The sequence below is a fragment of the Melospiza georgiana genome, chromosome 1 (assembly GCF_028018845.1).
Source record: "Melospiza georgiana isolate bMelGeo1 chromosome 1, bMelGeo1.pri, whole genome shotgun sequence".
Lineage (NCBI taxonomy): Eukaryota > Metazoa > Chordata > Aves > Passeriformes > Passerellidae > Melospiza > Melospiza georgiana.
Window position 1 is genome coordinate 23,174,100 of NC_080430.1, and position 576,716 is coordinate 23,750,815.

At 39.6% G+C, this 576,716-nt stretch overlaps 3 protein-coding genes across 8 annotated transcripts; all 3 read left to right on the forward strand.

Annotated features, from left to right (window-relative positions):
- Positions 1–2,072: 2,072 nt before the first annotated feature.
- Positions 2,073–29,987, forward strand: LOC131080285 (pituitary tumor-transforming gene 1 protein-interacting protein-like). Its single transcript, XM_058018504.1, has 8 exons — positions 2,073–2,124; positions 7,149–7,577; positions 8,449–8,501; positions 10,841–10,949; positions 13,570–13,684; positions 17,166–17,231; positions 21,648–21,694; positions 28,394–29,987. Exons 1-8 carry the CDS (start codon positions 2,073–2,075, stop codon positions 28,441–28,443), a joined length of 921 nt encoding a protein of 306 aa, XP_057874487.1. The 3' UTR covers positions 28,444–29,987.
- Positions 29,988–48,144: 18,157 nt separating this feature from the next.
- On the forward strand, positions 48,145–399,950 carry CDK14 (cyclin dependent kinase 14). Of its 6 annotated transcripts, none has more exons than XM_058021900.1 (15): positions 48,145–48,339; positions 54,891–54,922; positions 132,935–133,180; positions 143,046–143,140; positions 153,980–154,059; positions 181,157–181,251; positions 196,222–196,284; positions 208,694–208,817; positions 228,065–228,185; positions 239,195–239,288; positions 260,878–260,941; positions 272,613–272,661; positions 293,889–294,028; positions 298,066–298,212; positions 397,676–399,950. In XM_058021900.1, exons 1-14 carry the CDS (start codon positions 48,249–48,251, stop codon positions 298,179–298,181), a joined length of 1,410 nt encoding a protein of 469 aa, XP_057877883.1. In that variant the 5' UTR covers positions 48,145–48,248; the 3' UTR covers positions 298,182–298,212; positions 397,676–399,950. The 6 variants fall into 6 exon arrangements, with proteins under 6 accessions (XP_057877883.1, XP_057877875.1, XP_057877900.1 ...); XM_058021892.1 differs by lacking the exon at positions 397,676–399,950 and adding an exon at positions 357,562–361,801 and having other exon boundaries at positions 48,146–48,339; XM_058021917.1 differs by lacking the exons at positions 48,145–48,339; positions 54,891–54,922; positions 397,676–399,950 and adding exons at positions 116,661–116,805; positions 357,562–361,801.
- A 1,469-nt stretch (positions 399,951–401,419) lies between these two features.
- FZD1 (frizzled class receptor 1) lies at positions 401,420–405,015 on the forward strand. The gene has a single exon (XM_058021575.1). The coding sequence runs from the start codon at positions 401,420–401,422 to the stop codon at positions 403,169–403,171; it is 1,752 nt and encodes a 583-aa protein (XP_057877558.1). The 3' UTR covers positions 403,172–405,015.
- Positions 405,016–576,716: the final 171,701 nt, after the last annotated feature.

Genomic DNA, 576,716 nt, shown 5'->3' on the forward strand with positions numbered 1-576,716 from the left:
TGTAACATCTTTCTAAAACTTATGATTAAACATAAATTCCTAATGGTAGGGAGCTATCAATTTGTTTGCCTGAGTTCTTAAAGTTTCTTCTAAGGCTTTAAATTATTATTACATTTCCTGAAAATATTGTCTGTGTCCAACTACTGTGTCTGTTGTGTCTCTTATCACTTGTCCAAAGTGCACAACTCTGGCTGGACATAAGAAGGGAAAATGTAGGAGAAGGCAGGATTTCCTTTTCCATTGGCACAGGCATGGAGGAAAATAGCAGAAATTTGGACATAGAGTTTAAATTGGAAATTTCCACTCATATATGACCCCTCTATAAACAAGTCTGTCACTCACTGCCTAGAAAGAAATTATCTGTAAATCAAAATAAGGATTTGGTCACAGTTGTGTTGAAAATATCTGAGATGTAAAGGCAGACATTTGTACACTCCCAGATCCCAAACATTACAGTTCAGTAGCACAAGCAAGGAGATTTGGACAGGATGCTATGTTCATGGCAGCATTTGTAAAGCTGCAACTTTCTAAAACAGTAGTTATCTGCTTTGGTTAATACAGGTAAAACTAAGCAGGGTAATCAGCAGTATCTTCTCTGTACCCTGATTTCTTCATAGCAGCAACATATAAGTACTTGCTACCGTCAAATTTCCAGATGAGGTAATTTGGGGATATGTGCTGGAATTATACATTCCCATTTTTAAATAAGGCTGGGAATTTTATATTGCATATGACAGAAGGGATTCCTTTTCTGTGATGGTGTAGAATTGGTATTACATGAAATTCCTGGGCAATAATTAGAAACAGATACTATTTCTTAATTGGTCTAAATTAAAGTGATGGAGAGTGGAAGATAGCCCAAAGACACAACAGGATGTTTTGGTATTAGGATTCTTGAATTACTTAAGTTGATCCAAGAAGCAAATTAAAAAAAAACAGAACAGAGATATATGAGATCTCAGTACAAGTTTTTGCAAGCTATATGGCATTCTGAACCACATCCAAGTCTACAGCAGGGGAAAGGAAAGTTGAAGTGCTGACAAGGCAGGAAATACACAGTATTAAGGAAAAGATCCGATGTCCAAGTGAAACAGTCTGTTAACTCATATGATATAGATTGTGAAGTGCCAAGAGAAAATCTGGTCCTCTCACAGTTTATAAAATGGACTAAATAAGAGCAGCTGTGTAGGTAAATAATTATCCCATACTTTGGCATTAAAATGTTGGCTGATTTTTGCCAGTTTTTTGACAACGGAACTCTTTCACATGCAAGATAAGTCCTGGGAAATAACAGCCAAAGGATATTATCTGTCAGTTTGTTAAACCAATAGTGGAGTTAGTAATTTCTGGAATGCAACAGAACCCTGCTTTTGTTGGGCTGTTGTTTTGTAACTGTCCCCTTCACCTTACCCCAAGTGACCGTAGCACTACAATGTCTCTCTTGCCCAGCTATGACTGAGGCAAGACAAAATAAAGAAAAGCCAAAGATAAATACAAAACATGCAATTAAGTATCATTACATTAATTCATTCTGGGGAAAAGTGCAGAATCTTGGAAACAGATTTCTCAAGAGAGCAAGAGCAATTTAAAAGAGCATGACCTGCATGGCATTATATCCATGTTCCCAGGAAAAACCTATGCTCAGTTAAATCTCAACACAGACCAATGACAAGCTGCCTATCTTATTTCATAGCTGGATGCTGTTCTGCAAGGTTTTAATTACAGAGGTGCTGTGACAAAAGCTTTGGTATCCAAGTTTAGTGTGAGATAAATGGATGAAAGTCAAGCTGTCCTTTAGTTGTAATTGTGGTGTAGCTGGCTCCTAGGGGTGTCCCTGTGTGCACACTCAGTGCCCCCAACTCTTTAATTCCCTGGGTGCTCCAGGAATTCCTCAGCTAGTCCCTGCACAGAAGAGACGACACAGCTGAGCAAAGGCAAGGTGACAGACTTGGCTCCTCCTCAGCTCCACAATAAAAGGATCTGTCTAACTATTGCAAAGTGAGGAATTCAGACAGTCCTGAAGGTTCCTCCCTAGCAGCTCCTGCTGGTTCCAAGACAATTTTATACACCTCATGGGTGAAGAATCTGGCCCTTTCAGACCCTCCTGGTGGTTCCTGCATGCAGGTAGGATGCATGCAAATTTTAGAAACTGGTCCTGTAAATACACAGACATGGTCACACAGGGCAGTCCTTTGGCACATAGTTAATACAGCAAGATGCTTTAGTTGAAAGTACTCTATGACAATGGACAATGTACATGCTGAAGCAGTCTCACAGGATCAGGAGCCAGCTGGCATGAGAGACAATTGAGAATTGAGCAGAGAAGCAGTTCAGGGAGTCTCCCCTGACCCAGCAACTCCTGTCACTACCCAGACTGCAACCAACCCTCCTGTTTGGGAGATCTCAGCAATAGCTTATGCCAAGGCCCCAGACACTGTTTTTCTTGAAAACTCTGTCCATTTTTAATGCAACACTGCTCAGCCAGAAAGCAAATCAGCCCTGCCATTGAAGAAATGCTGCTTTTAACAAGTAGTCTTTGTCTAAATATATCCAATGCTTTTCAAAATAAATTAGTTAGCCCTGCTAGGAGGGATCAGTTTGGTACTTTATATATTAGAAAATTCATTACTCTTTTTTGAAATATTAGTGAGGACTAAATGTTAACAGCTGTTCATGCACTGCCAGATTTGGCTGCAGTGCATTTTAGTTTGAAATAAAAGTTTGAAGCACTTGGCTTGTCATTTTGGTGATAGTAGTATTACAATAGAGACTATAATTAACTAACAAAAGACTATAATTCAATTTGACTGAAATTCAGTACTATTAACCATTTTGCAGAACAGTGCACATAAAGTCATTCTCAACTCTTCTTTAAAAAAACACTTTATGTCAGAAAAACATGTAGGTCAGAAAGCAAGAATTATCACTATATGCCTTTTTTGACAAGACTAGTATTTTTATCTCTCAGTATGACCACAAGATAATTGAGTAATTATGCAGATATGCAGATACTTTTAGAAAAGTATGTTTATTCCCTAAACATTTTGTGTGGTCACCTGAGTAATGTGCAATGAAAATCAGGGAACATCAGCTGCTACCAGCACCCTTAGCAGAGACACTGAACTGCTCCTGTGTATTCCTCTAGGCAATCTCTTTGCAAGCAAAAACTCACTGAGGGTGCAAGTCTTACTTCCATAACAGCAAAACCCCACATCAGCTGAGGAGACTGACTTTCTTTAACTGTCCCAGCAGTGTTCAGCTGATCATATATGAATTGAATAATACTATTTAAAAGCCAGTCTCTGGTTTAATCCCAGGGTTTGTCTGAAAGCTGAAACTGGGCTGTTGCATTTCTAGGAAATCCACAAAAACCTTGAATAAACCACACTGCTCTGATCTCTGCAAATACCTGCTATCTGTGTTTTTGCAGGACCAGAGCTTGGTTGTTTATGATACTTCCCACTTCTAATTATTAGCACCTCCAGGAGATCTGTTTCACCAAAGATTGTTTATGGAAGATTGGTTATTGTATGACAGAAAGTGGACATTGACCTGGATGATCTAATTTTCTGTATCTGACCTAGAGAAGTAGTCTGTACTCATGGTTGCACATTTTGCTCTGTAAAATGGTATTATTAATATTTTTAAGAAGACAGTTGTAGAAACCATTTTACTAAAATCTGAATAGACTCTAAAGGAAGACTTTATGAAGGTGCATGTCCTTACTCAGCAGATCTGCCCCTGTAGGTATTTAATCACTTACTACTTTAACAAAGTACTAGATCTCACACAAACCCTCTCACATGGCTTCAACAATGTCCTGAAGCCTTTATATGAAGCCATCAGACATTTAAGCTGGTCCTGGAATTGAGAAAACAAACAAACAAACAAAAGCCCATGGAGTACAATTCCCCTGCTGTGCCAGCACAAGAATTTGGTCCCCTGCTCAGTGAACCCATAGAGCATCCCTGATCTCACTGAAAAAGTAACTTCCAGTTGCATCAGTTCTCTGTAGGACTGCAGATACATTTTTGTTGCACGTACCACAGCACTTTTCATCTACAAGAACAAGTATTCAGGGAGAGAGTACAGACTGCTTTTTGTGGGAACACTGATCTAATTACAAACCAAATTGCAACCTGAACATACATTCGTGGTGCAGCCAGTCACAAACCAAAAAAAGCTTTTTGAACAACATATTGCTGCAGTAAAAGTCTTTTACCAAGGTCTGTGTTCATAAGTCCAACACAGAGAAAACCCCAGTGACATTCTAATCACTTTTGTGACTCATCAACTGAATTATTCACACTTACTGCAATCAAGCAAGCTGGGTAAACTCTGCCACAGTGATGAAGTAATACTGCCACTAAGGGAATCAACTGAACACACCCAGGTTTTGTAACCCATATGTCACCTTTGAGATTGTTAGCACTTGTGATAACAGAAAATAAACAAGCTAAAAAAAGAAGACAAGATTCTGTCAGCCCAATCTGTTCCTTGTTCAGATACCCAGTGAATGGCTCATTAAGCTGCTCTCTCACAACGATAGAGCAGAGATGAGGCAAAGGGGCCAGAGGTGATGCTGAAAATGCATGAGTAGAAACACTGTTCAAAACCCCAGGCAAAATCTATAGAGCTGGGGAAAAAAATTATCATTTGAAATATGTATAGAATTACAAAATAATCAAAATCTGTTTTAAGTTCTGAGATTTTTTTTTTTTTTTGCAATCTTAATATATACTGACTTGTTCCAAAGTCAGTTTCTTGGTAGATCACTTTTTCTTGTCATCTACACTCCATTTCCTGGCAATTTATGTCTGCTGAGGGAGTGGCTACCTAACCAAGAGAAAAAGTGTTTCATTACTGTAGGAATAGTTATTGGGAGAGAATTACCCCAGCTGTTCATAAATTTTATTAATGGGTTTTTTTCCCCCAAAGGCATAATAAAACTAAAGCTGAGAAGATGGATGTATCCATACTTCTGAAGAGCTCTCAGCAAATTCTGTTTTCCCCTCCTCTCCCACTTGGCTGCAGCTAAATACTTCCTCTAACATAACTGTAATAGAGGCAACTCAATGAAAAATCCCACATTCTGGAAAGCTTGGAATTTGAGCTGTTTTATGAGAAGTCACTCTTTACTGAATACATAAAAGCATCCAAAAATAAGATTTAAAAAAAAGCAAAAGGATTTCCCCTCTGTCTCAAACATAATTCAGTGCAATCAGGTGGAATATAACATAAGCTTTGAAGAAAAAGAAAATTAGTAAGAACAGCTCTATAAAGACATTTCAAGGCCACTTTTAACTCAGTGCCTCACCTAAAATAGCAGTCAGCAACAAATGCCTGAGGAAGACTGTCAGAAGAAAGCAATCATATAATGCATCTTCCTCAGCAATTGCACATAACTTCAAGGAGTATGGTTCAAGGACTTTCTGAACCAGAGGTATCTGGATACTTAATGACTGTTAACAAACATATTTATGGAAAAAAATCCAAATGTTGGGCCTAATCTAAACTTTTAATGTCCTTAATATCCAGAGTTTCACAATTTAAGGTGCTTTATTTTCTTCTAAGAACTTTTTTTCAGTCTTCCACATGATAATTGTCTTCAATGCTCTCTAGTTCTTCTATTTAAAAAAAAGCCCTTCTGTGTTCATTTTTTCTGTGCCTTTCAGACTTGATACACCTCTGGCATATGCCTCCCTAGCTAGAGTCTATTGAATTATTACTTGTAAACAGTTCCTTATCTTTGGCTGTCTTTGTCTGTCACCTGTGTCTCTCTACTTTCTCAAGAGCCCGTTCCAAGTGAGTTCAAGAAATAAGAAAAAAAGTTTTTCAGAGCATAAAGATTTATAGATTGCACATGTGGTAAAACCTGGTCTTCAGATGTCCCTGCTCATTGCAGAGTAGTGGTAATAGATGACCTTTAAAGGCTCCTTCCAACCCCAGCCATTCAAGGATTCTGCCAGCTGAAGCACACTGAAGTCATAATAATATTGTCCTATATTTAACCTCAGGTAAAAAAAATCTTTGTCTTCAAAGACGTATCCCTCACTTTAGCTTTATTTTTCTAATATCCCTGAAGACCAAGAAGCAGGGACTCTAGTGCTGCTGGCAAAAATCTGAACATAACATAGACAAAATTAAATGTAAACAACTTTTTAATGCACTGGTTGGAACTTAATTTAAGGGAAGGGCACCTAACTCAGGTTTGATCTCTTCAGTTTTACACATTGACCTAAGCCACCAGACATACTAGCAGTTATCCTAATTCCCTCTGATTTTTTCCTGGAGCTACTCATCTCTTACCATGTAGGACTTTAGGGAGATTAATCTCTGCAGTAAGGTGAATCAGGTGTCTAAAAACAGACAGGATGGCAAGGTCAAGCACTGTGAAAAACATTCCTCTTGTTTCTTGTTAAGACTGAAGGATATTTACAAAAGCCTCTCTAACAGCCCAGATCCACAAACCAATTGCAGTATTTTCTATAGCAACAATGGCCTTATTACACAAGAGTCATAAAAATGGTGCAAATAGAAGAGGAGTGTTTGAGAAGGGAGATCACAAGCAGCTGGAATCACTACTGACTGAACAATGCCATTCTTGGAAGGAATGTTTACTTCCTGCTTGAAGCAGAGTCTGAGCACTAACAAAACCTGCACTGGCACTTCAGCTGTTGATTGACAAATATCAAAATTCCAATTCCTGAATAAGTCACAGAGAAGCCAATGAAGTTCAGCAGCAGGATTGTTTAACTAAAGCAAGGTTTCTGTCACAGCATGGCAAATCACTTCATTGGTCACTAAGGACTCAGTTTGGTGCCTAGCCACATCTAAGGCCACTGAGATGCCCAAAATGTCTTGTGGGTCCTCACCCTGCCATCTCAGAGGGGTTTTCTTCCTGTGTTGTATCTTGCAGACTCATCTGGGTGTTCGGTATATCCCTGGCACTTGAAAGAGTGCTAAATGCTTCCCAAGCCCTGAGAAGTGTGTCACCATGCAAGACCAACAACTCACTAGTCTTTTAAAATGGGAAGGTCATGGCAAATTTTCTATTTGCCTCTATCTCTTTATTAATTTCTCTGGCCAGCCCTTGTGGATGCCTTTGTTGTCTCAGTTGGCTCTGGCAGCCTTAGTTCCTCACTAAGGAACGAAACCAGGAGGCAGGGCACAGGATCCTCGCCACCTCCTTGCCCTCTCACCACCCTTGCAAAAGGACGTCACACCAAACGAAGAAGGGAGCGGAAAAAGCCCCGCGTATGTCAGATCCCGCCCTCCAGTGACTGCACAGCCCAGCCGCTCACCCTGTGCCCCGGCAGCGAGGAAGGCGCGGCCCGGCCGAGCCCCGCCCGCTTCCAGCAGGGCCGCGCCCCGGCCCGAGCCCGCTCCGCCCCGGGGCTGGCGGCGGCTGCGCGGGGCCGGGTCCCGGAGCGAGCGGGTTCTGTCCGCTGCCGTCCCGGCCATGGAGGCGGTGTGGCGGTGGCCGCTGTGGCTGCAGGGCCTGGCGCTGCTGTGGGGCCGCGCCATGGCGGGGCTGGAGCAGATCAGCACCACGGTTCCGCCGGCGCCGGCGCAGGGTAAGGAGGGGCGGGCGGCGCGGCGTCGCTCCCTTCGCTTCCCGTCCGTGCGGCCTTCCCGGGCGGGCCTGGCCGGGCAGAGCGGCGCGGCGGCGGACACGGGCTCGGGCTCGCCCCGAGGCCTGCAAGGGCCCAGCGGCGCCGTGAGGAGAGCTCGGGGCTTGCCGTGGTGCTGTCCCCGAGCGCCGTGAGGAGAGCTCGGGGCTTGCCGTGGTGCTGTCCCCGAGCGCCATGAGGAGAGCTCGGGGCTTGCCGTGCTGCTGTGTCCGGAGCGGAGCGGTCCCGTGGGCCGGGAGGGAACAGCCCGCTCCCGGCCGAAGGACGGGCTGATGGCGCTGGGGTTTGCCCGTCTGTGGGGCCCTTAGGGTGTCCCGTCCTTGGCACAGACAGACAGCAGTCCCAGAATCGCAGGATGGGGCAGATTGGAAAGTACCACAGTGGTCTCCTGGTCCAACGTCCCTTGCTCAAGCAGGGTGATCCTAGAGCACACGTTCGCCAGGGTTTGTTCAGCCCTGGGTGATGGTGAGGAGTGTGGCTCAGGAGAGGCTGACGGAGGTGCTTATCCCTTCCTGTTCTGCTGGAATCATTTATCTCTTCGCTGCTTTTGGCAGGCAGCCGGTGAAACTTCTCCTCTGATTTAGTTGCCACCAACAGATGTGACCACAAAGGTGTGTGTCAGGTTGGTTGACATCAAATGTGGGCATCTCAAGTGCACCTTTTTTTAACTGAGATTTCATTATTTCAGTCAAAATTATTGCTTGTATCTAGGATTAGGGGGAAAAAAAAGCTTAAATATTGTGATAATTGCTTGACCTTTTGGAATAAAAATAAGTGTATAATCTCCGTATTTTGGTTTTGTTTGTTTTTCTAGCATGTTCATCGTTTTCCCTGAAGTCCTGTGAAGAATGTCTAAAAAATGTTTCGGTAAGGTTTTTAACATCTTTTTTGATTGATAAGAATTTCCACTTTATATGAAAGAAAACTGTTAGGCTTTCTTAGCTGTTTGTTTCTCATTTAACTGATAGAATCAACTGATGTGTTGCTTCCCATCTGTCACAGGTGATGCCAGTGAGCTTTCACTTAGCCAGGGTTGCTCCATGCTTTGGTCACTCAGGTGTTTCTGTGCTGTGTCTGGAGAGGACACACCGAGTCCAGGCTTCCAGTGTCAGTGTGTGCTCAGGGCTTTCATAGCTCAGCTGAGCAGGTTGATCTTGCTGCTGCCTCAGACTCATCCTCATTTTGTGCGTAGCACTTGGTTAAATGTCCATCGAATAAACTCAGTCTTAGGCAGTTAAAATGCCTTGCTTTTCTTGTGTTGTGCTAATGATGCACAACATTTATTTGCTAATCAATGCAAATCAATGGAAGTGCCTTTCTCTAAAGATGCTGCAAGAAGTTCCTGTAACTGAGGCAGAGTGTGCTGGTCCCTCCCATGACTCTGTGCTGAAGACTGCCAGGCTAAGCCGCTGTTGGTAGCAAAGTGTATTTCCAATGAGATTGTGATAAGGCAGACGTTTAAATGTTAGAATTTGTGTTTCTGTTCTTTGCTGAAGACTTGTTTAGCTCTACAAAAGTATTGTGATAAGCATGCAGAAGGCATTAGTCCCTGCAGAGCAGAAGTGTGAGATTGTTTCAAATTCAATCTTTAGATGTCACAGAAAAGAAACATTTCAGGAGTCTTAAAGTTGCTTATAAGTTTCCATTACTGGGAAACCTCTTCACCAGCGAAGATTGAGACATATCTGAACTTACCTGCTTGTCTTATGCACATTTTGGCTTTAAGGGAAAAATATTAATTGAATTGTATTGATTGTCTATAGTCAGATTCTTTAATCTTTGAGAATGAGTGAATTGAAATATTTTCTTGTACTTCAGCCCCTGCTCCAGCCAGGAGCTGTGTCAGGTATTGCCTTTTGGGTTAGACACGTTTTCAGTAGTTAGGTGCAGGAGTCTCCATCAGAGGGATGCAGCTGGCCTTTCTGGGCTCCCAGTTGTCACCAGCAGTGTGCAGTCATTTGGAGTCGAGGAGACCTCATGAGCCACCTAATCCAGCTTCCTACTCAAAACAGGGTCAGCATTAGGTCCAGAGTTTAACAGTGACTTTTATTATGCCCCCTAGTAGTTATTATTTTTGAACTGTTAATTCTTATTAAATATTTGAACCAAAAAATCATATTTTCATCTAGCATCCATAATTATAAGGGCACAGTTTTTGCAAAGTGAATTCTCTTTTATTAGTTTTTTTTTTTTGTTGTTGTTGATGTGTCCTTATGGGTATGTTTAAATTGTACAGACTGCCAACTACAAAATAGTAATATATTCTTCTTGTATCCACACTTTTCAAGAAAGCAGCATCTGCTACAAATTGTTTCCTTTGTATTTAATGTTTTGTAATCCATTAAGAGCAAGATAACAGGCTTTGTGTAATTGAGGATGTATGACAGAGATGTTCTTAATAGTACTGTTAGATAAAGCATAGTTCCTGGCTGAACTCTTTTTATAATGAATCCTAAAAAATACATGTCCTGTCAGAGATTCCTATTGCTGGTATTCAAACCTATTTCACTCTTTGGGTTGTGTGGTAAATGACTTCTGAATAAGTATTTATTTTGACAGATGATAACCAGAACCTAAGCTTGATGCTTAGAGATGACTTCAGAAGCAGAAACATTGTGCTGAATTTTATCTATAATACATATAAAACATGAAATTGTAAAAATATCCAGATATGTGAACATGTGCAATTAAGGTACACAGAATACTCTGCAACTCAGACTGGATGAGGCTGTATCATTCATTACCTTGCAGAAAAAGTTCCTGTAGACTTTAAAGAATTCTTTACTATTTTCTTTTTGTTGATAATCAAATGCAAGGCTGAAGTAATATTATAGGTGTGTTTTTATTCCTTAAAGATATGAGGTGTTTTAAAATTCTGAACAGTCTTCAGTCTGATTTTGTATTTGTTAATTCCAGTAATTTTAAACCCAAAGCCATTTTACCCTTAAGTATGCAGAGTACCTCAATATGTTTCCAAATATTTTCAGGCTAGTATTACTTGTAAGTACAAAATGTTCTTATCCACTATTCAGTTTAGGTTTTACTGAGAAATTGCACAAGCACTTCTGTATGCTGTAGAAGACAAAGCACTTCCATTTCTCCAGTGTTACATTCACATAAGAAATCTATCTTTGGAGTGGTGCACTCAATTGTTAACTGTTTTTGAAGATTATTAATTTGGGCTTTTTCTTGTTTCTTTTGCACAGTGCCTTTGGTGTTACACCAACAGCACATGTATTGATTACCCTGTGAGAAGTATTTTCCCACCGTCCTCATTGTGCTCTCTCTCAGATGCTCGATGGGGAGTTTGCTGGAGTAGGTACTAATTTTACTTTTGCTGTAGAGAATTATTTATAAGTATGATTAAAGTCGGCTTGCTGGAGCTGTTTCCTGATAATTTATTTGGAGGTGCAGGGTGAGGAGGCAGTGGTTATGCTTTGAAGCCATAGCACCAATCAGTGTAGGTGTGGTGATGGAATGGCTTTAAAACATTTTTACTTTCTTTAAAATTTCTGAAAGCATTGGATGATTTGTCTAGATCCACACTTGTATTATATTCCAATGGCAGCAGTGGACCAATACCACAGGAATAGAGTCACACAGAAATTCTTGAACGCTGTTTTTGGTGAAACAACTGAAATAACAATGTAATTGATGGGTACCAAAGGCAATGTAGATAAGGTTAAGAAGGAGCATGCATGGTGCCACTGTGGGTTGTAATCCTGCATGGTGTAATTGTTCTTCAGTTTCCATTTGCTGTGCATGTTTTACTAGAAAATACACGACTGAGCATGTTTTGCCATCAGGGTGAAATATTTGGAGGTGTTTTTGTAATAATGTGTGTACAGGTCTAGATTCAGACTAGACTGAAGCAGAGAACACCTAAGGCATGGGAAAGCTGCTTGTGTGAAGCAAGAGTACAGCTTCAGTCCAGCAGAGCAAAGACTTGCTGCTTTCCGTGTGTTTGTGCATGGGCAGCAGGAGGCTAAAGGACAAAAACAAGTGGGGGTGAACTGTCAGTGGCAATGCTGACTGGAGAAAGTTACCGTGCTTAGGGCAGAGAGATTTTGCAGTAGTCTAAATTAGGGTAGCAGAAGTAGGAGATTGCTGTTAAAGTGGAGCATGCAAGTTCTGAGCACTACCACTTAATGCCTGCTGCAGAGTGACTAGATGAAAAAGTACAGGTGAACTTCATTAATTCTGTGTTCTTAGAGAAGGGCTTTGAGCTTTGTTTTCTGAGAACAGGCATTTGTACTTAAACTTTTGTTGGAGTTTTTTAGAGTTGATAAGAATATAATTTCAGTGATAAAACTCTCTTTTAAGAAAACTGGGCTTTTATTATGACATTGTAGCAGACTTTTTTCTGGAACTGTGGAGGGCTCACTCCTGCCAGTATCTGAGTACTTCACACATCTGCTTGCTTCCTCCCTCTCTCCCATGGCCCCAGTGGGATGGAGGAAGAAAAAGGAACAAGAGCAGAAAACCTCCTTGATAGAGATAAGGGCAGTTTAAAAAGGGAAGGAAAAGGAGGGAGAGTTAAAAAACCACAATTTTTTTAACCCCCCCTCACAGGCAGACATGCTCAGCCAGTCCTCAAACAACGAGTGCCCGTTGGAATTGGCTTTCCCTTTGGAAGCCAGTTCTGCCCTCTACTTTCCTGTCCTTTACCTCAGATTTTTTTCCCTGACCATGACATTGTCTGGTGGCCAGTTTGGCTCAAGCATTCTGTCTGCATCCCCTCCTGACCTCTCTCACTCTCTTGCCTGTGTCCAGCCCTACTCACTGGGGGGAACAAAGGGAAGGGGGCAGGGGACAGGTGGGAAGATATTTTGGTGCTCTTCAAGCCTGTTCAGCAGCAGCTGAAACATTGGTGTGTTACCAGCATGTTTGAGCCAGAATCCAAACCCAGCATCAAATGAGCTCCTGTGAAGTAAGTTAACACTCTCAAACACACCAGGTAGAGAAACAAGTTCTTTTCTACTGATACTCATGGTGATCTTGGCAGTTTACTGCTGCTGTGGAAATGGCTTCTATGTTTTGTGCCATTTGTGTTTCTAGATTGACTGTAGCTTAAACACAGAATGAAAACTTCATAATGGAGCACATTCTCAGTAAAAAAAAGTAGGAAAAAACCCCAAACCAGAACAACAAAAACACCCTCAAATATGCATTTCCTTAATAGGTTTTTTACAAATTTCAAGCAGCAATATGCAATAGGGTTATATGGTCTTATTGAGACTGTCCCTGACAAACACAGCAGGAAAATTAATTAGCTTGTGAAGGTGGTGTTGATTTTTTTTTTTCTTTAAGCAAATAAAATTAAGAGATGAATGTTGTTCACCATTGCTGAAAATGAAGGTGAATAGTGCAGCTTTCAAAGTCAAAAACAAATTACTGGCTTCCAGTTACAATTTTATATGAATTACATGTGTTGACAGATTATTAATCATAGTGAAGTGAAGAACAGTGTAATACAAAGTAGCTTAATTGTGTTGGGTGTTTTCCTGAATAGTAAGCAAATGAAATAGGTACTGTTGCCAGGAGTGTAGACTGAAAACTGATGGTCTTTTCCTTCACTTTAATAGGTCCAAAAAAACCTTATTGCTTCAGTTAAGTACTATACTTTTGAAAGAAAAAATTTGTTTAAAACAATTTTTTTGAAAAATTCTTGCTTTATGGGATAAAGTGCATTTGTTTGTAACCTGTAGGGAAGTAACAGAATGAGAAATGTGGTTTTACTAAATGTCTGTTCAGTGTAGATTATGCATAATAGCAAAGTTTTAATGTGGTATACTGCATTTTATCTGGGGTAGCTCAACAGAATTGTGTTTTGCATACAGGGATGAAAAAGCATGTGGGAAGGAAGGGAAGAGTTATCAGAAAGATGAATGTTACTGATGGAGTCTAACAAGCTGAATATATTCATGTTTTTCAGTAAACTTTGAGGCTTTACTGATTGCTATGGCTGTGGTAGCTGGGCTCCTTCTGGTGTCCCTCACAGTCTGCTGCTGTTACTGCTGTTACTGCAGGAGGCGTTTCAGGAGGAGGAGGTAAACGTGCATTTGTTTTCTTTACCAACACTGGTCCTGCCCTTCCCTATCTGCCTACAAGTTTTACTCTCCTTTACTTACACTAAGAATATTTTCATCTGGAAGCAGTTTTGATCACTTTGCTTTATTTGTTTGAGAAAGATAGCAAGATAAGAGATATTTAGTGACAAGTAGTATGACACTGGAAATGATGCTGGAATGACACTGAAGTGATTTTTCTAGTGGTAACAGCGCTGATGTGTCTGACTTCAGGTAAGCTGTTGCTTTATACTTCTACATTTTACACTTTCTTCTTAACATTGGACATAAAATCTCTCAGTGACCAGGTAAATCCTTGCTTCTTCTGATAATGGTGTAAATAATTTCTTTCAAGGCAAGCTCATGGTACAGCAAAAAGGGACCAGGTGAGTAGAAAGTAACTGAGCAACAATGTCCTATATGGCACTTGGTATCCATCTTTCAGAGTTGCTCTAGGATCTGTCAGCAGTCCCTATATAAGGGATTAGCTGTCTTTGCCAATTCAAAAAGATATTCTACATGGAGGATAATACTTCTTTGCTCTAAGATACTAAGAATAATTTACTTATTTTCAAGGAAAGTAGTGCTGCAAAAATTAAATGTTCGTGAGATCTTGGAGAACTTGTAAAATTATTTTTTAAACTGGCGTCTCTGAGTAGCTAATATTTTTAAAAGGAGGGAAGCAGTTGATGAGTAGGTAAAATAGTACTGCAGTGTGAAGTGGGACAGCACAACATGCTTCCCTTTATCAGTTAAAGTTTTAAAGCTTTCTGGACAGTGTAGTTTCAGCTACCTCTGCTCTTTTTGTCATTCAGTACTTGTATGAATGAAATGGGGACCTTATTTCTTGGTTTGAAATTATTCCTATAAATTTTTACAATACCTTTGACTTGTTCCTGTTTGAGATTTGGTTTTGGTTTTTTTAAAAGAACTTATGTAACTGTACATTGTTTAGTGCTGACCTTAAAGCCAGAGAAATAGGGTACATCTGTGGCTTTAAAGAAATGTGAAAATAATTGTAAATAACATCTCATTCCTTTCTTTCTTCCCTGAGAAAGAAGCTTGTACCTGTTTGTTGGTAGGGTGGTATAGCAAATCTGCCCAAGTGCAAAAATGAATACTCTTTAGCCCTGTGCTGATAAGCCCTGGAGATGTAAAGAACAGGTTTATATATTACATAAGATCTGCCAGCGTCCTCTGCAGAACAACTGAGTAGGCCCCTGTAGCTGACATGTCAGCAAATAAAGCTTGAATCCTATGAAAAGAGATACTTGTGCTGGACTTCAGTTTTAGCAGCTAAGTTGTCCATCAGTACTGTAACATCTAATTCTAAAAATAGAGGGTTAGTTGAGAGTCATCTTATGGCAAGACTCCAATGGTGTCAAGCTTAATCTTGTGACCCTTAGAGGATTTAAAGGTCTTGTCAATCTGGGGTCCAGCTTATTTCAGGAGGAGTCAGAATGTGTTATTACACTGAAGCCTGATACATTATTTGCTTTAAGCCCAGTGGTTCTCAGCAGGAATTCTTCTGCTCTCTTCTTCCTTATTTTTGGGGACTCATTTTCCACAAATGAAACTTTTTTTTTTCTTGTGAATAGGAGGAAGGAAGGGTTGTAGAAATGTAGTACTAGATCTGTTTAGCTGATTCCTTTTGAGATCTGAGCTCTAAGGTGTAACCTTGTTTTGCAGAAGTATCAGTGTTTCTTTAGGGAATTCTTAAACTGGGGGTGTTTAGATGTTTGAGAAGCCTGAACTTAGGTTTTCCTTGAACACAGAGAATACTTCAGTGCATCAGCCTCCACATCAGTAATGTAGTTGGCTCATCTGTGGCCATCCTACCACAGGAATTCTAGGAATATTGGTGCATAGTTTTTGTTTTTTATCCTGTGATTTTGGACTTCTTAGAGTCTGGTTCCTTGTACTTGACAGTTCTATGAACAGCTATTATTTGTGAAACTCTACTAAATAGACTCTCAGAAACTTCTGTTGTCAACCATGTTTTCATTTGTATAATCTCAAACTTTCTGAATTTGGAAGAACAATTCATTCCAAGTATCCAGAAATCAGAATACTGTTTAATTACAGGGAAGAAATGTATTTTCTGAATCATATATCAACATTTGATTTATTTGATGCTTTCATATTTTGCAACACCAATTGTGAAGATTATTGCATAGTTATAAGGCATGAGGTCTCCAGTAAAGCAGTTTTACAGAAGGGTGCCCAAGAATGGGAGCTTTTAGTCATGCTGGACATGCTGATGTGGAGACTTGATTAGTTTTCCAAAAGAGTCTAACATTGTTTTCAAATAAAAGTGACCTGTTTGTGTTTCCTGCTCCCCCAAGATTTTTTTAATTCTTTAGGTGGAAAAAGCTGGGACTAAGATATTTGTTTGTGAAACATTGCATGGATTCTTAAGTACTGGCTTGTATTGAAATAAATAAAATATTGAGACAGATATATGGACTGTTTTGAGCACATGAAGGAATTGAGTTCATATTTCCAGAGCTGAATGTGTCTGAATTTTGTGTATTGAAGTGTTTGACATGCTGTAATTAACCACTGGATGTCACTCTTGCTTAACTTGGGTCTTGGTGGCTGCAGATGAGTGGTAATGCTGCTCAGGTGTATTAATATTGTAAATATTCAGCTCAGACATCTTCAGAACTTTATTCCCTTCTGGAAGGTGATTAGCACCTGGCAGTTGTCCATTTACTAATTACTAATTAGCAAGCATGGCATTTGTCCATTTACTAACCCTGAAGAATCATCATAAATTCTGTCAGGGAAGAACTAATAGAAAAATTGTTTGACATTTGCTTTAGAGTCCTACAAGTCTTACAGGGTCTGTCTAATGGTTTAGTGAAACTGAGCTTTCTGCAAGGCAGGACACAGAGCTAAAGTGCAGCAGAGAATTCAGTAGAGAAATCTGCACAAGCACAGCTCAGATGTCCTGTGTAGGTTCAGCATTTCCCAGAGTCACACAGCTGATGCTCAGGTAAATCCTTGCTCATTCCAGAACAGACTCATTTCCTGGGGGCAGCTTGAGATTGGATGGTAATGGTTGTTGGAAAGATAAATTGTTCTGGCATCAAAGGCTTATGAACCATCAATCATCTTCCAAAGGACAACAATGGACTTAACTGTGCACATGCAGAACAGTGACTCTTAAATGGGGTGTGACACATGGGGAAAAGGGCAGCTAGGAATCCTGCTTCTGGAACAGTCCACATCCTCTTCCTAAGAAGCTGTAAATAGTTCTGTGGAGGCTGAAGGACATATTACTGCAATGAGTACAGCATTTGGATATTATAAAATGTGAAAGGATAATTACACAAACTTGTAAATGAAACTTACTCAGCTGTGAAATTTCACATGGCTATGAAGTACTAAATAGTGATAGCTTAGCAATAAAGTTGCTTTTTCCTCCCCTTATGCTTTCCTTCCCTTATTTTTCTAACAGACTAGAGGAAGAAGAGGAGCAGATAGCTAGGAAGAGAGAGGAGAGAAGGCTACAGTCTCTTCAGAGGTAAGTCTTGACAGCTTGATATATAGCTCTACACTTCCTGATGATGTAGGAGTATTCTGCCTTTCTAAGAAATACATGGAGTACTAAACAAAGAGGCATTGTGATGTTAGGCATGACAGTGTCAGGTTTACAAAACAGCTTTATTATGAGATTGGTGAACCTGATTAGGAGCTGTATTGCTGTAAATGAAACAAGTTGATGCTCAGTGTGGCAGGTACTATGAGTGATCTGTGCATCATTGCAAGTGTTGGCAAACATTATCCAAGAGGAGAACCGATGCAAATTTGTTTTTATAAACATCTGAATTTGTGAGCTGAAACTGTCAGACTTGAATGTACATGAAAGGGTAAGAAATAGGTGTCCATTTCAGGAAGTATGCTCACTCACAGTTTCTCAGATAAGTTATGTTGAATATTTGCAATGGATCAGAAAAAAAGGGGAATTCTCTACTTGTTAATCCTGTTATAACTAGTCACAGCACAGTAGGCCAAGTGCTAGTATGAATGTGCTGTTTCTCCTATAATGCTTTTGTTTCTTTCTAAAGAGGAGGGATCCAGTGAGGAATATCAACAGTTTTTGTATGCCAAAACCACTTGCCTTGTGGTGAAATGTACATCTTTAATTATGCTGCTTTGCTCAGCTAAGACAGCACTTACCTGTGTTTGTTATAAAGCATAGACTTCTGACTATGTGCATAAAGGGATGATTGTGTTCTGTAACCTTTCCACTGTGATTTGTGTATTAGCTTGGTACAGTTAATCTGTAGGAAGTCTGATGCATCTGGAGTGTAAGGTGTGCTGTGCACACACCAAGCAAGTAGTGCAACCTAGAGCTAATATCAGCTCCATTCTTGAGTTTAGCTTAGGAGCAAAGACCACTGGGAGCAGGCTACTCTGCCAAAATGATTCCTGCAGCCTTATTTAGAGCAGCATTCCTATTTCCCAGCTTGTCTCAGGAGTGTGTCTGTGAAACAGAAACTGCTTTAATTGCAGGAGCTTAGCAGCAGCCCTGGGGTGTTTCCATGTTCTGAACATGCACACCAGTTGTGTGTGTGGCTGGGGGTCATGGGAAAACACGAGGACTAAGCCACTTCCAGCACCTAGAGCACCTCACCCTACCCACTGCCTGCTTCCTCTAAGACCTTTGGAGAATGAATTGCTACTGGCAGGCTATAGAACAAATTAATATTCTCAACAACCCATTTTTTACAAGCAGCCTGCAGAGGAAAACACTGCCTTGTACGGTGTAGTCCTTCCTTTCTACTGTGAAGTTCTCACATAGTTTATGAAAATAGCTGAATAGATGTTCAGTTAAATATCAGATAAATGTTCAGATAAATATGGGAGGAAAATAGGCGCAGCATTGACCTTGTGTCTGTCTGGCTTTGTTTTTTTCTTGTCATCTTACATGTTGTTTGTTTTTTCTGTGGGATACAGCTACTTCAAATACAGCTTATGTATGGTTCATATCAGTTGGCAATGGAAGGTGAAGAGGACTAGCCTGAGCTTCATTTCATGATTCCATTAGTGAATGGTAAAAACAAAGCAAGGAGGCCCCAGTTCCATAGTGTTCCGTGGAAATATTTTTTGTGGAAGGTTTAAGATGATTTACAGCACCTAGTATTTTCTGTCTTTCAGGTACACTGTAAAAGTCTGCTTTTTAAGTTTAATACTTGTTTGCATTGAAATTCAGTTAATTATGGACACTTTAGTGTCTCTTTGGAAGATGCCTGTTAAAATGAAAAGTAAAGGTTGTTATGTTGGCTGTCTGCTTATCTACACAAGGCTGAAAGCAGCTGTCAGTTCAGTGAGAGGGTTGAAAATCACTGGTGATGGTTTGAGTTTGCACTTAGAGTGAGGGGCATGAAGGATGTCTGAACAGGTATCTTATTGCGTAGCTTTAGTCCTTTATTTGACTTCATAATCTCTAACATGAAAAATCATTTTTAAGTATGGCATTGAGTAGCGAGTCTTTTTCTATACACTCAATTATTTACAGCTTCAAATACGTGGTATATTTTTAGGTTAGATTTATATAATTTATAAATAATTATTTATTTTAGAAGTTTATAAACAAATGCTAAGCAATAAGATCTAGTGCCATGTATAAATTGATAGAAGGAAGAACAAAGAGAGAGGCCAGGGAAAGAAAGGATGGCAGTTTATTTGTGAAGAACCAAGTATGGAAAATTATTATGTGAATTGTTAGTATTGGGAAAAATACTTCCTCGGCTTAGAGCAGTGGGGACAGCTTGCATGAGAAGCCAAGACTTCAGCATGTATAAGATGGAGTAATAGCAGCAGTGTTAAGAAACAACAACTCAGAAGACTGAAGTGACTTGAGCTGATCATCATGTGAGATGTGGGTGGTACAGTAACTCTGGGTGGCTGATGCAGGGACTGCCTGTTCAGAGCTGTGTCTGGTTCCTCTGGGTTGATGTGTACCTGAGCCTTATTTACTGAGCAAGGATTTACTCGTGGGTGAAGTGATGCCTGTCAGTTGGAATGTTTCACTGACATTAATGGTTTTACCCTTCAAACTTAATTAGGTGTTTGGTGGTTTGTTTTGAATAGCCTAGGGAAGTATCCCTAACCTTTCTGAGGTTTAAAGCCTACACAGCTTGATTTTGCACCATCCCCTTCTTAAGCAGGTGCTTGCTGAATTCAGAACTGATTCACACTGGCTGCTGAAGTGTACTGAGCTACTGCAGCAATGAGTCTTCATTACTTCAGACAGGATATGCAAAACAAGGAAGAAATGCCATTAGTACCACCTGTAATAAACTTGGTTTGAGCTCACAAACTATACAGTAGAAGGATTTAGCTTTATGTTGGAGAAGGCTGCTTTAAGCAGAATTTCTCTATTCTCTTCCTGAGATCCCTTGTCCCATATAATATCTTCCTGTCATGTACCACAGAAAGCAGAAATCCTGTTATCAGCTTACCTTCAATGGGTAAATCTGTCTCCTCTTTTTTCTGTTCTCTTCAATGTCTCAATCCTGACTTTCTTCTTCTACGTGAATTTCATTACCCGACTCTCCAGCCTCTGTTAGTGCATTTTGGCCAGGTTGCTTTGTTTACTTGCTGCCTGGGCTTAATAATGCAGGGGGATGTAAGGGACATGGGTGTCTCTGGGAAACAGTAGTGGAAGCTTTTGAGTCTGTCTGTCTTGTTTGGTTTGTCTCATTGTGCTTTATCTGCATGCTTTCCCAGAAGTGCAATTGCTGGAAAAGGCCACTTCAGCCCTCAGCTCTGTAGGAAGCAGGATAATTGCTTCTGAGGACACACAGGGGCTGATTAGCAGTAGGAATTGTTTGGAGGTGGAATATGCATAGGGCAGATGGGATCTTTGGTGAATTAAGCTGTCAGTGCTTAACAGCTTTCTGCTGAATATGTGCAAATTGGAATCCGGCAGAAGTCACAACTTGTATAACTGGGTTGAATTTTGACAGAGGATAGCAAAGGGTGCATTTTTTTTTTTTTTAATTTTTGTTAAAGGAACTTTTTTTTGCAAATTCTATGTCTTTTCCTCAAGGTATATAGATCCTGGCTCATACTCATTAAGCATTTGTGTTTTTTGTTTGTTTTTTAAAATAAGCAAAATAGATCCTTCCTTTGTAATAAAGGAAAACTATCTGATAAAAGATGGAATTTTTTCCATTTAAACATATTTTTGCCCCTTCACCTTTGCAAAAGGGAGGGAGAAATCAACTCATCAGACAGTTGGTTTATATGAATAATTTAAGTTTGACAATATTAGATACAGCCTTAAAAACAGTCTTATGGTCAGACAACATAAAAACCAATTTATATTTAGCATAAAATTTTAATTTATTCTCTGCATGGGTGCCATGCAGGATTTTAGAAAGCAGTAGTTTTCACTTACACTTGCTGTACATCTTAAGCAAAATAGTAATACACCTTTTTTATCCTTTTAGAATTATTGTAATGAATTAGTATTTCAAAGTATGTTCTGTGCAAAGCTAAGTTTTACAATTATGCTCCCTGCTTGAAAGCATTAAGGAGTGTTCCATTTTAGTGTAGTGCCTTTTTCTTATGTATAGATCAACACCTCAGTGTGAATGTGTGCATGTATGTGGATGCTTTACTTCTATATAGAAAAGTGTTTCTTTTTATTGTCATACATCTTATGTTTGCACTAAATTCTATTAATAAGAATTTATGGTAAGTCTTATAGACACAGTGTATGTAAATACTTACAGATGAAGTGTAATTAGAAAGATAATATATATATATATAATAAATATATAACTGCTAAGTGTGATTTTTTTTTAATTGTTATGTGATTACTAATGCTAATGTAAAAAATGCTGATGTCCTTTTTGGATGTAATTATAGTTTGCTTACAGCTCAAAAGATGTTCTGAATGTTCTTCTGATGCCTTTATTTCTTGTAGGAAACATGAAAGAAAAATGAAGCATGATGAAATACGTAAGAAGTATGGTATGTGTCATCTTGTTTTGATCCTCTGCCTAAGTTGATTCCTTTTTCCTAATGATGGATAAAATTCACAGCAGAAATAAGCTGCTTTATGAGCAGCAGAAGTAACCAAGCCCAGTTTTCTGCTGATGCCTGTCTTCTGACACCTGATTTTAGCATGTTTATGCTCCTGTTCTCTTCCTGCACTAACTGTCCAACTGGGCAAGAAGACAGTGTGCTTGGGATGGGCACTGAAATACATTGGTTAAAATAAGTGTTTTGTTCTGTCTGTTCCTAAGTAAGAAGACTGAGTTTGGGGGCTTTTTTGTTTGTTATTGAATGTGATAAATCAGCCTACTTGAACTTTGCTGCTGGAGTCATGGCTATTGAAGGAAGAGAGACTGACTAGTAGATAGCAAGCTTTTTAAATCAAGCTTGAAAAAGAAGGGTGGAGGATGCAGCCTTATGTAGGGATAAATTATTTTTTTCTTTGTTTTTAAGTGGAGCTATCCAGTTGTAGAATATCACATCACAAGACTGTAGGACCTGCTGTGTTGTGTAGGAGGCTCTTATTATGTAGGCTTGTCAGTGCTTGCACTTTTCATTTGATTTGTTCATAGGGTTAACAGTACTGTGTATTCAGAGACAGATCTGCTAAAACTCTGCTGCATTTTTTATGATGCAAATTGCACTAATGTCAGAGAAGGTGTTTCTAGGGGTCTGAACAATCACTCAAAGCTGTTAATTTTCATCCTCTTGTTAAATGATTGACAGAGTCTAGGAATGCCTTCATGAATCTGCAGCCTGCCCTTTGCCTGATGCAGAAGTGATACAGACAAACTCTGTAGGGAATTCTCTGCCTGGAGAACATTTGTAAAAGAATGATCCTTTGCTGGAATGGAGGAAAACTACACTGTGAAGCTTGAGCTACTGAGGAAAGAATGTTGTAGAAACTGGAAGTAATTTTTGTTAAACATCAGTCAAGGAAGTTGTTCTGTGGTATTTTACAGGATAATTAACCCTGTATCTCAACCACAGTTCAGTTTCAAGAGTTGTTTGAATGGTTGACAACAATAGTCCAGACGTGAAAAAAGCAAACAAAATCCAAGCACAACATGAAACAGTACAGGCTTTTTGTGATTGTTTCTCCTTAGAAGACACCTGACAGTCAATCTCAGCAAGCTGGAATCATTGGGAAAGATCTGGTGAAGCACTTAGGGCAATGGCTGTGTCCCCACAGTACAGACCTTTGCATCTCTGGATGCAGCCCAGATGCAGTCCTGGGTGCAGAATTGCAGTTCCCATATCAGAGCCCTGCTCTGGGGTTCAGGGATGTGAAAGCTGCATCAGTTATGTTCTGCTTGTGGAACCAGTTCACTTGTCTCTGCATGGCCCTACATTTTACTGAAGACAGCTGTCTGTTCAGTGCTCTACTTCAGAGCCTGGTGGGGTGCTTTGCTGGATCTTGTTGGAGTACTTGAGTTCCCTGAAATTTAAAACTGCATAATGAAATGCCTTGAAAATACAGACGTCAAATTCAATAAATCAAGTATTGCTTGTAGCTATACTGTCCACAGTCATAGGAGAGCTAGTGTCTTTTTGCCTCCACTATCAATGAATAAATGAGAAACAAGTTCATACGTTCATTGTGTTAATGGAAAGTGTTCCTTCTGGTAAGAAGTCAGACATACTCACTTCTTTCTGCACTTCGGTTTTGCAATGCAGCTTACCTGCTCAAGATTGCAATTGGACTATAAAACTTAAATTTTATTAGCAAATTTCCATATAAAGTTTATTGACAGGTTTGCTGTATTGCCAAAACAAATATTAATTTATATTATCAGGTATGTCAATTTAAGGCCTGGAATCTCATGGTTAATTTTTGTTTTATAGAAAAAATTTAACTCTCACATAATGTAATTAGCACATCCTTAAAGGATGTATGTAATTTAGGAAAAATTAAATACAAAATATGTATAAATTTTGAAATTAAAAAATATAATTGCTGTTGAATGTAAGGGTTGCATTCTGATAATAGACAAATGGTGGTCAGAATAATTCCATGAGACTTGGGTCTCTCTTTTGTCTCATTTTTTACTGTCTAGAAAATACAGACGTTAGAATATTAAACATAATCTAATAAAAATTGCTGCAGATAATTATGGAGGCACTAGATTATTTTGCACCCTTACAGACTGCAGAGAGGATTCTCAGTTAAGCAGGCATGGCTGAGTGGCAGAATGACAATGACTTGGTTAACCTGACTGTAGATACAGATGATGATGCCCGAAATTTCAGTATTTGGTTGGCTTTAAGGGAATGCCTTTTCCCATTTCATCCCCAGCTTTCCATACCCCATTTAAATGGTAATTACACATTTATAATGCACTGCAGGTGTCACTCTAGCCACAATCCTCTGGGAGCATTGGAAGCAATAGAGAGCTTTAGCAGCCAGGAGTACGCACTTTCAATTGTTTCTTTGTTGCACAATTTGATAGTATTTTTCATTTGCTCACATATATGAATGCAATATGATTACACAAATTATATGTTGACTCTTAGGAAAAATTTAAAGTAGAATTCGGAGTACTTTGCAGCTTGTATAGTACACAAAGGAACTACAATTTAATTCCTGCTGCATTTGCTTCCATTGTGTGTTCAGTATAGCATTAGTGAGAAGCTGCTTTATTATTTATTTATTTGAGGATTTTGCAAAGTATTAGTGGAAGGATTTTTTCATTTAATTTTTGCAAAATGATAATCATTTCATTGCTTTAGTTCTGCAAAGATTTTGATTAGCTATTTTAATGGTATGTAATCCTCTCTTGTTTATTCTATGTAAGGCTTTGGTTTTTATATTCAGTAGTTTGTGACGGTAAATGTTTCTTCTGTTCAAGGTAGATACTTTGCCTTCACCTTCTTTAGTGTTCTGAATGCAAAGCAGGAGAACCTTACATTGCCAAACACTGAAAGCTATTTAGTTTATTTGTTAAGAATACAGTTGTTAATATGGGGGTCTAGAAATAAAGAGGAAAAGTTTAATAAGGGGTGAAGACATGCAGCAAACTAGGTTGGTTTTTTTGTTTTCAGCTATGCACAGTCTCTTACAAGTATTTCAGTTGTTAATTCTCTTTTTGGGCAGTGTTGATACATGATGAGAGTCAGATCTCAATGACTGGGAACATGTATAGTTAGTATACAATATAAATGAATATGCTGGAAAGAGGTATTAATTTCTTTTGACCATTGTTTTGTCATTTCATATTTACTAACATGCTTCATTATTTCCTGTAAACTGATGAAAGATATTTGACTACTATACCTTTCAAATTTTTGAGTGTTTCATAGATATGCTAAATAGCTCAAATACTAACCTCAAAATGAGGGTAAATAGAAGTAAGAACTCTTAAGTGACCTGTGTGCCAATATTCAAGTTCACCAGTGACATGCAGTGGACTTGATTGCAAACAAGGCTCCTGAAGATGCAAACATCTGGTTTCTCTGAATCCCTGAGGGTAAATGACAACTTGGGTAGTGGCTCTCATGTCAGACAGGAAACAGTGGAGAGACAACTCCTGTCTGGTTCCAGGCAGCACCAGAGCTTCAGCTGAACCAGACGTGCTGCCCCATAGCATGGGCTGCCAGCCCCTCAGAGTGGCACTGACAGGGCAGCTGTGGCAGCTGACAGAAGGTTTTTGTCATGCTCCTTTTTTTGTATGTCTCCCCATATAGTTTTTGTCCACTTACTGGAGCCTGATACTTCTTCAGTAAGAGTTGGTGCAAGTGATGAGCTGCTGTCTCACTCCTCTTACGTAAAGTAATCTTATGATGTACTTAAAATTATGAGGATAAAAGAAATTTAACTGCTGGATACAGGCTTTAGAGCAAGGCTGAGCAGGTATTGTAACCCCTGGTTATCCTCATTTGGAAGGAGGGCTTGCCATTTCTTTTGGAGTCCCTTTTTCCTGGGAGATCAATTTCTGAAGTCAGAGCCAAAAATATTCACATTAGATTGACCCATAGTTCTTAAAGCCTATTTAGTTTCAGTATTTTGTGATGAAACAGGTGAGAGTACTTTTAGTTAGGCATATTAATTCCTGATTGGTGTTGATTAGATCTGTTCATTCCTAAACATAATTCAGTAAAATTAAAGCAAGTAAAGTACTACTGGGAATGGCATATGGAGTGAGAAGTAAAAATGACACATTCACTTGAAATATGAGGATTAGTTTTCTAAAATGGCTTTTAGCTGAGTGTTTTGGGACAGGGGAAGAGGAGAGTATATTCACTCCTCAGAATGATGTAGGAAAAGTTTATCAGGATTCTTACATGATCCTCTGGTTAATTTGAAATTGGCACTACTGGATGTAGAAAATCTTTTCCATTGGGTTTCAGCTGCTCAAGCTGTAAAGAACAGTATCTAGTGGTTTACTGTGCTACTTTCAGACCTGTGAAGTGTTGAGTATGTGTCCTGAATGAAATAGCAAAAAATATAATAAGCGCTTGCCAGACTCTACAGAGAAAAGTCTGCAGGCTGTGTTCATTTTGTCAGGCAATATGGTAGCACCTCTTGCCACTTTGTGGAAAGCTTCTTGAAGTTAGGTGCGTTTATTTGTAAATGGAGCTTAATGAGTGCAGGGAGTTTATGCAATGGCAATTGTAGTAATAGTGGTAATTACCAGTATTGATGCTATTTTTGGTAAATGTGTTTTGTGTTTCAAAGGGCTGAAATACGGGAGTACTGCAAATTTTTTTTTTTAAATTGGACTACTCAGTTGTGTTTCAGGTAACTAAATCTATGAGGAGTCATATATCCTACCTGCCAAAGTATTAACAAGTCTGGAGGAAGGGTGGGAGTGGTGACGATCTGGGATTAAATAAATGTTTCTTCTCTCTTTGAGCTGGGGTGAAATTAATGCAGGACTATTACCTGAAGGCACTGAAGGTTGAATGGCAGGCCAAGGATAAGAGAGGATTTTTTTATTGTGTATTAGTTTACTTGACAGCTAGAATAGGCATCATGGACATCACAACTGCTTGTTTAAATGCATGAAAGGTAATACTAAAGTCTGAGAAGTGAGAAGTGACCACATTCTAGAAAATCTTAAAAATATATAAATTTCAAAATCTGAAAATATTGTAGTTAATTTTTGGCAGTTATATCATCTAAGCACATTCTTTTTAAGCAAATACTTAATTTTTTTTTTCCCAAAAACAATTATAGAAATGGATAGAACCTCTGATTCAAGGTACTATACCAGGCAAATAGACTATGTGTCATGTTACCTGGCTGAAGCTTTAAAGATGTTACTGGCTTACTCCTTGGACAAGTAAGGGTCATATATATGAGGGATAGTTTGGATATTAACCTTTTGCAAGTTGACTGCTTGTAATCTTGTTTATTTGAGAGATTATAGGACTTTTCATATTCATTCTTTATTCCAAATATTTACTGTTCCCTATTAGGTAGTTAGTGGCAGTAACTGGTACAGTAATCAGCCCTGAGCAGTTGTGCTGCTTGACTGGCATCTTAAAATAACCTGGCAGTTCAAAGGAAGCTCACCAGCTGCACAAGGTAGGCAATAGTGTAGTCTGCCTCCAGCACCATTAGGTTTTGACTTCCAGATAAAACTGTCAATGTTCAATATCTGTGTGCAGGTACATGTGAAAAGGACTGAGAGTTCTTACAAGGTTTGGCAGTGACTAGAAATATTTTTTTTCATTATTGTGAATCTGAACATTTGTGATTTGGAGTTGCTGGGCTGCCCTGTTCTCTGTCTCCACACCTAGACAAATGAGCTGTGGAAGAGTCCTTGTTACACATCAGTATAAAAACCTTGGCAGAAAAAGTAGCAATAGTGTTCTGTCCTTTCACAACATAAGGTTAGCCTCTACACTGTTATAGGACTCCTTTATTTACAGTCTCCTGCCTACCCCAGGTTTAAAGTGTGGTTTAAAGTCTCTTTGAAATTATTTTCTGTGTGGAACAGCGACTGCTCAGCTGACCTATACAGAGGATGCTCTTCATATCCAGGCACTCAGCATAATTGGATGGCTTTGCAGTGCTTGCTGTGACAGTATTCTGGTATAAAGTCATTAAGAATCTTTGTGAGGGAAGCATGCTGGAACTTGGATTAAGTGATGCTCTCGTTCTGGTCCCTGGTGGTTTTAGTGCGCATAAGAAGTGATCTTCGTTTTTTCTTAGAGATTATTGTCCTGTTGCAGATAAGCTCTAAGTGGCTGAATGTGACAGATGGTTGGGTATAATTGAAGTAGAACTAAGTCAAAGTAGCAACATCTTACATTTTAAAAGGATGATGATCTTATAGTCACTTGCATTTATAAACTGGCCACTCGGAATCTGTTCTTCTTGAGACATCTCTATACCTGGATTTTTTTTCAACTTGACTCTCACAAGTGCATTTTTTGGGGTATTATACCTCACAGATGAGAAATTGTTTTTCTATAATAATTTTTCATAGAAAAATGTTCTCTCCCTGCTAAATCATGAAATACTTATTCGTTGTTCTTATTGTCTGAGAAATAAGAGTGGTTAAGAGCACTTCCAATTTATTATAATACTTGACTGTGGGTAATAGAGCAGCTATTACAAGAATTGCCTTTTGGATTTGTTACATGCAGTTACCAATAGCAGTGAAGTCAGTAACTCAGAGTTTTTTTGTAAAAAGAAAATTATAACTGTGGTCCCATTTTGTTTTACAGGTCTTCTCCAGGATTCTGATAACCCTTACAGCAGATTTGAGAATGAATGAAGATGAGCACCTTCCACAAGAGCTGTACTCCAGAATCCAGGAAGACAGTTTGTTTTCATTAGCCCTTTGTGCCCTTTCACTTTTGTTTTTTTCTCTCCAAAGTGTTTTTTCCTAGTTGTAAAACTAGAAGCAGCTAAAGACTTTCTGAAATAACATGTTTCTATCTCCTACATGTATGGAACTAATTTTCCATAAATGTTTTTTGTTGTTGAAATGTTCACTGAAGTTTATCTTTCCTCTTCCTAAAATCTGTATTTTATTATTTTATTACTTGACTTAGATGGTTAATAGTCACAATAGTGTGATTTTGAGTTCAGTCTTAATTGCTACTTAAAGCAGTTGTTCTCATGTTCCTAAATAGAGATTTTATATATATATATATATATATATATATATATATAAAACAAAAAGCCAAAAAGCAACATGGAAGTACAGCTCCACATAGCAGAAGTAGTTGATGAAAAATACATCATGCATATTCTTGTGGGTGGAGATTCTTTTGCCTGGAAAAGCATCTTCCAAGAGTGTAATGTGTAAGGGCTGACAGAGAAGAGCATATTTGTCTTTGAATAATTAAATTCAGTTGTGGGAATGTTAATATGTACTTCAAATACAGTTAGCAAAATTGGAGAAAGGTTGATCTTGAAACAAGCATAGTTAGGTGTTCCTAAATTTAAGAAACAGCCTGTGTGAGCACTTTCTTCTGAAAACTAAATGTATATTGAAAAACAAAATAGTATAAAGTTGCCCAGATTCTGCAGTTTACCAGGGCTGACCCTGGCCAGCAGCTGAAGCACTGCCCAGCTGCTTCCTCCCTCCCTTGGGGGGATGCAGGAGAGAATGGGAACAGCAAAGGGTTGAGATAAAGGCACAGTAAGAGAAGGAAAGGAGAGTAGAGGGAACAAATTCTGCCAAGGCAATTGGCACCTCCTAGAAGCAGACCTCTGCCCAGCCTCCCCTCCAGTTGTCTTGGTGAGCCTGGAATAGGGTCAGTTTGGGTCAGTTTTGGCCAGCTGTGCCAATTGTGTCCTCTCCCAGCTTCTTGCTCCCCCCTGGCCTAGTTGTTGGAGCAAGCAGAGTGGGGGGAAAATGAAACCTTGATGCTGTGCAAGCAATGCTCAGCAAAAGCCAAAGCACTGGTGTGTTACCAGCACTATTGTTGCCACAAATCCAAAGCAAAGCAGCACCATAAGGGCTGCTGTGAAGAAAGTTACCTCAGTCCCTGCCAGAGCCAGTACAATAAGAAGGCAGTATTTTTTTTTAACCTTTTATTGTTCTTTTGATATTTCCATAATGTGATTTATTTCCTGTCTTTCTTACTTTTCATAGAGGTATTTCCTGGAGCACTTTTAGTAGCTTACCAGTATGATGTGACAAGCAAAGAGCTCTTCTGTCCCCCCAGTCTAATTGTATGTTCCTGTTTATTCTGCACACTTTAAAGCACCTCCCTTGCTGTGTATTATCTATTAAACAAATGTACAGTATTGAAGATGTATGTGTTACTTTTGTCCACCTTCCTAAAATAAACTCTTTAACATCTTGAATATGATTCTGTTTACTTGTGTTGTTCCATACCATTTTAAATTAACTTGGTTTAAAAGAAGTTTCTGACTTTGGAGAAGCAAAAAAATGCATTTTTGCTGGTTGTCTGTGACAGGAATTAGATCATGCTTGTGGGTGAGGATGTAAATTGCCATTCCTTGCAGTGTCTAAGAACCTGCCTCTGCTTAGGTTTAGTAAATAACACTTATCACTGGTTTTGGTGCAGTTCTTTCACTGGCTTTACCTCTTCAAACTATTTCTCTGTACAGTTTCTGAGAAATTTATATAAAAATAGGTTTCCTACTTTTTGAATCTGTATTGTAATTACTATTAATGAAATACTGGTCTGTTTGTTTTTTCTTTTTTCTTTAACTCACATTTAGTGCTTTATTAGTAGGCACTGTGTTTAATTTCATGTTTCTTTGTCTGTCAGCCGTTGTCAAACCTGAAGTATTATTCAAATGCCTGTCTTAGAAGAATGATGGTCTATGATAAGAGTGAGTTGATAGTGTGGAAATGAAACATGCTGATGGTTTTCCCTGGAGATAACTTTTGCAAAAATGATGAAGGTCTGTCTGCTGTCTCATGACCAAGTAGTGACATTCCTGACTTAATAGAAAAGCATTTTTCTTCAGCACCTGCTACAGTGTATGAAGGGCCGTTGTGTATTCTATCAAAAAGGGGAGGAGGGACAACCTTTCTTACAATTTCAAAGATGGTCAAGTGCTCAGAGAACTAAAATAGTTGTGGCAGTTGTGGACATGAAAAGGTAATGACTGTGGTCAAATTTACCTTATGTTTAGCCTTTATACAAAATGTTAAGCTGGACACCCAATATGGTATATTTTTGCTTACACAGTTAAGACTACCAATTTAATGAGACTGTTGTGGACACCAGCTTTAGAGCTTAATAGAAAATGCAAAAATCCTCACAAAATCCCTGGACTTTTCAGATTATTTAACCTTTCTTTTCTGTGTTCATTGGAGCAAATAATTGGATGGAAAATAGTCTTATTTCATTATATTAATTAGCTTCTCTGCTTTTCTGTATGTCACTATTTCTTTCTGTGTCTTACCACAAGAAGGGTTATTTGCCTTTGTATTCAGTGTAGCCACAATTGGGAAAACAGCTATAGAAAGGTATCATTGTATCTTTGTTTCTCAGGTGTATGAACAAAGGCATTTATCATCTTGGGTGTGAGCTTCCCCTCCTCCACACTTTTTCAACAAAAGAAACAGAAGGTATGCAACAAAATAACAAATTATAAGTAGGGAAATGGCATAACCTGGGCCTGAGAGTTGTGTCTCTGTTCATTGTGATTTTCTGATTTCCCCTTCATTCACAATCTATTCCCTTTCCTCTATTTACAGTTTTAGTGGTTATTGCTTGTTAATTTCAGTAGTGAAGGTATTGCTGTCTGAAAAAAAATTAAAATTTATTAATCTTATCTTTCCACAGAGTACAGCTTCCAGTACTCAAAACTCAGGTGGGACAGGTTTAAGACTGATATTGCTGGGTGTAATATTTATGTAAGTGAAGAAAATTTTAGAAAATTGAAGCACGTTGTTTTAACTTGTCATAGGGCAGGAACATTTTTGCCACTTCAGAAATCTTGGATTTGTTGATGACTCCATTTAGTTGTCTGTAACATGTCTTTCTTAATTGTTACTTAATTATTAAGTAGATGTACAAAAGTCATTTTGGAAAATGGTCAATTATTTTTTCTGAGGGTACCGTTACTTCAGACTCCCATACACAGAGTTCACCATATATCCTTTCAAAGTTTCTTGTTATGCCCAGCAGGTGCACAAGGAGTGGCTCTGGGCTGTGTGCCTGTGGCTTGCAACCCTAGGATGCCCCAGGTGAGCTGCTGGACGTGCAGTTCTCTAGATTTGAGCCAGTCCAGAGGGAAATGGGGCAGAAACAGCTAGGATGCTTTTCTTGCTGTCTTTCTGAGTGACGGGCCACACAGGAACAGAGAGGATGAAAGGCACTTTGAGAAAAAGTGATGAGGAGAGGGGAAGTCAATAGTCTGGGGAGACAATGAAGCTGGCAGGAATTGCATGTGGCTGCTCCCACGGTGCCTGCCTGAATCTGGGCTTTATCATCTTTGGTTTTGGGGTTCTAATCAGCCAGCATCTCAGACTGCCCCTGTGCTGCAAATCATGAGCTGGGGAGCTGACATGGGTGGAAGCTTTTCAAGGCTCACACAGGCTCTCATCTTTCCAAATGCAGCAGGGCCAAGCTTGCTGCTGATTGATTCATCCTTTCTGTGGGTGCTAGCACAACCACTTGAAGGGCAGAGAGGAAGGAACTTGTCAAAATTATGTAGAAAGTGGCATGTCAGGACTGAAGTATAAATATCTCCAGAGTACTCCTAAAGTTGTGTTTCTGCTTGCTGGCACTTGACAGAATCCTCTGAGACCCTTCCTCAAAAGCTCCTTCGCCCAAAACTTAAAAGAAAGGGTCGTGATTCTGATAACCTTCAAACAACATTGGAAACTTTAATTTATTTTAATGGCTTCACGCGGTTTATACTCAATATCTGGCTGAGCAAATACATTTAGTCTTTATTGTGGCATCATTAAAGCTTTGGACTTGGCATGAGAGGATTAAATGTTTAAATGTGTAGAAGTGTACATTGGCTCTGAAACCCAGAGCTCTGTTTTGTCAACTCAGTGTTAGCTTCCTGGCTAGGCCTTGTCATGTGTGAGTTCAAGTGTTTGTCCTCAACAACACACCTTAGATATCAAGAAAAACAAACTCTGCTTTCTTTTCTCAAGCTGAGTTCCTACAAGAGATGTTAAATATCAGAGATGAGAACAAAATTCTTTGTTCCACTTTGACTCCTCGTTCCTGTTTTAAGCTGTGGTGAAGGATATGTGCAAGTAGTGAATGAGCCAAACCATCCACAAATGGGAAGAGTTGTGAAAGGAGGCAGAAGGGAAATAGTGGAAAAACACTAAAGCAGTGATCAACAAACGGTGTTCTCTTTTGCACAACTCTGATTAGATTTGCATTTTTGTATTTCATTATGTCCTGTCATCTTGAATAGAAATGAAAATATGCGACTACACTGTATTGCTACATCAGAAATTCCCAGGTTGATTCACTTGCTGCATCAATAACCAGGCTTAGTGTTTGTTTATAGGAAGGCTGTCTGAAAAGCACAAACTTTCTTTTTCCCTATCTTACATAGTTTAGAGAGAAAATACCTAGTAGTGTCCTAAGTCAACTTTCATGAAGCAGGAAGGTCAGAAGGTAAGTCTAGATCTAAAGAGACCTGCAGGTGGATTTCAGCAGCTTAACAATTTATCAGTTTTCTGACTGAATGTCTCGACCATCAGTATGTATTATTAATCAAATGGAGTGACTTTTCTCTTGCTGATATAGCAATTGCTTTTAAACAAGAAAAAGTAATAGAGGGCAGAGTTTCTGAGCTGTCACTTTGAGTCAAGTGCTGGCATGGCAGATAAATGGGTGATAGACTAAGCAAAGTCACTTTGAGAACCCTGTAAGCTTGAATCTGTTTGTGTATTAACATGCTGAAGTAAGATGCAGAAAGAAGATAAAGATATTTACAGTTGGTCCAGAGACTTGGCAGCTGTTTGTTGTTGTTGGTTTTTGCTTTCTTCTTTTCTTTTTAATGTGACCTTCAGTCCAAACTCTGCAAGGAGTTGTCAAGTAGCAGCATGGCAAAAAGGATTAGGAAATATTTGATTACCCCAAGTTGATGTGGATTTTCATACCACTCTTTCTGTCACAGTTGCTAGGCTCAATACTCCTCTGACCTGCATCCCAAGGGCAACCTTTCATGTACCCCCAAAGGTCACCTGGCTTGAAATAGTATCTGGCACTTGGTGTTCTCAGAGCAGCCCTAGTTACTCATTTCCCATGCATCAATTCAGGAATCACACATGCTTTTGCCCTCAAGGAGAGTCCTTTAAGTTCCCATTGCTTGGTTTCATTATTTCTTTTTCCTTTTTATGAGCATCACAATTCTTTTTACCAGATGACCTAAGTTCTTAGTCCTGGCAAAAGAGGGTTTCTAACATTTCAAGGTAGTAGTCTCCATGATGACTAATTTTGCCTCTTATATTGCGGTACCATCACTTTCTTTAATGCTGCTTTCTTCTTCACATATATTCTCAAAATTCCAATAACCTAGATCACCACAGTGTGAATTCAGACCAGTTACCCTGGACAATTGAGCCTGCTGTGGCAGAGTCAGCATGGCATCTGCAAAGGGAAATCCTGCTTCCCAGACCTCCTGGCTTGTAAGAAGGTGATAGTGAGCACACAGGGAAAATCCATTTGACTCCTAATAAATTTTTTTACCACCACTGAGTAACTTATTTTAAAAGAGATGGTTTGTGACAGAGCTGAAATTGTTGCAACAAACCAGTACAGTGCTTGGATGCTGTATTTGAACAGCACATGGCCTTTGTTTTTATGATGTTTGATGCTTTATTTGAGCAGCAGGACCAAGGCTCAACCTCAGCTCATTCCTGGGACACGGTTGTTGGTATGGCTGCGTTGCAAAGCAAGAGGAGGCACGTGGAATTTGCATGGCACCATCTTGTCATGGCTGCGTTTCTGGGCAAGCTGGTGAAGAGATGGCTCATTCAGGGCTCCCCTCAGATGCAATACCATGTGCAGAGTGGAAAAGCATTTCCATTCTTCAGTACACACCAGTGGAGATCAGATGGATTCGGAGAACCAATTTCTTTCTGGTTTTTAGTATAACTTCTTTCTGGGTCTCAGTGATATCCCCAAGTTTTCCCTCAAGGGTTACTGTTGGTCTGATGGAATTTTAGCAAAGATCCAAATGTCAGCACAGCAGTGTCATCCTCCTGAGTGTCTCTTGCTGCTGCAAGGGAGCTTCACACCTGAATAACAAAGACATTTAGAGAGTAGTTTTATAATAATTTCAAACAGACTGAACATCTGTCCTGGCTTGCTAAAGTCATGACTAGCTGGTGCTCTGAGTAGCTCCTGCTGAAACACAGACTTCATGTTGGTGTTCAGTTCTGTCCTCAAAATGAGGGTGATTCACAGGACTAAAACTGGGTGTAGGTTGAGGCATGGTGAATTTGAGTCAGTGGGATCAGACAGACTATGACTTCTAAGGGGAAAATACCCAAATTATCCTGAGGTAATCAGGATCCAAGCCCATCTCTAGTTCCCCTTTTATCAAAATGCCATTCCCATCTGTGAAGAAAATAATATGGAAAAAAAAAAGCCCCATGTTTCTAATAACAGATCAACATAGGAATAGATTTCTAAGGCAGAACCCATCAGCTGTGATGACTCTTGCCTTTGTTATATGTCCATGTTCTAGGAATATCAGGAGTACCAGCTTCATCAGACTGCAATGTGCTTGAAATTAGCAAAATAAGTGAATATTTTCCCCTGGAGCTTACCAAATATTCATATGGGCCCCTGTGTCAGAGAAGAGACTGTTTAGTGCTCCAGCATGGGGCTATGAAAGTGGAAAAGAAGAATTCAAGATTATCCCAATGCTCAATGCTGATGAGTTTGTCGCCTCATCCAACATAGAATACTATGGTTAGCCAAAGCTGCCCAGGCTGAAGGTATTCCAAAATGGGCAATAAAATGGTTGGATGCAGGAAATCCTCTAGCACAAGGGGATTTGAGCCTCAAAATTGAAATAGTAGTGAGGGATGGTACAAACCCATCTTCACAGAGAAATTTAGAGAATCCTTTTTCCCATGGGTTAGGTTTTGACCAGATGCATTTTGGTCAGAGGCTTTGCTCTGGGCTGCAGTGACATGCCTGACACTTGACTCTGGGTTTTGTCACTCTGTAGGTAAAACTGTGACTGTCTTTTTAGCTCATTTCTTTTCACTTGCACTAGTTCAGTCACTCACCCTGCATTTTGATTAGTGGCATGAAACCCCTAATCGCCCAATTAGAATGTGTAATGACACTGTAAAAATCCCTATTAAACTGAGCAGAGGAATATTTTTAAAAGCTTGTAATAGTAGTCACTGGATGTGATAGAAGAGGGAGGATAGATACATGAGGTTTATTACATGCAGATAACATGGTACTTTCCAAATTGAACTTCAAAGGACTATGCTGAGTTTATTAATGTAATTACTTGTATGAAAAATTATCAGAATATAATGAATAAATTAAAAGTGCTATCTATATAGTACATTATCTGTGTAGTTTTTCAGACTGGAATTAAAAAGAACACAAAGAATTACAAGAATTTAGGCTCTTGTTTTCACATTATCATGGTATTTAAAATGCTTCTAGATACTTTGTGAAACTGTGTTATAAATCGGATTTAAACAGAGGGAGATAGAAATCTCTCTGCTTTCATTTGGAAGAGTACAGGAAGTCAGTGATGTTTTCAGACATATATTGCTGAATTTGGCAGCACAAACACTACAGCCCTCTCCCTCAGAGGGTAAATAGGGAGTCCAGAAACCACTGGGGGAGTAAGGAAATAAATAATTGAAACCCTTTGACTTCTGTTGCTCACCTACACTCAAAGATGAGTTTTGCCCTCTATGAACCTTGAGCCAGTGTTCTGTATTTGCCACTGCTGGGGCAGGCACACAAGCCTGGGTGCCAGATCACAACAGCCATGCAGGGATGCTCCAGCTCCCTGCCCGTGGCCTGGCTGCACTACCAGAGTGCTCAGACAGTGGAAGAAAAGCACAGTGCTGGATTAATTTTTATTCATGAGGAAAGATGTTTTTTTTTTCCAGAAGAACAGATTTTTAAACTTTGGAAAACATTAATAGATAGACTCTGCAAATAGACAAATGTGTCAGTCATGTATTTAATGCCCTCAGGCTAGACACCAGCAAATCTGGTGATCAGACAGTCCCGGGATGGACTTGTATCCTGAATATGATGGAATTGTTCTACAGTGTTGGTTTTGATCAGTGCATTGGTTAGCACTTCTCTTAAATGAGAATCACAGGGGAACTGTCATTTGAATGAGTACATAATTAGATCACATTGCGAAGCAAGAAAAGGAGCCATAAAACTGTCTTTTATTAAAAATTTCCTTCCTGACATTCTTTTCAGTACACCAAATAAATTAAAAATATATTTTTCCTTTTATTCCCTGGTTGCATTACTGGATGAACTCTTATTCTAAAATACAGATACATGGCTTCAGCCAAATTAAGACAGACAAAAACACACTTAATGAAGGAGAATACTAAAGCAGCAAGGAGCATAACTTGGGAACTGGGATTTGCAGCAAAAAAAGTATCAGTTATCTTTTAAAATCATTTTGAACACAGTAAGGCAAGTCTTCTCTTCAAGTTATTCTCTGAAGATCTATGATACAAAAGTGCACTCATTTACTCATCATGAAAGCTGCTCAGCTGGGTGGAAGGCTAGAAGCAGCCTGAGCCCTTTGTCATTACTGGGACCAATGTTCTTGTTGACATCAAACACAGACCATGAATCACAGCAGCTGAGCTGTTTATTTGGAAAGATAGATAATCTTTGGATAACACTGCACCACAGGAAGCCCTGCTAGGTCACTGGCTATCACTTCCCAAGGCCAATCTCTAGTCCTTGGTGTAAAAGTTGAAAAAAAACAGAGTGGTGCTGTGGAATCATCCTGTTTCGAGTACACAATAAAAAAAAACAAATTTAGACAGCACCCAACACTGGACTCAGTTAAATGACAGAAAATGTTCATCTCTGTCCAGCACTTGGAGCTGCAGGTACAATGAACCTTCTGAGAACAGCAGGAGGTTGCTGTGGTTGTTGTGCCTTGGAGCACACTGGAGAAGGATCTGGTTTATAGCAATGGTTGGGCACTACAACACTGCTGGTTTGAAAGTTCAAAATGACCCAGATTCAGAGGGAAACAGCACCAAGAGTAATTCTGTCATGCAGGAAAAGAATGGCAAGAAGTTACCAAGAGGTCATATCACAGCTAAGTTCCTTCCTTCATTCTGATGCAGCTGTGGATATCTGCCTGTTCATTGAATAACCCTGTCCTACACCTTCTTACCTGTTTTACCCTGAAGAACATTCAGAATATGCTCCCTTCTCTTCCTCTTGGTAGTCTCTTTGCTGCTGCTCTTGTTACTAGGAACTTCCTGTGACAACATCAGTTATTCTGATTTACTGGCTTTCCACCTTTCCCCTTCTTGATCCCAACAACAACTGAGAAATTGACTGAAATACTTTCAATCAGCATGAGGTTCTTCTATGACAAAGTAGCTATATATGAACTGGGGGCACTAGGTGAAAAGATGGGTCTAAAACAACAGAGATTTTGTTTCATTTCATTGGTGTGGAGGAGTGAGGGCTTAGTGTCACCTCCTTTGGGATGCTTGGAGCACCACATGCAATTATGAGAGCCTTGTGTTGTGAACTCAGGAAGCTGGAATTATCAGGGGCTTTCCTTAGGACTCTATCACTCACAAACTTTTTTCTGAAAGAGATTTGTCTTAGCAGGGACTCTGTCAAGTGAAGCTTTCGTTAGAAAAAAATTACTTTCCAGTGAATTTGTCTTCTGAATCACTCCTCAGAGACCTTTTTCCCTGGGTATATGCTCTTATTTATATTGTGTATCACTTTTTATAAATCTTAAAGACATCCATTCTGGATGGCTGTAACTGCAAGAGGAATTGCAGAAATACTGTAAATATTTTAGCAAGTAATGTAGGATTATTTACTTTTTAACCTCTTACTGTAATAAACTGAACCACACTGAAAGTCCTCTCCATTTTACCACATTGTCTATGCTTCTCCTTATAAAGGAAAAACAAATACATATTCTGGAAATTTCTGTACAATAAACAAAGTCCTGCTAGAGTAACTTGTGAGCAGTGAATTTTGATTATATAAACTTGAAAATAAGAATGAGAACTAACTTCTTATTTTCATCAATTAGACAAAGGGTACTTAATTTCAAATTCAGGTACTTATTTCAAATTTGAGGTTAGTGGACATGAGTGTATCCAGGCTTGAAATCTCTGGGTTTTTAAACATGATATTTAAATCTTCAGTAAAATATATAACCAAAGGATGTAAATGCTGAATAAAGTTAGTTGCAATATTGCATGTGTTTTGGGATCAATTTGTTACTGATGCAAGCAGACTCATCTTGTAGTAGTCCATGTTTACATATAGACCAACAGTAATAATTATTTTGAGAGTTCAGTGGGGTACCAGGACCTCTAATCATTAAATTCTGAAGCCACTGTGCAGTTCTGGTTACCAGCTGTGCAGGGATGACTCTAAGGTCTTTCTCTCTGTGTCAGACTCGCTTCCTTCTGCTCAGATCTGAACCTCCTCTCTGTTAACTCCTCTTGTGTGTCCAGCTGATCATCCCAGTCCACTGCCTTCCTCTTCATATCATCCTCTCACCCATCCCTCTGCTCTGTCTCCTTGCATCCAGCCCTGGTACCTCAAAAATGCAAGGTTCCAAGAGACTGGCCCTTGGAGAGCACTCCCTCCACCCAGCACATCTCACAGAATCACAGCCACAGGATATTCTGAGCTGGAGGGACCCACAAGGATCATCAACTCCAGCTGTTAAGCAAATGGGGATCACACCCACAGCCTTGGTGTTATTAGCACCATGCTCCATCAATATTTGCTCGTGATTCCATTTTCCATCACCTTTGGAGAGATGTGTGCTTTACACACAGTCCTCTCCAGAGGCAGTGGGATCCCAGAGGGAACTGCTGCTGTGCAGCACTGGTCAAACAGTGCTCAGGCAGCACATGGAACAGACTCTGGGTAGCTAAGCCCACAGGTGTTGTTATCTTATTGTTATTCTATTTCTTGAGTTGCATACCTTCTGGGTGGTTGCCTTACACACAACTCTTCACAGCAGTGTTGTTCCTGCTTCTTGATCAGGGCCCCTCCAAGGCTCTCCCTGACTTGCCAAGCCACCCCCTTTTATCCCAGTTATCTTCATTAGCCACAGCTGCCACCCAATTAAGGGCATCACAGCTGCAGCCCATTTAGAACAACTAGGATCGGGGCAAGGCCACTTATATAATACAGATATTTTACTAGGACTCCTACTATATTTCCCCCTTTTCTTTTACTCACAGATATTCAAACACAACACATACATTTCCCCATGACTCTAAGGCTATTTACAACACACACAGCTCCTTGCTCAAAGGCCACATTCATCTACAGCTCTCAGCTGTCCTATTTTCTATCATGTTGGGGTCACCACTTGTTATTATCTTATTTCTAGAGTCCCATACCTTCTCGGTCGTTGCCTTACACACAATTCTTCACAGCAGTGCTGTTCCTGCTTCTTCATCAGGGCCCATCCAAGGCTCTCCCTGACCAGCCAGCCTACCCTCTTTTATCCCAGTTGTCTTCACTAGCCACAGCTGCCACCCAATTAAGGGCATCACAGCTGCAGCCCATTTAGAACAACTAGGACTGGGGCAAGGCCACTTATACAATACATATATTTTACTAGGACTCCTACTATACACAGGAGTGAGCTGAATGAAGATGCCACTGCACCTAATGCAGAGGCTCTCTCCTCTGACTTGTTTCTTGCTAGTTTGTATGAACAACACTTCATTAAAATAAGTCATGTTGCCACTGGCTCATAGGTCAACCACATTGAGTTTTCACAGTACTGTCCTGACAAGACTGTCACAAGCACCATAATTAGCTGGTGTGCCTGGAGACCATCACAAATTTGTTACAATAACCTGGGCTTTTCTCCTCTTAATTTTGCAGGAGGTCTCATCTGTTAGCATTTACTTCATACATTATTTTAAAACAAAATGGAGGAAATTGTCACATCTAATTTTCACACAGGTCCAGGTACTTTAAATCTGGCAGATCCTTCTTGTACAGAGTGACTTTTGCTCTTTCTTCATGCAACTAAAATCCTCTTCATTTCACAGGCTGGCTGCCACAAGCTCCTAACCTTCAGTTTTGATAAAGGTTCTTTATCCAGGTACCAAAATCTCTTTTATAGGTCATCTTTCCACCTTATCATCCTGAGTCTCTCTTTTCCACTTTGTTTCTTTCTGCTGCCTCTCCACCTTCTGCTGCATTAAACACCCCCACCTTTTCTTTCCTTTTAAAACTCCTAATTACATAAATCTTTGCACTTCCCAAGTTCTGTGGTGACACCAACCCCTGCCTCTAATTAGTGTTTCCAGCTCTTCTTCAGTTGAATTTTCCTTAAAATGTCTTTATACTTTCCCCCCTAACTCCTGGAAGCAGGGCTTTAAACAAACACAGAGCCTCTCTTTCATCTTTCTCAAAATCACATATTGCCTGGGAGTTTTACTCCACAGTGGCCAATTTGCTGTTTCTTGTGCTTCTGACTCATTTTGCAGAGGATGGGTACTGCCATCCTTCAACTGTCACAATTTCTGTGGCCAGCCTCCATTGGAAATTTTGGCTGCAACACTTTTGTGTAGAGACCATACCTGCATTACCTGGAGGGACATCACTTCTGTGTAGTTCCTTATCACTATATAAGCCCCTAAGTGGCCACCACAGCCTTTACTGCTGCTGCACTGTAAGTAAGACCTGGACTGAGAGATCAGGAGCTCTCATTTGGGGTGATTCTGTGAAGACCAACGATATTGCAAGCTGGTAGTGAAGGATAATATTCAGTTGTGAATTTGTGGCACTTAATTTGTGCAGTAGTTTGTTACCACAGTGATAAGAACTAAATAAAACTGTAAGATGCAGGTTCTGAAACCTTCCCTCAGCAGACTGCCATGTGGGCTGGACTGTTTTTAACTGCCTTAGGTGCTGATTTTGGGATAGAACTGAGAAGAAAGAACAAGCAATGTTTTCCTGCATGCCTGAAGTCCATCCAGATTTTCATGTTAAGAGGGTAGATCTCCATTTTGACAAAGAAGCCTTTCATGTATAATACTTGCAAATATTTTGTATTATTTTTGAGGGAGAGTTTCTCTCTCCACAGGGAGATAACATTCCCATTATGCTCTTTCCTACAGATTCAAGCAGTCCAAAAGGGTACAGAGAAATATGAGTAAATGGAGTTCATCTGCTTCTATAGCATGTTTGCTTATAGTCATTACAAATTATTTACTAGTTAAGAAATGGGGAAAAAATAGCAGAGCAAGAGGAAGTTGGGATATCTTAGAAATAAAGTAGAGTTGATATTTCAAGCTTGTTTCCAAGAGATATCAGTATATGGGATTTTAATTTTGCACATAGTGCTTAAATATTCACACCTAGAATCAATATAGGCTTTGTGTGCCTGTGTATTTTCAAAATCATGGGTTACCTACAAGAGGACCCTTGTCCATGAGAAATTTCCTCGGGCTGTGTATGCCAGTTATCACATTTTCCCAGCCCAAATCACTTGGGCTTTGTATGTGTAGAGGCACAGACTTCTGAGTTGCACACATAATGCTACAGTGCTGATGAGATTTTGCTGTGAAGAAAACTTGTACTGTTACAGTAAACACCCTTTATTCAATATTTCTGATACAATTATATAATGCACACTTGCTTTTTAAGTGCATCTAGGTGGATCAACCTCAGCCTTCCTGCTGTTTCATTTTGCATCATTTTCATCATGAGTATTTGCTGAATATTTAGGTGACTTCAAAACATTCATATCTAAAATCACAATGATTGGGGCCATTGCATATTAAGTCCCATTTCCCCTTTTACTAGACTTTTATCAATATAGCATAAGAAAATGAGCTCACTAAAAGGTGTTTCTGCTTATTTCACAGGAACAGCATTCATTATCAATGCTATGTTGCTAGGTAGCCAGGTGATTTTAAACTGGAAAGCACCTCAGCCCATTCCTGCAAACCTAGCTTACCTATACTTGCCCAGCAGAATCTCTGAGATGACACCATTTATATAGAAACATATATTGTAAAATATTTCAGCTCATAATAATAATGCTACTTTGTTAGTCTGAAGTATGTAGGTTTCTGATACATTGTCATTCACGTTGGGGTGGTTTTTTTCTGTTTTTCTGCACACTGTATCCTCAGTGGGATTTTTCCACATCTATGTGTACTAGGTCTGGCTGGAATAGAGTTAATTCTCCTCATGGCAGCTCGTATGATGCTGTGTTTTGGATTTGTGACCAAAACAATGCTGCTGTATAGACTCTTTTTATTGCTGGGCAGCATTTGTTCAGCATCAAGGCTGCCTCTGTTTGTCCTGCTACCCAACCAGTGAATAGAGCAGGGGTGCACAAGAGGTGAGGAAGGGATACAGGCAACCCAAACTGTGCCAAGCAATGCTCCATGCCATATAACAATATTCAGCAGTGCAGTGGAGAGGAGTGCAGTTTAGGAAGGCCAGCTGTCTTTTGCCTCAGGAACAGGTTGGGCATCATTCTGTGGGAGATGGCAAGGCATTGCCTTTGCGTCAGTTTTTTCTTCTTTCTTATTCCACTTCTTTGCTTATAGAATTATCAACCCATGAGTTTTCTTGTGTTTGCTCTTACTTTTTTGTTCTGTGGGTGTGCAGTGCTCAGCTGCCTATGGGGGTTAACCCTCAACTTTGTGTGACGGCCAAGCCAAAAAGAATCCATACCTTCCTGGGAAGTTAACTGCTCACAAACACCACAAGGAAGCTGTCTAGCAGAGACAGGAGCTGCAAGCATCAAGGTTAAAGATGCTGTGTTTCAATTGCAGCCATTTAACCCCTGATGTGATGGTGCAAAATAAGAATGAAACAGAAACAAGTGACCCCATATGTTAATACATGAAATAAAGTGACCACGAGGGGGTACCAGAGGTGTAAAACCATGGATGGCTCAGCAGGTCACCTCTAACCAGCTGCTGGATATCAGGCAGCAGGAAACACACTTTTTTCCTGTTGTGACTTTGGAACCATGTGGGTGAGCCTTAACTCATCCCTTCTTACCTCACAGAGCAGGCTTTGGCAACAGCAGCCAGGCTGGAGAGGCAATACCTGGGCCTATGTGCCCTCTGTTAATCAGCAGGGATGCATGGAATATCAACAAGGGGAAAATTTCCATATGTGCATAAAAACTGGGATTTAATGATTATCACCAATAAGGCAACATAAATATATACATATTTATATATTATATCAGCTCTGAGAACTTTTTGTGGGAACAAGTTATGATGTGGATGCAGATTGCACACGTACTGTTCAGCTGTTGCCAAAGTTTAATTTTTGTCACTAATGCATTTTGCTAGCAGAGCTTAAAGGTCATGTCCCTAAGGATATGACACCATTTGTGTTAGCAGAGCCTGGCTTTCTCTTCAGATAATAGTCATCTTGGACTGAGTACCATTAGAGGACAAGTGAAAGTGAGATTGGGGAGGGGGGAAGAGGAGGGGGTGTGTTGTGTGACTGTACATCCATCTTCATCACTGGAGGGTCACGAAAGGATTGCTGTGTGTTAACAAGCAACACAGCTCCAAGCACTCAGGTCCCAGACGCTGCAGCAGAGAGATCTTTTCAAGGTGAGCAGACTGGCCTGATGCAGAATGCCTCCAGCCAGGGAGATTTATGAAAATCTACTTTATACTGGCAGCAGAAGGCCTGACAAGACAGTGCTCTCCCCAGAGAAGTTACACTGAGTATTTCATCTCCCTAGAGAGCTTTACTGCTTTCCTCCAACAGACCACTTCATGAAAGGTCTTACTCTACCCACATAACTCCAGATCAATGGCATTAACTACCTCTTCCACAAACACACACTGCTTGTTTATATGCTCCTAAAATTTCTGAAATTCAGACACTTGGCCTAGGAATGTAACTTAAGTACCCTGCCTTTTGAGAGCCCCTAAGTGTTACAGGGTCAGGGGTGGGGGGCACACAACAAACACTGGGGTTTAGAGAGAGCTCAGACTACATGAAATGACCCCATAAAATCAACAGCAAGTGCCCTGAGACCTGGGGAGTGCAGAGATCAGTGTGACACCCGAGCCACCATCTGCACCACGCCTCACAGATTTATTTTTCTGTCGTTTCATCTTACCCTGCGAGTGATGAACAGCGCAGCCGTGGCTGCTCCCTCTGCGGCGAGGAGGCTGCTCTGCTGGCACACCCTGAGCTCCAGGCCCATGACCAGGCTGCTCACAGCTCCAAACAATATGTTCCTGTACACAATAACGAGCAAACTGCCAGCCCTGCTCTCTCCCCTTCTTCGGAAACAACCCACACCTCGGTGTGACACACTGAAACCGTGAGGCTCTGAGACACCGAGGAGAATGCTTCCCCTTGTCCAGCTTGCAAGGGATATCTTGGCAACTATTTTTCCTGCACTTGATAATACATTTGCAGAGTGATTCAGCATGACTCAGTGTCAGCAGCAGAGGCCAGGATTTGTAGTGAATTCTTACCAAAGCCAGGAAAGGAGATGCTTGGGTCACAAAGTAACTGCAAGCAGTTTTTGTTTAGGGTGTTTCTTTGGAGAGTTGATGTAAGAAAAGGTGCTGTAAATAATGTGCCTGGCTTTTCATAAAACAGATGCCCCATTAAAGGCAAACATGCTTTAACTTTGTAGAGGCTTGTGGAAGAAGGCAGCAAACAATAATATCATTTTGCATGTTTTTCATGGTAATTTTTTATGCCTCAAATTGAAAGACTTAAAACAGACCTGAAATCCTGTCCCTACAAGGAAGCAAAACATTATCATCAGAGTAGCTGCTATCTCTGTGGTTTCCTAATTGCATATTTCTGCTTTACTGGTTTCCTGAGATGGGTGATGGAAATACAGAGATGAGAAATAAGAACCACCAGCTTATGAGCTTGATCAAAGCTACAAAAGTGATTCCACATTCCTGAATTCAATGAATTTTCAATACTACTGCCCTTGGAAACAGAGGAGGTTTGGGCTGGGGAGAGAACAAAGAAGGACTTTGACAGAAATATTTCTGCCAAATAAAGACCATAGTGGGAAGAATGACACAAATTGCAGGAGAATCTGTGCACAGCTGGAAGCTTGTCCTTCCTCTGGAGGAAAAAGTCTGTGTAACATCTCTGCATCCTGAGGTTGTACAATTTTCGGGAGACAAGACCTGGGTTTCTCTCACTTGGCACCACACTGGTGTCTAATTCAGGCAAAATTTTCATTGATTTAAAAGACCCTGACATATGCTTGTAGATCATTCCCAAACAGCTGCAAAACCAGATGCTTCTCAGAAATTTTGGGTTGCTTGTTTTTTGTGAAAGAAAGACTGCAGCAGCCTGGCAGAGACTTGTCCTTCACAAGTGATAAAGTGAGAGTTTACTTAGAAATAGGAAGGAAAAAAGGGAATATTTTTCCAAATTCACTAGATGCTAGGATCTAGACTAATTCACTAGGTAAGACAGCATCTATCAATTAAGCATGGTTAATTACAGGTTCCTAAGAAGCTCTCAGAAATGATATCCCTAATTGCTGAAAGCAAGTCACAGACTGAATTATAGCTCTGTTAGTACAAGTCTCAGCCAAACAGCAGAGCTACCTGGAGTGAATGGTGACACAGAAAATGCAAAGTGCTCAGATGTTAAATTCAGTTTCAGCTCCTGGACCAGAATATTTTATGTATGATGATGGATGGCATTTCCCTCCCTACTAAGAACAGGGGTAGTAATTTCAGATTGAGACAAAGATCAAACCATCAGCCATTATTAAGGACTTAAATGTAATTTTCTTGAAATTATTTAGTTAAACATCCTTAAACACTTGTGTTCTCCCTCCCTTTTTCCTTTTAGTGCCTTTGTCTGTTCCTTCTTAATTTTTATTTCTCCTCCTTTTCCCTGTACTGGTCTCTGCAAGGTTCCAGTTTCCACCATTTCTCAATTTCCTTCTATAACATGACATAGCCAACATTGAAAATGCCATTTTAGCTCCTGTTTCAAAGATGCTAGCAGGGTCAAGAGGATTCACACTTCCAAAAAAACCCTTTTTATCAAACTGTCTGTACATTCAGGTGTAATGCATAAGACATTTTACCAGCGCTGCTGTACTGCTTTATGGCAGGACAAGTTCCCAGTATCTTGCATGCCACAAGAAGCACATGCATATTCTACATATAGTAGATTAAAGTAGAGAATTGCAATGGATTTCCACCTCAAGATGCTGCATACTGTCCGTCCCCGCTGCATTGTAACAGAAAGGCTCAATCCCAATCCCGGAGCACAGAGTTGCAGTTGGCTTGAACCCAACTCACCTCAACACTTGTCTAGACAAATGTGCTTCTGAAACTGAGCTTAGACACCCTCTAATTCCAGCAAATTGTGTTAGGTGGCCTCTTTAAAACCCAAGTGCATTTTAACAAGATAACATACACTGAAATACTATCTGAGCCACAAAGACCTGTGCTTTAAAATCTTACCTAACATATTGTTCTCCAAAAGTAACCACTTTATACTTTAGACTAGACACGACCATCCATTTTGATGGGTTAAACTGATTTATTTTTCAGTGACGTTGCTTCAATGGAGTTAACAAGCTCAAAAGGTCCCAACACTCATTAAGTCGCAGGCTAAGGCACATGAAGGTACACTATCCGGCTGTGCCTGGACACGTGGGCACGTGGGGAGGACCCCAAGTTCCAGCCTGGCGGGCCGGCTGCTCTGGGCGCCCGCGGTGCCTCTCCCCGTGCCCATCGCAGCAGCACGGCCAGCGCTCCCCGCCCGCCGGCCCTGGGGGCGCCTCCTTCCCCCGCCGGCCCCGCTCAGCCCCGGGGTTCCGCAGCGATCCCGGAGCCGGCGCTGCAGCAGCGGGGCAAGGGCAGCCCCGGTGTCTCCGCCGCCCCTCAGCGCCGTCCCCCTCAGCCCCGGCCGGCATCGCGGCCCCGCGGGCAGCGCGCATCCCCGGCCCGGCCCCGGCGCTCCCTCCGGCCCCCCTCACGCCCCCGCCGCCGCCGCCGCCGCCGCCCTTCCTCCCCGGGGCTCCCCGGCCCGCCCAGGCTCCTCCTCCTCCTTTCTCTCAGCGCACCCTCCCTCCCTCACGCCCTCCCTCCCTCCCTCCCTGCCGCCGGCGCCCGCAGCCCCCGGCCGGACTTTGCTGCCGCTGCTCCATCTGCGCTCGGCGCTGCCGCCCTGCCCGCCCTGCCCGCCCTGCCCGCCGTGCCGGGGCAGCCCGGGGCACATCCCGGGGCGATGAGCCGGGCGGCGCGGGGCGCAGCGGCACCGGCCGCGGTGTAGGGCTCCTCTCCCGGGCCGGACCGGGACCGTCCCGCGGCTCCTCGGGGCGCGGAGAGCCCCGGGCCGGAGGGGCGCTGTCGGTGTCTCCCCCGAGCCTGGGCAGCGGCGGCGGCGGCCGGCGGGACCGGGGGGTCGCCCCCCGATGTGTGACATGATCGACTCGCAGTCCGCCGAGAAGATCAGCAGGATGAAAAAGTTGCGCAGAACTTTATCGGAGAGCTTCGGCCGAATAGGTGAGTGCCGGGCCTGACGGCGCTGCCCGCACCCGGGGTCCCGGCAGGGAGGGCACGGCGGGCGGTGGGCTCAGCGCTGCCAGGCTGGGAACAGCCCTGACGGCGCCGTCCGCGAAAAACATTTCTTGGGAAGAAAGCTCGGGAAAGAAACAATTCCGGTAGCCCCAGGAGCGCTGCACGGGTCTGCGATGGAGTGAGCCCAAAATCGGCTGGGAGGAACAAACTGTGAATGAGAGTTGGCTGACGTGCCCCCACTGCCGAAGAGAAACCTCAACAGAAAGCAGTCGGGTATTTTCATTTTGTCGCAGGTCTGCTAGTTTATTTTTGGTACGGGCTGCAGGTTGTTTTTAGTTGAAGTGTGAGATGCTGAAGCAGCGAATAGCGGCACAGTGATTTAGGGGGGTAGACAAAAGAAGTCTATCTGTCATCTGCTGGGAAGTCTTGTCGCTCTGTCACTGACATAAAGCATCCTGAGGCAGCGTCATCCGAATGCCAATGCCACCGCGTTACCTCCCGGTGCCACCACACCGTGTTTGGCTTTGACACCAGTTTATTTTGCAGTTGAATTTGTTATTGTGAACAATGCCAAAGAGTTCTGGTCTGCTTAGACTGGTGTTTCTCTCAGTCTTTGGCACACTGTGTTGCTTAATTCACTGCTTAAAGCATCAGTTCCCACTGACATCATCAAGGCACGGCTGAGCGGGGAGAGGAGGTACCTCGGCGGAGGTGTGGGGTGTCCCCGAGCTGGTGGCTCGGGGAGCAGCAGGAGGAGGTGCTGTGACACCCGAGGGCAGACGCAGCGCCCTGTGTGTGCCTGCAGACCCTCTGCAGACCCTTGCGCAGCCCCTCCATGCATTGCCCATGGGAGGGCTGGCTGGAGGCAGGGCAGCCTGCAGAGCTGTGAGGGGCTGTGAGGTGCCTGTGCCCTGCCAGGAGCTGTGGCCTTTGGCTCTCCCCAGTGACCCTACCCAGGATCTGTGCTGGCACACTTGGGCATTTTAATTTTTCACGTGCTGTGTATGCATTCAAGCACTGCAAGCTTTTAGGAGGATGATTGTCTTTGAAACCAGGTATTTTTATTGTCCTACTCCAGGATGAAAGAGACTGAGAAAAGCTTATTCTTACTTGTAAACCAGAGAGTTTCAAGGGGAAATGCAAAGTTACAGTTGTAAAGCAAGTATCAAGTCACTGTTACAAATCTTTTTGTCCCCATTTGAAAGCAGCTTTCACCTATCATCAGTCTTAAACTTGTAAAATACATTTAACTTTCTTTGATTAGAATTAAAAAAATGAAGCAGTCAGGTGTTTGGTCTGTTATATGTCTCTGTGGATGTATAAACACAGAGACACTCTTCCACAGAGCTGTGAAAGGGTTTTACTAATGGTGGAAGTCATTAACAAAGAAAATGTTTTGAATGAGGATGCTGCTTTGTTGTAACAGTGACAGTCCTGTTAATGCCTTTTAGGGATCAAGGCCCCTCTGGCTGGTAATTTCTGCATGTTTTATTTGGCTCGGTTGGGTGATCATCTCTTCTTGTCATTTTGCACAAATTAAACAAGCTTTCAGTTTCTCTGGGAGCTCTGGCCTGGTTTTAGACACACGGATATTTATGTCTGGAAGCTCCTCCAGCCCTGTGTGTGTGTGTGCAGGAGTGTAGGAGTGTGGGCTGGTATGTGGTTGGTTGGTTTGTTTGTTTGCTGGTGGTTGTTTTGTGATTAAAACACAGCTGTTACCAGCAAGTTTGTTCCATCTCCAGATGCTCAAATATATTGATAATCATTCAGGTAACTGCACTTTGAGCAAAAAAACTTCTAATGTATCTGTGTGAGGTTTGGAGATAGTCCACTCCCTGATACCAGAGCCACAGATAAGCCCAAGCAAAGAAACTCTAAACTTGCATACCAGGAAATCCTTGGTTAAAACATGTGCTGCACTTAACTCTTATATTGAAGTGAAGGAGAGAAAACAAAAACCTCACTGGAAAAAGACTTCCTGGGTATCTGACATTTGGGTTTTAATGCTCTTTTTATAGGTGCTGGTTGCTTGGTATGGTTAGCAAATTGCACATTAATTATATATTTCATTTGTAACTTTTTTAGTCATCTGCTCAGTTGTGATTTGTCATAAACAATAAATTCCTGACAGAGGTAAAGGCCAGGCTGGATGGGACTTTGAGCAACTTGTGATGGAAGTTGTCCCTGCCCATGACAGGGGAGTTGGATGATCTTTAAGGTCTCCAACCCAAACAATTCTGTCACTCTGTAAAAGAGTGATGATATATCAAACTTTTTCTGTTGTGCTTCAATGTCTGTGTTTTTGCAGGTTTAAGTACACAACATAGTGTCATGAGCACAGTCATACAAATGATGTTAGAGTGCTGTGGTGCTTGAATCAAATAATTAGTGAGTCAAACCTTCATGGGTTGCAGTAGGAAAGATCTGGTGATCATTCTTTAAATGATAAAGCACTGTTACACCTTCCCCCAGTGTTGGCAGTATTCCATCTACCAAATGCAATTCTCTCAATACTGCAAGACCCCAAACTTTGGTACCAGATTTAGATACCCAAGTTTATGTTAAGAGAGGTGGAAATGTATCCTGATTGTCATTGGCAGTGAGCTTTTTTTTGTTAGACCTTTCAGGTTAACACTCAATAAACTGCATTTCAGACCCACTTCTTCCCACCAAGAAGTCCTCTCAATTTCAGAAGCTGTAGCTGCAATTAATTTATATATATATATATTTTTTTTTTCCACAGTGCACTAAGGTATGTTAGGTAACATTTGAAGCTATTTCTCCACCATCTCTAGACAGGGTAGTTATTCCTGGGGCACAGCAGAGGCCCAAAAGGTACCAACAGCAGCCTCAGGAAGACTTGACCCATTTTCTTTACTCTGAATGGATGCTTTGCATCCACTGGCTCTCCTGGAAGTGGGTGATGAAGATCTGGCTCATCAAACAAAGCTGGGCTCAGTCCTGTAACTCTTGGAGTACCTAATATTGAAAATGTTTATTTTGCTGAGTTGAGAATTGTGATGTGTGAAATTGTCCACTCAGTCAGCCTTTTCCTGAGCATTCACTTTGTTCCATTATGTGCAGATCTGGCAGAGGATGATACAGTGCTGTGGTGTGCTGGGGGAAATGTGTGTGGTCTGTGGTGCTGCAGGGTGGCTCTTTGCTGCTGAAATTGTATTCTTCCAGTCCTAGAGAAATGAACTGTCTTTGCAGCTCAAGTATCCTTTCTCCTGGCAGAAATTTTCTGGTGTTTCCAGGAGTGTCCCTCTTGAAAGTTATCTTATCATAAAGAACTAATATTGCTAAGAATCTGAAAAAAATTGCATAATTCTTTTCATTTGTAAGTTTCTGCCAGCCTATTCATTTTTATATGAACATCCATATTTGTTTAAAAAAATTGTTTCCTTGCTTAGAGACTGTGTTGACCATAAAAGTGAACACATCATAACTACACGTTAAGCAACTTTTAGAAATTCAGTTGACTCACTGTTTAATTTAGGATTTAAACCTTTATTAGGTTTGGTTCTTAGTTTTGCCCTTTGATAGTTATGTAATTAAATTATTAGTGAATAATTTAATAAAAGCATTAGTCATCTCTAAATTATGTGAAGAGTTCTTAGCTATGCATTTGTTGAAGCTCATATAGCACCAGAATCATGTGAGATCACTTCAGCTCATGCCATTTAACTTCTGTTTTCTTATGAGTTTCTTTAGCCAAAAACTAACACCAGATTACAAAGAAAGGGAGGAGGAAAGGAAGAAAAAAAAGAGAGAAAACATGGCTGAGATTTATCACAGTGTGCTAAAAGCAATCCATGGCCTTTCTGACCATCCCTGGGCTTTGTTACTAGCTCCTCACTGATACAAAGGTTATCTCCACTAATCTCCTCTGATGTACATCCACATAGCTCACATACCTGAGATAATGAGAACTTCGTTTGTAAACAGTTTATTTTTTTCTTAACTTCAGCAGAATTTTTTAAACAGTTTAAAAAGGAAAATATTGCATAAAGGAGAAAAAGGTATTTTTAATATAGCTTGTTCTATAAAATATGCTGCTTTGGCGTCTTCTTTGGGAGATGCTATGCAGTGAATTGGTTGAGACTGATATCATTTTTAAACAGAATCTCATTAAATGGGTGGCCAGAACTCTCATACTCTTTTTGTGATTCTTAAAAGCCCTCTTTTAGTAAAAGGAAGAAGCTAAAGTCAAGCCAAATATATGCAATGGACCACATATTCCCATTTCTTCTTGTTCTGTTACACTGTGAATTTTGTTTAGCTATCTGTTTGGCTATTCCCTGTAGTGTTCTGGTCATGTGAAAATCCTGTGTTTTGGTAAGGGAGAAAAGCATGTCAGCACAGCTTGAGTGTTATTTACTAATTTATAGCTTGTATGTCAACGTGACCTGAATGGTAATTGGGAAGATTAAAAGTGTGTTTTTAAAAAGTGTTACACAGGTTGGGGGGTCCCCTTCCCTTCCCTTCCCTTCCCTTCCCTTCCCTTCCCTTCCCTTCCCTTCCCTTCCCTTCCCTTCCCTTCCCTTCCCTTCCCTTCCCTTCCCTTCCCTTCCCTTCCCTTCCCTTCCCTTCCCTTCCCTTCCCTTCCCTTCCCTTCCCTTCCCTTCCCTTCCCTTCCCTTCCCTTCCCTTCCCTTCCCTTCCCTTCCCTTCCCTTCCCTTCCCTTCCCTTCCCTTCCCTTCCCTTCCCTTCCCTTCCCTTCCCTTCCCTTCCCTTCCCTTCCCTTCCCTTCCCTTCCCTTCTCTTTCTTCCTTCTCTCTCTTTCTTTCTCTCTTTCTTTCTCTTTCCTGGCTCATAGTTCTGAGTACTTGGGATTTGCAGTCTGAAAATGTTTAGATCACCCTTCAAAACCATAAAAATATATTGAACTATCAAAATGTACACTGTGTGCCTCAGACCTCCTCAGCAAACCACCAGGGTTTGTTTCATTGTTTCTATCACTGAGCATGAAATCTAGATGAGTACCTGTGAAGCAGCGATCTTCAAAGGTTTGAGGGAAGCCATGTTTCGTGTCCTAAAGAAATGGGAGTTTAAAAGCAAAGGAAGGCTGGACATTCCCTGCTTTTCTGCACAAAGATGATTGGGATTTGTGCCTTGCTGCCCATGGTGGAGATTCTGAAGGTGCAGCACCGTTTGCACAGGTGGTGTTCAGTACCACCTCTGATACAGCTTCCACAGTTTTGGCATTGCTTTTGTTTTGTTTTGTTTTTGTTTGTTTCTTGTGGGTTTTTTGTTTGCTTTTATTTTATTATTTTGTTTCATTTGGTTTTTATTTTTGCTGTGGGTTTTTTGTTTGCTTGTTTTGGGGATTTTCAGTTTTTTGGGGGTTTTTTTGTGTGTGTGCATTTTGATGGGGTTTTTTTCCTGGTTGTTTTTGGTTTTGAAGCTGGTAATGTAATCTGACGACAAGATTTGAAAGATGTTTAGAAATTACTAGTGATTTGAAGGCAAAAAGAGCATCTAAAAGAGAAAATGAAGAACTGGAGTCTGGATCCTTTACCATGCTAGGTGCTTAAATATTTGTCTTCTGCAGAAATATGCAGGAGTGGAAGAAACATTATGTTTCTTATAACTTAATGTTAATGGTGAGGAGGGACCCTTCTGGTGCAGCACTGCATGAGCTGCACGGCTGTTCATGACCTCCCTCAAACTGAAAACCTCCAAGGTTTAAACTGCAAAGAAGCCATCACCAATGCAATGGTTTATCTAATTTTAGCTCTTCAGGAGGGGGAAACAGAGAGCACTTTCAGGTCATGGCATGCAGCACACGGAGTGCAGTCCCTCGTGGGTCTGGCTGAGAAAAAGAACCAGTCTCGTACCTTTGGACTGGCACAGTTCAGTGCAGATTTGGAAAAATTAATTTTCTTCATGTTTCAATAAAGAAATCCAGTGTGCTAAAGGAGAACTTTCCATCAGCTTAATCTTTGCTACAGGTGCAGAACTATTTGCGTTTTCATTTTCTTACTGGTTCACATATTTTCTGCACTGTTCTTCTCTCCTATGTTTGTTGATTCATTGCTTGTTAACAGTGTAAGAAAGAAATCTCTTCTGTTGTAGTGCAAGTCATACTAAAAATTAAAATAAAAAGAAAAACAGGGAAAAGGTATGTTACAATGCATACTATTTCGTGAAGAGTTAGTACTTGAAAAACTGAATACACGGTTGGGTGTTTGCTATACTCTTCCTTTTTGAAGTTCAGTCAAGCTCTCCATAAAGGGTTTTCACACTTACTAGGAATTAAAATAAAAACCCAAACTCACCCTTACAAACTCTTATTTTCTTTAACCTCAGAGGATTTTTTCATAAATATGTAAATTTACTTTCTTAGAAACTCTCTGTGCTGTTCTACATTCCATTTACAGATTCACATTCTGAGTATAAAATTGTTATTCACACCAGCCTGCTCTTTCCTATTATAACAGGAAAATAATGCCCTGATTTTTTTCTTTTCTAGTGGTTTGTGTTTATTGAAATGCAGTACAGATAATAATTTGTTTTTTCTTTTTATTTTACAGCCTTGAAGAAGGAAGATAGCGGCTTTGATGAGGTAGGTTAAATGTCTTTGTACCTTACATAGTCCAGGTATGCCTTTAATATGTCTCACTGATGCTAGAAGAAACCACAGATAGTAATGTTATGATGTACATGTGAATTAATACCTGCCTATTGCTCAAACATATTTTAATTTTCTGAATAACTACCAGAATAATGTGTTAGTCAAAGGGTCTGCATGGAACACTTATGTTTTGGGTTTTTTTTAAATGTAATACAGCTGGATGTTTTAAGAAAAGTGGCCATTTAAAGCTGTTCAGTGCTGAGAAATGTTGCATACAGAGAAAGTACTTCACAGAACTTGGCCCATGATAATTCCTGTAACTGTAGGCCTGTACTGTAACAGGCAGGGAAAAAAAACATCCCTCCTGAGAGAATACCTTATGTAAAGTGCTGCTGCACTGGCTTCTTGCTGAATATGTCAGCTGAGAGAGATGCTTATTATTAAATTAAAAAGAAACCCAACCCAACAGCACAAAACCGACATCTAGTCTATTGGTGAAGCTGATGCTTGATTATTCAGTCTAATCAGTTTGGGGTCTTGACCTGTCTGTGGTATGATTTGCAAGTTGACTTGTAAAATATGCTGCTCAGGATTTGTGCTTGAGAGTTCCAGGTCAGTGCAAGTCATCCCAGGGAGCAAGTTTGTGCAGGAAGAGGTGGAGGCCTTGCTGTGGTGACTGGTCGTATTGTAGTCAGTGCTTGCCTGGTACTGCCACCATAGCTGGAAGCAAATGGAAGTATTTTCATGTGTTGATGTTGTGCTTCTGGCATTTCTTCTTCATTGCCTGCAAGCTTAAATTCTTGGCTGAATGGAGCGAGATAGATGTTGTGTAATGCCAGATTCTAGAATAAATAAATGATGATGTAATGTCCTGGATTCTGGATCAAATCAGACTCCGTCTCTTTCTAAACAGATCACACTGATGCTCAAATACAGCAGTAACAATATAAATATTTCATGCTTTTCTGACATGCATTGCAAAAGCTGTAACTCACCTTGACCCATCTCAGGTCTGCAGTGAAGGTCATGGGATCGGGCTCTGTTTTCAGGAATTCCTGTTGCAGTGTGCAGTGGTCCTGACTATTTGGTCCTGACTATTTTATTTCTCTTGTAACTCTCATGGAACTTGATTCCGCCCCGAAAGTTACACCTGTGCAAATACGTGCAGATACATGTTTAGTAAACTTTGAATTCTTGTTTTACACATCTGGTCTGGTTCTGTTCAGTATTTTCTTCTGAAGGCTGTAGTGGTATATCTCTGGTATAACCTGCTCAGAAAGTAGTAATACCTCATATTAAATGTGACTTAGAATTTAGAAGGATCTATTAAAAGGCACCGCCATATGAAGATGCCAGTTCTTCTGTCCCCTTCCCTTCCCCAGGATTGTTTATCTGCAGGTTGCATTTATTTTCTTTAAACCTGGTTTTCTGCTTTAACAGGAGACAACTTGAGCAAATTTTTGTTTAAATTCAAGAGGTTGGGGGAGAAATAATCTTTCAAATATGTTTTAATGGAATCTGACAGACTGTTGCAATGAGCTACTGCAGAGGCAGTAAGGGACATCTAGTGGGAAGGGTACACAAAAGAAGTTTCTTCCATTCCCTGTAAATATGGAAGAGCTTGATGTGACATTTGCATCAACTGGTTCCATAGTTTTAGGTGTCATTTCTTAGGAGAAAGAAAAGTGTCTTGAGATTTTATGTTGTCCTTATTATCTCTTCAAATTCTTCACAGTTCTTGGCAATTTTCTAGCCTAACGTGTGAATCAGAGAATAAGCTGTACCAGGTATCACTTAATTCCTTTCTTTTCAAACATCCTTCAAATCAGAAGATGAAACAGACGTTGGTAACAATAATGTACCTGATTAATAACACCTACTCCTGAGGAAGACAGAATCTGTGAGCAGAGGAGTGGGTGCACATATTGGTCTTAGGAGGCCATCCTGAAAAACACTACTAAGTCCATTTGATATTAAAAAAAGCAGTCTAGTCTTCTGGCTTGTGTATGTAGTATTGCTATAACAGGGAAACAGTTATGAAGAAAGTTAATATGACAGTAAGTGGGAATATCAGACGGGAATATCAGATAAGGATAGAAGAGAGACAAGTAGTTTTCCAAGCTGTCCAAAGCTGTCAGCTTTGCGCCTCCTACTACAAAAAATTAAACAGTCAACTATTGAAGCAGAAATTTCATTTAATAAGCAGGGCATTCTCCTTGTATGGTTAGGGAAACGATGCTCTTTTATGTTGCTGACAGATGCTGTGTATCTCTTCTCAGCCTGTGTTTCCCCTTTCCTGAAGGGAGGTTGACCTGTGAAGCCGGGCTTGAACAAGGAGCAATGAACTTGCAGGGGAACTTTATGCTCTTTACAGATAGAGGTGGAGGACTCATGTTTTAGCCTTTCAAGTTATGACTAGAACACCAGGTGGAGAAGCTGGCCAACAGGGACCTGAAATTTCTGATGGAGGAGAGGGAGTGGCATGAAGAGGAAGATGACCCTTCTAAAGCTGCAAGGTCTGCATTTGCAGCTGGATAGGGTCTCACTTTATTCTGCATATTGTAAGTGCTACATGAGGTGCTTACTTGTTTGTCTCTCAGGAACTGAGGGGAATAAATTGAGCACTTCAGTGGTTCTTAATTCTACCTGCTTTAATTGCTTGCAGTAGCTGAAAAATTTATAACACTGCAGGAAGTTGTCTGTCTTTGAAGAGAAACTACTAAAAATGAAGATGTCAGACATGATAGGCAAGTGTACCACATAATTGCTTTCTGTTGGTTATGAAGTTAATCTGTAAATTTGGATAAAAATTCTGGACAAATACTCTTTTTAAATACTGGACAAAAATTCTTTTTGTCCAGTAAATTGGAACCAAAAGAATCATGAGGAGTGAATCCTGTGATTAAGTTATCTATTAGGAAATACTTTTATTTGTAGAATTGTTTCAGGGATCTTACTGCTGTATTTAGTTCTACCCATAAGGTGAGAGCACAACAATAGCATGAAGGAGTAGTGTAAGATTTCTCACTTTTTAGTACCTGCTCTTGTGTTGCTTTGATTAAATATTAAATGAAAAAAACCAGTTTTCTGTAAGTGATGCCAGCCTTTGCTTTGGTCTAGGAGAGAACACTGAATTAATCCATTTAATAGATTTAGTGGTAGCCTGCTCACTTTCCTAAGATATTGTGACATCTTCCAGAGACTTATATGAATAAAGGAGTGGATACAGAGAACTTCTACATTTCTTCTTCTACACTTCTTTCATTTAAAGCAGTAATTGTGTGGTTTTGTTTTTTCCTTTTTAACTTTTAGCCTCTTCCTTTCTGTCATACTGGTCACATTGTGGGAACTGAAACATAGGCCTGTGTCAGGACGTGCTGAAATCGCTGGGAAGGTTCTCAGTGTTTTCAGCGGTTTGTGGTTTGGTTTCCTCTGTCATGGAGTATCATGGGAGAGGGGGGCTGTTCTTGCCTCTTTTCAAAGTTTTTTGAGTAAGGCACCTTCTCCTGGTGTCCTTAAATGTACCTTATGTATTCTCTGAAAATGGCAAACTGTGAGCCACCCTCCCCCTGCAAAGTAGCTGCCCTGTTTTTCAAAGCAACCTAAGTTTCACACTCTGAGTGTGGGCTCTGGCACAGTTAGCATCTGTTTTGTTGTTTTAGCTGCAGCTCTGATTATCTACACTGAATATCGTGATAGAAAATGAACACCTCTGAGGAGCAGCACTACATAAAAAGAGCAGTCTAAAAACAAATAAGTGTTCCTTGAGTGAATGTTTTGTTTGTGTTTCAGTAGTTTGTCAAAGTTTGGATTAATAATTTCCAACTAATGCAGGATTGCTTTGATGTATTTGGACTACTGGTGTAGCAAGTCCACTCTGCCTCATAATGATGGAACCAATTTATTTTTCATTACAATGTGATCAAGGCAAATAACAAGTGACTGAATTGTAGCATATTTTTTGGAATAACAGCCAGTGTTGATGTTGTGACTACATTCATCTCAAGGCTGGTGGTAACCTACTCCTTTAGTTAGCTGCTTGCTATTATGATTTATTTCTAAATTATTGTCAGCAGTTGCAAGCTGTTGTTCTTGTCCTTCTGTTGCTGGTTTCTCTGAGCCCTTAAATCATGTTTTAAGACCTTCAGTCATATGTGTGCACACTAAATAAATTAATATCAATGACACAATGAAATCAAAAGAAAATAATCTTCAGACTCAAAATAAACATAATTTTTATTGATTAATGCTTCTTATAGTGAGTTTTATTGTTTATTGTTTAATGTTAATTTTTACTGATATCAAGAGGACCTTTTTTTAAGGCCATCTTTCTTAGGAGATTGGGGTGCTGTGATTGTGCCTGCTGCATGTGTTATGCTGTCTGACTTCACACAGTAACTTTGAAGCTGGCTGACACTAGATGCCTGGATGCTTGCTGGAAAAGCATGTGAGCTGGCTGAGGGGTAGAGATAAGCATCTCCTCTGATGGAAAAGCTGAAATGCAAGTTCTTGTGAGCATATGAGAATGCAGTTGGAGGTGTTATGAATACTCTGACTTCAGCAAAATCCTTAATACTCATCTACTCCTTACTGCATGCAGAATCTCCAACTCTGAGGAAGCCAAATTTCATTTATTTCACTCATGGAACAACTTCTGTGTGTTTGAAGTGGAAGTGTGTGAAAGGGGAGGGAGTTCTGCCAAGTTACTTCTTGATTCTGTAATATGCCTGCTCTCACAGTCTCTCTCACCCCAAATAAAAAGGCTACTCCCTCTGTGGGATGTTGGCATGAAAAATGTCTTGGTTTAAAGGACACCCATCTCTGAACCAGAACTTTTGCATAGAGATTATTTTGACTTTGAATAGTTAAAGGAAAGGGTGTAGTTGGAAAAAAGCAAAGCTTTGTAAAGCATGAACAAGAGGCATTTGAATGCCATAATGCAGGTGGCACATAATACACTAAATAACTTCTGCATGTTTTTACTATTTGATTTCTAGTTAGCAGCTTGAGAGAGAAGTGCACTATGACAGAAAGATAAAAACCCCTTAAAACAGAATTTGGAAGAAAATGCCAGAAGTATAGGTGTCAAAGCATTTTCTAAATAGTACTGGGGAACTGGGTCAGAAAAACTTCATCTGGTAGTTAGGTTACTTTGCCAAATGTGTACAGAGGTGGTTCAAGTGTCTGAAAAATGTGTTTGCTCAGATGTATCGTCACAGAACAAATGAGAGGAAACATAATTCCAGGCAGAAGACATCTCAGTTGCTGCTTTTGAAGTGTTGCTTGATGCATGACACAGGCAAATATTTTCTTGGTGACAAGAAGGAGGTAAAGGCTTGATAATGTAATCTGATGCTTCCTGCAGGAGGACCACCCTCTTGGGTTAGAAAGGTCTTTGTGTGTCTGATAAAGATCTTTCCAGACTGCCACCTTTGGGAGGGAAGCTGGGTGGGGATGATGTTGTCTCCTGAGCCTGTACATGACAGAGATTTCCCAGGAGATGGTTTGTGTTCCTACCACTCCTAATTCTGTGTCTTCTGTTCCCCAGTACTGTTCTCTCACACTTCTGAGGATCTGGTGTTGGTCCAGTGGTTCCCCAGCAGCAGATGGCTTAGACATCAGAGAGACATTTACTGGTCTCTGCATCTCTCTGAGGCCATTCCAACAAAATATGAATCTGAATTGTGTCCTAGCTCTTAGGACTGGTGTGTGATGCTAATGTGTGTGCATCTGTAGCAGAATAGTGCCAGCATTTCAGGCCTTAGAAAGTTGTTCTTATCTGCTTTAAGGGAAATATTGTTTTCTCTAGACTGATAATATTATTTGCAGTTGTGCTTCAGGTGAGTCTGAGAATGAAGGGCATCAATGGAAGAGAGCAAATATTGCCATTCTGCTAAAGCTTCTTACTGCATCAGCTGTGGGACAGATGTGCTTTCTGTGGGACAGAAGGGACATTGTTCTGTAAAAACCCTGGTCTTTGAAACTTCTGGTGGCTCAAAAAAGCCCAACTCTTGGGTAGCCTTGCACAACTTCTCAGAGAATTTTTATTTTTTATATGGTGATCAGGGATTGCTGTCACTTCCCTGTGCTATGTTGCACATGGAAATAAATCAGGTTCTGGAAGGCATGAGAGACACTTCAGAAACAGATCTAGGGGATCACAATGCAAGCTGTTAAGCAACTGAGAAGTGGCAGGAAAAAAGTGGCAAGAAAAACTGACCATGAAATATCTGCTTTGTTTTGCCAATTTCAAGGCTTTGAAGCAAAACCTGAGACCATGTGGAAGTTTTTGAGATTTACTTGGCAGTGGCTCTTCCCATTCAGTACAGGAATTGTTATTGCTAGGGGATAGACCTGGCCTTTAGGAGATGAAAGTTTGAGAACCCTCTTTAGTAGCTGAGGAAGAGCTTTAATCTTGGCACATCCCTTAAATCTGTGGAGTGGCAGTGGTTTGAATTTTTGCCTCAGCCATTGATATGCTCTGTTGTGTGCTCTGCTGCCTGTTGTGTTTGGTGGGAGTACATCCTGTTACCTTTTAGACAGTGTGTAGTGTGAACATAAGATGGTGGTTAAGTCAAGTGTGAACCTGCTTACTCTTCCTTTTCTCTGCCTTTTTTTTCTGTAGAAAAGGACTGAAGAAGGGTTCTTGTGATTAGTTGATATGCCTGTGTCCTTTGCTTAACTTTTCTTTGAGAATGGATGGAGCAAAGGAGCAGAGCTTGGTCTGAATCCATGTTTGCAGCAGTGGCTGGTGAGGATTTGTCCAAAATGCTGACATATATAGCTCTGTTGTGATCTGCAGGCAAGTGTTTTAGCTATCAGAGAAACACTGCAAAATGAAGATGAATTTCCAGGCCTACTTCTCTCACTTGTGCATGTGTATTTTGGGATGTTTCTGCTCATCAGATCAGAGGGTGTATGCATTCCAGGAATGTGGAGTCTGAATGTAAGCTATTATAATTTTCATCAAGTATGCTTACATGTAAATCCTGCTGTTTATTTTCTTGAGACATACAGGATATAGTAATTTATTGATAGATTAAATAGAGTAACAAAGCACAATATGCTTTATATGGGATCCATATCTTCTTGTTCTTGGCCTTGTGGGCCATCTCCTGATTGTGAGGCAAGAAATAATCATGCCCCTTCCTTGATAGTCTTATCTCTTCTGTCTACTTTGTACTTAGACATTATTGCTTTTGTTATTTTTTTCTTCCAAGCCACACAAGAGCAGACATATGACTATATCTAAATCTTATGAAGGGATCTAAATTAAAATTATCAGTCTACATTTTAACTTTCCTGAGAAATTCTGCATGTATGCTGCCTCATCTGCTGTGTGTCACAATATTGCTGACAGCCATATATTTGCAGGATCTCATCCACAGTAATCAAAGTTCTGAGCCAATTGACATCTCTTGTTAATTATTTGAAAGGGATAAGAAAAAAGAGATTACAGGCTTATTCAAACAAAATGGATTTTATGTACACAAAACAATGTCATTTTGATGATATTAAGGCTTAAAGAAATGGTTATTGCCTTACACCTATTTTTCTATATATTCTGGAATTTATCTTTTTCGCCTTCCAGCAAACTTTTCTACTTCTAAGCCAGTTGAGTCAGAGTCCTGCTAGTACTTCTTATGTTCATTTCAGGTATAGAAATTCTCCTTAACATGTTTAAAAATTCAAACTTGAATATTACAAGTTATTTAAGTATGAAATATTGGCAGTAATTTATTAAGTAAAAGTGTGAATGCTGCTGAAAACAATGATAAATGATGGAAGCAGGATTGCTGAGAGAACACATAATGCATTATAACCAATTCTAAGTAATAACTGGAATTGATTGTGTTTGGGGCCCTCTGAGGTTTTTACTTCACTTGAATTAAGTTTTTCAGTAGAATCCAGGTGTTCAGCTTTTTAAGTATGGAGCAATAAAAACATTACTAGCATTGGAAAATGTTCATTGATGTGCCAACTGAGGAAATCCAGTGGCTTACAATATTTTTCTTATTGCCATGTACTCAGCAGGGCTTTTCTTTGTACACTAACTTTTCGAGAGCTCACATGTACAAAAAGGTGTTCTTCCATGTTTGAGGCATCTTCCTGTTTGTTTTAGGGAGGGTAAACTTCTTGTTAACCCTCAGCACCATTTTTTTAAATGGATCTTTACCTTCATTTTTCTCCACTGGGATGCACATTGAGACTCAGGCGTGGTGATCCTGGCACTGCACCTGAGAGGGGCTTTGTGCTGTTCCTGGACTTGTTTTCTGTCATCTGTCTTGAAAATTCGACACTGAAGAAATTTGTCTGAGGTCACTTGCTGTGATCAGTTAGGTCAGATGTGCCCTTCAGCTTTGAGATCTGGAAGACTTTTCATTATGCCAAGTTATGTTGTAAGTAGTGCAGAGGATGCATATTTTGACTTATTTTTCTTAAATACTGTGTCTAGAGATGAAGAACTTTTCCTTTCTGTATTGTTAGAAGGAGAACATGTTGAAATGTGTAGAGAGCTTTAGAATTAATTAGTTTTATCTTTGTCTCTCCATTAACAGTTATTGTTGCTTTCTGACTGAGAAAGAAGATCTGTTTCTGACAGAGAACCAAGATCTTCACTTCTTACTTTTTTTGGAAGTTGTTCTATTAATTGTGGTTATTTTGTTTTACATTTTTTTTCTTTTTTTTGGAAAACTATCTATGTACACATCTCTCCCATCCTCCTATGGGATCAGTATGTCCATCCTTTTCTTTACCTTTTGTTATTGGTAGTCCCCTTATAACAATTTCTGGTTTCTTTTCAGTTATTTCCTTTTAACCAGTGACAAAAGCTGCATCACAGTTCAAGTGCAGTGCCCATGTTGGTTAGCTCTTAGGCGCAGATATGCTTCTTTGATTTCCTCTTTTTGCTTTCCTGTTTGTGCCTCTTTTCATTTACAGCTTAGTCTCGGTGTAGTTATCTACAGCCACTCTATGCCTTTATGCTGTTTGTCCTGTTCTGAAGCTGGCATTGTCACCTTGTCCGTGGTGACAGGGATGTTCTGAAGGCTTGCCAGATGTTGAGCCAGCTGCGGGGAAGCCCAGCCAGGGTGGGAGCCCTGTCCTGAGTGCAGTGGGCAGGAGGGGAGGCAGCACCTGCGGGCTGTGGAGGCTGCTGGCACCGGCAGACGCTGGCAGAAGCCACACAAAGCGTGGGTTGGTAACTCTCATTTATTTATTGGCCTTCTAAACAGACAGATTTATTAAATGATCTCCAACCTGCTCTCCTTTGTCCATGCCAATTACTGATGCAGTTTTACAGTTAAAAAATAGCAATCCATGCTTGCTCAGAAAAAGCTTTTTTAGCTTATCCATGCAAAGAAAGATACAAGTTCCATTTGTCAAATTCATTATCATTCTTACAGTGTCCTGGCTTGTTCAGATGTGGGAAGTCTCTCATGACTGCAGGTTTGCTTGGTTTGGAGGGAAAATAGTTTTTGTTTTTTGTTTGTTTAAAAAAATAAAGAATAAAAGCAGTGATGATTTCTTTTAGCTTTTCATGCACAGAGAGGAACCAGATCCAAACAGGATGTTTGTTAGAGGCATCTCCTGATGACCTTGGAGATGCACAGAATTCCAGAAACTAGAGGACAGCATCTGGAGAAATACTTGCGTTTTTGGTTTTTTTTTCCACTTGTTTAGTTACTACTCTGGTATGGCTCATTTAAATGTGATTTGTCTGGCCGTCATCAAATCATGACAGAAGCTCAGAGAAGATGCCTAATTTGCTTGCCCTTGTAAAAGATATGCTATAGCATTTCAGGACCTTTTTCTGTTCAAATCAGCAAGAAAATGGTATTTTTATGTTTGAAAGTAAGTTTGCAATATCTAGGATGTTATGAGTTAGACTGCATATATTTTTTTATATCTTAAGAACAGGTTTTTTTCAGTGGTGTGGAGAGAATGCTTAGTCATGCATTTTATATGGACATAGACAACGGGCTCAAACTATATTTGTGATTATATTCAGCAACACAAAACTATGATATTCAATAAAATGTTTCTTCAAAAGTAAAAAAAAGTTATGAAAGAAAATTCTGTCATATTTGAACAAATACTGTCATGGAACACAAGAATCCTTTCCTTGAAATTCTATCTTACACATTAATTTTGACAGTATTTTAACTGGGATGCTCTGCTAGGTTAATTCCCAGCACTAATTATTTCATTCACCCACAGGAGGGGCAGAAATGGTGCAGACTTTTACAGTCAAAGTGATGTTTCATTTTGGTATTGTCAGTTAAGCTTCAGAGAGGACACCAGTGTGAGCCCAGTGCCCTGGGACTCAGCAGAGCTCCTGAGCATATTTGGCACTCACTGCTGAGGAGGTGATTTCAAGGGTCCTCTGGGGTTCAGTGGTGATGCAAGACTCTGGAGCAGATATTCTACTGTGAGTGGATCCTTATCTTGGAAGCCTGTGTGAATTGGTTTACTTTATTGTTAAGATTTGGGAGAATGCCATGGCTTCCTTATTCAGTTTCTGTTGTTTGTGAAAAATCAGAGAGAAGGCCTCTTGGAGAGGAAGGTGAAAAATGGAAAATGTAATTCCTTTTCCTTGTGCCAAAGAACATAGATGGAATATGAGATATTCAGTTGGAATATATTAGTTAAAATCTGAGTTTGCTTCTTAGCCTTCTTCAAGATTTCAAATAGATAATTAATCAGGAAGAAATTGGATTAAACTGTTATCATTCACAACCTCAGCATTCTGCCTCAGGACCACGTGACTAGCACTCATGGTGTGTCACCAACAGTCTGAGCCACAGTGTGAGAGACAGCAACCTCCAGAAAGAACCCTGTGTCACTCACCAGGGCCTTGAGCTGGGTACAGCATGGAATTTAACTGGGTACAGGATGGAATTTTGCCTGTAGCTCAAAAAGAGGCTCAGTCTCCAAGTTCAGACCACACTGTTTATTAAAACCTATTATGTTTGGAACTGACCAGCTTTGCAGAAAAGAACCTGAGGGTCCTGGTGGACATGAAGTTGGATGTGAGCTTGCACCGTGCCCTTGCTGCAAAGGTGGGTGCTGGTATCATGGGGTACACTGGGAGGAATGTTGCCAGCAGGTGAAGGGAGGTGGTGCCTCCCTTCCACGCAGCACTGAGGAAGCCACACCTGCTGTACAGGTAGTTCTGGGCTCCTCAGTGCAAGACGGACGTGAAGAAGAGCCACTAAAGTGATTAAGGGACTGGAGCATCTCCTGTGAGAACTGGGATTGTTCAGCCTGGAGAAGAGAAGGAGCAGTGGGGGATCTTACCAATGAAGGGAGGATGTATGGAAGACAAAGTCAGGCTCTTCTCAGTGGTGCCACATGACAGGACAGGGGCATGAACTGAGACAGGGAACTGAAAACCTCTGAACATCAGGAAACACATTTTTACTGTGAGCATGACCTAGGAGAAAGAGAAATTTCCCATTAAGGTTGTGGAGTCACCATCTGTGGAGGAGCCATCTGGACAACCTGCCCATCCTGTGCACTGTGATTTAGGTGGCTCTGCTTGAGCAGATGGGTTGGACCAGATGACCTGCAGAGGAGCCTTCCAATCTCCACCATTTGTGACTTTTTGACTTTTTTACAGGCTGCTTTCTTTCTGCATTTTTGGAAGCTTTTTGCATTGCTTGTGCCACATGCAATTGATTTATTGTTAGTTTTTCCATATGTGATCACCTATAATATTCTAATTGTTTCTGTAAGAAGTGATTTGCTTCATCTGTGATTCCATATGGTACATTGCAAATAATCGAGGCCCAGTACTATGAACACTGTAAGAGATACTGTTTCAAACCACTTGTTTATTAAAGCTCAGAAGAACTATAATTGTGGAGATTCTCTAGAAACAGCTGTAATAAAATGTTTACCTTTAAAAACTCATTCCTATCCACTGCTCATCTGCCAAAGACACCCCTGGAATAGTCCTTCTGTTTCTTTCCCTCTCCGAATCCCAACACTTGGTGCTCCAGAGCAAGCAACACAGAGCTTATTGCTGAAGTTTGAGTTTTTTTTCTCTTACAGGAATCTGTAGTTTTACCTCTTATCAAGTGTTTCCATGAGGAATTACAAAAAAAGGGGGCTCTTGTGAAATTTGTTTTTATTAACATGCGTAAGGTGTGTATTTAAGTGTCGCTTCTGCCTGCTCTTCCATGAGGTCAGTTTCAAAAACTGTCTCTAACCTATCCATGGAAATCACCTGTGTTTATGAACCTTTAAAAGAACCACATGCTTCCAACAGAAATAAAGTATTTTTTGCCTGGAATTATCCATTTGTAGCAAAGTCAGTCATTTTGAGGCTCCAGTCTGATTTATCTGGAAAGAGGAAACATTTGCTGCCAAAAGCATCAGAGCGAAAATAAGCTTTGTCAAATAAAGGGAATTCTTCACCAAGTCTTGAGTATTCCCTTTGGAAAGGACACTGGGGAGGCTGAGGTGAAAAGTGAAGAACTTTTTTTCTGGTTAGTAGTGGGTCTAGGCAGTAGGGTGGGAGGGGAGATACTTTTTTAACATGTAGTTCTTTCTCCATAAACCTAGGGGAAGGGGGAATATCCCATCACACTTTCTGCTGCTGTGTGCACTTTTAAACCTTGGTTTTCACATTTGCTTCTTCCTTAAATATGTTTCTAACTTTATATATGGAGTTGTGTGGAGCAAATGCAGGCTACTTGAAGCTTCTCAATTCTTGATCTGAAGTGTGGCCCTTAAGTGCTTCTTATGGTGAATTGCTCTGCTTATAGACTTGTTCCTGAAATGTTTCCAGTTCTGGAATTGGCATTAGCAGTAAGAAATATCCTGTGGAAAAAAAAAAAGCTGGGGAACCCAAGTCTAGCCAGAATTATTCATTGCATTGTACCAGCTGTCAACAGCACTCTCAGTTGTAATTTTGGCTTTAACACTTTGTGGTCTAATGCTTGATTTCTAGGAAAGGATCTGTGAACTGATGGTGGTAGGGCTGTATTCCAAATTTGAATGGCTGTGTTGTACCTGTAAGTTCTTTGCTTGTGCATAAAGTTGCTGTCAACATCAACAAAGCACAGCTGAACAACCTCTACTTTTGAAAGAGTAGCATACCATTATTTTGTTTTTCTGCCTAAGACTAGTGCACAATCACATATTTTACTGTTTTAGTACTTTCTTTTTTTTCCAGTTTACTCTTTAAGAGGTGAACTGCCTTATATTGGCTTGCATTTTAGAAATTGCTGCCGTTTTGTAATTGCAGGATGATGTGCATCTTGCAAACTGGTTCATGAAACTCTGTCCTGAGCACCAGACTCCTTCAGTAGAATAGTTCAAAAGATTGTGCTCATTATTCTAAAAAATGGTACCCTTAGGGTCCTGCTTGATCAAGGTGGGGGATGCTTTAAAACTGGGCTATAATCTAGAGTGCAGTAAAGCAGATTTATGATTAATTTAAGTTTATAAGAGAAGGGAGTAAATTATGTTCACTCTAGCTGCACAGTTTTGGAAAAAAAAGTATGCATTAATAAACAATATGTCTGTAATTAATTAATGGTCCCCTGGAGACAGTTTTCTCCCAAACTAGTTAATTAGTGTGTAAAATACTAAAAAATTAATCCCAAAACTCATAATGAAAAATCAGCTATGGGTTGGTGAATTGTGGTCATTAAAGCATTTTGTTTTTCTGTTTGTTTTTTTTTTTTTTTTTTTTTTTTTGTCTTAATGGCCAAAGTTAACAACCAAGACAAATGGAAAACAAAGCACCAATGTTGAGGTGCATTTTGACAATTCTAATTATTGTCCTGGGCCACTAAAAGCATCATAAAGCTCTCTCTAGAATTAATGTGAGCTATAAACCTATTGTGTACTCTAGATTTCAAAATGAGTATTGATTACTATTTTGTTTTTTATTACTTAGGAAGATATGGGCAGGGCCTAAATATTAGAGCCCTCAAATTCATCAGTCCCTATGTTTTCTGTTATCCTTCTTTAATCTTCTGCTGTGTCTGTTATTTTTCTCCCTCTCCAGATAGACTGATAAATCTCCTGAATTTGATCACAAAACCACATTTCAATAGCCTGCTGTTCTGGTAACCTAGATGGGGTCAGCATTTTAAGTACCTTTTAATAAGCAGGTTATCATGCATGTCTCAGTTGGATTCACATTATTGGTTACTGAAGTAGATTTTAGTATTTGGTTCCTAAATTCTTAGTAAAGCTTTTGCAAAGCATGAAGTGCTCTGTGCTTTGTGTGCTGACAGCTTCGCTGGCTTGCAGGGAAACACATAAACTTGTCAAAAATGTGCATACTCATAGAATCAAAGCCTTAATTTGTAAAATGATACTTAATAAGAAAAATGGGCACGAGGTAGTAATATTTCTTGTTGAAAACAATGGTTATTGCTCAGGTAAATGTTAGCAGCCTTGACTGATTGCAGACAAGAAGTGCAGAAGTGATTAACATGACAATTTACAAATCATGCCATAAATTTTTTTTGTCCCTTGCAGCCACAACAGGTATATAAACTGGTCTTACAGGTTTAGTTTAGTTCTTTTGGAAGAAAAAAAGTGTGTTACAAAAAACTTGGGAGAGAAAACCAAAATTTTTCCATGTTTAAGTTTTCTTAATCAGGCTTCAGCCTGATACCTATTTATTTTATATTATTAAAGTGAAGCTTTGATGCATGCATTGGTATCTCCTCCCCATCATTTTTCTCCCACACTACTAAGTCCTTTTATGTTATGCTTTAATATGAACAGTTGAATTCTTCTTTAGGCTTCTTCTAAGAAAATTAGTTTTCTGACTTAGGCTGCATTTATCTTTGACTATATATAAACTTTAAAAAATTGGCTGGTTTTAAGGAAGTGTATGTTCAAGAGGCAGCAAAGTATATTAGAAATATCCATAATGACTTTCAATCTTTTAAGGTAATAAACACAAATCTGCTTGCAAGCATAAGGGGAAATTTAAGGGGAAATTTGGTATTTATTCTAAGGCTATACAAAGCAGTTGTATCCAAATATGAATGCAAGTACAGAATAAATTAATTTCTGTCTCTAACACAATATATTCAAACTACGGATATCCATGTCAAGCAGGTTGGGTCTTTACTTCCTCATTGACTCCTGTCTTTATTTATATCTTATATATTTATATCTAGTATAACCTTTACCATGTTTACTTGGTATAAATGATTTCCCTCATGCTAACCACAGGGATTTGGGAGAGGAAGCTAGCAGGTATGTTGCTAGTGTGTTCTCAGCTTTTATAGATGATAGACATGCTGCCCTGCTCCTCCTCTGATTTTAAATTGACACTTTGAATGACTTGTGGAGGTGATAACAGAGGGAGTCAAGGATGTTTCTTCCTTTGCATGCCTTTACATGAGGTGTCACTGTTTTCTGTGCTCTCTCTTCTGCAATCATCCAAAGTGCCTCCCAGAGTCCTTCTTGGAAAGGCTTTGCTGGAACTGGACAACCCCAGCAGGGCAGTCATGGGACAGCTGTGTTGTAAGGAGAAAGCAAATAGAGTAGGATTGTTAAGCCTGGAAAAGACCACCAAGGAGAATTATTACAGATACACAAAACTATGTGTGATGTGGACAAGTTGAGTAAAAAAGGAAGTAAGGAGGCAGAGGGAAGTTTTCTGTGGAGAGCTCCACAGAACTGAACTGATTTCATGTTGCTGTCTCTGCCTTGCTGCAGGGAAGGAGCTTCAGGCCTGTGAAAGCCTTGGCAGGGCTTGGGGTGGGGGTGAGTTTTTCCCCAAGATTTGGAACAGTGAAGCATGTCTGGGGACAGCAGAGCACATGTTGGAGGAGGGGACAAATGGAAAACATCTGGAGGTGGCTCTCACTGGAAGGGTATGTGCTCTCCCTCCGCAGAAACCACAGAGCTTATCTGTTGAGAGACAGACAGAGCACACTGGCTGAGTGGCTTCATCCAATATTGGCATCTTTGTGTTTGGAGCTAGGGGCACATAAAAATCACAGTGGTAATGTTTCTTAGGGGTAATTTTGTTAAACAATGCTACTCTTGCTGGCAAAACTCCAGGTGTAGTCTTGGCTTTGTATTGGTTCATGTTTTACAGTTTCTGATTTATCTTACTCAAATGCCTGGCATAAATAAAAGAGAAGAAAATTCTTTTTGCAGAAATGAGTTGTCTCTTACAAAAGAGCTGGAGCTGCTGACAAATCCATCATAGAATAGCCTGGAGAGGGTAAAGAGAAGAACAGTGAAGGAAAACTGGAGTATAGTGAAGGATCTGGGTCTTTTCTAGGGAGGGGAAGATGTCTTATTACTTACACAGTATTCAAAATGTGACTTCATATTCAGGCAACACATTCTCTAGAGATTTTACAAACTCCACAAAAATGCTAATGAAAAGCAAGTGTTTTATTGTGAAGTTGTCTTCTTTCTCCCTTCTCGAATTCTTAAATATTTGAAAATAGCTTACAACTAAACTGTTTTCTATTTAGCTTCTATTTGCATTCCTAGTCAGAATAGTTTCACCTTACCACTTGGATTTCCTGTGCAGTATTTCCAAATGGGACCACAGGGACTTGTTGCTTTAATTTGTTTGTATTCTGTTTCCTGCAAGTCTGTATGTCTCTGTGGACATTTTTCTTGTGTAGATGTGCATGTGTTCTTTCATTTAATATCGGGGAAGAGTTGTGAGTAAAGGCTCCTTTACTGTAGAAGTGTAGTAGGCCTTAATTTTGAACTGGAAAATAAATATTTAATCTATTCTTCAAAGTACTGAGATTTTAGATCCCTTTTTTTGTCTGTAACAGGATGAGAGGCCAACTCTCCTCTTCTTAAAGATCCAGCCCACTCTAGAGAAGCTGATAGTGTTTCAGCATGTGTATCACACAGCCCAGCTGCATTTTGTGATCACCAGATAATATTCTCTTTTACAGACATGAGTTGACAGCTAGGTCCAGTTTTGGTTCTGAAAAATCTTTTCTTAATGGCATCTTTCTGGAAACCATTATGCTTTTGCAAAAAAGTGGAAAATTTTTGACCAGTCTAATTTTCTGTATTTTTTATTTCTTGACTTGATACATGATAAAGCTTTATATTTAATAAAGATTACGTATAACTTTTGACATAGTTTTTAAAGTTGTGCTTATCATCATCTGTATTTCAAAATCTTTTGTGTATGACAGTTCAGTTATCTTGCTTGTAGCTCTCATAGTAATATACCACAGGTTATTGTATATGCCAGCTTCATTTTTCTGCTTTGTATGTCTATTTTTGTGGAATCAGTTTCATTTCCTCTTTTGTTATGTGTTGGTGCTTATGCTTCAGAGTACTGCTTGTGTCAAATTAGCTTTTTTTTTTTCATTTTATTTTCACTCTGTAGAGGTTTTGTAGTGGTGGTGCAGTTTGTGCTTCCGTTGTTTGGGGTCTGATGCTGTAGAACACCTCTGTGTGGAAAAGTGGCACACAGAAAATTCATCTGAAATAAAGTACTTTGGATAGAAGAAAGTTCAGAAGGTTGTTTTGTCTAGTCTCCCATTTGAATATTTTAGAAAATAATATTTTAGAAAATACGTAAAAAACAAGGGAGGGTGTTGTATTGGGCTAGGGTTGTAGTTTTGCTCTGAATTTAAGGAAATACAGAAGTCCAAAATACTAGCCAATATTCTCTCCTTTATAATGACATTTTTTTTCCTTCCAAAAATAAAGGTAAAATAAAAAAAGAATAGAATGTACACTTCTGTTGACATGCAGCCTCTTTCCACAGAAAAGTTATAGCTTACAGTTGTAGCCCATATTTACATAACACTGGAACAGAAGCTGTAGTTACAGTAGTATTGGGAAGAGACCTGCTCTGTTTAGTCCCTGGTTGTTTAAATACTAAAATCTATTTAAAGTACCTGCAGCACTTCCTAAAGGTGCTCTGCCCAACAGCTTCCATTCACAGAGATGTTTCCTGGTAATCCAGGGTTCTGAACCCTACAAGATGGGGATTCTGAAAGAACCTTACAATACAGAATCTCTTTATATTCTTAAGTATGCTCACATGAACTTGCTGTTGTATTAAATACTTTGTTTTCATAGACTTTGAGAATATGATACTTCTGCTATTTCTTTTCAGCAAGTGATGAGTGTTTAAGTCTGTAACAGACATATATTTTAAGCAGCACAATAATTTCACATTTCACAAATATTTCACATTAGAGCTTTTTAGTCAAGACCTTATGTGGTGGGTTTAACCCAGACAGCAACTAAGCACCTACCAGCCCCTCCCTCCCGTCCTCTTTCCCCTGCTTCTTGCAGTGGGATAAGAATTGGAAGATTAAAAATAAGAAAACCTTTTGAGTTGAGATAAAGACTATTTAACAGTGAAGCAAAGTGAAGAAAACCCACAAGTGATGCAAAGGCAGCCACTCAGAACTTGTCACAGGTAGAATGATCCCAACCAGACTCCGAGCAGCAGCTACCTTGGAAAGTTCGCACCCCCAGTTTTTATGGCTTTTCGTGTTATGTGTCACAGAATATCCCTTTGGTCACCTGGGGCCAGCTGTCCCAGCTGTGTCCTTGCCCACCCTCAGCCTGCATCATGGGGGCAGTGTGAGAGGCAGAGGAGGTCTGGAGTCTGTGCAAGCAGCAGCAGGAACATTGCTGTGTTACCTGTTCTGCTTTGCTCATAAATACAAACACCAGAGGAGCTGCTGTGAGGAACACCAGCTCCAGGCAGCAGGGGCAGCACGCCTTACCTTGTTGCTCAGGTCAGGCTACTACAAACAGCATCACTTAAATGTTTTGGAAGAACATTAACCTTGACTCTGCAGTGCTCTGGGGGCTGGAGCTCCTGCTCTGATGGCTCTGAGGGCACCATGTGTCCCAGAACAGCTGGGGTTTATGAAAGAAATGTTTTCTGCTGTTACTGTTAAGTGAATAATGATACCAAATGGCAACACGCTGTCTGGTGGCACCAGAGAACCTCTAATAGTGACTGCTGTTTCTTAACACATTTTATATTAAATTTAAAAGGAAAGGTGTACACTGATGTCTGGACTGATGTATGCATGATTTTTTTATATCCAGATCACACCTCTGAATTATGTTTCATGATGTGACTTGGAAGTTTGCTGGATCTTATCTTTGTTAGTCTGGTTTTGTTAGCATGAGTGGTATGTGGTATTTTACTTTATATCTTTGTGGCATTTCCTTGCTGGGAGAGGGCAGTCTGGAGGAAAGGTCTGAGGACACTGAAACCATCAGGAACAGCATCCTTTTTTCCTTTCATTTGTCTAGCAAAGACACATTGTCCAGGACCTCTGTAGCTGTTTACAGATCAAAAAAGAAACAGTTGATCCATTCATGCCTTCTGGCATAAAGGCATCTCATGTCTTACTCACATATCTGCCTGTTTTCCCAGCAGATTCTGATGTGCTGAATAACTTCCATTCAACAGAGACTGTCTAAAGAACATGCACACAGCCATTGATATGGAGAATGCCATAAAGGGGAAATTAGAGTATGTTTTTCAGAAACATCTGCCGGAGAGGAGAGGAAAGGAAAGGACAATTGGAAGTGGTTACACTCCATCTTTTTATCAATAGCAATGCTGGGGAGAGAATGGGAAAGGCCACAGATGGCTTCAGACACCAGTTGAAGGATCAGGATCTATTAGAGGGGTCAGTTAGATGATCATACTGCAAACAGAAACTTGGAGAGTCATTTGGAAAGATGGACTACCTCCTCCTCAGACAGTTAACTGAAATACAAGAAGATGAAGTAATTCAAGTGGAACCTAGATCTGATGTAGTCTTCTGAAATATCATATGTTTCTTGAAAATAAGGCTTTCAGGTGAAGTGAATCAGAATTTTATCATTCCCAGAGTAAAAAGTGGGAAAAGCTTAGGAAGTTAGGAAAGGTCCTGTAAGTAGAAAAATAATAGAAAAAATTATGGTGAAAAGTGATTCAGTGTAGGGGGATAAAATATAAGAAAATATAGAAAGTAATCTTACCCCCTAAAGAGTTGCAGCTGGGTTAATTGTTAAAGATTAGGAGCAGGCCTGACTTTAACAGGCCACAGCTGTAGCCAGTAAAAAGAGTGTTATAAAAGAGTGGATTGGGTGGTTGAGAGGAGCTGGGGTCAGATGGCCATTGTGAGGACCAGGAAGAGTCAGTGCTTGGAGGAGCTGTCGATGAGAAACATCAAGAAGGTATGAAACTCTTGCATTAAGGAGACAACAATATGAAGCCTTTGCAATTGCAATAATGACAACAATTAGGTACTTCAAAAATGTCATTTGATCTATGAATTGGGTTTTTAATGTGAAGCTCTGAATGTGGCATAACAATGTTAGCACTCCATCTATTGTGGTGATTTACTCCAATTTTTTTTATGCTGTGAGCTCTCTCATTTGGAAGCTGCAGTTGACAACGATAAATTTCTGTTCAGTGCACTAGAAAGAAAAGCTGACATTTCTGTGTTTTTGTAAGGCAACTAATTTTATATGCATTTCAACATTTACTATTCAAATAATACTGAAGTAAAGAATAGCTCCCATTAATTAATGAGAAATAAATGTTGACTGTATTTGAAGAACCTCTGCCCAGAAGGGGATTTAAACAAATTTCAAAACATGCATGCATAATCAGAAATCCATGTTTTAAAGTTGGCCATTGTAGTAGGGTTGTTTCTGCAGGTTAATTGGCATCTTTGTTCAGTAGTGCATAGATAGTACAGGTGTGAGAAGATATCTGAATGAATTAATGCTGGGATGCACAAGGATACTGAGGGGGGGAAAAAAAGATGTCTTGCCCCTCAGAAAAAAAATCTGAATGCATCTGGAATTTTCTAACAGGGCAAGAAAATCTGATCCCTTTCAAGATCAAAGCAAATTTGAGAGGGGCACAGCTGTTGGTGGCTTCCAGGCAGTTTCTGTGTCCAGTATTAGAGAAAAACTTGTTCGTAGTCAAATACCTGGAAAAGTTCATTAGTTTTCAAAATGTGATGTGAGGAAGTAGCTCAATAACTTATTGTGGGTAAATCAGTATATGAGCATATACTATAAATTCTATCAGCAGTTTGATCATCAATGCTGTCTGTGTTTTTTAGAAGGTAATTTTGTCAATATAAATTGAAATTGCTTTCATTATTTCTTGGGGCATGAGATTCAAGCAAAAGAGAGTAAGAAAATGCCACTTCACAGTGTAATTTCCTACTAGTTGTGATCCTGAGAGCCTGTCTCTGGTAGCTCTGATGAGGGAAGACAGTTAATTTGGCTTTCTGAAGTCTTGTTAGATTAAAGTCCTTAATGCAGAGGGATATAATTTTCTGTTTGACTTTCATCAATAACATTTGTATTTGTAGGTCAAAAGCAAGTAGTGAAAAGGAACTAAATAGTTATAAAATAGTGATTTTAAAAGTGATTCTTAAGATCTTTTTTGAAAAATTTGATCTTGCTCTTGCTCCTTCTTCCCCTTTAAGCACAAGTATCTTTTTTTTTAAACTGCGAAGGCAGATTTGAGCACTTCTGTATCACTGGAAAGTACACAGAATATAGTGGTTACATATTTTTGAGGGCAGGAGGTTTGGGACAGGGTCCTGCTGAGAGGAAGTGGGAAGTCCCAAGATATTTCTTTTTCTTTCTTCCCTGGCTCTTCTGGGGAATGTCAGCCATCTGAAGTGAAATCAGCATGCTCAGAAAGTAAAACTTTTGCCAAAGTAGTTCTGCAGACTGTACAATTAAGTTCTATGTGCTAGAAGAATGCCAGAGAAAATCTAAAGTATTTACTGTCACTTCCTTCAGTTTTGTAACATTACTGAGACCCCTCCCGAGAAAAAGAAATGGGTTTTTTGATGTAAAGACTGTTTTTCATTGCTAAGGAATAAAGTGTGGGAAAGGGAAGGAGCAAGACACTGTTATTTATTTCACCCATTAGTGAGCAATACTTTGAGGCAATAAGCAGATTCTCCTATAGCTGTGCTCAGCATGTTGGAAAACAAATAGGACAAAGCCTCCTTTCCAGCACAAAAGACAGAAAGCAGAGTAAGAGGAATAAAAAAAAAGTGTCTAGCCTGGCAGTGTTACCAGAGTAAAAGAATCAGGAGAGGGAAATGATGGAGAACACAAGGAAAGACTTGGAAACTGAGTTATTAGTTGGGAATGTGTGGAGAGGCTTTTAATAGCATGTCTCTTTGGGTTTTTCCTTTCTGAATCATGTCATACCATTCATGGACAAGTCTGTGAGGAAAAATATCCTCCAACCTTTGTGGTTTACATGTGAATGGAGGCAGCTGGTGGGAGTCATGCCAGAGGTTGCTGCTCTGCTGTCCAAAGAAATTGCCTCTGAATTGCTTGCAAGGATTGAGCAAAATGGAGCTGGTACTGCTTTATGAAAAGTTTCTTTGAAAAAGGTGTTTTTGTGATTGTGGTGTTTTGTGTCTTTCAAGCACATAATGTATCAAATCAGTGCCTTATTTAAAGACTAAAGAAATATTGATACTATGTTATTGAGGGGAAGTAGAATTAAAAAGGATCTCTTTCAAAAAACCCCAGTATTTGATGGCTGTCAGAGTCTGTGGTGTGGGTTGTAGGTTGTGGGGCTGTGTACAGTGTTCCCCCATCTAGAGCAAGCTAATCAGATGATCTGCTTCTCATTCCTATTTGGAGGGTGATGTATTCAAGTAGCATTGGGATACACACTGAGTTTTGGCAAGGCCATTTATTGTCTCCACCAGTAATTGCTATGAAAAGCAGTTTATGTTGATGGTAGGTTTTCAATCCCATGCCCCCTGAGCTGTCTTCAGTTGATGAGCTAATTAATTGGTGGAGAAAAATGGTGCTAATGGTGCTGAGGCCCTTGCTGCAGAGCACCATGAGCATCCTTGGATGTGGAGGTGAGTCGGGTATGGGATCCTGAACACTGTTCATCGCTGGATCTGTGTCAGCCCACAGCAGCTGCTGGTTTTGAACTTGGGAACACTTAGGCTTGATTGATTAACTACTAAAATGATGTTAGCAGTAGGATTTGGATATATATTAAGCACCTGATAGGAGCACATTATAAATGTACACAGCTGCAAACTGGTGCCTGACCTAAGCAGCGCTGAGATGAATGGGATGTACTCCAGATGAGGGGAAGTGAAAAATCCTTTCTCCCATAACTGCACAGATCAGTCACATTCATGGGTGTTTGATAAACTTGTGGTTGGAGCTGCAATATATAAAATCCTTTAAGATACCTGGTTGGCAGAGTCCCAATGTCAGGGTGGAAATGTGGAGGGCTGCAGTCTGTGCGTGTCCATACCTTTGCATCCTTGGTTTCTGTGCATGTGTGCAGGGTCAGCTGGGGCCACAGGTTCAGAAGCATTTGATGAACTGTAAGTCCAGATAATTCTTTGTTCTTGTGTTTCATTGCCACTGTATTCCTACAGTGTTAGAAGGTACTTTCTCCCATTGAGAAGCCTGTAATGGCAGCCAGCTGAATAAATTATTTCTTTGGCTGAAGAGGTAGAGGCTTTTGAACAGAAGTCCTGAATTCAAACCTGGGCAGCAAATGTTCCATACATGCCAAGTGCATGTTGTTTGTGCTTTCCCTCTCAGATGTGGTAATTTGAAATGTAATGATGTGAAGGATTGTATTTATTTTACTCATGTGTTACTAATCTGTGTAATTTAACAGCAAGCAGGGACATAAACTTCATTAAGATCCAGATGATAAAAAAAAGTTGGCTCAGGTCCCTCCTCTCATTCTAATATTGAAAGCAAAAAGTGGCACTGGGATGCACAAAACTGTGATAACAAAAGCTGTTATTTTTTGCTGATTACTGCATTATAACCTGGGGTGATGGTGCAGTGGTGTTAGAAATGATCTTCCACTTCTGCAATCTCTGTGCTTGTCTGCTGTGCATTTGGTTAGATTTGTGTGGTTTGTTTGCACTGGCACTTAGGATACAAGATGGTCCTTTGGCTGACCAGGTGTCTGTTCCCTGCTGCTGGGAGCAGAGTGGTGAGTGCCTCTGCTGCAGCTGGGGCAGGAACTCAAAGAAGCCAGTTGAGGTTTTTAGGTCTTCACAGAAATGAGGGGAAAAGTGGCCTTTATATACAACTCAGAGTTTCTTTTTGGTGCCAGATCTCATCCATTCAGAGAATTCATCAAAACTATGATGTTTGATTTGGCAGTATTTATTCGAATTTCTGATTATTTTATACTGATTAAAATACTTTGTTGTAGTGTTAACTTGAAAGAATTGGTAAAATTTCATTACAGCTTTTCTTATGAGATGATTGGGGAAGAGGAGTCAAAGAAACTGTTACCTGCCTGTTTCGATACTTAAGCATTTTTAAGCTGACTCTTAAATTTTGTATATTTTTTGACAAAATGGCTCAATTACTTTAGAGCATCTCTGCACAACAGCAGCTCAGTGTACAACATTTGCTATTGCAGAATCAGTCCTATAATGGTGGGGAAGTTAAAAGTGCACTTAAAATTTATGTGTAAATCTTACATATGAATCTTTTGACTATTTAGATGAGAGTAAATGAATAAACATATATACCTATATATAGCAAAGCTTATTATGGTATAGACAGACAATACCTGTAAATAACTAGGCAACACTAATGTAGATATCAGGTTCTCCTGGTTCAAGTCCCAGTTACAGAATTGTGTAGCTACCAGTGTTCTGTGCAAATGAATGTTATAATTTTGGGAAGCAGGCTACATTGCTTCTAAGGTGCAAATATGTGAATCTGTTTTGAAAAAGTTCCTTTTTTTATATTTAATAAGCAGTATGTGATACATAAAAAAGTATTGCATTTTGGGTTTTCTTAATGAATTTTTTTGTGTTTTTAAATTGGGGTAAGAGGTATGTGAAAATGCAAATAAAAGGTAGTGGAAGTCAGTATGAAAATGAGGGCATTTTAATTTGCTTTCTGTTTGAAAGTACAGGAAACTACCTCATCCTTAGTAAAAGAATAAAAAACAAAGGGGTTGAGATGCCTAGGAAGTTTTTGACATAAGGGCAATTTATGGAAATAATAAGCCTAATTTTGTATAATTTTATGCCCTCTAATACTAGTTTTGAAGTCAGACTTGAAAATAGCTGTGCCATCACAGGCCAAGGCTGCCCCCACTACAGGGCACAGAGCTCACACCAAAGTGTGAAGCAGGTGAGAATTTGGGGGGCCTGAGAGTTTGGGTCACTGCTCCATGGTTAGGAACCAATCCCAGCAGCAGCACTTGGAGGTTTTTGACACAACTTCTCTTGATGCTGGCAGCTTCTTTGAAGTTGGCCCCTAAGTCTTGTGCAAAGTCTCTTAGGCTGAGGACCTTAGGACTGCTTTGGATATGCCAGGTGCCAAACGATTTAAATGCATCTGGTTCCACATTTAGGTAAGGACCTTACAGAGCTCAAAATGTTTTAACTACAAGCATGTATTTAAAGCTGCAAAGAGGTAATCCCAAAACTTACATCTGTGTTTTCTCTCTTTTTTTTTTTTTTATACAGATATATGTAAGTTAAGCAATGCCACTATGTCTAGTGGGTGTTGAGTGTAGCATATGCTTTGAGGAAATTTTTTAAGACTTCCAGCTCTGGAAATGAGGCTTTGAGCTGTTGCATCTAACTTCCATAACTTCATACTTTTTAACTTGTGTGGGCAAGAATGTTTCATCTTTCTGGTGTACTACAGCAGCTTTTTTACTGTATAAATACCTTTAAAATTTTTCTGGCAGTTACTTTTCTGGGAAGAGTGAAAAAATGTTTAAAATGTATCAAGCTCACAGTTTAAAGAATTAGTATATTTAAAGAGCTTTAGTATGAAAACTGATAGTAAGTTGTCTGTATTTGCTGTAAATAAAGGGTATTCAAATGAACTGGGATGGTATTTGCTGTATACCAGTTATGGTCAGGAGTCAGTGATTTGTCATTTGATGCATTGCTATAGTGTGCTAAGATAGATTTTGCAGGAGATTAACATTTTTATAACATTATTTTTCTTATTGTCAGAGTAGAACCCTGAAAAAAGGTGTCATGTATGTATTTGATTGACTGGGTGTGAGTTCAAAATGAATTAAACCTTACACAGTGACTGAGGAAGCTGGAAAATGCTTATGTACAACATCCAGTGATTTAATTACTTAAGGCCTTTTGATGTTCAAAACTCTGACATGCACTAGGGTATTTTGTATGGTGGGAACTGCCTTTAGAAACAGGTATTATCCATAGAAATCTCTTGTTGAAAATGAATGCTTTTGTTTCTGCCATATCAAATAGTTGTAGTCTCTGGAGCAGTTCTTTCTTCTTGCTTATATCCCCTTTGGAGTTAAAGTGTTGTCATGTAATTTGTAGGCAAAAGAGACATTTTTCTTCTGTGGAGTATTTTTTTTGTACATTTGGTTCTTGATTGTGCAAGTCTCCCCAAGGGGAAAAAACAAAAGATGTCGTGAAGAATGAGGTGCAGCATGAGTTAAAGTATTTGACAACCTGTTGGATTGAGGTGGTTTTGGCAGGATTAGTCAAATGGCATTTGATGGCCAGAATTTTGATTAGTCATGGTGTTTCAACAAAGTTTCTCCGAGAAGGACATCAACATTGTGCAGTGTGGTGAGTTGATTTTGTCTGGGCTCCAGTTGCCCACCATCCACTCTATCGCACCCATCTTCAGCAGGATGGAGGAGAGAGAAAATAAGATGGAAAACATGAAGATCAAGACAAAGGCAGTTTAATAGGGTAAAGGTCACATGCATGGAAGCAAAGGACATCAGAAGACTTTATTCTTTTCTTCCCATCAGCAGGTGATGTCCAGGGTACTTCCCAGGAATCAGGGCTTCGGTGCTCCTGGCAGTTACTCTGGAAGACAAACATTCTGATGACAAATGGTCCCTCTCCACCACCCCTTTCTCTACCCTATTTTAGGTTTCATTGCTGAGCAGATGCCACATGGTATGGAATATCCCTTTGGTCAGTTGGGGTCAGCTGTCCTGGCTCTGCCCCCTCCCAAAATCTTGCCCAGCTCCAGCTGACAGGTAGAGGGGCTGAGGAGTTTGAGAGGCAGTGCAGATGCTGTGTGAGCACTGCTCTGCAGTAGCCAAAGAGTGTTAATCAACACCTCACTAGCTATTGGTACAAAGCACAGCACTGTCAGGGCTGCTCTGGGAAAATGGGCTCCATCTCAGCCAGACCCAATAAATGTGGCTTTGGACTGTGAAAGCTTCCTAATCATTAGGATCTCTAGAGTTATGACATTGTTTCCCAAAGCATTATTCTAGAGAAACTGATTGATTATTGTTGCAGACATATTTTCATTAAAAATCTTAAGATTTTTTTCTTCCTGAGAAACTGAGAGGCTTCAGGAGCAAAATGTAAACAATGGTTATCTGGTGCTGTGGAATACAACAGGTGCATCTGTGATTGGTCTCATCTGCTTGTTTGTAATTAATGGCCAACCACAGCAGAGTTGACTTGGACAGAGTCTGAGGCAGCTGCCTCTGTTATCATTTTTGTCCTTTCTATTCTTAGCTTAGCTAGCCTTCTGAGATGAAAGTTTTCCGTCTATTCTTTTAGTGTAGTTTTAATGTAATGTATATCATAAAACAATAAATCAAGCCTTCTGTAACAGAGTCAGATCTACATCTCTTCCCTCATCCTATGACCCCCGTGACCACTGTCACAGGTTGTCTTGGACAGCATACTCTTTGGTGGGTTAAACACTGTCTGGATGTCTGGGCCCAGAGAGTGGTGGTGAATGCTGCTCCCCCCAGTCTGTGGCTGGTCACTAATGGGGTACCCCAAGGCTCAATAGTGGGGCTAGAACTGTTTGATATCTTTAATGATGATCTGGATCAGGGATCAGTCAGTGTGCAGATGACACCAAGCTGTGTGGGAGTTTTGAGCTGCTGGAGGATAGGAAGGCTCTGCAGAGGGATCTGGACAGGCTGGATCAATGGGCCAAGGCCAGTGGTACGAGGTCATATATATAAAGGTGAAGTACCTGGTGTTTCATTTGAGTCACAACAACCCCCTGTAGTGCTACAGGCTTGGGAATGAGTGGCTGGAAAGCTACCTGCTAGAAAAGAACCTTGGGGTGCTGGTCAACAGGTGGCTGAATCTGAGCCAGGGTGTGCCCAGGTGCCCAAGAAGGCCAGTGGCATCCTGGCCTGTGTCAGCAATAGTGCAGCCAGCAGGAGCAGGGCAGTGACTGCCCCCTGTACCTGGCACTGCTGAGGCTGCACCTCAAATGCTGGGCTCAGCTGTGGTACATTAAAATGATGTCCAGAGAAGGGCAACAAAGCTGGGAGAGGGCCTGGAGCACAAGACTGATGAGGAGCAGCTGAGGGAGCTGGGGGTGTTTAGCCTGGAGAAAAGGAGGCTCAGGGAAGATGTCATTGCTCTGTACTGCTGCCTGAAAAGGCTGTGGCCAGGTGTGGGGCAGCACCTTACACCTGCTAACAAGTGGGCAGGATGAGAGGAAATGGCCTCAAGTTGCACCAGGGGAGGTTTAGATTGCTTATTAGGAAAAATTCTTCAGATAAAAGGGTGGTCAAGCATTGGAACAGGTTGCCCAAGGAAGTGGTTGAACCACCATCCCTGAAGGTATTAAAAGATGCAAAAAGAGTAAATGTAAAAAAAAAGACATTAAAAAGAGTTAAAAATGTAGATGTAATGCCTGGGGACATGGCTTAGTGATGGCCTTGCCAGTCTTACATTAACAGTTGGAATGGATGGTCCTAAAGTTCTTTTCCAACTAAATTATTCTATGATTAGATGATTCTATATCCTAATTTTTGCAGTAAAGATTTAGCCAAGCTTACTTTGTTTTTTTTTTTATACTGCAAATTTTAATGTTGAGTATCTCCTTTTTGAAAGGGCTTCTTTGCATTAAAATTGGTTCTCACAACCTCCATTCATGCTCTGTTACATTAGGTGTTTTCGTACATGAAAATTCACAAAGACAGCTAGATAATAAAAATAGCGTAGTCAGAAGAAAATTTAAAAGGCTGTTTCTTAATCTATTCTTAATCTGATTCAAAACAAACTGAAACAGTTCTTTCAATGGATCCACTTTCACTTATACTAGGCTTCTTTAGTGCAATAGAATGTTAATGCAGTCTATTGTGGGAGAAGTTAAGTGACTTCAGATTGGAGAATATTACATTAAAATATGGGCAAGCAAATGAGTTCTCTTTGATTTTTAGTTTTGTGGTAGTTTAACACTGCTGGAGAGGAGGAGGCCAAAGGGGGCACTCCCAGTGTTCAGCTTTTCTTGGTGGTGATGTGGGTGGTATAAAATAGCAATATAGCCATGACCACACAGTGCTGAGCTCTGCCCCCTCTCTGCAGACAGGACAGTTTCTTATATTGAAGGCTCCTACTATGAAATGAGACTGTCATTGCTTAACTTTAAAGTAGATTAAAATTAAAAGCTGCTTAAAAGTCAATGCTTCTGTTAATTCTGTTGTCCAAAAAGAATATTAGCTTCTGTTTTACAAATTGTCTTGTAGCTGTCAGTTTCATTTGTAGAGCTGTTCCTTCTGTGCTTAGCACCAGTAAGAGGCTGAAGGAAAATCCACCTCTCTGTCTGTGTTCAATACAGGAGAATCATGTTCAGCAAACATTTGAAAAGCATTGTATATGGTGTGTGCAACCAGAAGTAGTAGATCAATACTAAGCAAGCTGTTTCCTACAAAATATTTATACAAATAGAATTGAAGTGGATGTGGAATAATTTATTATTCATACAGGACCAGGGAGAATTTTCTGCCTACACAGTAATTCTGAGAACTGAATACTGCAGTAGAATAAAGGATTTCAAAATTGTAAAGGAAATGGGAACCTCAAAATTATTTTTTTCTCTGTGATGTGTTGGGAAGGATAAAAATGTCCAACTCCAAACTATTATGTTACCACCTGAGCAAATGACACAGTAACTCATGATCAATAAACCTTCCCTTGCCAACAAGCTCCCCTGGCACTGGCAGGAGGCAACAGCTGGATTCTAAATAGTTCTGTACAAAGTGGAAAACTAGAAAAGCCTAATTTCCCCTAATGGTCACTCTGGGCATGGAATTGTGCTGTAAAATTGTGATTAGTGGGGATCTGAAGAGCTTTGTTGGTCCCTTCCTATTCAAGTGGAAAAAATCTTTCTCCTTCCCTGAATTTTTTAAAATTTTGGTACAAAACATTTTTGACATGCCAAAATATATTATACTTGCAAGGATTAGTAATTGTTTTTTAAAGAATATTTTAGGACTACAGTGAGCCCGAGTGCTTTTGAACAAATTGGTTTCCAGTAGTTGTGCCAACCTAAAACTAATTCCAGAGCTTTGCTCTGGGAGTCCCTACTGCCTGTTGTACCACAATATACACAGCATTCAAGTTGTAAGAGAAGATAAAACAGCTGTTTCATTAATTAAATACCTTGTCTTGACTGTATATGCAAAATAAATTTTAGCACTCACAAAATAAAATTTACACTTGATGTAGAAAGTTGAGATGAAATGGATGTGTGAAAAACTGTCTTATTGTGAATGAAGTAAATATTGGTGCAGCAGGTCTTTGTAATATCTTTTAACTTGTTTAACTCTAAAATATGCCTTCTAAACTAAGATTTGCCAATATATTTTTCATTTACCTTGGTTTTTTTCCCAGTTTTGTAAAACAATGCAGCGTTCTTTCTCTGCCAGCAAGAAGTGTGTATCTATTGCTTCATGAAATGGAAGCAGGTTGAGATCTCACAACAAACAGCTCCAACTATTTATTGAATTATTTTAGATAACTGCAGATGAATTATTTAATGCAGCATATACCTTTTTATAAATTAAAGTGAATGAACCAGTAAGCCTTATGTGCATCTTCCTGTTCTATTTCTGTCTTCCCATCCTTTCATCCCCACACAAATCCTAATTCTCTCACTCTCCTTTTGAAATGCCTTTTGTTTCCTTCTCTCTCTGCACATCTGGTTGTCCTGCTCTTCCCCCTTCCCCCCTCCAGCTTGATAGTCTCATTTTTAAAGCTTTGTTCTGCAAAGTACATAATTAAGCAGTAAGACATGACAGGGCATGAATATCGTTGTATTAATTGAGGGGAGAGAGAGGGAAACCGAAGGAAAACTACAGAGAAACAATACCAGCTGGCACTCCATGGGTGTATAATTTGCTATTCATTTAGGAGAAAGCTCATCCATGGGGTAGAATTTTCACTGGGAAGTGATGGCCAAGCCCAGGTACCGAATGGATGCTTCTCAGGCGGGAGCTTTGCTTCGCACTTGGGGCAGCCTCACAGCTGCAGCTCCTGCTCCTTAGACCTGCTCTGATCTCTGCTGCTGGCCTTTTGTGACCGAGGGGACTCTGCAGCCAAAAATCTATTAGCTGATCCATGGAGATGGATGGCTCTTTTGGGTGGCTGTTGCAGTGCAAGTGACATTTTTCTGCTGAGAAGTAGGTGTTAATAGTGTAATTCTGTACTTAGCTAAAGTGACTGTAGCATCTGTCCAGTGCTAGTAATTGTAACAGCTATTTTCACTTGAAAATGTGTGAAGAAAATACTAATGAGTGGTTGGCAAGGGCCTGCAAGTGTGAAGTCTCTGCTGCCTATCTCTGTGCCCAAGTGGTGTACAGTAAACTTTGTCTCTGAGGGAGAAGAAAGAGGGAAAATGAAAACTCTCCCATAAGGAAAGAGCGAGCTGGTAGCAGTGACCGTGGGGAGAGCTGGGGGAAGTAACTGTGTGCACAGAGCTACCAGCCCACTGTGCTAAAACTGGAACTGCTTTTTAATTTCTGTGGATTTGATGATGTTTTAGCAATTTATACCCATCAGAGTGGAAAAATGAAAGCTGTAGTGGTGTGTGCAGTTGGGCTGGATCAGATGGAAAGCTTTAAAAAGAAAAGTTCAAAATGAATTGCAATTCAATCTCTTTCCTGGACTAGGCCAGTTTGTATTACAAATGCAGTCCTGAGTTGAAGTGAATCTATAGCACATGCTTACAAATATTTGAAACAAGGCTTCTGCAGGTAGATGTAATTGAGAATTAAACATGTAGTTTAAGCTTTTCATCTGTGTGCGTGTGTGAGCATAATGATACATCACTGTCCTAGCCTGTGATAGTACAAAGTGGTAAGGATTAGAGATGCACTTCATGACAAATAATAAAGTACAGAACATTTTGTCTGTTTTCTCAGACTTTCCTTCCTCCCAGCTACTGACTGGCTTCCAAAAAAAATGCCGAGGCATTGGTCAAGAGCAGTTCAAGAAATACAGAGAAGTTATTCAAAAAATCACATGAAAAATTGCTTCCTCTTCTGCACATTTTGAAGTCTGATGTAAGACATGAAAATATTGAGGTGATCTTGGTTGTTTTCTTGGGGGCACCATCTTTCCATTCATAAAAGAAGTGGCAAGCAAATATGCAGCACTAAATGTAGTTTTATTACACAGATACTGTGCAGCATGTTTATACATATGACTTTGCATCATATAAGAAACTAATATATTTGTATACAATTGGCAAAGCTCTGGCCACTAGTTTTAATGAACAGTTTTTTAATTTGAGAAAGTAGTTTTTAATGTGTGGGGTTTTTTAAAACAAGTTTTGATACTGAAGCATCAGAATGATAGTAGTAACAAAATTCTTGTGGGCAGTTGTGTTGTTCAGAAGAGATTCCAGACAAAACATTCCAGATTCTTCTTAGTAATTATCCTAGGCCAGAATAGGAACTGGGACCCACTTTGCTTTTATGCCTTTTTTCCTGGCCACTGGAAAAGACAGCCCTGTTCTAATTTTGTCTTGAAAACAAACATAATTCTGTTAACTCCATTCATCCTGTAGACCACCTTACCTCATACAGTGATTTTGATCTTCCAGAATTCCCTACGTTATGGTGATTTATTTTGCCTTCTCTCTTGGAAGGAGGGCAATACTTTCATCTTCCATGCCAAGGTCTGGTGGCTGCAGCTTGTGTGCTCTGAGGTGTGTGTGCTTGCAGCTGATGTACTTGCTTTTGTTCCTCATGAGCTGGGCTTCATTTGTTTTTGGGTTTTTAGAGGCCAGCAATTGGCAGCTGTGAGCAGTGCCTGGTGAAGGTACTGAGAATTGAACGCAGATACATGTGGGCAGAACATGGTACTGCTTTGAAAACTGTTCAAGTGATGTTAATTTTTGCATTCTGTTTTATACTAGGACAGCTTTGAGAGGGTTGTCTCGGTCTCTTGGGAGAAATTCTGTCATGAAGATAAATGAATAAATAGTGAAAACTCATTGAGTGACCCTACAGTAAAAAAAAGAACTTAGGCTATTTCTTGTATCTTATTTTCCTGAAGATGTTGAAATGAAGGAAACAATGGGGAAGGAAAAAAAACATTTTTCACTACATTTTATGGTGTTTCTGCTGCCTAGATTCTGTCACTGTTGCTTTATGGAGTACCTTACTTCCACATTTGCGTCCAAATTGAGCTAGACCCTTCTGAAACAGGGCAATAAAAAAAACCCCAACAACTTACTTTCTTCCCCCTGAGATTTAACTATGCCCACAGCACCATGGGAGGATTTCACTGGAGAATTCCAAGGGCTGTCTGTTGGCTTGATGTGTCCCTTCTGCAATTGTTCTTGGACCAGGTCTTTCAAAGCACTCAATTTTCTCCGCTCAAGGGGCCACTGATCCACCCAAACTGGATCATCTGTTTTCCATGTCAACTTCAATGTGGCAAGTGCTGCAGTGACCCCTATTAAAAATCCACTTCGATCTTCGCGCCCCATTGTGCCAAAAGGTACCGACCCCAGACTCTGATCGGCCTTTGGATGACAAAAGGACGAATGATTGCCGTCTTCTCTCCTGGTCCCATGTCAACGACAGAATTCTCACTTTGCAGACACAGAGATGCTCCCCCTATGCCTGAGAGAGAACCCAATGGCGCGACCAAGCTCCAACTGCGTGGCCAAAAGATGTACGATATTACTGTTACATTCGCCCCTGTGTCGAGCATACCTCTGATCGCTATTGTTCTGTCCCCACATGTCAATTGGCATGTGAGCGTGGGTCGGAACAATAGCGATGGATTGGAAGCGAATCAGAAAAGCATTGGCAAAAGAAAAGCATTTATTTCCGGGATCAGGAGATCTGACAATGCCGGTGACATATGATGCCCAGGGACAGAATCCAAGGTGGGAAAGGATGGGTCGTGAGACACTCAAAGACTTAGGGAAGGCAGCTCAAACTTTTGGGCTGAACTCACAATCCTTCAAACAGCTACTAAGAGGGACATTCACCACATATGACCTCACGCCGTATGATATTCGAAGTATTGTGGCAATGATTCTCACTGACACACAGAGTCTTGTCTGGGAAAAAAGGTGGAGAAAATATCTTTCTGAATTGCGGAGTAGATATCAAGGTGGGCCAAACGCGAACCTCACAGAAGGGCAGTTAGCAGGGGATCCTCCAGATGACAACCCAGGGGAACAAGCAGCACGGCTTCCACGAAGAGTGTTAAGCGACATCAAAGAAGCAGCACGAATGGCAATCATGCAAATTACACCGACAGGAGCTCCGGATGTTCCGTTCTCTTGCATCAGGCAAGGTCCCACAGAGCCATTCATGTCGTTCATCGATCGACTCACACAAGCCGTGGATCGGCAGGTGACGATCGAAGAAGTGAAGAGGCCTCTCTTGTAGAGCTTGGCTCTCGGCAATGCCAACCCGGATTGTCAATGGGTCATTAGTGCCATGCCAGGACGGCCATCCTTGGCAGAGATGGTGGAGGCATGCAGCAAGGTGGGAACACCTCAGCATGTCGCAGCGATTGTGAAGAGCGAATTAAGAGAGGAATGGGAAGAACAGTTAAAGGGACATTCAGAAAGGCAATCAGAGGACAAGACATTGGAGAAGATGCTTGAAAAAATACTCCATCAACAGGACGAGAACATCAACAAAGTTCTTGCGACGATGCAGAAAAAGAACAATCCCCCAGGAGGACAGTGCTACAAATGTGGGGAGTTTGGGCACATGAAAAGGAATTGTCCACAAGCACATACACCAGCGCCAGCACAGAAAGCAGAAAGGCCAATTTGTGCGCTGTGTGGGAAAGGAAGACACTCTGTGAAAGAATGTTATTCCCAGACAGATGTGGATGGAAATCCGTTACCGCGTCCGGGAAACGGGAAGCGGAGCATGGCCGTAACTCGCCAGCGCGCTCAGACACAAGTACTGGCGGTGTCACAAGTGCAGACAGGGCAATCATCAGTGAGCGACAAGCAGATGCCCTCAGCAAAACCCTCAGTCGATTCCACAGTGACCCAGACCTCCTCCCACCAGGGGCACAGTGTGCATTGGCAGCTTCAAAACTAGTATGCTTTCTAGATGAAAGTCATGCGGAGATACCAATGGGTATCCGCGGGGATTCATACAAGAAACAAGATTTCTTGATAGTTGGACAAGATAAATGCAGTATTCTTGGACTCATTGTTTATCCAACGGTTGTCTCAGCAGACAAAAATACGGAATTAACAGTTTTGGCAAGAGCACTTCGTCCACCATTGACTGTACCGGAAAATACTGTGGTTGCGAGAGCTTTCGCCTTGCCGCCACACGCAGTTGGAGAGGTCATGTCAATCTTCGACGAAGAATGTTTCCCTATGAAGGAACATGTTGAAGTACATACAACATGGGTGAAGCACGTAGGTTGAGAGTGAAATCCTCCCATCCTCATACAGGTGTCGTCTCCCGTGTTGGATCAAAGTCCAGCCACCAGACACTTCTGGCAACATTCCAGGACTCCCGAGCCCCCCAAGGGTGGTCTCGGTCACTCTGCACATCAGTCCTGAGGTGCTGAGATCCCACATCAGAGTCTGTGTGACTCTTAAGTAACTGAATATAAAATTGTTAGATGTTTGTCCTTCAACTCCTTGTTTCTCATGTCCTCCTTTCCTTCCAGTGCTTTCCTGCATGGTGACACATGCTGTTTGATTTCTGTCAAGTTTTCCATGTTTTGTCTCACCGGCTCAGAATTTCTATAAGAATTCAGAAATTCTGCTTTTTTTTCCCGTTACATTTTAAGTGCTGTATCCCAGGCTTCAGGCTTTGCAGCTTCTTCTTTATAGTGGAGAATTAAAATATCTTGTCAGTTTAATATAGTCTTGGCTTGCATCAAGAAGGTTCCTGTCCAGACTTCCAAACAGACAGTGATGGGTAGCTTGCCCTTGTCTTGCATGAATAAAACCCACATTCTTACTCTGCTTTTGTTGTATCTTTGTTGCCATAAGAATAATTTCTCATACGTGGCAATACTTTGGTTTTTCCGATGTTAATGGCAATGGAAGTTCTCTCTGCCCACTTTCTGTCCATGATTAATATAATTATATTTTTTAACCTTATAATATTCATATATTTAGTGTGTTTTGTATTTATATTTTTATGTATTACACAATAAGAATGTACTTTTTTTTGGAGAACTTGATCTTTAAGTCATAAGGTCAAAAAGCCCATACACCAAATGTTTATGTCAGTAGCAAAATTGCTAGAATGGGTCATTGTGTTGCAATATCCTTCTGTTTGTAGAAGATTCTGGTAAACAAGAAGGATTTCAGAGACCACTAGTAAAGAATGAAATATTACTGGAACTGCAAAAATCTATGGCAAGATTTGGCAAATTTGATTGCATTGGGATGGATATGGAAGGATAACTGTTCAAAATAGTAATAGATATGTAAATGCTTGAAGTTGGAAATCAAAAGAACCACAGAATCAGTGTAAATGATACAGCTGAGAGAATTCTTACCTGTTTAGACAATCTGGATGAATAATAGTATTTTCCCAAATTACTGGGTTTGGAACAGCCAAAGTGCAGCTTTAACCCAAGTTAACAGGCAGCTGCTGCACAGTGGATCTATTTTCTGGACTGCCAAGTCTGCCTCTAACTCCGGTGTGATGCCTTACAACAGGAAAACACGATATGGGAATGCCATATAGAGTTGTGACAGCCTAATTCAGATAAGAAATACAGCCCATGGAAGTATGAATTGGAGAAATAAAATGTGGGTAGAACACAACCTCGTCTTGTGTAAATAGTAGTTTTTGAGTGAAAACTAGAAAAGATTTGAAGTTCTTTATTATTTTTTACTAAAAAAATCAGCTTCTTTCTCATAAGAGCAGAGTAATTAAGAAAAGCTGGAGCAACCAGTTTTCATTAAAAAAGGATTTGGCTAGAATTTTTTATTTTGTGGTTGTCTGTGTGTGTTTTGGGGTGGAGGGATCATGACTGAGGTTGTCTGTGGTGTGGCTGCCTTTCCCAATCACCAATGAAAAGTAGTGAGTTTCAGAGTCAGTTTTTTAATGATATTGTGGAGCATTAGCTATTTTAAAAAGTTTAAAATCTGATGAGATGGGCAATTGTCAGAAACTGTTTCAATTAGGCAGCTGTTCCCTGAGAAAGTCTTACTTTCTGAGATGTTTAGGGATGAATGTAGATACTTTCCATCCAGTGGAAGAAACTGAGTCTTGCAAGTCTCTAAAGCTGTGAACTATTCCCAGTGCACATAATTTCACAGTAATATAGTGGGCAGAAATTTATGCTTGATCTCAGCTGGTTGTCTGTGCCCTGGAGCATGAAGACTGAGGTTCTTCCAATTTTTAGTCTAGTTACAGAGGCTATTAATCATTATGTTCAATCCCTTCTTGGATACTGCTAAGCTCTTTGTTCAATATGTTCTGAGCTATTGAACCTCACAGGTCAATTACACAGTGTTTATAAAACTAATTCTAGATTTTGACCAGTAATGAAAACATAACCCTCGGTGGGACCAGCTATTGCTTTTTAGTCAACTGTTGTTTTCTCTGTTACATAGGTGGGAGGAAAAAACACATCAAACTGATAAAATATTCAGATTTCATACAGAGGGAAAGGCAGCTAAGTGCAGATGAGCGTTGGAAATTTCTGTAACCCTGTCTTTGTTTCTGTTCAGGTTTCTCAGTGGTGATTTTGGGGTTAATCCTTAACAGTTTGTTGACCTCCCATGCCACAATGAGCAGTTTACTCCAGTGGATGGATGTCTGCCACCATTGCAGTGCTGGGATTTTATTCCCTCCATCTGGACTAGAGTGATGCTCAGCATGTTTAGGTAGTGTGAGATTTCATTCTTCACTCCCCAACAAGTGAGGCAACTCCCCAGATAGAGACCTGGGATGTGATTCCTCCTGATTTTTTTCTTTATTTATTTTTCTTCAATCTGATAATTTCATTAGTGTGATTCTGGTGATGTACTTAAAAAGAAAAAAAAACCCAAACAAAAATTCAAAACAAAACAACAAACCCCCTTCCCAAAAAAACCCTAAAACCAACCCCAATCCAAAATATACAAAATACATGTCAAAATATACAAGGAAACTAACTGGACCCCAGTATTTTATTGATTCTGCAAATGTTAGGAAATTATAGTTGCTGTTAGGATAACTGTCAATTTGTAAAAGGTTATCAGCTTCCCAGACAATTTTGTGGACTTGGGAGAAGACCATCTGGAGGAGAAATGGAGCATATCCAATGATTGCAGAGGAGAGTCATCACCAGTATCATTCTCAATTAATGCAAATGTTCAGCTGCTGAATTGCTGCATAAAAAGCTGACACAACAACACCTTGATTTTTACCTTGGGGAGAATTTAATAAAACATCACATCACCCTGTTTTGGGAATGAAAATTACCTGTCACTAGCAGCATATGCTAAAAGTTACAAGTTTCTTTCTCTTCTAGGAAGTGTAGTAGCTGGCTAATTTTGTGTGCTATGAAATGAAAACTTTCTCAGTTCATGATGGTGAGTTGAATAGGCTGGGAATTTTTCCTTCTAAAATTAAAGGTGCTTCTTCTAGGACGTATTTTTCCAGCTTGAACAGGCAAATTTTACATTTCTTCTTTTGAAAGGCTGAGTGTTGAGTATCTCTGAATCAGTACATCCACATTTGGGAAAGGACCTTCCCTTTCTCCTGCATTCATTTCCCCTGACTGACCTCTGCAGTGAGGCTGCTTGGGAGCTGGCCAGTTTCTGTTCATTATGTAGGAAAGATACCAGACTCACAAAGACTTTCATTTGTAGATGTTGAAACCTTTTACAAAGCAAAATAAAAAGTTGTGTATCCTATTGTAACTAAACAGGGATTATCAGAGCTGCTTTGTGATTTTCTAAGCAAGAAAAATGTATGCATTCGAGTAACTAAGAAATAATGTGGAGATTTTTTTTCCTGTTAGATTCCAACTCTCACTTGGAAATCTTTCAAGTGTAAGTAGATGAATTGGACTGAGTTGTCTAGTTAGCATCACCATCTGACTCAATACTGTGCCCTTTCAACTTCCAGGGAGTTACCAGAAGCACCCTACTGCAGGGACAGTTTTTGCAGCACTAGAAAGAATTCTATGGAACTATGTCATAATTCAGGTCAAGAGGGACCTGAGGAAATCTCTTATAGAACACGATCAGCTATGAAATTAGACCAGATTACTCAGATTTTTCCAATTGATCTTGAAAGCCTCCAAAGATAAAAATTGCACCACTTCTCTGAATAACCTGTTCTGATCCTTGGCTGTCAACAGAGTTGAAAAGTTTCTCCTTATGTCCCCTCTTTCATAAACAAGTTTATGCTTGTTGTTCTTTTTCCTCCCATTATACTTTATCATAAAAGGCTCATATGTCTTTTCATAACCTCCTTGTAGATACTGGGTACTGGGAAGCTGCTGTTCTCCTGAAAATGCCTCTTCTCCAGGCTAAGCAAACCTTGGACTGTCATATCCCCTTCACAGGACAGGTTCTGTAGCCCCCAGCCCAGGGTGCTCTCCATTGAACTGTCGTCAGGTTGTCAGTGCCTGGTACTGAAGGGCCCCAGACTGGTGTCAGTAATGTAGATTACTGACATTCTGGTGGTCAGACAGGTACTGAGCAGAGGTGCTGGGTCACTTCCCTGGCTCCTGTTCCAGCTACTGACCCCCACTGCTGCTGTGGGCTCTTGTGGAGCCTCAGTCTGCCTCCCTCTTCAGGACTGTGTCTGCAGAACTGGCCCATGCACTCATCCACAGCACTGGAAGGAGGGGACAATGTTTGGGATCTCTTTACTCCCAGATGCTGAACTTTTAAATGTCCTTGTTGAACTGCATGAAGTTTCCATCAGAACATTTCTCCAGCCTGTGCAGGACTTTCTGGATAGCAGCCCTGGATACCAACATCCCACCCCATCAGCTGCACTCTGATCTCCTCCAGGTTGTTGATAGGGGTATTCAACAGGGCGTGTCCCCAGATGGACCCCTGCAGCCCCTCGTTTGTCACCAGCTTGCAGGGACAGTACAACCCATTGGCATAGCTTGCTAAACATTTTTTAGTCCAGCTAGTTGTCTACCCATCCAGAATGTAACATCTTAACTTGAATGCAGAAATGCTGTATGAGTCTGTCAAAACCTAGTTAAAGTGAGTGATGTTCACCACTCTCATGTTGTCCAGAAATCCGGTCAAGATTTGTAGCAGAGAAGACAATTTTGTTATTCAGGCAAGATTTACCCCTGCTGAATCCATGCCATCTGTTGCAAGTCACTACCCCTATTTTGTGCCTGGAAATATGCTCCAAGAGGATTTGCTTCATGATTTTTCCAAGGACCTAAGTGATTAATTTGGAGTTCCTTGATTGTCCTTTTGGTCTTTTCCTGAAGAAGAGTACAACAATCTTTGGTCATCAGGGACCTTTTGCAGTCTCCATTTCTAATGGGCTTCATGTCACCCAAAAGGAACAGGTCAGTACTTAGTTTAAGTCTACTTTGCAAGCATGAATTCTTACTTCAGGCTGTCTGGAAATGCTTGAAAGAGAAAAAATATCCTTTCACTATTTCTTATAGAATTTAAAATATTTTTAGTTTCTTTCAGGTGTGATTCTTTTCCCCTGATGCCCTGTTCCTGATAGAAAATGAAGTTTACATTTATTATGGTGCTTTCAAATACAGTGAAGACATTTCCACATTTGTAACATGATTGATAATCTGCTTATGCATGTAACCACATTATTACCTAGAAACTGCAGAAACTGCTTTGCACCATGCCTGTCTTTGAGTTTGTCAGAGGTTCTGTGGTTGCCATGAACTGTTTAGATGAGGATGCCAGGTGCTAATGCAGGATCACAGTACCAAGGAAAATTGTAAGGTTCAATGTTTGACAGCATTCCCTGTTCTTGTCCTTGGAGGGAAGGTTGGCTAAGATTCTGGGAAAAATGGCACGGACTTTATTTTTGGTGCAGAGAAGCTGTTACGTAAATCCCTGATATCAAAGGTGTATGTGCCTTTGAAAATGATTGTGTGTGCTGGATTTTTTTTCCTTGCTGTCTGATCTTTCTAGCATCACCTGGATCTTCGGCACCAGTAGCTGGTGTTCTGACAGAGCTTATTGCAGAGTATGAATCAGAGCCCTTAATGTTTTGTTTGTCTAAAAGAGCAACCTAGATAACATCTGTGTCTGCCCAGCTGTTTTCTTGACTCCAAGCATTACTCATTTGGCTGAACACTTGCTTCACTGACCCTGTTACTCTTAGTAGACTCTGGGGCAGCGTTCTGGAATGCCTGAGCAAATATTTTTGGAGATCTTAATCTCTGTTTTGACTAATATGAGCAGTGGCCTTCAGGTATTCCACAAAAGGCTCTTTGAGTATTGCACAAAACAGAAAGGTTGGCATTTTAGGTTAGGTCCGTGCAAGACACATAGATTTATCATTACACAAACCATCCCCAGCTCTGCTTTGCCTGGAGGGGTAACCCTGTCACCATTTGCCTGTGGGTCAGCTGCTCTGATGATGCAGGGCAGCCTGGTGGTGGTGGGGTAAGGAGCAGGCCTGCTCAGGGAGGTGTGGGCTGCCTCCCTGCAGGCTGCTCCCCCAGCCCACCCTTGGGTGCCCCATGCTCAGAGCCACCTGTTCATGCCTCTGAGATGGAGCACTAACAGTTATGTACGTGTGGAATAAAATAAAAACAAGAAGCCTAGAATGTATTTTCCTTGTAAATAGCTGAATTGTGCTATTTCAGATTTATCAGCACGTGAAGTGGTGTAGGACTTCAACAATAGTGTGGTCACTATTCTGAGAAGCAGATGTGTAACCATAAATGATACTTGCAAGTGCAGGCTCTTAAATGTGTAGCCTTATCTTTATGTAGCCCTCCTTTGTGGTATGTACACAATGCAGGGATGTGCACAGAGGGCCTTATATACAGATAGTAAGCAAATAATACATTATATTCATAACTTCTTTTCCTGTGCTTACTTAGAGTAAGAAAATTATTGTAGACCATTCAGTGATACTGATTTCCACTGGGATAAATGATGTATTATAGGAGTGAAACTGGATTAAGTAAGCTTTATATTGGGCATGCTTAAAATATTGCCTGCTGTGGGATTGATGCAAAAATGAAAGTTGTTTAATAGTAATATATAATATAAAAACTATTTCAAGAAAGGTCAGTGGAGCAAATTGAGGAAATTTAGAAGAAAATAATGGTTTTTTTCCCTATTGCATAAAAATCTTTTAAGTTGTATATTTAGACAAGTGTTTAGAATGCCTTTTGTTGAAGTGTTTGCAGTGTGTCATCCTCAGCTTTTAACTACCAGAGAATAAAGTGTTAATTTTGATGTGTGATTGTGAAAACCTCTGGGCCTTTTATATGAGCAGTTTCTTTGCTGGTTGTGTTTTGTGGCCGCAGTGAGTTTCTGGCTTGTTTTCACACAGGTTAAAACCTCTTTGGCATCCACAGCAAGGCCCTTCTGCTTGCTGAGTCCACTTAAAGCAAATCTCTTAAAGCTTCAGAGTATATTAAATTGTTCATTGAAGAATGACTCTTAAATATATTCATGATGGAAAGAAATTTAATGTTCATTGTTTTCCCTTTCTCTTACTCAGAAAAGTAATGGACAAGCAGGTGTCCACATTTTCTGATCCAAAGGTGTCATTTCCTTATGTGATAGGGCTCTGTGGCAGCTATTGGTTTTTCCCCAGCAGTCTGCAGGCCTTAAACTCAGGCTGGCTTTTGTCTAATGGCTGATAATGTCACCTTTATGTGAGTTAGGCTGTTTTGAAGTCTTTTAAGTCTTGCAGATAAAGAGGGTTCATACGTATGGTGCTGAGCTTTGATTTCTCTGATACAACACTGCAGCATCTTTCTGCAAGTGAAACAAGGAAATTGGCATTGGGTGTGTTTTAGGATAAAGCCTTTTCATTCCTGCTTTACTTTAATCCTCAAAGTCTTAGCTTCAGAGGTCTTCAGAACCTGAATGCATCCATCTATCAGTCCTCTCCTTGCCAAAATGTTGCCATCCTTTTTAAAATGTATTTATTTTTAGAAATTATTTTTGGCATTTTTACCTTCACTGCTTTTGTCCCTTGAGCTTTCCTTTAATAAACATCTGCTAAAATTGCTTCAACCCTTTTTAATCTATCCTGTGGTTTTTGCTAGTTTCATTGCCATCTGTTTCCCTGTGTCACAGACGAGTGCAGAATGCTCTTGTCACATGTCAGTCCATTTCACTAAATAAGAGTTCCCAGTTTGTTATGGTTTTCCTGTGGCATGCCCTATCAAGTGATGGGTCTCAATAGAATGCTTTTGAGCAGGAGACTATGTAAGTTACTTGAATCAGTGACTTGGAAGGTATCACAGGTATTTGAAAATTTCCTGTCTGCACAGGGATGCACTGATCCCCTGGGATCAAGCTGATCCCCTGGGATGCTGGCCATTTGAGTGGGTGAGAGGCAAGCAGAGGTTTGGCTGTGCCAGCTGTGCCGCAGGGAAGCAGCTGGAGCGCTGCTGGGAGCAGCTGGCAGCACTGGGCAGGGACAGAGGGGCCTCAGAGCCAGACAGGAGGGTGAGCACTTGCCTGGCTGCAGTGTTAGGGGAAGTGTCTCTGTACCTCCATTATTAACTGATTATGAAAAATGGAGCTAATGTTTTAAGGGTAAGCTCTGATATGACAAAATGATTAATGCAGAATGTAGCTTATTTGGGACTGCAGTGAAATCAGTGGAGCAGTAGAAAATTTTCTCACTATTCCTGGTGGCATCAAAACATGCTATGGAAAAGTATTTTATGTACTTATACAACTAAACTGATTTAGCATTATGCAAATAGCATGGTAGAAAAGCATTTTAAAGACAAATAAGTTAAAAAAGTCTAAATTTTACATTTTTTTATGTTATTATAACCTTTAAAGCATTATGATTCAGAATAGTTTTGACTGGGGAAAAAAGAAGTTGAAAGTTTAGTTGGGTGGGGTAGGAAATATTCTTATGCTGAAGTTTCAAGCCAGACTGCTAACCTTGTGAATGTTGAATCAGTTTTTGACAGTAGTAGTTATCTCTGCAGAATGAAGATTTTCAACAAATGGGTTTTTAAAATTCTGTAACTAGTTCATTCAGAAACTGGAAGCTAGCTGGTAGCTGAAAATCAGGATGCTTTGTTCTCATCTTCAGAGTATCTGTGAATATGAGCCCGGAGCAATGATGTGTACCAGTTCTTCAGTCCCCAAAAAATAACAATGAGGAGTGTTTCAGATTACTAATAACTGCAGACAATAATGTACTTGTTAAAAGATGAAATTTGTTTTTGTGGGTTTTCCTGTCTACTATTTTAAATGGTTTTATTTAATCAAATATCTTAAATCATGGTATCAATCCATTTTAGTTTCCTTCTACATGCTGCTTAAGACAAATGATATGGAAATAATTTCTATTTATTAGACCTTAATTGCTCAGTTTTTAATACTAAAACAAATTGAAAATTTGAATACATATGTAACTGTTGAAGCTCATAATGGTGTATTTCTTGCTTTAAAGAAATTGCATACTTAATACAACTCTTCTGGTTAGTCAAAACCAGCTGTTTTATTATCTGATAAAACTGATACTATATAGCCATTTCAGGACAATCCTTTGGCACAAACTTACTATAAGTTCTAAAATCAGTTTTTCTACTTGATTAAAAGGGATGATTTTAGTTAATTTTCTCTATGGAAATAAGAAGGACAAACTTCTCTATCTGCCAGTGGCTTTTATTGTTGAAGGTAAAAAGTCCTACATAGAGATTGTGGGCTTACATCTAACAATATTCTGTAAATAAAATTCTAGTTGAGGACTCACAGCTCATCAAAGAAGCCAGCAGCTGATGGGTCTGAGAACAGGTCACCAAATTTGCATTTGGAGGTAATTTTTCTTTTTATAGCACAAAGTAAAGAAAATGCTTTTAATGATATTCATCCAATGCTGCCATTTTTCAACAAAATCATGTACTTACTGCAAAATGTTTTCCCATTATGACCTTTTTTGCTTCTTATGTAACTGTGTCTGATCTGTGTTTCCGTTTGTGTAAAAACAAGAAACCCTACATGAATAAAAGCAATTTAAAAAAAGAAAGCACAACCCTCAGTTCATAGGGAGAAGACTGTACCATGCAGGTTATATAAAATGTACACTGATAAGTAAAGTCATGACTTTTACAGTTGTGAGGGAGGTGAAACAAAGCCTGGGGTCATATGCATTGGCTTTCCTATTTGTCTTCTGAAACCTCATTACACTTTGCAAATTTATTGCCTGTATTAATGCTGATCCACTAATGCTAATTCTTGGGAGCTCAATGAAATGCATTTCTGCTGATTTCTGACTGTCATTAGTAACCATGAAAATGTTACTTCTGTCTGGGTTTGTCAGTGCCTTTCTTTGGAGCCTTTTTCCTGTAGCTGCTACTCATGAAGGTTAAGCTAAATTTTTGGTGACTTTAAGTCAGGCAATGTTCATGTTCTACGGAAAATTTTGGGAGAAAGGGCAGTGTTAGCTCTGAGAGCAGATGAAGATTTTTTTTTCATTACATGTTTAAGATGAAATATGATAGAGGAATTAAGGTTGAAATTACTTAAATTTGACGGTGGGATGTAGGTTTATAATGCTTAAGCTTGGGAGGGCCATACTTTAGACCTGCCTGCTCTAAGACTGCTTCAGCATTTTGGTATCACACATGCAGAATGTGCCCAAGCACTTTTGGAGCAATGGTGGTTGGGGCAGTGAGCACGGGTGACACAGGTGGTGTGAGCCTCTGAGCTGGCTGGGGTGTGGTGGTCTGTAAATGTCTGTGTGTCTGAGTCTGGAGGTGTGTCCAGTTAGCGGTGCATTTGAGTAGGGAGCCAGGAAGCTCACAGACTGAATTAAACTTAAGAAGATGCTTTCTATATTTTTGTTCTATATCACAACCCTGAAATTTTTCTGGCACAAATTTTAAAAAATCTACTCTATGAAATGTGTTTTAAAAATGCCTACAAGGAGCCAAGACATTATGGAGATGAAGCACTGCTGACTGACCTTGCACTACATGCAATGTCCACGCATTTCCATAATGGCATTACTTTTCCCATTAAGCTGAGTGAAATACAGCAGGTTTTGTTTGAAGTGTTTGCTCTGGTTGTGGCATGAGTGAATTCTATGGCTTTTAAAACACTGCTAGTGTTCTGTAGTCATGGCGGCTTTGCAATCAGTTTCAGTTCAGCACTTACTAAGAAACATAATTTCTTTTTTAGAGGGAATGTTATGATAGAAGCATATCTTAATGGATTGCAGTGAGTGAAGGCAATGCTTTTGGAAGGGAGATGTGAAAGGAGGTAGTAAAGATGACATGTTTATGGTATAGTGCACAATGCCTCAGATCTGATTTTATTCCATGTCTTTAATACTAATTGCTGATGCTGATGTTAAGGCAAAGTAATAGTTTAACAGCAAACCTTGAAACCCTAAGGTTTTATTGAGTGGAAGACATTAATGTGACATGGAAGGAAATCTTCTCATTGGAATTTGATAGCAGTATAAAATTTGTATAAAAGGCCAGGACTAAATTAATCCATTAGATTTCACGGTACTTTTAACCTCAGCACCAACCTGTATTCAAATACTGTTTCTTCTGGCAGAGAAAGTGCTGTGATGCTTTTAGCAAGTTATTAAACATCTGAGCCTTAATTTTCCATCTGACAGATAAAGAAGTTAGTATTTTTCTCAGTGGATTTTGAGGATAGATTTCTTAGTGCATCTTGAAGATATTCAGATGTTAGGGTATTAGGGAGGATGGCCTTGAAAATACAAAGATGAAGTCAGACAAAAACTATTCAGTATTGCTTGCATTCCTATGCTCCCATAGCACAAAGAGGTTTTATCCTTTCTAATGTGTTTTTTGGATTCGTGTAGTTTTTTTAGCCTTTTGGTCAAAAACAATGAAATGAACCTTTGCCAAGATTAAAGTTTGGCATCTTCTTATGAAGGAGCACTTTATTTCTGATGCTTTAAGTATAAAGGCCTTCATGAGACAGTGTAAGGAAAAGCCCTTTTTCTACTACTTGGTTCTGCTCTGAAGATACTTTATTATTGGAAGACCACACATTGCACTGCAAATTACCAGGTAACTGCACCACCCTACCTTTTCCCTAGCTATAGTTGTTTACTTTAAGAATAAGGGGAGTAGTCAAATTTTTTTATCGTATTAATATGTTAGTTGGACTTATGTCAAACTTACATTAACATCTGGATTACTTCAGAAAGGATTTACATGAATTAAAGCATGCCAGTTATATATAACATGTGATTCAGGGAATGCATGTAGTACTTTAGATATAAATCTTATGTGTTTGAGTTTTTTTGGTTGTTTTTTGAGTGTTGGCTTTATTTTGAGGTGGTCTTTGTTTTCACACTATGTGTGTATTAATGGTTCTGTTTCATGTATCTTCATGGATTGGCCTCTGCTAAAGGAAGACCTGGGTTTGTGGGTTTTTAACTTTGTTTATATAATGAGGTGGGGTTTTTTAATAGTCTGATTTTAACTTGTGTTTCTAGAAATCTCCTCTTAGGTGTTTTGTTCTAGTACTAATCTAAGGCTTCCTCGTGCATTGTGTGGAAATGGGTTCATACCTTTAATTGGAGTTCATTTTTTTATTACTTTAACTCCATTTTTTGGTTCAACAACATCTGTTTGATAAGGGCAGGCTTAATGTTGTTTATATTACCTGAGTTTGAAATGAAAAGTAGCAATTAAAAAATGCAAATGAATATTTCTTGAAAGTGACCTCAGGGATGCACTTGATCTGTGTGGTTTGCTACTGTTTATGCCATATTATGCAGTTGTATATTCAATGATAGCTTGCCCCCTGCCCTCTCAAAATTTGAGCTTTAGGGGAATGCAGTTAGCAGAGTCAGAAGAGAGGCTAAAGTATTAATTTAGCACAAGCAAATCTCAAGTCCAAACCCCTTGAAGTTTGAGATCCTATAAAACAACATACCAACTTGGAAACTTTTATTTCCCAGGCTGGCACATGGTCTCATGAACTAAACTCCCCCTGTCTTGTGAAAGAGCATTTCTTACTTCATCTCCATTGAAATAGCTTGGGAAGTGGCAGGGCTCTGGCCTGGCATGATCCTGGGAATGATGTGTCTGCAAAGACTGCTCCATTTCTTTAGTGAAAGGCATCTGCTGCTGGCAGGGAAGAGCAAGGATAAGAAAAGGACAGTCTAACTATTCCAGTATAGGACAAGAATTTATTTCAGACCTCTGTAAATACTACTGGCAACTCTGCTGGTAATCCTATTAATAAGCAGTCCTCAGAGAGCCAACATTATTTAGCAGTACTTTTTAAAGATAGATTTGAATTGCTTGACCTGTAATTGCCAGCTGTTTTTAAAAAAATACATGGTCAATAAGCCCTATCAAAAAATGGAGTCATTTTGGGTTCAGTGCTTGTTTGAAGCAGAAATAGCCCAGCCTAAAAATGAGTATAAACTTTTGAGGGTGAGATGGAGGGCACCCTTTATTCTTTATGCTGAAAAAAATTCCAAATTCTTCTGCTTGCATTCTGCTCTGCATGTTCATGAAGGAGTACAGGTACATCCCAGAGTCCATGTTGAGGCAGACAGAACTATTTTCCTGACTTGACAGCACATGCATTCTGCAAGCCACACTCTTTGCAGCATCACTTTTCAGATGCCAGTTTTCGGGAAAGTTAAGGAGGTGTAGGAAGGATTGGCAATTTTACAAATTATACATCCTCATTTTCTCAAACACTTAGTTTGGAAAGGGCTAGACTTTATTCTCAAGGGTTTTTTTCTGCTTTTGTCATTTTATGCAGCTTTTCCTGAAACTGACATGCTGAAAATACTCTTAATTAATGCATATTGGAGACCTGATAAATCGTAACAGAAATTTTCTAGGATTTCCTATTGTAAAAGCACACTGCAATTCCTTAATGGACCTGTGCATGTGCTAAAGCACAAAAAGGAACTTCCATCTGGAAAGGGACAGAGTCAGACTGCTGCTGGACTTATCCCCTCAGGATTCAGGTCATTCCCCTGAATATATTCAGTGCTTCTAGTATATGAAACATAGAATATGAAATATCTTCCAAGAGAAAGGAGCCTAATAAGGAATTTGGAGGATTCAGGAAGATATTGGAAAAGCATGTTGGGGTCTATGGGTATGTGTGGGGGATGAAAGCAGGAGTGGTATGGAGGGCTAGGAGCAAAGGCAGGATCAGAAGCAATTTTCAGGGAGCTGGACAAGAGTCCAGGACTGTGGGAGAAGGTGATCTCTAATATTTGGAGGTCCTTTAGGGGTTTCAGATCTCTGTGGAGTCCTCAGTCTCCCTGTTCTCTTTCAGCAAATAGGTGTGAATCTCACTGATATGCAGAGCTTAGACACAGCTGATTTTGGGACAGAAGCTCTTACTGCTGTTGCTGTTTAAACTTAATTACAGAAGCCTGTGATCTAGTCCTCCTGTTAACAATATAGGTGAGAGAGATCTATATCATCAGGTATTTTAGAGGAAGAAATAATGTTACATACAATAGATTTGAACCACAATGCCTGGTTAAAATTACCTTTAGCTTTGAAGCTATTTCTTGCATTTATTTTAATGGGTTTCAGTGTTGCCATTCCTGACAAATTAATTGCAAGTCTTATCAACGTTATACTGTTCTCAAATGTTTAGAATTTGTCATATGTGACAATCTTCTTAGCATTTAACAAATAACTGAGAGATAAAGTCAATGTGTGTACTGAAGACCTACATATAATTTAATCAGGGTGTTGAGCATATCATGTAAACTACAATGCAAGTTTTTGGTTTTTGTTTGACCAAGTAGGGCAACAAGACCTGAGGGGCCTCAACACATGAATAGGTTCTGTGCTGCTGTACTAACCTTCAGAGAAATGGGGAAAGGTGGTGTCCCCCTTCCCAGACTTGTGAAAACTGTGATAAAACCCATTAGCCATCTGTGCATGTATTGCAATTGGTGGCTCGTGCTGTCATGGGTGGTTAAAGAACAACCAGCCTTTGGTATGTTTATCTCTCAACATACTGGTTGCACACGGGTTAATGAGACTCCCCAGGAATATAAACACCCCTGGTATAAGCGTAGAGCATGAGATGTGTATTTTTATTGCAACATTTCAAATAGAAACTGTTTATTTTGGAAGTGTCAGATCTGTGTTTGGCATATGAAATTCAAAGGCAGCCATAAGACATTTTAAAGTGATCTTTTCTTGGGTTTTTTTATACCACTGTGGCTTCCAGTGCAATCTTTGTTTGAATTCTTCTTGTCTGAATTTTTATTGCTGTAGTAATTGTTTCTGCTTGTACTATATTTTTAGATTTCAGATATTTTCTGTAATCTTTCCTGAGGATAGACAGATATTCTATTAGACATATAAGCCCTCAATATTACAAGTTCTAAAAGCATTTAAGGATTTTTTCAGTCATTTTTGTTTAAAATTTTGTCAGAGAGCAGCCATGATTTTATGCTGAAGAACTTTATGCATAAAGGCTCTCCCACTTCTGTTGGGAATCATACCTCAAAAGAGGTGTTCTGCAGCATTTACATTTCTGAGGCCTTCAAACCTTTCCTCAGTTAAACTTTAGGTTGCAGTTTGTCCTTGAAACACTCTAGGGGAATCATAATTTATATGTTATCATGCTTCTCCTACTTTAAACTTCTTTTTCCACTTACTATTCAAAATTAAATGCACTATTGGTTTTATGGTAAAACTTTTGTTTTGCTCCTCATGCTGTAAGAGGTTTTGTGAACAAAAAAATTGCTTTTCTGTCTGTTAAGAGTCTAGTAGAGTGAAGACCTATTTTAAAGACTAAGCTGCTAGGGCAATGCTAATTTTATTTTTAAGTATCAATTAAAAAGACATCTTACTATTTGAAAGAACAACAGAATAATCAAGCATCAGTGACTCTGCTTCTTACAAGAAGTTTCTAAGGAAGTGTGTTCGCTGCTACATGGTTTAGTCCATGAGTTGTATGGCTCATGTTGTCTCATTTTTTGAGAATTTTTTGTTTTTTTCTAGAAAAAAAGGTAAGAGTACATTATTATCAATGTAACTCTGTGTAGATAGCCATGGGACAGCTTAGATTGTGAGAATTATTGCTTCAAGGGGATTTGACTTTGTTTTATGGTAGAGTCAGAATAATTTTCATAGTAATCTTCTGTTAAATCAGTCACAAATTAAATATAGCACCAGGTTTGAGGTTTTCCCCCCACCAGAAGATTTTGCAAGTGGGTTTCGTGCCTCCATGAATGGAAGAGAGAGATGTTGGACACCATGGGGAGGCTGCTCATGATCAGCTTTGGAAGGTGATCATAATCAGTCCAAGAGACTGGAAAAAAGCAAACATCATCCAGGCCTTTGGAAGGGGTGGACAGGTGGATGCAGGGAAATGCCAGTCAGCCTTACCTCAGTCCCTGGAAAGGTGATGAGCCTCTCAACAGGGAGGCCATCTCTACCCAAATTTCTCTCACTGTTTGGATGCCCTTCCCACACCTTAGTACTACAGAGGGCTCTCATGCACAACTAAATGAAGAATTTTGGAGAGTTTTTGGCTTGAAACTAAGTCCTGTAGCAATGATTTAAGTGGAAGGAGGTGTCCATTCACAGCCTTCAGCCTGTCAGTTCTATGGAATCATTTCCCTTGTTTGTCACAGACCTTAATTTTTCCCTTTCCTCATGTAATAGGATTCTTCAGTTTGTTACAAGAGTGATAGATAGATAGAAGCTAGATAATTTAATCTATGTATTTTTTTTGTCATTTAACCAAAAGAAGTTTCATTTGAATTTAAATTTGGTAGACTGAAACAGCATGTTTCCTTGAAAATTTCCTTTAAAAAAATTAATGAAACAAGGTAAGGAAAATTCACTCCACCCTCTGAAATCAATATTTTTCTCCTTTTGAAATTGTGAAAGCTTTGGAGACTTCTTGTATTGTTTTATAGGCCACATATTTGCTCTTGAATAAATCTCTTGATGTATAAATCTGTCCCAACCCTCTGCAACCACTGTGCTTCATCACATGAAAATCCATGTTCTTCTACTTAATAAGATCATGGGACAATAGGGAGTCTATTTTAGAACACACTGTAACAGCTCTAGGGGTATAGAAAGAGATGGTCTGGGGAAGGAAAAAGCCTCTTAGGTGAAATACTCTGTAGGGATGGGTGCTCTGTGAACATTTAAGCTGCTGCAGCTGTACCACCACTAACTGTATTTTGTAGAAGTATTTTTAATAGTATGTGGAAGAGGCTTTTTTCTCTTGTCATTTCTGAAGTTTTTTATCTTCAGCAGCTCACTGCTCCTGAGATTCTTTCTATTTCTCACCTAAGAAGTCCTGGGAAAATAGATAAGCTGCTCAACATGCATTAAAGCTTTATCAGTTTCTGGACTGAAGTGCCCTTCAGTGAGAATGCCCAGGTGAATGCAGCCCTCTTGTCTGAGTTACTGAGATAAAAGAGGACAAGAGAAGCAGTCTGCAAGGGGGTAGCGACCCAGACTGTAAAGGGTTTTATAGGTCAAAACCAACCCTTTGTATTTAACCAAAGAACAGAGGAATATTAGTGCAATACCTGCACTTCTGGTGCTTGTCTCCTGGGATGCTTGACTCAGCACTGCAGCACTTGGAGATTTGATGTGCCTTTTTGCTGGTCATCATTCTGTGCCAATTTGATTAGTAAAGAACAGAAGTGCGGGTGACTGCAGTGAAACCCTTGTCCATGAGGTAGTGCAGCCTGCTAGACAAACAGAGCTGGAAGGAGGGGAGATGATTCTTACAGCTGCCTCTCATATTTTGTCATGAGAACCAAAAATACTCTTAAATCAGGGGTTGCTTGAGTGTTTCTATTTAGAAACTTGTTTAATCTCATGTCGTGCCCCCATCTAGCTCACTGTTTTGCTATCATCAGTTTTTCCAGTCATTGTGATTTGTGTGATGGTTCTACATCTGTCATGTGTGCTGTGTATGCCATGCAGAACTGGTAAAACATCCATTTTTGAGACTTAGAGGGGAATAGCAACTGACCCTCCAGGTAGGAGAGAAAGACATGGAAGAAGGATGAAAAAATGATGTATTAAAAAAGGTTATTTAGTTGAATTGCCAAAAATTTTGCAGTCTGGAGGGATTTTGCAATATAGATTATTTGGGTGATAAAATGGTAATGATATTTCATGCTGATAAGTATAAACCAATGCACATGGAGAAATTAACTGCAGCTATGCATGTGTAATGGTGAGTCTAAACAAGTTACATTATTCTGGGTAGGAATTGTAGGATCATGGGACAATAGTGTGAAGATAGTGGTTAGGTGTTAAGCAGTACTCTGAAAAACAGGTAAACCTTCAGAAACAAGTAGGAAAAGAAAGGAGAACAAAACCATAGCTGTCATGGAGTTATTGAAGGAATACTGTTTTTATAAATACATTAAATATTAAGCCTCATAAAACAGAAATGACACAGTACATGTCCTTCCTGTGCTGGACCCCAGGGCTGGGTGCAGAGTTCCAGGTGGGGTCTCTGTCCCCAGAGCAGAGCAGGGGCACAAAACCTCCCTGCCCTGCTGCCCAGGCTGCTCTGGGTGCAGCCCAGGGCACGTTTGGCTCTCTGGGCTGTGAGTGCCCATGGCTGGGTCATGTCCAGCCTCCCACCCAGCAGCACCCCCAGGTCCCTCTGGGCAGGGCTGCTCTCAATCCCTTCATCCCCAGCCTGGATGGGCACTGGGGGTTACCCCAGCCCAGGGGCAGCACCTTGCGCTTGATTGTGTTGAACCCCATGAGACTCCCAAGGGCCACTTCTCGAGCTTGTCCAGGTCCCTCTGGATGGATGGCATCCTGTCCTTCAGGCGTGTCAGCTGCATCACTCAGCTTGGTGTCATCAGCAAATTTGCAGAGGGTACACTTGATCCCTTCATCGATGTCATTAGTGAAGATATTAAATAACACTAGTCCCAATATGGACCCAAACCCAAAGCCTTTCATGTGAGTATCTCAAAGTGAAAATGAAGGGAGGCTAAACTCCAGTGCTTTCAAAGATGAGAATGTTGGTGCGTAACATATTTAAACTTAAGAAAGAGATGAAGGTGAACTCATTGTTTTAAGTTTTAATTAATTTCTGGAAAGCTTTTTCCTCCCAGCTAAAACACTGTGGATGACTTTGAAATAGGGTATCACTGAGCTTTGTCCCTCTAGGAGATCCACTGTAGCAATATATGTAACTCAAAAATGAAACATTTTCAGGGATTCATCCCTAGGATTTATACTGATCGTTATTAAAAGTTATTATTTCTTTATAATTGTCTCTAAAGAAAAACTTTGTGAAGTCTGCCTCTAGTATTCATCATTAAAATGCGTGTCATGGAAATGTTACTATCCTTTCCTGGTTAGTGTGGTTTTGGTTTGGTGTTTTTTTTTTTTTTAATTTTTTTTTGATTGCAAACATGAGTATTGTCAGCTCTCTGGGTGTCCTGTTACATTGTGGGGTGTAACCAAGCTATGCATTCTACTCCCATCTACATTACTCCTGATGAGCTGTTAATCGTGGGCTGTTTGCAGCAGTGGGTTGTTGCTGCCCAGTGCATGCCCACCCCTAAGGCTGCAAGCTGGGTGTTTGATAAGGGAAAGAGGCAAACCTTGGGTGCGAGGTCGGTCGTGTTTGTCTCACAAATTGACTCGGGTGTGGTAACTAAGGTAACTCAGCCTAAGGGGGTCCTCTCTGCCAATGGGCCATACAGCCCCACTGGACAGCTGTAACCACCTAGGCCATCAAAGACTTCCCAAAATATCCTGTGACTTACAGGATTACATCATTCCATTGTGAAATTCCCCACTCTGGGGAGGTGCTGGGCATTCCTGCCTGAATCTGACCAGATATAAGCTGGGTGTTTCAGGGACTTGGGACACCACTGAAGAAGCTAATCCTGGGCTGCTGCTGGGGCTGGGCTGCAGAGCCACAGGTTTCAGCACCCACTCTGACATCAGCCCTGCTTGTGGTGCCAGTGACCCTGTGGATGACCAACATGCCCTGCTGGGGAAGAGAACTGTGGGGGACCAGAGGAAGCAGAACCAGGCAGAGCCCACAAATTATGAAGATGAGAACTTGAATGACACTAATTATGATGATTTCAATGGCTACACTGGGAGCCTGTTCTCAAGTGGCCCCTATAAAAAAGGTGATGAGGAAACAGATGCTATAGATGTGGATTTGGAGGATGGATGAAGGTAGAAAGGAGAAGCAAACAGGAAAAAGAGAAAATATGAGAATACCATATGGAACAAACAACCTAAAATTCAGCAGCAGTTCTCAGACTTGAAACAGAAGTTAGCAGAGGTTACTGAGGAGGAGTGGCTGAGTATTCCAGAGGCTGGTGATGCCAGGAGCAAGCATCAGAGGAATCTTCGATATAAGAAGCTGACTCCTGTCCCTGACAGCTTCTCTGCAAAGTGTTTACAGTCAGGAGAGAATCATACTTCCATGGACCCACACGAGCCACAATTTGGGGGATTGAATACTCCATATCTAGGAGGAATGAATATGGCATACCCAGGAGGAATGACACCAGGCTTGATGACACTTGGGACAGGTGAACTGGATATGAAGAAGATTGGCCAAGCCAGGAGCACCTTGATGGATATGAAGCTAAGCCAGGTATCAGTCTGTGAGTGGCTGGACTGTAGTGGGCCTGAAAGGATATTTGACAGACTTGAATTCCATGATTCCCATGCACGGAGGAGATATTGATGATATGAAAAAAGCCTGCTTATTCCTGAAATCTGTCCAAGAGAGCAATCCTCAGCATCCACCAGCCTGGATAGCATGAGCCCAACTAGAGGAGATCACTGCCAAACTCCCAGTGGCTTGAAACGACATCTTGAAAGGAACAGAGATGAGACTGAAGATATTTGGTTGGAAGCTGCTCAGCTTCAGTCTGGAGATACAGCGAAGGCTGTTGTTGCCCAGGCTGTCCAGCACCTTCCGTGGCCTTTCTGGATTTATATCAGAGCAGCAGAGCTGGAGATGGATATCTGTGCCAATAATTGTGTCCTTGGGACAGCCCTTGAGCATGTTCCAAACTTGGTGCATTTGTGGAAAGCAGTTATGGAGCTGGGGCAGCCTGAGGACGCCAGGGCCATGCTGAGCAGGGCTGAGAGTGCTGTCCAGCTGGTGCTGAACCATGGCTGGTGCTGCAAGGCCGGAGACATGTGAGAATCCTCAAAGTCCTTAACAAGGCCCAGGGGAACATTCTGACGGTTTGTCACTTCTGGATTGTGGAACTCAACAGAGAGCACCAGATACAAAATGCTGAATGAGGTGATAAAGCTGGAAGTGTGTCCACATGCCAGGCAATTGTGCCAGCTGTGATTGGGATTAGGATTGAAGAAGATCAAAACCAACCTGGATGAAAATGCAAACAGCTGTGTTGTTCAGTGTTCTGGAGCATGCCTGAGCCATTTATGCTTATTTCTTGCAAGTTTTCCCGAGCAAGAAGAATGTGTGGTTGCAAACAGCCTACTTTGAAAAGAGCCATGGGACTGGAGAATCCTTGGAGGCTCTTTTGCAGAGAGCTGTTGCTCACTGTCCCAAAGCAGAAGTGCTGTGGCTCACGGGAGCTGAATCGAAGTGGCTGGCAGGAGATGTGCCAGCAGCCAGAAGCATCTTGGCCCTGTTTTTCCAGGGCAACCCCAACAGTGAGGACATCTGGCTGGCTGCCATGAAGCTTGAGTCAGAGAACAAGGACTATGAAAGAGCAAGGAGGCAAAGGCTCACAGCAGTGCCCCCACAGCAAGGGTCTCTGTGAAATCTGTGAAGTTGGAATGGGTGCTTGGGAACATTGCTGTAGCCCAGAAGCTCTGTCAGGAAGCCTTGAAGCACTATGAGGACTTCCCCAAACTGTGGATTATAAAAGGACAAATTGAGGAACAAAAAGAGCTCATAGAGAAACTATGGGAGGCTTTGTAATGCAAACTGTGTATGGAATCAGTCCCTAAGCCCACAAAATCTCTTATTTGTCTTAAAAGCTGCAAAACTAATTGGCACTATGTTGCATTGTATTTTGTTTCAGACAGTAACTTTTTAAATGACATTCTACCAGACCAGAGAATGCATCTGGTATAGTGCAACTGTTGGTATTGCAAAGCAAGTTTAACAGCATGTTGTACTTGGAATAACTTGTCATGCATTCCATTGTGCAACATTACCACTGCTTCACTTGCCATCTTAAGATAAAAATTATTTTCTTTGCATTAAATGAATTTGTATCATTGCTGGATTGTTTTATTAAGGTCGTGTCTCCTTGTACTTTATGTATTCTAACTCAAACTCTAAATTCTCAGGTTTAAGGAAGGGGGTCATATTTTATGGTCACCTGTGACAGCAAGGATATGAACTGGGGTTGGACAGATGTTGCACCCAGCACTCAGTTTCTAGACACAACTTCTTAACTGTCTTGTTAAATAATTTCTTAATGAAAAATTATCAGTGGCTTGTGAAGTGACTGGGTAGATGTCTAAATGACTCTCACAAGTGAGTAAATTTTCAGAAGTGTTCATTTTTTCCTTCTATATTGAGTCTGCAGTTGTCAAAATGGAAAGGATTGTATTGAGAATCAGTGGCTCTCCTTAGCTGTGCCTTTTCTTCTATGAAGAGAAAAAGAGCTCATATGGATGTATGAAACTTTTACACATTACTGCATTTGGTTATTACTCCTTGAAGAGGAGGGAAGTATTATCTGCCTTTCTCCCTTGCTTCCTGTCTCCCATCCTCTCAGATGGCTCAGTGCAGACTAATGGAAATGGGATATTACTTTCAAGTTCATTTTACTAGTCTGTAGTATGATCACACAGAACAGAAGTAACTACTGGCATTTTTTTGCTATGCCATATTACTGAATGATGGCTTGCATTTTTAGTTAATTAACCATCAGAGCTGTGACATTGTGTAATTTCTCTGGTTTAAGAGTAGCAATTTGCTATTATCTTGAAAAGCTCCAAAGATACCTCCTTATAGGTGAAGAACTGCTCCCAAGTGCCACATAGCATTTTGCGGTCTGCCCTGGGATGAAACTGTGGCCAGGACTTAAAGTACTGATAATGTGAAACTTGTACTTGCAGCTGGCTTCCAGGGAGAGTTTTAAAATCTAAATTGAACTCCATAGTTATCTGACTTTTTTTTTTAGTTGTTGTATTGAAGTTTTTTTTAGATTAGTTACTCTCCCACCCCCTTGGAAGAAACCCTGACCCATGCTATATGGGGTCTTGGTGTGTTCCATCAACTCCGTTCTTAATTCTAGATATCCTTTGTCAGATTCCCCAACCCTCTCTGTGGTACCATGGGCAGCAGAGCACATATTTGTGCTTGAGCTAAGTTATGTTCAACCACAATCTGCAAATGGTGTTGGGACTGGGGCAAGGGATGGGGCTAGCAGAGGAGGAGTGGGATAACAATAGTAGGAAGTCAAGCAAAAATGCTGGGAAGCCTGCATGGGTGAACAAAGACTTCCTAACAAGAGTCAAATGTGAAAAGGAATTAAATAGAAGGTAGAACTGAGAACAAGTAATGGGGAAGGAATACAGATGTATCTTCCAAGCATGCACTTACAAAAGACAAAGGCCACCTTGAATTGAATCTTTTGAGGAAGGTCAAAGACAAAGCCAACAAGAAGGGCTTTAATAAAATAAATAGATCTTTTTTTCATTTTTTTTTTAATACAGTAAAAATAATTGACTTTTAGTTGTGGGAAGTTTGTGTGAGTTTTATCTCACTGCAGAAAGCCCCTGCAGAGAGAGATTTAGAGAAAGTAAGACCCCTTGGCAATAATCAGCTGTATGAAGTTTAACAAGGGTGAGTGCTAGGTTTTGCATCTGGAGTGGCTCAATCAAGTATGGACAGACTGGAGGATGATTGGAAAGCAGCCCTGCAGGAAGGGACATGGGGGTCCTGGTCAATGGTGAGTTGAATGTGAATGAGCAGTGCCCTGGCAGGCAGGAGGGCCCGCTGTGTCCTGGGGGCATCAGGCCCAGCATCGCCAGCTGGCAAGGGAGGGATTGTCCCTCTGCACTGGGCGGCCTCACCTCCAGTGCTGGGGCAGTTCTGGATGCCACAATAAGGATAGAAAGGTCCTAGAGAATGTCCAAAGGAGGACTGCAGAGATGGTGGACAACCATCTAGGGGGAAGCCGTATGTGGAGTGGCTGAGGTCACTTGGTCTGTTGAGCCTGAAGAAGAGACTGAGGGGAGACCTCACTGCAGTCTAGAACTTCCTCAAAAAAGGAAGCAGAAGGTGCTGATGTTTTCTCTGTGGTGACCAGTGACAGGACCCAAAAGAAGGGTATTAAGGTGTGTGAGAGAGGTTTTGGTTCGATATTAGGAAAAGGTTCTTCACCCAGAGGGTGGCTGGGCACTGGAACAGCTCCCCAGGGAAGTGGCCACAGCACCAGCCTGACAGAGTTCAAGAAGTGTTTGGACAACACTCTTAGACACATGGTGTGATCCTTGGGGATGGTCCTGTGCAGGGCTAGGAGTTGGACTTCATTGATCCTGGTGGGTCCTTTCTAACTCAGCATATTCTGTGATTCTATAACTTTGTAGGATGTTTGACTTGCTTTCACTCTCCCTTGGCCCAATACCTTCTTTGCCTCTGGAATGCAGTTCCCTGTTTTTCTGGCTTGTCTTTTTTGCCTGTGTTTCCTCTTTCCATGGCTGTCTGCCCCTTTTCCCTTAACATGGTGCCTGCCTTTTGGCACATATTGGTCTTTGCTGGTGCTTACTCACTATCTTTTTTTTTTTCTTTCTCCTGAGCATCCTTCTGTCCTGTTCTCCCTCAACCTCAGACAAATTTATTGTTGACAGAATAAGGTCAAGAATTGTAAGCATTGTGAAAGTATTTTCTCATAATTTCAACTGGAAGTTCTTCATGTTTTCTTCTGGGCCTCACACTTGAAAGCGAGAGAGAAGAAAATTTTGTTCAAGAGAGTGGAAGTCCTATTTTTTCAGGAGATCTGAAGCTGCCAATCTGGTTAGAAACCAAACTGGCAAACTGAGAAGTCTGGAGATGCCCCTGTGACTAAGGTTGGGAAAAGGAGAGGAAAAGATAACAACTACTACATAAGTTTGGAATCATCCTTTAGAATTTGCTAATGGCATTCAGTTTTATATGTTGCTGGCGCCACTGATGCTAGGTTCAGGTGAGAGCAAGTAAGTCAACATGTGTAAGGCTTGGTGACTTTGGTGCTCAAACTCTAATGAGTTGAGTTTCAGCACACTCTGCTTTCTTCAAAGTGGAGCTCTACAGGGGAGCCCATTTCCAATGGTTCTGTGATGAGGGTCACTGGAGCCCGGGGTGTGAGCCAGGGCTGTGTTTTGCCTGCTAGTTCATTGTAGGTCATAATTACATAGAAATGAAAACTATCTCAGGATGTTGAAGATGCCATCTCAGCTGAGCTGCGTTCATCTCCTCCTGAAGGTTTCACTGATGCACACATTACTGTTCTCTATCCTAGTACAGTCTGCCCAGTGCTCCCCCAACCCCAGGAGATTTCTGGGGAGCCAGGAGCCATCTGAAGCACAGGCCAGCAGGGGTTGCTGTAGGAGTAGGAGATGGAGAAGATGCACTGCCTCCTTTTTGGAGAAGCTCTCTCTCAGGGTTTGCCAGGGTTTGCTACTGCTGCCCCCTTTTCCCTCCTGCCACACTCAAGCTTTCTTGGGCTGAGTAGTGGATTCCCAGCACGGAGTAAGTGTCTATTGCTTACTCACAGCTTTGTGTATTTTGTGCATTCATAAATTAAATAGTAGGTTTCATCCTTAAAATGCTGAAAGTAACTTGAGTGTTCCTATTTTGACTCAATAAATTTTAAATACTTTTTAATATTTATTGTTTATGTAAAAGTAGATAGTGGTATTCATAGTGCTTGTTTCCAGGGGCCCATAGATTATTTCTATAATGTCATTTTGTCACTCTAGAACTTGCTGATATCTTTCAGGGCTGGGACAGAATTGAATTGAGAATGATTAGTTTCATCCTTTTATTGAATGTTGAGTTTTTCCCCTTAATTCCTCTGAAATCACCATTAGCTATTTTGGCTGCAGTTCTGTGTTGGGTTGAGGCAGTGCTACACTGTAAATCAATATCTTTTCAAAAAGACTGCTGTAAATTGCCTAGATAGCATATGCATGGTTACTTTGGCTGCAATGCTGCTGCAGAGCCTGGATACTCTGCCTTTCTGGGAACTCTACAGGCAAGTCCATCATATATTTAAAAAAAAAAAAATCTTTTTAGAAAGAGCATAGTATTGCTGATGAAATTTAGACAGAGAAATATTGTACCCTCGGTGCTTATCTGTACCTTTTATATTCTACTCCACTGGGATTACCCTGTCTTGAGGGATTTCTTTGTTTGCTGCTTTAGATTTCCCCCTTTCTTAGCTGTAGTACAGCCGTACCATTTCAGCTTGCTAGTGCAGAAAGATGTTGTGAATTCAGTTGCTGAATGAGCCCGGCCTGACTGCAAACACTAACATTGCTAGAGGGATGCCAAAGAGTTGCAGGTGAATCTGACCTGATCTGGGCAACAGCAAAACGGTAAGATGGGGCTTGTTTAAATCTCTGGGATTAATTGGGTGCTGGGGTTTCCTGTTTCAACCTGAAGCCTAGCTATCACATGCTTCCAACTTGAGCAGGATTCATTCTGTGCATGTCAGGGTGGGTTTTCTCGGGATTGCTTAACATCCAGGCAGAGGGAGGCGGTGGGAAGCTGGGAACGCCACATGAGACCTCTCGGCAGCCACCCTGGTGAGATTCCCCAGCAGTACTGCCTGCGGTTTGTAAATACCAGGGAAAAGGTAGGGGAAGGCTTAAAAGCCGTGCTTTTCTCGGTACAGCTTTGTATCTCTCTCTCTGGCAGCCTTATTTATAATTGTATTAAGAGGATAGTATGGGCAATTTTTTCCGATACATGCTTGGCTGAACGCCCTCTGGGATGAGTGAGTGAAGGACGTGATCAGCCACTTTCTCATCTCTGCTAACAAGTCTGTGCATCTTGCTATATCTGAATAAATGTCTGTAACAGTTACAGATTTGCTGGGTGGCAGAAGATAAAATTAAAATGATCCTTTATAGAAACATACTATTTCATGGATGTCAGAATATTTTTTTCCCTTGTTAGCCTCTGTAATGATTTTATTCCTCTTTCACGCTGTCTTTATTTAATATAACAAAATGTGAGGTGGTCTTTTTAGGTAGTCATTCATGAATTCTTATGTAGGAGTGTGTTGACAGTGGTTTGGATCTTAGAGGAATATTTCAACATATGAAAGCTTGGAGCAGCCGCATGTTCAGGGAAAGAGAGGAAGAAAAGAGCAGCAGTTACCATTAGTACAAGACAGAAAGATTAAAATGTGGCCATAGTATGGAATTATTAGAATTATTTCTGATGACTTAACTGTCAGTGTGTTTCAGTTGTAGATCAAGCCATAGAAAACTAACTCTCAACAGAAATCCTTTGGAGCTAAACAAAAAAATAGTATTTCACCATATGTCCTACTATTTAAAGGAAATGAACTCTGGTGGTAACGGTAGAGTGATGAGAGATGGTTTTTGCTTTTACTAGTTAAGGACAAAAGCAAAGGGGCTTTTTTTTTTTAGAGGAGTATGCTTATCTTTATGCAGCATGTGAATTATACTCCAAGAAGAGATCAGCTGTATATCAGTGTGGGATCAAATAACTAGTTTGACAGGGATTCATGTTTTCTTTTTCTCTACTTGCCAATTAAAGGGTTCTTCTTCTTTGTCACAGAATATGATTAAGGGGTAAAGATTCAGTCCAACATCAATTATTTTATGAAGCTTTCATTATTATTTTGCTGGAGTTCCTTCTTCAAAAATGCTGTATATACTCTGATGTAAGTGATGTGAGGTGGTCAGTTCACATATATACAACCTTAATATACACAGTTTTTTTTCTCAGAAAGTAGAGATGCCTTTTGCTGTTGTTGTTGTAGAATTACCCATAATGTTTCCATTGAAAGAGTTAAAGTTGTATTATTCTTTTATGATATTGGAAGCTTTCCTTTGCTTGTATTGTTCTGTCTATTAATAAATTGCAAACCATTGTTTAATGCACAGAAGTAATCCAACCACTTGTGTTTGCCCACATATTGTACAATGAATGGAAGTCCAGGCATGAAGGATTTTTTTATAGCAAATTTTAACTTGTGTTTTTCTCTTATCATTATCTTTTCATATACTTATGTATGTGAAATTTGTTGCTTCCATCATTCTTCAAGTGTTTTTTCTCCCCAAGCCTGAAGTCATAATCTCTGTTAGCTGAGTTACTACTGTCTCTGGATTCTCGTGTTTTGGTTTTCTGAGCTTAAGAAAAGAATAATATTTCAGACATATTTTATTGATAAATAATATTCCCGGTGATAATCCTTAGTAAAACACAAGTCCCAAATTAACTAGCTGGAAAACTTAAAATGTGCAAAATGTGGCCAAAACTTAAGAACACAGATGGGAAAAGGAAGAAATACATAGTTTAATAAGCAGTTACTGCCAAGTGCTCTGTGAGTATAAAGAACCTTGTGTGAATCAGTTTTGTAGTGAGGCTGGGGTCTGTTACAGCAGGAAATAAGGGATTACCTGAGGAGTGAGTGTTTGCCATAGACTCCTTAGTGACCCTGACTCTAGGAAGAAGGAAGTTCAAGGAGTTGTAGCTGAGCAGGCAAAATATCATCAAGATCTCATCTAAGGGCAAGGTTGGCCAGCCATTGATGTCCTGTAGCAAAAATGGTCACCTATCATTTTTTCCCTTTATTTTTGTTATTTTGCTGTATAAATCTTAAACAAAACCACTACCTAAAATCTCTAAAACCCAATCTGTTCTGACAGGTTTTGACATTTTCCCCTGGCACTGTTAGCATTGGTGGGCTGTTTGGAGGTTTGATGTCTGAGCAGGAGCTCTGTCTGTCTCAGGCAGGCAGTTCTGTTTTCTCCCGGAGCCCCCACAGCGAGAGCATGGGCAGAGCCACGGAGGGGCTGTGACTGGGCTGAAGAGAAGGGTGCCTGGCCGGTCCCACAGGGCAGCTCTGCTGGACTCCAGCTCTGGAGGGAAGAGGTGAGGGATTATTTTGTTTTTGAAGGGAAATCTTTCTTCCACTGGGTGTTTGCCCCTGCAGATTTCAGTAGCTGCCCTGGGTGGGTCTTTGGGGTCAGCAGGAGTTTGCTGGGGTGAGAGTGTGTGCGAGTACTCAGCCTGGGGCAAGTGAGAATTTGGGCTGTCGTGTTCAGCAGCTTAGGTATAGATGTGAGTGCAGATGTGCCCCTTAAAGGTCACAGGATCTGCTGAGCAGATCCAGACAGCTCTGTTGGGGTTATTTCCCTTTGAAGTCCCAGAAAAGCAAAAGTACTCAGCTGTCAGGGACTGCTGGGCATGGTTTGTAAATTTGGTTTGATAATACTAGCCTTAAAATGTTCCTAAGTGTTTCATGTATTGCTACAATGATAATTACAGGTTACAATCCCTGTTGACATGAATAGGAGTATCCTAGCAAATATTACCTGAAGCAACAGAGAGCCTGTGCAATATCAGTTCTCCAAAACCTGTTTCTGAACTAAAGAAAAGACTAGCTGGTGTTTTTAGTCTGGGAAGAAGAGGTTAATTACTATTTTCTGAACTTGAGTTCTCTTAGCTCCATCCTGGCTTCCAGAATATTTTTTTTCTGCTACCAGGTTAGGAAGGAGTGTACTGATCATGTTAAGAATCTGACCTTTAAGGACTTTATTTTTCTTAATACTGTTATTATAATGTTAATGTCAGGACAAGTTCTCCCAATAGCAACTCCATCAGTCCCTAAGTGCTCCTTCCACCCACATGGTGACTTCTGTGTTTTGGTGTGGTTCAGTGAACGCCTTTCTGTGGCTGCTTTTTGCTTTTGACATAAATGTTTTGTATATTGTCAGAATCGTTGATTATATTGCATCTCTTTGATGTGTGGCATATTTTTCACTGATATATTTAATTCCACTCCCTAATATAAACCTACACATATTTCTGGATTTAGCAGTTTAGGAGAAAGCGAGTAGTGAAAGAGTAATTTAATATAGTACTGAACGTTGAATTCAGGGGGGTGATTTTGTATTATCAACCCCATAAACACATAATTTTGCCTTTGTAAAGGTAACCTCTGGGCTTTCTCTCCATTGCTGGTGATCTTGCTCTTTTGCTTATCATATTCCTGGGTGGATGGGCTTCTCTGGAGTTGCTATATCAGTTCTGGACTGGCCTGCAGAGGTCATGGAAATGTGCAGTTTTGTCTGTTAGTTGTCTTTGTTTTGGTGTGCTAGTCAGAAATAATGTGAAAAGTGTGAGATTTTTCTTTTATTTTGCAAATATTTGTAGGATTTATTGTTGGAATTTGTATACAATCATTCTAGAGCTGAACTTGCCATCTCATCCTGCTTACTGGTTCTGTTGCAGCTTCTGATTGAAAAATAACTTGATAGACTTAAACTAGATGTTATATAAATGCAAAATAATCTAAGCTAATAACAAATATCATATCAGCAAGGTTTTGATACAGTCTGTATCATTCTATCCAGGAAATTGAATAGAATTTGTCAGTTATATTTCAGTTTTGCTGTGTTGATGTTTGTAATTTAATATTAAATTGTATAAAACTTACCTGAAGAGGAAAATACCAAATGTTGCCAAGTGAGCAGTGGGGAAGTAAAACCACTAGGAAAAGGCATAATGTCTATTTATATATTATGAAAGCTTAGCTTCACTTAATTTCTGATGCTTTTCAGTCTACAGGCTTAGAGCGTTTGAATATGTCCTTCTCCATTTTATTAAATCTTTGTGTAAGTACACAGAAGATATATTTAAAACATTAGAGGGTATGTGTAAAATAAGTTTGCCCAGACTTGCCTGTAAATAGTGAGGGTTTTAATGAACAAATTGGTTTTGTTGTTAAATATTGGCTATAGAGGTTTTATTTTAATGTTGTCTTGAAAAGTTCTACAGTTTAATGATGGAGTGGTTGGTTTTGCTGCTGCCTAGGAAAGTGGTGGAACCAGCCCCCTGACTTTCAAGTTGGCAAGGAATTTTCTGTGTTTCGCAAAGTAGTCCAGATACATAAAACTATATAATTACAAAATGTGATCATACTATTAGTAGGCAGCTATGCAGGGTAAGTTATGCAAGATATCTACAATCACACTCAGTTTTGTGACAATTTTGTCATGAAAAGCTTAATGGACTGTAAGGCTGGAGGACTTCTTACATGTTGTTCTAGTGATGTGATTTTTGACCAATTTGATTCTCAAAATTTGTTGCTTGTTGAAAGTGATTAATGATGAACTCACAGCTTTGGAGGTGCAAATTGCCACCAACTTCAAGGGCTTGGCTGCTTTGTACTGTTACAGCTTATTCTTGAAAATTCATTTGAGCACAGTCATAAATCTACTATAGCACGTGTTTTGGCTTGAACACATCAAAGAAGCAGCAGTGGTATTCATTTCTCTGTTGAAATATATAGTTTTTTTGGTTTTTTTTAAATAAGCATTATCTCTATGCTGTTCATAGAATTCTCATTATAAAATGGTAGCCATCCTTCTTATGATGAGCTCTTCTCAGTATAAGCTTGCAACCTCTCCATTTTAAGTTTTATGCATCTTGGCAAGAAAAGATATACTAGAGTGTTCTTCATATTTTGAGTAACTTAATAGGCTATAATTTTCAATTATGCTCCTGACTAAATTCTGAATTGTAGGATATGGCATGTTTTCCAGTGTAACACATTATGCACTGAGAAGCAAGTTTCATTATGCCCCTTACACCCTTTTGCTTTGAAAGTTATTGTGGTGCTGCAAGTCTGGCAAACCTGTGGTAGCTGCTAGAAAATTCCTTTGAGACTTTTCATTCAAGTTTTATAGAATTCTGTAACCAGGTCATTTGTCTGAGGGGAAAAAACTAGAAAGAACAAGTTAAAAAAAAAAAAGTCAGGTATATATGAAATCCAAACACAGATGAGGACTTTTCATTTAATTATTTGTGAAACTGGGTTTTCTCATCCTTGTCTGAACTCTCAAACTTCCATGAAAGAAAGCAATGGCAGAAAGGTCATGGATGGCTGTTAGTAAGATTTCAGGGAGACTGAATTGGAATGTAGGTTATTCAGATCTCTGAAGATTCCTTGCACAAGAGAATAATGACAAACTTGAGGCTCTTTTTCTGCCTCTACCTTTATACTGATTTGATAGAGGATACTTTGTCAAATGCAGTGGTTTGGAAGATAATATGTAGAGGAATAGATCTAGAATTGCTCAGAGAGCTTATCTTTCCTTGTGACATTCATCTGCCTTGGATGCTGCATTTCTCAACCTGTAGGGTTGTTGACCTCAGGGATGAAGCAAGTAAAAGCAGCAGAGATTTCTTTCTTGGTGCTAAAATGAAACTTTGAAATGCATTAGCAGAATGAAGCAAGCAACTCCAATTACCTAGATTGTCTGGCTTTTGCTGAAGATAGTTAAAAAGGAAAAGAAAGGAAGAAAAATGAAGAAAACAGGGAAAGGAATGAAGCATGTAGACTTTTTTTAATGAAGGAAATGTTCTGAAGGAAAAAGTGCCAAACTAATTTACCATTCTAGTTTTGAATTATTTCTTGCAAAGTACTTTTAAAATATCTGCTGAAGCTAATGTGAGAGTAACATTGATTTGTTAATGAACATGCAACATGCATGCTGCTTCATTGCAATGAAGATAAAAGTTAACTGCAGACAAAAGATAACTGCAAAAAAACTTTCCATCTGCAAATGTGTGTATTTCACAAAGATGATTACATTACCTATCCCCTTCATATTTTAATTTAAAAAGTGATCTTCAGCATTTATGTGAAGAGCATACATGTGCAAGGTCTGAGTAGCTGGACTTGAGTCGTAGACTGTCAGGTACATGACCAGATCTCACCTCCAGCAGTGTTTTTGTTGTAGTCCCTGCTTGTACAAGGACAATTTTTTTTTTAGTTTCAGTCTGACGTACTTGACGATAACTGTGAAAGAATCAAGAGGCTTGCTAGGGATAGGCAAAGCAGCCTAAAGGAACTGGGTAGAACCTATTTTCAAGGCATGGGGTTGTTTACAATTTATTTTCTTAAAAACCTTACTGACAGCCTCAGAATCTAGCAAGAATAGGCATTTTGTTGTCAAGTCTCTCAAGATTTCTCACACTTGAACTTGGCAGTGGGAAGACTTTATTGCATTTATGGATATGCCTTTGATAACTTCATGATTGGGGGAGTTTTGGAGGATAGAATAAAATTATAAACCTGTAAACTCAGACATAATATACTATTCTCACAAAACCACTAATAATGCACTTATGGAAAGAAAACTGTATAAACTAGCACTAGCACATGTAGCCATCTGTTGGAGCAGGAGGCTGATATGGAAAATGGATTGAAAATATTTTTTTTAATCTTTATTTTTAAATCCTGTTCATATGGTTACAGAGGAGGATAGACAACAGATACAAGTGGATAACTAAGTAAAAGAGTATAAGAACCACCTGTCACAATTTCTCGGGAGTGTTTATGTTCAGACACTTTCTCCACCGCCGTTCTGGTTACCAAGGCATCCTTGGCTCGTGCCTGGCACTGGAAGCTGCCTCTGCCACAGTGATGTCCCTGCTGATCCTCAACTGTGCCCTCCTGTTTGGTTTTTTGGAGGAGTGACCCTCCTACTTCTGGATACAGCAAGTCTGGACCCAGGTTAATGGAAGCAGCAGCAGCCTGGTTGCAATTTCAGGAAAGGCTTTCATGGCACATTGTGTTACACACCGGTGTGACAAATGTGAACACTGTGCAAGTAAAAGGAAGAATTTATTTGCCAGGTTTTATTGCTAACACAGTTACTGTATTTTGGGGCATCAGTACAGAAATAGAGCAAAATGCCCCTTTAAATCAGCTCTGTTGAGTTTCTGTCTCTTTTCATGAGCGTTAGAGGCTGTCAGGACTTTGGTGTGACCTTTATCTGAGACCCTGTCCTTAGGTGACTCCTCCTGACGTCTCTTGTCACAGAACAGAGTTTTGCTTTGAGGACATATGTAGGCTTTTATAGACCTAAAATCTATTTAGGTCTAATCCAGACTCTGTTGAAAACTGGACCTTTTTTCTCTGCAAGGAGAGGAACATCAACTTTGATGGATTAGAAACTCACTTTTCTGAAGCTAGGCTGTGCTATGAACAGAAAAAAAATTAAAAATGCTGAGCTTCTCCTTACCATGTTGAGGACACCTAAAATAATTTTCAATAATTCCTAATTTCAGGATTGTGTTTGCTTCAGAAATTATACTGATATTTAGATGTCAAGTTAGCGGAATGAATATGTTCTATATTGCAGCTCTTGGTGTGTTGGTGGTGAAAGGAAAGAATTGTGTAACCAGTTTTAACTTCTAGTTTAAAATGTTATTTTTCTTGATGCAGGTAAAAATGTTTTCAGATTTTTATGCAACTGGGATTCCTACCCCAGGTCTGATCAGTTGGTTTTTCTGTGAGAGTGACTTTTCTCTCACTTGGCAATTCAGCACAGACATTTAATCAGCTCATTGAGTTCAGTCTTTCAGACAAACACAGAGAATTAATGTCAGAGCTTTTAGTTCAAAAATTCTCCCATCTGGCACTTCAGTGACCTTTTTATATTCGCCTTCTTCCATATGACAATGACAGTTGGTTTAACATCAGCTTTGACTTTGTAAATAAAACGGCCATTTTGGGCGAGTGCCTTTGAGATGGGCTGTGGGAGGTGTATGAGTAAGTTTGTGGTAGGTACAGCAAGGAGCATACCATATCCCCAGATACCATTTCCAGTCTCTGAGCTCTGTTTTCAGTTGCATTTGCTAGCTCATAGCTAGCATTGCTAGCACTCTCTGTAGCCAATTAAAGTTAAATAAATATTACCCAAGAATATGAATTATAGTTCTGGGACGCAGAGAGAGGCCATCAGGAGAGGAAAAGAAGTGTCTTATTTTACAACCATTTTTTCCTTGCATCTTCCTTTCTACCACCTCCCTATCTTTTTTCCCCTCTCTTACTCAAGTTCTCTTTCAGCTTCTTTTAGCTGTGCCCATCAAACGTTCAAACCAAAGGGCTGGTGTAGGTGATTACAGGGAGGGGTGAGTGTGTTCAAGGACCCCTCTCAAGTGTGAGCCTGATTGCACTGGTAGCTCTGGTATGAGCTGGCTGGTGATGTCGTGCAGCATTACATGCTCTACTTCCCCTTTCACAATTTTATCCGCTCCCTTATCTCATCTCTTGCTCTTCATGGATCTTTTCCCGTATTGTAGAGTTCTCACACACTGAGCTCTCTTCTCAACCTGTGCATGTTTCTGCTTGTGGGTGCAGCAGTCATTTGCTGACCCTCTCCTGGGGAGGATGGAGAGTGCTACCAGATGGACTGAGGAGAAGCAGGCAAGTCTTTTGTTTGAAAGGAGAAAGAGCCTCCCTATTGCTTTGTTCTGCAAAGAGAATGAATCTGCAGATAGATGCATTTTTATTTTGAACAAAGCTGCTTATAATACTCCAGAACATTCCCAAACTGTGTTTTATAAGTAGCAAATGTCAGATTCCAGGGATGCCAAAATCTGCAGATGACTTGTGTTCTCAATTGCCATGGTACCAAAGCATGGTAGAAAATAACATGCTTATAAATGGTAATAAAAACTTGTATCCGGATAGGATTTTTCCAATGAAAATTAATGGCAGACTAACTTTCTAAGCAATTCAGCTGTTGAACCAGTAGTCACCTAACCATTTTTTTTAACATGTCTCTCAGCTAAATGTAACTGCTAAGGCTTATTGTCTGTAATAATGAGATTGCTGCACTACTTCCAGTAGGTTTTGGTACTACAAATTATAATCTATATCTTCATAACTTTTCACTTTGCAAAGCCCAAGTGCTTTGCAGATTTAATTAGCACTCCCAGTTTCTGCTTGTGATAGGGATCACTGTTGTGAACAGAAAAATGGAATTGTGGAGAGGTTGAGTGACTTCCTTACCTCACATTATTTAGTAATTTTAATTCTTGATTTTCTTGCCACATGCTTGATCTTGCGTTTCCCTGTGTCTGGTCCATTCATACTACATCTTCTGGAATGGTGCAAATGGGTGGAATTCAGATATTTCCTTCAGATTTTTCAGTAGCAGCTTTGGATGTCTACTGTGGTATTTACCCAGCCAGTCACTTTCCCCCCCAGATTTACACAGTGGCAATAACCAATAGAAAATAGTAGATGGTTGGCAATTTAAAAAACTTTACATAAGTCTGTATCCACTGGATGACCAAAGTAAGCATTTTAGTGTTAAATGTAAGAATTAAAACCCAGATATAATGCATATTCCTGAAAGATGTGATGAGATCCAGAACAGGGTGTCTTTAGACTGTACAAGCATTTTAAAGTTCTTTTCTTTTGTGTGGTGGGATGTCTGACCTGTTCTGCCAGAATTGGTTGTTCTTCATTGTAGGATTCTTGTTACGGAGGATATCTCTACTCATATGAATAAATTTCACTGATATGGGACAGGCTATATTTTACTAAGTACCCAAACAGGTGATTAATTTCTGATCATTCATGACTATTTTAAAATTCATGAACTGTAAGACTATAAATTACTTACATGGTTTAACTGATCAGTCTCACTCTTTCAATGCTATATGACTTTAACAGTAAATGAATTAGTCTAGCAACCTTTAAGAATCGTATTTCTTTGGGACCTCTTAATTTTGGTGACAGTGATGAAGTGAAAGAATTTTGCATTGAAACTGTATCACAATAACTACATCTGATACACCATTTATTATTTTCACATTAATCCCAAATGCAGATAAAGGAGTACTGCTTTAAATGAAATTTAATGTGATTCAAAGAGGCATCTTTATTTAGAAATGGTTCCATGAATGATGATAGTGATTTTTATTTATTTAATGGGGCTTATTATGGGGCTTTATGCATGGAGGAAAATTATTCTTCTTGTGGTTTTAGTCTCTGAACTTCAGCAGTATTCTTTATGGGGGAAAAAAATTGGCTAAATGCTGACATTATTTTGAGATATGGTAAGTACCATGTTAGGGTGGAGGCTGTAGCCCCATGGTGCATGGTCCATACTGGCATAATGATGGCTAAGGCTCTTTATCCTAGAGCAGCCTTGATCTTCTCAAATTGACTGGGAGCCTGGGCAGGAGGAGCTGGGAGCACATCCAGTCCGTGTTGTTGTCTGTCATAGATTGTCTTCACATCCTGATCCACAACTAAGTTACAAAGTATACACTATGTTGTGTGTTTTTGGGCTCTAACATGAGGAGATCTTTCTTGAATATTCTGGTTCTTTTTACCTTAAATAAATAAAAAAACCACTGAGGAACACTAAAATAACTTTTAGTATCAAGCTGCACTAACTTTTGTGGTGCCGCGTTTTGTTTTGCTTTGCATTGCCAGAATCTGCGATAGCTCAAGTAATTACTGAAACTGACATGAATATTCTGATTTTCTACATAAATCTTCCTTTTGTGTCTCCTTTTAAAAGTAGATGAGAGCTCTTCATGTAGCTGCTAAGTGGCTGTTTGTGCTGTAGGTTTTAAGTGGCCAATGTCTCATCATGATGTCTCATTTTGCCTTATGCTTTTCAGTTGAGACTGAGTAAATAATTATGAGCAAATATTAAACGTAGTTTTATTTCACTAATTAGAGTATGGAGACTGTGTATAGCTTGGCAGCAGAATGTGGGACAACTTGGGGAAGTACAATTATGTATTGACATTAAGGATCCATATGTGAAAACTGTAATGGGCAGGATGCTCATAGAGAGGTGCTTCTCTTGGAGCACACCTGGGCTGACAGCGATCTCTTTTCCAAGATCTGGAAATCAGATTTGGGATCAGGAAGTCCAATCTCTTAATACTGTTGCCTTACTGAGTAGCAATAGTTATTGCTATTTTCCGGATTAAATCTTTTCCTACAAGATACCGAGTGCCCGGGCAGTTTGAGTGCTGCTTTGGAAGTGTTCTTCCAAAGAGTAACTTCAAACACAAGAAATTATTTTCTGTAGGACCACTGTGTTTTTGGTGTAGAAAAGCAAATCTCCCTAAAGGAGACTGCTATTGGAGTGTAGTGTGGCCTTTTCAGGATTTTTATCTTAGAGTCAAAGCAGAGACTTTGGGGATGAATGTTCTACAGATGAAATTTTCTGGGTATTACTTTTATCCCATCTAGTTTTTTTCTTTCTTTCTTTTTTTTTTTTTTTTTTTTTTTATCACCTGCTTCTTGTCTTGGCCCCTCTCCTGCTGTTTTTGCCAACATCCATTTCTCATCGTGGTCCTCTGAGGTAGTGAGATTGCTGTGAGGTGGGAACCTTGGTGCAAAGCAGCTATTTCCTCCCTTATTTTTCATGTCCAGGGCCACCTACCATGCCTTAGGCTGGAAGTGTTGATAGTCCAGTGAATTCCTCAAGCCTTTTATATCTGATATGAGGTTTGGAAGGATAGTAATATTTTCTTATTTATTGATTATGGAGCAATCCATACACAATGCAGGTATTTTTGTGTATTCCCTGTTATACGTGTAATAATTTATAGCTGTTATGTGTATTAAGTTGATTGGCTTATTTTAAAATCCTGTTTCCTGTAAAGAAGTAGTAAAGCATAAATGAGGATCCCATACCTCTGTTCCTCATATTTATGGAATCTACTGGCAAAAATACCTTATCTGAAAGAGAGAAGTGTGGTTGCATTGCCCTACTTTTAAAAGCCAAATAGTTTTGGAAATAAAAGTTCTGAGTTTATCCCTCAGAAAATTTTGCCTTGAATGTAGTTTGTGGTGGGAGAAGCACAAAATCATGGCAGTAACTCCTGAAGGGGAAAGAATCACTTCAAGCATTGATGTACCTTAATGTTTACTTATATGATTACTTGTTTGAAAGAAATGACAATTAAAACTGCTTAATGACTTATGCAGTTGGCTAGACAGAGGTTTCTTTAAATGCGCAGTATATTCATACTGAGTTTCTTCTTCTTGATTACATTTTATAAATCATAATTGTCATTTTGACAATTATAAACATATGACAAAACAAGGTGTCACTTGTATTGTCTCTACATACATTTGAGGTCAGTACTTTTTTGAGGCTACAGTTTTGAGGCTGTGTTGGAAAAAGAGATAGTTTCCATAACTTTCTGGATCTTCACTGAGGTGACTAGGGTTGTTCTGTGTGTAAAAGAAGGGTTACTAAAAGAATAGTGCCCATCTGAAGAACCTATGACTTCTGGGGATAGAACAAATAAAATTGAGTGAAAAGTCTGGTCTTAGAGGTGACAGAATGTACTTAGAGGGAAAGTCTCGCTGTCCCAGAGGATCACCCAGGAGCATCCAAAAGATTCTGGAAATGAACCAGTGTTCTTTAGGATAAATATTGTGCTTTAACTGGAAAATGGTCCTAATTCTCATATGCAAAAAGAACTATGGAAATGAGAAGATGTGTTAGGCTTCTCCTGACTACCAGCAAGGAGCTACCAGGTGGTAGACACTGGTTTGCAAGTCTAACACCTTCTGATGCTAAATATTTGTACATATCCTTTGAGAAGTTAAAATTTATAAGCAGCAATTATGCTGTACAAAGGAAAATGATATTTAAAGGCTGAATTAGAATAAAAAAAACCAAACAAATCCATAATGTTCAGAAAGGTGATGTGGTCAAGCTGGTGTAATCTATGATCATTTTAATGCAGAGGAAGATTTCCAAAATAAGTTATGTTTCCGTTTTGCTTAGCAAATTGTTGCTTTTTGGCATGATAAGCTGCTACAGAATAAGTTGTACCCTTAGCTTGAGCACAGGAGCAGCTGGTCAGCACTCCTGCTGGCCAGGGGCAAAATCTGCTCTACTGTGGTAGCTTAACCTTACTGGTGGAGGGAAACCTGACACCACCAATGAGTTTGGGTCTTTAAGCTGGTTACAGCCAGTGCTCAGTGCTGATCTTTTAGAGCTGGTCCTTTTGGATTTTACAAAACAGATTCTCAGACTGCAGTTGGCTTGTCAATGGACCTGGCCTATCAATGGCAGAATATAAAACAAATGCTTAAATATTGTTTCTCTTCAGTGTTTTATAGGCAGGTTAGACAGTTTGGAAATGTGCACCCTGCAGCAGCAGCGTGAGCTTAGCTTTGCTGGCTTCAGCAGTGCACAGCAGCCATTTGGAGAGAATGCTTTGTTTCTGCCAAGGAAATATTGGTATCGGTGAGGGAGGAGTGATGAATTCAAGCCCTTGTCAGCTCTGGCAGGAGATGTGCTGCAGTTGCAGATGGGCAGGGTGAGCAGCCTCTGCTTTGGCATTTGTCTGCAGTGCTGAGGCTCTTCCTCAGGTGACAGCCTGTGCATCCACCAAGGTGTTTGGCTTCTGAGTGGGGAGCTGGTTGGTGCTCATCTTGGTTTTAGTCATTTGCAAGTTGGAAGGTGACTATTATAAGGTGATGATGGGGATTTTTATCCTATTCTAGATTCAGTCAGGTGGCCTGAAGGCTAAAGTGCCTCCCTTCAAAATCTAATTCCAAACTGTTACTGCTTCCAGCCAAGACAAAAGTAAGACAGACATACACATGAGGATTTTCCACTGGAAAAAGGAAACAAGCAGCATTCATGGCATTATTATCTGTAGTATGTTTATAGCTGTGTATTCCAAATATTTTAATCTGCTACAGGTGCCTTGTTAACCTGAAAGGAAGAGAAGTACTGCTTTGGAACTTTTGTCCATATCTCCTACCCCTGTTTTCTAGATCAGAGGGTTTCAAATGCTGAGAAATAATGATTACTGATTGCTGATTTATTTGCATCCATGATGATTAAGCTGCTGAAGCTGCTGTATTAACAGTGATTCCAATTTACATTATTTTAAAATGTCTTTTTTAGTAGCAAGCATTGCAAGAACATGGAGATGATAGTGGGAAGTATGTGGATACATGTCAGTGCATGAGAGTTGTTTTAAGGAAAAGAAACCAATTAGTTTTACAAGAAGACTAATTAAAAACTTTGTGCTGCAGCTGTTAATCTTTTCTCTCTCTGAAGGAGCAGACCAAAATTACATAATTGTCTTAATTTAAGCCCAAAAAAAGAATTATAATTTGGAAAAAAGGGGATTTTTCCTTCTCTCAAGGAAGTTATAACTTGGTGAAGTTCTAGTCTTGGAGAAATTGCTTTAGTGAGAAGAAAGGCAAACCCTTGTAATGCCTGGTTTGTGACAGTAGTGATGTCATTCATTAGAGTTGACCTGGTACATGATCATTTGGCCAGATGGCACAGTGCAGGAAACATACTTTAAATTTTTAATGTACAAAAGAAATCTTTCATCTAGTGTTACGATGGATCATTAAAAAAAAAAAGCCAAACTCCACAAGGTATAGTAACCCAGTATTTCTATAAACAATTGAAGAAAGTTGGATTTCAAGGCACAAAATGCCTCTGGGAAAATGGCAAAGAAATATTTGAGATGTTTTTAGAGATGCTTTGCTTTAGGAAGGAAAATCCTGATTTAGTGGTAATTTCTTTTTTCTTTTTTTTAAATATTAACTGTTTTAGGATAACAAGTTTTCAAACAAATTAATAATAGATGATTAAATTGTTAATATATGGAATATTAAATTGTTTTTATATGAACAGGTCAATTGACAGCAAATTAACACTGTCTATCCTTAAACATATGCAAATGTCATGGAAAAAGTAGATTTTAGATTACTTTGATTGTCTTAAAATTTAGGGAGTCTCTTGGGTCTGCTTGCATCACACTTCATAACTTTTCTCTGTAGCCTGAAAGCTGAAACTATTTCTTTGATTTCCAAGTAAAAAGTCAAGTCTCTTATGGGTGAAAACAGAAACTGAGGCCTCAAACACAACCCCTCACCAACAGTGTAATTTAAAAAATGTCATGTATTGAAATGAAAACCAGAAATGTACATGGCTGGAGTATCTAAAGGTGCTGTTCTGCTCATTTAGTTCTTTTGAACAAACCGTAGCACATTTTGATAGCTCAAGCAGCAAGTGGCAGTCTTTGGAGCTTGGCAGAGTCATACTTCACAGTAACAAAGAATTGAACTTCTGTGCTTTAGTGTGCCATTAGGCTGCAGTCTCACGTTTCAGTGCCTGGGAATTGATTTACTGATTTGATTTTCTGAGACATATGGTGATAATAATAATAACACTGTATAAGCATTATTTAAAAATACCATAATATACCAGTATTGAATCTTTGGAAAGCCACCACCAGCCAGTGCACATACAAACTACCATCATTTATTTTAGTTTAGTCTCATCCAATTTTGAACAAATGGGAATCAATACTGCTTGTGAATATCTGTGGCTAGATTGGAGAGAGAAGTGGCATTGCTGCCAAGAACACATTGTACAAGAAAACATAAATGTATGAATTTATGTATGTCCCTCCTTGGCCTTCCTTTTCCAGGATCTTTCAGTACATTGTACAAAGATAGGCTTTTTATAGCTATTATTGTGATGTGGGTGTCCTCTATGTAAAATGCATGTGTTGTTTTTTATTTTAGCATAGAAATAGAAAGTGAATGCTTATAAAGTTCAGTGCCTTTTTTGATGCTGGCTAGTGCATGGGATAATATCAACTTTAAGCCTGTTAGAGTCAACAAATGATGTTTTTTCTTTTCAGATATGTGTCACAAAGATGTCTACACGGAACTGCCAGGGAATGGATTCAGTGATCAAACCTCTGGATACAATTCCTGAGGATAAAAAAGTTCGGGTACAGAGGACACAGAGTAGTTTTGATCCATTTGAGAAGCCAACTAATCAAGTGAAGAGGGTTCATTCAGAGAACAACGCCTGCATTAACTTCAAAACTTCATCTGCAGGGAAGGAATCGCCTAAAGTCAGGCGGCACTCCAGCCCCAGCTCTGTAAGTGCACAGTCCTGATACCCCTGCATGTGCTAAATGATGGAATTAGAGGCACCAGATAAATGTTTTCTTGCTTAAGAAGGGATTGTTTACATGGAAGCAACAAAGAAAAAGGTCAAAGCTGCTATTAAATGTGTTTTTCCATATATATTTGTGGTGTTATAAATGAAATAGGATCAGAAAATAGATCTTGAAAAAGAATATGATTGTGAAATTCCTTTCAGATGTTTTTTAGGGTGTCTTACAGGATTTCTAAGCATTTTCCTCTCCTTATCCTGGTATGTCATTACAGCTGCTATAATGTTTATGCAGCAAATTTGGCAGAGGATTGCTTATTTGTTAAGAGGAATTCTTTCCCATGAAGTTTAAGAAACCACATGAATTGTCTTTTTGATTTTTAGTTTTCAGTTTTAGAGAAACAGATCAGATTTGATGGATTTTGTTTACATTTTATAATTCTCTTTTTAAAATCAAGTCGTAAAAATAACATTCGTTTCTCTGTCAGAATCTCTGTGAGAGAGGGAAGAGAGAAAAATTACAGAGAAGGGTTTGGGAACACATCATAACAGTTTTATTCTCAAGTATCTTGAAAGAAACTAGATAAATAAAATGTCATGTCTTTAATGAGTAATGCCCAGAACTGATTTCCCCCAAAAGACCTTCAAAATTATTGAAAAACTATTTCTGTTACGCTTTGGGAAGAAAAATCCATAATAATGTGACCTTTGAGTTGAAAACTACAGATCTAAGTAGAATGGATGTAACACTTCAAATCTTATTCGGTGGGAAAAAATTTAAAAGGTTGATTTCCTCTTCCTTTTTCTTTTCTTTATTTTCTTTGTTTTGCTCTATCTTCTGGACATGTTATGTCCTCCCTACAGAAGTTTGACTGAAGTTTGTCAGACTTCTGACAGAAATGGCAGGAGATGAATTTTCTGTTGATGAGCTGTGTTTAACCCGTGTGGATTTAGCGGGTAAGATGTCACCCCTCCAGGGGACTGTCCTTTTTAGAAAAGGTTACATTTTAAAATGTAACCATCTGTAGCAAAAACAAATTTGCTTTTTTACCATCACTTGGCATTATATAGCTGCTGCCAAAGATGTCTCCAGTGTATTCCATCTGGGTCCATGACAGGGAATTCTTAACTATAAAACTTTTACAATCATTAGGAATGGAAGAATCTATTTGCATTGTGTTCACTTGTTTGTGATGCCTAATTAGTTTTTGGCATGACAACTATTAATTTAAATGATTTTTTTGGGACAATCTCAAGTATTTAGTGTTATTAACTTACTCCTTATCTCTGCTGCTCCTCTTAGAAGCTATTACTAATTTCTGTTAAAGTTTTTGACATTCTCCTGTTAACATTGAATGGCTTCAGCTGGTTTTTTTCCAGAATTTTGAAGCAGATATTTTTGAAACTGTGCTTTTGGTATTTTGTTCTTTTCCAGAGGGCTGGCACTCTACTGCATCCGTACAATCTCCCATGATCCTGGTGTTTTCTTATGTAAATGACATTAATGCTTCCTCTACTAATATGCTGCTGCTTAGAGCCCTAGCTAAACATATGCTTTTGGTAATCCTTGTCCACAGTGACTCACACAGACTTGCTGGATACAGGAGCTGCAAAGGAATTTCTTGAAATGCAATTCTTATTTCTCAACTTCCTGTAATTCTCTCTGATTTTTATAGCTCTGTTTGGTGGACTCAGTTCCTCCTTTTGCTTGGAGGCATTGTTAGTATTTAGTTGGTTTTTTTTTCGCTTTTTCTCACAAGGAAGAGCATGTGGAATGATGAAAGTGTTCATGCCAATGAAAAGGAAAGAGCAGTTCACAGCAAAAGGTGGTGTTAGCCCTCTGCTGATCAGGTCACACCTGGTCCTGCCTGGCAGACCTGAGTTCAGCCATCCAAGGCAGAGACAAGAGCAAGATGCTTTATTCCTATTCCCAGAACCTGAATACATGGCTTCAGGCAGTGGATGCCCTGATGCACATTTTATTGAGTGATACCCGTGTGGTTAGGCACAGAAATGTATCATTCTGTGGTTTTGAATTAACAAAGAGTTTATGGTTGTCTAGCAGATGCCCCTGCTACTTACTCTTCTGATCATTACATCTTTTTCTTCCAAGTCAGCTGCATACTCTCCCTTACTGAGTTCATACTTGGTTCTCTGGAAATTCTCTCTTGTATAGGTTATACCAGTCTGAACAAGCAGTTCAGTTTCTGTAAATATTCTTGAACATGTTATGCCCTTTGGGTCATATGGGCTACAGCTGTGGAGTTATTTTTCAGTTTTGGCTCTGCTTTCTGTAAGCTTTATTTTAAGATGTTCTGATAGAGATATGCTACCTTCAAATTTCTCTTTCTCTGTTTAGTAGAGGAACAGAATTAGAGTTAGACTTCCATTTTGTCTTGTCTTTTCATCATTTGAAGTCCTCTGTACAGAAGGTACATGGCCAATGCTTGCAGTTTCCATATCACTCACTGCTTCTGCTCAGGTAAAAGTCTTTTATTTGTCTCAGAAAAATAACATTTTTCAAGATGTGACCTGAAAGACCTTGTTTATAATGCCCTGGTGTGTCAGTTTCAGTTTTGATTAATCTCAGCAGCTTTATCACCTCTCTGACAGGTATCAGTTTCAGTGTTTGGTAAAGATTACAAAATACTCTGCAGGTGGTGTGTTGCCCATTTTGTGTAGTCCATACCTTTGAAATGCACTGCACTTTGTGATGAGAGAGATGAAACGCACACAGAGGTTTGGGGAAGCTGGAGCTCCATGATCCTCACACAGGTTGTCACTTGGAAAATAAATCTCTTGCTTTTGAACTTGAAGTATTTTTCTGCAGTTAATGTCACACATTGTTGCAACCTGGTAGAATTCCTGTTCTGTTAATTGGTGCAGTAGTGTACAGACAGAATTTAGAAATTTTTGTTTGTTTCTTCTTGTACAACAAGAATTTTTTTTAATTTTTACACTTAGAATCTTCCCACCTTCTCTGCTTACTATGAACATAAGAAAGCATCTATGGGAGTGATTTCCAAACTGCTTATGCTGATTGAAATTGTATGTTGCTATGCTATGTTGCTGAATTTTCCAGCAAAAGAGAATTATTTCTTTATCACAACAGAGTAGTGGATAACCTGGAGGTAGTGAAGTAGGCATTTTCCTACCTGTGCATTGCCTGTCAGCCACTGTTAGAAGGGAATTTGGCTTGACTAACCTTTTGTCTGGTCCATTCCATCACAATATATGTGTTGTATGTATATAAATAAAATATACATATAACTATAGCTGTGCATACTTATCCATCTCTCTGTCTTTATCTATTTTTGTAAAATTCTCATGCTGAGTCCTTTGTCTACTAAGGCAAGAAAATGCTTTTCTTTTCTCCTTAAATGAAAAAAAAGTTAATACTACATAATAAACTAGACAAAAATCACAACTGAAAAGCAAACATCTGCCACTCTGCCCCAAACAGCTGGTTTTAAAAGATGGCTTGACTCGAATTATCTGAGAATTTTATTTGAGATCCCTGCTCTTTAGACACGTGATCAAACTCTCCAGTGCAAGGTAAAGTTTTGGTGTATTGAGTTCACATTTTATACACTAAAATATTACTTTTGTACCCTATATAAATAGAATATTGCAAGCTGTATAAAGTAGCTATCTGCTCAAGATTTAGTTATGTAGTGATGCACATCAGTTTGTTCTCTTTGAATAGCTTAAGCTCCCTGGTGGTGAGTTTAAATATCATGCATAGGTATAGGTTCCTACCTGTCAGTTACTTTTTAAAAACAAAATCAAGCAAAATGCTAATATTCTACTAACTCAGATAAATGTAAAAACCCCAAACATTAAAATAAAAGTAATTTCAATAAGCAGTGCTTTACTGCACTGACTCTGTACTTTTTTTGGGAGAGCAGCCTTTCTTCTGTTTCTGTTACCTTTATTAATTTTCAGTTCTGATACATGCAACTTTCCTCCAAAAAGTACAAGCAAAAAAGCATGACTCCTATAATGATCCGACTGATCCTGTTAGCACATCTAAAATAAGTTGTGTAAGAAATCTAATTCTAAAATAGACACTAATGTCAGGATTTTCCCTGAAAGTTAGACGTCATTTCTGTCTACCAAAATAATCACTTGCTGTGCCAATCTTGCCTCTCTTCTTCTTCAGATGTAGGCAAGCTTCTCCAGTTAGGAACCTGTAAATTCCTAGGGGAGCTGCATCCTTCCTGGTTGATGTGTTTTATGGAGGTAGCATAATTTCAAAGCTTGGTGTAGAGAGTGGCGTGTTCTTACTGGCACAAAGGAAGCATTAATAAATCCTTAACCTAAAGGATACTCTCTAGATGAAAAGGCAGATGAAATGTGGCAGTTGAGCCAGCTCCTGTGCTCTAATAGCCTGGAGAGCAAGTGAAGAGCTCTAAAAACTGCACCCTTCACAGGGAGCTCTATGGTTGCTTCAGCCCAGGTTGCTCTTAATTTATGGCCGTGTGTTCAAGGGCTAGGAAGATGCAAGCAGCAGAATGGGATCAGAGAGTGGGAGAACTGAGGCTGAGGCTTGGTTTGAATGCTTGAACATCTTTGTATCCCTTGAACATTGCCCTAGAAAACAGTCCCACTTTCAAGATATGGTCAATTTGGCCTATTATTATAGGTAGGATACAACCTGCAATTAGTGTGGAAACTGCATCTGGTTTTGTGAAAGAAGGTTTACTCTCGTGACAAAGAGATGCTTAAAAAGTAATCATCTGTCATTCTTGTGATTTAATCTCAGTTGAGCTTCCTGGCCTGTATTTTTCTTTCAAGTTTTTCTAGCAATCAATTTATTTCTTTTCAGGTGTATAACAAAGCAGATATTCACTTTTGATTTTTCTTTAGTTTACAGAGGTACTGTGAAAATATTTTTCTCTTGGTGGTAGTTTTATATTGAAGTTTAATATCCCCCAGTTAAAAAAAAAAAAAAGAGAAAGGATCTATTTAAAACTTAGACTCAGGAGTGTGGCAGTTAAGTGTGACATTCACAAGCTGTTCTGCAGTTATGAAAAATGCATGAGAACATAACCCACACAGCTTCTATAGGAATAGTCAGGTGATTTTCAGTGTAATTTTCCATTAAAGCCTTCTTTATTACATAGATTTTGAAAAATTCTGAGAAAGTATTCACGTGGCAATGTAGTGCAGGGATTCACACTGCAAGACCTTGTTTTAAACCTATTATCTCTCCTACAGGCTGTATCAATGAAACAGCCATTTGAAACTATGTGGTCAGAAAACACAGTTTCTTCTCATTTCTTTTTTCCTTTGTTATTTTTAATACTCTCACGTCAGTTTGAACTACTAGCTTCTTCTATTTCTGTACTCAACATTTTGGCATACTCTCTCTATCTTTGTTACTATGATCTGTATTTCCTTAACCAGAGGGGAAAAAATATCTAATCTTGGTTACTGCAAGCCATGCTGCTGCTAAAAATGCTCACTTCTGTGCTCAGTGGGGCTCTTAGACTGATCTAGCACTGGGAAAAATGTAGGCTTATAATAAGAAAGCTGCCTAATGAAAACTATTTTCAAGGAAAGTGGAACGTGAAGGCAAAGAAGTAAAATTCCCAGTGAGTTTCCTGAGGGGAAAGATCTGCATTGCTCTGTGCTCCAGTTGCCTATGTCCTCTTGGGGATAACATGATCTACCACAACCTGTGCTGACTTTCACAGTGACTTGGGACTGTTCTTCAGAGGCATGAGGACCTTTACTGTCTTTTGTCTCAGTAATTAATTTAGCTTTCCCATTTGAGTTCTTTGAAAGATTTCTCCAGAGCATGCAAGTTCACTTTGCAGTGAGTTTTCCAGTTGTATCAATTTCTTGCTGCCTGGTTGTTTACTGCCTATTTAACTTTTTGCTTTTAGATAGTTCAGACCTGGTCACATATGCATCTAGGTGTTGGGGTTTTTTTCTCAGCTTTGTAAGTTGGGATTTTTGGTAGCAAATGAGGAGCTCTAACATGGAGCAACAAGCCTAAGTAGTCCCAATGATGTTTAGTACATAGAAGGGTTGCCAAGCACTGGAAAAGGCTTCTCAGGGAAGTGACTGAGTCACAATCCCTGGAGATATTTGAAAGATGTGTATAGATGTGGAGCTTGAGGACATATGGGGTGGGCTTGGCAGTGTTAGGATTAGAGTTGGACTTGAGTTGGACTAGAGTTTTTTAAAATTTTTTCAAAGCTAAATAATTCTGTGATTCTCTGATGGTGTTTTAGAGGGTTAAAAAGCAGTAAGAAGGAGCAAGAGGAATGGAAAAATAATAGCCATAGAAATATTGTAAGGTTACATCCTCAAAGAGAAGCTTTTTGTCTTGGGTGAAATACATGTGTTCAGCTGTAACCAGTACTCTTTTCCATTGAGAAATATTGTCTAGGTCAAAATGGGGGATTGTAAAATGTTATGTAAAATACAGGGAATTTCCTGTGAGTCTGCTGCTTGTGATATCTGTCAGTGGCTGATGCAAGCACATCTGATGTGCTCTGGATGTGTCTCACTCACCATGCATATTTCAGTCAACCACATCCCAGGCAGAGTAAGGGACTCCTGTGATTGAACAAACACAAATCTCTGTGTATATACATTGCCATGTATTTTACCAGAAGGAATAAAATACTTTAGAAGAAGAAATTGTACTTAAAAGTGGATTTTCTAGATTTGATTTTAATGTTAACATTTAATGAAAAAGCCACCAACCTTGCTGTAACAAATAATATTTTTAAACAGAAATGATTGTAAAGGATATCTGAATAATGAAATCCATATCTATGAAGCTGAAAAAATACCCATATGTATGAGGGACTGTAATAATAAAGGAAACTAGGGTGAAATGGTTATAGTTTTCAGCAGTCATGTGGAATTTCAAATTATTCAGATTCCTTCATTTAGATTCATTTAAGCTTAAAACTTAGGTTTTGAAAAGTTATGCATTTTTGCATTATTTCAGTCTTCAGCTCCTTTATAATCCAGAAATAAAAGGAAATATAAATAGTGTTGGAACTTCTTAATTTCATAGGCAATTTGTAATGAAAAGCTTGAATTAGTGTATGAGATTTCATTTTTAAAAAATGGAGAAAGTTTTGGGGAAATGGTAAAGCTGTCCCTTCATTGTCTAAAATAATTGCAATATGGATGAGTGTTTTGACATTTCATTAAGAAGTATCTCACAAATTGAATAAATTCTGAGGCAAATTAATATATCTAATAATATAAAAAATATTTTTTAAAAATAAATTTTCATGAAGTGCTTTTCTCCACCACATGCCTTTAAAAATTGTAAGCCTTTAAAGATTACAAATGCAAGGAAAAATAATGTCCATTTTCACAAAGGCAGCTCTCACAGTGAAGAACTGGGCAATCCAGTGTGATGGTGCCATGGGAGCAGAGCTGCTGTAGGCTGGGCAGGGAAGGTGTCAGCCAGGGGTTGGCAATCCCAATCCAGGCAACACCAGCTTTTGGGTTTGCCTGTACTTGGTGAGGATGCAGCACTTCCAGGAGGAGAAGGAGTCAGATGTTATGACTTCTAGTCTGTGCTTCTGGCAGCTGGACTATGGAGAAATGAGCTTGAGGTTGTAGGAATAATTATTGTTGATGATTTACTGTGTGGTAATGGATTAAAGACATCCTGTTTCCTATCAAGATCTTAGGGCTTTACAAGTTGTTGTGACCTTTAGATTATGGTTCCCAGAGGTAGGGAATAAAAGCAAATCTCAGTGTGAAAATAAGAATGGATGTGAAACACATGTATGCACGCTGTCCTCTCTCTGTCTCGTTATGAGGAAGCCAACAGTGAACTATTCACTGTTAACTAGGGCAGCATTTCCACTCCAAACAAAGCTACTCACTGTGTGTTCACTGCAGCCTGCAATCTGGGAAATACTTTGCACTCCCTCTTCATTATATGCAAGACATTTAAACATCTAACCACTTCTTTTCTGAAGTTTTTTAATGTTGCATTAGTCCATAATTGGATAGCTAAATGGGAAGTCTACTTGAATAAATATTTTAGTCACCTCTATTAGTGACATCTGTAATAAAACTGTGATTTAAAAAATCCTAATTTTTTTATAACCATGCAAAATGCCTTTTTAAGGACAGATTGGAAACCGAGAATATTACTGCCTTATCTATAATGAAGGGTTCAAAATAATGTAGTAGAAAAAAGATCTGAGTGTTTCCTTATGACAAATTTGTGTAAGTCTATTAATACTTAGGAATTGGATAGCAAAATAATAATGGGTTGTTCTTTGTATTGGAGAGAGGTGAAAGGGCTCAATTTTGCAAACGTGTATGTAGGCCCTTATGCCATTGAATAGGAAGCTGGAATATTGATATCAAAAAAGGTGTATATTTGTCAAAGTGCCAGAATTTTTTGCATAGGACAAGTGAAGAATAGTTGAATAAAGAGAATGTTTGCTTTTTCTGGCTAATGGTTGATAGTAGTGGCCAATTATGAGGCACCATGTCAGCTTACCTGGGATGCCTCTGCCTGTTTAAATAAAGCAATTTTTAAGGTGAGTTGATTTAAAACTTTCAACCATGGCTTAGCAAGAATTTACACACAGATGTACACTGTACTGTAATGCTTGTTTCCTTTCAAAATACAGATACATAGATACTTTTTGTAAATCAGACATAGGGTACCATGTGTACAGCTGCACGTGGCTCATCCCAGCTGAATTCAACCTCAGCCATGCTGGGTTTGTTTGTCTGTTTTCCTCTGTGGCATTTAGCAAGAGTATTATCAAATCAGCCACTGTGTGTGAATTGAGTATAGTGCTGACTCTCCCAACTTTCTTTCTCTATGATCTTTTGGTTGGTTTAGGACAGGAAGAATATCTGAGCACTGCAGACTAGAACATATGTAGGTGTGTTAAGGGCAGCTGCAAGTCAGTTTTTTGCAGTGTCCATCAGGTCTTGGAGAAAAAATAAAATTCTGTTTCCTTCCAGACAACTGGAAAGTGGGGAAATGTGGGAAAACGGAATGCACTTCAAAACAGTCAAACATTTTCTCAGAATTTCAGAATGGAAAGTTTTAATGTCAGGTGAATTTCTGTTTTTGCAGAATTGATTTGTTCTCTGTTAGGACTGTGCAAAGGGGGGGCAAGTATCAGTCTATCACAAAGGCCAGCTGAGCAGCCTGGCCCTTTGAGCAAGGATCATTCCTTAACTTGGCTCAGTTTTAGACTCCTCACTTAGGCTGCAAATATTAAGGATACAGGACTTTTATCAACTATATAAAGTGTACATTAAACTGTGATATGTTTATATCCACATCTGAAGACTCTAACCATAATTCAGAAGATGATGTCATTAAAGATGCTTTCCTGTAGCATTTTGACCACTCTGAACAATGAGTGATTTAATGGGACACTGACTGCTTAGAGCAATGTTTTTGGATGGGCTTTAGTCTAAAAAAGTATGAAAGGAAAAAATTATTAAACAGCTTTACTAGTCTGATTTTGTGGGGCAGATTAAGGGTGCTGTTTAGATCTCTAAACATAGACAAGATGCTTCAGTTGTTAATGGTCTATTTTCCTCTATGAAATGATATGTGTGAAAAATAAAACAGAGCCATCTCTTAAGAATAAAATTTTTTTTGATAGATCCAGTGATGTAACTGTCTGGTTGATATTTGCAACTACCATCTGGGTTGTTGAACAAATAATAATGATTTTTTCCTTATTAATTTTTTTTGTTAGTTACTGCAAACCAGTATGTCTTTGAGCCTTGGTAATGATATTTGGTCTCTAAAGGTTGAGTCAAAGCAGTTTTAATGTTATGGGTGCAATGCTGAAAGATCATCTTTTTTTTGTTTTGTTTAGCCTACAAGCCCTAAGTTTGGAAAAGCAGACTCATATGAAAAACTGGAAAAACTAGGGGAAGGGTCCTATGCCACAGTATACAAAGGAAAAAGCAAGTAAGTGGTGTTTTCTTTTCTTTTAATTTTGTGAGTAAATAAAGATAAGCAGAAAGTATCAAGTGATGTTGCTGAACATGTACATAGATCTCTGTGAATCCAAGTGCTGCTGACTGCCATGTGCTCCAGTGGAAGGGGCTGAGACCATCGTCCACAGGTAGCACATTGCATACACCAGAGCAAGATGAGGTTCTTGTAAATCTGATGTTTTGGTTGCACTTCAATGTTGTGCTACTTCTTTGGTGTCCATACCAAATTCATTCCTAGGGGTAAAAGCAAAATATGATGTCAGGTAGGGTTTTATGATGGCCTGAGAACAATGCTGAATATATGTGATAAGTTGTTCATTTGTGTTTATCATTATTAAAAAACTTAAATAAAACAGCATGAAGGGAATGAATGGAATTTTGGGCTACTCTAGGTTTAGTTTGTTTACAATGGTTTATTTACAATTGTTGCAACTACTCTACCTCAAAATCTACTTTATACATGTCACATATTTTTTCAGCCACTTTAATGTTATTTGTTGTAGCTTTTTTATCCCCAAATGCCCTAAGCGCTTTTCTATTGCATAAAATAACTCAGTAAGCACACTTAAAATATACTTCTTCAGCCAGTGCTTCCATTCAGAGCTATCCATTGTGAAGCAGAGTGCCTTGTGCCATTTGACATATTTAATGAAATTTTCATAATCAAATTTCCAATAATAGTAAAGAAGTTGTAAAACAGGGATTTGGTACATGTGATATCTTTATTTTAAAACTTTGGTTAGTCAATAATACATGAGACAACACTGCCATTCCAGCAGAGAATACCATGATGGTCATGGGACAGAATAACTATGTAAAAAAAGAAAATATGTCTGAACATTTTCCAGGTTCATTAACTTGGTTAGGTATTGAAAATGATCTTTTTTAACTGAATATTTGTAATAAATTAAAATGAGGGTTCCCTCATCTGTCAATAGCTTGCTTAGGTATTGACAAGCATAATAACAGCCGATAGTAATAAAAACATGTTCTAAATGTAGAAGAAATATTCACACTTATGCCATGCCACTGCAGGTATTGTCTTTCACTGGCAGCCTTCTTCAAGGAAAGGCTATTACTTTGTCTTGCTAATGGCTCAGTTATGCATTACCATAAGTTCCAGACATTATACATGTGTAAGCTTTTTATTGGGGTCTATGTAATATGAGAAAACAGTATAGATTTCAGGTTGTGCCTAATTACTAAAATCCTTGAGTAAAATCACAGTGAGTATCTGATGACAGTCAGTCCATATGTCTCAGCTTTCAGTAAGACTGAACTAAGGCAACAGAGCCACTGGATGTCCCATCAGTCAGTGGAACAGACTGAAATTTAAAAACAAAAACAAAAGCAAAACCCTTCCCTGAAGCTATTGCATTAATAGTGAACATGTTATGAAATGTAGATTGGTTAGAAATACTCATTTTAGTAGAGTTGCCTGCAAATCTGAAAGATATACTTCAATGATTTTAATGGTACTTGAATAACAAGTTGGAATTACTGGGCACACTGCATTCTCTATTGCAAACAGCTTGTTCTGAATAAGTAGTGAGAGTTATAACAATTATGTATGACTTTGTCCTGTTGCCTTGTAACATCTTCTGCAAGGTCTTTAAAATGTGTTCTGACAAAACCACATTTTGACGAAAAGTATGTGCAACCAGAGTGTGAATGAGAATTCATATGCAGACAGTATTTCTACTGTTATAGTAGTATTCTGTCACCTGTTTGAATTTGACATTTTTTTTCCCCTGCTGAGAGTTGAATAATTTCCATATTATCCAGCACAATTGAGATTGGACACCTCCAGTCCAGGCTTCTGTTTCTTGAACTGTAGAGATAATTGAATTACTTCATGGCAGGAAGAGGTTGTACTTTAAGAACTTGGGAAACACTACAGGTGTTATCTGCTATTTCAAAAGGACTTGTTTGTTGAGGTAATGTAGCCCTGTTACCTCTCTGTCCCCTGAGAAGGTGAGGAATCTCTGACCCATGTGGTGTCCCCACAGAAGGAGGAGCATCACTGCTGTGATGGACTCTTGGGGAATGTAGGTGAGGAGGTGTGGGGTGAATGCATTAATGCATTGGCTCTGGCCCATCCCTGCAGTGTTTCAAAGATGTGGCACTTAGGGACATGTTTTAGTGGTGGGCCTGGCAGTGCTGGGTTAGTGGTTGGACTCAGAGGTCTTTTTCAGCCTGAACAATTCCGTGGTTACATGGCTGAGACCTGGACCTGGCTGCTGCTTTTCAAGCAGCTTTACTCTGATTGTTTATAGCTTTATTTTAAAATGATACAGGAATGGATAGAGATTTTTTTTTTTTCCTAGGCTCTGATTTGGGTATGTAGGGTGAGACCGTAGTATGTATCACTGTTCCTCTGCCTACAGACTCAGTGGGAATACAAATGAGCCAAAGAGGTCTGTTTATTTTGGTATGTGCCCAGTTTGACTGCTGAAGGATTAAGTTCTCATGACACAATGCAAAATGCACACACATGATGGAAAAGCTGGAGCTGGTAACAAACAACAAGTGGATTTTGCTCAAAATGTTTGAGAATCCCTAACAACCAACTTTAGTGCTTGGTTTCTTTGTTTTGCCAAAATGTTTCTGAGATATTTCTTTAACTGTAGTTAAAGTTGGAACATTTAAGATTGTATTGAGCTATTTTAAATGATGCTTTATACTCAGAATTATTTTGCTCAGTGTTTGTCACCAGCTGCATGTGGCAATTGTTTGAGTTTGGGGTTTTTTATGCATTTCCTGAGATACATTTCAGCTTTTAAAATGATTTCCCCTGCTGATCATAATGATGGAATAAAACATTCTTAATCTTAGCATGCTATTCAGAGAGTCTAAAAGATGTATATCTGCCTGAACAGACACAAAATCAGCCATTCCTTTCCTAAGATTTAAAGTAATATGTACAGTAACTTGCTTTCAGAGCAACCCTGGCTTTTTGCATCTTGGAGCAGGATAAATGGTACCAAGCCCTTGTCTTCCTATAAAACCCATTGCTTTTCTATCTTTTTGAGCATCTGTGGTTGTATTCCAGGAAAGTGAAATGAAATGGGCTAATTCCTTTTACTGGATGATGGATTTCTTTCTGGAGTCAGATAAAAATGAATCCCTGGGGTGAAGAAGCAGCAGAGTGAAGAGGACTGTGTTATTGAGGGAAGTGAAGCAATATTCTCTTAGGCTGGGCTTTTTGTTTATAGGAGAAACAGCCAAGCAGTCATTTTTTTCTGGCTGACAGTTGCATCAATAGGTAAATCTATTTGATTTCATGTGTTGCACATCAGACGTGTGTAATGAAACTCATCTTGGCATGTTCATTTTCTGCTTCCATTCAGGCTAGGTTCTCATATTTTACTTGTATAAGAGGCTACTTACTGCATGAAATTCAGGTGACTTTGAGGGGATTTATTTTATTGTAAAATTTTGGAGAAGTGGGCAGAGTAATTTACTGATAACACTGTAAAAAATGATGCAAGTTCCATTGACTCTGTATTTGATTAACACCTTGGATGTTCGCCATACAGTAGATGCAAAGCACTGGGTGGCCTTTGAATTCCTGTGTCATTTCACTGTATGGTTGAGCTGAGCAAGTGCTGCCTGTCTGTGTATTGACATGTGTGTCTTCCTGCTGCTTCTTGAGCTTGTTTATAAATTTACCTGAACATACAGCAGTGGGATCTGGCTTGATCTGTGCCACATAAGTGTTGATGTGAGTTGAGAGTCTGGAGATGAAGCTGGTGACAGCACAAGGGAGCTGCTGCCAACCAGAGTCCCTTGCAAAGCAGTGTGGAGGCCTTGCATTCCCCCACTGGGAGCTCTGCATATTGCACTTAAGGGAAAAACCTGTGCTTTTGGCAGTTTTCTGTGTTGGCGTGCTTTCCAGCCTCTCCCACTGTGTTCAGTTGCCCTTCAAGGCAAAGAATTTAAAAAGATTGCCTCAGTTAAAGAGATGTGATCTGTGACTGCTGCTAGCACAGCATGTGTCTGTGTTTTGAGAGGCATGCCAGTGGTATCTGAACTGTGATCTTGATCTGCCTCTTGACTGTCCATGTGATTTTTCACTGTACCTTTACCTTTTTGGGCACCTTTACTGAATTGCATGTGCTCATAGTATTGCAAAAATGTGTAGAATTTGTTAAAAGCCACATCAAGACATTTTTGCCTATTTTCCCTATTGTAAAATTACATAATTTCAACTTACCCTTAATAGAACACTTGTTTTAATGAATTCTGATCCCTATCCTTTTTAACTATTAATAAGAGAGATCAGCAGAGCACAGAGCAGAGCACAGTAGAAGCTGGTGCTGTCAACAGGAGCTCAAAGGCTGCTGATATAGGGCAGTCCTTCCATCCAGGCACCTCTCCCATTTCAGTTCAAAATCTGAATTTTTGTTTTCAAGGTGACTACAGCTTGTATCCAAAGATGAAATGTATTTTTTCAGAGAGCCCAGACATTTGATATTTATGTCCATCAAAGGCAGTACCTTTTACTATTCACCTTAAAAGTCAATAGGGCGTTCATGGTGCAAAGTGGAGAGTGATCATGCTCAGCCAGGCATCGTGCTCTGTACTGGCCTTGTTTCCCTTCTGTGTTATTCTGGAGGCAGCAGGGAATCTCTGAATAATCGGGGGGCACTGCCACTGTCTGTTACTGGCATGATGTACTGCAGTGTGTGCTAGGAATATAGCTGACCATGATGTTTCATAAATATGTCTGTGGATGGCTGCTCACAAGAAAAAGGATGGCATGTGTATTTTGATTCTTATGTTTATGATGCTGAAACCTTCACTGAGGATGGCTGACAGGACTAATTGCTGTTCTGACTTTTGCTTTTGAAGTTGCAATTTTTTTTGCAAATAATTTTTTTACTTGTCATGAGATCTCTTTGACTCTGATTATCTTTTATGCTCAATCTGCTGCAAGTGCCATAAGCTTGCAATGGTCAAGCTGCCATTTTTCAGTCATTCCCCAAGCTTTACTCTATGCCCACGTGAGGTGTTGTGTTCACAGGCTCCCTGATAAGTTTCATGTTCAGCAGTCCAGTTCACAGGAAAGTTTTTATTCATGTTATGGCCAATTTATTTAGACTGATATTTCAAAATTACTCTGATTCTTATTGCCTTAATGACCTAAACTTTCCTAACCTTTTCTTTATTTCTTGAAAATTGTGTGAAATTAATGTCCTACAAATGAAATCCTCTTTTCATCTGAGGATAACAGATGGCTGGAAAAGGAATACATATTCATGGGTTACAAAAAGGCACTTTATGGTTACCAACTAGTCTTTCTTTCCCCCCCCCGCCCTCATTTTTTAACTTATTTCCTTAACTGATTTTTGTAGGCAAGTTATGACATGGGATTATAAAAAGTTTTAAAGAAATCTCTAGCATTCTAAATCTTTAATAAAAGTAGGGACTTAAAGTTGAATTAGAAAACCAATGACAACTAGATGTTCAACTAAAATGCTAAACGGTGGAAAAATTATTAAAGTAGAGGAAGTGCTAAAATAAATTACTAGGATTCTAACCAGAAGATGAATCATTGACTGTATTGATCACTTACTGAGTGAATTTTTCAGCATTTAAAATAAAGATTGGGAAATTTTTTCTTCATAGTTGAAAATACAAAAATAACATCACACTGTATGTGCTGTGCTTCAACCTGAATGCAGTTTAAGGAGGGGACTTAGTATTATTACCTCTCATAGCAGGGGACAAAACTGAAGAAAGTAAGTCTATTATATTACTTACCCAGGACTGCCCTGGAAAACTTGGTAGACAAACTAGGACAGAATACAGTTACTGTACGTACATGTGCAGAGTTACTGGACAGTGCCTTATTGGCCATGTATGCATGACTGGAAGGGTAGGGAGAATACTGAATTAATTTGCCAGCTGCCATTGTGCACTATTGCATTTTCCAGTTTGCTGATCAGTGGCATCTCTCAGCAGATCCCCTGTGACTGTCACTGTGCACAGTGGTAAGAGGCGCTTGTTGATAAGGGATAGCTCTGTTTGTCTTACACATCTCTTTCTGCGAGCCCCAGTGGGGTGTGGGAGATGTGAGGGGAGTGCAGCAGGATGTGCTCAGCACTGCTGTGCCTGCTGCCCTTCCCAGGGCACTCCTTCCAGCAGGCACAGGTCGAGTACAGCCCCTGTGCTTGGATGAGCTGCTGGCTAGTTTGAACTGATGTGAGCTGGGGCTAAGCTCTTATCTTACCTGCTCCTGTTCAAGTGAGGGCTGCCACACTCTTTGTACGAGACTGCCTTGACTTCTAAGTTCCAGTGACAGCACTAATTAATAATTTAAATCCTTCATCTCACATGAAACCCTTTGATCTTCTGTTTTTTCAGCCCTAATAAATGTCAGCATTATGAAGTATCTTTAATCCACTGGCTTCTACTAAGATGAGGTAACTTTGGCCTAGGATGAGGTTAAAAGATGGTGGGATTCAAAAAGAGAAATTCAGGGCCTGTGTTAGTCTCTTGAGAATTAACCTGTTTGGGCTTTAGCAGGACTGGGAGTGGCTTTTGTAAACTAGAAATATAAGTCCTTTTTAGTAAGAAAAATATAATATAAGCCATGTTTACACTCAACTGTCTTTTATGTTAATGATTAAAAGAAGTGTTTCCCTCAATGTGGAATTAGTTATTCGTTGGTAGAATAATCAGAGGTGACTAAACCTACAGTGAATGTGCCTCTGTCAGGTTTCTTCAAAGGAAATTTCTGGCAGAGCCTGATTTCATTAGGCCCCCATGGTCTGTTTGGAGTTTTAGGTGTCTGTTTATGACATCAGTATCACTACAGAGTAGATCTAATTAGGTATTCTCAAGGTTTGATCATCAAACTTTGAGATTTTCCTGTAAATGAATATTTACAGGAAATAACAATTGCAAGTTATTTTTCTTCACAAGAATTAGTTTCTTGAAATTTGTATCACAAATTAGAGCATCATCCCAATATCTTGTACTGATTTTTCTTTGCAGAAGTGTTCCAAAGCTTAGCACTTGCACAAATTATGAGCTCAACCTCAACTCCAGACAGTGGTAAAACTCAGTATTAAATAAACAGATTTAAATCAGAATTGGCAGATTTTATGTTAATTGACTCTTTTAAATGTGTATATTTAGAACATTTATGTCATCTAAATATATCTGAAGAACTTGAGAAAATAGTGTTATTGTACCCTTTTGTTCTCTATGTGGCATCATCAGCTTTATCCCCAGTGAAGCCAATTAAATAATCAGTTACTTTATATTCATCAGTATTATATGTTCTTAATGATGCATTAAATAATTTCCAATTTTCTCTATTTTCTCATAAATGGTCATTTTTAATAAATGTATTTATTTTGGTAGTGCTGATATTTGCTGGTTTAGAAAATGCAGAATGACACATTATCTTAGCATTTTTTGTAATATCTGGCTCATTTGTTTTTTTTATAATATGCAGACTTTTACTTTATGCTGCATAAAGCAATTTGGACTAATTTTTCTATTGCCTACGTTGCATATATAATCAGAAAGTTATTAGAAAAATTTATAATGGTAAAGTGAGGAATTTCCATAAATTGGAAAGCTGTCCATCAGCTGCAGGTGTTTTGCCTAGACTAAAGTAGTTTTGTGTGATAATTAGAGAGGCTTTAGACTTCTGTACTTTCTCTGAAGGTGTTTCAATGAGAAAGAGAAAGCAAGTTAGCTTAGGAGGGAGGATGGCTTAGAAAATAGGAATTCTTTTGCCAATATTGTCCTTAATAGAAGCTAATGCGGCAGTTGACAGGCTGGGCATAAGATTATAAGTGTCATCTTTGACACAGTGAAGTGTACTGTTTTGAGAAGGTGTGAAATTGTTGGCTTTGGACAGTGGGTAATAGAGGTGGTTTAATGAATCCTGGATGTTAAAAGAATCAGTGGTGTTGCCTTTTCACTGTCTAAAAGGCAGTCTGCTTGTCAGTTTCCTACTTGGCTTTGAAATAATGAAAATACTGAGCATGCTTTGAAAGTTATGGAAGACAAATGTGAAGCAATATCTGGAAGGAGTTCTGCCTAACCTTATCTAATCACTTCTGAAGTCTGCAAAGACAGGTATTGATAGATTGCAGAGGTAATTTTACCCAGTTTTCCTTTTTTCAGTGTTGTTTCTAAGGAAATTGCCATATTATTTTGACATGGCATTTCAAGTTTCAGGGTGCAATTTCATGACATAGCTGGCTTGATCCCATGACACATTGCTTCTCAAAAGGTGAACCCAGTTCTTATGTATTTGTTAGCGTTTTTTCCTTTTTTTAATGCCTTTATAATTTTTAAAAAGTATTATTTAACACTTTTTGGAAGGGCCAGTCTTCTCCTATTTAAGCTCCCTAAGCAGTCTCATTGTAAAGTCCAGCAGAAATGACAGCAAATACAAGTCAGTATCAGGAGTGTGTGGCAAGGTTTAAGCAGGAGAAACCTCTACTGTGAGGCAGCCCTTAGCTCATCTTTTCAGCATCATCTAACTGCACCCTGAGATTGCATCAGTGGGAGGATAATTAAAGGATGTGAATAAACACCCTATCTCTGTAATTGATACTTCATAATTTCTCACATCTCCAGTTTTATATGCTCCTGTTTATAGAAAATTAAATGGAAAAAAAGATTTTAATGACTGGGTAGTAAATGAGAATAAGGAGGATGTTATATTATGGAAATTATAGATTGATATGTTGGAGATAAATTGTATTAAAGAGGAGAATGAAATCCCAGAGGAACACTACTTGTGATTGGTTTGATTATTTTGGTAGAACTAAGAGTTGCCATGATATCTATCAAGATGATGACAGATACCAATGACAAAGGGGCAATGATAACTAAAAAGAACAGCTCACCTACTGTGTTTAACTGTGAATTCTTTGAAATGGGTTCCATACTATTGCTATTTGTGTTATATATTTCTCTTCATGAACCAGTGGAATGTAGAACTTCAGATTAAAATGAACATAAGCTACACAATGCTGTATGTTTTTTTGTCCTTCTCTTCATATGCCTGTTTCCTTAGTACCTCTTTGCCCTGGTTTTTTTCATTGTATTTTACATCACCTTCTCTGAACACAGGATCTGTCCTGTTCTTTATCTACAAAATGATCTTGCTTTTCTTTCTTAAATTCCTCCTGCAGTTATTTCATCTGTTGCAAAATATTCAAGTTTTTCAGGTATCTAAGTAATATGTATGTGATAGGTAGGTTGGTGGATTGATGGAGGTATTGAAAACGACACGTGTTTATGAACTGCATGTCTGTCATCAGTCCTGCTTTTAACATGGTTCATTCTCCTGTCTGAGCATGACACATGAAGTTACTTGAGGCAAGGCTTATCTTTTTCTGATGCCATAAATCCTGTTTGAATCCAAAATAAAAAATATGTAAGACAATTATAAGGGAAATCCAGGAGAGTTAAGCTGATAATTTCTTTTCAACAGTGACTAGTGGCCTGAGACTTGGACTGGTGCCAGCCTGAATATTATGACTAATTGGAAGGTGATGAGTAAACCATCTTTTGATAACCAGGATCTCTTAACTTGGTCAGAGTCATTGTGTTATGTTCTGTATAGGGCTAATGAGTTTTGGTAATTATGAAAGAGGAATAATCAGAAGAAACAAGACAGTAGCCATCCGTCACTGAAGTCCTATAACTGCAAAAATTAAAAGCCTGAGGGAGAAGATGAATTCAGAGTTGGTGGCTGTTCATATCATCTTGCCTTGAAAATTTAAAACATGTTGTAAAGCCATCCCTCTTGTAGTACAGGAGAGAATTGCCTCCATGACTACAGGAGTGTAAAGGCTCCAATATGTCCTTGAGCTTTGTGGCTGTAAAGGCAAATTTTGCTTTTACAGAAATAAATCTTAATGATAATAATAACAATATTTTTTAAAAACTGTATTATGCCTTTTTGGTAGTTTATCTTTGCCACTGCTTGTTGTACATGGGGAGTTTGTTAAAGTTTCATGATATGAGTTTGTTCTTGAAGAGGGTAATGGATACCAGCTTTGTTCCATTTTTGTGAGATTTTATTTGGATTAACTGAACCAACTGGATTTTTTGCAAGGCCTGGAATGTAATTAATGTGTGGTGATAGTTTGAATGCTAAAAATGAAACAAGACAAATAGATTTTACGCAAAAATGACCTGTTAAGAACTTTTGTCTCTGGGAACACAAAATATTTTTAAACTTATAAATGAGAGCTATTATAGTCTAAAAGTAGCCAGGGCCGTGTAGTCAAGAATATGCCTCAGGAACAATCCTGCCCTAGTGGGAAATGACCAGAATGACCTAAGAATTATTTCATTACACAGACTTTGTAACTTTTTGGAGGTTATACTAATGTGTATCATGTTGTGGGAAGGAGGTAATCAGTATAAATCTGGATATATACTGCATGTAGAGTGATTGATGAAAATCATATGCCTTTTCCTCTGAACCGTTTGATCAAATAATGAAATTTATATTTTATAACAGAAACTTTAAATTGTGTTACTTCTTAACAAAGCTTCAGTAACAAAGCTGTGGTAGAAAGGAAGCAGACTGACTCACATAAAACTGAGATCATTTCTTGGATTGCATCTGAGTGTGAAAATATAAAGTTGACATTATGGAAGCTATGAAGTGCTTCTTACAGTGCTGTAGATGAATCACTGGCATTGACAGGGAGAAATTGAATAAGTACATGATAGGAAATAAGTTCTATTATAAGAAATACTGTTTTTTCTATAATTTTGGTTTTTCAAAATTTCTCCTTCCCCTCCCCTGTTTCCCTTTCAGGGTAAATGGAAAGCTGGTGGCATTGAAGGTGATTAGATTACAAGAAGAGGAAGGAACCCCATTTACTGCTATCAGGGAAGGTATGCACTCACAATTAGTGATGATATATGTGGGTTTTTTTCTTTTGTAATTGCATTGTGCTTCTTATTTCTGTGCCATGCTATAGTGAATAGCTTGAGAATTCAAATTACATGGTTATGTTCTCAGTAGGATGAAACTTTGGTGCTTCAGAAACAAAGCCTCTGGTGTGGGAGTTCTTGTTAAAGAATGCAGCTCCGCCTGTGCTTTGGCTCCTGTTAGATTTACTACGCGAACAGTACTGGGGAGCATGTGTGAGGTGGGTGTGAGAAGCCACTCTGGAAGAGGAGGGAGCTGTGTAAGATGCATTTCTGGCCCGCAGGCAGCACCTAGGATGAAGGTAGATGTGATTTTTCATATATACGCAGCGTGAAGCAATGACAAGCATTTCTTGATAAAGGCAATCAAAAGATCATCGAGCAGAACTGCAGGCACTTTTGAAGCTGTGTGTGGTTTGCAACTAGCTTGTGTTTGTTTTTCCTTCCCCATGGACTCTAAGTTGTGTGGCCTGGGAATTGTTCTTATCTACGGTGCCTGGAGATTCCTGTTAAGCTTTCTGCTCCATCCTTTATCCCTCCTCGTCAGCCTCTCCTGTTCCCTAATGACGGCTGCTTTATCTGAGCCTGTCTGTATCGAGCTCCTGTACAGAAATTGGTGGATATGCCTTCTTTGTGTGGTCCTGCTCTTTTAGAAGGTACTAAAAATGAGCCTTGGTAGAGAAATAATAAACAATTTACCATCACAGCACTGGTTCAGACTCAGCTGAAATTGGTAATGAACTAAAGAGATGAAACTGCTACGACTTTGAGGCACCCCTTAAAACTTCACGATCAGCCTAATTCCTGGGATGAGATGAGCCAGGGAGGTACTGGAACATCAGCCCTCACAGGGTCCGCAGTTGGCCCTCCATGTGAGATGTCTGGCTTCATGACCATGAGAGCCCAGACACAGCAGCTGTAGCTCCCTTGTGCCTTGCTCCTGCAGCCATCTGTCTGCTGTATGTCTGTCTGTACAATGAGCCCATTCTGGAGTAGACTGGGCAAAAAACCCTCATGTTTCATGTGATTGACACCCTGAAGTCACTAAACTACTGTGGATTTCCATCCCAAGACTGTGCATTTTAAAGGTGGCTCTTTCACAAAGGAGGGAAAACCGTGGGTGGCAAATTTATGAAGGAATTTCCGCAGTTCTTCTCTACTGCTTCATCTGAGTAACAATTATTGAATGATCTGACACATTTATTCATAACAATATCTATTTTATGTGTGAGCTGTCTGTCCCTGCAGCTGTGCTGTGATAACGAGGTGTGCAGAGGGTTACGGGTGCAGCTTTCAATATCTTTAATGCTGAGTTCAAGTTATAACAGTCTGTGTTTCAAATATGTTTATTGTTCTTCAGGTTTGTAGTTGATATGGTACTGACTTAATGAGAGAATAGTAAATGCGGCTTTCTTGTGCCTTTTTGGTGACACTTAAAAGGTTTTTTAATGTGAGCTTGGTCTAGATGAAAGCTTATAGTGCTGTAACCGTCAAATTCAGTATAATCCCTTTCCCTTCATAAATAGTGTGGTGTGTGAGCTCAGTATACAGAAGTATTCATTAGGAACAAGAACAGAGATTTTTCCCACTTGCTATGTTAAAAAAATTATAAAGGCACAGTTGCATGAAAATACTTCCCATACTGTCATTGGAAAGTTTTATTTTTAGCTGTGACTACAATACTGTGGTTGAAGCCAGTTTAATAGTAGTAGAATAGCTTTAATAGTAGTAGAATAATTGTCTTGTCTAGAAAAGCTCTTGAAGTTAATAATACCAAATCAACAGTGCAGCATTGATTATGGTAGGACTGTGTGCATCCATTGTATTTTTAAGTCGTCATCGAAGCTGAGACTAGATCCAAAGAGTATTAGGATACTAAAAAAGTTTTTTCTTGACTCTTGTAGACTCTTGGATAGGTGGGATCACACTTGGGTTATAGGCAGTTTATGAGGGTTTTTTGGGGTAAATGAAATCTCATCTCCTTGACAGTGAAATTTCTTTCAGGAGCTATCAGTATAAGTGTAATGCTGTATGTTTTATGTCATGTAGATGTCACACACACCTGATATGTAAGATGAGAAGGGGAAAAAAATCTATATTTATTTAGGCTTTGACTTTTCTGTTGTTGGTTTTGATTTTGTCAGAAACAAATATTAGGGCCAGAAAAGTAAGGAAAGCTGAATTAGAAATGCAAATTTCAGAAGGTGACCTCTCTGATGTTATGCCAGGCTGGTAGTATTTGACAGTAACACTATGGCCACTGCAGCCTTCACTAGCAGGACCTTAGGAAGCTCCTCCTTTCCTCTTGGCAGCATCTCATCCATCTTGGACATGCTGAGTTCTGTAATGCATCTATGGCTGCTGTCAGCTACAAGGGTGGGGAGAAAAAAAGGGAAAAAATAAATGCTTCTATGAGCTCTTAAAATTATCTGATAAGTTTGATATGGAAAAACAGTGAGAATGGGACACTGTGTTAAGCTGTTTTCTCTTGATCTTTGATGATTAACTAAGGGCTCCAGTGCCATCATTTAGGCTGGGACAACTAGAACAAGGACAAATACCACTGAAGATGAGATCAACTTCTAATTTCAGTTATCTGAGGAATAGTGTTCCCATAATGGAAAAATGCATATATGATGGTATGAGCCAGAGGTCTGTTGAAGGGCATTTCTTTCCAAACTCTTTCATAATGGAGAAACCAGGCAGGTTTCATCTTGGCTTGCTCCTTATTTTCTAATTTTCCAACAATGCAAGGCAAATTCAGGCAGAAGTCTAGTTAGTTGTAAATTAAAACTACTGTTAGAAAACTGTTTAACATTTCTCCTGGCTCCTTGAGTAAAGCAGTGAGAGAAAATAGCATTTCTGCTCGGTGCTCCTGAGGGGGATGCTGTGTGATGCTAATTTGGGGGATGTTACAGCCTGAAATCCTAAGCAGTGGTCGTGCTGAGGGAATGTTGTAGCTGCCTATGGACCGGGAAGCATATTGTTACTGTTGTGACAGCAGTAGAATGAAGCTCAAAGTAAAACAAAGCTACAAAGAAAAAAGACTAGGAGAAGTGGGGAAATGGAGGAGATAAATATGGAATGTGTGGCTGTAGAGACAAGTGCTAACTTGGTTGAAGCAGTAAGTGGAAGAAAAAGTGAAAAAAAACTCCAACTGAACAAAAAAAACCCCAGTAAATCTGCATAAGGGAAATCATAGTTAATTTTAAGGCCTGGGGGAGGTTTAGCTGAAGCTTCAATTAAAGCTTATAAAGTAAGTCTGCTTTTACAGCAGATAAGGGTTTGTGTCTTCTACCATCAAAGTTCCATAGATTTAAATGAAAATAGGTGAATGTGGCATATTTAGTGGTGCAGTTCAACTCACTATTGAATTTCTAGAACAAAGTTTAGAAGTGGCCTATGCTAAGTGTTCTTTCTACTTGGGCTGAGTTAAATGTACCAGCTTACTGTATGTAGTTTATGGGATGTTTCTGAATTTAATTCACTTAGTCTGAGATAATCTAATTTACTTTTGAAGAGCCCAAGGAGGAAAAAAAAAAGAAAAAAAGGAGAAAAAAAGCACAACTGATTTGGTGTATGTACTTGAGTGGGATAAATCAATGAGATTTTCTGATAACATTTATATGAGTGACTCAGCCCACCATTTCACTGTTGTGGGCTAAGTGTGCCTGCAACAGTGATATCCAAAACACTGTGGAGTCTGAAAGACATTTACATCCCATTTTTGCATTTAAAATAAATTCGGTAGTATACAGATTAGCAAGTTATTTGTTTTCTGTGTTAGTCAAGTTGTGGTTTGTCCTTTTACTGTAATGTTCTTTATCAACTGTTCAGAGATGGTTCAGCATCAGACTTGAAGTATTATTAAACCCACAGCAGCCAGGAGAAAAGGTCACTGACCTTAACTTTTATCTCGGGTATTTCATTCTCTTAATTTCCTGTAGAATCATATGTTCATCTAGGCTAAATGCTGAACTGTGTGGTAGATTCTAATTCTGGGAACAGCTTGATTAACAGTGCTTTAGTTATCTTTTTTTTCATTTTGGGTAATAATATTGCTTTTATCCAGCATGACAACAATTTTGCTTTTTGGGTTCATATATAGACAAACATCCCTTGGCTTTATCAGCACCTTGCTTCTGAGGTAACTTGCTTACTGTGTTCCTTTCTTGGGTAACAAAATTCTTTCTTCCCCATCCCATTCATGAAAACTTTTTTTGCCTTTGTTTTTAATTTTCCGCTCTTGAAAATATTGCTATTTACTATAGCAATAAAACCTTATTCCAGGGTTTTGGTCTATTGAAATGTTTCATTTCCCATAGGTCTGGATGGTGTTTCAAAGCATCATCAAGTTTAGTAGCTATTTTTGTACTTGTCATTTAATTGCCATGATTGGGCAACTTTCAGTTTGTTTTTCTTTTTATTAATGACTGTATTCACATGTTGTAATTTATATGTATTTGTACCCATTTGTGTCACTTTTAAAGGTGCTCATGTGACAGTTTCTACATCTTTGATTTGGCAGTTTCTCAGATGATACTTTTCCATCTACTTCATTGTCAAAGGCTGTGGTCTTAATGCCATGTATGGATAGCAGCATGCAGAAATACAACATAAGTGCTCTGGAAGCATCTGCTGTATTGCATTATAAAATTACAAATAATATAGGAATGACTTAATGATTATTTTTTTAATTTTTAAATATTTTATCATGCATATTGAATAAGTTCATTTTTTGAGTTGGGGGAGAATGCTTAGTGCATCTGAGTGCCAATATAGAGCATGGAAGAGAGATGCTTGACTATTGGCCACAGAACATCTTCAGAAGTCTTCAGAGCTTTGGGTCTCTGCATCCTTATCTCACTGTGTGGTAGCAGTGAGTCAAGAGAGGGCTGCCAAGATGATTAGAGGGATAGAGCAGCTTTCCTGTGAGGAAGGCTGAGAGAATTGGGTTTATTCAGTCTGGAAAAGGGAAGGCTTAGGAATTACCAATTGCAGCTCTCCAGTACCTGAAGGTGCCTACAAGAAAGACAGAGAGGGACTTTTAACAAGAGCATGTGGTGACAGGACGCAAGGAAATGGCTTTAAACTGACAAAGAGTGGCTATTAAGAAGAATTTCTTTACTGTGAGGGTTGTGAGGCACTGGAACAGGTTGCCCAGAGAAATTGTGGCTGTCCCATCCCTGGAAATGTTCAAGGCCAGTTTGATTGAGGCTCTGAGCAATGTGGTCTAGTGAAAGGTGTCCCTGCCTATGCCAGGGGGTTGGAACTTGATGATCTTTAAGGTCTCTTCTGACTGGGCTATTTTATGATTATAATGGAAACAAAAAATGAAAACCTGAAACAGTCTCTAAGAAAGAAATGAGTTGTGAGTTCACATTTATTCCCCAGGATTTCTATAGTCTGTGTTTTATATATGATGTTTTCTATATTGTAATATATAATGCATTATCCTCAGGATATATATTTATACCACACAGTCTCTTTGAAGATGGGAGGTTTTCTGAGGCCTCCCTTTCTGAAATTATCAAGCTGAAGGGGATAAATCTTTACAAAACTTATCTGTAGAAAATCAAAATGGAATAACTGCTATGAAAAGAATACAGGGAAGATCAGGAGTTTGCCAAGACAAAGCTCTTACCTGAGTGAATGTGTAATTTATTGCCTACTGTTCCTAACTGGTGCCCAATGGAAAACAGTGATTGGTGTTAACAGAGCTGCAAGCGATGTAAAGGAGCTGAGCTTTTCTATTATCCTGGAGAAACAGCAGATTCTGCACCCATACCATTTAAGGAAGAGCTCCAGAAAATTGTATTTGGACTCAGTGGGTATGATTCTTGCGACCTCATCCTGAATTATGACCTGAGTTATTGCAGGCACTCCCCAGCTCAGTGATGTGTAGCCCAATGGTCTTTACACCACTGAAGTCAACAAATGACCTCATGGCACTGGCGGGATGACTCACAGTCATAAGCCTCCTATTTGTTGTATTAGAGTAGGCCTGGAATATTATGTGCCATAAGTCAAGGTCACAGTGAAACAATATCTGCCTGTATTCTTTGAAGAGTCATTGGTTGATCTACTGCTAGAAGGCAAACATGAAAATTGCAGTGAAAATCCTGTCTTCATCTTCCAGTAAAGAATTATTATTTTTTTTTTAATTGGAAGTTAAATCATCCACTTACATAAAGTAAATCTAGTAATTTTATTCAGGATTGGTTTGGGTGGTTTTTTGTTGTGAGGTTTTTTTTTCCTAATAAGGAAGCTTAACAACTGCTTTCTTTTTAGTAATAGGAATTTGGAGGACTTTCAGATTTCCTTTACAAAGCCCAGTCAAGAAATTTGAATTTCCATAATTGAAATGAGTAAAAGCCTCACATGTATCTGGTTCAACAAGCCTCAGGGAATTTCAAGAGGTTATGTTTAAGATTATGGAGATGTAGCTATTCTGAGCGTGCGTGTCACAAGAGTTACTATAGGGGGTTTGTGTCTATGGTTTGGAGCCTGAGGATAAGCTCACTCTCCCCAAAAGCCACATTGCTTTGGAGCAGTGAAGTAAAAAAAGGAAAGGACAGTAGCTTGGCTGTAGCTTGGGGAACTTTTTCATGGCCTACAGAGCTGGCAGAGCTGGTGCCTACTGCAGGCTAAATAGCGACGGCTCAATTAGCTGTAAAGTCCCTGCAAAGCCAGTTGGACTTGGAGTCGTAACAGCTTTGTTTTTCAGAGTTGTTAAAAATAAAACGTGCAAGCCAAGAACCTCTGGGACACTGTGTCATTGGATATTTAAGGTCAAGAATATTCAAAAGTAAAGAAACTCCAGCAATTTTTATTTCTCTGTCTTGTCTCTTTCTCTTATGGTCACCCTGCAGCCTTACCCAAGCTGTCAGTTTCCTTGAGTTAAAAGATTTCTCAAATTAAGACAGGCTGGGCTTCAAAAACTACATTTGGAAAAGGATGTTCCTAGGACCTTTATCATGAAATGAAGTAAACTTTTAAAATTTCTGAGACTTTTGGAGGTTACTTATTAAATACCCTTTCGTGTTGCAAAGAAGTGGATATTATTTCTTCTTGAACATTTATAGTAGACAAATTGCTTTTAATTTCTGGAGGTTTTTTCTGAATATTTTTTTGATAGGTCACATTTTCAGCTATGTTTCATTTATGCTTTCTCCTGCATGTGCAGTTGTGTACGCCTACAAGAAGCGTGTTAGATCTTTGGCAATGTGATATGGAGTTCGGAAGCAGCAGGAGTTTCATCTTTACTCTGCTTTGCCTCCTGCTGCTCTCTCCAGCCCTGACTGGCTGCTAATTTTTTTTACTGACAGTACTCATTTGCTTTTCCCTGAAAGCATTTGAATTGGCTGGCTGAAGCAGGTGAACTGAATTCCTTGTCATCCAAGATGAACGTGGGAGATCTGATCGTTTTCTAGTCTCATATACAGTGCAAATTATGATGTTATTTTATTCTGCTTTTTAGTGTGTCCAAATTACGTTGTGCTACTTAGTTCTTTTTGGTGGGCCACATGAAAGCTTCTGTCCACACAGGGTGGTCAGAAATGGTAGATTGGAAAAGTCTGTCCTGTTTGTTTTTTTGTACTTGACTATTCACAGACTGAACATAGTCTTTCCTTCCCCCCCCCCCCCTTTTTTATTTTTTAACCATCTAACAAATCAGCAGTTTTCTCAATTAGAAAACCTTCAGGAGAGCTGGGATTACATAAATATAGCATAAATTATAGTGTTTCCCTTTGAGAATCATGTTATGAATTTTAAAATATATAATGAGCTTCCATCATCTAGGAAAAGTGTCGCGCTTTTCTGAGAAGTACAAGTGCAAATTCCAAATTATCCCATTTCATAGAACTAGATTTGTTCCACAGAATATTCCATCCCCTCTGTCCTCCTCCTGTTCCCCCTCCAACATTTTATCTGTGGCCTGCTGAGGTGGAACATGACTGTATCAATTGAATCTTTATTCAGTACTTTTGATGTTTAGGCTGTGACCTTCTTCTGCCTTTTGTTCTTGAGCACAGTTCAAGCAAGAAGAGAATGAGGTGACACTTTGAAAATTTTTTTTTTTAATATGATCATTTTGCCAGCAAGAATTCTTTCTTCATCCTTGTTATGTTACCTTAATGGCAGACCTTTCAGGCTCTGCCCTACTTCCACTGAAGCAGTTGTCTGTGCATCCTCATTACTCTCATGGAAAGTGTTGGATAAGGGATCTTGTGCCAGTTTCTGCGCTGGAAGGTTGCAAATCCATTAGTTCACAAGTGCTATTGAACCCTTTTTGGTATGGCTTTTGCTTACAGTTTCCTCTGACCTGAGTTTCAGGGCTCTCTGACTTGCTTTGTGCCCCTGGGGCTTTCTGCTTAGAGCAGACTTCTGCTCAAAAGCTGTTTCTTCTTTCCTTGTTAATGCACAAGTTGGAGCTGTTGCCTTGTAGATTTTGGTCTTGTTGTCCCTGATAGTATGACAAGAAGGGTAGAAAGCACATGACAATCACAGAATTTGGAGGATACAAGAAGGCTGTCAATCCTTCATATATAATGATAATATGCATCTATAAGTCATACAGAACCTTATGCAGCCCTCATGGCTTTCTTGTTTGAGTTGAAGTTGTTGAGAGTCTGCCTTTTTATGCTGTATGCAAATTTAATTTCCTCTTACAGCACATTCTGCCAGCAAAAGAATGTTACTTCTCCAAGTAACATTAGTTTTTTCCTTGTGACCATATCCCAGTTGGAGCAGATGGAATTGGTAGTACAGAAACCAGCTTCTTAATATGAGTGGAGGTGCTGGCAAGGGATGGCATGTCTCAACTGAAACTGCTTGTAGACCCTCAGGCATCCAAGTGTCAGTACCTTCCATGGCCACCTGGTGAAATAAAAATTTATCTCTGATGTTGAGGCAAAGAAATATCTGCTGAACCTAGGTAGTTCTTCTAATTGTTTTTTTCTTTATTGTATCTCCCTTTTGCAAAAGGGATAATCTAGGCAACAATATCATTTACCCTTATGATGAAAGTGGTGAATTCAAATATGCACAAAGACATTTGTCTTTGTCAAGATCTCTGTGTGTGTTTTTCCATTGCTGTGTCCTGGATTTCAAAAATACCAAAGCAAGGTGGCAACTCAGTGTTCAAATCAGTTTAGTCAGCTTCAGTTTTATCCATGGTCGTCTTAACATGCAAACCTAGTAGATGGCTGTGGAATCTCAGCAAAATTGGTTTCAACTTTGGGTAAAGTACAAAGTAAGGACCTTAGAAGGTTGTCTGGTTTCAGGTGTGTTACAGCTCTCCCCCTTGAAAGCGATACACCACGACATGTATGGAAAGAAGTGTATGGGTGCATATGTGTGTTCCTGTATGTTTTTAAGACTTAGAAAAACAATTAATCCTGTCCCCTAAAGAGCAAAATCCCCTGTGATGGGTCACATACTGTCTTTGATCAACCCAGAGAGCGTGTAATGTGAATTGGTCATGTACCCAGCTCTGGATAAAGTAAAAATGCTTCCTGTGGAAGTCGTCCCCCTTCATCAAAAGTCATGTCTGAGACATGCCACCATCTTCTTGCTACTGATTTCAGTCATCTTTCATAAACATCATCAGAACAGTTTTGTGTATTTCTAACACAGAAAGTTCATGAATGAATTATCCTAATTCTCTTGATGTGTATGAATAATTTAAACACTGTCTTGATTCTTCAGACATGAATGTAGCAATGAAGATGAGCATGTGCTTCTGCTGGATCCACAACAATGGATTGTTTTCAATGCTTTTGTCCACAGCACAATAAATACTTTTACTTCCTTTGAGAAAAATCCACTAGCATATTTCAAATTTTTAACTTATTTATCAAATTTAGCACCTTTAGTCTGTACAGATACAAGACACTCTTCTGTTTTAATATCTAACAAATCATTCCTATATCAAAGGGAAAATAACACTTATTTTCAAATTATGGGGCCATGACATAAGTGGAGACTTGCTAGTTGAGAAGATAGGGAGCCTGAGAGAGTGAGACTACTGCAGCATTTTGTTTTGCTGCTTTTTACTCCCATCTTTTGTGGTAATGATTCAATTCTTCCTTAAATATGTCATATATACAGGGAAGTAAAAATCCTAGTATGGTTAAATGCTATGTATAGTTCACAGTAATTTGCTGAAAATTTTAAGCATGAATTGTTTCTGAATTTTGAAATAGATGAGAAATATTTTCAGCAGCTTACATCTTTGTACTGGCATGAAATATGGCAGTATAGTAGTCATTAAGAAACACTAATACCTTTCTCATAGGAAGGAGAAGGTCAGTTATAATCAAAACAGTGAAAAAAGTGGTAGCAAATACATCTTATTTTAAAGTTATATATGTGAGACAAAATATATTCCTTCTTTTCTGTTTCTACACAGGCTCCTTTTTATCTTTGGTCTACCTGCTGTCAGATGCTGTAGGCACAGTTGTCTGGCTGAGACCATTCCTTTGGGAGACAGCACTGCTCTTTTTTCTCTTTTGTATTTTTCCATAGCCTGGAGATTGTATTGCAGACACTTCAGTTCAGTTTTTCAGTTTTTGCTGGGAGAGGTGGGAGATTCTTTCAGGAATTATACAGAACTGGAATACAGGCTTCATAATGGGGTCTCTTCTTCCAGCATGGGTGGAGTTACTGCTTCCAGGCTTTGACCAATATGAAGAGAGGAGCATTTCAATATTAGAACTTGACCTTTGCTGTCTTCTTCAAAGCAATGAAAATGAATATCCACATTATTTTACTTCAGAATGTTCTCCCCGAGTAAGCAATATTCAAAAAGAAGCTGATCATGTGTTGCATTTTTCTGATGAGATGGAGGGGAACTGGATGGGTCAGAGACTGGTAATAGGATGTGTGACCTCCCACCTCTGACCCCTTTACTGAAATATAAACCATGATAGTGGAGTCTAAAAGTCATCACTATGGGATGTTCAGCTGCAGAATTTGGAACTGTGCATTTCTGAATTTTTGAGGTCTGAGCCGCTTCTCACAAACTTCCACAGCTTCTCAGCTGGCAGCAGATTTAGCTGGAGCTAAGAGGAAAAAAGTGAACTTAAAACAAAATGAATGGAGGAAGCCTTGTAAATAAGGATATTTTAGGTGTGCTTAAACCCAGTGATTTATACCTGTTCTGATCTGATCTAACTTGTTTGTAGTGTGTGTTTTGTGGTGCATGTTTCAGAGTTCCCTTAATCAGTGCTGAAGTGGTATAGACCACAGTTTTCTTTCACGGTTACTTTGGGGTGTTAGGAGGGGCTTAATGCAAATAAGGATTCTATCCTCTGGGTTTTACCTTGAGGAGATGCTCAAAACTGGCACTGTCAATGACAGTTTATATTATTTAACTTTTTGCTTTGGACCTCATATGGAAGTTTCCTAACATCCTTTATTTTTTTTCCTCTGTAGGCAATTTAAACTGCAGGTTAGTTCTTTGAAGCCTTAGTTGTACAGCTAATTACTTTAATGTACAAGTAATTAGATCCACAGGTTTTTCTTAGCCTTATTTATCAGCTGGTTTTCCTGAGCAGAGCAATGAAAGAAGTCAAGAGGGTCGTAGGAATGTACCATCAGCTTTGCACACAGGCTGATTTCCATCTGAAAACATTCTCCCTTCCCTCATATCTCCTAAAATTGAGAGGACAAAGTACTGTAGTACATTAAATGCAACTAGTTGAGGGAAGAAAAGTAAATCAAAACTTTCAAACTAAAAAGAAAAGCTTTTTACACATTTCACGTCCACATTCTCACTCATTTCCCTTTCCCCCTATTTCTCTGAAATTAGGGATGCATTCTCACTCTTTTGTGTGCTCTGAGGTCTCAAAAAATGTGTTTAATAATGGCAAGAACATTTTCATGCAGGCATTCACCGGCTTGTGTGAAAGTTTTATTAAGAAAACAAGATGGAAACCCCAACTATATACAACACTGTTCTCTGGACAAGATAAAAATTTGCTTTTGTTTTTTCATATCTGGTTTTCTCAGTGCAGCAGTGCCTACACTGCCTCTGCTAGGAAACTGCCAGTTCCTGAAGGGGCATCTAACTCAAAGCAAAACCCAGCAGGTTGCAGGGCCATTGACAGAAAGCTGTAAAAACTTTCCTACTTCTCTAGGTTACTTTATGTATTTCTGGTTCTAAAAGATATTTTTCAATTTGCAATTACGTGTTTCTCAGAAAGTCTTGGTTATAAAGCTGACATGGTTGAAATACTGGCTTTGCATCAAGGTTTCTAACAGAATTAGCATTTGAATCACTTGAGGCCCTATTCACAAAACAGAGGCTATTTGCATAATCAAAAATGCTTTATTTTGCATGCCAGTGGAGAAGCAAAGGGTTGTAGCTGTGGCTCACAAACGAAATTCAAGTGATCGCATTGATGTGTGTCTGAATGCTGCTGTCTCTGTCTTGCTTGCACAAATTAGTACAAATCTATATAAAAGCCAAAGAATAAGTTTTGGAGCAATGTATAGTCTCCATTAAAAGTCTGATGAAGCAGGCTTTGCTTAAGTTATCAGTGTAAGGATTAGATGGGCTTCCTGCTCTTCCAAATGGGAATGAAGTTTGGGGCACTTATGCTGCTGGGCTGTTGGAAGACAATGGATGTCTTTCTAAAGATATACTCAGTAAAAAATGTATGAGCTTGGAAATGGCTTCTTGTGCTAAGGAGATCAAACTAAATAACCTATAAAAGTATATATCTGTGGATACTGTGTTCAAGACTTTATCACCTTTCTGTCAGATTTCTACCAGCAGTCCAAGAGGCTTATGAATTGCATTAATAATAGTCCCCTCTTGCCATCAGCCCATGCCTTCATGTTTTTCATCCATTTTTATGGCTGTGGACAAGAATGTCGCTTTCAATTACATGTAAATAACTCCTGATCACAGTTCAAGAGCACAAAGCAACTTTTGACCTCTCTGAGGCAATAGGAAAACTTTGAACCTTAAAAAACCCCCTTAAATATCAGGAGATTTTATCCTTTTAATTTTTTCTAGACTGAATTTCTGATGTGTTGTTACTGTTGAATCAAGCTCTTAAGTGAAATTTGGATGGCAGAAGTTTTAGTTCCACAAAGAAATTTGGTTATAGTTATTACAACTTCAGATTATTTAACCTTAAAAAAACTATGGTGTAATCTAGGCTTTTTCTTGCTAATGTATGTAATTTATTCAATATAAAATTTTTGAGGCATTATATGGATTCAATTCATTTATTTAAAAATATACTAATTAAAAGCTGGAGGTCCAAATAAAAAAATAAAGTAGTGAGGTTTAATGTAAATTTAAACTATCTTCCATGACAGGTATGCTCCTGAAAAGACAATCTGCATTTTTGAGCCTTCAGTATCATACGGTACAAAGTTTTATTCTGGTTTCTGTGTTTGTTGTTTGTTAACCTCTGGACTAAAAGTATGTCTCAGATGCATCTAGATCTGGAAACTAGACTAGAAATTCCAATTATCTTGGTTCCTAGAATTGTAGGTTTCAAAATACTCCAGAGTCTAAGTGCATCATTAATAGAAATATCTCCTTTTCTGTACATTGCTTTGGAGCAATCAGCAAAAGGTGAGTTTAGTCTGGTTCATACACCCACGTTCTTTGCAGAGTTTGCTGTTTTTCTGGTTGACTGAAGTGCATAAATTTAAAGTTGAGTTTCTCATTAATTTGTTTTAATTACAGAGGCCATTAACCTTGTAAAATCATTGACAGTTATGAATCTACATCTCTGAAAATTATGTAAACAAGTTTATAAAAGCTTCTTAAGTGAAATGAAATCCAAACTGTATACAAGGACAAGTTTTTTTTAACAGCACTTGTTAAAGCCCAACAAAATGTCATAAAAATACCTGCAGATAATCATACACTCCTTCAGGACAAAGAGACTGCTGTGTTTCCTATTCACGTGTAGCACTCATTGTATAGTTAACATCAAAGATACCTTCAAGATAAGGGTATTCAACTGTAGTTTCTTCTTGGGTAAATGGTTCTTAATATTTTAGGTGTAGTTTGTTGTGGCCAGAGAACTTGGGGAGAGGAATGTGTTTTCCTGCCTCAGACCAGGTTTGTTTTTGTGTGGAGATCTTGTCAGTCTGTTTCAAATATTATCAGGCTGTCATATATAAGCTTCCAAGCCAGCTGGGGGAGAGGCATTTTGATGCACCTTACAGAGTGTGTGATCTGTCATCACTGGGGTGCTGAGCCTAAATGAGTAAGGTTCCTGTGCCTGTTTCATTGACTGATATTTCCTTTTTTTTTTATTTGGGAATATTTCTGTTCTGCTTTCGTAAGTCTGGTGTTATTTGAAATATTGAACTTTGTTGTGAGTTTAAGGAGAATGTTTAGCCTTGTGAATGTTAGCACTTTGGCTGCCACTATTTTAATATCAGTATCTGAACTGGAATGTGCTCTTAGAGTTTTCAGTGCAACCAATTCTTGATTTTTAGCCAAAGCTTTCTGGCATGTGTTGGAACAGGGATTTAGTATTCCTTATTTATCAATTTCCCTTAGAGGTAAAGTTTGCTGTTGCAGAATGTCTGATATAACATACATACACACTAACTAGCCATGCTGAAGGAGGAAAAAGATTCACTGGTGCCTGTGGGTAATAGGCTTGCTTCTGCAATTCCTGTGACCTTTTTTAGGTCAGATTGTGTTCGTTTGGGAGAAAAACTTGGCTGATAAAAATCTGGTGGCTTTGTTAAGTCATTCTTTATTTCCTTGGCATGAGGTGATGAGGCAGCAACTCGCTAGTAAAGAGCTCCAAGGACTCTACAGTGCTTGGGCTGTGTTTTCCAGAATACTAAGATGTTCTCACTTTAGTTGTAGAAACTAAAAATGTGTTTGCCCTTTTGCAGTATCTCAAAATACTGTTGCAGATCAGCTATCTTCAAGAGTTGCTTGGAAAAGGATTCTTTACAGAAAAAATAAAAACATTACAAAGGCGTTCAGAAACTACTTCAAAGCAATCATGGCTTTGCCATATTCCTGAACCTTGGTCTTAATGTGTGTGAAATTGTTGCTTACACTGAACTTAAAACTTCAGTGCACTTGCATTGCACTGAAGAGTGTTTTGTTTGTGTTGGGCAAGTTTGTGTGGGATCAGTTGGTGAGATGATAGTTTCATCTTTGACCCTGTGATAGTGCTACATTGATAAGGAGATTATATCCAGTAGTTTTGTGGTGTTCAGGTCCCATACTGGCACCATAATTACACTGAGTGGCCTAGTCCAGTTTGTGCTTGGTCAAATCAAATAAACAGCTGAAGTTTGGTGTTTCTCCTTGCTTGGTTTCTGCAAGTAAATAGGAGCTCATCAGGAAGAGTTTCAGCTATATTGATTGAGCCACTCAATCTGTTAGTATTTTATTTGCTTTGTCTTTCTAACTCAATATGGAAGTTATAGAGAAATACAATTTAGGCATGTCGTCTTGCTTCTTCTACGTCCTGCTGCTTAAGGTGCCCTAGTTGTTTTCAGTTCCATTTCTCTTTAGGAACAAGAACTTTCTTCCTTCTTCTGTTTGCTTAGCAAGTCACTTTTTTGTTTGCATATAACAATAAGCAACAAGGATTTAAAGAGCCAGCTAAAGAATCATCTGTATCTCTAGGCTCATGTACTATGTGGGATGATGAACCAGGATTTAAGCTCTTGGATTTTGGCTTGTTAGCTTGTCCTGAGCCTATGAAAGTCCCTTTGTGAAACTGGCTTTTAAGGTAGCAATTTTATTTGCAGAGGTGTAAACCTCCTGCTTTGCGTTTAACTTTGGTTTTGGATTTTTTTTTCTCGTATTGACAGCATTATAAACTCTACTTGCATTATCAATGCATTTTTGTCCCCTTTTCCCTTCTGCATTCCCTCTAGCTTTCTTGTTTCCCTTTCTGACATGCTCTAGCAGCCTGGAGAAGACTGCCCCGCTGAATGCTTGGCACTGTCCATATCTGGGCAGTGGTAGGGAGGAGAACTAGGAGAAATGGATTGGTGTGAGGATTACACCAACTGTCACAGTGAGCTTGAAAAAATGCAAGTTCAGGGTCATTCAAAGCAGCACCAGGGTAGAAAGCAATAGTAGCAAGAAGGGAAGGGTTGATGACTTTGTCTGGGCTCAGTCAGGAGCGTGTGGCATGGAGAATGGGAAATCTCATTGGACAGGCTGAGCATTTCCCACTATTTGTTCATTAGCAGGGTTGAAGAGGGGGGAGCAGAAGTGGAACACAGGACTTGGAAATGCATTCAGCCAAAATCAGGTTTGTGATTGAGATTTTGGGGAAACTGTTAGAAATTTTCTCCTGATGACGCTGTCCTGTCTGTAACTAATGTTGTACTCCAGAGTTCTTGGCTCAGACAGGGAAGATGGATTCTCTGGGATATTTTAGCTGCTAAATACATTTTTCCATTGACTAGATGTAAACTTTGAGAAATTGGACAAATTTTCACAGAAACTAGAAAAAGCATTTCCTTGATCTGAAGTCTTACTTTTGAAGGCCCCCTTTCAATGAATGAATTCAGAGAACTGTTTGAAAGCAAGGTCAGCCGCATTAAAGAGCATATTTGTTCTCTAGTTCTCTCTTGGAAAAGAGCTGACCTGTTTTGACTGGAACAAACACTGTTAGACATAAATTGGAAAAGATGAGGACATTTGTTTAAAGTCTGTTAAGGCAGTAGTGTCATTTTAGAGGAATGGGTACTTTAAGAAGCAGGGCTATCAATTTTGCTACTGTCATTGTTAATTACTATGATTCTATAAAAAGAATTTTATCTGGAAAAGCAAACGGTAAATTGCTGTAATTATAATTGATGAATGACACAACAGGATGGAAGAACTGAGTATATTTTCAAGGGGGCTGGATGTTTTATATCTGTATGTAGTAGACAGACAAGCTGTTGAGTTGTTCTTTAAAAAATATTCTTACCACCTGTGGTGTTAATGGGTTATGCTTGAAGATCCTTTTAATGTGTTTTCTCACATTTGTTAGGAGTGCTTTAATTATGCCATTGCTCAGAATGGCTTCCAGTATGATTTAGATCCATAGTTTGATCCATGTCATGCAACTGCACAGGTAATTTTGAATCTGTACTTGAAAATTATGGGTATGTTTTTAGCAAAAGTAGGAGGATAGAAATCACTACCTTAGCTCAATTAGGTCTTCTCTGAGCATCACTTAACTTTTGCACCCTGTCACTGTCAGCTATGGCTGTCATCTCCGTGAAGCTGAGACATTCCTTCAGCTCATCTTTTCTGTTCTGGCACCTCTCTATGAGGGCCAGCTGCTTTTCAAAGAAACATACAGGGCTTGATATCTTTTGCTTAAATGAAAATTTTTGTTCTGTATAACACATATTTCCAAGTTGAACAATGTCCCTAACCTTTCAAAAAGCACATGCTGCTCCAGAGAGTGCGTGATAAGAACAGGTCTCACTGTCATTTAAATGTAAATTTGCAAAGTTTGCAGTCATACTGATTTGGATATAGTTACATTCTGAGGTGAGTAAAGCAAAAATCCTGAGACTCCAAATTTTTGTTTCCTCTCTATTGCTTGCACTTTGAATTCCACTGACACTGTTGATGGGTACTATGAACTGCAAGAGTAAATGACAATTCAGTGATGAGGTGAGAACCAAGACAATACCTAGAGACCACAGGGCAAATGCAGAAGGAGGAACATATATCTGCCCTTTGTGAATTGATAGGGCCTTCACGTGTGGAAAAAACCACTTATAATGTATTTTCAGAGTATGTGCTTGCCTAGTAGATGTCCAGCCGTGTTGGCACCAAGTGGCTTTATTGGCCATGGTAGAGCATGGCTGTCCATTGCTGATATAATCTTTCAACTAATTTAGTCTGGAAAAGAATTTAACCTTCACTGGGTTTTGCTGCTATAGTGTCTGCAAACTTGCTTCATCACTATTGCTTCTTTCATGGTTGAAATTAGTTTACAAGTTACTTGATGGAATATTGCCATTTTGTAGTCTGCATGCTTAGCATATTTTTATATGGAAAAGAAAAATAAATTACAAATGTTATTTGACATCAAAGAGATCTAGTCTGAATTAAAGTTATTTCCTGTCCTTAAACATGTTTTAAAAATGTTCTAGATATTATTCATATATCATTCATTCTAATGATGCTTCAGAGCCTAATAGTTCATTGTTTTGAGTTGTTTTTAGGGCAAGTTACACAGTAACTGCACCTAATTTGCTTCATTATGACATTTTTGTTCATTTCTTATATATATACTCCATGTTTTTTCTCTTTTCAGTTACAGAGCACTATGCCTTATTTTCACTGTGATTGATTTTGTTTACTAAAATAGTTGTAAAAATAGTTGTTTTCTAGCTTTCTACTGAGTCTGCCTTTCTTTCACATCTAAACCACTCCACAAGAGACGCAGCAATGCTATGAGCATTCCAGCTTTATTTTCCACTTATGGGCAAAGAGGCATGTTGAGCCTCACCCACCCAGAAAAAGAAAGTTGACATGATCTTTTAAAGACTCCTGTCTCGCTCCCTTTTTGAAAAATAGAAAGACATATGCCACAAGCCTTTTTTTCCTGCTGCCTGAAGTGAGTGCTGACAAATGAGTTTGCTTTTTGTGCAGTTTTTTTTTTTCTGAAGGAAATGGCCCACTGAGAAATAGAGCAAAAGTAATTTTTTTCTAAAATAGCTTTTCTGTAGAATTCCTCATTTGTAACTAGTGGCTCAAGCATGCTGGTAGGCAACTGAGTTTCGTGTCAATGCAATTTAATTATTTCCTGTGATGCTTTTCTGTCTTCTGTGTACAAAAAAAATATTCATTGCAGGTACATAAGGTTAAGTGATTTCTTGTCATATTGATGCATTGGTAAAAGTGAGTAACAAAATGCTCATTGACTTCAGCAGAGCATGAGATTCGGTGCTGGTACTCAGTTATTTACTCCCTCATTTGGACAATGTAATACTAATATTGCAGATATACCATTTACATCAGAGGATCTTTATTATGGTTGCAAAGTCAATCATGCAGAAGTTGTCAGAATTAAGTTTACCTGTGAAAACTTAATTTGGTCTCTCTTCTTCTACTGTTCTTTTCTTAATTACACAACAGCACCATGTTTTCTCCTGCTGTGTGATCTCTGCCTGTGTCAGATGATGATTGATTAATTTAATTTAATGTTCTTGATGGGTGGCTCTAGCTATAGGCACCTACTGTGCATTACTAAAACACAGATGGTTTTGAAAATTTCTAGAACACTCGTCATTCTACTCTGACTACTTAAATATTTGTTCATCTTGTCAGCGCCCCACTTGCCAAGAGTCCTTTTAAATGATGATTTTGAGATGACTTTCAAATACTTGCATAATGCTGGGTAATATCAGTGTACAGTGTTGCTTGGGATTCTGTAATAATTGGATGCACTCTGCTGTTCTGGTAAGTGTGAATGAAGATCAAAAGTGGAAATATTCAGAAAATGAGGGACATGGTAATATTATCAGCTTGAGTGACTTAAAGTTATGCTTAGTCAGTGGTAAAGTAAGGGTAAAGATCAGGCTGATTTTCTTCTGGCTTAGACCTCGTAGAGTTTTCACCTTCTCTCATGAATGCGCAAGATCCTTCCACTGTATTTATTCCATCTGTAACACAAAATTGAAGACCTGAGAACAGTTAATGGGTACAAGCACAAAAGTTGGCCACTGCAGGAGAAGTTGGGCTGTGAATTTGCAGGTTGTCAAAGTGAGATAAATGCAAGATAGATGTGAAGCAGCTGTGAACTGAAACTCTGGCTTGTCTCATGGTAGTAACATCAGGAATGGAGTTTGCATTGTGGCAGCCCCTGTAATTGTAGTCCATCTCTGTTTTGAGCACTTGGCCTAGCATTGTTTATTTTCATTTGGATTTTTGTGTAAGTAATGTTCCAAGTGTTTGAAAAAGTAAGAGGAAATCTATCTTCTATTTTCTGGTGTTGCATCTCACTCCAATGTTTCAATATATTTGCTAGCTCTCATGAACACATCCTGCTTGAACTGAAATGTTAACTGCTACTTTGAAGGGTGCTTCTCTCTCTAGGCTGAAATTGCAGGAGAAGAGGAAAACTGCCAGCTACTTTCACTGATTCCTGCTGAAAGCCATGGGAATCTTGGGTTCTTGTATGGACATCAGTGGCAAATATGTGCTAGTACCTGCAGGCTCTTGTGTGCTTCCCCCAAAATGTTTGCTCACCCTGTACTCTGCATCCTGTCCCTTTTCTGTCTTGCCTGTGTGCTCTTTCCATTTTCTGCATTTTTCCACCTGTGAAGGATGTTCATTTGTCCTGTGGCTTTTTTTTCTCCTTACCCAGCTGTCCTAGCTTCCACTGCGGATCACAGCCCCTCCTGCCATCTCCCCTTTTTGGTATTTCTCCTTCCTTTCACACTGCTGACAGTCAGGCTGACCCAAAGAGACAAAAGCTTTCCAAAGCTTTAACTTAACCAAATTTAGAGTAGTTTCACAGAGATGGCAAAGTGTGTATTTCTATTTTAAAGGCCTCTTCCCAGATTTTTAATCTCTACTCCAAAACACTGGGTTGAGGAGTTTGGGGTTTTTTTCCAAAGGGAAAGTTTTTCTGTGGGTTACAGAAGTTGTTACTAAAGCCTGTTTTTGAGAGATGGGAGGAACTATTTAGGTTGAAAACTTTCAAGTAATCCTAAGGTAGATACCTATTTATGTGAAGACAGTTTCTGAAATTCATCACAGTAACAGGGCTGAAAACAGCCTGGGATGGTTTTATAAATAGATTGTGTTATTATTCCTGGTCATGCTATGTGTGCATCAAAAAGTAATAGAACTGTTCCTGCTTTTACAGGCTACCTGCATTATAGAGTTGTTTTCTGTAAACACTGCATATTTTTGGTTTACACAGTTTCTTCTTTTGAATACTGAAATGGATGGGGAAGGCAAAATATGACTGGCTGCTACAAGATAGGAGTAGCATATTGTAATTGCTTTCCAAAAGAGTCTGGCTTTAATAGGGTGATGTCTCATTATTTTTAACCTCCATCTGCACTTGTGTTGGAAGAGCACTGGGAACAATACACAATGCATGTATTTATATCTAGAATGTAATGAAAGAGACATTCATTTCATATGGCAGCAGTCTTCTCTATAACTGTTAGAATAATATATTGTAGTGCTTTTCAGGGCTTATTTGATCAGTCCTTCCAGTGTTTTATTCCAGTTCAATAGGCAAAGAGATTTTAGCAGGTTTGTGACTTGCCTTTTGCTTAGGGGACTACAGCTGTAACAAAAAGAACCTTTGACGGTGCCTATGCATTGCTACACACCCCCTTTTTCTGTATTTCTTCTCTAATAGCACACTACACTTTCAAGAAGGAGCAGCAAGAATAAATTTCACAAACAAAAAAAATATTTGTTTAAAATTTCAAGTCTCTCATGAAAGCCTGAATTGAAGCTGAGGAGGTAAATGAAGCTAATTTTATCCATGTAGTCCCTCCAGCAAAGCAACCTACAGTTGAAGGACTACCAAGTACTTGCAAGCATGTGAAGACTGTCATTTTTTGACTTAATAAAAAACTAGAATAAAGACTATTTGTTAGATCTAGAAGAGACTTTTATGAGGGTCAAATTAGCTTTAAAGAAAGCAATTGAGCTAAGCTCATGTAATAACCCATCTAAAGTTTTCTATTCTGCTTTTTATTTTTCTTTCTGTAGCTCACAAATTCTTTTGCAATTTGTTATGAAACTTCCTCCTAAAAAGTCTTCCAAGCTGAAGAGTGGCCTACCTATCTTTATTGCATTGTGTCCACTAAGATCAAATTGGAAGCTGACCAATTCTGTGTGTTTATAGGTATGCAGCTCTAAAATAAATTACTTGGGATTACATATGTGCTATAAATAATAATAATTCTGCAGAATATGTCCTGTGGTGAGAAGATGGGAAGTTTCTGGTCAGTGTGGTCTTACCTAGGATGTACAGTTTTCACTGAGTTTAATTTTGCTATGTTAGGGTTCTAGGGAAGCAAAGCTATTTGCTCATAGTAAATAATTTCAGATGGGTGAACTGGAAAACAGCAAAGTGTAGATTTGGGGACTGCATTTCTGAGGAGGAAATTACTGCATATTTATTGCTGCAAAACCAACAGAGTGCTGAATTCCTGTCTCTGTGGTAGAATTCTAAGTAACATTTTGCACACAGAAAACCCTGCTGTGTGGGAAGTGGATGAGAAGTATATGGGACGTTGTGCTCTCAGGCCAAATTTTAAAAATTGCTATGAAAGATGTATAGATTGAAAATAAGTTGCTGGGAAAGAAGCAGAACTGTAGTTTGTGCAGGCAGTGAGACACATTTGAGTGTGTTTGTTCAGAAAACATGATTATAAGAAAAAAACCTCATGAATGTTTTCTCACTAAGGATGCCTTTCCAGGAGAGCTCAGAGGCTGATCCCAAGTGTGTATGCAAGGAAGTTGGCACTCTGACAGAGCACCGTTGTGTCTGCAGAGTGTGACAAGCTGCAGAATTTTAAAGATAAGTTGTTTGGCTCTGAAGCACAGCAGCTTACTTGCTTTCACAGATTTGTGTTACTGACTAGAATATGTGTTCTTTGGCATGTCAGAAATCCAGCAGGGCAGCAAAGATGCACAGTTGCTTTAACAGCATTAGAGAAGTGCAAGCTTCCATGGTGTGCAGTCTTCAAAAGTCTCCTGATGAGAGAAATCCTCCTGGAGTGGCAATGAGAAAGGGTGAGCACTGCATGTGAGTAGCAGCATGAGCAATAGTTAGCATTGGTGCATGGTAATCCCAGAGGGCACCCCAGCTACTGAGGAAAGCAGGTATTTTTATAGTTATGTTTTTTAGAAAAATATTGAAAATGTGGAAATATGAGAGAGCATCATCAGCAGTTGTACGTTATGGTGCATATGAGCAGCATGAGGCTGAGTTCTGCTGCTGCTAAGAAAAGCTTCCAGGTCACTGAAATATCAGCCAGTTTGAAAATCATGGGTTATTCTTCTGTCTAAAGCTCCAGTGGAGGTTTGTGATTTTTCACAAAATGAGATTAAAATGATACTCAGGAATTGAAAGACTGAATGGATGATCAAAGCAGCATAATTAATGTTCGGGCTTAATGTACTTACCATGTCCACAACTACTATCTTTGCTAGTGAAAGGTTCTTCTATGTGACCTGGGAGTCAATAGTAATAGTTACTTTTGTTGAATTTATCAAACAGCTGTGAAATATTACTTTGAGATATGGGAATAGCCTTTTTCAAAACACTCCCAAGCTGAGGCTGATCTAAAAGTCACAAGGCTTTGTTAAATGGAGTGTCAGGCTTGAGCTGATGCTGTGAACCCCGCAGGGAGCACAGCACTGATTTAGTGATGCTGCTCAGGTCTTGGGTAAGACTTGGCTGCAGTCCATCTGGCTTGCCTTGCTTGTGGAGTGAGTGTACTTTAGAATCCAGCTCATCTGGGAACAGCAAAAACCTCCTTGACCAGCACAAGCGATATGGCAGCTTGCCAGGAGCTCATAATAGATGAGAGCGTTCCCTTGTTGGAAGCAAAGCCTGTGATGGTTATTCAAGCAAATGCAATGTGTTTCCTTTAAGTATGCAAATATGGTTATTAGCCCTTGATGGAAAGTGTGGAGTGTTGGTACATTTAGCAACTCAGATCATGAGCTTGTGTAAAAGTCACAGAAATCATCATCTGGGACGTTGTTAATTGTTGAAGTATGTCAACAATTCACCTTCCCTGGGTTTTACTATTAGAATTGGCTGTGTGGGACTGTGCAAACATAGGTGACAGAAAAAGCACCTGGCCATTCAAGCCCATATAATACTTTGTCCAAAGTGTTTTGAAAATGAATTTTAACATTCCTTGCTGCTGTTCCTCCTCAGAACTCTTTGGAGAAATTAATTAAAAGTGCTGCCATCTGTTTATCTTACATTTCATAACAAGGGTAAAAAAAGAATGCCAGTACTTTTGAAGCAGCATTGTATAATTTTGTCATTAAAAATGCACGTTAAGAGTACGGTGAGTACTAGTACATTGGTTCCACTTTTGGAAAAGCACTGCAACAACAATGTACAGTTGTTACAGTGCTTTTTCAACAACATTTTAGTCCTTTTATCTTAGAAGAAAACAATTCTTTGTGAAATCCATGGGTGATAATCACTGGGTGGAGATGGCCTTCTCTGATGGAATTATTTTGTTCTAGAAGTAACATCGGGCACAGCAGTACCTGACTGCTCACTGAGCTCCAGTAGCAGCTGCATTGGCAGCTTCAAAGGTAAAATCAACCTTGTCTCAAGCTGATGCTGACAGATTCTCTGGACTCCTTTTTATTCTTTTGGATGTGGATCTCTGGGTTTTGTCTTTGAATTAATGGAGTTCATCCAAAGTTCTATCCCCTTCCTGTAAAAACTTGCCCAAAAGAGGTGGTGTAGAGGTCAAAACAGCTGAAAAGCTGTTTTTCTGGAAAAAAACCTCCATATTATAGTTCATATTTCATTTTGTTTTTAAAGTAGTCTGTGGAAGAAGAAACAGCTTACCTGTTTCATACAACTTTTTTTTCTCTTTAATTTCCTCTCTGCCCCCCCCCCTTTTTTTTTTCTCTTTTAAATTTCCCTCCCACCCTCTTTTTTTTTAAAGAAAAAAAGCAATGTTTTCATAAGACAGGCAATCTTCTTAATAGTAAGTCCTGATAGAAGAACATGTGGGGTAATTATCTTACTTTCACCAGTTATATTTGTTTTCTCACAATGTAAATTCATAGTGTAATTGGTTATTTCTGCAGTGTAAAATTCATGCAATTAAGATGATTTTGCTCTCTGTACTATATTACCTACTGTATTTCACTTGGCTTAATGGAGAAGACAGAAATTTCACCCTGCAGGTGATATTTTGTAGTTCTTGTAATATATGGCAGATGCTGATTACAGAGGCTGTAAAAGGGGAGAATTGGATATTAGAGAAGATAAATAAGAGTGGGGGAGGGGACTGAAGGGAAGAGACAGTATTTGCAAAGACCTTGAGGTAAGCTGCTTTCAATGTACTGTTTAAGCTTTAATGACCCTTATAGAGATTCTAGCAACAAAGTAATGGCCAACTAGAGGAATTAAAGGCCTCAGGTGATGATCTGAACAGCAAAAGCTGACAGAGGCTATAAATGCCATTGGAGTTTGACACAGGCTCTGCTAGGAGGAAGTTTTTTTTTCACAGTGTCTGTGAATGTGTGGTTGATCAATAAGGTTTGAGGAAAGAGCTGGTGAAAACCTCAGTTACTTCAGGTGAAATCTTCTTATGGTTTCCCCAGGTTACAAGTTCTTATTTCTGTTAGAAGATACCTTTCAGAACAGTTATTCTTTATCTTTTTTGTGTATCCATACCTTTTTCCTGCAGCAATTTCTCATCGTTGTCTTTAAAAAAAACCCAACATATCCAAATCTCTGTGAGCTTTAGTTCCAAATAATTGTCCAAGTTCTAAGATGAGCATCCCTTGAAAATTGCTCATGGCTCTTCTTTTCTGATAAAGGCCTCTATTTAATTTGTGGGATATTAACAGTTTCTAGACATGCACTGATCTCAATTCTTATTTGTAATTACAGTAGCTATTTTACAGCCCAGTGGCAACAAAGAGCACAGGAAAGACTCCTCTGTGCTGGCTGTCTAAATAGCATGAGCTTTGGAGTGCAGGCTGAAGTAAGTTCTTTTGAAATTTTTCTTCTCACCTCTTCATCCAGGTTGTAGGGTTGCCTCATTCTTGGACAAAAAGTTTCCTTGCAGGTTTGCAGTCCTGTCTTCATGATGTCTGTGATGATAGTCTCTTTGAAGCAGCTTTGTGGTATTTCCTCTTTGCTGTCTGCCTTCTGCCTAGGATGAATTCCTGAGTTTGATGCTAAGGATGCTTGTGGAGGACCGCTGATGCAGCCAGATGCCATGTTGCTTTTGTGTTGCTTCCTAGAGTGATTAACTTGTCAGATTGATCTCCTAAAGACCAGAATGAGAGATATGTACTTATCTTAATTCAAAGCCAGCTGACCCCTGGAGTTACCTCAGCCTGATAGAAAACCCTGAATAGGACAGCAAGGGGTAGCAGTGCTGTGGCAGCACTGGAGCTTCCTTTGAGCACAGTAAAGGATTGAGACACACGTTTGACCTTTCATTTTTTTTTCTTTGACAAAAGTAGAAGGGTGAGAGAAGAAAGTTCCACATTATTCAGTTTAGAAATGTGCCACTCATTTGCATGTCTTTGTATCTATTATTTACTTGCTAGGGTGACTGATAGTCCTGCTCAGATGTGTGCATGAGATGACAAGGCACTGACAACAGAACGACATTGGTAACAACACATGGCTTGTCAGCATATATTGCTAAAATATGCCACATCTTGTGGAACATTAAATATGTAATATGGAATGAACATTAAATATGTATTAGGTTGTCAAAAAAATTAGTGAAGGAGATTACCTGAAAGTTCACTAGATAAGTCTTTGTCTTTTCTGAGAACATGAGCTAGTACCTTTAAAAAATTAGTGAGAAAATACAATGTATTTATTCTCAGGGGCTAATACAAATGATTCATTAAATCTGTTATATTTGAGAGAAGGGAGTATTATTGCTTAAAACTCTTTTCTCAGGATGGACGCTGCACTTAATTTAAACAGCGGCTCTGTTGTGTTGGATAGGAAAGATTATGCTTTGAAAAGACATGCTTGACTTTTGTCTGAGAGAAAAAAAAAAACTTTGAGTGTAGGAGTGCTCTTGGTGTCTGGTTGCTCTGACATGAGTGATTCACTTAGAGGAGGCTGTGTAAAGGAAGAATGTCTTGCTCCAGCTTGTTTTGGCCTCAGAGTAAGGCTGAGTTTGACCAGCAAGGAGGAGAAAATAGCATTGAATGGGAAGGTGTGATCTTCAAAAACTGGATGCGTGAAACTCATGAACATAGAAGATGCTAAAGTACAACTATTAGTTGTCAGGTTATGAAGATCATTTAAGTCACTAAAAAAATCAATATAAAACGTCTGGATACTCTTAAAGATAATATGTATGTTTTGTTTTTCAGCTTCTCTTTTGAAAGGATTGAAACATGCAAACATTGTGCTGCTTCATGACATCATTCACACCAAGGAGACCTTGACACTTGTGTTTGAATATGTGGTGAGTAAAGCGACTGTATGTTCTAGATATGGTCCAGAGTGTATTAAATTTTATGAAGTGCTCTCTTTACCATCAGTGATCTATGAATCAGGCCAAAATAACCCTTTACTTTATTCAGGAGAGTGATGGCTATGAGATTTTGCTTTGTAGTGGAGTAGGCTAAAAGCTGGGTTTAACCAGATTCAGAGATGGAGAAGTGGCTGCTAGGCTCTTGAAGGGCCTTAGACTGCTGAGTTGACTTTTCAAACGTACTCTGCTTCCTAGTTATAGTTTGTTTTTTGAAGCTTTTTCTTTATTGGTGTGATCAGGTAACTTTAAATAGGTGAGAATAATGTAGGGAAAAAACAAGACTGAAATGCTTAACAGGTAGCTCCTTGATGAAAAGCTTATATCAAGTTTAAATTGCCTTTTTTTGTGTGATTGGCTTGTGCAGAGTGTCTTTTTATAAGTGATATCAATACAAAAAGTCTGATGCATGTAATTTAGAATTTGGGATTTTTTTAGTTTTTCCATGACTAATGCTTAACCTATTAATTAAAATTTCAATTTACATAGTAGACAGTGTAATTGTGTTGAGAGTATTACTTTCCAAAGTACCGGCCTTGGCCTCCTAATTAATCTTTTTAGTTTTTCTGAGACAAACATATGGCATTTATGTAGAACTACTTCAGCATTTAGCTGTGGACTTATGCAATGTACTATCATAATTAACCTGCCAGTTTTCACAGATGGGTCCAAGAACATGTAATGTAAAAGGAACAAATGACTTTAGACACTGTTGTATTTTCAGTATAATATCAGCCATTGTATTCTATATAAGACACTGTTTATCAAGTACAGTGATTGCTAGCATTACTCTAAATACAACTCTACTTAAGACAGATGAAATTATTTTGTGTGTTTTTTGGGGGCAGGCCTTAATTTTTCCATGACAATGCACACAGCATCAGAGAATCCTGTCTGGAGAAGCCCTTCACCTTGTGTGTTTACATAAATGTGCTGTGCTGTGAGGTTGAGGGAATTCAGCTGCAGCAGCCTGCTGAGCATTTGATACAGTATGTATTTTTTTACCTCGGGTATTGGAACACTAATAAAAATTTAATTCCTTTTTTAAAATTCAGTAATTTTCCTCCTCCTGACTTACACACTGAATTAACATAGGAAAAGCCTTGATAGTTAATTTTATTTAATGGTCAGTGTATGCTTATTTGCATATCTTTACATGAATACATTTTGCAATCCCATTTATCAGCAGCTGTATTCTTCAGAACTGGTTGAGAAATTAGATGTATAGAATATGTTTCTCCCTAAAACAGATGGACTTGCCTATTACACTAATTTCAAATGGATGGATTTTACATTTTGCTTATTCCACTGATGCAAGTTTCTGGATTATATATCCAGGAAGGTTGTTTAAGAAAAGTTGTTTAAGACTCTGGCTCGCAACCATGCACTGACACAGATTAAGCTTCATGCAGTGACACGTTTTTCTGGATTCACTAAGCTGTTTTTCAGTGAGCAAACAGCCCTGCTGAAGGTTGCACCTTTTGGTTCCAATGGTGTTTGGTAGCTATTGGGGCTGTTTGAGAATCTCATTTAGTAATGGTTTCTAGCAACTGATCCAAGTAATATTTTAGTGTTTAGGCTGGTAGGCAGTCTCTCAAGGTGCTGCTGGGGAAGAAAGGAAAGATACTTTAGTCTCTCCAAACAGCATAAAGACTGTATAATGACATTGTAACATGCTCCTGTGCCTTGAGATGACAGAATTTATTTTAGAAAGTCTTTTTTCCTTGTTTGGTAGTGTAAAGTTACAGTCTGATCAAGCAGTGGATGCTATCTGATAATGCTTGAGAATGGCCACATAACCTGAAATGAATTCTTGTGGGTGTGCATGATACAGGCTTTAATTGCATGATTGCAAGGATCTCATTTGTTCCTTTGGTTATAGAGCTTCCACTCAGTGCATGGTGTGAATGTGAAGAGGCAAAAATTACAGTTGCCCATTTAAAAGTACAAATTTTGGCTAGTTGAGTATGAAATCTAGCTGTGTAATTGGTGTTACTGAGCTCTGTATCTGTAATGTCTGATTTGTTATTTTAACATCTGTATGTGGTTTAGCTCAATCATATGAGTAATTTGCACTGAAAGAAGTCAAAATGTTCATGTGATTAAAATTACATGGTGATGTACGTTTTTGAATGACTGAATCCTAACCTAAAAGGGATTGAATTTGATTTATTTCATAAAGGGATATCATGGAACTGATACACTATTGCCATTGATTACTACTGACCTTTTCAAACATAATAAAAGACATCTGAGTGAGTTATCTTAGGAATGAACAGTTAGTGATCCGAGAGTTCTCAGAAAATGGGAACTTTGGGTTACTAGGTTGGAGATGATTCCTTGGGGAAAATAATACTGGTGAAATGTCTGAGGTTAACAGAGGTGTTTGGTTTCAGCATTGACCCTGAAAGAGTAGAATAAAATTTAATTTCATGTAGCAGCACCTTAAATTCCAAAATGCATTATGGTAGTAAGTTAAATGCTGAAAGCAGAATAGCCTCTGAAAGGGAACATGGCAGTAATTAAAATCTCTGAGTCCCTGAAATAAGTTTTCTTTTAAATATGTATGTGTGTCATGTGAAGACATGACAGAGTTTTCTACCTTTAACCTTGGTGGTCTGCAAAGCCAAGAAAAGTTAATCTTTAAAAATTCTGTCTGATAGTTGAAGACTGGGAGAAATTTATTCTCCATACCAACATTTTGGTGCTGAATGTGGAGCTGAACATTTATGTGGGAGAAAGGGAGCTTACTCTTTTTCAATGAAAGAACTTTGTAGAAAATAGTTGAGAATACAGTACCTTCTTACTAAGGCATATGTTAACTCTTACACCAGCATATTGCAAAGCATGCTTAGAGCTCAGTTTTATCACTGGATGCCTGAGAGGCATTGTTACCTGGGGAGTTTTGGGAATGAACAGCTTGGAATTTCCTCTACAAAACCTGAATGGCTGATAGTCTTTCATGTATAAATAGTAAAGAAAATTATTTCTGTATAGTTAACTGGGATGTGCTAAGCAAGGCCTGAAAAAGAGATTTTGATGCTTTGCGTCTGCTGTGTGAGACTGAAGTGACTCCCCAAAGTAAAAGGTCAGTTCAGCTTCACAGTTCAGTGGCGGCATACGACTGCTCACAAAGATTTTGTTCCCTTCCTCACCAGGCTCTGGTTGGGTGTTAGTTTAGGTGATCTTATGGGGATGGTGGCTTTAGTGCCAGTGTCACTGGTGTGGCCAGCTTTGCCCAAGGAGGTGGTGAATTTAATAGGTGAGATCTCTGGAGATGGCTTCACATCTGTTTGCTCTAAAATGATCATTAGCTGCTGCCGTTTGCTGCTTCACTTGTTTATTTAGAAGGAAGATGACTGAATTTAGAAACCTATAATTGCTGAAAGGCAATCCTAAGCAAAACATATTTGCTACAGGCTTGGTAGAATGATAATGAGGTTTTTAGTATTATGCATAATTATGTAAGTATATTATTATCAATAAATGAACCAGCAGCTCGTCCTATTCCTAGCATGTAAAAGTGAGCTTGTATAGCAATACTTTGCATCATGCTTTCAATATTTATGAACTAGGTTTGCAACAAGAACAGATACTTATAATTGGAAGGATGAGTAATGAGCAATATTATGTCTGCCTCAATGGTGAAAAAGCTCCAGAGTAATCTAATAATGTAATTTCAACCCAAGCATTTTCAATTGCCTTGCCTATTTTAATATTTGTGTATGTTTTTGCTTCTAAAAATTCCTTTCCATTAAAGAAGAACATTTAATTTTCATTGCTTCATTACAGCAGCTAAAATAGGTTGTTATACAATGAGCTTACTTAATAAAGTTAATTAGTTACATTTCCCTCCCATTTCCTGTAACAAAAAAATAGGTGTGAGTTTCTCATTTTAAAGCTTATTGGAATTTGCCTTTATCAGAATTAAGAATTACACAGCTGAGATTTTGAATTTGTCTTGGGACAAATTTGTCTTACATAATACTTAGAAAGTATAATGTAAGAAAATGGGCAAAATTAATCATGTGCAAGGATCAAAAATTTTTCCATTAAAAAATTTCAATTTCTTATAACTTTGGATAATTTGGATTGAAGACTACTATTGTTTTTCCGTTTTTATTTATTTTATTAGGGAGCAAGTGTTGAAACCAAAGGTATGATGGCATTGATTGTTTGTGAAAGCAAACCAAAAAAGCCACTTTTTTTTTTTTAGTGGGTGAGAGAGCGGGGAAAATCAGTAGTATCCCAGAGCTGCTTTTGAGCTGTTCTCACGAGGATCCTTCAGTGATGTGTAATACCTAGGGAGAAACTGGGCACAAGAAGGGAGGAGTCGTCTCCTAATCCTTGACTTCAAGTGAATCTTATTTGGAGCCTGAATTAGATGATTTTGGTGTGAAAGTAAAATGATGGGTGATTTTCTTCCCCTTTGAAATCAAGGTGGCTGTGCAGCTATGGTCAGCAAGGCCTGAAAGCTGGGGAAGCTCTGCACAAAGCCAGGTGCGTGCAGTCACCCTTGCTTGCTGTGGACGTGCTCGTCCTCCCTGGCAAGGAGCAGCCACCCAGGGCTCTGCCGTGGCAGCAGCTGAATTTAGGATTTTCTGTTTACCTTGACCAGAGAAGGAGCTGCTCCCCTGTAGCTTAACCCTGACTCGTGCCCCAGGCTTGCCATAAGTTGCATTGCTTAAATTGCAGTGAAAAAGATGACAGATCAAGGCTGAGGGTAAACAGAGAGAAAGGAAATCCTGTGCTATTGAGAGGAGGCAGTAAGGGAATAGTGCTCTTGGGAAAAGCCTTGTTTTTCAAGTTTTAATGAGCAGATCAGAGACAGGTGCTGCTGATGTCCAAATATAGGCTGGAGATGCAAACAAAATAGGCTTCAGGAGGGAGGGATTGAGGTGGGATTTCAGAAGGAAAGTGTTCAGTGCTTTGCTGAGAGGTTAAGGTTCTGCCAGACATGGGAATTGGTAGGAAAGAAGGAATGAAAAGTTTATTTAAATTTAAATAAAAATACTCCTACTAGGCTAAGAAGTTTGCATATGTCTAGCAAGAGCAGATGTTACTCATGCAATATTCTTGAGCACGTGGTGTTACTCTTGGGGGTGGTGCTGTGCAGGGCCAGGAGTTGGACTTGATGGTCCTTGTGGGTTTCTTCCAATTCAGCCTGTTCTGTGATTCTGTGATCCCATCTTTGCTGGATTTCAACGTGTTGTGTAGACTTCATATGGAGGGCACGTGCTGATCAATAGATATATTAATAAAATTAATCAAGATTTACAATCCAACAGGCTGGAAGGCTGTATGTATCTGAATAATCAATTTTTTAACAGTTTAACAGTACAATTTATTAACAGTTGGTAAATATAGGTTAGATTTGTGGTGTGCTGTGCATCATTTAATAATTAGCATCTATTGATTATTCTTCTTTTTATTAAGTATTAACACTTGCATTCAATGTAAGTATTAAAAGAAAAACCCAAAATAATACACACAAAAAAATCAGAGCATGAGAAACATCAAGAGTTGGGCTGACAGATGAAATACTGGAAATCCCATGAGATATTCTGCTTTCTGACAGATCCCAATTAGTTTTTTCCTAAATTACAAATAAAAGTTCAAGTGTCATTGCAGTCCCTCAAAAACACATACATGTAGTGAGATACATGTGCATAGGAGACATGCCAGTGATGAAACTCTACTTGATCCAGGTAAGGCCACCATCCTAAAGGGTAAATTTGTAAACACAAGAAAGACATGAATCAGCTGGAGACCTGAGGGGGAAAAAGACAAGCGTGAGTAAACATTGAGAATAAAGCCTTCTAAGGAAAAGTCAAAGTAAGCGGGGCTCTTAAGAGTTGGGGATAAAAAAAGGATGAGACATTTACAACCTTTAAATATATCATGGAGAAAGTCAGTGACCTATTTCTATGTGAATGGTTAAGAGGATGAAAAAGAAAATCTGAAATTACAGTAAGGAAGAAAAAGATTAAACTCAAGGAATGCTCCTTTCATGCTAACAATAACAAAGCACTTCAGAAGCTACTATGGGGTGAAGGTTTGTCTAATACTGTCAGTTTTTAAAGAACAATTCAGGCAAATAATCAACAGAATTCTGTCATTGATAATAGATGGAGGTAAGATTTTTTTTAAGTCCTTTCTATATTTATCTTTCTGCATCATGACTTTCATCAGCAAAATAATAATACCTTCAGTCTTTCAATGAAGTTAATATGCTGTTGCTTTCCTGTGTCAGGAACCAAAGAAAAAATATACCAGTTTATTTTACTACTTTAAAGTTTTAAAAAATAAATTCTTCTAGTTATGTGCTTTTTGTTTGTTAGTGCATATGAGGTTTTTTGTTGGACTCTTTAATAATTATTACTATGTTATAGATTTATACACAGCTCTATCATCAGTAGTTCTGGTGGCATCCCACATATTCCTTATCTTTTTATTTCTGTCATGAACTGGCATTCTCTAGTTCCCTCTGTGTGGCTACAATTGAATTATCCATGGTCAGTGCCATGCCAACATTAATGTGGATACTTGTCTAGTGTGGCTATATGTGGATTTTCAGCCTCCCTCCCATGTATGCGTTCTGCTTACATGGTCCTGAAGCAAGCACTCTCGCCAGGAGCTTATGGGTATCTTCCATGCTCTAACAAGAAACTTTCTTGTATCTTCAAATTTTTATTATATTTATTTTTGATTGTTTGTTTGTTATATGTGCATATTGTGGTCAGTGTTGTGGAAGCTCATTGACATAAATTAGAGAAAAATTGCACATGCCCATCCTTGTGGGCACATGTGTTACAGCTTGCAAAAATTGTCCCAACTCTGTGCATTTTGAGGTCTCCAAGTCCATCACAGTTTGCACAAGCTGATGATTTGGTGCTAGGTTTTGATCGCACTAAACAGGAATTCCTACTTATTTTTGCAATGTCATTGTTTTGTTCAGATAATCTCACTAAATTAAGTTGGTTTTGTCTCCTTAACCTGATTTACTAAGAACACAAAGCTGATAGAATTATTAAGGTGGACAGACAATAAGGAGGAGGATAAACTGGTGTCTTTAGAAAACTGTGTTTTGTTGAAGAGCTTTTAGTTCAGCAATTCTCTCCTTAGTGGTGTGTGTTTCACTTGTCTGTAAGGAACAAGATTAATCTCTGTGGAATGAACAGAGGCTTTGTATCCATAAATAAATTTATCTTTTCTAACAACAGCCAAAAATCAGACACCGGTGTATCCCTTTTTCTCTCTTGGATTTTCAGATATGTTTCTATCTGTATTACATACTCCCCCACCACCTAGTCTCCTTTTCTATATAGTATTGTTCATGTATTTTGAAGTATGCTTATCTTTCTTGACAATGTGAGAGAAATCCAAGACACTCAAAACATCTGTTAGCAGAATTGTTTTCTTTATGAGTGTCTTGTGGGGCAGTTTTTTCTTCCTTGATTCCCTAATACAGATCTTTCCCCTGCTGCTCAGCCCAGCTGGTGCTGCTGCCTGCTGCTGTTTTGCTGGAAGTTGCTTAGGTATCACCCAGAGATACCTTGTAGGGTATTTTTTGTTAGCATGGGTAACACTGTGTCATCTCATAGAGGGAAAAGATTGAATTATAGAAAGCCACAGAAATACATGAAAATAAAAGTCTGACATTTTTGAAGATACCAGTGACATGAAATAAGTTTAAACTGTGGCACAGTAATCTGCAGAGTGCTTAGGTTGGAGACACACACCATTTAAAAAGAATTAGCTTTTTTTGTTCTCCTGTCACTTTAAATATTCCTGGTGCCCATCCTTTTATTGGTAAATTATATTATCGGTTTAGGAATTTGTTGGTGACAAAAGGGGAAGTATTTTAGTCGGGGAAGCTGCTAGGGCATGAATAATGTGTGCTGTCCTTTGAGCAGAGAGGAATGGCTCACAAGAGCCTGGCTGCCTCAGTGGAGCAGCACAATCTGTCTGCTGCACGACGGCAGCGCCGGCAGCCAAATCCTCCCGGTTTTGTTTTAATGGGAGGGCTCTCACACATTGCTGGTTCTACATGATGGGAATGAGGTTGGAAGTGCTTCCTGTTCCATTCACAAGCCCCGGGCTCTCCGTGCATTTCAGCTTCAAAAATGACAGCTGAAACCAATTAGGCAGAATTATGGGATGCCTGAGTCACATGGAGATTTATCATGACTGAGGAAGAGGAGGGAAAGAGAATGTATAGCATGGGAAGTAGAAGCGACTAATTTAATTAGAAGAGAGTGACAGTCACATTATTATGGAGAAGGGCGGGCAAAGTAGAGATCATTTCATGTCACCAGCCATGCCTTGAAAGAAACGTCCCAGCCTTTGTCTGAACACGTTTGTGCTTGGTAGCAGAGTCTGATTTCTGAGCAGGAATAGCTGAGCAAAACAGTTGATGTCAAAGTGAAGCACAGAGCATATCTGAGGACATTTCTAGTTTGTGATTTCCTCATCTATTCATAATTAGAATTCCTTCAAGAGGAGAAGGGAAGAATCATCAACATTTGTCTTTTTTTTTTGCATACTCTCTCTTTTCCAGACCTAGGATGCAATGTATATAAACCTTACTTCAGCTGTATAAACATCAGCCAGAATTCTTTTCCCTTCAGCAGATGCTTATACCCATTATGCTCACAAACATAAACCCACATGTGTCTGCTTATAAACCAGAGTCTTGCTGAATAAAAATGACCTTCATACAATTATACACTGCCCCAAGTCTAAATCAAAACCCCAATTAATTTCTTCATGTGAGTCTGGAAGACAATATTCCATAAATAAATCATACTTTTTGTGGAGTGGTCCGGCTAGTTGATGGTATGAGGAGAAAATGAGTGGAAAATATTACAGAGAGAGTCTAAACAATTGTGCATTTTCTTTTTTTCTATTTTTTAATTCTTGTACGACTTTGTTGATTTTTGTTTAGACTATGAGCAGTTATGTTGGAAAAGTAACTTAATCTCTCTGTCATGTTCAGGTACCTGTAGGAGTTGTGATACTTCTCTCTATCACAGGGAGGAAAATATTTGCGATTAATTTAAGTTTGGGTCAAAAATGAGCTCTGGCTGATGTGCTTCTATATTTAGTTTGGAAACAAGACGAGGTGAACCAGCATTGCTGAGCATGGGTTTTCTGTCCCTTATCCTAGGAAGCACTCTGCAGTCTCTGCTTTATCTAGAAATTGTTCCATCCCCCCCAGGAAGGGTCATGGGCCTCATAATGGAGGCCTTGTTACTGGAGATGTGTACTGAGGAAAGGGTTTGTGCTTTGGTGTGCTGAGAGAAGATAACAAAAAGGCTGGACAGGGCCTTCTCAAGGAGGTGTAGCTGTGTGTGCCAGTCAAGGTGCAGCCCTGGAGCAATGATCTTCTGGCACACAGTAGTGAAATACAGTTATTTGAAGGCAAAAATGCCAAAGTCTGTCTCAAATTACCTATATTTACTTTCAGCAAAAATGGCCAAGATATCTTGCCTCTATCTGGAGAACTCTAAATATTCAAGCTGAACAGTATGGATTTGGAATTTATGGGATGGGTACCCTTTGTGCTGTGGGTAGCTTTGGACTATTATTTTGAGAATTGCCCCAAATTTGGTCAAGTGATAAGCTTCAGAAAAATTGTAAACTGTACTTAAGAGCTATGTCTTTGAAGATTCTTCTTCTCTTCTCAAATACTTTAGTCTCTCACTTCAGATATTGTAGCCATTCATTTCTGACAAAGTGAAATTGTTTCTGGGGAAGCCAGTAGTGGGAGAAGAGATCGAGTTGTTCACTTAAAGCATAAGAGGTTCTGCAGAAAACATTGTTTTGTTAGTGAAGTGGGAAAGGGAAGCTCTTATGATTGGAGGACACCAAGATAAAGATGGCCTGGGCAGTCTCCTTTTTTCACCCTTGTGGAAGTGTCTGTTGTGCAGCTCTGCAAGGGATTATGTGGTGAAGCATGTGGTTGTTGTTGGATTTCTCTCATTTTTTGTGAATGTGGGAACCAGGATGTCTTCTGAGGTTCCTGCTCATTCAAGGTATCATTTCAAGACAAGTTAGGTAATACTGCTGTAGAGAACTGGGTTCCACCTCTCCTGTATTGGGAATTGTCACCACCAGCTGAAATTGCTGTCATTACAGATTTCTCCTATTCAGTGTGAGATTCTCAGTCTCCTTTGCAAAAGCATTACACATTTACAGCTGTGACTGAAGCCAGTGTTGCAGAATATTTCAGATGAGGCTCTCAGCCAGGCATGAGAAGGATGCAATGATTAAGTGGATGATTATGCTTAGATTTATTGTTAATATGTATTTAAATATTACCAATGCATTTTATATTCTTTTTCAAAGTCAATAGCAACATGTCAGCTTCCCCATCTCAGAAATGAGAGCATCCAGACAGTTCCCTCTGCAATGTCCACCGGTGTTCTTAGCTCAGGACAAACCTCATTGCCAATCAGAGACAGCAAAAAGTAAGGGAGTGTGGGGGGGGGGGGGGGTGAAGGATGCACCTGAAGAGCAGAATATCTTTCGTTACCACCACAGTCAGTCAGAACAAAATAGTGCCAAATACTCTGAAAAGTCAAAACCAAAGCTCTTTGGACAGAATAGTCCAGATCAGTGATTCTTAGAAATATTTTTGTCTTTGCTTGAAGAGTCCCTATCTGATAAAAGGAAGTAATGTCTTATGTCTCCTGCATTGCTATGAAATTATTCTGTGTTTGTAAAGCATGTCAGTAGCATAGCTATAAGCAGGGTAGGAAAACCTGTGAGATTATTTCTGTCTTCAAATTAGAAAAAAAAGCCAGACTCTGCAAGCTGTTTGAGAATAGAAGAAACCAGCAAAGCTATTTTTCAATCAAGTGTCTCCTATTCTTCAGTGAGTATGTCTAATCCTGGGATGAAAAAAAAGTATGACCTTTTAGGAGTTATCGTAATATACATTTAATGGAGAAACAAAAGGTAGGATAAACCCCAATAATTCTGGACTTTCCTAGCTTTTGAGTTCTTCTCTATAGAAACTTGATTTATCTATGCTTATTGTTTTTTGTGTAGCTATTTTGAGTAGAGGAGTGCTAATGGAATTCTATTCAATATATTGTACATTTAGGTGTGGGTAAGCTGGTGGAGTGTAAAGAGCAGGAACTAATGGGATTTTGAACTTAAACTAAAATATCAAATGTTCTGTCAGCATGGTATTACTTTGGTGATTTGTGTGTGTTGGGGGTTGACAGTATGGCTGATAGAGCTGTTAAAAACTAGCTTGAAGCAGAATTGGTCTAGCCAGGCCCACTTGGGATCAGAATGTGTTCAATTACTTGGAAGTCTCTGTTACTCCATTCCCATTATGCTGCTGCCCTGTGAGGTGGCCTGACCCTCTGAGACAGTGCAGAATGGACTGTGAAAGGTGTATTGGTTGGTCTGTTTCTTCTCTTTGTTCCAGTATAGTTTTATGTTATTACCAATATGTAATTGTATCTTGAATTTTCCTTTAGGGTATCTATTTTATTAGATCAGGGTGGTGACTGCAGCAAAGACTCCAGAGTATGGCAGGCTGTATTGGCAGCCACTCTTCCACTTGGGAAAGCACATTGTTTTCCACCTTCAAATCCAGCATGAAGAAAAAGACTCCATCTATATAGTACAAATTTCATGGAATACATTAAAAAAATGCTTTCATCCAGCTTGCTCTCGTTTTCTTTTCTAATGCTTTCCTGAAACTTGTATTCGTGTTGTCTCCTTCAATGTCAGTTGTGCACATGAGAACTGGAGCAGACACTTTGGCTGCCAAAAGGGAAAACAGGTTTAGAAAGAGCTGTCTCTGCAGCACTGTCAGTTTTCCTGGCTGTACTAATGTTTAATTCAATGTGCATTCAGTCCTACCTTGGGAAAGAGGAGCAGCTGAAACTGCCTTTGCTTTGCTGCCACCTTCTTTTTTTTTAAAGTGGGGAGCAATGTACTCCAACATTATAAGCTGCTTCCACAGTTCTTCCCATAATGTTTTGTTACATGTATGAGAAAGATTCATAGTTTTATGAAAGCAAATTGTAGAAAGATTTTAACAGAAAATATATTCAATTCCTCTTCCCCATCTGAATGAAGGTTTGCTACAGATTCCTGTAGTGTGTGTGTAGGGAAAAAAATAAATGGCAAAAGACTGCAGCACGATTGACTCTGTAAGGTTTCCACGGTTCTGAGGAAATTGCTGCTTACACTGACTTTCAGGTAGACATGTTCAATCAGTTTTTGTAGATTTTGGTGGTTAAACTGGTGGCAGAAGGTTATATCAGGCTCCCAGTTGTCTTCATCCTTGGGGTGGGAAGAATAAGCTCATGATGGATAACAAACATGATGATCATTGATATTTCTGTATGGAGAAAATGCATCCAAATAGTAACTGAAATATAAGCATAAGAAAATGAGGTTATCCTCACCATTTGTTACAAATATACTGGAAATAAAAAATATGACTTATTGCTATTCCTTTAGTTTTGGCTCTGAATAAGATGAAAAGCTTTTGTGAATAAAAATGTGCAGTTAGTGTGGCTGGAGTGGTGGGGCTTCAGGAAGGGTACCTTCAGAAGGGACACTGGGTTTGTATTCCTCTGCTCTGGTTTCTGTCAGCTGACTGGTTGCAAATCCTATAAATCAGTGGAAGGTGAAGGAGACAATAAACCTCCACCTACCAGGTTATCTGTTTTTCACAAAGGCTGAAAGATTGAACTGGGGGCAAATGATAATTCCTTGAGCCAGCCCGTGTGAGGGAGGGTGCTGTGCTCAGGGACCACGAGGGCTGTGAGCATGGGACAGTGCTTCCCTGGCCACCCTAATGGGCTTTCTAAAGTGATATTTCAGGCGTTTCTTTAAACATCTCTTGAGCACTGCAAGTGCTAGTACTATTCAAAGACTGGCATATCTCATGAATGACAGATAACCATTAAAACGAGTGGATTCCCACAAATTTCTTATTTGACACCAGTCATCACCTGTAGTAATGGTGTTTCAGCTGATATTAGGGCAGGTTCTTGTGCTGGGATTAATACTCAGAACCTGTTTATTAAAACAAATGACAAGGCAAGCTGATGACTTTGTTTGTTTTCTTGGTGTTCATAGAGTACAAAAACCAAAAATGTGTAATGTGGTGATGTGCACTGAAGGGTGGCTGGTTCGTGGTTTATTGATGCAGTCCCAGAAAGCTTCATTACCACCACAGTCAGTCAAAACACAGGAGACAAAACTGTGCCAAATTCTATGAATGGAGTAGAGAATGGAAGAGGAATTTGTAGCTTAAGGCTAAAGATTTTACAGAAATGAGGAATAAGTCTCTAAACTTAAGAATCTTTATGGAAAATGCACTTCTTTGACACTAGCAATTCATGAGTAGAATATTTTTAATTAATCTGAAAATTTTCTTTGTAAATGCATTCACTAATTTGTAAACTCTAAATTGAATAATTGCTGTCTGAAATCCTGCATTTTGAAATAATGTAGTATGTATTATGGTTTGCCTGTTTGAGCATGTCCTCTGCCCTTGTGATACACACGCTGTTCATTTTGGAATTCAAGCAATTTCCTGTAGTCAGGGCTCTTGCTCCCTTGAAGCCATGTAAGAATTTGTGAAAATTGTGCTAGTGCAGAGCCTAATCATCCTGTGCATCTTCATGTCTTTGCAATTTTAATTCCACATGCACAATGTGTTTTTTTTAGTTCGTGATTTCAGAAGCAGTTACATATGATAGCTGTGGCAAAAAAAAAATTTGTGTCTTGGGTGTGAGCTCTGCTATGTATCTGCATAACTCTGCAAAAGAAAGCTAAAGAATGCCTCCTGGTTTGGCAAATGTTGCACAGAGACACCATTCTGCTGTGTGGAAGGCAACTTTTGTCCAAAACTCTCACTTTGAAAACTGCCTGTATTTATATGGACTCTTGTGTATGTGAGGCAGGTATTGCCAAGTAGCTTTTCAAGGAATGTTGGATGATTTTTACCAGATGTGTTCAGAAACCAGATGTGGAAGGCAGAGTCTGTCTCTGAGTATTTGCTGGTTAATCAAGTACATATTTTTGCTTTTTTTATTCTGAACATAATTCCAGAAGCTGTGTTCTGCAAGCACATTAGAGAAGCAACATGCCATTTGTCTGAAACTCTGCTGCTCAAGTGTAGAAATGTAAGAGAAGAATTCAAAGAAAAGTGTTTCCATAGTAAAAACTATAAATATTTATTCATTAAAAATAACATGAATCTATGCATTGCAAACCTTCTTTTTTTTTAAAGTGGTTTCATGGGGTTTTATGTTTGCAGGAAATATAGGTAACTATGAAATGAAAACTTAAGTTTGAATTTTCCGTTATGTTCTTTTCTAAAGTATCTGTATTTAATGGCTGTACATGTCCATATGTGCTTCTTTTTGAGGTGGAAAATACCATTCAGTACTCTGATAAGCAATGCCTTTCAGTTTTATTTTCTAAACCTTTAACCCATCTTAATCTAGGATCACTATAAAATTATATTTGAAGGGCAATGCTATAATGTGGAAAAGGGGAGTTGAATGTGAGATTCTCCCTTTAGGTTCATCCTCTAGATATTATCTTTGTGGTGATACTGATATTATCTTGATGGTGATACTGTCCTTACAAGTTTTAGAATGGTATTAAAATTCAGGTGATTAATTCAACAAATGCAGGGTGTTAGAAAAAATATTAATTTGCATTTGTTGAATATTCATATCAGTTATCAAGGCTGTTAAATGAAATGAGTGTAAAGGTATAAATGTGTGTTTGCACGTGTGTGGCTGAAAAAAAAATATCTTATTTTCCATTTGTTATGTCCACTCCTAAGTAGAGGGGTATTTATTACTGCAGTCATATGGATATTAATATAGTGTTCTCCATCTGACTTTCTTTTAGCACACTGATTTATGTCAGTACATGGACAAACACCCTGGAGGGCTTCATCCAGAGAATGTGAAGGTAAGAGTCAAAAAGAGCACACATCCAAGGCAAATGCAGTAGCAGTAACTTTGCAAAAAATGTCATGTCAGTTGTTTCATAGAAACTGATTGCTAGCTAAGGGGAAAATGCCTGGCATATTAACTGTATTTTTAAATATTTATTTTCTTTGAAAATAATTACAAATTCAAGTATTTGAGCATTCCTGCAATAGAATTTCTGAGGTTTGTAAAATTGACTCAGAGCCAAAATATTTGAATGCTGTGAATGCTGTTAGCAGTGCTAGTAATCCCTCCTCTCCATTGAAACATTTGCTCTTAAGACAATACTGCCCTAAAACCCCAGGGTAAACAAGCTTTAGGCTGTCAGTGCTAGATCTTCAGTTAGGTAACTTAGTGTGGGTTCATCGGGTCTGAGGGAACTGTAATTACTTCTATTAGCTGAATGTGCTGCTTTTTATATGAACGTATAAAATCTTCCTTAATCTTTTTGCACGCTTTCTTGGATGAGATCAGCATTTTCATAGCTGATCTCACTTTGGAATTTTTTTTCCTTCTAAGGTAGATACTGAGAATCATCACACAGGAAAGAGAGTTTATTAGCAGGATTTAATGGAAAGTTAGATGAGTAGAGACTTGATCCAGTTTCTCTTTGGGAAGTCAGCCAAATTATTTTAGCATGAAATGGAAGCCAACCAGACATGCAGAATGTGTTGTGTGTGTATAGATCACTCAGATGATCTTTGTTACAATTGTCTTGCACTTGGACATCAGTTGTTCTGCTTTGGAAGTGTTTAAGTCTTCACTTGTCATACTGGGAACTTTATTCCAGGGTGTAACTTACCAAAATGTAGAAGTTCATTAAACTCTCTCTCTTTTCTGGAAAAGCCAGAAGGCTGTTTGGTTAAAAAAAAAAATTAAAAAGAGGAAATATTTTTTCTTCTGCACTAGCTGATCATTGTCCACATCATGTAGCTTCATTAATTTTCCGTGTTCTTTGACTGAAAAGTGGCATCTACAACGTATGAATTTCAATAAGAATTACTGCCATCTAAAAAAAATAAGGAAAATTCCTCCTAGATATATTTGGAAATAAAAGAACCCCAAAACAAACCAATACACTCACAGACCATGAGTGTGGCACTAAAGGGGGTGAGGTAGGACCTGCTTTTCAACCCCTGAAACTTCTGAGCTTTCTTCTCCGCTCAGTTTCCTAAGCAGAGTTTCAGGTGTTAAATGTGCTTGTTAAACCAGGGGGGTTGTGTTTCATTTCCCCATGTGGATGCTTTTAACTTCATTTCTCTGAGTTTTGGGGTAAATGAAGACTGGCTATTAAGATTCTTTGTGCTGCTTCAGATTTGTAAGTCTTGCTCCAAGGCTGCAGTGCTGTGTACCTCAAGGTCTGATATGCAGTAGTTGTTGTAGCCCTGCGAAAAAAGACATAATAATTCAAATAATTGTACTTGTATTTAATCACATCAGGCCCAGTGAGCTTGTATTTGAGGAGGATGGATATAAATGGATCATTTGGCTTGTTAGTTTGTCACTCCTGTGAATCCTGATTTATCTGTCTTTTAAAATGGGAACCTCAGAGGGAACTGCAGCAGCAGCATTTCCCTTTCAGATTTTGCTGCATGTATTTCTGTGACTATCTGTACCATTTGTCAGTGCTCAGAAATACCTTTGAAGCTTATAGACACACTAGAAATATTTGAGTAGCTGTGTAGAATGTACTCCTGAGGTACTGCTGGTTTAAGTTTTTAAAATTCCCAGTGGATTACTAATAAAAGTGGGGGGTGGCAGGGGGCAGAAAAGAAAAATTTTGGAAGTTGGAGCAGATGCAACTTCAATCAGCAGATGAAACATGAGCAATCCCATTGAACAATGAAATTTTTTCTCTTAAATGATACTGATTAAAATCAGTTGTATATATTTAGAAGTCTCTCTTGCCAGGCCAGCAACAAAGGCTAGTCCTAATAATGCATTAATTACTAAACCAGGCATGATGATTTGAGGTCCTACCATTTTAATGAATGAATCAGCCTGCTTGGGAATTTCAGTGCAATACCTGCTCTCAAGGCTGAATTAAAAATAGCCCAAGAGTGATTTCTTTGGCTGGGAGGACAGAAACCTAGTCAGATATGCTAAAAATTCCCAGACCTTCACCAGCATGCCAAACTAGAAGTGCTCTTTTGTTTCAGAGGAAGTAAGATGGTTATTTCACAACCATTTCATTTTGATGCTTTGTTGTACTGTACTAAATTTGTTGACTCGTGCAGTTGGGGATCTGAGACTTTACCACCTTGTTTTGGTTTTAACTTCTGGGCAAAGTTGTCTTTTTGGGTCCACAGCTGATTTCTAAGGGTTAAGCTGGGCTATATGAATTAGCCTTCTCTCCCTGCCAGCCCCTTCTTTCTAGAGGTCCTTCAGTAATTTCACTTTTAGTCAGACTTTTGGACCCTGTTTGTTCAGAATCAGTGGTTATGTGATCCCTAAATCCATTTTAAAAGCTTCCAGTTGAGCAATTATATTCCAGTAGCAATAAATTAGTCTCAGCTCTCTGGGGCTAACCTGTGGGATTAAGCCATTGATGCTCTCCCAGCATGACAAAAGACCCCCTGCCTTTTAATTTTATTCTTGAGGGAAGTATTGCCTATTGATGGATATTCCTTTCTGGCTTGTTGCCAGTTATTATGAATACAAACCCACATAAGCACACGTTTTTCTTTTCCCAAAGAATATGTACAGTAGTTCCTGTTAAACAGTATTTTATAGGAAGGCAGATGCAAATTACATCTTGCCTTCTATTGGATATCTTCAGCTTAATTAGATTTCTGGATTTTCTCTGTATTTGCAATGTAAAGACAATGCTTGTTCCCTCAGGCTTACTTTTAAATGATGACTCATAAATAGAATAAAAATCTAAATTACTTTGATGGACCCACATATTGTTGTCCCCTCAGGTACTGTGCTTGACATTGCCTTTCTTTGTGGTTTTAAATAGGCTATTTGCTGTCACTTAACTATTTTAAATAAAGACTGAGCAGGATATTATAAGTATGTGTAAGTATAAAGAGGAATGTCTCAGCTGACAGTTATAGAAGTCCAGGGACAATATGCTTAGGCAAATAAAACAAGTATTATGTTTAGCATTTTTATTGGTATGTCTGTATTGACACATAATGATTCCAGGATTTTATAATTTGTGGGTGGAGGTGCAAGTCTTACAAATAATGTGAGGCTTTAAATCCTTCAAGGAATTTGTGTGTGATGCTGAGATATTGTTTTAAAAATGCCTGTCCCTGGTAATGTTAAACTAGTGATGGCATAATTGCAGTCAAATACCTGAAACATTTTCATCAGCTTGAAGGGAAATTGGCATAAAGCAGTTGTTTCAGTCCATATATTCTGCAGACTCCATTAGGTCCAAATATACAATTATTTACCTCTTTGGTGTCTAATGAATTTGCATGTCTAGCATTTATAAATGACCATGTATTCATATACTGTGTACAGTGTTGTATTTAGAGATGTTGAGGAAAAGGGTAATCAGTTGATAATTCCCTGTGTAGAACACATGGCCTCATCTTCTCCTGTCTGGTTTAAAAGATGTCTTTCTCAGTTTTTCCACAATTGAAGGCAAGCAATAAATCTTAAATACATGGCCCCACATATAATTATGTTTCTGCTGGAAGCTACTGCTGCAGCCCTGTCCATGACTGGAAATAGGAATTGATTTATGTGTGTACTATGTGGTGCTTGCCAAGCTGTAAAATGTGCTATTGCAAACTGAGGTACAAGGTTTGCTCCTGACTCTCCCTGTGCTGTTCCTCCTGGCACAGACCACTGAAAGCTGTACTCCTGGCTGTCTTTCCTACAGATGTTGCAGCCTTTAGAGATAGTTCATGCTCAGTTGGAACATCTGGATTGCTTCCTGCAGCAGGAACTCTAATGGGTTAGAGCAACTAGCTGACCCTACCAATGATATTTTTTGTGTTATAATCTTCATTCTGATTTATGTCCCTTTCTGTCTGGTACAGGGCTGTTTCCACCAGTCTTTTTTCTTACCTTCTTGGTTCTTCTGGGCTTTTGTTTGCAGTTGTCCATAAATAGACAACTCTGGTTTTGTAAATTCATAATTTAAGTGTCTTTTTATTTGTGCATTTCAGCATGCCCTGTGAAAATATAGCTATTCTTAGCTTCTTTTAATATTTGAAATATCACCTTTATTTTAACTTTGTGTTTTACTCCATATTACCACATTCCCAATAATGCACATAAATTCATCTTTATGCCTTGATGCATTTATTTTATAATTGAGTTTGTTTACTGTAACTCCTATTACTGGTAGAATAAGTAGAGCAAAGGCTTGCATCTGTCATGCCTGCATTGCTTGTTTGCATCCCTGCCTTAGAAATAAATCTATTAATGAAAGCTGATTTGCTTCTTAATTAGTGATGCTGCCTTGAGATAGCTGAAGTCTTTTGAGAAAAGCATCCTGAATTTTTTCTCTCTGCCTTTTTTCTTCTACTTGCAGTGTTAGAGGTAATATTGATTTGCATGAGTATTTGACAGAAAAAACCCTCATCTTTGGCAATATAAAAAGACGCTTGCACCTGACCCACTGTTCCTTAGTCCAGGAACACCAGTCTGAATGACAACAGGTTTTCAACCAGACAAAAACTGTTCCTGTCTCTTAATTGCTCTCAAAATCTTTTGCTTCAGGCAACTTGGAAGCCTCCTATAGTCTGCTGTGACCAGAGGGGGAAGGAACTTGCAGTTTGTTCTTATTCTATCTGATATTGCTGCCCTGATTTGTTCTTTTCCCTGGGCACCTTTTCTCTTCCTAGGGCCAAAAAGTGTTAAGAAGAAATAGGCAGGCCCTCTTGTTGAGCTCTGCATGCAGGCAACAAGAATATTCAGCCTTTTCCCAGGAGCCTTTGAGACTTCAGCTCTTACCCATCTCAATTTTGAGCCTTCCTTTCTCCTAGGAAGCAGGGTACCGCAGTCTTCTGGGCATAATGGATGGATATTTTTGAAGCAAAACCTTAACTTACTAAGCCCTACCCCCACCAGAATATTTTAAAACGTGTTTTATCACTCCAGTACTGAGTATGTGGCAAAATGTGGATTGGGATTTGGGTACTAAATTTCCTAGGGCTGTCCAATAATCTCTGTAAAAATATGCTTATGTTTCAGCAAAAAATATCATTAATTTCTCTAAAAACTTAAAAAAGATATTTTTAAAGGAATGTATTAGATAGTAATTAGTGACACATAGAGGGATGTTGCAACACTCTTCTGTGCTAAATGTTCAAGAAGAGGTCAGTCAACTTTATAGCAACTATATAGCTAAAAAACCCAGATATTATAAAAATACTGTATTTGTTAAATCAAGGATTTAATGGTGGTCTCCATAACATGGGATTGAAAATGTTGAAATACACTGGGTGTTAAATGATATTATCTGAAATCTCTGGAACTTAGTAATTTATGATATTTGTGTATTCCTGCTGTAGTACTGCGAGCATTGTCCTTAACTAATGGTTGCAGTTGTTAAAGTTGAATCTGCTTTTGTCAGATGAGTAATTTTGGCATTTAATAACTAATGTGAAAATTGATAATCTGAGTCAAAGCCATAGGGTAGTTGTCATCTGATGTCTTCTGGAAGATTAATATTTTTCACTGATTTCAGCTTTAGGATGGTCTGAAGCACAAAGGGTAGGGAGGCATTCAGACCGTGCAAGGATTGGGCAGCCCCTGTGTTGTATCCAAATGAGGTTTACTGCACTAAAGTGGAGCTGCCTGAGCTTTGGCAGTAGCAGAGTGTTGCACACTGCCTCTTGCTAAGCAGTAGCTACATTGATTAATAATAAGATACAAACCCATGTGCTTGTTAGAAAAGCATAATAGCTGAAAAGTAGGATAAAACAATGCTGTAGGTTTTAGGTTGCAGTTACGTTAATGTAAGCTTCCCTAGCATGTTTCTGTTTTCTTTCCATTGGGTGATTGTATCAACATCTGTGGCATGGACAGGAAGTTTGTGCTCCCCCTTTTCTGTGGGGAAGCATTTGTTGGATTGCAGGGGCAGTCCTGCATCCCCATGTGGCAGAGACATGTTACATGGTGTAGGGGAAGCTGTGGTGTGGGAGCACCTGTGTGTAACTAGAGAGGGGTGTCCAACCAGGAGGTTGAGTGCCATAGAAGCAAGGTGCACAGGAAGTAGGCAATGAAACTGTGGTAGTAGATCCAGTTGTGATAAATTTTCATGTCACTGACTCACTGGGGTTTGAAGAAAACAGTCTTTGACTTTAAGGTGAAAACCTGCTGTGGTAGCCCTTTTAAATTTATCTATTGTTACTGGAAGCAAATCGAAACTAATGGCATGCTTTTGAAATCTCTCTCCTACTCACTAAAATTGGTCATGCTGCTGATGTGAAGTTGAATTAAAAGTGTATTTCAGCAGATATGTTAAGTAAGAAGTGATGCTGTTTAATGTGGTTGAGAAGGTGCTATTTTTCATTCCTCATTCAGTGAATAAGCAGGTGTGCAGCAGACAGAGTAATGTTATGCCAAATTAAGGTCGTCTTTTACACATGGCATTGAAAATTGATTATTTAAATTAGACTTTTTCGTTATAAGACATTAAATATAGCATCAGCATTTCACTCTACTTCATGTCAGTCTTGTCACTTAATGGTTTGATAATATGCACAAGTGTGAACGGTTAATGCAGGAACTTCATTAGCATGTTAAAATCATGCTAGAATGTCACTTTCTTAAGTGCACTTGTAATTTATTGTCTCTATGGTCTTCATGATTCACATAGGGCAAGAACACATGTATATTGTAGGGAGAACACGTCAAGATTTTTAAAATCAGTGAGGCAACAATTGTCACTCTGACCTACTTCAGCATGGAAGTGTGCTGATGAAAGGTAAAAAAGCAGATTCAATTGAATTGAATTTATTTTTACTTTTGCTATTCAGAAGTAAAAACCTGAGTCTTCCACTTACTGAACCTTAGCAGATGACTACAGCTGATCATAAGGGAGTGTCTTTACACTCAGTTAATTAAGCACACCTTCCTCATTGCAAATGACTGTAGTAGTACCCAGAGGGGACAAAAAATGATTAAAACAGCATCAAAGAGAATAGAAGTTAGCAAATTAATACATTCCAATCTCTTTCCTTTTCAGTTCTGCTGAAAATAAGTGGAAAAATCTGTATATATAAATTTTTAAGCAATGATGCAATAAATATTTCCAGTGACTGTATTTCTGTGTGACATTGCCTTGGTAGGACTCCACTCCTTCGTGTGTAAGGAATGCAGGAGCAAGTTAGAAGCCTTTATAAAAGCACTGGATGGAAGTGGACTGTTGTAAAATTCTTTTGGAGGGAACGCAGTTGATTCCAGGGAAGGCAGATATGAGGAACCTTTTTGTGAGATAAATCTTATTATAATCCTGAAAATCCTGCAGATTCAAATACCTAATAATTTTGAATTCTGATTTTCCTTATTCATGCGGATACAAATTTGTCTCAAGTCAGTTCTTTCTTCCTGGAACTTCTTCTGACAATTTAAGAAACAGAGTCTGCAAAACTTTGACCTAAAAAGTGCAGTATTTCCCCAGGTATTAGAAGTGAAAAGTTCAATTTTATCTTGTGGTTATTATCCTCGTTTAGAAGAGGGAAATGAATAGCAAACCAAGAGAGATAAAAAGATTGTGCTTGGTGAGGTTTTGACATGCCAGCACAAGTCACAGAGGGACACTTCTCATTGCTTCTGCGATAGTGCATATCACCAGGTAGTTTTATCTAATATAATGTTTTAAAACAAGTAGTTCTAAGATTCCTGAACAGTTGAGTGAGCCCAAATGGAACTGAGTTTAGTTCTGTTTATTTCCAAGGCTGTGAGATGGCACTGTAGTGATTTGTTACCTCCTTTTGCCATTTTAAATAGCCAATAATGTACAGAAGCCTGTACTGTCCTCTGGATAATAGGGAGAACTTCACTGATTGCAAGCATGAGATGGGATGTCCTAAGTTTGGTTTCTTTTACTGGTATTTTTAGATTTGATGGCCTAATAGGACTAAATATGATTTTATTGATGCTGAATACACACATGGAAATTCAGATGACTGTGTGATTCCCAGACAGTGTGCTTTGATACATAGGGCAAGCAGGGGCATTTATGTAATCAGTGTTGGATGATAATAAAGCCTGTGTGGTATTGTGTATTTTTCAAAAGTAGCTATACTAATAGAGCAGTATGAGCTTGCTAAAGGAAAGACATTGATTCAGGTTTGCTTTCAGCTTTGTTCTGAAATGATGTTAATGCCTGTTCCAGATTATCTCAGCCTTTTTGCAGACTTTACTGCCAAGAGAGCAGAACCAAGAGTTTTGTGCATCTTCTGTAAACTAAAAAGTTTTTTGTAGCTTTCTAGTTCTGTGTAGCCTTTTACTTCTGTGTCCAGGTCCTCTATTCCCAAAATACAACATGAATTAAGAGAGCTCAAATGAAGAAAATAGTTTAGAAATCCCTCTTTGCCATCATGGAAAGTCCTAAAAAAGACCCCAACAGGCATCATTATTCTGTCCTTTTGGCAAGCATCCTCTCTGTCATTGGGGTCCTCAGTGCCTCAGCAGAGTTTGTGTGGAAATGGTACATTTTCCAGAGAATCTCCCTAGGCATGTTGTGGATTTCTGCTTCTCACTTACCCCAGTATCCTTTGCCAGAAACTCTCTGCCCTCTCTGGTAATGGAAGGCAACTGTGTGGAGTTATCTGAGTGCTTTACACAGATCACTTGTACGCAAGTGTTCCCCTTCATCCTTAGACTGGAAAGAGCTTTCTGAACTTAAGTCAGACAGTGTCAGCTGCTCTCAATCCCACCCTTTAGATGTGTTTTGCACAGCCTGTGTCAGTGTCTAACTCACAAGCTCCTTCAGAGGCCACCAGACAGTGAATCATTCTGCAGCACGTGGGCCACCAGGCAGCCATTGCATGTCTGCATGTAAGGCTCTGGGTTGTGCACTCACCCAGACTCATTCAAACACCAGGAAAGCACTGGGTTGTGCACTCACCCAGACTCATTCAAACACCAGGAAAGCTGGGTGCTTCATCCACATAGCTACAAGTCTCTCAGGAAATGTTGTATTCTAAAACTACCACGGCCATTTGGTCAAATGTTGCATATAGCTCAAATGGTTATCCAGGCATTACACTTGAAGGACTGTGTAGGTGCTAACTCACCCTTTGAGGGCTTTCTCTTGTATGTTTTAAGAACTGCTAATGTTCTTTTAATATCACAGTCCATAAACCCTGAATTAGCTTTGACCTGCATGCATTTTTCTCGCTGACAATGAAAAGTCTTCATTAAAATATGTTGCTCATTAAAGTGAGAGCTGCATAACAGTCAGGGAAAAAAGGTATTTTTTAATGGCTGAAAGAAATAGGCAAGACTTGAAGCCACAAGTGTTAAGTTTTTTTTGTCTGAATGTAGTGTTGAGCTTCCTAATATTAAACTTTGCTGAAAACCTGACTTCTAGGAACAAATCCATGTCCCGTTTTCTGTCTTTTTCAACACAGTGACCTTTGGTATTTTGTGAGCCTAATTTTATTATCAAAACCTTTGTTCTTATTAATAAGCTAGAAACTCTATACAAACGATGTCTTAGTTTATTTATTGCAGGTTATCCATTACCTATACAGCCATGCAAATATGACCATGCAAATATTAAAATTACCAGCATGAAAGCTAACGAGTTGTGAATCTGTCTTGATTTTACCATCACAACCAACCTGTTGAAATACATGGTGAATTTGCCATTGACTGCAGCTGCCATCCTGGGGCCTTGAGAAATGGCAGTTCCATTGCCTGTACAAAACTCCCTGAAAAAAAACCCAGGCTGAGGTTTCATGGTGATTGGAATTGAGTGAGGTGGTGGAAGGCTGAAGTAAGATGAGAGTATGACTGTGATAGGAGATATGTCAATTTCAGACTGGGTATATGGGTAAGGATTGATGGTTCCTCATATAGGATTCATTTTTGTTCTTGAGAAGTTAATGCAGACAATCTGGGAAGAAGATGGGTTTCCTAGAGAAGGCTTTCCTCCAGATCAGGGGTGTGAACTTGACTGTGAGAGGGCAGAAGTGCTTTGTGAGGAACCAGAAACATTTTTTTCCAATTCATCTTTTCTTTTTGTGGGCTGAGAAACCGTTGGAAATGGAGAGGCCTCCCTTGGTGTTTTCTCATCCCAAGAAATCTCAAAGGACCAGTGGTTTACAGAATGCTTTGCTGCCAGATGTTAGGCTTGTGTTCACATAAATCTTTTCACATTTAAATTACCAAATAAAAACAAAGGGGAAGAGAAAAAGAGAAAGCAAAAAAACCAATATTTGAGTTTACCCTGTAATGAATTCAGGAAGATTATTTTTTCCCCCTTCTACTCCATGCGCTTCCTCCAAGGAGGTGTGAGTGAATTAATTAACTTTTGGGGAAGTACTTAATGTGTACAGCATGTCTACAAGTTTGGAATAAAACTACATTCCAAAGCTGTCCTCTAGAGCAGATGTTTATTCTGTTTAGCTGTGAAGTTGTTGGGCATTTTTTTTAGCACATTATGTCAAATCATTTGACTCTTTTCACTAAAGCCAAATGAAAGACATTAATAAATATATTTTGAGTTGTTATAAAGATTACAGGGCTGTAAGCTACCATGATAATTGAAATTTCTTTGCATATTTGAAAATAATGTTTGAAGTTAAATGTTATTAATTTAGCCTGGAAAACTTGTTATTTTGCCCATCTTGTTATTTTTAAAAATGTATTATTTTGAAGTAATTTAATAGAATTAAATTGATATTTTCAGGCTGTAATGAAAGCTATTTCTGCTTCTTGCTCTTATTAAAATAGTTTTTATGTACCATAAATTCCACTTTAACCACAATTCAGAAAGGAATGTGCATGTTACTTATGACTTTCCTGCTATTCTTTGTTCCTGTATTTTTCTCTTAGGCTTCCTCAGCACATTGTTAGACCCTACCCTGGCAAGAAGGTGATTGATATGGCTCTTTGTGCCCTGGCTAAATAGTTAAACATAGAGTGCATTGTGTCTGCACTCAGGGAAAAAATGAAATGCAATTAAATTAATTTCACCTTCAGTTACATGACATTTCTGTTTCTTTCATGTCAGCCTTTATTCTCTTCTATAATCAGATTTTGTAACCCTTTTTAGAATGTCTCTTCACTTCAGTAATCACTGAATAGGATGCTTGTGTTGCAAGTTAATTAGAAATTCTCATGTGCCGGAGTTGACTTTTCCCCAATCTTTGGGGTGGTTACCACGTCTTCGTAGAGAGCGCATGTCACTGTCCTCTGAGCTGTGAGGCACGGAGTCCATACCTGCTCTTGGATCCTCCATGTTTAGCTTTGGAGGGCATTTTTGTGTTCACATCTAGAAACTGAAGTATTTCTCAAGATATATCAGGGAAAAGGAAGGGTCTCTGTATTGGGACAGGTTCTTCATAACTGCAAAGAAAACTCCTGGGAGTTCATTCACCCTTTGTGTTGACAAAACCCATGACGGGTAACACAGCCCTTCCCAGCAAGTGTCTGAAATGATGCAGGAAAATTATGCATATGAGAGATGGAAAGGGGAGGACAAAAGATCCTCTTCCTCCAGCTCTTTGTTCATAATTGTGAATTACAGAATACACAATAGTAATGCTTACATTTAGGAGTAAGCATTTATAGAGTCCAGGGAAGGACTCTAAGAAACCAGGAGATGGTGAGTTAGGTTTCTATCTAAAATTACCTTAAAGACTATTGCAAGTAGGTTTCAAAAGTCATCTTTAGGTTCAGTGAGAGTTATTTCCTAATGAAAATACATAAGAAACTCCCATTAAAATAGACTTCAAGGGATAAAATCTATTTTACTTGCAGATTTCCTTGGGTATGCAGGCATTATTGTTATACTATTAATTTCTTCTTTGTTTTAGCTTCAGCGTTCCATCCCCCAGCCTTATCTCCCCATCCCTATCCACCCTGTACTGTTGCTGCCTATAATTAGTGAAGATACACATCTGTCTTCAGGCTACCACCTAATCTCTAAGGCCATATGGGTAAATGGAATATAATTATAATTTGGTAGAAACCAAGCCTTCTGCACATGGTTGTATTGCTCTCATTCATTTTAAAGGAGTCAAATTGAATCTATGACATTGGAGGCTGGGTTTAGTCCTTGCAAAGTAAGTATATTTCAGATGGAAATTTCGTTGTGTTAAATTTGGGTGGGATTTAGCCAGTTTGGGAGGAATTCTGACACAATGTTACCGCAATGTGCAAGCACCCTGCATATCATGAAGAAATCACCTGTGGTTATATGCAAAATATTAACAGAGGTCATTTTTTGTCCCCCTCTTTTTCAGTTATTTTTATTTCAGTTGCTGCGAGGACTGTCTTACATCCACCAGCGTTACATTTTGCACAGGGACCTGAAACCACAGAACCTTCTGATCAGTGACACGGGGGAGTTAAAGCTGGCAGACTTTGGTAGGCAAGCAGTTAATTACAAGTATCTTATAATGTTGTAGGAATGTCAGACAGATGGTTCCATTGATTTCTCTCCTCCCCCCCCACCCTATTCCTTGGACGCACCTTCTTCATTGTAGATAATTGCACATTTTTCTCTTGAGTGAAGAAATTGATTATGGTCAACAAAATGCTTGATTAAAAGGGAGCAAGTGAAAAACAAATACCTACTCCAGATCTCTCAAGGAAGATCATGCTGAAAGTATTTCCATTTTATTTACCATGAGACCTCTGAATTAGAATTAAAAATCTTAAAAAAAAAAAAAGGCAGAGAGATATGGGGAAATATAAACTGTATGAAAAGCACAATCACTTTATGGAAGCAGCTTGAGGGTTGTGAGGTCTGGATTGACTTTCATTAAATGGTCATTGCAAGAGACTGAAGGACACAAGTGTTCCTTCTGTAGAATAAAGGACACTAGGATCATCTGGATTGCTTTCTTTCTGGGGAAGGCTTACATGGAATATAAAGTCAGGATAAATTATCCACTGAAGTCTTTGCCTTTGGCCTATTTTTAAATTTTTAAGCCATTTTCTAGTGGCTACACCAAGGCAAGTACTCTTTCCCCTGAAAAGCATTGTGAATGCAGATGTGGAAAATGGCAATATTTTTCTTTAGTGGTTTTCACAAAAGGTTGTAGGAATTTCTTTCTTTCCTGTAGGTCAGCTTCTCAGTTACTGATTCCAGCAGTACTTTTGAAGTAAGCTGAAAATGTGACCTATTGGCTTTTAAAAAATGTCTTTTATTTTATGACTGCTATCCACATCATGCTTCACATTTCATGCAGCAGCAGTAATGAGGAAGCCTTGTGTGCTAATTGGCAATTTCACTGCTAATGTAGTCGTGAGGTTTTGTCTTTTAATTAGCGTTACTGCAATTAACAGCTCAGTGTGTATTTGCTATGCTGGAGAAGGGAACAGGACTTAAGGTGGACACAGTCCACAAGGACTTGGTTGGCCTTTGAATTGTAAGGCAATTATAGAAATAGTATTAGAAGCACTTGTCTCCTGGTTTACATATGATTCTTTGCTGTAATTTTTCAAAACTTGCTGTTTTTTGAATAAATGCTTAAAAACCCCATTCTTGCATGTTGCATTTTATTGTGAGGTTTCATATCTTAAGGATATGAAACAGGTGCATCATTCAGTGTTCTTGCAGTGAAATATGAGTTAAGCCTCTGTTGAAGGTGCTGTGCTGTTTAATAGTTTTGTTGTATAATTTATATGCAGAGAACCCTATGAACTAATCTGACTTCCAAATATCCCCATATTATAATTTTTTTGGGAGATTGTAACAATGGTTCTCTAGCTTTGGTGGATGCTGGAAACCATAAAAGATCTCATAAATTCTTTTGTATGTAAAATGTTTCCTACAGTGTGGGGGTGTATTGCTGAAGCTCTATGGCTTGTGTGGCTGGGGAGAGGGAGGCTGCAAACTTTTTTGTGTGTTTTTAAGAAAAAAGAAAACAACCTGCCCTTTACCAGCACTATTAAATGCATTGCTGGATGTGTGAACCAGTTAATGAACAGTTCAACTCGGACACGAGTTGACTCTGGTTGTGTTGCCTGGTGGTGCCAGAGAGCAGAGGACAAAGTGGGATGATGGTTTGTGCCTTGCTATAGTAGGAAATGTTATTATCTATCACTTCTAATGGAATTGTTGCCTCATTGTAGCACCAGGCTGGATAGCCCAGTGATGACATGAAAGGCAGGATTTTCACAAGTTTGTGTTGGCAGGAGTTTGTGGTTGACCATTGTGCATGGTTTTGATAGAGGGACTAGAAATGTATAAGTACAGCCAGAAAGAAATACACAGTGGTAGAGACATGAATATATAATATTGGACAGAAGATATTTTTTCCCTTTTAAGTTTGCCTTGACATAACAGAAACATCTGTGTAATCTACTCTTATACAGAGACAGAAGATTATATATCTCCTTTTTTTGTTAAAGCTAGATTTTCTTTCATGGCTCATGACCTCATAAAACTGAAAACCAGATGGGTTAAATTTCTCTTCCAAGAACCAAGATGAAAAATTAGAAGTGTTGAGGTCAAAGTCTGAAAGGTCTTGACCCCTTTCACTGGGATCATGAGAAGTGAGAGCACACCTGTGTGCTGTCCGTGTGCCCCTGTGCATATTTACTATTTAAATGCTGTATTATTATAGCCCATCCTCCAGCTTCCCAGTATGAAAGACTCTTCTTAAACAAGGTGTAAACTACAGTCTTATTTCTCTTTATGCTTTTCTCCCACAAATGACTGATTTGCAATAATGTGCTTGGAAAGGAAGTCAGTTTAGATTGTATACTTGATTAATTATGTGAGGAGCAGTGTGAAAATTAGAAAGATGGTTGCTTTTCTTTCAAATGCACTCAAGGCAGGAGAGAACCTATCAAGAAATCAGTGACTTTGCTAGCATAATAAATATAAAATCCTAGAGCAAAGGCCTTTTAGTCTCCAAGGACAAGACCTTCAGATTTTGGCTTCATAAGTTTACCAAAAATATCAGCATCATGTCTGAAGTTTTTCATTTGGCGTCAGGCTTATTTAATCTCTTCACTGTAGGATATCAAATACTTAAAAGCAGGCTGGTGGATCATAATTCTTGAATAAACAAGGTAAAAGAGGCTATTCATGTCTGCCAGTGCCTTGCACTGTGGCTGAAGTGGAATCTGTGAATAACTGTGGGCATGTGTTTTTCTGTAGCAGGGCTCCCAGACACACACACTTCACTGTGTGGGAGTGTCTTTGTTCAGATGAACAGCAGTTTGCTTTTCTGTTCATTGTGCTCTAGCTGCTAGGAAATGAACATTTATGAGAAGACTCAGCGGTCAAATGAAAAGGGAGAGCAGAAAATAGAGGCTTTATCAAATTAAAAATGGATGAGCTATAAAAAATGGCTTTATTGAGAAGATATAATAGGGGAGACTACATCTCGAGTAATTGTTGCTGTGAAAAATAGTCCTTGAACATCATACCTGCATTTTTTTGAAACCTAATTAACATTCCAGAGGAAAGTAAAGTATATTTGAAGTTCTTATGGAATGAAGTGCAAGAATTATTTTTGATCCTATGGTGTGAATTTGGCTGTCTATGAGTTTATTTCCACTCCTGCATATGTCAGTCTTAAGTAGAAATACAATATTTTAAACCTCTAATGAGTAACACCATAAGAAATTTGTCTCAGACTTCAGCAGAAAGACTCATAATCCTCAGGGGCACCACGCCCTGAGCTGGTAGGCATGGACAGGGAGTAGACCAGAGCCCCTGCAATCCAGAGGAAGTAGTTAGTGACCTCCTGTGCCATTCAGATCCTCACAAGTCTGTGGGTCCAGATGGGATTCATGTGAGGGTATTGAAGGCGCTGGCAGAAGAGCTCATTAAGCCACTCTCCATTAATTGATCTTTGCTCCTGGTTAGCTGGGGGGGTCCCAGATGATTGGAGGTTAGCAAATGTGAAACCCATCTACAGGAAGGGTTGGAAGAAGGATCTCTGGGGGACTGCAGGCCTGTCAGTCTGACCTCAGGAAGGGGGCTGTAAGCATCATAGAGTCCAACTTCTCACCCTTCCCAGGACAAACCCAAGAATCACACCATGAGTGTACTGGGAAAGCCAACTGATGTCATTGTCAGACTGCTCTCTGTGATCTTTGACAGACTGTAGATTGAGGGATGTTCTCAATAACTGGAGAAAGGTTATTGTTTTATCCATTTGCAAGAAGAAAGGTCTGGAGTTCTGCAGCTGGTCAACCACTATCCCATAGGAAATGATGGAATGAGGCTTCTTGTAGGTGTGAAGAAAGTGTTTGCCAGTTTTAGTCACAATAAATCATGTTAGATCCATGGGATTGCCTGCTGTAATGGAATGAGGAGCTCTGCAGTGCCTTAAGAGTTGGTTACCAAGAGCCTGGTGGTGCCCTTGGGTGCACAGTGGGAGCATGAGGGATAATGGTCATAAGCTGAACACAAAACTGGCTATAAGGAAAGAAATGTTTGGTATGAAAGTACTTCAGCACTGGAGCAGCCCAGAGATGTTGTGAGATCTGTTTGCTTCCCTTACTGGACTAAGCCTTGAGCAATCTGGCAGATTGAACTAGGCAAATTGTTCTTGTGTGGTTCTGTGACTCACTAAATACCTTGCTTGTTTTGTTTTGTTTCTTAATGATTGGAGATTGGTATTTATTTATTGTATATGCTGATATAAATCAAGATTGGCTAATCAATTATGTTTGCATGCAGATTATCATACTTGATAAACTCCAGCACCAAGTCCCTAAATAGCTGACAATAATCAGGCGGGAGGTGAGTCCCACCTTCTGTGTGGGACTTTCCAAGAAGGATTTACTCTTTTCCTGCCTTGTTTCTTATTCTCTGAAAAGAGCCTCTTGCAATCTGATATTCTGACACCTCCAAAACAATGTCAACCTTTATTCTGATCATAGCACAATTACTCTTACATATTCTTTAGTTAAAATAGTCTTTTGCTTTCTGGGTTGAAAAATACATGTTATACTTGTTATTAGATATTTTCTGATAAAAGATTTACATAGCTTTGAGATGACACCACCCACATTTCAATGCACTGAAAATATCATCAGGTTATGCGTGTCAAGAACAAAACATTTAGACGTGACTAGCATGTGACACAGTAAAAGCACTTCTGAGACTGTGAGAGAAAGTGGCCAAGTCACTAGTAGGCCCTTGGCCTCCTCCCCTCTGAGATAACCAGCCTGCTGCTGGGGTTTACTTCTCAGGGAGTTTCTCATTTGTGAATCTTCTCTGCAGCTGCCTTTCCCTGTCATCTCTTCTCTTAGACCTGCAGCAGAAGTAACTGCTTGAAGTGGGTGAATGTGAAGTTTGAAGACCTGTTAGATCTCTGTTTGGGATTGTGCAGTTATTATAAGTGCAAGTGCTTCTGTGTAATCACATCTTTTAATTAGATGCCATTCTTTTTAGTGTGTATAATGCCTTTTTCTCTGTGCTATGGCTCTAAGACGGGTTGTATAAACTATGAAGTCACCTGCCTAACCTTAGGTACCTACATAGCAGGCACACAAGTGCAAAATACAATTTCAAAGTATGGAAAAACAGGTCTAGAAGTATTGTTATCTTGATTATATTTGAAAGGAGAGGAAAACTTGATTATTGATAATTTTCTAAATCGAAAAATTTAGAAAATACTTGAATAGATGCTTCCCCTATCTGCCCCATTTTTTGGTAATTTTAGTCCTTTAAAAAAATCTTCAAACTGCAGTAACACTACCAATAAATTCCAGTGTTGCAAGGTGAGTTGACAAGGAGCATCAGGTACTTAGTGCTTTAATGCTTGTTTCTGTAGTATGAGAGTTGCTCTTTTTCATCTGTGGGAATCTGCTTTGGAGTGGAAAAACACCATGACATCTTCATAAAAATGTCTTTTATTTAGTTTCTCAAATAACACTAACCCTTTTCCCGACTACTTTTTGTTGTCTTTGGGGATCTCTGGATGAGTAAGGATCTGCAGGAGGTCTGTATTGTGGTGGAAGTCCTGCCTTAAGCTTTCAGAATTTTGTTAATATACAGTCCTCTGATGTAGTAAAAGAATCAAGTCAGTGTGATTCAACCATGCATCCTTCTAGATACATAGAATGATAAATAATAGATAGCAGGAGCAAAGAGACTTGAGGATTATAACAAAGGGAATTATACTCAATGGACTTGCAGTTTAAAACTGTGACTGAGTATTAGAGAGGGTGTTCCCATGCATTTCCATATAGATTTTTCTGTGGAGAGCATGACAGTGGTATGTCATGAGGGACAAGGTTATTTCTGTATAGCTTACTGTTAAAATTGCTAAAACTATGTTGACAAGTTGAAAAGAAAAAAAAAGTAGGGTTTTTTTCTTCACAGTAAGAATCCCACAAGGGTTTCTTTATAATGTACTGTATAAAATTCATATGAAAAGTGAATAGCATCAAAGATTGCTTGCGTGGATAACTGCAATGTTTTCCCGTGTAAATGTTCCACAGAGTATCAGTTCTTGGAGATGCTGATATATAAGGAGTTGTCTCAGTGCCCAAAGAGCTGGTATGATATTGTTGGGGATTTGATGGAACTGTTAGCAGAATTCCTCTGAGAGTGCCTCTAATTATGTGGGCTGGCTCCCTTTGGTTGCCTGGCTTTAGGTGAGACTGATTTGGGGAGCCTGACGCAGCCTTTGGGGTGAGCTGTAGGAGCTGCCCGCTCACCCCTGAGGCTCCTGCCCCCACAGCAGCCCTTCTGCAGGCTCCAGAGAAGGGCTAGGAGCTGTCTGGGTGCTGGTTATCAGAGGCTGCTGCAGGTAAAGAAAACCAGTTTACCCCAAACATAGGTACACAGACCCCTCTAACACCCTGCCTGAGTTGAACATGGTAAGAATATTTCTGTCCCATATTCCTGTTGGAGATTGCTGTTACTCCAGGTACAGCCTGTTCCTTTCTGATAACAGCCATTGAAATCTGAAGAATTGGTTTGTTTACCCCTCAGGAAGGACAGTAGTGGGCTTCTTTGAGGACTCTAGCTGTATTAAATATCAAGCAAGGAAGATAACTTCAGTGACAATGTTGTGAAGAAATTGAAAAAAAAAAAAAAAGAAGTGAGAACCTGGAAAGTGAACCCCAAAGTGCTCAAACCAGAGTCAGCTTGCAGGCCTTTATAAAGTACTTAATAAAGCAGTTATTTTTGTAATGAGCTGCAAATGCCTCATGTTCCATGGAGAGCAGAAGCTGCTGTTGCTGTGTACAGTGGCAGCTGGGGCTGGAGCAGCAGAGCAGGCTGGGTGTGTTTGTCCTGGAATAGCCTTGATGGCCTGTTACTGAGTCAGGGTGAAAAGCCCTTCTGTCCACATTTTCTACACCCAGGCAAAGTAAGGCCAGAGCTCAGGAGCAGAGGTTATAGGTAGCTATGGCACCCTCAAATCTTTTTCTTGGGGGAAAAATAAATGATGTAGGCTGCAAAAGCTGTGGGTGCTGTGGACCCAGAGATATGTGGCAGGCTGCCATGTTATTTATTTTGCTTTCTGAGGATAATAGGCTTTCCCTGCACCCCCAGACCTTTCTTCTCAGTTTCTAATGCTATAACTGGCTGCTGTCAGGGAGTAGCCAAAGCTGCATCCTTCCCTTTCCCTCCCAGGAGCAAGGGCTTCATATGCTGTGCTTGTGACCTTCTGCTGTGATGCCCAGACCTGTGGTGAGATGGAGAGGGAGATGGGTGGGTGGCAAAAGATTTCAAACAACAGCAGTCTAAAGGAGTATTCTGGCATTTGGTCTAAAGAATTGTTTCAGAGGTGAAGATGCAAGAGAAGGTGTGGTCTGGTGATGCTGGAAATGTTTCTTTCTTCTCCTATTTATTTGTTTTGTTGTCTCATCATGGATGTCCATCTAATTTGCTTCATATATCTGATGGCTTTATTGAGGTAGGAGTTCAATCTATACAAAAAATTACCATGCACAGTAAGAATCTCTTATGGGCAGAAAATGGGGTTCATAATCTATGAAGAAAGAATAGATTTGACATGAGTTTACTATCTGGAGACAGCAATTGCAAAAACTGTAGAGAGATTCAGCTGTATTCAACTAGGACTTTAACTTCTCTCTGCCAGTTTTTAATACAAAGCAGAACCACTTATTCAATTTTTGTCTATGCTAGTCTTCACTGATTACTATTTAACAATTGAAATTAAAAATCTTTAAATAGGAGGCTTTTCAGCTTTTACTAAGGCAGATGCTGTAACTTAAGCTCTTCCCACTGAGAAGCCCTATGCAGGATTATTGACTGAAAATGTTTTATTTTTTAAAAAGCATGAAGGACCTGGGGATTGGTGTGACTCACTTAATGGGTCCCTTGTTAAATGGATCTCAGATTACTTCGGTTTCAATGCAATTCTCTATTGTTACAAGTGAGAGTTATATCAAGCCTTTAAATAGGAGGAAAGCATCTTAATTATCCATTAAGGGTAATAAAGGAAGTTGGTTATGACACCATTAAAACAACTGTGATGAAAAATCTGTTTCAGTATTTTGTGCTTAAGAAGAACATGGGATTTGAATGTCATCTGTACTGCAGCTAGCTCAGTGCTGTGTTATGATGATAATCATGATTTTTTTTTTTAATTGCCTTGTATTGCCCACTTAAGTGTGAACTAGACTGTTACGTGACAGTGGCACAAAAGACTTTGAGAACTGTGGTCTGCTCTCTGTGCAAAAGAGATCCATCCAACCATCCATCCATCCGTCCATCCATCCATATGAATCTGTAAATGTATTAAAACAAATATTGTTTCACTTGAAAAAAAGCCTTATTCAGTCATGTGATGGTTCTCTCAGTTTTATATGAGAACATTTTCCCTTCCTACACCTCTCCATATCCTTGTGGTTATCATGGTTACAAGCACCTGTATTTAAAATATCAAGCTTTCATTAAAACTTCATTGTTTTGGAGCTTCTTTGCTTCTTTCTGTTACATTAGTTACAGGGAAAAAATACTATAGAAAAAGGTACTGCTCATGGTAAAGCTTTTGAATATAGGCCTCCAGGTAGCTCCCATAGTACTCTCTTTTCTTTCTTGGTTTGACTATGATTTTGTTTTATGATTTTTTTATTTATGAGAACATACTGTATTATATAGTGAGAAAATTATGCCAACTTTTAAAATTATTTTAATGTCATTAGTGTGTTAATAGTTATGCAGATTTATTTTACACAGGAAATAATAAACTGTGTAGATAATATAGGTTAACTGGAAAGGTGTGGATTAAAGAAGAAAAAGTTCATCATCAGTCAGAACAAAAAATATTGATGTGCAAAGATTAATGTGAACAGAACTGGCAGTTCATTAAGAGAAATATGCCTTTAACATGGTCTGAAATAATTCCATAATTGAGATGGCATTTTAAAGGAACGATGGCTCTGTAATTTATGATGTCATTTGTTTTGTCCCAGACAGTTTAAAACCTTACTTTTCTGCAACACAGTCACTTTTTATCTAGGTAATTCTTAATGTATGCATGTTTTTTTTTTATTCTTTCTGAAAGACACAGTGCTGGTTGTATTAATATATTCATAGATGCATAATTTGTCCTGATATAAATTAAAATCATGCTTGCAGGGCTACCTGCTTTAAGATGAGAGTTTCCCCTGCATCAGTTAGCCTTCATGATAGCCAGAAGTGATCAGGCAGTGCTTGTCTTAGCAGTACTTAACACTTCTCCAGCAACTTCCATTTCCAAGAACTATACAAATAAATTATAGCTCCAAGTAGTTACTCTTATGTATATTACAAATAACTGTCTTTTGCTTGACCTTTTGGTCTTATAATTTGAGAGACCAAAGCTAAAAAACTTAAAAGTGGGAGAATCAGGAACCAGCAGCTTTATGCCTTGGTGATGTGGGAAAATTAAGAGTGGCTTTGCACGAAGAGAAAATGGTGCTGAGTAATTTTTGATTTACACGGTAGGGAAAATGGCAGGTTAGAGCTTCACCTGGTTAAAGGTCCTCAAGTTCTTCTCCAAACTTGGTTGTATCGCCTTTGGCTTTTCTGGCTCATAATATGTCAAATTATACAGCAAATATTTCGTGTAGTCATTGGAAATAAGGTAGCAGGAGATTTTCAGATGTAATCTCTTTTATTCCCACCCACACCCATGAATATATTCATATCCTTCTTATTGCAGCAATTTTTAAGTCGCTTGAGCATCAAATTTACTTGCTTTTGTGACTATATTTGCTTTCAAGCATATGTCATTGAAATGTTTTTAAGTTATTTCTGGACCTTCCAGCTAGCTGGAAATTTGGTTCAGCAATGACCTGTCTGTAGACCTTACAAGAAAACTAAATAAATGAAAAAAAAAAAAAAAAGTAGGGGGAGGGATAAGAGAAAAGGCAGCAGATCACTGAAATATACTTTATAAACACAAATGCCTTCTCATGTAAGCTTCTTGCAATTTTGGCAGTCCTTTGCCCATTCTGTCTTAAGAGTGCTCAGGATTATCACCAGTTTAGCTAAGCAGGCTGTAGGCTGTGATACCAAATGAGACATGCTTATGAGTACTAACAGTTGGTTCACACATGCAAACTTGGTAGAGTAAATGGTTTCAAAAAAGCATGGAATGATTCCATAACAGTATAACAGCAGTAGTTTGTCGGTGGTCAAAGTACTAACAGGGATCCTTTGCTTGCAATCTACAAGTGATTTTTATAGAGCACCTCATCCAGAAGTACATCCATTGTCCCCAAGGTGAGTAGATAAAAGAATGGCTTGGTTTCAGTACAAACAAGTTTTCACTTGCTTTATTAGTTACAATACAGGGTTTTGCTGTAGTTCTACTGACTGGTAGGTTACATCTGTACAGAAAGGACTAGATTGGGTTGCATAGCTCCAGCTTTGCCATTCTGGTTGTGGCATTTTAGTTTTCATTATCACTTTAGAGACAAATGCTGCATTAGGAGCAGTTGGGATTTAACTACATATTTCCAGAACTGTACTGTTAAGGAATAGCCTTAATGCCCTTCTAATGTAACTTTTTAAAAAATGAAATTGTCTGCTTTCATTTCTTCTTTTGCTCTGACAAAATTGTATTAAGAACTGAATTGATGGCTCTCCAGGAATATAGATGCCTTATTACTGATGCAAAGTCAAATAATAATTTAAATCTAAGCATATTGGAATGTCTCTCTCATAAAAGTTTTCTTATAAGATTTGTGATTCAGATAATTTAAGAGGGCATATACATTAAATGAGTTTTGAGGAGCAATTTAATTGAACAGGTGAATCTGACAGTCAAGAGATTTCTGTTGTTAGATGTTGCTTTATAGTATTGCTTTACAGAAGCAACAGTGCTTATATAGATTTTCTTAATGACTCCACTCTTGAAAGCAAAGTGGAAGAAATTTTGAAAATTAGTGAAATCTTCAAGTTATTTTGTAGTTATTTTGTTCTTTGTATCTAAAACAGCTTTTATGTAATGGAGACTTTTTTTCAGTCTTGTTAGTTTTGCAGCAATGTCTGTTTTCAGATCATTTTACTCTGACTTAAGCCTGTGCAGTCAGATGTGACTTTAGATGCTGTGGGCGTTACCCAGTATGTGAATGTATGTATCAATGTGATACCACATGCAAAATGTGCTGGAGTTCTTTGGAAGAACTCCATGACAGTGTTTTACCTACTAAGGGAACATGTAAATTGTGAGATATCACATTGTAGCAATGACAAAAGTCAGATAAATGTTTGTCTTATCTATAAATAGTCTGGCTGGGGTACTGGAAGCAGTCTGGATTAAGCTCCATGAGCTCTAGAGCAGTTTGTGCCAGGCAGGGCAGCCGTGGTTCATGAGCTGAGGGTGGATGGGGGACCAGATGCAGCTGCATTCTGCAGAGGAGATGTGTGCTGAGGTGACACCTTGGCTGGAAAAGGAGGCCTTCAAACCCACTTGTACTGGCTCTGCAGTACAGGGCCAAGGATCTGGTGGATACTAGCCATGGAATTGTGGCATTTGTACATAAGTCAGACCTTGTATTGTAAGCATTGGTGGTTTCAGAACCCATGGGGTGACAGCTTTTCAAATTTACAGATTCTACTCCTGCAGAATAATGTCAAATGGCAGCAAGGTTTGATCTGTAAACAAAGTACTTGTTAGATCTGCTTTTCAAAAATATTTTGTCTATAGATATTATTTAAATACTTGCTTTTCAATGTAGCCCTGTTCTTGTTAAACTATTTATCCTAGACAAATTCAAGTAAATTTTCAGCTACTTGATTAGGCTTTAATAGCTGACCATGACTTGAGATAGGCCCTGCATCAAAGTTGTCCAGATATTTAAGAGCTAGATAGGACATGATGGATCAGCAAAACTGATCCCACTGGAATAAATCTCTCCATCAATAACATCCCAGTAGCCATGCTGCTGTTGCGGCCTTTTGTCCTGCCCTGCAGGGTTCACTTCAGTGAGTTTTGGACCCCTCCAACAGGTGGAGAGAGCAGTACCTGGCACTGCCAGTGCTGTATGGTCAGTTAAGAGACAAAATTACCTGAGGGTAAGCAACTGGGATTAGATGTTGAAACATGAAACTGTCAGTGAAACCTAGCTTTTGTGTTTCTGTGTGGATGACTGTGAGTCACTACAGTAGCACCAAATTGTGCTTATCAAACAGTTCTTCAGCTGCCAGGTTTAATGCAACATGAAACTAAAAGGACTTGAATGGTACTGATGCCCTGTATAAAACTGAGTTACATCTGATACGTGTTCAGTTCTCTTTGCACCTGGGTAGAGGGGAAGGCAGTTTGTCTATGTGATGATTTTCTAAAAGAGATAAGTCTTGGAGAGCCTGTTTATTTCTTTACTGCTATGTTGCATTTAACCTGTCTCATGCCATGCAAATGATAGGATACAAATATCTATCAAATGATAAATTATCCCAGTATAAATGATAATTTATACCAGTTGGAAAGGATTGGTTCATTTTTTTCTTGAATGCCAGATGGAGTCATCCAGAAATGACCCCTGCTCTCCTGCTTTTAGTTATAAATGTAGAGATCACAGTAAATTGTTAGCTTCAAACACAATAGCCTGCAGTAGCTTGTTAGCTTCTGTGTTTGGTGCTTGATGGACTGTTACACTTCACCAAATGGGGCATCCATAGCTCTCAATTTGTCTCCATATAACACTGCTCTCCTGAATATCTTTGCTTTTTTGGTCTTTTCTGATTCCTTTGATTTGTTAATGGAAAATCCTAATGGTGATGAAACATTTATACCTCAAACCTGTGTGGAAATGGTCTGTTACCTTTCTTGTCTTCAGCAAGTTCATTGGTCATGTCTTAAAATTCCACATGTAAATTATTACTATTACACAAATAATTGTTCAGTATTGATTAGGCTCATTCATTCATAGCTGCTTCCCTGTTTTTTCTCTTTTCTCAAGGAATATTAAAATATCCTCAGATGTATTAGCTCTCATTTTCAGTGAAGAATTATTTTCTGCCTGTTTGTCCTTTCTAGAACTTCCTCCTTGCACTCTGCAGATCTTTCCAATTTAAAACCATCTGTTCAGCAATTGTTAACTCTTTGCTTCAAACCTAATAACTTCACTGTGAAATGAGTAATTCTGACATTTTCACTTACAGCCTTATTAGCACAGTGGCATGTTCTTACTGGGGCTTTTATAGAAGTAGAGGATATCATCTTCTTGTAGACTTTTTATGAAACAAGAAATTGATAAGTAAAAATCCGGAATCTGGAAAGCAAGATTTAAATCAACCACCTGTTGGGGCTATTGTGAGCATGTGTACCATGTCCATAAGGAATCCAGGTCTTTTCTGGAATGCAGAAATTATCTTTGATGTGAAATTGCTTGCTGTCCTTGAGTGCTGCTAGCTTTTACATCTATGTGAATGTTTATAATGTTGAGGCAGTTTGTTTCCATTTTTTTTTTCCTGCCGCTCAGTTAATTTTCTACCTCCAGACTAGTGGAGGCACTTTGAACATATTTATGCTGACCCAGAATGCCATGGGAGTATTTATATTTTCCTGGTTTCAAAAGTGAGATGTATATTTCTCTTGTATTTCTGTACCACTTTTTGCACAATTTTTAGTATGGTTTTTTCCTACTTATAGACAGGGAATAAATTTCTCAGTCACAGTACACATTCAAAATCAGTGTGCCTTTTTTCAAAATATATTGGAAATTATTTATAAGTATTTTAAAGCAAAGAAATAAACAGATTTACAGCTATGATAGCTCTCAAACAAATAAACCAAAGGGACCTTATACAACCAATATTTGAGCTCTTTCTTGTATCCCTTTTTTCTATTCCCTATGATCCTTTGGGAGGCACAGGGGGCGGAGGAGAAAGGTTATGAACAGATGATGCTGGATTTGTTGGAAAGGGGCAAACACTTTTCATGAGTGCTAGAGTAATTCTTTCTGGTAGCAGGAAAAGTATTTGTGTCTCCCCATTCTGTAACTTGTGTTTGTCAGCTGACAGTTGAGTCCTATTCACAGACTGGAATAATTATCATCTGTGTTACTGTAAGTGATTGTCTGAAGACTTACATGAGATAAGACTTGTAGGGGAAAAAAATCTTTTATTACAACAGCTGATAACAGCTGGAAAAACCAGACAGGCTGAGAGGCACACATGCCTTTTGTCTTACTTACTTCTCTCTCTCCCTTGAAAACTGACTCCTGCACTCCAGTTTGGAAGACTAGTCATTGCTCAAGTGCATTTTGGGAATACAAATTTGAAACCCTAATTAGTCTTTCTCTGATTGTGAGTAACTTTTATAAATGAACAGCACTATCATAAGCTAATGGCTATATTAGGACCAGGACATAGGATGTTGTAGGTAATTTATCTTACTTGAGATAATTTAACTCAGGTGCTCAGGTAAAGCTTCATGCTGGAGACATATGCATTCAGATAAACAGCAGAGGGACCTAAAGGCTGCAGGGCACTTTTGATTGCCAGTACTGGCTTCTGGATTAGAGTGTTGACCACTTCATTGAAGTAGTGTCAGTGTCTTCACCCACTTTACTTTTTTTTTTGCTGTCATTCAAGTATTCACTGAATAAATGTGCTTCTGTTGGAAAACAAGCAGCTGAGTAAATAGGTTAAGCTGACAGTTCATGATCTACAACAGAATACATTAGCAAAATTTTAATATTATTACTGACTCAGTTGCAGTTCAATAAGCCATTTACTTCAAACTAAGTAATCGTTAAATAAACAAAACAGAAAGCTATAAAAGGAAGCACATAAAGAAGCTGAATCAAGGAAAAGCAACAAGAAAAACACCTTATTTTTTAGTATCCTTGCTAGAGCCTTTTAAAATACATCTAAATCAAAATAATATGCTGCTCAACACTTTTAAGGTATAATAGAAAGGGAAACCATGCACATGGCTGCTAAGCCTTTGTTTTTGCAGACATGACTGGTTTTCTCATTTGCAGAATGATATTTGCTGTGAACAAAGGCTTCCGATTGTCAAGGCTTCCTTGTCATGAAGTTGACAAGGAAGCTATCCTGCAGCTAGAGAGGTATCAAATATTAATATTTGTGCTTATGTAACCAAAGGTGTGTGTTTTGGATAAGTCTTGAGTCTGGATGTAGCTAAAGCCTCTTGTAAAAGCCAAATACAATTTAAAAATTACAGTGATAAATCAGTGCAGTATGTTTTGTCAATAACTGATCCTAGGTAAAATCAGGTTCATCCTCTGAGTCTAAGATAGAGCCAGATGAGGCAGAGACAATTGTGTTTACCAAGCAAGAAAATTTCTTCTTAAAAAAATAAAAAAGGTGGGTTTTTTTTATAAGTTCAGAGTAGGAGCAGCAGGGGATTTTCTGTGTTAAAGACATAAACATACATAGGCATAGATCGTTCACTCTATATTTTAAATACCATGCTTCCCAGGATATCCTGAGCTGTTGTTTAATGAATGAGTTAAAATTAAGTTGTGGTTTGTGCCACAGAGCAGCGAGATGATGTTGTGCAAGCCTTGCAGTATGTAATGCATAGAACAGTTTCTTCTTTCATTTTGGGTAAATAATGGTCATAAGAAGTCAGTGCCTGGAGAACATTAAACAGTGTCTGTCCTTTCCATAATTACACACAAGTTCCCCAGTGGGTCTGACACAACCTTAATTTTAATAACTGGGCCTTATCTTTGGATTCCTTCTTTGGATTCCTTCTCTCAAAATAGGGCTGCAACAGCAGGGCATGTGCTGACCTTTATCTTTTATAAGACACGAGGATTGGAGGGGAGTTCTCTGCTTGTCAGGAAATCCTTTCTCCACCTCCCCAGGCTGAAAGAGTGCTCAGGCAGCAATATGTAAATATTGTGTGCTCACCTCGTGATCTGCCACTTACCTTTTGGCTTTAATGCACATGGGCCATTAAGGTTTGAAGTTTTGATGATCCCCTATAAGCTCTGTTTTTTAAAATGAGATTGTCATTCTTCCTGTAGTGTAACCATGGAAACAGACAGGGAACCCTTAAAGAAAGTGATCGAACATGCTGTGCTAATTAATCCTACCCTTCAGTTTTCTTTCAGCTGAAGGATGTGCTTAAATAAATTTTGCATGAGTAAGCATATTTGGATATGCAAAGGGGTATAAAATATGTAGCAAGTTTTCTTGCAGAAGGATATCTGGAAAAACCCTGGTAACTGTCATCTATTTGTATCTGGATCATCAAAAAAATAAATGTAGTATCTTGGTGTTTTTCACATATATATTTGGAAAGAATTCGCTTTAGATTGTGAATATATCTGAAAGATTATTTTTTCCATATCTCATGTGTGATGAGACACATTTGCATTAATTTTGAGTGAAAGTGTTCATTACTGCTAAATGCATTCTTTATGCAGAGCAGAGAATTATTCAGAAAAAGCAGAGGCTGCTCCCTCCTTGTGAGAAAGCATCTCCTCTGAGGCATTAGCCTGATTCAGGTCCTGTCAGTCCTGCACAAGGGGAGTGAGTGGCTGACTGAACAGTGGGACTGTACCAGATTTTCCCCTTCCAAATTTTAGCTTTTGTAAATATTTCGCTTGGTTGTTCACTCCTGCTTTCCATTTTCCCGTTTACTTTCCAAAGCAGTGTATGTGGCCAGCTAGGAAACCAATTGGCCACAAGTTAAAACATGTGGCCTGTACTCATAAGCCTTTTGTTATGGTTTAACTGAAACTGGAACACCTCTTAACCTGGTGCTGCTGTCTGATACCAATGTAGGGCCTCAACTTGCTTTTACAAATTAAGATTTTGTTTAAATGTTTCTCAGTTCCATTAATGATCCTCTCATAACTGAGAAACCAAGTGCAGTGGCCAACCTCAAATGAAACTTTCATAGTGTTTGGGGAGTGAAGAACGGATTAAAGAAAAACATTTTGTTGTCCAACAGGCTGAGACTCACCCAAAAGGGGCATTCTTTGAAAATAGGACAGATTTTCATTAACCTGGAATGGATTAGAGGTGGAGAAGATCTAGAAGCAGTATATTGAGGAAACAGCATGGGTGGCATTCCCAGCAGGAAGGGAGGACTGGTTCCAGGCTGAGCAGTGATAGGAGGGGAGGAAAGGTGTGCTTGGGCTGACTGTCACTCCTGCAGAGCTGCATCCTTGTCAGTAAAGGGGAGGAAGCCAGCTGGGAACCATGGTTATGGTGTTATTATTTGCAACATCATTTCTGGTATGAAAAGTCAGGTACTCATTTCTCTCTACATGGGAGGTTTCTGGAATGTGTGGATCAATTTGTGCCATGAAAATTTGAGTTTGTCATCCCACAAGCTCTAAAGTCTTTTGATAGTTTTGCCCAATATACATGATGTGGCTTCTTCAAGAGGCCTTTCCCCCTGCTTAGTTATGCCTCTTTTCCTGTGAAAGCTCAGTAGAAGTTTAGAATTTGCCAACAAATTTAGTATTCCTCAGGCAAGGCTAATGGGGAAGGCACAGGAAGGCAAAAAGGATGGAATCATTCACCATCCAGACTTCTCAAATCCTTTCATAATTTTTATATTGCTTAGTAGTAGTAGGTCCATATCCACAAATACAGGGAATACTGTTTCAGTTTAGTCACATGGGATATTGATGCTCAGAAACTCAGGCTTGCTAATGGTCCTGTGTGCCAGGAATAAGAGCTGCTCACCAGTTAGAGCTGCTGGTGGTTTCTGGTTTTGTAGCAGCAAAAAACCTTACTCTGGAGGCAGAGACACTGTGGGACATGCGATGTGACCTCTCCTCTGGCCTCTTTGGGGCTGTAGCTGGCCAGCCCTGGATTGTTTTTGTAAGCCAAGTTGTTCATCAAGCTGATGGGTGGGTGCACAAGCCTTAAAGAGGTGGAGGTCTGCAAATTTAAAAAATAGGTATTCATGTTTCAAATGTAATTTTTAAAAGAATGGATCATAGCATACAATTCATATTATTCCCCTACACTGGTCTAATTGCTATAATCAGCTGATAATGCAATCTGCTGGCAAGTTTGGCCATCATTACTATGGAGATGTATTCACTGACAGTAAATGTCCATAAATAGCTTTTCTAGTGTATTAAGAAGAAAGGGGCAAAGGACTCTCTTCTGCACACTTTTGGGAATTCTTATGTTGTTTATTCCTTTCTGAGTGTATGACTTTGTTTCTTTGTTTCTGTAAGGTGTAAACCATGACCTTCTCTTATAGTAAATCCATTTATTTTCTGAAAGGAAAATCTGTAGATCAAAAAGACACAAAAAACCACCCAGTACTACATTCTCCTGATTTTCATTACTTGTTCATGTCCAGTGTTCCCAGCAAGGAAGTGGATGTTCTCAAGGCAGTAGCTAGGGTCAGGTAGTTTGGAAAAAGCATTTGCAGGCCCATGATAGGAAGAGTCACCTTAGCCCTGAAGATCTTTTTCCATTTTCTGGAGGAGAGAGTCCTCTGTAGGAGAAACATACTTGTAAACTTCTTGGTTTAGCATATGATGATCTCTGTTTTACATAGATTGTGTAGCAATGTGAATTATTTTAAATGACTGACAGGCTTAAAATACAATTATTGTAACTATTATATCTTTAGTAGGCCACAGATTTTATTGAAATGGTTTCTAAAATTGGAGCACTGCCAATATGCAATTCTTGAGAGTGAGGAATTTTTCACATACAATTTTCTGCTGTATTGCTGCAATTTTAATATTTATTTGAATGGTAATGTGTAACTGTGTCTACAGCTTTCAAACGTAAACTTGAATAAGCAGGCTGGGCTTTGCAAGCTGTTGAAGGTTTCCTAGGCTTCCCTAAGAAGCCAAATCTCATCTGTGGCATCATTTGTCTGGGAGTTTCCTTTTCATTTTCTTTTTCTAAATAACCCTGAAATGGAAGACTATTCATGCCTCAGGATGAGCAGTTAATGGAAATTAAAATCTTTGTTTATTTGTCTTTTATTTAGGTATACCACAGTATATCTTTGCATTTCCCCTGGGCCTGTGGTTGTCATTATGAAAAGCATATTTTATTATCCCTTCATAATATTCACAGCTCTGTTTAGCCAGGTACTTAATGATAGATGCTACCATTAAGTAAAGTACTCCAGTTCTAGAAGAAAACACTCTTGCAACATGCCTGTCACATGACATGATAGGTGCTCATACATCCTTTTAGATTGTAACTGTACAGCAAAGCATTTCTTTGCTTTGTTTACATTAATTTATTTGTGTTTACCCCACAGGTCTTGCAAGAGCTAAATCAGTTCCTAGTCATACATATTCCAATGAAGTGGTAACCCTATGGTACAGGCCTCCAGATGTCCTTCTGGGATCAACAGAATATTCCACCTGCCTTGACATGTGGTAAGTGCAGATGAGAAGACCCCATGTAGATGCTTTAGCTCTTGGTTTTTTTGGACATTTAAACCAAGTATGTAGTGGGATCATTGGTACTGGTTAAAAAATGTATGTGTAGTGACATGTGTGGTTCATGCAGTATCTCCTGAAGGAATCCCCTCCTGCCACCCCACTGGCTGGCAGCTGCTGCCAGCTGTTGACCCAGAATTCACAGAATCACTTGGCTGGAAGAGACCTTAAAGATCATTGAGTCTAACCCAGCCCTAACACCTCAACTAAACCATGGCCACATCCAGTCTTCTTTTAAACACATCCAGGGATGGTGACTCCAGCACCTCCCTGAGCAGACCATTCCAGTACTTCATCACTCTTTCTGTGAAAAACTTTTTCCTAATATCCAACCTATATTTCCCTTGGCACAGCTTAACACTGTGTCCTCTTGTTCTGTCAGTTGCTGCCTGGAGAAAGAGGCCAACCCCACCTGACCCCAACCACCTTTCAGGGAGTTATAGAGAGTGATAAGGTCCCCTCTGAGTCTCCTTTTCTCCAGGCTAAACACCCCCAGCTCCCTCAGCTGTTCCTGACAGGGTTTGTGTTCCCAGCCCCTCACCAGCCTTGTTGCTTCCTCTGGATGAGCTCAAGCGTCTCAAGGTCCTTCCCAAGCTGAGGGCCCAGAGCTGGACACAGCACTCAAGGTGTGGCCTCACCAGTGCCGAGTTCAGGGGTAGAATGACCTCCCTGCTCCTGCTGGCCACACTATTCCTGATACAGGCCTGGATGCCCTTGGTGCTTTGCAAGAGACTGTAGTCTGACTTTTGTAGCCTAAGTGTGGTACTTTCCTATGATATGACGCTTGTTTTGCAAGAGATTGACTTTCATCATGCTCACTTGTAGCAAGGAGAAAACCAGAATTCTCTGTCTGTGAGCACAAAACCTCAGTTCTTAATCTACTGTATTTGATAGTAGTAGATATTGTTGAATAGTTCTCTTTCAAACCTAAAGATTTTATTTAGACTTGCAGATTTAGAAGAGTAGATTGATTTGTACAATATGTATATATCATCTTGCTCATTTTTGATTACGTTATTTAGCTCTCTGTTGAACAAGGAAGGTATTTGGTTTTTTGACTATTAAAAACCAAGCTGGAAGTCCTTCATTTATTCTGTAGGTTTTGAGGTGATAGGATCTCTGTAATCTGTACAAATTCTGAAATATGAAAAAAAATCCTCTTCCTTACAAAGAAAATAAGATGCTCTGGAATATGTTTGGGTTTTGTTTTGTTTGGTTGCTTGCTTGCTTTGAGGTTTTTTTTAGGTTGGTTAGTTTTGTTTTGGTTTTTTAAATGCATGTTTGACTTTTTAAACCTCATTCATTTGAGAAAAAAATATACTGATGAATTTTCAGAAAAAATACAATAATTATTTTGCAGTTCACGGAAATATCTTTAATACACGCAAACCAAAGATACACTAATAATTATATTAAGATCTAGAGGTAACTGTAAGATAAGGTTAAAAGCAACTTATGTTTTCATATGGTGTGTGAATAATATTTTTAAGGTAATCTTGCAGTGTAATATTGAAACTGAAGACCTAGCAGGAAAATTTTTTGGCTGGGAAAGGGAACTAAATATGAGGTTGTTTTTAGTCCTGTACCTGAAATCAGAGATTATGGGAAGAAAACAGGTTTTCCTGAAAATCTTGACTCCTGGGGGCATGATTTAGAAATCACAAGATTGTTGCATCTGAAGGGGTTACAGAGTATAATACTAGAGTATCTAACACTGAAATGGGTGGTTAGTATAACTGGGCCCTGGCTGCTGCCCTTCCCTGAGCTCTAAGGTGAACAAGAGGTAAGAAAGGGACAGTGAGAAAACTCCAAATGTGGCCACTGTGATATTACAAGTGTGCCAGAGAGACAAAGGCAGCATCTTCTGTATCAATTCCCTGGTTTTCCTCAGACCATTCTCCACTTCGCAGGTCTGAAATAATTTCCTCCTGCATCTCAGTTTCTCATCTATCCTAAAACTGTCCTGTTTTCCTAAATGCCAGGTTCAACCTGGTGTCTTCACAGGTTGCATGCAATCTCTGCAGCCCATCTGCTCCTGATGTTCTACAGTCACCTCTTTTCCAAGTAGTACCTCAGATGCCCTCAGCAAGAGGCTCAGCTTGCTTGGGGTGAGGCAAGACAAGGATGGAGATAGCTGGGAGAGATAAACAGTCCTTTCTGCTCACTTTCTCATAGCTGCCTCTACATTTGTTCAGTTCTTGAGTCACATGTATTTGTGTGTCTGCACACACGAGTCAGCTTGTCAATTACAGAGAATATACAGAAACTGCTGAAGAAAAGTGTTAATGCTTTAACAGAGCAAACTGCTCAAAAAAGCACTTCAAAATGTTTTCTTTTAGATAAAAGCAATATTTTTTTAACTTTAAAATATTTTTTAAACTTTTCCCAGTTTAAAAAACACTGCACAGTGAAACTGAACAAAGGATTTTAAAACATTTTTATTGTTGCTGAAAATTTTTCCACAAATAAAAATGGTTTTCTCCAAAGTTCAATAGCTTGTCAAAAATAGATCTTTTAACATTCCCCCCATTGATGATTTTAGTAAAATTAGAAGGTCCAATCAAAACATGTGGTGTTCCTGTAATAAACATTAAGTCATGTAGCTAATTAAAAGCATTTAAAAGTTACTACACCTGCAGACTGAGCATGTCCTTCATAATGTTTATATTCAAATGACATGGGCAGCAGGGAAGATCAGGTAAGGAGTTTAAATGCTGATGGTAGACCAGTGCTACTTCTGCAATCCCGGTCATTATTTTGTTTTCTGATAAAAATGACTGAAGTATTGGGGAAGAACACAATAGTTACATCTTCAACGATATCAAGAAATGATGTTCTCTTGCACAGAGCATTTTGTAGAAGCCTGAAAACAATCCAGGTGCTCAGGGGTCAGAGGTGGTGTGCTCTGTTTCAAATGAAAAACAATGTCAAATTCCTCTTGTGCTCAATTTGTAGCCCTTACAATATTTTTCTGCCCTGTACAATGTGAGGAACTACGAAGGGCTTAGGAAAAAGGGACCTGCTAATACAGTTTCTTTCAGATGGCAGCAATTTGTGCAGGGGCTCAGCCTCTGCCACAGCAGAAGTCAGATGAGAGCAAATGTGTTCTGTGTGTGACAGAAGAGCTTTAGATTTTACTTCTGTGCTTTTCTGGCCTGTGTGTGAGACAGCACTTGCAGTCTGATGGTGAGAGGTGTAGCTGCCTGCTCAGGTCACTTGTGCTTGCTTGGCACATCTGACAGGGAGCTCGGCTGGAGCCCGGCAGCCTCGGGGCTGTGCTCACACAATGCTTGTACAGAGCTGAGCCATAATTACATTAAAGCCATTTAGTGGCTTCCCAGAGTGGGAGGAAGGGAGACGTGGAGAAACCTGTCTACCATCAGATTCCAAGATAATTTGGTAATTTGTTATCAAAAGTGTGTTTGTAGCATTAGCATTTTTATGCAATTACTGGCATTATGTCCTTATGGCAGATAGTGTGTGCTCTCCTGTGTCGTTGTTGATGATCTACATGATGGCAAAACTAGGCAGCTACTTCACTAAATATTTAAATAATGTTAAGGTAGAAAGCACAGCTGTTTCCTCTATTTAGAGAAAAGAAAAAAAAAATAAGGTCACAGGGCTTTTTCTATAGCCATGATAAATGACATTTCATGGTGGCTCCCCAGGAACAGAAAGTGAGGCTCCCACAGAGTGGAAGACCAGCTGCATGAAAAAGGAGTCCAAATATTAACCACTGGACAGTGGCTGGGAAGCAGGTGGCAGAGGCTGCAGGCTATTTTTACACTTCATTTGCTGGTGTAGAGAATTAGAATAGTAACTAAAAGCTAATGATCCACATGCAATGTTACATTCTCCTGCATTCTTTTTTAAATAGCCACTGGCATTAAAATAATATTAATGAAGATGTACATGCAATAGTGGTGTCAGGCTGGTGATGGAAATCAGTGTGTCAGGCTTTGTGATTTACTGCTGACAGCATTTGATACAGCAGCATTATATGAATGTATTATACTACCCACAACTGCATCAAAGAGTTGTGATAACCTTTGATATAGCTTTTTTTTCCCCCCTTGATGAGGACTTACTAGTGCCTAGGAAAATGGTTTTGCATTGCCTCTGGTGTAACTTGTCCTAATCCTTGAATTTTACAGTCCTTTGAAAGTCAATGCAAGGAAAATAGGCTTCAACACATAAAGGGTTTATGGATTACTAAAACCCATATATAAGTAACACAGAAACATAGGGGAAAAATCCCTAAATTAACCAATTCTATTTGTTCCTTACGGGAAGAATATAATATTCATAAATGAGGCAATTTAAAGAAGCTATTAAATCCATTTGATTCTGGTAATGCATGCACTGCTGCTACATCTGGCTTGCTTACATCAAGAAGTCACTAGGGATATTTTATTTTGAAGTGCAGCTGTCTTTATACTGTGTTTGCTAACAGCTGGCAATTTTTTTGCATATTCTGTTGTTTTGTTTATAAAAAATACACTCTGAGTTACAGTACCTAAGCAGTAATGGCCTGGGATATATTTTAAATTCACATTTATTAACTAGCATCAGCTATGTTTAGTATTGCAGAAGAAATAAATTAGAAAGTAGGCCAGTAAAATGCTACAAAATTGCTTCTTAAATCACCCTTATTTAACTTTGTTACATCTGGGTTGTTATACACGATTTCAAATCTCAGCTTAATTTAGGGAAACCTGTTCATATGGAGTTTTTCTATTCTATTATTAGAAAAATAAATGGTATGTGGGAACACACCACTTTTCCCACATAGCCTGCTAAGAGTGTGGATTTGAGTGCTCACTACAATTCCAAGCATTTTTTCATGAATATTTGACCAATGAAGACCTGCAACCGTAATTAAGACATTCATTACATAAAAATGGATTTTGTCTTAGACACAAATGCACCAAATTATAGTTTTTACACGGGGGACATTACAAAGGCATTTTTATCCTGTTTCTCTTGTAAAAGGTTTGCAGTGAGAGCAGTAGTCCCAGTCCCAATATGCCCTGAAGAAATACTTCTTGGGGCCTGAGAGAAAACAGCACGGGGCAAATTAGCTCTTTTGCCCTTGATGTTCCTCAGGATTATGACTTCCACTGCAAAGAAATGCTAATGTGTAGGATTAGGGTAGTATTGCAGTGACTGTAAAGGTATGGGCAATTTCTCTTGCTGTCAGCGAGTTCTTCTAAAGTTTTATCAGCTGAATTAGCTTTTGATTGGAAAATTCTGTGGGCTCATATTCATAGAAATGCTGTGTGTGAGGAACTGTCTGGGTCTGTAGTTATGGGAAGCACATTTCAGTCCCTGAAATGCTGAAATCTGAAAATTACTTTTGTCCATTTGCAACATCAGGTTTGCTGTTACTTTTTCATTTGTAGAAATACATTTCATGTGTGTAAGGAAAGTAAATTATGAAAGTATCTGGATGCAGAAAAGAAAACCGGGAAGTACATGTTCAACAAGAAAGTGTCTCCTGGCAAAATGTTGCTCAAGTTTGAGGAGTATTTTATTTTCTTCTTATTTTGACTCTGCTTTTATAGAACAAATGAGTCCAACAGAAAGAATCCCACAAGAAGGGATCATGTACGTTTTAATCCTTCATGAATACAGTATTTCTTAATATAGAAACTGAGTATTATTACAAAGCAAAAAAAATTCTGGAGCTTTTATTTCTAGGTATTCAGTGACACATGCAAGAACATGACCACTCTATTCTCTTGAAATTACAATTACTTCAAGTCTGACTGTAAAGAAATACCTTGAGTTATCAAGTAAATTAGTTATTATTCATTGCATCTTATACCTGCACAAATTTTAATGTTTTTTGTCATCATGTAAGGTGAATTTTCGTTCACTCAATACCTCTGATGTGACAACTGCTGTTTGCCTTATTGCCGCTGTATTTTTATCAGGCTATGTCATCCATTAGATGTTATTTCTTATATATCAAAGAAAGACAAATTCCAACCAACTTCAGCTTTTGTGGGTATGCCAGCAGTCTGCTGCAGTAGAAATAAATCAGATTTTGTCACTAAAGGAGAAAAGAGTCCCTTGCTTTACATTCCTTTCCCCCACAATTTTTTTTCATCATTGTGTTCATAAGAAGGATGATAAAGAAACATGACCTTTTTTCCCTGAATAAATCAGACAAGATAAAAATCTCTTTGCCCTTACAACATGTATATTACTAGGAGTTTATGGAAGATGCTACAGTATTACATCTTGGTGATAAATCCATAAAAAAGTAAAGCAGCAGGATTTTGAAGGAGAGTGTGTGTAGGTTTTGCGGGGCTTTGTTTGTGTTTTTATTTGTTTGTCTGTTTGCTTTTTAATTCTGATATATTTAACATTACAAACAGTGTGTAGTTTGGGAAGCTTGAATGAAAACTCTGTAGTTCCTTTGAATTTCAGAAATCTCACCAGGGATTACTGAAAGGAATTACTTGGCTTTCATAAAATGCCTTCCCCCTCTGAAGCCAAACCCTGCACACAGAAAACAGGCTTAATGACTCGATAAAAATATCATGTGAAGACCCAGCATAGGTTTTCACTGCAAAGATCATGCTGAATATTATCACCTGCACTGAGCCTGCTACAAAGCAGATCTGTTCAAAGCAGAACATTCAACACTTTAAAACATATATAGTAAGAAATACTGGGTTTCTGTATACCTGATTTAAGTATAAACTAAAACTTGGTTTGGAAACAGCTCCTCTTTCTGGAGTGAGTCTGTATTTTCTTTTATGGCTCCGTCTAGAAAAGTTATTATATTAACTGAAGGAACCTTCCCTTTATATTGTGCCTTACCAAAGCTGTTATGCTTCTTTTTGTTTGTTTTACAGTATTCAATACAGATTTGCTGGAGATTCTTGTAGCAATAAGAATTTTTGTTACACAGAGACAGGAATGTGAATCCCTAAGCCAAAGACATAAGACCAATCCACCAAGTAAGGAAGTTAATTTTAAGGGAATACCCTTCTGAATTATAAAAGTTGTGCAGAAAAAAACCCTAAAACCCAACAAAAACCAAAAACAACAAAAAAAGGAGGCTTCTGAGGGGTTCAACTTCCATTTTACAGGCTCATTTACTATGTCAATTCAAATGCAAGAGAAGCCATTCAGCTGTGCTAGTAACTCTTACTCTGTGTAAGGCTGTACAGTGACAGCCAGAGTCCCAGGAAATTAAGCAGGACAATAGAAGAGCAATATTAGATGGCATGGCCATGTATGGTCTCATCAATATATCAATAGGTTTAGTCATGCTTTTTGTCATCAGAGAGTAAACCACCCATTTCAGCATTATATGGCTGTCACTTTTACTTGGCAAGTTTATCCTATGCCATTGCATTGGAAAGATCTCTGAACAGCATTGCAGCATTTGGCTTACTCATCCAAACTCAGAAGTCCTATAAAGAGAGTAGGAAAACTCCAACTGAATACAGCAAAATTTGTTAAAGTAATATTCTTTTGTCAAAAATTATTTATATGTGCTTCCTGAAAATGTCATTGTAGGCTGAATGTGCACAAATTTACCTAAATAACATACCCTTGGAATTGCATGCACCTTAAAGCTTCTATTTCATATTTTAAGAAGTAATCTTTGTGTCATTGAACTAGAACTGGTGTGAGAGATCATCCTGTCCACTCTACTGTTAATGCAAGTGTTTCCTGAAGAATATTCTTAAGTATTTCAGCTTGTCTGGTTTTACATGACTGTAACTGGGCTTCAAGTCCATTGGGAGGCTGGGATCTAGCACAATTATTAATTGTGTTTCCCTAACACTCACCCTAAAATTTCTATTTCCTAAAGGCATTCTGCTATTTCTAGTTACACTATTTTGGACCTACCTACCATTCTGGGAATCATTAAAATCCTAATCAGTTCTTCCCTGTCCTTCGTTTTGCATAATTTTAAATACAGAGTCATCACATTCTCCCTTGCCCCTTGGGTTTTCTTGTAGCCAAGGATGACATAATTTTCTTAATTTTTTCCTCAAGACCCAGTTTTTCTGACATTATAATAGTTTTTGCTTTGTTTAAAAACCTCTCTAGACTGTTTAAAGTTGTGAGGTCTACGAAAGCAAGACAAAATTTCAAGGCCTTGCAGAGGTGTTATTTATTTTCTCATTTGCAGTGTGTGCACTTACAGTTTGCAATGCAGGGATCCTATTACAGACTCAAGTTTCTACTTACCGTGATCCTAAAATTCACCAATACCACTATACATCTAAAATACCATCCAGCCTTCTTCAAGCCTTTATGTACTGTTATGGCTTTCTGGGTCTTACCTATCCATTTCCTAGTTCCATGCCACACTTTTTCTGTATTACTATTCTCCTTTTTTTTGGTATTAATTTAAACTTCTCTTTCTATTGACCTACTTGTCAATGTGCTGAACACCATAACCTTTGAAACCAGTCATAACCTTAATTTTCAAGTGGGCTGAAGAGAGCAACAGTCTTCCAACTCAAATCTTGAAGTTTGCTTATGGTTTTGCTCCCCAATGATTATAATACCCTTTTGATTTTTGTATTAGGTATTTGTTTAACTCCAGCACTCTTTTATTTCAGCTTGTCACTAAATGGAATTCTAGGCTGCACAAGAGTTCAAGACATATAATAGGATATAGGATATATATAATAGGATTCTTCTTTCCAAGCAGAAAATTTTTCTTCAGTTTTGCTTGCTGTTCTTACTTGGTGGTTTTTTTTTTGTGGTTTTTTTTTTGCTTATACTTGTGTCAGAACCAGTAAAAGTGGACAAATTTATAAATAATGTAAAACAATGCAAAATTTGGCAGAATCTTCCTGCTGCCCTTACCACATTTCTGTTCAAACAGCTAGATGAAGATTCTCTGCAGATTTGTATATGCTCTCAAGTGATATGCTGGTTTAATCAAATGCCTGTTTTCTGGTTGCAAGAATAGAACTGTGATCCTCTTTTCTTTAGTCCAAGTTCAATTGTTTTATTGCTCATCTTGAATAAATGACTCTTGGGTAAAATCTTGAATTTTTCCTTGCCTGAGATGCTGGTACTGTTTATAAGCATTTGACAAAGATATATTGTGCCTATCTGTGCCTAATGAAGCACTAACCAGACTAAATGATGAATGGCAGTTTAATCAATTCAGTTCATTTAGTAACCCACAGAAGCATATGGAACATAAATTTTAACCTCTCTTTTATAAACACCTGATTTATTCTAAAATTTGCCTGCAACTGTGCTTTCTTAAAGTTTTCTTCCACTTTTCTATGCCATGAGAAGCTTTACTTAGTGTATCTAAGCTCTGGGTGGTAGAATAAGAAAATGGTGATGTATATTTAATTTTCTTCAAAAATTTGACTATCAACCCTCATTGTCCTAGAATGTAAAATTGTTTCATTATTGGGTATTTGTCAAAGCCTGAGAGATGAGTAAAGCACAGGTTATTTACTGATACTTTTAGTTAAGTGGTATCTGTTAGTACTCAGCTCCAGTCTTAATGCAAACAGGTTGCATGTTTTTGTTGTTTTATTCTAGAACCACTTCCTCACCAATATATGCACACAAATCCTAAAATTAAATGCTGCTTTCTGAATGCATCATCATGATGCATAAGCAATGAAAAAGTATGTAATTACTACATTCCAAATAATTTACTTCTAAAAACAAAGTTAAATTAGAGGTTATTGCTGGGATTTTTCTGATAGAGAAACAAAACTCTCAATTTTAGGGGGAGGTGGTGCTGTAGTTAGTGTTGCAAATTCCTACTTCATTTTGATATGTGTTCTGGGGATTTAAACATATTATTACTTTGAGTGAAGAGTGGTTTTGTGTGGTTGCTTACACAGACATGGTTGTACAGCATACGTGGGTGTTTGCATATGAAAGTTGTAGAAAAATGTATGCAGAAAAATGCAATTGAAGAAGCTGAAGTATATAATCAAATTCTGCATCCTATTGATAGCCAAAAGGGAAGTTTCCTCTTAAAATTATTTTTGCTGAGGGAACAAGGAACTCTTGAGCTGTTTTCATCTCAAAAGATGCAAGTGCAAGTTTGTAATTTGCTTTCCTTTTGAGATGCAGGAAGTTCACAATTTATCTGGAATTTCAGATGGAGTCACAAAAGCTTTCCTCAACCTTTGAGAATGCATTCTTTGTGTCGTAGTTAGCGAACCTCAGATATTTTTAGTGTTCGATTTCCCAGTGCTTCTGCCACTTGCTGAACTCAGTGGGATGAGGGGGGCTCATGTGGAGTAGCTTGTGTGGGAAGCCAAGGACAGGAGCTGTAAAGGAGGTGGCTGCTGTGGGGAGAGGAAGGAGCCCATGCAGGACCCATTTCCAGGACCCCTCATCCCATTGCAGGACCCCTCAGCCAGAGCTTCTGGGGAATGGGGTCAGCAGCTGTGGGCTTTGAGCTGCTTTCAGTTCTGCTGGAAGAGGGGAGAAGAAAGTCCAAGCAAGTACATCCCCAAAGCATTTGGGTGGTAGTTAAGTTCAGTGCCTGTGAGCAGCCACGTGTCCTTCTCCTTTTTACTCACCTTTTCCCAGATTCTCCTCCTCTTATGCTAAATGTGCTTCCATGTCCTTGGTCTGTCCCTGTTCAGCTTCTCCCAAGGATGCTCTCATTCCCACTTCTCCAGAGTTTCTTTGGCAGCATGACTATTCTGCTTGGGAAGCACAAATACAGAAATCAGCAGCTGTGCCTTTATTGGTCTCAACACTCACCAACCATATTCCTGCTACCTCTACACCTTTCTTCAAACACCTGAGAAGTGTTCATTTGTATACACTGATTTTAGCAAATGCACCTCTCTGTCCTTCCACCTGGCATCAATTAAAAAAAATATTTAAAGGCTGGTAAAGGATACAAAAACATTGTTGTTGGCTTTTTGGTCTATAAGAAATCTTTCTAACTTTGCCTTTATTTTTTCCCTCTGTAGGGGAGTGGGTTGTATCTTTGTAGAAATGATTCAAGGGGTCGCTGCATTTCCAGGAATGAAAGACATTCAAGATCAACTTGAAAGGATATTTCTGGTGAGTTTTTATTGATGAAGTAAGATTAAAAATGATCACTTAATAACTGTTCACATATTTCTTTGTGTTAGGAATTAAATTACTGATAGAGCCAAGGATCAGAAGCCCAGTCCACAGGCTAGATACAGTTTACTTGATATATTTTGTAAAAAGTTCTGTTTATAATTTTTTCACTTTTTTTGTTTGTTTTTTAAACAAGGAGGCTTATGCAATTGTGGAAAATCTTTCCAAATGCAAGGTAATGGAAATCCAGACAGTTTGTCATCCTCACTTTGCAGAGGACAGCTCTGGATGGGTTTATTGATCTTCTACTAATATTGTAGTGTTAATGCCAAGTATTTTTTTGTTATATAGATGTATATAGGAAAAGCAAGATAGGAAATAGGAGAGAAATAGAATAGGAATTTTGAAATCATGCTTAGATTCAGCGGGGGTCCTTGACTACTGCTTCTGCAGAAGGTTAGGGCCTTCATGTGGGCTGCTCAAAGGCACTGATGACACATCTACATTGGCAGTGAAATAAAAGATAATTTGTCTCAAGAGTAATGATAATTTATACATTTTTCTACACAGGGTTGTGGTTTTCTTTGTTCGCTTGGGATTTTATTTTCATTTGCTCTTTCTTCTTTTGTGCTCTGGGTTTGGCCAGAGCAAAACAAAAGGGTTTGACCATAACAAAAGGTTCAGGAACAATTTTTCTTGACCCCCAATAAAGGTTTATATCTACTCTGTGCCCTGCTGGGAGCTGTACTGTTGTGGAGTGGGTTTGTTCAGGGAAGGCACTGCTGACCAGAGTGGCTCCTGGTACTGCTGGGTGGTCATCAGGGAAAGTGTTGTTGGAGCAGCATTTACCCCTAACGTGTCAATCTCTGCCTTGCTTCTGACCATAAATTTAGAAGGGAAACATGAGCATACCCGTGCTCCCAAAGGTTATTTTGTCAGTAGTCATTTATTTCAAATGCAGAGTATTTATTTGGTATTCTTTCTTGGTCCAGAGGGAGAGGAAGAAAGTCTTTCATAATACGTTTAAAAAATTTACATTCTTGACTTTATTCAGCCTTGCTTGCACTGTATTGCTTTTGTTGGGACATCAGGGAATTTAGCAAATGCTTTTAGGAATGACTCATAAAAAGTATCTCTCTAAAACAAGGCCTTACTTGATTGTGATATAAATATAACTCATTTTCTGAAAAATATTTGGTTTTTCCGCCCTGTTGGCTAATACCCTGAAAGTTCTGTGCTGTGAAAGAATTGCTATGCTGCAACATGGACTGGGAGCAGCAGTTCTGAGCAGTTCCTGTGATGTGTCTCATTGCTTTGTTTGTTTGCCAGCTTGTATATTTTAAGCTAGCTACTTCTGAGCCAGATTCTGGCTTTTGTTTTTTAAACTAATTGTGCTTTTCATTTATTAATTTGAAATTTTCTCCTTATTTATAGAACATGAAATTTTGAAAGTATTAATTCCTCCTTGGAGCTTCATCTCATTTATTGCAGTAAAATCTTATTGACTGTTTTTTGCTGTTGAAATTGAGGGCATTTGTAACAGCAGAAATCAGGTTCTTCCTTTAGTGGGATCTTATTTGCAATTTATTGTATGAGATTGTAAGATATAGTGCAAAAAATGATAGTGATGGGTGTATCTATTTTTGTATGCCTTCTGTAAACCTTTTATGTACTTCTATTTTTTTACCTCTATCCTCACAACTATTTGAATGTAAAAATGTCAAGATTAATGCAATCTAGGATGAATTTTGAGTCCTGCCAATTATTTTAAATTTCGCTTTTAAACTGCAATTGCAAATACTGAGAAGAGTGTTGAAATAACAAGTGATAATTTATTGATGCTTTCTTTAATTTGATCTTTTGCAAACCATCAAATAAATAAATAAAATTTTGGTCAGGATGTTTTATGGTCCATGGCAAATCAGAGTTAATTTTAAATCCCAATTAATTAGGCTTTCTAATGGTAGTATCTAGTTACCATTAGCTAAATAGTTTCAATGGGTGCCTTCCTAATGTACTCTAAGCATCATTAAGGCTTGAAGTTATCTATTTAAAAGTTATAAACCAGAGGATTATTCTTGTTTGGTTTTGTATTTGAACAGAGGGATTTAATTCATTAATTCTCCTGTGAATCATAGATAGTAGGGTAGTTAATAGCACTGAAGTAGAAAAGGAATCAGGTTGTTTTACCAGATAACCAATATGATTGACTCCCACACAGCAAGCGCTTGCACAGCTGTGAAAGAAACACATCAGCCATAAAAAGACTTTTGCAGACAGAATTCCCAAAGTTCACGTTTTCAGCATCCACCAGCGAGAGTTGCCTTATAACAGAGGGCTCTCTTCTGAAAATGGTGGAAGGCACAGCCCACCTTCACTCTGATCCAGTAATCCCTTTGTTCACACCTTGTACACAACTTGGAACAAAAAGGAACATTAATCGTTGTCATATCTGCTGTTGCTAGTCATAGCTACATGTCCTTAGTGTGTTAGGAGCCAGGTTGCAGCTCTTAGGGAATTGGTTACATTGTAGTAGGAAAACTGGAAAAAATATAAGAAATAGTAGCCAAGAAAAATGAATGAAATTTAACATGAATAACATTTTAAAAATCTTAAATGGTTGTTTGATTTCCTATTGTTTAGAGGCCATTATTATGTAAATGAAATTAAAATACATTTTATGTGTGTTCTTTTGGCGATTATGAAGTTGAAGTCAGAGAGATTCTCTAAATGTTTTTGTGTATCTCTACTGCTGGCTTCTTCACATATCTACATAGCAAAAATAGATGCAACACAACACACCACATATGTTTGTTCCTCATTATGAATGGTGTTTATTTACGTTTCATAACAGCTTAATTAAGTGATTGTTTATAGTAGATTGAGAACAGCGGTTGATCTTTCAGTTTTGTTTAAGGACTTTGCTCTTTAAGCTTGTCTCTCCTGACTTCTATTGATTCAATTTGGGGGTTTTTAAATGGTAATATACCCTGATTCTCTGTTTCTGTTACAGCAGCTGTTTTTAATAAGCGTACTCAGGTTCTATTACAACCACAGGCCTCAGTAAAATAGCAAGGTTTATACACAGGATCTGTTCTCAGAATCAGACCAGCACTTGAAGATGTTGATGAATAAGCAGCTGCAAGTTGTTATTGTTACACTTTGGATCTGATAATGCAAATTCTTTTTTCTGCCTAAAATTAAAAGTGTTGATAAGCTCTTTTAAAAAAACTGTGCTTACCAAATGGGACTCACATGTATAAACAGGTTGCTTTCCCAGAGAGGTTTAACAGTGAATAAAGTGCCTTAATGCAGAGGTGTTTTGGTTTAATCATGTAGTATATGATTACATTTTCGGTCCTGCATTTTTCCTGCATGTTGAAACTAGGGTTACTTTCTGGGTTGAAATGTGTCATAGAAAATAAGAGAGGAAAGTGTAGTATCATAGAATTTAATCATAAAATCATTAAGGTTGAGGCTAACCTTTGACTGAATATCACCTTGTCAACTAAACAAAACCATTAAATGCCCTGTCCAGGGATGGCAACTCCAGAACCTCCCTGGACAGCCAGTTCCAATGCTTGACAGCAATTTCAGTGAAGAAATTCTTGCTGATGTCCAGCTTGAACCTCCTTGGGCGCAGCTTGAGGCCATTTCCTTTTGCTCTGTCACTGATTTTTGCTATTACAGCCTGTAAGAGCTAACAAGTCTCTTGCCTCAAAGTATTAAACTAATGATGTGTCATCATCATTTCCTCCAAACTTTTTGCTTTGCCATTCTCTGAGACAAGCAGCTTGGGTTTTTGTTGCAAGGTGCTAGGTCTGATGGACTGAAGACATGAAGTGGTAATCTTAGCATTTTATTTCATCTTGCAATAGGTGCACAAGACAGGATGAAACTTTGATCAAGTGCACATTGAGCAGTAAAATCATGAGAATAGGAAAAATGTGAGGCAATGTGTTGATTCAAAATAAAATTACACAAAATTGGGAAATAGCATTTGGCTTCTGATAAGGAATAGCTAAGATCTTTATCAGTAGTTTATTCCTGTTCATCATTTGTTAGCATACATATCTCTATGCGCAAACTTTGAGGTTTTCACATCAAGGAGAATGTGCCATTGTAAATATAAAATTTAGTTATGTCTAGATGTTCAAGCTGCACCAAATGCCTTCAAGCTAGCCCCATACCATGGAAAAATTGACAGCTCCTTGGATCTGGTGATGATCAGGATGAATTAGTTGAGTGTTAAAGCTGATTACGCTGAGCAGCCTGAAGTATGCTTGTGCATGCCACACTGGAGATATCAACTTGGTTACAGCTCTGATTTTTATATAAGCATGTGCTTTTATACTTGCTGCTCTTAACAGATTCAAAACAGACCAGAGTTGAATCTCTTGTGTTAGCTAAGTTTTTCTTTGGCAGAGATTTATTTTTTTTTTAAGTGGGAAGGTATTTCTGTCTTTTCTATCTTACAGGAGCTTTCTGAGAGCCACAATTGATCAAAGTGAATTTTCCTCCCAGGCTCTGAAGCCTTCCCCATAAGGGAATAATCTGTGCATCGCCTGAACTTTAGCCTTGGTGCCACTACACTGCAAATTAGATTTCACTGCAGGAATAATGTACAAAGAGTTCTCCTGGTACTTTGTAGCTCTCTGCACAGGCAGGACAATGGCATTTAAAGGCTGGTTTGTCTGAAAATGGATATTCTCTCTGCAAACATGGTTGTGGGAAGCATGTGCACCGCAGCAGCATCACACTGCAGGTAGGGTGTCACAGCAGGAGTGGGAAGTGGCAGCCAGAGCTTCTCTATTTCCTGACACACATATTGAATAAGCTGAGGACTCCTCTCTGATATTGGATGCTGTTGCTCTGTTGGGTACCATAACACACAGCACTAAAAAGTAATTAAAAGGGAACAGTATGCATTGAGCCCAGCAGCCTCATCTGCCAAAGGGCAGCACCAGAAACGCCAGATTTCCACATGGAGCTGTGCAGCAAAACACAAGAGTTTGCCATTTCAGATAGCTATGGAAAATTACATTTTCATTTCAATGGGAATGGAAATGTTTCTCCCATTATTGAAGATCTTAAAGGCTAGCAATATTATTTTTATACATATTTGCACATATACTTGTGATATACAAGCCTGAATGCAAGCTAGTAGTGTTTCCTCCACGTCTGATGTTAACAGGCATTAGTGAAGCTGCAAAGCTTACTCCCTGTAGTTCTGTATCTGAAGGTTTTCTTCATGTCACTGACATCCTCTGAAGCCTGGGATAATGCTTTTTGAGAGCTTTTAAGCTTATGATGGACCCAAAGAAAATGTGCTTTCTGGTACATTGTATTAGTAGCATCTTTTGGGAAGCTAGCAATGCTAAACCCAAGGGAAGAGTACTTTAAACCATTGGATTTTGAAGTTCATCTGTGTAATCAGCTACTTAGTCAAATCTATTGGTCTTTTTTCCCATTTCATTATTTAAAATATGTTTTTCTTTCACTCAATAAATACTTTGGCTCTAAAACACAGGTCATTCATCTCTGATGGAATACATGTAACTGTGAGGCTGAATGTGGGCTGAAATTTTGTTTTGTGTAGGCAGAGTGTCTATGGTGCCATCTATTCTTCTGGTTGGATGAATCTATTGTAATATAAATGTAATATTGTTCTTGCTTAGAGGGCAAAGTTTGTGTTTTCCTCCCATGTCTTTCCATTTGCTTCCCACCAATGACTTCATGAGGAAAATGAGGGGGGGTTTGAAACTAATTAATTAGAAACATGCTGCTGACTTCTATCTAACACAATATGTAAGTAGAGAAGTGCAATCCTGCTAATAAATCTACCTCTCCTTTGCTTTATGACAACAATATGAAAAATATTTTACTTCTTTTCAGCACCACTGAAAATTAATTACATAAATAGCAGGATTCTCTACCTGTGGGTCTTCTCTTTGAAGCTGTTAGCACTTACTCATTATTTTACTATACTTGCCTGCAGGTTTTGCACTGATACCACTTTTACAAGGTTCCTCTCTGGGCTTTATGTCTTATGCCAAACTTCAAATGAAAGTAATTCTAAACTAGGCAAGTATGAGTGAAATTAACCTTTGAAATGAACTTTAAAAAACAAAGTAAAATCTTCTATGTGTTCATGCTTTGTAAAGGATTCTGGTAGTATTTCAGATTTCTTTTTGGAGTTTCAGTTCGGTTTTTGATCTCTGATGGCGCTATATTGTTTTGTCTATTACTGTGTGAGTAGAGTTTTTCCCATATAACAGGGCACAAGGTAAATTATGCTAATTTGCATTCACTTTTTGTGCAGAGCTCCCATCCTCACCATGTCTGAGTATCAATAGTCTGTGCTGTTTTTGCCTTATACCATTAAACCCATATGGTCCTGGGAAAACAAACTTGGCCTAGGATTTAAAACCAGCAATCTTGTAAAAACATAGGACACTTTCTGCAGGAGTATTGCCTATGTGTGTTAGGAAAGGAGACTTTAAAAAATATGTATCTCACACTCTGCTAACATTTCTTTTAGAAATTGGGGCACTCAATCTCACATTTATCTATGTTTAAAGTCATAAAAACACCCACCAGTGTATCATGGACACTTTCCAGGGGAGCTACCAGCTGGCAGCAGAACAGAAGAAAAGGAGAGGAAATAATAAATTAATGTGTAACCCCATCTTTTTGCTTTGAGGGTTGGCTGGATTTCAGGCCAGCCAGTCACACAACCTCATGCACATAGGTGTCATCTGCCTGCAAGATGTTCCTGTCCAGCCTGGTAAATTCTGAGCAAAACCCTGAGCATGGTTGGGCTGGCATTGCAAGAGTGTGAGTTATTATCATCTTGGTAGTGCAAAACATGAGGAGTAATTGGCTATCAGAAAAAGAAAACAAATTAAGGCATGGTTCAGCGGAAAACAATGGCTTTGTGGTTTTCTTTGGAATCAGAATGTTTACTTTCTGCCATATTTCACTTGCTGAATGAGAAATGAGCTATAAGTATAAGGAAGCATTGTTTCTTTTCCAGACTTGCCTCTAGCCTTTGAGAGGGTGTTTACAGACAATACATTGAAAAAAAATGTGATGAGACTCAGCTGGTGCAAATCAGTACCTGGTGTAAACCTACATCTTTGCAGGCACCTTCCTTCTTGGCCCCTTACACCACAGAAATATCTTCTTTGCTGTGTAAAATCCCTCTCTGTGCACGTTGTGTCCACATGTGTTATGGAGCTGTAATTGCAAACATTTTTGTGTGCAGGTGACCCTGAACAGAAAAACAGTTGCAAGCAATTTGTGCATTTGTGGGAGATGAAGCCCATTCTGGGAAGAAGTGGTGGTCTGCTATCAAAAAGTTTATTCTACAAGATAATATAGTACTATAAAAAACACAGACACATTAGAAAAAACTTACCCTGGTATGCTGGCTTTATTTGCTAGGAGAGATAATAAATTATCAGACATCAAATTGTCACATTGCTTTTTCTTTCATAAGTAAAGAAACAATATTCATTGCACTTGAATCTTCCCTTTTCCCTTTCTTCTTTCACTTGTGTCTGAATTGCACACTGCTTGTCAAAAGTGAGTTTTCTGTGTAGCATCTTGATGGCCAAAACTGTTGTTTATGATCTGTAGCAGAAGTTGAAACATCCTTAAGGTTAAAAATGTCTAAAAATCAATGTGAGGCTGTTTTACATGGTGATTTTGGAGATGGGTTATGAGAATCAGAGATTGATATGTCTTGCCTGTCTACACACGTTTCTTTATAGGCTTCGGGAATAATAGCCAATTTCTTCTGTCCTCCTTAGAGCTACTAAAAGTAGATGGTTCTCTCTGTCATGGTGTCTGCGGAAAACTGCCCCTTCAGCCCATGCACACACTTTGAGGTACCATTTGCAGTAAGCCTAATTTGAGTAAAGTTAGGCTTTATTACCTATTTCAATGTTTCCATTATCAGTGCCCAAAACTAGGTATTAATTTAGCAAGATGCTGAGCATTTGCCATAAGATTGTCTTCAACTCTCATTTTCACAAGCTGCTGATCCATAGTGAGCTCAATGCAAATTTTGAGGTAAGCTTAGTGATTTCAGAAAGCTTCAAGTTTTCAAGGGGCAAACATTAGTACACCTTGATTAGGATAGCTGCTTTTCTAGTTCATTAAATGGCTATGGTTCAATAACTTCGGCATAAAATTTTCATATGTTGAAAAATTTTTACAACCTCATCCAGGTTTTAATTATACATATAAAAATGCTGTCACACAATTTCTGTGTGTCCACTATTTGTGTGTTGCCACTTCTTATGAGACTTGCACAGAGAAAAGAAAATCCTACTGACAAAATCAGTATTAATAAGTAGGAAAAGGGAAAAGAAAGGGAAATTAAATGTATTCTGCTACATATGAAAATGTGAAAAAAAAGAAAGTCTTCAGAAGATCCTGAGTATGGGAGAATACCTGACTAGGATCTTAATGCAATTGGTATTCTCAAATGAGTGTGAAATAAACAGAGCAGGTTATGAGCAGTGCAGTATTATGTTTTGTTCTTTTGCTTTGGTTCTCCCTTCCACAATCTTCTAAGCTCTCAGTTTAAGGTGACTTGGAGGCTAAAGCAGAGCAGGAATCTCCAGCTGTCAGTTGCAGGAAGAGAAATGTTCTGTGTTTGCTGTTTGTCTTTAGAGTGTGCATGCATATCACTGTGCAGCTGTATTTCTGGCAACTGAGGTCTGTTCCCAAGTACATCACAGAAAGCCAACAATATATTTTGTGACACTATAGTGAGTTCTTCACAGTGCTTTCTCAGGGCAGAATAGGACCCAAATGGCTGCAGTGCAAATTCTCAGACCTGTTGGTGATGGAGCAGAACAGCATAAGGTAAATACTTAGCAGAGAATGCAGTGCGCTACAGCAGGTATGTTCTCACATAAATATGATTACCCTGATGAGTACAAATCAAAGAAGATTTTTAGCATCTGACTTAGTACACTGGAAGATTGCAGTTGGACTTCTGTATCTTTTGATAGGTGAGAAATCAGTTGACTTTGTGAGCTTTCAATTTGATTAAACTTTATTACATTATAAAGAGGGATTTATTACTTTAGAATAAAACCTACTTCCTTTCACAGATATTTTAAAATATTCTAAATCTACTTCTTTTTCAAAATGGTGTTATTTAAATTATAACTCATTTTCATCTTAGAACAGACTATATTTGCATTTTCAACCTATATATCCTGAGTGTGATTGTATTATAATAGCTGGTAGTTGTGCTGTTCTCATAAGAGAAACAACAGTACATAAACTTTGTATCTCTGAATTGGCCCTTCATGAAAATCAGAGGAAAAGCAGCCAAGGATTTTATCAATTCTTTAAGTATCCTTTGCATCTCATCTTGGTATGCATCCATAAAACATATTGCCCTAATTACTTAAAAAAAAGACCTTAATAATTTGGATGTTGGAGATGCTGTGCATTTTGTTATAATCTGCCCTGGTCTGATGAGTGAGATTTGTGGTTGATGACATTGCTGTGCTGCTGAGCCAGCTCATTGCAGTGTGTTAGTATTCCTCCTTCCTCTTGCAAAGGGAGGGTGGGGATGAGGCCCTGCTGACCTCACTGCATCATATCACTTTATCAGCTGCTCAGCAGTTCAGAGCAGTTCAAACTGTACCCAGGGAAAATAATCTTTTGTTTGTTTAATGTTTTTTTTCATGAAAACTCTGCAATACCATATTCCATAAAAAAATTCAGACCAGTGAATGTAGCTGAAAACTAAGGGTAGTGAAACACTTGTTTGCTATTAAAGTCATCTCTTCACTGGGCTACATTTACTTTCAGTAAAATGTACTTTTGGTGCAGCTTCTTACCACTTCTGCTTTATAGTATCTTCTTCTTGCTAATGTTCTCATGGTTTTGTTGCTTTTGTGGCCTTTTAAATAGCTTGATGATAACATTGTGCTGCTCATCTGCATTCCTCACATAGTCCAAGAGATCAGCTGTGCCTACAGGGTTGAGAGGTTGATTTTTCTCTCCGATAACTTGCATAGTTGATTGTCCAGGTTTCATTGGTGTAGTATCTCCCTTTCTTCCATTTCAGTGAGATCTTTCAGATTTACCCCCAAAATACCTTGTAATAGCAGAGTTGTCATGTTAAAGATTAAGATTGTCATTTCACTGTTGTTGTATCTGATGCCCCATCATTTTTGAGCCTTCATGTCATCAATATTTCAGGCCTTGCATTTCTGTGGACTTCAGTCTACTGGGAACAGAGCATAAGAAATTGTTACTCCAGTCTTCCCCCTCCTGTCTCTCATTATTGACTACCAATGGTACTGAAGCTCATTGTCATATATCTGTGCAAATTTTCTTTTTTAAATTTGTGTGCCCTATTTATTTAGTTGACTGTTTCTCCCTCTGGATTGTTTTTTATTCTGTTTTTCTGAACAAAAAAAAAAAGTGGAGCATGATATACAGGTGTTAAGTAGCTCAAATCATTTGAGAATTTGCTGTAATTCACTCACAATTCACTAATTATTTCAGTGCAAGCCCCCTCAGTTCATGTTGGAGCTGCAGGCAGTATGTTCCCCGAACACTGAGTCCTCTCAGCTCCTTTCTCCAGTGAGCAGAGAGGATCAGTTCCTGCAGCTCCTGGGAAGTAGCTCCATTTTGCCCTAAAGCAGGGCTGCCAGGAGCAGGATCTGCCACTGCAGTGCCCTGCAGGCAGTGTAAGGTTTAACTGGAGACAGGAGGTGACTACAGCCTAGTCCCCCCTGCTTGGTGCTTTTGCCAGCTCAGAAGTCATGGACAAAGTTACCCAGTGCACCAATGTCAGAGCAAACAAGATGGTTCGCTGAAGCTGGCAGTGCTGCTGCCCCTCCCAGCTGAGACAGACCAGATTTCATCTTCATTTAAATAAGCAAAGTGAAAACTCGGGCTATCTGCCATCTGCTTAAGGCCACAACTGCTAAATGAGCGATAAATGGTTAAATCACAGCTTCCAATTTTGGAAACTTTTATCATCCCAACATTCTGTACTCTTTCAAAACCCATTTCTGATCTCAGTGTTTGGGCATGTACCTCATGGTGTCAGGGCAGTGAACCCCTTCCTTTCAATGGGTTTGCTAGGAAATAGGTGAAGAAAGTGTCAGGACAATGGGTAGATGTTTCAGCAAAGAATTCCCTGGAGATTTCCAAAGTGCTCTGAGTGAGGTGTGCTGGCTCTCTAGGCTGCACTGGAGGATGCAGGTTCTGTTCAGCCAGTCCTTCCACAGATCTCACCATCCTCTGGGTGAGAATGCATAACTCCCTGGGATTCTGCACTGACCCCACTTAAAATGTCTCAGCTGCTTTTACAGCCACTCTCTCTCCATCAGACATAGGCTGACATTTCCCCCATTTATAGGAAGAAAATATTTCTGTACTTCCATTTTTCATTTTTCTTGCTTGTTCTGTGTCTGTGATTCAGAAGGATAGTATAAAACTATTTTCTTTTGTAGCAGCAAAATACTGCTGTTTGGAGTGAATACCCCAAGCATCATGCTGTGTTTTGTTGAAGGAGACACACTTCCAACTGTATCACTTGAAATGGATTTTAAGTGATAAGGTTAGACATTTTTAAAAGGGATTTGATTTGGGATTTCTGATAAGGTTCAGTGCAGGAATCAGCTGGATAGACATCCAAGAAGAGTACTCTTATCTATCTATATAGCCATCACAACTGGAGCTCATTATTAATGCCCTCACTGTTTCAGAAACATTGTACCACCTGAACCTGCGCATTCTTCAAATGGCAGTGTGACTGGCAGCCTTCCTTTTCTGCAGATTGTCACTTTAAAAACTTGACAAAATACCCACTGCATCACTGAGCTCCATGTGGCTTCACAAATCCATTCAAAATTGAGATTATTACAAGACCAAGACCTTAATTGGCAAATAAGGAGTTGGAAAACTTCTAGATCAGATTCGAATGTCGTGCTGTTCTGTGATGCTGAGTACCAGGCTTCATGTATAGGTCTCAGCGTATGTTACCTCCCCTGGTTTTTTAGGTGAGAAAAAGAATTTTCATGATACTTTTTTTTTTCCTCCAGACAGTGAGCTCAGCTCTAGTATTCTCTCTCCTTAGCATAACAGCTTTCCTCTGCAAGTATATTTCTATCCCATAAGCAGCACGTGTCACAAGCTTCTGTTGTGCTGTGCTTGTGCTGCTCCTGGGGCGTGGGGAGTGGTGAGCCTGGTGTGGTGTCAGAACCAGGCACAATCCTTCCTCTGACGTGCTGGGACTGGGCACCAGGCCAGAGACAAAGCATTCCAGCATCAGAGAAGTGCATTGTGCATTCACTGCTTAGGCGTGGAGGTTTGTTCTGAGGGAACCTTGATTGGTTCCTGTGAAAACCAGTGGGTCAGAGAAAATCCATGTGGAGAAAGGATGTGATCCCAAATGGTCTGGTCTTGTGTAAGCAGTTGTAGTTAAATGACACCATAGTGAAGAAACGTGATTTTATTTTAAATAAAAAGGTTTTTCTTGCTCTTTTTATGATGATTCATAGGAATATGCATACTTTGGTCTCTTAATTATTTCAATAAGCTTTCCAGCTGAATGGCAGCTTTAAGCCCTTAAGTATCCTGATGCAACAGCGTGGCTTGGCCTGTGACAATGGGATTGGATACTACAACACCAGGTAGGAATTCATATGTGTTAACTGAGCCAGTTTTATGGTCTTCAAAAAGACCATAAAGCCAGCTTTATGATCCAAGGGGAGCATTGCTTTTCTGATAAGCCAGCATTTCCAAAAAACCCTGTACAGTGCATACCTGGAATTCAAATGAGCCAGCTGCTGAGCCAGCACAGCAGGTCTTCTGGAAGTACATTTCAGAAAAGCCTCCCACTAGGTTCTGGCTTTTATTTTTATTCCCCTTTTTCAGTTTAAAGAAAATAAGTCAGTAAAAAAATTAGAAATAAATCTTTAAAGAGCAGGTTTAGGAGAGGACTCTCTGTTTGGGTGGGTTGTTCCAAAGGCTTTGCAGCCTTGACAGCATAGGAAATGGAAAATGCAGAGCCTATCGCTATCTGTACAGAGTAAATCAGAGCAGATTTTAAAGAATATGTAAACAAGCATGATTTGTGAGCCACAGGGTCCCTTCTGGCAGAAAATTGGTGGTTTTGCAGTGAAGAAATCCATTCTGTTTGCTCCCAAGCAGTGAGGAAGAGACCTTCCAGCACAGCTAGCAGCAGCAGCTGCTTCTTCACATGTATTAACACCAATCCCTTCTTCAGTGAAATCATTCCCTCTCTGTAACCTTACTTGAGAGCTCACAAGCTCTGTCAATGTCAGAAGACCAAACTTCTCTCCTTGTAGAGGGGGAGAGAAATCTTTTGAGGTTAGCTTGAGTCTTCTACATGAATTTTCTTCCCAGTCTTTTTCTGATCCACAGCCTTGAGGTCTACAAAAGCTTTTCTCTTTTAATAAGGATCAGTTTCATCCTGTTGAGGTCATTTATAGTTTCTGGAGCTCCAAAGCACATACCAGAGAACCTAAGTCTAGTTTAATGTCAGAATTTTTAAATTCTGATTATGGGAATTTTTGCTGATGGAAGGAGACTCCTGAGCAGAGGTGGCTGGGAAAGATGAAAGGACAGGTTCTCTGTTCTGCTTTTAGCAGTTCAACATGGAGCATCTCTCACAAAGGAGCCATCTTTTCACATTGGTGCTAAACAATCTCCTTTTACCATATTCATCATCATTTAACTAGCTTTTGATTTGGCAAAATTGCTGCATGGTTGCGCTGGTGTGAGGGAAAGTGCAGTCTGTCAGGAGTTTCCTTTTTTCCTTTTTTTTCTGCTAATTTCAGATTGTCTTTACATCCTAGGCCCCTCTTACTTTCAAAATAAATTTGCCAAATCCTTTTTTCTAGTTCTTCTTTAGCATTCACCGCATTCACGTAAATATTTTAGTAAGAATCACTAAATTTAAAAAACAGTTTCTTCCACCATGTGAACTTTTATGAATGCTCTGAGTTACTAAAATAGGGCCTTATGGTGATATGTGCTGACTCCCTGTAGGAAGAGGATGTCACAGTCCTGCATGAGTTGTTTCACCCTTGCTTTTTCTCGTTGTGAAATTTAGATTAAATACTCCCGTTCTGTGCTCATTCCAGTTCAGTTTGGATTACGGGCAGAATTTGTTTCTAAAAGTCATCTCATCAAATCACAGGAACAGACCTGTCCAAGTGTAGTAAGCATTTAGCAGTTACCTTTTGGAGTAACCAAAACCCTTCCCTGAGTGAACATTTAAGGACCCTGGCATGTCAAACCCCCATGGTGCTCTGTTGTAGGGCTGGAGGGTTTCATTTGCTCTTGTGCTGATGCTCTGCAGAGCTGTGTGTGCAGTGAGGGCTGCCCAGCTCCCCCTCCTCCTCCTGGTGCCAGCTGTCTGGTGCAGGGCGAGTGGGCAGAGCTGGGCTGGCTTTGGGCACCCTCCAGTGCCCCTGCCCTCCTCACCCTGGCACAGCTGCACGGCTGCCCCTGCCAGGCTCCCCAGAAAGGTGCCTCTGGTCACTGTGGCCATGAGGGGAATGATGAATTTGCTTGTGCTGCAAATGGTATGGAAACAGTGTTGGAATAAATTTAACTTCGCAACGCAGACAGCTACTAAAATATTGTTTATGTACATAAGTAAGGATGGAAAAAATCACATATTAAAAAGGTTTCCTGGCAAGACTTCACTGTGTTTTGCCTCATGGGGAAAGGAAGTTAAGAACAATTGGGCCCTCTACTGTTTCAAGTACCTCATTTTTCATCCTTGACAGAGCCAAAGCAAAAATATTAGTTGAGCTTGATGTTTTTGTTTTTTTTTTTTATGAATATGTGTTATTAGAATTTTGTGGGAATATTTTGCTTCCTTCATGCATACTGGCACATCACCCCAAGGTTTTAGAATACAGCTTCATGTATTGAATCACTTCTTATGCTTAAAGGAAGTGGTTCAATTACCCACATATAATGGAATGATGATATTCTACTTGATGCCTGAGTCAGGCTTTTCTTGAGCCTCATTCTGTTCTTACTGCTTCTTTTTTCACCTTAAAGAATAAGCTCCAATAACTTCCATTTTTTCACAAAACAGCATCACTTTCCTTACAGCAAGAACAGGTTTATGGGGTTGGTGAGGAGGTGCCTTTTCTCTTTTCTGTTGCTCTTGCTTCCCAACCTCATCATCTGTGCAGCAGGTACTTCATAAGGCTAGTGAAAGAATTTAATACCTTTTTGTTTGGTTGGTTTTTTTTGGTTAAGACCATGTTTAGATCATTTACAAAATAACTTGTAAAATAAATACTCCAACCAGTTTGTTTTCTAACCAGCCTTGTTTTCTCTTAAATCCATAATTCTGATTTAATTTCCTGATTGAATGCAGTTCAAATAAAAAATATTCTTTTGCACATTATCATTATGCATAAAAAAATGGTGGCTGTTGAATTTTTTTTTCCTTCTGCCATGTATTGTCATTGTAAGGGTTTTTTTCATGATTCTGGTAGCATTTGCATATAAGGAAGCAAACAAAATTACCACCTCTTTTATGCATAAAACTAAGAATAAGAATTTGAAATTCTGTATTTGTGTGCAAAGTGTTTAACATTTTGTTCTGAAGAGGAATCATACAAGTTATGTTTTCTGTATCCTTAATCAGTTGCATTACATTTTTTATGTTTTTAATCTGTTTCACTGGTATTTAATTTCTTATCTGTGTGGGAATAATGAAGAGATATTTTGTTGACAGTTGACTGAAAAAACCACAGAAAGTTTGCTATGTAAGAAAAATAATTTTATTAAAATATGGTTTTCAGGTTCTGAACAAGGCCCTTATTGCTTTCCACATGGGAAGAGACTGCCTAGATTACACAATCTTACTTCAGTTGTTTCAGCTTTGAACTAACATGGATTCCTGGTCTAGGAACTATGTGCAATTTTTGCTACTCATTTAATGAAGTAAGGCTTCAATATTCTAAATCTCAAGGACAGTGAATAGGCATGTGGTATTTACTTTTCACATATCCAAATAAATATATTCTTGACAATTTACCAAAAATGAAGTTACTTTTTCACTGCAGCTGTGAACCATGGAACTTCCACAACATTCCCAAGGGTAAAATGTGTTTGGCCCCTAAGAAAGCTGTAAGTGCATTACGCAAATTCATAGATTTACAGTTTTTCCTTATGGAAATTGAACAAAAATAAACCTCCAAACTCCTGATGTGAAGAAATGAAATAAATGATTGGTGTTGAGGCAGTTCCATTTCTGGCTCTGTGTTTTGGACATTAAACCTGACTCTCAGCTGTCACCGTTGTGCCCAGCAGGGAGCCAAGGGAAGCCTCGCTGCAGTTGTCAGTCAGCAGACTCTGACTCAGCATGCAGAATACACAAACAGTTACTGGATGCTTTTTCTAACCTATATTGGTTATACTGAAACCAAATGCTAAGTTGAAGGATGAAGTTCATTCTTTGGTTTTCACTGCTGCCAGTACTTTGTGCTCACTGACATTGTCGGGCTGTAACACAGAACTTTTCCAGATTGTGAAGGATGTGGTTCAGATCCACCTGGGTCTGCTCCTCAGGAGGGGAATGTGGCTGTAGGTGGATCATCTGGACAAATGGCTTAGCACCATTGCTCTTCCAGAGCAGAAATTCTGTGTCCAGAGGTGGCTCTGAGAGTGATGGAAAAACCCTGGAGCTCACACTGCTCCTCAAGAGGCAAATCTAAAGCAGTAATGTACTTTCCCCTAATGGAATGGAAAGCACCTAAGTTTCTAACTAAGTTTAAAACTTCATTAGATATTTCTGTTTCCAAAGAACAGAACAAATTTTTGTTGAAAAACCAAGCATCTGAAACCTCCAAATCTCACTCAACAGAAAGGGATTGCTGATTTGGAAATGGTCTGCAATGCTTATTCTCTTCCTCTTTTGATTGAGTTCAGTTCCTCAAAGAGCTGCAGTCTCCCATGGTACATCACAGCCAAGGATTCACTAAATGCAGTATATTTTACCCAGGAAACAAGAGGACTGGAAAAAAAATCTTGAACATCCTTAAAAGGTACAATAAAATAAGAAAACATTTTTATATCCAGCTTGTAACTTTTCCTGGTTAAAATTTTAGAGCATTTTTAAACAATCCACTCTTCTTTTAAAAGGAAAAAATTGCATTCCACTGATACTTTTTTTTTTTCCACTAAACTTTGGTTGTTCATCAAGCTGACCTAACTTTAAAAAAATTTAAAATTCTGCATATGATTTAGCCTGATTTCCATAACTCTTGTCTAAGGAAAGGCAGCTCATTTGCGTTCTGCTCTTGTCTTCCATTCTGCTCTGGATAATACCACAGGCTGCAGGTTCTTTGTCTTGTTGAAGTCCAAACCATCACCCTTCTTGAGGATCATCAGCTCTAACAAGGGTTAAAGTATATCAGTATATATCAGTAATATGCAGCTTTGTCTATTCAAAACTTGTAGTGTAAAAGGAAATGCTTTTCTTTATTAATTATGCCAGCAATTGGGAAAGAGCTGGTAGGAAAGATTTGCATTGCTGCTCATCTAATAGATGGCAGTAACGTGGGATGGTTTTGCATTTGAAGCAGAGCACAGGACAACATGACTAATTGTGTTGGTAGAGTGGTGCAAAGCTCACTGTAAATTAATTATTCCCTTGTACACCAGGGAATGGTGACTCCTTGCAAAACCAGATGCTAAACCCCAAATTTTTCTTATGTTAAAAAAATAAGGTAATTCAGTAGCCCTTGATGCATTCTTGTTGCATTTCCCAGGAAATCTTTCTATATCATGCTTGTGTATGGAGATTTGAACAGCAGGTTCTGTTTTTATGACTTTCTGCCAAACCCTAATGGTATCAACTGGCAGTACAGGTATTTCATCCTCAGTATCCTGATGTATTGTAAATCAGTTATTTTTATATAAATAGACTTCTTATCCTACAAATGGAATTAGAATCTGGTCCTGATTTTTAATAGCAAGTTTCTAATGAGAACATCATTTTATATGCCTTGTCAGAGAACAAAAAGATCCCAGAATGTTATCTGTGGTGTGGAACAGCAGAACCCCAGTAGATTTTGGAGTCTTCTTTGCAGAAACAATAATCACCATGGAAAACATTAAATCCATTCCAAATATGAGAATTTTAGATTAGTCTTGAGCTAGTAATTAAATTTAAAGAAAATAGGCTATTGAACCATGCAAGCTGAATGCTTACTTTACTGAGAAGCAAATTGTCAGCAGAGAAAGCAAACAAGTTAGTCTTATTTTTCAAGCAGTTCTCAATGCTAAATAAAAGTTTATTTCCAGTATTAAGTTGGAGCTTGATTGCCGTGACAGCGGGGGTGATTTTTATGGTTTTGGAAGATGAAACGGAAAGAAAAAGTGTTAAAATATAGAGGAGGCAGAACTCCTGGTGTCATGATTAGGATGAGAAGTGGTGGACCATGAAAGCTGGGGCTAGGAGGTCACCTGTGAAAGAACAGCTCCCGGTGTTCAGCTGCTGTCTGGGTCTGGGTAATCAGTCTTCACTGCTAAGTGACAGAGTATTCCACTAAAAGCAGAAGACTAGTGGGTTCTGCCTTTCCTTTTCCATGTTGGTGCCTTAATTCTCTCTTGTAAGCTGCAAAACAAGGCAGATTCTTCTCTACTGTGGTGTTAAGTGTGAACCCCACTTTGCTTTGTTTACAGCAGATGTCAAAACTCGTTTCTTTGGATTGCTTAATCCCACTCATCAAAATGGGATTGGTTGCAGCTCAGGAGAATCACTTACAAAGGGATGCTTACAAATCTCTTTATGTAGATTTACCTGTGGGCAGGGACTGTTTCATCTTATCCAAAAGCACAGTTCTTTCTTTCACTGCTGCCCTCTCCTCCTTGTTTGTTGGTTGTCACATATTGTGAATTTTTGTGTTACATGTGCTAAAAAATTGTGTGGGAGGATGATCTTTATAGTCTTTGTACCATCCATTAAAAAAAGGTGTTTGGATCCTTTCCTGAACTACCAAGTGTCTCTACCTCAAAAATGGTTGGCATTGAGATGCTAGAAAACTCTCAGTTGTTTTCAGCCTGACTGCTGCCCTTGAGAGAAGGTATAAATATTGCAGGTGCTTTGACTACTCCAATGCACAGAACTTGCTCATAGCTGGTTCCTAGATACTGTGGTGGCAGATGTGCTAAAATATTAGTGAAGAAATGGATTGGAAAACTAGTGAAACAAGAAACACTGAATCAAATATGATTCCTTTAAACAGTGAAAGTTACAGATTTTGTTAGCTGGTTTTAATTTTTATCTGTGCAGTCTCATAGCTGCCGCTGTCTCATCTAAAATAAGAGGCAAATAAGAACACACTTTTAGAGGAATGTGGATAATGTTTTTAATATCCAGAACAAATACATTCATAACAAATACATCTTATTTAATAAGAGAATATTCCTTTGATTCACTAAGAGGGGTTGCAAAGTTGAGAACCTTATTTCTTAATTTACATTGATGCAAGAATCTCTGTTTTTGATCCACGGGCTCCCTCTCCTGGTCTGGGAGGTGCTTGGCACCAGGAGCTTGATTAATACAGAAGGTAAGTGGAAGTTATTTGCAAATTGATTTTGTGACACAGTGCCGAGGATGTCTCCAAACTTCCTCAATGTTTAATGAGAGCATTGTGCTCTCACTAATAGCAATAATGAGATGAACACGGGTGTTGTGGTGAATCAGGGCTGCAGGGCCAGGTTTATCTTATTCAAGTGGCAATTAAGACATATCACAAGGACTGAAAGCAATGTGCTACAAGCAATATTTACAAATAAAATCGGTGAATTTGCATACCTAAATAGCTGTGTGAATGTATGCTCTATAGCTGCACTGATACTGTCACCTTTGTCACCTTAGTGCTCTGCTTTCACCTTCTACTGATCATACCACATCCAGGTTGGACTGTTTGCCTATTGTATATGATTGTAGAGAAAAAATATATTTAGATTAATATTCTTAGATTAGAAACATGACTATTTTAAACTGCTCAACAAATTTGAGACCTTAGACTCATAAAGCAAAGCTCATAAGTAAAAATTATATCTATTTTAGAGTTCATTTACTTTTGTCTCAAGTTTTTAAGTTCATTTCTAAATTTAATTTCATAAATTTCTGGGAGAGTTTAAGAAAAACTTTTTGTGTTTTACCTTGCCATTCCTGCTTCTAAGAATTTTTTTCAGCTTGAATTTATCAATGTGAAGAAATGTTTACATACCTTAAGGAATGAAATAGGTGTTCTAGAGTGGTGTACTTCCTCTAATGCTCCTAAGTCATGTGTATATTGCAGCAAACAAAATTTTAAAATATCTCTTCAGTTCCAAATGATTTGGAGTAGATGTTGTTTTTTCACATTTTTTGTACCAAAGATTTTCATGCTAACTTTGGGCTTGCTTTATATAATGTAAGTGACCACAGAATGTCACAAGGACTCAAGATATGCATGTCCAAAAGATTTATTCAGATGACCTGCAGTGCAGATAGGGGCAGAGCTGGGAGGGGCTTTTGTACATTGATAATGCAAAACAAGCACCGGACTAATGTGAATTACTTTCACTCAGAATATCAACCTTTTATTCCAGGGCCTGAGCTTTTAATAGATATTCAAAAGAATCTAACATTTTCATTCATGTTAGAAACTGAGTGCAAATTTTTGAAAAGAAAGATCCTACTAGTGAAATATTAAATTCCACAGTTTGTTCAGAAATGTGTTTCTAGAGCTGGTAATTTAAGTGTTCCTCCTGGCTTTACTTAAAGCAAGTCTTGACAGTTACTTGCCATGAAGAAAACCAGGTTTGGGAGAACTACTTAGAGCAGTTCTCTCCCTTTGATTGCTGCTTGTGTCAAGGGCATGGAGAGTGAACCTCTCACGTGAACAGAGAATATGAGATGCATGTGAGAAGTGTAAATACTTTGATGCTGTAAGTTGATCTGATTTACATTACAAGAAGGAGGAGAGTTGAAGTGAATAGAGACAAAGCATAATGCACGAGTCAAAGTCTATCTCCTAAGAATTTACTATTTTTATGTGTACTGCATTTTTATGTATTTTTATGTGTATGTTAAAATAAAAACACTTTGCTATGCATTCTTGTTCATGCCACACTCTTGATAATCCTCTTTACCATCTGTGTAAATCTTCTATCCTAGCATCTATTTATATCTGTTTGTCTTATATAAATTTCTGAGGATTGAAGTTATTTCTGAGCTAAGTTATCTAGCCTCTGTAACCAATACTCTCAGATAGCTTGATCCTTGTCAATGAAAAGTAGCTTTAACATCTATTGGTTAAAGAGGCAGTGTGACAGGAACATTGCACTCCCATTCTGCTTTATAGACTCCACTGGTACCTTGGAAATGCTGTAAGCATTTAACCTTTTGTACTTTCTTCCTCTTCATCCCCCAGTGAAGAAGCCTATTTGAAGTTTGGATTGTGCTTTCTACAGTGCTATGACTTGTTAAGTCTTTTCCATTAAATCAACATTTTTTAAATTTTTTTTTTTTTTTTTTTGTGTATAGGTACTTGGAACACCCAACGAAGATACGTGGCCTGGAGTCCACTCTTTACCCCATTTCAAACCAGGTGGGTTGAAGCACCAAGTTCCTCCAAATTCCCTCTCTGGAAGTACACAACAGAGATAATTACATCCCTGACCACAAGAGACCAAAATGACCTGGTGTGCAGTGTGTGAACCATGATTATCTTCTTCCAGTTGTTTACTTTTATTGTGCTCTGGGTGGAAGATTTTCTTTTGTTTAATTTCTTCCCATTCTGTTTTGTTTTCTTCTGTTTGTTGCAGCATGATCCCTGACCTGCTTGCATTCCTCAGCCACTGAGAACTGTACCTTTCAGGCTGCTAGTGTGCTGAGTCTCTATTAGGATTACTTTTCCAGCAGAGCACACCAAACTTTGACAAATATTAAAGGAAACTAAAGACTAAAGAAAAGAAATTGTGAAAGCTGAAGTTATTACTAGATCATCTATTAGTATCTTTCTGCAAAGATACTAATTTTAATTTTTTACTATGTGTTGTATTTGCAGTTGTCATACTATACAACCATCCTTGAAAAACTGTTTCACCATCTGATACCTTTTTGTGAGGGGGAGCACTTTTTCTCCTAGAGAGCAGGAGGATGTGGGCAGCTTCATTATGCCATGCTATGTATGCATGTTTATGTTTGCAATATATATTGTATGTAAGTATGTATGTATGTACTATGTATGTAAAAAATATATATATATAGTCTAGTGAACTTCTGAGTGGGACTCTTAGATGATTTTTTTAAATATGGCAAAGCAGTAGAATGAGTAGGCAGGAGATGAGGCAGAGGAGTTGTAAAGGACAAATAGATCTAGATAGCTCCCAAAATAAGAGAGAGAAAAACAAATTTATTGTAGGGTTTACTCTGATAGCCTTGAAAAATAGGAATGCAGACAGCTCTCTTGCACATCGCTTTTTAGTCTCTGTCCTACTGCTGCCTTACTGCTGTATAGTGAAATCACACTCTAGTGCTCTCTAGTGAATTAGTAGAAACTTTAACAGTCATTCACTGAAATACTAAAAATACTGCAGTGTTCTCTCTCCCCTTAAACTCTGTGTCATTAAGTTTACAAGGTTTTGTGTTTCTCATTCTTGATACTGATTGAATGATATAGAATCCTTACAGAAATGTAGTGGTGTGTAAAAACAGCCCGAAAACATTGGTTTTAGCAAGAATAGTAAAGAGAAGGAAAAAGCCTGAAGGTGTCAGCGACTGCTCTTTGGGTTGGTTTGTTTTTCTTTTTCTGTGAGGTACAGGAAAGTTTTGAACAGTAGATGGCAGCCAAGAAATGTCCTGGTTTCGTTTTTCGGTTTGGCTTCCAAGTGCGTCAGGGGATGTGGGTTTATTACCACAGAAGAATATCAGGAAATAAATCCACTGTAGGCACATCATTAAATCTAATTTTTATACAGGCATTGTGTTAGAATTGCTCTTATTTTCTCCATCCCAGACTATGGATTTTTTCAGCTATGAATACAGAATTTTTATACAAATGCAGAATGGGGACAGCAAGAAAGTGCCTCCAAGACAGAAAATGGTCACTCAGTATTTTCACCATTTCTGCATGGTGTGGCCTTTGTTTTCTGAGATCCTTTCCACATCTGTGAAGTATGTAGATTTGTAAGTCAGAGTAATTTCTGTTCTTGCTGGCAATAATTTAAACTTTTTAGGGCCTGTTAATATAAAGCACTGAGCTCTGTAATTCTCTTACACTGTGGTGGTCTGGGAGCACTCAAAAAAATAAAATCCCTGCTCTGTACACATAATGTGTTGTGCACCCTCTATCCTTGATGACCTTGGTAAAGGGATTTTTTGTTTGCCTTATGATTCCTTATTTGCTGCTTTTAGAAATTACAGCAATAGGAAGCATCATCTAACTGGACAACCAAAACTGGCTTCCATACCCCAAAACTGATTTATGCTGGTAAATGTGGAATTGTTAGAGCAGCAAAACACATCCCTCTGGGATCATTCTGGGGCACCAGCACCTAAGGTATGCTCTGCAAAAAATGCTCTGACCTATGAGCTGGGCTGGAATAAACACGATTTGCTCTGGCCTTTAGGGTTGTTGGAGATGTTTGGTCATGGACACCAGGTTCTCTGTCCTTCTTTAAAATGTGCTTTCCTTCATGCTGTTCTGTGCACAAAAGCTTTCTGGCTATGGTAAGGCTGCTGCATCGTCTTCTACAGGTGCTCAACCACCCATGCTCCCCTCCCTGATGGTCTGAAATTGCTCTTACGCTCCAGCTTTCCTGACTGACTTATTAGGAGCAAAAATGAAAGTTGAAGCTTTAATCATACATTTAACAGTTGGACTCAATGGTCCATGTGGGTTCCTTCCAGCTCAGAATATTATGTGATTCTTTGGAGATGACTTAATCTGTTCCTTTTCCTAGCAAAAGAGTGAAGTATCCTGAAATGTCTTGCCAAATCTGAACCAATTCCATTATTCTTGAAGATTTGTGAAATTACTGTATTTAAATATATGAGATATGGGGTTAAGTAACTCCTGTGCTTTGCATGTGTTAGTAAGTTTTAAAACTGATAGCTGCTAACAGTAATTGTGATAAATTGAGAAGTGCAGAGAGCATTGGTAAGGATGGCAACATTCACTCAGGCAAGGCTTTAATTCTATAAACTTGAGCATAAAACAAAAGCATTTGAACAGAAAGTATCAGTGATAAATGATTATTATAGTTTTTAAAATGCTGAGCACATTAAATGCCTGTGGATTTGGGAGAACTATTGAGAGTCAACACAGAATTTCATTGCATTTCTTGTTTGCATACAGACTTCAATAACTAATTTTCACACTGTGCTTTGATAAGGCACAGTCTTGTGCTGCAGAGAGCTAATCACAGCTTACTCGGAGAAACATGTCTGAGAAACTTGCTATTAGTCTCTACTACAGTGGCCAAGGGTCTTGATTATTGTGGAAAGCATCCAGTGCTTTAAAAACTATGATCTCTGATATCTTAATATGTGGGAACATTTCTAAGCCTGAATAATAAATATGTTCCTAAGGCTAGTTATGGATGGCTCTAGGTCATTTAAACCCCTGACCTAGGTGATTTTAACAGCTTATAATAGTGAAAATAAAATGGTTGTAGTTTTGTTTGCCATTTAAAAAGTCAGAAAACAACTTGTATTTTATCTGCCTGCGTTGAGATTTCTTACTGTCTTACAAATTCTCCAAGTAATATATAAGACACTTAAAGCTAAAAAACACTTCAGGACTATTGCAGTAACTTTGGGTTACCTCTGTGATTCCCTTTGAAGCTGTTATGGATGCCATAATCTTGAGAGGGTCCTCCTGTACTAGGAATTATCATTTCATTGGTCTCATCACCAAATAATCCCAGACATTCTGGATGGCTGTGACAGTAATTATCTGCCCTCAAACAGGAAAACAGTTTGAGGGAATTATGAAAAACTGCTAGTTGCTGGTTCAATAAAATCTTGATGTTTCAACAAAATCTTGATGTTTCCTCCACACAAGAAGCCCCCTGTTTCAGGCTGTTGGACAGAGACAATGATGAACATGTCTAGATTTGGAGAACCTGTTTTCACTATTCACTCTTTTGTTGCAATACTTTAGGAAATATGTAGATTTACTGAGCTGAAACAGATTCAAACACCAATCATATCCTGTATCTCCAGTAATTCATTAAAGTAGACAAGACATTAACTATGGCTTATCTACATGAGTAGTGAAGCAGTATTCCCAAACAAGCTGCTTCCTTGCCAGTCTTGTGTCCAAGTCTTCCTGATTTTTTGAGCATTATGTTCTTCATGTTATTAAATCTCCCTTTTTTTTTTTAGTCTGGAGTCCTATCAACTTTTCCTCTCCAGCCATTTCTCCTGGATTGAGTCTTGTCCAAATAAATGAGCAGGATAAGCCTTTGGATAAATATCTACACTTAAGTCAAGTTTTCACTTTTCTGACATTCTCAGTGAGTGTTTGGGACTGATGCTGTGTAACCCCCATCCTGGGAAGTTAAGTAGAGATTTATCAGGAGGAACTGTCAGTGAGTAAAATGGGAGAAGGTCAGATATGGTCTCAATAGAAGATAAATGAAGTGTCCATGGCGAAGAAGAGATGGTAATGGTCAAGGAGAGGAAGGAACTTGTTAGGAAGGGGGAAAAAACATGAGAATGCTTTGTAATATTCACTGTGCATCAGTTTCTTCACAATACCGTTTCTAGGTGAAAGAAAGTTAAATATTTAATCTTGGCCTGATGGTGTAGGAGCCTGAACCTCACAATATTCCACAAGTGATCAGATACAATGGAGGGTAATACACCTGAAAAGGTGCCTTTATGAGACAATGGAAACATCTGCTGAGCACTGATTTTTAAAAGAGAATCCTTAAAGCCAGGATGAAAAGAGGTAAGAGAGAGTCTCTCCTTAAAGAGAAAGCAGAACACAAAAAGTGAGAAAAAAAGCATTCATAGGAAATTGTACATAACATGGATTTTGCCAGGGACTGATGGGTACTTCGTGGATTTATTAAAAACTCACAAATCTATGATAGACAAAAGCACTGCAGAGCTGGTGTTCTAACTCAAGATCTCTACTTCCCAGGTGATCAATAAATATAGATTTGGTTTAGAAATATGATCTGCCTACATGCATCTTAACAGCTGATTGACAGCCAGATATTTTCCAAAAGATTAAGTCTTCATTTAGAGTAGGGCTGGACTGAGAGACTGAACTCCTTTGGCACAAACACATGAACATCCTGTACATGACAGCATATGGCTTTTCAAACTTTTGTAACAGTTTTTCCTATAGAGTTTCTCCAAAGCCTGTCAACATTTTGTTACCTGCTGAGTCAACATCTTGCTTGTTTACCTCTGCATTGGTACCAGGGAGTGCTCCCAGGCAATGTGGGAGCCTCTGCTGTGAGAGTGTCAGAGCAGCCTCAGGATTGCCTTTACCTCATGCCAATTAGCACTTACAAATAATTAATTCCTGGGCATTAGGCAGCTTCCTTAGGGTTAGGAAGTTGGTGTGGGCCAGGGGCTGTTCCCTGTTCCCATCTCCTGTGTTGGAGGATGGAAGAGGGAGGTGCTGCAGCAGTGCCACAGGACAGGGATGGTGTCTCAGCCAAACAGTCTCAAACTCATTTAAATTTCTGGTGTAGCTGTAGTCTTCGAGGGTTTGAGTACTTGAAGAAAGGAGGGCAATGTGCAAAGGAGAATTAATTTTGAATTCCTCCCCCTCTTTTGCCAAAACAAAACTGTATTATTTAGTGTTTCTTCAATCTGTGGTATCCACAACCCAAGGGAAGCAGAGTTGTCAGTGTTTTCACCATTCTTTAAACAAAATTACATTAGGCTGAAAAGTTGAAGTGACTTATTATGTATGCAGGGGAGGCAAGGTGAGCTCTGCTAAAAGGTGGAACCATTTAATGTAGGAATCCAATGCTTCAGACAATGATGGGTATTAAAATTACATTTTCTACTCATGTTCAGGAGGGAATCTAGAAAACAGCACATATTTTCCTCTTTACACAAACTGTGCTCTTCTAAAGCAAATAGGAGGGAGAAGAGGGGACAGGATGGAGGGGAGGGAGCTGTAATTTTTCTCAAGATGTTTGGCATTCAAAACTCCAAAGTCTAGCTCATGTATTCGGTAAAACTCTAGTTATAATTGAACTTCAGCAAAAACTCTAATTGCTGCAAATATGACAGTGCTTGACAATTTTCTTGTCAATATGGATGCTTGCCTTTATATCTTTAGCTAACATAGTTTGAATAATTTTAGCACTGAATCTCTACTAAAAATGGTACATGTCTTATATATCACAATACAGTGTTAGTCACATTAGAGTTTAATTTAAATATAAAGAAAACTCTTTCAGAGAAAGAATGAATTAGACTTTTCAAAATATTAATTATGGTGATGTTTAAATATTTGCATTTAAGCTAATCACATTTGGCTTTAAATAGAGAAGAACATTAATCAAGGAATGCATATTAGCCATCATGTTTTGATTAGCAACATAAAAAATACCTTGAAGTCAAACTGCATTTTAAGTTCTTTGGTTTAGACTAGAAGCTGATTATCAATACTGTTAAAAAGAAGCTAAATTGTAGTCTGCCTCTAATTCCTTCTGTAGCTTTTCTTGTCTATCCTAGGTCCTTTTAAAGCAAACATGGCAAAGGTATAACAGTTCATGTGTTTTTCTGACTGATAAAAGTGGAAAAAACCCTCATCTTGTTTTATGTCACTTTAAATGCAAGTGCTTATTTTTTTCAATTCTCACAGCAGACCAGTAGTGCTGCAGTGGTCTGCTAATAAGCTCACTAGTGAGTTCTGCTGAAACTGGCTTCTGTTTGAACCTGCCCTTGATGCAGGGCTGTCAGGTGGAGCATGTTTATCAGGCAGATAATGATGTTTGCACTGCAAATCCACTGAACATGTGGGTTGTGGGCACAAGTGAGTATGCACATATAACAGGGATGCTGTAGGGTGGTTGTCTAAAGGAAGAGAGAAAGAGGAATAGAAGAAAGAAAGAGAAAGAAGGAACGAAAGTGAGAAGGAAAGAAGGAAGGAAAGAAAGAAAAAGAAAAGAATGAAAGAAAAAGGGCGGAAGGAAGGAATTCTTTTTCTAAGACCACTTAGTACTGCTGAGTGCAATGGATGATCTTTCTGTCCAGGCTTTTTTTTTTTTTTCCCTAGACATTCAAACTGGCTAGAATTTGGAAGCTGTTGTTTTAAAAACACAATTTTTTTGATGCATCGAGTTGGTCAAATTAACAAGCCCAAGAAATTCCCTCCCTCTCTTCCTCAGGTTGCTCATTTCTGCTTCCATTTTGCAGTTGTACCTCCAACAGCCTCTTGGTGCTAGTTTGTGGGGCACCAAGAGTCCCAAAAACTTCCTTGGCAAAGGAGGCATTGAGTGAGCTGTGCTGCAAGGGCTGAGGCAAAGAGCAGCTCAGGTCCTTGTGCTGCCAGAAGAAGGTTTGTGCAGCTGCCCCACTCACCAGGTCTGAGCAGGGTGTGTGCAGTGCCCAGCAGAACAGTGACCCTTGCTTCTGAGCTGGTTCTGAGGCTGTGGGAGGCACATGTCAGCCTTGTTCTCTTGGACATCCTGAGAGTAAAAATTATGCTACATCTTTCCAGTAACAAATAGGAATACTCTATGTTAGCTCTTATTTATGTAGTCCTATACAGGCATCTCTTTACACTGCATTTAATTGTGGACATGCCACTTCTAAGAAGCAAATAGTAAACACTCTAGGGTGCTGTGCAATTTAAACTAAACTAAAAATCTCTTCCTTCTTTTGTTTCACATAAGCAAAAATTCACCTTTTCCTAGGTGAAATACAGCACCCTTCTCATCCCTAGGTGAAAAGCCAGCTCTGTAACAGTGAGACATAGCTGGTAGTGAGGATGATAACTGCATCTTTGGAATAACAATGCAGTGAATCAAATTTTGTTTCCTGAATTTGTTCCCAAAAGATTGGCAAATATTGAAGTGTTTGCATAAAGGAAATTAAAATCACAATTTTTACTTTAAATTTCAGTTGTGCTTACTGTGTTGTCCTTCCAGAGTTTTCATTTAAAAGCCCACATTTAAAAATAATGTATAAAAATTGAACTCTCGTATATATATTCCTACAATTTGAACTGTAAAAATTCAAAATACATCTGAGATCAAATCCTGATCTGTAAACATACATTTTTTAATTTTCATCCAGTTTCTTTAATGTCAGCCTGATGAGAGTGAGCAGCTGCCTCAGCACGAGGGTGCACCTTGTGTTGCTGAGAATGGTGTGCACATGCTGGAGGATGGCTGTGTGGGTGGGTGACCATGGGAGTGTCTGCATGAAATTTTCACATGTGCATGTTTGCTTTCCAGTTCTGAGGGAGAGGTATTTTTTGCTACACAGAGTTTCCTCCACAAGGTTGGACTGAGATTGTGATTGTCAGCATTGTCTCTCAGTATGTCAGGCAAAGATTTCTTTTGTGGGGGAGCATTCATGGTAATTCTGCAGAATTCCCAGTCTCATATACAGACTTATATTACTGTTCTTTATGAACATATCAGTCGTAGCTTCTGAAAAAAGAAATATCAAAGCTATATGCTTGAAAGTATCATAGAATGTAATTTTGTGCAGTTGGTCACAGTCAGGTATGTATAGCTTTAGATTTGGTTTTATTGCATCCATGGAGCAGTAAAGGACTGAGGCATTCAAACAGGTGTGTGAGAGTTGTTCACTCTGAAAAGTGACTCAGAAGCAAACTTGGGGATGTAATTGTGAGACTGAATTTGGGTTCTGTGAAAAATCAGCACAAGCAAGAGACACTAAGATAAAAATTTTGAAGTAAAGTTACCTCTTTTTTGCTTGGGGTGGCAAGTTTGGTGGTTTTAGGTATATAATTTTGTGGTTTTATAGTTTCATGAAAAACTGCACCATAGTGGAGGAGCTCAAGGACAAGATTATTGTAGCTTCTCTGTTCTGGCAACTCTGAAACCAAAATCAGCTGGTTTCACTGCTTTTTTATTCTCTAATGGATGAATTCAGAAGAATACTATGAGCTGGCACATACATGGAGCTGGACTTAATTAACACAATAGTCCCATCTAATTATCTTGTCCCTGAAAGTTAGTAAGACTGGTTGGAGCCATGGCCACAAAATTATGTAGAAAAATGTGAGCTGTTCTTTTATCAATGCGTGGTTCTTTTCTGCATAAAGCATGAGAAGAAAGCAGCCTCTAATCTGCTTGAGTAGAGAGGAAAGGTTTGATACCAATAGTTAGGAGAAGCAGGGTTTGTAGTCACAGCATATTCAGTGGAGTTTGAAATGAAGGACTATGGAATAAACCTTTGCCTCTCCACAGACAGGGTTTTGCCCTCTCCCTGTCTTCCCCACCAGTTTTCTCTCTTCCTGCCTGATAAATATGTAAGGTACTTACTTAAAAAGGTGTTTGGACTGGAACTGTAGAGAGCAAAGGAAGATCCCTTTGAGAAGTTTGTTTTGCTCATGTGTGTCCCTTATAGCATTTCCATAACAGTGTATAATTTTTTCAGTAAAAATTCATCTGGCATAGCAATAGTTTTCCAGGTTTTTTTGCAGAACTGGAACAGATCTTTGGGCATAAAAGCCTTAAGGCAATTTGGCCAAGTGGTTAACTCTGGGGCTTTCCTCCCACAGTAAAAATAGCTTAAATTATTTAAAATAAATACCAGATACTCTGGTCAAGAAAATGTGTTGTGTATGATACTTCTTAAATGTTGTAAGTGGATGCAGCTCTGTTGAAGTCAGTGTTGCTGTGCCAGTTTGAACCAGCTCAATATCTGACCAAAACATATTGCAGAATGACAGATAAAATCAAAATCTGTTTCTCTCTAGGTCCAGGTTACCTTTTCAGCACTGCTTCAAGTCAGTTCAATTCTCTTTCCACACAGATTTTTCTGCAGCAAAACAGATTAATGTGCAAATTTGCAGTTTATTAGCTGAACTCCCATGTGTATCTCAGACATGTTATTACACAGCACTGTCCAGCTGCATTTTATTTTTCAGTCCCTTGTCATAAATGAATTGACAGTGTTATGGTTGGACAATTTACTTAATACAGAAGGTCTTTACTTTTTCCCCAATTTTTATATGTATCTATTTCCATATATTTATTTCATTCCTATTTGCAAACTAAAATTGAAGGGTTATAGTCCTGTAGATTCCAGTTTCCAGTACACTTGTCACACATATCTAAAACGGTGTGATTTCATTTCTTTAACTGCATCAGTATGGTTAAAGCAACAAATCCTGTAAATGTGGTCTGCAGACACAGTTTTCAGGTCTGCTGATTATCAGTAACTTCCAGTAGTGAATTCAATAAGATCTGAAGCAACTGCATTTGTTTTTTTACTTAAAGGGGCAAAAAACCTAAAAAAATAGGTATAACAAAGAAAATTAAGGCATCCACATTGATGCTAGGAATTTGCTTCTGCCTTGGTTTTGGCATCTTTAGAAGTGACTGTATATGAAGTGTACATGACAACTTTAGAAATGATACAAGCAAGTATACAAATACAGGAATTTGAACACAACTCCTTTGAAGTTACATTTACAGCTGTTTTCCACAGCAAGATGCATGCATACCTGTGTGTGTGTATATATATATATATATATATATATATATATATAATACTATTGCAGCTGTACAGTGGGTCTGTTAAGTGTCAGGCACATGGGTGGAGAGGAAGCAAATTTTTTTTTCCTTAGATTCTGTGGAGTATTTTGTGAGTTTAGAACTTCTACACAGCAACTAATGCAATCACATTAGGGTAGTTGGCCAGGGTGAGTACCAGTCTACATGGCAGGATTTCTGTGCCATTAGTCTCCATGGAAAATGTTGCTCTGTTCTCCAGTAGAAGTTTGATGGGGTCTCTGGTGTCGAGATGACCCCGAGGTGTTAGAAAGTCTTTTTCCCAGCCCTGAGATTGAAGAAGACGACAGAATTCCTTGGCTCTCATTCTCAAGGCTGTTTATTTGCTCTTCTCTAATACATTGTCTTTCTCCGACCTGCTGAGATCTGTCCAGCGTGTCGGTTCGTGCCACACTGACTGCCTTGGGGTGGTGTTATCTTTTTATACCAAAAACTGCGTGTACATTATTTGCAATAATTTTCCAGTACCTATCACCTATGTTAGACAGTTTGTCTCTACTCTAAACCAATCCAAAAGTGCCAACATCACAGCAGAAGATGGAGGACAACAAGAAGAAAGAGAAAGACAGAACATGCCCAAATGCCTCTATCTTGCCTCCTGAACCTCCATTCTAAAACCCCCAAAATTCTATTTTTTCACCCTGTGATAAATTCACTAACATTCTACTCAAACTCCTGTGGCTTGGGCATCTTCACACAAAGTTGGTAGTTTTTTCCAAGGGCTGAAATCAAAGGCACAGGTGTCTTTGACTCTGTGCCGAGGTCTCCAAGCCCTCTGTCAGGGTTCTGAGTCCTCCAGGGCAGTCAGAGGAATTTCCTGGGTTCTGACAGAACTCATCTTTTGCTGCCTGAGGGGCACTTAACTCCTGTTGAAGAGGCTAATGAAGGACAGACCCTTCATTTCTGCACCAGCTTACAGAGCATCTTCCTTTTTCAGCTAAAGTCCCACTGCAGATCAAGCATCTTCTTAGATATGAGAGGAAAAATCCTTCTAGCTGAACTGAAGAACTTAATGTTGGAATAAATAAACTGTCATTGTTACTTCTGCTCATTATTTATATGTATTCTTTAGAAAATGGACTCTTATGTGTCTACCACATTCTGTGTGCCCCTGTGTGTCACAGAGACCCACAATTACTCTTAACCTGAGAAGCATAAAAATATGACAGTGAGGCTTCTTTGTCATGAAAAGAAAAAACTAGATTTCAGGCTTCTATTTTCCCATAGCATAATTGTGAAACTTTCCATTTCTGGTGATGCCACAGTAAATGAGCTTTAGGTCGTGCTGGTTTGGTTTGATTTGGTTTAACAAGTTGGGGGCTGTTTTGGTGTTTTGTTTTGGCATATTTTTTTTCCTCTGTTTGTATGGCAATTGTTCATAGGTTAGTTTTCTTTCCTTGTCTTAGGACTTGAGCTGCAGAAGATGCATAGAAATTATGAAATTATGAAAATTGACAGTAAATAAATATTTTTTAAATATAAACCCTGGGTTTAGTGAATAATTGAATGTACCCCTTTTTCTTACAGAACGGTTTACACAGTACGGCCCTAAAAACCTTAGACAAGCATGGAATAAGTAAGTATTTTTTTTAATTGCACTTTTGACTCTTCAATGGTGTACTGAAGTTATCATATCTAACTCAGTTTCTTGTAAATACGAAGGAACTGCATAGAATAATATTTTCTTCTTGGGGCTGTTGGCAAGTGTATTGAGCTCATGGAGAAATATTGTGTTATTGCTTTGGGCCATCAGTTTTGAATCTTGTTTTCTCTGTTCATCTATAAAAATCAGGAAACTTTTAAATAATGTGTTTCTAATCCACTTTTGAGTGTTGTTCCCACATGATCATCCCCTGTTGCCAGGTGCATCTGGCTATTGCTGTGAGCTGCTGACCATACCGTTGTAATCTTAATTATGAATGGAAAAACCTACTGTAAATTCACTACACTTTTATTTCCCCTTTCAATTTTTCCTTAATTTGCTCACATTTCCATCATATGGACGTTGGTATAAAGATATCATGCTCAAAGTCCAGAAAGGTTGCCTCATGAGCGTTCAGATTGAATAACACACTACCAGCATTATTCTAAATAATCATCTGTGTAAAGTTTGCTAAAAGATTTCTCAGCACATGTAGAATCTTTGTAGACAGGATATTTGGACTGCACTCTCTTGAGCAATTAATAGCTTTTATAGTTTGAAGAAAGCATATGGAGTTTGAATTGGATGATTTCAGCTATGTCAGCAACTTGTCTTGCCAGAAAACCTGTTTGAATTTTTCTCCACTCTGTTTTGACCAGAAGTTTTGAGCAAGGCTGAGCCTTTGCTGTACCACCATTTCTCTTTTCTTTCTGGTACTAATTCAAAATTTTATTTTTGCTACTACCTGGCTGTCTTGTTGGAAATTTACCAGAGAGTTCAAGAGATTAATCAGCAGGAGACTGTTACATCTCCAAGTTCACCACTGAAACTGAAGATACAAAATGTTTTGGTGAAGAAGCTTCCTTATTGTAAAGGGAAAAAAAATTATTAATAGAGTAGAAATCAAATTTCTTTATCAATATTCTTATTTATTAGCAATGAAATGTGTCTACAACTGCATAAGCCATACTGTGGTCACTTTTCCAAAATGTGATTAAGTTTATATTCACTTTGCCATTCTATTAATTTTTTCTCTTTCTGCTCCTTCCCAAACCCATTTGTTCCAGGGTTTTCATTTTAAAAACCAACCAACAAACAAATAGAACAAAATCACAACAAACAAACAAAAAACCACAAAAAAACCCCCACCCCACCTTTTGAAATTGTGGTTGACAATTGAAGGAGGAAGAATCTCTTAATATAGCAGGATTGTTGTTAAAAAACTTTTGGTATTAGTTGTTGAATGTAATACCATCAATGTTTGTCCTTTGAGTCAAAACCTGTACTTGTGTGGTGCCAGGCATCTTCCATGGCCCTGTGCTCACGTTGCAGAACTCCTGGGTCCTTCTTGGTTAGCAGGAACTTCACAGTTCCTGCAATGAGAAATAAAACTGGCACTGAAACCAACTCAGGCCTCCACAAAGGCATTAAGGGTCACTAGCCTGCATTAATTGACTTTCAGTATTCTATAGAAAAGTTCCTGGCTTATCCAGTTCAATCTAGGACCCTAATTTGGTGGCTTTCATGGATGAGGCCATCTCCTGTTTACTGCAGAGGGAACAACAGAAACATTAACTCATATTTAGCTTTTGTAAATATCTCAGATAATTTTGCCAGTTGTCATCCTTGCAGACATCTTAAAATGTTTGACTGTACCTCAACCTTACTGCTTGGAATACAATTCAATTTCCTGAAAGTCACAGCTTTCCTTTTAAAAATTAAATCACTATTATGGCCTGTATCCCATCCTTTTACAATCGCAAAAATTGCAAGTTGATTTTTTCTTTAAAAGTAGTTAGTGAAATTCAAAAGCTTGGAAGAAGCAATTATATTACAACACAGGCAATTAGATCTGGATTGGGAAAGAAGGACAAGAAAACTAATATTGATTTCAATGTGTTTGCTTGGAGGCATATATTTGCCTAAGTAATGTGAATAGATACTGGCATGCCATTCCATCCATCCTGCAGGCCTGGACTGAAGTATTTTTTCTGTATTTTAACAGCAGTTAGACTATTAAAATACAGCAGTTATATATTAATAAGTACAATAATTGGTTTGAATTTGAAAAGTTGCTGTCTTATATTTCCTTCAAGACTACTGCATGAAATTTCTCTATTCAAAAATACCACAAAAAAGAACAAAACCCAGTTTGCTTGAAACAGCTTCAGTCTCTTAAGATTTCATAATTGACACAAGTTCTGATCACATCACAGGCTGACTCAAATAAGACCAGAACTTTTTAAATTCTATGAAACCTCTTCAAAAATATTTATACATTTTCAATGCTCTATACATAAAGGATTTGCAATTTTTCAGCTTAAATGAAGGGATTGAAAGCAATGACAATACATACAGTTCAGTGCTTCATATGGGTATTTCTACTATCATAGGAAATATTCAATGCCTCAAAATTATGTATCATTTACATTTGAAATGTGAAGGGCTTTCTCTTTTTCCAGTGTAAATCTTTATCTGTGTGCTGTATTAGAGGGCTGCTTGCTTGCACAGCTGTAGTTAAGGATGTATAAACATTTCCACTAGAGACATCAAATTCCCAGGGGTTTGTAATCCAGCTGTAAAACTTAACACAGGGATACACTGATTCATTCCAGAAATTTTCTTTCTTTATTATCACGTTTCAAAAAGCAGCAGTCTCCAGTCTTAAGTTAAAAAACCTTTTCAACTTCCTGATTTAATTTGTGGAAGATTTTTGGTGACACAAAATATGTCACGTACTTACTTATTTTAAGGGCAATGAACATGAGACCTAAAATGGGGATAAAAGCATACAGACTTTTGTTTTTAAATATGCATTGGTTTTGGTACAGATTTCCTCTCAACATTGCAGTAGCTTTGAAATATACACCTTAAAGAGCAGCGTTTATGGTCTTGTAAGGATTTACATGTATGATTAAACTTCTACTGATGCAAACTCCCACTGCTGCATTTTATAGGGGAGGAACTGCAATGCAAAAAAAATTAAAGAATTTTCACATAGAAACTGTACAGCAGTGACATTGAACTTCATGCTCCTGGATTGGAAGAGAACAGCTTTAACTTTCTAAACACAATGAAGTTTCACTATCTCCTATTCCATCTTGCAGGCACAGGCTGATCCTTGTTCTTGTTTAAAAATATGGTTTGAGGTCATGGCACGTAAGGGTGGGAATATGGGTTTAGAAGCCTTCAAAGAGGCTTTTACCTCAAAATGTACATTTTAATTCAATTTATGTAAGGGGAGTTTAGTAGGAGGAAGAATAACACTCTTCCAGTATCTGTAAAACCAGCTTCATGTCTGTAAGGCCAAAGGAAGAGAGGCAAAAACCTCCAACCCCAAACCTTCCCAAAAGTCACACACAGTAGTTTGAGGGCAAAATAATTGCACCTGACCAGCATCAGCTTCCACAAGATGATTTTAAAGGCAGAGCAGGATGATGGAAAGATATTGGATACAAGTCAATTGTGGTTTAATTCCTGGTTTAACTGGAAATTATTCAAAAGCCCGGAATTCAACAGCAATGACAAAGTGAAACCTAGCAGGATCATTACATGTCATATCCCTTAAATTCTTAAAATAGAATCGGTTAATATTAGAGGCTACTTTGGGAAGTGTTTGAGGCAAATAAAGTAACTTTTACTTACAGTAAATTGAGTTCTTTGGAGACTTTAGCACTGACTTTCTTTACTGGTTGTCAAACTACTTAAAGAATATAGAGGATTTATTAGATAAGATGGAATCTATACATTTTGTGGTAATGCTTATAAAGTTAAGAAACAAAATTTGCATTGATGTTTGCTTCTATCTAGTACGAAGCTTCACCTCTATAGCATGACATAACATAGTGTGGAATGTAATTATAAAATACTGGCCTAAAGAGAACTAAGATGTGGTAATCTGATCTTCCTATAGACCTCACAATTATATTTCCACTTTTTTTCCTGAACTTTTCTGTTCAATTATCTCTACACAATAAAAACCAAGAACAGCTCTGCCTCCAGAATGCAATGCAACCTCTTTCAATTTGCAAAAGCTTCTCCACAATAATAAACCCTTACAGAAGAATAACAAAAGAGAACTAATTATCCTTGTGTATATTTGGTAGGATATGAAAAGCTTTTTCAGATCCTTCTACCATAAAGGGCTGTATTGTGAGAAATTAGGTTGGAAAGAAAAGGTGCAGTTGAAAACAAATTCTGCTCTGCATAAATAGGACTAGTACTTTGTAATTCCCCAACATGGCTTATTTATTATATAAATAACACTTTATTCTCACGACCAGTCCCACTGCTGAGGAGTCCTTCCTTTAACAAGATGGCCTCTGTACTTGAGGCCTCCCTTTCTGAGGCCAGGGTGTTTAAAAGTTGCATTCCAGGATGGACTGCCCTATTTTGGGAATGTTATTCAGTGAAAACTTCCTGAAGAAAGCAAAGGGAGTGAATAGAGACAAGCCCATGTAGTTTGAGTCTGTGTCTTGTTTCAAGCATTGCTTCAAGAAATTGGTTAAAGCTGAGACTTGGGAAGCATTTTTGCCTTGGGATTCTGTTGTTTGGGTTTTTAAGAAAATCTTTGCCTTAGCTGGGTTTTGATTAAAGGAAGAGCGCTCTCCTAATTGTCACTTTTATCTCTTTGCCTCCTGTCCCTTCACCCGCTCATTGTAACATAGCCCGTAGTACCACTGAAGGAATACTCAAGCTCTCCAGCACAATAGAAACAAAAAGCTTTAGTGTTGTGGTTGTGGAAACCTTTCTGAAGGATAAACCCAAGAAGCAGTAAGGATGTCAGGCAGTACCGAGAGAGGTGTGCTGGGGTCCTGGGGCCAGGAGGAGCCACGGATCACGCTGGGGCAGCAGGGGTGGGTCCTGGAGACAAGATGAAAATATTTTTTGAAGTATTTTTAAAAAGGCATATAAACCTGCCTCTGCCTCCTGAAGATCTGCAGCGATGCTGTTGCGCTGGAAACAAAAAGCATTTTGTATTTTCGTGGTTTTTTTCTCTATTTCCCATGAAACAGGCGGTTGCCCGAGGGGGTATGGGGAGTCATGTCGCGACATGCCCCGCGATGGAGGCGCGGCCCCCGCCCCTCCTCCCGCCGCTGCAGTGCCGCTGTCCGCCAGGGGGCGCCCGCAGCCCAGCAGCGCCGCCTGTTGTTTATTTCTCTGCTTAGCGGGGTTTATGGATTAATTCATTATCATTTAAAAGGTAAAATTAATTTTTATAAATTATAAATTAATTTCGGGGTGGTGGAGGCTGCTCGTTTTTACATTAGCGCCTTTTCCTGCGCCCATCAGCGCTGTTTTGTGTGCGCGGCGCTCCGCGCTGTGCTGAGCCCCCCGCGCCGCGGCGATTGTCAACTCGCGGTGCGGAATTACGGGATGCTGATTGAAGCCAAGGCTGAGAAACATCTCCGCAGTTCCTCCGCTTATCCTTTCGCCACGCTGAAAAATCCTTCCTGATTTATATTCCAATCTTTCTTTCACATTGGAGCAACCGTAAAGTGCTATAATGTTATACCTTTTCAAACCTAGGGGGAAGACTATTCCTAACAGACCTCATTGATACCATGTTTAGCCTGACAGTCAATTTATTCTTGCTTTATTCTAAATTCCCCCTCTTTAAAAAACCTAAAGCTTTAGGTTTTGTGTTACATCCTCTTGTCCCAGTTAAAAATACTAATAAGCCTCCTAAACTGGACCACAAAAGCTTTTGTCATTTTTGTTTCAGAGCACTAATAACTCAATGCTGCTTCTTTACTAAAATTACATTGCTACTGCCCTGTACCCTTTCCCATCCATGATAGCAGTGGAAATACAGCCCCAATGTACATGGATGTTCCTTGTGTTCTGCAACATTTAATCCAGTATCTGGCATTGGACTAGAGTTTGTTGGCATTGTTAATTCTGGACCTATCTATATTTGGGGTTATTTTTCTGTGGAAATAATTGTTTGTAGTGTTCTATGCTCTGTCTTATTTTTAGATTTTCTGCCCACATGTCTCAATACTGTTAGTTTCTTTGTACTAATATCTTTGTCTTTTGTGGTTATTTCAGCATTTAGCATCATCTAGGAGTTGATTCAGTATGCAGGGTATCCCTTAGTCCAGGTCATTAATAAAGATGTTAAATAAAACTGTGACTAACGCTAATCCCTCTGGCACACAGCTGGACACTTCCCTTCCAACTCAGCACATTGCCACTCATCATTACCCTTTGCTTATGGTCTGGCAGCCAGTTTTCAGTGCTTGAGATAGTGTATCACATCCCAGGTCTTCAGAGTTTGTCCACAGAGCAAGATTTTTTAATAGAAATTGCATCAAACATTATCTTTTGTTGTTTTGTTCCACCAATTATGAAGTCCACTTTAAAAAATAATTTATGTGATGCTTTTTTCATTAGTCACCTCTTCTTTTGATTGCCATTTTGTCATTTTTCTGAAATCTAACTTTGTGTCCATATTGTCTTCTGTTTCTGTTGTCCGTGCTTTCCTTCTATATTGTGTGTCAGTGTCCAACAAATATTTGCCAAACTTCTTTTATTTGTAAACCAGAAAGGAAGTATGGGCATATATTTGTATTTTTTAAGTCTAGTACCATACTTTAGAATGCAGAGCAAAATTAGGTAATGTTACAGTAGCATATCTACAGTAATAAGCCTATGAAGAGAAATGAGGAGAGAGAACTGGCTCGTCTTGTGTAGAATTCCTGGAAAGACTTTTAAAGGATGCCTTACATTTGTTTGCTATCCTCACTAATTCCTTAAGAATTCCTTTGGATATTGAGACATATATCAGATAGACATGTTTATTTGGTGTTTCCAGGTATGACTTTTTTCCAATGTATGTTCTTCATTAGTGTTTTTGAGTACTTTCTGATAAGCTCTTCAGATGTTTCCAGTTGTTCTTTCTCCTTGCATTTCTACATGCCAATGTTTTATTAATTTCTCAGAATTATGTTTTTGGTAGTCTGTTACTCATATACTGCCATGGTGTCTGTGTTCATTTCTTGGTTTGAAGTCTAATACTTTCTGATCAGAGGCACCAGGCATCACTATATCCTCACATTCTGAATTCTACCCTCTTGCTTGAGTTCTGTGCTTAGTTTATCTGCTGAAATCTCTCTTCTCCAGATAATGACATTGCTGACAAAATTGAGTCTCTGAGATATGTTTTAAAAATATTTGTATAAGGAATTAAAGACATACTGTGAAAGTAGTCATATAAATAAAGTAGACCTTGCTGCTGGCTCCCTCATTATTTGCATGTAGCCATTAAAGGCAAGATTCTTCCAAAAGGAGAGTGAAAATGATAGGCAACTTGAGAACTGGGTTGGCATTCAAAAGTGCTCAGTGCTAAGCAACTGCTCTTGGATCATGTGGCTTGATATTATCCTCTGCTGTTTGTTCTGTATTACTGATAATTTTTCTTTAACTGAGGAGTTCCTTTGGTTCTCATCTTAGGGTCTCAGAAACATAGATAATTTTGAGAGATGATGCAGACAGGCAGTAAGTATAAAAATATGAATAATGTTCCTGGGTTTTGTCACCCCTGCAGATGGTTTAAGCCAATCTCAGAACTCATGCTGTTCATCTCTGTTGCCAGCCAGAGACTTATGACAATAGTTAAGATTTCTGCAGTGATGTAAACATCATAAACTGTCTTTGCCTTAGGCAAATACTGACTTTTATGAGGATTTCATGGAGGGTTTTTAGTGTTATTTTGACCACCACATTTTCCATGGCAAGATCACTGGTATTCAGGTATTGCCATTCATGAACATCTCCTCCAACTGTCTCTCAAAATTCATCCAAGAAAATGTTAATCACTTCCTTTCCTGCATTTTTGGGTGTGGTGCCTCGTGTATCTGCCTAAAGATTTCTGACATCTTGCCTGCCATATAGTACAGAGAAATGAGAATTTTTGCTTTTTCATGCAGGTTTTCCCTTTTTTTTTTTTTTTAATTAGTGTCACAGAAACACATATTACTGTAGGAGACTGGTGAAAACAGTGATTTTTTTCATAACTTTAAGTTATTTGCTAGCCAAACAGTTTAATACTTAAATTTAGTGATTCCTTTAAATGAAACTAGCTAAGAAAATTCTGAGCTCTTGTTTGGGGATTTGTGAAAGATGCTGGTTGCAAGCAGGTCATCGTGTATATGTGTTCAGTGCCTGCTTGACCCGTGTCAGAATGGGGAGATGGAGACTCTCAGCCTGCTGCTGCACTGAACCAGAGAGGCTGGATTGTGTGTCTGCAGCAGCACGCTGTGAATAACGAGCCCCAGCACAGGGCTGGTGCACCTGCCATTGCTGCAGGGCAGAGAGGCAAGTGGTTCCAAAGGGAACTGACCTTTTTCTTGCAGGCACTGAGTCAATCCCATATCCTAAGGCACACATTCTGCGTTAAAATTATTATAGCTCTCCTGGCATTAGGCTGAACGACACACTCTGGTGAAAATCTATGGAAAAAACCCCCAAAATATGATGTTGATGGTAGTTTGTTTATTGTTTTGAATTAAGTCTTTATAGGAAATATATTCTGTAATTTTGAAAAGCATCAGTAAAGTTAAATTGTTCTCTGATAAAGATGAATTTAATTAAAGTTTAAAATAAAATTTTGAAATCTTTTTTCATGAATTAGCCGCTCACTAGATAGCAAAATACAAGTGACAATGTTTATCACTAAATGTGACTCACAAATGGCTGGCATCCTTTTAAATTCTGTAATATTGTGTATATCCACTGGCTGCTACCTCAGCTGAATTTCTATCCCTAAGATCTGATTTACAAATAGACAACTTTCTGTTAAATTATTCACATCACATAATAATTGATGTAACAGAGTTGATCTTATGCTGGAGCATATTTGATCATAAATTCAATGAAAACAGCCACCATCTTTGTGATGTTTGTCCAGCTAAATCCTTCAGTGAATAAAATAATAAAGATGCCAGCTGTGTTTGTTTTATGATCACTGCTGCAATAGGAGGCTGAAAATACAAATGAATAAAGGACCTAATTTTTCATGTTGGATTTATAAACTCAGAATCCTACTGCAAAGAGTTTAAATTGAAAAAGTAAATTTTTTACTTCTGTCACATTCTTACAAATGCATTGTTTCCTTTTGTGTTCCTATTGTTTGGGAATACAGAATAATTTTAAAAGATTGATACTGTTTGGATATGTGTGGTACAGATATTTGGTTATCAATGGTCTCTGGTAAGGAAATCTTGTAAAAGTAGGTTAAATTTATGCTTTTCACTCCAACATCATTGCATGTTAAGAATGGACCATCACTTTTGTGTTGCCTTCTTTGGTTTAATTTTACGGCAGTTTTAAAGTTCTATTTATTACTATGTACTGTTTGTGTGCCCCAAACTAATTTCACCACCCTGACATAAAAAAATCATGCTGTGGATCATTATTGGCCTTCCTGCAGCATTATGACTTTTGCAGAATGCTGTTACATTCCTTTTATTTCTTTCATATTTGATCCTTACAGTGCCCTTGAGTCAAGCTTTATTCGGCAACCATGAGGGCATGAATTTTCCTGAGATGTTGACAGACAGTGTTTGGTGAATATCATTTTTCTGTCAGCTACAGCCCATGTCTGTGCTGCAAACTAAAGCAGAGCCAGGGACTGTCTGCTGGCCCCGAGGCCATGTGAGAGGCCTTGGCTGCGGCTGTGCTGAGCAGCACTGGGGCATGCATCCCCTGGGGGCTTGGTGTGGTCCCCGTGCAGCTGCAGGTGCAGCTATTGCTTTGGGGTAGTTCAGCCTCAGGTTTTTACATCAAAATTTCCAGAATAAAGTAACACACGTGTGGCAGACCATAGGAGTTGTGTTCTAGTGTAATATATGGCGTAGCTTGCTTGTAGGAGCACAGAACCTGCTGCATTTTGGGAATGGTCCCTGGCATGGGAATGGTCCCTGGGCTGTGTGCAGGAGTGAGTTTGGAGCATGCTGCTGACATGGGCAAAGTGACTCAGGGGCAGTGTGGACACTCAGTAGCTGAGCAGTCAGGCTCTTTGACTGCCCCTGTGAATTCAATTCAGCAATAAGGCTTCAGCAGAGAGATTCCTACTGTTCCCTGTGCGCCCCTGAGCATATTCCTGGTGAAGCTCCCTGCTTGCACTGTTCTGCTAGGATTCTTTGTCACTTAGGCCTAAAGTCTTAGGAAAAGAAAAATAAGAAATATCCCCAAACTATGCATCCAGAATGATATATACATTTTACCTTTTTTTTTTTCTTTCCAGCTTTTCCAAGATACCTTCTTGTCTTCCCAACCAACTTTATCATTCTGATCTTGATTATCATAATAGACTTCTCACATCCTCTGCTGATCAACATCCTTATTCAGATCATATAACAAGCAACCAGTAAATTCAATTTTGGTTTTTTGTGTATTGTTTAATTCGCTTCCCAACACTGGCTGGTTTACTCCATTATTTTTGAGCCCCTTCTTATCCTTTTCAAAATCCTCCATAATTTTGCCTCTTCCTCTCTTTCTTCACAAAGCTCCTGTTCCCTGTTTTTATGTCAGTGATCTCTTTCTCATATTTAACCCTTCTCATGTCCCCTAGATAGTTCAGGCAGACTCAGAACTGCTGCTTTCCTTTCTGGGAATCAGATGGGGTTATGCTCAGATAGTGAATTTATCAGTTGTTTGTGGTCCTTGACTTCAGGCTTCTTTTCTCAGTTTGGAATCTGCTAAGACTTGACAGCCTCAAATATCTGCTTTTGCAAAAGCTTAATATTCTTTTAACACCCTAAAATGAGACCCAGATGTTTATTTACCTGCCCATCCAGTTCAGTGACAGCACACATGACCGGAGCTTCATGGATTCCAAGCAACCAGTAAATTCAATTTTGGTTTTTTGTGTGTGCAATTCCATGTGTGCAATACCTTTTGAGAATCCACTTGCTTTTTTTCATTCTTAGAAGTGGCCCAGGCTCTGCTGGCAGTCAATTTTTAGTGATAGCTGGCTCTTTGGGAAATCTGACCTTTAGTGGTCACTTTTATAGATAAAAATTTTGATTTTAGCTCTTAAATCACCTATGCTGATTTATGCCTAAATAGCAGTAACTCCCTGCTTAGCTGTCTCTCTTTCATGATGCTTTGACAGGATAGAATTTGCAAAAATAGTTCAGGGTTGAGTTCTTCCCTACTGCAAGCCAATTTCTGAGTGTCAGCACTACATCTTCGTACATATATGAGTACAGGCACTTAAGATCCTTGTATTTCAGTAATTGGTGACTAAAATAGATGGAGTTTGTGACTTGATGATTCACCTCCAAGATGTTTATGGATAAAAAACATAAACACATATGTTAAATTCATGCAACTCTTTAGAAGGACATTTCAATACAGGTAAGTGTGGATATGTAGTGTTCTCCTTTAAAAAAAAAATATAAAAATAATGTTACATTGTCTCCAAATTGAGTACTAGAGAGATCACTGTTTTCTCCTTTCATGGTGGTCCCTGCATAAGAAACCTAGAGTTTTTTTTCCCTCATTCAAGTCCAAAGTCAAGTTCATACGTTAACACAAGCATATTTGTCTCTTAACAAGTTTTACTGCCTTTGGTGTCAGACACTGGATTTTCAGCCTGACTGGTTCTCCCTACTCAAAGAGGACCTAAAGTTCACTTTAGAAAGTTTCTGTCTGCGTTAATGTAAAGAGAAAGTGGTGTGCTAAATCAGGAGAGTGGCTCTGGAGGAGGAACGGCGCTTTCGGCACCGCAGTGCTGGTGTGAAGGTGGTGTCCCACCCTGTGCCACCTGGACCAAGTGCCCGAGGGTCAGGGAGCTGCAGCTAGCTCTATGTGATGCAAGTCTGCCCAAATACAGACATAATAATACCTAATTAAGTGTTCTTGACTGCATAGCTAGACTATATTGCCCATATGCCCTCATTACCACCATTTCAGTCTCTTCCTCTCAGTATTTACCAGTCCTGCATCATTTCCCTCTCGTGCCTTAGCTTGGAAGCATGGTTGCAAAAATACCAGGATGCCTGCTTTTACGTAATTGCTCAGTCTCCTTGGGTTCAGCCAGGCAACTCATCTGCATAAAGTTAAATACATGCATGTGCCTGGGGTCTGTCTTCCTGAGCTTTCCAGGCTTGGGGCATTCTCTCTGCCTCCAAATCTCTCTCCGCCTTTAATGAGCCGTATAAATAAATACAAAGTACTCCTGTTAGTTCCATAGCCACAAAAATATATTTTATTAGCTGAGAGGTATACAGTAATAGAAAAGATCAGACCCATGCAGTGTTTTAGGCAGCAGTGGGAGGACAGGGCAAGTAGCTGCTTCCAAGTGGTTGATGGATCTGAGGCCCCAGCAAGACAGATTTGTAGGTTAACTCTGATAAATGATCTTTGGCTTCACTGACTAAAGGAAGGTCACCCTTCTCAGGGCACTGCCTGCATGCTGCAACCTTTTAGCAAAGTCTTGTTGAAGTACTGAGCAAACAAACCAGTTCTTATTTACATTAGAATGAAATTAAAACTTCTTAAACCCAAGACGATAAAATATCAGACAAAAGGGTAGAGATTCATAGAGCAGTATTAATGTTTATTTACTAGCACTTAGTTCTGTCTTTGTTTGTTTTCTAAAGGTAATAGGTCCAGGAAGACAGCTGGAAAAGGGAAAATAAGGAAGATTTTGTTTACTTCCCTAATGGGTGCATCCAGTTGACAAATTTGAAAATCAGAGCTTTTTTTCTTTTTCTTCAGAATATCTTTTGCATGGATTTATTTGGAGAGAAGCAATTCAGGTTGTCAAAGGTGGCATGAGGAAAAACACAGAGCTTTGACTGCACTGTGTGCCAAAGGTTTAATTCAGCTATTTCTGTGTTGGGGGATGGGGGCTTATTCCCTCCTTTTTTTTTTTTCTTTTTCACCTATGTCCAGCCAGTGAGGAAATAAATATGTGAGAAAGAATACTATGGAATGTTAACTCCACTGCTATATTTTTCTTCCTTTTATCATGCCCCAAGATTCACTGAAGATGATATAAATTCACCATGCCTTATTTTAAAAAGCATAACAGAAAGGCATTCTTCCTTTAAGAGTCAGACTGTAAAAGGTGATTTTCTTTCACTCAGTTTGGTTTAAGCCTGTAAAAAGCATTAAGTGAAAAATCTGATATATTTGTTAAGGCATTTACTGCATTACTAACTTATATTTTCAGTTCTCACTGAAAGGTTTATAGAGAACATAAACCTTGAAGAGTTTTGTTCAGGATTAAAATTATATTATCTCCATTTTCTGGTGAAATAATAGCTCATAAAATGATTGAGGTGTTAGTAATTATTTTTAGCTCTGTTTATTTTCCGAGGTTATTCTGTTCAGCTTTCTGAGGTGCACACAGACAGCCTTTAAAAAACATTCACCTTGATCAGAAGATTCATGCCATTTAAAGAATTTCAGAATAATCAAAAGCTTCTGACTAGATGTCACCACTGTGTTGTTTTTCTTCATTAATTGCACTTACAGCAAAGATCTTCCAGTAATCTATGAATCTGGCATATTCAGTAGTGGTCTGTTGTGGTGTAAGTAATGTACTATGTCTTCCATAATTAGTATCTTTAATACTGGCCTAATTGGGATGCTGACAGAATTAAAACAGTTGATTGGTGGTGCCATGTAAAATCAAAAAGAAGTAATTGCTAAATTCTTTCTGGGACAAAATAGTAAGGCATGTTCTAATTAAAATTTTTTAGGAAATACTTTTTATGGGAAATACCTATATCTAAGAGAAACTGCTGGAAACTGAATGAAATAATGTCATTTACTTAAGGTAGTCTTCTTTTAGTTTCATTACTTAGTTCTGATTTTAAACAGTAGCAAAACACTGTACCCAGCAATCATGCTGCCTAGGCTATACAATGCCAGAATTCCTAAGAATTAAGGAAGTTTTGTGATCATATCACACAACGCCACATTCTCCATAGCTTAGGGTATGTTATCACTGCCCATACATTGTATATTTGCTGTTTAAATAAACTCTTCTTCTGTTTAGTGTCTCCCATGTAGACTCCATACTTCTTGCTTCATTTGATACTCCAGCATATGTTATTCTGGCAAAAAGATGATGAGCATCAAATGTAAACCTAACTCTGTGTCAGAATTGGAAGAAACAAGTAGGAAAAACATCTGCAATGTTGTCAATGAACAGTATAAGCAATCTTTCCACCCAAATCTCTCTCAAATTGATGCTGAGTTTCTTTGGAAGGTTTCATAGCTCAGCATATTTATTCTGAGGCATCAGAGCAAGAGCTAGCCCAGGTAGGTCTCACAGAACTCAGGATACTTTTAGGTCTGTTGTACATTGACTTGTTCTCCTTCAGCATAGCTTTTAAACATCAAATCAACCAAAATCAGTTTTTAAAAGGGGTGTGTTCTGTAATGGTGGTAATGTTCTGCTTCCTCTATGAAGCAGACCAACCAAGCTGGAAATCACAAGCATCATTGTTTTAAAGAAAATACAGAAATACATCTGAAACAGACACTAAAACACACCAAATCTACTGCAAAAGAGCCAGGGAGAAATAGACTCATCTAAGTTTTTGTCTTGAGTTGCATTAGGTGATGACATACATAATCAAGTTCTAATTGAGTATAATGGCTATTGTCAAAAGTGAATTGCCTTGAGAGGTTGAATCACTTCATTGTCTAGCTTAGGTGTGACCAAACTGAGTCTCTGAAACCTAATCTGACTCATGAGCAGTTTAAGCTTCTTAATTCTCTGTTCTGAGAAGTTCAGGAGCTGCAACTGTAATTTTGGTTTACCTACTGGGTCAGTAGATTCTTTTAAAAAATTACCAAGTATATGCCATTATATACCTAGGACTAAATCTATATTAATCAAAACAGAAAACCTAGTTGTCTATATTTAGAACCTTCATTTGTTACGTTCACCTTTTTTCCTGAAATGCTATTGCAGCATCTTGGCTGCTTTCCAACTCATGGCATCTGGGCAAATGTCAAATGAGAATTTGTTCAGACAGGCCAGGGTTCTCATTACCTTCCTGGAATGCACTGAATGAACTTCCCTCCACAGCTTTCCAAATGGGGACAGCTCTGACCTCTGCTACGTCGGCATTAACAGCAATGCCAAGGAATCAACACTGACACTGTTATTTTCTGTTCCATATCAGTGAATACTTATCATTGGTTGTCATGGCTTTTATTGTAGTAATAAATATTTTGACCACCTTTCCAGTACTTCAGTGGATAAGACTTCTGATGCCTGTAATATGGTAATATAACTAAAGGGGATCAAACTAATTTTTAAATTTCCAAAGAAATCATATCATACACCACAGGGAAATCACGGTGGCCTGAAGACTGTGGCATGCAGTGTTGTGCAGAGCAAGGACAGACACTGGGAGCAGTACAACCATGTCATACATGTTAGAGCCAGTGCAGGCTTTGTCCCAGCCTGGCTCATCCAAGAGCGAGTCATTGTGCTCACGTGACAATCTTGATTCTTTTCAGGTGCTGAGTGTACAATTAAAGCAATGGCCAAGGGAGTCTGGAGACTGGATTTTCCCATCCTGTATGTCTAGAGAGCTCAGTGTTTCTGAGTCTAAACTGTTGCAAACATCTCAGTTTGGGAAGAGCAAGAGGGGCATTGGGTCTTTGGAGACATGTCTTTTCTAGGGAGAGTGCACAACCCAGGACTGCTGTTGGCAGCCCCATGCAGGTGTGGGGTACAGTCCCAACAGTGACACGTCACACTGGCTCTGTTTGATTGCATTATTTACTCTGTAGTTTGGCTTGAGGTACCTCTATATTGTGCTGTAGAGCAAATTCTGCATTTTGTGATTGATCAGCAACAAGTAAAACACTGCTTGAGTGAGCCTTCAAATGATTTTGTCTTACTTTGTTCATCAGTTTTAAGTCCTCAATACCCTTTGTGTAAAACACTGAAAAAATGGTAACATCTTTGCTCTGTTCTATTCTCATCTTGATATACTCCTTTATGCCTTCATCTGTATCAAAAGCTAAAAGCCTGGCATCAAAACTTGTGTTCAGTTGTTGTGGTGGTTTCTTGATGGCTAAATAAACCCTCCCGAGCTCCGTGGAGGCACGGGGCCCGTTCGGGAAGCGGCTCCTGCACGCTGGAGCTGGCACGGCGGCTCTTTGAAGACAGTGGGTGTTCTCTGCATGGTGGCAACAACAGAAAGGCTGCTGGAGCTCCTAACGAGGAAATGCTGCTCGGGTAGGCCGTGCTCTGATTCGTGTTTCACGTAGCTGCTGCTTCTGCAGGATCACGTGGAGATTCAGAGGTATAAGCTGTCAAGGCACACGTGGGCGTTTCTGTATCGGCTGCTAGAGGACAATGCATTTGCAAAGGGTTAACTGCAATGCACGGTGTTGTACGGTTGTGTGCAGAGCTCAGGAGAGGCTAGAGCCTGGCATGAGGGCAAAAGGCTGCTGTCCTCAAGCAGCCTTGGGTGAAAATGTCCCCATACAACCACTGTGCCAGGGCCTTGGAAGGTGAGCTAGCACAGGGACTGTGCAGGAGCCCTGTCATTGAGGGACCAGAGCATCCTCTGTGAGATGAGCTGTGAGCGCTGCTGCCGCCTGCCCTGCCTGATTCACACCAATTTGTTACTTCTCTTCATACCATTAAACTTTAAGCTTTGCTAAATGGTGTGATTGTTCAGGTTAACTGTGGTTTTGTCTTTCAGCACTTCAGGTTGCAGGAGTTTGCTTAGAATAAAGAAAGCTGAATTTCCAAAGGGAACTAGGTGCCTCACTCCTCTAGGCCATGCTATAAATGCCAGTTGAGAAATGAATTAATGATACACTGCAAGAATCATATCTTCACATGGAAAATGTGCACAGTAAATGATTTTTGCTTTGGGAAGTATTTACCTCATGCTGCTAGGAGCATATAGACAGCTTATTATCTCCATTTGTTTTAATGCCCATTTGTCTTAATTATTAATGTGAATTTGAACTGCCTTCTTCATTGCATTTAAAAGCAAATCACCCCAAGTTCAGAAGTTCACTGCACATGCCCCAAACTTTTTTTTCTTAAGAGCTTAAACCAAACTTCAGTGATCTTAGTCATGTTCTGCTTGACCAAATGCTGACCTTCCTCTGCAGTAGAAAGACATTTAAGCCTGTTTTCTGAAATTAAATCAAATTCTTGTAATCCAATGAGATTTACAACTGCTCAAGTCTAGTCAGATTCATATATATTTCAAGTAAGATGGGTTCATATGGTGTTTGTTTTTCTTGAGCTAAGGCTGTATAAAGCATTTGGGATTAAACTGAAAATCAATGTGTTTCACAAATGTCATCAGAGTAGGTGTGTAAAAATATTCCCAGTATTTCTCAAATCTAATATTTTCTAAAAACTACATATTATTTAATGCTCATTGCCAAAGGTTTCTCTGTATTCTGCCGTACACAACATTTTCTGAAAGTATGTATGCTGTCATGGCTAGTAACTATTCCTCAGTGATTAGTGTGACAGTAAGTGAAGCGTGAATATTGAGACTTGCCATATCATGCATGCCAAGTTCCTATATGGCCCAACTGCTGTGAGACAAAACATGCTATTATGTTTTAGACACAAAGCCATATTGTATGAAATTCCATCCTGTCTCGTACTGAAAGAGGTGTATTTAAAAATGAAATCTTTTTTTTCTTCGGTTCTTTTTGTTAACTTCTGTATTAGGTATTTAACTACTGAGCCCCATCAGAAAATTTAGCCTTTGTCTCTATTGAGGAATCAGGTTTCAAACTTAAATCAGACAAATTGTTAATGTTTTAAGGAGGATGTTTTAAAGAGAATATTGGCAAAAAAAAAAAAAAAAAAAAAAAAAAGCAATCGTTCCAATGTTCCGGACACCAAGGTTATGCTCTAAGTAGGGTTTTCTAAACAATTCTGATGTAGCAGATGTAACTTTAATACATGATCATACAGTACATTTTTCACAAGTAAAGAATAGCTTGTCTTTAAACAAAGCAGCAAAATTAGTCATGCATTCCATAAAGGCATTGGTTTTTAATACTGACAACCTCAGGAGCCCACATCCATGTGGTTTTTGTAGTGGCCATTGATTTCCAGAAGTGACCTTTGCAGAAGACATGAGTTTTGGAGAAGAATTTTTTTATTGTTGAGCAAAGCTCCATAAACAAAATTAGAATTTTAATGTAGAACTTAAAAGATACAGCTGAGCTAGGGGAAAGTGGTGATTTGATCCATGAGTTACTCAGATGATCTTTGGCCTGTGTTACACAAGAGGTGACACTTGATCGTTATGGTCCCTTCTGAGTTTGAAATCTATAAATGCTTGGAAACATAATCCTAATAATGTAGCAACTGGAATCTTCAAAGCACTGACAAACAAGTAGCACCAACCCCACAGCCCCAACACTACTTGGAAGGTGATCAGGGAAGATAGATCTAATAATAATAGCAGATTGAAATATTTTTGCAGATTGTGCAATGAATTTAGTCTTTTTTCTATTTAATAATTATAAAACTGGTACCAATTATGACTGATTTTTTAATAATTATTTAATTAGTTGATGTGATTATTTTGCAGCCCTAGATATTTTGTTGTGTTTTTATTATATTAAATATATAATGTGCTGATTATTTGATGTTTATCTTTGGTTTCTCAACTGATTTCAGTAAATATGTATATTTTTTTTGTCTAAACTCGGAAGGTGACTGGCTTTCTACACTGTTTCTATTCAAAACCTGCTCAATTTATATTAGTTTTTCTGAATTTCTTGCAAAAAGATCTTAGCAGTATGCCAGATAGACTGGTGGCCATTAATGCAGTCAAAATGTCAGCATCAGTCTGTTCAAGGAGCTGCAAATGGCATCCAAAACTTGACCTGCAAGTCAGAATCTGTTGGTGTTTGAATGTTATTTTCTTTGGCTTTGCTTTGCCTCACCTAATTAGCATCTCCACTATATGTATGGATCAGCTAAGGAATGGTATAATTCTTATATTGGAGGGCAATATTTCACTATTTAAGTGACTGCATTTTCTGAATTAACAGTAATTCTCATTCAAGACAGAGCAGGTTTACTATAGTTCCTAAAATCTTGCAGCTACCTCTGTAGGGAAAATTTACATTGGTGAAATGGTATGACACAATCTCTGAACGATTTATTGGTGCAGGGGGGATTAGGACTCAGGGCTCGCAGATTCAATATAATCACCATTCCATGGAAATTTTGGATGTGTAGAAGAATTAATACAAATTATCCTTGAATATTTGCCACTCCTTTTCTTTGTTAATAATTTTTGTCTTGATATCTTGCTGTGTTCTGTAATGAAGTTATCTGTAATTGTCACAAAAGTCTACTGAACATTTTCAACAATCTGGTAGTTCAAATAGTCTAGAATTATTCTAATTTAAATGCAATTTATGAGCAATGAGTCTTTCATTCAAGGTGTTTTTCTTTTGTCAGAAACTGAAAATGCAAACAGAAAAAGATGTGCCCATCAGACACACTGGAGTTCATAATCTGTTTAACCTGAAATAGCAATTTTGAAATCTAATCCTGGGAATTCAGTAAGATTATGGGTGATGAGATACAATGCCTTAAAGTGGTCAGCACTCCTAAGCAATTCATCCCTGGGTACTTTCTGGACATAAATCCTGCCAGTTCTCAAGAATAGATCAGATAGGCACAGTATTCAAATTTCCATCTAGCATACAGTTGCTAGAAATTAAAATGACAGCCAGTGGCATACTTTTTGAATGATTGCAGATATCAGCATATTATGCATATGCCAGTACATAATCTAGGATAGATGCTTTGACTTTTATTTTTTTTTTTATTTAAAATTAATATCTAAAATTAGGGGATTTTTTTCACACTGATGATGGTATGGACATGGACAAAAGGTTGTGTATATGACATTTGTAACTTAAATCTCTCACTGTAGTAATCATTTTTATTTATTTAGTGTTTTCAGTGTTGTCTGTTCTTTGTTGAAGAAACAATTTTCACCTGTGCCTATACTGTTTCATATAAATCATGCCATGTCAACCCTATAAAAGAGTAATGCTGCTTAATCCATCTTCTTGATTTTTTTTCTGGAAAGTCAGCTTGAGCTGAAAAAAATGAATATTTGCATGAAACATGCTGTAGGATTATTGATTTTAGAGGAAAACATAATCTTTTTCAAAGACTGAGTTATTTTGGACTGCAGTCTACTATCTACTGGTTTTGAGAAACCAGTGCATTGAAAAACCTTTTATAGAATTTGGCATTTACCCAGTAAGACATCTTTACTGAGCAAAGGCATGGTTGAATTTATGAAGTTTCCTAGTAATAACAGCAACATGATGTCAACAAGATTCAGCATGTATTTTTTTGACTGCATATTACAAAAACCTTGGTGCCTGTGGAAGTTTAGGAGGCAACTGTAGCTTCCTAGACCCAGGCCACATCTTGCTGATTACCATTTTACTGTCTCCACTTCAAGTCTCTTACTTTTTAGATTATATTTTCTTATAATATTCCCAAGGATTTAGGTCCCAGTGAAACAGTAAGTTTTCTCAGTTTCTGTAGGAAGCTTAGAAAAGATAACTCACTTAAATTTAATGTTTGCATTGCATTAACACTTAATGAGAAGTCAATTCCCTGCCATGTGAATATATGAACAAATAAGAAGTCACTATTTCCTGAAAGACAAATGTCTTTGTAAAACATCATGAATCTGTTGCTTGTTAAGCATCACTGGATTTTAAAATTTTATACTTCCTTAAGCTGTGTGAATGTTGCTGTTATTGTAAGCTTGGGTTTCATGTGTTCAGATGGTAATAAGCATTTGTTTCCAGCACTGTAAATTTTCAGTTTGTCAGTATGCTCAGTAAAATGTAAATGGATGAATCAAAACAGTTGCTTTCAAGATGCTGTTGCTCATGATGCTTTAGCATACTAGGCAGGGCATATGTGATATGGTGTATTATATGCTCTGTAGTTGTAAAATTTGTATGAATTTTGAGCTGTAAATACAGAAATGATTAATCAAATCCCTAACCTAAGGAGCACTTTTCCTGGTAGCACTCCTGGCTATTTAAAACTTGGTGTTTCAACTGTGCTGGCTGGAGATGGAATTAGAAACAGAATAATTACACTGTTTTCCAGAAAACCCTTCTTGTTTGTGTTTCAGGCTGAGCTGTGTGAACCATGCAGAAGATCTAGCTTCCAAACTACTCCAGTGTTTCCCAAAGAACAGATTGTCAGCACAGGCAGCTCTGAGCCACGAGTACTTCAGTGATCTGCCCCCACGGCTATGGGAGTTAACTGATAGTGAGTATAACCACCTCCAAATGGATCAGAAACAAAGATTCTAGTTCAGGCAGATGCATGTGTGTATGCTAGCCCCCACATACAGACAGCCTCATGGACACACAGAGCCACACACAGAATACGTGACTGCAATTGTGTAGATTGAAATTACATAGTTAGCTTGACACGGGACAAAATGGATTCTTTTTTTTTTTTTTTTTTGCTATCTCTGCTCTGCAGTCTGCAGCCTGCTATCTTTGTATTTGATTATGTGTGGAGCCAATAGAATTCTCTGAATTGTCATAAAGCAAAAGGAAAAATGCAATTTACATATTTAGTGCTTTTCACTTATAACATACAGCAATTCTTAACTAGCTGCAGCACACAGGATAAAAATCAAGCTGTGTTTGATTCACGGAATCTCTGTGTGTTCTAACAGTAACCTTCTTTAAGAAAGGACTTGGCATTCAGAAGTCTGGGAAACACAAAGTAAACAATCAGTTAATTTGCTGAATTAACTGTACAAAGAGGATAGCAGATGATATTCTTAGCTAAGAATGCCTTCACTATTTTCATACATCCTTTTGCTTCCTTTATTAAACTGAATGCAGTCCAGTTGGCTTGGCAGAAATCCTATCCTATCATCACGTATGCTGCCAATTATCTTTTTAGTAATTTAAAATCATTTATATTGTATGTCTGCATGTTGTTTTTCAGCATTAAAAGCACACAGCTATTTATTCTAGGGAAAAAAATAGTATCAGGAATGATATTTTTTATTCAGAGAAGATTCTATTATTATAAAAAGGTTTCACAAGGGAATAACAGTCAGCATTTTGCTTTAACTCAATATGGTGAAGAGATGCTTGCATTACAGCATTGTATGTTCTTTTCTGTTTTCAAACATGCATCCATTAGCTAAATATCTATATCCAGTACCTCAAGGCAGAAAGTTCAGAGATGCAACAATGGAACATATGTGTGTAACTATGGCTGATTTAAAAGCTTGCTTCTAAAAACCAAGCTCTCTTTTTGAATATTCATCCACAGTAGAATCTGTTTACAGTCATGTCGGTACAAAAACTTTTGTCTTCCTGAAGTTTATCTTTTCCATCCTGAACAGCTGTAGTAGTCACATTTTGAGCTGCTTCTGTGGCTTGGCTATCCAAGTACCTACTCCCACCTCGGCTCTGAAGAGCACTCTCCCATTTTTAGAATATGAAGATTAAACCAAAATATCACCAATAATTTATGTCCATCACTGTCATGGACTGTGTTCTGGCACTGCAAAAAGATTCCCAGTTTCCTTCTCTGCCATGGTGACCCACCACTGTTTGCTGGCTCTGGTACTTGATAAGCAGAAAATTTAAATGTCCAGTGTAAGTTAAGGCAGCTGCTGTTGAAAGTCTGCCTTTGCAGAAACTGATGTAGAGATTCTTTTCTTCTAATGAACTAATGAAACATCAAGAATGGCAGTTCATTTATCCAGTTTCCACCAAATGGAAAACAAAAATCACTCTGCAGTGGTGACATCTCAATCCTTATGACTGTGTGATTTAGTCTAGCCAGGATTTTGAATTCTGAATTCTGCAGTAGCACTTTTCTGTTAATATGGACTTATTACCCACTTGCCACTTAGTTTATCAGTCAGTGGTTAAATCCAGTTCTATCAGTGAAGTAAATGCCTACACATTATCACTCTGCAGCAGGCTGCCAACAGAGACAGTCTTGTCCTAGTCATTAACAAGCACAATGTATGCAGAACACCAGAGGGGAATTAAAACCACAAAAAATACCTCAGGGTGGTATTTTTAATATGAGAATTTAATTTGTAATTTCACAGATTAAGAATTTTGGCTGCATTAATCCTTTTATCAGCTCACAGCAGGTTATTTGCAGAAGCATAACCATAAGGCGATATTCATTGGCAGAAACACGTCTTTGCATAACGTTAAACATCAGGAGCAGTGAAACCTTTTGAAGGGGGGAGAATAAAGATGAAAAATCATTATATTTTAAAGCAAGGTTCTTCTAAATGCCTCCAGTAAAATTTTGAGTTACAGAAAGACTATTTCTGTGTCTAGGAGATAATCATTATGAAGCATAAATCCAGATGCAAGAAAGGACAATCCCAGTATCAAATACTACAATAATTTCTATTTAGTATGACTTGGATATACTTGTAAACATATTTACAAAACAAAGAAGTCATATACTTTAGAGAGTTGGGAAAATGTTTACTGTGTAAGTGAAATTACCAGTTTTTGTGGTTCTAGTTCTTTTTGCTAATATTTGACATCAAGAAACACTATTGATAGTTAATTAAATATAGTTATAAACATATCAAGTCTTTATGTAGAAAAAAAATTAGTGTTTTCTAATTTGCACACCACCATTGATTTTGCAAATCTCTGTAGTGAGTAGGATTCATCATGGAATATATTTTTGTCTAATGCTGAATTGTAAATTTTGGGATTTAGCACTTAAAACAAGGGAAAGACTCATACGTGGGTAGAAAAGCAAACAGGATGAATCAGTCAAGTGATTTTCTATCAGAAAATTGTTTTCTCGGAATCACAATATTTCACAACAGTATGGTGATTCTGCCTACACTGAAAAAGTAAAAATGAAATGTTTGACTTTCTATTCTCTTTTTGACCTTTAGTACTATCTATTTGTATTCTCTGTAATACTTTACAGTATATTTTTTATTAGGGTTTATTTTAAAAATGTGTGCAAAGTTAGTTTATGTGAGAAGCACAATTTTGCTTGTCTTACTTGGTTTAGTTTCAAGGCGTAATTTCAGCTGGGTTGGAAGTTCAATTTCCAGATAAGCTCTGTCTAAAAGGTAGCCACTTTCAGTTTTTGAAAATAGTACATTAAAAACATAAGAGCAATGCAGTTCTGTTAAAAACACCTTGTCTAGGAATACAATGCAATTTATGATGCAGCATAGCTTTCATTCATCTGAAAATTGAGCAGTAATCTATAGATGGATCCCTTTTACTAAATATGTGTACTTGTTATTTTCTATTTAAAAATCATTCCTCCCATTTCTACTTTTATATTTGAGAGCTCATACTCTTTTATTTGCATAAAATATCTGTCATTAACAATGTGTGTTACCAAGGATAACAGAATAGGAAATGCAAGTTGAGATGTCAAACTGCAGTGGGAAGGTCTGTGCCTAAAGCAATAGCCAGGTCTTTTAAAGACATATAGACGAAAAAAGTAGTTCCAGAAATTTACAGATATGCCAGTGGTTAGTGCAAAACAGAAAACTCTTATGGTCCTGATTAGTTCTTTAGCATTTCACTATGGAATCATGCAGTGGCAGCTCGCATGAGGACATTGTTCAATGGAGGTTTGTTTTCAGGATATATTAAAACTCATTGATTTTTCCTCATCAGATTGTGGCATTCTAAGTAAAAATGAATTTTCATATTATCAATATGTTAGTTCTTAACCATTTGCACTTGGACTGATGTGATTATTATCATCATGTCTCCTAATAACTGGTTGCTTGGTGTGACATTGAAGTTGTCAAGGTTTTGCTAGCTCATGCAAAAGGGGATTGCTTCACGTAAAAGATTTTTGAGTTCTTGGGATATTTTTAACAAACCTAGTTGTCTTTGGTAATTCAAAAAAGAAAGTCAAACTAGTTCAGTTCTGATATCAAGATTCTGAAGATGTAATATGCGATATCAAATTATTGAAAAACCTTGCTGCATATTTTACCTTTTTATTTCTAAGTTCTCTCAGCAGAAATTTGAAAGTGGAAGTTATATTGTATGGTGGTGTAGAGGACAAATAAACACACACAGTTTGGAAACAGTTTTTTTTGAAGTTGTATGCAGCTAAGAATGCTTGCACCATACAATTTCCATCATAATGCATTCAGCTTCTTTCCATTTTGATTTTGTGCACTGCTTACTGGCAGAAATAGGTGGTATATGTATTTAATGTGTTGTGTTTGTACTATATATTAATTATTTTTAAATTACTGCTTTTACTGCAAAAAGAAACCAAAGTTTCTGAACTGACACTCTTTTTTACAGTGTCTTCTATTTTTACTGTACCGAATGTAAGATTACAGCCAGAGACTGGAGAAAGCATGAGAGCCTTTGGAAAAAACAGTAGTTATGGCAAAGGTGTATCAAACAGCAAACATTGAAGAATACCTATGTTCACAACTGATAACGCAGGTAAGAAGTGATTATTGGAAAGGATATCTTTGAAAATGTTCTTTAGTCATCTTATGAGAAACAAAATACAAAACTCAATTGCACGTCCATATGCAGGCTGATACTCTGTTTTTGCAGGTTCACAATCCACATGAAGAGTGTAAGTACTCAGGAATGAGTGTCACTGACCAGTTGAAAACACTGCAGAAGTTGGTGCTGGTATATTAAATAATAGTTTGCCTCTAATTTGGACTGATACTTTTTTCCCCCTGGTAAAATAGGAAGAGAGAAAATACTTCTTGTGAGTTCTGTTGTTAAATTTTGGAGCAAGGAGGAGAAATTCTATGATTTAAGGTCCCTCACAACCCTAACCATTGTATGATTCTGTTATCTAGTAGGTTGCAAGTCTTGGTAGCAGAAGGATGTTCATGATAAAGAGGTGGTGTCATGTTAGTGGTTATGATCTGTACCACTGGATCAACTAATACTAGTTTTGTTCAACCATTGTTATTCGGCCGTGCAATAGTGTGTATTATGACTTCTGGTATTTTAAGAGCAGAGCAGAACTTGGGAAGGCCAGGTAAACAGAGAGGCCACTTCTCAAATTACAGCAAGGGGATGGTGGAGTTATATCATGGCATTAATTGTCTTCTGCCCATGTGCACCAGCCCAGTGTTTGTTGAGAGGGATTTAACACTTGGCAGACTCTTCCAGATTAGCAGTATTTCTTTATATAGCTACTTTGCTTATTATGCTTCTCTAAATCTTCTCATACCACAGTGTTTCACAAAACACCTTAAGAGCAGATTCTTTTCATTCAAAAAATCAAGGCCTGCCATTTTTTTGTGTGTGTTTGTTTTTAAAGACATGGTTGCTTTTTCATGTTGAGTCCATTTTAACAGTTTGTTGCAGAAGTTCTAGGAGCTGACATAAATGCACATGCTGCTTTTATATCTATTTGAAGGTATGGTCTCCTATAAATGTAGTTGATATTCACATGATGTCTATATTTAGTTAAGTCTGCTTTATACAGTATCAGACATAACTTTCTCTAATGAATTACATTTGGGTTTACTGTTGTATGCTTATGTAAAACTGGGTTTTTTAACCCTGTGATGTTGTAGAGTCTTTGCCTGACAGGCAGTAACTACTGAAAAACTGGAATGAATAGATTTCGGTGCTGACAGCCTGGCCCAGTTTTTGCACAAGCTCTTCACCAGCAAACCATTTAAGATTCTCTAATGTCAGAAATGAGGCTGCCTCAGAGCAGTCTGTTTACATCCTTATTGACAAGCTAATCCCTACTTTTTCCTGGGGCTGTGTCCCTGCAGACATCTCTTCAACCTTGTCTGTTCTAACGTGACATATCATCCATCTAAAGTATATTTAGAATGTGCCCATCTGTGCTAAAAACCTTTTGTGTAGAAGTTTATGTACAGAATCTCAGTTCTCATGTACAGAACCTCCTTTCTCTTGCTTCCAAATAAATGCAATTTTTCATTTATAAAATATGCAATGAAAGGTTTTTTGCAGATGAGCCTGTAAAATAGTGCAAAAGAACCATTGGATAATTCTTACTGAATATCTATTTGAGCAGGTACAAATTACTGGTTTAAATTTTTATATGTGAACAGAAAGAGAAAACCATATCTACCCTCTACATGCATCACTGTACTGTTATGGCTGCTCAGCCACAGTTTTAATACAGAATAGCATGTTCATTGTGAAGGGTCTGAAACCACTTAGCGAGTGTTGTGATGTGTACATTATTGATTACATTTTTCCACTGTGGCTTGCGACTTTGTTCTGTTAGGTGCTTACTGTGCAATAACATATCAGCTCCCTGCTGTAGTATTTGACTTGTGCCATGAGATGGGGACCAGCAGGCAATCCTGGAAAAGTATTAGGACCAAACAGAGGTCCTTGTACCATGTGGAGAGCTGAAGATTAATGACATGAAACTAAAATTCTTAGGGAAGTAGGAGGACATGAGCAATGGATTTGAGTGAGGAATTATTAGAATGGGTGGAAACCTTTAAAGGGCTGAGACTACCAAGCAAGTAGAGGTGTGAGTCAGTGTGGAAAATGAAGGGAGTTGGGAAAAGAGACTGGAGATTTGGTAATGTGAAAAGAAGATCTGGTGAATGGCAGGTGGCTGTGATTTCAAGCAGTAGAGTAGTGACTAGCAAGCAGGATGTTCAGTCAGTGAGATGGATAAGTTTGAGTCAGTCACTCCAGCAGAAGATTAGAGCTGCAGTCAGCAGGAGCGTAGCATTAGGGAAGGGGTATTTATTACAATATATTCTCTCAGAGTCTCCATTCACAAGGCTCAGTGAAGCAAAGTGATGCATGAATAGCAAAAGGAAAGATAGCAGTTGCTCTCCAGGGCCATGAAGTTGGCAGGTAAACAAGGCAAGTAGAGTTAGAGAGGTGGAGGCAAACAGTACAAGATGTTAAAATGTCAACAAGCATGATCACATAACATCCCAACTTGTGGGATAAAGAAAAATTAGAAGGGTCAAATATTGCAAGGAAATAGATCTGATTATCAAAAAAACCCTCAACAACCATAGCAAACAAATATTTCTAACTTGTCTCCTGGACAAGGTAAGCACATATGTGTTTCACTCAACTTTGTGGGTTGACTTTATGCATATATAGAGGTGGCAGGGAAGTTAGGAAGGGCTGGAATTTTGAGGTGTTCCAGTATCCTTAAGGAAGCTGTGAAAGAGAAAAATCTGTAGATAGTTATTCACTAAATCCTCTAACATGTGTAAAGGAAAGGTTTTATTTTTTATATATTTTTATGCATTTATACATCATAAAGGAATTTATTAGAGAAATCCACAAAGAAACATAAACAAGAAACCATCTTCAACTGCCTCCAGAACCTGGTGCTGAAGAAAATTCTACTCTTATGTCCTTCCTCCCTTCCTCCCTCCCCCGCTAATTTCCCTGGTTTGGGGGTAAAATAGGAATTAAAATTGAGAGACCCAATAAAGATCTTGTACCAAGGCTTTCTGTGATAAGAAGTTATCACCTGCCTTTCTCTCACACACTTGCTAGATGTTACTGCCTTGATAGTGCACCCACTGAATTAAATCCACGTTTCTTTAGGGTTTGGAAGGCAAAAAGATTAGGGGAGGAATGGCTGAGACATCATCTGCTGACTTTGGGAGCAGCAGTCTCTAGCAGATTGGTGAAAGAGAGGGACTAAAGGCAGTAAATTTGTAATTGGCTCCATCATTGATTACAGCTTGTCTTAAGCCCTCAGAAACTGGTACATCTCTAAGAATTTCTGCTGTCTTTAAAATACTGTGGTGCTTCAGCTGCCTGTCTACAACTCACAAATCAACTTACCACTTGAAAATGCAGTAGCCTAGGACATGTTTCTGAAAACTTAGATGACATCTGTCAGAATTGGACTTCTAATGGGGTCTTTGTAGACCACACTGTGTCATTGTCTTGGGCTCCAAGAAGAGACAACACATTTATTTCAGTAGCCATGGGGAAAATCCTGACATTTGCACTTAGCAAGGTCAATGCTGAGGCTGCTCTCTACTGGAGAAAATTAGCAAATATGTGGTGGTAATGAGCATCACCACACACAGAAAAATCTGTCAGCACTGAATTAGATGGGGCCTTTTGACCATATCTACACATCTTTAATGTTTTGTGATAAAGTAAAATGTTTTTCTTTTGTGCCTGATGGTTTCCATTAATATTTTTTTCTCCATGGGGAGGAAGCATCTCTGTAGAACCATTCCTCATCTCTGCATGTCTTGTTGAGTTGTACTGTATATACTAAAGTCATCCATCTTTACAGATCTGTTTTATTGAGACAAGAAATTCTAGAGCTCTGTTTTCATTTGGCTAGTGGAATACATGGCTAAAGCTTGTTCCTCTCTGGAAAGGATGATTCAAATAGTAATTGAAAAGACAAGGCATTACCTGATACCAGATAGCACGTGACATTTTCTTGTGGTGATTTATAATCCCCAGCTCCCATTGGTGGGCCAGAGACACGAGATGTGTTTCTGGCCTATTGTCTGCCTCCTGGAGCCAGCAGGGACAGCTTCATTCAGGATGGTAACACCATATGCTTTTAAAGTATTTAACCTGTATTACCATAATGAGATCCCCTGGCTTTCTAAATCTCTTTGACAATTCACTGAAGCAAAACAAAAAGTGGCCTCTATTTGTATTGCTTCACCACATGCACATGCATCCCAGCAATCCTGAGTGTCAGTCACAGGGTGCTGAATTCTTTCTTCTGTGTCCATTTAAGCCAGGGACTGACAGCAGCCTGGCCAATTGAGGGGAGGATGGCGTCATTCGGGCCAGCTCAGCTGTGCAGAGCAGAGTAAAGCTGCAGAGGTGACACTTACCACTCTAAAGGCAAAAAGTGCTGGTTATTTATTTGGTTGCTTATCACTGGGTGTGTTCAGCAGCACAGAATCATTTTGGAAAATTACTTTTTTTCTCTTTGCTAGCCAGAGAGGTGACTGTTGTTGCAGCCCTATCCAAATAGTTTCATTTTTGTTTGTCATCCTCAGTTTTACATGTATAAATTGTTTAAGAGTGTCTCTTCAGCCCAGCTGTGTGGGAACACAATTTTTGCCTGCCTTGCCCTAGTCAAGCCACAGGGAAGCTGCAGTCCAGCTGTGTGTGTGTCCAGCAATCAGTACTGAAAAATCATTTTCATTCACTACTCCCCTGAATTTATTCTGTTCTGGGTACCCCAATGTTGCTAAAACACTGTGGAAAACTATATACTGTGCATCTAAGTCTTCATCTCTGCAGCTTCAGGGGATAAAACTGTAGTAATTACAGTGGAGAAAGGTCTGCATAAAAGAGAAATTCTAGACTGAGAGACTGCAGATCAGCCAGATTTTGTCACTGTTGATTTAATCAAAAGCTCAAAGTAGCCAGTAGTGCTTTATATGTGTGAAATCTCAAAATTCAGTGTAAAACCAGATTGGGAGAGAAAAGCAGAGCTATAAAAGCACAGCAGTAGCCAATTTAATTTTTTAATGCATTTTTTTAATAGATGGATTCAGATAGATGTGTATAAACAGTCATTGTGCTGCTGCAGTTGAAAAGATGGAAGCCTAAGCACTGAAGATGGGAGGTTTAAATTTCTCTTGCATCTTTTAGTGCCAGACAGTGTCTATACATGAATGTTGAGGGTCAGTTTAATTATTTAACTAATACTGGATTTGCATAAATTGGCTTTCCTGAAAAGGCTAATAAGATGCAGTTGTGGTGGGCAGCTGAAAGCAATTTGGGTTTGAGTCCAGTAATGACAGTACTAAGCACAGTTGAAATTGTAACATCAATTTTGTAAAATGTTAAATTAGTATTAAGCTGTGAAAGGTAACTGCAGAATCCAAGATATTTTTTGGCTCTCTGGTACTTTTAGTGCCATTATTTTCTTATGTTAACAACATAATGGCTTTATGAGACTGTTCCAGCTGTGCTTTACTTAATACTGAAGAATAAGATCACCACACTGCTGGAATATACCCTAAATATAACACACAAGGGAAAAACTCCAGGCATTGGTCTACATTTTCCTTGTGATATCTATTATCTTATTTCTATTGATATAAAATGAAAGTTATAGACTGAATTTTGCCCTCTATTCAACCATAAAGAAAATCCCGCCATATTCTCTGGACTCTGCACAGTGAGTGAAATGGACTGGACTGAGCAAGCAGCTGTCCAGTGCAAGGCTGTTTTTGTACAAACTGCCCATCTGGCCTAAGTGACATGTGGGGGCTGAGGATGGAATAACTCTCCCTCACGTCCCCAGGTATGCCCCAGTAAAGGAAATCCACCACCAAATCAAGGAGCTCATAAGGTTCAGACAATATATTTATTGGTGTTTTCGTGTCAGTACTGTAACAGGTCACCTTGTCTCCTGTCATGTGAAATACAGTCACTTAATTGCACTCCTTGTAAGTAGTAGAATGCACAATCTCTTGATTTGCTTTATAAAAAGAGTGGGTAACATAATGCACAGAGGTATGGAAAGTGAATTGGGAGGGATGGTCTCACCAAAGAAGCTGAACAGCAGTCCTGATGAAAGCCTGTCCAGCCTGGAGAGTGAAAGCCCAGGAGAGCATCTATGCCTGGAAATAAGCACACTGAAACAAGTAGGCATGATCTGGATTTCCAAAATTATGGGAGTCTCTTTAGGAAAGAAGAAGGAAAGAAGGAAGCAGAACAGAGAGGGGAGATCATCACATTTTATTGTCATTTACTCCACTTGGTAGAACAAGTATTTCAATCCTCCATTGCTAGGAGACATTGATTTCTTCCCTGCAGTTATATACTCTATGTCATTTGGTGTGAAAGTAGTACCTACATATTTATTGACATTATTTTTTAAATTGTAATGTGTCATGGCCAAATCAGCTTCAGAGCTGGTGGAAGGAAAACAAAGTGTTACTATTATTATGGATAACTTTTTGGAAGGACAATGCTGTATCTCCTTGTACTATGGCATAGTATGGAGCCTATTTTCAGTTCATTTCTAATGCATGATAACTTGCCTTCAGCACTGTGAAGATTCATTTTCAAATAATTTTTAGTGTAGAGGTTTGTAATTTTACAGTCATTTATGCAGCAGGAAAGATATTAGTGATATTTGCATGAACTCATGCTCAGTTGCAGTGCTGTTTATCTGTCTTTCCAGTTTGTTTGCTCATAAATTTAGGAGACAAAAGGCAGAATCCTCAGTGCCATGAGTGTGCTATATTGCATTATTAATATTAGGATAGCAAGCAATTCCCACTAGACAGTCTTTGTGGTCTGCTCATGCTTAAGAAGTGTCTGGGCATGAAAGGCCGTGTGAGTTGCAGTGGGCCGCTAGTCTGGGATGACATTTGAATGCGCCGAGGACAATGTCTCGGTGACAATGACTGGGAGGGAGGCACAGGCGGGGCTCCACTCTCCCTGCTCTCCCATGGACAGTCACCTCTCCTTTAGGATTATTCCCTCACGTGACTCCTCAGTTGGGCTTTGTCTCAGAGGAATGTGGAACCACTGGAGGGGAGAAACTGAGGTTTCCAGACAAAGCAGAGGCTTCCAATGCTGACACACAGCCCATAACCCAGAGAGACAGCAAAGCTAATGAGAGGCATTGCCTCTCAGGCACCATTTGCAGCATTCAGACTTCACAGAGCATTTTACTTTCAGCCAAATTGCAAACAAAAAAATGAAATTTTGTATTTACATATGCCAGAATCTTTTCTGTGAAGGACAAGCTTTGTGGTGCCAGTTTTCATCTGTATTGCCTGATTCTCCATGAAATAAACAAACTAAACCAGCCACAGCAATATTGGGTATTAGGGCACCACCCATTAAAGTAAATGTGCACTGAATACTTCTAGTTGTGGGAAGATTCTTGCCTTAAAATGTAGCAATAGTTTACAATTCAGCTAATAAAATATATTTATTTATTCTTCCCCATAAGTGGGATGAGGATGGATGTTTTTCCTACATCCTCCTAGTGTTAACTGTTAAGTCTCAGGAGGAAAACTCAAAAAAATACTAAATGCTCATTTAATAAAGATATCTAATGTAGAAGAATAGCCCTGGAACAGCATATTTGGATATTTTAAGAAGTGGAAACAAAATTGAGTATTTTCATAATTTTTTGGCCTGTTATAAATTATTAATGTTGTTTTGGGGCATATATGTATTTTGAATGAGTAATTATGGGCGATCGTTCTCTGCCATTAGTAACCTAGATTTTAATTCTGTACAGCCACCTCTGCAACCCTCTTTTGATATTAATATAAAGTCTAATCGTGCACTATATTTTCTGACTTTTTTATTGTAACAGTAAAATCACACCCTTTTTATTTAAGTCTTCTCCCTGAAATTTTTATTTTACAATTGCTTTTAGTACCTTTCTTGTTCAGTCTGTGCATTACATGTGTATCAAAATCTTATAGTTAGCTTATAGTCTGAAGGGAAATAAAATCCACACAATAAATCTCTCCTTGTGTGCGTGAAAGATTCAGCACTGAATAATCTGTCACATCATAAAAGGAGCAAAATCAAAACAACTGAGTCATTATCATGACTCTGCTTGGTTTCAGCCCATGAAGTGACATCTAGACTCTGCAGATACTGTATTTGTCGTTTTATATATCTGTGTGCAAACATTTGTTGATACAGAGGTGTAATTTTGCCAGCATTTAAATTAGGTTAAAAGTGCTATTTATGGTTACATCAACAACAAAAAATATTCATAATCATCCCTAGGTGAAGCTTCTCATTTAACGAGCTTACAGCTCCTAATTAATTCTGTAAAGAACGCCATTTGGCAGAGCAGAATTATGAGGTTTGCATATTGATAGTGGCAGGGAAAAATATATCTGTTTTCTATTTATATGGTAAAATTAACTTCTGTTCTTTTGAAAATGGCACATCTCAGAGGTATTGCTTTCAAAATGGTCTCAGGGTGTAAAGAAAGCAGTAATAACAGCACCAGGCATTCAGTTCTGTCCTAATTTTCCCACCAGTTTTTCAGTGTTTCAGCTGTCTCAGAGACTTGAAGTATTCTCATTAGGTCTCTGCAGAGGCTGCCTGCTCGCTGCTCCATCCCGAGCTGCCTCTCTCGCTCCCCCTCTCCCACTCTCCCCTTTTTCTCCCCTCCTGCCTTGGGAGTGAGTGTGAAGATCATTTGCTGGTGTGATTGGCAGGTTAGAGCATTCGATCAGATGAGTTCCTCTTAGTGCAGGTCAAAAAGGCTGGTTAGCAGGAGCTGTCAAAAAATGCCAGCAGCATTCGAAATGGGAAATGTCATGACTTCGAGGCAGGGGGTGCCACCTGGAACAGAAAGCCCCCAGCTCATTAGCAAGTTACAGGATGCAAGTTTAACTGGAGGGAGCAGAGGAGGAAAGATAATACCCAATAGGGAAAATTATTGTGAAGTGGAATTGATTTCGTGTATAATTTGTTTATCACTAGAGGGGACAAATGCCGTCCTCCTGACATGTGCGGAGGAGTGTGGACTATGAATGAAGCAATTTAGCATAATCTCCAGGTTGAGCTCTGGATTTAAAGAATGCCAACTTCTTTCTTCCCAGCTGTGGATGTGATCAGGTCATGTTGTATTAATTTAACCTGACATACTCTCAAATGGTTTATCTGGGCAATTTTAGCAATTTAACAGAACACAGCAGATATGAGCTGCATTCATTATTAACATGGGGCAGTGGTTTGTCTTCTGGATGAAGTGGGGTTGGGGGTTTACTGCAAGCTCCTGTTGTAAAAAAGACATGTTCCTCTTGCAAGTTGAATTATAAAAGGATTCATTTTTAATGCTTAGTTGGACTGCATAAAATCAGAATGCAATTTCGGTTTCATGATATAATTTTATTTCCAAGAAAACCTATAAACCTTTAGAAAGTATGGATTTAAAAATAAATAAAGCATTCAGGCTTGCAGTATAAAATTTAATCTGAAATGAAGACTATAGGGTCTGCTGCCTGTCAGGGACTTATAGAATGCACATATAAAATATCAGCATTACAAAATGCTTAGTCTTCTCCAAGATATCCTGTAGTGGTAAAATTGCAGGCAAACTCTTCATCCCAGGCAGTTTAACAAACTCCTGGCAATTAATATTGCTAGCCATTCATTTGCTTCACTGGTCTGTATTTTAGTGTAAAAGGCATATTGCATATCAGTAGAAATGGCTGCATAGATTTTTCTCCCCCCCCCCCACACACACAGAGTTTTTTCAGAAATGTTAAGAAAATAAGATGAGGTCATGGTACCTGCCACACAGTTTTATCATGGTATCTTTGTGCAGCTTTTTGTCTAGTTCTGCTCCTCCTGAAGACAATGGGAGTATTCCATGGACTTCAATGGGAGTAGAGCTGGCTCCCTTATAAAAACTAACATAGACACAACAATACCATCTCAGACTGAGAAAATGGGACTTAAAAGTTGAAAGGACTCCTGAGAGCTATTTTTCAAACTGTATCCCTTCTTGTTAAGGAATTTTGTCTTTTATATATATTAAACTCATACTTTTCTCAGAAGTTTGGAGCTTGTGCTTAAGCAGTCTCTTGGTTGGGTCCTGAGGAATGTTTGCTTACTGTTCAGATCCTTGGCTTTTTTCAGCTTTCATTTTCTTCTGTCAAAGTTTTTAAGTTGGTAATGGAGTAGCTAGCATTTGCTTTATTGAGTAACAGGCTGTTGAATTTCCCTTTCTCCACTGAATGTGAATCAGAATCAGATTTTTAAAAGGAGTTTCTTAATCAAAATATTTGTACAGAGGCTTACAGATGAGTGTTTTCTATTTGGTATTTCAAGTAAAAAGCTCAAATTAACAGCCTGGTAGTTTGCAAAAAAGAAGTTACTAAAGCACCATAAAAAGGGCATTCTTTACCTTCCAGATACCTTTTTAGGGTTAAGTTCTTTCAGATAGGCACTGTGAGCACTGGCTGCTGTAGTCTGCACTAATGAACACACAGGCTCAGTCCTTTGCAAAGCTGAATAAAGAGAGCAAAATATCGGAATAAAATATCTTCTGTGCAGATTCTGTGGTAGACTTTTTCCCACCTTGGGCAGCTCTGCAGATGCCCAACTAGTATTTAAGAAAAGAACTGGAAACAAATTTGAAAAGTTCAAAAATTATTCATTACTTAATATCTGCTCTGGTACTTGGTTTGCGGGAGTGATATGCATTTAAATTATGTGTATGGAGTTTGAAAATGAGGCTTCTGTTGGGAAAAGAGAGTAAACTGGAAAATCTCCAAGTCTGTTAGCTCCATGGACTAAGGGCAAGGATCAGTAGGCACTGGACAGACCTCTAGATTTTAACCCTGAGGAATATTTGGGGGATCTGTGGTGGCTGTAGTGTCTGTCTGCATCTGGCAACAGCTGCTTGGACACGAGAAGGATGTTATGGCTAGGAAATCTGGCAGGTGCAAATAGGCTCTTTTCTAGAACTCTGTGTGACACAGGTTAGAGACCTGTGCATGTCCTTGGTTCATGACCAAAGGTATCACTCAGAATTAGAAAAAGCAGTTAAACAACTAATATTTTCCACATATTTACATTTTCTGCCAAGAAAAAGAATTGTAGTCTGAAACAGAAACTCTTCATCACTCTTCATTTTTTAACAAACTTCTGGTTTTTCAAAACTGATACCAGTATTTGTCTACCTTCTAGGGACTAGATAATTCAATGATGAATAGTAGCCAGGAAGGAATTAGTAGGAAATTCCTTACTGCCCCTCAAAACCTACTATTTTTGCAGTTGTTTGTTATTTACTCAAATCCTGACTTCTCTATTCTAAATAAAAACTGGTTTGTTCCTTGACTCTCTAGGGAAGGTCAGGCAGAAGCAATGAGTGGGAAAATCACATGTATACCACCTGATTTTCATATGTTTTCTCCCCCAAATTTTTGAGGAATCACTGGAACTTACCAGTGTATATTCTGTGACATAACCAATCTTTGTGAAATAGTTTTTGGGTGAGAAGGAGCTCTAGCACATGGTCCGTATTCCATCAGTGACTCCTTTTATCATTACTTGTGTATAAAAACACTTTTTTTATGAATTGCCTTTGTCTTTTTAGAAAGTGGATATGTTGAGAGTGTTGGAAAAATTGAGTGAGCCCTGAGGTCATCTAAATAACTCCATGTAATGTGAGCAGGTGTTGATGAAATCTGGTTCAATCAGTAGCATTTCAACTTTTGCTTTATGTATTATATTTCAAATTAAATAGAGCAGTATAAATCAATCCATAAATTGAACCTGGGATTGGGTCATACCCCTTTTTAAAGGTATGTGTGTAGTTCTTGACTTTGATATTGTTCACTTTTTATTCGTCTTTTTCATTTGGGCTGCAGTAAAAGGATTTATCTCTAAAAATTATTTTCTAAGATTTTGCCTCACCACCATGTTGGGTTTTTTTACTAAGTCTTTCCCCCCTATATTAAATATATCACAAATTATTTAAATTTAATACTAAATCTTTAAGGAGGTACATTTAGATAGATTGAGCATATTGAATATTTCTTGACCTGATCCTGTCAAAATCCTTGACCAGAAACTTTGTGCATATGTTTTGATTTTGATTTTCTTAGTAGCTGGAGCATTGCTTTTGGGTCATTAACCCTTGCCATCTTTCCTCAGATGACATAAAATCAGAGATTTTCTGAATTTTCAAGTCCTGGAGTTGCTTTTTTTATGTAGGCTGTCCTCCTCTCCCCAAAATCATCTCCAAATGTTCTGGGAAACAATGTTCTGTACCAGCTTGTGTGGTATGGAAAGTAGAATTGCTAATGAGTCACAGCGCTGCTCCTGTCACCAGACAGCAGGACAGGCATCTCTCCTTCATCCAGACTCCTAAATGCAGGCAGAGAAACTGTAGCACCCCTACCTAGGGATTTAGAAAGATGTTTGAAATGTGCCTCAATGGAGCAGACTGATTGAGAAACTGAATTCTCTTTCCACGAGTTCCTGGGGAAGGAAGGGAGCAAACACAATGCAGTCTAAACACATGGGCCCTCATAGAATCATCAGAGCTAGAAAAAACATCTTCAGGGTCTGGACTGGAGGAAGCAACGCTGGGCAAAATCTCATCTGTGTGGTGTTTCTCACCCATTTGATTTTCATGGAAACAAGCACAGCTTCTTGCTGGCAAACATCAACATTTTCAGCTCATGTCTATTGAGAGATGCTCTGTTTTAAATTTCTGTTGTTAATCCACTGTGTGTTGTGATCACAATAATGCACAGAAGTAAAACAAACATCTCCCACCCCCAAACCTCCTCCCCTAAGAAAACAAAATCCCAGACCATGGTGATAAAACAGATCATTAAGAGTTTCAGTAACAGCCTGTCAGCTCGGCTCTAAGTGTGTTTTTGTCTGCCATTAAGAACCATATAGAGCCACAAATTTTATATGGTCTAGACATAAAGGGAGGGGGAAAGGATTTTAGAGACATTTTATCCACCTTACTCTTCAACATTAAGATTATTTTTTTCAAAACAGTGTTTGTACTCCAGTGTTTGAACTAAAAAAAATATGGCAGTTTTAAAATTCTTAAATATTTTACAAGCTTAAAGCAAATGTAGCATATTTGTAGATGGATGCTCCAAAAAGTGAAAACAGGATTGTTAATATGTGAACATAAGCAAAATGAGTTGTTACCTGACCTTCTTTCTGAAGTTTTGCTGTTTCTCCTCCTTATCTCTTTCTTTGTTTATTGAGTTTATTTGTTATATTATGCCTGAAACGTGGGATATAAAATCCATAATTCACAGATCCTACTCACCTTGTTCATGGAAGGCCCTACCATGGAAAAAAAGGTCAGGCAGGAGGAATGGGTGGGAAAATCACATATTCATCATTGGATTTTTATTTGTTTCCTCCCCCAGATTTTCCAGGGGGAAGATTCCAGGAGAATCACTGGAACTTGTTAGTGTGTATTTCGTGGCTCTGGCAAAATGCTGCATAAGAATGAGGAACCTCAGTGCTGTCTGTGTTTGGCCCTTTTGGCACAGTGTTAACACACATTCCCCCAGAACACACATACACAGCCCTGGCCCTGCCATGCATTCTTTGCAAAAGCCAGTGATTTCTTTGCTCCGGGTGCACATTCAGATGGGAAGGAGATTGGAATGTGGAGACACTTAGCTTTGTTGTCTCCTGCTTTTGTATATGCACTATGCACATTTATGATGGAAAGGTGTCCAGTAGGTCCCAAACTTTCTGAAAGGCAAGAGAATTTCAACAGATGCAAAGCCTATAGGTAAACAGAGAGTGCTGTCAACCCTGCCTTCATTTATATAAGCCAGAAAACGGATAAGGGCAGAATTGAGGTCATATTTTGCCTTTTAAGGTAAATAATCCATGTCAGAGTCCCAAAGCTTCCCATCTCAGCAATGATAAACATGAGCTGGATCTGTCACACCTTATCCCTGTGAGACCCCACTGCACGCAGTGGGTCATGGTATATGTTTGTGTTGTGGGGAGGAGGGAGGAATAGTGTGTAAAGTGCTTTACATCTGCGTAACTTGAACATTTTGTGTTGTTCAAATACATGTATTCTGGTGCTAATGGAAACAGAGATCACTTATCACCATATCTAAGGAATTAGAAATGTATATTCATGACTCCCTGTTACCCAAATAGGATGTCCATCATTCTGCATTAATGACATAGCTCTATTCTACTCATTTCATTTTTCTTTATGTTTTACCCAGCTGAATAGCTCAGTGCTGCCATGGGGTCCTGTATCGTATGGCAGACTTTGCCTTTTGAACTGCCCACATCACAGTTTGCTGCAGCTCCCTATCTCCACCGTCATTCTTTTTCTTTACTCTAAATGTTTCCAAGGAGGAAGAAAAGAAAAAAAGAAAAGATTAAATAAAAAAAAAAAAAAAAAAAGAAAGGCGGGGGACTGGAGGGGGGAAGGAGGGGAGAAAGAGACTGCTGTGGAAAAATAAAAGTTTAAAAGAAAACCAGAATGAATGCTTCACTTGTTGGCTTTTAGCACAATTACCATACCTTAGGAAATATGCAGGGAATAGTTAATTATGACTAAATGAGCTCCTTTTAGAGTTGATGGCAGGCCCCAGCATCCAACTGTCAGTGTTGTGAAAGATTGAATTAAAAGGCTGCTCCCCCTGTCAGCCGATAGGATGGTCTGCTGGGGGAAAACAGACAGTGAAAAGATAGCTGGGCTGGAGCAGCCTCAGCAAGAGAAACACGTTTGGCATTTGCATACTGCTCCTGCAAAGGGCTTTAGTCCAAATAAAGGAGGAGATTTCGGTATTGTCAGCCCAGGCTTTGTTCGGTGTGAAGAGCAGAAGGAAATCTGATGAAGGGGCCTTTCTGAAGCCCTTGCACACAGACTGGAGGCTGTTCTAGTAAAGTTATGTACTTTGGGATTGTTTACACACTGTTGTCTGTTTGAAGATCTCCTAAACTGAAAGACTCAAAGTATTCTTCTTTGCTAATACAAAAGTGTGGAATTTGTGTGGTAAATATTACTTACACTGCAGACCTGAACAAGTTCTTTTCATTACCTTCAGAAAATACCCAAAAGTTCCTTTTTTTGGTGTAGACAAGGTCCCCAATATTTCTTGGCTGAACTCATATATCAGAAAGTTATTTCAGACTAAAAGAAAAAAGGAAGAATTATGCTCTCAAAATGCAGAGAGCACAAAAATTAAGATACTCTTCAGGCTTGAGGCAGACAATCTTGCTGCCTTCTCCAGCACAGTTCTTTTTTAAACAAGTAGACAGTTTCATACCAACTAAAAACAGTGTTTTGAAATTTAGTTGGGGTAAAGTGTTGTGTCTCTGCTAAGATCTCTTCTGTACTTTCTAGTCTTTTTTCTCACCTGAGAGATGAGCCAGAAGCCTCAAACCTCTTTTGTATTTAATCTGCAGCAGACCCAGTCCACGCCTTAGAGCTTTTCCAGCTAAAATAGCTGATTAGTGTTTAAAAACCCCCAAAACTATTTAAAGGTGGTGGCAGGCAAATTGCTCCTCCTTAGAATGACTATCCACTTACAGTGTTTACTGCCAGCTTCCAAGGTTTTCACATGGGACAAGGAGCACATCTCAGAGATAGGATTAATATTTAGACACCAAATAGGTCATCTAACAGCACAGCACCTGAAATAGATGCCTTTTGCTATTTGTTGCTGCAAATTTGTGTGTGTGATTGTCATAGTCTTAATGATTTTAGCTAGTACTTAATTATTTGGATGGTAATACTCATGGAAATGGTGTGTGTGTGTATATATATATATATATACACACACACATATAATGCTCTCTCTTACTCTCTCTCTCTCTATATATATATATATGTATGCATGTATGTATGTATGATTTTTTTCCAGAAATGTGTCTGTACATACTTAGCTCATTTTCTCATCAGCTTTGTAACTAACAGTCATTGTAAAGCAACATGTATTTATTGCTAATGCTTTGTGAGTGTTAGGGTGAGCAATATCCTGGCCTGAGTAGAGCTTGAATTTTCTCTATTAAAACAAGTACTGTCTTTAAGGCTTGGTGAAATTCTGGGGAAGAAGATGAAGCAATTTCTAAGATACCAAAGAATGATGCTGGGTATACCTGTATGGATATATTTGTGTTTCCTCTACAGTTGCTTAAGGGTTATAATTAAGAAAAAAATTACAATCCTGTTAATATTAATAAATTAGTCCACATATGATGAAATTTGGCTCTCAGTTATACATGCTCTGACTTGTTTGGGCTGGTTGTTTTTAACCTGAAATGCTTCTTTATGCTCACTCAGAGGCAGACATGGATATTTCAGCTAAGATTTTTTTTCCAGCTGGTGATACATGTGAATCATTTAATACTTAATCATCTATTAGCCTTATTTTCCCCCCACATGGTTGTCATAAATTCTCACAGAAACACAGGCAGAAGCAAGTCTGCAATCAATAGGCCACAGGGCACCTCCATTCCTCAGATTGTTGGTGCAACTTGAAAATCAGTTGTTAGAAAGGGGAGGTGGTTGGTGGAAAATGTGCCATATCCTGTTGCTTGCTGAGCATTATCTGGGTTCAAGAAAAGCCTGAATGAATTTCAGCATCTCCCTTTTTCTTCCACCCTACAAAAAGCTTGAAGGGGAGATCAAATTTTGGTAAAAACAGGAGCTGAACTGAGGCATCAGTGTGCAGTTCACAGCTTCTCTTATTAGTTTAATTTATTCCTTAAAGCATTTACCTTTTTCCAGCTGAAATGAGTAGTAGAAAATAAGGTACAATATTTTACAAGGATTATTTACCAAATTATATTTACTGCTTGGAAACATAGCAGTGCAATCTCTAAAGTAGTTTTTGACTGCCTAAAGAGACAAGCAGCTTGAATCCAGCCTGGGTATAATGTAATATGCAATTTTTACTTTTATACAGTTACTTTTATATTAACTCATAAGTTTTTATTGCTTCATAAGAAAATGGTAGCATCATCCTACAGTGCTTAGCTCCTCTAGGAGATAAACTCCTGTGACTTTCTCATGTGCTGGCCATCTTTGTGCAGCTTTCACTGGCTATAAAGAACTCATAGTCCAAAACACTGCTGGGAAAACAAGGATGGACCGTGGTAGTAATAAACATGTCATTTAAACCTTACAGGAAAATGAATGTGATTTATTCAAACATCCCTTCTAAAGTTCAGCTGATAATAATGTTCAGCTGATAATAATAAAGTTCAGCTGCGCATACAGATCCAGAGGGCTTGCAACTTGAATAGCATCTAATATGGAGTTGAACAGTTTTAAAAAAACAGAAACTGGGCTCACTCCAAGGCTTGCAGTCTGCGTGCAGTGAAGTGGTGTTTTCACTTTTCATCTCTTGCTCTTTGTTTCACAGCACCGGTGCAATCTCCAATTAGAGCCCACCCTTTGTTAGCAGCAGCCTCATCCCGCTCTGGGTTTTTCCTGTGAGAAGCGTGTCAGAATTTGGGGGGACTAAATATCCTCCTTTGTTGGAGAGCTTGTCAAGCACCGCGCTCTGCCCGCTTTCCCACCAGGAAGGTCAGGCCGCTGGGGGGCCGCTCTATTTTCCGAAATGATCCCTACTGTCTGTCCATGCTGTCTGACAGATTGAAACAGTTGTCTGTGTCACTGCTTTCAATGCTTTTTAAATGCCTCACTTTCCTTGAAAGATGTAAAATATGTCGGCAGTGGGGGGAAAAATGTAAAAGGAACTATACTTTTTCTTGCTTAAAGAAGCATTGGGTTTTCTTTTCTAAAGTAAACTTAATTTTGTTTAAAATATAAGATGACTTAGGGGGGAAAAAAACTAAACACCAGCTAATCTGGAAGACTGGGTAAGTCACAGCTTACATATTCTATTTCTGAAACCTCATTTTAAAACGAGGGCAATAAAATTATTAAACACACATTCATTCAGTAGCTGAAGTAAAATAGTAAATTTTCTTTGTTCACTTATAATTCAGTTTAATATATTTTGATCTGAGGTATGTATAAAGCCTGAAGAAATTGGTACTATGCTGAGCCTTCAATACTCTCCAGATAATTGAACTAATTAAATCTTTACCAACATTAGCACAACTCCAGCATTCCTTGGACAGTGGTTAATTATTGCATGAACATGGCAAGCTTAAACTAAACAGATGAAAATAGAATCCTGTGGAATGGGTATTGAGTTTATTCTTTATTCATCTTTTGATAAGGTTTAATTAAAACTGCCTCTCTCCATTGTGGTGAGAATGAATGTGCTTGTTTTCTTAGTGAAAGCCAAATTATTCACTTCAGCCATGGTTCAATAATCAAAGGGTTTGCAAAGTTTTGGGTTATATTGTAGCTGTGGAGATATAATTGCTGCAATTCTCTATGAAGGCTTTATCTTTTTATTACATTGTCTTTTATTTTTTACTTTATTTAGTAAATTAGAGCATCCATTTTCTGATTCACTATTTTAATGTGCTTTAAGCAGGACGTTTTTGTCAACAGAGAGTGAGCTGATGAAAATAAAATTTAAAATAAAATATTGTTTTTAATAATTGGTAGGCAAAAAAATAGTTTCCAAAGAAATCTATATTCCAGTCTTTTAGAGTAATACAAAAAGTAAAATTTAAGCACATAGCACATAGATGTCTTTATGAAGTGCTGAATTTTAATAAAGGACTGGTCATTTCTTTTTATGACAGTAACAGGAGGGTGGACATGGTGACTCCCCATGCTTAGACAGTGGCTAATTGATCACTGAGCAAAAATTGTTGAAAGAAACAGTGATGGCTCATAATGTTAGAATACACAAGATTGCAAAGTGACTTGAGCTGATTACCTTGTGTATGAGCTGCAATCTTCCGCACCAGTGATACAATGGAAAAACAAATCCTTGAGAGATATGAAATTTTGAGCAAGAGCACTGGGGTGCAATTGAAGGAGCATGAGAAGCATTTGTGAGTAGGTATGTATACATGCAGCCTGGCATCCCTTGTGTTGCCATGGACTTGCCTTTCCTCTTGGAAAGCTGTAGGTCTGAGCTTCAACTCTCATGTTGCAAATGCACATAAATTCTTTGAGAAATAACACAGCAGGTAGGAAATCAATCAGTGTTCCTTTAAAAGGAAGTGTCCCACTCTCTTTTCATACAGTTCTGCAGGTGACTTTGATGGACCACCAAAAGGGTCATAGGACAAGTTGCAGAGTTTTATTTGTATTCTGGTATCTCATTTTGATGTGGTTTGGAATGAAATTCTGGCAGAACCTTGGTTTCCTGACAGACTTTTCCATTCCCATTTATAAAATATTAATTTCACTTTCTGTGATTTATCAAGCAACTATGCCATTGTTCTGTCTTGGGCTCATGTTGTCATTAGGGGATTCCAGGCTGGCACAGTAGTTTTGATTTAAGGGAGGAAAATCTGTTTCCTTTTTATTTTGTTATTCCAAGAGTTGTTCCTTTTAGAGTGAATTTCACTGGGTAATAAAAAATTTAAGACTGCGAGTGAACCAAAGACAAAAATAATCTGAGGAGGGAGTTTCTTGAACCATGGAGATGCACTTAGCTGGTAGTTCTTTCTCCTTTTTGGGTGATAGTGTGCTGGGTGCACGTCATGTGAATCCAGAGCTACTTGGAGTCACTGGACAAAGGGCAGTCTGCTGGGGAGCTGCAGTCAGAAATGTGCTGCTCATGTTCTTTGTCATGGAGGAATAGAATCTGAGTCCCAGCTGATGCTGTTAAGATTCTGTAGGTGCAGCCTTTTACTTAGACTTTAGTGAAGTCAGTATTTGGTCTGCTTTATTTCTGGAGGTATGGGAATGTGCCTGGTCTGGAAGAGGGCAACCCTCCATGTGAGCTGTGCCTTGAGTGTGTGCATATGGTCAGTTCTGTTCTAATGGTGAAAGTTGTGTTCTACTTCCCTGCTGACAAAATTTCCCTCCTAAATATGTTAAATTAGGTCATCTCTGAGACCAGACATCCCCTTCAGGTTTTTGGGGCTTTGGGGCTTTCTCCCAAATATACCTTACATATTTTGTGAAATTTAGTTTTATTTGGCATGAAGAAAATAGAAATGGAAGAACTGTTAATTTGTCTGAGCTCCTTTGTGCTACTTTTTGCCTTTTAAAGCATTGGAAATGCATTTCTGAATTATTATAAGGGCTTTAATGTATTTCATATGAAAAACTCTCTGTTAGAGGTGTGTTTACTGCACAGAGAGATTTTCCAGCATTTACTACAATTATGCCATGATTCCACAATCACTGAGATGGGGTCTGTGCACTCCTGCTTTCCCAGCAGCACAAATTTGATCTGGATTGAGAAGGGATACCTGACCTCATTTGAGCAGAGCACGGTGGCTCCATGCTGGTCACTGGGAACCACCACAAAGCCTGCTGGTTCAAGGTTAACCAATCAGTTCAGAGGTTTTTATCAGATTTGAAACAACAGAGTTAGATTGCACTGGGTCAGCATGATTTTCACTCAATCATAGGAGCTTTGAAGCTGGATTTGTAGCCCTGTCACACATACTTCTGTCAATCAGATTTTCCTGAACTCTTAACTGAAAAAATCATCTTCTAATACTTGGTTACATTAAAATAATTTTGCTGGCTAATTTATTTTTAAATTGTGATAATAATCTTGAATCGCATAGGAAAAACCTGATGTCCTGGAAATTAGAAAAGGTTTCTAGCTGGGGTTGCTGAAAAAACTGCTTGCTTAAGAGATCATAATCTAATCTGATTGGATTGAAAGATTTGAAAGTATCTTCTTTAAATGTGAAGAGAGAATATGTTGCATACTAATTATTTATTTTTATATGTGGGTAATACCCATTAGCGTTTGTTAATATGGGCTGTTTTTTATGGGCTGTTGACAGCTTTGCATACCATCCTTAAGGAGATTCTTTAAAACTTGGATAATACCAGGCATACCATGTGTTTATTAAAGAGCTTCTCAGCCCTCCCCAGCCATCATTAGGTAAAGCATGCCTTCTGAGGAGCAAGAGGACAAAATGGGCTACTGTGACTTTTGATTGCATTGATTCATTTTGACGTAATGTGATTAATTTTTTTTATCTCATGATGAGACTCCTTCCTGTTTATCAAACATAAACAAGAATAATTCTGCTTGCTTCCTTTTTTTTTTTTGTTTTTGCATAAAAGATCCAGGAGTGCAAAAAGGTGATTCCCTAAAAGCAAGCCCATGTATAATTTACAGGGCTACCACAAAGAAATCCTAAGGACTTGCACCTTACCAAGACCATTATTAACTTTCCTCCAGCCACAATATTTATATGGTAATATATTATCATCTTTGCTATCAAGTACTACTTGATCCAATACAATCTCATGTTTTCTTTCCTTTATAGTTGCTATGTCATGGTGATCAGTCTGTGTATTTGCTGTCAACTTTGTTATTCCTTCTTCTTAGCAAGTTCTTCATTATCTGCAGAATGTGGTTGGTCACTAGGCTGAAGTGCACAATAAGGCCTTGACATTGCAGTGTTTAAAAATTTGCTGTATCTTTGACTCTATAAATTTTGGTCTTTGTTTAGGAATGTGTTCTGTTTATTGTGGAAGAAAAGTGTCATTATTTTACATTTGTCTTAGGATGTGGCTCCCCTGGCTCAGAGCAAGGCTAGGTTCAGTCACCCTAAGTACCATGCAGTAGTATATTGAATAAATACTCCTTCTTGCAGAGATCTCAGGCCACATGTTCAGCTTTGCAGCCTGCCACCCCCTCTGCACACAATCTGGTTTTATTGAGGTAACTGGCCAGCCTTTCCATTCAGAACTCATTTCTGCCTGTTCAATGATACTTAAATGGTCCAGTCATATTAATTTGTAGATGGGAGTCTTGAGTAATTATTGAATTGCTATATCTTAAAAGAAATTCTAGGGGCCTTATGCAGACAGATAGGAAAATAGCATGTAGATAAAAAGTATATTGCTTCAGGAGAAATGTTAATGCACAGTTTCAGACAACCCCATGAACGCATATTATTAATGAACTTCATAATATTATTAAGAACTTAAAACTGAGACAGAAGTAAATTACATCTATTGAGCTTTCTTAACTCTAATTATGTGAGAAGTCTTAAAAAAATATAACCAAATTTTTGGGGCTAGAAAGTACTGGTTCTAATCACTTCTATGGAGCAGTGTAGAGACTACTCACTTGCTCACCTCCTTCAATGAAGGCAATCAAGGTCCAAGCCTGATTGGCTTGGACACTGATGCAAAGAACTGCTTATGATGAACAGGAGAGGTGGCAGATGGGAAGATTTTAGTCCCTTTTTTTGGGAATGTTGCTAGAAATGTCCTTGTATCTATAGAAGACCCTGCTTTAAGTACTGTGTTAAAGAGGCTGTATTCACTGTTTTAACTATATTGGACTTGATTCTCTGAAAGAGTAAACAGCAAATGATACCATTTTTGACAGGTTAAAGAGTGGTACCAAAGGGAGGAGGTGCACAAAGCTTGAGTAAAAACAGAATCCACAGGCATGCTCCTGATTAAGTCACGAAGGTTCACAGAAAGATATCCACTTCTTTGCCTCTGTTTCTCTATGTGGTCTTTGTTATTGCAGACATTTCAGTCTCTACCTATGAAGAGATCTGGGCAGCTGACTAGAAGATAATACTAAAAAGATTTCAAAGTCAGGATGCTTCAGGGAACTTTGGGGTTTTTTCTCCCAGAATATACCCAGAAGGCTTAGTACCCAGGCTGAGCAGTAGCCTTGCCCATTATGCACAGTGCATTACTGGAAAAGAAAAGAAAAGAAAACAAAAAACCCAACAAACTAAACCAACCAAATAAATAAGTTAAAGAAAGGTCCTGTTCAAATGAATAGCATTCATTTCTGGAAGAGCTGGGTAGTTTGAAATGAACTGGCATGTGGTAACTAGCATGACAGCATGCAGCTATCTCTGATTGCCATCACCCATCTCAAAGGCTCAGAATCTAATTGAGATAAGCAAATATAATGGCAGAAAAAAGCACAGAAAGGAAGATGACCTTATGATAAACTTGGATGCAGAGTAGGCCTTTTCAAAGGAGCAGGGTGAAACAGGTTTTCAAATTCAGAAGCAGAGAAGGCATGTTCTGAGGTACCGTGGAGGGTGCTTGACAGAGGCCTTCTTAAATGTATATTTTGCTGTCACATGAAACTTTGTACAGGTTTGTCTTAGTGATTTGGCATTAAAGGGCTTCTAGAGATTTTTTTCTCAGAGTCTATATAAACTACTTTTTGAACACATCTTGAAACCTGTCACTAATTTTTAACTGTTCCTCAGGCCAAAAACTTACACCCCCTGCAACCTCCCACCAAATTTGCAGACACCATTTTCTTAATGAAAGGAATCCAGAGGTGGGAGTTGAACCTTTCCATGTTCCTTGGGGTTTTATACAATGTTTCATCATCCCAAGGAAATCTGGTACTCTTAAGTGAAGAATCAAATCTCAAAGCACTGCACAAGTAAATGAAATCTCTTTTGCACACTAGGGACCTTTTCATCATAGTTTTGTGTTTCAGGGGATTTCACAGCCTTTACTTGAGGGAAACAAATATTCAAATCCCAGTTAGACCAGAATAGAGGAAATATGCCAGGTTCAATTACCACTGGAATTAGCAGCCTATGAGAATTTTTCCGTTCATATCTTCACCATCTTTTTCATGAAGTTCTGCATAAGCTGTTCCAGGGACATGAGAGCACAGAAGAGGGGTGACCACTGTAGAACTAATCACAAGACAGAATCTCCCAATGGTCTCAAAAAGTGCAGAAGCCCTGAGCAGCATGCTTCAGATGAAGTCTCTCACTTTTTAAAATCTTCATTTCTATGAATTATCTGAAAGCAAAAATCACCTACAAGTATATTTATTTTATATTTATATTCATTTTGTATTTATATTCATATTCATGGTATAGTTATAGTTATAGTTATACATACTTACAGTAATAGTTATAGTTATAGTTGTATTTATATTCAATCTTTTTTTAAGTGAATTTGCAATAACCATTTTTCTAATTTTTATTATTAGTTTGAATTAGATTAAACATATGAAAAGCATCGTTTACTACTTGGTGTTGAATGTCCTTCACACCTAGAAAATAAGCAGACAATTTATTATCCATTAAAAGCAAAATCAAATGAGCAGAAAATACTTTTGCAATATTTTGTGTGTGTGTATATATATATATATATATATATATATATATATATATATATATGCAAATGAATGCCACATGAGAGATGGTGATGTCCCTAGATAGGTAACATCTACGGATGATGACAGCCAAAGAACAAATTAGTCAGTATAGACTCTGTTTTCTGTGGTTCCTCTGTTTGAAGTTGGTGCAGTGTAGCAGTATTTCACTGACTGTGGCACAGAGCGCAGATTTTCTGGGCATTAGAAGCTCTGTGTAAACCTGCTGACTGCACGTGGAATGTGGATAACTCTGACATTTTCAAATATGTAGTATTCTAGATGCTGTGTAGCTTCAGGGGCTTCTGACATATTTTATCTGTTTCTTTGTCCTTAGAGACTGATGGATGGGAATGTGATTAGCTTCCACACTTATTAGCTCACCTGCTAAACCCACCCCCAGTCTGTAGCATTTTTAGAATACCCTGTCTATAAGATGTTGCAGCCAACTCTAGTGTGTTGTGTCCTTGTTTCTGAGGCACTGCTAAATACTTAGTATTGGCCCTCCTCTTTCTTTTCCTCCTCTTTGCTATCTACTGTGGCTTCCTTTGGTAGCTGAGGTGGACTTTTTCTCAGTGCCAAGTTCCATCTCTATGCAAAGAGAAATACGTTGGGAGAAAAAGTTGACATTCACTGAAAATTGCAAAGAATATTTCTATTTAATTTTTTTTTTCACCTTTGCTTCGTATAATGGGACTCAGATTTTTACTAAAATAATATAAAAGCTGACTTCAATCACTGATATTGCCTGCTTTAAAGAGGTAAAAAATGTTATCTCAGGAAATCAGCAGTGCAGCACAGTGGGAGGGTAGACCCAACCTCCATTTGTGTAAGAAATGTGAGTTCTGATTCTTCTCACACTTACTGCAGGACCGGGAGGAAAAGCTCTACTGAAGTCAGTGAAGTTGCACCAGTTTAAAAATAACATGAGGTGAGAAAAGAATCAAGCCCCAGGGTGTTTCAAAGCTATGTGCTGAATCACTGAATCATAAAAAATAGGGCAGGAAGAGCCTCGAGAGGTCATCCAGTCAATCCTGCCTTCCCCAAGGCAGAATCAGCTCTATCTGTGTCATTCTGACAGATGTTTGACTAACCTGTTTTTAAAAACATCCAATAATAGTGATGCCACCACCTCCTCTGTGTAGCCTGTCCCAGAGCCTTTCTGTCCTTACTATTAGACACCAACAAAGACTTGGCTGTTCCTGCTGTGGGTCAAATCCATAGTTACTTCTATTTGCTGCTGACATGAAGAACAGTTGAGTATGCAAAAGCCATTTTAAATTTATAAACACTCGCAGAATATTCTGAGTTGGAAGGGACCCACAAGGACCATCAACTCTTTCAGCAATATCCTGTAGTGGGACTGAACCCACAAGCTTGGTGTCATTAGCACCATGCTCTAACCAACTAAGTTAAACTTCAGTCCTCTGTAGATTATAAAGTGACCTTGTTTTGTCAGTCTTCATTAAGTATTTTGGCTTTTTGAACTCTTTAAGACAGTGGTGGAGGACAGAGGGTTTTTTTTGGGGTTTAGGAAAGATGGATTGAAGGAAACACATGAAGAAGCAAATTCCTACCCGGCACTGAGAGTGTCTTTGGACAAGTGAGAGGATGTTCTTCCAGTAGAAGAAATAGTTTAACAATATAGACCTGTAATAAAGCCAACCTTTCTAAGGGTGTTCCTATCAGAAGAAAAATTGGTCTTGGGGCTTTCAGCAAGCAACTTGTTTAGGGTAAAATATTCACTAGAATTATAAAAGCCCTCTAAATCCCTCTGTGATGGATGTCCTTCAGATCAAGGCCATGCTTTCATATCAGTATTATTAAGTGACAGTGATTTTTCATCAAGAGTGTAGATACCTATGAGGTTCAATTCACATTGTAATGTACCTGTTCTGAAATAGATTCACATCTAACACATAACACAGATTTGGCTTATTGTAACCATAATTCCTGGGAGGAAGAGTATTTGATGGCACTAAGTAATGTTTCTCTTCAAATACTATTTGGAGAAAAATACTGTTTCAATAAATGTTTGATGATGTAAAAATAAGGTTTTTAAAATGCAGATATGGTCTTTATTTCTGTTGTCAATTTATTTTTTTTATTCTGTTACCAAATTATCCTGATTTATCATGAGGCTTTATGTTAGGGATTGTTACACTGCTATCAAAGCTGTAGAAGGTAAAGTAAAACCTATTTTACCCAGTAATAAACCACTAATGGTCAACAGTGACCACCTTTGCATCAAAAATTTCAGGTATCTGATTCTATCTTCATGATTTGCAGTGTAGTTCAGGAAAATGAGTGGTCCAGTGTACTGAGTTAAACTTGTTGGAAATGGGTCAGAGCAGCAACTGCATTGTGGAGCAGATTGCCCCTGATTCTCAAGCGGAAATGTACCAGCTTAGCCCTGTGCCTCTATCTAATCCTCCTTCCTACTAATTAATGCAATGACAATATCATCCAGAAAATTCAGCAGTTTAAACCTCTCTTATGTTTACACTTGCTTAATATACAATGATGTAATTTTTTTTAAAGGAATAGTAAATCTTTTGAATGTCATACAGATTGTACTACCAAGATGCGTCAATACAGGCCATTCAGACCACTTTGTTGTGTCCAATCTAATGTAGGTTTCCTTCATTTTTATTTTAAAAACTACATCAGAGCGTATTTTTTACATCATTATAATGAAAATAATCTTAAAGCTTGGAAGAGATATTGTAATTCTCTGCTGTTTTGTCTGTTTTGCTCCACGAGCATTTTCTTCTCGTTGACCTAACTGTACAAATCTGTAATGAAAAAATATTGATTGAGTCTTAGAGTAGGGGATTGCAATGTCACAATTTCATGCTCAGTTGTTGGCTAACAAGGCTCTGTAGTTTTTATTTAGAGAGGCCCAGTTGCAAAAACAAAACTGAGGAATTGTGTCAGCCCCAGCTGCCAAGGCTACAGAGCAAGCGGCTTAGGGGGCTCTGGGGTTCCAGGCGAGCGGGGAATTGTCTCTGCCCAGCATGGAAGGGATAGAGCTAGACAGGCACTGTTGTGTGCAAGATACAGACTGACCCCAGCAATTCATAAATCCAAAAAATTACAACATTTTCTGCTTATCAGTAAATGGAGTAGACACTCAGCTGTGTAATTAACCCTTTGAAGGTTTGGCCATGGTGCAGCTCTTTTGAAAGCTCTTTTTTGAATGCCTCCCTCATAACATCCTGTGCATATCTTGGGTGCCCAGGTACTTCTGGCTCTCTGTTATTAAATATTTAATATATCCCTTTTAAGGAGGGTTCTTCCTTGTTCTTATATTTCATATTTACTTGTTTATAACATGTCTTCACATGTGTGACATAAAACATTCTACTCAATTTTCTGAGCTGGTATAACTGCTTCAGGTAGAGTTCATGGAATATATGAAAGGAAAGTAAGCCAGATATCCATGGCTCAATTTCAGGCAAAGCTATGATTTTAATTGGTGGAAAACTGTTTGAAAAAGTCAGCTGTCAAAATTGCCCAAAGATTCCAAGCTTTTATTTTATCTCCATATAGGCTTTACATGAGGCATCAAGTTACAGGTTACAGATAATTTTAAATACTTAACCTCTTTATTTTTATTGTTTTATTAGTGCTCTGTTTTAATAACTCCCATATTGATAGAGCCTTCTGTGACTAATTCTTAAATTGTAAATACAGATTTGGAAGGCCATCAAACTCTGCCTCTGCACACCAACACAAAAAATCATTGCAGCTTCAAAAAACAATAGGAAAACAGCAGACAGCTACTGAAATGATGCCAAGACAAGATGAAATAGGCAGACCCATGTAACACTGTTCACATTTTTGTTTTTCTCTTTTTTTTTTTCTTTTTCTTTTCCTTTTTAATGGAGCTGTGTCTGACTTTACTCTCTTTGGGTTTTTAACAGCCTTATCAAAGTATGCCACTTCTGTCTTGTCAGGCAAAGTTGTATATGGTGAGTGTATTTTTAACCCTGACCCCAGTTCCTTCCTAAAAAGAATTCCACATATTTCTTCAAAAGACACTTGTAAGATTTCTTGATGCAGAGTCCTTCAGTCTAAATAATAGCTGATTTGTTAACTACAGAACCAGTCAAAATATAGGAAAACATGGATTAGTTCCTTCAATCTGTCATTGCTACATGGAAGGAAATTTGCTGGTACCTGAGCTAAAAAATACCTGTGTCCAAAGGTGGTTTTGAGTGAAAAAGCTCCCCTTGGTGTTTGCTTTGCCCTGGCTCCCCAGGAGCAGTTACTTTCCTTTGAATCTGCATTCCTTGTCTGTCTCCTGGGTATTGTATTTGTATGTTACTAATCATAGTAAAACAAGAATATCCATTAACTTAACAATCAACTTACATTGTTTTCTTATGTGGACTTTCTGAGGTTTGGTAATCTTGACTAAATTGAGTGGGCAATGTGAGCAGTATTTTCTTTTTGAGACTAAGATTAGTGCCTTTATTTTTAATGCAACTTAGTAGTGTATTTTCTCACACAACAATTAACACTCATTCTACCTTTACCTTCATTTGATGTTATCCACACGCTATTTTCCTATAATTCCACTCTATCTAAAGATGCTGCTTTCTCTTGCCATTTGGGTCCAACTCTGACATTTGAAAATATACATTTAGTGCAGCACACTTCCCCCACCTCCTCAGGGTATCTGATCTATCATGTGTATTTGCTTGCTTGTATTTCATTATCACCTAGTATTCACATTTGCATTTATAAATCATGCATGACATTCATTTGCAAATCTGAAGATATGAGATATTCTTCTGCAATATCCCATAATGTAGTTAATATCCTTCAATATAAAATAAGCTACTCTTTTATTGCATTGCTTAATATCACATATGAGATTTCAAGGGTGTGAGGTTTTTTTCCTTTTTAGAAGGCTTGCCAAACTGTGTGAATTTTTTAAGACTATTCTTAGGGATTGGGAAAAAATGGCCCTATTTATCACAGTAAATTCTTGGCATATTCTGCTTTTGAAAGTAAAACTACTTTTAAAAGATATACATGCATAGCAGAAGTTCTTATGCCCACAGACATTTCCATTTGTTTCATACTCATGTCACTTAAAATCAGATTAAAGAATTTTAGAAAATACCTATTTGGAATAATGACCTACATCATTACTGATACTTTTTCAGGTTAAGTTCAAACCTTTATGCAAAATTTTTCAAGCTCAGGAATGTGTTACTTGCCCTATAGGATAGACAGCTATCTAGTTAGCTGAACAGAAACACCAGGCAGTATGTTATTTCTGATCCTGTGTTGCAGAGCATATTGTTTTCCTTTTAATTAAATTGTTCCTTGGTGTTCTACCCTTAAGATTGTGTGCTTGCATTTCATTATCGCTTGTTATTCAAACTTGCATCTCATTTGAAATTTGCAAACCTAGCAGGTTTTTTCCTATCTTTGTTATAAATTATTACTTCATTTCCCATCTCATCTGTTAAGAGTGCAGCCTATTTTTAATGGTGTTTTCTCATGTGCAATGTTTCTCCAGCTCTGGATTCAGTCAACTTCGACTTCATTTCCCCCCACAAAGCTTGCTAGATCTCCATGATTTTATTACTTTTGATTTACTTTCCTTATGTGGCTTCCATCCTGATTTGCTGTTTTCCTTCTGCTGCCATAGAGCACTTCTGTTAAAAACTCCTCCTTCTGGTTCAAAATAAATGGAAAGGAAGGAAGTAATATGAGATTTATGGAGTGAAAAGTACACTGGTTTGTTTAAGAGGGGGCAAAAGTGTAGTTGGTTCCTGTCAGCAAAGAAAGAAGCTTCTAGCACATAGTAATTTTTTATTTTATCCACTCTGAAAAGGCTAAGAAATCTGTACAGCTTGTAGCAATCTGTACAGCTTGTAACCAAACTAGGTACAATGTACTCAGCTTCCTATTAAATAATTATTATTAGTCTGCTTACAGTATGTTTAAGTAACTATCAGTCTCTGTCAGTCTGCTACTAAGCTTCACAGTAAATTGCTTTGATATTTGGATAATTTTTGTTTGTTCTCCATTTGTCTGGAATGAGAATAAAGTTAGTCCCATCTTTTCCCCTCAATCCCGCCCTTCATTCCCACCATGTGTGTTTATGAGATGCTTAAAATTAACCATGGAGAGGCAGAGGGAACAGCTGAAACCAAGACTCTGGCTAGAAGCTGCAGGAATTTCAAAAGGAGTCCCCAAGTGCTGTTTCACTCTTCAAATGATGGTTCTTTATCAAGACTGAAACTGAAACATAGAAAACTATTCTTATGTTTTACACTCTGGCTTTCCCAGTTCTGAAAGCCAGCTGTGAAGTGTACATCTTGAATGCACGCCCATGTGCACATACTTTAGATATTCATTCTGAATTTACCATGCTGTTTTTACAGCTCCACTGCAGGCCTCTATGGAAAGACCACCTCAGGAGCTGGATGCAATGGAGAGGGCTGGGACATGGCTGCATGTGCCCATTTAGCCCTCATTTGGCATTGTTCTTGGTGCCTGGAGCTGCCCTGAAGCCCCTGATGAGCCTGAACTTCTCTTCCTGCTCAGGCAGAAATGTGAATGAAAGCAGGTTCATTCAGCACTGCCATGAATGGCAGTACTGCTGAAGCCAGTGTCATGGGTAGAGCACATCTTCACAGAGAGAGCTTTACCAGCCTGATAAGAAGGGTATGGTGGAGAGAGTGATCCTGCTGCTGTTGAACTCAGAGAAGGAGTCAAACCTCAGGCAGGGGAGTCCATGCCAAATGTTATCTGCCTGTACACCAGGGATCTGTCCTCCATGGGATCACCTACAGAGCCTTGGAGGCAGATTGGGTGATAGCTGGGAGGTGAGGAGAAATTATGGGTTTGCAGCTATGTGGACCAACCAGCCATTCTTCATTTCCCACAGGGTGGAAAGTAGGAGGAGGCTTTTGTCTCCAGAGCAGTGTGATCCTCAGCTGTGCCAGTTTCTATGTTTGTCACTCAGAGTGAGATCAGTCTTGTATAACTCTGGTTATACAGGCTCAGTCCTCTTTTATTTGGCTAGCTATTCAGTTATTAGAAATTTTCAGGTTAAAAAAATATTTTGGGGAGAGAAGTCTTCATTATGTCTTTAAGTGGCACAGGAATTCAGCACGAAAGATTTCATAAAATGTCATGTATAAGAGATGAAAAAGCTTTAACCTAAAACCAGAAAAAGGCATGTGATAGAAATATTTATTGCAGCAAACATATGCAATTTAAAAATTACAAAATATATGGATAAAACCTGGTTGTGTAGAACCAGATTGTAAAGATGATAAACATTTACACACATACCTCAGGACTGACAAAAATGGCAATCACATTTCTTATCAATGTCCTTATCCATTTAAGGAAAATGCCTGCATATGGTGTTAATGTCTGTGAACACTTTATTAAATATTCAGCAAACATTATATGTTGGCAATAGAAACCACATATTTAGGCTTGTGGTTTGAATTATGGTTACAGTGCAACATTGATCTTGCAGGCCATTTGGCTGTGGAGATTGTCCTCTCAAATGAAAAACAGCACCATTTTCTGACAAATATTATCTGGCACCTTTACATTGCTGTTAACTGAAAACACAAATGCTTGCTCAGGTGTCAGGTTCACTGAAAGTTGTAGACTAACATTATGGATGATATCACAAGAGGAAATAAATAGGAATTTAGGACTCTTTCTCGGTTTTTCAAGAATTTTTTCCCATAGTGAAGCATCTGGAATTAAACAGGGGGATCTTCCTTCATCATTTAATCTCTGCTACAGTAACTGTGAGGAGCATGGGCATGATGAGAATTCAACATGATCTGTCATCTAGAGCTATCTTTAACTCAGACTCTTCCATATATAGGAACATCTGCCTCAAGCACTCTCATCCTAGTGTCCTCATGAGTGAGAGTATTTCTTGGTGTGGGAGGAGAGGAGGTATAATGGGAGGAAATATGTATAAAAAGCTGCTTTCTCAGCTTTGCCATATAAGTAGAAGAATTGACTTAAGCTTTGTACATTGCTTCCAAGTCTTGACTCTGTCTTCAGCTTTCAATATTTCACATTCCTGAGAATGGCTAAGCCTGCAGACATCCCCAGCACCCCTGGCTGGGGAGGTGCAGTTTGGGTCACCCACCTACACTGGAGACCATCAGCCAGCTAGATAAACAATGAAAGCACTTTACAGCATCTGTGATAGTCAAAGACAATAACTGGGCATTTGAGATTTGTAACACACTACTGAAAAAGGTTTAATTACTATTGACAAATATTTTTCTTTCTGATGATGGATTTAGAGGCTGTCACAGATGACCAGAACAGTTTTCCTTGTTTGTATACTGCTGTAAGATTTTTATCTACTGTGGTCAATACATATTCTTTTCATAAAGTAGTTAAAAAATGCAATTTGTAGGATATGAATTGATGTTGAATTAAATTCCAGGATTAGGTATTGATTAGTCATTATTGTCAAGGTGTTCATGAACTCCAGCTTCAAAAGTATCAAGATTAAGGATTCATAGGAAAATGCATAAAATTAAACATGAAATTTAATGTAAAAGTACATGTAGATAACTACACTACAACTTTAAAATAATGTTCTAGGATTAATAACTACATTTCTCAAAAAATAGCTGAGTGAGCTCACAGGACAGGTAGATTATTCTGAGTACTCCCAGGATATCAGGGTTAGGTGTTTCCCAAACTGGACTTTTCAAGGTTCCTACAAACATGAAAACATCCATACCAAGGCTGACTAAAAGTCCATCAAGATGAATGTTTTGTCCCTGACAGTTGCCATTGGCAAGTGGCAGGGAAAGGAGCAGAGGAGAGCACAAACACATAATACTGTGTTTTCATTCTGCCTCACGAGAATTCTTTGGTGTAGAAACTACCAAGGATGGAATCTGGAGATTTTTAGATCACATAACCATTCTCACATCCTCTACCAAACCAATCTGTTTCTATTTTTTGTCTTCCTCTGACCCACTTAACACTCTGGGCTAAGCTTTTCCCCAGTACTTCCAATTCTGTAGGAAAAACCCCATGTTTTTGAGAATAAAGCCAATTGTGGATAATTTTAAAAATGTTTAGGATAGTAGCATTAACCTACAGTACCAAGTTTCACACTTATGGTAGGTATAGGGCATGTCCCTGAAAAGACCTGAGTTTTCATGTGAAACATTGGCATGATTTCACATCTTTTCTGTCTGATCTGAATAATTACTGTTTTCTGATGCTTTTTTGTCTATGTTAAACAAGAGAAAAGAAGTTCCTCTGTGCACCTTTTTTCCTGTGCTAAAAGAAAACAAGCAAAATTTGTAAAACATGCCAAACCCTTTCTCAGTGTGGTCCTGCCTGGTGATCCGTGACTTGGGGAGTGAAAAAGAAAACAAAGGCAAAATGTACTTCAAACTGCCACTGCTAAATGTACAACGAAGAGAATATTTTTATTTAAAAGAGAGCAGCTGAGCAGCAGTTATTTAATTCATGCTGCTTGAGGGATGGTGGGGGAACGGGTATTTTTGTGAACTCTCTTCAATGACTCCTGTGCAGCTTCATGGCCATGGCTCCAGCAGAAACCAGAACTATAATAACAACATTGCAATAGGCCAGAGTTATGTTGCAAGCATTTTCAGAGTTATACTTCACAGTCACATCCAGTTTGATTGCTTCCAGACCTAAGACATTAAGCTTGTTCAAAAAAAAAATTAAAAAAGACAATCCCTCAAAAAATCCTTTATCTAGCTGAAAAGAACTTTCATGTTGAATAGCATGATGAATTTGCATTCTATAGACTTTAATTAAACAGTCCCTTTTTTTGGAAGTATTATTCCTGTTGCTGTCATCAGCATTTGTTTTGTAACAATGCAAAAGGGACAGTGAACTGTGCTAAGAAATCCTCTTCTCCTGGAACTAAGTTCCTTTGTGTGAAACTTGTGTGCAGAGGTGTGTGCACACACCTAGAGGATGTACTTAGCCTTCAGATAATCTATCGCATTTATAAATTTAGTCTCCCTAAAGTGTATGGGTGAAAATAGAAACGTGCTTTTGTTTGTATACTCAGGGAAAAAAAGCTAATTATATGTGTAAGTGAAGTGTAAATATTAAATATTTGGTCACATGGCATTCATTTCACTGCTTTCTTTGCATAACCTACCTTTTTGGTTGCCTTGCCATTTGCAAATTACAGAACCATCCCTGTTTCTGATGGTAACACCTCTAGCCCTGAGCTTACCTCTGTACTGAACAAGCAACATCAACTCTAATGCAGAAGAAAATTAAATAACTCCCAAATAATCTAAAGTCACAAATGTTGAGAGTGATTTGTTGGGTTTTTTAAAGGATGGCAACTTGAGTCCACCCATACTAATGCTTCCTACCCATACAGCTGAAAGCAAACGATGAGCCCGTTTCAAAGTGTGGAAATTCCACTTACTAATTGCTTGTTCTTGACAACGTGGAGTGTTTGACCTCGACTCTGAGGTATTTCTGCATAGACAGAATTGCCATGTCTAGTCCCAGACTGAATTATTTAGAAGCCATGTCTGAAGCTGTCAGCCTGCAGAGCAGCTCTGTCGCTGCAAGACTTTCTTTTCCTTCCTAACTCTCCCAGACATGCAGCAGGATTCCTTACCAAATCAGAAGAGCAGGTAGGGAAACCCGTGGGAAGCAGAAGATGAGAATGCAAAGGGTAACAAAAAAAGAAGGGAAACATGAAGACTCTGGTTTTTGTTTAGGAATGTTCAATAATGTTTCAAAAAGATTTGTACATGTGTGCAAATATGATCAACACTTTTAGAAAGAATATAGAATCAAAGGTTTAGCTTTTTTTTGTGTAATCAATACATGTAGAATTTTTCCAAATCCACAGCTATTCATTTGTTAAAAACACATAAGAAGCACAAAGAACTTTTCCAATGTATTACGAAGATTAAGATTGCTGTGAAAATATTCTGCTACCTGCCTAAATTATTGCAAATACTGTAAAGGGAAGGAAAGACTGTTTTGCAGATGGAAATGATTTTGTTAATGTCTGTACCTCTGTTTTGAAAGCCTGAATATGCTTCTTCTAAAGATCTCAGTAGGCCTGGCCTATATGTGCATAAGTATATAATTTAGTTTTATTTATTTTGAAATTAAACAAGTGCATAAATTCCCAGCTCAGGTGGAGATTCCTAATCAGCAATTCTCTCTGTAATTTTAGAAAAGAAATTATGGGAGCTTTGTGTAAGAAAACAATGTGCCAAGTAATGAAATCATTATGAGCTAATTGCAAGTTAACTACTCTAAGCTAGCTCCTGGTTGCCCTACTCCTCTAATATGAGTCAGTAATTATATATGAAATCCTGCTACCAGCATAACCTAATAATTATAACCAGGATGTTTTTAACATAGAATTATTGAAGAGTTCTCAATTTTCCAGTTCTGTAGCCTAAAATGGGAGCTTTGTACAGGGCAGTGCTCTGAATCATCCCTCTGGTCACTGGAAAAGTGGAGCTTGTAGTGGTGCGTGTTGTTAATTACAGCATTTTGGATGTAATTATCATGCTTACAGGGTGACTCTTGAGGCCCACTGGTCTGCGTGTATTGATTTTCTAGCTGGTTGACCTATCAAGTGGAAAAGTGGTTATGCCCCACAGAAAATAAGGGAAAGAGTCATCTGTTATGTGCCCAGTAACGTTGCAGAAGAAGCTGTGGAAGTTGGGAATTCAGATACGCAGACTTAGGGCTGTCTGTGTGTCACTTCTCAGCTCCTGCTGTGCTCTACAAGCTGTAGGAAAGTGATCTCTAACCTGTGAATAATGCGAGAAGAAGGGACTGATGGGAGGAAAATATGTACTGTACCATGGTTTTGCAGTAGAGTACATGGCAAATAGGATTTCAAAGTGAAATGGGTGACAGAATTTCTCATAATTCTAGTGAAAAATTCTTTTTCAGATATGTTTTTCTTATGACTCTTTGCCCCTTCCATTTTGTCAGGAACTTTTATGTCCTTTGAAAGATCAGTCCTTAAGATTAATTTTTTTTTACAAAGATAAAGCTGTGGTCCTATTCTTACAAGAAAATAAGATAGCATTTGGAGATTAATTTTTTTTCTCAAAGACTGTGGCTCAGAAGAGCAATCACAAGGCTGAAAGCCATGGGAAACTTTCCACTTTTTCATATGTGTGCCACCAACTGCCCTTAATCTTTTTCATCTATTCAGACATGCACAAAGATAATTCACTTAAGACTGAGAAGCCATTTGTAAAGCAGGTGAAGCACTCTTTGATGGGTAGACTAAGACAGGCAGCCCTGGTGTGATCCTCTCCGATCGTAAGTACATCACTTAAGGCAGCGGGTGCCCTGGTGTTCCCTCTTGTGGGAGGGAGGAGATTGGTGCTTGGGCAGCAATATTGATGTAGAAAACTGCAGAGACAGCAGGGCCAGAGCTGGGGACCAGACCCAGGTCAGCAGCAGTGAAGCTGAGGAGAGACCTTGGCACTGCCAGGGGTATTCATCCGCATTTACTCTTCAGTCTTGGCAACTCTTGCCTGCCCAGTGTTAGGGGAAGCCTTTCCCAGGAAAGCAGGAAGAAATGATCCTGCATCAAAGATTTTCTGCTTAAAATAAAACAAAACTGGAGAGATCCAAAGAAACAAAGCCCATTCACGCTGAGCTCTGGTAGCTCAGAAACCTCTCAGTGGCTCAGGTGTATTTGGGCCAGTGGTTCAGAAGAGAGGGCTTCAGTGTGGGAAGAGCTGAAGTGGAGGAGGATGCCTTCAAGTGAATGTGTGTGTCCAGGAAGATTGGGTAATGACTGGGTTAGGGCAGGATGGTAATTGGCTGTGAAAAATAACTGGAAATGCATGTGTAAGTGAATGCCAGGCATGAAGGGTTTTGTGAGGAAGAGATTAAAGGGCTTACTGTGCAAGTGGGTGTTGGTATTTATGGTAAGGAGAAAGGGAGGTTTGTAATTTACTTGTGCTTAAGGTGGTAACATTTTTTGACAGTTTTGCAATCTTTGCCAGGGTCAGCAATTTTTGAAGTGATCCCCATGAACAGAAAGACTTCAGAACTTTTCAGAGGAAACTTGAAGGTCACAGAGTCCTGCTGGTTCAGATATTTGGGATGCTTTAGTCTGAATCACACCATTCGGTTTCTTTCAGCAGCTCATACTTCATAACTGTACAGTTTGCAAACAGGATGCTTTCTCCTTTTTTATTCTTTGCACCTACATTTCTTATTTTCTACTGCTGAAAGTGATTACCAGTAATTGTAAAATTGTGGAAACAACTTTGAAACAGCATAAAATTGTTACAGTGTCATTGGCCATTTGACTTTGTAGACAGATGTAGTTTGATAAACCCTTGTTGCCTCCATACCTCTGCTAGCTTTCAGCTTGCACAAGAATGCTAGAAATAGGAGACATTGTTTAGTGTCTTGGTCATCTCATTTTGTTGCATATTTCAGCCAGAATAAATTCTCTGTTGCCCTACCCATTTCCTTGTTTCCTAACACAAGATGTCAGGGCAGTAACTTGCTGTGGTTGTTGTTGCTGTTGTAATTGGGAAGTGTAGTTTTCTCCATCTGGTTGAAGCACTCTAACAATGAGAATTACAAATCTCTGGATTCTGTGGATTCTATGCAACATGATATATATGACATTCAATATCCTGTAACTGTCCTCTGAAACAGGCAGATTTGGGAGAGATTTGTGTCTACCCACAAATCAGAATTATGTGTTTGCTACCTATCTATCCCTATTTTAGCGTTATCTTAAATACAGCAACCGATTTCACCAAAGTGAAATTTCATGAGGAGATATGGAAAAGCATTTCATGGGAAACTATTGACATATGTATACAAGGACAGACATTTATGTATAGTCGTGTGTAGGATTCAGGAAATGTGAACATCTGGTTTCTCTTAATAGTCTTTTCTACTATTTAATTAATAAGAATTATATTTATCTCATTCATGTCTGACCTGAAGAATTAATGAAATCTTGTTCTCTCTCAAGTCAACACATCTCCACTGTGTATACATATTCGACGGGTCTTTGTGAACATAGTAAATCCATCTATTTAAAAGGACAGTGTGAAATTCTGTATTAAACCGTGGTCTGCTACACACATGTCCATTCTCCTTTTATTTTCTTTGAACACAGAAGACAGTAAAATGTATTGTACAGTGTACCAGTTTGATATCACTTTGACAGACATGATGTGACCTTACAGACACACTCCAATGTACTCTAATCCGTGGTCTCCCAGCTCCCACTCTGCAGGATTTTTGCCATGTTGATGGAACCCTGTGCTTTCACAGAGCAGCTGCAGTGACCCCTCGCCCTGCTCACTGCTGCTGACAGCTGCCTACCATGTGTGGAGGAAACCTCACAGATTAAAATCTCCCTCATAAAGCAAAGATCTTTAGATAAGCATGCAGGCCTGATCATGCTACTACTTTAAAAATAAATAGTTTAAACCCAGAACTTTTGGTGTGGTGCTAAAAGAGTGGTAGCTAAATATTCAAGGCATTCTGCTTGGTAAAAATAATGGATATGTGACACAGTGTCTCCTTTTAAAAACAGAAAGAAGAAAACTTCAGTATAAACAATCTAAGGTATCCTAAGTATAAACAATCTGCATAATAAATGAGTTAATCTGTCTGTTAGGACAGGTTTGACTTGCTAAACAAGGCTCATCAAGTTCTTCTGGTTTATGTTTAAGAACAGTGTCATAACTGCCAGAAGTCAGAAAAACATCCATCCAATAATTCATGTATCAAATGAGGAAAGTTTATTTAATCTGAATTGTAACGTTTACCCACACGGGGTATCAGGATTTTTCCTTCTATCAGGATTTTTATTTAGGAAAAAATAAAACAGAATCAAAGCAAGAGTTTAAAATAAAAGTGAAGAACAAAGTTGGGCATGATGTTTAATCTTTTTTAATATTAAAACTTGAAATAATTATTCAGTAAAAACAGATTGACATTGTACTCTTAAGGCATTTCTTCACATACAGTACCAAGAATTATATCACTGCTAATGTTTTCCTGCTGAGCTGCCGTCATCTTTTGTCTTGCTGTCGTGGTGTTATATTGATGTACCTTCCCCATTTGGGTAGAGGTCATTATCCTCGTGCCCACTGCATTGCCTCTGCTGTGCAGGTTAACTGCTTGAGGTCTTTTATCTAGACAAATGTTTTACCAGAGCTTTTGCTCCATGATGACACAAACTGTTCCTCAGAGGTCAAATCCAGATGAATTAGCAATGCTGTGATAGCTTGTTCCCTGGATATTCACACACTCATTCAGAGACCCAGGGGAGTTAAGGTACCAGCTTTGTGAAACGAATAAAAATAATTACTAAAATGTCCTTTATTTTCAAGACCTTCTTCTCCCAGGAAAGTACTTGTATGCTGTCTTTATTTAGTATTTGTGTCACTGTAGAACTGGCTTGTCAAAAGAATGCCATTTTACAATCAAGTTTGACAAATATATGGTAATCATAATAGCCAATTTTTACCAATAAATTGTGTGCATAATAAGCACAAATCACAGTTCAAACATTTTTTATATGCTAGCTAATTCTATCAATATCTTATTTTTAAAAAGTAGCTTTGAGACTATTAGCCATTCCCTGGGCATTTCTGGTAGTTTCTTTCTGTGCATGAATGATAATCAAGAGGCAAAATAACAAGTGAGAAAATGCCCTAAAGCTTGCTCAGCAAGGCTTAAATTTTACAACATCTAGTTTTTGCTATCAATTATAGGTTAAAAGGTCTAACAAGTACTTTTCACCATGCTCAGAATTTCAGCCTTCAGCATTCAGATTTTGTCAGCCTTGTCCCAAACAGGAAAGGACGTGTACAAGAGCTAATCCTCTGGATCTCTTCATAGGAATTTGAATGCATTCCTTGAATTGTGAAATAGTATTTGATAAGACCTTGCTGAACAAAAGTGATGAGCACTGTAATTTGTCATACATATAAAAGGTTTACTTATTCTGATGTTCATACAAAACTCAATTTAGAAACATAGCTGAAAAATTATTTAGCTTTAGGGATGTGATTAAGACCTACTGAAGCAAATGAAGAAAGGAAGTTTCTGGAGTGCTGATGTGGGGACTAGGAATCCTTCTCTCAATCTGGACTAAATTTCCTTTAAAGATTTAAAGTTTAGAATGACAGAAGCAGGACCAAGGTCACTTGCCTTCCCAGAGATCTAAAAGGTATCAATGTGTAGTAGGATTTCAGTATTTATTGCTTTAGCTGCAAATATTTAATTTATGTTGAAAATACCAATACACAAATTTAACTCAGTAATTCCCATCTCTTCCTGTCTCCCACTGGGAAAACCACATTGGCTTCAAACAAGCTCTCTGTGGGTACTGGCCTCTTTGCATGGAGCCCCTGAAAGGGTCAGGACTACAGTAGTTAAAAAAAAAAAGGTCAGTTTTATCCATGTGTGTGCATAAAAGCAGAAATATATATATATATATATCTCAAGGTATGTCTTGTTGCCTTAGAACTTGAAACAAAGAGCACCTCTGAGCTTTGGAGCCAAGAGTTACTGGTCATGGGTGATAGCTGCAGTCATGTTAGGAATACATCTGCTACACAGAGAGCCTCGGGGGACACTGCTGTTTGAATGGGCAATATATTCATTTTTTTGTTCCTTAGGGTGGTTAGGATTTGGGGCTGGGTTTTTTTTAAGTAGATCTTACATGGTAGTACATACATAAAAAGTCTTAAGTGTTGTTTGTATGAAAGCATTGGGAGCCAGAGAAAAATCAAATTGTTCTTCAGTCTGAATTATGATTTAGGTCTGTCAAAGACTTAGGTTTTGGAACCAGTTTCACTCTGCAGTGGAGGAAGATTCTCAGCTGAATAGGAACTGATTCAATTAGTGCTTAAATTAATGAGTGATGTCTTTTCTCTGTCTGCTGTCCCTACTGGGGATTAGGCACAGTCTGCCAGGAAGGATACAGGGCTCATCTGAAGTATTGAGGCAATGAGGATGCAGCAAGGGTATAGAGAACTGGCATTTTTATTTTTCAGTTAGGGCAATTAGTTGCATTAGCTTAATCATGTCCACATAGCTTGGTTCTCTATGAAATTTTCTGCTATGGTGCTACAAAACGATCAAAGACTGACACTAGAATTTGATTTTTGTTTGTTGTATGAGTTCATTTAGAGTATGCCAGAGGCTGCTGCAGCCAGTGAACCTAAATAAATGCCTGTTGGATATCTATTTAGCAGCAGGCTCCAGTTTTTTCAACACTGTCTCCATGTAACCTTTTAATCTAGTTCTTGTCTTTGACTTTTCATATTTTATATATTTAACCCCTTGATGCAGATATTTTGCATTAAGTGCTTTAGAAATCCTGATTTACTGCCTCAAGGGATTAACCAGAATTCCAGTATTCTTGCTTTATCTACATTCATTTACACAGACCATTTATTTCTAATAAATACATTGGCCAGATCATATTTCTCTGCAAACTCTAAGCCCTGAAAATAAATTTATGCAGTGACATAATGAAAATAATAAAAACTGTCTTGCATATTGCTCTTATTCTTGCTTTAAATATCACCTTCCAAAGGCACAGTGGGTTTATATTCTCCAAGTAAACACCACGTTTGAGGTTCATGCTGCAAAGCTCTAATTTTTAGTTGACTTCTAAGGGAATTTAATCAAACTACAGGATATATGATTCAAAGCAAAAAATGTAATTAAGAAAAATCTTTTTCTGTAGGCAAAGAGCAGCTTGTTTTCATTAATTTTTATGAAGAATGTTGTTTTTCTTGGCTGAAAACTCAAACTCATGGGACAAAGGAAGATTTATGGGGTGATCCGCAAAATCACACAGGTTTTGTGTTGCAATGCTGTTTATGCAGTGACCACTAGAGTCCCTATAGTTGAAAGTTTATCAGTATTTCTTTTTATAAATCTCTATTTTCAGAAAGGGCTTTTATTCAGAGATTAGCTTTGAGCTAAATACATGCACACAAAGGCTTAGTGTATATGTACTGTGGTAAGCATGTATATTTTAATGTAAACAATTTATAATATTTTAAGGTCTTATATTACAAGGAAAAATTGAACTGAAGTAAGAACAGCTATTTAGATCTTCTATTCATGTATTGCTTGTGCTTCTTTGTCATTATGCTTTATTTAAACAAATGGCAAACTCTCCAGCAGATGCTGAAAGCCACTAGTATGGGAGATCAGAGACATGATGTCTCTTGCCCTACTCCTTCAAGGTGTCAATGCCCCTTGTGAGGTGCCTGGGCTGAAGATCTATGTGTCATATAAAGTTTTCATCTTTGTGATCATTAGAGTGGAGGTGCAGAACCAGACACACAGCCGGGTTATTGGGTGGCACTTTGACTTATTTCTCCCTTCTGAGTTTTGACCCCTTCTATTTGAAGTTCAAATTCAGCTTTAACTTTGACATACGTATTTTTAAAGTAAATAATGAGTTTATTTAGTTAACTGTATCAAATGAAATACCTTTTGTATCTTTAAAAATGTCACTTCACGAAGATCAGTAGTTCACGAACAGTAATGAAACAACAATCTTAACAGAATGCTCTTTCATTCCCCATAATGTCAGCAAGAGTGTCTGCTTGTTTAATGTTGTAGTAAACAGAAAAGTTCATGGTTCAGTGCTTAAGACTCTGAGCTGTCTCCCCAACTGTTCCTGGCTGCCAGTACTTTACTTACTCAACAGGAAACTAATTTAATTAGTACAAAGAACAGGCCAGTACAGATGCCTGTATGAAATTCTTTCAGTTTTTAGAAGGCATATGCTAAACTCCCTAGATGGAAAAACAGAGATTGTAACATTTACACAATGAAATACCTGTTAACCTGTATTATCAAAGGTTGCTGTATCAAATTATGTTACTGTGGTCTTGCAACATCAAACCTGACAAAATATTTCAGTTGAAAGGCAAAGAAACTGACTGTAAATTTGAGACAAGTTTATGTTTCTTATTAGGAATCTCTCCATCCTATATGTGACTAACTGGGAAGATGTACCATTAGTTCTTAGCAATACTGTCTGCTTCTAAAGTCTGCTTCATAAAATTTATTAAAGTGGTAAATTCAAACAGTACTTAGGAAATACCAAAATTAAGGTTTCAAATTTAATTTCGTCCACCTGTGGTTTATGCACTCATCTACAGTTTTCATTTGTCAGGATCATATGCTCTTATTTCCTTGGGCCCTCAAATCACTTTTCAATATGATAATGGATTGTGAACACAGATGGATAGTTAATGTTTCCTTTCATCTTCATCATTCAGTGTTTCATCCTGTGCATTATGGCTATAGCATCCATAATCTGAACCAGATATGGAATCATTCATTTCCATGGTGGCTTTTCTCTCTTTTAGTTCTTTGCCAGAATCATGAAGCCACTTTCACAGTACCCCCACGAGCTGACACGGTATGAAGGTGTCCATTTTCTGCACTAGGAGCTGAAGTACAAGTATTAAAATGGCAATTGTTAAAAATGAATCAATTATTCTTGCCTGATTTTTCAGAGCTCCTTGCATCCTTCAGTGCTCAATATGTTCAGATTGGATTTCATTCTGCATTGACCTCAGTTGGAGCAGTGAATGCTCAGCATATCTGCAGCCCCAGCCAGGATCCATCTTGGATTACAAAGAAAATCAGAGCTGCCAAGTGAATTTCTGTTTAAAAAAAATTCTCTAGTATTGTAGGAGCTCTGATAATAGCACCATGTAAGGACTATGGCTACTGAAACTTAGTTATTTTTTCTTGTCTGTCCATTCAACTTACCTTCCTTCTTCCACAATAAAGGAATTGAGGGTCTTATTTTCAATAAACCTCTTTGTCTTACAAAAGCAGCATATAGTTTGAGCAGCAAATGTGGCAAAGGTTTCTCTGGAGACAAGAAAATGACCATGTGTTAAAGACTACTACAGGTGTAGAAGGGATTAGATATAGTGCACAAGCATTTTAACTCCTTTCCAGAGTTTTAAGTTCCCGAATTTTCAGAAACTGATACCGTGGAAGAGGTTTTGGTGCAAGGAATCATACTGATACCTTCTCAACTGACACCTTCTCTCACCCTCAGTGAGATGTGTTGCCAGTGGGATTCCTACCTTTCAACCCTCAGTGTGAGGTGAGTTAGGCAGCAGTAGGAGGTGATTATGCTCTGTGTCAGGCTGACACTAGAGAAAACACAGCGCATTGTGCAAACAAGCTTACCTGCTGTTTGTTGGGCAGGAGATAATGTTGTGTGACCCAGGAACAATAGGTCCTCCTGCTGCTGCCGAAGAGACAGGCAGCCTCCTGGCTGTTTGCTCTCTGCTGCCTGCCCACTGCCTCTCCGTGCCTCCCTCTGCCCTTCTTCCTGACAGTCACATCCCTATTCCCCACCCTGGTGCTTCAGCCTGTTTCCTCTCTCCTTATCAATAAGGATTCAGCCATGGAATTATGCTCAATAATGCCTGTTCGGATTACTGTGTGTTTAACTTGAAAGGCATTTTTAATATTGCTCTGGTGCTTAGCAACCCCATATTATGCCACTGCCCAAAAAAACCCACCAAAATGATATTTGCAAGGATGGGAAGAAGAGTCCATCCCTAACTTTATCGAAGTTAAATGTTATGGAAGTTGGTTCTTTCTCTTTGAACATGTTATTCTTCTGATTGTTTTGTTTGCCTGCCTGTCCTGGTCAAAGATTAAATGACTGAGAACATGGCAAATCCTGGCTTTCTCATTTAACCACTATTAATCACTTGACATTGCATTCAGAGTCAGTTTGCACAAGATATGTGAAAAGCAAAGGGCCTCACTCGCATGCTGGCTTAACAGCCAGCAACATTTTCCCCTCCCATCTGCTGTTCATTATTATTTAAAAACAAGTCAGGAGACAGAATTGGATTAGCAGAGTGGGTGGCACCAGTGGAAAACAAGCTCTGTGTTGGCAGTCACCCTGCCAAGTTCATGTGAAATTGCCCATTTTAGTTGGCAGCTTCAGCTCAGCTTGGTGTGATGACATATGGGCCTAGAGGGTAAGAATCTATTTCCATATTATAGCAGCTTCTGCTGAGAAACCTCAGAGTTTGTAGCTGTGTGCCTGCCTGGCTTTGGCTGCAGGCTCCCCTCCTGGACTGCTCTGCCACATGGGGCTCCTGGCCATGGTCTCAGCATTTCTCCAAGGTCCCCTCAGCAGCTCTCCCTGTGTGCTGATACTCAGGCTGCCCCCAGCTACTCCATTGCTCCCAAGCCATAAGCATGTTGAGTGTCAAGAAGCAAAATAGGGAAGCTCATAACCCTCTCATTTGTGGCACCCACAGAATCAAAGGAGAGGAATCAAGCCCTTGCTTTGACTTTTAAGGGTCAGTAGTTTCTCAGAACAGCAGGGATATGTATTTTATGTTTGAAAAATAAATAACAGTGTGTGTAATTTACACATTGACTCAAAACTCAATCACCTCATAAACAGGCATTTACAAATAAAAAATTAACTTCTTTAAATTAATAAAAATTCCCTGTTTCAAGTATTAGTGATCTAGAATTTCCCAGGATATGATTTCAGGGTCCAGTGTTGTCTATTGTAATTCTGCATAAAGGAAGTTTTGGTGCCTTGCATTGAAATCCATGTGACAGGGATACCACCAACTAAGTCAATTCTGTAAAATAAGCTCAAAGATATTTCAGGAACCAGACTGCCCCTAAGTCCCACAGCTGTGATTAGTGAGTTAACAATAACATTTCTTATTTCAGAAATCTTTTTCATCCTCTACTTACTATAGAAGGAAAATAATTAAAATAACTCTATGCAAAGCCCTTTCAAAGCACAAAGAAAGTATCTTTCTGAGTTTACAGTACCCTTATTGTCAGTTATTACTTGACAGGATAAAAATGTTTGAGAAGGGAGAGTTACAGGCTGTTGACATGCCTTTAAACTATTTATTATAATTCCCAGAATTTCCTATGCATTTTTTGATATTTTTTTCCTGTGGACACTCTCTACAACTACATATTACTTTAGATAGCTTTGTTTTGGGGATAGTGAAGAAATCTTGCAGAGAAATCTTGCTATTGGGAGTATATGATCCTCTTCTGTGCAATATGTGAAACAGAAAACCTTATTCCTGTTAAACCTTGCTATCACAGCCTGTGCATGGTAACACCCCTGGTCTACAACAGTTTGACAAAGGTGGACAAAACATGATGCATGATGCCATTACAAACCCCCAGCCACTTAAATGAGGAGATGAGTTGCACCTTGGAAGATGAGAGTTGGTGCACAGGTCTGCAGTGGGAGCTTTTTATACATTCTATGATTGTTGTTGCCATCTTCCTGTTCTTTATTCAGCAAGGATGGGCTGAGAGAAATGTCAGGAAAGGGGCAAATATGTCCCAGTCAATGATCAAAAAGTAGCACCCTTGAAAAGGTGTGTATTTATCACCCAATGGCTGCAAAATTTGAACACAATGTACCAGTGAGGTGGTTAGGTGGTATTGCTATTAATGTATCAAGCTAAAGACCTGTGTTTTGGAAGGATTTATTTCTGTGATGAACTCAATTTTAGAAGTCCTACTGTGGGTGAGAGATGTGATCAATCCAGTAGCAGTGCCTTTGTTACTGCCTATGCAGAGACCTGAGCACATCACTTAGGCACAAAGAGGCAGCTCAGTTCTTTGTTCATTCTTTATGCATGAGCTAGTTACTCATTTCTCCATACATAACTGCTATCATTCTTCATACCTAAACTGTATTTTGTTTCTGGATGAACTTAAAAGGCTTTTTGGAAGGGTCTAATAATCAGAAGCCTGTACTTTAAGGTGAAAGGGGCTAATGAGATACAGAAAGCCACACTATCTATTTGTAGAGAGCAATCCAGCATTCTCCTGGTGCATCTATTTCACCTCCTTTTGCTATTTAAACCCAGAGCATGTCAGTTACAGAAGTGCTGGGTATCATTGTATAATTGTTACCTGTCCATCTGCTCTGCTCTTTCTTTCTCTTCTTTCCTGTAACAATTTTCAGCCTCATATCTTTGATATCTTTTGTAGATACAATTTACACTTTACATTACTCAACTGGAAACAAGCTAATCAGGTGGATTGAGCTTCAGTTGCCACAAACAAACCAGTACTTACTGCAGTGCTGTGCTGTTCAGTAATGCTAGAGAAGTTTCAGTTTAAAAAAAATCATAAATGAATTTATGTGCCCACCCAGATTTATTTTAATTAAAATCATCCATGAGTCTTGGCTGTTGCTTTGACTACTAAGTACTTACAAATAAGCTTAATAGACATGTTTGTTTTTTCCTCAGCTGTAAAAATATATATTCTGCTATGATTGGTTTTTTATCTGATTTATTTAAATAGAGTTAGGTAAAGATGCAGTTTATAGAGAAGGTTAAAGGGTCAAAATCGTATTTAATTAACTTATACCCACTTGGGAAGCAGCCAAGGTAAAAGAATGCAGTGAAAGTAAGCTTCAAATAATATGAAATCTTTGAAAAGGACTAACCACCTTTGGTGAAAGGCTTTCCTGTTCTTAACCTTGTGTCATTTAAACTATTTAAATGAGCTATGCAAAACCTTACTTTTATAATGGAGCTTCAAAAAAAAGATTAAGTATTTCTTGCAGTTACAAGAAAACCAATGCTTATAGCACTTTTGTAAGAAAAGCCTTTAATGCTCCATCTTACCATGATCCCTGTCTTTGCATACCACAAAATGCACAGTATGTTGCACCTGATCTGACATCTACTGTTTCTGCCACAAGCCTCTCTTGTGTGCGAGATTGTTTTTTAAAAACATTCTTAAGTCTTTTAAAAAACAAAAGGGAAGGGAGAAGCCTCTCCCTGTAATATCTGAAAGTTCAAAGACTGTAGATCCTGCTTGGTTTCTAAAAGTTGTGTCTGAGAGGAACCTCATGCTAGATTTCCCAAACCATGCAAAATACCTGAACATCTTAGTCATACATAGTGGAAAAGGTTCTTACCCCAACGAGAGTGGGAACTCTGAGAAATAAAATCACTGAGCTGCTTTGTGATCTCCTTATGTACTAGATAGAATATCCTCATTGCTCTAGTGATGCTCTGTAGAGGTGCTAATTCTGGAACATTTTTTCCACTTAATGCCACAGAGACTGCACTGGGGAAATATTTCTGTTTCAGTGCTCCATATGGTTTTGTATGTAAAAATGGAACTGGCTGGGAAGAAAGCAGCTGGCCTGAAGCTGCCAGTAACTATTTCTAATGTCACAGATTTTCAGCAGAAATCCCAAGTGGGAACTGTATAGGTGAAAGGCCTGCATAGCAGTATTCAGCAAGTATCAGCACATCCTCTAGGGAATGGGCATGATGACAAGCAATATCTCATAAAGACACCATTGCATTTCCTAAACTGGGATTTTTTTCTCCTCTGTTCCATTCTGGTCTCAAGAACTCTTAGGTTGGGAAACAACTGAGGCTTGAAAATTTCAACTGCAAAGACTTCCTGATATCTCTGTCAATAAATACCACTGTACAACATTCATGGTATGGGTGGACACACAGATTAAGAACTTAGGAGATAATCATATTTGGAAATGTATTCCAAAATTTAAGTACATCTATTACTTAAACTTGCCATTAATATAATATACTATACTATAATAATGGGAAAGATCCTTCTGCTTCAGCAAATGAAGTCTGCTTTCTGCCTAATTTGTATATGCTCAAGTGTTGTAGTGCTGTCCTAAAAAAATGTATTTTAATTGACATGACCACTTTGCCATGATGCTCAGTCTCTCAAAAGTCACAGCAGCAAACAGAATGCATAACCAGATGGTGTTTAACTAGAAGGATCTTTGCTATCCCGAATGCAGCTGCAATAATCTCTATTCTGTCAAGTTAAAAACAAAGGCATTCATAACTCCACATTCCAGATTAAAAATTCTTTGCTGGTTTGAAAAGTACTTTCTAGGAAGAACACAAATGGAAATAAAAATGCAGGTGAGAAATGGATTTTTTTTTCTTTTGTTTATCCATCCCTCTTTTTTTTTCTTCCTTCTGCACCTGAACACTCACCCTGTCTTCTCAAAAAAAAAACAAAAAACATGTAACTTAATTCCAAGCTGCCTGTAGGTACTTGCAGGCTAGTAGAATGATTGTGGTACTGATAAACATTTGCACATTGTTTTCTTAATGCTTAGCATTTATCTGTGGGGTCTGAGGTAGTTTATAGTGTTGTGATCCCTTGCAGAGGCATTTTTAAATTCCAAGGAATCTTTGTTAGAACAAAATGGTCCACACCCATCTCTAGACTGTCCCAGATCTACTCTGCACTGATTAAACCAGCAGCATTAAATTTGCTCCAAGATTACTTAGCTTTCAAGAAGCAACTTGACTAATAATAATAACAATCACATGTATACAGAATGCCCTATTTTGAAATACCTGCAGATACTTTATTTTTTCAATGAGGCAGGGTTTAATTTTTGGGAGGAGGTAAATGCTAATGAGTCATATGCAAGTATTTCGTCTTTCATGTGTCATTTTGTCGAACAGACTTTGCTTTGGGGATAAAAGCATTTCCCATGGCAGGGAAAAGCAAGAATAAATTTCTGATTCAGTTCTCTGAAGAGATACACTTCTTGTTATGTTAGATGAGGGGGAGTGGAAGGAGATGGTCAAACACATCATCTAATTTGGGTTCTGAGTTGGTCAGCTGTTGTGTTGCAGCTAATATAAATAAATAAATAAATAAATGTGCTTAGGTTTGAGCTGATAAATGGCACTGTTAAGAGCAGCTACCATCATTCCTGATGCTGGCAGTCAATAACTTTCATTTGTGGTATTTGGAGGGCACAGTTGATCTGCTGTCCCTGAACTCTAGGGTTATATTCTTCCTTCAAAGCTAGATAGTGACCTATAAAGAATCAGATGCTTTTCTACCCTGTCTGAATTCTCTGAATTCTGGTTAAATATGACTTGAAGCCTCACAAACTGTTAAACATCTCCTTAATATGTTGGCAGGCCAACATATTTTTGCTAAAAAAAATAAAACCAACCAAAAAAATTCAAAGAACTTCCAGTCAGAGGCATGGGCTCTCAGCCATCTCTTGTTTGCTGCTCCCTTGAAACATGTACCGGAGATTATCCTTATTAGGCCATCTTACGGGTATTCCCAGAGCTTTTGAGTATGGTTTTCTTCCTTTTTAATTAGTAGGTCATTATGTGACAACTTCTGTCTGCTCCTCTAAGTGGCTGGCTAAGGCAGATTTCACAGTGTTTCCAGATACCTGAAAATAATTAGTCATTTGTGAGTTGGGAGGTGGCTTCAGATTTTAGAATGAAGCTTTGTTCTTCATAATGCACTGGGGAATGCTGCTGATTAAAAATAAGGATGTTATTCCATCATTTTGTCTTTGCAAACCAGAACAGTGTGATAAATTTCTGTCTAGCTCTATCCGGGCAGTTCCTTCTTACTCCCTCACCAGTTTTCAATCCCATTAGCTGTGATGAAGCTAGTTGGAAGTTTGGCATTACCTGGATCACTTCATTATCAAGTTCCACATAAAAACTTAACTTTTGATACCTTTAGTGAGACAGTGTACAGAGTTCTACAGAAAATTTTACAATATGAGTGACAGGGGCACAAGTGGCAGGGCAGGAACAAGGAAATAGCTTTGCAGCAGGGGGAATTCCTTGAGCTGGCTCTGCCACAAATGGCAGAAGGGTACCACAGCTAAGCTCACTCACACCCAGCTGCTTGTAGTTGAATCTCCCATCCCTTGACTGTTTAGCTCTACAAGAGAGTTTAGCAATGAGCAAATCTCTCAGCAGCCTCTGGAGCTCCTTTTCTCCAGAGATGGCTTCAAACCAGTAACAAACCTGTTAACCAAGGCATTAATGCCTTTATAAAATTTTCCAACAGGTATTTCCTCTCTCAGTTCTGTTATACAACACAACTGTAACAGATAAGCTTTTCTTTCTTTACTTTTTTTTTTTTTTTTTTTTTTTTTTGCTTTCAGATATTTTAATTCAGGTGTCTACAAATTTTGTTCAGGCATAGCATTTACTTATCTGTTTCAGAGATGAGAGCTGGTGCTACCACTGAGATAAGGATCTCATTGTGTCAAACACTGGCAAAAATTGTAGGTTTAGTTTCTCTCATTATAGATCCAGCGAGACAGCATTTCTCCAATTCACATTCAGTCAATTCCTCTTTGGAAAATTTTTTTGCAAGTTATCAGGGTGAGAAGCACAGCAATTTAGACACATCACGTTAATCAGATAGGAAAAGGTTGGAGGAAGTTGTAGGGATTTGGATGTTTGTCAGGTTTGAGAAGTATATTCTTGCAAACAACTAGCACTAATACTTTTCTGTTCTTGATGTGTACCAAAACCCTCAATTTGTGTTTTTGTTTTTAATAAGGTTTCTATGGCTTTGCATGCAAACTATATTAAGCTCAATAACACTGCTATTTTTGTAGTATCTTCATCTGAAGTACTAGTTTTCCCAGAGCTCACTCACAGAGGGCTGTGCTTTATTCACAAAAACTAGAAGACATGTAGTAGATTCAGTCCTGGCCACTTTTCATGTGAAGCCTTATTCAAATGGTAATTGTGAAGGGCTTTAAGGACTTTGTTCTCAACTCAAAGAAAAAGCTTCAGCTGTGGGCAGATAGGGTAGGAAAGATTTTTCTGCTGAAAGACTTGTAGAAAACTAATTTGGAAGTTACCACAGCCACTCAAAAGTTAAAAGTATATCTACAAATTAATTGTGAAACCAATCACATTATCAAATAACTTTGGGAATTAATACTGTGTATAAAATATATTACAGTAAAGATCAGGCTTGTTGTATTCCTTTTGTTGTCCTCACAAGACACACTGTGAAGGAATTCATGATAATATTTTGTAGAGACCTGTGTGCAAAGTATGCATGGTTGGTTTGCAATTATTGATATGCATATATGCTACTTAGCAGCTGGTGTGTAATTTAAGGGTAAGTGTTGGCTCTTCAGAATCAACCTCCCACACTGGACTATTGGGTGCACATTCACCAAGTCAGGTGATGCAGGACTTTCATTTTGAACTCATACTGTGCATAAAGGTACAATTTGAAAAACTCACAGTAAAGGTTTCAAGTACTACCAATGTTGCAACTGTTCTAATATTGCATTTTTGATAAATTTGACTGTATTTACATAATTTGAAATATTGGTGGCTCCAGCTAAAACAGGGCACTAATTTTGAAGACACTAAACCCAGAGGCTGGGACATAAACCAGGGCCCTTGTTACAAAACAGGTTGCAGTGGGATGAAATCACTTGCCTACAGTCACATTCAGCAGCAAAGCCAAAATCTTGGTTTCTGTTTTCCAGCCCCATATCCACAGTGCCACAGACATCTCACCTTTCAAATATTATGTTGCTTATTTAAATTATGCTTAGAAAATAATTTAGCTTATAATTGTATTACTATTCTGGTTTTTATTTTCTTACTAGCTTACAGTGCTTGTCTAGCACTCACTTCTTTTAGGGTCATCTCTTTGCACCCACCCTGAAATTGCAATCAACTCCCACACACAAATCTATTTAGAGTTGCAGGGCTCTGCTTAGAGGCAAAGTCAATCTGTGAAAAATTCTTTGTGGAGAGAGGAATTGGTAACACAGCAATATGTCCATAAGGATCTGTATTATGATTTATATGTTAGAACTGTGAAAAATACACAGCAAATGGCATCACCTTAGATAGAGTCTGGGAAATCCCTGGTGTATAAGAATAACAGTGCAGTAACTAAGACACAAGAGAAGAAAACAGAAGAAGTTAACCAGTTAATCCTGTGTTACTTATTTGTCAAATATGGTTTACTGCTAAGTACTCATGGCACTTATAATTATAATGTGTAAGAATCCTGTACAATGCTGCATCTGTGAAAGAATAGTAGCCAACAATTGCCAAGATGTTCTAGAGGTGTCATTTAAGCATTTAATGAAATTAAGTAGCTAAAGAAATATTACATGAATTGGAAAAGATGTGGCCTGTGTGAGGGGAGAAAGGTGAAGATATTCTTTGTATTGAATTATGCCCCATCCTATGAACAAGACTGGAAGTCACATTTATAGTGTGTTTTGCAAAGGGGATTACACCTGATATTTTGGCCACACACATAACTTGCACATATTTTGCTACAGCCTCTTTCTTTCTTTAGATACAGGGGTGCAGAATCCTGAGTTGACACTATGAACTGACTTTGTCAACATGGACTTTGACAGAAACTGAAATTAAACTACAATAATTCAGCCCTATTCAGCTCCTGAAAGTTGCTTTGTAGACAAATAACAGGGAAGAAGATACTTGGCTTCAGTGCTATTTCAGGAGTATCGCAAATTCACTACATTCCTTTGCATTACAAGGCTTCTGAGTTCAGGAATCACTAACCAGCCTATAGTTGAAATTGTTTTCTTCAAACCCTTCTCAGTTTGTCAAAAAATCCTAGTTTTTCTAGTGTGTATCTTTTTTTTCTTCTTCTACTTTTTTTTTTTTTTTTCTGAATAAATTTTTAATAGCAGCCGTAAGTCTTGCCTCTCCTGTGTATTTTGGGGCATGGATAACTAGATAAAACTAAAGCCCAGCAGAAAGCAATTTAAAAAACCTTATATTTAGCCTTAGTGAATAGTATTCCTTAGGAAATCACAAACAAGGTATAGTCCACCGAAGTAAAGCTTCCAACAAAGCCAGGCTGTATACTGAGATAATCTTTGAACTAGCACCTCTGAAGATACACAGAGCAACTTTACAGGCATCAATCTACTGAGCCTTGTCCATGGGGTAATTCTGAGCCTGAGCTAACAACACTGCAGATCATTTATTTTTCATATATAAGAACAAATGCACTTCTTTTAAATTTCACAGAAGTAAAACTTCCCTGCAAAGGAAGGCACACTATACAGTGTGACAATTACATATTTTAAAGCATATATTTATAGAAATGCCTTTATATGCTCATCCTTTCTGCACACAATCAGACTCATACATACACATTTTTTGTACGTTTGCATTTGTGCACATATACCATAGACATAGATAAAAAATAGAACATGTATGCACGTATATGTGTATATATATTTGAAGGGGAAAAAGGATTTATGGCAGTTGGCCAGATTTAATTTGTCTGCTTGTATTTAGCACTTAAGGGCTTATATACTCAGTTTGCTCAAAAGAGTGAAGAAGTACTCCTTGCTTATGCCTCAAATCAGAAATGCATGAAGTGCAGCTGCAGAGATAATACATTCTCCCCAAAGGCTTTGGCTGAGCAAATTAGGTGTCAATGGGGTGCCTGCGCAGGCAGTACTCTCTCTAATTAGTCTCTTGAGCCTAGTTGGTGGCAGGTATAAGATGATCTAATCAATTGGTCTGTGTCTGATGGTACGTGTAAAAATCCTGGCAGGCAGAGCTGTCTCCCACAGGTCACTCACCTGCACAGCAGGAATGCTCATTTTCATTTTTCATCTCTTCCATCACATGATGCTGACAGTTGGTTTTAAGGAAATTGAATCCAAAAAATATCTAGTTCATAGGGCATGAAGGTCAAAATAAAGTTGCATTATGGGTACTGGTGATCCAATTAATTAATATTTATAGCAACAAGTTGCACGTAGATATTATCTGAGTGCAAATAGTATTGCTAATGTTGGGTTGGCTTTTTAAAATGATTTCTCTAACAAAGGTAGGAATAAAAGGTGTGGGGAAAATCACCTGTTAATACTGTACTTTTTTTTCAGAGAGGATGAACAGTATCTGTGGTGTCTGCATGTGTGGTGGAGGGAGAAGCAGAAAGAGTATTATTGTTGATGATCTTAAATACCTCCATGCTTCAGCTCATAAAGAATACAGTATCTCCAGCTGTCAGCTCACATTTTTATTTTAAAACTGGAATACTCTTATAATACTGCTGCATCAGCTGCCACATAAATAGACCTGCACTCTGAGTGTGCTTTGCATGCTAAAGACTCTGCGGGAGCACAGCTCCACCCGATGTGATAATTTATACAGAAATTAAAAGTACCTAGAGAAGGATGCTGATGCTGCCAAAAGGAACATGTATTGAACTGGTATTTTTACAGGACAGGACGTTCTTTCAATAATTAAAATAAAGAAAAATATTTGGGATTTAATCACCTTCCTCTGCCTCATGCCTTGAGAGTATGATTAATGTTTAAATTACAGGCTTTGGTATGCCTTTCTAGAACCACTGTAACATTAACAGCTACTGCATTCTGAAGCTGGCATCTGCTGTTTTTAAGGTGGATTAACACTCTATCCTCCTCAGGGTCTGCGACAAACAGAATATATGCAGCAGAATTTTCCTCTAGGTAACAAACATAGAAATGAGTCACTTCATGTAGATCACTTAATATTTCAAGTACATCATTAACTTACTTGTAGAAAGCTATTAGATTTAGTAGAGTTGTCACAAAAACACAAAGTATCCGGTTCTGTGGTGAAAAAAGTTGATTTTTAAGGCAATCTTCCATGTTTCAGGGTTTGTTGTTGATTGTTTTTTTGGGATTTGTTGTTTTGGTTTGATTTTTAAGGAGATATGAAAGAATCCTACTTTGCTCTTGGGAAATTACAGGTTGTAAATATTCCATTTAACAATTTACAATTTTATAAGCAAAGCTGTGACCAGAGGTCATAAACATAATCTGCCAAGTCACCAGGCAAAACTTTGATTTGTATGATGAGGGAAATGTATAAATTCTAAGCAAGGATGTTTCTAAAATATATCTTTAAAAATGCAAACATGGAATATAAAGCCATCTGGGAACTGAATGGCAGCACTGTGTAGAGGGCCCTGCCTTGGATCTTTGTGGTGTGAACAACTGATGTTTCATTTCAAGAGCCACTCTGAAGAAACAATGCTTTTTTAATAAAAAGATTGGTTCACATCAGTATAAAATTTTCTGGGATTTTTTGTAGATTTTTTGTTGTGGATAAAGAGATGCTCTCCCTGTTTCTCCAGTTTAGGAGAGTTGTCTGTTTAATGTCTCATTTTAAACCAAATTAAATGTGAAGAGTAAGTGCACAATGATTAGAGCACTCCTCTGACAAGTGGCATATCTGTGTTCAGCAGAAGAGAAAGCTGGCACTGCACCCCAGCTCTCTGAGGCAGGGGACGGGACTTCACCTGCTGACTCCACTTTTGAATTGACAATACACATTCAGAGAATTAGGGATTCAGGTACAAACATTATCTATTCCTAACCACCACACTTGTTGTGTCATGTAAGGATTTCAAACTCAGGAGAAACACCTTGGCAGGCAGAGCTGAGGGTTCAGAACACCCTGTGCATTCTGGCACTGCTGTGAGCAGGGGGTCTGTCATGCAGGCTGCCTTCCCAAACCAGGCCTGTTGCACATTTCAACACTGCAGAGACTGAGACCACCATACTGTTCCCTGGTTCCAGCTGTACTGGGTCTTTTAGCTTTCCCCAGCCAGAGCCATTAGTGAAATGTGGCATCAAATCATGTTCTTTTCCAGTGATCTAATCTAAATCTGGAGCCTGTGCAGAAGGTGGAGGGTGGTGTTGCCCACGATACACGGTCTCTAAGCTTCACAAGAAACCAGTTACAGCCCTGGCACGGCAGGAGCCAGCAAAGCTGGAGCTGGTAGAGTTGTGATCTTATAACTGTGATCTGCCTTACACTGAGCCAGAGCAGGAAACCTGTAACTCCTGCTACCCTTTCTTAGTTTTCAGTGTTCGGCCTGCAGTGTGCATTGGTGCTGGCAGTAGTCCAGTGTGCAAAGATGCCTTTTCCCCCCATGTGTTATAGGGTAGCAGCTCTCAGTTTATTAATTTCTAAAGAATCTCTTAATGTTCTAAGGCTTGATTCTGGAAGTGCTAGGCTCCTAATGAAGGTATTCCCCATTTCACAAGCTCAGGCCCTGCCCTGGAGAATGTGTCATCAGCTTTGCCTACAAAGCCAAACTTGAAACCAGGCAATGTAGTGTTGTTACTGGGATATTGTAGCATAATCCCAGGAGAAGTGTGATACTTACCTCATTTAGATACTGTCCTGAGGTCCAGTCATAGAAAGGAAAAGTTCTCTGTAATTAAACTGCAGTTATTCTCAAATGAGCAATGACCCTCTGAGCGATTAGATAACTACTGGAAAAACATGCATTCAGAGACTTTGCTATCCTTATAATTTCATTACCTGTCTCAGACGTCCCTGCTGCTTATGCCAGTCTCTGGAACTCCAGTAATTTGGGTTTAGCTTGAAATTAGGCCAGCTATTCTGGACCTGGGCAGATGCAGCTTCCAACTTGCAAGCCTGCTTTCCACAACTGGAGTGTGGGTGGCAGTGGGGGCAAATGCAACCTCAGCATTGGAAGGAGCTTTGGGAGTTTAGTTGCTTCTTTCCAAGAAGGAGGTCCTAAAAAGAACACCCCTGAAAAGTGCTCATGAAGGAAGGGAAATCTGAAATTTGGGGTTATCACTGGTGTTTCATCACTGAGCAGTTGTGAATCTCTGCACGTTCCAAATATTGCTTTCCTTTTTAAGCTTTTGAAGGTAAACTAAATGCATCAGCTCAAATGTATTCCTTGAAACAAGATTTATTGGCATTTCAGCCAAGCTTCTAGACATTGGGGAAAGTGGGACTTTGATGTGGAATAGACAGTCCACACAAGCTCCAGACACATTTAGAAAACAACCCAAGAAGGACTCTAGAGGTGGTAGTCTAAGCTGCAAGAGGGCCCAAGATGCTTAAGAAAAGACTTTCATTAATCCAATTCAGGTATCCTGGTGCTGAAAGAATAGAAGAAGAGCTCTCAAGAATCATGACAGGAACCCTGGAAATTACAGAAGTAAAGATATTGCATAGACATTGGGATGCTTTGTTGAAAGCCACAATGAAAGTGCTAAGCTTGAAACTGCAGTTCAAAACCAATGTCTTGTTTTTCTGCTGCTTTTGAAATGAGGACTAGACTAGATTCACTGGCACCTGCATCCAGTTTGATTTAAATAGTTTTAGGACATGCTAATACAAACCAGTTCCATGCTCAATGAATATTTCAGCATTCTTTTTTTTAAGGACTGAAATTCCTTCACATCTGACTGTCTTCCTGCAACAGCATTTTAAAAATGTATCAGGTCTGTAGTTCTAGTCTTGGAGAACTTAACAAATATATTTTCAGAATTTCTCAGAAAGTCTCACTTTATTACTTGACATAAAATTCTACTTGGAGATTTATTAAGAGTTAAATGTGTTAATTATAAAATCCTTTCAGTGGTTTCAGTTCATCCAGTTCATCTAGCCTTCATTCAGCCTTCACATGGCTCTTCTTGCAGTTATTGGATACTTTGTTTTCCTGTCCCACATTCTCAGCCTGCCTCCTGTTTTGTGTAAACCTCAGAAACATCAGGATACCTTCGTGCAAGTGCAGCCATTGCTTTGAGCTTCATCAGTAGAGTGAAAGACAACATAAGTGAAGCTATTGATGGTGTTTATTTTTATATTTGAAAGGAGAGTTTGCAATTATCTGCCTAGATAATAGAAATACACTGAAATAAAGGTAAATACATTTAGACACAGCACATCAAGCTCCATAACCTGGGTATATTTGCAGAAATGTTTCTGATTTGCTTCAAGGTGCCCCAAACAACTCTCAGAAAGGAAAACTGAGGAGACCTTTTCAAAAACTAGTTACGAGCATTGTTATGGAGGAGATCACTAGGGAGAAAGGGGGCAAAAAAAGAAAGGGGCAAAAAAAGCTTGTAAACTCCTGAAGCACTGCCAGCATTTTTAGCAACCTTCCTTTGCATTCAGGGGGTGTGACCACCTTTAGAAGAGATGACTGGTTACAGCTGTCTATAATTTTCCATGGAGAATGTCAGTGCTAATGGTACCTGTGATGATTAGCTCTTGGGGCACAGACACATGAATATGGATTAATATATCTCACTTAGGTGACCACCCTGAAAACACTGGTGTTTTAAGTTCCTTTTCCTGAGGTACCAGTTCTAAACATGCTTTGGAAGCCTGCCCTTCACTCTGAGCTGGCATCTTCATAACTGGCTTTGGCCTAACCTATATTTTACCAAGTGAAAAACAAAATGCAATTCATGAGGCTTATTATAATTTATATTGTTTCCTTACAGGATTAAATTTACCAGGTTGGAGGAGGGAAACAAAAACCTAATGAGGAGGCCGACACCAGGAAGGAACCACAGCCTGTTTCCTTTCTGTCTCTATGGTGGATTTCATTCAAAAGAAAATTGAAGCTGGCAAGACCCTGTTTTTCCCTGCAATTTATTTAAAACCTTGCACGCATTTGGATACCTTGTGATTTCAGAGAACTATGTGAAGATTAAGCTTTTGCTTACTGATACATGGCATGTACCTTTCAGTCTTTTGTGTTTGATTTTGTTTGATTTTCCACTGCAGCGCTGCATCTTTGTAAGGATTTTTATGCTTTCACCAGCAATGTCTTAAATACTTACAGACAACACATTTGGTGTTCACACTCCTTCAGTAACAACTGTACAAAAAGAGCCAACAGTGGCATAAAAGACTGTGTGTTTTCTTTGAGGGTTGTGCATAGTTTGCAACCAATGGGAAGACTATTTCTTCCCAGGGCAAGCCCAACTTGTCCGATCAGCTGACAATTACAACACTTGCCACTCTTCCTCAAGTGTTGTTGGGTTATTTCTTTTTTCATTATCCCCTCAGACCATTCATATCCATTTAAAAACATGGCAATAATTGCATGTTTACTTAAGTACTCTAAATTTGGTTACTCTGCTTAGGCTATGTAGCATGCCAGTTTTCAAAATAGGCCTGTGAGAAGGACAAAGCAAAACTTATGAGATGTATGCAGCTGACAGATACACAGTGAGTTCCTTATGGTTTTATTCTCTTCAAGAATATCTCTTTTTTATGGGTCTTGGCTAACATCTCTATGGTTTTCCTCACACTAGTTACTTTTTGGAATATTTTCTTGAAAACAGAGATGATGAAACTGTTCTGTTTAATTCAAGGCAGATACTGAGGTACAGAAAAACTTCCTTTGAATGAGCCATTAAATCTAGCTGTGTTACTTTGCCATGTACAAAGCAAGGTGGAGAATTCTCCTCATCCCAGACTGTTTGCTGTTCCACACCAAAGCACCTTTTGAGTTATTTTCCAGAGGTATTCTGAGCTGATTGCAAGGCACTACATGATCCTTAGTCTTTAGGCAGCTTTTCTGAATGAATCGTTCAAATGCAAACTTTGCAAGAAACTAAGTTGTGTGTGTGATTTTAGAAAAGGAATCCCCTGCTACATTTTGGTTGGGGAGAGCATTGTGTTCAGGGATGTGGAAAAACTGCCCTGTTTACAACTTTGCATTCAGTGAGGGCAAGGTATGGTGCACAAATCACTGTTGAGTTATAGTCCTGCTTGGACAGAAGCACTTGCTAGGCAATATTATTCTACACATAATTTTGACATCCTTTGCTTGCTGGATGCACTGAAATACATTTTAAGGAAGTGTGGTAATGCTTTGGTTAGCTTTCAGTGTTTAAAAAGGAGGGGGAAAGGATTTGTGCTACTGCCATCTTATTAAACTCCAGCAGTGTTTAATAAGAAGAAGACACCAAATAAGGCAAATCTTTGAATGCACAAGCAGCTACAAAAGATCTCTTAATGAACTAGGACAGGAGTCTACACTTTCAAAGAACTGAACCGTGGAAATATTCTCAATATTTGCACAGCCATTAAAAGACAATTTTCCCCACTGACATCTCTGTTTCAGGATCTGCGAAAAGCCATCTGAAAGCCACTTTCAGTCACAATCATATTTAGAACTTACTACAGTTCTTCCCCTGTGTTTATAGGGGGAAAAGTGACCACTGAACTTTTGAATTTATCACACACTGAAACTGCCTTAGACGTGGTTTGTTTGGGTTTCATGTTTCCTTTTTTTTGTAAGAGAAAAGTCTTTTATACATTATCTTTGCTACTTAAATTGTGTGCAGTTTGATGATTAAAATTAGCTATTTTTAGAAAAAAAAACTTGCTGCAAAATCTGAAGAATTTTTGAAATCATAACAAAGATTTTGATTAGGAATATAAGGGTAGTTTCATAGATGCTTCTACTTGACAGCTTAAATTTGAAGGCAAGCAATTACACTGCTCAACTAACCATCTGAAGGTTTAATATAGAGTAATTCCCCAATTGTTCCCACGAGCGTAGCACATTTCTATCCATAGTGACTCATGTACAGTGTTTGCTTAAGGTATGTGTGTGTGCGTATGTGTGTGAACACACATGTGCACATGAGATTATCCTCTCTGCCCCATTCCCACTTCTAAGCAACCACTGAAATAAAGCTGATCCAGAAGTCTTCAAACTCAATTAAGTGCCAGAATGAAAGTTCATAAATATCTAGGTTTCTAAATCGCAACTTAATCTTCAGCAGTAATGAAGTTATCTCACCTGCTGATCATTAAGGAGTGACCAGGGTCTCTTACTCCTGCACCCACTTTCCAGGCACCCTGACTGCCTGTGGTGGCTTGGTTTTGCTGCTCTCACATGGGGGCTCGGGGCCCTGGGGAATTCTCCTGGCATGAAGGCAACCTAGGCTCAGCAGGATGGTGCTTTTCACGTGAGCACTGCAAATTATTCTTCTGTAACATCAGATCTGCTGGGAAAAAATCAAGGGTTTTTTTGAGATAGTAGAAGCTCCTTTGCCCAGGGAACAGCTGACACTACAGCCTTATTTCACTCTTCTCCCTTCCAGCAGAGCCCTTACCTGCACAGTTAGCCTGACACCTATCAGACAGCCACTCACCCAGACAGTTGCCCACCTGTCCAGCTGTTTTCACCACTGCTCTTCTCAGTGTTCAGAATGGACTGTTTAAACCCTGTCAATGCCCTTGAGACAGCTTCAGCAAAGATCAGTAGTGTTACTCTCTTTTTCTCTCATCCTTCTGAAATCACTTCCCCAAAGAATCTTCAAAGACACAAGAAGTAGCCCAGCCTTCCAGATGTGGGTGCCTGGAACATGATGTTTCACATTGCCAACGCTGTCACGTTGTTGAAGTCAAAAGTTGGCTTCAGTGACCAGTAGTCTTTGGGGCACAGTCCTGGAGAAACTGTGGGATTTGCTCAGAGTGAGTAGCCAGCAGCAGCTTAACTTGCATTTTCCTACCACTTGGCTGAGATCCAGTAGGTTTGTCCTGGTAATACTTGAGAGGGTGCGGCTTTGCTGCAAGATGGGAGAGCAGCAACAGGGCAGCAGGTATAGCAGGCAGATAAAAGTGGGAGGGCATGTTCTAACTCTCTGTGGGATCTAATATTAATTTAATGGGGAAGGGAAGATGGTGATAGATTTGGTCTGCATGATACAGAGAGTTCAAGTTCACAGAACCTAAATTTACAAGTCAACCAGCTGGAGATTGTTCAGTCTTCTCTCATGCTGGGTTCAGTTCAACTTGAATCCACACCCATCAGGCACCACCCCAGACAGGACACTCCAATAGTTCTGACATTACATTGCTTTACTGTATGGGGTCCTACATCAGTTGGGTCCTTTTAATTCTCACTCTTACTTTTAATCAGAACCATGGCATAGGACAAGTCATCAGTACAACAGTGAAAATTCAATCTGCAGTAGACAGAGGCACAGGGGATTTTGCTTTCTCTTTGGTGCATAGGGGCTCTGCACTTCAGACTCCTGGGAAGTTAGGATAAGTAAATATATACGCTTGGGTTGGTGGGTTATGTACACCCCGTGTCAGTGCACACAACCAAATGTGTAGTCAATGCTCAATATATGAATATACAAAAAGATGAATATACAAAATATTCATCTGTGAATATTACTGGGTTTGTAATCTTTGTTATATAAAAGGTTTAGGCTGTACAGACTAAGGAGCAAAATGCAGATACCCCCTATAAAACAGAAGTAGGTTGCATTACTGAGCATAACAATACTCTCCCCTACCAGCATTTAGGTGGAGTGACTGTATGTTACTGCCTTGCATTCTTCACATAAGCAAAAAAATCTAAAAGTAAAGGATGCACTAATAATTCCCATCCCCCAAAATGCATTTCCATGGTGCTGCATACAAAATTCCTGCTTGCCAGCTGCCATGAGGATTTTTGTATGGTGCACTAAGAGGTATTCTTTTTTTAACAAATAAAAAAGGGGAGGGCTGGTACATGAAAACAATGTTAATGTAATTAAATATATATATACTTCAGAAGAACAGCATCGTAAACAGTACAGTAAAATAAATGTCGCATTATTTGTTACACCTTGTAATTTGTCTGTATTATGAAAGATGTAATGGTTTGTCAGCTGTAACTGTTGTTTTCTTGTAACATCATATTGAATAAAGTGTAGCAGAATCTCTCTTCTCCTTTGTATATGTGATCTAGACCTAACGTAAGGAATAAAGCCTTTCTTTTCCTCTTTGTTCTCCAAAAACCAAACAAGGAAATGGTTGTAAACAAGAGATTTTTAAAGAATGAAAAGTACTTGGGAGTAGGCAGACACTAGACAGTAATATGTACAAAAGATTAAGTACTGATTCAGTCAAACATGAGCTTCATCAAAACTACAAGGCAGTGCTCACTACACAGGGCGAGATTCTTCGCATTTCTGTCTGTAATGGTACGTTAATGGTTTGGTGTCTCTTTCTGTTTTGTTATGTATGTGACAAGAGACTTCTTTACAGCACACTGGAATTTAACCAAAGTAGTAAAAAAAGCCAGTATTCTGAAAAAAAAAACCAAAACAACAGGTCTGATTTAAATATGTCATTGTATAGAAGATGAAGTCTGGCATATTACAACTTCTCTTGAAACAGAAAACTGATAATTCTGGTAGAAAATCAGGCAAAACACACAATACGCATTTTTCACAACTTTGATGTGAAGTGTGATTTATCCTTGTTCGTACTTGATTATGTGTTTCAATCAATGAACATATGCTGCCTTGATTCTTTGTCTATTTGTGCATCATAGATAAGATAAGCAAGGGCTTGCTCACACTATATATTATCAATATGTGTGTTCAGTATTTTTTCCTCCTTTCCATTGCTTCTAGCTTTTTTGGTACCAGCATCTTGCTAGGACCTATTTTTAGACAATGAATGCTAAATCAATGCAGTTTCATAGACTTAGTTAGAATATTTGCCTGAAATGTTAGAATATGCTGGTTTAGCAAACACAAGAGTCTATAGGAGTCATTTTGATCTGGGATGGGGGATAGCTGGAGAGCAAGTGATCGTACTGTGTAGGCTGATGGGACAGCAGCCCTAGCCTAGAATATGAATAATGGAGGACCTAGATTTTAGTCCTGGCTCCAGCTGATTAGAAATACTTGAAGATAAAAGGGTTTTCCTTGGAGCTAGCACAATATAAGCTTGAATGTGGGTCTTCAGCGTCACAGGTTTTATCCAGTAGAAGAATGTTCTGGCCCTGACATGATCACAGAGCACTTCAGGAGAAGAATCCTCATTTTCAATCTAGAAAGTTGCTGCAGAATGACATCAGCTGCACCCAGAGGGCATTGCACAAAAACAAACAATGCATGTTCATCTATTTATATTTTACCCTCAGTTCTCACTGGCTAGGACAGGTTTAGGAAGGTGTTGCCTTTTTATAGTCTAGATGAATAATTTGTAATCCTGACTCACTACCTGTATGGCAACTTTAACCTACAAATCCCTCCGATACAAATGAGGACCAAGAATTATTACCTAAAAAGGTTTGTATGTTTGAACACAGGGTACCAGGAAGCATGTTCAGAGTCAGCCTTTAATTATGTAGTATAATCCTTAAAGCTGTCTCCTGACCCCCTTGGCTGCACTCCTAGCCTGTTTAGCCCCAAGGTTTTCTTCCTAAACTAGCCTGGCTGCTATGGCAAAGCAAGAGATGCATTTAGCTAGAATAGCAGCCACCCCTCCCCCAAGAAAAGAAAAACCAGAGGGAAGGTGTTGAAGCAACCCTGTGCCACTGGGTTAACACATACAGTTTCTCAATAATGCCTCTTCTTGTAAACCTCTGCAAAGCAAACCCTACAGCAGCGGAAGGGCTTGCTGCTACCAGTGGGGGGTGGTGTTATGGACATTAGATTTGAGAGGCTTATATAGCACATGGGCGAGGATAAAGGGATACAAATCAGAGAGGGGGGAAAAAAACCCAAACCAACTGAAGAGAGTTTAAAAGAAAATATCCAGGGCCAAGTATTTACTGTTCATTTCCCTTGTGAGTGGTGTTATATATTGTCTGCAGTGAGTCATGCTGAGAGCAAGCCAGGCACAATAATAGCTGAGAGCAGTCCTGCAGCCCCTTCGTTATTGCTTCTGCCCGCTGATACTGAGTTGGGCAAAAGAAAGTGATTCCAGAAATGTTCCTTTCTTTTTTTTTTCCCTTTTCTCTTGTTTCCCAGAGGACCCAGTAGCGATTGCTGGGGCTGTACTACCTTGAAAGAACTGCTAAATTAAAATCAAACATTTTAAAATTAATTTTTCACGGACCCATATGGTGATTCACATAAAAGACGTAAGAGCTCTAAGTGCTATACCAGATACTGCAGCGCTGTATATCCCAGTAATGTCTTGAAGCCTAAGGAGATTCATGATAGCATAGAAACATTTCAACCTCATCTTTCAACTAGAATTAGGACTATAGTGTAGGTGTTATATAGGACTAGAGGGTAGGTGTTAATCTTACAATCCAGCTAATTATAAATTTGTTCCCAGCTTTCACCTGAGGAGCTTAGAGATATTCATGCATCAAAGAAATGAACTGTATCCACAGCTCTGGAATATACCATACAGATATAAAGATCCATATTTTTGTAGAACAAAAAAAAAAAAAAAACCACACCCCAAAACCCAAGGTACAGATTCAGTTTTTTATTTTCAAAACTTTGCATGGGCAAAACCACCTGAAAGGGTATTTCACTTGGTGTTTGATGAAGATACTTTTTTAGAACAGTTTCTTGCAACAACAAAGTGTAATTTCTGTGTTCAAGTCCTGTTTCACAGTACAGACAGCTCCAAAGTCATGCCAAAGTGTTGTGCTCTAACAGGACTGTAGGGTTGTTCATTGACCAAATTCCTAGCATCATATCAGTGCAGTGTGGAGCAGGAGAAACTGCATGTACCAGAATTTGTTGGGAAATACTGTAAACATGAACTGCCACTTGTCTGCATCAGGAGACACAACTTTCAGAGACCATCTCAGATGTTCTTCTTTAATCTCATTTTTTTTCCCGTAACACACAATATAGACAGCAAAGGAGGAGTGAGTTTCTGCAGGGAAGGTTGTACTCTACAGCAACCCTACACAGGTTAATTTGGAACACAACTGCCTCCTTGGTGGGGATGTGAATCACCTAAGAGCTGCACTTCTGGTCTCCCACATCCACTAGGTTCTCTCCAGAAATGCCTGTTTGCATTTGGGCAACATACACATTTTCACTGCTGGCTGTTTAGTTTGCACTCATGCACGCAGAGTGACTAACATGGAATAGCAGGAACCTGTAATTCTGAGAGCAGCTCCTTTAGTGCCCAGAGGTGCCCCACTCTTCTGCCAGTCCAGAGACAGCAGTGAGTGAGCAAAATGAGGATTTGCTGCTCCATAGCTTCAGCCACTCTTCCAAGCTCTTCTTGGATGCATCTGTTGGTGCATCAGGACTGGAGGTGGAAGAAGCAGGAGAGAGGGTATGAGATAGATATGTGTGCTGTCTGGGGGCAAGCTCATGAACCTGGCAGTATTTATGATACGGTCACAAGCAAGTTCTGGTGTTTTAGAATATTCCCTTTTTTCAGAAATTTCCGACATGTTCACCCTACTGCTAGCTGGGCCTTTCTTTTATGACCCACACATGAGAAAGAGGCATTTGGATATCCTTTCCCCAAGCACTTGCAGTTTAGATTTATGACAACCAATTGATCACAGGAAAGGGGAGAATCTCAGAGGGCTTCAGATGAGCCCTTACAAGCTCCTAAATATGAGGAAATGTACTATACAGTCACCACCTGTAATAACACAGCTTTGAACACCCCATTGTGTTTCTGTAGTGTTAGCCAGCAGGGTTCCCTATGACAGCGCTGCCGAAGTAAACAATACCCAATTTTTGGGAGAGAATGCTCATGACAAACCCCAGTTTGGCAGCAGTGCCAGGTGGGCTGAAGGAGTCACCAGTTTAACCAGGGAAAGAAAGGAGCCGGGGCCTGGGAATAACATCAGCTCTTACTGAAGGCCTGATGAGGCTGAAGCCAAAGCAACTGTGTCCCTTGCTCCTTGTCAGTGCTGTATCTAAAAAACACCAAACCACCGGTGGCTCACTGGGATCTCCCAGCCCCTTCCCCCAACAGACCGTGTTAGCTCTATGGGAACTTCATGGTGAGAAACCACAGCACCATTCCAAACACTGAGCCCGGTGATTCCCACACCTGCAACTCAAGCTGCTGAGCTGCTTTGCACCGAAATGTTTTGACTGCAGGAATCTGTCTGGCAGGAGGGAGTGCCAGGAAGGAACAAGGAGCACATTCAGGTGCGCTGGCTGTGCTGACACCACTGAGATGCCCGGTGTGCGCAGACAAGCTTTCGATCCCCACAGGCGCCGTGGACACGGGGAGGGCCGCTGGGAGGCCAGAGCCCGAAGCATGTTCGCGGGCATGAAGGTGAAGCTCCGTCCCGCCGCTGCCCGGTTCCGCCCGGCGGCCGAGGGGGCTCCGCGCACCGCCACGTGCCGGGTCCGCCCGCGCAGGCCGGGAAGGGCCGGGCTGTGTCTGCGCCCGCTGGGAAACGGGGAACTCTGGCGCCAACGCGAGGGAAAAACAGCTCCGGAGTGTCCGCTGCGGAGCGGGAGGAGCACGGAATGCCGAGCGGGGCAGGGCGCGGCCGCCGCTGGGCTTGGCGCGGCAGAGCAGCCGTGCTGCCATGAGAGGCGGGATCGGGGCGGGTGAGGCTTCTCACTGAGATTTTTCCGGAGGTTGTAGGAAATGCCGCTAGGAATGGGGGATGGGCGTCTCGTCCCCGCTCTCAGCCACGGCTCCAGGCTGTCGAGCACAGTGGGTGCGGGGTGCTGGGACAACCCAGGCCCCTCGCTCCCCTCACGGCGTCCCGAGCGGCCCCAGCTTGGCCCTCAGCACCGCTCCTGCTCCTCCCTCAGCACCGCTCCCTCAGCAGCGCTCCCTCAGCAGCGCTCCCTCAGCAGCGCTCCCTCAGCACTGCTCCTCCTCCTCCCTCAGCACCGCTCCCTCAGCACTGCTCCTGCTCCTCCCTCAGCACTGCTCCTGCCCGCCGGCATCCCGCCGTCCTGGGACCACGAGGGACCCCGACCCCGACCTCGCCTCTTTCCCACAGCCATCCAAACGCGGCCACCTCCAGGGTTCCATAGAATCCAGGGAATCATAGAATGCCTGGGTTGGAAATGGCCTTGGAGATCATCCTCTGCCCGTGGACAGGGACTTCTTCCACTAGACCAGACCAGGGGGCTCAAAGTTCCATCCACCCTGGTCTTGAACACTTTTAGAGATGGGGCAGCTCCAGCTTTTCTGGGCAACCTGTTCCATCATTTTAGCACATCTGAAAGTACTTTGCTACATCCATCAGTTTATGTGCAACACCTTCAATCTTGTGTACTGTACTGCCTTAAATCCCTGATCTGCCTTCAGGTAGATCCATGCAGCAGCTGGAGCAGCAACTGGGCTTTGGACTGGTGTGTGAAGATGGAATTGGAGTTTGTCATCAATAAAACACAGTATCAAACTCATACTTGCCCCAGATGGTGATCTTTTATTAATTTCTTCAATACAGAAAGAGAAAAAAATGCAAGCAAGTTCTTTTAAAGGTATCTCTGGAGCCTGAGTTAGAGAAAATGGCCTTAGGTGGATTTTTTCTGCCTTTTTTTTTTTTGTTATTTCGTAACGTGGACATTTACTACAAAGAGAGAAAGAAAATGTGTTATTTAATCTCTCTTGAATCTCTGCCTGGCTTATTTTCACACATATGATCTCTTTTGTTCTCTGGTAGTAATCACCTAAACAACTGATTAACAGATGATCAGACTGTACTGTTCCAATCTGCAGGAAGGGAAAAACGGGGAAATCTTCACTGATTATTTTTCTTTCATACCTTAGTACTCTACTGTCCCAACAAAGAAATCGGGGTTGTAGGAGCATACACTTTTTTTTTTTTTTTAAGTGTCCCTCAGCACTTACACAAATCCCCCAGAATTCTCCCTGCACCTTCTTTCAATTAAATTGCTTTCCTTAACTTAATCTGTGTCTGTTTGATTAGAGCTGGTTGGAAGTTTTTCACAACAAAGCAAGGTTATTCAGCAGCTTTGAAACCCAGTGATTTATCAGGAGAAAAAGACTTATCTTTCAATTTACTTCTTTCACCTGTGGATTGCCAGGAGCTCAGGTTTCTCAGCCCAGTGACAGGATTCCATTTGAATGCCTGTGAGGCTGGAGACCTCAGGGATCTTTGCATTTTTGCCACAAAGCTAGGAGCCAATGCAATTCTGCAAGTGTGTGCAGCTATAGGACCATGCAGTTGCCAGAAATCATTGACTATTTTGGTTTCAGACTCCATGGGCTTATGTCATGAAACTCTCCAAACTGCCATCTCCAGATATTTCAGTATTTCAGTTTAGACACCATATTTCAATGTTCATGGTTTTGCTTTTAGTTTGGAGTGAAGGGTTTCTAGAAAACATTTTGCCATGATAGAATGAATTACTGATCATCATTAGCAATGAAACATACCAAGAGGGAATAACAAGCTTCACTGGTAGGAGAAGGCACTTGGTAAATTCAGACTACCACTAAGAAAATAATGACTTGATAGCTCATCCTAGCATTTAGGCAGGGGAGATCTGGTTTTAATCTGGTTTGAGATCTGTTGGAATCCTGGAAACCCTGAAATAATCTCCTTTTTTTGTCTTTTTGCATTGATTTCAGTACCATGAGGACTTTGTCCAGAATGGCTTGCTGAGATAGACACAGCAGTTTAAACACAGATTGGAACTCTGTCTGGATTCCATTTTGTGAATGTTGATGGCTTATGCAAGTAGGAAGTCAACCTTGATAGTCTTATAATTTGTTAATTATATAAGTTGCCACAGCTACATGGTTTACCAATGGAAAAATGTTAATTTTCCCCTGTTTTAACATATTTACAGATTTTACTGGTACCATTGTTTCACAGTTCTGGTTTTTTACCTGGAGGCGATGACAGGTTTTTTTGTCTACTTTGAATACAGATATATGCATTTCTGGGGAAAAGGAATGTGATTATGTAAGTACTGCAGTTCAAAAAAAAAGGAATCCAAACTCTTCTTTATGCTTGGTGTTACATCATTTGAAACAGCACCCTATCTCAAGATCTTCTGAGGACAGAAACTGCATCATAGCGGAAAGATTCAAATCTTAATTTCCATTAGCATAAAGGTCCCATTTGTTGTCTTGGCAAAATCAACAGCTACTAGGCTTAAAACCTGTTCTCATTACAGGATTAAATGCTATCATGGGTAACTTCAGTACCAAAGGGGAAAAAAATGCCATCTATAGGAGATCATTATTTAACAAAAATTTATCTCCACTTGTTGTAGTGTGTTGTTAAGTTTCTTGTATTGCTCCCCCATTTTATGTATTGTTTCCACCTATTCAATGTAAATGGCTCTGCCCTCCCCAGTTTTCCCGCCACAAGCCCTTTGTCAGTTATGTTTCCATGGTTACCCCGCTCCCCCCCCCCCCAGTTTGTCAGTCACCTAAGTTATGTAACTTCTCCTCCCCTATTTGTCCTTATAAGTAAACTTTTCCTCCTCCCTGGGCCCAGTCAATCACACCCCACTCCTCCTAGTCTTCGAGAACCTTCTTCTCTCTGGGGGTTGTTGTTGGCTGTGGTCCCGGGGCCCCTCCTTTATTTTGTATTTATTGGTTGCTTTGTATGTCAGTTAGGTTATGTACCTCCCCATACCCTTCCCTATTGGCTAGCTGGGCATCCCTCCCTTCTCCACCCCTTGCCTTTAAAATCTTGCCTCACCCTTTGCTCCTGGCCATTTGCTGGTCGGTGCTTTCCTTCTGTTAGTGCCTACCTGCCATCAATAAACTGACTTCCACCCCCAGCAAGTGGTCGCTCCTTTCCTCGTCTCATCAGCGTGCAAATCCGGTCCGCGATCCAGCCCAGCCCGAGGCCAAGACACCAAGGGGGCTGGCCTTTGCTGCAGCAGAGGCGTCGGCCTTTCACCTCCTGCTAGCTGGACCTTTGGCCACATACGCCCTCGCTCAGTTTTACCAAATAAGCAGAAAAGAAAGTAAATGTCCACGTAAGAAACTCAAAATGTAGGGATCCGCGGCTGGTCTGGCCAAGTGCTTTCAACTTCTAAGACAAAGTTCATTGGCCCGTGGATGGCTGCGAGGTGGAACGGTGGGCCCCTCTTCATCTGCAGCTCTTTCTGCCTCCGAAGAGAAGTCGAAGAATATGGGATCTCAGCACCTCAGGACTGATGTGCAGAGTGACCGAGACCACCCTAGGGGGGCTCGGAGGTCCTGGAATGTTGCCGGAAGTGTCTGGTGGCTGGACTTTGATCCTGCACAGGAGACGACACCTGTATGAGGATGGGAGGATTTCACTGGGGTAAATGGTGAAGGGATAAGTTAATTAGAGTGTGAAACACAGGGTTTAAGATTTCTGTGCAAGGGGGTCTAAAGAAGTAAGATGGAGGAATTGGGGCGTGTCCTGTCCTTCTTCTTCTTAGCCTCCATCTTCTGTGGTGATGTTGGCACTTTGGGATTGGTTATTACTAAAAGTGCACTGGTCAATAAGGGTAAAAGGTATTGGGGAAAATTGATAAATATTGTATACGTAATTTTGAGTATAAAGATAGGTGACTGCCCTGGGGGGCGCACAGTGTGCTCATGGCTGGCTTGCTGTGCAGACCTCTGTCAGCCTGAGAGAAAATCTTTTAGATAAATAACTAATAAACACTGAAGACCGAGAAAAATCCTGAAGCCTCTTCTCATCCTTTGGAGCGCGGGCTGCCCAAGGCCATCCCCGAGCCTTTCCAGGTCATTAAAACAGCCGGGAAACTGACAGAAGAAGAGGGGTCACTCATTTCCATGGGTCCGAGGTGTTAAGCACTCACACTCGGCGCCCTAAGTTTCTTTCGGCCAGCTCGCGGACCAGGGGAGTGAAAATCAACGATGAGTTGGGGAGATGTACTAAAAGACAAAAAGGAAACAGACACAAAATACTTAAACAGATGGTTCTGCCCCAAATAACCAACTTAAATTTGAAATGAGAGGGTAGGAAGCTGGAGTGGAGGATTGGGACTCAAAGTGCCATGAAAAGTTGAGGGGTGGAGGGGAAGAAGGAGGTGAAGGCTCTTTTGGAATGGGGAGGAGACTGGAGGAGTAGGATGACCTCTTGAGGGAGGGTTTCCTCCGCCGCCGCCAACACGCCACCTGTACCTGTGGCACAGCCCCTTTCTGCGCCCTCTGCTTCGGGACGAAGGGCCTGACCCATTTAGATGGTATCTAGCGGGGACCTGAGGGAGTGGACACGCAAGCATATCCTCTCCCCCAGGTCTCCAGGTCGAAAGGCCCCTCCGTCCGCCAGGTCTCTGGATCCTTGATAAGGACCGGCGGCCTGGCTTTAGGCTGCAGCTCTTGGTGACTGCCGAAATGTCGGACCACTGGAGGATTCTGGTTGTCAAAGGAGTAATTTAGAAAGTTAAGGGTGTAGAGTGCCGTTGACAACCGGACATGGGGGGTCTCCACCTTAACAGCCGCTTGCTGACGCGCCAGGATCTTCTTTAGGCTCTGGTGGGCCCTCTCCACCATGGCTTGGCCTGTCGGGGAATAGGGGATGCCGGTCTCATGCACTATTCCCCATTGCTGCAAGAAGCTCCGCAGTTCCTTGGATGTATATGCTGGGCCATTGTCAGTTTTGATGGCCCTAGGGATGCCCAAGACAGCGAATGCCTGAAGCAGAGGCTTCTGGACATCCGTGGCCTTTTCCCCTGTGTGGGCAGAGGCGTAGATAGCCCCGGAGAAGGTGTCCACTGAGACATGGACGTGACACAATCGACCAAAGGAAGGGATGTGTGTTACGTCCATTTGCCACACCTCGCAGCTTGCCAAACCTCGGGGATTAGCCCCCGAGGCAATGGCGGGCATCTGATCTCTCTGGCATTGTGGGCATGTGGCCATGATCGCCTTAGCCTGGTCTTGGGTCAGGTTGAATTGCCGGACCAGGCCAGGTGCGTTCTGGTGGAAGAGTTGGTGGCTGATCTTAGCCTGGCCGAACACATCTGGGAGCGGGCCCATCGCAACTGCAGCCGCGGCCAGGGAATCGGCACGACGGTTGCCCTCGGCAATGAACCCAGGCAGATCAGTGTGCGATCTCACATGCATCACATAAAAGGGATGCTCGTGGTGGGAGACTAGGTCGACGAGCCTCGTGAGTAAATCGAATAACTTTTGGTTTGAGACCTCCTGAAGAACTGCAGATTGAGCTCTGGACACTACACCAGCAACATACACAGAATCTGTTACCAAATTGAAAGGACCTGGGAACCTCTGGAATGCCCTGACCACTGCATCCAACTCAGCAATTTGCGGAGAACCCTCCACAACAGCAACATCTGTGTCCCACTGCTGAGTCTGAGGATCCTTCCAAGTCATCACTGACTTGTGGGATGCTCCAGACGCGTCTGTGAAAACTGTCACTGCATCCAGGGGCTCCTTGCTTTGGACCTTTTTTAGAGATAATTTAAACTCCGAATTAAATAATTTGTGGGCCGGCCGGTCTACTGCGATGTGCCCAGTGTAACTGTCCAATGCAAACTGAAGGTTTTCATTTGTTTGCAGCAATTCATTGAAGGTCTTCAATTTTAGTTGGCCCGATTCCAATTCAATTGGTATGTGTATGCATGCAAAGTCGCATCCTGCCAACTCCCTGATCCTCGATCTTGCTTTGAGGATCAGTTCGGCTACCAACTCCTGTGGCCTTGTCATTCTTTTGGACCGATGGTGACTCAGGAAGACCCACTCTATGATTAAGAGTTTGTCTCCCAAGCCTTGGTCCTTAAGGGTCTTAAGGTGTGGAGGTGTGGCAGCTTTCCCAGTATGATAAATTTGAATGGCAGGCCTGGATGGTAGCGGTGGGCCTGCCTGGCCGAAATAGCTTTTTGGATCTTCTCCAGAGCTACCTGAGCCTCTGGGGTGAGAGCCCTAGGGGAACTAAGCCCCTCTCCCCCTTTCAACAAATTGAAAAGAGGGGCCAGGTCTTCAGTGGGAATGCCCAGCCAGGGTCTCACCCAATTTAAAGACCCACACAGTTGGTGAACATCCGCTAGGGTCTGGACTTTCGTCCGGATAGCCAGTTTTTGCGGAACAATGGTCCGCTTGGTGATTTCAAGGCCCAGGTACCTCCAAGGTGGCATCCTCTGAATCTTCTCTGCCTGGAGCTCGAACCCTGCAGCAACCAACGCATTGGTTGTCAGGTCAAGCACATGGGCAAGCAGATCATCGTCAGGCGCACACACGAGGATGTCGTCCATATAATGATGGATCACGACAGCATCCCCGAGGGCTGCATGAATTGGGGACAGCAGAGAAGCGACGTACCACTGGCAGATCACTGGGGAGTTCTTCATTCCTTGCGGAAGGACCCGCCAGTGGTAGCGCTTGTCCGGGGACTCACGGTTGATGGAAGGAACCGTGAATGCAAACCGCGGGGCATCGTCAGGGTGTAGAGGAATTTGGAAGAAACAATGATTGATGTCAATTACGGCCAGATTCCAATTTCGAGGGAGCATTGCTGGGGAGGGCATCCCTGGCTGGAGAGACCCCATATCTACAATTTTTTCATTAATTTGGCGAAGGTCGGTCAGGAGCCGCCACTTATCTTTGTTGGGCTTTTTGATAACAAAGACTGGAGAGTTCTAGGGGAACATTGTTTCCACAATGTTGCCCTTAAGTAGCTGCTCCTGAACGAGCTCGTTGAGCGCCTTCAATTTTTTGTTCGTTAAGTGGCCACTGCAAGCCCTGTACTGGTTTATCAGTCAGCCAATCCACCTTCCAGGTCCGGCGCTCCTCAGTGGCCACTGCCCGAAAAACCTGGGGAGCCTTGGGAAGGTCAATTTTGGCTCCCCACTGGGCCAGTAGGTCTCTCCCCCAGAGAGGCTCGGTGTAGTCTAATATGAACGGGCGTACTGAAGCCAGTTGCCCGTCGGGTCCCGTAATTTGCACAACGCTCCTTGATTGCTTAGCCAATTGGAGCCCTCCTACACCTTGGATCGTGCCAGCTGCGTTTTGCAAGCCCCAGTGTGACGGCCACTTCCGAGAGGGAATGATCGTCACATCTGCCCCTGTGTCCAGAAGACCCCTTACGATTTTGCGGTCCCCGCCCAACGAAAGCTGACATGTCAGGCGGGGCTTCTCCCTCCCCACTACTTGCTCCCAGGCCACTGTTGGAGGTGATGAATCTTCCACTGGCTTGCTCTGGTGTTCTTTATCCGGGACCAGAATGGCCTGGGCGATGATTTGACCTTTGGGAAGGAAGAGTGGGGGTCGGACACAGTACAGCCCTACCGCGAAATGGTCCCGGTCTGTAGTGACCAGTCCCGGGACGATGTAAATGTCTCGCGGCGTGTGCTTAGTGTCTCCGGCGATGGTCCACCTGCAACGTCCTAACTTCCTCCAGCGACCAGGATGTTGGAGGTCGACAGACACCAGCTGTAAATCACTATTGGGGAGATGTGGATCCCTAGTGAGCTGCAGCCTGTATGGGGAAGCAGAGGACAGGGTGTTAAGTGCAGGTTGGGGCTGAATTCCACAGGTATGCAACAAGTCCGGTATAAGAAACGACAAATCAGGTAGTGCGTTCTGCGGCTCTCCCTTCTCTCCTCCCTCCCCGCTGGATGTTGTTATTCCCGCCACACTTTTGTCCACGCGCAGGGAGGGACTGCGCTCTGCCTCTAGTTTTTTTGTTCCCACTCTTTTTCCTCCCTCTTCTTCCTACATTCCATATAATCTTGCCTTATGGGACACTGAGGCATCCAGTGTCCCACCTTCCCGCAAAGGTGAGTTGCCACTGTTCTTCTGCTGGACCCTGGTGTCATGGGTCCGGCGGTGGCGGCAGCTTCGGCTTCAAGGTCTTCGGGTGTTAGGGAGTCCACGAAGGCTATGGACGCTCTCTTTTGGGGGCGCTTTTGGGTCTTGTAATGGAACCTCCCTGGTGCACACTTCAATCATTTGTTCTACCGTAGGCCGGGGTTTACGAGGGAGAGTTCGGATGGCCCGCTTACATGCGGTGTTGGCGTTATAGGGGGAAACAATACATAAAATGGGGGAGCAATACAAGAAACTTAACAACACACTACAACATCCACTCTGTTAATTGTTGTGCTAAGAAACCTTTAATGGAAAAGACACTGAAGTAGGACATAGAGGTTAAACTGAAATCATTCACATTTTATTTTGTTTGTACTCAAAATTGGTTGCAGCCTTTGCTTTCTGCTGTGATTTGTCTCTAATCAGCATTCCCACTGTTCTGAAAAATTGATTTGAATTCCACGTTGATACGGGAGATGCATGTCAACAGATCTCCGCTCTCCTCCTGTGAGGGCAATTTATGCAAAATAAGTTTAGGGGCTCTGGGATTTAAAGTTTACTGACTTTTGTCTATGGGAACTAGAGTGCCACTTTGCACATCGTGAACATTGTCTGTGAATTACCTGCCTTGAGGGGGATTGTTAGCACATGAATCAAAACTGTCTGACTAATGTAGAACATCTCAAACAAAAGGATTAGACAATAGCTGAGACAAACCAAGACGCATTTTAAATCAGCTCGAGTTAAATTAGGTGCTTTTTAGTCTAGTACTGCTCTTAAGTATAAAGTTGAATGCTGGCTGTGAGAATAGGCTGATTCTGGTTTTGCTGTAGAGATGCCATCTATTTATCCTTGAAAGCAGTCTTTACCCATGGAAATGGTACTTGCTCAGCTCTATGTGCTTAATTCATAAAGGCAGAGCACTCTATTCCTCTGTGCCACAGTCCATAGTGATTCTCCTTTGATTATGTGCATAATGCTCTAAGGAATGAGACAATTGTGCACACATATTTTCTTGTATTTTTATATTGAAAAAGAGTGGGTTTTTTCAGATGCTCCAGAGTTACATTCTGCTCCTACTTAGAAATATTTTCAGCAGCAGCCTCAAAATGAAGTTTGTCCTTGAGAATCCTGCTACAAAGGCACCCACACCTAAACTCAGATCCAATGCTCTGGGATGTGAGATATTGCAAATTCTGTGTTGCATCACTTCCAAACTCTGCAGTAAAACTCTCACCAATCTCGGTTTGCTGAACTCTCCCTTTGGGTGTAAAGAGGCCTACCATGCATTGGGTATAAGGGCCTAACGTGCTGCCTGCCTTCATCTCCAAACCTGGAACAATGGGAATCTGAGAGAGAGAAAATTGAGTTGTTTCAACCAGTTCTGATCCTACTGAAATGGGAGCTTAATCAGAATTTGGCCCTTAAGTGTAGTGAAGGCACAGAGTTTACTGCAAAGAGGGTGCCCAATGTTGGTTGTTCAAAAGGACTAGTGGGGTGGTATTCAATAGATGACAGTTGCCTGCCACACTGTTTTATCACTCCCCTCCTCAGGAGGACTGATAATAAGATGGAAAAATCTCCTGGGTCAAGTTAAAGGCACTTTAATAAAGCAAAAACAAAGGCCATGCAGAGAAGCAAAGGAAAGTGAGATTTATTCTCTATTTCTCATCAGTGTTCAGACACTTCCCAGGAAGTAGGGCTTCAGTGTGCCTAGCAGCTCTTCTGGAAGATAAACTTCACAATGACAAATGCCCACCCTTTCTCTTGGCTTTTATTGCTGAGCAAATGCAATATGGTATGGAATATCCCTTTGGTCACTTGGGGTCAGCTGTTCTGGCTGTGTCCCTTCCCAACTTGTGCCACTCCCAGCCCACTCTAGGAGGCAGATTGTTGGAGAGGAAGTGCAAATGCTGTGTGAGCACTGCTCTGCAGTAGCCAAAGAATGTTAATCAACACCTCACTAGCTATTGATACAAAGCACAGCACTGTCAGGGCTGCTCTGAGAAAATGGGCTCCATCTCAGCCAGACCCAATACAACCGGGCAACAATTTTATTCTGGGCAACAGCTTTTGGAACTAGAAATGCTGAGGAACCAGATTAATGTTCTCAGAAAAAAAATAGCAATACTTCTCATTTTAACCAGACCTGTGTGAATGACTGGTTCTATTTGGGGGAAAACTGTGCTGGCCATGTTTTAAAGAAAATGGGGAAAATATTTTTGGATATACATGAAACTGGAGTTTTTCAGATAAGGAAGGCTTTTTTACAGGTTGAATAAGTATTTCATATTGATCTGGGACATCTCTAGAGGGCATGAAAGCAATGTAAAAATAAACTCATTCAGGATGACTGGAACAATATTCACAAAATTGAGGAGGACATATTCCCTGCTGCACCCAGTAGTGCAAACTTTGAATTTTTAGGTAAGAGACTCCAACTGCTCCATAATCCCCAGGTTTTCCTCTCAGAAAAAGTGTCCTAACTGCCAGGCTGTCCTAACCATACCACACAGACAGATCAAGTGAAAGAAACTTCTGCAATTGATGTTGCCTGAGAAAGTAGTTCTTCTGGAATCAAGGCTGCTGAGCAGCCCGTGTACCATGGGGTGGGACAGGTAAAACAGCAGAAGCTGTGGTGGTGGGCACTGCCTCGTGTCCCTGCTCCACCACCAACCCTCCCCTGCTCCCCGTGTTCTGAGAGATGTAGAGCTCTCAGCCACTTGAAGGCATTGGTGTCTGTGGTGAAGAAAATTCACTGTGGCTGCAGAGATACAAAGGGAGCCTCTCTTGAATGCTGATGTGTCCAACCTCATGTAACTCATGAACATTCACTGAGTAAGAAAATAGGTGATGATTATGGTTTGGGCTGGTGTCTAGGGTACTCATACAAATTTTCCATTCTCTGCTTCCAAGTATCTTCAAGGCAAAAAAATGGAACTTCCCACCTAGAATCAGTATCATTGTGAAGTAGGTAGGAGACCCATGATTCCAAGACTCAGTTTTAAATAAGGTAGGAAAAGGAGTGGATATTAACCTCCAGTCTCACAGGATGTAGTTGGTATGACATATGGTACTCTTTTCCCATTTTCTGTTGATTCAGAAATTGTTTTCAAGACAGTTTGTAAGTCTTGCATGAAAAGTTAAAGCAAGGAACTATTGCAAAATCACCAAAATAATAATTTCTATATTTTATTTCTGGTGAAACTGCTGACTAAATTTGACTTGATGTTACAAGTGTTTGCACCTTTCTGTGACTAAGTGATTCCTTGCACAGTCTGTGCTCAGCTCTAGCTTGAGCTCTGCTGTTAGTTCACCCTCCTTGTATTGTGCTTTGGGAGCATTTAAGAAACCTACTCCCTCATGGAGCCACAGCCTGCTCTGCAGGGATGGGTGGACATACTGGCCATGCAATTGTACTCATTTTTCCAGTGAACTGGTTTCATGGTAAACACCTGAGGCTCTAAAGCAATGTGACTTCAGTCTTCCCTTTCTAAAACCCTCATCAAACAGCTGTTGTCTATATAGATATTCTCTTTGGCAAATGTTGCATTTGCTCTATAATCTACAGAAAATCTAGCAATTGATTCTGAGCAGTGTTACTAAAAGCTGACGCTACTTTGTTTTCACTCAGAGTGTGTAAATGGCTTTTTGACAGGTTTGACTTCTGGGCAGTTCCTGGTTGAAAGTGCTGTCATCAGCATTGCTTTCCCTCCTGGCCTGTCACAGGCAAGCCATCCTGTGATTGAACAGCAGCCTGCAACTGTCAGTATCCATTACTGGACTTCTTAGCTGCTGTCCATTGCTTCTCAGAATACTGGAAGTAGTGCTGGGCCAGAGGCAGATCTTCAGCTTCAAAATGTAGACCTTATGAATGCACATCTTGGGGACATTTTGAGCCATGAACAATGAAACTGTACTGCTTGCTTGCACCCTGGTGCTCTCCACCCACACTTAAGATGTCACATCCTGCTGGAGGATTTTTACATGAAAATTTGTGCTACCCTGTGGTTCCCCATCCTCTTCTTTCCTGCAAACCTAGCTTCTTATTAAAGCTCTCACTGAAAGTGTGAACTCAGCTGGGAGGAGGGTGTCTGTCTGTTTTTCCAACTTGCACATCTCAAAGCACAAGAGAGATGGGTGATTTGGCTCTTGCCCTCTTAACAGCTACAGCCTCAGAGAACCACAGGAGGTGTTTCCAGCTCTGCTGCCTGCACTCCTCATCCAACAAAAGAGCAGGTTTTCTGCCTCTCTCCTGATGCCACCACTTTTTCTGAACCACCCCACATGAAGGCCCTCCTTGTGTCACTATCTGTTTTTAGTTATTCCTCAGCTTCCTTGTGTGGCTTTGCCACATGGAGACCCACAAGCAGGGCAGCTATGCTCCTATGAATGCCCCCAAGAACTCAGCTTCTGACTGCATGGGAGTCTCAAGAGACCACAAGGGTGTGGAGAGCGCTCAACATTTTCCAGGGTTTAGTGTGCACCATGGCTGTCTCCTGCCTATCAAAATGGCCTTAATTTGCAGCATAAAAGTTCTCCAGTCCTCCAACCCCAAACCTGGCTGCCAGTATCTGAGGAAAGATATGTGACTAAAGAAAGCCCATAGAAATATCTCTTCTAAGTAGTCTTCCAGCTCTCAACAGTGTCCAACCATCCTGAGCTGAAGGTGGGGGCCTGTCAGGGGACAGTGAATGCCTTTTTACTGCCCCATGAGACAGCAGCCTAGGTAAAATTGTCAGAAGGAGCCATAGCAAACTAACCAGAGCATGCCTGTCCCTCAGTGCCAAACTCCATACCTAGCCCTGCTGAACATATTGCTTGGCTTGGATACTCTCCTTGTCCTTTACATCCGGATATCTGAGCTATAGAAGCTTCTTCCTGTAGTGTTGCGCTCTTGAAAGAAACCTGGACTTGGAAAAAAACTGGAACATCATATTTATTAGGTCATCTTTAATTTGGGACATCAGTGAGAGTTTTTGTAATGCTCCAACAGCTTTTTTCTGCATGAACTCTAGTTCCCTGTATTTCCCAGCTGTAGCTCACATGTGCCTCTTTATTTAGTGCCATCAGTGGATATACTTAATGAGCAGAATCTTTCTTTTGGTTTGTGCTGGATATTTCTAATTGACAAAGCCTCTTCTTAGTGGTCTCTAATTATCTGTTTTATATGGTCACCCTGTGGATAGCACAAGCCCATATCATGCAGTAGACTAGGGATCAGGCTGGAGATCATGCAAAGACATAAACATGCTGAGAGGAAAATGAGCTGCCACCCATGTGTATTTGAACTCTAATTCTGTACCTTGATACTCCCATTGTGCTGTGTTGCAGGTCTTACTGGCAGGGATATTTCTAAATCCCACAGTCCTGGTTCTCTGTTTTTCTCTATCTGTTGTAAAGCAGAAGTATTTTTCCTATAGTTAGCCCCAAGATGTATAAATAAAACTGGGGGAAAAAAAAAGGAAACAAGCCTTGAAACACTTACCTTTAATAATAGTGATTTTTGTAGAGTCAAAAAGATCTCTTTTTTTATCCATCTACTGTGTTAGCTCTTATCTAGGTTTATAGGTTGTTTTGCATAACCCTGCTTGTGAGCCTGCTTCAGCAAGGCCCAAATAGTTGTTAATGATTTGTGCTTTATTATCAGATGGTTACTGCCCAATAAAGTATTGTCACTTCATTGTCTGCTGCTTTCCTCACCTCCATTTCTTCAGAAAAACAAGTACCACTATCCTTCCAGCAGTCTTGCCTGTAACTCTGGTCACAATTGTGCATGTATGATGTCTTCTAAAATGTCTGTTTAGAGAAGTTCTTCTCTAGCAGCAAGTGAACTTTGCAATACTCAATTATGCTGCACACTGTATCTCCCCACTGCAATTCATTCCACTCTAAAGCAAGAACTAACCTACTGAGATGCTTATTTCTGGCTGGGCTTGGGGTTATTGGGATCCTCAGGAACAATAACTTTCTGCAGTGCCCGAACCTTTGGTGAATAAGCAAACCAGCTACGTGCCTGGAGTCCATCAGGGAGAGCAGTAATAACTGAGCTGGTTTTGCAATGCAGCCAGCACTGGAACGGACAGCCTGAGGCTGGAAGTGCTCTAGGGAAGGTGTGTGTGTCGTCTTCAGGCTTTATCACTCAGCTGAGATTTTCAGATGGATAAGAAGAGGCAAAATCAATTAATCAGCTGAGGAATTCTTACTGAGGATGAAATGTGTTGAATCCCTATCACTGTGGAAATTAAGGAACTGGTGGTGTCTGTGTATAAACCAGATATAAGACAACCTGTCCAGCCCAAATGATTTCTTGAGAGCCCTTCCAGCCCAGATTTCTGACTGAATCTGGGAAAGTTGCTGCGTATTTAAACTATGCTAACAGGGAACATTAAGAGGCATGGCAATTGCTCAAGATGTTTCTACTGATTGTTTTGTAAGTCACACACTTTTGTGACTGAACTCAGAAACAAGCTCCATCTTTAAAAAGCCAAGAAACAAGAAAATTGTCCCTTAACGTAGGAGCATGGACAATCTGTTCTTAGAGATGAATACTGCAGTCTGGTTTCCAAAGCTACTCATCCTTTGCTTGGATATAGATACTGCTCATGAAATTGGAGCTAAGGTCAGCAGCCAAAAAATGTAGCTGCTTGGGATTAGCTTTTCAACTCTAGGCTATCAGTACTGATTACTTTTGCAGATATTTTATTAATGTTCAGGAAAAGAGGACTAGAATATACCCTACACTTCCAAGCATACACCCCCTTGTTATAAAAGCATATTATGGGAGATATTTCTGCTTAGACTTCATTTACCAAAACAAGATTTTAATTTTAAGTGTCATAGACAGTTATAGTGTATTCTGTGCTGGTTTGGGTTTATTTTCCTGGTTGCCATTTATTTCATCATATTGCCTGGGAGTCCAAGACACAGCCAGGCAGATCTGCTGAACACATGAATACTAAGGCAGTGGTTTCCCTAGTAACAATAACCATGTAACAGCTCTCACAACTTCCTGCCCTTCCTTACGGGATTTGTTTGTGTGTTTCTCACTGGTTTAGATAGAGGAGGCACCAAAATTGAGGCTGGCTAAAAGGCACTCAGGATGAGCTTACTGGAAGTAGGGAGAGTTGAAAAAATGCTGCATTTGCAAGTGGTGTCATTACAGAGTCTGGCTTTGGTTTGTTTTATGGGAATAATCCCGGGGGCATGCTCTAGCTGTCTCAGAGCATGGGCTGAACAGACTCTACCACAACTCAGATTCTTACTCCAGAATGGTTTTTTTACAAATGTAACTATTGTCATAATGGATTAAGTGCAGCTTTGAGTCAGTAATCAATTAATGGAAAGCAGAGCGGGTTAACAAGTACAGATCTTAAGTATGCAGCCTCAGTGCAGGACTTACTGCTGGCACTTTAGAGAAGGTGAATTAAGCAGCATTTGGGAACATGTACTTCTGGGTTCAGACTGCTAGCAGGGGGTTGTCTGACTGGCATGCTCTTGCCGTGGAAGAAAAGGGGAGATTCATTCTCTAATACATTGCAAAGTATTCCTCAAAGAAAGTAACTATTGTGCTGTTCAGGTGGAGGATTCCGGTAGGTATGTTATGTATGATCATTAAATTGGGTTATCGTTTTAGTCTTCTAATCAACCAGCCTATTTACAGCTCATTCTAAAGCAGGTGAAGAAATCTGCAGTACTAAACCCAGGTATTAAATCTGCTTCTTCAGGCATTGAAATGCCTGTATTTCATTAGCCATTGTTCGTATATGTATATTGAATGTTGTGGCTACTTGTGCATCATTTTTTACATCAAAAATTACTTTTGCTGAAAAATAAAGATTCGTATTATCTGTCAGTTCTCTGTAAAGCTGCATCATAAGATTGATCTGTTCCTGAACAAGCTGAAATGATTTAGTATTTTGCTAGAAGGAAGAACTGATAAGAGCCAAACGGCAATCAGCTGTGAGTTTACTGTTAGGATAATAAATGTGAACAGACACTGTGCAGAGATCAGCCATGCTTTCCTTTTTTCCAGATATTTGACCACAATGAAATCATGACATTATCTTAAAGCTGACATATGTAACTCTAGTCATATAGATATTTACAGCTAAAAATGATAAGCTTGATCCTGAAAGATGCTAGGTATACCCATCCTTGCTGCTTTTAATGGCAGTTCTGGGTGGTTCAGAGCCTTTGGATCAGATTAAGATCATCTCAACAAATCATAGTGAGGAAGACAGAGAGGAAATGGCTATGAGAAAACCAAAGACAGGCTGAGATTTTATCCTTATCACACAGAGGTGAGGTGCCTCAGAGCAATGTACTGATTCTCTTCTCAGACTATATCAAATATCAGGACTTGCCAATGCTCTTTAATTCAGGGAGACCATAGAAAGAAGCATGAGCACATTTGCAATTAGCACTTCCACTGTCCCAGCAGGCAGAACTCCCACTATCACAACACTGTCTTACCAGGTATTATATTTTAGAGCAGTTTAGACTCCATTTAACTGGGGTCTTTGGTAAACCAGCTGTATTGGAATTCTTATCACCCAAAATCCACTTCAACCTGTGTGGAATATGATTTTGGCAGAGAACAATACAGTTTTGGGCTCCCAGGATCACTGACAGTAATGAAATAATGTTGTCTTGTAAGTTGAACATACATTAAATTCAGTCATGCAAAAACACATAATATTCTTAGATAGTAAGAAGGAAAGAGTTAGTAAAATCTACCTTTTGATTTTACAATTGCCCTGAAGGCACAGTCTTCCAAATTATTGTACACTTTTGAGACTTCTTTCTATATTTCTGTTCGCACAATAAACTTTGTAATTAATACTAACTAACTAAATAAAACCAGCAGGTTTACATGTCTAATGGCACGTACACATCAGCAGCAATCCTATAAACATATATACAGATATGTGCATTAATTCAGATGAGTACAGGACAGGAGCATGGCTGTGTTCAGTGCTGAAAATGATAATCCAGCTCCTAATTATGTACATGGTTGCCTATGCTGATTTAAGGCAGGATATTAATTCCATTTTCTAACTGTACATCAATGGACCTAAAGACTGTAAATTGCCAACGCTAAATCAGATGTGTAATAGAAAATTTAAAACATTTACAATTTTGTCAAATATGAAAACATTCTTGTTTTCACAGGGGTGTAATGTGAATCTTACAGTGTAATAAGAGCTATGAGTAATTTAAAAATATGTAATATCCTTTGCATATCACAGATACTTTTCTCATGAATAAGGAACTGTTCACTGTAAGAAGACTTTTATATGACTCCGGCTTGTTTCTCTGTCTATTTCCAGGCTAAATTTACTGTAAAGAGAGAAGTTTTGCATCTGCCTATGACAGTTCTCGAGTGTATTGAGGTCAGCTTCCATTCTCCTTGTCTCTGATGCCTGCCTGTATAAACACAAATTCCATTTCCATCCTATTATTTTTCTAATCAAGGGTTTGTCATGCAAAAGAAGATCTGAGGTGACTGTGTTTTCCATTATGCAAAACATTCCATGATGATAATATCTTCAGGATAGTCTTATAAAGGTGCCCTGCCCAAAGACATCAAAAATGAGAGCACTAAAATGGTAGACAAATCCTGCATAATTTGCCCTCTCATTTAACATTCAGGCCACCGAGTTCACCCTAATTTGCCATACACATTTCCTCTGACATCCTCAATCTGTACATATGGTAAAAATAAGAATTGGCAGCTTTCACTGAATAGATTTCTGTTAAGTGCTTATCAAAAGAAGAAGAAGAAAGGGGCTGTAAAATGCAGTCATATTTAGTACATCCTTCGATTTCTTTTGCTTTCTCTGCTAAACTCACACTTAGTAAAATCTACAGTCAATGAAATTTACCTTTTGAGCTCAAGTTGCTTCCATTCAGAACAAAGTAAAAAATACGCCAGCAAAGAAAACCTGATATTTCTTAGAAATTCTCTTTCCTTTCGTATGCCAAATCCCAACAGGCAGGGAACAGAAAGGGAGTTTATTTTCTAAATCCTTTGAACACAAAGCTCTTACATTTTCTAGGACAAGATGTTTTCCTAGACAATCTCAATATTGTATCTTTGTATTATTAATACTTTTGTCATAAAGATGAATACACACATTTATTTTATTGTATATATTTAATTTCCATTAGATGTCATTTCAATTATTCAAATATGAATTGGCTTACAGTCTCCTGTGAAGACTTGTGTCTGAGTCTTCACAAGCACATCATATTTCTGCAGTGTCTGTGTATTTGATTTATCTGTTCTCTCTTCTTACTGTGCAGATGTGTGCGTTGTATGTGCATATGTGCTAAATATATAGGTAAGTGAATCTGCATTGACTCCTTTGTTTGCAAAAACGTCTGAATTTGTGGGGCATTTTTACAAGTTTTCTATGGTGATAATTGTTTATGCCTATTTCTGTAGCCAGACAGATACATTTTAGGGCTGTAGAAAACATAGGCATTTAAATTATAATCCAAAACAGATAAATAGTCCTTTTCTTCTCTGGCTTTGTAGCATGTCCTTGTAGATCTGGGGAACACTATGCCATTGCTGATCTTTCCAGTTCAGGGATGATATTAGCTTTTAGGCCTTGAATGCTTTTTTCTTTTTCCCTTATGTATTGATATGGCCTGGTGTATCATCATCATTATAATCTTTTTCATTAAAGTCAATCCCCTGCCTTGATTTCCTAACTCAGTCTCTGATATTTCGAAGTGTCTTCTATTTCTAACTGCAACATTTGAAAGAGTTGTCTCCAGTCCTTTTCACAATTTTATGTCTTTTACTGGAACTGTTCTTAGTCCATGAAGTTATAATAAATTTGAGAAAAACCCCATATGGATTGTAGATGTATTATCCTTATTGATCCATAATCCCATCACCTACTGTGCAGCATTTCTGACTAAGGTACATGACTGTTTTAATTCATCTTTACTGAACCACTGATGCTGATGTGGATATAACTACATGTAGGATTAGACTTCTCTGTAACATCCCTTATGTTACATGTCAGCACAGTATGTACTCTTTCTTCTCCAAGATTCAGCCATCTCAGCTTCTTGGAACTAGTTTTAAGTTCAAGCCTACAAAACCGATTTTCCAACATGGCAAAAAATGCTTTCATTAAACCAGACAAACTTGCCAGTAATCACATATCATTTATATTTACTGAAAAGCTTTGCTATGGATCTTTCAAAATTATGCCCTCCAAGGCATCTCACAGCAACATTCATCTTCATGATTGAAAATGAGTGTGATTCCAGCTTGTCTGCTCAGCTTGGACTTACCCAATTGCTTGACATTTCTTACTTCACTACAGGAGTCTTAACACACACCTTTTATAATTACAGTTACCTGAAACTCCATATATCCACACTCTCTATATTGTATCCACTCAAGCCAGTTGTTTTCCTCCAAAAGCTTTAACCCATTTTTATAACTCCCCTCCCATCAGTTGCCAAGAATGATAATTTGATCAATAAAGCTTGTGTCTGCTGTGAAGTCACAGCATTTCTGGCCATCTGCTTCCTCTGGGCCTTAATCTGTTGGTAAATGTATTCAGGATTATTTTCTCCACCGGTGACTAAGGTCTCTGTAGTTAGCTGGATGAGCAGGATCTTTCCCTGAAGCTGGTAGAGGTATTGCCTTTGGCTGCTTACCTGCAACCTCCTTGTCTTCCTTTATGTATCTGTTTTGGCCTCTTTGCTACTTGCACTGACAGCTTTCAACAGCTTGACCTTTCTGTTCGTGCAGCTATCCCACATCTGACCACTTTGCTGTTCTCCTCACTTTTCTTTGTTTGCGAGTAAGTAGAAACAACAAACAATCAACATAGCTACCAGGACCTTTCAAGTCAGTGATGCAAATATATTTTGTGCTTAAAAAAAAATAAAACAAAGCGCAATCAGGATTATTGGACCAAGGCCCAGCTTATCACAGCTGTATGCACAGCTACTAGAGCCACATTTATGCTATTTTTTGAAGTCTGGTTTCTTCAAAGTGGTCCCTTAAGCCCGAGTTTCCATCTTCATGGGAGAGGACACTGCTTCCGAAAACCATCCCATATGCATTAACATGCCATGTTATGCAATCAGATTTAAAATTCTTGGTTGCACAGGCAGTTCTATGAAGCCTGAAAGCCAGCATAGGTCATCAAGTCTGCTCTGTGGATCCCCATGGTTTAGCAGCAACTGTTTGGACAAGAGCTTGCTGCATACATTGCCTTTCCTGCCATTGCAACCTCCAATACCTGCTGCTTCTCTTCTTCTGCTGGTGTTCCAAAAAGCAAGCCAGCATGGCACTGGATGTGCAGAGCTAAAATGCTCACAGCACTATCTGCACTCTTTTCTCCCCAGGGATTCTAACCCTAACTGAAATTGAATGGAAAAACTGCATGCCCTGATCAGCTACCAGAGTGTAACAGATTACAGGTTACTGTGCAGCTGCTGATCTGTGTAATCTGCTCATTCTTTGCTTGTAGAAAATGCAAAGGAAACAGGGATATGAAACTGTAAAATCTTGTATGCCTAGGACTGCAGACAGTTATTTTTTTGTGTATGTGACCACAACACAGCTACAGAGTTGCAACCTTTAGAATGCACAACTCCAGGCAGGTGTTCATTCCAAGAGCTTTTCAGATATCCCCATGTTTTTATTAATTCTCCTTGACTACTTCTACTTGCTCTCCCTAACTGCCCAGATCCAGTGAAACAGCCAGGCTGTCTGAGCCAAACCACAGCACAGCTCCAGCACGCTCAGTCTCACAGTACTGCTCACCCTGCTCAGAACTGAGCATCTTCTGACCGGGGCAGCTCAAACTCCAATGTTCCCCATGCACGAGCACAGAACTAAGAGGTGAAGCATAAATGAGAGGACATATTCTGCCTTCATGCTGGATGAATGTGGGCTGGCTCTGTAAGAGAGCATATTCTACCTGCTGAGTACCAAGGGGATCAAGTTCCACAGTACATTCCCTGGAGGGAATGGTTGCACTTAGCTGAATGTGTGAACAGAGCTGTGCTTTCTGGTTCACTATCAAGACTTATCTAGAAGAGTGTACATTCCTTTAATTAAAAAATAAAAAGTGTTTATTTAATTCTACTTTCTACTGCAGAAACATATGATAGTGGAAATTATGGATTTTGGTGCCTGCCAGGTCCCTGATATCCTTATGTGTTTTAGAATCTCGGCAATTAGAGAATTCATGTGGTAATTCCTCCATTATACTTTTCACATTAATATATTTTCTTCTGAATTGTTTAGTCAAATTAATTGCATTGAGCCTTATTTTGGGTATACTTAGCATACTTCTAAAGAGACTTATTAACCTACCAATTTTTATCTCATTTAAGAATTGCCTTAATAACAACATTCAGGAAAGCTGGTTCATGATCTGATATGGTGATAGCTCCAATTTTTATGTGTTGTGTTGTCAGGCTGCTTGTGATATAATAGAAAAGATCTACTCTTGGCTAGGGAGAGATGAGATGTGAAGTTTTCTCTGCTGGAGTGCATATGCCTTCAGACATCAAAGCTTTTAAAATTTCACATACATCAGACTGGAAACTGGACATTTTATCACCCGGGGTGCTGCCTGCTCCCTACTGCTTTGTCTGCCCAGCAGCTCCCCAGGGCTGGAGCAAAAGCTGTTCACATCAGAGGCCAGAAGTGAAGGCATACTCCTGGCTACAGCTGTGGGCGTCCACTGACAGTGAACAGATGCCAGGACAAAAAAATCTAACAAACCAACCAAAAAAAAAAACCCACTCTGTTTTTCTTAGGAATTTTACTGTGACAACAATGCTCATAAAAGCAGCAGCTCTGTCCTTGGCAATTATAAACGAAGCACCTGCAGGAGACATTTCTTCATTCTTTAAAGGCTCTGACCTTCAACTTCAGATCTCTCTCTTCTCCAGCATGGCATGGAAATAAGCTGTAACTGTGGATACTAGCAGTCTGTATTCTAATGACTCTTGTTATAAAATAGGATAGATTCATACAAAATGGGAATGTCCACACACCCAATTTCTTTATCATTAGTCTACAGCAACATGAGAGAGCTACACATAACGAGCTCAGAGGCTACATGGTCTGCATAGAACTGGTCAGGGAGCAGCAGTGAGAAAGTCATGGCTGTCTCCTGTGGATGCAAAAGGGGTCTCTGAACAACGTCAGCTATGAGCAATGTCAGATATTAATTTGGTAGGGTGACATTTTTATTTATTTTTATTGGGTGGTTATCTGCTTGTGAGAAATACAGGCCAAGAGTTGGGTCTGGGAAAACAAATTATGTCTGGAATTTATCTTGATAAAATATAAAAGCAGATTATGTTCCTAGGGCTAAAAGTTGTTAGCATGAGATCGTGAGTTCCTTAGTTCTTTAATGCTTTAAGGAAAGAGAGAAGGAGACTTTTAAAAGAAAAAACTAAAGTAGTGAAATAATGACTATGTACATGCAGAGAGAATTTGTGGATTAGGCTTGTAGGTACTTCTGCAAGATATTGTTGCTGATTTTAGGTGCCATGTGCTTTACCTTAGTCAAAAAGCAGTTATTACAAGTGCTGCAGTAAATAACTCTCCCCATGGTTTGTCTTCTTGTTTCTAAAAGATCATCTGAGTCTCTTGCACTGTTGAGGTCTAGAAGAATGGGAAAAAATGTGGGAGATAATCCTTTTAAAAGTAAAGTACATGCTGAAGGAAATCTCATTTTCATGTGCAGTCAGAAGCAACCCAAGTGCCATTGTCTATACACAATCCAAAGGAAGAGCAAGTGAAATATTTGGATACATGCTAAAGGCTGTGTATCTATGAAACTTCCACTTCAAATCCTAGCCAAATCTGCTTTTACCAGCTTGAGATAAATAAGCACCCAACACTAATCAGCAAAGTTAAATTCCTAGGTTTTTTCAACCTTGTTTTTAATAGAACAATTCCATATCTAAGTTCTTGTCCAACAGTTACGCTAAATATGTTACAACGTAGTTAAATTTGAATCCTGAGGATTCAAATTCTCGGCCTACACCTGAGTTTTCATGTTGATGATCATCATTGTCAACCATCTGTGTCTGGTCAAATTTCTTTTATCAAGGCCTTTTTTAATTTATGTATTCATTGAGGATTTGCTGCACAATATGACAAACATCCATTCACAGTGGCATGTTCTCAACTTCATTGATTAGGCTTGTTGAGAAGCAGTTAGGACTCCTACCCACGATATAAAAGGGGCAGAGTTTGTGTCTCCTCTTGCAACATTTCATCTCTACCAAGGGCTGTTCCTTCTCCCATGAAGAGCTGCTCTGCTGTGTGAGTAGTGGCACTGGGAGATACCCCTCATAGTAGATGTAGCACAGGTTATCTGGTTAATTCATTTCAGTACTTATGCCCAGTCCAGGGTTTTTCAGTGGCAGGCAGCTGTCTCCTCACAGCAACAGAGGGGTACAGCCCCTTCAAAAACAGTGCTCTTCAACCCACACTGGTAGAGACTGTGCACCACTGTCCTTGGAGTTTCCCTTCATATTAACTGATAACATGTGAGCTGCTTGCATGGTCTGATGCCTAATTTAAATTACTATTGACAATGGCATGCTGAAATGTTAGTTAGAGCATAAAAGGGAGGCAGGGAGAGGAGACTGGTGATGAATCAAGTTAAGTAAATATATAAATTTCATTTCTCATCTTGATTGCTTTTCAGGTAAGAGAATAGATATTAAGAAATTTGCATGCTGCTATGAGAGAGTTTAAGGTGATAGCTTAATGGACTAATACTGTGGTGTTAAATCTGTTGTCAACATACATAGCAGAGGGGAGGTGTTAAATGATGGCCTCAAGTCCTGCTGCCCCTCTTTTCAGGGAAAGAGTCAACATCAAGGTGACTCAAGGTCTTTTCTACTCCCAAGCCCCTCAATTTCCCTTTGCAGTACTGGAAGGACCAAAACAACAGAGATTTCTCCCCATATTTGCCACCTCAGTAGCTGGTCCAGCTATGACTAGATTTTTATTTCAAGTTAGAATAACTAATGATTAAATTTTCTTTGGGAAGGTGCAGTCTGAGCTGCAGTTTCATGATTTCTCCATGCCCATTAAAGCTGGGCTGTTGCTGACAGGAACCATTCCCTCCTCTCCTCTGCTGGCACTAGCACTCCTGCAGCCATGCCAAGGGCTGGAGAAGGGAATTGCTGCAACTGGAGCTACAGTGGGCTATGCTGGTTAGCTTTCCTCAGCTGGGCCAGCACATTGCTCTGCTTCTCTCCACTGCCCTGCAGGTGACTCTGTGGGAGAAACAGCAGGAGTGGGTAAGGTGTAGGACCACCTCCCTCAGGGAGCTTAAAACAACTGTGATTCCCCCAAAGCTTTCCAGGAAAAATAGGCCTCAGGAAAAAAGAATGTGTGTGCCAGCTTTAGGTTAAATTCCCTTTCCTATCACAGATTTCTTACCTGACTTTGAACAGGTCATTTTAATCTCTCTCTGCCTTAAATTTCCTTCTCCAAAACAAAGACAAAGCAGTACTTTTATCTTTTACAACGAGCACATTAGAGATTTTGAGGTGCTGAGGTGCCCAGGTACTCTGGGAATAGGAGGACAGAAAGACTTTTGATAGGTCTGCAAATATTTTTAAAGTGCTTCTGCCTCAAGCTTCTATTTTTAATTGCATTTATTGTAGACAATTTGTATTGCACAATTATGATCTTCGTAGCTTAACATGTTGTAAGTATCCCTGCTTTTGGCAAATCACTGGTATAACTGAATTCCAGATCATAGAATTCAGGGTGTAAACCTGAGATATATGACAAAGGATGGAAATGGTTTTATCAGGCTTTAAAAAGCATTTTCACTGTGTGTCAAGTTTCAGTAACTTTTAGTACCATCACTCAAAAACAGAGTGAGCAAGCACTCCATGGTGAAAACACCAACTGTGCTCTATTTTACATGCTGTTACCTTTCAATCAGTTATACCATAGCATTTACTTGCTCCATCTGAACCTCTGCCTGATCTGAGGTCAATTCAAACTCATCTGACCTGACATTGTCATTTTTTTCCAGCAGAGCTAATGTGTGGTTTTGTTTGTGACCAGACCCATCACTTACAGGGCTTCAAGCTAATATCCTAGTTTTAACACAGAGCAGACAGAGTGGTTGTTTGGTCCACAATAACTTTTCCAGAAATGGGTGATATTATTCTATCAATACTGTCATTGTGATTCTTTTCCTAGCTTAAAAAGCTCTGCTTGCAGCATAAGATTTGAAATGTTTAACCTGAAAAAATACATTTGGTGTAGCCATAACAAATGGTAGAATATCTGTTTTGCCTCAAAATTTGAGATTAGAATGTCTATGTTTATAGCTAAAGGAGGATACCACTAGAAATAAATATTTAGTAAGGTGGTGATAAAATTACAAGGGGGGATCTTCATTCAAGAAGAAGTCAGTCTTCTATTTACAAAACTCAAATGAGAGATTACAGACTAGTTATTCTCAGATACATCATCCAGCCCTGGCAATCTGATTCTAAAGGGCTGATTACCGGAAAGCACAGATGCAAGTACTTCTTACACGTAAGGTGTCTGAAAGATGCTGGGACCAGGGATATTCAAAGTCATTGGTCTCATTCTGAAACCACTTTACCACATACTCTTTTTTTGACCTTGGAAATGCATTTAATTTCTCTGCATTTAAGTTCCTGCATTTAGAAAATGGGGATTAAGAACATAGATGCAAAGGTGCTCTAAGTTTATTGATATTTGCAGCTTTCAGAGCTGCAATGGGTAGCACCATACAAAGGCAAAAAGTTCTTTTCATTTTACTGAAGTGATCCATTTTTCAGCTGGCTGCACTGTTGTACTGCAAATCTTCAGTGAGTGAGAACTTGCCAGTTTGAAGGAACAACTGATTTAGCTACATGGTTTTTCAAAGGCACAACATAGAAAAATTGGTGCAACCCCATAATAGAGATAAATTTATATCAGGCTGAGTGCCTCATATTGATTAAGCTTATGTCAGCAAGGAATCAACTTGCTAATGCCATGAAAGGCACTTTTAAACTTAAATAAGAGTGTCTACACAAGGGATTAGTTTAATATTGGCATTCTTTTTCTCCAACTAAGACAAGCCTTTAAGTCTCATATCCCTAGTGCTATGCATTGTGAATTTAAAAAAACAAAAAAAGGTATTAAAAATGGCATAGCAGACATGGCAAAAACCAATTAGTGCCTGTCCTTGGTACTCAGAGCACTACATTGTCTCACAATTAGGCTTGCTATGTTTTGAAGCATCTTTAAGCTTGCTTCTATGGAACACAATATGTGGGAACATGGTTCTGTCACATTATTTTAATGTTCAAGCAATGCTGACATATCCCAGAGATGTGAGTTCAAGGCTGTGGTTTCATGGCAGCCTAATTTCTATGGCAGGCTGGCTGCCACTATGAAGTCACAAATACATTACTTGTGAGAAGGAAGGAAAAGTGCCTCCCAAACCAGTTTGGTGGATGCTTTTGCTTGCTGGCAACAGTGTGGACAAAGTTTAGGATGAGCTGCTCCTAACCCTTTCTCTAAAAGGAGAACCCAGACTTCCAGCTCGGAATTGCAATTACAAATGTACTTGTAACAATGTAAGTGTAGGCACAGTGAAGACTTTTAAGTAAATATTTAATACAGTCTGCATTTTTAAAAAGTCATGATGTATTCAAAGAAGGAGGGAGCTCTACAACTGTAAAAAAAAAAAAAAAAAAAAAAAAGAAATAGAAACCACAATGGCTTTACAGAAACATTAACTAATTAATAGTTATCCTCATAGCTAGACTATATCTGCCTAGCTATTATAAATGGCAGAGGAACAGACAATGTCCAAAAGAATCACCATCAGCAAAGTACTTCCTGAGATTTAAGAATGATTTCAACATTAATTGATATCAACAAGAACCAGAAGCTAGATATCCTGTCTTTCCCCTTTCCATCCCTTCCTAACGCCTTCTATTTAGGGTTCATATTTTATGCATATCCTTCCTCATGAATTAAAGAGCTCCGAAAATTGAAGAATAACCATGAAGTCCCTCTCACTTTCCAGGTAGAATATGTAAGGATGGGCATAACTGAACCTTGTTTGCAATGGTGTGACCAACACTGAGAGTCGAAGTGGGAAAAGGAGGTGTTTTCATCTGAAAATACAGAAATACATAAGCATGTCAGAATCTTCTGGATGTCAGAGATTCAGTCAGCCAAATGTTGCAGTAGCTGCGTCTCCTGGATATGGGCTCATTCCTGCTGAGCAGGTTCAAGGCTGAGGTTTTACTGCAGTGGGATACAGCTGCAGTGGGCTGTGGCTGCTGAGAGCAGCCATCCCTGACATGACTGGGATCAGGCCAGTGTGACACTTTAAGATAGGGAAGCAAACTTCTATAGGCTCTGTATTCAGCATGTGGACAGCTGAGGGGAACAGAAGACTGGGACACTGAGGTGACATGGCTTATCCTCATGGTCTTCAGTGCTGAGAACCCTCAGACACTTTTCTTAATGCCAGCAATACAGGATGAAAGTATACAGAATTACAGTCTTCATCCCTGAGATGGCAAATGTGTGGATTTGCATAGACAAGTCCAAATCCAGTCAAAATGATACAATCTTATTACTCATCCATAAAAACAGAGACGCCACAAGATCCAAAAGCAAAGAGTCCAGATGCACCCACTGTCATGGGATAGGTTCACATTCTGATAGGGATACTGGGGAAGGAGAGACTTAGACAATTTGTAGTTGGGCTAAACCTTATGCCTGCATATTTGAGCATATGTGACAATAGAAAATTAAATTACATCATCCTGAATGTAACACTCCCTATAGTGAACCTTGAGATTTTTATGAAGTGCTCCTTTTTCTCCTCCTTGAAGACTATGGGATTGGGCTAAGGATGGTTTATCTGGGTTCCACATGGGATATTGGAGTGCTGCAGTGTTGAGCAGTCTCTCTGCAGCCAGGGTAAAAGAGTAGGGGAAATGCCAACTAGAAAAGCCAGCTGCAGAATTGGAGGAAGGTCTAGAAAACTACTCCTGTCCATCCTTAAGATAATCCCTTTCACACAAACAGCCTAAATTTTCCAAAAACAATTTCTTTCAAAATAGAGCTGACCCCTCCTGTATGATGAAGAATGTATTTAGGGGAGAAGGGTCTACAAGCAAATCCTTGGGGCACATTCCTTTCAGTCTTGCTGGGCATTCTGCCTCTGTTAAATATTGGTTAAATATTTAAAGCTATCTTTACAAAGAAAAGCAACAGCCCAAAAATTTCTTTTAAAGGGAAAGTCAAGATTGTCCTTTAACGTGTACCAAGCTGCATTCCACTGAAAAAGGCAGATGCAGGCTGGGAAATACTCCTGCTCTGATCTCATCCTGCTCACTCTCTAAATAGCATTCATGGAAAATACGCACACAGCTAAAAGACATAGAAAAACAACTTTCCTCCCCTCTATCTCCGCACCTCACACACACACCTTTTCAATTTGTGTATCTGGAAATAGTAATGCAGCAAATATGATCTGAATCTCATTTACATCAGTGGAAATGGGGAGTCATTTCTTTAAAAGGAATGTACTTGAAGCGCAGCAAGAGCAGCGTGAGGCCAGAAGTAAGAGCTCATCACATAATTTCTCCTTGCATCACAGCTTTATGAAGCTCTACTCCTTTCCCTTGTATCTGTGAAATCAGCAGGTCTGCTCCTGGGAGTAAGGATTGCCATCTTAGGCCCTTAAATCAGCCTCTCTGCGTTTGAAGAACAAGAGAGAGTCTGTGTTTTCAGGCACTGTATGTAACTGTAGAAGAACTTGCTCAAGAAAGGGAAATAAAAAGAGAGTAAAAATGTTCGCATTCTCTGAACAAAATGAGCTGTGATCTGCAATTGCCCTTTTAAGAGTTGTGACTTTTTCTTGTTCTCCGGAAAACTTCTGGCAGCAGCAGCCGGGCTGCAGCCCCTGCGCCTCTCACCCCAGCGCAGAACATGTCAGGGAAGGCAGGCAACATACGGCTTTAATTTGCAAGGGATCATCTACATTTCTTCTGAACAGAAAAGAAAACCAAATCAAATCTCCACATACTCCATCTATCTTGAATAAACAGCATTAAGGAAAAAATGCTGTGGGTACTGGGAGGAAGAGATTCTTTGTAGTCTGCTTTGACTGTGCATACCGCTTCTCCTCATGCCTCTTTAAAACATAAAATCCTTGTAAAGGGGGCCTGACTTACACCAATGCTGGCCAAAAATTGCTCTTTATTCCTCACCCATGCTAGCTGGTAGCACCTTCATGTTACAATAGGTATCACTCAGCAGGAATAAATTCTATTTCTCTTGTTCCCACAACCCCCAAATAGAAATAAAAGTACAATTTTTAACCTAAATTGACAATTACAAACTAATACAGCCAATTAAGAAAAGGCATATAGAGAGGCAAGTGGGATGAATTTGAGGGTAAGCTGACCTGGGCCACCCAATGGTCAGAGAATTACTTGGTCTCTTGTCAAATGCTTGTTAGTAACAACTGCCTCTGCACTGAGGTGACTTTCTGGGCACTTGGCTGCAGAGCCTTGAGAACCTTTGCTGCAGAAAGTGTTCTGGCTGCTGACTGAACCATCCCTAAGGTTTGTGTCCAGCTCCTACTGATTTTCTTTGCCAATCGCTGCATGTGTTTGTTATTTTTGTCAGCACAGGCATACTTCCAAAAGTCTTCTAGATGTTCCAAGAAATGTCGAAGGCAGGCTTTTAAATTTTAAGGATTTAAAATCCTAGTCTCAAGACTAGGTCTGTGAGGCACTATGCCCATGGTCCTGAGGCAGATGGCTATGACATTGGCATGTTGCAAACTGAGAAGTATCTTACCATGCAAATGTTAAATCTGCTTGGGAGACTTGTCCAGGTACCTTCTCTCCAGAATTTTGGTTTGTAGACCTCCATGTCAACTTCTAGGGTTGAACACCTTACTTAAAGGAGCATGTAATATCTGGATTAGGGATTTTATAATCCAAAATATATAGTAGTTTTAATATGGCAATGTAAGGGTGTACCTTATTTCACCTTACAATGTGGGGTGTGTGACACTGTAATCATCTCTCCTTCATTTCATTGCATTTAGAACCTTTGTACTGATTCTCCTTCATTTCACTGCTTTTACAATCCTTGCAGTGATTTTTCAGCAAGTGTCCCTGTCTGTGCATTGTGAGGACTTGATGTGATGTGTACTGCCAGTACTCAGAGCTGAAATGAGGCCCACCTGAGATGTGAATGTATACTGTCTCATTTGGAAACTCGCAAGAAACTTCACTAATTTAGTATACACATTGCTGCCCACCACAGATTTTAATCCCTCTATCTATCCAAATCTCAAAAATCCTTTCTTTCCATACAGAACTGATTGCTTTGCACACAAAAAATATTAAGTGTTCTTATCAGCCAAGATTCATGCTTACCACGAGGCAAAAATCAACTTTTAATTTATCCCACTGAATTATAACAATCTTACTTTTAACCCTTTATATGACATCTAAATAATGAAACCTTAACTCAACTGAAAACCTAATTATTTAAACATAACTTTTGCTTTAATTTGGTGGACAAACATAATTTATGTTATTATCTTGGTTTACATTTCATTCATTTGGGTATTCATTAGCCTTCCTACATGTACATTTGTGCTTATATTTGGATTCTCTGTATGTAACATAGGTCTGTGAGATAAAGCTGAATAATTTCCTCTAGGGAAACAAGTTTTCCTTAAGTGCTGTGGAATGGAAGCATTCACTCTATCCTATTTCTGCCAGTCACACAGAGGAAAACAAGAAAATCCTGTGATGACTTTTTGCTTTGTTTCTTTACAAAATTAAAGATTTACATAATGACTTTTGTTTTTCCAGACCATCCCCCAACTCCCATAACATGTACAGCAAGCACAAACCAGCACTCTAAGGATAGTATTGGTACATAAAGAATGTAAGAGGCCAAATCTCTGCCTACCTACCAGAGCCCTAAGTTCCCCTAATGGCTACCATACCTAGTAACATCTGCATATTGTTTTGAAGTAAAAGCTGAAATTCCTCTTTATTATTATTTAATGCCCAAATTTTTGTTTCTTTTAGAATGGAAGATTATCTTTCCGTGGCAAGGGGGAAGAGTGCCTGTGCTTTAAAAAATACACGGTGTGTCTTCATGAGAACATGATTACTGTCACATTGACCCGAGCAAAGGTGGCATCCAGTCCAATCTCCTCTCTCCAACTGTCACCCATGATGGACACCTAATGAATCATTAAAAGAACAAGGGAGACACACAGGAATGATTTCCTGTGGATATGATATGCAGTACTGGGCTTGCATGAAGAAGTTACATATTTTGTGTAGGCCAAGACATATACGTGGGAAAGTAAGACAGACTTTTGGTCACACTTTTCTGTGGGTTAAAATCACCTTTCAGTTAAGAGCAATTGCTTACCATTTCCTAAGATATTTATTAATTAAGCCAGCTCTGAAAGGAAGAAGATGGTAGCTTTAGAATAGAGAGGATATTGATGATGTTAATGATGGGAAAAATAGCATTTTTTAGCTTAGCAGAAACAAGAGACAATTACCTTACAGTGTGTTTGGAGAGGGTAAGTGGGAGGGGGCAGTGCTATAAGTTGAAGTGATAATGATAATGTACTGTCAGACCAACATCTCTACTGAGTCCAATGTTTTGGGCAGAGTTAGGAAACCTATGTGCACTTCTGTGAGCCAAGTTCTGTAGTTTCCCCTAGGGATCAGGTCTGAAAGGAGTGGGAGAATATCTGTTTTGTGAGAAAGACTCCCTCACAAACAGCACAGTGGTTTGTTTGGTGTATGGAGATGGCCTCCAGTAGTTCATGCTGGTCGTTTTCAGCAGCAGAACTACAAGGAATGCAGCTGTGCACTGGATGAAGTACAGCCCTGGAACATCAATGTAAGACCAGGGTGTGCTGGTGATTTGATGGCAGGGGGTGTTCACTGCTGTAGTAGTGCATGGGCATCAAAACACATCTTGCACTTCTTGCTCAGGCACGGTTTAAACTGATCTGGTGTTTTGGGCCACAAAGGATTATGCTTTAATGATGAGTTTTGTGGTTTGGGGTGTTTGAAATGTAGGACAAGTGCTTCTGGGAAGATTCTTTCCACACAGGATTTTCTTCTGTTATGTGAAAAATCACTACAGTTAAAATGAGCAAGTCCTAGAAACTCTTCTGAACTTACCAGCTCTCGACCCTTGTTCTTCTTCCCACAATACCACCTCCACCCCATTTCCACTTTTTTTTTCTGGTCTCATTGATACATCTGAACTTAAAGTAGTCTTTCTCAAGCTGTGTTTAGCTTTTAGCTAATTACTGCATTTAGATAGTTACTGCTTCAGAACCAAAAAAACAACAAAAAAAATAGCTTGTTAATCCAAAAACGTGTCTAGTTTTCCTTCTGTACTAGTTGTTCTGAAGAAATGAATTATGTATATGTACAAACCTTGTCTGTATACACCGGTCTTTCTCCTAGAACAATCTTCTAGGTTGTTAAAGATGGTGTTTTTTGGTTTGAGAAATGTTTCCTTAATATTTCAAATGCAGACCCCAGTAGGTAGAATTTAAATCAATTAATGATGCACTTGGGCATCTTAATTACCTCTGCTGGACTGTGTGATGTGTCCCCAGGTCTAAAGAGGACAGGCAGAAAGCCAAGGAGGCTTCCCAAGACCAGTCAGAAATTCACACTCATTGTGAATGTGTCTATGAGAAAGAGCATGGATAATACTTATTCTGATCTCAAGATCCAGTGTTCAGTCTTTTTAGGATGAACAGAAAAACAATACTGCTATTTAGGGCTGAATATAAATAGGTTTTGTGCTATAAAGAAGCAAATAATTTTAATTACTGATGTAGATCTGAAAAATTTTTAGCTTCAAACTATAAATACAACATTTAAGGAATCAAACTGTTCAGCAGAAGATGGAAAAAGGTATTTGTGCATATAATTTTTGAACTATGGTCCTCTGAAAAGAGAGTTCTTGACAGAACTCAATGAACCTCAGTAAACAAGGACATCAGCAATCAACATTTTTAAGGATGTGCAATTTCTAAACATGATCCCACTCCTGCAGTCGTTACACAGCACAGATTTTGCTATTAATTAGTTTGAATGTGGGACAGCTCTGCTGGGAGAAAGAAAGTGGCCTAAATAGCACGGTCCAAATTTTATCTGTAGCTATCCAAGAAATACGGATGTCTTTTATTAACCCTTGCCACCTCTGACAGCTAGAAATAAATGCTGGAGCTGTCTTACTACTAATGGATTTTTGGAGTTCAATTAGCATGTAAGGGGGAAAGGGTGGGAGCATGCTGCAGAGAAGGAAGACAGCTGGTGAGAGAAGTTCCATGCCTGGTTCAGCTCCGAATGGTAGAGTGAACCTTCAGACAAACATGAAAACATTTGCACACACGACAGAGAGCCCTAATTACTGAATGTCTGGAGAACAGGGCAGGGTTCCTCTCTCCAGGAGTACACTTTATTATTCTTATTCAGTTCCAATGAGTACCGTAAATCCCCTATTCAGCCTTCATCGTTTTTCTGGGCGATGCATTTCGGGAGAGCCAACAGGACCTCCATTCTGTTTGTGCAATGGGGCTTCAGGCATATAAAAATGGCTACTGCTGGCGGTCACTGTATGCCCATTCACCCCCTCCCAAAGAATACAGCAAGAATTTTCCAAAAACCCTGACGGGAGGTATTGCAAGTCACACTGCATTCGACTTCAGTCACACTGGAATAGTTGCCCACTATGCAGAGGGAGGAAGGGAAATGGGAAAGCCCTATTGGGATTATTTTCGTGTGTCGGGCTGCTGCTGCGGACGCGCTGCGAGGAAGGCGCAGATAACACACTGGCAATAGCTCGCTAGCGAGTTACTTTGTGTCTCTGGGGAGAGCCGAGTTTTAGCCACTCCAGCGTCGCCGTGTGTGCCATGTGCGACATCGCGGTCTGTGCCTTCAGGGACGGAGCTGCGGCTCCTGCCCGCGCCTCCGGTGACCGCAGCGTGTCTCCCACCTTTCAGAGCTGCAGGGACACCCCCACCGCGCTGCTCCCCGCAGCAGAGTCCCGGCACTGCCGCGGATCCCTGCTGCAATCCTGCCCTTTGCTGTGTGCCAAACATCGATTCCCCGGCCGGGATTAGCCCGGCCGCTTGCACGCCGGGGGGCACCGGGGGTGACGGGCTCCGGCCCAGTCCGGGTGCGCCGCTCAGCAGCTCCAACAATCGTCATCAGCGGGGAATCCAAAACCAGCCCCGGGACAGCGGGGCCGGCGCGCTGCCGACCGAGCGGCACAGCCCCGTCCCCTCGATCACCGCCCCGCGGCGGGGCCCCTTCCCCAGCGCCGCCCCCGCCGCCTTTGTGCGCGGCGCGGGGCAGCCCCGGGCCCGCCTGCGCCCGCCCCCGGCTGAGGCGTTGGGAGACGGTCCCTTACGCAGGAAAGTTCGGCGTCGGTTTCAAGGCTCCTCCCTCCGGTGAAGCAGACTGCGGGGCGCCTGGAAACCGGTCGGAGGGAGCTCGGCGCGGCGAGGCGAGGGGCGCGGGCTCGAGGGGCCGGCACAAATGGTCAGGCGGCGGCGGCGGAGGCGGCGGCGGCGGCCCTAGTCGGAGGCGCGGAGGACGCTGCCGCCGGTGCGGGCAGAGCTGCGCGCTGCGCTCCGCGGCCGCGTGAGTGGCGGCCGGGGCTGCCCCGTCCCTGCCCGCCGCTCCCTTCATGAGTCGCAAGTTCGGGCCGAGAGGAGCAGCGGCGGCGGCGGCGGCGGCGGGGCGGCGGGAGCCCGGCAGGGCAGGCGGCACCGACTGAGCATGGCCGAGCGGCGCGGGCCGGCGGTGAGCGGCGGCGGGGAAGTTGGCAGCGGCCGGTGCCCGCGGCTGCCGCTGCTGCTGGTGCTGCTGTGGGCGGCGGCGCTCCCGGCCGGGGGGCAGCTGCCGGCGTCGCAGTACAACGGCGAGCGGGGCATCTCCATCCCTGACCACGGCTACTGCCAGCCCATCTCCATCCCTCTCTGCACTGACATCGCCTACAACCAGACCATCATGCCCAACCTGCTGGGCCACACCAACCAGGAGGACGCGGGGCTGGAGGTGCACCAGTTCTACCCGCTGGTGAAGGTGCAGTGCTCGGCCGAGCTCAAGTTCTTCCTGTGCTCCATGTACGCGCCGGTGTGCACCGTGCTGGAGCAGGCCCTGCCGCCCTGCCGCTCCCTCTGCGAGCGGGCCCGCCAGGGCTGCGAGGCCCTCATGAACAAGTTCGGCTTCCAGTGGCCCGACACGCTGCGCTGCGAAAAGTTCCCGGTGCACGGGGCTGGCGAGCTCTGCGTGGGGCAGAACGCCTCCGAGCGCGGCACCCCCACGCCCGCCCTGCGCCCCGAGAGCTGGACCAGCAACCCGCACCGCGGGGGCGGCGGCGCCGGGGGCCCGGGGCCCGGCGAGCCCCGCGGGCGCTTCACCTGCCCGCGGGCGCTGAAGGTGCCCTCGTACCTCAACTACCGCTTCCTGGGAGAGAAGGACTGCGGGGCGCCCTGCGAGCCCGGCCGCCTCTACGGGCTCATGTACTTCGGGCCCGAGGAGCTGCGCTTCTCCCGCACCTGGATCGGCATCTGGTCCGTGCTCTGCTGTGCCTCTACCCTCTTCACCGTCCTCACCTACTTGGTGGACATGAAGCGATTCAGCTACCCCGAGCGGCCCATCATCTTCCTCTCGGGCTGCTACACGGCGGTGGCCGTGGCCTACATCGCCGGCTTCCTCCTGGAGGAGAGGGTGGTCTGCAACGAGCGCTTTGCCGAGGACGGCTCCCGCACCGTGGCGCAGGGCACGAAGCGGGAGGGCTGCACCATCCTCTTCATGATGCTGTACTTCTTTGGCATGGCCAGCTCCATCTGGTGGGTCATTCTCTCCCTTACCTGGTTCCTTGCTGCTGGCATGAAGTGGGGCCATGAGGCCATTGAGGCCAACTCCCAGTACTTTCATCTGGCCGCCTGGGCCGTGCCGGCCATCAAGACCATCACCATCCTTGCCCTGGGACAAGTGGATGGCGACGTCCTCAGCGGCGTCTGCTTTGTGGGCATCAACAACGTGGATGCCCTGAGGGGCTTCGTGCTGGCCCCCTTGTTCGTCTACCTGTTCATCGGTACCTCTTTCCTGCTGGCTGGCTTTGTGTCCCTCTTCAGGATCCGGACCATCATGAAGCATGACGGCACCAAGACAGAAAAGCTGGAGAAGCTCATGGTGAGGATAGGCATCTTCAGCGTCCTCTACACGGTGCCAGCCACCATCGTCATTGCCTGCTATTTTTACGAGCAAGCTTTTAGGGAACAGTGGGAGAGGAGCTGGGTCACGCAGAGCTGTAAGAGTTATGCCATTCCCTGCCCCAACAACCACAGCGGCCATCACCCGCCCATGAGCCCCGACTTCACTGTCTTCATGATCAAGTATCTCATGACCTTAATCGTGGGCATCACCTCGGGCTTCTGGATCTGGTCTGGGAAAACCCTGAACTCCTGGAGGAAGTTTTACACCAGGCTCACCAACAGCAAGCAGGGCGAGACCACGGTCTGAGACCTCTGCTTGCCAGGCTAGGGAGATGCGGGCAGGCGGAGGACTGAGGCTCTGCCTCGGGAAGCAGCTCCTTATCCAGCCTGGGCAAACTTTTGGGACTGCGAGTGGCTTCCGCAGGCGGCGGGGAGCGGAGGACGAGCTAGGGGGACCCCAGTGCTGGGATCTCCGGGCTCTGCCCGCCCCGTGCTGCTCGGGCTGTCTCCTGTAGGAGCTGAACGCACTGTCAGGTTGGGGGAGAGGGATGTAAATAGCCTCTGTAAGATTTTGTAAGTATATTTGTATTTAAATTACAAAAAAAACTCACTTTTTTTTTTAATTATTTAGGACACTTCTAACCCGTTTGCGGATTTTACTTCCTCGCTTATCACCTCCCCCACCCCCCCCCCCCACACTTTTTTTTTTTTTTTTTAATTTAAAGGAAAAAAAGGCTTTGGATTTTTATTTCGTAGGGAAGGATGGGTAAAGCTGCCGGTAAAAGAATCGAAAACAAATCCCCTTCTTCTCCCCCCCCACAGGTTTTGTAATGGCTTTGCTTGGAATTTCAGCTGCATGAGCAGGAGGGCCCGGAGCGGGGCTGGGGCCGGGGGCGCCTCCTGACCCGGGCTGGGTCCCGGTCCCGGTCCCGGTCCCGGCCCGCCCGCGGTAGCGCGGAGGTGGGGATGGGGATGGGGAGGGAGGAGCGCCGCTTCCCCCGCGGCCCCGGCCCCGTCTGGGGAGCACCGACCCCGCCCGGTCCCGTACGGGGAGCACGGAGAAGTGCCCGAGCACGGCGCAGGGACGGCGCTGCGCCCCGGGGCCTCTCTGGGGGTACAGGGAGCAGCCGTGCCGGGGCTCGGGGCGCTGCGAGCGGGGAGAGCCCCTCGCGGGGTGCCGGCTCGGGAGCGGCTGGCCCGTTCGGTGTACGGGCTGCGGTTCGTTCACACCGCCTGCACCTGTAGCACCTCCGAGGGCTCAGGAGGTGGATGGCGGCAGAGGTACGCCGACGTTCCCTCCTGCTGGGGCTTTTTTCCAAGCCCGCTTTCCAGTGCGGGGGCGCCCCGCGGGTGCTCCCACCGCCGCCCGGCCCGGGCCCTCCCCGCCGGGCTGTGCCGGCTGGGGTCAGCAGGATCAGGAAATACGGGCTCCGTGAAAAGAGCCTCATCGGAATAAAACGCAGCATTCACTTTGGGGCTTTTGTTTGTTTCCTCCCTGCCCCCTAGTTATATTCATACACCGGCTCTTCATATGGGAAGCATTGGAGCCATTGCCGTTGCTCTGAATTTTAATTCGTTGAGATTTAAATCATTACACATTATGAGGGTGTGATGATTTTTGCCAGTAGTAAAAACAATGGAAAGGAAAACAGTAAAGCAGAATGCTTAAGCGTTCTGGTGAGATGTGAGACCTGAAAGAGCCTCTGCTGTCTCTTTCCCCTCTTTTTTCGGTACAGAAATAACATTGCATACTGCAAGGATAAAATACCATGTGTGCAGTATATCAGCTACCTTGTATGCTCCTGGGTGTGTGGGATTGTGCTTCTAATACGTTAAAAAAGTTAAAAGACGAAATTGTAACTTTCAACAGATGCATTTGAATATGTAGACCTCTGTATGAAAAACAGCAGAATGCTTCTCTCCTGATTGTATTGTTTTAAACTTTTCTTTATATTACAAATGCCTGTATTTAGGTTCATAAACATTATCTATGGCTACCATACCCTGAAATGCAAAATTATTTTAATTTGGTATGCATTTATTTCTGTTCATTATCACAAGATCATCTATATTTATAGAGGAATAGAAATTTATATATATTAAATACCATATTTTTAATTTCTCTGAAATAAATTGAGGTTTTGTACAAAAGTAGCTTGTCCCTTTACGTATTCCTCTAACTCCTGCTGTGTGAGAGCAGTGTATATACTACAAGATGTGTGGGATTCCTTTTTTCTTTTCTTATGTTGAGTTCACAGTAACAAGCTGGAATTCAGTGTAGGAATTCATTGTGCATTTTGGTTTTTATCTCTGGGCCAGTCTAGATTAATCCTTCAAAAGAAGTAATGTAAACTGTTCAAGATCTCTGACAGGGTATGGTCAGTGGTGTGAAATCCAAGAAGAGATCTGCTATATGGCAGGAGAAGAAAGAAGCTCACCAGTTATTTTTTGGTGAGTTTGGTGGGGGTTTGTGGTTTTTTTTCTTTTATTTTTTTGGTTGCAGAAAAGAGTTCTCACAACTTAGCCTTTCTTCTCATTTTCCTTTTTATTAAAATTAAAAAAAAACCCTCAGTGCTTAAAATAACACTAATTATGTTGCAATATTGTCAGAATGTTTTAATTAGTAAAATAGATTTATTTCCTGAATTTTGACTGTTTGGTTAATCCAGAGTTAAATGTTCGTGGAAGCATTTCAGCTTTATGGAAAGTACACACATTCTTGAACCTTTCAAAGCAATATAATTTTTTTTCTCTTTTTTCTGTAACTCACTGTTTGAAGTGCCATTCGGTAAGTGTGGGTTTATTAGGGTTATACTGGTTAATTATCCAACTTGATTTTTGATTTTTAGTGTTATAAGCTAGTAAAGCATTTCTCTCTGTAGATCTGGAGACAGATACAAATTATTTTTGGCTTGTTTACTTTATTCAAATCGTGATGCATAAACAGCTATAAAGAAGTAAGGGAAGCTTAACAGAATTTCTCTAAGGTGAGACAAGGGGGCAGGGTTTTCTCATTATTTTAAAATTTGTTCTACACAAACATAATTCCTGCTTTCTCAGATATTTGGACATTTATCTCAATTTTTTTTCCTCTTCAAGTTTTGGGGTTTTTTTTTTTCCTTTTTTGGGGGCTATTTTGGCATTTAAAATTGTGCTGATCAGCACTCTGCTAATGAACTGAAGTACAAGCCATTCACTTTCATTGCAATGGAATTCTTTTTGGTCAGTGTATAATTACATTGCAGCCCTTTTGGCTAATCTTGTTTTCTTGCAACAATGTATGTTATCTATTTATGGGTGGGAGAACACATTTATTTGTAACAGAGATGTTGCAATTACGGTAAAGGTAGGAAGACCAATTTTTAAAAACACTTCTCAGAAATGAATAATGGATTTTTTTTCTACAAGAAGTAAAACGTCAGTATTTACAGTTCATGATTTGCAGCAGATATGGATCCCCTTCAGTTCTCTGGGTTTTTGGGGTTTTTTTCAGAACTAAAGCTCCATGTTCAATCTTGGTTATTTTAATAAATATACTAGAGAGTGCAATATGTTCATAGATTTGTTGAAAGAGCACCCCCTGCTTTTTTGTTTGCTATTTGGTTTGCTATAAAAATTTTGTTGCAATTTCTGTGACCCTTCACAGGGCAGTAATTGGCAAAGGTTGCAGTCATCACTGAATGCTGTGGCACTGTCTGTGTGGCTCATCCACCTTTTTATGTTTGATTTCTCAACACATAATGGTATTTCAGATGCTTTATTAGTAAGATTCAAAAATGTCTTTTGAATGGGGCCTCAGTAATGGTTTACTGTTAAAAGGAAATCTATCCATTGCTCCAGGGGTTTTAGATGGCAGTTTTTACAACATAGTCTGGGTGATTGATGTGCCATGGTAACCAGAGAAAGTATCAATATACAGTAAGTAGAAAGTATCAGCATATGAAGAAGCAGTTTTCCCCACTTCACAGAATCACACAGAATCACACAGTATTTCAAGACTGGAAGAGACCTATAAGATCATCTAGTCCAGCCGATGTTCTAACTGTTCAACTAGATCATGGCAGCAAGTGCCACATCCAGTCTTTTTTTGAATTCTTCAAGGGATGATGCCTCTACCACCTCACTGGGTAAATGATTCCAGTATCTGACCACTTCTCTTGTCCCTGACAAAGTTACTATAAGAACAAATTTGATAAAACAATTTTTTTTGGACTGAAGTTTGTGTTCAGGCATTCCATACTCAGCAGCTTTCCTTTCTCTCATGGGATATATTTATACCCTGAAATGAAGGGACACTCAAAATCACCATTCCCCTGAAGAGGGCTGTAGCCTGAAGAGCTGGGGATGTTGATTTACTGTTCATCCTTCAGTAACAGTAAACCTCTTTAATGTAGTGGCAAATCTGTGGTATTGGAATGAAATTGTATGCTGTTTCCATAACAAATCCTATTGGGAAGGAGTAGGATTTCTGGTTTGTTCATATAGTAATGCCCAAAAATCTCTGGTATATGCACATATTTGTGTGTGTTTCTGTTGTGTTTGGTTTTGTTTTTTCTTCAATAGAGGGGCAAGACAAGACTGAAAGCTAGTGGGGCTCAAATCTGCCCTCTGGATGATGCCCACCCTTCTGCTGCCATCCCTTTGCACTTTTTAAAAAAATTGTTATTCAAAGGGATGATAACTAGGTATGAGAAGAGACTGCTGTTTATTTACATGATGAGTATTTTTCAAAATAGGCTATTTAGGCTAGTATCTCATCAGTCTTTTGCCAATCCCAGTCATGAGAGACAACCTCCAGACTGACACTGTAGTTCTTTTTAAAAGGTGTGCACCCTGAAGCTGAGCAGAGAAAGTAATCCTGAGTTTGTCATGATGCACTATAAAATTATTGAGAGTACTCTTGCAAGAAGTTTGCATTTGTGTGGCATAATCTTCCACTCCAGTGCTGCATGGCCTCAGGAGGAGCTTCAGCTAGCAAAACTCAAGACAGATTGAAGAGGTGCTAAATCAAACATTTTAACACCTATAAAAATAAGGAAACTGAGGCACAGCTCTGCTTTTGTCATGGATTTACCCTCTAGTTCTCAGGAGCTGGAATTGCATTTTATTTGGTACATGTTTCCAATGACAGCACTGCATGACTGGCAATACTGTGCAAAATCTGAATATGAGCCTCACCCTCCCTTTTAATGGTCCTAGATTGTATTGGTTGCTGTTTGCATTGCTGGACCCAGAGCATCATTGCTCTGCATGTTGTGCAAACTTGGGGTCAATGGACCATATGGATCCTGATTTCAAATATTGATTCAAAAATACAACTCAGTAATGTGCTTAGACCCATTAGAAGAGAGGGATGCTCTTGTGTCCATAGCTGTGAGAGTTTTTCATATTTGTAAATCTCTTGTGTCTGTGGTCCAGTTGAGCTGTAAGGCTTAGGCAATGATTCACACTCATATGGAGAAAGAGAACTTAGTTTTTTCTTGCTTTGAACTGACCCCTTTGCTGTTTCTGTGTTTACAGCACAAAAGAGAAATGCTTTGTTATGAAGCTGCTGATCAATTTTGAAATAGTAGTACTTTAATAATAGTAGTAATTTTAAAATGGGATTGCAGGTTTAGGAAGCAAGACTTGTCTTACAGCTGAGACCTTGGTTTCCACAGTTTAGTTTTAATGTCTGCAAACATTTTAAGACGTGAAATAGCTTCTTAAGGACAAAATAAGCATGCCAGGATTAGGTCCTGGACGCATTTCAAGCATTATGAACCCCATATTCATTTGTGGATGATTAAACAGCATCACCACCCAGCGATGCTGTTAAAGCAGACTAGATAAGCCCTGTAAGAAAAAAGGCATAATTGCATTTACATGCCAACTTAAATTCATTCTGCACCTTTTGTCATTTGGGGTCACTAAATGGAGAAACAAATGTAATTTCTGTCATGTGGGAGAGATTTCAGTGAATTAGCAAACTAGACCTTAGTAAACAATATGTAATTGCAAGTGTAACATCTTCCAGATAAAAGCAATACCACTTTGATAATTCAATTGTAGACAATGCTTAAAAAACTAAACACTTTAAAACATGCTGAATTTGTAGGCCATGACAACTGTGTTTCAGAACCCAACTTGTGTTTATTCTAAAATGCCAGTGTAACCACATCAGAGAGTCTTCCAGGCATGAGGTCTTGCCCTTGTTTGCATTCAAATCAGCAGCATTAAATTGCTTATCTTGAGGTTGAGTAAATAAACTCTAGTTTTCCACTCAGACAACACTTAATGAAGACCTAGACCCACATTCAGCTACCGACTTCTCATGAAGTGAGATCCCCACAAGCCTTGCCTTGTGCCTGTATCCTAAGGCTTTGTGGCAGTGTGTGAAAAGTATTGTCCATGTCTGAGCTTCACCAAGGTGAAAACTTCACAATAGCGATTTAACTGATGGAAACATGCTGCATTGGAGGCTTCTGTCAGCCACCATGTACAGTATTTTTGATGGGTTGTCTTAGAAATAACTTCTTCAGAAGTGCTGAAGTAATAGACTTTTATTTGCAATTAGCTGTCATTTGGATGGTTGCATTATTAGTGGTCTGCACCATTTAATAAGGTGTTATTCTGGGCTAACACAATGCTACCCTATGTCAAAAGTGCAGCATGTTTGGTGGAATTCATCCTCCTTAGAGTATCACTAGCATCCTTTTGGGTGAAAAAGAAGGGTTTTTTTGGTCAAGTTCTAGTATATCTTGGCTAATATTAATTACTTTCTGCAACACAAATTTAAAAATATTTATAGGGTAGTTTAATGACAAAGACCACAAGTAAAATGAAAATGTCCTGTATCCCTCAGGGGGGATGTCATGATGCTGTTTTGTTGCATACTTGTTTGCATAACTGTTTTACATCCTGTGACTCAGTGTTATTCTCACTGGCTGTGTTTACCTGTGAGACTGAAAGTATGGCTCAGTGATGCTCTGTGGCTACTCATGATGTCTTTTTCAGGTTGAGTTCTATTGCTTTGTTACTGGTAACTTTGTTTGAGCTCCACTACCACTACAGAACACTACAGGACTGCCAGCCACAGGACTGTGCAGTCCCTTTGAGCAGCACAAGAACATGCCAGCCCCCACCGGGCACCTTGCCCACCTCTGGTTCTGTGCCTGTAGCTCCACTGGGCTCTGGTCTGTCACTCTCACTCAGAGGCAGTGTTGGCCTTTTCCTGCAAACTCCACTAATATCCTGCTGGCAGCAGCACTGCTGAGGCTGTGCTGAATTGGCTCATTTTCCTGGCTGCCCAAGCCATGTGCTGGCATCATCTTTTGTTTTCCCCCCACCTACCTAGGGTGGAGACTATCCTGGCTGCTCTTAATCCCTGCATTTGGTGGAGGAAGTTACGGGCAGTTTGTGCTATTACAACATCCCCATCCCACTGCTGCTCTCTTGCCTGTTACTCTCAGGTAACTCCTCTGCAAGTTTCCTTGCTCCAATCATTGTCAGAATATAACTTGGACAGATCCCCATTTATTGTTGAGAATTGACTGTGCAGTGTGCATCATGTTCATCATGAAATCATTGCTGTTCACACAGAGAAGTTACTTACTCTCAAGGTGTTTGACAGTTTATTCATGACATTTCACTTTTAAATACAAGCACAAATACTATCCCAAAGGAGCTGGTCTTGAGTTAATACTGAGAATACAGAGTGGGCAGGTAAGAATTTTCCAGTTGTTCAAATTAAAATATTACTGCCCATTGTGGTAAATTCACTCCATGTGAAATGAGAAGGAAAGGCTGCAACACACCTTTATGATTGCCTTCAGGAAAATGAGTGTTTCATTTATAGCCTACTCATCTACAACTGCATCTAAAGAGGAAATAATAATAAAAAAGCCGACACACCTCGAGGTGGGTTTCGCAAAATATTTATGTGAATGAAAAAATTGCAGGAAAACCAGCTCATCACAAAGTCAGATTTTGCAATGACTCTTGTTAACTTCTCAGTACTTATTTTTTCTATAATGGTGAAAGCTTTGCTTTTATTTTCTGTGAATGAGGAGAGTAATTAGTCTCCTCTTAGCATGAAGCTGTCTCTTAAAAGACTGCAAGTAGTTTATTTATTTACTTCTTAATTAAGAAAATAGCTATTCTAATTCTGAGGGAAGTAAAAGAAAATTTTGCAACCTGCTTAAAGGTTTAGCATTTTGTAGGATTGGGCACTTCACTGTTAACAAAATTAATAGAAGCAAGTGGTGCTCAGTTATAAGAAAATGGATTCCAACCAATTCCAGTAAAGCATTGCAACTGGGATGACTTAACTTTGGTGTCTGAGCACCACCTCCACTTCCTGACACACAGATTTGCAGTTCTGGAGTGGTGAAGCACACCAGCTCTCAGCCCACGTGTGACAGCAAATGGGGAGCGCTGTGCTGAGCACTGCTCAGTCCCTGGTGTTTTGCTGGGGCTGCTCTCCCCAGGTGTGAGGACATGGAGGAGAGAGATGGAAACCAGGGCCTGGGAAGGCAGCTGGCTGTGGTGTGCAGGCAAGGAAAGGGCAAGAGAGGCAGGAGGGGGAGGAGGGGCTGCAGGTTTGAGATGTTGAACTGGGAACTTGTGGCAGTGCAGGATTTGTGCCTCTCTTGCCAGTGGTAGCTGAAGAGCACCATACTCAGATGTGGAAGGGAATGGCTTTGCAGAGGATGCAGAAACCATGGGCAGGCCCTCCAGCACATGGCCCAGAGCCATGGAAGGTGGAGGCAGGGCAACAGCTTGTCTGGGTGTTCCAGAATGCCAACAAGACAAACCATTGTTGTTGCATGGTGGAAGAGGGACAAGCAGAGTGGACTGCAAAGCTGGGGCTGGGGTGGTGCTGGAGTGGGGAGCAGGGCAAGGCGAGGAGCCCAGCAGAGCCAGCTTTCTCTGGATGGCAACCACAAGGCCTCCACAGGTTTCCCTGGATTCTGTTCTCCACTCCAAGAATAAAAATCTCCCTGCAGGGGAAAATGGAAAGGAAATTGTGTGGTAGGCTTTGCTATGTTTCCAGCTGACTATTTCCATAGAAGTGGGCAGCTTGGCCCAGTGTTTTTTAAGATATCTTTACAGTAAGAGTAAAATCCCAGCTCTGCTGAAGGTAACAGGCAATTGTGAGCCTCCCGTTGGCCTCCTGAGGGCTGTAATTTCATCTTGGCTTCAAGATGCATTAGGAAGTGCATGGAGATCCTGGGAACAGAAAAGGGGAAAGCCAAAAATAAAAATTTTTCATCCAGAAGTTGTTTATAGTTAGTTAGTTTCATCAGAATTCAAAATGTTTTCAGTCTTTTTCTGACCCTATTTACTAAGGTTATGTAGGTACTATCCAGGGGCAGACATTATCTAAGCATCTGAGTACTTCAGTACCTCAGTCCTCTGTTTTGTAAAAAAAAGAGATTTACTTTCTCAAAAATGATCAGTTACCAAATACTTGTTTTGATTTTAGTGTCCTTTAAAAAAAAGGTAAAAATCTCTGTTTAAAATTGGGTTACTTTTACTTCTGTGTGTGCTGACAATCTGAATGTCTAGCAGGATTTTCTACTATCATTTGGTTTTACAATTCTTTGTAAAAGTCACATGTTATATTTTCTCGGAAGTGTTGTTTTCTTGCAGCAGTTCTGGAAATAGATTTTCTGTGGCAGCCAGTGAGTGGATGTGTACCATTTGTGAAGGCAGCCTGAAGAGCAGGCACAGGCAAACTGCAAAACAACTTAATTTGTGGAATTAACACTTCACGTTGACACCCATTAAAAATATTCAGAGATTGACTCAGCCTGCCCATGTTGCACAAATAACATGCTTGGCTCTGAATGATTCAAGATCTTATCTGCTCCCAGCACAAGTTCATTGCGGAGGGCCTGATTCTGTTCTCATTAACCTACAAAGGAGTTTTGCTGCAGACTTCAAACAGAATTACATGAGCAGCATTTGCAATGAAGCACACACAGTTCCTGTATCTTTTCCCTTTTTTCTTTCTCTTTTTAAAAAATTATTTTCCAAACTACAACAAAACAAAACAAAACAAAAAAAAGGCTAGGAAGCAGTCAAAATAAAGTTGCTATCTGTTGAGCCGTGTTGCTGCTTGAGAGGTCTGCTTGTTTGGAGTCCTTAAGTGCAAATTTAGAGTAGAAACCAGAAATAGCTGAGAAGGGTTTGATTATATTTGTATCTGAGTACCCTCCATTCCCATCATCTCCATAATGGGAGCCTTGCACAGCCCATTGTATTTCTTTGCACCTTGCACAAGTATTTGCACAGACGTGGAGCAGAGCCGGTGTGTGCAGCCACTGATGGTGTATCCATGCAAACAGCAGAGCCTGGGGGGCACTGCACACAGTTCCCCTAAGCCCTGGGAAGGGAACCACGTTCCTTCTTTGTTTGCCTGTGCACAACTTTTGAAAAGGAGGAGACGCATATGGAGGAGGGGTGGGATAGAGCAACCATTGGGGATTTTGTTTGGTTTTCTGTTTCTTCCATGCTGTCATATTAAATAAGAGAGTGAGTTCACCCATATTTTGCCCTTATGGTTTTATTGAGTTATAGAAGAAAAGCCTTGTGACCCTACAAGGATGCTGGATCCTTTGGCAGAGGGAGCAGCAAGCATCTTGCTCAGCCATTCAACACACTTCAGGTGTTCTAAAAACCCTCTGTGGTAGAAGGGCATGGTACTCCAAATGCATCACCCACAGCGGTGTGCAGCAGTGGTGCGGAGGAACCATCCCTCCTGTGGAGGCCCAGAGAGACTCTGTCTCTACTGTCCCATTTCCTCCATCTCCAGGCCACAGCCACAGCATCTGCCTCAGTTCAGATGCTGATCTCTGCTGCCCATGTTTGCCCATGAAAAAGCCAAATAAAGATCTGCTGCTACCTGAAATCCAACGGTAATGAGATGGTGACAAACTCAGGTACTTACTCCCATTGTTTCCCAAATTCAAACCTTTAGACTTCAGTTTTGTAAAAAAATGAGATTGGTTTCTCAAAAATGATGCATTCCTGTTTCCTATTCACTGAAGCTTGCTTACCTGGTTTCAAAGCTATGAAGTCATGCTCTGTGGGGGATGCTCTGTGCTTTCCTGAGGGAGCAAACATGAATGAGCTTGCTTCTAGTCTTTGAGGGATCTTTCCCCCCTGCCCTACTGTTGCCCTGTTTGATTCTCAGTCAGCCTTGCCAACTCCTCCCCATGCCAGAAGATGGTTTCCTTACCCCCATGCTGCAAACAGCCTCTTCCCTCCTGGCTGTGGGCAGGCATCTCTCCAAGCTGTTTCCTTCTCACTTTGGCAAGTCTTCCAACAGAAGAATTGAGGCAAATGACATGTGGGGACATGAATCTCTCTTCTTTTCTCCACCACAGCTACCTACTGGAAACTTTGCTGTTCTCCAGTGGGTCCTGATGAGTGTCACTATCTCAGCCTGCATCGCTCTCCACAATTATTTATTGAAATACAGTGGGAATCTGTCTGCAGTTCAGGCTTAGCATGCCAAGTGGACTGAAGTTTTGGGTCCGCAGGTCTGCTCTAAGGCAAACAGAGTAGGAATAGAACTGAAATTTTCTGTGTCCCCCTTGTATATCCTGATAAATAGGTTATTCTGAGGATGTGTCCACTCTTTTTTCCCAAATAAACTGCTAGGCATCTGAGGTTTCTCGTAATGCAAGATGGGAAGAAATGTAAAATTGAAAAGTTTCTGAGAACACGTAGGTGACCTGTTTTCCAAGCCTTACTAGGTGACCTCTTTAAGGTTCTTGCCCTCTGTGCTGTCTTCTTTGTGGTGTCAGGAGAACCCCAAAACCTTTCTGGAAGATTGTTTGGATGGTTCTGCTCTGAGTTCCTCTGGTGGGTGGCATCAGGGAGGTTCGTGGGGAGGCCCACAGAGGGCTCTAGGTGCTGGTGTGAAGGCTGGGGGCAGCAGCCTGGCTGTCAGACACCACAGTGTGCAGTAGTTAGTTGGGACTGCTGCAGGGGTGAGCAGAAATGAGTCCTGCCTTGCTGCCTCTCTGCCTGTCCAGACTGAAAAGAGTGTAAGGAAGGACAGCACACAAACGTGACAATAGCTAGTTTAAAAAGCCTTGATGTTCTTCTGTGGTGCTCCTAATGGAAAAGAATGATTTTAGATAATCACAAAAACATGTCCTGTGGCAAAAAGAAATCCCTACTACCTCTGAGTCTATTTAGAAGATGACATGCCCTTGAAAAATGCCTCAATAGCCACCAAAATGCCCAATGCATGTTAACGATCTAACCAATAAGTTATAAGGTTCCTTTTTTTTTTTTTTTGATTCACTGAAGAACATTGACAAAACTGCAAACATATGTTTCTGCTGCTAAAGCTTAGTCTTATCACAGTTTGAAAATGTGGAAAATCAATTACATGCTTGGAATTGCTCCCTTTATTGCTATAAAAGAATTTCTTCATTCTTTCAGGATAGTGTACACTTGGTAACATCTACTGCTAACAGGCTGTTAGGACTTTCTGCTAAATTAATGCACTACAAGTAAACTAAACAGAAGGCCAGTGGAATGCTAAACATCCACTTTCTCCTCTGTTGTGGCTGTGCTGCAGCTTGGGAACCCTCAGCCTTGTTGCTACAACATCTGGACAACATTTGGGGCTGTCTCTCAAGTGCACGGGTGTGCACCTCCGGTGAATTTTAACTTTCAACATCTCTCTGCCTCTAATCTATATTTAATGTTTCATGACTAGTAGTCAAAGAAACTTCAGCTAAATATCATCTTGGAATGAAAATGATCCTTGGGAAAACACTAATTTTCAGCATTCGCCAGCAAAGTATCTGTGACAGAGACATTCCCTGGAGATTTGTAGCCCATTCTCTCACAGTAATAATAATTAAGACTCGTGATTACTGTGCCCACATAATCAAAGATCGCTCCATAAAATGTACTCCCTAAAGGGACGAATTCCCTGCTCCTAACTGGATGTCAGTCAGAGGGATCAGCACCCCCAGGGATCTGGAGTCTTTGCTTGCCCTTTTCATTACCATGTTGTTAGCATTGTGTTATTTCATATTCTTCTCAATGCAAATGAGTAGGTAATCATGTGTAAATCGTGCCCTCCAGAAGGCACATGTAGTGAGGTTTTTTTTCCCCAAATCTACCACAGGGATTTCTCACATGGAACATAATTACATCTCTGCCATATGGGCTCATTTATATTCTATTACAGGTTAAGCTAATACGACTCAGAAATATTCTAAAAATACCTCAAAGTATTTTGAGCACTGTCAAAACACTTGTCATTTCTTTCTTGCCTGTTTGATTGTGAATGACTTTATATTTATTTAGAGATCCACAGTGCCAACTAACTTCAGAAAAACAATATCAGACCAGTCTGTGTTGCCCAGTGTCCAAAAAATACTTTAAATTCTCTCTCATTAAATCCTTCTTCAGTAAGGGCAAATAGGTGGGTGAACAATGAGACAGAAAAGCCTCTAAGACATATTTACCTGCAGCAACACCTCAGTGGGTTTTCAATTTCCCAGGAGGAAAGGAACCTCCATTTCAGTTATGTAGTTTTATCGTCATTTGGCTGGACCAGGTGTTTGGGGTAATTACACTGACAAAGCCATATGTGCACTTTAGCCATTATAAAACTACAAACCTCTCTGCCCACAGAGGCAGGGCTACTGTGGAAATAACTGTTGCCTAAAAAAATTTATGGTAAAATAAGAATAGGTCACCTTTAAAACTGGAGCCACAGAAGGTTATATGATATTTTTTCAGAAATGAGGTACTAGATATTAATATGTTATTTTCCAATTTCAGGGAAAATATTTTATGTTACTATTCAGTTTTATTTGACAAGATATTTTAATCATTGTTACTTCACTGATTTTTAAAACTAATACCACTGACATCTCTGGATAAAGTCTGAGTCTACTGCAATCAATCTTAATTTTATTCTTTTGAATCATACATTCAGTATTTTGCCCTTTGAAATTTGATCAGGTTTTCTTTATTCCCCTAGCTAAGAAGAAAACATGTAGAAAGTAATATGCAGGTAGGAATGTTAGGGCAGGGGATGGGAGGGGACCTCACTGGACTTGCACACGATACTTCAGATGATACTTTGCAAAAGCAGTGACTTGACTTTTGTTCCAAAGAGATGCTTGTAAGAAATTGGACCAGTGTTGAAAAGAGCAGCTGTAAGTATCCTATAACCAGGAGATAAAATTCAGTCCTGGTTTATAAAGTCTTTTGAGGTTTTCAGTGATGGAAAATTCTATGTAGCTATAAAATCCATTCTGTAACTATGAAATAAATTCTGATACATTTCTAGACCTGAATAATATATTTCAGAGTGCTACCAAAAAGTGCTTGCATTTTTTTTTCTTTCTGATTTTATTATATGATAGCATAACCTTTTAGATTATTCAACACTTGAATACTAAACTCAACCTTTCCTGAATGCTCTTTATGTGTTTTCAGAGAATAATTGTTGCTAACATCTTCTTGCTCAGACTTCTGTGCAACAAAGTTTGTAAGCAGCTAACTTTAAGTGTATGAAAATCCCCCCTGAAGTCAGACACATGTATTTTTCTGGATCAAAGCTACAACGTCTGTTATTGTGCAATCATGTCAGACTCAGAGGAGAGTTTCAGTGGAGTTTACCTTTGTTCCTATAAGACATCTTTCAAAATCAGCAGAAACAACAGGGTTTTGGTCAGAGCTGTGCACTGGTCATTGCTGGATAAGGAGAACAGTCTGACTGTGTTTTTACTGTAGAAGGGAAAAATTCAGCCCAACTATGAGTTTATTACCAAGAAGAGTATTTTTCCAGCCTTCAAAATTCCTGCAACAGCGTAAAGGACACTGCAGTGATTTCATACATTGAGAAAGCATTAAAAAAAGAGTGGTGTCCTGGGCTGTAGAACAAAGAGAAAAAAATTTCAAATCTCAGACCTAGCTCCATTAACTAATGCTTTAATTCATCTGTCATAGATGTTTGATTAAAGAACTGCTATACAATTTCTTTTGCAAGTTCTATAGCCCTGATTGTGTAAAGGCATCCTGTGCCCTTGGAAAAACCATCTCTCCTTACTTGTGCAAAAGGGTATCCCTTCACACAACAACTCCACAACTTGCTTCCTTTTTCTTCAGGCAAGGTTTTTCATTTTCTTTCCCCAATTTCATTTATTGTAAAATAACAGTGGTCACTGTGCCTGCTGCACTGAGATTGCTGCATTCTTGTCATGGCTTTATGCTCATCCCTGGGCATCCACCACTGCCCACTGCTGCACCTCAGAGTGGTGGCACAAGGTGACAGGCACTGACATCCCCATGTCACACCACACCATGAGCAGAGGCAGCAGAGGTAGCCACCAAAGCAGGTAACAGCATTCCCAAATATTCTGCACAACAAATTTTCCAAGAGAGGGGATGACTGCTATTGTGCCCTCCTATGGTTCTCCTTTTTTAATTGCAAGCTGGAAGCAGCAATTGCATTGCATATATATATATATATATATGTGCATATACATATATGCATTACACATTTGTCAGACATATGCCAGTATGTCAATATTTTCCTTCAGACAGTGGGCTGCCGTGGATTTTCAGCAGAGATATCTAGCTGGTGCTGCATGTATATGCTCAGTTCTGTGTTCTGGGGGAGGTTTTTATTTGCAGTCGGTTCCTGGATGTAAAGTTCTGGCCTGCACTGGAAAAGGATGCATTTCATCATGCATATGATTTTCAGGAATAAATAAATCAAGAGCTTTTGTATGAAAATGATTCCTAATATAACATTTTAAATAAATAATTCCTGGATATTTAAATCATTTCATGATTAAGTTTGGATCTTCCTTGTCATTTGATGAATAAATGTGAAATTCTTTAGCTGTCTAATGTGATCTACTGTCTGCTAATACCCAGCTCTCTGAAACCCTTTGTAAATCATTATAGTTTGCATCATCTGTTTGGCTAACACATAGTGTCTGCTAACACACAGTGTCTGCTTTCCAAAACTGTGTAGATGATAATCTGTTTTAATACCTGTACAAATCAATTAAATTTATTTTGTGCACTGTTCACTAGCTGCCAAATTGGGTGGAGAATAGAAACACTTAGCAGGGGAATCAGACTCTACATAAACATGCATTAGATGAGCCTTGCAATCTGAGCGGGGGAGGATGTGAAATTTAGCATTTTATTTTCTCATCTACAAACAGATTTTAAAAAATGGCTTCCAGAAACAAAAATACAGGGCAGAATTGTGTAGCCCTTACTCATGTTGCTGAGCAGATTCATTCTGGATTTATCCCACTGGAGTTTAATACTATCTCCTCCAGGGTGGCTGAAAGGATGCAGAGCTCCTTGCGAGGCACTTTGATGCTGAGTCTGGCGCAGAATGTGGGCAGCATTTCTTCAAACCTCCTCAAGGGCCAGACTTCTGACTCCTCTTCGCTGCTTCTGGGCACCATTGCTCCAGGACCCTGCAAATATCCAAACTAACTTGTGGCAAAACTGGTGGGTATGCTGAAGTACCTGGTGGATTCTGCTAGAGGATTTGGATTCAGTCTTCAAGCCTGTATATCCCAGCTTTCAAGCCTTCATTTTAAACTGAGTGGATTTCATATTTTGCAAAATGAAGCTTTCTTTAAATAAAAATTATCTACCTCCATTTCCCCCTCACATCTAGTCTCTTGTTGAGAAAATGTAGTTGCACTGGGAAAATTTAAAATTGACTTCAACCATAATGCTTTTTACTCACGACAAAAATCCATATTTAAGCACTGTCACAGATGGATTCAAGAATAAATTGCTAAACACATTTCAAAATATAGGGATAGGAGGATGGAAATCAGTGCCAAGAAAACTGTTGTAAGGCAAAGTGTCTATCAAGTGAGTGCTGCTGCTAAAATTTTGCAGCATAAAACACTACAGACCAGGTCATTGTCAGAGGGAAGATGGATAGAGTCCCAGTATTACAATAGTATTCCTGATTGCAGGTAGTTGAGGACAGTTTTAATTTTAGAAAGAGCAGTTTAGCCTTTGTTCACTTGGTCTCTCACTTGTGAAAAAAAAAAAAAAGAATTTCCCTCCTCACATACATTCATAATCTCTGTTAAAATACTCCATGGTATAAAACTCTTTGGGTAGGAGAGAATACCAAGCAAAAATGAGTAAGTATCTTAAGATTGTTCCTCTCAAAAGGAAGCATTATAAGCCCATACCCTTCTAGTTCTTTTGGAGAAGAATTTTCTGGGTAATGCAGAAAGAGGGAAGACAAGTTTTTTATATAAAGGTAAATGTACCAAAATTCTTTCAATTGATTGAGAATTTTTATTACAGGCATGATCTGATTTTCCACTAGTTTGTATCACGCATGACTGTTTGCACCAATGAAAAGAAATTGTTAAGTGATCTGCATTTTTACTGTGCCCTTGTTTAGCAGTAAAGATCATAATATGAAAGGTACATTCAAGACGTACATGCAGTTACCAGGATAATTATTATCCTCAAAAAATTAATGTGATTTGAATTTAAATGAGCATTGAAATGAATTTCAAATGACAGAAGAAGCAGTGTCATGTCTTCAATTCCTGGTGAGGAACAAGAGCTCTAACGTGGCAGCTCATGGCTCAGAAGCCAGTGTCATATTGGCCATGAAGCCTCAAATAACAATGACCTCCATCACTGCTCACTGTGTGAGCTGGACTCAACCTGGTGACCTAGAGGCTGAAAGGCCACACATTTTCTTTTGTTTTGTGTGCCATTCACTAATAGATACTCTTTTAAATTCTATCCAAGCTCTTATATGCTACACACCAGGGTAGCTGAATGCTTTCAATAGAATTTTTCTTTAAGGGACAGAAGGTGACAAGCCTCAGGTGTTATTTCCAGTTTTCCTTTCTCTTCCTGTACATGGACATTTCTGGAAAGTAACAGACTCTGCATTTTAATTTTTTTTCCATTTTTTCATTTTTCTAATGGAAGTGGCTTAGGGAGCTTGTCAAACACACAGAGCTGTTCAAATCATGTCTGCAGCATTGACTCTGTTTCCTGGAAAGATCTCTGTCTTGCATAAAAGACATTATTCTTTGTTACAGAGAGATCCTTCATGACAAAGTAATTCAATAGTCAAGTACATTCCTTGCATCTAAAAATTTTTAAGCTATTTAATGGAAGCATGAATCTGAAGAGAATCTCTGTAGTCAGTCAATGTAGTGAGTGGTCTGACAATGTTTACAAAACAGTTCATGTCACTGATGGGAAACAAGGGGGCTGAAAGTTACAGTTTCCATAGGCTGTCATTTCCTTGATGGATAGACTTGCACTACCATAATTTTTCATATGTGTAAATCATACATAATCACATATATTTTTACACATCTTTCTTATTTCTCATGCTTGAGTCAAAGTTAGTGCCCAGCTCTGCACATTCATCTGCACTGAATAGAAGAGGTTGAACTCGGGTTGGAATTTAGCACTGTGAGCTTGGTCCTGTCTCCATCAATATAAGGTTAACAGACAAAAGTGTGAGCTTTGACTATTATTGCATATTTAGAAAAAAAAATGCATTAATTTTAGCTGTGGGATAAATTCACAGAGGAATGAGAATAACCCTTAGGATCTTCTACTACAAGTGATATTTAAGGTATTTAATGCTAGTTAAAGCTCTGTGCTATGGTGACCCCAGTTGCATGTCATTATTCAAAGTCTGACTTTCAGAAAGACATGGGGCATGTATGTGTGCAGTGTCTTAAGGCATATAATGTACAGGTGGAAATAATATGGGGACAAGGAGGCAAAAGCTGAGACTGTGACCCCACTGATTTATTGCTCTCACTACAAGAGCTGGACAAGAAAACTTCACTGTAAGTCATCCTGACTGCACTTGAGGGCATGATGTGCTGAACTGACTACTAATGGCCTGTTTTAATTCTGACAATTTTGAGTCTGGGTAGTGATGGAAATAATCCTGTCTGGGACAGAAGAAGCTGGAGGTGTGTGGTGCACTGCGACACAGGTGTCCATGTCACTGACACCACCTGTCATGGGACCCTGAGTCCCTGGGGGGGGACAACAACCCCGGTGCCATCTGACAGCAGGGATGGTTCACTGGCTGGCAGTAGGTGCTCAGCACTGCTATGCTATCAGTAATCCCCACAAGAATGAATTTTTCAGTTTACAGTATATATTGCTTTTATCTTCCAGACCAGATTGCTTTCGTTTCTTGTAGAAAGGCAACTTAAAAAAATTCAAAACCAACCAAACAAAAAAATCCCACAGAAAATGAAGTGAAGAGGAAGAAACCATCTTGCTCTAGTACTGTTTTGCATCTGCACTGAAGCACAAGACAGCAGCTGTCTCAGAGCTGCCTCCACAGCAAGGAAAGACATTCATGTACATTTAGTGATTCAGTGCACAGAAAGCAGAATGACGACATCTCCTCTCATTTCCATGCCCAGCAACATGCACTCCAACACACAGCTATGCTTCTTCTACAATATCCCTTTATTTTCCTTTATCTCTGCTTTTCTACCCCCTTCCTTCCTCAAGCCCTTCTTTGAGCTTCATATTTTCTTGTGTTTAATTTGGATCTTATGTTCTTCAGTGAACAAATCCTTCTCCCTTTGTCTCTCATCAGAGCCTTCATTGCTTTACATCCACTGGGAAGAACTGATCCAGTTATCTCCCAAATTATATTTCAAAAATCTGCAAGCCTGTCTTCACAGATAAACTGGAGAGCGCCCCAACCAGTATAAATACAGGACACAGCCTTTTCTGCTACTTTCAGCAGTGGATGATGGTTACCCAGTTTTACTATAACATCAGTTGCTACCAGAGGGAACAGTATGCCCTACCATTTCCAATATTCATTGGTCATATGCCCTACCATTCCCAATATTCAGTCATTATATGGTGATTGTTATTGTCTGTTATTTATATTATTATACTTATATAAGTAGCAATTAGCCCACTCAGAACTTGATATCTCCTGTTCAAACAGAGAAGATGGTTTCACTCCCAGACTTCTCATGAGCTAAATATAAGACAGGAGAAAATAGATATGCCCAGCAAGCAGCTCAGATATCATGGGAAATGGTTATTGATGCAATGAGCTACAGCAATGCCTTGTTATAATTTCTGCAGTCTCCTTTCTGGCTGCAGAAGGCAGAAACCTCTCTTGTTGGATTTTGTTTTGTTTGAAGAGTAACATGCTCTCCCTTGGTCAGATCTATACCTTCCTTATACCTCTGCATCTGATCCAAGTGAATGTAGCAATGCATCCCTTCCTGGAAAGGAGATGCATTTTCCTTAAGCAGCAAACGCAGTGCCTTCAGCAAAATGTTGACTATCTAATTTCCTCTCAGTAGAAGTATTAGAGTAAATATAAAGCAGCCATGTCCCTGGACAGCAGGGTGCTCCACTCAAGCAACACTTCTTCAACAGTTTGTGATATCTCCATTTTACTGTCATCATGAGTTCTGTAGGCTGGGACAACACTGCTAGCACCCTAGTAGTCCTGCAAATGTACTTAGGGATAAGCTGCCAAAGAACATCTTACTGCATTAATGTAATGGTGTGTACATTTGCTTTACTTGGTCTCACATAATCCATCAAAATCTTCATGAATAGAAAAGGTTGAATCAGCCTTACTGGTAGAAATTACATTCCCACTGTTATCTCCCTGACAAATCAACCACTTCACTGCTGAGGGGTCCATATTCCTTTGATTTACAAGGTGCTTGGTGAAATTACACTTCCTGGGAAAGTAGAGGTTTAAAACCATTGGGCAGAGAAGGTATCCAGTCAGAGGCTCTGCTTGTGTTTGCTTTTGGTTTGCTGTTCGTATCAAAATTCCTGCTCTATTAGAGGAAAGTGAGAGAAGGAAAAAGAAAGCAAGGAACAGTTAAAAGGATGTGAATCTCATCTTCCTTTAAACACTCCTTATTAGGGAGGAGATTGTTTAGTTGTTTATGATTTTCAGTTTTGCAAAAGGAAGATGTTGAACTCTAGAGTACATTCAGTGCCAGGCACTGAAGTGACTGTTTCTCACCATCAGACAGATAAACTCAGGAGCAAGGCTGTGGAAGCAGACTGCAGGATCTCCCTAACCAAGCCCCCTAAGGACTGCTCAGACAAACATCTGCCACAATGGGGTTAGCATCAGCAGCCTGGCTTTGGGTCCAGGGCCTGGACACCTCCTTGTCCCTTCTGTGGTTACAAATGGGATAGTTCAATTAATATTGCTCCCCTGAATTCCCATGGCTGCTTCTGCGCTCCCCACTTCATCCCTAGCCTTAGAGTGCCTGCTGTAATTAACTGTGGGCCACTGACATACTTTATGACATAGAAGAAGTTTTGGTAGTGAGAAAAGTGGTTCCTGCCAACACTAAATTTTTATCAAAATTAACAAAAGCTATTCTGTAAATAAATCCCCACTTGCAGGTGCTGTGAGTGAGGATTTTTCAGTGTGAGATGAGAAGGCTTCAGGGAGCCTCTTGGACAAGGTGAAGGTCAGTGCTTGGACACTGCCTGGCCCTTGGCATCCTCAGCAGCCTGGGGCTGGCACATTCCAGCTTAATAATGGCTTCCCCAGCTGGGAAGAGCTGTGTGAGAAGAAAATGGTTCTGGAAGTCACATGCTCAGGACTGACATCCACACACACACCCCTAGAAAATATTTGAAAAATATTGTGCTATCTCAGACTCAGCCCAGAAGTCAGGGTAGGGTGAAGTGGCTTAAATGCCCTTTCCTTCTCTTCAGTAAAGGAGCAACAGGAGAGCACATGCTTCATATAAGACATCCACTGTTTCCTACCTTTCTTACTGCTTCTTTACTGTGCCCATTTCTTGCCTGGGTTTCATGTTTCACCTGGTCTTTGCCAGAAAACAATTGAAGAAAAAGAGCAGGACTTCTGTGCCTTTTGGTGCATTTTAGCTAGATATTCATCACAACTGAACAAAAGCTGTCCTTTTAGGAGTTGAATGATCTTTCATGTCTAACATCCATTTTAATACATTGCAGTTGTGTTTCTCAATTTTAAAACCACTTAGGATGGCTTCACTGGCAGCTTTTCAGAAAAAGAAAGTTATTTGAGTGTTCAGAGGAAGAGTTACATTTCCTGATCTGATATTTTTTCAGTCCTCATCACAAACTGTCATTTTTCTAACTCAAAAGTCTGAAGTAGTTTAACTATTTAAACAGTGTTTCGTACATTCCATGGACAGCTGGTATAATACCATGAATAGAGAGCAAAATCAACAGAAATTGATCCAGGTCCTAGTTTTGTGACATATCTCTCATCCACACCTGATTGTAAGAAGCCTCAAGTCCTAAATAGATCCTCTGGCACCATTTCAAAATAAATAAATGAAATTAGCTCTGTACCTTCTGTACTATTCTTATTTTACTAGTCCAATTTATTGAGAATAAAGTTTAAATTGCCTGGAGGAAATTACTCAGATTAAATTACTACTCAGGAAAACTTTGGGATAGCAACAGTCTCCTTGTTTGAAGTTTACACAGCGAAATGAAGTCCTGTGCCATATCTAGGAGACTTTGAAGCCCAGAACTATCACTAGCAAATGTTAGTGTTGTGAATCTGCTCTCTACCACCTGGGTAAGAAACTCCTTCCCTGGCTTTCTCACTCTTGTTTTTCTCCTGGCTTACCACAGATAAGCTTCGAGTACCTGCTGTGTCATGACCTCGATGGTAGAAGTTTGCATGGAGAACAACAACCTCTGGGCAGTGGCTGCCTCCTTACTTGTCTGTCTGTCTGTCTGTCTGTCTTCTCCTCCCTGATTTCCAAAGAATGCTTTGCCTGCTGCCAAAACCCTCCTTTAGCTTTTTCATCCAGACCACTTAACAAAACCTCTTCCTGTGGGCATTTACATGAGGAATTCTCTGGAGTGGGAATCAGGATAGCCCTTCAACCAGCCCCTCATGCCTGCATTTTGTGTCACCACACTGGGCTGAAGACTTCAAAGCATGCTCAACCCTTTGCATGTACTCCTTGCCCTGTCTTATTTTTGACCTTTCCCCTGAGAGACAGATCTGCTAGTGATGAGGAGATAATTCAGATCATTTGGTCTCCTGGGATCCCCACTAAGGGGAAGAATAACAATTCATCAGCAGCTTTCCTGATCTGCATAGGAAATTCAGGCTCCTTTTCTGCTGACCCTAGTGACTTGCCATATACGGCTGTAAAACTTTATGCTTTTAATCCAGAAAGGCAGCTGGAATTTTCAGCCATAGGCTGTCAAATGTCATATTCATAACACATTGGATTAAATGATAATAACAGAATAATTCTTTTAATAAAATATTTAAGACATATTGAAATAGAAGCTTTTGTGAAACAGATATGTCCGAATTTTACAGCATCAGAACAAGAGAACACATTGTTATTGGTAATTCAGCAGATCTGTCCTAGTAGTGTTACACACACAGTCATGACTTCAGATTCCAGTGGAAACCACCAGGCCATTCATCTGGAAACTGATGCTGAAAATCTGCCACTTCATGATGCCCTTACAGTGGGACATCACTTACCTTTTTCTCTTTTGCTTAGCAGGCCTAGTATATGCAAAAATAAAATTACTATGTGAATGTGAACTGAAAAGGATTGTTTAGATCACTAAGCCCAGCTACTTGTTACTGCATTTGACCAGTTAATAGATGCTCAGTCACAAAGGAGCCACAAAAATCTTGTCAGCTCCCTGTGACAACTTGCAGATCTATAGCAAAAGGTCCAAATGCTTTTTTATACATCACAGAGACAGCTGAGGGATCAAGGTTTTTCACTGCTGATTTCAGTTTTCATTAGCAGTTATGATGTTAGTTATTTGTCAGATGATCCTAACCATTCTACCACATTATCCTACAGATAAAGGTAGGTAATTCAATCACCTCCACCAATCTGATTTTGGAGAAAATTCCTTTGCTGCCCCAGATCTGTCAAGTGGCAGGTATAATCTTCTGGATATCCCTCAAAGGCACTTGAGATATTTATATTTCAGTAAAATCACCAATATGCATCCTGTCCTGTCTCTGGTTGAGATCTATCTCTTATACTCCAGATGGGAGCCAAAAAAAATCACAGCAGTGAAGTTGGTGGGAAGAAAGGAAATAAAAGGTCTTTATAAAGGCCAAGAAAAATGTGAGACATGAGGTTACGTAGCTGGGGTGTAAATGAACACAATGAACAAATGCCTCCTTCTTTAGAAGACAAAGGACAAAAGGACTTATCACAAGTTTAAACTTCTCAGCCTACCTCTCAGTCCCATTCAAAAAACTCTAAGTCTCTGTTTTACAACTCATTTAAGGATTTTTGCATCTCTTGGCTGGTCAGGAGTTCAACTTTTCTCTGCTCATCAGTTTGAAAATATGTTCCCATAACCTATGGGTCTGCTTTGCATTTTATTTGTTATACTCTTAAACAGAAGAAATTCTTTCTTTCACTCATTATACAGGACAGACACTGTACAACTTTCATGCCTTTAGCAGAATTTTCTTTCCTTCATCCATTTTCTTTCAAAACATGTTATGTTCCCAAGCACATACCTGGCTGGTTTAATTGCATAAAAAAGAGACTGTCCCCTGTTTTATTTAGTGATCTGCTTCTATAAAGGTGGATATACTCACACTGGAGGACCTCAGAGGCTGCTGAGCTGCTGTCACACAGCCTGTGCCCACAAGGATGGTTGTTAAACAATGTCCAGCTGTTCCCATTCGCACACACAATGAACACAGTCGGATGAGATGCGCAGGAGCTTGTCTCTCCCCACTCTGAATCAGAACAAGATGTTCACTGACCTTTCCTCAAGTGACCTTCAGTCCTTAATCAGGAGGATATCTTCCCTGAAAACACACACAAGCTGACAAACAGCCACATTCACTGGCCATAAGTGTAGTAATGATATTTCAAATGTTTCACTTTGATTGCAAGTAAGAACTATGCATATGTAGTATGCATAGATACAGATATTTCTTGCTTTTGGGCCTCCCTAAAATAGTTCATAGAGTTAAAAAATAGGACTTTAAATAAGCCCTAGCCCAGTTTAATTGTATTTTATGCAATTTTTATTTTGCAATTTTATGATGCCATGTCTTTATAAATGCTGTGGCAATCTATAGAGGAATATAGTTTCATTATTTTTTAACAATGCTGTGCATAAGAAAAAAACAAATTTGAGGAATTTTTTCAGTTGCCGTTAATAAAGGATGGAAGAGCCTAGTGTCTATATAATAACTTACAGCTGTTGAGAAGCTATTTCAGTCAGTCAGTGCATACACCACGTTCACAGTCTCCAAATACCTGTGGTCTGGCCACTCACTTCAGTCTGCTGGTTATTCAGCTAGAATAATCTACCCTTAGCTACTCCTTCCACCCCTCCACCCCAACAAGAATCAAATGGAGAGCCGTTTAAAGAAATCCAGACTCAGCTTCTGGGGACCCCTGTGACCCCAAGCCGGAGCCTCCCCACAGCTTTGCCCTGCAGGTTTGGGCAGGTTGTCACAGGGGTGGCTGTCACAGCAGGTTCAAATCCACTGGGGACCAGGGCTAGGGGAAGTGTCACCAGCAAAGGGATGGGGAGAGGTGTGTCCCCAGTGCTCAGCTGCGTGATCCCACACAGAGCCCAGCATGTAAATTCTGGAGCTCACCCACCCAGCACCGGCAGGAGGAGAGGGAGCAATAGAGGGAGGTAGCATATTTTTTATATAGAGATTTATTTCTTTGTGGGCAAGAATCCCTGGGTTTTTTTCCTGCTAAATTAGGGGAAGTTTCACATCCTGATATGAATGCAGCCTGGCACTGGATGTTTGATTGTTTAATTATGATTTTTTTTGTTTTACAAAAACTTACTTTCATTTAATTTGATCATTACCTCCAAAATTGCCTCATGCCTTTAATATATAAGTTAGTCTTATTCCTGAAATGCAGCATGTCTTTCTAACGAGCCCCACAGATAATTTTATATGCTTACTTCTGCCAATTATTATTTTTTCTGGGTTTTTTAGGGAGGAGGTTCATTGTTTGCTTGGTGGAGGATTTCATAAGGCTTCTTTTGAACCAGTTCTTTTAATGAGCATTGAAACCAGTCTAGGAAACCATGATAGAAGGTAAATCCCTTTCTTAAACAAAAAATATCACAGCTGAGTTATCTGCTGCCTCTGCTGGGGTTGGTAGGGTTGGTAGGGTTGTTATGCTTTTGTATACAAATTGCTTTGGGATAATAATGTTTTCTACTTGCCTATACATTTTTCATCAGACAAATCAGGAAAAAGGTTGTATCATAAAGATCTGTAACTGTAGCTGCTTTCCTGTCCCGTAGCTGCAAGGTAAAGATGAGATATGTTCTCATACTTAGAGAAAAAGGGTCAGAGTTAGAGGGGGAAAAGAGCATGAAAGTGCAAAGCCAAGTAGCTAGCCCCTAAAGCAGGTGCTAACAAGACCTTCTTGACAACCACAGAGTTTTGTGCATAGCAGAGGAAAAGTTACAGCTGAAAGAAAAGGAGCAGGCGAGGAATAGCATTGTACTGTATCTGCCTGGGATTACAGCAGCTGAATGAGTCATTGTTATAAAATATGGGCAGCAGAGCATCCTTTCAAGTCTCTCAACACAGACTGAATGTGGTTTTGCCCAAGATGACAAAATTCTTTTTGATTGAATGGTTGTCCGTGTTTTGAAATGAAATGCATGTGGGGCCATTAGCTCAGCTCCCCGTCGAAGGCAGCCCTGCCATATGTTTGGCAGTGTTTGAAGCACCTGGCATCCTCCAGAACACACAGTCACATTTGAATGGGGATAAATATTGAACTGTCTCACAGCTTTCTCTTCCAACTCCAGGGTAGGTAATTTTTATATTAAAAAAAATACATAGCACAATACAAAATGATAGGCAAAAATTTATGTGCATAAAGTATTTTATAAAAGCAGAAAGGAAGAGCAGGACGCAACTGGCAGGGATCCTGGACTCCTCCTGGGTCTGTGGAGAACAGGATGGGCAGGGACACAGATTTCTTTCTTTGTCTAAAGGCTTCAGGGACTGGAGAGTGCAAAAAACACAAATAATAATTTGTTATTTTATTATGGATTTATCACAATATTCTTAAAGCTAATATGCTGTTTCTCAGCCTGGAATAATCACTCCCACAAGTCCCATCCATATCAAATTTTCTTCTTTTTAATACCATTAAGAAACTGATATGTTTAGCTGCATGCTGAGATCAGTCATGTCCTTTGGCTGAAAAATGAGCAAGTTATTTTGTCATCAAATAAGGTTTAAATGTTTGGTGACGCATAAATCTGAATTTTAAAAAATAAGAATATCACATGTTCTTGTGCTTCTCCTGATGCCTTTCTGATGCTGGGCCATTTTTAGGGTTTATTTTTTTTAGTATGAACACAGATTTATGGTATGTTTTGTGGTTTAAAGAGCTATTGATTACATGGGGCACAGTTAGAGCAGTCTCAATTAGATCTACCACTGAAAGGTGAACTCACACAGGAACAAGTGAAAGCAAAGACTAAGACAATACTCAGAGAACAGAAACCCCATCACATGACAGAATTAAAAAGGACTTTGCTAGTTTTATGTTGCAAAGGAAACTCTTGGAGAAGGCACCATTTATTTCTCTAAGCATGTCCCCAGGAGCAAAAGGATGTTTCTTCTGAAGGGCACTAAGACATATGGATATAAACTGTGTGAATACATTCACATTGGACACAAAAAGGCAATGAAAGGAGCAAGAGCCTCAGCAGGACTTCTAGGAAGTTACTGGGGCCTAAAACCACAGTTTGAAGCTACTTTTTGAGAACTGTGTTCATGCCGTGTAATGATATGGTTGTCTACACTAGCAGGTAAATGACTTTGATGAGAAAAGAAAGTACCTTCTTTAATCACTTTTATCAGCGTTCCTAATACCAAAAATGCCTTCCAAAATAGATTGATGAGGAATACTGAGGGTTTCCCAACACACTTTCTTTCTGGTCATAGTGCAGCATTTATTCTTTTCTTTTAAATACAGTGCAAAGGTGGAAATGAGCTGAGTGTTTATGTTGTTTCACTCCTTCTGAGAATCATTTTCAGATCCCACTTGAATAATTTTTCTGCCTACAGCTGCTTCCACAAACATATCAGTGGGTGGACTCCATCTAAGAAATCCTTGTGCTTCTGCCAGGATTTCTTTTCTATTCCAGCTCCCCACCTTTTAAAGAAATTATAAGCAGTGCATAGCAATAACGATTCAGAAAGGATGCTGGGACAAAGGAGTTTCTGACAGAGTTTTGTCAGCTAATGTGGATGCCAGCTCTGCAAGAGGAACATAGCTGTTTGTCTTTCTAGATAGCTATTATGACTGTTTTGATTTTTTTGTTTGTAGCATTAATTTTTGGTGATCCATATTCCATAGAGTGTTGAAATACAAATCAACAAAAAAGGCAGCCATTTTTGGTGCTGTATTTTTAATCTGAAAACAGGCAAACTGGTACAATTCAAATGAAAATCTGCTAAAATGGAGGAGTAGCACATAATCCACATAAACCATTTTTGGTCCTGCTGTGCACTGATGAGCATTACCATGGGAAAGTGTGTTGCCCACCTTGCTCACTGTGCCTCTCACAGGAGAGCCTGTAGGAATGCTGAAAAAGCAGGACCAGAAAAGTGTAGGGATAAGTGCACACTCATGTACTAGCACCAAGCACCACTAGAACTCCATAAAAATGAAAATAAAACAAGGGTATGGTGATGTGATAAAAATACAACTCTGCATATCAATGTTTCATTCATAAGAGGAGATTGAACCTCTGTGGAATTACACTGCTCACTGCCATGAAATAGCTGTTGCACTAACAAAAGCTAAGCAAGGTCATTATCTGCATTTCCAAGTATTTGAAAAATAAAATGGAATAGCCTTTTCATCTATATATGTTATTTTTGTTCTTCAGAAACTCTAATAATAGCAGCCTCAGATTGTTATTTTCTTGTCCTTATGGTACCAAAGAAGAAATATACCCTTTGAAAACACACCAAAATAAAAACAGCATGAAGGAATTCCTGAGGCTGGTAGCCTGTAAAAAGAGCTACTATCTGTGTTCAGGTGCCAGGAGAAAAAAAATACATTCCACACTGTCCTATCATCTCTGCTTAGGCTCCAACCCTCAGCTGTACCAGCTCTGAATGTTTTGCACAATCCATATTTCACATGGATAGGTCAATAATCACATCAGATGGTATCACATGTATATATCAGATCACATTGTCTACTCCATAGCTGCTATATAATGCATAAGGGTTTTGATTTTGGTACAATAAATTAATAATATATTGAACTGAACATTTTCTCCATCAGTTTTTCAAATCACTATCTTTAAGGGATTTCAGGAGAGGTTTAGAAAAATTTGTACATTTTGCTAATAGTTTATGGGTTTCTCTGCTTAGATTCCTTGAAAGGAATAGGTGGGGAAATGCTTCACTGTTTTGACTCAAGGTTTTTTTGTTTACAAAGAAAAATGCTGATAAAAGATGTGAATTTCTTCAGTATGTAAGGTCTCAGATACCATCACTGGCTTGAACATTTCTGATTCTCACTTCAAGGGTTGGCTTGCAGGAAACGTGCTGCTTCTCCCTGGCCACAGCACTGCTTTAGCTTTGTTCTGCTGCAGTTAAATTGCTACCTGGGCATGTTTGTGTTGTTGCATGGGCATGGTGACCTTTAGTAGTAAATCATTTTGACTGGGCCAGATTGGGTTGAATGGCAAGGAACAAACACATGCATCTTTGTTTTCAATTTAGATAATTTAAAGTTTGGCTGTAGGAAAGCAAACTGTGTGTTTATATTTCATTACCCCAACTTTGGTGTATCTAGATTGTGGATTAAAATATATAAAAAGATACATATTTATTTACATGCATTTGTATGTGTATGTTTATGCATGTGTGCAGCAAAACTCATGCACAAATGGATGTGCATTACATACATAGTAATAATATAGCTCCATCAATAGGAAGACATGGGGACATCTATTCTAAGTCAGCCACGTGGGTCCCTCTGAGATCCTTGGGGAGACACAGCCAGTTCCAGAGGGTGATCTGGGCTCATCAATTCAAAATGAGAGGCTGCCTGCTGAGAAATCCTATGTGACTAATTCTGAGCAAACAAGTAGCATTCAGGATGCTAAAGTTAGGGACAGGAAACCCAAACCAACTGTGATCCCAAAACAACACTCTTTTATGGAGCTGACTGATCAAGCACTACTTCTGGTTCCTGCTCTTGTTTTTTGTGGTGGTGATAATAGTGACGGAGGATACCACCAAGTTAGAAAATATGTTTTCCACTTTAAATTAGAAAGTTCTGTGGGTTTTTTAACGGTTGTGGTAGTTATTAAAGAGGAAATTGTTCATGTTGCCAATTCATTTTTTTGTTTGTTTGTTTAATTTTCTTCTTAAAATATCTTTGAAACATATAATTGTAAAAATGTGACCTGATCACTGAAATCACTGGGTGGACTTTAAAATCATGAGGGTATAAGGAAAGGAAGGAGAAGAATTCATGAGATCTACAGTAAAGAGAATTACTAATGTGCTGAAATATGTACCTCTGTTACTATTAGCTCTGTGAAAAACTGATTTCACATTTTATAATGTGCCTCCCAAAACTGAAAAATAGGAATGGATGTGGAAACCTAAATTTGCACAGCATATGAGCACTTCAATCTCTTAAGAAAACATGTATAGAATAACATGCAAATTAGGTCTGGAAAAAAAATGCAAACCCATAAGAGAATCAAAATTAAAACCCCAAAATCATGCGTCCCGGTTCAACGGTGAGATTTGGCAATAACACCTCTGGGAGCTTCTGAAAGGAAAACTCAGATTCTTGGTTTAATGTGTAGCACAGAGATTGCCTTGAATAAAAATTTTATTTCTGCCTTTCCAGAACATTTTTATAGCCAAATTCCAGCACTGTCTGAGAGAATGTTTGTATTTCTCTACAGTGATGGTTTGAATCAATATTTCATCCTAAAAATAAGGAAAATAATTCTGATGAAGGTTTTTGCTTAAGTAAAACAAGTGGAGAACTTGCTGTGTCTAATGCAGGCTTGCTCCCGAACTCCTGTAAAATAGCAAGCAGTGCTTTGCAAAATTTGAAGGACAGGGTAAGTGCACTAAAAGATATGATAACTGCATTTTTGGAGATAGTAATAATCTGGTAAAAAAAATCATTGACTAAGTTAGGGCCATTTTACTGTTATCTTGGATGAGAGGGTTTAGGGCTGTAGCAGTTTGCAAAGCTAATCTAGTTCAGTGATCCGCAGGCTGTGACCTTTGACAACCCTCCTGGTGATGGGAAGAACAGAGAGTCTGGATGCCAGGAAGATAAGAAGGTTGGGAAGGCAGCTGGGTCTGCAAGAAAAAGCAACCAAAACTCCATTCTGTGAGGTTAGTAAATATGTCTTTTGTTTAGGTAGATGATGGATAAATTGGATGCATTAGCACCTAATTTTCTGAAGTTGCTCTTGAATTAATATGCTTCACTTTCACAGAGGCGAAACCAAGAAACTGTGACAATTTTCATAGCTTCAAAGTGATATTGCTGTCTAAATTAGATAAACAGAGCTTCCAAGAATTATGTCAACTATGTGTCAAGTTGGCATTAAAAAAGAGAAACACCCTATGTCAGTGTCATTGAAATAAACAAGTTAACAGCTAGTCGTAAAGGCCATGAAGGGAGTAATTTAGGAGAATATGAGTTCCTGACTCCGGAATTCCAGTTCTCTGACCCAAACAACAGCACTCCCACACACTGGGGAATGTGAGTATGAAATAAGCATGGGAGTGCCAGAGCTGGAAAGCTGTATCAAAAAAGGCCAAAGACACAGGAAACTGCAGATTTGGATCTGAATTTAAAATTAACCACTCTGGCCTCTGTCTAAAATTAAGTCCCACTCCCCTGAGTTTTGGGCAGAGCTTAGCATCATATAGCAGGGAAGTCATTGAGAAGAGGCAAAAGAAATGGCAATAGACACCCTGGATGGCAAGAGAGGCAATGCTGGAGTTGAAAGATGCTGCTGAAGACAGGGATTGTTTTCAAGGCAACTGGAGGCAGAGAAGGACTTGGAGAATTGAAAGGGGATGAATAAAGTGGAAAGAACTTGTGTTTCATGATTCCATCAAAACATTGCTCAGTTTAAGAGATTAAGGCAGGTTTGGCAGAGAATTGCTCTAAAATTAAAATATGGAAAATGAATGCTGCTTTTAATTTTGCAGAAATGAATCCCAGAGACTATTCAGATATCAGTGCAATTTTTTAACCAAGCTGCTCTATTCTGAAAGCACATGCACCTCTCAGTCTCCCCAGGGAGATAAGTTTGTTGTTTAGTCTGGTTCCAACCTCAGGATAAAACAGATAGAGAAATGAACTACAAGTTGCTGGTATGAACAACCTCATGTCCAAACTCTAGAGCTTTATCCATCACTGGTGATACACAGCCTTAAAACAAAACACTTGATGGAGTGTAGAAACAATTATTAACATTTATCATTGCTTTGGTATACGGACTTCACTGAGCTGATAGTAATAATAATGATGATAAGAAACTTAAAAAGATTTATGGAGGCCAAATACTTTTTCTTTTTACTAAGATCTTCAATGTATCTCTGCCATTTTTGGAAGTCATCATTTTTGTGAAAATTCTTTCTTAAAGGCTTTTTTTTTTTTACTTTGTTAATGGTCTTGGGATTAATACAGCTAATGAGATAGAAAAAAATCTTTATGTGGTATTACAATTGAAAAAGAAGCCAGCCTTCCCCTTGTTGTTAGAAAGTATGTCCATCATGGTTTCATAAAAATGCATCTCGCTGTATAAAAACCAGTCAGATGAAGTGCTCTGGTTGCAGCTGCAATTGTAATGGGGAGTGACACACCCTCCAAAGAGAGAAAAAAACTAAAGAAAAGACTATCCCAAATTCTTTTAAAGGTCAAATGTGGATTCAGGTTTGCAGTTGGAAGCCAAACACAGGAGGACATCATCATGGAGTCTGGGAATTTTCCATTTGGAATTTCTATTTTACAGCAGATTCATCTCTCTGTAATGCAACTACAAGCAAACATTGACACGAATACCAAAGAGACAGGAAAGATCCAGATCCGTGTCTGAAGTTTACATTTGCCTCATTTCTGGTCTCCTGATAGAGGGACAATCATAACACAAGCAGTTCATAGATGATCTGGAGCCAGTGCTATGCCTTCCTCCTCTTTTTTCCCTTTCCCTCTTATTTTCTTTCAATCCAAGCCTGGCTGAAAGATATGACTCCTGCTGTGAAAACAGTGTATGTCATCAGATTTCTTAACAAATTTTCTTCCATGATTTATGGTCATGGAAAGGAGTTTGAAGACTTTCCGAAAGATATCCTCCTTAGTTCTTCCTTCAATCCCCTTGGAAGGCTTGGGATGGAAAAACTAGCCCCTTGAGAAAAAAATAAGAAAAATTACAGGAAATTGTTTCTTTTAGAATAAAAATAGAGAAAAGGATGGAATAATGTCTAAAAAGATGTTATTACTGATTTATTTTATTGCTGCATTTACTGTTTCATTTCAGTGGTTTAAACCACATTCAACAACGAACAGAACTCCCAGTGAAATGATTAGGTATTTCCAGTGCATTTATTCTCTAACTAAACTTTCCAATGTTATGGCAACTATAATTCCAATATTTTTTGAGCCAAATTTATTGTTAGCATATAATACTTCACTGCATGTATTACATTACTGTGAGTGTATGTATGGGGATGTTATGTACATTTTCAAGCTTTTAATTTAGAAATGTGGGGGTTTTGTATTAGAGCTCAAGATACCTATTATTTCAGACCTGTATGGTTAACATTCCCTTTAGTTCACAAGACAATATGGCAATACTCTCCAGTTTATTTTTCCCCTGTTCTGTTTCATAAAGGAACTGTCAGGGAAAATTATGGGTTTTTTATGGGTAGAAAACCTCCCTTTAAAGCACTGTCCTCTACTTAATTTCATTTTTTAACTATATTTTTGTATTTTCTACATACATGTAGGAGCTATTGGTGTACTCCTCATCATTAAAGCAAAATAAAATTATTACTACATGTATTTCAATCATTCCTCAATTTTTTTAATTAAAAAAATGAAGAAAATTTGTTTGGTGAGTTTTTTTTCATGAGAATTTTATATCCTTAGCACATATAAGAACTCCAGGTCTCCTTCAGGGCCACATTAGTTTATTTACAAAGTTACCTGTTCATCTTTCAGGAGTCATACAGTTATCTTTAAATATCATGTTACAACCAATTTCTTCCACCATCACCCAAATGCTATAAAATTTGGGAAAAAACTTCAACTCTACACCAGAACTTCAGTCATGACCAAATGTATTATATGTTTAGAAAGAACATTCTAATGATTCAAAGAGGAAGGACTGCATTTTTTAGTGGTACAGAATGAGAATCTCAAGTAAAGGGCTGGAAGAAACATCACATAGAGGAGTTACCATAAAATGCAGCTGTTGACAGAACAGCTGGGCCTTGTGGCAATGGAGTTGCTGTTGAGCAGAAGCAAGACAATGAACAGATTTTCAAACTATTTAAAACTTACATCAAAGCGGGTAGTCTTCACAAAAGAACTCTTCCCTGGCAAATGCAGTCTACACAGTTGAGGTATGACCACAATTGAGGCTGTTGTTTGGACTTTACAAAAATCCTTTATTGCTTTTCAATTAGTACATTTTGGTGGGACAGAAAGAAAAAGGTGCTGCTGCAAGGGGAAAGCACATTCAAGACTGCACTACTTGTTTTATGGAACAGTGTTTTTCTCATCACAAAAACAAAAAAAAAATATCTAGATCTTCATTCTGCTACATAAAGGTCAAGAGGTTTTGTCAAAGATTCTCAGGTATCAGAATTATCCCAAACGTATGCAGCAGGGCTGCTGCCTGTCAGTAAAATATTTGATGTGAAAGATTTATCTGTGTTTTTCAGTTTTTTATCCTGAACTAACAGAGATGTAATATGGATCAAGCAACTAATACCAGACATTTGTGTTATGTCATCCAACATCCACTTGACAGCTCACAATTTCCCACTTAGTCAAGTTCCTTTGTCACATAAGTGGCGTATGGGAAGAAAATGCTTTGCCAGTTTCAAAATCCCCAATCTAAACAAGCTTATGCAGTGATAGGGTTTAAAAGTGTGTGTCCTATTTACATGCCATTCATTCTTTTCAGGTTTATTCCTAAGAGGGATCCTGCATTACACATACACACAACTTGAGCTCTATAACCTTTTCCAAGACAGCTTCTGCAGCCCTGTCTGGTTGCTTTCTTTGTAGGCACCAAGTCCTCAGATTCACAAGAAATTGGCAGCCTTTCATGCCAACATTCACAATTCCAATTAAACTCTCAGTTCTTTGTCACAATATACATTTCTCATTTAGATTATTCTCATCGAATTCTGCAGATGGAAGCTGCAGGGTATTTGCATGTATTCTGAGGAATACAAGCCAGGATTTTTATTGTTACTTCTCAAGGTTTCTCCTCATCATTCTTCAGTCCCTCATGCACTTTGTGTAGTGGTAAAGTGACAGTTGCTGAGCTGGGTTTTTAAAATGCATGTCTATCTGTCAGTTCCAATGTGTCTCACAGTGGCATGCATTAACTTATCATGCTTGAAAGTACAAAAAGATTATGCTGCAGTGAAATGTTAACAAGGTCATATCATATACACACTAGCTCATTGCACTTTTCTTCCTTTCATTGCTCCTGTTAGGCATTATTCCATGTCATGCATAAATAATGTTGCTCTAGAGAGAAAGTCAGTGTGCTTTATATTACTGGTGCTGCCATACCATTGAGACAGTCTGAACTTCTGGAGTGAATGTCAGAACATGGCACTTGCTAAATTATTGGTACCTAGCCATCAAAGACAGGTAGAGTGGAGGAATACAGGTGTTCATAAATAGATTACTTTCTGCTTTGCATTGCCACAGGAGCAGCCAAATTGAGGTAGTTTTCATAAAAATGAGGGCAAATCATTGTCTAGCACCATGCATCCAATTTTAAGGGACTTTTGTGCAGACTGTACTGGGCAAACCATGGGGAAGGTCAGAAAAGCAGAACAAGCGGGCAATTTGTGCACCAAGGAAATATTTCACAATGAGAAAGTTTCAGCTACTCTGACAAAGAGCCTGGGATAAATATTTTTCCCTCAATAAGGTTCTGCAGTGTTATGGTGAACGTGCCAGTACATCTGCTGAAAGACCTCAGCTCCTCCCTACTGCTCTGCTCCCAAAGATCACCCCCAGCACCTTGGACCTCTACAGAGACCCAGCTCCAGGTTTTGCAACTGACACCATTTGGTTTCTCTGAAATCTGTCTGTGTGGGCTATCTGGGCCTGCTGCCTGCTTCCCACCCTTTTTTATTCCCTCCAGATGCAAAACTGTGAATTTTAGGCTAGATATTCCTAGCAGGTGTTTGGTAAGGGATTCGCTTCAGTCTTTGACCCCCAAATAAATTACCACCCACATGCAAATTTCAGATTTAATTGTAAGTAAATCTAACATGGTCCATGAGCTTTTGCTTTAATGTCTGTCACAGTCTTTCTTTACCGGTGTATTTATTAACATCTATGTACATTTATCAGGAAATCTTATTTTGTCCAGGCCTAGGTTAAGTCAAAGTTATCAATAACAAATACTTCATTCCCATGAGTAGCAAACAGCAACAATGGTCAATTACAAATGGACTCATAGGGTGAAAGGGCATAGGGTGAAAAGGAATAGAGAAATTTTTTTTGTTAGTAGAGAACAAAACCACCTGCTGTATTATTATGACTAATACCAGAAATACTGCTTGGTTTATTTCAGCTTTAATGGATATTTTTGCACAAGGGGACAGTCATTTTAGTTTACTTGATAATTATGAGAAAGGAAATCTAATGCAAAATCAAGTTCAAGTCAATTGCAAGATTAATCAGTTTAAAGCACAGTTGCAGATAACACAGGTTCCCCACCACAAGCACATCTGTGTCCAGTCCTAGACCCCCTGAACTTGCTGTTATCACTATCCAGCAATGTTTGCTATTATAACAGCAAAGAAAATTTTAATGTTGACTGCATTAAACACAGATGAGTCACTTTGGCAATGTAATTCATACAGGGTTTGGTGGTCTTTGTACCAAACTTTGATTCACTGCTTGTAACACTGTGAGGCTTTAATAAATCTACAAGATAATTAACATGGACATGAATAGATATGTAGAGAGAGATCTATTGCTGTTCTCTGTTAGGCTGCTAGCAATAGCTGATATTTATAGCTCTCAGTTGGAAGGAGAGAAATCTCTGTTTCTGACTCCAGAAAGATGGAAATTCCTGGAATGGAAGACTGTGAAATAGGCAGCAACTCCTCTGGGTGTGGCATCCTTCTGTGGGATTTCATTTCTTCCCTGAGACCATGAGGTAAAGCCATTTTAAACTCAGGACTTCTATTTCATTGTAAATCCCAAACACCAAATGATGCCCTCTGGGGTAAGCCAGAGAATGAGAAATGAAGCAGGTGTTTTAGGAATCAAAGCCCTCAGCTCAGGAGAAATCATCACCTCATGAGGGCTCAGAGGAGAAGCAGCCACACTTTTCCTCCTTGCCATAGATATCCTCACTGACACAAAGCAGGGTCACGCTGGGCTTGATCAGGAGATGAAGTTTTTGGGACTTAGTGTCTCATGAGCAGAGTTATGGTGGGACTGTGGTAGGAGTAGAGCCCTGAAAGCTCAGGAGTATTTGGGATGAGGAATTTCTCATGATGAAGCAGCCAAGCCACAGATTGAAGTTTGTTCTTCAGGCAAACCATGAGACAGTTCAGTATGGAGCCTGGCAGTTTTCTGATGTGCCTTGGACTTCAATTTACTGCAAATTCTTCTTAGATGACTTCACAAAAAACTCTTCAGCTTAGTCGGAGCTATCACTTTCAGATCAAAAACATTTCATCAAATCATTCTAGACCAGCTCTACCACTGAGTCTATTTGTATTGTGTTATTTTGGGGGAGTCTCAATAAAAGCAGACTATCTAATTTCACTTTAGTTTATAGCTCCTAGCATGTATGTTTGAAAAATGAAGCTTCTGTCCCCAGTACAATCCCAGTCTCAACTTTTTTTTTTTCATTTTGGGAAGTAATATTTAAAACTATGAACCAATTGGTTTAATTTGATTTGCATTTAGGTCATCAAGATATCAGAAATGGACTTCAATTTTGCTGTGAAATTGTTCAGATTTTGAAAAAATCTCCTCTGGAAAAGTACCAAAGGCTATTTTTTCTAGTTTCTAATGTAGACATTTTCAGCTACTCAGAGAGTGCTAAAATTAATCCATACTTTCAAATCAGGAAATGTTATTCCTCCAATGAACTATCTATGAATAATTAAAGGCAATTACAAATTTTTGTCCTGCATCTTCTATTCATCCTTTCCACCTAAGCTCTTCAAATTTCTAGCTTAACTTCTCCCATGGAGCAGCCACGGTGGTCCTACTAGATGTTTTGTTTGGATGGGCAGGAACACAGCTGAGGCCTTCAAAAGAGCTTGAACAAGAGGATAAGATGTATGAACCTGAATTTCCCAGGACTCTCTGCACTCTGTTTCAGGGTTTCCTCGAGGAGAACTCCACATGTGGCAACTGGACCATCACCAAAATAATGTTGGCACATGCAGACATGTACCATCACCAAAATAATTTGATCAGGAATTAAAATCTGCTGTGTGCGCTGTTACTTTTTACATGGTCACTGTTGCTTCACAAAGTTTTGCCTTGTATGTGACTTGCTACTCCATGCCAGTTTTAACTGCAGGCCATTACTCCCTTGTTTTATAAACTGCCATTTTACTTGATATATTTAACTAAAGGCTAATGATGCTTGCCATTCCTGTAGTATGACTAATGCCTTTGGACTTGGACTCAGACTCCCAGATAACCTCTGGAAATATATTAATTTCTGTCATTCCTACAGTGAAGAGGATTATTAGCAAAATGCAAAATTTCATCTCTTTTACAAGGGGGAATTCAGCACATAGTCTGATATACTTATGACTTCAAGAAAGCAACAAAACTGGGGAAGGTTTCTTTTTTCTGGTGAAGGTGATGTTTGATTGCTGTTGAATACTTTTCATGTATTTTTAATAGTTAGAATTCAATATTCACTGAAGGATCAAAGCACAACAGGCCAAATATTACTCTCAGATGTATATGTTTGGCTCATACTTTTTCTGGGATCATCTGAAATTCGAGGCACAGCCTTTTGCATTGGGCACTTTGTAACCTGGTGGAAATGAGGAGCTGCTGCTCCACTCAGCAGCAATATCCCCCTGGGGGTCTCTCAGTGCACAACTTTGTTCCAGTGGTACCACTGGGCTCATGTCCAGCTCCCAAAGAGGGAGGAAACAGGCAGAAAAAAGAAATGGACTTTTCTGGTGTATTGCGTTTTTTAAAACTGCCTCAGTTTCACAATCCCTCATGCTAGCTCCTCACAGTTTCTGCCAAAGCAGCTCCCCCTCATTTTTTGCACCTTCCACACCCTCTTATTTCCCATCTTTTAATCTTTTACAACTTCACCTGTTGTAATCAAACCCCACAGTGCAGTCCTGGTGGTGCCAGGCACTGGGGTGTCTAAGCTCTCCAGGCTCTGTCCTGGGCGCTGGGTGAGTCCCCCTTGTCCTGCCAGCAGTGCAGGGACCTGTGCCATGACAGCTGCCCACAGGCCCAGTTCCACACCCAGCACATCCATCTGGCAGGGGCTGCAGGCATTCCTGTTTGGGCTAACACCACTTCTCCTACCACGCCAGTTAGTGCACACAGTCCTGCGTTTGCTGGGTGGGCTGCTCAGACACAGCTGCCCCTTGTAAATCCCTCTGATTTTGCTGTATTAGCCCAGTGATGCCCAGTGGTTAAAGACAGCAAAGCCTGACTTTGAATCTATCAACTGGGACATTCATCTGGGACAAAAAAATAGACAGGAACTTCACCTCACCATCTTCCAGTGCATCTTTAAATGCATTTTAACTCTATCACAAGTATTATTGGAGCACGGCTGACTCCAGATTTTCTTCTCCACTGTAAACCCAGGAACATAAAGTCATTGTAAGAGTCACTTCCTTTCTAATCAAATAATTTTTAATTTATCCATGCATGGTCAAGAAGAAAAAGCAATTTTCCATACATTTATTCCAGACTAAGATGGTGGCCATGTCTTTGTGCAGATCTTGATTCACATCCCCTGGAGCAGAAAAGGAAATTGAACATGATTTCTTACATTCTAGGTCAGTGTACTAAATCCATGGCTGTGAACTGAAAGCAGGTATCCTCATCACGTTTAAGGAAATAATAAATTATATGCCTAGAAATTGGCAAGAGTAATGCTGAAAGGTTTTGCCTGTCTGGTTTTTGGGCCATGGGTGTCTCCTTGTTGCATTGGCTGGCATCAATTGCACTGTGAGCTGCCTGTCACTGAGACAGCAAATGCGCTCAGCTCAGGGCTGCAAGTCTCAGTGCCAGGGAGGTGTTAACATTACACTCAAAATTCTTGTAGCATCCAGGTCCTCTCTGGGGTGCTCTCATGAGTTGGGTTGGGTGAGCAAGTAAAGAATCTCTTTTTCACTTGTGAATTTTGAGGTCACCTAAAACTGTGGGCTAATTTAGCCAAAGGTCCAGCTTGAAATGGGCCACCAGTGGAGGATGTGCCTCTCTGCTGCTGCTGCTGCTGAGCAGGAGATGAGCAGCAGGGAAGAGTATGTCCTGCAACAGTAGCCCTAAGGCCAGCCTTGCAGTCAACATTTGGGAGTGGTATGGGAATAATGGAGTGTGGAAATAAAAGTAGGCCAAATATTGAGTGAACATCTGGCATGGGTGCTTTCAAACCATCATCTGTGCTTCATTCTGCTTGCCAGCACACATCATTAACTTTTAATGTAAAGAACAAACAAATGTGTTTGTGAGCAGGATGATTATCCTCCATACATTTTTTCCATCTCTAAACATGTTAATTATGGTTTACTCTAAAATACTTATTAATGTTAACATTCTAAGCAAATATTTCTGTAACTTGGAGATCTCATGAGAACAGTTTGATTCTTTTCCAAGCATTTGAGGGGCTTGTGTTTATTACACCTAAATATTTATATGCACCCTGCTGTGCTGTCACCATTCCCAAATGTTCCCAAGGTGTTACTCTATACCACTCTCTTCCTCAGTTTCACAATAAGCCTACCATTCAGGATCTCTGTGCAAAGCAGATGGCTGTTTTCACCTCCCAGATGAGGATACTATTTACTTTATTTGGAATAAAAACCATTGAGAGGCCAGGAGAACATGAGGAAAATTGCCATAATTCAGGAACTGACTCAAATCAATTTGTTTCCTCACTGATACCAGGAATTAATTTTTTCAACTTCTGTCTTATCCTGTTCTCACCATCACAACCATAAGTGTACAAACAAACAGTTCCAGGATATAAGACATTTCAGCTGTTATCAGTTGAAATCAGAAGAATTTGCAAATTTGTTGTTCTGAAGTTAATTTTGCCTAGGGAATCACATACACAATCCTGTTCTAAAAAGTGAACAAAATGTGCACTCAAGCGTCAAAGAAATGAATGGAAATTAAAAAGTCAATTAAAGTGAAGCGTTTTTTTTTATACTGACTAGTTTTGGAAGTCTGCAATGAGAAAATGATTTATAAGGAAACATATTTTTAGAAGCCAAATGCTGAAATATTGAACTAGAGCTCCAATATTAAATGAAAGGTTTTCTCCAACATAGAAAAGCATATTGAGAAGATTAACATAGGTTCATACAAAAGTGAAAAGACAAAGATGCTGCTTTCCAGGTCTTCATAATCCCTGAATGAATCAAATTATGCTTATTAAATTTCTGCAGTACATAGCAATTTTTGCAAATTCAAGGGTTAACAAAAAACTTTTCAAGTCGGGATAGGCCTCTAACATACTAAAGAAATTCTTCTTCTACTTGGACTCCGACAAGCCATGAAATATTTAAACACAAAAAGCTATTTCCCCAGTTACATGGCAACGTTGCAGCTTTAAATATTAAAAACAATAGCAGCATTCTAAGCATATACAAGAGTTCATTGGCACCAGATATCTCTCATTTTCTCTTGCTAGAGTGGTAGAAAAGACACTTTATTATAAAAACAAGGAGAGACTACTGAGGAATGCACACTCCCCAGATTCCTTCCTATCAGAGTATGGAGAAAAGAAATATCTTTCTGATTTATCTATCTAGGTATTTATATAGCACCATTCTCGAGAGTATCTGGATTTGTGGAGTGAGTGAGGCAAGAGGGACCATTTGCTTGTTATGGGAATAAGGTATGCAATCCCCCGTGAGTGTGTATAACCGCAGCTCAAGTAAATAGCAGCAATGATAATTTTCCAAAACATAGTGAAAAGGCAGAAATATATATATACTGAAAGCTCTTTGTTCTCAGGTCAAAAAGTGACACAAAATTATGCAAAGAGCAGGGAGTAATAGCTGGAGAGAAATTCATCCATGCAACTGTGATGGTATGTCTTGTTTGTTAAGATAATCTCCTTATCCCCAGTCAGGTGGGGAAGATATTGTGGTAAATCAATCTGGAGGCCAAAAGCCAGAATTAAATATCTCAGGATATGCCTGTTACTGAGTTCAAGTAGAGAACCTTCAGAGACAAGCACAGCCGCACAGCTGTTAATACAAGACTCCTGGCTTTCTATTTCATCTTAAAGTCTAACTCAAATACAGTTTTATATTGCCTACTTGGGTTTTGTGGTCTGTGCAGCAGCTTTCCCACTAATGTATTTTGTGCATCAGTTTCAACCTTCTACCCACCACAGTTCTCATCTTTTCCTCTTCCATCTCTCTCCTTCCCTTACACTCACTTCTTCTAATTGTTTTCTCACACATTCTAATCTCTTCTAATTGTTTTCTCCTGTCTCCCCTCACAGCCAGCAGCATAAGAGATCCCTTAAATAAACAGATGACAAAATGAGGAAAAATGCCATGGAACACATGTCTGCCTGCAAAAGGACTGTAGGAGCCTGCAGTTTTGCTCATCGTGGTTGCTCCCTTGGTGCACTTGTTGCCATATTGGTGACTGAGCAACAGAAAGGCACTGGGTCCCCCTGCCCTTTGTTGGCCCAGAAGGGCAGCATGGCCAGGGGAGATGGTTTAACTCCTTGTGTGTGCTGTCAGCACCTTCTTTCTGTACTACAGTTGTGTCCAGCTGCTGGGGCTGGGTGTGGGCTGGGCAGTGAGGAGTCATGCACGCTGATGTCCTGCTTGTGGGACTTATCCCATGGCTTGATCAGCCATGGATGGGGGTTAACAAGAGAAGGAAATAACATCATTTTAAAGGACAAATCCAGGATCTGTAGTAGTGACATCTGGCATTCCCTCTGCTTACATCTTATTACTATGATTGATCTGAAAGAGAACATGGTTGTTCCTTTTATTAGGCACACTTGATCTGTCTCTGTGGGCAGGTATGGGCAGAAGCATTCTGCCTGTGACCCAGAAAAAACACTGGCTCCAGATTCATAAAGTTAAGGAAGTCCAACACTGAGCCCTCATTATACAAATGTATATTTGTGCAGTTTCTGCTCCAGATCAAGCTCGCCATTGCCCAGCTCTGCAGACAGCAGGTAATGCACATCTGCCTGCCCCTGTGCATCCCTAAAGAAGTTTGAATGCCTGTCATGGGAAAAGAGGTAGTGAGGGCATGGGAAGACCCTGCCATTCTTCCTTCACCCATGTGAAGCCACAGGCACCCCCAGCACTGGTACAGAGCTCTTTCTGCTGCTGCTGATCCCCACGTGTCAAGGTACAACAGCTCCCAGTACTGCTCTGCTGTAACAGGGACCAGGAGCACCCACCAGTGCTCAAGGATGCTTGAGCCTTTTAATCACAATGCTTAAGATAAAGCGTGATGTCTACGGCTGTGAAATCAGCAAAATTTCCAGTGCTTAAGAAAAAATGCATCAGAAACCAAACTTGCCTTCCTCTAGCTTTGCCTGGAACAGGCCTCACTTGTCAAGGAAGGCTACATAATCACCTCACTGCAACTTCCAGACTTTCCTGGTACAAAAATAAAAGTATGGAATGCACCTATCTGTAATACTGCAATATATGAGAGCACAGCCAGTTTGGGAATATTGTTAGCTAGGCCTCATTAATAAAATAAGGCTAATGATTTGTTCATATCCAGGACAATAAGAGGACAATGTAGAGTAGCTACATTAATGCTAAGTAGATGCTTTGGGGGAAAAATGTGAGTGTTAATGGAAATTAGTTCTGTCTGCTTCAGTGTTTTGTATAAGACAGCGTGGGTGCTTTTTCTGACCAAATCAGTACATTAGGGACACAGAATTCCCTATTCTACATATTAAGACAGGAACTAGGAAATTATTCAGCTTAATGTAAGAATATATTATTACTTCAGTGCTTGAGTAACTCTCCCAATCTCATTTCCCCACATGCAATCTTTTATTCTATCTTTTCACCCTCATTTTCCAGAAGTCTTGAACTTGCTACTGTAATTATGAATGCAGACATTATTGCTGTGAAAATAACACTGTGAAAATGCTCTGTGAAGGCACTGTTTGAAATGGTTACTATTTAAAGCTGACTTAGCTCTACTTCTGCAGTGCAAAGTTATATAACATGTGCCCTTCCAGAACAGTCCTGGAACATTTTAAACTAGTGGCAGAAATTTTTTTGCAGTAGTGTGGATTTTCTGGTCAGAAAGCAGACTGTGTGAGCTGTGCTTTTCTCCCCCCACGAATCCATGTGCCAATCACCAAGTAAAGTCCTGGAGTTCCTTTAGTCACCTTCATGGCTATTTGGTAATCCAGCAGTGGCTATATTGTGTTTGGATTTTTTAATTAGTTTATTTGCAATTCAGCAGTACTCAAGAGTCTGAACCTCCAGTTCAGAGCGAGTGTCCTGCTCCCTGTGTCCCTCTGTCCCAGCACCAGCTGACAGTCTGGGAGTCACAAGCTCCAGGTTTTCCAGCCATTTTGCTATAGCAGATATATTGCACGTGCTGGCAACTGACCTACAGACTCTGTCTAGGGTAAAACTTGGAAAAGGAGAGGGAGCTGAAAGCTGTCCAGATCCCCTGAGATCCCATGAGCAAATGCTGGTGACCTGAAGAGTGGCAGATGAGCACCCCATGTGCCCATGGCAGCTTGAGTCACTTTGTTAGAGGGCTGCAGCATGAGCACAAGCATGGCTAAATCCAGCATATGATCTGCTGAGCAGTATCTAACTACCTAATTTTAAACTTTCATCATGTTAAAGAAACCAAAACAACAAAACTAAGAATAGATAAATGATGCACCATCAATGACAGTATTAGATTACATGACCTAGAACTCTCCTCTTTTATATAACAAAAAAGATGGCTATTTTTTCCTCCATATGATAGCCCTCTGCTACTAATATTTTGAGTATATCTGTAGTAATAAATGAAATAGAAGAGGGTCAAGCAGCTAAGTCCAAGACCTGGTGACTTAGTGCTACTGATCCACATGCTCAAACTCTGCTTTCATTAATTTGAATGAAAATGAGGTAAGAAACACCAAGGAAAGGGCAGGGTAAGCTACACAGGAGTAGTAAACAAATATACAAATGTATGTTGTGAAATGTACAAGTATATTATGAAGCCTAACATCATACAGCCTGCCTTCTCCAGGTAATCCTGATTTTTTTTCCTCTTCATGCTTTTGGCCCAGATAATTTCTTATTTCCAATTCCATATCATTCAGAGATGGCTGATGCATAGGTTTAATATTATTTTTTTAAAACTAGAAGTTTTGCAAAACAGTTACAGTTCTTAGTTTTTCTCTTTGTCACATACCTGAATCCATGGTGAAAAGGTTCTGAGTTTTAGTTAGTCTAGGGAAAAAATGGGAGAAAATGGAAATGCACACTAGCATGTCAGTATCATAAAAATCAGATGATATGGTGGGGAAGCAAGAAAAGAGTTTGTTCTTTAAAAAAAAATTTACAGAGATGAAAGCAGATGGTCAAATTCAATTATTTTGAGCAATGCCAGTGCTTTGTACTGGGGCAGAGGAACTGTCAAAGTAGCTTAAAAAACAATTGTCCTTTTTTTAAAAGACTATTATTTCTCTGATAAGTTTGATTATATCACCCACAAAATTTAGATCCACAGTCTGTATTTCACAATATTATTGTGCTCTGTACATCAGGGTTTGGGTTAAGCCTATTAATGATTACTGTTATTGCTCAAGCTCTAAAAACAGACTTTTCTTTTACACAAAGGGTCTGTCTCTGATCTTATTCTTGATTTATACACACATTAATCAGTGCTGGTTTGAGCCTCAGTTGAACTGGCAAAGCGAGGGAGCTGTGTGCAATGCCAGCCAGGCAGTAGAAGAAAAAGAAAAGATGTTAAATTTCTCTTGTGGCTGCCCTGTAAATCTGTCCTGTAAATTATTGCATCAAAGTCCCAGGGAGCTTCAGTGGTTGAAGTCTAGTCTCAAGTCTGTGGCAAGGTCTAACATATCACCCTATAATGCCCAGGATGAATGAATGCTTTATGGGCTTTTGAAGTGTTCATATTTCACCTCCTGGACACATTAATACATTTCTTTTTAGGCCCAGAGAGGGCCAGAGACTCAAAGACCTCCCCTGTACCCTGTGTTGCCTTCTCTGCGTTGCAAGGCACAGGAACAGCCTGCACTGCTGTCCCTTCTGTTCAGTCTCCCAAGTGGTTTTGGGCTCCACTTTCTCACTCATGCTCTTGCTATCAAAAACACCTAATTTTTCTTGAATGTTTGGGCAGATCTACTGCTCCAAAGCTTCCCCCACCCAGCCTGACCAGACTGGATCAAGAACCCTCTCTTAAACCCTCTCTTAAATACCCTCCCTTCCTTCCTTGTGTGTCCTACACTGGGCACATCCATTGCCAGTGATCCCTTTTGATGCTGCCTTCCTCAGGTTTCTGCTTGCTGTTATGCCCAGAGTTATAAACAGACCTTGTTTCTTGACATTTGTACAGTGTGTGGTGATAGTTTTTGTTTCAGAATATTCCTGTGCCACAAGCGCTGCAAGTCCTGCTCACCAAATGCTTCCTTTTCTGCCTTGTCCACCTCTCTGTAGATATCTGGAAAACATCAGGGAGTAACTTAATGTCACTGGGGAAGCCCAGGTCTTCCTAGCACTTGACCTTCCAACCATTAGGGTTTATGCTGCTTGTGCAGTTCTCCCTTATATGTTTACTCCAGAACTCATTTTCTACAGACAGAAATGGGTACAGAAACCAGAAATGTGTTACCCTTAGCAGATAACCACCAATTTCCCCTTATAAATGAAATGTCATAGGTTGTATATTAGGGCAGAAAAATGAGGTTAAGAATTTTACTTTAATTTTTATAATGGGACAGAATTTTTCACCAGCAGCCATCTCAGGATGGCTACACTTTGTAAGTGGTGTGAATTTTAGGGTTTTGTCTTGCACTTATCTTCCGTTTTTCAAGATGGGTGCTGCCAGTTTTGGACATGCAGAAGTTTATACTATATAATAGAACTTAAAATAAGAGTCACTGCCTTTAGTGCAGTGTTTAAATATTCATATTGTATAAACCACACCCATATCCATAATTGTTTCCAACCACAAAACTGTTTCTGCAGTTTCCTTGAAAAAAAACCCAACAAAACCTAGATATTTCATTTCAGTCTGTTAATGTTACTTTTTGAGATGTTAATGAACTAATTTAGTAGCCTTTATCAATAGTTCTCTTCTTCATGGTTTAAAAAACAAATGTATGTGCATGGTGTATTACATAAGGCAGATTCAGTAAAGACACATTGACTTTTGAATGTACTTGCAAAGCAAATTATGCAAGATTAATGCAGAGGAAGGCAGAAAGCAGAAAGGTAGCAGCATAAGAAATCTGAATATGAAAGCATCAAATTTAAATTCAGATAAATTGAGCCATTTCAATATGGTCAGGACAATTGTACAAGAGCAAAGTCTTTCTCTCCTGTCCACCCCAGTCTGACTTCAGGGCAGTGGTGCCCAGGACACTCAGGACTGAAGGTGCTCTCAAGGCTCAGTGGCTGTGCAGAGAGAGCCTTGCTCTAAGTTGCCAGTCCTCCTTGTCTGCCATTCCAAATCAACAAGACTTATTCTATATCACAGCCAAGGAAAAGACCAAATTTTTCTTAATGCCTTGGGCACATAATGACACTATTGGGACCTCTTGCATCCTATGGAGGAGCACGGGGGAGGGATTTGGTGTCTGCCTGCCTCTCTGTGCATTAGTTACTTTTTAATTTTTCTGTGCTAGAGGCTGTGAGAATTTTGACCCAACACCACAGCCTTTTTGTCAGCACCACAATCCTCACGTGGTATCTGGATAAACTGATCTGAATACAAAAGCCTGTCCCTTGGTATAAATAGAACTGTCACAGCAGATCAGTTTTATTTACGTCAAATTAAACAAAATTCTGCTTTTTGGCTGAGAGTTAACAGCTTTCAGCCAAAAGCAAATTCTTACCTCTGAGTTATATAAACCCCTAAGTAGGCTGTTTATAATGCAAATACTGGAAGGCATGCAGCTTCTATGCAGTGGTGCTTCCAGGTAATGCTAGCAGAAATATCAGTGAAGTATCACAGGAATAGCAAAATGATGCTTGATGGTGAATATGAGCACCTTGCACAGCCCTGCAAGGAGATACCAGGCCAAAGACTGACGCTAGGAGACATTTATTTTTAGGCTCTTGGTTTTTAAGGAGAGCATAGGAACCGAGAGGGGAAAACAGTGTCAACAGTTCACACAGACTGGCTTTTCATGTTTGGGAAAAGCTGAGCCGGACTGAAACTATAACTATGATGGGATTTAAGAGTAGGCACAATAAAGGCATCCACAATCTATACCTGTAACAAGGAAGGTCACTTCTAGGAGTTTTTGATGTAGTGAAACTTGAAAAATATATTCATTTTTGCCCAAAGGCAGAGGCTGGCATGGCAGCTTGGGGACCACAATGGTAATTGTTCCTAAGAGGAAAAAGAAAATGTTCCATAAAGTTCCAATTGCCTTTAAAGGGGAGAAACATTTGAAGGACTCTTCAGTGCTGTTCCAGGTTCAGCAGAAGGAAACCTCTCACACAGGGCTGCTTTCATCTGCAGGTGTTGCTGCAGTCAACACAAATTGCTGGAGAGAGGAATAGGTCAGGGGTGGAGGGAGGTGTTACAGTGACAGCAAACCAAAGCTGGAAAAAAATAGAGCATAAAAACCAGAAAGTACAAATTTTCTGTAGAGCCCTGAGCAGTTTAGAATCCAAAAAGGGCAAATAAAGAGGACAAGTGGCAAAGAGGCATCGGGAAGATTTTTTTTCTGGGAGGTTGGTCTTTATCGGTTATTTTGTTGCATTGTTGATTAATGTAATTGAAGTATATATAACTGAAACAGAAAGGGAAATAAGACTTCTTCAGGGACCCATTAATTTCTTAAGGATAAAGTGTTTGAAGGTTCAAAGGCTTTGTAAAGCTTATTTTAAATTTAAAATTTCCATTGCCAAGGGATTGATTACCATTCTTGCTTTAGCTTTGTCAAAAAATAAGTTGATCCCAATCCTTTCAAAGTTTTATGGTGATGTACATACAATATTCAGCTAATTGTAAGAGAGGACTATCTTCTATACTCAAGGACAGCTATTTCAAAAAAGGTCTGCAAATGTTCTTTCAAATGTTTGAAATCTTGGAAACTGTAGCACTTGGATCCACTGTTGGAAGTCACAGTATTTTGAGGTATCATAATGACTTTTAAGTGTTTCTTCTCATTGGAAAAAATATGTATCATCATATATGTCAATATTTTGGGGTATGTGAAGTACTGGATAATAATGTAATTTCAGGCAACTTAATAAAAATTACATCATCCTTAAAAATGCTCTTATGGTAGGCTGAGAGTCCTGTTTTTCTGTTAAACTTTGTTTTCTTAATGTGAACTCATCTCCCTGACTCATTTCTCTTTCCTCTAACTTGTATCTACGTTTGTATGTGTCCTGGAGCAGGGACAGACTTTTCCTGTGACAGCTACTACAGTGGGATTCTCATTTTCAATTGCAACAATTTTCAATTGCAGTATTCCTGTCACAGCAATAAGTAAAGGGTTACTTTATTTTGCTTATTTGATGAATAAACTCTCAAACAGTACAAACTCATGCACATGTATACACACACAAAGAAATGCTTGAAAGTCTTCTTCTCATTAAAAATGTAGTTATTTCTATTATAGCAGCAGTTAAAGACCTGGACCACTTTTCCTAGTCAAATCAAAATGATTTATTCGATATCTTACACTTCACTCAGTAGGACTACAGTTCACTCTGCCATGTAATAATTTCTAAAGCTTCACTGTACATTAAAGAAGACTTTCAAAATAAAAGCCCATTTGGAACATTTTTTTAATCAGAAAAAATATTACTGTTTATTCTTAATTTTCTACTCTCCAATTGTTCTAAAATGGAGCTGTTATTAAAGATGGCAAGATGAAATTGGCTTGAGCTGCAAAATGTTTATGCACTCCAGTTTTGGATGGGTATCATGGATCCTCTTGTCTGACATGGAGAAATTGATTTCTCAAGGCAGGAAGATATGAGAACAGCAAAGGAGATAGTGTCATAAAATGTTGACAATTCTCAAGATTTTATTACTAGTCTTAAAATATTTGATTTTTCCTAAAGCCTCATCTGTGTAAAGAAGCTGTTAATGACAGCCTTAAGTCCCATTTTTGGAAAAAAATATGTAGGCTTCATGATTGCAATTGCTGGCATGACTGAAAACTCAAACCCAAAGGCAAATAAAAAGCATTCAAATAAGCCATTTTGAAACAGCAAGGTTTTAAGTCTCTCTCCTGAATTTAGACAATCAGTTCACAGTATCTCTGGTGCTAGTGATGGGTAGCATCTGTCAAAGCTGCACCATGGGCATGGATTAGAGGTGGAGAGAGCAGTGAGGCCAGCAGTGCCTGCTGGGGAGCCCTGAGACACCTCACACTGCCTCCACACACCAGAAAGGCTTTAATGCTTTTGTGCTTTTATGCTTTGGTTATTTTTTCAGCCAGACTGGCTGGAAACTGGTTATTTAAGCCACTGCAAGCTGAGAGCCTGAGGAAGGCAATGCTCCTGCGTGTATTCCCTGGGAAGCCACCCCATCATCTGGAGGTGGAGGGAGGCAGTGTAAGTCTTTAAAGCTATATTAAATAGGCAAAGTCACTGTTTACAGTCAAAAGCTGCTTTTTAAGATTTTATGAGTTCTTTATTTACAGACAAGCAAACAAATTCAGGTCACCTCTTTATGCTGCTTAATGTAGGAAGGCAACCCTTCAAGCAGATTTTCTTCCTCTTTTTTTCCAGCTGGAGTCATCATCATCTTGGGCATCGAATCAGGAAAAATGAGAAAGAGGGAAAGGCTGAACTTAATTAATCTGATATTCTGTATGAATCTGTCATAACAAGGTATCCCACAGTGCATTCCAGTCCCCCAGCACTGCTGCAAGACAGACATCTCACCTGATGACTCCCACAGAGAGCCCCACAGCAGGTTAAAGCGGGAAATTATTCTTTTCACCTATAGGAAAAAAATGTAAAACCCCATCACAAGCTGTGTGTTGTGCTCAGGCTTTTTCAGTTTTTCCTCAACAATAGCCACATATCATCAAGTTTGCTGGGATAAATTGTGGCTGGTCTTGAAAGCATAGCCCCCACCTCACTGGGGAGTCAATGATCATCTTGAAGAATGACTGACCTACCCTGTCAGCGCTCTGAGATGAAGATCATTCTCATGGGCTGCTGTGTCCACAGTGAGACAAAACTACATTATAGAGGAGCACAAATAAAATCTCCCTGCCACAGGCAGCTCGTGGTGCAGCCAAGGGAATGCACACAGCACCAGCACAGCAACAGGCTGGGGGGAAATTTGAGAGGAGGGAGCAGAAGGAAATGCTGTTCTTGGAAAGTGTGTTCCACAAATAGAGGAAACAATGTATTTCTCTAATTCCTCATGGATCCTCCAGGTTAACTCTGATGCTAGTGAGGTTTGAGCTGAGGCAAGCTACAAGAACACAGGAAAAATGTGTTGTGTGGTTGAAATTTTAAAGAAACAAAAGCAGTGCATTTTTGGCCAGGTGCAACTTGCTATTTAAGCTCTTTGGGATACTGTCACAGCAAAATTAAACTGGCATGGGTTCGTATACTGATAATGGCTTGGTGAATCAGTAGGATTTTGGGATCACGAGCAGATTTCTGTTTTGCATCAAACCTCCAAAACAACATTTATGAATTTATTACTTGCAATCTGAGCTCAGATGGCTCTTTTCTGATGGGAGGAAGCGAGTGGGGGTCTGCAAGAGCAGGGCAGAAGGCCAAGGAAAGGCATGCTGAGATGGCAGGGAGCAGCAGGCAGGGTGCAGCTGTAATTTATACACATTTACATGCACAGCACTGCAGCTGCAGCTACACGTGAGCTTGTGCTGATGCTTTTTGTTCTCCACTAAGCAGCGAGTGAGCCTTGTGTCAGTAACTAACAGCTAGAGCTGTATGGTGTCTGGCTATCAGCACCAGCAGAGCACTGTTTGTGCTGGGTTTGGCAGTGGATACAGGGCAGCCCTTTGGTCACGTGCACATCTTCTCGTGCATGCCACGGAGCTCTGTGGGGTCTGGAAACAGGGGATGCATCTGCAGGGCTTGGGGAAAGTGACTGTGAAAGTGGGCTGGTGGGAAGGAGTCAGGGATGAGAGCAGACAGAGGTTGGAACGGTTGATGGAGAGCCAGTTCCCATCTTACAGCAAAATACAGGAAAAGCCACAGTGAACAAGCCAGGATGCACTGATGCAGTCTTGTCTGAGGCAGAGCAACTTCTCCCTGTCACAATAGAAAGGACCAAACTGTGCCTTCTTATACTGTACCTGTTCTCATGAAAATAATGAAGTGCAGTAACAGCAGAACTGAAATATTCATTGTCCCTCTGAGCAAAAGAAGAAAAAAATCTTTTAGAGAACTCTAAAACTCCAAAATGTGTACCCATGCTGACTTCAGTCAGAACCTGAACACACTGCATTCAGAGCAACCCGTGTGCTTTTTAGGCAGCTACCTACTGGTGGACGCTGCTGGCTACAGCATCTGGTGAATGAAATACACAAAAGCCTTCATCTATTTTAGTACTAAGTCTATTTTATTACTAAGATTTTCTCTATTCATTTTAGTACTAAGATTTTCTCTATTTATTTGATGCTAAACACAAAAATAAACAAGCCACGATTATATTCCACTTGCTCAATGAAGCAATCTTTGGGTGATGACAGAGGTAAGCTGTCTTCAGCCACCCCAGTCACACATGGAAGAGGCTGTCTTCTCTTTCCCACAGCTGAAGTGTCAGTACACTTACCCAAACTGCAGGAAAACAAGATGCAGTTTCCTTCCTGAGCAATTTAAACCCACATTACAAAATATTTCCAGCCCAAGATTTGGTGGGGGTGAGCCTTCCTTCTAAAATTTGCACATTCAGTAGGTAAAAGAGGGAGAAGAATTCTGTGTTGTAATGCTCCCTGTGCCAGTGCACACTTGTGACTGTGCTATCGACATTAAATATCCATGAAAGTGGAGCTGGAATCCAGGTCTCACACAGCCCAGATCTACCTGTGAAGTTCTCGAGATATTCTGAAATTTTGCCTGTAGCAAAGGTGTCCTTTGTCATAGACTATCAAAAGGACTAAAGGACAAGAAAACTTCAGTGGCACCAATGTTAGGGCTGAAATCACCCTCGAACAGGAGCAGAAGTCAGACCCTGGATGTTTTGAGTCCCCATGAACCACCAAGGGGGTGGATTAGATGTCCAACCTGGTCCCCACTCACATCCCATGAACTCTGTGGATATAGTCCTTTGCTTTCAGGTATCTCCTACATTTTGGCATTTTATAAGTTTGCTGTAACAGTACCACCTGTGATCTATACCAGTCTAAGCATTTTAATGACTTCTGGCTAAACCTTCATAGCTAATAGTTAAATTGCCAAATGCTCCATAAAACAAATATGCAAACAATTTGCTAGTTAATCATCTATCATAAAGGGACGTACACAGCTGCTGAGATATATAATTGCTGTTTCATCAGGGTTGGTCCTTTATTTACATAATTCCCTTACTGATTTTAGTATAGATTTTTTTTTCCAGGGAAATACAGAGAGTGGGAAATGCTAACATAATGTCTCATTAAATGCAGCACGTAAAAGAGACAGTTCTGGTCACAGCTGGTGGATAACAATAGTGACTTTCTTTGATGTATTTTTAAAAATAATTGAAGTTTGTATATCTGTATACTTGCATATCTACATATATATTTATGCATTTTTATTTACTTATACAAGGTATTTGTATCTAAAATAGATGTACAAATGTTTGTGTTAACATATTTAAATTAAGATCTGTTAACAGTGCAGAAAATAGGTCTTTTATGTACGTGAGAAAGATAAAACATGAGCAATAAAATATAAATCAGCATTTTTTCTTTGATTCTGTTCAGTATTTTTGATTAAAGAGAATATCAGCTGCAGATAGAATCCAAGACATACAAATTAATATGTTTGCTGGCAAAGCATATTAAGTGGTTTAGTGGGGGTGTGGTTTTGTTCTTTCTGGTTTTGTTTTCTTCCAAAAAAACTCCAGTTAAAAATGTAATGCATACTTTACTACCATTTCCTAGTGAAAATGTTAGAAAAGAGTTATTGATAGCTTTCTGACTTTATGTCTCCTTTTCTTTGCAAGCTCTAGAGAATTGATGGAATTATTCAAAGCCCAGAAAACCTTTATGTTAAAATTATATCTTCTTCAGTTGTAAAAATAACAGCAGCAAGGAGAATACCTGCAATAGCCAGGGCTGCCTTCCTTCAAATGTTCTTTTATTTGAATGGGAGTCCTACACATACTGACTGGATATTGACAGTATTTGCATCAGAGAAACAAGGATATTGAGAATAAAGAAAATATAGCATGTGGTTTTTAGGTGGTGAGGGTTTGTGGGGGGTTTTGTGGGTTTTTTGTTTGTATTTTTGTTTGTGGGGATTTTTTATTCCCCTCTTCCCCATCATTATATATCTTGTTTTTCTAGATCTAGATGTGAAAGACAGGAATAGGTTCTAGAAGAAGACTCCTCATTACTTTGGGTGTTACATTCATGCCTTTGGGAAGAGTTTAAGCTCTTTCCTTTGATAAGTGTGCAATAAGGAAGCTGCAAAATGTCAGGACTCTCCAAATTTAGCAAAATGGTTTACTGACTTGGTAAGCTCCAGCTTTTGTGTAGGTCTGGATTTTGGAGCTATTTATAAGAAAGAGATTTCCATTCCCCTATTTTGGCTCTTCACTAGTATTTTTGTTTTTATTCTTGAACTCTTATTAAATTATGTTCAGAACAATGCTGCAAGAAAAATATTGGAAAATGTGCTTTATTTTACCAAACAGTAGAGCCAATAGCTATGCTTTTTTTCCTTGCCTTACCAAAGCTTTTTGATTTTCAACAGAAAGAGCTCTCTTTCAAGTGCTACGTAAAAGCAGTCTTCAATGCCTGACTACTTTTTTCCTCTTAGCTATAAAATATAATTTCAGCTGAAGCTGATTTCGCTACCTCTACCAACACTGGGCAGAAATCATCAACATTTCACTGGCTTACAGTCACTGTAATCTGACATGTATTCAAAAAAAGCAATTGAATGGAGGGTACAGGGGACTGTGTTTGTATCTGGTTTTTCCACGTACCTAACTTGAACATGCAGGTCTCTAAGTTACATGCCTGTAAGGTCAAACATTTGATGCTAGAGAACAATGCCAGAGCTGGATTGGTTTGACTTTAATCTGGGCTCTTTGAAAATATTCCTCATGACAGTGTGATGTTTATGCTTGCTGTAGATCCTATGTTCACCATAGGATCTGCTTCCGTACTTACTTGCTGCTGCTGTTCCATGTCCCATGTGAATCATCCCATATGATTTGCGTTCCTGAAAATTTGGTATTTTTTGGCCTCTTCTCCCCTTTGATCTCATGAAAACATCACCTCTCCCCTAAGAACTTGGGGAATTTTGGGGATTGTTTTATATGATCAATAACTTTACAACAGGGAAAAAAAAAAAAAAAAAAAGGCAGCAGCTCTTTGTGATTTTATTTGCAGAGGAAAACATTTGTGATTTTTGACAACAAATGAGAACTATGGACTGAAACTGTTCTGTAGTGCCTTGTGTGACCCAGGACACCTTTCCCATGTCTGGATGAAGCAATCCTTCACAATCCCTCATCCACACACCAGCTTTCCTGCTCTGAGTCCATCCTCTGCCCTGAAAGAGTCAGGGTGCCCCCAGAAAAATGATCATGCAGTCACTTCTTGTGCAGTGCTGTCCTCTCACATGAGTAGCAGGAGAGCAGAGGGACTCGGGCATTTCCCATCTCTTCAGCACTTGACTTCACCATCTTGGTGTTCTTTCAAGAGCAGTGATTTAATTTCTTCCCTTTTAGAAAAATGCAAAGCTGAAAATGTCCAAGTCATTGTCCAGATCATCTCAGGAGGGGTAAATCTCCAGGTTTCTGGTAGTGGGTGACTTGAATTAACAGCAATGGCATGATGTTTGAGCCATCTCCTGAAAGGACTGCCATGCTGTTTCCATCAGGGGTTTCCCAGGTATTTGCTGATAGCAGACTGTTGAGGATCAGTTCCTGGGCCCTGTGCTGGTGGAAGTGTCTTACACACTAATGCTCCCCTTTCATCCTTCCTCCCCATTTATCTGTGGCCCCTCTGTTGCCTTCTCCTGCCACTTGCCTTCTTCCTCTTCTGCCTCTCATTAGTCACAAGTGATACAGCCAGCAGCTGGAGTCGTGGGGAGGACTTTATCCAGTGTGCTCACACATGCTGGGGCTTTAAAGTTATAGAGCTGCCAGTTGGAGCAGTCTGCATTGCTGAGCCTCTCAGTCCCCATCTGAACTACTCTCTCCTGGGCCCACATGGACAAAACAATGCTTTTCCCTCCCTCAGCCTCATTCTCAGAGCCAGAAGAATTATTTCTGCTGAAAGTTCCTCCTAGAAAGTCATCCAGAGCCATAAACCCAACATGATTTCCTTCAGTGCTTAAAGATGGTTAAAAAATAAAAGTTCTAAGCAGCTGCAGATAAGTTCTTCTGCCTTCTCTAACAAAAAGTTAGAGTAAGGGCTCATCTCTCCTGACCTGTCCAAGTTACCAGGTACTGAGGTTTTGATTGACTACCAGACTATTACAAAGTAAGTCCTCAATATGAAGTGTGGATGTGTAGATGTGGATTTATAGGTCTTGCGGCCAAAATGTTCTAATTTTTATTTTTCTTCGTAAGGCAATGGTTTCACTCCTTTCAGTTTGTCAAGCAGTAATATGGACTTGAACCTCAGAGTCCTATCTCTTTTATTTTTTTCTTAAGCCACTGGGTCAAACTCTGTCCTTTAATGTACCCACCAAGTCCCACTAATGTCAGCTTTCCTTCAGAGGATGAAATAATATGATTTAGTCCCAGAAAGCAGACCTCAAAGTCAGAGGCTTTTATAAGCATGCTTCTTAGACCAAAGGCTTTAGCAGGTGGATTCCAAGGAGTTTATTATGAAGAGCTTGACATGGAGTGCAAATTCTGAGCCATGAGGACATGCCCTTTCTCTCTGCCAGGCTGTCATCAGATGTGCCAGATGCTGAGCTACGGGTCCTCTGCCTTTGTTCCAGCTGATACTGGTGGTGGTTTATGTGCTGACAAGCAGGCTTTCAAACAAACATCATTCAGCAAATACCTTTTACAATAAATATTTTTTTTCTAGAATTAAACAGTGGGTGAGGTTTGTAATACTAAGTAAAGTATATTCAGAATAAAACAAGTCCAAATACCTATAGGTCATTTAAGTGTTTTTATACATTAAAGAGGGAAATTACTACTTTATATTCAAAACCATACACTACTATGTTCTTGCACACTAGCTTATCTGTAGACTACAAATTTCAAGGAACGTTCTTACTAGTTTATGGGGCCAATTTTACATTAAATGCTTAAAAGCAGTTATTTATTATATACATTATATAATATTATATATATATATATTTATATGCCTGGGCTAATAAGCTAATAAAAACAACTCTCTTCAAAAAGTGAAAAATAGGTCCTAGCTTTTAGCAGTAGCATTGCTACTAATAATATTCAGTGGGAAACTTCTGAGTCTTAGACTGAGATAATAGCAAAATATTTTCCTTTCTTTTCTCCCAAATATGTTCTGTTTACAATGATGTCAGATTTCTACAGGTCAACACACATCCAATGTTCTTGTAGAGCTTAGTGGAGATTGAAATGGTACCAAAAATTCTGTCTGACCATATTCTGTCAAAAGTGCTTTTCCCACCTACTGATGAATATGGTTTTGTAAGTTTTTGTGGTGTTTCTTGTGGGAAATTACTATTCTGTCTGTACACAAAGTGTGAGCTGGACCCTTGGCCACTGCAAAGAGGTGAAGCCTCATGGGTTCTTTGGATCAAGGCTGATCCCCCTTAGCAGCGCCCTTTGAATAAATGCACCTTGTGTCAGGTCTTGGTAAATCCTCTGAAAACCAGCTGATTTTGTTTCTCCTTCACTTTGTAGGGAGCTGAGCTCTAGGTGCAGCAGACAGAAGAAAGACCATTTGCTGTCTTCTAAAGAATAGTGTTGTTTTATGAAATCATTTTTGTAATAGGGGGTTGGGTCCTCTGTCTGTGAGAAAACGAGAGGGTTCACGTGAAGGAATGAGTGCAGGCAAAGCTGTTGCTGCAGTAACTGCTGAGCAAGGGGATGTTGTATTGTATGAGGAGCATGAACTGAACACAGGTTTGTGGCCAGCAATACACATTTGTCAGGAGGGGTCCTGAAGGAAGACTAATCCCATTATTGCCCCCTCTCTCATAGGTTTAATTGTTCAAAATTTTTGAATTATTGCAATAGCAATAAAAGCAGTTATAAAGCCTGGTGAAAAATGGATGCAATCCTTATTAATTTGTCTCTGTGTGCAATTGATGCCTTACTTGAGGTTACAGTTTTCAGAAGAGATTAGGAGATATGTTGCTCTACAGTTGTCCAGGAGGGCTGGGAAGATATTTTTTCATGTTGTTTCATCATAGTGTTCTTCTGTGAGAGACACTTCACACCTCAGTGTTTTATTAGGCACAACACAGATGCTCAGCAGTGAACTCTCTCTGGGCAGCATCTCTTAGTGACACTTGTGAAAAAGTTCTGCATAGGGAATTGCCAACAAGGCAAGAGGGATGGGGCACTATCAACGCAAACAGTTCCCAACAAGAATGGAAAAACACAATTAATTTTGTTGAAAGTCTTACGTAGAAACAGCTAGAAAATGCAGTTTAAGGCATGGGATACCTTGCATATACATTTCTATCATTAGAAGATGTAACTGGCTTGCTCTTTGCTCTGGCATGGAAAGTTATATTTTTCATGTCTGATGTGATCTTACTATAGGCTGTAAGGTGCAGGACTGTGTGCACGTCTTCAGAGAGCAGGCACTCCTCAAAGAGCTGACCTGTGTCAAGATTCCAATTTTTTACTGTTGTTTACATTCTTGTGCATATAATATTTATGTGAATGTAGGAAAAAAGATGAGTTTTGTTGAAATTTGTAGACATACAGGGTGAGAAGTAGATTCTAGAAACACTCCAGCCACTTTTCTGCCCTTTCCATCCTCACCATCCCCCAAAACATGCTAAATGCATGTGTCAATGTCATACCTACTGCTGGAGATTTGGTGCAAATTTAGTGCTTCATTGTCAGTATTATCAAATATTTTCCATTACTAGTGGTGATTTTTTTACTGATTGTCAGAAATAAGCTTTCATTTTGCAGCCTCCTTGACTTGTGTTTAGCAGCACAATCCTTAGGCTCCATCTGACAGTTCCTCTGTGATTCCCAAAATGATGATGCCCCAAGCAAAGGCGACCCACAAGAAATCCTTCATAAGCAGCTTGTTGGTGTCCTCCCCCTGCTCTCCCTGTTGGCTGCAGGGGCTGCAGCTTTCCATCCATGACACAATTCTGGTCACAGCTCTGGTGCTGGCCGTGCAGGGCAATCCTGGGCTCTCACAATTCAGTACAGTCTGCATCACCTTGAGTTGCCATCTCACGGATCATGGAATGTTGGAAGGATTTCTGACTTTAAGCCCCCACAGGCCAAGAGGAAGGAAAAGCCGGGGGAGAAAATTCTGTTGCTCTTGAATCAGCTTGCTTATCCTTTGTCACAGTGTAGAACACCAGCACTTACAAGTGGGACAGCAATGCAGACCCTTGCCCTGCGCCCACGCTGTCCCTCATGCCTCTCTCACACGTTCCAGTGTGCCAGGCCAGCCAAGCCTGCCTGCTCCCTCCAGAGACACCCTCAGTTAACTGCTGAATGAATGAACCCCTATCAGGGCTGGGGTTGCTTTAATGGGCTTAAAAACAAATTTTCCCCAATTCCTTCTATACTTCCTGGTTAGGGATTGAATTAGAGCTACTGAAATGCTTCCCAAGAGTTTTCCAATGGCACATTGACACATTTCCAAGATTTCACTGCCAGGAGTGAAAGGAGTCAGATGAAGTTTGGGCCAATATCAATGTTTACAGATTCTTGAGTGAGCTGAACTGAATTTGTCAACCTGAGCTGTCTGATATTCACTGCAACACCTGTCTATACAAAGACAGTTTTAGCTCTCTTGCACTCATGACTTCTTATATCTTGTCAGTCATTATGGCACACCTCTCACTTTGGAAGATCTCACAGACAACTTGTCTTTGATCATGTGGAATAGTCACTTTTTAAATGGGAAATTAAGGCAAGAAAAGTACCAAGTGGGACTCACTTGCTTAGTTACAAACATCTAAAATAGGTCAGAGCTAAATCTCTGTTAATCACCCTGGCTTCCCTTGCTAGTTTAGGGAGCAATCCACTGCACCTCAAAGCAGGTGCCAGACACCATCCAGGTCACCAGGTCCCCGGAGTGCCCCCTTCTCTCTGCTGGCCACCAAGACAGGCCAGGGTGCTCTGCTGAGGGCTGTGAATTCACACAGTGAGATGAGATAAATATTAAAAAAATAAAATTGTTGAAAGCTGTCTTCTGGGGAAGAATACAGTGAGTCAGTACACTGGGAAGCAATTAATAGCGTTCATTGGGGATTTATTTTCTCTCCCGCCTCCTTCCTTTTTTTCTGTCCTCAGCCATATAGCTATAAATAGAGATGAGCACTTGAGTGCCTGAAGCAGTGTCATCTCACTGAAGTGTACCATTCATTTCTTTATTGAAAATGCCAGTTGATTGTAATTTTCTCATTGTGACTGAACAACTGCAAAGCATTTATTAATTCTTGGACTGGCATACACAGGCAGTTAGCAGCCATGCATACTCGCCACATTAATCTTCCAGACTGTGGCAGAGAGACAGATATCTTCATGCAAGGGTTGATCTGAAGGTTCATTTGTTCATTTTAGATCCCACATCATGGATTATCTCTTTTCCCTTTTGTGAACTTCATTCATGGGAAACACAAGTTAGGAACCTGATGGGGCTGCAGGGCTGGGTCATGTCAGCCTTTGTCTCCTGTTCACACCCATGATGTAGGACAGACCCAGGGATACTGAAAGGTTGCTACACACGCAAAGTGAGCCCTCCCGAACAGGGTCCTGTGGAAGTTTCTTGTGCAATCTTCACTTAGGAAGAAGAGTCTGGTTGTGTGTGAGACTGAGGAGGGTGGAAGTTACCTTAGGGATCCAACAAGCATTGTAAAAGTACTCTGAGAGTTAAATCAATGCTGCTTGTCTGTTACAGCCTTTCCTTCCTCCCATAACTCATTGTGACTCAATGCAAATGTAAACCCTGGTGGAATGGAGAACACACTCAAAGTGCAACTTGAGTCAGATAAGAATAGTGTAATAAAAATTAAAATAAAGTAAAATACAATAATAATGGTAAATAAAAATAATAATGTTAATAGAAAGGAGAAAACCAAGTGATGCATAATGCAACTGTTCACTACCTGCTGACCAGTGTCAGGCCCCTCTTCCCAAATCCAGATCAACCATCCTTCTGGGCAACTCTTTCCAGTTTCTATACTGGTCATGACTTTCTATCACATGGAATATCCCTCTCATCAATCTGGGCCACCTGTCTCAGCTGTGCTCCCTCCCAGTTTCTTTTTTTCTTTTGCATTCTTCTTTTCCAGAAGAACATGAGACAAGGAAGTTCTTGACTTGGATAAGCAGGACTTAGGAAAAAAGAAAACAAAAAATCTGTGTAATATTGTCATTCTGAATCCAAATCACTGCACTGCAACAGCTACTGAGAAGAAACTCTATCTTAGCTGAAACCAGGACAGGACCATGCACAGATAATTGCCAATAACTGTTGTCATCCTAAGAAAAATTGAAATATGTATTGGCAGAGAGGGCTGCTAAAATGATCAGGAAAATCAGGTCCTTGTAGCAAAAAAAAAAAAAAAAGGTGAAAAATCTGGACTTACTGAGCTTATCTCTGCCTGTGCCAGGAAGGCTGGGTCACATCTTTTAGAGTTACTGATGCCATTTCAGTGTCCCTTTTGGACTGTGCCATTTAGACACTCCTTTCTCCTTCTGCTGGATTGGTGCCCAGGTGATCAGCTGCAGTGGGTATCAACTGGATATCATGAGACGATGGGTACTGTGGCCTGGCATGTGTAGCAAAAGGAGGAAAATGATTACATTGAGCTAAGACAGAGTGAAACCACTTCCAAAAGACTATACAGGGGCCTCCAATACCCTATTTCATGAATTATTTCACGACACACACCAGTTGGTGGCCTGGTTCTTTATCTGGTGATGTGGCAACTTTCCAAGTTAATTTTGACATTTGCTGTCACTTTTGACGCACTTCAGAAGACACCTTCAGTCCTCATCCTGAAGTTTATCATCGAGAGCCTCTTACTTTTTTTTTTTAAGAAAATCATCCAAATTAGGAACGCAGCAATACCACAGGGCTATAACAAGCAATCACACAGAAAATTTCTATTAGTATGCAATTAATTTAATAGAAATAAATTTTAATAGAAAATTCAGGCCGATAGAAAAATAAGTAAACATTAAGTGGCACTGCAGAGGGGTAAAAGCTGTTAGAATGTGTTCAATAAATAAACTCTTTGACAAAAGATAATCCCAAAACATTACCAGAAAAAAGTCAAGAACAGAAATATTCCAGAGGCTCTCTAGGCCTGGCACTATTTTACTCAACTGGTAGCAAGTTGTGATTTTAAAGAAAATGGAAGACTAATGAGAAGTATTTTTTAAATCACTCTTTGTCTTTTCATATCCTTTTACAGCTTCATATCCTTTTACAGTTATCTTTAGCTTTATAATCCAAACATTCTAAGTTATTTGTACAATTTCAAAATATAGACTTTATCCAATTTAAACAAACTGGACAGCAATCATAGCCCTGTATATACATTTCACATTCTTCTGTCTATTTTAATGGTGGTATCTGAAATAAAATGATAATAACTGCATTTTCAAAAAAAAAAAAAAAACCTTCAGAGGTCTTTGAGCTAGTAAAAAGTTGAGTTCCTGTGTTCTTAGTGGACATGAAATAGAACTTTAGGATTGCAGGTATTCTATAAGAAAATACTGGTTTTGGTCACTAAAGGCAGGAAAACAGCCAGACCCTGAGCAGTGCTTGCACTCTCAGTTGCTCTGGTCTCTTCCAGCAGTGAGTAAATGAATGAGTCATTGCCATAATGGCCTTAAGCATGCATAGGGTCCAGACAATGGGGAAATGCCTTTGGAAAAGCTCTTCCAAGCGAAGTGCTAAGCTCTCCAAAGGTCATTGCTCCTGGCCATGGATGGAGAGCTGTGTGCATGTGTTCAGCTGGAAGACCATGATATGAAGTGTTTTGCCTGGGTCTCCAAACTGAGGTTAAGTGCTGTCCACAAACCATTATTTGCACAAACATTTCAAAACACTTTCCAAAAGGAATTCTCTACAGTGAGGCACTGGGTCAGGTTGCTCAGGGGATTTACGGGTTCCCCATCCCTGGAAGTGCTCAAGGGCAGGTTGGATGGGGTCCTGGGCAACCTGGTCTGGTAGAAAGTGTCCCTGCCCATGGTAGAAGCATTGGAACTAGATGATCTTGAAGGCCCCTTCCAGCCCAAAGCATTCTTTGATTCGATGATTTTAAATACCTCCAGGGTTGGTGAATGAATCACTTCCCTGGGCATCCTGTTCCAACACTTGGCAACCCTTTTGGTGAAGGAATTTCTCCTAGTACCCATTCTAAATCCCCCCTGGCACAAATTGAAGAAATTTCTTTTTGTCCTGGGAGAAGAGGCTGATCCCCACCTCTCTACAACTTCCTTTCAGGAAACTTTAGAGAGCTGTAAGATCCCCTCTGAGCCTCCTTTTTTCCTGCCTAAACAACCCCATGTCCTGGAGCAGCTCATAAGGCTCGTACCGAATATAAATGACTCAAACACATTGTTTTAATCCACTAAATATTCTACCCTTTCTCCAAAAAGCCCTAGGTGTGGTACACAAAAGCAATTAATAAATTATTCAACTCAGTCCCATGACTTTGTGCATTAATACATGAAGCCTCTGACCCCCTACAACAGGAATGTTTTAACAATTAAAGAGGAGTTCTGGCATAAATAGGTCAATACAGAGCTCTGCAGCCTCTTTCACCATCTGAATCAGAGTTGGTAGTCTTTCTCTCTCTAATTATAAAATCCCAGAAACTGAGGAAACACAGAGAAGCCTGAAATCCTATAAATAACACATAGCAATGCTTGGCTTCTTTGGGGTTTCTCAGGTGTTGTCATGTTCTGAACTGTACAGCCAGCATTCTTCATACATTAATAATCAAGAGAAGAGACATTAAAGAAGAGGAAATATGTGAATAATACAAAAGACAAGGGAAAAATAATGAAAGCAGATGTCCTTCACCTGACATTGGGCATGATCATTCTGTCCCTGTGCAAATACATTTCTGGCTGCAGGTTTGGTAATGAGGCAGTGAGCTGCTGATGAGTGCTACTGAAGGCAGATAAAGACAGCTGCATTTCCTGATAGCTGGAGTTGGGTTTTACATACACTGCAGAATTAAGCCCTTTAAGACAACAGACAAAAATTACAAAGGCCTCTTAGCTTCACTTTGTTATGTGGGGTTGGTGGCATTCACTGGCATTTGGAATCTGCAGTGAAAGCAGCTTGAGAAAATCAAATCTGCAGCCTCCCTGTGCAGGTCTCACAGTCCCATCTGTCTTGGGAGGGCAGAGTCCCTGCTGTAACAACAGATCCCAGGCATCAGCAGCCACAGTGAAAAGGTGATTTAATCATTGTTTTACCCGGACCATTTTGTATCTTTCTCTAACCCAGAACCCCAGAACCAACATCCTTTTTATTTGTTCTTACTCCCCTGCCATCTTTCTTCCCTGCAGTAAGAATTCCCCAGGTTCTTGCTGCTGACATTGGCTGCTGCCCAGAGGTAGACAGGCAGGATATTAAATTCATCAGCACTGGTGTGCCTGCAGCTCAATTGTGTGTTTTGCTCCTGAATGAGGCAAGACACCCTAAGATCTCTTCCACTAACCTGCCTTGCTCCCACTCCATCACATGCCTACCTACCTCTCAGCAGCACCTCCAGATAATTTTTGTACTTCGGTAGCTTTATTTACAGATAAATATTACCCAATTTGTCAGAGAACATGATTAAGGAAGAAGTCAGGTGAAGAATATATCTTCCCTGTGCCACATGTGGTATTTTGAAGATGGTAGTTCAAAATCACAGCTACTTCTTGTGTGATGCACTTAGAATTCTTTGGATGCAAAGCCCTAATCCTGAACTGTCCAACTTCATTTTGAGTTTTGATTTCGTCTGAGGATAAGCCAAACCTAATCAGACTTCATATGTCTAATGTTACCTCATTAAAAAAAACCCAACACTATGATTAACCTAGCATAATGTGCACCCATAGAAGATCATTCATCCCAACTATGTGAGTGTTTATTGGAAAAGGAGGTAATTGCTCTTTTTTGTGCCTTCTTCACTGACTTTAGACATAAGCTGTTAGACCTCCAAAGTCTGAGTTAATCTCATTCCACAGTGACTAGCTGGATATTTGGAAACTTCAAGGGATCAGATCTCACAGACCTGTGTGTTGTTCAAGTCCCTGAAACTTGCTTGTGCCCAATGTCTCAACATAACATCTGCTATAGGCCACACATTTAAACATCATTTAAAAGCAACAGGCCATGCTAACAAAGTAAGTACAGTATGAACACCAGAATAACTGTTAACAGATACATTTTTAAGAGTGGAAACCACAGGTTCCTCTTGTCTTTTCTCTAACTGAAATTTAAAGAAGAATATATTGGATACTGAATCCATATACAGAAATGAATAAAAGCTGGAGGATGAAGGGATTGAGAGCAGCCCTGCCCAGAGGGACCTGGGGGTGCTGCTGGGTGAGAGGCTGGACATGACCCAGCCATGGGCACTCACAGCCCAGAGAGCCAAACGTGCCCTGGGCTGCACCCAGAGCAGCCTGGGCAGCAGGGCAGGGAGGTTTTGTGCCTCTGCTCTGGGGACAGAGACCCCACCTGGAACTCTGCACCCAGCCCTGGGGTCCAGCACAGGAAGGACATGGAGGACATGGAGTGAGTGCATAGCAGGGCCATCAGGTTGATCAGAGGGATGGAAACACCTCTCATAAGAGGAAATGCTGAGAAAGTTAGGATTGCTCAGCCTGGAAGAGAGATGGATTATGGGTGACCTAATTGCAGCCATCCAGTACTGAAGGAAACTTACAGGAAAGATGAGGCAAGACTATTTACAAGGATGTTTAGTGACAGGACAAGGGGGAATGGGTTCAAATAGGAAGAAAGCAAGTTTAGGTTCAATATTAGGAAAAGAAATGCCTTACCAAGGGGTGATGAGGCACTGGAACAGTTTGCTCAGGGAGGTTGTGAATGCTCCATCCCTGGAGTGTTCAAGGCCAGGCTGGATGGAGCTCTAGTCTAGTTGAAGGTATCCCTGCCCATGGCAGGGACTCTGGAACTAGATGATCTTGAATATCCCTTCCAACCCAAAATATTTTATGATTCTATGATTTTATCAAATTCTCATTGGTTGATCTTTGCACATCCTATTGAATCATGCTTAATCCTACTAATGTTCAGTTAGAAGTAGTGATTAAATCTTCTTAGAATAAATATTTTTAATTATCAGAAATAGGTCTGTGAGAAGAATATGTGTGCACACAGAGAGAGAAAAATAAATGTGGGTATTACTCTGGATGCCAGCACAACCATGATCATTACTGGGAGTCACATTCTTGGGAAACTGCCATTTTTATTTAGAAATAGGTTTGAACTTTAGAAATGGAATGCAGATTTGGGGGCATTTTTTTGGCACAATGCATATTAGGGTTTGAGTTTGACCAACTACAGAAACAGAGTCCAGCAACAAGTATCTATTTACAGGCTAAATATGGATTTGTACAAATAAATGACAGATTACATATAAGCACTCATCCATTCTAATCTGTCAAAAACCAGTTCTGCCTTACTTGGCAAGTGTGCTTTTGAAGCCCAGCTGTAAATATTATCCTTTTCCCATCTAGCCTTAAATAACATGCAAAAAAATAAACTTCCATCTTTCTATTTGAGTGAAGAAATATATCTTTGTCATATTGAAACACTTGGACTGTGACTGTGTTTTTTGTGTGACATGCAGGGACTCCATTCTGGCAGAGGATGGGAAGGTGTCAGGAATGCCAAGTGGAGACCACAAAAGTCTCAACACAATATTTTTGGCTGACTCATCTGAAATCTCATGTGGATCCTTAAGTACTGAACTCCTTGGATTTGGAATTTGTTCCTTCCTAGTCAGCTCAAGCAGAAACTCCAGCAGTCTCTTAAGTCAAATTTGTATTAACAGGGCAATAGTTTCTGTCTTCATATGCACAGACTTTATGGGGTTTTTATGGACAATTATAGTCTGTGGATAAGCTACCTTTTTTTGCATGTACAAAAAGGTTCATGTAATACCTCTTCTGTATACTGTTAAGAGACTTATTATTTCAGTATTTTGCTTTCTTCTCTAACTTCATGTCATGCCTCAAAAATATTTATATCCTCCTTTTGTGAGTCATATGCTTCAAAGATGGAAAAAAACCATGACAGTTGGTAAGCTCTCCTAGCAGTAATCCATTAACAAAATGGCTACAGATTTCTGTCCAATATGCAGCCCATTAGCTGGAACTGCTCTGCAGTGCAGAGCTATGGATGTTTTCTACATGATGAGAGAAGATCCCTGCATTTTGTTCATGCTGAATAGACAAAGGAAGGAACTGTTCAATTTTCTGCTACAAGAAAAGCCCAGTGTATCATCATCCTGTACTTGGGAGAATTTGATCCTTAGGCACTACTGAAAATAGATTCCATGCAAAGCATGAACTTGGTGACACAAGCATGTCTGATTACATCTCTGCGTTCATGCTCGGTGCGGTTCATCAGCTCTTGTCTGTGAGTGCACCAACTTCCAAAACCTTGTGCTGCATCTAACTAGAATTGCATTATTTCTTCCCTTTTTCCCCTCATGAATGTAGTTTGAAGAGTAGTCATTATGGGTTTTATCCTTCTTTGTAGCAGCACTCTGCTGACAGTAGTCATTGAATTAATGAGAACAGGTGTCTTTTTGTATGTTCTCCCTCCTGTTCACCCTGTTCTCCCACCCCCCCAATCCCTTTCTTTGAGTGGAGATCTGCTATTTCTTTTTTCATGAAGAATGTGCTGGTTTTCATCTCAATTAGTATGTAGCATTAAAAGAGATTTGTAAGGTGTTGTTACCTGGAGCTCCCCTACTCACTGGAAACACTGTTATGTATACATCATGTAACCTGTGCTAAAACATAGCATCCCAAACTGGAGTGCATCATATTTTATCAATGACACATAAAGGTGAATTCAAGTTATGGAATATAGATTTGCAAAGGCATCACTCCACCAATATCCCAGCAAGGAGCACAAGAGGATCATGATCATGAAAGTATGAAAGTGACCATGGAAGTATGATAGCTTAGTTTTCATTATCTTTCACTAAAGCAGAGGAATATCAAAGTGGATGGATGTCAGTATTAAAAATCACAACAGAGAAAAGGAAGACATTTTGATTGTATATTTGATTGCTTTTTTAAAAGCTTAAGGAGTATTTAGAAAGAAAGGCAGCATTAGAATGGGCTGGAGAAATCTGCAAGATGAGATTGTGTTTGGTTCAGGTGATGCTAAAGAGCATGAAAATGAACATTTGATTTTTTCAGTGAAAGTTTTGTGTTAGGACAGTAGGCTGTAAATAATGCACTCATAATCCCACAAATATTGTCTAGGAGTCTAAATAGTCCAACAGAAGAAAGAAATTTCTTGGAAGCAGTGAGGCAGAAGAACAGTACTTCTAGCAGGTAATCGCTTGGTTCATAAGAATCAATATTATCTGCAAGTTACTGAGCTTGTATTCTGGGAAAATGTTTGCTAGTTTTCACTTGATAATACTTAGTATGCCGTGGCTTCAGTAGGACAAGAATATTTTCTTGTACCTTGAGTAAGAGCCAAAAATAATTTAGAAATCCAAGGTATTTATAAAGAATATAATCTTTCCTGAGTGATCTCTGCTATCTTGATAATAAAATACCAAAAGAAAATTTTCTGCTTTATTTTTCAACTTTGATTTTTATTTTTGCATTTTTTAATTCCTGCAGTTATGAATTACTTTCAAACTAATATAAATAATACCAGTTCTCTTTCAATTTAAGTAATTTTGTTAGTGACTAGAAAAATGAAACTGTCCAGTTCCAAAACAATAGAGTTTTAAATGGAGGCGATGAAAAACAGTGAACTAAGCTTCATGTTCAAAGTAGAAATTAACAATAGGTGACAATTTCCAAGGTTGATTTGATGAAGTCATAAGCTAGTCCCCTTTTCATCTCCTGTTTTTTTCATATCCTGAGTTTGAGTTTTCCTTGAACTGTCTGGACTGAATTTAGCTCACCAACATGTTTTAATGGGCAAGTATACAAAATAAAGGTAATATACAGGAAGGTACATGGCCAGAGAAGACAGTGGCAAAAGGCTTCAACATTATGGCGTTCAGCTGCTCTTTTGAAAGCCCTGAAAAGCAGAGCTTACGCACTGCAAAATTCCACTGTAAGTCTTCTGTGAATTTAACCTGGTTTAGAGCCATGGGGCAACTCCAGCTTTTCCCTGCACCAGTGTTGGGTGTGACCCTGCGTGGTTACAGCGGTGCTGTCTCTGCCTGGGAGCAGGGACTGTGTTTGTGCCGCAGGAGGTGGCACCAGGCCCTGCTCCTCAGGCGTCTGACAGGGAGGGAGCTCTCTGCCCCTTCTGTCCTTCCCTGGTGCAAAGCACAAGGAGTGGGAGCTGAAGGCCTTGTGTGTTCATGGCAGTGACAAACAAGCACAGCCCTTGGCTCACGAGTGTCACAAATAAGTATTAAATTCCCTCTTCCCAAGGAGCATTCATCATCACTTTCCACTTTCCTTCTTCCAATGGGAAGTCTACTTCCTACAGGGGTCTTTCCTGGATAGAACTACTTCTATAAAAAGAAAGATAAAATACACACTGAGAAGCCCCAGAATTTGTCCCATTGCCAATATTTCCCCCCAAATCTTCAGCTATCAGGGTATACATATATATTTTCCCTCACTATAAAAGGTTAGATTTTGAATTCACATGGAATTTTCAGATCCTGCTTGGATAAAGTGAATGTTGAAAATCAGAAATAAGTATTGTGTGCTTCAGATTAAATCCTTTTAGGTCATTTACATGGTAAATATTAATAGCTGGGATATAAATTACATTTGCTGTCTGATTGCACCGCAATAACTGCCTGGTCTGTACCAGACAATTAAATGCATCATGCAAGGACTTAATTGGCACTATAAAACTTTTTATAAATCTTTGACATTAGTCATGTTTTTCTGAACTTTTGCTCATTTTATGAGCTATATAAACACAGGCAGATCCAGACCTTTGCTTTAGCTCATTCCTGACTTTTTCCCAAATTTTTGAGCTTTCATTTTGTAATTCCTTTTAAAAATCTTCATTTTGGAAAGTTTCACACATATTTTTAAGAATAAAGTTATTTTCAAACACTGTAAAAACATTTTAGCTGAAATCTCAAGAGAATCTGTTAATTTAGGGTAATTGATTATTGATTCTGGGCAGATGCATCAGAGTAGTGTATTACATTACATTGTACATTACATTGTAGATTAAAACCAAAACCTTTGAGGACAAAATCCTTTAGGATTGATAGCAACTTAGTCAACATTTTCTAATGCCACTTTAAGAAACTGCTCTTTAGAATTATTTCTGAAATATGTAAACAAAAGATGTTCCTTTCAGTTGTGCTGAAATATGTATGACAAGAAGGAGTGAAATGGAATGGCAGAAGATCTGATTTACTTCATTTTTTATAGCTGTGGATAGTATGACCAAGTTATATAAATAAATGACTCACTGCAGAAAGGTTTGAATTTTATAAGCCAGCCCAAAAAATTCCAACAGTTTTAGTTAAAATTGATGGCTTTTTCAAAGGCAGATCTATCATGTCTGGAAGTATTGCAGGCAGGTCTTTTTTTTTTGATGTTTTTAAACTCAGATATGTGCATTTTGTCTTAACGTCTAACGCCCACAGACATGTGTATTAAAAAACTATCAGCTTAATATAACATGTAATGTAATTAAAACCACCCAGAACACAATTAAAGGTTATTCCAGTTATTAAATGAGGTAGGTCACAGTGCTGCAGAGTAAGCTCATCCCTAATCTAAATGATCAGAAAGCTACATCATCTGCTCTAAATACATATGTGCACATCTTGGCACACAGTAGAGCAGTGTCCAGAGTGGATGAGCACACAGCAACACAAAACAAGCCTATGGTGGGCTCAAGAGACTATGTGGCCCAAAAGGATTATACTTCACATATTTTCATCTGTATTTTATGTGTTTTATTTTTATTCTCCAGTCTCTCCATTTAGTACAATTATTTTCAAAAATTTTATCAATTTACTGTAAATGAATCAAAAAAATCAAAAATTAAACTGTATTTTTCCTGTGAATAAATTACAGCCTGTTGAGCAGAAATATATAACTAAATTAAAAATATAATTAATTAATAACTCAGCTATTATTCTAAAAAAGACAAGTAGTATGTATTATCTATTTAGCAAGAATTGGTACTTTTCTATGTCCTTTTTGCCCTCAAGAATTGACCTCATTCTTTATGGTTGGATGTATAAGAAGACATACCTACTTACAGCAACCTGAGATGTAGCAAAACCAAAGAAATAGCTTGAATGGACATCAGTGCTAAGATCCCATGAGATAAAGCTATTTTAGTAAAGCTGTTAATTGTGGTGTCTAAAGGATGCATAAGGATCAAAATTACTGCCAATAATGACACATACCTCAGAGCATCCTCACTTCTCCAAAATCTCCTGGTCTGTTTTTCTTGTAACTCAATTGTTCCAAGTCAATTAGAACTTCAAGGGCACATGTTTTCAAAAACAAAATAAAGTCTACAGTAGCATTCACAGGCAGTCGCACTGTGTATGGTAGTAATTGCAGGACCACTCTTTCCTTTGACCTCTACAATTCAACAAATAAGAAATCATTCTGCTCCACAACTCAGTGCCTAACTCCTTGGTGCCCCTGCTAAAGAGGGTACTAGGGCTTTGCATCAATGCAAGACGGGGTTACTCTGAGTACTAAACCAATTGTGTTCTAGAAAACAGACTGCGCTCGTTGCACACGCAATTAAAGGTGTTTCAAAGCCATCAGTTTAAAAGATGCATGGGGCTCTAATCTGTCCTGAATTGCACCAGTTCATGCACAGTGACACAGACATACAGGCCTCTGATCCAGCAGAACGAAAATGTGCCAAGGAATGAATACCCTGATTTGGCTGGGAGGATCTCTGCTTGTTTTACAGCCACTAGGAGGAAAATCATTCCTCTTCTGATCTACTGAGAAATGGTTTCCTTCTGATCGAAAGTGCTAACTGAACTATTTCTATGTGGACTCTGAGTTAGTGAAATGTGAAATATTTGCTGAAGATGAAGGTGAGTCAACAAAACTCATTGCATTCAAAATATACCGCCGTTTGGGTGTTTTTCTCCTGAAATATTAAGAACTGAGAAGCTAATGCTTTTATCCAACATGCCATCCAGTCATCTGAACAATTACTTGCTTAAAGCAAATGACATCTAGATACTGGAGAGAGATAAAGTTAAAAGTCAATTCATTAAAAATACTTTTCTCCTCAGTAAATGGTTTTTGAAGTAAATTGAACATAAATGGTAGGAAGGAAGAAGAAAAATGTGAAATTTTATCATACCATTTTAAGTTTGATTATGTCACAGAGAAAGCAAATGGCAACAGAGTATAAAGGAATCTAATCCATAAAGGAAGAGAAAAAGGTTAAAGAAGTCAACAGTAATTAAATGGTGATTGAAGCTGAAAGAAAATTGATCTGTGTTAGCTGAAGGCCATTCTTGCCTTTTGGGATGTTATGCATCAGTGAAGAGGGGAAAGAAAGGTTTTTCTTGTTTTGATATGGAAATATATGTCACATCTTCTTAGCCTATGGTGCTGTGACTCAAAACTGCACTGAGTTTCTGGTACACTGATTCCAGTGTCCTACCCATGCTTGTGGGTATTGTGCAAAGATAAGATGCTCTAACAAAGCTTGGCAAGGTCAAAAGGCATGGGAGCTTCAGCAGTTTGCATGTGGTTTTGTCCTGGGGCAAAAAAATAAAAGCAGCCTGAAGCAAATGAATCTAAATAGGGGTAGCACTGACACATCCATGGAAAAGCTGTGCAATATCCATGACTTGGGATGCAGTGATCCACCTTCCATTCAAGTGCCTGGCAGTTTGGCCAAATCTTCTGGAGGGACACTTGGAGGTGCTGACATTAATTGATGTTATAGGAATATATATTGACACTGAATCATATAGAGAAGTTTTTTCAAAGTCAACAATGCTACCAAGTACTTAAAGTTTTGGTTAAATTCTTCAGAGGCCGTATTTAATAAATTTCTGTCAGGACATGAAGAAATGAAGCTAAATCTGTGACTAACATAAATGGTGTCAATTACAAAAGCATAACTAATGCCACTGTGGTTTCCAGGTCAGGTGAGAATGCACTTTATAGAAACCTTTCATTCTTCCAAAGATCAGTGCCACTTCCAGGTGTCAGGGTCTTGTAAGTTGGGCCACAGATCCTGCTGTGAAATGTGGAACACAGGCTACAACCAAGGCTCTGCACTACAGGGATAGCTTGTGGCAGAAGAAATAAATTAACTGTGATGAATAGTTATAAACACAGCAATATTTGTTGGTTATAGACCAAATCTTATTGTGACTGTTTTGTCACAATCTCTGTTGACATCACTGGGAGTACTGAGTGTGTAATGAGTCTGTAGAGCATGTTTGGGCACAGTTACCAAGATTTATGAAGTAAGTGGATTAAAACAAGAAGATCAAATAATTTTCATTACTTGAAGAGTAACAGACAGCCACTAAACATTCTGAGCTACAAGTTTTTATGAGTTATTTGTCACTAGAGAGAGTTGTAGATATATACAATTAATATCATTTATGTTCAAAATACATTCCTTCCCTCAGTGAAGAACTAGGACAAATAACAAATAAAGCATAACAGCCTTTTCTCTCATAAACCACTATTGGGAATCTTTCCCTTCTGTAGTGAATGTGGCCTGAGCAGTCTGCCGTCACCTTGTTTGAGCTTGTCAAATATAACAAGGATAAGAATAATTTCAGATGTCCACTTCAAGCTTCCATGTGTAGGAGATGTAGGATAGAAACATTTTTCATGTACTTTGAGACCAGGTTGAGTGTCAGTGTTCATGTTTTCTCCAGTTAAGATGGCAAGTTTTCACTTCTATAATTCCTTGGTTTTCTAATAATTTGGTTGTAAATTGAAGCCATTCACTTGAGCGCAAAAAATATCTGATAAATGACAGTTCAACAAGTGACTTTGAGCTTATTTCAGTTAAAAGTAGTTTAAATTTTGAGTGTTTTCTGGTGGTCAAATAAAAATTGCTTCCTTATCACTCTTTAATGATGAGCTGTAAGTAGACTACTGCATTCTATCTAGCCAGCCACTCCAGGTATAGGCTTAATTGTGCTGCTGTGTTTTAATTCTGCAGATCACTTTGACCACTCCAGTTATTTCTTAAGCAGCAAATTTCCTTTGCATATCTTAGTGTTGTAAGTCCAACTTCCAACCAGTTTTTAGGACACCCAGTCCTTTAGGACACCCAGTTCCTTTTTGCCTTGCCACAGTTCACACTGAAGTCAGAGTATTCCAGAACCTATTGTTGAAAGCATATCCACCATCGTTTTCTCCCATAAGAAAGAAATAATAGACTCACTATAAGCTATGAGGTCTAATTAGGATTAATTCAACATTAAGTTCCTTCCCACACTTAGAGATTAAAGCCACAGGAATATTTTATACTGAAATTGGTATACCTAGGGCTAGTGAGACATGAAAATCTTAGTGCTTGGATTTTAGGCATCCTGAAACTTCAGGTATACATTTCTGTTGAGGCTGTCCAAGAAGAGCACTGTGCAAATGGAGACAGTTGTGCTGGCACCTTTTGGGCACAGGAGATTGTGTGCAATGCCAGCATGGTCAGGCATGGAGGTGAGGAGGGCTCTGTGCAGCCTTTGGCCACCCTGTGTACAAACCACACAGAGACACTTGTTTATTCCCTGCCTGTCAGCCCCCACAGCTCACTCTTAGCTTCTATCAGCCTGCAGTGCAATTGTCCTTTGAGGTTTAAAATAGCTCCCATTTGCTATGCACAGGTGGTCTGGGGCTGTACAGAGTGTACAAATGATCCCCAGCACCTCTGGCACCAGGGTTTCAATTCATCTGTCTAAATGCAATCACCTACTGTGCTGGCAGACACATCTGAGCTGTCACCGTGGGCTGGCTGCTCAGTCCATGGGATGTGCTGTAGACCTCTAAAGTGGGTCAGATGAATCATTCCCCAGAAACTCTCTCTTCTCTCTGCTGAGCTTAAGAGGAACTGAGAATGACTAATTCAGATGCAAGCATCTACATTGCAAATGTTTAAGTTTAGGTGATGTAAAACTCAACAACAAAGATGAGTTAAAATGATAGGCAGCAATTCAGTGGGAGTTTTGAGAGTCTCAGTAAAATATGAACATTGGATTCAGGTACCTAAGTAGTAGTCAGTGATATAAATCTCTTTGCTGAATCAGCCCTTTGACCTAAATTCAAAGACACACAAATAACAGAATTTGGAGTTTTGAATGAGAGGTCCAATTCTCCCCTCGGTACCTCAGAGAAGGTTGCCAGACCCAGGAGGCAGCACACCAAGGCTGGCCAGACTCTGCAGCAGAGCCTTAGACCCTGAACAACCTTCTGAAGGCCTGCATTTATACTGCTTCTGTCAGAGGACCCAGATCTATCCTCTATGTCCCTAAAGATTGGTGTCTGGACAAAATATTATTTCAGTATCTCCTTCTGTCTTCTGATTCTGCTCAATCCAGTTTCAAGCTAAAAATCCACTGAGTTCTGGCAGAATCCTCACCATGGTCATGGTGTGTTTGGATCCATACCTTCCAATGTGCTCCCTAAAGATCAGGTTACAGTGTCTTGTGGAATGAGCAAAAAGCAAAAACACATCCCGTTTTTTGTCAAAGTTCTTCTTCTTTGTGTTGATACTTTGAGCTATAAGGATGGTCAGTGTGGCTCTGCAGCCTGCAGCACTCATGGTTTGAGCATTCACAGCTGAGTGCTGCTGCTGTCCTGACAGCCACATGTGTGTTACTGAGTTGTCATGGAACTGTAACAGAGGGAGATGCAGGTGATGAGACCAAACACCAAACCTCCCTTCCAAAATAAATGTTCTGTCACCTAGGCAACACTTTTAAAAAGCTTCGAGAAAAGGAACATCTTCAATGAGAAGAGATGAAAGGGATGTTGTCCAAAAATAGGCTGACTTTTGATTAGGGCATGGATACAGACCTGAATTATTCCTTCAGTTGTTCTCTGTGCAAAACCACTTTGTGTAAGAATTATCTGATAGTGCCTAATTCCATACAGTGTATCAATTAGCATAGCTAGATAATCTCTCCTTTGTATGGCACGAGGCCATCCTTCTTCAAAAAACTGAAATCATATCTGTAGTAAGAAAATACAATAATAAATTCTGGAATTTTGAATATAAAAATGCAGTAGGGTCAGCACAACAATTAAAATGTGTTTTAAAGAGTAGGACTTTCTGAAACTCTCTAGGACTAGTTGATCCTGATACAGGAGGAAAAAATCAGTTCAGAAAAGGTAAATTAATTGTTTGCATCAATGTTCACTATGGAAGAAACTAAGGACTTTTACACTCTGGAAGGATTTTTTTGTTGTTGTTGTTTTTTTTTGTTTTTTGGGGTTTGGGTTATTGTTTTTTTGTTGCTTGTTTGGGTTTGGCTTGGGGGTTTTCTGGGGGGATGAGTAGAGCATCTCCTTGAAATTGAAATTTCTGCAAAAAAGGATAAGGAACAAATGGTCAGTTGAACAGTAAGAAAAACTGCCAAGAGCAGATGTTATTCAGGTTGTTGTTCTAGGACAATGCAAGGATGCAACAGTGGGACTATATTAGCAAGGGTGTGTAATTTCTTGCCTGAAATTGCCTTAGCAGCAGAACTGAAGAGAGACAAATGGGGTGTCAGTTTTTAGAAGTTATTCCAGGGAAGATCTGAGGAACTGCAGGCCTGCAAGATTGACATCTATAGAGTGTACATCAGTAGCATGTTTAATAAGAATAGAAATAATGCACATCTGGAACTACTCCATGTCTTTGTCCGTGGAAGTATTGCTTTATAAATGTAGAATTCTTTAAAAAATAAAAAAACATGTAGATAAGGGTGACCTGGTAGGCACAATCTACTTGGATTTCCAAAAAGCTTTTTACAAAATCCCTCAGTAAAGATTTCGCTTTTAAGAAAACTAAACATCTGGGGGATGTTTAAAGGGGAATTTTTTGTTTAGATGAATATCTGAATGAAAGACAGAAAACAGAGGTTCGGAGTAAATGTTTAGTTTCACGTTGAAATGAACTCACCAGAAGAATTCTGCAGGGACTGTTTGATATATTTAAAATGTTTTTCAAAAGGAATGAGCACTAAAGTCAAGTTTGCTAATTATGCTTAGTTACCCTGAATATCAAAGGACAAAGCCCAAATGTAAAGGACTCACTGAGCAAGTGGGCAATAAAATGGTGAAAGAAATTCACTGTTAATAAATGTATAGTGATGGGCATGAGAAAATTCTAACTTCATCTAGAAAATGGTGGGCTCTGAGATGATCTCACCACTCAGGAACAAGATCTAGGTATGGAGGTGGGTAACTATGAAAGTGTCATGTAAATATGAATTAGTGGTCAGAAAAGCAATTCAGACATTAAGAATCTTTTTAAAAGGAGCAAGACAAGAACATCTCTATGCCACTATATAAAACTACGATTTACCAATGTCCTAAAACTCTACAAATTTTGATCTCTTTGTCCCAAAATGGTTTCAGTGTATCTAAACAGGTTCTTGGTGATGAAGCCTGAAAATGTTAGATCTGGCATCTAGAGCTAGATAGAGGATGTTTCCCCACAGACTCTTCCAGTGTCAGACCTAGTGTGTGTGCAATGCAGGCAGATGGAGCTGAAAATACCTAAAAGCTGAATGTGGGGCCTAATGCAAAGTACCATACAGACTAGTGATGTTCTTGTTGTACAGGGACACAAGTGTACATCCACTGCTGGATGCAGAAAACAGAGCTACACTGACATTTGATCTGAAGTAGTAAGGTCATACTTATATTTTAAATTATTTAGTGTTGATATATATTCTGAAGTGGATAGTTTGTAAACTAGGGGGTTTGAGGACTCTAAACCTCTCCTTGGGGTAGGAAGCTGGTGGATGGAAGTTGTGAGAATTACTGTTTGCACAGTAGCTCCTAAGTCAGTTCTCCTTTTCAGCTTTTCAGAAATAATGTTGGCAGTTTCACAGTGGAAAAGGCAAAGACTGAAAGGACTCTTCAATGAGACAAAAGGGTGTCTGAAGGCCAAGATTAACAGATTAGATGAGCTGCAGTAAAGTTTGCTCCTCAGCTCTCTCTACATTACTTAGTTTGCATATAGATGGAACATTCAGCTATGCAATAAATGCTTGTGTGGTGTCTTCTGCATGCAAGTCCAACAACAGCAAAATCCAGAATCATGTGTTCTGCTTGTTGCAAAGAGAACTATATATTTTCCTAGACAATATAAGATATTATCCTGGATATCTCACCTTCAAATGTCTGTAATGTTCTGTTTTGTTTCACTTTCCATTTTAATGAAGTATAAGATGCTTCACTTTCCCTGTCCCATCATCCTCCCCAATTCTACTGAGCCAAAGTTCCAGAAATATTTAACTGCCAGAATATAGAGGTTGAGGGAGGATTTTTTAAATTGTTTAATATAATTCCATACCTGCCAATACTGTCCTTTGCTTTTGTCCTACCATATACATAATGGTGTATTTACCATTAGAAATGGAAATTATTTATTCTGTGCTAATCAGTGTAAAACCATAACCAGCTAGTTGGAGCCATTGTTTTCCAAACTTTGATCTAGCACAAGTAATCTCTTCTAGAGTTCATATATAGAAAAGAAATATGCACTTAATTTTGAGCACAAGAGTGATCCCAGTGACTGTAACTGTGTCTGAAATAACAGAACTCCCCAGATTGCTGCCCAGAAGTTTTTATGGCATGGGACCACAATTCCTTTATATTTTCACTTGTCACATTGCTCAGAAACCATACAGTCAGGGTTTGGCTCTGACTTATGTTTTCCAGATTCTTGTAGCCTCATTTTATGGGGGGATGGTTTGCTTTGATATGAAATAAATTACCCTTAGAGGAAGGTACCACTTACCACAGTTGTTAGCTGCTGATCCTTGTAAGGCCATGAATATTTGTTGACTAAGCAGGATTTCTTAATGATAATGACTTCTGTCATAATAAAAGTCTTCAATAATAAACCCTAGACCACATAAAAGAATAGAAAATACAAATCATTTTCATTTCATGTGTTTTTGATAAGGATATAGTAAAACTTAGCCTCTGATTAATTCACAAGAGATAATGGCAACAAGCATAAAAAGCAAGTTCTAAATAGTAGATGACCAAATTGTCTTGCATCCAAACGTGATTCCAAATGGTTTAATTCTGGTGAGAAAACAGTTAGTACATGGTCCCCTTATAAAATTATAAGGTCAAAAGTTTTTAACAAAAGGAAGTAGTTGCAACACAAACCTTAATTATGAATCTCATTACCAAAGCATGTTACATAACACAAAACTATGAATAAACTTAGAAAATAATTTCACAGATTAAGTGGAGAGTCCACCAAGTCCTATTAAACCCAAATACTTGGATATAATTTTCAGCTACTGTAGTCCATGATTCATAGATTGGCAAGGAGCAGAAGGATGTAGCAGTGAAAGAATTGTCATCTGAGCATCTTTGCCCAGACAGTGTCAAAGACAAAATAACAAAGTTTATGGTCTCCTAGTTAGAAGGACCACTAGTCAAAATTTCTTCTAAGTGTAAACAGTACAGGTCTAAATCACCTTTCTTAGGTGGCCAACCACTTTGGAAAAGAAAAAAAAATAAGAAGGAAAAAAATAAAGACTTTTAACAATCTTTTGAGGACATGTTACATCCTAGGTAAGTAGTTGCAATGGCCTAGCTAAGCAATCCAACATTTGCAGTTAATATTACTATATTAACAAAAAATAAAGGGCTTGGGTTCCTGCCACTCCCTGCACACTGACCTGCTCTCCTGCTATAAGTGTTTTTGGAGAGCAATTACGATCTAAAGAAACACTTCATTCTGGAATGAACTCTTTTATTCACAGTGAAACATGCCTGAATTTTACAGATCTCCACCAAAAAAAAAAGTTTTTTTGTGAATAGTTGGTGAAAGAAGCCTAAGGAAAATGTGTACCTAATCCTATTAACTGACTTAATTTAGAATTATTAAAAGCCTTGATACACAGGATTTAACACAATCTTTCTAGCAGGGTGTGATGTAATCTATTTTTGTTCCTCAGCTAGCAGATGGCTTACCTTTAAGTAATTTCCAATATGTTAGGAGATCAAAAGCCATCCTTATGCCATGGAGGCAGTAATCGTTTCTCTCTGCTGGAGGTTGCTTGGTACTGTGGTGGGGATATGCAAAAGCTGCTGGCATTTCCAAGCATAGGAGGCCGACATTTCTTCAGACTTTGAAGTTAATAATCCTTCAGAAGTTGAAAAACTGAGAGATTTTCAAACCCCTTTTAATGTTCTATATGCCATGTGCTAAAGTAAATATCTGTAAGTAATCACAGTGGGCTGGTGTGAGGCAGGCTGCGCGCAGGAGTGGGAGCGTGCTGGGCTCCCTGTCCCGCTGTGGCAGCGCCATTCTGCCTGCTGAGGGCCTGCCTGGGGGGCACAGTCACCCTGGGGGCCCCACATCAGCTCAGTGCACGCCAGAATGCCCACTGTCACCCTGGGGGTCCCACATCAGCTCAGTGCACGCCAGAATGCCCACTGCCCCCCTGGGGGCCCCACATCAGCTCACTGCACACCAAAATGCCCACTGTCACCCTGGGGGCCCCACACCAGCTCACTGCACACCAAAATGCCCACTGTCACCCTGGGGGCCCCACACCAGCTCAGTGGAACCAAAATGCCCACTGTCACCCAGGGCACCCCACACCAGCTCAGTGCACACCAAAATGCCCACTGTCACCCTGGGCGCCCCACATCAGCTCAGTGCACACCAAAATGCCCACAGTCACCCTGGGGGCCCCACACCAGCTCAGTGGAACCAGAATGCCCACTGTCACCCTGGGGACCCCACATCAGCTCAGTGGAACCAGAATGCCCACTGTCACCCTGGGGGCCCACATTAGCTCAGTGCACACCAGAATGCCCACTGCAGCTGGACCTTTAACCCCAGAGCAGCCCTGCACACATCCTCAGAGCATCCCTGGGCTGTGCTCTCCCCTGCCCAGTCCCTGCTGGTGGAACTTGTGGAAGCACCGTGCCACAGGTTCACTCTGCAGAGAGAGGTGTTTGGTTTTCCTGCAAACAGGAGAGCCAGCCCTAAAATGCTGTTAGCAGTTGGGCTCAGACAGCAAAGAGGAGGTGATCAGGATTGCTCACGACAGGTCACTGCACAGCTTTCAAAGCAGACACTTTAAATTGCCTGGTATGTATCCCTATATCAACCTCAGATTCCTGTATAGTTTTAAATCCCTCTTGGGTTCACTGTGCTCCAGCTGTGACAAAAACACCATCCTGTCTGGGAAAGAAGAGCACTCACCTAGCAAGGAGCAGTGAACAGGCCAGACCCTTATTTGGAGCAGGAGGCCCAGACATTTTTAATAAAGAATGTCAGGTCTTCCAAAAATTTGTCTACTGGGCACATTTCTGGCTTCTGGCCACATTATGTTTATCTGCTAATCACAGTTTTTGATCTTCTTTAATTAAAAATAGTAGTTGACATTACAGTTACTCTCTCAATATGATTCAGTGGTTGGAAATTTCAAATCAACTTCTTCTATGGACAAATCATGCAAAAATTAGTACTCAGAAATAATAATGACTAATAATAATAATTAGGGTCTGTATTTAGGTATTGCTAATACTGATTCATTAAAATATTTATAGAATTTAAATCAACTCTGAAATTAAGTTAACATATACAAAGGCCTAAGATTACAGAAATAACTTCAAACCATTTAATATTAAATTAAAAACAATACTTCGGTGAAGTATATTTATTCTTGAAATTTTAAGAAAGTCCCACTACTCAGGAGTAAGATTTCGATGACTGAACACCTGAAAAAATGTTTGCTTTTGCCAGCTGGAGCTTCTCCACAGGTGCAGAGAAGGTTTTTATTGCATTTGGATTTAGGCAAGACACTCGTTCAAGCTGAAAAACTGATCGCATACTAAAAAAACAGGAAAGCTTGTTTTTTACTTTCAGTCTATGAATAAAAATTGGGTGATCAAGACACAGATGTATTAGTTTAAACTCTTAAAAAGTAGAATGTTGAGAAAGCCTACGGGCATTAAGAAAATGCAGACTGTAATACCATAATTGATTTCAACACAGTTTGATAACAAAAATGATGAGTTTCTAGAACATTCTAAATACCAAGAAACATTTTTACAGCAGTTTTCTGCAAGCACCCCAAACCAATTTATAGGCTACTCCTGCACCAAAGAGCATTCATTTGGTTGGTAGGGAGTATCATATACTGTTTTATGTGCATGGGGCAATGAAAAAACCCTCAACCGTGTAAGATGCTCATTATGCCATACTATCATCACAAAAATTATGCATCAGACACACCCACAGCACAGCAGATATTGCCTGGGTGGTCTGAGGCGCCCACCAAAACCACCTGGAAGTCAAGGCTGATGTGTGCCTGCCTGGGGAGGCAGCTGAGTGCCCTTGCCCAGGGGCAGGGAACAGAGCCTGCTGCAGTGGGGCAGTGCTGGCACAGGGGAACCCTGGCTGCCCATCCTGTTATGAGTAGAAAAGCTGCTCATTTTTTTAAACGGTTGCAGAGTTAACAGGTTGGGTTACTTGCTGCCAGAGTGGAGTTCTAACTGTTTGTTATTGTAATCACCTGTCATTCTCGTTAACTACCTGTGGTTGATGGTTCAGAATTCCCCCTTTTGTTGAGTGACACCCTGCTGCTCCCTGGAGGATGACACCCAGAAGGTGAAGAAGAGGGGACATCGAGTGAAATGCAAATTACATTGGATCCAGCATGCAACAGGAGAAACCCCTCACCTAACCTAGCCAAAAACCCCTAAAAACAATGAGCCTACACAAAACTGATGAATCAAAGTGATGCCTAGACATGAGAAACTGAACCTAGTATCCACTAAGACCCTTTTTACCTCTCACCCTGACAGCGGAGCCCTGGAAAATGTTAAAGAAAGACTCTGAAAATGTTAAGGTTTGTGTTTTCCCAGATCACTGCACCTGCATAAGCAGTATGATAAATGATATAATTTCTACATGTGATGATTCTTTAGTAATTAAGTACAATTATTATATAATCATAAGAAGAATCATGAGAAACTATGTTGGAAATTTAAGAGGGGCTATGCTCAGCTGAAATCTATGTATACAATAGAACAATATAGTTTTAATAATTAACATGAAAGTTATATAGCAATAGAATTTAAAACACATTCATCTCGAATGTATGGTCAGAGTCAGACTTGAGTCGAATACTCCTGATTCCCAGAGCTCTTAATAAAAAGCACCGACATAATCATTTTCGTGATTATGTATTTCTGAATGCTAACAACCCTGACCTAAAAGATGTTGGCTAGACAGAGGACCTCGAATGTTGAACCAAAAAGCAGCGATGTCTTGATGCTCTCATGAGGATGGAGCCCCCAGCTCTGCCCACAGACCAGTGGACAAAGCTGCACTTTTCCTCCTCCCCTGAGTTACTCCTGAGAGCAGTGGCGGTGTGAGCATGGACCCGTCGGTTCTCTCCACCTGAGCCGATCACTTTTAAAAAAGCACTAAAAAGGAGAAAGGTCTCCTGCCCGTGTTTATTTCAATCCCAGCCCCACAGTGGGATGGAGGGGCAGGTGCAGGGCTGCCTCAGTCCCGTGACTGGGGCAAGGCTGAGGCTGGCGTGGCTGCACACCCGGTGCACGGCGGATCAGGAGGGCTCATTAGCTGCTCTCTGCCGAATTCAAGCAAGTGCAGAAGCCTTTTTTCACTGTTTAACTCCCCCAGCAGGAGAACTGACTCAAAGAAAGGTTAGGGCATGACCACATCAGGGTTCTGTAGTGAAAAGAAAGAAATTATACTGAAAGCATGGCCGGGAGCATCACCTTGGTCCAATTTACTTCTGCCAAGGTTGCAGTGAATGAGGCAACAGTTCCAATGTGTTCACAGGCTCAGGAATCAACTCCGTTTGTCCAAGCATGAATGCAGGGAGTATCAAATATATCTGGGTTAGTGTTCAGCAACTGATTGCTAGGAATGGGAAAGAAATGTTGCCAAGGATACTCTTTATTTGCAATCATAAAACGTCCCTCACAAATAGTCTACTATTTGGGACATATGGTAAAGTCTGGTTTATCTGAGAAAACTAGAGATAAAGACATAACAAAACAGGAGTTGCTGATAACCATTTTTTAAAATTAATTGTTGCAGTAACAGGTTCCTTACATCTTGCAACAGCGTCAGCGGGAGAAGCACAGCCCCCTTACTCAGGAGCCTGGAGTTCTCACCCCATAGTCTGGGGAAGCCTAGGGAAAAGCAGTGGGCTCAGCTGTAGCTAATCCTGTCCTTTTTCTTCCTGACTTCTTTTCCTGAGACAGTAATTCCCTGTGCATGATTTACCCATCTTCTCCAGGACTCCTGCAGCTGGAGTGTCTGTACACCACCATCCCTTGCAAGCCTTCTCTACCTGCCCCCTTGTGCATAAGGATTTGTGATACCCTGTTTTTGGGTGATCTGGGTCCTACCCAGCTGCTGCTTCTCTCCCTCTGTGGTCTCACCTGTTTGCTTGTCTTTTACTCACTCATACTTTATACACATCAGTACTTTTTGTCCAATGCTGTTCACCTGTCAGTCTTCAGAGCTGAAAACTCTCTGGTTTATCCTTATTTTTAAGTTAGGAAACTGAGGCTCAGAGCAGGAATATAATTTATTTAATGTAAACAAGGATTCTGGTGCTTTAGTCAGTAACCTCTACTTCCTCCCTAAGGTCTCCACTTTTAATAAAATAAGCCTTTACTTTGCCTTCAGTATCATTCTTATTAATGAGAAACCTGCTCCTAGGGGAAAGCTAGAATTAACTTGTAGTCTCACTGGTCAATGCTCATAAAAATGAAATCTTTTCATTCAAGTGGAATCTAAATACAGGTTTGAGCAACTAATAATGTGCTGTGTGACCACAGAAGGAAAAACAGTCAGCCACCCCACCCTAGGAAGACACCCTTGTATAATCAGGGGAAATCAAGTAAGATTGTCTTTGTTGGCACATATCTTGGAGGAATATCTAGTGCAGAGCAGTCCCTTTCAGGCATGGCAACATGGGAAATCAAAAATCTAAGTTAGCAATAGGTATCTGAAGAGGAGTATGAATCTTGTAGCCATTAAAATAGAAGGGAAAATCTTCTCTCTGATTTGCACTTGCATTTCTATTGGATATTCTGTACTCTTTCCATTAGCTAAGATAGACTGGATGCCCAAAGGAAATAAACTGAGTCCACAGTAGGCTGTAAACAGGGAATAGCCAGGATCCATGCCAATTTAAAAAATGAGCACGTCCTCAGGTTTGTAGCTCAGTGTCTAGGATTCAAATCCCTGTCTGAGCACACATTTGCAAAATACAGACACCTTAGCAATGCTTCCCAGGTATACTTGCTGCCTGAAATATGAACTGAGGAGCAAATTCAAGCTGGCATATTAGCAAAAGCAGAAGACACCAGTTTCCTCCAAGCACAGCTCAGGGAACAGTTATGCATAAAAACCTCTCTGATACATAATCCAGTGCAGGCCAATGGTACACAAGCCATCCCATCCCATGGTGTCTGGACATAAAGGGCTTGTCAAAATGAATATGAAATGACTACTATGTGTCTGTATATGTAGGGAAAAAAAGCATAGCACAGCAGTGACTGCACAGCACTTTCTGTATTCCTACTGTGTACCAGGTAAAGATTTTTCAGTTCATGCATCATTCACAACTTGCTACAGGGATTTCACAAAGCCAGTACATATCCTTTACACAAAGAAAAGGGGGAGGGGGAAAGAATAGATTTAGAAAATAAAAAATTCTGAAAGTATATCTGCTGGATGAGTAGTTAGTGTTGGGGACACTAACAATACACAAAGCTTAGCAAGAAGCAAAATAAACAAGTAAACAGTGAAATCATCCCAACCCTGTCCAAGGCACTGAGAAGCAGAGAGTTACCTCTGATATTGTGGTGTGTCTTCTCAGAGTAGAGAGAGTGAGCAACTGCCAAGGTGTTTTCTTCCTCTTTCCCCATCAAGTATTTGCACCATTTGGCACACCACAGGAGAGGGAAAAGAAGACTCCATATAAGAAATTGTGTGGGGAAATCAACTCTCTCAGCTTCAGCAATTTACGACATAAATGTCTCATCTCAAATTCTTATTTAGATTCTTTTAAAGTAGGAGGAAAGAGGCCTCTCCAAGGGCCATATCTTTCTTCTCTGTACAGAGGGGTACACAGATGGACAGTGGATAAGCATTATGGCATTTGCTCTTTAGACAGGACACCCACCTTCTCAACCAGGTCAACAGCAAAACCTCTCTTGCTGAAAAATTCTCATCTTTTCAGCAGAAGAGAATCTGTATGGAGCAGACAGGGGCATCTATAATGTTCTTATTCACCAATGGGTATATATGGACAGAGAAACAAAGGGATAAAGTCCCTTGTGTTAAAAGCAATTCAGAAGGCAAATTTGCAGCTAGGAAGTTTGAATTCAGTGGCAAGACAGAGAAGATTAATATAGATCTGGATAATAATTTCTGTTTGGACCCTTTTTTGGGGTTGAAACAACAAAATTAAGGAATTCTTTGGTGCAAACAATTTGTGAAGCAGACACAGTGCCATGAAGAGAAGATATACCAAAACCTTTTCATCCTCCGTTCCCTCCAAATTTTGTTAAGACATTACAATAATATCTGGTATCATTAAGGGCTACAGTTATTGCCTGATGTTCTACTCCTTGAGGCACCATCCTAAATCTACTATTGAAGTAAAATAAGCTAAAGAGAAAATTCTGAAGGGCTTCATATAGCATTTATATCACCATGAGTTCTCTGCCATAAGCAGTGGTTAAAAAGTAGTTTATAGATACTATATTACACACAAGGCAGTACTACAGCATAGTGCCAAGGCCAGATCTAATCTAGAAATGTGTTTTAACTCTGAAATGAATACTGTAATGCAGACTGCCTGCTAGTTCAGTTCCAACCATATTTTATCTCCTGGGGTTCTGAGCTGATTGTAGCAGAAAAAGGTGCCAAGACAGTCTCTGATATTAAAATATATGGGTTACATATGCACCAAGTTTTATATGCCGTTTAGACTTAAATATCAACAGCATAAGGCAAGTTGGGATGTAAACTGTTTTCAGATGTGTCTATGGGCTTGAGTGGAAAAGAAAATATTAATGGCATTCAAACTGATGGCAGGCAGGATCCAGAAGGTGAGCTACAAAGTTCTGAAGGGGAGCTGCTGTGTTTCTCAAAAGCCATAACCTTGACATTGAGGTTAGCTCTATTTCTCCCTTACACAGTAACGTGTTGCATTATGGCTGTCTAAATATTCCTGGAAGCCTTTCAGAGATTTTGTGACCCAGATGTGGATTATGTGTAACACTAACTATGTACATGCTGGAGATGATTACGCTGGGAGCTTTTGGATTCCATTCTGCACGTGTAGCACTGAAAAGAAACTTGACTTGTACTTATGAAATTCCTTTTGACCATAAGAAAAACAGAAGGAAACCCCCTTTGGAGACTTCCATAATGGGAAACAGGAAACAGGGCTGTGGAGTGGAAAGTTTGCAGCACAGGAAAAACAATGGACTATATAAACATAAGTCCCATTATCAGATACTCTGCAATGGCCTTGCAATAGGTCTAAAGTTGAAAATACACAGTGGTTTGTGTTTTCATTCAGATATAAAGATTTCTTTATGGGCTATTCTGGTTCCTGTTGAACTCAAGTGGTATTTTGATACTGACAAATGGGCATAGGTTAAAGCATAGGGATAATGGTTTAAAAAAGACAGTATTTATGACAGTTTTCAGCATCTTGACTCGTTTTTGCTCCTTGTTTTTCATATCTTCACAGGCAAAGCAGTGGGATTGAGACTATGAATTTCAATGATAGCATCCAAATATCAAACCCAGGATCCTTGCATTTCAAAGTTCCATCCATGACTTTAATTTCTCTGCAGGACTGATAAAAGGCCAATTTTTTCATGAGCACTGGAGACTTTGTTCTAGGGACAGTACTATCTGTTCTTGCTTAGACCTCAGTCAAAGACTCCCTTCCAAGGCTTCCCTCAAAAGAGGAAAACACAGAGTATGCCACAGTCTGGCTGCTTGACTACAGAGGAAGAACTTGATTATTTATTTGGAATATTTCTACAGTACACCAGAGGTCAATGATGGTAGATATTCTGGTCGCAGGTCCTATTTAAAACAATTTAAAACCAGTCACCAATTTCCAGGGAGCAGAGCTTCTTTGGTGCTCAGGGAAAAGCAAAGCAATCTGCAGACAGCTTATGCTACATTACATTTATACTTTATAGGCTGTGTTGCAACAAAATACCTAGAACAGAAAGGAACCCATCCAGAAGCTGCCCTGTTTTAAACTTAAGATTAAAAGAGTTTTACAGATTCATTTTATCACCAGTCATCCTACTAAAAAGCTTTCTAACTCCTTTTTACTGATGATAAAGGCTCTAAGACACAAAAGTTTTATCCTTGTTCCACAGGTTTTGTGGTACTGCAAATGGGATAGGAAAGGCCTCTGAATAAATATAAATGTTGATATTGATGTGGCCACTAGTGCAATTAATAACATAATGGAACAATGCATGCATCATTTCAAAGTTTTAAAAACATTCCTTATAAAATGCCTGTTTCTCTGCACTGCTTGTAAATTGAGACTACCTTGGGCAAATGCTGTAAACACCAGATTTAGATCAGATGAATTCCACCCTTCACTTTTCCTTGCCAAGTACATCCTAAAACACAAGAGGGTCACTTGCATGGTTTCATGGTTTTACCCTGGAAAGGGTTAAATCCAGCTCAGCCTTCTCTGTAGCACTGGCTGGTTTCTACAGAGACAGGGAGGCTGAAGATGGAGCAGGACAGGACAAGCTCTCTTATGCACCTGCATAAAGTATTTGAGAAAGAATATATTCTTCTCAATATTGGGATATCCACAACCTGGACTTTCCCTGCCTTCAGTAACAGAGTAAAGTGGAGTCTATTGCATGCTCCTTCCTCTCAGATTCTGTATGACTGCCACAGTGAGAATTGGATATTGCTGTTGGAGTCTCTAAACTGATTAAGACCTGGTGAGAGAGACTGTGTTATTGATTAGACATACTGAATGTATAACTTCTCTTTTATCTTTAGAGATTCTTCACAGATCTTTTGTTATTCCTCTGTTTGAAATCACATAGTTGGTATACATCAATATCTTCCACTTTGCTACAGCCAACACCAAAAATTTTTAAAAAGTCTCTTTTGCCTCAAGAATCAGAAATTAAATATTTTTATACCCTCTAGAAAATTATCTCTTTCATCTCAAAGCAACTTCACTGGCAATGTTTGGATCTGATAATCGGATTACAACCATGTTGAAAGATACACCCTCAAGTGAATGAGTAATGTAATTTCTGTGTAGCACAAAAGATATTTTCCCAAAATGGTACCAACCACTCTGGATGATGTTTACTATTTTTAAATAATGTGATTCAATCAAAGCTGTTTGGTTTAATAAGAACACGAGTGAATTAGTTAAGCAGAATTAAAAAATAATTGTTTATCATACAAATATTAAGTTTGCTCTTTCACCCTACCCTTACTCACAGGGTGTTCCATCCATGCCTGGGAACTGACTTCCAGTGTCCCTTGGGTATCCTCTGCCTTGGTGGCCACCCCCAGACAGGAGGTCTCTGCTGAAGGAGGTTCTGTTTTCCCTGGCTCAGCTAGTAGGGTTTCCACTCCCTGTGCCTGGGAAAAGGCCTTTTATCTGTGATGCTCAGTCATACTGAGGCTCAGGGTTGATCAAAAATCCTCTTCCTGGCTTCTATTTTCAGTTTCTTTCTTTTTCAGAGTCTGTGCAAATGAGGAACTGATTGGTTATGCGAAGAGAGAACAGACAAAAAGGGCATCTGCCCTTTTGGTCACCCCTTACTCCACACTGTTCTGGATGGTTCTCCCAAAATAGTGGTTGAAAAGAGATGATTATGCTGTGCATAATCACACAGACAAGGGTTTCAATTTGTCAGAGTATTCTCTGCATTTTCTAGTTCTGCAGTTCTGTGGAGGTTTTCCTAAATGAGCTGTGGCTGAGGGAAGTACAAAAATTAACTGCCTCTCTTCAGGATATAAGGTGTGAAATTAAAGCCATCAGAAAGAGGAAGCCACGCTTACAACAACCAAAGGCTCAACTTCTGTCAGCTCAGCACAGAGCTCTCCCCACCATTGTCTGCCCTTGGAATTAGATTCCAGTTGCATTTTCTGAAGTACCTCATTGACTACAGCTTAAATTTTCCTTGTGTATGATTTGAAAAGCCTGGCTATACTTTCTGTTCACCCCAGCCACATCATTTTCAATGACTCCTTTATTCTGGAATTAATGACAGAGCATACTTTGTGGTCCTGTTGTACAGATCCTAGGAACAACTGACTTCAGACTGCTCTAGTCATTGAGGAGAGATAGGACCTCCACAGCATAATTCATCTTTCCTGTCTCAAACAGCTGGTTTAGGATGGAATAAATCACCCTCTGGAAGTGTATCTCTCCCCATTGACAATTAAGAGACCCTAATGAGTGGCAGAGAATAACCACCTAACTTCAGAGACATGAAATCCTGGAAAAAGAAAAGAAGGACTTACAAACACTCTGGAATGGAGATCCAATCAAATGAAATGCAATTGAATGGGAAAAAAAAGATAATTGGGAAATTTTGTGACTACAAGAAAATGGACTGGGAGGAAATGAGGTGCAGTGCAAAGGACCAAAAGAGGCCAAAACTAAGCTCACAGATGTTGCAAAAGCAGGGGAACAAATCAAGGAGGAAGACACAACTTGCAGGGGAAGATATGAGGGACATGGCATGGATGCTTAAAAAAAAATCTTGGCCAAAGTGAAAGCTATCAAAAGGCATGGCGTGCCACCAAGTGCAGGGACATGCGCCATAGCATGCCCAATTCAGCCCCATTGAAATTGCAAGATTTCATTTCCCTTCCCCTTTTGGAGGAAGAGATATGAGATGAAGGCCAATGGATCTCATCAGAAACAGGAAAGTGAACAAAGCATTTGGGCTGCATTCCCTAACTGGAAGGGGACTCCAGAAAAATGCTAGCATTCACAAACTTTGTGTCTTCAAAGAAAAGCTGATTTTCTTTAAGGACTGAAGAAAAATGTTATTGAAATGCTACTTTGTTAATACCTTAGAAGTAGAAAGAAAGAAATATCCTAGGGACAACACTAAATACAAGCTGGTAGCTGCAAGCAGGAGGAACCCCAATCTATACCTCTTAACTTTTAAGGTTCCTTTAATTTGCATGGTAGGATTATGTTAGAAATAAGATAGTATTTTGGAACTCTTTATGAAATCAACAGTAGAATAAAAATCAAGGTAGTCAAACCTTTAATTTCAGATTAGAAATTATTCAGAGCATAAACATCTGGCATCCTCCACCCAGTCAGAACCCAGGATAAGATTGCATTCCTTTCCTAAAAGTGGCTGGATCATGTATGCAACTTGGTACCCTGTGAGAGATGTGGTGAGAGAACCTATAATGGGGCTTCTGGTCAGTGGCATAACTACTGCTTCTTTATGCTGAAGTACAAGTCCAAAGCATGGCAAGAAGTCTTATGAAATTTATTCCAAACATGGACTTGTTATCCACAGAAGAATGCCTCCCAGAAAATTTACTTTGGTCCTTTTGCCCATCTGATCAGAAAAACAACTTGTTCCCCAAGAAATTTATAAAAAGAAACACTGAAAACTTATGAAAAAGTTTTCAAGAAAATTGAGGATAAATAAACTCAGAAAAAGAATTCTCTACCTCTGTGTGCAAGGTGCTTTTATATTGAAAGTTGTGAACTTCTCAGAGTGAAAAACAGAGGACAGAATAACATGTTTGTAATGTGTTGCACAGATTTCACTTCTAGCATCATTACTTGATTTTTAATTTTTCTGCTTTTAAACTAATCATTATTGCAAGGATGTCAGTACAGCTCATTTTCCTTATCCAATGGGAGGACTGGCAAAGTTGAGGGAAATGGTGATTAGGAGACCAGGTGGTGATGCTGCAATTGAGCTCATTCTTAGTGTTCAGTGTTGCTTAGACCCACAACTGTTACCTGTTCTGGGACAGGAAAGGTTGTGCATGTATGCAGGAACAAGAGATGACTTAGAGACAACAAGTGCTGCAGAATAATTAATGTCAGGAAAACACAGGAGAAGGAAAATACCCCAAAACTTACTAATTTAAAGTCACACTCGTTTTTTTAAAAGAAAATTTGCAATGAGTGATGTCTTACAGTGATTAGCTTAGTCACTCTTTATAACATGATAAAATGCTTTTCAATGATGGGTTTTCCATCCCTCATCCCTGAATATTTCCTTCATTCCTGAATATCTGGAGCGACTGGAGTCCCTGCTGTCTTGAAAGAGCACTTTACATTTAGCAGTATTTTACATGCTGTCCTCATCAACTGAAGCCCTAATAAAGCCATCAGCTCCTCACATAGGTGGATGTGTGCTTTAGACTCATTGACACAAAGGGTCAGTGCTGTTACTTTTAGATTATCACTGTCTTGAATTACTTTTAGATTATTACTGACTTGAAGCAATGCATAAGGCAAACTGCACTGCAAATGGATGCATGTATTTAGCAGTTACCTTATTTGTTAAACAGAAATTAGATGCTCAGAGTGCACAGACTGAGCTAAGCACTGGAAATATCATCAAGGAAGTGCAGAAGCTAGATGCTTAAATAAAGTCTTCTGGATTGTCCCTGACATAATTGGCACTGTCACTACCTCTGGTCCTTTTAGGTTTACCCAGTTGCTTGAAACTGCACAAATTTTGGGTTTTTTCATGGAACCATATTTTCTCACCTCCACCCCTAATCAACAGTGACTATTTAAAGCAAGAAGAAATACTTCTGTGTTTTTTGGCTGGAGTCACTGCTGCCCCACTGAGCATCACAGGAGGCATCAGGGCCATGGCTGTGCCCAGGGCAGCTCTCTGCTGCAGAGCTTCTCTCTGCAAACTGACCCCAAGGAGGCTGTTCTTCTATCAAAGAGCTGAAGCAACAGGTGTAGTGGCAAAGATGACAAGCCTTTACCACCTTCATCTCTGAGAAAAGCAGCAGCATAATGAAGATAAATAGGAATTTTAGAGACAGGTAATCACATGATAACAGATCCTTGTTATTTAATACCACCAGAGCTATTTCAAATAGTGTTAGGACTTGTCTGTGCCCACCAGGATCAAGTTCTGCTAATCAGTGATCTGTGAATGTGCATGGTTCATTAGGGCCCTGAGAACAGCTGTCCGTGTCCGCTCAGGATCACATTACAGGATATCATTAACCTGGATTCTATATCCGCTTCAAAGCTTTTGTTACAACTAACTCATAATTCTTTTCCTTCTTTTTTTTCAAATTCTCCTGGAAACCAGGAGAGCTAAAGACTAAGGTTTCTGTTTTACCTGCTTCTGTTCAGTATCATTTTAACATGCATTCGAAAGAAAGCTGTAAATATAATGTTCATTGTAACTAGTGCAATAAAATACAGAATAGTTTCATGCCTCATACACATGTCTGTGCTCAAGCTTTACAGTTGAATCATTTTAGAGGAACTACTTAAATCTACTCTAATCTCCTACTGCCTGTAAAATATGTAAAAATGCATGTATAAAAAACCACATTGTATATTTTAGAGCAAGCTTTCCAGTTTACTTCGGTAACTTTTATCTGATAAAATAATGCATTGGTCTGGCTATTGCTGCATGGCTTAAGAAGAGTTCCGGAAACATAAGGCTCAACAGCTCCTTCCCATGAACTGTACTCTAATTATGGTATGGGCTGCTTGATTTTAAATGTTTCCCACTACAATAAGAAATTTATAGGGCATTTCTACATTTTTATGAAGAAAAAAAAAGGTGGTGCTATTTTATTTCTTTTTTTTTGAGGCAATTTGCTGCTTTCTACTTTTTCTTCTTTCTTAATTCTAAAAGGGATTCAATAATTCAAAGAAGATGGATTCAAAATTGATGTCATTGGGAGCTGGAGTAAAAAATCAAATCAATCAACATATTAATAGCTGAATTTTATTCAATTATAATCACTATTATTCTCCCAGAGCATCTAAACACTTCTAAACTAGATTAATGAATCATTTAGGCAAATAAAAATACCCAAATTCAGTAGTCATTATGAATAATTACACTAGCAAAAAGGCAGAAAATAATGCTCTAACAGAGTCATTGCTGTCTACAGCAAATGTGAGTTTATAATATCCTGTTCTACTCATGTCAGCCATTAGGCAATTACTGATTAATAGGTTTGTTATTAGACACTAGGCCTGATTTTTCACTGCTGTTCTTATAAACAGATTTCTTACATTGAATATATTCAAAATCTACTTATTTTACATGGAGTAGGATTAGGTTCCTAAAACAGCTGGAACAGTTTATAAAATAGTATAAAATGTATAAAATAGTAAGTTTATAAACTAGAACAGTTTATAAAATAGTAAGATTAATTAATTAAGATTCATTAATAAAATATTAACACAAACTTGAAATATCTGGATACAGTATGATGTTTAAGCTAAGGCTCTGGGGCAAAAAAGTGTTTCTGAAAGAAACTTTATGGATATTGTGGCCAAAAATCCATCTCTTGTAACAGGACCTACTGAAAATCCAGATTTGATGTATGCCAGATATTTGGGTAGCATTCTAAATGGAGTGGCTCTGAAGTGAGGCTGTCAATCCATACGTAGACACCAAAGCAAATTGGTCAGTTGCCTCCAGGAGAAGTTTGTAAAACATCTGCAAGAGGGGTGGGACTGGTCCCCTCATCATTAAATAAACATTCTTCCTCTGAGTCCCTCCACATACTCTAATGGAGTCACGCCTTACAATTAAAAAAGGCCCATATTTATAAAACACAGAAGCAAAGGCTGCCTGAAACAAAACAATGCAACCATGGAGCTTTGAGGTCTCATTTATGGAGCCCAGCTCTGTTTCAGGGTCTTGATTGTCCCTTTTTTTTTTTCTGAAAAAGCTTTTCCATAGGGATGACTTTAGATTGTGATAGTAGGACATGGAAGCCTGAAAATTTTGGCCATACCATTTAGCTTTCTGTAGCCTGAGTCCAAAAATGTTAACGCTCCTGCTCTGGCATGGATGCTTAATAATATAAGTGAGCAGAATTAAACACAGTTGTGTATGCTGTGCCCTTAAACCTCTGGCTGTGAAAATGTGTTCATTTTTGCTCTGTATAAATGATGTGCTATATACATTTTCTTAGCAAAAGACAGGGAAAATAATACTCAGATTTTAAACAATTTCAGATGATTTTTGCTTAGAAGAAAAGTGCATTTGTCTTTAAAAAAGGAAGGTGCTGAGGACTGCCTTTGACAGAAACAGCTTCATGGGAACTCTCAGATGCTGACACACTGACCCTCAGTGCTTGGCTGCAGGTACTAAAAGCCCCATTTGAATGTTCCCCTCTAAGCATTCCTGCTTGCAAGCAGCTGAAATGCCCCTCAGGGGCTGCCAGCACAATCTGGCAGGACACCAGACCATCCCTAAAACAACCATGCACTCCCTGAGGGTGGTCCTGGGCTGGCAGACTGCCGGACCCGGGGATAACAGGGTGGGGAGCTCCACTCATCCTGGGACACTGGGGAAACAAAAGGACAGGTGGGATTTTTTCTGGTCAGTTGCTGGATCTTGCAGATTGCTCAGCTCCCTGATGATATCCTAGTAGGAAAAATTCTTTGGCAAAATTTTCTTTTTGGTGTTCACAGTCTGCCAGCCCATGATGGCAATTTAGATTGAGCAAAAAAATTAAGCTGAAACCAATTTATCACTGGAGTATTATATTAAAGCAAAACAAACAAAAAAATCATTGGTAGGCAAATTAATTTAGTTACAATGGCCTGCAGGTACTGCAGAGCTGGAAGGCTTGTGGCTTGGGTTGGGATGGCTTTCTCCCAGCTGGAAATGTTGCCACAACAATGGGAAGAGGATTGTGGGTCATGTTATATTAAACAAACTTCCATTCTGGTTGTAATAGCTCCACACAGAGCACAGCCAACACACAGGGCCAGAAGGGCAGCCTGGGCAGAGGTTTGGGCGCTTCTGAGCTGAGTGAAGGCACCTGCAAGCTGTGCGAGTGAAGCAACCAACAGACATCTCCAAGTATTTATCAGCATGGCTGGAGAAACTCCATCTCCCTGCCTGTCTAGAGGTTATCTCCCTGGAGTTAGCAGCTGTAAAGGTTGTATGTGACATGAATACCCTTTGCTGGGTTCAGAACTGGCTGGATGGCCGGGCCCAGAGAGTGCTGGTGAATGGTGTCACATCTAGCTGGAAACCAGTCACCAGTGGTGTCCCTCAGGGGTCTGTGTTGGGACCAGTTTTGTTCAATATTTTTATTGATGATATGGATGAGGGCTTAGAGTCTTTTATTAGTAGTTTCGCCGACGATACCAAATTGGGAATGAGTGTAGATCAATTAGAGGGGTGTAGGATTCTTCAGAGGGACTTGGAAAGGCTGGACATATGGACAGAATCAAACGGGATGAGCTTCAATAAGTCCAAGTGCCGAGTATTGCACTTCGGCCATAATAATCCCCTGTACCGATACAAGCTGGGGATGGAGTGGCTGGATAGTGCCCAGGTGGAAAGGGACCTGGGGGTGCTGGTTGACAGTCGATTGAATATGAGCCAGCAGTGTGCCCAGGTAGCCAAGAGGGCCAATGCCATCCTGGCCAGTATCAGAAATGGAGTGGCCAGCAGGAGCAGGGAGGTCATTCTTCCCCTGTACTCGGCACTGGTGAGGCCTCACTTAGAGTATTGCATCCAGTTCTGGGCCCCTCACTTCAGGAGGGACGTCGAGTTACTTGAGCGTGTCCAGAGGAGAGCAACGAAACTAATAAAGGGCTTGGAACACAAGCCATATGAAGAGCGACTGAGGGAGCTGGGGTTGTTCAGCCTGGAGAAAAGGAGACTAAGGGGCGACCTCATCACTCTCTACAACTTCCTGAAGGGTGGCTGTAGTGAGCTGGGGGTCGGCCTCTTTCTCCGGGCGACAACGGATAGAACAAGAGGACACAGTCTCAAGTTGCGTCAAGGTAGATGTAAGTTAGAAGTAAGAAGAAAATACTTCACAGAAAGAGTGGTCAGAAACTGGAATCATTTACCTAGTGAGGTGGTGGAGGCATCATCCCTTGAAGAATTTAAAAAAAGACTGGATGTGGCACTTGCTGCCATGATCTAGTTGAACAGTTAGAACATCGGCTGGACTAGATGATCTTATAGGTCTCTTCCAGTCTTGAAAATTCTGTGAAATTCTGTGAAATTTGCATGCCAGCCATTGGGGTGAAAGGTCCCATACTGTTAAAGCCATAGCACTGAAATTCCTGCCTGAGCTGTGTCTTGGCTGTAAAATTGGGTAAGCAATAAAAAATAAGATCCATGACTCCTTTATTTATTCATGAATCATTGCTTAGCACTAATAATGCTTATTAATGAAAACATATAATATCAAGCCATCTGGTAAAAAAAGGTATGTTTAAAAGGATTAATAAACTACAAATTATTCCTCTGAAACAAAATACAACACATGAGGTACTGATGGTTTTTCACAAAAGATTCATTATTTAGGCCTGTTCAATGGCTGCTATTGAAATTCTGGCAGGACCTCAGTTTTCTTTTGCAACACTGGGGAAGAATTAATGTTGGAATCTGCTGGCAGAACAAATCACAGCAATGCACTTGATGTATTTTTCAAAAGCATTCACTTTAATATAGGAATCTTTCTATCTGACATGGCTTAGTGAGTGAATGGTAATTAAAGGTAATCATTCAAATCATTTAGTGTAATTTTTTTCAAATTCTTTCTCCAACTGAATAATAGCCCTGCTGTAAAAGGGAGTGTTTCTACAACAGCTTGCTTTTGATAAAGCAATAACAAGAGACATAACGAAATGCTGTGATGAAAACAAAGTCACAGCTCAGAGCCTTTTCTTACAGCTTTTGTTGCAGCTGTGGCTCAAATTATAGGACTTTTCCACACTCTTAACTCTGGCTCTAATTTACAGTAAGTAGTTTTACCATGGACATCTGGAAATATGTGATTTTTCTTTCATCATATTGATTTATATGACTGTAATTATGACTATCATGGTGTCAGGGAAAAATACTAGTTTTCCCGTTACCTGCTTGGACTTGTTATGTTGTGCAAACTCCTGTAGGGCTTTTCCCAAAAAACAAAGCACATCTGCATCCTGGCTCCTTTATCCTGTTGTCCTGTCTGGTCTGTCCTGAGCATGCAGGAGCTGAGGCACAGAGGGACAGGCAAATGTTTCAGGCTGCCTGTGATGACAGCAGCATGGGCCACCATGGGAAGCCTGGTTGGATGAAAGCTTTAGACATTTCTTTGTGAAAATGTAAACCCTTCCACTCCTGTGAAATCAGGGCCAAAGAAGAGAGTGGCTCCTTCAAATTGTTCCTCTAGCCATAGCATTGAGCAGATCCAAATATCCCGAGGCTCCTCAACACTTGAATTCTAGATCCAGATCTGGACACACCTTTTGCATTTTAGGCTCATTTGTGAGTAAGCAGAAGCAGTGGTACCCCACTGATCCAACATTCGCAGCTACAGCCACAGAGACATTGAAACACAGCAAAGACAACTCCCCAGTGCAGTTAAATTCCCAAAGAAGGGACTCAAGCTGCTGCTTTGGAAACAGCTAAGGAGGAATTTCAGATGTCCCTGTCCTTTGCACCAGCCTGCCAGTCATTTCTTTTCATCATTAAACTCAGCAAGGATTATTAACACAGTAACTGGCTCACCTTCACCTGTGTAACAAAATGTCCTATAACAATTGCATTGAATTCTTTGAAGATTCAGAACAGGAACAATCTCTTCTACTCTTGACCTGTGATCTTTATTGTCCTTAAATCAAGAAAGGCCATTATGAGAAAAGATTGCTCTGGGACTACTTGGGGAAACTGGTGCAGAAACTGGGGTATGCATAAAGCCTTCACTTCTCACAGGAAGCAAACCACTCTTCTGTGAGAGAAAACCATTAGAGTTTATTTGGTTTAATTGACATATTTGCATGTTTGGCATGAAAGGGCGCGGTGTGGGTTAATTTTTAGTCTGTCTTCCTGTGAAAATGAGATTCATATGGCTTTCCTGTTTCCATCAGCATACATTTTGACTGTTTGTCTTCTGGGCTTGGACATAGATCTATAGTTTCTGTGAGCTGAATAAAGCCTAGTCACTGGATGAGAAAGATACTATTGCATGTAGTGAGGGAAAAGAATCTGTGAGTGTCCTCCCTTTTAGGAAATGCCACAGAACCTTGGTGTGGCACACTGACCCTTGTGAAGGGTTTATCCACTGCTCACAGAGCAGCCTGCTTCTTTGGGCAATATTTAATGCTGTGTTAATGAGTTCTGTTTGCAAGTCATTAGGGTCTTAAACCTCAGGAACTGGGAACTGCTGGAGACTCATTCAGAGCCACTTGGCTCAGAAATGTCATCCCATAGGTAGGACTTTATCACCAGGGGATGAGCAGAAGATGCTGCCTGTGGCTTCTGTGCTCTGACAGTTTTGTGTATCAGCTGCTCCATGTCAGTTGCTGATCCACAGCCCAGTTCCTAAAGAAGCCCAGCCATGGGATAATTGATATTTGTGCCACCACTCCGGTTTCTGCCCACCCATGCCTTGTCAAAACAATTTTTCAAGATGTGACATATTTCAACCAAGTTCACAACGGGGTAAATTCTCAAAGATCATTAATTCCTACAAAGTAATTTAATTGGGAAATCATCTACATTAAAATAAAAGAAAAAGAGAAACTGTGCCAGAGTCCTGACAAAGTTCCTCAAGCAAGGAGTTCCCACCTTCCTAGATACCAAAGGCATGAATACTGTGGGACCTATAAATGCTGTTCCACACTGTTTCTCTCTTCTTTACATGTGTGAAATACATAAACTAAGTAGAAAGTGGCTGTTTAAAGTGGCTAAGGGCATCCATTAACTTGCCAAGTATATTTACAGCACATCTAAAAATGGTTGCTAGGATAACTAAAATGTTTATTGGCAGAATATGAGTAGAGAATTTTATAAAATGTTTGCTTCTGGACAATAAAAAGGAGGAAAGGGTGATGATTGTACTTCTGAAGGTCTGTAACCCAAAAGTTTGCTCAGTCCTAAATCCCAGCCCATTTGTAATGTTATATAAATGTCATGCATTCCATGTCTGAGTAGAAGTCAAGCTAAGGACACATGACATCTGCTCCAGATGAAAGTAATTCATGCTCACAATGTAATTCCACATATATAACAACTTCCTCAACTTTTTTTTGCAGTTTCCAAGAAATTATTTGGGGCATATGGAGGGAATGTCAGTGTAACAGTATTGGCTTGTGAAGAGAGCTTGGAATTCAAATTCCCCTTGTGAAGGTGAGGGTTAATAACTCCATTACTACTGTTTTGTGAAGAATTATCCATTTGTCACAGACACAGATAAGTGAGAGATTTTTTTACACTGAATTGTATATTTGAAAATGTGACTTTGCATATTTCTCTTGTGCAAAAAATTCTAGGCTTTAAGCTTCTAGGCTTTAAGTGGAAGCAATGCCACAGCACTGCTCAGTCACAGTGCTCTTCATCAGCTTAGTACTTCTCAAGCACATGGAAATCCAGTCCACACGTACAGTGCTCTGCAACAGATTTTGGCTTCCCAGCCCTTTAAGGAAACATTCCCTCACAACACACAGCCTTGCTGGGATCAGTGCCTGCATATTTTACACCTTTTATGTTACTGCAGTAGTTAAATCTATTCAGTCTTTCCTTTGGCACCCGAGTCAGTTAATCTAGAGACATAAATTCATAAGGGCTCAATGCTCATCTAATAAAAAAGTTAGTCTCTGCCCCAGTAGCATTTACTGCATCATCACTTTTCTTACAAGACATGAATTTTTCAACAGCTAGTGAAAAGTTGTGAACAGAGCCTTAATTAAAACCACATTCAGCAGAAAGGTATCTTATGTTATGAGTGAAGGAAAGATGTGGGTAATATTAAGCAGCTGTTAAAATACACAATTAAGTCAAGCTAATTGTTATTACTGGCAGCCTCAGTGACCGATGAGCAGTGAAACGCTTGACTGAACAGGCCTTTGGTCAAACAACTGATGTTGCACAGCTATTCTGCAGTAGGCTCCTGACCCCCATTGAATACAGAGATGTAATACTGACAGCCAGATAAACAATGGAATTTGTATGAGTATCAAAAGCATTGTCCTCCCTCTTCTTCCTGGAACGCACCGGCTGCCTGAATCCAGGCCTGAGAAACCCTAATGAGGGCTCACAGGTCTGAGGGACAGGAACCACAAAGGCACTCTGATCTCCTGACACGGATTCACAACCTCTGCCAGTAATACCCATTCAAAAACTCATGGCTGAACTGGAGCACAGCCCATTAAACAGACATTCAGTCTTGATTTCACAGATACCAGGGATAAGTTTTCTACGCATTTTCCCAGAAGTTCTAAAGATTCTGAAAGTTTCAAAATACAGGTGACAAAGCCAACATAAAAATTTCTTGCCTTCTCTTCCCAGCCTCTGGCTACTTCTGCTCACTGTGATGTTGCTCCCTCACTTGTGACAGTGCAACCCTTTGTAGACCCATGCTATAAACCAGATCGCTGTAATGATTAAAAAAGCCCATGGGAAACTCTCAATTTGACTTAATTACAGAAGAAACATTTTGTTAACTGCCTTTTTATAGGCTGAGGCATTACTGCAAACTTGATTTAGTCTTGTTCCACATGACTTGCAGTTACTTACATGCAGGGCATGTATAAAATGCCACCTTTCTGCTATGGAAAGGTTTTACAACCACAGCAGCTGTACTGCTCTCACTCACTCACTAAGAGAGAGAGGAAATGTCACTGTAACTGTCAATTAACAAATTACTGGAAGGGTGAAAATCAAATATAATCATTTAAGCAGCAGGACAAGAACATGGAAGATCACTGATTTAGAGAGCAAATTTTATGCCAAATCACAAGCAAATTATTTCAGTCAATATCTCACTTTTCTTTTTAGTTTAGAACTGGAGATTCTGGCACCTTCCCTTGGTGAATCTTCTCTGTTGACATCCTAGGAGCCTTTCTGAGTCTTGTAGGAACCTAAGGAAGAGTAATTTCCTTACAGAGTCAGCCACAGGATTATTTTACAGTGTTTGAGCCTACCTGGGGTTGCCAAGCAGTTCCAAAGCAAAACCAGGCCTCCTTTTTTCCTTGGAGGTCTGTGTAACTTTTGCATTTGGAGGGCTTTCACATCAGCTGATATGGCAATCATGCCTGGAAGTAAAATGTCCAAAGGAAGCATTTTCTGCTTCAAACTCTGCTCCTTGGCCAGTATGATGACAAGGCACCTGCACTGCCTCTGTGACCATGGTCACAGCAGTTTTCAGGTGAAGGGAGAGATGAGAATGTTGACTCCATGTTCAGAAGGCTTGATTTATTATTTTATTTTATATATATTACATTATAAGTATACTAAAGAGAAAAGAAGGACAGATTTCCTCAGAAGGCTAAGCTAAGAATAGAAAAGAATGAATAACAAAGATCTGTGTCTCGGACAGAGAGTCCAAGCTATCTGGTCTGTGGTTGGCCATTAATTGTAAACACACAAGACGGCCCAATCAGCAGCAGATAACCATTGTTTACATCTTGTTTCTGAGGCCCCAGCTTCTCAGAAGGGGGAAAAATCCCAAGAAAAGGTTTTTCACAAAAGACGTCTGTGACACTGCCTGCACTGCTGTTCATCGGGAGCACCCTTGTGCATGTGGGAACAGGTTGTCTTCAGCAGCCACACCAACATACAGGAATTTACTCTAGAAGAAACTTAGCCTCTTGTCAAATTGTCTCTTTCACACCTCCAATGAATGAGGACTTGTTTGTCCCCATGTCTCTGGAGGCATTTACTGCATGCACACCCCATGGCTGAAGAGATGGAAAGTGAACTTGTGTGTGTTGGGGCTCTGAAAGGTGCTCATATACATGGTGATGAGCCTGTTGGAGGAACTGAATAGGACAGAATATGCTGCCAGCTCTGTTTGAAATTGCTTTCTTCCCAGTGAGGTGGTTCTGATTGTGCCTTCATCCTGTGCAAAGACATTATCATTCATTTAATGCAGCTTAAAGTGCAAAGATAAGAGTACAGTCTCTGTGTGGGGGACTCATCTGAGGCTGCAGTTCATTTCTGAACTGGTCAGCAAACAAGAGCAGTTACTGGAGGGAATACAAGTGAACAATGTAGACCAAGCCTGATGAGATCTATGGATGAATCATTCTCTTTTCTAATCTCTTCCTTTAAAGAGAAAAGAAAGGAATAAGACTGGAAATAAAGCACTAGTTTTTTAACAGTGTGTGCAATTAACTATTGAAACTGCTTGCTATGGATTGTCCTTCATTTGAAGGCTTTCAAACAAAGAAGAATGTCTTTCTAAAAAGGTTCAAATAGAATCAGCCTTGATGGCAGTATCCCTATGTTGTTTGAGGGCTCAGATGAGATTTCTGTTACAACACTCCTGGCCTTAGACTCCCAGTTAGTCTCACTTTAGTTGCTCTCCCTCTGCATGGCAGGGAAGGGGTTTCTAATTAGACAGTGAAGCAATAATTTAGCTCTTAGAGATTATACATATATATATATATATATATAGCTGCAGTTTTAGTTTTTGTTTTAGTTTTAATGGTAGACTCATACAAAAAACTCCTGTATCTCCATCATGTCTTTGTCTTTGCTTTACTTATGGTGATTGCATTTTTAAGATTCCAGCTCCTGTGACTAAAGCCAGCATCAAGAATAGAGGGAAGATCTTTGTTCTAAATCCACTAGGATAAAATATCAGACACAAATGAGCTCAAAAATAATGTACAGCACAGGGCCATGGAGAAGGCTTGTTCTCTTGCACAATGACAGCAGGAAGGCAGGCAGGGGAGGCAGGAGGAGGCTCTTCCCAACACCTGAGCTTCACCATGGAGTTACTCACACAGAAATTCACTTCTCTGCATATTGGCTTTGTTGTTTTTTAAATTCAAAGGCATAATGATTTAAGAAAGAAAATAAGTATGAGATGAAGACTTCAGATGGCCTGCACTGGTCTGTCTTCATTAATTTAAGATAGGTTTATATTATGTTATCTGAGAACTTATCCCATAACACTTAATTACTCGAATAATATCTGTGATAGGCAAATGATTCCAAGAGAACTGAAGTGAAGCCAGGGCTGTCAGTGAACCTTCCCCATGGTAATTTAAGCTACTGTTCTGGTCTCTTTTCAGTGTTATTTATGGCTGGCTAATTTGACTACCACAAAGAGAGTACATAAACCCAGCCTTTAAAAGATCTATTCCAGATAGCAGATTATCTTGGATGTAACAGTGCTTCAACATTTTGTCAAAATACCAAGCTGGTCCTGTGGGAGGCTTGAAAATATTTCCTCCCCTTTGAGGTTTTAGTTCTGCTCAATGTGACCTGCACAGCAAACACTTTGAGACGAGGGTGTAGAGTTTGAGCTTACATTTTCAATCTTACTGCAATTATAATAATTAGAAGGATCTGACACTGGTCTCTGTTTTCTTTCTGAATATTAATCCTGTTCATTGTCACTTGTAAGCATTGACCAGCATTCTAAATGTGTTAATTAACTGTAATTTTATTAATAGCCATCCCAAAGAAAAGTCATAAGTCTAAGACAATTGCCTGCATCTACTTTCAAAAATCCAAATTCAGATCCCTTTTCAAAAGATCCCTATTTTGACATGTTAGGCTGAAGTACACAATGTGTGTGTCCTAGCCTTCAGGCTTATCTGGAATCTACATCTGAATAATGTTAGGCTTTCAGCCTCTACATTTAAGAAAAATTTTATGTCTCTAAAAGGTCATGATGTAACAGCAGAACGCAGAAAATAAATCAGGGCAGCTGTCACTATCATTTGGTCAGAAATGAATGCTAAAATTCCAAAAACTGATATCTAGAAGTTGGAAATTAGATAAAAGAAAATAGAATAACAATAGAAGACAGTTTTAAAAGTTTTTTAGGTATGTGGGATATTTTTTAGTGAATAAATTGTTAATGGAAATTTCCTCTTTCACATACTGTTAAAAATTCTGGTGATTGCTTATTGTTTTTTCCATAAACTTGGTTGGGGGTTGGGTTTGTGGAGGTGGGAGTGGGGGTGTTTTGTGTTTTTTTAGTGTTTACTGACAATTTATGACTCATAGGAAGGCCTATAGTGTGCAGTTAGGTGGTATTGCACTGTTTTATCCTTGATTAGGGAAATATATTCATGTACACTTGAAAATTTCCTTACTTCAAGCAATATTATCCAAGAAAAAAAATCACAAATGCTTTGGTCTTCTTGCACTGAGGGCAAAACTCATAAGTTAACGCTTACAAAATGTACCTTGGTGTTCTTAATGAAATTTATAAGGCTCAGATATTTCAAATATCCTGTCATCAACTGCATCTCTGTTGATCTCTGTTGAATACTTTTTTTTTTTTTTAATGAAACTTCTGCTATTGCAGAGTACTTCATCCCAGAAACACCAGCCATTTTCTGTTCCACCCTCAAGTTGTTAATATCTTTTAAAGGAAATGTTTAAATAAATGCTTATGTTTCCATTTTCTTTTTTTTGGGCTGTGTCCAGGAGATGAACTGATGCTGGCTACATAGAACACTTTCTCTGCAGCACCAAAGATCATCTGATCATGTCCATTCAAACATAAACCAGTTACATACAGCTCCCCACACATCTTCTCTGGGCACAGAAACACCGAGAAAACTTATACCCAAAGAAAATGAGAAAAATCATTATTGACCACTGGATATGCAATGTGAAGAAATCTGATCATAAATATATAACCACCCAGCAGACTTCAGTAGAAGAAATAAGGAAAATCTGCCTTAAAACACATGAATGTGATTCATTAAATTTAGTTATTTATCAGGTAAGTGACTAATGTAAATTTTCCTCAGAATTTCTTGATAAGTAATGGAGAAAGATGGACTCTTCCACAGTATATATCATCCTATTTCAATCTAAATGTTTATAGTAGGTGGGATGAATAACACTCTAAAGATGTATATCTTCATATAGACTCCGTCCAAAGAGGCTAGATAATTCATCTAGACTAGGCACCTAAATTGCAGATAACTAAAGGTAAGGGAGTTGGATCTTGCCCAATACCTGGCTGAACAAAGAATATTTCTCAAGATACTTAGAAAATGCATGCCACAGTGCTGAAGAGGGCTTCTGATTACTCACAATCCTTTGTGGGCCTCATAACCTGCTGTGCTTTGTCCAGGAACAGCTGCAGAACAGACTGTGCAGAAACTGCCACAACAGGGCATCCCACGTTTGTTAGAGAGGACAAAGCACCTGAGTGCTGGGTCTGGAGCTAACCTGGAACTCTCAGATGGACCTGAACTAACCAAGCATGGCTCAGACATGCTCTTAACTCTGCTCCTTTGGGGAAGAGGACTTGTCAGCAGTAACAGCAGTGGACTTCTAGTGCCATGGTGCTGAGCAAGCAAGCACCCAGAGCCCTAGAGAGGTGTCTCAGACCTGCTCTTCCCAAAGTTCTGCGGCCCTGTTAATGGAAACACAGGGAGGACCAAAAACCTGTGTGCTACATGAAACAAATCCATATCCCACTCTGCACTCCTTCTCTCTTCTCTGAAAGTATTGAGACAGAATCCCTAAGGGAGAGTTTTTTCTGTTGGGAGGGATTGCTTTCCCTATCCTGCCTACCTACAGAAGTTTTTCTCATTAAAACACACAGACCCACTGATGGCCTCATTTAACAGTTCAGACAGGTTTATTGATTTGTTTTAGTAGGCCTTAGACCCTCATAGTTCTTGCAATGTGTGAGGATGTGATGGGAATGATGTCTACATGGTCCTTCTGTCCCCAGAGGGGCTGCCTGAGGAGCTCTGCCCCAGCAGCAGAAACCTTTTGCTTTCAGTGATATTCATTTCCTCATCACCAGGGAAATTATCCATATCACTTCTGCTGACTTTCCCCTAGACTGGTGACTGCCAAAGATGAACCTTTTCATTCAATGCATTCTTAGGGTACCTTCTGTGTGCCAGTGCTGTAGGGACACCATTGTTTTTAAATGCCAGGCTTGAGCTGGTTGGGTTGAAATTTGCCTTGAGCCTCAGGCTCAAGAATTTCCAATCATTTTTACTAACTCAAAGTAAGAATGAGAGTGGGGATAAATCATTCTTGCCCATGTGGAAAACGAGTCTGTCAAGTCTTTATTTAGGGTAATCTCATTCTGCCACACTTTACCAGGAGGACTAGAAACCAGGCCTGTGGGAGAATGCCTTCCCATCCAGGATCACACGTGGCATTAGGCTACTTAATGGGCTCCCAGGAGCAGGACTGGCAGGGAGCTAATGAAAGCAGCTTCCCAATATAGGTCAAGCTTCAAACAGACACATGCAGAGGTCCTGTGTGAAAGCAGCGAAGGGAAACATCTCTAAGAAATATTTTGACAAGTTACTTTTTAGTCTTTCCTCACCATTAGTAGCACTCTTAATAATTCATATAGAGGTAATGAAGACCTTAGATGATGAGATGATTCAGTCTTATTTTTTTGCAAATTTAGTTTTTACTGAGATTAGGAAATCATACACAGAATAAAAGTTAAAAGACTGCCATCAAGATGAAAATTTCAGTAATTCAGTGTGAATACTGAAGCTGCCAGTGCAAGCTTAATTGTGCTTCTTTGGTGTGTTTACATTATGACAGCCTTTATTTACAGAATCATGGATTACTTCATGGTGAGGTAACCATCTCTGTGGCACTGATAGTTGGGAGTTTTTCTCACAAAGCCTCTCCTGTGGAGCAAGACAAAGGGAGGGACTCTCAAAGGCTGTCCTTACAGCCATGTCACTGCTGTCACTTCCAGGCCTTGAGCAGTCCTCACTCAGCAGCTGAGTGTGGACCTTGGCTCAGAGAAAGACAGAGAACTGTATTTTGTATGTGAAAGAATATTCTGAATAAGGCAGGTAGATTCCAGGAAGATGGGAGGAGGATTTTCAGCTTGTCAAGAGATAAGGAGGTTTGATACTATTATGGAGAGCTAGAACTTTACTCCTTTTCCTGAGGAATTTTGTCAGTACAAATGAAGCAATGGGTTTAGAATACCTTGGTAGCCTCCTAGCAGCAAGGAAGTCAAAACAAAGCCACAAAAGCAGATGTACTGGCTGTATCTGCTTTTTATTGCACCGTATCACATTCATACAAAATATTCTTGCATGCATACTCACTATTCTATTCACAAGGTCTAACATACATGGCCATTTGCTTCAGGGTCAGTCTAGGCTGACTTAAGCCTTCATATTTGGTGAAGCCAAAAAAGGGGGGAACTTTAAGTTTGATCTTAAAGTTGAAGGAAAGCTCAGAATAGCATTATGTATTACAGGACATAATAAACCAATTCTGAGTTAGAGTCTGCTTAAATTGACCAAGTTTCAGGCAGAGTCTGTACTTTTATTCAACTGCTGTTTTTAAAAATGGACTATTTTTCTTTTTCTACCAACATAGACTTCCAGATTTTCTAGCATTCATGAATATCTTTGAGTGAACACTTATAATCTTTGAGGAGGTGCAGATAGAAGTACTGGAGTATGTTGATTGTCTAACCAGCTAATTCATCTAATCTTGATAGTATTTGGAAACACCTTGCCCAGTTTCCAAGGGAGAAAAAAGCTCAAACCAAGACAGCTGGTGCCTGTCTCAGTCTGTGTAAAGATGCAAAACTAGGAAGCAGTCAAAAAAGCAGGGATGCTCCCTTTTCACTTGAACATGTGGTTACTGGTTATTAGTCAGGTGCCTGGAGCAGGAAGAGTAAGAATTCATTCAGTTTTGGAATATCACCTAGCAACAGTGTCTGGGAAACCATTGCTCTGAGGGTTTTCCACTGTATTTTGTTTTTCAAATACAAGGCAAGAGTGTGCAAAGTCTCACATGAGATCAAAATCTAAGAAAGTCAACATTCAGCATCCACCTAGCCCTGTAACAGGATCCATTAAAATAGGCTGCCTTAGACTACTCAAATTATATAGAGAAATTATATTCCCCAAACATTTGTGTGGATAAAGTCAGTTTCACTTAAAAGTTCACTGGAAGTTAGTGGTGCACACAACATTAAATCAGACTGGATTTAAAAAATGCTTCAACAGGAAAAAATGCATCCAGGCATCTCACAGATCCATGCTGGCATTATACTACCAGAGAAACAGAGGGTTACTGTAAAACAGCAAAATGAAATTATTTAAACTGGAATTTGACCAGGACATGTTTTAAGATCTGGTTTATGGAGAGATGTCTCTACCTGAATTCAGGTGCAAGCAATATCACATGCCAAAGTCAATAGTATGGATTTCATTTAACAGTAGAATGTGAGTTAGAGACATAGAAAGATGTAGAAAAGAGAGGAGAGAGAATACAAGAGAGAGATAGATCAGGCAGAGGCAGTCACCATCTGTGGATCTGTCCTGTTGGTCCTTCTTCACCTTGGTCTCCTTGGTGGGGGGGTATTGAAGCAATTAAAAACTTTTCACTATTGATTTACACAATTGTCTTATTCTATTGGTTAAATAATTCCCTTGTTTCTAATGTTAATTAGTTCTTTTGAATCAGTGGGTTTTCTGAGTCCATGGGTTTCTTTAAGGTGGTGGGTCGTGCCAGACCTCACTCCTGCCAGAACTCACAGCCAACTTCATCACAGCTACTGAGCTGACTTTCCTTGTGGATTCTTTGTGTCCATTATCAGTGCTCCCCCAGCTCTGTTTACCTCCCCCTGTGCCTGAGATAATGCTCAGACAATAGTATCCCCTTTATTTCATCTCAGGTTCCCATCAGGTAGCTTAAGTGTACAGTCCATGTTCCAGGAATCCATAGAGGCACATTGGGGTGGGGAATTAGGTGGGAGAGGGGCTGGGAAGCCCTTGGTGGTCACAGATGCCATCTGTGCCATAACTTGGGTGATCTCTGTTTGGCCAGCAGCATGGCTGTGGGTAGCTGCCCCTCCACAGTTTACCACAGCCCCTGACTGGATGCATTCCCTGGAAGTGCAGCCAGACCTCACCAGGGCTGCAGCCAGAGCTATCCTGCTGCTCCATTCCATGCTTATCCCAAATCCTACTGTGGTCCTAGCAGTGTTCGAGACCAGAAATTGAGAAGCCCTTACAATACCCTTACAACAAGTCAACTTCTACTACAGAAAATATTACTATTTTGAGGTATAATCCTAAACATTCTGCAGAAAGTTTTTGGGATGTGGATGGTTTTCTTTCCCCTTCACTTGTTCTAATAGCCATTGGATTTTTAAAAAAAAAATGTTTCATTTAGATTTCATTTCAAAAACAGATCAGAGCATTCCCACAGAGCACTCCCACACCAGGTCATTGTCCAGGCTGCTGGAGGAAAGATGGTCTGTATCTATCACATAAAAATCTTCATGTGAATGTGATAAAGAAATATAGAGCAAATATTTGATGCATTTTTTCTGTTCTCCAAAATTTAATCTTGCTTCTGTGTAAAAAGTAGGCCACATATTGTGAATGTCTCACCATTATCCCACGGAGACAAAATGTGTAACAGTGTGTTTTGACTTGGATGCCTGTAGGAGTTTCTGCATACTTCTCCTTTTTTCTTTCACATACACAGGCACTATTTATTCTTCAAATAGCCTAATGTGTTAGAGGGGTTTTAAAACCACTGTGATCCAAAGAAGCAGTTACAAATTTGTCTGTATTGTTTATATGGCAAATTATCATAATGAATTTTTCAATTAAATGTAATAATGATAGGAAATGAACTGACAAATGAAATGCTTAGGCAAATAAAGAAGTGCTTTGAAATGCAGAAGTATTTGGAGTCAGCTGAGGGAGAATAAACAATTCTAGAGTATAAGTTTATGAGAAAGAGAGTGACTGGACCTTGCTCAGAAAAGTCCCCTGTCCAAACCCACTCTAAAAAACTCCAAGCACACCAGGCCATAACATAAAGTGGTCGCTGCCACGGGTTCAGGTGAAATCAAATGCAAGCCATAAACTCCAGCTCACAAAGGAGAAGCTAATGGGCAGTCAGTGAGAAAACACACAGAAGTTTAGAGCAACAATCTTCAAAATTGTGGACAGATGTGGCAAAATAAGGAGGCAGTCTTTCCATTGACCTTTTGATTATGACAGTTTGGCACATTTAGGCAGGGCAGGGAGGCCTCCCTTGGTGCAGAATAAAGACAGTGGTGCCATCTTCCTTCTGTGAACTGGGCAAGGAACCTTTAGTTTTGACCAGTGATGTTAATGGTAATCCCACAGTGGTGCCCAGAGCCTCTGCCAAGTCATCATCTTCTACCAGAATGTCTGCACATCCCGTATCCTCCTCTCCCCAGAATTAAACTTCATGTGACAAGTAAACTTTGTACACAGGAAACCACAGCAATATTTAAAATAAGTAAGTGTTCAAATACAGGATTTGTCTTGTCAGCTCAACTAGCCTGTGGTTTAGTCAGCTCTACCTGAGCTCATGGCCCTCAGTTTCTAGCACCATCAATAGTGAGAAATAAACACTTTTATAACATCTTCTCCTTACTAGACAACTACTTTAAACTGAAATGAATTGTATCTAAAAGTGTTTATTTTCCTGTTTTAATTTAAAAAGATCAGGTAACTAACTCAAGCATATATACAGAATATCAAAACGCTGGTATGTAGTCACATATTGACATTATTTTGGGTGTATTTAAATAGTTTAAATAGAATTCTTAATAGAATTTTTAGAGGTACCTTGGGTACTGTTTGCCTCTTTAGCCACTTTCAACATGTATGTGTATGTATCAGAAACCTTTGCCTGATCCTGAGAGTGCAGCTCTGACTTCACTGAATATCCAGATCTCCTGAGGTCAGTGAGTGAGGTGGGTAAAGAGGGAATGCTGGGTTATGCCTATAATACTTACATTTTCTCACCTTTCATGACTCCTATGTAACTAGGGATCACGTGGCAAAAAGAGATTTTCTAATCATACACTATTTTCCAATATGGTCCTTGGCCTCTGCTGTGCTGGTCCAAAAACCACAAGTCAATGTTTATTTTAACGTCCCCATAATGTAAACCAATTCAAAAATACAAAGATAAAGAGGGGATATCACCAGCTAAATAGCAAAGTGATAAACACCCAATGACGTTAGAAGGCTTTTTGCAGGGTACCAAAGGGAGTTAAATCTCACTGGGCTGGATTACAAAACAGTAACTCCTTTAAGCTGAAAGAAAGAGAAGAAAATAAATCATCCTGATGGCATTTATTTACTTGTAGCATTTCTCTCAACTTCCTGCGTTGATTATCAGGATCTCATGGAGAAGTCAAGTCTGTCAAAAGCAAGAGGCAAACATGGGATAGAGCCCCTGGTCTTGTTTATACCATGTTTTCACTGACAAAAAAGTGGAGGGTGTTTTACCTCTGGAAGGTAAAGCTCATGTTAATTGAATACTGCAAAACTACGGTGGAGACAATATCTTACATCCTAACACCAAATCTCTTTCCCATCAGAAATTTTTCAGGAAAGGCTCTGATGGCCACTGCAAAAAGTCCTGCTTGCTGGAAGGGCTGTCTTGTGTCTTCACAACAGTCTTGCTAAGGAGATAAGTGTGTCCTGTCATTCAGCATCCAGCTTTTTTCTCTGGTTCTTACTACAGAGTTTTCTGTCTGAGAAGAACCTCAGGGAAGGATTGTTATTTTCTGAGAGGTAATTTTAAAAAGACAACCACAAGCAGAGAAGTTACATTCAATAATGTAATTGTTGTGTGTTAGTTGTTTTTACCAAAACAAATTAAGCAATAGAAACTTCCATGCTTTTGTTTCAGAGAAAGTCAAGATAATTAGTTCTGTGAGCTTTCCAGGCCTGCTTCCCCACTTGTTGTAGGGCTGTGTGCCACAGGTACTGTTACAATACAAGTGGAATTTTTTCTCATGTAGAGATGATTTTACTGACTTCAGAGGTGAGAGAAGGGGATGGTCTCTGGCTGCAGACACAGGGGAGACAAAGGGTAAAGGGGAAACAAAATACGTCCTCCTCCCTCAGAGGTTACAGCACAACTGTTGTCCAGGCAGCTCTTGATGGAGAGGAGGAGGGAGAAAGATACCTATTATTGTTCCCCCTTGTTAGATGAGGGTGTGGATAATATCTCCTTTGAGTATTTCCTATGGAGGTTTGCATGCTGCACACTGCATTTTATCAGACACGACCCTAAAGGCACAGCACGTATCTTGCAAAAGTTGTGTTCAGCCATGGCTGCTGGAATTTGTGTGCTGATTACTTTTTGAGGACAAAGAGGATTAGAAATGATAAAATCTTGCATTTCTGTAGGATCATTCTTGAAGTACCAAAAAGACATTAATTAAGCCTCCCAATAGACCTGTGCATAGTGAAGCAAAATCCAGTAGAAACAGATTAAAGGCCCTGTTTTCAAACTTGCTTCCCAAAGTATCTTTAGTTACAGTAATTTTATGCATTCACATTTTAAAGCATTTGACAGAGACTTTTACTTGACCATGCAAGGAAGCCCCAGAAAACATCTCAGCAATACATCTTCTGGGTCATAACCACAAAAAATGCTTCTTCCCTCTTACAAAAGTTATTCCAAGTCAGAGAGAAGTTTATTGATAACTGAAAATCCACCTTGAAAATAATCTATTTTGAACTTACCACTAGGAAAGTTTATTTTAAGTTTCAGAGGAATGTGCCAGTGCTTATTTTAGGAGCTTTTTCCTTCCCCTCTTTCTGGCTAAATAGGATTTTTGTCTTGAGCAACACAGTCCTCAGGCAGGGGGCTATAGGGTTAGTGAACCCCAACCAAAGGTATGTGCTCATCTGTCTGGGGAAATCCTTTTGGCAGGATCATTCCCTTGACCTGCTGTGTAAAGTGCCCAAGATCACATCTCAGCATCCAGGCACTCCTGAGCCCTTGTGTGTTGGAGGTGGGAGAAAGACAAAAAATATAACAGATAATGGTTCACAAACAACTTGGCCTGAAAGGTCTCACTGATTTTACATTCTTCTGAATCAAACTGGCAAATGTGAAAAAAACACGATAAATTCACTCTTCATAGTGTTTTTCTTTTTTCCATGGTTTCAGTGATGTAATCCTGCATGAGCTCAGTGAAACAGGTTGCATAACGTTTGGCTCCCCATTTTGAAGTCTGTAACTATTATACTAGTATCTATGTAATTTATTTCTGGTTTTTCTCTAGCATTAGGTAAAGAAGAGGCTCAGTTTTCCCTGCTAAAAGTAATTGTTTTCCATGGAAGGATCCACTTTCTATTTGACTCCCTTCAATCTCATGGAATTACAAACTTGTAGGATTAAAGGATTTTCTAACTCTAATTAATACATCTGATTACTAAAAGAATTGGTACAGAAACTAAGATTAAAAACAGATAAATGTATTTCCATTAGTACCAATGTAATTGAAAAATAAGGGAAAATAAGAAGGTGTTTCAAAATTCATTTATCATATTTTCAAATTGCTGAAAACTAACACTACCCTATGCCCAGATTTTGCAATCCGCTTTCTTTCTGTCTAGACAGAGGGGCTTTTTTTTCTGTATTGGCTTGGAATTTTCTAGAGTTACCAGGTACCTTTCAAGCCAGATACTGCTAAGCAGGCCATATGGAAATCACTGAGTTGTTCATGAGTGATATCTGACACTATGGGAAGTATCAGCAACTATGTGAACATGGATTTTGATATATATATACACACACACATATGCACCATGACTCTTCTTTGCTATCCTAGAAATGCTGCACGATGACACAGCTGCCCTAGTGAACAAAAGCTACCTTATTAATGCCAAGGGAATTTGCCAGGCCTTTCATTGCGTGGTCTGGCTTTTAATGGGATAAACTCCTGCTGCTGGCTTTGCCCCTGATTTGCCCAGATAGCTCAGCCAGCCAGCAGTGCTGTCACTGGTGCAGGGAGCCAGGGCAGTGGCACCAGGGGCACAGTGCACATCCAGCCCTGATGTCTGTGCACATCTCCTGAGGTCTGGCTCTACAGCAGCACGGCTGCTGTGCTCAGCTGTGCCCCAGGGCTGCAAGGCACTCACCCAGAAAGTCTAGACAAAGGTGGAAAATCCTAAAAATCTGCTCTGACTGGATTTTCTTTTAGATAAAGGAGACCAGTCCGGGAGACCTTGGCTTGCAGTCACATTAGGAAAATTGGGCTTTTACTAGTACAGTTTGTTTCACTTGAAGGGTAAACTGATTTTACTAAACCAGTGCAAAGAAATCCTGCTTGTCCAACAGACCAAGTGTACTTCATTCCCACAATGTGCAGGAATTCCTGTACCAGTGAAGCATTTCCAGTTTAAGTACAGCCTGTGTTTCACGTTGTTCATCTCCAAAACAGTAGAAAACACCTCTCAAAAAAGGGCATGGTAAGAATTTCATCAGTAAATGAGAAGTGGTTTCAGATCATCACAGAGAAAGTCTGATTGCACAAAGGATTATATATCAATATTATATAATCTCTTTCGAGGGTTTATGGCTTTATAAAAGCATGGAATGAAAAATGGTTCTGGCTTGCAAACAAAAAGTGACTGCTTTGAGTGCTTTAAAATGGTGCTTTACTAATTTGTTAAAAACCAAACATAAATCTGTGTAATACCTATGAGACACACATTTCTCAGCTCAAAAATTGTAAAGAGCATTTCTAATTGTCACCATGATTTTACAGATTTTCTTCTGTCATCCTGGACAAGGATGTATTTCATCATGTATTTCAGTTTCTTGTTATTGAATCTACATATGGCACATACTAGTTCTTTATGAACATGGAAATTCAGGAAGACAACACAGAACATTTATTCATTTTAATAAAAGAGACAGATCAGAATAAAATATGCAATTATTTATTTAAAGCCTAAAAAACAAATCAGTCATTTATTTTCATGAGCACAGGCTGCCATATGACATTTGTTTTGTAGGATGACTCATATATTTGGACTTTATACCAAACCATGAATGTCTAGTCTGTCTTAGAATTTCCTATGTACTGCAAATGCTGTTGAAAGTATTTCCAAATTCCAATTGCTTTTAAGAATTGCAATTACCTGAAAGATCCCAAGTGAAGAGTAAAGTGAAAGAATGGGAGAGATCACTGACTATGCTTGACAATTTTCCTGCTATTGGCAAGGCCAAATACAGCCAAGAAATAACAACATTTTTACAGAGAGTAACTCAGATTGTGCCCAAGAAAGTAAAATTATGGCCATTGTATATTGAGAGATCCGAAGTGTGACTCTTTGTTTGCTTCCTGAGACACCGGTGGATTCTTGCATTCCCTCTGCCATGCTCCAGAGCAGCATTAGCAGCAATGCCAGACCTGCAGTGACCGCTGCAGGGTAACCTGTGGGCCACCAAGGAGGCAACCCCTCAGCCTCATCCTTCTTGTACCCATTGGAGGAGGAAGCAGGAGAGCAGCACACACTACTGCTGTCTGGCCACTGCTACTGTCCCTAGGTGTTTGCCTGGCACACATTTCCCAGGGCTCCTCTCAGAGGTGGATCACTGCCTTGCTGGCATGAAGGACACACATCTGATCACACAACCATGCTTCTGCTGGGTGTAGTTGCTCAGGACATAGCAATTAACCCCTTTAATAAAGGCAGTATCTGTGGGCTCAGTGGGGTTAAATTAACTGAAGCACAGTTTCAGCCTTAATTAGCCCTGGGCATTGGATTACACTGTTTTTTAAGGCCCTGCTCTTCTCTGATTTGGCAGTGACTTTCATTGAAAAGAGGTCTGTTGTCAGACACTCTAATCCGTTCAATAAGAACAAACTCACCTGGTTAAGCCCAACTACATAAACAGATTAGGCAGCTGTCATGCACCAGCAGGCATTGTATAATGTGAGATGACACGAGATGATAAACAGCATACATACTGTTTGGAAATTTCTATCTCTTTAGGTTGAGATTAAATATTTATGGAACACACAAGGCTGATTTTTATTTGGCTATTGTCTCTGTTTCTCCAGGACAAACACTCACGCACTAATTCATCACACATGTTCCATTCATTCAAGCTTCATGCACACCTTGTTCTGTGGGTCAGATTCTCTTCTCAGCCACTCTCTCTGAAAACCATCGGAAATCAATGGATGTGGAAGTGATTCACAAGCAATGAAAACAGAGATGTGCTGGTTTTTTTTAAACTGGGTAAAGGCTTTAGGGATTATAAGCATGAATTTCAGCAGAATTTGGGCTATGACACAATGACTTTTCAAGAGGACTTAAGAAAAATGGATCTACATCCTCTTGCCATATGCTTTCTGCTATGAACATCTGGTTCCAGTGAGATCTCACTGTGGGATATTCTGTAATGCAAAAATGTGTTAAGTGACTTTTGCTCAGAGAAAGGTTTGGTCACAGACCCTTCATCCTCAGCATTACATGTACATAAGGCTCCAGTCTGTACACTCCACGTCTGGGGATAATTAAATATCTGCAACCAACCAGGAGGCATTGATCTTAGCAGGAATAACAGCTAGGCTGCAGACAGACATATTGGAGTTTGTTGTGAGATCTGGGTGAGATGGAGCAGCACAGAAGAGAACCCATGGCACAGAAAACAGCACAATATATCATGTACTAATGGTATAATTTTTTTGCTGACTACTTAGCCAGTCATTCTTTCCTCTGAAACCATAGCCTTTGGCAATTAAAGTAAGGCAAATATACAATTTTTCCTTAAGCAGTCACTGAAATTTAAACCTGTTCATTGACAAAATTTATTCATGACCTCTGGTAATTTCTTACTTAATGGACTGAAACTTGAAGGTTTATATGTCTTCTTTCAGAAATAATATATATTCTGGATGTATACACATAATGAATATACAATATTGTAGCTCCAGTTTTAAGGTCTTGATTTCCCTAAGTGGCTAATGTTTCTGCCTTTCAGAAATTAGATGTCCACTAGTTTTGGAATCTAAAAGCCTTCTGAGGAAAATCAAGTTGAATACACAGAATTTGAAGTTCTCACAGTATAGGCTCTATTTTATGAGCTTTTGCCTCTCATCATCTGGCAATCAACTTCTCACATTTTTTGTATATATGAGTGTCTCATGCTTGCCAGTCACCCTAACCAGCTTTTACCCCAGTGATAGAGAAGGTCACTCATGGCATTGCCACATAAAATCCTTTTATCCAAAAACTATATAATGGGCAAGTCCATTAGTATTTAAATCAAATAAGAGCATCCTGTTGCCATTTTTTTCTATCCAAAACAGCTGAATGGGTGCTGTACCTGATATAATAAATATATCAAGCAGGAAGAAGAATGAGGAAACAGAATTAGTTTGGTAGAAGTTTCCTGGAGATGCAGATGCTCTCCATGGGGTAGAGAGCTATAAAATAGCCTGAGCATGAAGGTTTGCAATGGGGAGGGCTGAGACTAGGCAAGTGGCAAAAATGTTTGTCCAAGCTGGGCATTACCATGCTCAGACAGCAGAGTGACCAAAAAAGGGGAATTTTCTGGGATTCAGAGCTCCCTGTCTGAAAAGACTGAGGTGTGGAGCTACAGCAGAGAGATCAGATAAAGAGAAACCATCAGACAAAGCTTGGACTACTTATGTTGGGAAGCCCTGGGAAGGTGTTCGGGTTGTCAGGTACACAGCAGGCACAATCAAGGAGGAAAAGCTTCAGGAGTGGATACTACTCATGTAATTGGGCCTGGAGCACAAGTTTGATTTTCAAAAGAGTCATAGTACTTAGCTGTGTAGTTTTTTGTATCAGAGACATAAGACTTTTAGATTTTGGAACCGGGTTGAGCATGTCTATCCATCCCTCCATATGACCAGAGGCGTTCAGGATGAAAAGAGCTTCTGGTAGCACATCTTTTTTAAAGGCAGACAACTGTAAAAAATTTCCTCTATGATGCTGCTTAACTGGATTTCTGTAACTTTCCAAACACACTGCCAAGACCAACACTCCTTGAAAATATTTGGCACAGCAGGGATGGTGGCCTCTGAGGTGAAGAAAATGGACGTTCTTTTAAATGGACGTTAACTCTGAAACCCAATAATGCTAGATTAACCTTAGGCACAAATTTTGAAGTCTGACTTCTTCCCAATCAAAATATTAAAAAAATTAGAAAAATTTTTGCAAACTGCAAGACCACCAGCCCATTGTGGCTTTGTGAAGTAGGTGGAAGGGACCTACTGAAATAAGCTTGGACGACTGAGAAAATTTTTTCTCTTCCTGTTACAAGCTGGATTAGCTGCAAGCACAATATGGCATTAAGGGAGATATTCAGGGGCCCAAACATAGGTAACCAGTGTAATTTCAGATCATTTCTGGTGAGCTGATAGGTGTATATGGGAAACCCATGACTTTCTACAGCAAAGCACAAGACAAAACTGTGCTGGACATATATGTTTACTCAAATCACCCCCTAGGAGTGTTCCAGTGGAACTGTCATGGCAGTTTGCCCTTCATGCTTTTAGAAATCCATCCCTGAATAGCTTCAATGTGTCTCCAAAGGTGCTTAACAGGGCTGAGGTGAACTGGTGCATGGCTTCAGCAGCATAGCTATGTGAATAAATTCTAGCATGCAGCTTTTATACCTCAAACACTGTGGGTGTATGCACTAAACCAAACCCTACTGCTCTCCACCAGGGCTGGGAGATGAACAAGCCCTTTCTCTTGTGAGGGAGATCTGACCCACTGCCACCCCACATTCGCCCTTCACGCGCTCGTTCCAGCAGAGCCTTCTCTCCCCAGAGATTTCAGCTGCCTCACATCTGCTTGCTTAACCACTCTACCAAATGCATTAAATGCTCCAGCCTGACATAGCTACATATAATGAGATGTCACACATTTTGTTTAATGCCAGGAGTGGTCTAAGCAAATTTCCACAACTGCCTTGGCAAAGATTAAGATCACAGGGGCAGGTGGCTCCACTTTGCTGCCTGGTGCCTGTGGTGCTGTGAGATGCCCTCTCCTGTACCATCTGCATGGATGGGATGTGTGGCTGAGCCCAGGGCGAGCTCCAGCTCCAGCCAGCTGCCTTCCCTGTGCAGGGAGCCAGCTCTTGGGTGCTTCTGGTGCTAAGGATCAGTGTGGCATGAAAGCAATCTTGTCAGTCAGGGAGAGAAGTGTTATTACTCAGATCAAAGTCAGGATTTTTTCCTGTTTTGAGTCACAGCTAGAATTATTGCGCTGTATCTTCCCTGTCATATTAAAAGTTTTGAGTGACTTTAACTCAAAATAAAATACTTCAACTAGTGCAATTAATGCTTTTAACACATTTGAGAATTTAAAATTATTATCCTTGTCTGTGGCATAAGAGTGGGGGAGAAAAAAAAAAGGAAGAGAGACTCAGATTCTAACTTTATTCCAAGCATTAAACCATGTATAAATTGTAAGGATTCTGGACAAGGGGATTATAATGTGATCTCAAATTATTAAAAGGGTTTAACACACTAAGAGAGTTCGCAGCCTTTGGCGCTGCTAACATAGAATGTTTCAGTAATGCTTAAACAACTTTTCTGCAGATTCTCCTTTTTTTTCTTTGATCATATTTCCGTCTTCATAGAAGTAAAGGGAAAAGTTACAAGCATAACTCCAGAATGCCTGGGCAGGCTAGATACTAAAACAAAGAACCCTGGCTTCAAATCATGTCATTTAATTGTCTCCCAGTTGCCTCCCAGCTATCAAAATGCTCAGCTATTGAAAGCTAAGACATGTTGTCTTGCTGTTTAAGAAATAGGGTGAAGTACTTATCTGGCTTTCCATAGCATTTGCCACTGGGAAAGATCAAGAACTGCCCCAACTTTATAAACCAAAATAATGTCAAACCCAAAAGAGCCAAAGTAGATGATTAGGAAGAAAACCCATCACATCCATACACCTCTGTGCAGACAAGCAAAGAGGAAGCAGAAAGCAGGAGACTTCTGCCTCTGAATTTCCCCTGGAGAAGGTGACTATTATCAGATATAGAGGAGAGGCCATTACGTGGGAAGTGGGGATCAGCAATTGAAGCCACAGCCAGGCTGAGTCTTAAGGAGGGCAGCACAGCTCCACTGGCAGGGTAGCTGCTGGCCCAGCAAAAGGAAAGTGGTTCAAAACCTCAAGGCAAGATGAGCAGTAACTGGGCAGCCTGAGTAAACTCCTCTATCTGAGGGCAGGGCAAGCAAGTCAGATGGAAATTTCCACCCCAAGCAGTCCATGGGGGAACTTGGGCAATAGGACCCTGCAGGGCTCAAACACAACCTCTGCTTTGTTCATGTTATCAAAAGAGTGCAGGAACAGATTCTGGAACTCTGGAAAATTCACAGTTGGGGCAAGATGTAGAGGAGCAAGGGCAAGAAGACATCTGCAACCAGAAAGCCCCAGTGAAGACACCATGTCATTCACTGCAGAAGGGCCTGAGCCCATGGAGCATGGGACAATTTTGAAAAACTGAGAGCTCTTTTAGACATTGGAATTCAAGATCTGGACATAAAATTGTCTTTGCTGTCTTTATTTCACCAAACATCTTGCACAATGACCACAATGAACACCTGTAGTAGTTTTCTACCTCTTTTCTGCAAGACATTCAAGCACAGGGGGATACCAGCACTGAAACCTTTCCTCTGTCCTTCATAAAAGAAGTGCTGGACCATCACAAAACAGTGTAGCTTATCTTTCTATAGCTATCATTCATTAGTGTGGCACCTTGTCTTCCTCTGATTCATGGTTACATCTTTCAAAATGAGGCCAGTGACAGCATGGACAATGACTGAACACACAGGTGTTTCATTGTATAGTATGCTGAACAAGAAGTACACCTTTGTGGAATACATCTTCTCTGTGGTTCCAAAGCTTAAAGCAAATATGAATAAATTTAACTCTGCTTCACTTCCTAGGGAGGCAGATTTCTCTCTGTTTTGTAGAGAGGCAAAGCTAGGCACAAAGGGCAAGATTTTCAAAGACATTGAAGTGCCTGAAGATGGAAAAATGCCTTTTGGGATTTGCAAAAGTGCTTATGCAGAGTAGGTACCTGCCTCCCACTGAGATCAGTGTTTTAAATCTGTTCAACAGATGCAAATCTGACAGCTGGCTCTGTTAGAACAATATTTGCTGAGGGTAAACCAACTGCACACAACAGAGAACAGAGACAGGACCCATGCTCTGCTTTCCTCCTGACACAGAGCTGGCATGACTTTCACATGATACAGAGATCTTGTACTTCTGTGCACAAGGGGCTTCTATCCACCATTGTTCATGCTCTGCCATGCTTGGCTGCTCTTTTGCCATAACCTCACCATCTCCAGGAGCTCCTACAAGTTGCTCAGGGTAACATTCTGCTTTTTTTCCTAAAGCAACTCCCCTCAGCAATCTTGTCAGACTTTTCCTGCAGCAGACATTCAGCATTCAGTCACAGATTTGCCTTCTGCTTGAAATAGCTGCATCATCTTTTAATGTCTGAAGACCTAAATAATTGTTAATGCATCCATTTCAGATATCCAAGGCCCTCGTGGCCTCAGAAAAGAATATCCAGAGGCATCTGGGCTTGGTCTATGGAGAGATGCATACAATTCCATCACCTGATGATGATTTTCCACAGGGAGTTAGCAACTGAACTAGGAAGAATGAATCCACAAAAAGACTGGGATAGCTAACGTAAAGGTTCACATACCAGCAAAATCCCAGTTGTTTACTTTGTCTGTGGACATGCTGTGAACTCCTTCACCTGCTGCTGCCATTTCATACTGCAGTTTGACACCTGCGTGCTGCCAAGTCTGTCACTGACACTACAGCCATGTCTGTCATTGGGAACTGGAAGGTTCAAGCCTGGAGGTGTGTTCAGGGCACAGCAGGCATATGTCTGCAAAATCATGCAGAGCATGGGGACAGCAGCCCTTGCTCAAAACCGTGTCCAAGCAGCTCCTGCCTGCAGCTCTATTGACACCACTCCCTTTCAGAGATGGATAAGATTCAGGTTCCTTCAACAGAAAGGATTCAAGCCAACATGTTCCATCTCCAGCTAAAGGACAATCAAGCAGGCAGCCAGAGTATACAAGAAGGAACATCACTCTGGAGCTAAGCAGACAGTAAGGGGGACTCCCAAAGTCCTGTCCCTGACCTGCAGCCTGTGTACTTTGACCACTGGCAATTTAATGCAGCATTCAGCTTTGTGATAGTAATTTGTATGTTATGTGTGATTTGAGATAAACATGCATCTCTACATATGGGCTGGGCCAAAAGAGCATTTTCATATGGAAAGAGTGAAAACAATGAGACAGCTTTGGTGCTGTGCCTTTTTTGTGTGCTTGCAAGGAGGAGTTTGCTGGCTTGAGGGCTCGTGTTATTGACACAGCTAAACCTGCTCCAAGCCAGGCAGGCTGGGCCCTCAGTGCTGTAACCCTGAGCAGGATGCTCACTGGTGGAAAGCACACTCTGGGAGTGAGGAGTGAAAACAACAATTGAAAAACAGCCTACAGCAAAATTCATTACCTGTGGATTCAGTGCTAAGGTTCTGGGGTTGTACATGCTGTTCAGTATTTTATCTGCAGTCAAACCAGATATGTGAGCTCCCAAGAAAACATCTCTCTGTCATGAAAAGACTGATGCTTCATATTTAGACAGAGAAGGAAAGGCAAATAAATTTAGGAAAACATTCTATTCCTCACTTAGGACTTTTGTGGTAATTGAAACAAACCCCAAAGAACATTGGGAAGAGATGCTCCTCAGCACATGCACATGGTCTGGCTCAGCACTGGGTTCAAAGGCAAGCACATTGCTGGTGCACAGCATGGTGTGCCTGGGAACAGGCTGGCAAGCCTTCCTCCTTTGTTCAGTCACTCTGTGGCTCAAAGGAAGTTTGAAGGACTGAGAATTCAATATTGAAAAATAAGCAAAGAACTTTAATTACATACTCATCACTGTATTTTATAAATGTCAAAGAGACACTGTCAAATTCAAAACACATTTGAAAACACAATTTTGCTATTGATATTCTTTGTTTTAAAAGCCAGAGAAAATTTAAGACATATTTACTTTTCTCTGTCAATAGTGTTTATTCATTGTTAAGCATTTATACATTTAATTAATTGCGAAAAGCAACATAAGTTTGTTCTCCATTCCTCCTCTCTTTGTACCACTTTCTGTTTACTGGAAGCAAACAGAAAAAAAGCTTTTTAATTTCTTAATCCTTTATGGTTATGATCTTTAAAACTTCCTAAAGGAAAAACTTGCTTGTTTATGTCGAGCTCTCTATCTATACCTATACACATTAGAGAGAGGGAAATACAGAAAATTTATTGTGAATTTGCATGACCTGATGGCCACATAGCTTCCATGCTCTAGAACACTCATCAGCAGAGAGGACAATTCACAGCAAAGCAGGAGGGGAAAACAATTGCCCAAGTTCAGTGCCTGACCCGAGCAGGTGATAATTAATTAAGGTAAGGTAGGTAACAAAATCCTCCAAGATTTATTAAAGCATTGACTAACAAAAGTCCCTCAAAGAAAAACACTTCTCAACATAAATTCAAGTGCTAGCACCTGATTTGCAGCACATGTGCTGATTCAACATCAGAAAAGCTGTGATCAATTCTTCCTTATTCATGTTGCTTACAGATGATTATAGCAAAAAATCTGTTCCCAATCTAGTTCCAGTCAAAATGACAGAACATTTTTTTGATTTGATGATACTAAGAGACATTAAGTGATATAAATTGGGCAATTTCATCTTCCAAAGAGAGAGCCATGACAATTTTGGCAGTTTTATATAGGGACAGTCTAAAATAGGGCCCTGTATTAATCACTCTCAGAACTGGTTCTTTGGTGATCTCCCCTGGCTCCCTCCCCTCTGCCACCAGCTCAGTGCAGCAGTTTCTCAGCAGGGCAGGCTGTTGGTGGCTCCCAGACGTGAGGAACATGTACATCAGGATGTTTCTCAACTCTTCTTATTAAAGATTCCACAAGTTTGCCCCAGGCAGGGGACTGTATAATTTTGCTGACGAGCAGTACATGCTGCTCTGAGGGCAGCACTCCCTGCTACCCTCCCTTGTTGGCTGCAAATGGTCCCAACATCATCAGAGTCTTCAGGTGGACTTCATCAGTTGTAGTCATCTTATCAGCCAGGCACAGCCTCTCCTAATGGCTTGATAAATATTCTGGTATCCCCATATCACTATCAAGAGATTCAAATCATGCCCAGTACTTACTGCTGCTATTACTACAGAGTTACTGCCAATGACTCCTTCACTTATCTCTGTAACCAGAGACACTGAATAGTTCTTTTTATGTCTCCACTCCCGGTCACTGAAAGCAAAATTCATACAGAACTGTCCTCCACCTGGATGGGAAAGCACACTGCCCTTGTGAAATTTTAAGAAAATAATCATTCTATGTAAGAAATGCATTCCCACAATCCCATCCTTAGCATGCTAATGCAAATGTGTACTGCACCTGATTTTTTTAATTTCTGACATAGAAATTAAAAAATCAGTCAAAAATCTGTATGTCCAGCTCTCTCACAAAGTCACTTTGTGCTTTCTATGGGCCTCAAAGCATATGTGAGCAAAATAATTTATATTGTTACTTTTACACACCCTGCATCCCAAGCTAACTAAATATGTATGATACATATTTTGGCTTCAGCCAGAGGAATATGACGGCTGTCTTAGTGATTTGCAACCTTTCTCTCATACAAAACCTTCATCTTTAATCCTTCTGCCATCCATCTGGGCTCTAAGATGTTCTTCTACAAATAAAATAGTCTGCTTGGGATTCTGTGCTCTAACATCAAATCGGGGGAAGAATGAGGCAACAAATTAAGCAGACTTTGCTGTCATTTAACAATATTCAAGTAAAATCCTTGAAGATTAAATCATCCCCAGTACAAGGAGGATTTACATACAACTTGTGGTACTGTATAGATTGCCCCCAGCTTTCCTGAGATAACCAGGGCAGTTAAGATGAAGATGTTTGGGTTTCCATTTTTTTTTCAAAAAAAAAAAAGGAAAACCACAAATCTCCACAAATCTTCATCTTTTTAAGAGAGAAAGTTTCAGAATGGCCTTACATTCATCTTAGAAGGACTGAGAGGTGCACCACATAGCACGGGAGGCAAAGGCAAAATGGTCTTTGTAGTGTACCCTGATATGGAAACGATGAGGAGATGGTTTAGAGAGATTCAAGAAGGGCAAAGCAGAATCGCGGTGTGAGAGAGAAAAAGGGAGATGAACCAAGATAGGAAATTAAAGGAAAAACTGAGTCAGGGAAGAGAAAAAAGAAATTGGAAAAGATGGGAATGAGTCTAGAAAAGAACATGTAAGATTGAAGCAAAAGAAAATACAAAACATTGATGAAAAACTAAGTTTTAAATTGAAGAATTTTCAAGTTTATGTTAGACTAGCACAACAAACCATGGACCTCAGCACATGACATCATGTGGACACATGCCATTGGAAGATGACTGACAGGTTAATCAACTGACATCATGAGAAGCAGACACATAGAAGAAAATTATATTTAACCTGACAGAGTAATTACTTTCATCATCCCTCATACAGGTCCCCTCAGGCAGAAACCTGACTCCCAGACCAAAAGATAGGGAGAAGTATCACCACAGACAGAAGTATTTTTCTCCCTTGTTACATTCTGAGGCATTTCTTCCATTCTTCTAGTCAGAAAACCATGAGAACAGAATGTATTCTATGATCAACATGTAGCCAAGATGAGTATTTCCAGCACCAGAGAATCATTTAATAACATCTGCAATCAAGATGTCTTGGGAGGAGGTTTTTTTTTTTTAAATCTGCACCCTCTGCAATCCTTGCGGTTGATATAGAAAGCCGTTTATATTACGCTGGATTTTCACTTAAAGACTGAAAACAGGCACTGGTATAACCAACCCTTCCTTTCTTCCAAGGATTCCTGTTATGATGGGACACAGTTTTGAGAGAGGAAAAAAACTGCAACTACTGTATGGGAAGTCCCCCTGAGTTTTGACTACTTTGTGCTCTTCAGATGCAGACCCCATTTAAACACTGAGAACCATAATTCGATGATTTGAAGTGATAACCTTTGACATGCCACGTTCAGTTTGAGTTCTGGTAGCATCTTTCACTTTCACCAGAGTTTAAGACCTGTCTTTGATTATAATTACATTAGCTAGCAGGGGAAGTGATGCATTATTGTGAAGTTCCTCAAAGGAAAAAATACTATCATTTCTGTGCACAAATGAACCACCTGCAATTTTTTCCAAATTCAGCTTGTGATGTAAAATGTGTATTTGCCTTCAGAAAAGGGAAGTTAAATCAGCTTGTGTACAAGGATCTGTCTTAATGATGACTTTGGTTTGTATGCTCAGGCAAGTGACATCTCCCAGCTGGGGAATGTCCCACACATATTTGAGGCTTCTGTTTTGTGCAAGGTTTAAGTGCCTGAGCAGAAGTGTGATGACACTGAGGCTGCCCACATTTCCACCACAACAGCCTCATGCACAGCCTCCCATATTGCCAGGCACAGGTGCTGGGTGAGGAAACACCGTGCATTTTAGAACCAGCCTCAGCCTGGTTCCTCACTCACACAAGGCTCCTGTGCCTGTGCAGATAGGGACACCTCATTCCCTTGCACTCTGCCAACTCCTCCCACACACCCTGGCCCTCCCAGCCCTGCCTGCGCTGCCCAAAGAGATCCTCAGCAGCTTCTCCCCACCCTGAGCTGGTGCCACAGTGGCTTGACTTGAGATGCAGACAGACAAGGAAGTCTTACTAGGTAGAAGGCACCACCACCCCCAGAGCAAGTCAGCTAGGCTCTGGGATAAACAAAACTCAGCTTCTTTCCTCACCCTCCAGCCCTCTTAAAAAATTCCTTCTGAATAATGAAATAGAGAAAAACACCCTTCATATGAGACTTTTTGTGCTATCAGACACTACAGAACTGCAGAATAGTAGGATTTTCTTTGATGCCCCCTCCCACCACCTGCATCTAAGTTTGGCCTTTATAATCACACAGATCAGCCTTTCAGAACAGGGGGAGAGGGACTCAGTGGCAAATTACAAACCACAGCAGGATATTTTCTCCACAAAACTGTTCTCAACCTCAGGGTGATCAGCCAAGCCTTTGGAAACATGCATCACCAGTCAACATGTAATGGCAAAATCTGACAGTACAGAGTGTTTGGCTGTTTACTCAGAGAATATATTTGAATAATGAGTACGTCCAAGAAACCATGCTGCTGCTGCACTCATGGAAATAAGAGCAAAAGCCTAACTTTGCCAATAAATTATGTGTTGCAATTTTTTTTTTCCTGAGAGCTCTGTGTGTTCCAGGAATAAAGAGCTAGTAAAAAAGCTCTTTACTCAGACAAGTGATAACTTGGTAAACAGAATTTCCAGCTCAGAAGTCAAATGTGAGGACAAGCAGAAGTATCTTGTTTGTAAAATGTGCTAATACAGGCAGCAGATCCTTTTCCAGAAAAGAAAAGGTATGGAGGACATACATGACACTCAGCACACAACTGTCCTTTCATCAGAGAAGTTATTTCCAAAAATTTTGAACCCTAAGTATGAATACTTACTGGGACAGAGAGCATTTTCTCTACTTCTGTTGGCTTCAGCTTAGGTCTCTCTCCAGGACTGAGGTGTAACATTGCTGAAATTCTCTGGCATTTGCTTGAAGGCCCGAAAGGTGCACTCTCTTTCCTTTTCCATAAAAACATCCACAATGAGCTTTTTGTGGGGCCTCATTCTCTTTTCCTGTTCAAAACCTGTTTGCTATGTGAATTTCTTGGGTTTGACACCTCAGATTTCCTACACAGCTGGTAAGTGGAATTTACCCATTTGTGATCCAAGAGGCAGCTCCTAGAGACAGTCGAAGTCTTTTGAATGCAGCAATTTACTGTTTTCCAAGGAAACCGATTCTTAGACAGTTTTTCACTAAACATATTGTTCCTTATAGACTTTTTCACTAAACATATTGTTCCTTATAGACTTTTAGCCTCTTTCCTTACCTTTTACTCATGAGTAATCCCCCTCTCCTGCATTGCTTCTAGATTACTGTCTTCCTTCTAGCTTCTACATGAGGCAGTCAAGAGTACTCTCAGTGTCCTTCCTTATTACTTTCCTTTTCTAGCACTTCTCACCCAGACCAAATGCAGAGGGAGAAAGATATTTGTCACTGACAAATATTTCCATTTTGTTCCTTGCCTCGCACAGCTCATTGTGCCTGGGGCCATGCCTCGAGCTGCTGGCACAGCTGCAGAGCAGAGCAGAGCATGCATGAGTAGCCAGGGTAGTTCCCACAGTTGTTGGGAAGCCTCCAGCTCCAGTTTGATGGAATGGATATAGATCTATGTTGCTCACATAGTCCTGACAAGTGCAGCTTCCAATGCCTCTTCAGAGACATATTATCACACTCTGCTTCCCTTCTGGCCTCTGAAGACACCCTGCACAGTTTTAATGACCTGAATGTAAGCTGTAGCACTGTATACAAAACCTTACTGTTCACCTTCCCCTCCTACTTCACAGATAAATCTGATAAAATAAGGTGCTGAAGGTTTGTCTCTGACGGGAGCTATGAGTCATTGCACTTTCAAAGGTGACCCTTGTTTTGTAAGTATCTCTGTTCAGGAGACTACTTCAAGATTTGGAGTTGTTTTTTATGCCACTCATGCAGACTGTGGTCTCTATATGCTGATGTCAAGGCATTTTTCCTGAATAAAAGCTTACAGAAATTAGATTGTTTCCTTATGCCAGAGGACATTCAGCATCGTCTAGCCCATTTCATTGTACTTCATATTCATCTCCAACTGTGGTTCTCATTTATATAATCTTCCTGTGTGGCCTCTCCTAGGCTTCCTTACATGGCTGCTATCACAGCCTGCCAAGCTGGGCTCTACTGGATGGCTGGTGCTAATGGACTTGAACACTTTCTGTCATCCAGTGGTACATTGGCTCTGAAAATGAGAATATGGATTGTTTAGGGAAAAAATTATCTGACTGATTATTTTTAGTTTACTCTTCTGGTGCACTGGGTGAAGCATCTTGCAAAAGACATGATTACTGCTGAGCAAGAACAATGAAGAAGTATTATTTGTGTGCAGACTTCCCCACAGACTCTATCTTTGACGCCAGCTTAAAATGTTCCCAGTCAGTGATGCATGGAAAATGTTCAGGATGCAGTAGACAGTTCTAAAAACACCAGAACCAATCACCTGGGAAACAAGAAAAACAGAAAGTCAAGTCAAAAAGTATTTCAGCTATTGAACAAACACCACCCACCTCTAAGCGAGTGGCTAGCAGCCTGAAGCAATATGTGTAAATCCTTTTTAGGAGTTCCAATTTTTACTTTTTTTTAATGTAAGGGAGAGAATCATTTCCTCTCATATTCTGTGTGTGATGTTTAAAATCTGCTGTGCAATGGTAAAACTTACAGACTCCATCCCATGTTATTCAATATAATTTTTAAGTTGATGTTGAAATGTGTTTGAGAATCGAGTAGGATAGAAATAAGAATTAATCTAACTTGATAGAAAAATTCAAACATTAGGCTCAAAATTGAGAACAAATGAGAGGTATGCTTCTCATACTTTGCCCTTAGTCCCAGGGAATCTGGAGCCCTGCTAAATAATCAGTAACAGGTATTGTAGCTCTGAAAATTTAAACCAAAGACTGAGAAGGAGATAAGGCAAGGTCTGAGCTATTTCAAATGTTACCTACAGAGCCAGTTACATCTCCGTTTCTTAGACCACTTCAGGAAGCCATTTCTCTTCAAGTAATACTATTAATTAGCATTCTTTTAAAATAGAAGTTTCCAATTCCATGCAGAACAGGCCCAGATAAAGGGGTCCTTAGTGTGAATGCTTTATTTTGCCTAATGCAAATATTCATGGAACATTAAAATATCTGTGTGACATTCCATACAAGTAATCAGCTGAAAAGAAGAGATGAAACTGGTGTCAGGCTACTGCACAGGCAGTGAGAAAACTGGCTATCAGTGCACCATGCTTACCTACAGGTTCTCTTGATATTGACTAGATAAAGGTGTTTGGATGCCTTGGAGCGGGGTGGCAAACATATCTGGGGCGAGTTTGTGCTTTTCTGTTATCGTAGACAGAACAGAACATAGTCTCAAGAGTGATTTGTATGCATCTCCATGACCATGTATGGCCAAAGTTTTAAATCATTTGTTTCATTCCTGAGTGCCTCTGATTCTGGTATTTTGGGGGCAGTGGAGAGGTTATAAGCACTGAGCCCATCTGATAATTAGGCTCCTAAGAAAGCCATTCATTTGAATTTCCCAGAATGGAGGCAACCTAAAAACCATGGCACTTATGGAAAATGTATTTTTAAATGTATAACAACTGTGTTTTGGTTTATTTCAAAATGTGTGTACAAATCACAGTAGAGAATTGCCCCTTCATTAACACCAGTAAAAGTAATGATAATAAACCTTCGGTGTTGTTTCTAAAAGGGAATTGCTCAAGGTTAAGAGAGGTAACCTTTGAACTGGTGTATGTTTTCAAACCAGAAAGATTAAAAGGTGAAAGTTGAAAAGTATATATTTTAAATAGCACCAGATGGCTGTGGGCTGAGTTCAAACTGCTGTGCAGTTAAAGCACATGCACTCACCAGGACCCCATGGGTGAATTACAGCCTCAGTGTACGCCGAGGGTCTCCATTATCTGACGTATACCTAGGCCTGCTCAGTATTCAGCCAGGGACAACTTTTCTTTCTTAATGACTGTTGGATGAATAGGGCCAATTCTTCAGCCACAATAGCCATTCCCAGGGCCTGTGATGGGAGCAGAGTGCATATCCAAGGACAGAGATTAGTCCACAGCCCAATGGTTTTCAACGTTTTTGATTTGTGAATCCCTTATTAATTCACTTGGAGAAGTGGAAACCCCAGTGAAAATTAACACGTGTGGATTGCTACAGAGTATTTATGAGCTTAGTTTCCACAAGGTACCTTTTCCAAACAATTTCAAAGTTCTTTGCAGACCCCAGACTGAGACCATCTCTGAAAAAAGCCTCTTTCACATTCCATCTAGATCTCCCTTCACAAAACTTAGTAGTTTACCTTAAAAAAATCCTCTCCTGGTTTTACTACTACCAAAATGAATGCAGCTGTACAGATTAGACTTTACCTTGCAAGCTGATTTGAAGGTTAACCTAATCTCTTTTTCTTTTTAGTTCTCACATTTATATGTCAGCAGATATTTGGTTTGTTTCCTCCTGCTCTCCTCAGTCATTTTTCTCTAAGACAGCTGTGCAAAACTAGCTGTAAATTATACAGTAATCCCTTTTTTTCTGGACTTATGGTGTGGCATTCTCTTATCAGCTTGTTATCTAATCTGAAATAATCTTTTCCCATATGGGAAGCATTCCTTATGTTGATCAATTAGATTTATTGCCTATTAAATTGACAGTTCACTTGGAATAATAATCACAACGAGAAATCCAGATTTTATGCTATGTGGCCTCAATTCTTTCCAGATCAGCCTTAATTCCCTGATTTCTTATAGTCTTATCCTTGCTTAGGCTGCTGAAGATGTCTCTTCCATCTGCTGCAGCGACCCCTTAAAATATGAAGTCAGAACTGAGAGTAAAGAGCAGCATTCTTACAAGTTGTGCAAGCTATTACACTTTTTAAAATATTCTTTTTTTTGTCTCCCTGCTTATTTCATTTTTGTGATTCTTTGATTGCAAGCACATCGAAAAGAGTCGACTTGTATCACCGTATTTGTATCTCAGGCAGCAACAAAGTCTTTGAGCACTGCGGGAATATAAATATTAAAGAAGGAGAAGAATTATTCCTAGGATGAGGGTCTTTTTTAAAACATGTCTGTGCTCTCCATCACTCCTCTGATATGATAGGGTTCACTAGCAGGTGAACAATGCAACATGAAGCCATAAAAGCACCACATTTTTCATAAAAATCAAATTTGTTGAGAGGAAAGCTGTGGCCTTATTCAGAAAACAACACAGATAGAAAGAGTTATTATTTCCTGCAAAATGATAAAATCTGTGAGTTTAGAAGTGGAAATCTTATACCTCAAAAAATTCACATTATTTGTGAAATTAAAGCTGGTTTTCTTTTGTTGTGCACATCTCTTCAATTCCTATCAGTATTTTGTAGTACATGCATCAGGCTTGCATGCTTCATAACCTTATCAAACTGTTCCCTGTATTTTACCAGCCTGTGTATTAATTTCACCAGTTCTTGTCACACAGAATTAAAATAAAGTAAGGAATTCTATTTGTAGCTAGAATTTTTGGCAGCCCAACATAGTCCTTACTTGTGTATTTGCATAGAAGTTTGGTTATTGTCACATGTCTAAACAATCTGATTTTAACCCTTCAACTTTTCCAATAATATAATTATTTTGGTAAATCCACTTATTTGGCTTTCAGATGTTCCATGACAAGAATTTTGATGCTATTTGAAGCATGAATTAAGCCATAAGTTACTTGATTCTGAGTAATTCAGGGGTTTTCTCTGTTCTATTCACTGTGGTTGCAATGTGTTGTACACGCCAGTGTAACAGAAAGTGTTTTCTGCACACCTTTAGGACAAATTACATTTATTGATGAGATAAGAGATACATTTACTCATAGAGATACATTATAAGAGATACATTATAAGAGATACATTTACTCATAGAAATCCTACCACTGGTTTTTGTTATTCTTCTAAGAAATGTTCTCACACACACACAGAGAGAGAGAGAGAGAATAAAACAACAAAAACAAAATCACTCAAAACAAACAAAAACAACAAGAACAACAAAATCAATTCTAGGCAGCCAAATCATTAAAATCACAATTATAAATAAATCTATATCTTCATTATTATTTGAATTTGTATCAGCGTTTGTACTGGGAGTAAGCCTGGAGTAACTCCTCTAAAATGGAGTTTCATACCCAAAATAAAATCACAGTAAAATCTTAATCTAGTCCTGTATCTCACAGTACAGAGGTGAATATATGCATGATACATACTTTTATATGATTTTAGGAACTCTAATACTTTATGATAATAATAATCCATATATTGTGTTATTCCCTATAGAATTTGTTAACTAATTCTCTCTTTTGGAGGAAGAAAAGGCTTATGCCTTAAGATTAAAATAATTTGTGTAGAATAGTAATCAGAGAGTTTAGCTAAAGTTAGCATGCATCCCTCATATCACAAATGTGGTTTCAAGGTTATCCAACAAATGAATAGAGCCAGATTTGACCTTCTAAAGAAATCAGCTATGACAGAAAGGATAGCAACATTGAATTCTATTGTCAAGCTCATTTTTCACATAACTATATTGCTAAAACATCTAAGACGCTTTTCAAACTGAGCATGCCTTAAAACTTGCACAACTTATTTTTTCCCTGACTTTATGTATGCAAATGAAGACAGACTTGTTAGCAAGCTGTCATTTACTGGTAGGTAAATCCTAGATCCCTGCTATGTGAACCCTCTGACATCAACATTAGGCAAACTGTTCCCCAAGGCTATATAAATGTGTTTGCTTCCTTTTTTAAAAGAAAACCATTTGATACAGCTGAAGAGATTTTATACAGCATCTTCTGACACTTCATGTAGATGATTTAATTATTTTAATACTTCATGGCTGCATCAACATACCTTTCTACTAGTGCAAGATAATGTGCTTTCCAAGGTTTCTACAGCTTCAAGTTTGAAACAGGACTGTACTGGAAGTCCTCCTTGCAAAACTGTGTACAGGACATTAGGATAACTAGGTCAAGAAGATGATTGGTCATTGCATTTTAAAATCCCTGCCCAGAGCTTCTTTGATTTTTTTTTCTGGTTCCTGCAAATCTGCACTGTGGCAAATTTCCAGTATCCCGTGTCAAACTGCACTATCTCCTTGATGCTGTCTGCTTGCTGCAGAAGCTTCTGGTAAAAGCTTTATAGCTCCACCCTCACGAACACCTACACTTCAGACCAACAGACAGAACCCTGACTCTTCAGGTGCATGGGAACAAGTGGTGGCAAATAACAGGTGAAATTTTCTACCTTGCATTCTGTCCACCTCACCTACTTATCCACAAAATGTATAGAGGAGAAACATTTTACATGATACGAGGACATAAGGGGTAGCTATAACTGAATTTGCTTCACCATCATCTGTTGGAGAGGCCCTGAAATTGCCGACTTGGGACAGCCCATTCCATTTCACTTGGAAACTGATAGTACCAAAATTCACACTGATTTTTAATTCCTACTTTAATGGGACACATGCCAACATCAAAACTTGGCTAGCATTGTGGATACCTCGATTTATGTGCATGTGTTACCTGTTAGATTAACCTGAATTTTCACTGGCACAAATTTGAAGCCAAATCACAATGACAAATTTGAAGCTAAATCAATTAGCATTACACAAACAAAACATTTCAACTATTGATCAAGAATACTAAAAAGAAAAGTGAAGTAACCACAATGACAGCATCCCAAAATCATTGAGTCTGGAAGGGATCTCTGCAGATCATCTGGTTGAGCCCCTCTGCTCAGAGCAGGATCAGATAGAGCGAGTTGATCGGGATTATGTCCAGTTGGGCTTTGGAGATGCCCAGAGATGGACACATCCCAACCCCTCTCACAAACATTTTCCACCGTTTGATCACCCTCACAGTAAAAAATAAGTGTTTCTTCTTGACATTCATGTCACTTGCCTCAACTCCAGGTGAGCTTTGGCTTTCCTAGCCCCATATCAACACACTTAGACAGCATCTCTGTAGTCCTCCTTGGAAAAACAACTCTGGTTCCATCGCTTGTAAAATTTATTTTTATGTTTGAGTTTCATCAGGAGCTCCTTGCTCATCCATGCAGGCCTCCTTGATTTCCACTCTCTGGGTTAGACCGTTTTTAAGTGTGGTGGATCCTTGAAAAGCAACACTCTTCCGACAGCTTCAAATAGTGGGATGAATCTCTTCTTCAAAGTGCCATTCACTATTTCTCTGGGACGTTACTCAGCTATGACAGGTGGCAATAGATCATGTCTAGCCTCTACCAGAGGTGGTATTTCAGATCATATTTTCTGAGGCTGCAGTCAGCCTTAATAACCAAGGCAGCACCTAAGAAGGTCTTTGTCTCTTAAATACCATATTGCGAAGCAAATTTATAACATTAATAGAAGATGTGAGGGAAGGAAAGAAAGGCAGAAATTCAAAACTCCAGCACCTCTCAAGGGTGCATTCTCTGTCCAAGATGGATCTCTTCCCACCTCTCTTGCTTTTCTTTTGCTTTATCCTTATCTCTGGCCCTTGGGAGTGCAGGTTTAAGATTTACATGAAGTATGACTCCCTCTTCCCTGATAGCTAGCATCAGATTTCTTCTTCCTACAGCCTCTGGGAAACCTACCTTAGTTTACATTCCAAAAATATTCCATAATTAGCACATTCCTTCAGCTCCACTGGCTTTCCTGCTCTTTGTAACAATTCAAGACCATTACAGTGGTTTTTGAATCATACCTCAGAACTGTTAATTTTCCATACTTCTCTTAGCTTTCATAATATCTAGGTCACTGTGGGGTTTTGATATGTGACCTCTTAATAAGGAAGATAGCTAACATGGCATTTAAGTACTTTGTCAATGTAACTGTCTGGAAATTGTAATGCACAGTGACCTATGGCTTGGGTGAAGGCAAACCATGACTCTCCTGTTTAAGGAGTACAAATTCTAACTCTACATCTCAGAATGGTTCTTTATTGGATTTCTTAATCAAAATCCAAATACACAATTTTTAATACATTAATTTTGTCTAATTTCACATCAAAGGGCCTTTCTGAATGCTGTTAATTGTCTTTGAAGGTATTACATGATTGAGCTAAGCAAGCCACATTTTTGCTATATTCATTTAACTACAGAAGTGTGTCAAAGAAGGAAAGAAAAGAAAATAGGATTATGAATACTTTTTAGACGACTGACATGTTTATTATTGAAATTTATTACATCTGATTTTTGTGACCGTTAGCTTATAAATATCCAATGTTTTCATTTCTTGTGATTTTATTACTAATCTCTTAATATTTGTTTTTCCTCTAAGCTCTGCTCTTAATGTTGCAGAATTGCTGGCAAATCCCCACTTTTCCGAAAAAACAAAAAAAGCCCATCTATTTTGCATTGCCTCAGAAGTCTCATTACTTATCGTTTTTAGTAGTATGATTTTTAAACATCTTGTGACAATTGAGGACATTATATTCTTTTAAAGCCCAAAACACTCACTCCATACGTGACCACATCTTAAATAGTACTTGTTATAGATTTAACCACAGATAAATTAATAATGGTAATAATAGAAGCATTATCATAGCATTTTTGAACACTAATCATAGGTCAGGTTGACATTATATGAGAATGTCTTTCCTCTGAAAACCTTACACTCTCAGTCTATGACACAGACAGATTGAAGCAAAAGGCAGCAGTGAAATAGTGGTGGTGAGCATGGTAGGCACAGCAGCAACAACATCACAACTGGTAATTTTTGTGGGCATCCAAAGAGAAAAATTCTAAGGTGCAAAAAGAAGGAAAAGGAAAGGGAGAAAAAGGTTCTAATAGCTAAATAATTTGGATGCATGAATGAACTCAAGTTAAAGAGAGAAAAGGGGAAAGAGCATTTCCCTGTTAAATGATTACCATTTGGGCTGGTTAGACCAAGCATTCCAATTCCTCCTTCTATAGGACAGAATAAAATCTTGGGAGTTGATTGCACAGCTGCAATCTCATGGCAAAGCCCCTGGATTCAGAGCTGGGACATCTTGACATCTCTCCCATTTTTAGAGTCTTGGAGGAAGTTTACTCTTTGTGAAAGGCATCTGAATTCTGGGGCTTTTCATGGCTTGAATCCTGCTGCTATAAAATGAAAAACATGATCTGCTTTTTGCCTCGTGGAGCAGTATCAGAATCTTCAAACCATTCTGGAGTTGCTCCTTACTGGAAAGAGGAGCCATTCCTTGGGAGGTGCTGGAGTTTTGAATTTCTGCCTTTCTTTCCTTCCCTCACATCTTCTATTAATGTTATAAATTTGCTTCGCAATATGGTATTTAAGAGACAAAGACCTTCTTAGGTGCTGCCTTTCCCCATAAAACAACTTCAACTTGCTGCATAGCCCACTAATTAAATGAGATTCATCATCAATTAACCAGAACCACAAAACTTCTGTGTGGGTACCTATCTTGTCCATCTTGCCCAGGAGTATGTATCTGAGGAAACCTGAGTGTCTCTGTCTCCTTGCCATGAAAATGGGCCAGGTGTTCCCAGTGTGGCCTTCAGACCATTTGTTCCTCGCTGTTTTCCTTCCACATCCACCCCTTTTCCTTCACTTTCTGGCACTACAGCAGTGTTGAACAGCAGCCATTGAGGGCTCCAGCCAGATTTTTCTCAGTGAAATACCTTCTGCGGGGTAAAAAACCAGGGAAAAAAGCAACAGCAAATGGATCAGCCTTGCATGTTCCTCCCCAATGCCCTCACCTGCACTCAAGCCCTTCACTTTAGCTGCCACCAAAGCACACCACCTCTGGATGCAGAATTCCAGTCCTGGCTCAAGTACCAGTCTCCAAGCTTCTGGGCCAGCTTTAGGAATGTGTTTTTAATATTCATTGTTCACTTTGTCTGCTACAGATGTGCACAGTGCAATTATTATAATGCTTTGCACATGTGGTGTTATGAAATGTGTGCCTTTCAAGTCAGGCCAGTTATTTTTTTTCCCTGTAACCCAAATATGTTATTTCTACCTATGTTTCAGTTTGCCACACATTTAAAAAAGAATACAAAAAACTTTATTATAAAGATTAAACTAACAACTATGTAGCCAAAAAAGAGCAGACTCATTTTATTCATAAAAGAACAGGTTTTTTTCATTTGCATGCTTGGATTTTTTTTTTCTTGTACTTCTGCTCCTCAACACAGACACAGATGCTCACACAAACATCCATCTAAATGAAAAATATATGCACATAAGGACAATTCCTACTGTATGGAAGGAAATCTTTCCTTAGCTGGGAAGCCATGCTCTATCCAAACATTCTCATCTCCATCAAGTGATGTCCTTGTTTTAATCCCCTTCAAGCTTAACCATTTCAGCTTACTGTAGTCAATGGTAAAGCATCATCCCTTGCTCTGAAATCAGACAGTCACTGGGCCTCATCAGTCCTTCTCAGTTTCTCACTTCCCATGGGATGCAGCTGAAGTAGATTGTAACTGGATGCCATTTGAGGGCCTTGGTGGCTCTGAAAGAGTATGGGATCCCTTGGGATAACAGTGCCTTCCTGAAAAGGTTAAGTAATCAACAAATCAATGCGGAAATGCATGGAAAGCCTGAATGGAGGACACATATCTTACATCAGAGACAGGCACAGATCCTTTGAAACAGAAGCTAATTGCTGCAGCCCTCATTGCATTTCCATCTATCCAGTCTGTCCAGATCCCTCCTTAGAACCTTCCTATCCTTGAGCAGAACAACTCTCACATCTAATTTGGTGTTGTCTGCAAGGTGGTAGGTTTAGGCTTCTTTCCAAGGTGAAAATGGGCAAAGAGTGGGACACAAGATTTAGATCCATTCATCCAGGTCTCTTTCCAACACAGCCTTAATCTGTGTCAGCGATATACACTGTACCTGAGCTGGGTGTAACAGTGCAACAGCAGTGGCTGCCTTCTGAGGCTTTAAAGGCCAACACTGAATTAATAAGGCAACTATACTAATTATCTTTATATGTTTTCATTGATCCATATTGCTTAGAGATACATCACTGCCAGACAAACTAGCAGCAATTTCCAAAACTAATTTCTCAAAACAACAACAGAGCTTTGAATACATACACACCTCAACAAAAGTGAATGTTACTGAACGTTTGAATAATGAACAGGGCCAAAATCAAGTGGGCTAAACAAGGACAGCTGATCTCTGTCTAGAGACAAAAATGAACTCATTCATAAAGAACATCATATTTAAACTTAGCGAGATGAGGTGCAGGAAAGACAGATGGTACACAAAACTGGGCACTACACCTTACAAGGAAGGGAGACTGCAGTCACAGCAGCAGATAACCCGCATCAAGATGGCTCAGTCTTTATTGCTGACATAAAAAGCACCAGGACACAGACCTGCTGTTATCCCATGGTTATCCATACTGCTAAATATGAGCACAGTATCTGGAAGTTGGGTCACGCCTTTGGCACATTCCAGCAGATCCTCAGTATGGCTCACAAGTGAACATGGGCCAAGGACCAATCCCCTCAGTCAGTTTGGATGCAGTCATTGGGGTTTGGAGAGAAGGAGAGTTCAGTGCTATGGGCATGAGCCATGCCCTTTCAATTGGCCAGGGAAAATTTCCTAGTACAGATGTAGCCACCAAAGTCTTTGGCATAGGAGCCAGTGAACTCTGAAGGTCTTTGGTTCCAAAGAGGAGAATCCTGTATATATCTAAAATATATTTATATATCTAAAATAAATTTAATTATATACCAGTTAAACAGCAAGCCCTAGTGAACCTCAATTTGTTTGATGTTGTGTTTTTTTTCAGTCAATTGCCTAAAACTTCAGGTCTTTTTCTGAAGTGTGTCCAGGCTTCTTTGCTCTGGAAATCTCAGAGGATCAATCTCCCTGAGGAGATTTTCAGTACACCTCCATTCAGACTGGGCAGGCACATCTTTCATGCTGTGTTTTGATATTTCCCCATCTTCTGGCTGAATGCAAGAAGCAGGAAAGCTGCTCAGAACTTAATTTAAAAGGTAAACTGAGCTCTTTTGAATTTAAAAAAGCCTCAGGATGGATCTTCTTTTATCAGAGCCAGCTTATCCATCCCTAATTCAGAGAGAAACGTAGGGGTTCAGATCAAAACTTTTTGATCTGGCTTCAGATGTTCTCAGAGTTCAGGGGTATTGGATCTCAGGTTTTGGTGGGGGTCCACCCATGATCTCCAGCGCCCATCTCCTACCTGTCTATTCTCTTACAAGTACATTTCTTCTTTCTAGCCTCCCTCCCCCTTCATTGTTCTTCCAAGATTAAAGCTTTTCTATTATTATCATTATAAACATAATTCCTATAAGAGATAAGTAGCTCCCCAGAGTATCTTTATTAATCCTAGCTAAGATAACATTTTGAAAGTAGACAGGAAAAGAGATTTATAAAGAGCAAGAGAAGGCAGTTGCAGATCAGCACAGCAGGGGCAGAATTTTCTACACTGTCTGAGCCTGTTTACAAAGAAGAGTGGGTTAAAAATTGCCCTGCACGTGAAGTCACACATCAGTGTACATGTAACCACCCTGATGAGTCTGAGACTTAATTCTATCTCCCAGTATGTCCAATATTGTAATCTTGCTGTGCATCGGAATGGCCACCACTGTATTTTTTGTCTTGTGTGCAGACCCTTGTACACACGAAGCTATTTGTGGCTTTAATGTCCTCTGATTGAAGCATGAGTGCAGCTTGTGGATTCATAAAGGCAAGGAAGGTTTTACCTCAGGAATGGGAAACTCATGGAAGTGCACCAATATGCCAGAATGTGAACTGGGATTTGCTGGGATTTCTTGGTTAGTACCAATATTAATTTCTAAATATTTACAGAAAATTCAAACTATATAGTGTTATCCCAACACTCTGAGGTTAAAAAAAACACAACAGTTGTGATGGGCAAAAGGAATAGACAATATCCACAAAGCCAGCAATTCAATGGTGATGTATTTAGTCTTAACAGTCTTATAAAGTATTTTTGTTAGTGCAGCTACAGTGATATGACACAGTTCAAATTGCACATCACAATTAAAGTGATGTATACACAAATTTTATAGTACTTAACGCCTTCTCTGGTCTTACCCTCAGCTTTCCACTGACACTTGATGTCCAAAAACTGATGGTGTCCATTTGTGCAGGGCACAGAGAGGATTAACATGAGTCTTAAGTATCCCAAATCCTTTGCTAGGAGGAGTATGATGTTGCCACTGAATGCTTCTTCCTTCCTGTCTGAGATTTTCTAGGCAGCATTTTTATGTTTGCTCACATGTTGTGCACTTTGCTCTTCATCATCAATCCGTGTTGTATCTCCAAGTACTCTCTATTTATGGTGTCTTTTACATACAGGGGACACTTCCAGGTTCTTATGGTTACCCCTGAGACTGATTTACATTACATCCAAGGTTGTATTTGTTTGCTGAACACTAACTAGCCCAAATTTATAGCCCTCAGGTCCTCTGTATCTGCCTTTGTCTGTGCTAACAGGTGTTAAAACTCAGAGTTATTCCAAGCTAAGCAAGAGCAATAACCAAGCAGGTAACACCCCCTCCCGCAATAGGTAATTGCTGTTCCAAGCTGAATCAAACCTCCAGGTGGGCCAAGACAAGTCCAGACAAAGCCAAAGAGGTTTATGCTGGTAGCCTAATGCAAAGCCATACCTCTTTTAATCAATGGAAACAGCAGATTTACTGAGACAAAGGCTACAATTCTCTCTGTCTGGGCTCTAGTGCTTTTTCTGACTTCTGACTTCCCAAGACAACCTGGAGAGATAGCTTCATCCTTTGGAAACCATAAAACATATATAAAATATACTGTCACCTTCATACAGTGGAATTAGAGCACAGTGATAGGAATGAACCAATCATTGTAATTTTTTCAAATGAGAATCTCTGGTTTGGAATGAACCAAAGAAGTTAAATCTGAGGAAATATATTTTTCTGGGAAATGTCCTAGAAGACTTAGGAAAACCTTATCTAAAAAGCTTTTAACGATCAAGTGAAGGAAATATTTATTCTCTCCCAGATATGAAAGCTGAGAAGCACCAGCATGGTGGAATATCTTAAAGTGATTCATCCTATTGCGTATTTAATTTTTCTTAAAACTGGGAACATAATCATCTACTCAAAACGGGAGGATTACCTTTCAGATACATAAACAGATAAGAAATAATTTCATTATTAAAGTACTGAGAAAATTAAATCATTCTCAGAGACTAGATGAACATTGATAAAGCCTACTTATTCCGGACTGAGCTTGTGGGGCAAAATACTCTCTGATATTCACCACAAGCAAAGATTATAGAGAACATAACATATTGAAATCTAAATTAATCCTGCTTATTGACTGATAATATGCCCTGGTCCTGGGGGAATATGCCTAATTTATTACTTTTTAAATTGTTTGGATTCCTTTAGGATGAGCAACTCCCCAACTGATTTCCATTGGCTATGTGGGGAAAGGAGTCATTAAATATGAATAGGGATTACTTTCTTTTGAAAGAGTATTGCAAAAAATTCACATTCAGCCAGTGCTGTTTAGCTTATATGCTTTTTCATACTGTAAGGAAGAGTGATAATTTGGAGCACAGACTCTAAAAATGAAATTGAAAATAAGATGCTTTGTATTGTTTTCTAGCAGCCAGCTATTGTCCTCTGAGTTTTCCTCTGTTTTATGCCACTCTCCACAGAACACATGCAGTACAGACTGAAAGAGTTGTGCTGGTACAGGAGGAGGGAGGGGATTTATCACAAAATAGGAAAAATGGGGGACAATAGAAAATGTTTTACTGTAAAGTCTTAAAGGGCAACTTAGCCAGGGGGTGTTACTTGATATAACCCTTGAGGCTGACCTAGTTTTATTAAGGGTTCTTGGCCCTGACTGTAGATTGGCACCCTACCATGTTTAACATTGTGCTCATAATGTAGTCTTAAAAAAGACACTTTGTTAATTAAACAAAAAAAAAAAAAAAGAAAAAGGCGAAAAAACACTTAATAATAGAATAATAAAAATAATTATAAAAATGCAGTTCCTGACCTAGACAGTCTTTCTGCAAAGGCATTTCTCACCTCTTCTCCTACTGCCTTTGTGCATTTCCCTTTGATGGAACCTAGAGGCCCCTACTCAGTCCAACTGTCACAAGGTGTCATTTCTCTACTTTATTTATGTGCTCATCCTATTTCTGTTAAACTGGATTCTATCAGGCCTTTAAAGGGGTGAGCATGCAAAACATGTAAATAGTGTGTGCTGTGCATACAAGAGCCATTGGCATTGTGGTTTGCACTTCATTCTTATTTCTTCTCCAATATCAATCATTGATAAAACTGTACTCTCACACCTATATAAGAAATTCCAGTGTCCAGCAGTCTAATTCTCTATGTACCTAATAGGATTATGCTCCTATTACAAAACATCACTTTAGCTTAGCAGTGAGGAGGCATTAGACAACTGTTTTGTATCTCTCTTTTGTCTTCAATAAAACCTTCATGGAAATCCTATGAAATTTGGTATTTTTTTGTATTATCTGCCTAGAGACTGCCTAGGAAGGAACAAAGGCTTCTCACTGGAACTACTGTTCCCTTCTACTGTTTGTAAATACTAACTATTCAAGTCAGCATGAACCTAGGCATGACAAGGGAAAATCCTTTCCTGAATTTGGCCTGATGGATGATGTTTCCTGCTCCAAGACAGCATTCATTGCCTTTCACAGAATTTTTGCACAATGCACTATGTGTTCCTCCATAGGAACCAACACTGTCTGCAGTAAAAGGGAGAAAACAGATATGCTTTGTCATACAGCCTCTTCTCCTCACACTCTGTCGTCAAGTGGAACAAGACATGAAGTCCAAATTAACATACATGTGACAGATAAACCTTTAGGTAAGGACTAAGACTGGGTTGGTTGGAGTTTATTGGAGAGATTTTTGGTTTGCTTTTTTGTGTGTGTGTGTGTGTGTCATTGGAGTTTTTTGCCTGGGGAGATGGGATCCCTTACCAGGTTATAACATTAGCTTGTGGCTCCCCTGTCAGAACTGACTGTGCCAGGGATTTGCTGTTTCCCTGACAAATGATGCCCAGCTTAGGGCATATCTCTGGGAGCCCTGTAGGGAGCAACTTGCATCCTGAAACTGCAACAACTCAGTGTTGTCTTTCATTCCAGCCCAGGGTTCACTTCTACGTCTTTCCAGGATAGAAGACCAGAGGTTTGAAAGTGTTCAGACACACATCATCTAAACTCTAAAACTATACTGATAGGGTGGAAGGATGTTCTACATATCTTTCCTCTGCATCTAGCTCTATGAAGTCTGTCAGTGAAATGAAAAATAATTACATTACATAATTACAATTGTAATTACATTACAATTACATTACATTGCAAGTGAAATTTGAAGAAAGGTGAATGCAGTGGCAAAGGACTGAATCCATCCTGTGCCTCACTGACAGATGCATGGCCTATATAAAATCATAAAATAGTCTGGGCTGGAAGGGAGCCTTAAAGGGCATTTATTCCAACTCCCCAGAAGGAGCAGGGTCATCTTCAACCAGATCAGGTCACTCAGAGCCCCATCCAGCCCAGCCTTGAATATTCCCAGGGATTCAGCATCTCCCACCTCCCTTGGAATAGTCAAAGATGCAGACACTATGGAAGGAGCAGAAAAATGGACCAGGCATAAAGGGGTCCTTCTCTAAATGTGCCCTTCCAGCTTCCCACAACATACAGTTCAGGGAATTTCTGAGCCAGATCTAATAGCTACGTGTTTCTGATGATGAACATTTTCCTTGTGTTAATTTGACTCCATGCTTTCCTGAACACAATGCCATGGTACTCTGCAGTAAAAAAATTAATTATACATCTTGTACAATGATCAGGGCATGAAAGTTTTTGGAATTAAAGACCACGATTACAGTAAAGGTAAAGAAAGATGCATTTTTTGCTTGAAAATGTGTCATAATATATATTAATGTAATTAATTACATTTTATTCACACAGGCTGGTCTTTGTTGCCTAATAGAAACAATAACACAATTTAATGTTATACAGACAATAAAATTTTCAAATGTCTCAAAAAGACTTGTGATTTCATATTTTATTTTGCAAAACTGAAAAAAGCTCATTTTCTCTCTTTCAAAAAATGCAATTTCATTTGAAGCATGACAGATTGGTAGATCTTCATACCAAATAGCCAGCAAAAGTTTTTGTTAAACTTTCTGAAAGATGAGAAAACACAAATTAGGTTTGTAACTGTTCATCAGATAGATTCTGAATCTGTAAAATACAAAATAGCTATTTGAAATTCTGCCTTTATATTTCCTGCACAGAGTGCTTTTGTCTTTGACCTATTTAAAATAAAAAATTTCCCATATAAGCTGTAAAACATAAAAGCTGCTGTTGACTGTCCTCAGACTTCACATAAATTCTAGCCATACTGTATTAGAGACTTAGTGCTATGATGTTTAGGCATCATAACATGATTATAATACAAGCTGTTGAGGTTTGGGGTCAAGGTTCCCCAAAGTTCTTGTTTTGTCAAATGATCTTTGCAGCATTTACATATCATAAGCTATGTTTAGAATTAAATGCTTCAATTAAATCAACAACTTGGTTTTGCCCTCTGGGGTGATAAACAACCAAAATGAGATGTGTTTTTTTCTCTGTCCGCAGCAAGAGAGTTAGGAAGAGAGAGGGAGCAACAATAAAGAAAGGTTGTTCTGATAAAAGCCCTAGTTTCAGTTTTACTCTAAGTTTTATTCTCATTGGCAGCTTTGTGGTCTGTCTTACCAATTACTGGAAGCATTGCCAACAAAACAGGGCAAGTTTTGCACAAGAACTTTTCCCACCCTCATTTCTACCATTCTGGTTCAGTGAACCTCATTCTTATTTTCCTTGCTCAGTTGTGTCATGGAGCTGTGTTTTTACCATCCTCAAGACAATTCCAAGATTTTCTCAGAGATTAAAGGAATCAGAAGCTTATTGTTTATTGGAGACCTACACTCCAGAGTGCAGCAGACAGGAGGATAACTCCAGCAGAAGAAATATATTCTGCTTCCTGAGCAGCCTCACTGGTCCACCTACTGTCCTCACTGATTCCTATAGTGCAAAGATACTTCTATTAAATGTAATGATATTAAATGGACCTGATGCGATTTAACACATTTATGAGACTCTTTCATGTCTCACTGTAGGAGGTGGATATTTAAACCCTAGTCCTCACTGAACCTGAAAGCATTAATAATCCCCTTCTCTTTGGCCCATATGCAGGCTCATTACAGTTGCTCTTTATAGTTATCTATTTTCTCTTAGGCCCTTATGCAGAGAAGAATCTCTATAGAGGAAAAAGCTTAAGCACTTGATTAACTTTAAATACATTGAAGTCAGTGCTCAAAGTTAAGCAGGTGCTTAATATTTTCTTGAATCAGGGCCTCCCAGCCTAGGGTTTCTGTGTCTACTGTTTCAAAAAATAATGGTCTAGAATTTGCTTCTCCACTCAACTTCATTGATGCAAATCTGGGGAATCCATTTAGACTAGAGAGCTTTGTTCATCTTTGCCTTGTATTTTATACAGTCATCTAGAAAAATGGGTGTCAAACATCACTGCTGGGGAATAGTAGACTTTAAATAAACTTTGCATTCATGTTTGCCACAGTTATAGAAGACATGGTGGAACATCAGCAGGAACACCAGAGGAAGCTGCAACTCGGAGGTGATGGTGGAACACCAGCATAAAATAAGAGAGCAGGATGAGGCTGAAGTGACTCCTCATGACTTGACTGAGTGAACTGCCTCCAGACCAATGAGTTGGATAGAAAGGGACTGAGCAGGGGCAGAGAGATATATAGGCAGTGATGAAGACCACCTTCCCTACCTTCTTTCTCTCTAGTTCCTCAAGAATGAGGAGGGCCTTTGTGCTTCAAGGGAGCAATACCTAAAATCCTGCCTACATCCAGCTCCTTTCCCCAGATAATACCCTTGCAGAACTCATTTCAACAGCTTCTTAAATCTGCTTTCATGAGGGACAATAAATATCCTTTTATATCCTAACTTGTTTGGATATTCCCAGTTTCTGGGGGGGAAAAAAAAGATCAAGTGCTGTGCTTCTTTGCTCATGAATCATGTCAGCCTGGTCTCCATAACATTCTGGGACACAAGGTCAGTCAGGAGTCATCCCTTTTCCCTTTCTTAAGACACTATTTCCTAAGAATCTGAATTCCAGCAACAGCCAATCTATTAATCATCTACACCCACTGGTAACCTGGGGAATTGTCTGAGGGTGTAGATCAAGCCTACATCCATGAAATGGTGTCTGACTTTGCCTTTGCTGGGCAAGACCTGAAGCCCTAGACCTGAATCATGTCCCTGCTGCCAGAGATGTTTGCTTGGTCCATGACTGCAGATGTGTACTCCAGAGTTTCAGCTGCCCCTCTACCTTTAGCCTTCATTGCTGATGTTTAATGAATGAGGTGAAAAGGATTTCAGGCACACTTAATGAACTTTGAGGGTAATTATATAGTAGCAAGGGCAAATGCACAGTCTCATTTTTTTCATCTTCAAGAGTGTCTCTGGAGTTTGGGACATGCCAGAAGAATATTCACCAAGAGACATTAGCCTGCAGAAGGGACAGACTGAAGCCATGGGGCCAGCCCTTCCACCACCATCAAACAGCTCTATTTCACAGTATCAGCCAAGCATCCCAGTTAGAAGATGTCATCACCTGTCACTGATAAAATGGGATTTAAGAGCATTGATTTGCAGGCTAAATAAAAGGACAATGACAGCAGATGGGAGGAAGGTTGTGGGGATTATCCTAAAACCTGGATTATTCTCAGGACCAGCCAGGTACAGCATAAGTACTACCTATGGAGTCTCAGGTTCAGTGTAGATGTAGTTCCTGGGAGCAGGGAATATGCCATACAAATTGCAGAGCTAACATTATCACAGCCTATGCACAGCACATATGTCTCTTACAGCTAGAAATAGTTAACAGACACAGAATGAGCACATGCAGAGCTGGTAGATATGCCCAATTGAATGAATCAGTTTATATATTTAATCCTTCTTAAACAGGTTTATCCTCCAAAGAGTTTCTCATTTCTTCTTCTTTTCCATGATTTAGCAGCCAGCAATCTTACAGCCCTACTGTGCTTAGAAGGGGGTTCCAATTTTTTTATTTCTAACAAGGTTTCCAGCAGATTTTGAATGTCATACAAGTATTCTATTTGCACATTAACTTCCTTCAGACTGAACACATCCAGAGCTAAATTATTATCCTTGAGATCCATAAAGGCAAAAGCGCCATCACTCCCTGCTCAGTGATGGCAGCATCAGTCCTGGGCAAGATATAACAGCCACTTTTCTTCTGAACATCTACATTTCAGAAACATTTAAATATTTATTCTTTTATTTCCTGACAAGGAGGCTGACCAACTGCTGTCATTGTATAGAAGACCCAGAGCCACATGTACAGGAACAATCCAAAAGTTCAAATGCGCATGGTTTAGGCAGCTCAAGTTAAAGCAGTTGAGCTTGGACTCTCAAGTCTATAGATTTGAAAACCTATGACCCTGGAAGAAAAAAGCTTAACTAAGAATGGCTGTGAAATTTGAACATTCTACCAGGTAACAAGATTAGTTGTTGAGCACTTTGGGACAAAGAACTGAAAAGGAACAATACTCCAACTGTAAGAAAAATGAGGAGTAATTCATTAGTAATTCACAATAACTCCTGGAGGACAGGGACCTGCTGCAATCCTGATCAATAAATGGAATACTTATCCTTTGACCATGCTTCATGTGAAACCAGTTTTAATGTGAAATTCTTTATCTGGTAACATTTTATATGCGAGCTGATTCAATTTTCTGCACAGACATGCAGCAAGCCACTGAAGAAGCAGCAAATGCTAACAAAGATTATTTCAATCTGCAGCTGGAAGTAAGGGTATCATCTGTCCCACTGCATGATGAGCTCATCATCCTGAGGGAAATGAACACCATACAACACTGCCTTGTAAAGGCTTTGGATGGCACTTTCATCCAAAAACAACAAACAAAAATTTGGCATGGTTTCTGTCCTACAGAATATCATCATCAATCATTTAGATCAAACATCAATATAACCATTAGATAATTGCATATCCAAGGACATACATTCATGAAAAGATACAGGCCATATGCTGATTGGAAATTATTATATAGTAAAATCTGATACTTATTTATACTGACCTTTGCCATTTTCTTGCAAAAACCACAATTACCCTTCCAACACAGAGATATGTTTGGTGTGATATTTGTCCATGAGAATTCAGTATATTTCATGAAATAATCTTGTAATAATATTAAACACATTTGATATACTTGGCAATATGTAGGATGATATAAATCAACCATGTCAATCATCAGCATAAATTCTGAGGCACCACAGGGATCATCCTGGTTCAACTGACATCCTCAGCCATCTGATGATACACACCAAATCCCATAATACAACCCCACAGTGATACTTATTGCAAACCTCCAACAAAGGAGGTTTGGACAAAAAAAACCCCTAAAACAAAAACACAACAAAATCAAACTAAAAGCACTGTACTTGAGAACTGAATTTAAAAAATTTTCAAAAATGGAAAAAAATCCAACAACCCAAACCAGAAGAGTGAGAACTTAACTGAAAAGTCATCTAGGTATTACAAAAAAATTTAGAACTGTAGTGACAATTATACCAAAAAAGGTAACAGCTGGAAAGAAAGTAATTCTCATAGGACAAAAAGAAAATAGGGTACAGGAATATTTCCATCTCCCATGAATCAAAATGATGCCCAGATCTGGGTTTGTTATCAGCAGCTGCAGCAGACAATCTTGTGGCACAGGAGATGTATATCATCAAGAAGACATTTGATGAACCAAGAAGCAAGTATGAAGCAGCTGTTCTTCAACACACAGCCATGTAATTCCTGAGCTTCTCACCATCACCATCATATCCATCCATCCATCTCTCCATTTCATCCATCCATCCATGACTCAACTTGGATTTGTTCTCATAAGTACTACTGACCTGCTTACAGAACACTTACAGGATTTAAAACTTCACCACTCTTGTGTAGAATTTTCCATTTTACTCATTAAGACCTCCAAATTAATGAAATTTGGGTAACTGATGTGTCAGGCTGTATAGTTGAACTACTTGCCATCTCCGTAAAGATGAAAGAATGATAAATTTCATGAAGACATGTAGGTAAAGATACTGTTACATTATATTAGATTAGGTGCTTCCCTCTTTCCACTGACTGCATCAAAATGAAGGAACCTCCAGATACTAATCCAGGGCCATTAATTGAGAATTTTACTTCATATAGGAAACAAAAAAGATTTAATACTTCTGTCCACTCCATTTACCCCTAGTGAAATAGAGTCTCAGTAGACTTCCTCACCATGCCTGAAGAGGAAAAATACTTTGCTAGGGTCTTTCACCTACTATTTGGCACACAGCAAATGAGCTCTTAGCCTCATTGAGTCAATATTTCTTTGTCCCAAAAGATTTCTGTAGCTGCCAGGCCATGGGAATTTGTAATAATCCACATTGCCTGCTAAAGCAGAGCCACTGGCAGTCAGGATGGCCATAGACAGGACCAGAAGAAGGAGCACTACCACGTACCCTGACTGATGCTGCTGAGACTCCAGCACAGCAAAGAATTTAATCCCTTTTCATGGAATAGCTTTCATTTCTGTAACCAAAGACTACTGCAAGAAATTCATAATAGAAGTACTATATATGGAGTATCTCTACATACTATGTGAAGTATAATAGTTCTTCCTTTTCAGACTACACCGGAAATGAATCCAGATTACAGAATTTCCCTGATCTTTCCAGGGAAGCCCATGATTTCATCTTTAATACTATCCTAACATGATCTCTCTGCCTTGATATGGTGGATAGTGTCACCCTTCTCATTAAAGCACAAAAAAAATCTAAGGACAGCTGTTCTATAACAAGATTCAGAGGTGCTGCAAATGGGAAAGTGAAGTCAAAAGTCCTTTTGTTTTGATATAAAAGGAAAACTTAATTGAGAAAGAGGAAACTCTTTAATGTAAGTATTTTTTTTTCTAAAGGAAAAAAACACTTCAAGAAAAATGACCCTCCTATATCAGGTATTTCAATTTATATTCTATACTGTTATAAGACCAACAAAAATGAAGGAAATCAGTTGATTTTCACCTGTTCCAGGGAAATCTGAATAATTTAATGAGAACTGTTGTCCATGAGCACACACTTACTATAAAGAGTACAGAATGAACTTATCTAAACTTTTTATCTGTCAAATCTCTGGTGTCCAGGAATTTAGATTCTTTCAGAGTTAACTCTGAAAGTTGTTCTGAAAATGTAATTTATAAATTTTTGCCCAATCTTGCTGTGAAAAAAAACAGAAGTTACATCTGTAACACTTCTAGGCATCGAAAAGGTGACTCACCTTTTTTGGTTTTGGTAGCCATGTTTTGAAGGAAAATGGAACTGCATACTTGGCAATGGTAAGGAATGCAACAGGGTATTTTTAAATGAGGGCTTGAGTAGCTTTAGTGCTAAAAATTTTGTAATAAGTCCTTGCAGTTAGATATTGTATTCAGATAAGATTTTGGCTTTATTCTTCTTTTATCTTTGTGTTTGTAGAGGTGAAGGAGTCCAAAAAAGTAATGAGGACACAGTTTAAAGTCACAAATTAATACTATATAATTAATACAAATTAATACTTTGCCACTTGTGTAAAAAAAGCTCCTCAGTAGAAGCAGACTCTGAGCTGTTTCAGCACGATGCTGCTCTCCATCCCATGTGAAAGGTCTGTGTCTGACACCAGACAAGGTCACAGGGTTAGAGAAAGCACTGCCTGCAATGGCCACAAAGCATTCAGCCACTAAGGATGAAGAGCAGTTCCCTGCCCAGATTTATAACCTCCCCTGCTGTTTCAACAGCTGAACACTGCCATATGCTCCAAAGGAAAATGGTCCCCCACATTTCGGGCTGAAGGGGGAAAAAGTGATGCAATGGAAAAAAAAGCAGCAAGAAAAAGCCTGGTGCTGAGCACAAGAAAATGTTTTCAGAAAGCAAACAAAGGTTAGCTACACGTTGATACAGCACAGAGTTGGGTGAATTAATGAGATGTCGACAGTGGTTTAGCCCTGTAGACAAGGGGAAATTCTTGGGGGAGCAGCACACTTTATGTTCATCATTGATAGCTTGGTTAGAAAGCATCCTTAAGCAAGTATAGCACTGAGAATGTGTGATACTATATGCAGCTAATGATACAGAATATTTATGTGTTTGATTGCTTGTTTATTGGTCTTTGGTATTTTGTGACATAGGACAGTAGCTGGGAGGCAAATCAACTACAGAGGCCTGCATTACAGTCACTGAGCAGACAACAGTTCAGAAAAAGAGGATTCCAGTTCCCCCTATGGTTTTGGTGAACATGGGACATTCTCTTCCCCAGTGTCTGACTGCACTTTTATGCATACTCTCAGTTTCTAAAGAGATCCCTGTACTTTTGCTAAAGATTCAGCTCATGCCATCCGTCACTGAGGTGGAGTAACAGCCCCGGACTAGGAGCTCTGTGCTACAGGAATAAGGAAATGGTTCTGGCTTGGTCATCATTTTCCTTCCTGGCAGCTGATACACTGTGGAAATTTCCATATTGTGGAAATGCTGCCTAAGAAAGGCAAAAGACACTGGTATGAATAAGAATTAAGTACTGAAATGTACCATTTTCAATCCTATTTTATAGGAGCCAGGGAAATAATTCGTGCTCCCCTTTTATTTCCTCTCTGTCTTCAGTAGTATTCAACTACTTAGAAGCAGAGGAATCATTTATATTTAGCACAGCTTCTATTCTAAAGCTCACAGATTAGTAAGTTAACATAGATCACTCCATACTGCTGTTTGCACAGCTGGATATGTCAGATAGAATAGGGTTTATCTTTTCTAAGATGAGCTTAAATCCATAGTGTCTTTCTTATTTACACCAACCACAGCACAACACTGTTCCTGCAAAGAAGGTCAGTTTTAGTGTGGCCATGTTCTTAGTGCAACCCTACAGGTGCACAAATTTCAATAAACTGCTTCAGTATACCCTCAGATCTGAGTGTCCACCTTCAAGCCACAGGATTTGTTTGATTATAAGTAAAAATTCATTTACATTTGAATCATGACACCTACATGCGAGGTAATGACTCATTAATGGCACCTTATGCTCCTCTGATCAAAAGGAATGCCCCCTTCCATTACAAAAATATCTGTTTACCAGGGCCCTAGATGTGTAGAATTAGGAACATGGGCTTTGCTTACACAGAGAGATAAAGTCACATCCAGAGACTTTTTAAAGGTTTGTTCTTTTCAAAAAAAATTTAAAATCTAGGAAAGTCACTCTCACTGTATTGAGGGTGCCACTCAATATTTCTCCCTAGATCAAGGTGAGATGGAATGGATGCTGAAGGAGAAAATGTTGCTGTGCTTTACAGAGCACCATGCAGTTACCAAGGGTGGGATTTAGATCACAGCTTAGGACAAAAATTTTCAGGTGCGTGCAGGTAGCCATCCACATGCCATCTAGAGAACAGGCTCTCACTGTGCTCCAGGGAGATTTGGTCAGGACAGTCAACAGCCTCTCAGGAGTGGCTCAGCTGATGAACCACTGTGGCAGAAATCTGTACCAAAATCTATGTACCTGGTACCAAGTGGGATGCTCAGAGTAACCCAGGACACCTGTGTGGGGGTAGCAGACATTACACTCCACATCATGCTGCTGCATTTGAGGTTGTCACCCATCATCTTTCTTTTGGAGGACCTTTTACAAAACTAAACACCTCTCAGTAAGTAACTTCCTCATTTTGGGTGCTATTTCAGATTGGACTGAATCATCCTTTAGGCTGCACTGACTGCTTTGGGTTGATCTCTATCAGCTCTCATGAGAGTTTAGTGCACATATCGAATATCATCTGCAGACATCAAATGTCAATGCTAGAGTTAGCAAGCTGAATCCTGTCCTAAGGCACTGTGTGCTGCAGACATGACATAACTGTGTACTCCTAATTTTCCATTATTCGTGGTCAGATTTCCTGGTTCACAAAATTCACCTGCTTTACAGGTGAGGATGTACCCAAGCAGCCTCCACTTGGAGACAGCTCTGGTCCATCAGAGTGTATTACTTTGCTTTCAAACCCATAGGAGGTCAGACTCTACTGCTCTGGAACCTGAGCTACATGCTTGTTCACTGCCGTACCCCAGGAATAAAGACTCTACGGACCCCTAGGAGATGGATAACATGGTTCAGAGCCAGCAAAGCTGGGTCTTATCTCACTTAGGGTGGCTATTGAAGAGAAACAGGACCCTACAGGTACCACCATGGTCAGGTATTGGTTGCACTGACTCACCACTCCCTTAACGTTGTTATTACGCAATGATATTCCATTTAGACATTATGCAAGTCATTACACCCTAAAAAGTTATTTCAAATTTGAATTCTCTTCCTAGCTCATGCAAAAGGCCTGTTTACTTAGACTGGCTTGACCTTTAATTCCACAGCTTCCTCTGCTTTCTTCTGTGGTCTTTACATAAGTCCTCCCAACCCTTCTATTACTATATGCATCTCTTGTCTGTTTTGATGAATTTTATTTAAGCCTTTTAGTTCTGAGGTTCCCAAAACAGGGGGCACAAACATCCAAGATGACTGTGTCTACACTGTATGAATCAGGCCATTAATGCTGATTCCTGGCTCTATTTTGGTAGAATTTTTTTAACTTTAGTTGATTTGACATAGATTTTTACCTCAGTGATTGTCCATGATTGTTGATTTGACATAGATTTTTACCTCAGTGATTGTCCAAAATTAGTTTCCTGCAGGGAATATTTTTAATTAGCTAAGTCTTTCAATTTAAAAGTTAATCTTACAAAGCTAATCTTGAACACAAAAGTTCCTTAGGACAAAAGAAAAATAAGTGCTAGAGACATAGAATCATGGAATCATTTTGATTGGATCCTATCCAGCCCCATAGTCTTTTGTCCGTCTAAATGGTGTAGCAAGTCATTGACCATTTACCCTTGGATTGTGGGGCTTTCATTCTGCCTCCTGTCCCTGTCTTCCAGCTCAGGGGACTGGGTACCCAGGGGACAACTGTGCTTATCATTAATGACTCAGGCAAAGAAGGCATTGTCAATAAAGGATGGGGATTCTCCTTCTCTTCTTTTGTTGCTGATATATTGTTAGAAACATTTTTATTGACTTTTATAGCAATAGCCGATTAAGTCCTAACTGGGCTTGGGCCCCTCTAATTTTCTCCCTGCATAACCTCACTACATCCTTGTAGTCCTTCTGAGTTTTCTGCTCCTTCTTCCAGAGGCCACAGACTCTCCTTTTTTTCTTGACTTCCAGCCAAACTCTGTGTCCAGTAAGGCTGCTCTTCTTTCCTGCCAGCTTGTCTCTAGGCACACGGGGACAAGCTGCTCCTGTGCCTTTAGGATTTCTTCCTTGAAGAATGTCCAGCCTTCCTGGACTCCTTTGCCTTTCAGGACTGTCTCCCAAGGGATTCTGTCAACCAGGCTCCTCCTTGCCCTCCAGGAGTCCAAGGCAGCAGTTCTCTGACCCTCTGCTCACTTCTCCAAGAATCAAAATTTCTATCATGTCATGATCATGTCCCAAATGGCCTCCAAACATCACATAATCCACCAGTTCTTCTCTGTTCACAAAAAAAAAAAAAAGGTTGAGAAGAGCAGCATTTCACAGCAGAGCTTGGTGGCAGTCTCTGTATCCTAAGGATGTATAAGGTTTTTAATAGTTAATTTAGAAACTGGCCTTCTTTTAACTTAAGTCTAAAGTATTTGCACAGTCAGGGTGGACACAGTAGATAGGTGGATAAGTAGATATTTTTAAAGTGGAAGAAATAAAATTTCTTGCAGTGACCTTTTGAAGCATTTCATGTTCAGATTTGATTCATAATCAGGAATAATCACGAATTATTCTCATATTCTTTATCTCATTATTTAAAGGAAAACATATCAAATGTCAAGTAATTGCATCTGTGCCAGGAGGTAATTTTATATTCCTTGTTATGTGAGACAGAATAATAATTTCTCTGTTCTTTCCAAATGAAATTTGGTGATAGATCATTAATCAATTAATAAGTCAATATATGACCATATTCACTAACAGTTTAAGAGGAACTTCTGGCAGTCCTTATACAAACAATACCCTCTACCTGGAACAAGGTAAAAAGCAAAGTTACTGTGCTTGTGAACCATTAATTTGAAAAAGTCTCTGGGTGTCTCAAAGTAAACTTGAGCAAGCCCAATAGAGTATGATCAGCAGAGATGGGTAACTGAGAGGGGACAGAAAATGGAGCTTCCAGCACCATGGAAATAAATTGTTAGCCAACTACTGAGGCCTGTGAAGCTGGCAAGAGCTAGGAGAGATCAAAATCACACAATGAAGTGAGATGCTTCTGTGCTTGAATTTATAAAGTGATGCTTACTGAAAGAACATTTTATGGTTTTAAGAAAAGAGGAAAAATGTTTCAGAGATACTGTATTTTAACATATCTCTCAGAGCCTTACCTAAAACGTGAAATCAAATTGGTTGGTGAAGCAGGATTGAGGAGTGCAGGTGAAGTGTCTGAATGCTGAATAATGTCTGCAAGTGACATTACAGCTCAGTATTTTTTGGGACAATGACCCAAGAACTGCAGTATCAATAAACACAGTTAGCAGTGAAGCAGGGGGATGAGGACAAAACACAATTTCAGAGATTTAAACATGGGCAGAAAACAATAAATTATTAAACAGAAATTATTTCTAAAAGAATGAAGCCCTGAAAGGTCATTTTAACTGATAATCTCCCCAGTACAGAGACCTCCTTTCCTTAGGTGGTTATATGAAGTGGAGAAAAATGCAGCCTTAATCCTGAACTGAAGTTAATCATGGCAGTAAAAATACTATTAATGGCAGCAACCTTGATTCAGGAGGAGAGATAAAGTTGAAGGATAACGAAAATGCCAGACTGGTCATGTCATGAGTAGCAAATCCATAAATTTGTGATCTGAATAGTGTTCATCTGAAGGGAGAAACTGGGGCAAACTTGAGCAAACTTAATTAGGGAGCAATTAAACCCTACCTATAGGATAAATAGATAAAAATGTTGTAATAAAAAAACCTCGCTGCTTTACATTTCCTCTTTCAGAAGAAATATGACAATATATTATATCAATTTAAATGCTTTTATTTCACTGGCTGTCAAAAAGTGCTCGAGCAGCCAGGTGAAAATTACCACCAGGTGAAAGACAGGGGAGCTGGCAGAGAGCTGCCCAGGCCCTGGGGCGCATTGCCAGGGGAGGCAGGAGGGAGAGGTGTGCAGGAGAGGTTTCACAGCCTCCCTTTGCTGTGAGCCATTCAGGAGGGTGCAGGTTGGGGCAAGTCCTGCTCTCTGCCTCGCACACCTCAGGTCCTGCACCGCGGGAATCTCGGTCAGGCAAGACAGCATGAGCCAGGGGCTGAGTGCCAGGGCACACTGCTCATGATAGAACCATCTACTTTATGATTTTGGAATTATTTTAAAGACAGCTGGCAAGGGAATGCTCCTAAATCCTCATCGTGTTAATTGGTTTTTTAACAGGGCAATCCCCATTATTTATAAAATGTGGTTTCCCTAACAGCCCACTGAATAATCTGTGAAAAAAAACCCACATCCCTCTCATGCTTGAGATTCATGCATCAAAGCAAAAGGTGAGGTTTGATGAAGTCAACATGCACAGCATAATGAGTACAGCCCTGCATCAGCAAGGTTTCCTGCAGGAGATAACTATGGCCAGAAAACCATTGTAGCAGTTGCCGTTCATAAGAGGGAGGACGAATGATTCACAAACAAGTCCTGTAGGTTGCCTACAGGAGCACCACAGGGAGGAGTCCTGTTACTCATTATGCTGTGTGTCAGCTCCAATGAGGCCAGAAGCACAGCAGAACAATGGTGGTGACGTCTTGGGTGGCCAAAAGTTTCTTACATTGTTTTCACATTCACTGTGTGACGCAACCACCCGCAACAATTGGGCACTTGAAATGTTCTCAGAAACGAAAGGAAGCTTTTGGGCCTGCCTGTAAGAGGCTTACTCCCCATATAAATGATGTGACTTGCACCACAATTACACATAAATGCACAAATACATCTTCACCAGCACAGAGAGAGAGTATCTGTGTATACATCTTCACAGAACACAGGAGAGAGTATCTGTTTTCAGCACTTTCCCAGCTCATCGCCCAGAAGAGCAGAGGGAAGAATACACAGGCTCATACCATGGTTGTCCCCTGTCCCTTTTATTTGTATTTAATTTTGCAGGGACAAGGTTCATTTTGCAGACAGTCCCAAGAAGGAAAATTCTCTTATTCCGCCTTTTGTTATTGTAAATGCATGTGGAGCGTGTTGTATGGTTTTTCAGGCTGTATGGAATGAAGCAAAAAGGAGTTTTCAATCTTTAAATGCTCCATGCTTGGGGAAGAGGCGTAAGAAAATGGTCTATGGGGATCCTATATTATTATTATTTGAGAGATTTTTATTTTTCAGGCCTGGTCAGGTTTTATGACTGGCACATTTCCAAGAAGGCACCTCTGAAGCATGAGCTTTATAATGATTTCTCCTTGCACTATCTCACTCTCCCAGTTGCAATGCATTTATCCTCACACGGACAGAAGCATGACAGGAAAGGAGAGGACACATCAAAGAGATTTTGCCAAACAGAGGAATATGGATTTCCCACTCCCCTCCCTGAAGGATATTTTCAAGAAGATGCAAGGTTTTGCAATGCACAAATATATTAGCAGTGCAAAGCAAACAGGAAAGGCTGTAACATTTGCTGAGCTTCTACTGAACTGGCTTGGACTGTGTGTAGAGGGGGAGAAGGATCTGGGACCTGGCAGTTTGCCCTGAAATTCACGGAGGTTACAGGGTCCCCTGTGCTTCCCCAGCAACTTTTCTTCCACCTACTGCAACCCAGAAAATAATGTGCTCTCAATCCAAAATGGAAAACACAAAACAGCCAATTCCCATCTGATTTTTGCAATATCTAGACTTGCTGGATGACTTGTTCCCTCCATTTCCTTCCAGCTATGTAGCACAGCAGTTACTTTCAGCATCTCTCTGCTGGAACATTGGCAGAATAAATAATAGACATATTTCTCAGCAATCCCAACTCCTTTCTTTAAATACTCACGCCACAGATTTTTCAACACAACATTTGGGGAGGTGACACTGTTATTTATATAAGAACAAATTAATTCTGAGATGGGATATGGGACTTAAAAAAAGTTATTACACAATGTGGTGGCAGGGAAAGACAGCTGAACACAGTCTACTAAACAGTAAAATGTTGGAACTTACAAGCTTTGTTCCAAGTCAGAAAAAAAGCCAGATTTTTACACTTTAATATAATGTCCATTAAAAAAGGCCTATTTTGCAGCCAGGGCATTTAACTAGGACTTGGTAGATTTGGGATTCATGCCTGGCTCTGTCTAAATCTGCAAGCCATTTGACTCCTCTGTGCCTCAGTTTCTCTTTCTGTGCAGCAGTACTGAGGCTGCACAGAGAAATTGTCAGGATGCAGTCACTGTAATGTGGGGGGCGCACTTAATTATTTCATTTACAGTAATTTCTGACAACTAGAAGTAAGAAGTGGGATTGAACATAAGACTTACTATATGTGCATAGAAGAGTATTCAGCATGTTAATTACTCAGAAGAAAAAAAAATAAAGCAGTACTCACTGCTTCCCTGGTAAAAATATGTCACAGTAGAGATTTCTTCAGAATTTTAAATAAGACAAGGATAAACAGGAAAATCTTAGTCATTGTTGTGATGAAATAGCTTCACTCTATGAACTAACATCTAACCTCATTTTAAAAAGTCAAGGACAGAGACAAAATGGAATTGTGTATGATGTCAAACATGACCACAGTGTGAGAGTGGTCACAGAAGCAATGCCTGGCTGTCTGGGCAGCAGGGCCAGGCAAGCTCAGCAGAACAATAAAGTAACAGAAATTGGAGCTACACTCATCTGTAGACTAAGCTAAACATGAACTGGGACTTCAGGTCTCTTAGTTTTGCTGTGATGCCAAGCTCTGGGCTCCAAAACCATAAAAGATGCAGATTTGGCTGACAGTGGGTGCCCCAGGTGGGAGTGGGGATGGCTCAGCCCAGCTCCTGCTGGGCCTCCCAGTGAACACAAGCTGAGGGAGGAACCAGCTCCCAGGCCCTCCAGACAAGGCAGCTCCATCACCCACCCTCCAGCCTGCTGACCCAAACCTAATCCCTGAGAAAAGGTATGGCCTGTCCCCCTCCCTGCACCCTCCAGGGAGGCATGCCCTGGTGTGGACATGCACTGAGGGATACTTTCTAATCTATTCATCAAGGAAAGGCAAAAGGTTTCCTTTCACCCTCGTTGGTCCTGGCTGCTGATGCACTCTGGTGCTCTGGTTCTAGTCAGGCACATCTCAGGCTCTGCCCTCAGGGCTGCTTGGCAGCAGCACTGAGAGAAGGCAGTGCAGCAGGGCATCTGTGATTTGGGGTCATCACCTCCCCAGGGCCACTGAGGCTACAGCTCTCCTGGTACCTTCAGTAGATCTATATGCAGATTCTTCAGAGGAAATTATTTAGGAATCTGTTCAAGGGAAATGCTGAACAAAAGTAGCCCAATTAGGAGAAATCCCTTAGCCAAGCCAATCCAAAACCAGAGCAGAAAGATTTTGCAACCACTCAAGATATGCTGGTTTCTCTGCTCCATCAGTCCTCTTTATTTGGGTCAGCTACATCCCAACACAATGGTAAGCTCTCCTAAAATTTCTATTGAAATATTCAACACACAGCTCATATATGCTTTTTTTTTTTTTTTTTTTTTTTTTTTAATGTAGTCCACAGTGTTCTGGACTACATTAAAATAACTTTGTCCTCACTGGGGACATCTCTGATTACTCCCTTCTAGTTTAGTTCCTCATTTGTGTCCAGACAGGAAAGGGGTTTAAACCAGAAACCTGAATCTTCAGGGAAAATGCAGACCAGGGACTTGAACTGCCCTCTTGACTAAACGATCCTGCAACCTCAGACCTCTCTCCAGAGGAGACATGGGGATCACCATAGTCATGGTTTACTGTCAGCTACCTGTCCTGGTGTTCCTCTTTGCCTCAACACCATGGTCCTGAACTTACAGCTTAGCTGAAACAAGCAAAAGAGAAATCATGCCAGTTTTCCCTGTGTCCATGCTAACCAGGATTTCTAATACCTTTGTTTCTGCAAGGGATTTAAGCCATTCCTCCAGATCCCTCTTGAAGTGCAGTGTGTTAAATTTCAAAGGCACATTAGGTTTTCTTCCTGTCTCTGGTGTCCAAACAGGATGACTCTGCATAAAAGGATGTCCACAAATGAGAAAATAGGAGCAGGTCCACTGATACCATTAGCTTATGCATGAGAGAGCTGAGCAGGCAGTTTATCTGCTGTTTCCTTGTATTTAGGCCAACTCTAACTTTTGGCACTTGTCCCAGCATAGATGAAAACATTTTGGGTATTAACAAGGTATAGCTGGAGTTGAAAGCATGAGAACTGCAAGAGACACCCTATATTCCCTGGATGTTTTTCCATCTCAGCTGGAACAAGCAGATCTAAGTCTCATCCCTTTACTCCACTAAAGTGGTTCAAATCGGAATGGAGAAGGAAAAAAAAAGGCAAAACAAAACAAAAATAAAACCATAAAGCCATATTTAAAGCCATAGCCTGTAGAGAAACAGTTATTAGGAAAACAAAGCACTTGAAGGTAGTGTTTAACTTTGAAGGTGGTCAGTTCTCTGAAAGATCCAGATGTTTCTTGGAACTTGCTCAGAAATAGGTACCAGTGGTTTTGAGCCTCCTGGCAAACCAGTATAACCATTACAGACTCCATCAACTGGGCTGCAGCTCTTCCATCTGCACTGCCAGGAGCAGAGCCATTCATTCACCCAGCCCCAGCTGTCAGATCTTCAGCAGCAGGAGCTCCTCTCTGGAGCTCCTGTGAACGTCCAGTTGCACACCCTCCTCATCTGAGAGCACATTTCTGACTGTGTGTGGACTTCTGCACTGTTCAGAGCATGAACCACATGAATTTCAGCTGGTCATCCTGATGCTGTTTGGGTTTTGCCTTTTTTCCTATGTTCTTTGTATTCTTCACACATATATTTGTAACTCTGTCACCTACTGTATTAGTAGCTAGTTTTCCCAGTTCTTTCCATGGCCTTTCCTTCAGCAGAAGACAAAACAAATCCCAGAGCTCCAAGCCCTGGGGCTACAAGGCCCCTGTCCTATCTTGTTTCATCCTGGGAGCAAAGGCTGGGAACAACCCTTTGGGATACATTTCATGGACAAAATGCAATTAGTGCTGATGGGGGGGCTCCAGAGAAGGAGCCTGACCTGTGGGAGAATTGCATCACCAGTTGTCCTCCTACTTGTGCTTTTTATCAATTACGCCAATTTCCTAAACTTCCTGATTTCCTGTAAAAATGTACTCACCCCTGGGGGTGGTGGGATTCTGTGGATATCTTTCCATAACTGCCTCTGAAGGCCTTCAAATAAAGATCCCCTTTTATATTATCCCCTTAATAAAATTATCTCGAATTTCATTTCCAAGTTGAGCAAAAGGCAACAATCCATTTCTCCAAACACCTTAGACATGATTAGGACTTTGTCTGACATACAGAATCATAACTCTGCCTTTGATACTCAGGCTTCCATTTGGAAACCCTGGTCCCAAATAATTTGCAAGTAACTGGCAGAAACAAATTGATATAAAACATGAGACTAAAATAAATTATAATGTCAAGTTAACAGAAATGCAGAGGTACTCCTGCTGGCAGGAAAGGATCTCAGGGTGAGCCCACGAGATGGAGGGTTACTTTGTGGGCATGTCTGGAGGTCTTAAGCACCTCAGGGCATTCTGGCAGACCCCACTGAGGAACTCCAGCAGTGGGAACACCTTTTTACCTCTCCTGCCCCCTTTATAAAAAGACACATTAATCTCCTCCATGCATTTAAGGCAGCATTTATTAGCTGCATTGAAACAGTTCACCTTGAGATTTGGTTCAAATACAGCAAGTCCCCTGAGGTTTTTCCCCAGCTGTTAAGGAAAAGAAAATTATTTGAACGCTCACTTCAGGAAAGCTGCAGACAAAGGCATTGCCTCTTCCCAGATGTGGATTCTGCCTCACTTTGAAGTGAATCTATTGAGCCATACTGAGACCATTCTGCATATTCTGTCATTATGTTAAACTGTTAATTGTCCTACTTTCCAACATAATGTGCATTAGAGTCATTAAGATACACTGCTGTGGCAGGTTCTTCTCTCTAGTTATTCAGTCTACTTAAAAAAGACATGTATTATCTGAGTCTCTGAGGTCTTTTCACCTGTCCTGAGAAAACTTATCATTTATTCTAATGGAGGCAGAAATCAGGCTCAAGATGTTCCCCCGGCATGAAGAAAGATTCACAGGTGAAAAGCATTAAATAATAATGGATACACAAATACTTTAATCTTTTAAATTTTAAGGGAACATAGTCACTTTTCTATGGAAGCTGCAGCTGCACTTCAAAGTGTTATAGTGCACTTCAGCTGACCAGCTCCATACTGACAAGCTCATGCATGTCTGGAATAAACAGTAGCATTCTTTCAATGGTTAAAATCTGTAGATAAATGTTGGGGTTAGTTTGTTTTCTCTGGAATAGCAGAACTTTTCCAAAACACTCAGTCTGCTCCAGTCCTGTTCATGCCCTCCCAGTTTTAACACAGCACAGTCCACTAACAGAGATATTCCATACCACTAATAGGGATTTCAAGGGTACTGAAATAAATCTTCTGTGCCTTCCTCAGATGAGATTAGAATCTACCCCTAAATTCATAGTTCAGCATTAGCTCAATATTCAAGTTTTGCTTTCATTTTTTAACTAGAAAGTCTGTTATGTCCCCACAATTCTCCTGGCTGGTTCACAACTAGAGAAATACATAAGAGGTCAGAAAATTTATTTCACTGCTTCAACAAGAAATTAATATAATTGATTAGCCACAGTATCTCAAGGCTTAGATCCATGCTTTGCAGAAGAAATTCATAATATCCTGAAAGTTGAAATCCTGAAATATCATTTCGCTGCAGTGAATAAGACCAAATCAGCTATTTGCTGCAGTCAGTAAAGATAGAGCACAGTGAACAGAATGATAAGCCTGGCTCGCTGTCAGCACTGTAACGAAAGCAGCAAACCATGACAAGGTTAATCCCTGCCATTAAGAGTGACTATAACACACCTTGTTGATATTAATAAGGTCTTTGAGCTTTATTTTATAAAAGGCTTAATAAGTCATAGCGGGAAGTTGACCCAAATATGCTGCTGATGCTTTTCTGTCATTGAATGATATGCCTACTTTGCTACTGGTAGAGTAGGATGCTCTGTAGATCCTGCTCCTTAATCAGAGATTAAAGCAGCTATCGTGGTTGTAGATATGGAAAACTCCAAGAAACAGAGCGTGTCTTACAGAGTTTTATAGTGCCATTCAAGACCCACAGCACAGCCTATGGAACTCACAATCAGGATCACAGCCTCTGAACCCCTTCTTTCCTGCATTTCATTTCTCTGCTATAAAAATGAAATATTGTCAGCATTATACTTTTACTTAATCCATTCCTTTATTGCTAGTAAGATGGGAGGATCTTTAATGGCTACTCCACTGAAATCTAGCCAGACTAAAACCCCTAACAGAGAAAACCATGTGCTTGAGCAGTCACCCAAGAAGAATAAACTATCAAAGCTCTTAGCAAACTGCAACCGAGGAGTGGTTTTATGTGCAGAATTTAAAGACAAAATGCAAATGTTTCCTAACAAATGGTATATTCAGTGCTCTTAGGGTTTTCAGTGCTCCTCGGGTTTGAGTGCTTTGTTAATTTTTCCCTGGAGTCTTACTGGGTGTTCTCCCTGTTCAAAACTGTTTCACAAGCAGTCATGCAAGTAGGCTGCAGATTGTTCACAAGTAATTTAAAGGATGTGTCAACAAATTGTCAGCTAAGATCTGTTATCTGGTAGTAACTGAATGCATCAGACACATTATACTCTACTGGGTTTTCCCCCTGTAGTTAAATTACTGGTGTATATTTACATCAGTTTTAAGGTGCAAGAACAAAGTTATTCCTGACTTGTGCACCAGCCACTTAAAGGAGAGCTTCCCAGAAGGAACAGTGAAGCCAAGTTGTCATCCTCAACAAAACTTCCCCAAAAAGTCATCACTTCAGTACTGCAGGGTAGTAAAGTAAAACCTTGTTATGGGTAGGCACTGAGAAGAGCAGCAGCAGCACAGCAGCTATATTCTCCCAAAGCTCCTTGCTGCAGTTTTACCCTAGCTCACTTGTATGTCACTCACTCTCCTTCTCCATTTAATGGTGAGAGCTCTACACACATGTGGTGTATCACATAATGCTTAATGCAATTGGGTGCAACTTGTGGCCATGCAAATATTAAATTTACTGGCAAAATAAATACCTACCGACAATCATGAGTGTTTTACTGTGAAAATGAACAAAAAAGTGAAGATTAGAGCTGAGAAGAAACCTCAGGTTGTGTTTGTTTCTCTGTTTGTTTTTAGACAAGCAACCTCCTTGGCAAGCTTAGCCCAGCAGGTAGCGAAAGACCACACAGCCACTTTCCCCTGCTCTGAGGGTGTTGGGATACAGAACTGGGGGGAAAAAAGAGTAAAATCTGTGGGTTGAGATAAAGACAGTTTAATAGGACAGAAAAGGATGAGATAACAATAATAGAATTAGAATGGAGTAAACAAGTGATTGCTCACCACACAGCAATTGATACCCACCAGCTCCTGAGCAACAGCCTCTTACTTTGCCCCTAGTTTATATACTTAGCCTGATGCCATATAACATGGAAAATCCCATTGGCCAATCTGGATCAGCTGACCTGTTTCTTGTGTTTCTTCCCAATTTCTTGTGCTTCCCAGCCTACAACCTGGTGTGATAGTGGGGGAAGCTGCCAAGTCCATGGCTAAGTGTAAAAACTGCTTAGTGACGACTGAATCATCAATGTGTTATCAACATTATTCTCATACTAAATTTAAATAATAGCATTATAACAGCAACTAGGAAGAAAATTAACTTTATCCTAGTCAAAACTAGGACAGTAGTTGAAAGAAAAGCTTCAACTTCTTGCTTGACAAATCAGAAGTAAAGCTAGCACACAAAGGAGACTGGACAACCTTGGTCAGGTTAATGTTTTCTCACATCCTATTATTGCATGTTAGCATTCTCTTACTCTTGATGTGTTGTTTTTGATTTATCCCCTCCGTAACAGAAAGTCAAAACATCTTTTCTGATGTGGTTTTTGCTTCTGTCTCATCATTCCTGCTCTATGGCAAGCAGGTTATAATTATGGCCTTCTTATAAAGAAAGGCTTCTGAATTGTATTTCTGAGCAGTTTCTAAAGCTGTGTGATCGGTCTTTGTCTCCAGGGGAGCCCACTTCAGCCCAATCTCATAGTGCCATTAACAGAAGCCATAAATGCCCATTTCTTGGGACACTCAGCAAACACAAAATCAAGGACTGCATATACCAGATAGGGAATGGCAGCTTCAATGCCCTTTGCTTCCTTGGCTTGCTACTAGCAATCTTTGATTCTGAATGTGTGAAAAATTGAGTGCAAAATGCCACAAATCATCGCTAAAATATTTATGAACACAAAGACGTAACAATAAGGTTTCTGATGCTGTTATCACGATGAGTAACACCATGTATGTGACCTCAGCACAGCTCACTCAGTGCCACTGTAATTTCTGTTCAAAAATTATTTGTCCCAGAAAAAGGTCATGCCATCTCAGTGGGTTGTCATGAATTTCCCAGACAATGTGTGAGCACACATTTGAATTAAATGAAAAAAGCCCACTCCCATAAGTTAATGATAGTGGTTGTTACAAGGCCTAAGCAAAGCAATTATTTTAAACTACAAGCCAACAAAACATTCCCTTTGTTTGTTTTTCTCAGAGCTATCCTTGACTTTCAGAGCTGGAAGACAGCTACAGGCATGAGGGCAGCCAAACTGGTCAAGGAGGAGCTGCAATTAGCTTCTAAAGCCCCTCTGAGTAGCATAGGGAGTGCATGGACAAACACCCCTCCTGAGGCTTTGGGGAGGAATAAGGTACCCCTCTGTACATTTCAAACAGGATCTGCCCCCAAGTTCACCTGCTAAATCAAAGGCAAGTCCTGGTGGGGAACAAGCAGGAAATGAGACAATGCCAAAGATAAGGTTATAAAGGAAGCTTTGGGGGGAACAGCATGAGCAGCCAATAACTGGAGACCACATCTGCCTGATGGAAATCCAGTAAGATTTATGTTTCCCAGATAGTGCTGAAGAACAAAGAGAAATGCTTAGAGATATGCAGGAACTGGGAACGTGGGTTTTCAGCATGCACATGGAGCAGTCCTGTAAAAAAGAAGGCTTCTTGCCATGCCCAGAAGTGGGAGCAAGCAGAGGGGAGGAAAATGTGCAATTGTATTATCCTCTTGCTGTGCATAGAAGTAAAGTTTTGTTGAAAATAACCCCTTTTTTTCAGAGATGCTTTATGCAGATGTCAAACATTTAGGCTGCTGTGCTAACCCAAACAACAAAAAGGCAGAAATGACCCCCAAATCATGTACTAAGAAGATTCAAACTAAGTAGAGTCACTCTGGCTTAAATGCAGATTGCTTCATCACCCTCATGGATTCATCACATCTTGCTTCTGCTCCAGCCTTCACACCAGGTGAGGTGTACAGAGGTGTGCAATGGTAGCTTGAGATCTCTGTATCCTCTCCATGGAGTCTGATTGTATCTTGTGATGTAGAGGAATCCTTAGCTCAACTCATGAAACACATCCATTAGCTTGGTTGGTTCTCCTGCTGCTCCTGGTGCTGGGTTTCCTGACACTGCCAGCCCTGCAGGAGTGATGAGGCTGCTCCCCAAGGCAGCTTCCACAGCTGCTGATGGCAGCCTTGCTCACAAGTCCAGTGTCAGGCTTCCAAGGGTGAGAAGAAAGGAAAAGAGGTGGAAAACGAAACTCAGGAAGAAAATTTTAATATAAATTTAAAAATGGGGGAAAAAAGAGTAAAAGGGAGAGCAGAAAAAGTTGTGTGAAGGAAGACTAAGAAAATAAGATATCATTCCATTTTAAATTTTAGTCCTCTTCTTTATCTCTCACCTGTTTCTTTTTAAACATTGCATAATTTCTGTGACACAGAATAGCCAACACTATACCCTTGTGCTTTTGCACCTTCAGGTATAATGCCTGAGACCTGTATTGTTTTGTCATCACAAACCAATCAAAAATAAGAACAGTGTGGCAAAAGAAGTGGGGTAGGGTTTGTGTTGTGATGCAATAGTCTTGCAGAACGCCTAAGGCTTCCAAGCTATCTTAGAGAAACCTGGAGTGTCACATCTGTTCTTCAGCAATTTCTTACAAATTGAGGACAATATAGCCTTTCTCTTGTCCAGAAAACTTGTTGTAAGAACTCTTTCTCTTTTTTTTGTCCCCCCAAAGTTTCTGATATAATGTGGCATGGGAGAAATAAACTTATGCCCGCACTGGGCACACATGGGTGCCATACAAGGTGGAGCATTCACACACATGCAGATTGCAAAGCTGGTCCTGGATCACTCTGCCTGAAAGCCACCATCAAATGCTTCTTAATGTCCCATCTCAACTTAGATTGACTAAGTAGTCAAAAGTCTGATTTTAGTTATTTTGACGGAAATCGAGCTAATTTTTTTGTGGGTCATATAATTACTCCAAAAATGAAGGTAGAAGAATTTCTTCAAAATTTCACCCAGAAATTCTTCCAGCTGAGATAGACACAATATAGTTTTAAAAGTTGATTGTAATATTAGGTTGTGATGCCCATAAAAATTACTTTTAATTCCCTTCTTTGATCTTCAAAGTCAGTTTGTCATTGGTCTATCTCAGGTTTTGGGTTCTCTTCCCAGTATTGATTACATGCTGAATTTTCTGTAGATTAAAACGTTTGTTCTTGTTAATCTGTTTTCTACTGGTTTAATGGATTGGGCACAACAAATTCAAAGATGGTCCTTATTCTCAGACCCCACAATATGTGCTTAAAAGTATACAAAACATTCTAATCATACTGCTCTATTGTTCCCAATTAAAAGTCTATTTTTCCTTGATGTAAAAAGGGAACAGTTAAATATCAGCATTCATATCAAATGAATCTTACTCCAGCAAATTTAGCAAATTTAGCAGAGACTTAAATAATAAGATACGTTACACTTCAGCATAAAATGATCAGAAAACTGATGAAAATTGCAAAGTTGGGCAGTTTATTCTAATTTGATAATACTGGTCATGCAAATCCAAGTCATTGGAAAAGATGATGTCAAAGAAAACCTCCTGATAAAATCTGCCACTATTCAACCTGACATAAAGCAAACATAGTAAATATAGTGCCATGTATTTCTTAAACAAAGCAAGTCATATCTCAAAATTTGCTGCATATCTCAGGTCATACCACAGGAGATTTACTACAAACTTACTGGAAGGTTTGTAGCTGTAACCTGAGAGGATGTGCAGCCTTCCCTTCTCTAAGCATTGTGTGCCTGAGGGAGGTTTTGTTGACTTGAATAGCTTTTCTCCCAGCGGGTACCAGCCTAAGTGAAAGAATCAAGCTCTGCATGTAGACATTCTGCTGCTTAACTAAAAACCTGAGGGAAAATTGGGTGATAGCATTCGTCATATTTTCTCCACCCCTAAATGTTCCAAGATATGATCAAATGCAATGCAGGATGCTTAATCTTACTTGCATATTTTCCCATCATTCTATTCAAGATGCTGAAAAAAAAGTTGCATGAAGGAAATATCTCATTTTGTGGATAACAAATGTAAACTATTTGAAGGTGTGTTCAAGGACAGCTCTGCTCATTTGAGACTTCCTTTGGTGGTACAGGTTTGCAGCTTTTCCAGCCTCAATTGTTATGCAGGACATTGAAAGCTAGTGAAAATTTCATAATATTTGTACTTGAGAGACATGAGAGTGTAGTAGTGCAAGTCTGATTACTTTGCTTTAAAAAGATGTTAATGCTACGAATTATTTTTTTAAGTGTAATTAATTTCTGGCTTGTGATGACTTGCAGAGTGATTAGTTACTGCTTGGAGGCTAAAATTGTGGCACAGAGGTCATTAAAAAAAAGAAAGATTTAGGGAGTACAAAAAAAGGCAAGGTTTGTTTTTTTCTTTAGATCTGGTTTTTTCTTTAGATCTGGTTACTTTTTCCAGAAGAGGATGCATTTTTATAGCATGCATAAAGCAGAAATACTTACCTTGAAGCAAAACCACAGTTTTCCTTTCTGTTTTTAGAATCAACCATTTGATTGCCCTATAATATTATTAGACTGATCTTTCATTGTTGCTAGTTTCTATTGCAATGCTTTCCCTGCCATTGAACTGGAAATTTTAAGGTTGTTTTTCTTAATGTTGTAGGTAATTCTCAGCTCTCCCTCAAACTCTGTTGATGATGCACAAAGAAAATTTCATGAAGAAAATGTGGTGAAGCTATAAGAAAAATTGAGAAAAAATCTAAATATATTTTCTTTTTTAGTTGTATTAACATCATATTCCCTCAAAATAGTCTTGAATGTGACACCTGCCATGTTAATCCAGAGCATTTCCTCTCATCAATATCATCCCAAACTTGACTGCCTCCTGTTTCCCAGGAAACCTATAAGGAACTGTTAGAAACAAAAACACCTTGTAAAATCTGATCCAACAAAGTGAGTGAGGCTTTTAGGTGGGCACCTCAGCCAACCATAAACTCTTGGTGTCTCTGGGTCTGGATTGAAGGCACTTGAGGCAGTAATTCATGGTTGGACTCAGGTGTTTATTATTTCTTATCAGTAAAACAGTCTCATTACTGTGAGCTCAGCAGCTTTTCATTGGAAGGCACAAAATGGCCAACAAACTCTTGTTACAAGGTCTTTTAAAGCTAAACTATCCAATTAAGAAAGGACATCTAGATTATTTTCCCTTTTAACCCAATAAAGACCCCTCCAATGAAGACTTCTCTGCCCAGTTACAAAATGCCACCCATGAAGAAGGAGGAAGAAGAAGCATGAAGAAGCAGCCCAGGATGACACCCTGTGCCCTCCATCTTGCTTCCATCCACTACACACTGAAAATCCCAAAACCTAAATTTCTTACCAAGTGATGCATCTACACTACTCTCTACAATCTACTTCACACTTAGTGGATTCTGGTCTATCTTGAAGTTTAGGAAATTTCTCCATGAATGAGGGTCAAAGTCAGTGCTCCCCTGGGGGTGAGGCACCCCAGAGCAGACAGGGAAATATTCCCAGTGCCCTGGTTTCCACAATAAACCAAGCAAACAAATTTGCTGTGTCAGAGACCTGATTAGAAATGGGATTTGCTACTGCCTTCCTGAATGCTGGTAAAACATGGAGGCAGAGAACAGGACTGTTACATCAACTTAGTTAAGGGAAACCAAGGGAAGCACATTTTCTCAAATATATGAGAGCCCAAAGAGTTTGTTTTTTTTAATGGGAAACATAAATAATCATGTTTCTTGGTGTAAAATAAAGGTGTTGAATTTTGAGAATTTAACAAGAAAAAAGGTGTCTTTCTCATTTAAGTGCTCAGA

What these genes read in the sequence shown, in the direction of transcription:
- LOC131080285 (XM_058018504.1), top strand. Translation starts at nt 2,073, where the DNA reads ATGGGTGAAGAATCTGGCCCTTTCAGACCCTCCTGGTGGTTCCTGCAT. An exon ending in AATGTCTAAAAAATGTTTCG is followed by an intron (nt 8,502 to 10,840) that starts GTAAGGTTTTTA and finishes TCTTTTGCACAG; the next exon opens with TGCCTTTGGTGTTACACCAA. An exon ending in AGGCGTTTCAGGAGGAGGAG is followed by an intron (nt 13,685 to 17,165) that starts GTAAACGTGCAT and finishes TTTTTCTAACAG; the next exon opens with ACTAGAGGAAGAAGAGGAGC.
- CDK14 (XM_058021900.1), top strand. Translation starts at nt 48,249, where the DNA reads ATGTGTGACATGATCGACTCGCAGTCCGCCGAGAAGATCAGCAGGATG. An exon ending in AAGATAGCGGCTTTGATGAG is followed by an intron (nt 54,923 to 132,934) that starts GTAGGTTAAATG and finishes TTTTCTTTTCAG; the next exon opens with ATATGTGTCACAAAGATGTC. An exon ending in GGCACTCCAGCCCCAGCTCT is followed by an intron (nt 133,181 to 143,045) that starts GTAAGTGCACAG and finishes TGTTTTGTTTAG; the next exon opens with CCTACAAGCCCTAAGTTTGG.
- FZD1 (XM_058021575.1), top strand. Translation starts at nt 401,420, where the DNA reads ATGGCCGAGCGGCGCGGGCCGGCGGTGAGCGGCGGCGGGGAAGTTGGC.